Source organism: Dasypus novemcinctus, chromosome 9 (genome assembly GCF_030445035.2).
Source record: "Dasypus novemcinctus isolate mDasNov1 chromosome 9, mDasNov1.1.hap2, whole genome shotgun sequence".
Lineage (NCBI taxonomy): Eukaryota > Metazoa > Chordata > Mammalia > Cingulata > Dasypodidae > Dasypus > Dasypus novemcinctus.
In genome coordinates this window covers 122606903-123068936 of record NC_080681.1, presented here as the reverse complement: position 1 = coordinate 123068936, position 462034 = coordinate 122606903, and the positions used below count along the sequence as shown (strand labels likewise).

The following is a 462034-nucleotide window of genomic DNA, read 5'->3' as shown; positions in this document are numbered from 1 at the left end:
AGTGATGGGGACGCGAGAGGGACATCTGGGAGTTAAGGAGCACAGAGATGGCATGTTAAGGCTGGAGGCAGGATGAGGACACTTGGCGAGGGAGTACACCTGGAGAGAACCTTAGACTGTCTGGGAGCACACCAACAATGCCAGGTCAGGTAAGTCTAGCAAATGGGAGTGGCCATGAAGAAAGAGAGAGAACTGGCATCCACATTGCAGGAGGTGTTTGAGGATGGAGAAGTGATGACCAAGTCCATTGCATCTGGTAGGTTAAAATGACCAAACAGAGACCACAGGTTTTGGCAACAGGGAGGTCTAGGAAGTTTAAGGGAGCCAGTGAAAGAACAAGGCAAATGGGGACCAAAATACCACCTTTATTATTGATAAAATTGCTACGGAGAATGTGCTTACCTCTGTGGGCAAATGGATTTTCTAATACTGAACATCAGAATTGGAGGCTCTGGAGCAGTGCTTAAATTTCAGATTCTGATGGAGTAGGTCTGGAGTAGAGCCTGGGAGTCTGGATTTCTAAAAATCTTCCAAGTGATGTCAGTGTTGCTGTGGCAGGGACCATACTTTGAATAGCAAGTCTAGAGGCTCCCTGGGAGCAGCCAGGGGCTTTCAGAGGCCTGGGGTGTTCCAGGGGTGGAGCTCACTCGCTTGGGAGGAAGGCAGAGGAGATGAGAAATGGACTCAATGGAAGAGGACACAGGGTCCAGGAGACGTTTTTTGTTTAAAAGAAAGGAGGCAGTACAGAACGGTTGTACGCTAATTGGAATGAATGAACGGGAAAGGGAAGCCTAATGATGCAGAAGAGAATGGAGAGAACTGCTGGAGTGGTATCCTGTAATAGGCCAGCATGATTGGAAACCAACACGAGAGGTAAATCTTAGACCAGAGTGAGCACAGAAGGTTCATCCGTAAGGCCAGGAAGGAAGGCCAAGTGCGTGGGCGCCATGCAGGCCGAGATAGGCAGGCAGGCTCGGGGAGAGGCCCCTTCGATCCTTATATTTTCTCAGTAAGACTTAACACTCCAGGGCTTACCTTAGGCCATGTCTTCCTTGAACTCCACTAGACTTTCACTTTAAACTGAGGTTTTGGTGTTTTTTGGTTTTTTTAGGAGGTATGGGGGATTGAACCCAGGACCTCATACGTGAGAAGCAGGTGCTCAACCACTGGCCTACATCTGCTCACCAACGAGAGTTGGTTTTTTCATTTGTTTGTTTAGGAGGTATGAGGGATTGAACCCGGGACCTTGTAAATGGGATCCCGGTGCTTATTCATTTTTTTTTTTTTTTTTTTTTTTTTTAAAGTGTGATACAGCAATGACAATTTATTAATTGTTTATACTCTCCTTTTGTACAATAAGAATGTGAAAGTTTACAATAAAAAGCAGATAAACAAAATAAATCACCAAAAAAGGATAAAATTCCAAAATTCAAACAACAGAAATAATATTTGTACAGCATTTTCCAGTTGGTAAACATGTGTGATTTCATTTCAACCTTACAACAACCCACCACTGGACATAATTGTACTAGAACCCTGGGTTTATTATGAAACCCAAGTCCTTCTCCACATTTTCCAATTATTTCTGTTGGAGTATGAGGTTCACAGGAAACCCAAGGAAAGACCCAGCTCAGAACAGTGCAGATACTGAGTCTAAAATAAATGGATTCTCGCTCACACAGAGCAGAATGCTCTCAGATCCTATTGTTCAGACCTGCTTCATCCCTTTTCCCCTTCCCAGAGGCTATTGAAAAATCTGCCTTAAACTTTACAGTGAAGACAAGCATTTCAAGAAAAAAGCAACTACTTGGCTCAGCCATACCAACTGTGATCCCTAAATAACTGCCAATTTATCTTCACAGCACCAGTACTCTTCATTTATAATGGCCAATGGATTTGTAGTGTGGTTTTCATTTTGAAAGATCATGTTGTGATTCACTTGCTTTCCCATTCAGAATCAACTTTCAGGCAAAGCATGCCTTTAAAAACATTAAGGGAATGGACATACCTGGAAACTTTATGAAATGAACAGTAGTCATTATGCTACCTGATTTTCTACAAAATATATTTGACAAGCCAAAATTCTAGGATATAGACATCTGGAAAAAATCATTTCTTGGGATTAACTTCTCAAGAGATTTTTTAAAGTTAATTTGGGAAATTAGCATTTCACTTTACTGCAAATCTTTGTTACATTTGACTGAATTGTCATTCACACATTTAAAACAATTGCTCTTGGGGCCGCGGACTTGGCCCAGCGGTTAGGGCGTCCATCTATCACATGGGAGGTTCACAGCTCAAACCCCCGGCCTCCTTGACCCGTGTGGAGCTGGCCCATGCGCAGCGCTGATGCGCGCAAGGAGTGCCCTGCCACGCAGAGGTGTCCCCCGCATAGGGGAACCCCCACACATAAGGAGAGCTGCCCAGCGCGAAAGAAAGCGCAGCCTGCCCAGGAATGGCGCTATCCACACGGAGAGCTGACACAACAAGATGACGTGACAAAAAGAAACACAGATTCCCGTGCCGCTGACAACAACAGAAGCAGACAAAGAAGACACAGCAAATAGACCCAGAGAACAGACAACCGGGGTGGGGGATGGGGGAAGGGGAGAGAAACAAACAAATAAATAAATCCCAAAAAAAAAATAAAAAAACTAAAATATAAAACAATTGTTCTTGGGTACGTATGTGTATATGTATTACACAAGCACAACAGGATTTGCACTAAAGAATTGTCATCGTAATACTATTGGATAGCTTAACTTCATATGTGTGTGTGTGTTTTTTTTTAAGATTTATTTATCTCTCCCCCCTCCCCATTGTTTGCACTTGCTGTCTGTTCTCTGTGTCCGTTCACCGTATGCCGTATGTGTCTGCTTGTATTCTTTTTTTTTTTTAGGAGGCACCAGAAATGGAACCCAGGACCTCCCATGTGGGAGGGAGGTGCCCAATCACTTGAGTCACATCTGCTCCCTGCTTGTTGTGACTCTTGTTGTGTCTCCTCATTGTGTCAGCTGTCTTGCTCTTCTTCTTTAGGAGGCCCGGTGCTTATTCATTTGTGCTACATCCACTCCCCGAAACTGAGTTTCTTTTATAAAGCTGCTTAGGCCTTATACCTAGGCCTCAGCCAGGGCCAGGCTGGACTGGTCCCCAGCTAGGCTCCCTCTCTGTGAGTGCCTTTAGCTCCCACAAAGCTGAGAGTTCAGATAAGCAGGATTGTCCTGTGCAACTTTGCACATATTTAATGCATTACTTTGCCATCTGATTTCTTTTTTCATTCCACTGTCATTTCCACTTCCCAAAGAAACACCTTGTCTCTGCACAATCCTTTTTAGCCAGTCTTGGCACATCACCCTCTTAATCTCTGGCTTTGGCATATATGATCTCTGGGGTTTTTTTCAAAAGTCTCCTTTCTACTTAGTGTATGTCAAGCTATTTGAATTCAGTTGCAAGAATTATACAGCAAGTGAGTGGCAAAACTGGAATTTTCAAATCTGCCCCCAACTAGTATGTTTTATAAATTAAAGGATGCCCCACTGTAGTTTGTGTAAAAGGGCTGTTTTTTGTAGAATTCATACCCAGGCTTTGATTTGGGATTTGGGGAATTAGGGCCAGCAGAAAATTTATGATTAAGGTGAAGAGTAATGTGGGTTGACCTTCTTAGGCATGATAAGTCAAACATTTGAGGATTTTCTAAAAATTGAAGGGTCAGCATGACACTGTAGCAAGCCCCTGGAGAGACTTGCCTTTGTTCCTGCCCTGCTCCCCTGAGCCAGTATGCTGTTATTTTCCAACAATCCTGGAAAGCATTATTTTTTTTTTTGCTGCCTGCTAACACCTTAGCATTGAAATGGAAAGTTTGTGTAGCATGGAACATTAATTTAAAAAGAAAAAACTCTTGGCTCTTTGATTAGATTATTTAAACATGTTTGCATGAAATGATGCCTGTTCAGTAGCAACTTGGGTGAGTCCAGATGTTTAGTCACATTGACTCAGCGAAATTTCTCACTGGCCAGATTCTCAGGCCAGAGCAATCAATTCGTTCCTGCAACAAAATCTGATGGTAGTCTTTCCTTGCAACTGAACCCCAAAGAAAGAGGAAGTATCTGCAACAAAGTTGAAAAGCATACAGTCTCCAAGTTTCTCTTAAGGGGAGCCATTGTGTAAAGTTCTACTTGTGAGATTTCTACAAGGTCCGTTTGTTCTCCAGAGCTAGTCCTTTAATTTCAATTTATCTTTCCACTTAAATTAAACATCTCTAATATATAGATATCCCCAGTTTCACTGGGAAAATAAGGTACTAGGAGAGAGCTGGGACTGGTACTAGTAGACTTGAGTTAAAGATCAATTCTGCCACTAACCAGCTGGGAAAACCTATTTGTAAAATTAGGTGATATGAATAATGTCATCTTAATATTGCAGCACAATTTTACAGTTTGCAAGGAGCCTTCCTAGACATTAGCTCATGTTGATCAGCCCACCCTGGGGAGGTGGTGTCCCTGTAGGCAAGAAGTCTCTGGAAAATGACAGGCGTTTGGGGGCGGTTCCTAATCCCTCTGTCCTTTGTGAAGCCTCTCCCTTCAGTTTCTGATTCCAGATCTCTCTACTTATTTACTGTGGGGCTGAGATGCAGATTCCAGGCTGTGAGAGGGGATGCCAGAGGGGACAGCACACAGGACAGGATCTAATTCAGTATGCTGTGTGATTGGGACCTTCCGTAGAAGACCACTCCCTGTGGACTCACGATTAAAGGTCTTAACTGCAGATAAAAGCACAGTGCTATGGAGGGACTGCTGGCTAAGGCAGCTGAAGAGGATGGTGAATCCTCTCTGCAGAAATAAGGGATAAAACTAAAAAAAAAAAAAAAAAATTTCAGGACTTTTAAAGTGGTCAAAGGCCGAGAAATTAAGAGGTATTTACTCATTAAAAACCTGCCAGAGCTTTCAGGTAAGCGCACAGCAGGAGTCTGCATTCTCACCTGGGACTGCTCACATCTACACCCCTCCTCTTCACCAGCTCCTTTGAGAACAGCAGGCGCTCAAGGGGACAGACTTGACTGTAGGTGGATGGAGAACCTGCAGCTTTTTTTTTTAATCTGCTAAAAGCAGCAAATTTAGTAGAAATGAATGGGAAAAAACCTGCAGCTTGTTAACTTGAAGTTGAGGTCTCAGGCAAGCAATGAACCACTCAGAAATTTAACAGACCCTGAAAATGGGAGTACCATAGAAGGGCTAGATACATACTCCACACATCCCTGGCTGACTGGGAAACTACACACAAGCACAAGGGGGACCCCAGAAGTTGAAGGCCAACAGATGGGTGAGGTTTGCATGTTCTCCCCAAGAGAAGGTCGGAGAGTGGAAGCCTCACAGGCTTGAGGCGTCTGGGGACAGCCACTGGCCAAATCATTGGCTGGTTGCTCAGCTACAGAAATACAAGGCCTCCCTCAAGAAACCAAGCTAAACAATGTACATACCTTAATATGTGACAGACATGAAGTGAACATGTTATTGGAAAAACAGCATGGACACTTGCTTGACATAGGACTATCACAGACCTTCAATTTGTTAAAAAAAAAAAAAAAAGCAAAAAAAACCCACAACTATCTGTAAAGCTCAGTAAAGCAAAGTGCAATAAAATGAGGTCTGTCTGTCTGTATACCGGGATAGGTGAAATGGGAGTTTGAGGAGAGGCCAGAAACTTCCCAAGTGTATCGAAAAACATTTCGTAAACCTATCTAAGGCACTCAGTGAATCCCAAGTAGGATAACCACAAAGAGATCCTCACTTAGACACTGCATCAGTGCTGAAATCCAATTCAAAGAGAAAATTTTAAAACCAGCAAGAGAAAAAAAACCCATCATGAACGGGAAAATGACAATACAGTTAAGGTTGGCTAATTAGAAACAAGGCCAAAGACACTGAACTGACATATTCAAAATGCTGAAAGAAAAAAGGAAAAAAAAAAAAACCCTACTTGTTGACCAAGAATTGTATATCCAGCAATAAAATAGTTATTTTTAACTATCTTAAAAAAATAAAGGGGGGGAGCGGATGTGGCTCAAGTGGTTGGGCACCTGCCTCCCAAGTGGGAGGTCCTGGGTTTGGTTCCCAGTGCCTTCTGAAAAAACAACAGACAAAAAAGCCAACTCAGGGAAGCCAATGTGGCTCAGTGGTTGCGCTCCTGGTACCTCAAATAAAGGGTAAAAGATATTCCTATACCTCAAATAAATCAATAATAAATATAAAAGACATTCCCAGATAAACAAAACAGTATTTGTTGCTAGCAGTCCTGCCCTACAAGAAATAAGAAAATCCTTCAAGTTGAATGGAAATGACACCAGACAAGAACTTGAATCTACCAGAAATGATAAATATATGGCTAAATATAAATATTGTATTTTTTCTCAATTTGCTTCAAACATAAAGTTGTCTAATATGACATGTTGGCTTTGTAAATACATAAATATGGCAAAAAAAAGTACAAAAGAGGGATGAGGAAATGGAGCTATATTGTAGTAAAGTTGCTATATTTTACCCGAATTGTCAATATTAAGCTGAAGTACACTGTAGTAATAAATTAAAGGTGCATGGGAAGTGGATGTGGCTCAGCTGATAGAGCGTCCGCCTACCACATGGAAGGTCCAGGGTTCACACCCAGGGCCTCCTGACCTCTGTTATGAACTGATCCACGCGCAGTGCTGATACGCGAAGGAGTGCTGTGCCACAGTGGTGTGCCCCACATAGGGGAGCCCCACGTGCAAGGAGTGCGCCCCATAAGGAGAGCTGCCCAGCATGAAAAAAGTGCAGCCTGCCCAGGAGTGGCACCACACACACAGAGAGCTGATGCAGCAAGGTGATGCAACCAAAAGAGACATAGATTCCTGGTGCCACTGACAAGAATACAAGCGGACACAGAAGAACACACAGTAAATGGACACAGGAGACTACTGGGGAAGTGGGAGGGCAGGGAAGGGAAGGGAGAGAAATTAATTTTAAAAATCTTAAAAAAAACCCAGAAAAACATAAGAGGTTCCTGTATACCCCCCACCCCACTCCTTTCACACCAACAACCTCCCCCATCATTGTGGCACACTCATCGCACTCAGTGAACACATTTTGGAGCACTGCTGCACCACATGGATAATAGTTTACCCTGTAGTTCACACTCTCCCCCAGTACATTCAGTGGGTTATGACAGGATATATAAAGTCCAGCATCTGACCCTGCAATATCATTTAGGACAACTCAAAGTCCCAAAAATGCCCCCATATGTGAGCTTTCTCCAGCATAGACCCATAGGCTAGGCCATAAAACAAATCTCAATGTATTTAGAGAAATTGAAGTCATACAAAGTATATTCTCCAGTCACAAGGGAATCAAATTAGAAATCAGCAGAAAGAAATTTTAGAATTGCCCAAATGTTTGGAAGTTAATACACTTCTAAATAACCCATGGGTTAAAGGAAAAAATCAGAAGGGAATTTTGAAAATATCTTCAATGAAATGAAAACAAAACATTATCAAAATGTATGGATACAGAAAGAATAATCTGAAAGCAGCAAAGGAGAAGCAAACCATCACAAGGGACGCCCAGTAAGACAGTATGAATTTCTCTTCAGAAACCATGGAGGCAAGAAGGCAATGGTGTGATACAATTAAGGTAATGAAAGAGAAAAACTGCCAGGCAAGAATTATCTGACAAAACTGTCCTTCAGATATGATGGTGAGCTTAAAATAGTCACAGGTAAATAGAAACTAAGAGCATTCGTAACCAAGAATCCAGCTCTGTAGGAAACACTAAAAGGAGCTCTGCGGCCAGAACAGAAAAGACAGGAGAGAGAGGCTTGGATGGGGCATGTAGAAGTGAAGACTATCACAAAGGGTAACAAAAAGAGTAAAAAGGGGCAGTGGACTTTGCCCAGTGGTTAGGGCGTCCATCTACCACATGGGAGGTCCGCAGTTCAAACCCTGGGCCTCCTTGACCCGTGTGGAGCTGGCCCATGCACAGTGCTGATGCATGCAAGGAGTGTCCTGCCACGCAGGGATGTCCCCCGCGTAGGGGAGCCCCATGCGCAAGGAGTGCACCTCGTAAGGAGAGCCGCCCAGCACGAAAGAAAGTGCAGCCTGCCCAGGAATGGTGCCACCCACACGGAGAGCTGATGCAGCAAGATGATGCAACAAAAAGAAGCACAGATTCCCGTGCTGCTGAAAACAACAGAAGCGGACAAAGACGACACAGCAAATAGGCACAGAGAACAGACAACCGGGGTGGAGTGGGGAAGGAGAAAGAAAGAAATAAATAAATCTTTAAAAAAAAAAAAAAAGAAAAGCATAAAAAGACAAAAATAAGATAGGACATATGAAAACCAAAGGATAAAATGGTTGAAGTAAGTAACGGCTTTACAGTAATAACATTGAATGTTAATGGGCTAAACTCCCCAATAAAAAGATGTAGTCTGGGGAAGCAGCTGTGGCTCAATCGATTGGGCTCCTGTCTACCATATGGGAGGCCCTGGGTTTGTGTCCCAGAGCCTCCTTGTGAAGGCAAGCTGGCCTGCACCCGCGGAGAGCTGATGGCCCATGCCCACGGAGAGCTGGCGCAGCAAGATGACACAACAAAGGGAAACAAGCAGACACAGAAGAACGTGTAATGAATGGACACAGCAGATGGCAAGCAAGCCATGTTGGGGGGGGTGGAATAAATAAAATAAAATATAAATCTTTTTAAAAAAAGGATATAATCTGACAGAATGGATACAAAAACATGAGACATTCATATGCTGTCTGCAGTAGATTCACTTTAGACCCAAGGATACAAATAGGCTGCAAGTGAAAGGCTGGAAAAAGATATTTCATGCAAATAGTAACCAAAAGAGAGCAGGTGTTGGGCAAAAGAGACTTTTTTTTTTAAAAGATTTATTTGTATTTATTTCTCTCCCCCCCGCCCCATTGTCTGCTGCCTGTGTCCATTCTCTGTGTGTTCTGTGTCCACTTGCATTCTTGTCAGCGGCACCGGGAATCTGTGTCTCTTTTTGTTGTGTCATCTTACTGCATCAGCTCTCTGTGTGTGCAGCACCACACCTGGGCAGGCTGCACTTTTTTCACATGGGGCAGCTCTCCTTACGGGGCACACTCCTTGAGTGGCAGGGCACTCCCTGCGTGCATCAGCACTGCATGTGGGCCAGCTCGCCACACGGGTCAGGAGGCCCTCAGTTTGAACCCTGGACCTCCCATGTGGTAGGCGGATGCTCTATCAGTTGAGCCAAATCTGCTTCCCAGCAAAAGAGACTTTAAATGCAAAAAAGTGATGAGATGTGGAAAGCCTGTATACATTTTTTAAAAAGGGGCAATCCACCAGGAAGGAGTAGCAGTTATAAATATCTATGCATCTAACCAGGGTGCCCAAAAAACATGAGGCAAACTCTAGCAAAACTGAAAGGAGAAATAGACAACTCTACAATAATAGTTGGAGACTTCAACACACCACTCACATCAATAGAACAAATAGAAAATCAACAAGGAAATGGAGAACTTGAACACTATGAGAAATAAGCTAGATCTAATAGATATATACAGAATGTTGCATCCAAAACTAGCAGGCTATAATTCTTCTCGAGTGCTCAGGCTAGACCACATATTGGACCACAAAACCACTCTCAGGATACAAGATCAACCTGCAAAAATCAGAAGTATTTCTATACTAATGAGCAAGCTGAGGAGGAAATCAAGAAAAACAATTCCATTTACAGTAGCAACAAAAAGACTCAAATACCTAGCAATTAATTAACCGGGAATGTAAAGGATTTGTATTCAGAAAATTACAAAACACTGCTAAAAGGAATCAAAGAAGACCTAAACAAATGTTCATGGATTAGAAGACTAAACATCATGAAGATGTCAATTCTACCCAAATTGATTTATATATTCAATGCAATACCACTCAAAATTCCAACAGCTTACTTTACAGAAATAGAAAAGTCAGGGAAGCAAACTTGGCCCAGTGGTTAGGGCGTCCGTCTACCACATGGGAGGTCCACGGTTCAAACCCCGGGCCACCTTGACCCGTGTGGAGCTGGCCCATGCACAGTGCTGATGCGCGCAAGGAGCGCCGTGCCACGCCACGCAGGGGTGTCCCCTGCGTAGGGGAGCCCCACGTGCAAGGAGTGCGCCCCCTAAAGAGAGTTGCCCAGTGCGAAAGAAAGTGCAGCCTGCCCAGGAATGGCACCACACACATGGAGAGCTGACACAACAAGATGACACAATAAAAAGAGACACAGATTCCTGGTGCCACTGATAAGGATAGAAACGGTCACAGAAGAAAACACACTGAATGGACACAGAGGAGCAGATAACAGTGGGGGGGGGGGGTCGAGAAATAAAATAAAATTTAAAAAAAAGAAAAAAGTGGGAAACGGACTTTGGCCCAGTGGTTAGGGCGTCCGTCTACCACATGGGAGGTCCGCGGTTCAAACCCCGGGCCTCCTTGACCCGTATGGAGCTGGCCCATGCGCAGTGCTGATACGTGCAAGGAGTGCCGTGCTACACAGGGGTGTCCCCCGCGTAGGGGAGCCCCACGCGCAAGGAGTGCACCCATAAGGAGAGCCGCCCAGCGCGAAGGAGGGAGCAGCCTGCCGAGGAATGGCGCCGCCCACACTTCCCGTGCTGCTGACGACAACAGAAGCGGACAAAGAAACAGACGCAGCAAAAAGACACAGAAAACAGACAACCGGGGGAGGGGAGGGGAATTAAATAAATAAAAATAAATCTTTAAAAAAAAAAAAGTAAAGAAAAGAAAAGTCAATTAACACATTTATTTGGAAGGAAAGGGGTCCCAGATAGCCAAAAACATCCTAAAAAAATAAGAGTGAAGTTGGAGGACTCATGCTTCCTGATCTTGAAATGTATTATAAAGCTACACTGGTGAAACAGCATGGTATTGGCATGAAGATAGACACATTGTTCAATGGAATTCGAAATGAGAGTTCAGAAATAGATGGTAAACTCTATGGTTAACTGATTTTTTTTGAACCCAGGACCTTGTACATGGGAAGCAGGTGCTCAATCATTGCGCTACAACTGCTCCCCAGTGAGAGTTGGTTTTTCCGTTTGTTTATTTTTAAGGAGGTACCAGGGATCAAGCCTGGACCTCGTACATGGGAAGCAGAAGCAGGCACTCAACGACTTGGGTTACATACACCCGCTCCCCTGGTCAACTGAGTTTTTTTTTTGGTTAGGCCAGTAAAAGAATTTATTGGGAAATGGGGGAAAAGAACAGAGCTTGCTGAGAAATGGGAGAGAAGGACGGAAATACATACTGAGATTTGGTGTGGACTCCTATAGACAGAGACAGTGAGCTCTGCCTTAACTATTAATTATTCCTCCCCCTTCCTATGCTAAAGGGAGGGGCCCCAGCTGTTACTGGTTACCCCACCAATGGTGGGGGGCTCAACTGATTTTTTTGAAAAGATTTATTTATTTATTTATTTCTCTCTCCTTCCCTTCCCCCCCCCCCCCAGTTGTCTGTTCTCCTGGGTCAATTTGCTGCGTCATCGTCTTTGTCTGCTTCTGTTGTTGTCAGCGGCACGGGAATCTGTGTTTTTCTTTTTGTTGTGTCATCTTGTGTCACCTCTCCGTGTGTGTGGCACCATTCTTAGGCAGGCTGCTCTTTCTTTCACGCTGGGCGGCTCTCCTTACAGGGTGCACTCCTTGTGCGTGGGGCTCCCCTGCACGGGGACACCCCTGGGTGGCAGGGCACTCCTTGCATGCATCAGCACTGCGCATGGGCCAGCTCCACACAGGTCAAGGAGGCCCGGGGTTTGAACCGTGGACCTCCCATGTGGTAGACGGACACCCTAACCACTGGGCCAAGTCCACTTCTTTCAACTGATTTTTGATAAGCCTACCAAGTCCACTTTTCTGGGACAGAACAGTCCCTTCACCAAGTGGTGCTGGGAGAACTGGATATCCATAACCAAAAGAGTGAAAGAGGACCCTATTGCACTCCCTATACCAGAATCAACTCAAAGTGAATCAAAGATCTAAACACAAGAGTCAGAGCCATAAAACTCCTAGAAGATAACGCAGGGAAACATCTATAAGACCTTGTAGTAGGTGGGGGTCTCCTAAACCTTACATCCAATGCACAAGCAACAAAAGAAAAAATAGATAAATGGGACCTCCTCCTGCACCCCAAGGACTCTGAGAAGAGGATAAAAAGGCAGCCTACTCCATGGGAAAAAAAATTTGGAATCATACATTATAGCAGTTTGATATTATTGATGAATTCTAAAAGGAAATACTGGATTATGTTTGGAAACTGGTCTTTTCCTCTGGGCATGATTAAATTATGATTAGGGCTTTGATTGGGCCATGTCAGTAAGACATTGAAATGACGGCAGAAGAGTTAGTTGGAATTTTGAGCTGGAGCCAAGTAAGCACACAGAGGAGCAGAGCAGCTGAGCCTGGACAGAATCAAGCCTTGGGGAGAGAAACAGAGCTGGTTGCCTGATAGTCTCCAGCTGGTCTTGTGGAGAGAAGCAAAGCCTAGAGAGCTCATAGTCTACAGCTGACCTTGTGGAGAAAACAGAGTCCCTGAGCCCAGAGAGAAATGGCCCCCGGGAACAGAGGAACCCAGGAAGCCTGAACCCTGGTAGATGTTGGCAGCCATCTTGCTCCAATACATGGCAATAGACCAAGGATTAGGGAAGTAACTTATGCTTATGGACTGATAACTGTAAGCTTCTACCACAAATAAATTACCTTTATAAAAATCAACTGATTTCTGGTATTTTGCATCAGCACCCTTTTGGCTAACTAATACACACATCCAACTAGGGTCTAACATCCATGATATAGAAAGAGATCCTACAATTCAACAATAAAAAAACAATGCCTTGATTAAAAAATGGGCAAAAGACCTGAATAGACATTTTTCTAAAGAAATACAAATTGTGAAAAAACACATGAAAAAATGTTCAACATCACTGGCTATTAGGGAAATGCAAATCAACGGTACAATGAGATATCATTTCATACCTACTAAAATGGCCACTATTTAAAAAAAAAAAAAATCTACAAGTGTTGGAGAGGATGTGGAGAGATAGAAATGCTTAGTCACTGCTGGTAGGACCTGTTCGGCGGTCCCTAAGGAATTTAGATATAGATCTACCATGTGACCCAGCAATACTACTATTAGGTATATACACAGAAGAATGGAGAGCAGTGTCACAGACGGACATCTGCAAACTGATGTTTATAGCAACATTATTCACAAATGCCGAAAACTGGAAACAACCCAGGCGTCCATCAACTGATGAATGGATAAGCAAACTGGTATATACACACTATGGAATATTGTTCAGTTGTGAGAAGAAATGGAGTTGTGATGCATATGACAGCGTGGATGAACCTGGAGGACATTATGTTGAGTGAGCAAACCAGGCACAAAAGGACAAATATATGATTTTGCTATTATGAACAAAATATAATGAGCAAACTCATGGAGTTAATAGCTATTAATAGAGTATAAGTCGCCATAGAATAAAATGTGGTTAGAGAATGGAAAGCTGAGGTTAATCTGTAGAATTGCTAAAAAGTTGTTTGGAAATATTTGGAAATGAATAGAAATGGTGAAAACACATCATAGGATTTGTAATTAGTAGCGCTAACATATGGGTATGATAGTGGTTCGTGTGTTTTTTGACATTTTTTTCCTTGTTTTTGGAGTAATGAAAATGCTGTACTATTGATTGAAGTGATGGATGTACAACTCTGATTGTACCAAATGTCACTGATATACACTTTTAGATAAATTGTATGGTTTATGAACAACAATAACAAAAATAGAGTGGGTTGGGGGGAAATACACCAAATATAAGATATGGACTATAGTTAGTAGTAATACTTTGATGATGGTCTTTCATAATTTATTACAAGTCTTTCACAACAATGCAAAGTATTGGTGGTGGGGGTGATATGTGGGAGTCCCGTATGATGATATACATGTTTGTTTCATAAGTTCACAACTTTTACACTTGTTTATGTATGTTTATGTATGAATGATATACTTCATACTTTTTTAAAAAGATTTATTTTTTCACTTCCCTGCCCCCCCCCCATTGTTTTGCACTTGCTGTCTCCCCTCTGTGTCCATTCTCTGTGTGCTCTCTGTGTCTGCTCATCTTCTTTAGGAGGCACCAGGAACTGAACCTGGGACCTGCCATGTGGAAGAGAGGCAGTCGACCGCTTGAGCCACCTCAGCTCCCTGCTTTGTTGTGTCTCTCATTGCCTTTCCTCTTTGTGTGTCCTTGTTACATCATCTTGTTGCATCAACTTGCTGCCCCTGCCAGTCACACCAGTTCGCTGTCGTGCTCATCTTCGTGTCGTTCGGTTCCCAGGACCTCCCATGCAGTAGGCGGGAGCTCGGTCACTAGAGTAACATCCGCTTCCCTCAAGAATTTTTTTTTTATATTTATTTCTCACCCACCCCCACTCCCACCCCCCCACCCCGTTGTCTGCTCTCTGTGCCCATTCACTGTGTGTTCTTCTGTGTCTGCTGTATTCTCATTAGGCGGCTCCAGGAACTGATCCCGGGACCCTCTGAAGGGGGAGAGAGGTGATTATTCTCTTGCGCCATTTCAGCTCTCTGTTCTGCTCTCTCTCATTGTCTCCCCTGTGTCTCTTGTTGCGTCATCTTGCTGCACCAGCTCTCTGCGTCAGCCAGCACTCCTGCGCAGGGCAGCACTCCGTGTGGGCCAGCTCGCCGCATGGTCCAGCTTGCCTTCACCTGGAGGCCCTGGGCATTGAACCCTGACCTCCCTTATGGTAAACGGGAGCCCAACTGCTTGAGCCACATCCATTTCCTCAGTAATGTTTTAATGAAAAAAAAAGTATGGGATACAATGCTTGGAAGGAAATTTTTACCTGTGTGCTACTTTGAGTGTTTTGTGGACCCTAGAAAATTATGTATGTAAACCTATTTATGAGGGACCTTTTGGTTAGATTGCTTTTAATTACATCACTTCAGTTAAGAGCCTTTGATTAGATTGAGGGACTCAGGGTGGGTCTTAATCCTTTACTGGAGTCCTACATAAAGGGAGGAAGAGGAGAGGAAGAGCTGCCATTTTCCCTTGCCACGTGAGCGAGGACTCCAGGATCGCCTGCAGCCACAGGAAGACAGAGAAACCCCAAGAGGCTGGGACGCAGGCTGGAGGCTGGACTCAGCAGAGCTGCTGAAGCTGAAGCAACGACGCCTGGAGGAGAGGGGAGAGGTGAGCCACGTGCCTGATCACCCGCCGCTGAGCTCGGGGAGAAAGTCAGCCTGGAGGAGAAGGCAGAGACCGACGGCTATTTTACCTTGCCATGTGTCAGGATAGCCGACCCTTAGTGACACGGCATCTCTGATGATGCCTTGATTTGGGCATTTTCACAGCTTTGGAAATGTAAGCTTTTACCCTAATAAATTGCCATTGTAAAAGCCAACCCAGGAAAGTGGATATGGCTCATTGGATTTGGCTCAATGCCTACCACATGGGAGGTCCAGGGTTCAAACCCAGGGCCTCCTGACCCGTGTGGAGCTGGCCCATGCAGAGTGCTTCCGTGTGCAAGGAGTGCCGTGCCACGCAGGGGTGTCCCCCGCATAGGGGTGCTGCATCACAAGGAGTGTTCCCTGTAAGGAGAAGCTGCCCCACGTGAAAAAAGTGCAGCCTGTCCAGGAGTGGCGCCGCACACAGGGAGAGCTGACACAGCAAGATGACACAACGAAAAGAGACACATTCCCAGTGCAGCTGACAAGAATAGAAGCAGACACAGAAGAACACACAGTGAATGGACACAGAGAGCAGACAACTTGGGGGGAGGGGCAGGGAAAGGGGGAGAAATACATAAAAAATAAATGTTAAAAAAAAAAGCCAACCCATTTCTGGTATTTTGCATTGGCAGGCTTTAGCAAACTAAAACAATTGATAGATGCTTTTATTAGAAAAGAAGAAAGATCTAAAAGCAGTTTCTATCTTAATAAGCTAGAAAAAGAAGAGCAAATTAAACCTAAAGTAAGTACAAGAAAGGAAATAATATCAGAGCAGAAATGCAATAGAAAACAAATATAGGAGAAAATCAATGTAACCAGAAGTACACCCTTGGAAAAGACCACAAAATTCATAAACCTTTAGCTAGACTGACCAAGAAAAAAAGAGAGAAGACAAACTACCAAAATTAGGAATGAAAGACAGAACACCAATATACCCTATAGAAATTAAAAAGAATCAAAAGGGAATATTATGAACAACTTTACAACAACCAATTAGACAACTTTGATGAACTGGACAAACTCCAATAAAGACACAACTTGTCAAAACTGTCCCAAGAAGAAACAGAAAATCTGAATATAGACCTATATCAAGTAAATAAATTGAATTAGTAATTAAAAGTCTCTTCCACAAAAAAAAAGACTAGATGTTCCTTCAGTGGTGAATTCTATCAAAAATTTAAGGAATAGGGAAACGGACTTTGGCCCAGTGGTTAGGGCGTCCGTCTACCATATGGGAGGTCCGCGGTTCAAACCCCGGGCCTCCTTGACCCATGTGGAGCTGGCCATGCGCAGTGCTGATGCGCGCAAGGAGTGCCGCGCCACGCAAGGGTGTCCCCCGCGTGGGGGAGCCCCACGCGCAAGGAGTGCGCCCGTGAGGAAAGCCGCCCAGCGTGAAAAAGAGAGAGCAGCCTGCCCAGGAATGGCGCCGCCCACACTTCCTGTGCCGCTGATGACAACAGAAGCGGACAAAGAAACAAGATGCAGCAAATAGACACCAAGAACAGACAACCAGGGGAGGGGGGGAAATTAAATAAATAAATAAATCTTTAAAAAAAAAAAAAAAAAAAAAAAATTTAAGGAATAAATAATACCAACACTTTACAAACTGCTCAGCAAATAGATGAGAGAAATTGCTTCCAAATTTTTTTCTTTAAAAAATTTTTTTATTGTGGTAATGTGTATAACATAAAGGATCCCATTTTAACCACTTTCAAGAATATGATTTAGTGGTATTATATGCACAATGATGTGCTATCATCACTATTATCCGTTACCAAAACTTTTTTAATTCTGTAAACATTATCTCTGTACTCACAAAGAGTTTTTTTTTTATTTCTCTCCCCTTCCCCCTACTCTCCCCAGTTGTCTGCTCTCTGTGTCCATTCGCTGTGTGTTCTTCTGTGTCTGCTTGTATTCTTGTCAGCAGCACCGGGAATCTGTGTCTCTTTTTGTTGCATCACCTTACTGTGTCAGCTCTCCATGTGTGCAGCACCACTCCTGGGTGGGCTGCGCTTTTTTCACATAGGGCAGCTCTCCTTGTGGGTCGAACCCCTTGTGTGTGGGGCACCCCTGCATGGCACGGCACTCCTTGCGCACGGCAGCACTGCTTGTGGGCCAGTTTACCACATGGGCCAAGAGGCCCTGGGGATTGAACCCCGGACCCTCTATATGGCAGACGGACGCTCTATCAGTTAACCCACATCCACTTCCCCAAAACAGTTATTTATAATAGATCAGGTCTGGAAACATATCCACTGTGTATCACCAGATGGATGGATAAAAAAATTGTTACGGGAGAAGCAGACTTGGCCCAGTGGTTAGGGCATCCATCTACTACATGGAAGGTCCGCGGTTCAAACCCTGGGCCTCCTTGACCTGTGTGGAGCTGACCCACATGCAGTGCTAATGCGCACAAGGAGTGCCATGCCACGCAGGGGTATCCCCCGCGTAGGGGAGCCCCACGGGCAAGGGGTGTACCCCAGCGTGAAAGAAAGTGCAGCCTGCCCAGGAATGGCACCGCACACACAGAGAGCTGTCACAAGATGATGCAACAAAAAGAAAAATACAGATTCCTGTGCCGCTGACAACAACAGAAGCGGACAAAGACGACGACGCAGCAAATAGACACAGAGAACAGACAACCGGGGCTGGGGGGAAGGAGAAAAATAAATAAATAAATATTTAAAAAACAAAAAAACAAATTGTTATGGAAGTGCACAATGCACTACCACTCAGTGACACATGGGAGAACATGAATGAGCCTCAAAAACATTATGCTGAAAGAAGCCAAACACAAAAGTTTATATACTTTTTATTATTCCATTTACATGCAATTTCTTATAAGACCAGGACTCTGGAGCCAGAAAGTAGATGAGAGATTGCCTAGGGCTGGGAGTAGAAGCTGAGGTTGATCACAAAGAGGCATGTGGGAACCTTTTGGGGTGGTGGAGGTGTTACAAACTGGAGCGTGGTGATGGCTGCACAACTCTTATCAATGAACTAAAAGTGACCCAACCTACAATTTGAAGTATATGGCATGTAAATCCTACCTCGGTAAATCTGGATGTTTTAAAAAGGACAGTGCTACGGAGTTGAGATGTATCATTTAAAAATAGGATGTCGATATACATTATCATCCAAACCAGAACAGTTTTGAGAGTGAAAGGGGTTTCTGTTAATAACTATGCAGGAAGACACACGTGAGCCCCGGCTGTTCTGGGCCAACTGGGATGAATAGGGCTCTTTTTTAAAATCCTGGGGTAAACAGTGTTGGCCGTCTGCTGTGTGCCAGGCATATGCAAGGCGACAGAAACATAAGTATGAATGAGACAGACAGAGTCCTTGGGTTTCTGCATTTAATGTCTAAGGGGGCAGATAGAAACAAAAGCAGGCAGTGATAAGCACTGTGCTACCGGCATATGACTGAGGCTCCCAGACCAGCCTAGAAACAGGGGGAGCCTCCTGGAGGAAGTGACAACAAGCCAAGACTGTGAGTGGGGGAAGCGGATGTGGCTTAGATGACTGGGCTCCCGCCTACCACATGGGAAGTTGCAGGTTTGGATCCTGGTGCCTCCTAAAGAAGAGATGGCGTGACAGGCAGGTGCAGCGAGCTGACACAACAAGAGACACAAGAAGAAAAACATAATGAGAAACACAACAAAGCAGGGCGCAGAGGTCCCTAAGGCTTCCTAAAGAAAACAGCAAGCTGATGCAGCAAGAGATGTGGGAAGGAACGAAAGAAAGAGACACGACAAAGCAGGAGGCAGAGGTGGCCCAAGCGATTAGGCATATCAGATGTTCTGGGTTCAGCTCCCGGTGCTTCCTAAAGAAACAAGAAAGATGAACAGACACAGCAAGTGCAAATAACAAGGGGGTGGGAATTAAAAAAAAAAAAAAGAAGACTGCACGGTGGTAGAGCACAGGCAAAACAGTATCCCAGGCCCTGTTCTAGAACCAAAAGGCCATTCAGTGTCTCTGGAAAATAGCGTGCTGGTGGGGTGGAGGTGGGGGGTGGAGGAGAGAGGTATGCCTGTCTTAACACTGTTGTCTACTGGGAAGAGAAAAGTGCAGAGGTTGTCTTTCAAAGTGACACTGGCCTCCTGGGCTGGTCATCTAGCAGGAGGCTCTTTCTCCACCCTGGCTAAGTCTACAAGGTCAATGCCTTAGACTCCAGTTCAGATAGAGACCCATCGTCCCATGCATCACGTTGTTTTGGGAGACTGGGAAAAAACTGAACTAGGATGCACTGGGACCCCCTATTCCCAAAGGGGCATGGGAAAGAAGTAAGGACTGTGGGGAAGAGGATAAGATGCCTGGAATGAGGGTTGTGTGTGTGCCTTTCTCAGGAAGATATTGTCAAATTGATAGGTTTGTCATTGTCTGGTGGGAATTTTTTCTTTAGCAAACAATTTAAGTATATCAGCAGCTGAGCTTGACACAAAACACCTGACACTAGGGATTCCATTCAGGAGGGGTGCAGCAAGTGGCCCAGGTGCTCTTCTGCCTCTCCCCAGGCTCACCAGGAAGCCAAGGAGAAAGTTTTTGATTCAGTCCTAGCTTTCCACTGTGGTTTACGTCTCTTCTTTCTGAATCCTTCCCATAAAAAAGAAAAGAAACTTGCGTAGGGGAACCAAGTACCAGACAAAGCTTCCCATTTGTTTCATTTACAGCCACCCCATGAGAGTCAGTCATCCTTGTCTTACAGAGGAGGAGACTTGAGATGCAATAATTTGCCAAATCACTCAGCTAGAAAGAAATGGAATGGAAGCAAATTGAGGTCAGCCTGGGACCACAGCCCACTCCTTCCCCCTCCGCCAGGCAGCCTCCACGAAAGGGGCTCTGCGTCATGTAAGAAGCCAGTGTTCCTTCTGCCATAATGTGCTGTCCTACCACCGACGCTGACTGCATCCCAGGTTCTACTGAAAGGGGCCTTGGAGAGCATCTAGCCAGTCCCCAGAGAGGAGGTCCTACCATTAGCTCTGTCGCTGGGTGACTCAGCAAAACTCCTTTGGCTCTCTGAGCCTGTTTCCTCATTTCTAAAATACAGGTTGGGCTAGATCCCTGGTTCTCAAACTTGCTGGTGTGTCAGGACCCCTTTACACTCTTAAAAATTATTGAGGACCCCCAAGAGCTTTTGTTTCTGTGAGTTATATCTTTCAGTATTTGCTGTGTTAAAAATGAAAACAGAAACTTTTACCAATTTTCCAAAACCGAAAAGAAACTCAGTGAAATTCTGACAATTTTGCAAATCTCTTTAATGTCTGTCTAATCGCAGACAGTTGGGAGTCTCACATCGGCCTCTGCATTTAACTCCTTCCCTATGACATCAGGTTCCTCGGGAAATCTCCACTGCACACTCGTGAGGGAGAATGACAGAAGGCCAAAAACATCTTACTGTTATTGTGAGATTCATTTTGTCCTCCCAGATGCCCAGGAAATGTCTCAGGGACTCCCAGGGGTCCCAGCCGAGACACCCTTAGAGATTTCTGGCTGTGTGACTTTTGTAATCAAACATCTGGTGAACACTTACTGTATTAGCTGATATGAAGCATTCATAAAAAAATTTAAAAATCTTAACATTCACTGGAGGAGTGACGCCTTGTTCACACGCAGCTGCTGCCAGAGGGGGTCCAGGTGCCCTGGGCGCACCTGGGGGGCTTTTGCGAACCTGCACTTCCTGGGTGGCAGGTACCGCCCTGCACACAGCTTTCACCGTCGCGGCCGCCCTTGCCCGGGCCGAGGGCATGACCTCTGCGCCAGGATCGAAAGACTCCAAGTCCTGCTCCAGCACACTCATCCGCGGCCGGTGCTCTCCGCACCGCCGTTTCCTTCAAGCAAAACGCGGTTCGTTTCCCACCCGGGTCGTTGTGAGGGTCAAGGTCTGCCGGCACCCCTCCCGTGTGCCCACGGACCAGCGAATAACCAACCTCGGGCCCCGCGTGGGGTCGAGGGGTTCGGCCGCTACGCGCAGTGCTGCCGTGCAGCGGCGGCAGGAAGAAGCGATGGACACCGGGCAGAGGCGCCCGGCGGCCGGGGCTTGTCCGCGCGGCCCCGGCTCCCACAGCGCTTCGCCCGGCGCCCCACCTCCGCCACGCCCGCGCGGGGGGCCACCCATCGATGTTCTCGGCTCTCTACTGATCCGGCCCCGGGAGTGGGCGGGTCCGCTTGCCCTCAGGAGGTCTAACAGGCGCTTGGTAGGACCAATGGCGTGGCTGCATGCCTCCGCCCCTGCCTTCTGATTGGTCGATGCAGGAAAGCCGGGCGGAGAGCGGCCTCAGCCTCCCGCGGCGTGCGGGACTCGGCCGCAGATCGTCCCTCGCCGGCGAGCCGAGCGTCTCCGGTACCTCAAGTTCTTCACTTCTGCTCTGCCCGCCGCCGCCATGGCCCAGTGAGTGACTCGCCCGCGCGCAACCGGGGCGGAGAGTGGGCTCGGGCTTTCGGGCTCGGGTCTGGCGCGTTTTCCCCGGAGCCGAGGGAGGAGCCGCCCTCCTCAGCGTCTCGGCCCGGGGTCGCCTGGGCCCGGGCTAGTGCAGGTTTCAGCGCCCTCGGCCCCCGGCTCTGGGTCCGCTCCCGAGCCCCGCTCACTCCTTTCCTTCCCTGCAGACCCAGCCCCTCTGCCCTCTCGGCGGCGCAGGCTCTGGGCGGACCCCCCCTTCTTGGGAAGGGCCGGGGACAGTCGAGCGCCTGAGCCCCAGGGGCCGGACTCGACCTTCCCAAACCCTTCCCAGACCCTCCCCGGACCCTCCCCGGACCCTTCCCGGACCCTTCCCGGACCCTCCCCGGACCCTCCCCGGACCCTTCCCGGGCTGGACGGCCCGGCTCTTTCTGCAGGTCCCGCCCAGCCTGAGCGAGTGGGGGAGGATCTGAGGGGCTTAACAGCCTCAGCGGGAGCCTGGACACCTATAATGAAAAGTAACTACAGGATCGAATACCACCAAGAAGAAATGACATGCCAGGGATAACTTGCCAAGAGCATGTTAGATTATATCAGTAGAACCTGAGGTTCCTTGAAGTGGCAGCGTGTCGAGTTAGTTGCACGGAAGGCTGCATTCCCTGGATTCTAAATTGGAAGAGGGAGTAGGGGGCACAGAAAAAAAGTTAAGAAAAGTTATTGTGTCAAGACCTAGACGTTTTTCTTTGTTCTTTTTTTCCTTCTTTCAGAGCCGATATTGCACTGATTGGATTGGCTGTCATGGGCCAGAACTTAATTTTGAATATGAATGACCACGGCTTTGTGGTAAGTAGTCAGGACACACTGCCTCCTCTTAAAAGGGGTTCTGAGTGTAAGTTAGCTAGAGCATGGGTCATTGTTCTGCTGATTTCAAAGACCCCATATAATTTGGAAACGTATTTCCCTTTCTATACACACTGTTGCTGCTTGGGACATTTTTTGTAAAGGAAGAGAAGCACTGCTTCACATGTGTGGGAGGGCCAGCTCTACAATTCTCAAAGCAAGAATAGTCTTGTTGAATGTATCTGTCCTGTAAAGTTTGAAGCCTGAATAAATGTATCACTGTCTTAAGTGATAGTGGCAAAGAAGAACTCCTGCTGCCTGTATGGAACTAAACAGTTGTTGAGTAATGAATTTAGGGGATAGTGAAATTTTTATCTAAATGCCAGTTCCTAGATTTGATTCTGGGCCCCAGTCAAATGACAGGCTCTAGCCCGATATGCTGTGGGACAGCTGACCTTTGCCATATGTTCTTTTCTCTGCCATTTCATCCTACCAAGGCAGCTGAATTTCACAGTACCTGGCAGCACTTGACCAGGTGGAAACTTAAATAAAATAGTTTGGGTAATGAGGAAGAGGAAGAGGCAGGGTCTGACCTCCCCAAACCTGAAGGCAGAATGGAAATTTCATTGTCACTTGGTCCATTCTCGAGGTCCTATATGCCCTAGAGTTCCTAATCAGGCCTTTTTGTCGTCCTAGGTCTGTGCTTTTAACAGGACAGTCTCCAAAGTTGATGATTTTTTGGCCAGTGAGGCGAAGGGAACCAAAGTGGTTGGTGCTCACTCCTTGGAGGAGATGGTCTCCAAGCTGAAGAAGCCTCGGAGGATCATACTTCTTGTGAAGGCTGGTCAAGCTGTTGATGATTTCATTGAAAAACTGGTGAGGCCAGCTCTGTTCACAGCAGCTACCAGTGTGATAGAGCTTTCCTTCCATTAGCTGTTTCACTTCTTTTTATTTTACAGATTTTTTTTCCAACTTCTGAATATAAACTCAGTTCTGACCAAATGCTTGCTTATGTGGCTCAGTGTTGGTTAGCTTGATTGGCACTAATTAACACCATATTCTTATATTTAAACTCAGGGGACACTAAGAGACATTTCAATAGGAATTCATTAGTAATAAGAATAGCGAGCCCACTATCTTTGATATTTAAAATGCCTTGCACTTCTGGTGCTGAATTTATGAATGCTTAGTCCCATTCACCAGTAAACCTTAGTAGTCAAATTTAAAAGTAGATTTCATTTTTTTCAGTATCTCTGCAGAGCAACAATTTTCAGATAGTTGTATAATTTAATGTGACAAGAGACCTTAGGGAATCTTGGTAACTATGATTAGAGGGTACTTATTTTTGTACCACACAATTTATAGGCTTTAGCAAGCATATCTTTTAGGAAGAAAAGAGATAAGTATGGGGAAGCGGATGTGGCTCAACTGATAAAATGTCCACCTACCGTATAGGAGGTCCAGGGTTCAAACCCAGGGCCTCCTGACCCATGTGGTGAGCTGGCCCATGTGCAGTGCTGCCGTGCAAGGAGTGCCATGGCACACAGGGGAGTCGCCTATGTAGGGGAACCCCATGCACAGGGAGTGCACCCTGCAATGGGAGCTGCCCCGTGAGAAAAGTGCAGCCCACCCAGGAGTAGCACTGTACACATGGAGAGCTGGCACAACAAAAAGAGACACAGATTCCTGGTGCCACCAAGAATGCAAGCAGACACAGAAGAATACAGCAAATGGACACAAGAAAGCAGAAAATGGGGGTGGGAGGGGTTGAAAAATAAAATAAATCTTAAAAAAAAAAGATAGGTATGTAGACAAAGGGCAACCAGTGGACATGATCTATTTAGATATTCATAAACAATTCTACAGGGACAGCTCTGAAAAAAATCAAGACACAACCGGTTTAGGAGAAATGTTTTGTTGTAAGAAATGAAATAATAGTAAATAAAAGAAAGGAATGAACATTTATTTTCTGGAAAGAGTAGTATTTCCAGTATGCTTGTTTTTGCAGGGAGAGGAATTTGTAACTAGTACACTGCCATTTCTTTAAATAAGTGACCTAGAAAGGAAGGACTTTCTATGCTTTTTGCGTAGTGAGATGCCAAACTGCCCATGATTAACTTCAGACACAATGTACTTAAAAGTGATGGATTATTTTTCAAAATCAGATAATGAGTAATGTTAACTAGAGCCTTGTAAGGGTAGGAGATTGAATAATAAATAATAAAGCCACCCTGATTGGTGTGTCATTGGAAGATGTTCTTATTCAAGGCTCACTCTCTTCTTGCCACTCCTAAATAGTATGATCAAAACCATTCATTCAAAATACAGCCATCTGATACATACTTACTGGACCTCTATTCTCTCTCTTTTTTTTAAAAAAAAGATTTATTTATTTCTCTCCCCTCCCCACCCCCGGTTGTCTGTTCTCTGTGTCTGTTTGCTGCATCTTCTTTGCTTCTGTTGTTGTCAGCAACACAGGAATTTGTATCTCTTTTCGTTGCGTCATCTTGCTGTGTCAGCTCTGCGTGTGTGCGGCACCATTCCTGGGCAGCTTTCCTTACGGGGCGCACTTCTTGCACATGGGGGTGTGGGGCTCCCCTATGTGGAACACCCCTGCGTGGCAGGGCACTCCTTACACGCATCAGCACTGCACATGGGCCAGCTGCACATGGGTCAGGGAGGCCCGGGGTTTGAACCGCGGACCTCCCATGTGGTAGACGGACGCCCTAACCGCTGGGCCAAGTCTGCCGCCCCCTATTCTCTTTTAGGCACAGTGATATAGAGAAAGTGACTTAGTCTGTTGGAATTGATCCTAGCCTTAGAGTGTGAGGATATAAACGAGATGGGGATACATAGTCAAATTATAAAATTTTCCAAGTTTATGAAAGCAGGTTTTGTTTGTTGTAAAGTCTTAGGAGTAGTTTAAGGGAATGATCTCAGTTGTGGAGAGTTCCAACTGGGTTTGCTAGCCTAAAGCTCCCCTACCCACCCCAAGTCTCTCTCTGTTTCCTCATTGTTTTTGCTTTTTTTTTTTTTGCTCATTATCTGCTTGCTTTTTATTTCTTCCTTAGGAGGCACTGGGAATCAAACCCAGGACCAGGATGGTGGGCGCCCAGCTGCTTGAGCCATATCTGCTCCCTGCTTGTTTGGTTTTGTTTGCTGTCTGCTCATTGTTTCCTCATTGTCTTGCTAGTTGTCTGCTTCTTGTTTTTTTGTTTTTGTTTTTTTTGCTTGTTGTCTGCTTGTTTTTTTCTCATTGTCTGTTTATTGTTTTTGCTCCATGTCTGCTCTTTGTCTGCTTATTGTTTGTTTTCTTTAGGAGGCACCAGAACTGAATCTGGGACCTCCCATGTAGGAGGCAGGCACCCAATTGCCTGAGCCACATCTGCTCCCCAAGCAATAAGTTTTAAATAGGGAGCTAAGGATCTAGCCCTGGCTGCTGAGAGGACTACTGAAGATTGAATAATATATACTTTTAAACTGGGCTTTTGTGGGATAAACTTCTTTGGTTTTAATTAGGTATGTTTTAATTTTTGTCTTTTTATTTTGGTTCACTTTAATACTAGTGTGATTACAGGTTCCATTGTTGGATGCCGGTGATATCATTATTGATGGAGGAAATTCTGAATACAGAGATACCACAGTAAGTGTTCTTTCCTTCAGTCTAAATTCTTATGGTTTCTGAGACTATTCTAGAAAGATGTATCATCAGCATTGCTCATATGACATGAGTGAGCTATCCTGTGGTGCTGATACTTCGGGATTTGATACTGATGCATTAGTTCTCAGCCATTTTTCTACTAAGACACACTTGATAAATGAGGTTCTCATTGGTCACACATATAGCTCAAGAGAACAACTACTGCTTAGGCACTGCATGCTGAGAGTTTTTGTGGAGCTTGTCCTCTTCCACTGACGCGTGATGCATCAGTGTGTAACCACTTTTCTGATTGTCTCCTCTGAAGTGCTGGATGGCAGTAAGTCATACTAGTATTGAATCAGCTTTTCATTGAGTCTTATTGTACCAGGTCTTTTCCAGTAAAATGGGAATGTGTGTCTGGCTTTATTATTTACTTTTGGGAACAGGATAAGTATTTTGAATTTAACTCCCAAAATGATGGGATCAGATTTCTTGAATAACCAGGTTATTCCTGGATTCCTGTGTTGTCATGTGTCAAATATAGAATGTTCACTTTTGTTTCATATCTCCTCTCACTCACTGTGAGAAACTTACTTCTTGGAAGCATAATGAAATTAATTTTCTCTCCATAGAGACGATGTCAAGACCTCAAGGTCAAGGGAATCTTGTTTGTGGGGAGTGGAGTTAGTGGTGGAGAGGACGGGGCTCGGTATGGCCCATCACTCATGCCAGGAGGGAACAAAGAAGCTTGGTAAGTGCCCAGAGCAATTCCCGCTTGCCCCATTCCAGCCTGAGAGAGCCCTGACTTAGAGTGAGAGTGAGCCTTGAACAGTTGTGCACTTGATCTCTGTGGTGCCTGGAGTGTTGGGAAAGGAGATGTTGGAAAGGTTTCACTTTTCTCTTTACATTGTGCTGCTTTGGCATAATATATGTGCACACTCCTCTTTTGCCTTTTTCCTTCTCTGTCACTCCCTCCAGAACTTACACTGGAAGTTCTAAATCAACTTAAAGGGTTTAGAAGCCTGTAGTAAACAATAGGTCGGAGAGTATCCTATGCACTGTCTGGACTTAGGAGTAAGAGTAAGACCTGCCTCTCAGCTAATTTGTGGTCCCAAAATTACTGTGTATTTACTCACAGTGAGTAATGGGAAAACCTGGCTGGGCTTCTTGTCCTTGGGAACTAGGTAGAAAATTTTTATTTGACTTGATTACAAACAAATTTCCCACTGTTTCCTATGCTATATTTAAGAGAAAGGTAAGCCACTGATGGAGAGGTGCCACAGTGCTATGAAAGAAGGATGTGTAAGCATGGGGGTGGGGGTGAGTGGGATGGAGAAGCAAAATGGAAAGATGCAAGACATTAATTATATATGACTTAGTCGGAGGGGAAACACCGCTGCTGAGACTACAGCAAAAGAGAGCCAGATAGAGGAAGATAGAGAGATGGAGCAGAAGAAAAACAAGTAGCAAAGGAAGGATCCTTTGTGAGGGAGACGTGGAAAGGTAACATTTTCTGAACAGTTTGATTTCCAAGTATTCTAAAATAGGCATTAAAGTCTAGGAGTGATTAAACCTAACCCCCAGGGTGAAGGATTTATTGGGTAGAACTATTCTTTAAATTACTTCTATGATAGCTAAGTCTTGGCATTCTCTGTAGTATGTTGAAATCCAGGAATAGAGAGGCTTTCCAGCTTCTCAGAAGCCTAAAAATACTTACCTAGGGGCACCTGCCCAGATGCCTGTTAGGAATGCAGACGACTTACAAAGGTGCACTGATCATTTGTTTATTCACTTTTCTCACACTGGTTTAACAGAAGTAGAAAGAACAAGTTCTTACTTGAAACACTCACTGAAAGTTCAGTGAAGTTCTAAACCTTAAGTTGGCTGTCTTAACTCCCTAACCCCAAGTGTTAACTTTGCAACTGTTACTATATTTTGTGTCTATATCAAAAGCTTTTGGGGAAGAAGTCTGCATTGGTCAATAGTGAGTAGAACAGTAAAGGAAAAGGCCTCAGGAATTAATAAGACTTCCTAGTGGAGCTGTGGGAGGAATGAAGAAGAGCCACTTTTCTGAATAATAATGGATGTATCTTTTGGAAATATTGGAGGCTTTGTCTGTCCTTACCCTTGACCCAAATGCCAGAGTCACATACCTGATAAGATGCAGCCACACTAGTGGAAGAGGGTCTCTAAAGGAACTTTTGTCTCACTTGCTCTTTGGAGTCACAGCCTCTTCTTTTGCTGTTGTCATGGAATTTTCTTCTGGTGCTTTGATGATGCTTCTGCTCAGCCTTTTTGTCTGATCTCAAATCAGATAGCCTGCAACCTCTGCTTTGGGGCCCGTCAGGATCTGGAGGAGCAGGCAGGTCAGTCAGCATGGGACTGAAGTTTACTTTGAGGACTTAGTCATCTTCATTACTTTTTAAAGGTATTTATGCCTCCCATTAGAAAGAAAGAAAATTGGAAGTGTGGTCCTTGAGTATTTAATTTACCTGAAGCACTAACCCCTCTCTTCTCAGCAGCTGAACTACACTGTTCCTCTCCACAGGCCCCACATCAAGACAATCTTCCAAGGCATTGCTGCAAAAGTAGGAACTGGAGAACCCTGCTGTGACTGGGCAAGTTCTGGCTGCTCTTTTTTCTTTTTTAAAGATTTATTTATTTATTTATTTCTCCCCCTTCCCCTCCTCCCACCCTGCTGTTTTTGCTGTTTGTATTGTCTTCTCTTCTCATTTTCTCTCCTCTAGGATTCACTGGGATTCAATCCTGGAGACCTCTAATAAGGAGAGAGGTTTCCTGTCAATTGCGCCACCTCAGTTCCTGGTTTCTGCTGCATTTCACCTTGGTTCTCCCTTTGTCTCTCTTCTGATGCTTCATAATCTTGCTGCATGACTCACTTGCTCAGGGCACTGGCTCACTACGCGTGCACTTGCACAGGACACTGGCTCACCATGTGGGCACTTAGTGCAGGCACTGGCTTGCCACACAGACATGCTTTCTCTTCTTTACACCAGGAGGCCCCAGGGAACGAACCCAGGTCCTCCCATTTGGTAGGCGGAAGCTCTAGCACTTGAACCATATCCACTTCCCTCTGGCTACTCTTTAAAGCCAGTTGGCAACATGAGCATGTCTGAGTGACTGAGTGCACGGTGCACATGACCTTCTTGGTCCTAGTGTAGTCAGCTTTGTGACATAAACTTCAGTCTTTAAGTTGTTGGCATACCTGATGGCTAAAATTGTGCCTCCTATATATGTGGACATATCTTAATTGAGTTGGGATTTGAATATCCATAGCCTTGAGGTCGCTGTTAAAATCAGTCCTCCTCATTGGCGAAGTAGGTGTTTTTAACCATGTTACTTCATGGCCAAAGAAAGAATGTCAGAATCAAAAGTGTAGTTTGTTTGCCTGGGTGGAAGGAAGAGGACTGAATAGGCAGTTGCTATGTCAGATGTCCTGGCCATGGATGTGAAAAATCTTTTCTCATAGACTGGGATTTAGGCATTGCGTGCTTGAAAAGAATAAGCTACGGACTTATACCTTCCCAGAATGTGAAGGAAACCTTGACTAATTCACAGATACCTCCTTCCTACTATTTTGCATAAATTTTATCCCTTTAATTGCAACCTGAATCCATATCATAGATGGAAAAAAACACAAAGTTAATTCTAGCTTTCCAGTAACTAATTGAATGATGTTAGGCGAGTCACTTCCCCTATATGGGCTTAGTTTTCTTATCTATACAATGTGGGGGCTGGGCTTGATGATCTCCATAAACCCTTTAGTTCCTAATCCTCTTTGATGGTTTATCAGCAATTTTATATGTTTATATTATTTTTGTTGGCTATATACGAGATAATTGGTGGACATGAAACAAGGGTTAAGGCATGTGAGGATTAAGAAATATACCTTCCTCACCCCTGGGCCTGAAATTACCTGGAGGCCTCAGAGTGGCCATCCTGGTCCTTCCCTTCTAGTAGTGGTTAGCCATTGCATTCAGTCTCAATCTGCTCAGGATAAAAAGAAGCTGGCACTGTGATGTGAAGGGTTGAGTAATTTTCTCAGCAAATATGAAGGATTGGAAAGGGAATCTTTGTCCCTTGACAGATTATTACAGTAAAAGTACAGTGACAGTAGCTTCTTTTTTTAGATGCATGTAGGACAAAGTCATGAAGGAAAGCGTAGTAGATGACTTTATATATCTTAAGTCAGAGGCTGACTTTCCAAAGCCTCAAGGTTTATTTTTGGGTCATTAAAAAGGGGTATAGATACTAGAAGCTGGTACTCCTTAGTTCATTTTTGAAGTAACAGGAAGGATGAGGTGAAGTAAGGTCTTATTTGCCATGTTACTTTATGGCCAAAGAAAGTGTCAAAATCAGGTCAACAGTGGAAACATAGAAAAAGGAAGTCTCTGATGTCAATGTCGATAGTGTCAGTCCAAGCAAAGAGTGCTGGGAAAGAGACTGTCCAGGCCAACCAAACATCTGGTCCACCGGGCAGTATATTCCCATCATGGAGATGGATACAGGCAACTGCAGAGCCAAACACCATTAAATGTTTGACCCTTACCACTCCCTGTGTTCTGATTCCTTGCCCATGAAACAATTTGCAGATAATTTGGCTTCTCTGGTATCTTGTCTTTAGGAACTGAATGTGTTATCAGACCTATTACTTACAACCATTAAGGTCCATAGTTAAATTTCTTACAAATTCATACATTCATATTCCGCTTTTTTGTATTTTACAAGCTTTGTTATTTGTATATCTGATTATTATAAATCAGCATCTCATCAACTATGGGACCCCACCAAAACATTTCTGGGCCTACAAGGTTGAAAGCCAAATCTTGGATAGGAGGTCATCGTACCTGTCAATAGCCACTAGAAACAACTACAGTACATTTCTTTCTTTCTTTTTCAAGTACAAGTGACTTAAGTAGCAATTTATTTTAACCCCTTCTTGCTAGAAAAGTAGTAACTTCAGGAAAGAGACTTCTTTTACCTGTGGGTGGGGAGTGGAGTTGCTTTAGTAGCAGTGAGAAAGAATGAAAAATTTAAGCTACAGGTACTTACAGTGAATTTAGGGATTTTGAAAATCTTCAGGGGAATAAATCTGGAATTAGTTTTAAGCAACATTTGATTGGACTGAAGTTTGTGATGAGTTGCATAATGATTCTTATTTCAAAAATACTATGTGTGTTTGCTACATCTTTGGGGTTTTTTTGGTCTGGGGAGGGAGCCGTGCCAAAGAATTGACTTCAGAACTGATGTGGGCTTTTCTGGTGTGTTACCTGCCCCTGCCTCTCTGAAGCCCCCCCGCCCCCTTTTTTTTTCCTGAGGTACCAGGGGCTGGTACCTCACATATGGGAAGTGGGTGCTCAACCACTGAGCCACATTGGCTGTCTCAAGGCCCTTTGATGCTTGTGCCTCTTACAGGTGGGAGAGGAAGGAGCAGGACATTTTGTAAAGATGGTGCACAATGGGATCGAGTATGGCGACATGCAGCTGATTTGCGAGGCTTACCACCTGATGAAGGATGTTCTGGGCATGGAGCACGATGAGATGGCGAAGGTGAGCCCCAGGCACTGCCTTCACATGGCAGGGAGCAATCACTGTCCAGAGGAGAAGAGACTTATTTGCTAATGACAAAAAATCCTTCCTCATTCCCTTCCCCAAGCCCTTCTGCTGGCCTGGATGAGCTCAGCCTAATTTAAGGAAGCTATCAGTAATAGGACCGTAAAGTAGGATCGCTTGTCACAAAGCAGAAAGTTCCCAGAGAATCTTGGTGGCATTCACTACCACGATTTCGGGAGCCTTTACTGTGTGCTGACACTGAGCCACTTCCCCTACATTGTCATACTTAATTCTGCCCTTGTCCTTGTGAGAGGGCAGTGGAAGCTTGCTTGTCTGATCAAGTTGGGACTGGCTTTTTGACAGCTAATCATAAAAGTTAGTCCAAGTGGGGAAACATAAAGCAGACCTTAAAACATTTACCTTAACAGTTTACTAGGAAAATACTGAAACATATAGCAAAGTTGGAAGAATTTACACTAAACACCTGAGTATCTACACCTAGATGCTGCCATTGACATTTCACTTGCTTTATCGCAGATCTTTCAATCTCTCCATCAGCTTTATCTCATTTTTTGATACATTTCAAAGTAAACTGCAGGCAACTGTACTTTTCTGCCTAAGTACTTCAGTACTAAACATTTTAACTTAAAACATAGAAAGGTACTTTTGTCCATGAGTTGTTTCTTATAGAGCCAAGGCCTTTTCTTTAAGTATGGTTTTGCAGACTAGCATTCCAGCCATATTTCTTATCACCTAGGATTTCTAGGTTCAGTTATTTCATGTGGAACACAATTTAGAGACACTTAAAAGGTGCACATTGCAGAATCCTTCCAGATTTTTAGTTTTTTTCTCTGAATTATTTGTCTCATCCCAACTGATTTTGACTGCAGTTGTTTCATTGATTTGACTTCTAAAAAATTCAGCTTAGTTTTCATAGAAATAGCATTTTCTTTTTGTTTACATATTTAATTGGTTTAAGTCATATTTAATATATTCATTCAACAGTATGTATGAATATTTTAGTGTGTGTAAGGCATTGTTCTAAATGTTGGGGATATAATAGTGAGGAAAATGTCCCTGTCTCATGGAACTGGGAAGATGGGCAATAATAATTAAATATGTATAATGTAAAGATTGTGATTGGTAACTATTGCAAAGAAAAGTAACTTGGGGCAAGGGATAAATTTTAGATCAGGCGATCAAGAAAGGCCTCTGAGGAGGTGAAAGGACTGGCCTCATGTGTTCAGCAAATTGGAGCATTGGTCAGTATTTACATAGGGGAGGGATGGGTCAGTTAAGTAGAGGTCAGTTAAGGGAGCTCCTGTGGTACAATCTTGTTTGTCTCATTGTTTACTCTATGTCCTGCACATAGGTATTTGAGGAATGGAATAAGACAGAGCTAGACTCATTCCTGATCGAAATCACAGCCAACATTCTGAAGTTCCAAGATACTGATGGCAAACACCTGCTGCCAAAGATCAGGGACAGTGCTGGGCAGAAGGGCACTGGGAAGTGGACTGCTATCTCGGCCCTGGAGTACGGAGTCCCCGTCACCCTCATCGGTAAAGTTCAGCATTTTAGTTGAATCCTGTCGCCCTGCTCTTGTGCTCTTGATGTCCTGCTGGAATATTGGTAGAGACTGGCGATGAAGAACCGGGTGCTGTAGAGTCTGCTCAACCCTAGTCAGCTTTCAGAGGGTTTTCTGCTATGTCTGCTTCTGAAAAAACTTCAAGTGAGAGAGGCTGCAGCTGCTTTTGACTCTCTTCTTTGTAATCCTCTTCTCCTTTATATGAGTGTTTGAGGCAACAAAGTCAAAAGTTACTTTCTTTCCTCTTCAATTTTACCCTTGGAATAGTTGTAGCATTACTGCTTTGATTGCTGTCAGCTACCTGAGATTTTTTTTATAGGGAAAGTTATTGTAATGGAATTTCTCATAGAAAAGTCCACAGAATACTAGCATATGCCCATGTACTCAGAATTTATTGTTAATATTTTGCTGTCCTTTTTTTCCATTTTAAAATACACATTACCTATACACTTGAAGTCCTTTAAAATTCTTTTCATAAGTTTCTTTCTCTTCCTCTCTCAGAAGAAAATCACTATACTGCACTTTTCCTCCCTGTTTTTACATTTTACATTAATGAGCTAAGCATCAAACTCAAAAAGATATGGGAAGAAGGAAATAATAAAAAGCAGAAATAAACAGAAAACAAAGATATAATAGTAAGGATTAACAAAAGCAAAAGCTAGTTTTTTAAGAATAAAATAGGTAACAATTTTGGCAAGATTGGAAAAGGAGAATGAAAAAAGATGCCCAGCATGTTTCATGGCAGCTACTCTGCTGGGTGGAATAATTTGTCCCAAATATAGATTGCCTTTCCTTCCTGGCTTCCTCCGTCCTTTTGATTTCCTTACTGATGAGGCCTCACACAGTCTGTTTACAATGAACTGTGTAGTTATAAGGCACAGTGAGGAGGGAGATAGGTTGGTTAGTCCAGCTCTGTATATAAGGAAGTTGGCTGCTTTTTAGCTAATCTCAGTGATACCATGGGTGGGGGAGGGTGGGGAAGGGTGGGGTGGCAGGATAATTGGGAGCAGTTTAGTCATCATAGGTTCCAGTAGTTTTAGAGGCTCTGAACCCCCTATACAAATTGAAGCCAGGTTATGCTTAATCTCAGGGTGGCTGCCCTTTTCGTTTGCTGAACTAATGGGGAAGTAAATGAGGTTTCTGGCTAACCCTTACGTAACACTGAAGGGCTTAACCACATTTGCTCATTGCACCAATTGTCTTACAAAGCTTCCTTCCATAAATGCTAAGTCATCCTGGGTGTGCACTTCAGAAAGCAGTAGTGGGCAAGGAGAGAAAGACATCTGGTTTTGATGTGTTTCAAGTTTGGTTAGTGTTCTCAAGTTTATGACTAGAACCTTTCCTCAAAAATAAAGTCCTCTGTTCTGAGATTTTATTTCATTTTGTCTTTGGGAAAAAGTGGTTTAAAGTAATTTATTCTAATACTATGAATTATGAATTGAGCAACTAGTTTTTAATAAGGGATGCTTTTTTTTAATGCACTAGAAGTGTTAATATTAAAATATTATATTGAAATGCTTTTTATTCAAGTAAAGTTGTGAAACCTCAGCGATGATCATGCATATTATGAAAATGTAAAATGTAAAAATTAGAAAATGGAGTTTTTTGAGGGGAGAGCCTTTGTGACTTTTTCAGTGTCCTAGTTCCATATTGAAGCTTCAAATGAAAATAAATTGAGTTTGGTGAGCATTTAAGAATTAAAGTTCTCTAAATTCACATTTTACTCCTGGACCAGTTCTGAGTAATTCTGATTTTTAGTGGTTTTACGTCTTTGTTTTCCCTCAAAACTCCCCTTAGAATGTCATGTTAATCTTGGTGGTTGCATACCAGTATTGATATTGAGAGACTGATTTGGAGTTGTAGTTATCAAATTGTTAAAAGCTTTTTATAAAAGTTCTTTGTGAACTAGGTTAAGTTTCTGAACCATGTTCAGACTTGCAGCTCTTTGTAAAACTGAATTTCTTGCTCCATGTTGATTTTTCACATCCTCTGACTTGTGTATAATCTCTTTCCTCTGGTTTTTTATGTGTGAGCTTTGTTAATATATTGCTTCCCCCCCATACCTTTGTGTAGGAGAAGCTGTCTTTGCACGCTGCTTATCATCCCTCAAGGATGAGAGGATAAAAGCTAGCAAAAAGCTGAAGGGTCCCCAAAAGATCCAGTTTCAAGGTGATAAGAAATCATTCCTGGAGGACATTCGGAAGGTGGGGCTTGGTACCTGACAGTTGTCTTTTTTGGTCCCTTAGAGGGCAGTGAGGGGTGGGGGGTGCTGGGAGAGCACACACTGAGGCAGCAGCAGGGCGGGTGAAAAAAAAATTTAGCCTTCACTTTGATCCTGATTTCCAGCCTTTTCTTGTGCACTTGTCCTTTCTAGGGTCTGCACTGCTGATGGCGAGAAGGCCATCGCAAGCTTGTCACTCTGCAGTGCAACTCTTAATGAGCCTTTGTGTCATTCTCTAGGCCCTCTATGCTTCCAAGATCATCTCTTATGCTCAAGGCTTCATGCTGCTAAGACAGGCAGCCACCGAATTTGGCTGGACCCTCAACTATGGTGGCATTGCCCTGATGTGGAGAGGAGGCTGCATCATTAGAAGGTAAGTATGGGGGAGGCGGATTTGGCTCAACTGATAAAGCATCCGCCTACCACATGGGAGGTCCAGGGTTCAAACCCAAGGCCTCCTGATCCATGTGGAGCTGGCCCATGCACAGTGCTGATGCGCACAAGGAGTGCTGTGCCACATAGGGGTGTCCCCCACATAGGGGAGCCCCATGTGCAAGGAGTGTGCCCCGCAAGGAGAGCCACCCTGCACCAAAAAAAAAAGCGCAGCCTGCCCAGGAGTGATGCTGCACACATGGAGAGCTGACACAGCAAGATGACACAACAAAAAGAGACATAGATTCCTGGTGCTGCCTAACAAGAATGCAAGCAGACACAGAAGTACACCCAGCAAATGGACACAGAGCAGACAGTCGGGGCGGGAAGGGGAGAGAAATAAATAAAAAAATAAAGTAAAATTCTGAAAAAAAAAAAAGATAAGTGTGAGGCAGCTTCTGGACTTCATGGAACTACTGGGAACTTACCCCTGTGCCGAGAACCATGATGCTAGGGCACTTGCTGGAGGGGTTTCCCTTTGGCCAGTGCATTGGCCCTGTCCCTGGAAAACTGGCAACAAGACAGGTTGAGAATGTCCCCTCACTTTCTTCTGCATGTTAGTTGCTTTAACTAGACTGCCTACACACTATGCCTTCCACTCTGTATTCTTACTGACTGTGCAGTCTTCTTTTTGGCTAACGTTAGGGGATGAGAAATGTAGTCTCTCTAGGTTATAAATCAGCTTCCAATTTATTTTCCCTACTTTCTACCAAGTATTCAGCCTGCTATACTTGAGATTCATTGATTTCTTCCTTCTTGATTATTTCAGTGTATTCCTAGGGAAGATAAAAGATGCATTTGATCGAAACCCAGAACTTCAGAATCTACTGCTAGATGACTTCTTTAAGTCTGCTGTTGAAAACTGCCAGGTATGTCGCCTAGAGCGGGGCAGTGTGTGAGTTCTGTCTCAGTGGGTTTTACTCTAGTGGCTTCTGTTTTTTTTCATTCACCAGCACTGGTGCATATGGAGAGCTTTCATTTAGGGTGGAACCAGTTATCTTTTCTGTGGGCAAACTGCTAGTCTTTGGCTTTGTTTCTCTCGTGCAGGATTCCTGGCGGCGGGCCATTAGCACTGGCGTCCAGACAGGCATCCCCATGCCCTGCTTCACCACCGCTCTTTCCTTCTATGACGGATACAGACATGAGATGCTGCCAGCCAACCTGATCCAGGTAAGCTTGGGGAGTAGGTGTTGCACACTAGCCTGACTGCTTCTTGAGGGTCTTGGGCCCACACATAATCCCACTCAACCTAATTTCCTGTTTTCCAGGCCCAGCGGGATTATTTTGGTGCTCACACCTATGAGCTCTTAGCCAGCCCGGGGCGGTTTGTCCACACTAACTGGACGGGCCATGGTGGCAGCGTGTCGTCCTCTTCCTACAATGCCTAATCCCAGACTTTCTGTTACCCACCACTCCATAAACCGGAACATTCCAGTGCCACAACACTGATCACATGGTTCTCTGCCCTACTTTCTGCTCGATCTTTTAAAATAAAGTTTTATAAGAGACCCCTGAAGATCAAGTAGAGTTTATTTGTAAAGCAGTTTTGTGAATTAAGCCCTCTGCCCTTGCCTCTTGGGAACCAGGAACCAACCATATGTGTGGCCTCAATGAATCCGCTTCTGAGGCCCTTGTCTTATACAAGTCCTTGTGGGTCAAGGAGGCAGGTAGTCTTCCCTGATAGAGGTAGCAACTCTGATCACATAGATTGGAAGGGTTTGTGTGGAATTTGACCAAACTGGAATCTTTGTATCATACAGTCCGATCCCTTTTTTCCTCTACTTAATAAAAGCTACATTATATTTATTACGTTTTCTCCAGACTCTTAAATATTCTCACCTCAACTACACTGAGCCTAGTTCCATTGGCAGAAAGATTTGCATCCAGTTTTATTACATTAGTGCATTTTTACTACCAACCTTGCTAATTTTTTTCCTTTGTTTCTTTAAAAAAAAAAAAAAAGACTTGGATTAATGTAAGAAACCTAACATTTAGGATGATTAACTCTGAGTAAGGGGGAAGATAGGTGAGGGGCTTTAACATAATGGTTAGGTTTTATTTCTTAAGTTGAGTAATGGGTATATGTGTATTCTTTCTAGCATTCTTTATGTCTTTTTGTATGTCAGATACTCCAGAAATTTTTTGGAGAATCATGTAAAGGATGGGCTCGGCGTGGTCTGATTTTTGCCCCTACCCATACCATCTCTGACTTTTTAAAATTGTATCCACTGGTTTGGTATGAGGATTTTAACAACTTAAGCCTGATCCTTGAATCAGATTTTTTACTTTATCTTCTTTACTCAAAAATTAAAACCCTGCCAACTTTCAGATATTGTTTATGGCCAGAGGCCAGTCAACTGTTTTACTCCAGCAGTTTAACTCCAAGATACCTTCATGGAATGCTTTAAAAGGTCCCTAGAGTAACCCAGAAATAGTGAGAGTAAACAGCTTCCATGTTTTAACAGCTGGTCTCATGTAGTTTGACCTCCATCTTGGAAGAGTGCAGAGGCAGGCAAAGCTGACTTAGAAGACCCAAACTTTTTCATTAAATGACCGTATTTTAGCCCAGTTTTGATGTGCATACTCCACTAGCCTGATCCCATACCTCCTACACCCCCCCCCATCCACTCCTGTTCACAAATTCCAGAGGCACTTGTGGTTTCTCTTTAAGGTGGTGAATGCTCAAGTGCAGCATGTCTCCAAGGGTGATCTGTAGACCACCTGCTCTGAGCCATGTGGGTGCTTAGGAAATAGTGAGTTTTTGTTCTAAATATCCAAAGGGGGGAAACGGACTTTGGCCCAGTGGTTAGGGCGTCCGTCTACCACATGGGAGGTCCGCGGTTCAAACCCCGGGCCTCCTTGACCCGTGTGGAGCTGGCCATGCGCAGCGCTGATGCGCGCAAGGAGTGCCGTGCCACGCAAGGGTGTCCCCCGCGTGGGGGAGCCCCACGCGCAAGGAGTGCGCCCGTGAGGAAAGCCGCCCAGCGTGAAAAGAAAGAGCAGCCTGCCCAGGAATGGCGCCGCCCACACTTCCCGTGCCGCTGACGACAACAGAAGCGGACAAAGAAACAAGACGCAGCAAATAGACACCAAGAACAGACAACCAGGGGAGGGGGGGAAATTAAATAAAAAAATAAATCTTTAAAAAAAATAAAATAAAAAAAAAAATATCCAAAGGGAACATTAGAGACTTGAAGCTGAATGTCAAACCCAAAGTAAAGCTGGATTGCCCAAATGGCGTTTGGAATACTAATGATCAGAAAGGAGTCCAAATTCAGTCTCTGCTTGCTTCTCCAGAAGCAGTAGAGCAGGGTGAAGTTGGCTTCAAATCCAGGCTCCTCTCTTTACTGACTTTATAAACTATGACTATGGGCAAATTATTTAATATATCTGGGCTCAGTTTACTCATGTAAATAGGGATAATAAAGTACCTGCTTCCTTAAGGTTATTTTGAGACTATGCTGAGTCACTATAGAACAGTGCTTGGCACTTAATAAGCAGGGGGCTAAGTGCTCCTATAGTAACTGTTAGTACCACTTCAGGGTATGCAAGTCCCATCTGAGGGTCAGAAACCAAATGTTAACCTCTAAGCATCCAGTGGCAAATTCCTGGTGGGATTTGTTTGTAGCTGCATAACAGGCATGTTGGTTAAGAAAAACGGATCTGGGAAGCAGATTTGGCTCAACTGATAGAGCATCCGCCTACCATATGGGAGGTCCAGGGTTCAAACACAGGGCCTCCTGACCCGTGTGGTGAGCTGCCCACACACAGTGCTGATGCATGCAAGGAGTGCTGTGCCACGCAGGGGTGTCCCTTGCGTAGGGGAGCCCCATGTGCAAGGAGTATGCCCCTAAGAGAGCCACTCTGTGCGAAAGAAGCGCAGACTGCCCCTGAATGGCGCTGCACACATGGAGAGCTCACGCAGCAAGATGACGCAACAAAAAGAGACATAGATTCCCAGTACTGCTGACAAGAATGCAAGTGGACACAGAAGAACACACAGCAAATGGGCACAGAGAGCAGACAATTGGGGGCGATGGGGAGAGAAATAAAAAAATAAATCTTTTTTTTTTTAAAAGAAAAACAGATGTGAGAGAACTCTACTGGGGCTCTTGTTAAAATGCTGACTGATTCAGAAGGTCTGGGGTGGCCCCACATTTGCATTTATCATCAGCTCCGGGTGCTGCTGATGCTGCTGGTCAGTGGCCCATCTTTCAGTGGGTGCTAGAGCACTCCGTGGGCTTTGGAGCATAAAATTTTAGCGTTAAGACAGGTCTGGGTTCAAATCCTAATGCCTTGTCACCTTAAACATGTTATTTAAGCCATATGAGTTTCCAGCTCTTCATCAATAAGACAGGGTAAACAACTACTTCCTTCAGTTACTGTGATGATAAAGCACTTTGTACAGTATCTGGCACAAAGTAAGGGTATGATAAATGGAGCCTATTTTATTGTTAAAAAGTACCAAAATCTTTTGCCTAGGTTATTGGCAGGGAGACTTTACTATAAGCCTTTGAAGTTTACATCCCCTGACTTACATTAAAAATACATCGACAACAAAATACCCAGTCAGCTATAACTGGGCAGCTAACCTAGCCCGATGGTTATTCTGCCTGGTTCAAATCTTGTCTTCACTATAAATTCGCTGTTTTTTCACAAATTCCTTAACCTCTGTTGGGCTGTATTTTCTCATCTAAAAAAAGGGATAATAGGGAAACGGACTTTGGCCCAGCGGTTAGGGCGTCCGTCTACCACATGGGAGGTCCGCGGTTCAAACCCCGGGCCTCCTTGACCCGTGTGGAGCTGGCCATGCGCGGTGCTGATGCGCGCAAGGAGTACCCTACCACGCAAGGGTGTCCCCCGCGTGGGGGAGCCCCACGCGCAAGGAGTGCGCCCGTGAGGAAAGCCGCCCAGCGTGAAAAGAAAGTGCAGCCTGCCCAGGAATGGCACCGCCCACACTTCCCGTGCCGCTGACGACAACAGAAGCGGACAAAGAAACAAGACGCAGCAAATAGACACCAAGAACAGACAACCAGGGGAGGGGGGGAAATTAAATAAATAAATAAATCTTTAAAAAAAATAAAAATAAAAAAAATAAAAAAAGGGATAATAATAGTATATACCTCCCAGAACTGTTTTGAGGATGACATGTAAAACATTGTTTAAAATTTACTAGTTATTATTTCATTTTCTGCTGAAGATGAGGCACAGGGATTTTCACCCCAGCCCACTCGCCCTGTCCAGCCAAACAGCAGGACCATTCCACCAAAGGGCTTCCATGGGGCAGAAGTTGTAGGCCTACGGTGACATCCGTCACAACTTCCTGCCTTGCTTGGAGCACAAAGGTATTATTTATAAAGACATGGATTAGACAAGGAAGCAGACAGAGTCCCTAAAGAAAGAATTTAGGCAAGAGACTTAGAGTCATACATGTTCTCTGAGGTAGATAAGGGGTAGAGAGAACTTCAGCTTTCTGTGATGGTGCGTGCTGTTCCATGTGTAACACACCATCTCAGACTCGGTGGTGTAAACAATCGCCATTTAATTATTGTCATAATTTTGTGGATCAGGAATTTGCAGAGGGTACAGTGGGGATAGCTTGTCCCTGCTCCACAAAGCCTGGAGCCCAGATAGTAAGACTTCAATGCCGAGGGTGACTCCATCGTGGGGGGCTGGAAACACCTGGAGGTGTCTTCTCGCATTCATCTGCTGGTTGATGCTACCTGTTGCCTGGGACCTCAGCTGGGGCTGTCGCTAGAAAACCAACGAGGCCTCTGTGTGGCCTGAGCGTCCTCACGGCATGGCCACCTCAAGACGGTCAAATGTCTTACATGGTAGCTCAGCGCTCCAAAGGTGAGTGTTCCAGTCTAAAAAGGTGGAGGCAACATTGCCTTTTTTTTTTTCTTTTAACTTATTTTGAAATAAGAGTTAAACTTACAGGATAGTTATAAAAATACAAGCCCCATACAGAGAATTCCAATATATCCCTATCCCACAGCCCCAAATATACAGATCTATCAATTTTAACTTTTTGCCACATTTGCCATATCATTCTATCAACCTATTTTCTGAACCCTTGAGTGTAGGTTGTGTACATCATTGCTCCTTGAACACTGAATTCTGCCGTGTATTTTCTAGGAACCAGGATATTTACTTCAGTAACCACCTTATGTGTGGTTATCAAGTTCAAAAATTTTAACATTGATATAAAGCTTATAGTTTATATTCTAAATTTTTTCATATGTCCAAATAATGTCCCTCTGAACCTTTCCTCTTCTTGCTAGACCTAGTCATTCAGAGTCATGTATTGCAATTAATTATAATTGTCTTTCTTTTTTGAGGTACCAGGCCAGGGATTGAACCTGGGACCTCCTGTGTGGGAAGCAGGTGCTCAACCACTGAGCCACATCAGCTGCCCAGAAATGGCCCCTTCACTTGTTTGTGTGTTGTGTTTTTGTTTTTAGGAGGCTCCTGGGACTGAACCCGGGGCCTCCCATGTGGTAGGCGGGAGCCCGGTCACCTGAGCCATATTTGCTTCCCCATTGTCTCTTTAGTTGCTCTTTTTTAAAATTTAACTGTGAGAGAATATAAACAAATAAACTTTCCCAACTCAACCACTCCCAATCTTACCATTCAGTGCGATTAATCACATTCACGATATTGTGATAACATCACCACCTTCCCCCACTAAAATTTTCCCATCTCCCCAAACAGAAACCCTACATTATGCATCAGTTACCCTTTCCCCTGCTCCTGGCACTGTGCTCTAATTTCTCTCTCTGAGTTTGCATATTCTCTGATGTTTTCTTTGTAGTTACCATGGAATTTAAATTTAACCTTCTAAATCAAAACAATTTTGTTTGCTTTGGTACCAATGCAGCTTCAATAGTACACACACTCAAAAAAAAAAAAAAAATAGGACACACAAATTATGTTCCTATACCCCTCTGTCTCCCCACCTTTATGTAGTTCTCATCACAAATTTCATGTTTAATTGAGTCACAAAAAACATTTATCATTACATTTTACGCATTTTGCCTTTTAGATCCTGTAAGAAGCAAAAAGTGGAGTTACAAACCAAAAATACAATAGTACTGGCATTTATATTTACCTATGTCATTACCCTCACCGGAAACCTTTAATTTCTTCATGTGACTTGAATCCATTATCTATTTTCCTTTCCCTTCAGTTTGCAGAACTCTCTTTAGCATCTCTTGTAGGGCCGATCTAGTGGTGACAAACTCCCTCAGCTTTTGTTTATCTGAGAATGCCTTAGTCCCTCATTTTTTTTAACAAATCAATTTTATTTTACATAATAATAAAGCACAAGTCCACCCAAAGTGTATAATCAATGGTAATCAGTATAATCACATCATTGTGCATTTATCACTTCAATCATTTTTACAGCATTTTCATTATTCCAGTAAAAAGAATACTACTAAAAAACAAAAACCAACCTACCAAACAAAACCCATCACTTCTCCATCTCTCTATTCTGCTGCTGCTATTGTTTTCCTTCTCTGTAGTTTATTTGTATTTATATTTTGTAAAAATAGTCATATATGTAATATCACATATATTTGTATTTTACATGAAGTTTCACTATGTTATACAGTCCCACGTTATGTTTTTTAGCTTTCCTTCTAGTAATGTAAATGTCCTTAGACTTTCCCTTTTAACCACTGTCGTACCCACATAATAGCTCGTTTACAAACACCATGACGTGCTGTCACCATTTCCATGCATTTCCAAAGATTTGCAAACAACCTTTTAACCAATTCACAGAATTGTGCAGCTTTCCATTCTCTACCCTCATTCTCTTTTCTGGTGACCTATATTCTACCTATTAACTCCATGAGTTTACATAATACGTTTTGTTCATACAGTGCAATCATACAGTATTTGTCCTTTTGTGTCTGGCTTGCTTCACTCAACATAATGTACTCCAGGGTTCATCCATGTTGTCATATGCTTCATGACTTCTTTCTTCTTACTGCTGCATAATATTCCATCAATAAACAAACAATTTGTTTATCCATTCATCAGTTGATGGACACCTAGGTTGTGTCCAACTTTTGACTACTGTGACTAACGCCACTGTGAACATTGGTGTGTAGATGTCTATTCATGTCGTTGCTCTTAGTTCTTCTGGGTATGTATCTAGAAATGGTATTGCTGGGTCACATGGCAAGTCTGTATTGAACTTCCTTAAGAACTGCCAAACAGTCCTCCACAGCGGCTGTACCATTCTACATCCCCACCAACAGCGAATAGATGTTCCTATCACTCCACATCCTCTCCAACATTCACGGTTTTCAAACTTTTTAATAGTGGCCATTCTGATAGGTGTGAAATAATATCTCACTGTAGTTTTTATTTTTTTTTAAGATTTATTTTTTATTTATTTCTCTCCCCATCCCCCCTTCCCCCAGTTGTCTGCTGTCTGTGTCCATTTGCTGTGTGTTCTGTGTCCACTTGTATTCTTGTCAGCAGCACCCAGTTGTTGGGTCATCTTGCTGATTAACTCTCCATGTGTGTGGCACCATTCCTGGGGAAGCTGCACTTTTTTTGCACTGGGTGACTCTCCTTACGGGGCACACTTCTTGTGTGTGGGGCTCCTCTATTCAGGGGACACCCCTGCGTGGCACGGCACTCCTTGTGCACATCAGGACTGCGCGTGGGCCAGTTCATCCCATAGGTCAGGAGGCCCTGGGGTTGAACCTTGGACCTCCCATGTGGTAGGCGGACGCCCTATCCGTTGGGCCAAATCTGCTTCCCTCATTGTAGTTTTTTTTGTTTTTGTTTTTAGATTTATTTATTTATTTCTCTCCCCTTCCCCCACCCCCCAGCCGCACCCCGGTTGTCTGTTCTCTGTGTCTATTTGCTGCGTCTTCTTTTTCCGCTTCTGTTGTCAGCGGCACGGGAATCTGTGTTTCTTTTTGTTGTGTCATCTTGTTGTGTCAGCTCTCCGTGTGTGTGGCGCCATTCCTGGGCAGGCTGCACTTTCTTTTGCACTGGGTGGCTCTCCTTACGGGGCGCACTCCTTGCGTGTGGGGCTCCCCTACATGGGGGACACCCCTGCGTGGCAGGGCACTCCTTGTGCGCATCAGCACTGTGCATGGGCCAGCTGCACATGGGTCAAGAAGGCCCAGGGTTTGAACCGTGGACCTCCTTTGTGGTAGACGGACGCCCTAACCACTGGGCCAAGTCCACCGCCTTCATTGTAGTTTTGATTTGCATTTCCCTAATCACTAGTAATGTTGAACAGTTTTTCCTGTTTCTTCGCCATTCATATTTCTTCTTTGGACAACTGTCTTTTCAAGTCTTTATTCATTTTTCAATCGGGTAGTTTGTCTTTTTATTTTTGAGTTGTTTGATCTCTTTATATATCATGGATATTAAACCCTTATCAGATATGTGATTGCCAAATATTTTCTCCCATTGAATTGACTGCCTTGTCACCCTTTTGACAAAGTTCTTTGAGGTGCAAAAGTTTAATTTTGAGGAAGTTCCATTTATCTATTGTTTCTTTTGTTGTTCATGCTTTGGGTGTAAGTTATAAGAAACTACTGCCTACCACAAGATCTTGAAGATGTTTTTCTACATTTTCTTCTAGGAATTTTATGGTGGTTGTTTTTATATTTAGGTCCTTGATACATTTTGAGTTAATCTTTGTATAAGGTGTGAGATAGGGGTCATCTTTCTTTCTTTTGAATGTGGATGTCCAGTTCTCCCAGCACCATATGTTGAATAGACTGTTCTTGCCCAGGTGGGTGTGCTTGACAGCCTTGTTAAAACTCAATTGACTGTAGATGTGAGGGACTATTTCTGAGTTTTTGATTCAGTTCCATTGGTTAATGTGTCTGTCTTTTTTGCCAGTACCATGCTCTTTTACCACTGTAGCTAAGTAATATGCTTTAAAGTCAGGAAGTGAGAGACCTCCAACTTTGTTCTTTTTTAAGACATTTTTGTCTAAGGGCGTCCCACCCTTCCAAATAAATTTGATTATTGGCTTTTCAATTTTTACAAAAAAGGCTGTTAGAATTTTTATTGGGATTGTGTTGAATCTGTAAGTCAGTTTGCTCCCTCATTTTTAAAAATTAATCTTTATTTTTAAAGAAGCTTTAGATTGCATAAATGTTACATAAAAAATATAAGGGACTGCCACATGCCCTACTCCCTCCCTGTCCCACACTTTCCACATGCTCCCTCATTTTTGAAAGACAGTTTTGCCAGATATAGAATTCCTGGTTGGTGATTTTTGCTTTTAGCACCTTGAATATGTCTTGCACCCATGGTTTCCGATGAGAAATCGGCACTTAATCTCATTGAGGTGCCCTTGAATGAGACATGTTGCTTCTCCGTTGTGGCTCTCAGAATTCTCCCTTTATCTTTGGTATTCAACAGTTTATAAAGTGGTGGGGGCTATTTACATCTCTCTTTGAGCATCTTGGTGTGTATATTCATGTCTTTCATTACATTTGGGAAGTTTGGGGCCATTATTTCTTTGAATTTTCTCTGCTCCTTGTTCTCTCTTCTCTTGGGACTCCCATAATGCGTATATTGGTGCAACTGATGGTGTCCCACAGGTTCCTCAGGCTCTGTTCAGTTTCTTTCTGCTCCTCAGACTGAATATTTTAAATTGTATTATTTTAAAACTTTTAAAATAAAATTTTATTGAAATATATCATTCATACATGAACATACATAAACAATAAGTATATAGTAGGAAGCAGATGTGGCTCAAGTGATAGAGCTTCTGCCTACCATATGGGAGGACCTGGGTTCAATCCTTGGGGCCTCCTGGTGAAAAAGAAGAAGAGAAAGCATGCCTGCAGAGCAAGCCAGTGCCTTGGTGGTAAGCCAGTGCCCACACGAGTGCCCACACAAGTGCCTGCGTGAACTAGTGCCCCACGCACGTGAGTCACGCAGCAAGATGATGACACATCAAAAGAGATACAAGGGGAGAGTCAAGGTGAAGCGCAGCAGGGACTAGGAACTGAGGTGGCACAACTGACAGGGAACCTCTCTCCCCATCAGAGGTCTCCAGGATCGAATCCCAGTGAATCCTAGAGGAGAAAAAATGAGAAGACAACACAGACAGTAAAATCAGTAGGGTGGGAGGAGGGAAAGGGGGAGAAATAAATAAATAAATCTTTAAAAAAAAAATCACCTTCATGCTTTGAAAAAAAAGTATATAGTAAGAGTTGTATACTTACAAAATAAACATGCATAGTATCATACAGGACTCCCATACATCACCCCACCACTAACACCTTACAGTGTTGTGAAACATTTGTTACAAACTATGAAATAGCATCATCAAAATATTACTGCTGACTATAGCCTATATCTTACATTTGGCAGTTGTATATTCAGCTTTTTGAGGTACTGCCAAGCCGACTTCCACAGAAGCTGTGTACCATTCTACATCCCCGTCAACAGTGAAGGAGTGTTCCTGTTTCTCCACATCCTCTCCGGCACATGTAGTTTTCTGTGTTTTTTTGATATGGGCATTCTATAAGGTGTGAAATGGTATCTCATTATAGTTTTGATCAGCATTTCCCTAAAAGCTGGTGATGTTGAACATTTTTTCATGTGCCTTTTGGCCATCTGTATTTCCTCTTTGGAGAAATGTCTATTCCAGTCTTTTGCCCTTTTTAAAAATTGTACTTTAAAAAAAAACATCAATTTTATTGATACATTTAATAAAGCATAAATCCATTCAAAGTTTACAATCAGTGGCATTCCGTATAATCACATAATTACACATTCATCATTTCAATAATTTTTAGAACATTTTCATTATTCCAGTAATAATAATACTAACAAACAAAAACTAACCAACTAAAACAAACGAAATTCATCACTCTCAATCTCTTTATGCTTCAGTCTAGGGAATTTTTAATTTGTTACTGTGGTCTTCAGCTCTGTTTGGTTCCCATACATCATTGCCATCTCTCTTGATCTTCTCTCTGTTTTTGTCTGTTGTTTTCCTGATTTCCTTTAACATTTTGAGCATATTTACTACTATTTTTTTAAGTTTTTATCTAGTATGTCTAGGTCTGGTCCTCGTCATTGATGGTTTCTAATGCTTTGATCTTTGTCTGGGCCTTCACTTCCTGTTTCTTTGTATATTTTGTAAACTTTTGTTGAAACACTTTGATATTTTAATATGTTATTGCTGGAATTTAAACTCTGAGGCTTCTTTTACTTAAGCGTTTATCCAGCTAGTTTCATGACAGCTTTCCTTGATTGCCAGGAGCTAACAAGAAAAAAAGAAAAAAGAAAAGAACTTTTCCGATCTTTCCAGACCTTTCCAGGGTTTATCATACAATCAGTTTAGAGAATCGCTCAAGGCCCAAGTGCAGGGGCCAGTTTACAGAGCAGGCCTGTCCTTTCTGCGCATGCATCTTGTCTTGGGCACGTGAGGGTGGCCCTCGGTGTTCCTCCACGTATATGGTAGGAATGTCCCCTCTTCCCTAGAAAACAGGTTCCTCCTGGCCCCGCACCCTGCGCTGTATGTCCTACAGCGAGCCATTCCTTGCCCCAACTGGACTGCTCTCCCACAGCCTTGTACACTTAAGGGAAGTGCTGGGATAGAGATTCCCTCAGGTCACCGCCGGACAGACTGGGCTTCCTTTGTGCTCCCAGTCTGTGCACGAGGGTCCTCTGCTCCCTCCAGAAGGAGACCAGGTCCTGCGCCCGGAGTGTGGCTGGCCAGGCACATGCAGATCCTACCACGGTCAGGAGCTTTGTTTTGTTTTTGTTTTTAGCAACTAACAATATTTATTAAAATAATTGATGTGTCCATTCACTGTGTGTTCTTCTGCATCTGCTTGCATTATCCTGTGGCACTGGGAAACTGCGTCTCTTTTTTTCTTATTGCGTTATCTTGCTGCGTCAGCTCCCTACGTGTGCGGCACCACTCCTGGGCAGGCTGTTTTTTTTTCACATGGGGCAGTTCTCCTTGTGGGACGCACTCCTTGCATGTGGGGGACTCCTACACAGGAACACTCCTGCGTGGCACGGCACTCCTTGCACGCAGAACACTGCGCTTGGGCCAGGTCGCCACGCGGGTCAGGAGGCCCTGGGCTTGAACCCTGGACCTCCCATGTGGTAGGCAGACGCTCTATCAGTTGATCCACCTCCGCTTCCCAGGAGCGGTTTCTTGATTCGGGGCTGGCCCTGTTACTGCAGTCCTTTGTTTTCTGGAGTTTTGACAAAGATGTTTCTGCCAGTTCTTGCTGGTTGTTCAAAGCTTCTGTGGGGCAAGGAGCCCTGAAGCGTCTGTTTCCCTCTGCTCTAGAAGGGGGCAGGGCCCTACGTTGCCTTTTATGACCTATGTCACGCTGCATTCAGTTCCCTCTTTCCCCTCCCGGTGAGTCACAGGCCCAACCCCATTCCAGAGGAGGATTAGACGCTGCCTCGGTGGGGGCCTGGCGAGCGCCGGAGGAGCGGGAGCTCAGTGCACCGTGGGGTGAGGGGCTGAACGGCAGCTGCTCCTAAGTGCTCCCGTGTTAACTCATTTAACCCTCACAACACCCTCGGAAGGTGGTACTATTATTTATGCCCCAATTACACATGAAGCCCGTCCAGGTCGAGGAACTTGTCCAAGATCACATAGCAACTGTGTGAAGAGCTGGAATTGGAACTCCATTCACTGAAGATATTTCCCCTTTCCCCACTGCGTGCGAGGGACCCTTGTCCAGTGGTGAGAGAAGTCAGAAGCCCTGATGTCATGCGCTTACAGCACGTGTGCAATAGCTAGTGGAGACTGATTCTATGGTAGAATTTTAGTGAAAATGAACCATGATTGCTACTGAGCTAAGTATTTATGGGACCTGGTTTTATGCAGCTGAAAAGAATTCAGGAAACCTGTGGATGTCCTTGTCGTACCTATGGGGGATGAGGGCAGACTTGAAGCCAGACTGCCAAACCTGGGCTCGCCCTCTTCCTAGCCGCTTGAATTGGGCAAAGTTCTTTCACTTCGATGACTCAGTTTCCTCCTGTGTAAAAGGGGAATGATTCCCACCTGCCTAATTCAGTGGCGGGGACGAGTGAGCACTCTGCGCTACTCACAGTGACCCCCAGGGGGCAGGAATGACCTGGTTCACGCTGCCACACAATGCTGCCATCTAGTGGCCAGTTTACATGGCTGCCTCTACTTCAAGTCAAAGTAGTGTCAGCCAAATACTGAACATCCATTTTCTGTCATTAATTCCTCGGTCCTGGACTTTTCTCTTTGGACTCTTAAATGCCTGTGAATTTAACTACATGTGTAGTTAAAATGATGCTTTTCTAGCCCTGGGAAGCACCTGTTTAAAATGAGGTAACATGCATAAGCACAATGAGTGTCTGGGAAATAATAGGTACAGTTTCTTGAGCACTTAAGTGAGGCAGGCGCTCTCCATGCATTATCTCACTTAAACCTCACAACTGTGCTGAGGTGGGCACTCTTATCCATATTTTATAAACGAGGGCACTGAGGCTCAGAGAGATTCTGTGACTTGCTCAGGATCCCAAGGCTCATGAGAGGAGGCTAGCTCTGACCCCAGGACTGACCCTAGAGCCGGAGCACCTCACCGTCCCCCCTCCTCCACCGCTGCCTTCCTTGGTGCTTTAGGACCCACTTGGAGACGGAGGGCTGCAGCAGTGAGGGAGGAGGGTGTCTGCAGAAGGGCAGAATGCAGCCCAGGTAGACGCCGGCCCTGCGTGGGACAGGGGACTGTCGCAGTGGGGTGGTGGGAATGGAGAAGAGGCCCCTAGAACCATCTCTAACTCCACTCACCCAACAGATGCAGAGGAAATGGAGCAGAAGGCCCAATTCCACCCAGGATAGGCTCTCTAGGGTCCTGGAGGGGACTTGCCTGGAAGAGGAAGACTGGAGAGTAGCTTGTGTGCTTATCTTTAATTACAAAAGCAATACAAGCTTGTTAAGATATGCAGATTATTGAAATACCTAAAGTGAAAAATTGAAGTGCTCTTCCCTGCCCTCTCTCCAGCCCATTCCTCAGAAGTTAACTCTATTTGTTATTGTGGTCCTTGATTTTCTTTAAAAAAAAATTTATGTACTCCCATATAACTGCATATGTTCTTTAAAAAAATGAGATTATTCTAGACATACTGATCTATAAGTTGTTTTCTTTCACTTAACATCACGAGGGCACCATTGAAGGGTAATTTAAATGCATCAGAGCTTAGTGTTTTCAGAACCCTTCCTGGATTATTTTGAAGAATACAATCTTTGCATTTGCAAATAATCACCCCTGATAACTGTGTACATTGAATAGCTGCCTCCTCGCTCTCCTCCTTTCCTCCACTTAGGATTCAGCTATGAATTGGGGTAACTGCCTGGGAAGGACTCAGAGGGGGAAATTTTTCTGTGATTCTTCATCCACAACTTCCACTCTTTCCTCTCCCCTGACTTTCTCTGCAGAGATGGTAAAGGAGAGGCTGTCTGCACATTCTTCCAGTTAAGACAAATAAACACAGACACTGAGCGTCCTTCCTTTCTTTGGAAGTTGTCATACTGACTGCCCAGCGGGTCTGTTTGCCTGATGCACACAGAAGCCAATACTGAGTCTCCAGGATTTCAAGAAAAGAAAGAGTTTGGGGAGTGGGTATAGCTCGCTCATTGGCTGACTGCCTGCTTCGCATGTACGAGTTCCTGGGTTCAATCACTGGTATGTCCTAAAAAAAAAAAGTTTTATTGCGTGGTTGGCCAGCAAGGAGACCAGAGGCAAGCCTCGGACCAGTCTCCTCGAGCAAAATGGGCGTGGATGCGGTCACCCCTCGGGCTGAAGTGTGGTTTGCTGGCCTGGCAGGGGAGCGGCCGCGGTAGGCCCAATTCCAAGCCACTGCCCCCATAATAGGGTGGCTGGTCGGACTCACTGCCACCCCTGAAGGGAGCTCGGCATGGGTGCAGAGTGCCCTCGGGTCTCCCCTTCTCGGCAGCCATGCTTCCGCGACCGCCCCTCCTCCCGGATAGTGCCACACGATGCCTTACGAGGCAACATCCTTCTTCTTCTTTCTGCCTACGCAGGCGCAGGGCGGAAAATTCCAGTCTGCCTTTCCTCCCCCCCCCCAGCAGCAACAGCCAGGCGTGGGCGGGAAACTCAAGTCTGCCCTCCACCCCAGCAACAGCAGCCACCAATCCCTAAACCCTGCCACTTCCCCCAGCAACAGCAACAGCCAATCCCTAATCACCACCCCTCCCCCGTCCAGTACCTCCCACTGACCTTTCTCCGGCAACCAATCAGAACAGGGCGTGGCTTCGACCAATCAGCCTTCCCCAGCCCCTATAAAACTGTTGCCTCTCCCTCAATAAAGTTGGACTTGCGTGTTTACCTTGTCTCCGTGGTAGTTCTTCTGCCGTGCGCCCTCCAGTCCTGAGAGCCCCAGACAAGGGCCTGGCCTCCCTTGTCCCCAGTTTGTCGCCTGCTTCTCCGGGTGACCCCCTCATCGCCGGCTTCGCCGGGCGACCCCGTCAGCCGAACTGCGCAACCCCTGTGAGACCGACCCCTCATCTGCTGCCAGACCGACCCCTCGTCCCAAGTGGGACCGACCCCTCATCCCAAGCGGGACCGACCCCTCGTCCAAAGCTGGACCGACCCCTCGTCTGCAGCCAGACCCCACCTCTACCGACCGAGCCAGCCGCCGCAGGTGGCGCCCAACGTGGGGCTTGAAAGACAGCGCATTACAGGTAGTTGATCTCTTCTTGGCGGCGAAGAGCAGCACGTGGAGTTTTATTCCATCTTGGGAAGGTGGGCTTAAGGGAGTGACTAAGGATGGGGTGAGATGATGTGGGTCAGTTCAGTTAGGGAAAGGCGGCTGAGTGGCACAGGTGAGGATGGGGTGGGCCAATCCAGTTTGGGAAAGGCAGGGTTAAACAGAGCATGCACTGCTGCAATTAGGCTCGGTCCTAAAATAGAGCCCAAGCATGCTCTGTGACTAGAAATGGTTAGAGTCAGCTTCAGAAGCAGGAAATTTTCTCTCACGGCAGCTAGCCTCCTAGGAATAAACACGAAGAGGTGGGCATTTGAAAAAGAAAGTTTCTAGAAACATCTACAAACCAGTAAGGGAGGGACTTCTCTGAAGAATGGGTTAATAAGTGGTGGTTTCAGTCTCCTCTTTTTAGTTGGCACATTCCCTGATCTTGAGGGATTAGGGGTGACAATAGCTCCAGCTACTTCCTGCTGGCTCAGGGCATAGTTTGGGATTCAAGGAATGGAGAGGCAGGGGTGAAGGACTTGGCCCAGTGGTTAGGGCGTCCGTCTACCACATGGGAGGTCCGCGGTTCAAGCCCCGGGCCACCTTGACCCATGTGGAGCTGGCCCATGCGCAGTGCTGATGCGCTTAAGGAGTGCCCTGCCATGCAGGGGTGTCCCCCGTGTAGGGGAGCCCCACGTGCAAGGAGTGTGCCCCATAAGGAGAGCCGCCCAGCACGAAAGAAAGTGCAGCCTGCCCAGGAATAGCGCTGCACACAGGGAGAGCTGACACAACAAGATGATGCAACAAACCAAATGCAATGAATGTCTCATGATGATTGAGGAGGTTGTTGTTATGGGGGGATGAGTGTGGTAAGGGGGGTGGGGGATATATGGGGACCTCTTTTTTTTTTTTTAGTTTTTTTTTTTAGTTTTTCCAGTGTTTACCTTATGTATTTTTATTTTATTTTATTTATTTTTTTATTGACTTTGTAATAATATTACATTAAAAATATATATATATGAGGTCCCATTCAACCCCACCACCCCCACCCCACCTCTCCCCCCCCCAGCAACACTCATTCCCATCATCATGACACATCCATTGCATTTGGTAAGTACATCTTTGGGCACCTCTGCACCTCATGGTCAATGGTCCACATCATGGCCCATACTCTCCCCCATTCCATCCAGTGGGCCCTGTGAGGATTTACAATGTCCAGTGATTGCCCCTGAAGCACCATCCAGGGCAGCTCCATGTCCCAAAGACGCCTCCACCTCTCATCTCTTCCTGCCTTTCCCCATACCCATCAGCCACCATGTCCACTTTTCCCAATCCAATGCCACCTTTTCTATGTGGACATTGGATTGGTTGTGTCCATTGCACCTCTATGTCAAGAGGAGGCTCAGATTCCACCTGGATGCTGGATGCAATCCTCCCACTTTCAGTTGTAATCACTCTAGGCTCCATGGTGTGGTGGTTGTCCTTCTTCAACTCCATCTTAGCTGAGTGTGGTGAGTCCAATAAATCAGATTGTAGGTGCTGGAGTCTGTTGAGGCTCAGGACCTGGCTATCACATTGTCAGTCCAGAGATTCAAATCCCCTAAATATATCTTAAACCCCAACACTAACTGCACCTCATATTTTTTTAATGTAACATTAAAAAAATAAAGACAAAAAAAAAAAAGAACATGCAATAAAAAGAAACACAGATTCCCGTGCTGCTGACAACAACAGAAGCGGACAAAGAAGAACACGCAGCAAATAGACAAAAATAGACAAAGAGAACAGACAACGGGGGGGGGGGAGGAAGGAGGAAGGAGGGAAGGAGGGAGGGAGGGAAGGAGGGAGAAAGGGAGGAAGGAGAGAGGGAAGGAGGGAAGAAGGGAGGGAAGGGAGGGAGGGAGGGAGAGGCATTCTTGGGTCCTGGGGTGAGGAGTTGGCTCTGGGGTATCTATTTTCCCTGCTTTGTCTGGTTTTTCAGGCACAGGCTGTTACCCCTGTTCTCTGAGAGTAGAGGAGTCGGTGGACTGCAGTCTCTTTAATAACAAGGTTTAGAATAAAGGTCTGAACATTCTGATCTTTGTGTCACAGGTGCCGTCTTCAAAACTTTTAAAAGATAAATGGTTCATGGGGTTTCCACAGATATTCAATACTTGTAGCCATGGAGACAGTTATGTTTCCTATGGCTACGTATACTTTCATGACAGGCAAAGTTTCCCCATGGGCTGCGAATCCCAAGGTAGCAAATATACTGGCAAAATTAAGCCTAATGCTTGCTTTGTTTTTGTTTTTATGTTTAGAAGGCACTGGGAACTGAACCTGGGACCTCCCATGTGGGAAGCAGGTGCTCAACCTTTTCACATCCATTCCCTTTTTTTTAAAGGAGTTATTGGGATTTGGACACAGGACCTTGTACATTGCAGGCAGGCACTCAACCACTGAACTACTCCCCAGAAACTCTATTTTTAAAAAATATTTATTAGACAAGTTGTGAACTTACAAAACAGTCATGCACATTTGTGGAATTCCCATATCACACCACTTCACCAACATACTACATTGTTCTGAACATCTGTTACAAATTATGAGATAACACCATCAGACTATTACCACTAACTATGATCTATAGTGTACATTTGGTATATTTTGTTTTAACATTTTCCCCTTTTGATCAAGACAGTTCTCTGAAAACATCACTGATCAAAATTTGGTAATAATCCCTCAATGCCAGGGAGGCTCATCCCCGAGAGGCAGAAGATAGTGAGTTTATTTGCAGAGTTGGGCTTTGAGAGAAAGAGACCACAATTGAGCAACAAGGAGGTTTCTCTTCAGGGGGTGACTCTTAGGCATTAATTATAATTACACTTAGTTTCATCATTACAGAAATAGTTTTTAGAAGTGCAAGCTTCAGGGTCAAAGGCTTAGCTTTTCAGCATAGCTCCTTTAATAAGGAGGGATCATATATTCCAGAGTTTATTTTCATAGGTCTCCCTGTTACAGTTCAACTGGGGATACTTTGTTTTCCAAAAAGTAGATCTTAAATTTGGATCTTCCAGATTTCTTTGCTTACAGTTTCAGTACACTGGGAGCTCCTATCCCAGGTTGGGAAGCTTAATTGTTCCATGCTTTCCATCCCTAGTCCCTACCTTGAAAATCCTTTTTCATTTTATACCCAGAACACTCTGAAATGCATCAGGCCGTTACATCAACCTGTACAGAATACCTTGATCTTATTCCCTAGTCTATGTTCCATGTAAAGCAAAGCTGAGTTAGGTTGTCTAAGTAAACTGACCAGACTGGTTAAAGCAGATAGTGTGCAATACATCTCTCCTCCTTTGGTCACAGAAATTAAAGTCCTAAAATACAGATAATTCCATCCTTTATCCTGTATTCTGATTCACCTTAGTCCTAACCAGATCGCCCCCATGCACACCCCAATTTAAGTCTGATCCCTTTTTCAGCCTCTTCAACAATTGCTGCGTGGAGTACTGCTGCTCCTACAGCACCTTCAGGGCTGGAAAACTCCAACTCAGCCTCAGGTGTCACAGACACCCAAAATTTCTGGGAGCTACCAGGTCACGCACATAACAACCAAAACCCAGAAACGAATCTTGCTGCTACAAGAGTTTATAATCTGGGAAATGGACTTGGCCCAGTGGATAGGGCGTCCGTCTACCACATGGGAGGTCCGCGGTTCAAACCCCGGGCCTCCTTGACCCGTGTGCAGCTGGCCCACGCGCAGTGCTGATGCATGCAAGGAGTGCCGTGCCACACAGGGGTGTCCCCCGCATAGGGGAGCCCCATGCGCAAGGAGTGCGCCCCGTAAGGAGAGCCGCCCAGCGCGAAAGAAAGTGCAGCCTGCCCAGGAATGGCGCCGCCCACGCTTCCCGTGCTGCTGACGACAACAGAAGCGGACAAAGAAACAAGACGCAGCAAAACAGACACAGAGAACAGACAACTGGGGGAGGGGGGGAATTAAATAAATAAATAAATCTTTAAAAAAAAAAAAAGAAGAGCTTATAATCTAGGCCCTAATTCCCTTACATATTCCTCATGAGGCTATCTCCAGAAATAAAATCATCTGACAATTAATTTATATTGAGGTCAGCAACCACAGTCCACAGCAGTTTTGTTTGGTCTTCTTTTTAAAAAGAATATTTATTATTTATTTATTTCTCTCCCCTTCCCCTCTCCAGTTGTCTGCTCTCTGTGTCCATTCACTGCATGTTCTTCTGTGACCGCTTCTATCCTTATCGGCAACACGGGGAATCTGTGTTCTTTTGGTTGCGTCATCTTGTTGCTTCAGTTCTCCATGTGGGCGGCGCCATTCCTGGGCAGGCTGCACTCTCTTTCGCGCTGGGTGGCTCTTCTTACAGGGCACACTCCTTGTGCGTGGGGCTCCCCTACGCGGGGGACATCCCTGCGTGGCAGGGCACTCCTTGCGCACATCAGCACTGTGCATGGGCCAGCTCCACACGGGTCAAGGAGGTTCGGGGTTTGAACCGCGGACCTCCCATGTGGTAGACGGATGCCCTAACCACTAGGCCAAGTCCACTTCCCTTGTTCTGTCTTACCTTTAACCTTTTATCAGGGTTCTGTTAATTAACAGGTAGAACATAATCTATAATTAGACTTGCTTCTCTTTTAAAGTCGCTCCTTGTTAAAGATGAAGTCCTAAAGTGTAACTGTCTTCAGGTACTTTTAGAGAAGCATCAGAGTAAAAGAGTGTCCCTGACAAGATGTGGCTGTTCTTGTGACATGCAGCATTTTCAAAGAATAACTATAATTATGACTAATATACCACTATACTGTTGTTTAATATCATGCAGATTAGGATCAGGGCATACCAACAATGAGAACATGGTCAAATCTCTAGTATTTCTATGCAATTTCTAAGTATCCATATGAATAACATTTTACCCATACAAATTCAACCTACAGGTTAGAAAATCTCCTTTGATTTGACAACACTTCCCATGCAACCCATCACATAACAAATGAATTTAATTCTTTCTGGTGCCTCCTTTCTTAAGAAAACAAGTCTCCTGTGATTTTCCTGGGGTCCACTAGGAAATTAACCCTCCCCCCCCCATTCTTTAGAGTTTGTTCTTGAGAAGAAAGAATGTCAAAAGTTGTCACGTTTGGGGAGTGGATGTGGCTCAAGCAGTTGAGCACTGCTTCCCATTTGGGAGGTCCCAGGTTCAGTTCTTGGTGCCTCAAAGAAGAAAACAATTGAAAAAACCAACTCAGGTGAGCTGTTGTGGCTCAGTGGTTGAGCGCCACTGAGTGGCTTCTTATTTCTGTTGAGCTTATTTCTGAGGTCTTAGGTTCAATCTCTGTCCTCTCAGGTTTGAATACATGTTTTAACAGAAACGTGGGTCACTGTGAAACAACATTTGATTCCTTATTTAACCAAGGTTAGGGAAGAGACTTAGTTCTTTTAAAAGTGAGCAGACTTGTTTTCTAAAACAATAAAGGATAAGGTCAATTTAAGCACCAGTAAGAATATTATTACTGATATGACATAGAATTTTTGTCTTCTAGAAGAACACCAGATGGGAAAAAAAAAAAACTTTTAAAATTTCTCACCAAGAGCAATCTAGTAATCCAAGGAAACCTTATCATTTTAACTGAGAGAAAACCAAACTCTATAGTTTTTGAATGAATTTACTGTTTAATATAAAACTCTTAAAAATTACCGATAAGCCTATCATATCTTAGCCAGCATTGACTGTGACAAATAAAAGTCATTTAGGTTTTGTCCTATACATTCCTGTTTCTCATTTTGCGAAAATGAGTTATTTTACTATAGGTCTAAACTATAACCCTTTTCCTTAACCAAGCACATCCTGCATATGTTATATACCTCATACCTGCATATCTTAAGTTACCAAGGATTTTTGAATCCTCTTCAAACATCCTACATAATACAAGTATTCTTAAAGGTTGTCAAAGTAATAACTCAATTGTGTTAAGCACACATTTATATTTTACCTCATTTTAAAGCTCTAATAAAGATAATGTTAGCTTATTTTATTAGTGAACCTATGTAAGAACATAATTAGAATAACATTGTAGGTTTTAAAATTGTGTTTAACACTGATAGCTCAGAAGATAGCTGTTTTAGAGGAAGGTTTTTAGAAATATTGTTTTTCTCAGTTTACCATTTTATCAGTAGTCCAATGAGATATATTATGGATAATTTCCAAAACAGTTTTCTGGAGACAAGTAGGAAGGTCTGGTTCATAATTATGGCTAAGCTATGATTTAACTGCCGGCTTATAAAAGCAGCCAGAGTTTTTCTATTTTTCCTCCATTTCAGGTTAAAACCCTGTTTTCATAACATTCAAAATTATGGACAACCAACCTCAAATGCATACCAATTATTGGGCTGTGGGAAATATACAATTATTTAATTTGTCTTAAGTATAATCCAGGAAAACTCTTCTATAGCTCTCAAGGACATTTTTCTTTACTTACCAGGCCTTTTGAAATTTGGCAATTGTATTCAATTATGCCCTTGCTACTGTGGCTACCATCACAAAAGTATTATTAGAGGAAAAATAATCCCAAATTGGGAAATTCCCTTAGAGTTCCACAGTAAGTGAACCCTTTTACAGGACAAATGATATCTTACAACATTTTCATTGTGCTTATCACCTTCAGTCCTCAGGATTAGTAGAAAGAATGCCAAAACAAACCCATATTTCCCCCATAGCTGCCCTAGCTGGCTTGGTCCATACACCCACCATTTGAATTCTTTTGGTATTCCAAGAGAAGGGTTAACCAGGCAGGGGATTTAGGACAAAAAAGGTGACCCTAGTAGCTATTAGAGCTCATATACCCCCATTTCTCATTGTTTCCAATGATCAGACGTTTTTGTCTAAAGATTTGATGGACAGTGGGAGAAGCCTCTGCCACTTCCCAGGACAGTCTTCATTGTCACCTCGAAAGACACTTTGCTTTCTTCGGGGCAGAGAGCATTGGGTGTGCGTGTGGGGTGTTTGCTGCTGTTTTGGGATGCTCCGGGCAGTCCTCCCTCCATGCCCAGGCTGCAGCACGCACAAGCAACAGCACCCTGAACCCCGGCTTCCCGAAGGCCAGAACGGTCGGGGCCAGGAGCTCCAGGCAATCCCTCACGCTGGATAATGCACCTAGATTTTTAAAACATTTGGATTGAATTCTATGAACACTCTTTTTGCTTTGGAAGTATTGGAATTCAGTTTTTTAAAATTCCCGAGCTCCAGGAGTATTATTTATATTTATCTAATATTTGTTCATTTATCTTTAAGAAATTTGAATAGGGCTTTTTTTTTTTTTTAAGATTTATTTATTTCTCTCCCCGCCCCGCCCCCCCAGTTGTCTGCTCTTTGTGTCCATTTGCTGTGTTCTTCTGTGACTGCTTCTATCCTTACCAGCAGCACCGGGAATCTGTGTTTCTTTTTGTTGTGTCATCTTGCTGTGTCAGCTCTCCATGTGTGCGGTGCCATTCTTGGGCAGGCTGCACTTTCTTTCACGCTGGGTGGCTCTCCTTACGGGGCGCACTCCTTGTGCGTGGGGTTCCCATACGCAGGGGACACCCCTGAGTGGCCGGGCACTCCTTGTGTGCATCAGCACTGCACATGGGCCAGCTCCACACGGGTCAAGGAGGCCCGGGGTTTGAACCGCAGATCTCCCATGTGGTAGGCAGATGCCCTATCCATTGGGCCAAGTCCGCTTCCCTGAATAGTGCTCTTTTAGGAATTTTTTATTTGTTAATTTGGATTCCCATCTGGAGGTAGGAAATATATATATAGTAAATGGACAGACACAAATAGAAATCTTACAGCTTCACTTAAATATCTTTAGCCATGAGTCAGACACAAAATTACAGAAACACAGAAATACAAACTTAATGGTTTAAACTATAATTTTGTACCTTTTCTGCAAATGCAATAGCACTGGCTTGATTCTTAGTTAACTCTGGGAAAGAGGAGTTGGAAAGTGGTGCACTAACAAATGAATTTACAACCTGTATACCAATAGGAGGGAGACTAGAGTGGGACTTAAATTCAAGAACAGAGACTATAGTGGGACTCGAACCCTCAACCAGAACGTGAGCACTTTAGCGACTGACTCTTATAAGTCTGGAACCTGTACCCAGTAATAACCTGGTTGGACTAAGGTGGGACTCAAACCTACAATCCTAATTGATAACGGCTAAGAAGGAACTTGAACGCATAATCCTAACCCAGTAGCAAGAGTAGGACTCAAACCCACAACCAGAGACCAAATAGGTTTTTTGTAAGTGTAGGCACCTTAAAAATAGTTACTTACCCAGAAGATGTCTTTACCTGGAACTCTTTCTTCTCTCAAAATTAAACTGTACTGAAGGGCTGACAACACCAGCAGGGACAGGAGAGAGCCCTGGTCGTTGAGCCTCTAGACTAACTGGTTTAGGAGGCCGCTCACAGTTGATGCCTGAAAAACTCCATCCTGCAGAGGCCACTGAACCTCAGGAAGGTCTTTATGACTGTCCCTTTGTGGTCACCAAATTGATACTGCTCAGTGGGTCCTTTTGCCCCATGTGATACTGAGTCACCAGGATTTTGAGAAGAGTTTATTGCATGGTTGGCCAGCAAGGAGACTGGAGGCAAGCCTCAGATCAGTCTCCCTGAACAAAATGGGCACTGGGGTTTTATGCCATCTCAGGAAGGTGGGCTTAAAGGAGTGGCTAAGGATGGGGTGAGATGATATGGTCCAATCAGTATGGGAAAGGGGGCTGAGTGCCATGGTTAAGGATGATGTGGGCCAATCCAGTTTGGGAGAGGCAGGGTTAAATGGAGCATGCTCTGTTGCAGTTATGCTTGGTCCTAAAATGGAGGCCTAGCATGCTCTGTGACTAGAACTGGTTAGAACCGACTTCAGAAACAGTTCTTCTCATGAGGCAGCAAGTCTCCTATGAATAAACATGAAGAGGTAGGCATTTGAACAGAAGTTTCTAGAAATGTCTACAAACCAGTAAGGGAGGGACTATTCAGAAAAGTGGATTAGTAAATGGCGATTTCAGTTTCCCATCTCTCAAGAAAGGCAGATGACTTTAACATGCAGGAAAAAGACTGGGATGGATTAAGGCCTTTGTAGGCTCTCAATCTGAAAAACTTTCTCTTTGTAATTCAAAATAAATACAACCCTAAACCTTAAAGTAAATGTAAGGAGTTCCAAATATACTATTTTTCCCCTTGAAGATCGCAATGATGCTCTTAAAAAATATATAACAAATACATAAAAGTCAAACTTCTTAAAAAAAAAGTTTGGGGCCCTTGCTTTGCTGATGCCCTCAGGATCTGAATTCAGACCTTCAACAAACATTCCATACATTCCATAAGCACCTCCAGCATGCCAGTTACCTGGGCTTTCCTTGGAAGTCACTGTTAAGCTAGATGGACACTTACATCTTTACCTAACAGGTAATTACAACCCAGTGCCTTCTTCCAGCTTTGACTAATACTGAATGAGCATTTATTTATTATGTGCCAATCCAGGACAGCTCCCATGGGTTTGTGAAAGCTGATGTCTAAATATTCAGTAATTTTGAAAACCAGGTGACAAACAGTCATTATTAAAAATTAAGTAATATAAACTATACTTAAATTATGTTAAAACACAAAGGTCATAAAAATCAAAACCCTACTAAAGTTAAATACCTGTTAATTACTGTAATAGTGGTAAAGGTATAAAAGTAAAAGGTGAAGTACTGAAAATAGTTAAGTTGCTTTAATTTTTTATAAACTGCATTGGAAGTATTTTAAAAGTACATAAAAATTAAGAGATAGACTTCTGTATTGTCAAACTCTTGCACATTCAAATCAGGCCCCCAGTTCCCTGAATGGTGCCTCTCCATTTGAGTTATTGGCTAGGTTGGTCACTATGACCCCTAAAATAATAAAAGTATCTAACCCATCTCCAGACATGCTCCCAAAGTGGATGGAGAGTACGTTGCTGTTTCAGACTCCTGTGGCAGTCAGTGATGGTTTGATATCACTAGATTCCCAATGGACATTGCCCCCAGACTGGCTCTGTTTCATGGTGCAGGAGAGCCCTATGTACCAGGCCAGTGAAACACCAGTCTTTCTCTAGGATCAGTGGATGCTATAGCATGTTGGCTATGTGAAGGACATACTAAGTGGAGCAATAATTACCAGAGTAACATGAGTAGAACCTAAACACAATTGGCATTATGCCTTGCTCCCATGGAGAGACAACATGTATGGTTTCGGAAACCTGGATCTTAGATCTATTAACTACATATAGCTCATAGAGGGACTTGTGCATTAACTAGTAGTAAGTACTGTAACTATATACCTGAAGAATATAATAATCTTTTATATTCTAGATCACATGCGAGGGATATTGAACATGTCAAAAGTCTTGGTATGGGAAATGGACGTGGCTCAATTGATAGAGCATCCATTTACCATATGGAGGGTCCAGGGTTCGATCCTCAGGGCCTCCTGACCTGTGTAGTGGGCTGGCCCACACCCAGTGCTGCCACATGCAAGGAGTGCCATGCCATGCAGGGAGTGAACCCTGCAAGGAGAGCTGCCCTGCGTGAAAAAAGCACAGCCTGCCCAGGAGTGGCGCCACAGGCATGGATTGCTGATGTAGCAAGATGACGCAACAACAAAAAAAGAGACACAGTTTCTCAGTGCCGCCGGATAATGCAAGCAGATGCAGAAGAACACACAGACAAATGGACACAGAGAGCAGACAACTGGGGGAAGGGGAGAGAAGTAAATAAGAAATAATTCTTAAAAAAAAAAAGTCTTGGTAAACTTAATTCATTTTCTGGGTACTTAATGAATGTGCCTATAAGATAAAAGAATGGCTCTCTTAAGTGCTGTCTTTATTTTGCTTGCCAAATGCATGTCTTGTTGCCTATATTATCTTTGTGAGTTGACGTCTAGGGCAGTGCCTCTCCTCATACCTCTCCTAGCTGTCCTTGGCATAACCACTGCCATGGGAACTGGGGTTGGCAGTTTATACTAAACCCAGCAGGTCTACTACAGTCTCTCCCTAGAATTAACCAACAGCATAGGAGAAACTAGCTGTGCCTTAGAAGCCTTTAGAGAGCAAATAAGACTCCCTTGCTGCTGTGGTGCTGTGAAACCACAGAGCCTAAACACGCTAACAGTGGCACAGGGAGGAACCTGCCTGTTCCTCAAGGAAGAATGCTATTTCTATGTAAATTACTCCAAAACAGTTCTAGGCAGCATTTGAAACCTACAAGATGAAGTCCATCAACTTTGGGAGGATGTAGCCTCTAGAGGCACCTGGCCTTTTCCACTCCATGATCCAGTACGTCATGGCTGCTTATGGCCATCTTCTTTATCCTTTTAGTAGGACCATGTATCTTCAAAATTCTAAGTTTATTTCTTCCAGAATCAATGCTTTCCAGAACAAGGTATTAGTCATGTGGAGATTTCATCCAGTTCCAACCACAGTGCCAGACCAGGCTTCCCTCAACCCCAATAGAATAGCCAGAGAGTTTCATACCCCGTCAGCTGCAGGAGAAGAACGACCATCGCTCTTCAGCTCCTCCTTAGAAGTAATGGTGTAAACTCTCTAAGCGGGGAGTTGGGGCAGGTTAGTATAGGAAACAGGGAAGGCGGCTGGACAGAGTAAAGCCATAACAGCTGGGACCCCCTTGGTCAGAAGATAGCCCAGGATCCCCCTGAGGGATGGCTGCTTCTTGAGAACACAGCTGTAACTGTTATGGCCGAAAAGCCCACCAAAGACTCTGGTCACAAGGTCTCGTTTGAAAGTTCTGGCCTCAAAAGAAGTCCCAAATAACACCAAACAGAAAGGCCTCCCTGTTGGTTCCCTGAAAGCTAACAGGTGAAGGGGGAAAGGTGACCAATCAGGACAGCAAATATCTGAGATCCCTCCTTAACACGGCGGAGAGGGAGGAGGAAAGACCTTAAAAAAACCTAACCTGGGGCCTCACGCGTGCATCTCACCCTGTAGCACACACACACACCCATATCTGGGGTGTGTACTTTTTTCCTTTTCTCTCATTTCTCAATAAACTCTTTACTTCCTTGCCTACCCTAAAAAAAAAAAAAAGTGAAAACCCATCAATCCTTACTTAAGTTCCTACGTTCCTACATTTTACTATTATCTAGGTGCTTGACCCTTCTCACATCTATTGTCTGGTGGATGTGCTACTGCCCATTCCTACCAACTTGGAGTTTAGGGACCTTGTGCTAATAGTTTGAAATCACACTATCTGGAGTATTTACACCAGGGAAGTGGGCAAATGCTCCAAGCAGGGGCTTGATTTATTGTTGACTGTCTACTTTAGCAAGCGATAGAGAAATGTTAATTAGCAGACTAAACTTGAAAGTGTATGCCGTCTGTAGCTTTTACTTTATGAGTAGCACAAAGAAATACTAGGAAACAGCCTTCTAGTATTTGAAAACTATTCTTTGATTCAGCAAAGAAGTCCCTTGCTCATGTCATTGAGATAGTAGTGAAGTTGCAAATGAGCTGGGAAGAAGTGACATAACTGGAGTGAAGGCCAACGTTGGGATTATTTCATTTTACTCAGTATAAAGGAAAATCAGTTGGCATTCCTCTAGAACTACAATCCTTTGTCAAGGACAGGAGATGAGCAACTTACCTGCTGGGACAGACTCAAACATTTATCTGTAGTTTGATTTTGGGACACTAGTGCTAGTAATGAAATTATAAAAAGTAAGAGTGGCTATTTCAAGTCATGCCGAAGTTATCGTTGCATGGAATTTACAGAGAGAGTAGTCTATTTTATTACTATTTGTAAACGATACTACACATCCTTTATGTTGGTAGAGTTTATAATAATTAAATTTACATTTAAACAGTCATTTTTCTCTTGTCCAGAGACAGCCGGTGGGTAACCGTGGTGGTGGCACTGAGCCAGCCCGGAGCACCGCAGTGAACTGGGCAGTCACGCCCCAGGCGCCCCCTCGGGCCGCCACCTCCGGGGAGTACCGCGGGGACGGGCTGGGGGCCTTTCCCAGTGCAGCCGCCAGAGGGCGCGCGCGTGCGCGCGCACGAGGGAGCTTTGTGCATTGTCCCCCCGCACGGCCCGTCGCCCGGCGCCTGGGCGGGAAAATCCGACTGTGCCTTCCGGCCACCACCTCGCTGCCCTCGCGCGCGTGTTCGGGCCGGCCCGCCCGCCGTGATGGAGGGCGAGACGGATGAGGAGCAGCAGCGATTCTCTTACCAACAGGTACAGGAAAAGGGGCCCCAGCTAGGCTGGGGAAGCGCGGCCCGAGTTTCTAGCGAGGCCCCGACCCCTGCCCTGCTCCTCCTGGCGGCTGGGGGAGCAGGGCACGCCCTTCCCCGGCCTCGGCCGCCTCGCGCGCCTGCGCCTGCGCTGGCAGGGGTGCCGCGGGTGGTGCTGGGAGGCGTTTCCGCGGTAACGCGGGCCCGAATCGAGGCTGCTGGTCCACTGCCCGGCGGCTCCGGGGTCGTGTGGGCCTGGGGCGCGACTTTGCGGGGGTGTGGGGACTGCGGGGCTGGGGCGCGGCGGGAGTTTCGGTGCCCGGCGGCGGGACGCAAGCCCCAAGCCGGGGAGAGACGGCCCGCGGAGCGGCCGGCCTTGTAGCTGGTGGGGTCCGAGCCGCTGCCGCACGCCTGCAGGGCGCTACGCGCGGGCACCCCTTGTCCACCTGGAGGCGAACTAGCCTCAGTTTCCCCTTCTGTGAAATGGGGATTGTGACGGTACTCACCTCACACAGGGTTGTCGTGAGGATGGCCTAAGAGCATTTAGAGAGAGAGACCATGTGAAGCACTTAGCCCAGTGCCTGGGGCGTGGCGAGAGCTCCAGAATGTTGGCCGTTGTTGCCCGTTACCCTCACCGTTTGACAGATGAGTTGACCGATCCAGAGAGGCTGAGGTGGTGCCAGAATTCAAACCCAGGAAGTCCGCCTCCAGAGCCGGTACTGGAGATCTGGCCTCGAATCTCTGCTCTGCCAGCTTCCTGGTTTTGACTGGCCCAAACTCAATTTTCTTATCTGTAAAATTGTGATTATAGTAACCACCTCTCAGTAGTTATGGATATTCAGTCGCTTTCACCAGCACCGGAAGTGAAGTGCGGCATTCACCAGAACACAAATTAACAACAGTGCTGAGAAGAGGTATAGAGCAAGAACCCCCGTGGCACCCAAAAAGATATTATAATTGAAGAAACCCGTGGTGAGCTCAGTCCCATGAGAGGTTCCCTCCTACCGAATGCTGAATTTCAGAAGGTGTCTACACACCCCACCTTTTTATTCTGAAAAGTTCAAATCTTCACAAAAGTTGCAAGAATAGTGCACCAAACATCCATAGGCCTTTTGCCTTGATTCACAGAATATAACATTTTACCATATTTGCTCCCTTGCCCTTTTCTTTTCTGAGTCGTTTGCGAATTAATTTCAGATATCTTGACTCACTTCATCTTTAAATGTTAACGCTTTAGTATGCATCTCCTAATAACAAAGGCATTCTCCTACATAATTTCAATAAATTATTGTACTCAGGAAGTTTATTATTGATAAAATCCTATTGTTTAATGCCCATATTCACATTTCCCCAATTGTCCCAAAGACTTTTTTCTTTTTTTCGAGCAGTCTTTTTTTCTTCCTACAAGATCCAATCAAGGATCATGCAGGGCATTTAGTAATCCTGACTTTGGTCTCCTCTAGAGTGGTTCTCCACCCCCTGTGCCTTTGATGTTGTTGATGGTTTTGAAGAGTCCATTCATGGCAAAGGTGTCCTGGGAAGTAGACTCTTTGAGAAGAGCCTGTCTTTTGCAATTTTGTGTTCTCAGCACCTAGTATAGAACCTGACCCTCACTAGGCACTCAGTAATAATTACTGATCAGATGAGTAAGTCTGCCAAGCTGGGCTGATGCTTGTGATTCTGCGGGATTAGTTCTAGGCCAAGCAATATGAACCTCATTCTCTAGGCAGTGGCTGGCAGAAGGGATCTCCTATTCATTCAAGCAGCTGTTCTTGGCACTGGGTACACAGTGGTGAACAAAACCGACAGGGTCCTGGCTCTCAATTTATGATCTAGTGATGTGTGCAGCACTGAAGAGGGCACCTCGCTCAGCCTAGGCTGGGTTTGAGGGATGGAGAAAGCTTCCTGGAACCCATAAGCATCCAGAAGATTCCATGTCCTGTACTTCCTTCCCTATCTACCCCCACACATGCCTCAACTCCCAGGTTGATGGTCCCTTTGGCACCTGCTACCAAAGGTCTCAGGTGTCTGCCTGGCTCCTATGCCAGGATCCTGGCCTGGGTTTTGTAGCTCCCCCCTCTTCCTGCTGTTACCAGATTTTGTCTAGTTCTTGACTATGCTGCAGAAATGAATTTCACAAGCATGTCAGGTTAGTTAGGCCAGTAATTTATTAAGGTAGGGAGGGACGAGAAATGGGAGGAAAAAACAGATCATGGGTTCCAGAGAGGAAGGGGCTGAAAAGTAATAAAGAGGGCATTATAGATTATAAATGCCCAGGTTTTATTTGCATAGCCATTATGGCAGAGGAAAAACAGCAAGTGCAGGGCGCAGAAGGCAGGAACAGGGGTCCAAAGATGAGAGAGCGCGTGAGAGAGCGAATTCAGGCTTTGCGCCTGCTTTTTGAACTATTAATTATTCCACCCCTTTGCTAATGGCAGAGGAGGAGTTCTAGCTGTTTGCTGTTTTGATTAATTACCATGCCCATCAGTCCCCTGGGAGGGCCCAATGATAAAGTCCTTGGGGAATATCTGGGGCTTCTGGCTTTCAGAGGATATTTTGTACTGAGTGGCAGAATCTTTTGGGGTGGAGGTCTTCCAGCAGCCATCTTGGGGTTTTTGATGTCCACATGGACTTCTTGCCAGGTTCCACATCCATCCATTGATTCCCTGTCTTACTTTTTTTTTTTTTTTAAGATTTATTTATTTATTTCTCCCCTTCCCCCACCCCAGTTGTCTGTTCTGTGTGTCTATTTGCTGCATGTTCTTCTTTGTCCACTTCTGTTGTTGTCAGTGGCACAGGAATCTGTGTTTCTTTTTCACTGCATCATCTTGTTGTGTCAGCTCTCCGTGTATGTGGCACCATTCCTGGGCAGGCTGCACTTTCTTTTGCGCTGGGTGGCTCTCCTTGCGGGGTGCATTCCTTGCACATGGGGCTCCCCTACGCGGGGGACACCCCTGCATGGCAGGGCACTCCTTGCACGCATCAGCACTGTGCGTGGGCCAGCTCCACACGGGTCAAGGAGGCCCAGGGTTTGAACCGCAGACCTCCCACGTGGTAGACGGATGCCCTAACCACTGGACCAAGTCTGCTTCCCAATTCCCTGTCTTACTAGCTGGCTTCAATCCCTTGTCCTGTGAACGTTTGTTGGTAGATTGCATGCTATTGTGGTTTCAGTTGTTACCAAGTCCAGTTAAGCTCTGTCTCCAGCATACAGACTGAGCACACACAGATAGGGGCTTACCAAAAGTTTGTTGGCATGAGACCATTGCTTAGTTTGTTTTGCCTCTATCTTGAGGTTCTTCCCCCTCCTTATCTTGGTACTTTGCTCCTCTACATGGGGAAGAATATATTTTCCAGTATCTAAAAGGAGGAGCAACGAGGGCTCTGCTGAGGTTGGCTAGTGTTGAGGACTGAATCATGTCTCCCACGGAAAGCATGTTCAGGCCCCAACCCCTGGTCCTGTGGGTATAAACCCGTTGTAAATAGGACCTTTGGAAATGTTATTAGTTAAAGGTGTGCCCAAACTGAAGGTGTGCCTTAATTCAATAAGGCTAACATCTTTATCAGCAAAGGAAATTAGATGTGGAAGGAGAAGCCACAGAGAGCAGCCAGAAGCTGGAAGTCATTGAAACATAAAAGAGAAAGAAGATGCCACCATGTGCATTGCCATATGACAGAAAAGCCAAGGATTCCCTAAGATTAATGGCCAGCCAGAAGACACTGATCTCAGGAGGAAGCAAGCTTCTAGCCTCTGAAACCATGAGCCAAAAAGTTGCTGTTGTTAAGCCAACCCATTGTATGGTATTTGTGTTAGCACCTGAGAGACTAATGCAGTGTTTGGTCCCAAGAGTGGGGTGCTACTAATACAAATACCTAAAATGTGGAATTGACTTTGGAATTAGGTAATGGGTAGAGGCTGGAAGAATTGTGAGGGCTCAAAAATGAGATGTATTGCCTTAGATGATGTATAATTCGTCATGAACAGAACATTGGTAGAGCTATGGCTGTTAAAGGCACTTCTGGTGAGACCTTAGAAAGAAATGATGGGGAAACGGACTTGGCCCAGTGGTTAGGGTGTCCGTCTACCACATGGGAGGCCCGCGGTTCAAACCCTCGGCTTCCTTGACCCGTGTGCAGCTGGCCCATGCGTAGTGCTGATGCACGCAAGGAGTGCCCTGCCACGCAGGGGTGTCCCCTGTGTAGGGGAGCCCCACGTGCAAGGAGTGTGCCCCATAAGGAGAACCACCCAGCGCGAAAGGAAGTGCAGCCTGCCCAGGAATGGCGCCCACACATGGAGAGCTGACACAACAAGATAACTCAACAAAAAGAGACACAGATTCCCGTGCTGCTGACAACCACAGAAGCAGACAAAGAAACAAGATGCAGCAAACAGAAAACAGACAACCGGGGTGGCAGGGAGGGGAGAGATTAAAAAAAAAAGAAAGAAATGATGAATGTCATTGGAAATTGGGAGAAAGGTGATCCTTGTTATAAAGTGGCAGAGAACTTGACAGAATTGAGTTTGGATGTTGGCTGGAACATGAATGCAATGAACTTGGATATTTAGCTGAGTATATTTCCAGGCTAAGCATGGAAGGCAAAGGCTGGTTTCTTCCTGTAGCTTATAATGAAATGAGAGAAGAAAGAGATAACTGAGGAATGAGCAGCTAAGTGTAAGTAAACCAGCAACTAAGAATTTGGGGGGAATGGATGTGGCTCAAGCAGTTGAGTGACCGCCTCCCACATGGTATGTCCCAGGTTTGCTTCCCAGTGCCTCCTAAAAGACAAAACAAAAACAAAAAAAAGACAATTAGCAGACAATGAAAAAAAAACAACAAGCTAACAATGAGCAGACAATGAGCAAAACAATGAGCAAAAGCAAAAATGATCAGGGTTCCCTGTGCCTCCCTCCTAAAGAAGACAAACAATGAGCAGACAATGAACAAACAAAAAACAATGAGTAGACAAAGAGCAAAAACAACGAGCAGACAATAAACAAAAAGATGAGCAAACAGATGAGGGAGCCTTCCCTGAGCTTCTGGGAAGTGAGTCTCCAGAGGACAGGGTTCCATGTGAGGGTTTAACTGAATAGCCCTTTTTTAAAGAGTTTGTACCTGAACATGGTTCCAGTTGGACATTTCAGAGGAAGTCAGGACTGGAAATGCAGTTATCCAGAAAGATTGTAGAAAGTTCTATTGACTGATAGTTTGGACCAACCTGAACTGCATATAAAGCCAACAAGGTTTTTGTGAAATTTGTATGAACAGAGGAATTCCTGAAAGGGGCAGAGAAGGGATGAATTGAAGGAAGGATAACTTCATGAGCAGAACCATGGAAGCAAAGGTCTGGACCAAAGAGAGCTCCTTGGGCCAAGAGTGGGCCCACTACCTGTGTGGAAAAGGTGGGTCTGCCCTGTGCTTGGAGGGGGCAGGCCATCTGCCCTGGCACTTGGAGGGGACAGGCCTCGTGCCTTATTCAGGAAGAGTGCTGCCACCCCAGTGCTCAGAGATGGTGGGGCCTGTGACCTGGCATTGCCAAATACCCAGCCATCCTCCCCCTGTGCTCAGAGAGGATGAGACCTTCACCCCAGTGTTTGGAGAAAGCATGGCCACCGCACAAGGGCTTGGAAGGGGTAGAGGGAGCTGCTGCTCCATCAGGCTGGGATGACAAAACGTCAATCCATGATGACTCTCAGACCTTGACATCTAGTAGAGTTTGCCTTTTTTGGGTTTCTGACTTGTTTGGGACCTGTGACCTGGTTTTCCTTCCAGTTTTTCCCTTCTGGAATAGGAATGTTTATTCTTTGCCTGTCCCTCCATTGTATACTGGAAACAGAAAACTTGTTTTCTAGATTTCACAGATCCATCAAACAGAGGATTTTTGCCTAAGGTTGGAACATACCCATAACTTTGTACTTACCATTGTTCTAAAATGGCATGAGACTTTTAGAATGTTGTGATGGAATGAATGTATTTTGCATGTGGGAAGAACATGTCTTTTTGGGGTCCAGAAAGCAGACTGTTGGAGACTGAATCAGGATCCCCACAAAAGGCCTGTTCATGTCTATAGCAGTTTGGTATTATTGATGAATTCAAAAAGAGGTATTGGATTATGTTTGTGAGCTGATCTTTTCCTCTGGGCATATTAGATTATATTGGATTCATTGGTTTACTTGATTAAGTAATTGTGTAAACCTTGTGCCAGTAGGGCGTTGAGTCTCCACCCTTTTGTGGGTGGGGACTCACAGATAAAAGGCATGGTAAAGGACAGAGTTAGGGGTTTTTGATGTTGGAGTTTGATGCTGAATCCTTAAGCTGGAGCCCCAGGAAGTAAGCGCACAGAGGAAGAGAAGCAAGCCCCAGGAAGAGAGAAACCCAGGAAGCCAGAACCCTCGCAGATGTCGGCAGCCATCTTGCTCCAACACATGAAAATAGACTTTGGTGAGGGAGGTAACTTATGCTTTATGGCCTGGTATCTGTAAGCTCCTACCTCAAATAAATACCCTTTATGAAAACCAAACAATTTCTGGCATTTTGCATCAGCACCCCTTTGGCTGACTAATACCATGTCCCAGCCCCTAGTTCTATGGGTGCGAACCCATTTGTAAATAGACCTTTGGAAATGTCATTAGTTAAGGTGGGCCTGAACTGAATGAGAGCAGGCTGTAATCCAATATGGCTGAAGTTCTTTTTTTAAAAAAAGATTTATTTATTTCTCTCCCCTTCCCTCCCCACCCCGGTTGTCTGCTCTCTGTGTCTGTTTGCTGTGTCTTCTTTGTCGGCTTTGTCGGTTGTTCAGTGAGCGGCACGGGAATTTGTGTTTCTTTTTGTTGTGTCATCTTGTTGTGTCAGCTCTCCGTGTGTGCGGCACCATTCCTGGGCAGGCTGCACTTTCGTGCTGGGTGGCTCTCCTTACGAGGTGCGCTCCTTGCGGGGCGCACTCCTTGCGTGTGGGGCTCCCCTATGCGGGCGACACCCCTGCATGGCATGGCACTCCTTGTGCACATCAGCACTGCACATGGGCCAGCTCCACATGGGTCAAGGAGGCCCCGGGGTTTGAACCGGGGACCTCCCATGTGGTAGACGGACGCCCTAACCACTGGGCCAAGTCTGCCGCCGATGGCTGAAGTTCTTATTCGCAAAGGAAATTGGATGCAGAGAGGAAGCCACAGGGAGCAGCTTACTCCATAGCTAAGAGTCAGGGGGACCTGGAAGGGGAAGAAGATGCTGCCATGTGCACTGCCATATGGCAGAAAAGCCAAGGAGCCCCAAGGATCACTGGCCAGCCAGAGGATACCCACCCCAGACGGGGCCAGCCTTTTAGCCTCTGATTCCCTGAGCGTTAGCAGCTAGGAAACCAATAGAACTAGCAAACCTCCAAATCAAAGGCGATCAGACATGCCCTCATTAGCCTTTCTGGACATTGTCCTGTTTTTTTGCCCTTTGTGACCTGCAGCCTGGCATGAGCACTCAGCCTGGCAGGGACTTGCAGCACGAGGGACGGGCGTGTTTTGTGTTTACTTGATTAATCAGCCACCGTGCAGGTAAAATCCCCATCTGGTTTTTCACTGTGCTCTCCAAACACCTAGTATTGCCTTTTCCTGAGAAATACCTGTGAAATACCTGAGCAGAGCGAGGCAGGTACCTTGTAGACTCTAATCTCTCTGCCCTCCCCACTGGCCTGCTGCCTCTTGCCTTCTCTGTACCTGACCTAAATCATGACCTTTAACTATGAAGTAATGTTTCTACAAGTCACAGTCCAGAGGGTCTCATTCATTTATTAGTGTACTTGAAAAGTCACTCAACCATTATGAAGAGGGCTGAAGGAATTAGGCCGAGCAGACTGTCTCCTTGGTCTTAATTTTCTCTGCTGCAGAAAGCTCTTATTTGCAGCTTTTCCCTCCATATTATTTTGATTTTGTTTCAGAGGCTGAAGGCAGCAGTTCACTACACTGTGGGTCGTCTTTGCGAGGAAGTTGCAGCAGACAAAGAGATGCAGTTCAGCAAACAGACCATTGCAGCCATTTCGGAGGTGACTTTTCGACAGTGCGGTATGCAGCCCCGCTCCTCACGTCCATGTCTGTGAACCCTGAAGGTTGATCTTGCCTGGGATGAGCGTGTGGGTGGGTGCCGTGGCATGTCTCCCCAGCAGACAGAGAACATTGTCAGCATAGACTGTTGATTCAACTTACTTCTTTTCTTGGAGGTAAGATCTGAAGAGCTTATGGAAGGGACTGTATTTTACGTTAGTGTTAGTGTAAAGACATAATGCTAAACACACACATAGATAAAGACATTTAGTGCCTTTATTGTGTTTTAAACTACACTGATTCCTGGAACATTAGACAATTTTTATTTCAATGCTTTATGACATTTTTGTCCCACCCACAGTTTATTTGACGGCTGACCTTGTGGCGTTGGTATTTGTTTGCCTACAGAGGAAATTAATGTCCTCACAAGCCCTAGCTTGTAACAAAATTTAGATAAAGGAGGGTTTCTAGGAACCAAAGGTGTAGCCACAATGAACAGAAGGCTTATAATAAAGGGCCGAGGGTACGGGCAAGGACAAGGAGGGCATAATAATAAAATGGCTAAAGATTGTCATAAAGGATGGGGTGGCCTGCAGTGCCTCCTCTCACCTTTAAAAGGGACTGTTGTATTAGTCACTGAACTCACTGTAGAAACAGAGGTGTCACTTTTCATTCTTCTGAAATGAGACTGAGGTAATAATTGTAGCTCAAGTTCATCTCTTTTTCTCTTTCAGAAAATTTTGCCAAAGACCTTGAAATGTTTGCAAGGTGGGTAGAGGGCTTTACTGACATTCTTTACTCCCCATCTGGTGGTGCGCTGCAGGGGAGCTTTAGCTAGTCATTTTTTTTTTGTATTTTCTAGAGGCGGGGCTCTAATCACAAAGTGGCAGGAAGAGAAAGAATGTTGGCTTTAATCACAGAGATTCAGGCTGGATAGGGCATTTTTTGAAGTTTTTCTATTATTTTTTGTTAAAGAGCAGAAAGTATTCAGTTCCAGAACAACAACAAAAAAGGCATGAAAAAGCCTCCCGGACTCTGACTGTACGTGAGTCATGTGTTTTTAAAAACACTTTTTGTGGGCTGGCTTGAAGCCTTGTAGGAGGGAAGAGGTGGGGACAAAGGGATCTCTGGTGCTGGGTCTGAGACGCCCCCCCTCGTCTGGGTCCTCCCGCCCCCCTCGCCCCCTCCCTTGCTGAGGAGTGGGGTAATACTGTGTTCCCCAGAGGCGACTGCCCGCAGGTGTACAGATAACTGCCTCCTCCACTCAGCCGCTCTTTTGGTCAGCGCTGCTCTTTAAAAAGTGGGTGGCTTGCTGTCCGCTGGTAAAGCATTAGCTTTTGCAGGTGATTTATGCTCAGCTCTTCAATTAGTACCTTAGGTAATTGAAAACAATCGCAAGGAATTGCTTTTATGAAGCAATTGGAATGACTAAGGCCTGAAAGGGCTAAAGCTTTCTAATTTGCTTCCACTTCTGAGTTGGTGCCAGCCGCTCTTACACCCCGTGCTTTTCACCTTGCTCCGATTAGCTTTTTGTTTCTCGGGTGAATATTTTGAATGAATTAAAGCAGTAGGTTTTCAGAGGGCAGGCTTTAAATCTTTCGTATTCCTGTATACATTAGTCCCTAAAAACCCTTTAGTATCTTCAAGTTGGCCAAAAGGGATAAGATAATATTATGGGATGCTGATAGCGCCTATGGCCCATTCATTCATTGTTAATTCAGGCCTTCGCTTCTGTTGCATGCTCCATTGTCTGTCTCTCGTGTCTCCTCTGAAATCCTTTATCACCTTTCTTTGCTATTTCTCTGTTAGCTGTGAAAGAAAGGACAGATATTTAAAACATATTTTTTTGTAAAAAATTCTAGAAAGAAAAATGAATTTAGAGATATTTCACAGTGTCACTCATTAAGCTTTCAGATACTCTGTGTTTTTTATAATTGCATTAAAAGGTTAATTTTCTTTTTGCTCTCTACTGGGGGAAAAAGTGGTGTGTGTATGTTTTACTCACTCCGAAGCCTCCACCAGGGAGGAAGTCGTCCTTGAAGTCAAGAGTTTGTGTAAAGGCTGTCAACTGCGGGTCTCTAAGCAAGGCCTGTGGAGGCTTTACTCGCCGAAAGATTCCTCTTCTTCCGCTGCGTCCAGGCATGTGGAGACGAGCCTTCTGCCGCAGGTGCAGAAGAGAGTTCTGGTGGGAGTATTAATACCTACATTTTACCAAGGAAAGATGGGGGTAAAAACAGGAAGTAAACACAACTCGAAAGATTCTCAGAAGCCACCGTGAGGTCAAGAGGAATGGGACTGACAAGGGTGCAGCTAGTTTCCTGGCATTCCAAGTCGGAATTCAGAATCTGCTTTTCCTTTAAAGGAATGCTATAAATGGTGTCTAAAATGCGAACTGGCATATTCCAGTTCTCCTCAAACTATACCTTGTAAGAATCTGGGTGAGGAAGGAGGCCCAGGGTGGGTCTGGGGCATGGCCAGAGACAGGGGATGCCCTTGCTTCTTGCACAATTTTATATTCGTTTTTACAATTTTCAGTTGGCTTTCATATTTTAAAAAATGCTGTTTTAAAGTGTATCAACGAATAAAGATGATATTCCCAGAAAGTCAACTGTTTATCCTGTGGCTCTAACTTTTCCCTGTCCCACAGTCTTTGTTCCCAGTGCCAGCGTTTGTAAAGTCTAAAATAATGTACTTTTTCAGGTCAACTTGATATTAAGTAATATTTGTAGGCTGACCTGGAAACCTAAGCAGAATTTGTGACATTGTTGCAATGGGAAAATGTGTTTAAATTGTGAACAAGCAATTCACCTAACAGCTTGGGAAAATCATATCCCAACTCAAGTTGTGCATCTCCTTTATTGAGCTTTGAAATCTGTAGTCACTAAACATTGTTAATATGTTAAAGATGAAACATTTTGATAGGTAATCTACATTAAAACATTATAGGAACACATTTGGACTGGTCTTTTAAAACTACGTTGCTAAAAGTGCTATAAGAAAATCTGCTTTGCTATTTCCCCCAGAGTAATTTTCTGGAGCAGAGGTTTGACACAGGAGGATCTCTGATGTATGGTGGCCAGCGTCAGATATCCCTGTGCCTCCATCTAGGAAAGGTAACAGGAAAACATGGTGCAGAGATGCCGGACGACAAGTGGAGAGCAGAGAGGATTGAGTTTGTAGTTTCCTAAACACTTTCTTGTGAACAAATAAGCTTACTCTGTAAACAGATTCATATGCTTGTTTCTTGAAGAATCTTCTACTATTCTTTAAGAAGAATACAGATACTCCCAGGGCAGCCTGATGGTGTGGTTGATGAGGGCACACGGTGTCCACATGCACCTACTATTCCCCACTCCACAATGTCTGTGGCTGCCTTGTGGGGCCTCTGTGGGACGAGGAGCATGTCTTATGTATCTCCAGTACCTGCCATGTAGTAGTTGCTCAATAAATTATAGTTGAATAAATTTAGGGGGATTTTGACTGTATTTATGTTTGGTTGTGTGTGCGTGTGGTGTGTGTATTTTGTTTTAAATTCTTATTGGTATAATATACACACAGAAAAGTGACAAAATCCTTCAGCTTGATGAATGTGGTAAATACAGTTTTTACTTTTTTATAACATTCATATAGTGGGGAGCATAAATCTCAAGTGTGCAATTCAGTGATGTTCACGTCTATGTACTCATATATAACCAGCTTGGTAGAGTATATTTGTTATAGACTCTACATGCCTTCTATGAACTCCAGGTTAAGTACCTGCTGTTGTAGCACCTTGTCTGCCTTTTTTCCCCCTTCTGCTCTCTTGGTCCTTGCAGGTTGCTACTTAGAAGTTATCTCCTCAAATGGATATTCTCTCCTCACAGGCAGATACTGTTGATCATGATGACATGATGCATGATATTTGCACATTTAGCAGAACTGGAGGATTACTTTGGCCAAATTTATAGAGTATAATTTCTGAGTGATTTTATCTTTAACATGACAGGTATTTCAGTGAGGACTTGCTATGTGCTGGGCTCCTTGGCTAGTTATTGAGAGTTCGAAATGGGGAAGTTGGAAATGGCAAGATGTAGTCCAGAGTAACAAATTGTTGAATAGAGTTTATTTTCTTAAATTATCTTTTGAAGTAAAGATAAGAGGACTTGAATGAGAATTTGACTCCCAAGTTGTGAGCAAAAAACTTTATTCCTCCTAGAAAGGCATTAACTTCTTGCTGGGGAAGGGGTATTAGGAGGCACCTGCATGCACTTTTTTCCTGTAATTTAGTCCTTGGAGAATGCCAAGATCATGGTATAAGTGAACTATGCTAGTTTTAGTGCTACACTAATTCATGAGAATGCTCTTGATTCTATTTAACGTTGACTTAAATCGAGGCAATCTTTTCATTTTGAGACCCTGTTCCTCTTCTTTTCACCCTCAGGAATGCAGTGACCTTACTGACCTTGTCCTGGCTTTCCCCATGGTGTGCGCTGTGGCCAGTGGGGCCAAGCACATCCCACTGGAAGGGCTTTGACTACTCGGGCCCCTCCCAGGCTCCTGGGACCTCTGGTGGAGGTGGGGAGATGAGGGCTTCTGCTTTCTTTCCCTTGCTTTATTAAATTAGTTTCTTGGCTAGTAACTTCATTCACTGTTGCTTAATGAGCTTAATCTAACAAGATGGGCTACTTAGAGATCCTTGTTAGTTTGAAGCCTGACCATGAACTTCCCGTATCTCAAGAAAACTTTTAACGACAACAGAAGGGGCCAAAAAAACAAGACGCAGCAAATAGACACCGAGAATAGACAACCGGGGGAGGGGGGAATTAAATAAATAAATAAATCTTTAAAAAAAAAAAAAGAAAATTTTAAATAATACCAAACATTTTGGTGAATTGTTTCTGCCCTTTCTACAGACATGCAAAAAGAAGCACAATTAACACTGAAGATGTGAAGCTCTTAGCCAGGAGGAGTAATTCACTGGTGAGAGATGTATTATTTCTTTCCTCACTCCCCTTTCCCATCAGAATACATTATTCCCAATTAATCACTTGAAGCCATGAAGTTATTCCCCAGGGCACCTTGCATGAAAAACTAGAGATGGTTGAACCATTCAGACCTGCCTGTAATTTATAGTCTTTCTTTCATTATGACGGATTTGGTGAAGCCAATTTGAAATTTTCTAATCAGCACTATCTGGATTTCATAATTTTCCTTTTTTTGTAATATCTCAAAACTTTGGTCCCACGTTTCATTTATAGCATGATATTAGAAACAGGTCACAGGTTCGAACAGCTAGGGATCGTTTCATTACAGTGTCTACAATTCTCCTGATGGGTCAGGAATGTTAGGAAAATGAGCACATCTCCTATCTTTTCAAAAAGCCTAAAGTTGGAAAGGAACTTAGAAATCATATTGCCCAAGCCCTTATTTCATGGGTGAGGACATTGGCACTCAGAGGCACTGTGACCTTCCCAGGCTAGTGGCTGTGGCTGAAGGCAGGTCCAGGCTACCTTGAGGTTTCCTGGTAGTCTAAAGCTTGCAGCTAAAATACTTGATGTTCCTCCCTGTAATGTGAGCTCTGTGAGGGCAATGAGTTTTGTCTTTGTGTCTCTGCTCCACCTGCAGTGCCTCGGACAGCACCTGGCTCAATAGCTATTTGTGGAAGGAATGAATTTGTATAACTCTTTATTTTATATATATTATTTAATACTCACAACTGCCTTATGAACCCCACCCAGAAATTGTTTTGTTTTGTTGGCCTAGGATTGCCTAATATGAAAGCACTTTAAGACAAATATCTTTTACTGTTGTGTAGTTTTCCCTCTTGAATTACTTTCAAATTGTTTTGCCTTTTTCTGAATTTGGTTATAAGGCAAATGAATCGTTTAGCAAACTTTCAGATACAAGTAGGGAATTATTTCAGTCAGTGATACAGACTTACCAAATTAATACCCATTAAGTAGTGAGAGATAGATTCGCAGTAGTTTTTTTAAATTTATTTTTTGTTGTGTTTACATATATAGTTTTTACCACATAAACTTTTAAAAAAGTACCATTTTTAAGCATACAATTCAGTAGCATTAATTATATTTACAATATTGTGCCACAATTACTACCATCCACTACCAAAACCTTTTCATCACTTCAACAGAAACTCTGCACCCACTAAGCACTAACTCCCATTCCTCCTTCCCCCAGCCCAGGTAGTCTCTAATTTACTTTCTGTCTTTATGAATTTGGTTATTCCACATATTTCATATAAGTAGAATCATACGATATTTGTCCTTTTGTGTCTGGCTTATTTCATTTAGCATAATGTTTTCAAGGTTCATCCATGGTGTAGCGTGGATTGGGATAGCACTCCTTTTTACACCTGAATGCTTTTGCATTACATGGATAGACTACATTTTATTTATCCATTCATCTGTTGATGGACACTTGGGTTGTTTCCACCTCTTGGCTATTGTGAATAATACTGTTAAGAACATTGGAGTACAAGTATCTGTTTGAGTCCCTGCTTTCAATTTTATGGAATGGAATTGCCAGGTCATATGGTAATTCTATGTTTTACTTTCTGAGGACCCGCCAAACTGTTTTCCACAGTGGTAGGACCATTTTACATTTCCACCAACAATTTATGAAGATTCCAATTTCCCCACATCCTTGCCAACACATATTTCCTATTTTTAAAAAGTAATAGGGGGAGTAGAGGTGACTCAAGCCATTGGGCACTTCCCTCTCACATGGAGGTCCCAGGTTCGGTTCCCAGTGCCTCCTAAGAAAAGGAAAACAAGCACACAACAGACACGGAGAACAGACAGCAAGCACAAACAACAAAGGGGGGAGGGATAAATAAATAAAATCTTAAAAAAAAGCAATAGCAGGGGGAGGGGTGGGGCATATGGGAATCCCCTATATTTTTTATGTAACATTTATGTAATCTAAAGCTTTTTTAAAAATTAAAAAAAAAACTAAAAAAAAGTAATAGTCATCTTCTTGGGTGTAAGGTGATATTTCATTGTAATTTTTTAAAAAAGATTTATTTATTTTTATTTCTCTCCCCTCCCACCCCCACCCCCACTCCCACCCCCACACCAGTTGTCTGTTCTCTGTGTCCATTTGCTGTGTGTCCTTCTATGTCCGCTTTTATTCTTGTCAGCAGCACAGGGAATCTGTGTCTCTTTTTTGTTGCATCATCTTGCTGCGTCAGCTCTCCATGTATGTGGTGCACATCTTTCGCACAGGGCGGCTCTCTTTACAGGGTGCACTCCTTGTGCATGGGGCTCCCCTATGCAGGGGACACCCCTGTGTGGCACGGCACTCCTTGTGTGCATCAGCACTGCGCGTGGGCCAGCTCACCACCCGGGTCAGGAGGCCCTGGGTTTGAACCGTGGACCTCCCATGTGGTAGGCAGATGCTCTATCCACTGAGCCAAGTCTGCTTCCCTCATTGTGATTTTAATTTCATTTTCCTAATGGTTAATGATGTTGAGCATCTTTTCATGTGCTTATTGATCATTTGTATTTCTTCTTTGGAGAGATGTCTGTCCAAGTCCATATTGTAATTGGGTTGTCTTTTTCCCCCCATTGTTGAAGGTTTTTGTTGTTGTTGTTGTTGTTTTTAGGTACCAGGGGCCTGGGATTGAACTTGGGATCTTATATGTGGGAAGCAGGCACTCAACCACTGAGCCACATTGGCTTCCCTGAGTTGGTTTTTTTGTTTGTTTTTCTTATTTTTTTTTTAAGATTTATTTATTTATTTATCCCCCTCTCCCAGCCCCAGTTGTCTGTTTTCTGTGTCTATTTGCTGCGTCTTCTTTGTCCGCTTCTGTTGTTGTCTGCAGCACGGGAATCTGTGTTTCTTTTTGTTGCGTCATCTTGTTGTGTCAGCTCTCCGTGTGTGCGGCGCTATTCTTGGGCAGGCTGCACTTTCTTTCACACTGGGTGGCTCTCCTTACGGGGCGCACTTCTTGCGTGTGGGGCTCCCCTACGCAAGGGACACTCTTTACACGCATCAGCACTGCGCACGGGCCAGCTCCACACGGGTCAAGGAGGCCCGGGGTTTGAACCACGAACCTCCCATGTGGTAGACAGACACCCTAACCACTGGCCAAGTCTGCTTCCCATTGTTTGTTTTTTGTTTTTTCAGTAGAAACTGGGAACCAAACCTGGGACCTCCCATGTGGGAGGAGGCGGGAGCTCAACAGCTTGAGCCACATCCACTCCCTGTTGAGGGTTTTTAATACCAAAACTTATTAGTCCCATTTTACAGATAGGCAACTGCAGTTAAGTATAAGTTCCCAGAGTTAAATACAAAGCTCTGTGACTAAGTTAAGTTAGCCTTAACCACTAACCCTGAATCTAGTGCTATTTCTAGCATGCACTCTTGTCTGATTCTGCTCTCCTAATATCCTTTCTCCAAGGGTTCAGGTCAAAGTCAAGGATAATATTCCTAAATAAAATAGCTAAGGTGTGTGATGGTTGTGTGTATTGGTGGAAAAGATAGTTCTTTCTTTTGTCAACTCTGTGCAGTGTTGTAACTGTTATTTGGTCTGCTTCAGTGAGTAGTTTTTACCTTTTGCAAAGGACTATTCATTGGAAGTCACTGTCTTAGTTTGCCAGATGTGCTATAACAAAGTCCCCAAAGTGGCTTAAACAACAGGAATTTATTGTCTCAGTGTTGGAGGTGTTGGTGGGGCCGTGCTTTCTCTGAAGCCTGTAGGGTTCTGGAGGTGGTTCGCTGCCATCCATGACTTGCACACGGTATCTCTCTCTCCCTGTCTCTTTCCTCCTTCTTCCCTGTCTCCTCTTCCCTCTGTCCAAATTTTCTTTGCTTGTAAGTCTCCAGTCATTTTGGGTTAAGGCCCCCTGACTCACTTTGGCCTCCCCTTGACTACTCACATCTTCAGAGAGCCTCTTTTTTTTTTTTTAATTTTTAAAAAATTGAAAGTTTTTTATTCCTCTACCCCTTGTTGTTTGTGCTCGCTGTCTGCTCTCTTTGTCCATTGGCTGTGTCTGCTTGTCTTCTTGTCTTTCTCTTTAGGAGGCACTGGGAATTGATCTCGGGACCTACATTGTGGGAGCGAGGCACTCAATGCTTGAGCCACCTCAGCTCCCTGTCTGCTGCGTCTCTCATTGTCTCTCCTCTGCACCTTCCTTTGTTGCGTCATCTTGCTGTGCCAGCTTTCTGTGGTGTGGGCCGCCAGCTCACTTCACCAGGAGACCTCCCCTAGGGTGGACGGGAGCCCAATCGCTTGAGCCACGTCGGCTTCCCTTCAGAGATGCTCTTGACAAATGAGTTCACACCCACAGGATGGGGGTTGGGACTTGAACATGTCTTTGTGGGGATAGAATTCAGCCCATAGTAGTCGGTTTCGAATGTTAACTGGGAAGTCATCAGCTTACTTCATAGTTACCTACTTCAGAATATTGTTTTTATTTTGGACTCTCTTTTTTGCATCTGACACAACCTGATTACAAGAGTTGCAACTGAATCTGTGCATGTGACTAAGGCTTGTGAGGGCAAGCACCTTGTTGTGTACCTTTTATCCCCAGTATCTGGTACATAGTAGTTGCTCAATAAATTTTAGTTGAATATATTTGGAGGAGTGTTGACTATTGCTTTGTAGAGTATATTTGTGATTGACATGCCTTCTATGAGTTCCAAGTTTTAATTCTTTTGATTACTCAAGGAACTCTTACATGGTAATATACTGCTTGGAGGATATATGTGAGTAGCAGTGAATTGATTTTTGTAGTTGATTCCTTATTCCAGAAAACTTTTGAAGCACATTTAACTCAAAGAAATGTAAAACCCAGGCTTTTCCACCCAAGTTGTTTGAATGGGTGTGGTTGGGGGAAGGTATAGCTTTGTTTTTGTTTTTACATGAATAAAATTTACAAATACAATTCTTTATTTTTATTTTTTGTAGCTAAAACATATTACAGAGAAAAATGAAGAGATTGCTCAGTTTAACCTAGAGCGAAAGGCAAAGAAGAAAAAGAAGCTAGAGGATTCAAGGGAGCCACCAGATGCTGGAGTTGAGGAAAGTAAGAATTAAACTCTGTTGCTGTTTGAAAAAGCAGCTTTTAGCAAGTAGAGCCATCCAGAAATGCCTGTTGCTACAAAGGGAAGTTTGAAGGGATAAGTGAAGACTTAAAAAGAAAAAAAAGACCGGGACGCACTTTGCGCTGTTTTACAGTCATTAACTGCAAAAGCTAATTTAAAAGAGAACTGGAAACTTAAGCAAGATTCTCCTGTTTCTTACTCAAGCAAGAGTGTTTGAATGGTATATGTTGGACATTATATATTGGAATTAATAAAATTGTGTTAGCACATAAACATGGCCAGCTTTTTCAAGAAAAAAATGATAGTTTTCCATTCTCTTATATAATTTTCTAGGCTAAATGACAGTCCCTGAAAAATAGATAAATGAAGCTGTATTTATTTTTCTTTTCTGGTTTTATTTTTAAACCCATGTCACCTGTGATTATAAGGTAAAAATGTGGGTGTTTAGAAATGGTTCTTTACTTTTCAGAGGTGATTTTCTGTAGTGACACACTGTATGTGACGTTTCTGTGGCTTTTTTTTTTTTTTGAGGTACCTGCCAGTAGGGATTGAGCCTCATATGTGGGAAGCTGGCACTCAACCACTGAGCCACATCAGCTTCCCCGAGTTGTTTTTTTTTTTTTCATTTGTTTTGCTTGTTGTTTCTTTTTTTGTTTTGTTTTTTGTAGGAAGCCGGGGGAACTGAACCTGGGAACCTCCTGTGTGGGAAGCAGTCGCTCAACCATTCGAGCCGCATCCACTCCCTCTGGCTATTTTGTAATTAAACTACGGTTCTAGTGGCAGAAGTTTTGCTTGAGAGGAAAATCTAGGGCTATTCTCCAGCTGCTTCCGTGTTTGGTCCTGTTTGTTTGTGAACCATGCTGCCAAGAGCCGCAGTCCTGTTGCCTTCCTTTCTCCTGGGTGTTTCATTGAGCTCCAGGGCATGCCTTTCCCTTCACAGGGCAAGAGGAGTCGGGAAAGGGATGGGCCTCCATGGAGCTCTTCTTGTGTGCTGGCTTCTGCCCTGGGTGCTCTGCTAGTTTTCACAGCTCCAGCAGGGCAGAGCTGATTATCGCCATTTTACTCATGAGCAGAGTGAAGCCTGAAGAAGTTAACCAGCTGCCCAGGGCCGTCAGGCTGTTGATCATTCGAGGAGCTGTTCACATCCAGGGGCTGACCCTAGAGTGAGCGAGGAAGCAAAGGGCATACCTTTGGATAGAATTTATATTACCCATGTCCAAGTCCAATCAGCAAAAGACACCCTGAAATCTGTCTCTCCAAGGCTGATGCTAAGCTGTGGGCATAGGAAAGCACTGAATTCAAGCATAATGGCTGAGCAAATAACTAATTGGATCTCAGATAATTGTAGGATCAGTGTGTCACATAAGTGAAGAAAAAGTGGATCATACAGTCTTCCAGCCTTATTGTACACTTCAGCCGAGGATCCGTATGTTAGTTTCATTTTCGGATAGCTGTCCTTAAACTGTTCCTCAAGCAGCGTGTATGGAGTAGATACCAGGGGACTTTCCAAAGATCCCACTGATCTAGATTTGCATCCTGGTCTTGCACCTGTAGAAACTGTTTGACTTTCTGAAACTTTGGACTCTTATCAGTGAAATAGAGTTAAAAATGCCTCCCAGTGAGATTGTATGTGACAATAAAAGGAAATGGTTAGAAGGTTTTATTACACTTCTTATTTTCATAGATTTCTATAGCTCCCGAAACTCAGAGTACATGTGACTAGACATGGGAACCTGTGTGAGCTGGGGGTGTCTGTCTCCTGGCTGGAGGGATGTAGAGGGCACCCCCTGATTGGCATGGGCCTTTTTACATGAAGTTTTTCAGTCAAATGAGAAAACTGCCTTGGTTTACTTGTAAACTTTTGGTTTATTTGGCACATTTATGCATGGCCTGTTTCTATTTTGAACAGTTGGTTTTACAGCACAGTTTTCAGGGATTATAATCCAGGGATGGTTAGACTTTGTAAGGAATATCTGTCTCTGCTCGCATGTTCTCATGAGCTGCCTCATCCCTGCAACACGTTCTGAGGTTCCGGTTTACTCTGTTGATCCTCCTTCATGATTCCTTCTTCAGTGACTATCATGGTCACAATTGAATTGCAACCCCCAAAGAGATGCATAGATATCCTAATCTCCAGTACCTCAGAATGGGCCTTTATTTGGAAATAGGATCTTTGCAGATATAACCAAGTTAGGATATCCTCTCTAATGACTGGTGTCCTTATAAGAGGGAGGTTTGGACACAAACAGATAAGACACATGGGAGAAGTCCTTGTGACAATGGAGGCAGAGATGGGCTGATCCGTCTACAGGCCAAGGATTGCTGACAACTCCCAGCAGCTAGGAAGAGCAAGGAAAGATCTTCCCCCAGAACCTTCTGGAGGAATGCAACTTAGTCAACACCTTGATTTTCAGACTTCTGACCTCAGAATTGTGGGAGAACAAATTTCTGTTGCTTTATGCCACTCAGTTGGTAGTAATTTGGTAAGGCAGCCCTAGGAAATGAAGACAGTGTTAAATGGCAAAAAAGAGTTCTAGTGGGGAGAGTGGTCTTTTTCATGGGCTTCCATCCTCGGAGTCCTGGAAGCTCACCTGACTTTCACTAGACCTACAGATGATTAAACATAGGAAGAAGCCGATGTCTTTGAAGTAAATATGCCTGTCAACAAAGAATTTGGTAGAGTTTACATTTAAAACAATTCTTGTCTTCCTAATTTTACCAATTAAAAGCTTGAAATAAAAGATACCAAAAAAAAAAAAAAAAAAGATACTGAGTTAATTTTTTAATATTGACATTAACCAGAGGAGGGGGGTTTTAAAGGCCCCTTCTCTACATAGCAGCAGCTGGAATACAGCAGGAGAGGTCTACACTCAGCTTGTCGCCTGCTCAGACCTTAAAGCCCAGATGCCCAGGAAGGTTCATCGGGGCATGCCAGTTCCCTGTGCTGAACTAGAGAATCTGAAAAACCCTTCAAGGTACTCCGTCCAGCTTCCCCACCAGCACAGGAAGCATTCCTGACATGTGGTTTCCAGGCTCTGTTAACCCTTCCAGGGAGAAGAGCCCACTACCACAATGGGGACAGACAGCTCTGTGCATTATTGGACACTAATTGTTACAAGATTCTTCTGTATATAGGGCAGAATCTTCCATCTTATAATGTCTGTTCAGGTTCTAATTGTGCCATCTAGAATAAGCAGTCTTCTTTTTTCAAAATAATTGAGTTCTAAGTTCCTTTTAATTCCAAGTTCCCATTGTATGTCTTTTCAGAAACACTATTGCATAAAATATTAGCTGTTCAGCCTCACGAGGGCAGACTTGGGGTACCTCACGGTGATGGCTCAGTGCCTTGTGGAGCGCCTGGGTGTGGGAAGCACCCGTGAGCACTTGCACCCTGTGGTCTAAGATGTGCTTCTGGGATCAGTAGACCCTTGCTTAGGCTACGTGGCTCTACATGGGTCTCTACCATAAGAAGCTGCTCTTTATACTGTAGGGGAGTAAGTGGTTGAGGGTATCTGCTTAATCCCTAACGTTTGTTGGCTGCCTACTCCTGTTCCGCTTGTGCTAAGGGCTTCTCGTGACCTCCCTTGGTCCTCACGTCAACTCTGGTACTGTGTTAGCTCCATTTTATAAATGGGGAAACTGAGGCCACCAAGAGGTTAATTAACGAGAAAAGCCAGGATTCTAGTCTAAAGTCCTCACCTTTAAGAACTAAGATGTGTTGCCACCTCCTTGAAAACAGCCAATAAGAGAAGATGAAGCCTGTCCTGACCTGCAGCCTGTACGCGTCGCTGACATTCATGACCATTCACTTCTCCTCTCTCATTTGTCGAATATGTCTTGTGCGTCCCCACGAGGCTGTTACAGGGCCTGGGTGGTCTGGGTCCTGTTTGTATGCAAGTTCTGTACAAAAGCTGGGTGCTCAGAATGTGTTTAATAAGCCCATCGAATAGAATCTGCAAAATACACTAAGGATATAAAACAGCTGGCTGAACTGCCATGGATTTCACATCTGCAAAAATACCTCAAAAACTTAATGCCATTAGTTGGAATTATCATAGGCAAAAAAGACACTATTTTGGTACAGAAAAAAAGGACCAAGCAACATAGAGTGTATAAGGCATGGGTCATCAGGCCACGCTCATTTTACCTAGAATCTTAAAATATTTATATTTTAAAAGCCTGTTTTGAAATGAACGGAGATCGAAATTTCCTTTGTGGAGAGATGTGAATCAGGACTTTGAAAAACTGAAAACGTCATTCCTCACTTCTGGGAAGGGCTGTCAGGTCTTTGGTTGTTTTACTTCCGTTGAGAGCTTTGCCTCAGATCTCCATCATCTCCAGTATGTTAGCAGGTCTGTGCTTTTGTCTTGTGTGGGGAGAAGATGGCAAGCAGCACGGTGGAGGCCCCAGTAGGAGCCGCTGGCTTGGGGAGGGGAGGGTGGCCCTGGGGAGCTGGTCAAGTGCAGGCCAGGCCAGTGCGCATGTTGTACCTGACACAGACGCAGAACACGAAACGGTTATCTCCCCTCACTGCATGGGATGCGCTGTTTTCTATTCAATTTCATTAAGAAGTGCTGGCTTCTGACCTTAGGATCTGCAGTTGGCAAATGCTGGATTAGAGCCTTGCTACCCCAAAGGGTCAGCATCGCCTGGGAACTTGCTAGAAACACAGACTCTCACCCCCTCCCCCCACCCTGCCCCTGCTGCATCAGGATCTGCAATTTCATCTGTATTGAAGTGGCTCATCTGCCCGTTACAATTTGAGAAGGGCTGGGCCGAGGACTGTGACAACCCCTCAGGGCCACCCTTGCCTGAAGCCCGTGGCTGCTCTGGCAGCGTCCTCTGCGACCTCATTGCCTCCTTGTTTTCCTGCCCAGAGCACATTCAGTTGGACTTTTATATGGGCACAATTTCAGGTGTGAAGTTCCTTATCCCAGGCTTATTTTATAGTGTTAAATCACTTGGTTTTGCATCCCTTTGGCTGACTAATACAGAGGGTATGGAGAATGTATGCATGCAAGAATAGATGTTCTAGCAAGAGAATTGGTGTGTGTGTGTGAAGGATCTGTTCTATATGTTGATTGTGATGGTTACATGATTTCCATGCTGCTGTCTAAACTCGTAGAAGTGTACACTAATAAAAGCTAATTTTACTGTATGTAAATTAAAAATATATCTTTGAAAGAAAAAAATCACTTGGTTTTGTCCTCACATTTAAAAATTTTTTAATTTTTAAAATTATTTGTTTTCTTTTTCTTTTCTCAGCTTTTTGATGCAAGCTGAATTATGAGGAAGTAGAATTTCTTTACAAGTGCACATGCATTCTAAATTAGGAGCAAATACACTCTAAACACAGGCAAAGACCTGAGGCTTTAATTAAGGGGTTAAATCCAACCCCAAAGCACTTTTGGGGGCACTAACTGCGCAGGCTTGTGAGTCACTGCTTGAGTGCGAGCAAAGAGGGGAATAGGCTTGAGACAGGTTTATACACCAAAAAAAGCTGGGAGGGTGAACTGAAATCTGCCCCCAGGTCCCCAGAAGACCCAGTACACACAGGGACTTGAGGGCAGCCATGGAGCTGGAGAGACCTGCCGCTGCCACACGGCCTCCTGCTGCTGCTGCTGCTCTCCCAGGCTGCGGCCACCCACACCTCAGAGACAACAGGGTGAGCCCAGCGCCCTGGCTCGGTTCCAGTCCAGCCCACTGTCCATCTGCCTCTTTCTTCAGCATATTTGGCCGTGCCTGGGATCGCCAAATGTGGATGTAGGCGTGTGTTGCAGCTGGCAAGACAGGATGCAGGGCTGCACTTTGTTGCGTCCCTTCCGCGTCCCCGTGCTTCTGTGACACCCCATTTCAGACCCTGCTCCAGTTGTCCCGCGTGGGAAGTCTGTTAGAAACCTCTGCAGCTCCAGGCTTGCCCTGCACACCCATCTACTGGAGACGGAGCGGCGCCGCGATCACACAGCCTTCTAGAGCCTTAATTTATACACGCGCACATGTCCTCTCTGGCTCAGATTAATTGACATCATTACATTTTCCGTTGTGAGAATTTGTAACTTCATGAGGTGATTAATTCCCACCCCTCCCCCCCTTTTTTTACGTTTTGAAAAAGTTCCAAGAAAGAGTATATAAACTTGACCATTAAAAATGGATTTTTTTCTGAAATTACCAGATGAGTTTCAGACAGGTCATTTATCACCAGATTACTCCTAGAGGCTTTCCAAGGAATCTAGACCAGAGTTTAACGTCTCAGATTTGATCTGTCTCGAGGAGCAATTTGTGGCCTTCCCAGAGTATGACCGAAGATGGCAAAACAAGCTAAATTAGCCCCATCCACCTCAGGACCTCCTGGGTAGCCAGCCTCTTGTCAGGGGGAAAAGATTTATTTCCTTAACTCTTCTAATCAAGGACCTCAACAAAGATTTATGGGTAAAACAAACAGTTTTTTTTCTTTGACCTAGAACTGGCAACTTTTCCTCAAATCAGAGCAGTTTCTTTAAGATAGTCTTTTAACTTCCTCATCCTTTAAATTAAAATGGACATGTGCTTTATGATTCTGCAGCATCTTCCTCTTTATGAGTAGTTTTTAATGCTGGCTGAGCCAGATTGTTGATTTTTCTTTCCTTTGCATCTACTTCTTTTTAAAAGCATCTGCAGGAAGTGGCAGAAATAAAGAGAAACAGCTTCTTGACTTTCCTGGTGGTTGGAGTGCACCTCCCAGGCCAGCACATTGGTCAACAAAGGAGTGGACAAGTGGCAGGAAGGCCCACCCCTTGAGCAGGCCAAATGCCGCCATCAAAGGCCCTGTAGTTCTTCTAGGAGACCTCTTCTGCAAATAAAACTCCACCATGATTATTCATTCAAAGGATTGCAATGATGCACCTGAATAAACTCATTAAGCAGCAATGATATTTATTTATTCATGTTTTTTTTTCTAAAAGTATTTTTTGTTTATGCTCCAATAATACCTAATACTGACAATTTCTCGGGTAATTTGGAGCCCAAAATAAACATTTTGGATAAAGGTTTTTGTAATTTTTGCCACTACTGTCCTCAGTGTAGCCATTGGGCTTTCCTTCCAAACTTCATTATGGTGCTGGGAAGACTTTATGTCCTTGTGTTCCTTCCTTTGACTTAAAATAGCTAAGGCTACAGAATTAATGGTTTTAGTTTTGACATAAATTGTCTAACTTTAAAAATATTCCCTTCACATTAAAAGCAATTTTCTTTTAATATTGTACTCAAAAAGCAGAGGGATTACTCCCCATGTTTTAGCTAAAATTAATTTTAAAACAAATGGTATGCTGTTAACAAACACCAGCATCATGTTGACATGCTTGTAAAAGTAACATCCAAACCTGCTGTTCATTAGTTACTTCATTTGATACAATTATTTTCATGGGTCATAGCTTCAAGTTTTGCTCTGTGAGAAATGAAGTCTACTTATAAATATTATTTCAAACCAAGTAAGGTGAGCAGCTCTACTGCCTGTAGCCTGTTTGCACCAAATTCTAATAAATGTACGTTCAATGTCGCGATAGCTGGACTTGGTTTGGTGATAAATGGATATGTATTATGTGTATAATTGTCTTATTAGCTTCTCTTTCCCCCCACAATTTTCAGAGGGGACAGTGAAGAATGGTTAGGTGAGGGGGGAAATGCTTCCATTTACTGGGATGTGATGGCAGAGCCACCATCAAGCTCCAGAGGCCAGGATTTCAGTCTGCCGAAAAGAAGGTAGGAGTCAGCATATTGCTGTTTCAAAACCCTTATCAAATTCTAATTCTCCCCCATTAGTGCTGAAACCCTCACTTGATTATACATATTGTTTATGACTCTTGAACCATAGACTCTAAAGGAAGTTTCCAGGGCGAAATTTTTAGATGCTCAAGTTCAAGCTTATTGGAGTTTCGTACCTGACATTATGGCACATTTCTGAGGGTAAGGCTTAGTAGTGGAAAAACCAGCCTGGGCTGGCTGGAGTACCCTGCGCTATTATTCTCTTCTGTGGATGCCAAGGGAGCAGGCTTACTGAGTAGGACCGCTGACCACTCTGTTTTCGGCAGGCTGAGCTCATATTCGTAATTACCAGCTGAATAAAGTATAATATGATAGAAGAGCCTTAATAGCATGTACAGTTCCAAACACAGCAGCTTCAAGAGACCAGTAACTGGGTCAGTGCACTGGTGGAAGGTACCTGCCTGAAAGACCAGCTGACCTGCATGTGTCTTGGAAGGTTTTTCTAGACCAAAAAATACTTTGTCTTTGTTGCCTAGACTGGCAGTCCTACCCACATAATCCTTAAGCTGGGGAATTTTAACTTTTAACTAAAAAATATTAATGGCTAATGAGGCTATACTAACAATACTGCCAGGTCAGGCCTAAGTCGATCATTGTTCAGAAGACTTGGGTGAAATGTTAACTGGCACCAGCTGCATGTTAGCTTAATATGCTCATGATTAATAAATTAGAATAAAATGGTAATTTCCTGCCATCAGGTTTTGGGCTGACTTTTCTTAAACTATGCCTCTCATATTGTTCAGCATAGTCAAGTTTGTAGATCTGGGCCATTAGAAACTCTATGGCTTTGGGTTCATTCTCTTGGTATTATCTCCAGTATTTGCCATCCTTGACTGCTGAGGAAGAATTGAATATGACAAGCATTTGAAAGAAATTCATTCATAGATTTCAGGGCTGACCACAAGCTACTCCAGGCTTGAGGAAATTCAGACTAGTGAACTCATAGGAGATTTTTAGCAACATGATTAAAGCAAAAGGGAGAATCCAATCCTTTTTTTTTTTTTTTAGGTACCAGGGCTGGGGATTCAGCCCAGGACCTAGTATATGGGAAGCTGGCGCTCAGCCACTGAGCCACATCAGCTCCCCTGAGTTAGTTTTTTCATTTGTTTGCCTGTTGTTTGTTTTTGGGAGGCACCCAGAACTGAACCTGGGATGTCCTTTGTGGGTTGCAGGCACTCACCTGCTTGAGCCGTATCTGCTTTCTAACCCAGGTTTTAATAATATCCTTTTCAGTGGAGATGTGGATTCCATTTTGAACAAATTAGAGAAAGAAAAATCATGCAGGAATTAAAAAGAAGGAACTTTTCTTATTTTTAGAATAGAAGAGGTAAAGGACAGCTGGGTAACCTGTTATTTCTTGCTTCTCATAAAAGTAATAAAATTTCTAATTTATCTTTTCAATTTGCATTTATTATTACAGTTAAGTGATGAAGAATACATGTGCCTGTCTTATTAAAATAATTATAAGCTGGAGAAAAAGCTGGACTGTTTGTGGTGTTAGTTCTTCTAACATGGTATTGAAAAACATTGAAAATATCTACTATTTATGATGAACCTGTTGGCTCACCTCCTTGTAATTGCATAAGTGTTGTCTCTTCTAGCTCTAGTAAATAGCCAACTTTGGGGTTCTGCAATCTGAAAATGCAGTGGACTTGGAGAGCCTATCCTCACTGAAGATTTGCAAACAGGTTTCAGAATCATGCTTGTCAGAGCTGTCCAGGGGATTTGGGCAGTAGGTGGGTGTTCTGACGAGATCATTTAAAGGCCCTTAAAATCCTCAAGTAATAGAAGATTCAACATAATTTAAGGCAAAACCCTAAAGATAAAACGAGAAAAACTCTGAAGACAAAAACAAATTTGAATAGATAATTAGGAAATTAAGCAGCTAAACAATTTGGTTAGTAAAGGCACACTAATTCTTGTAATTAATGCAGTTTTTTATTTTTTGACAGACTACTATTATTTTATTCTTTTCTCTCTGGAAAATGAAAAATCCATTAGTTTTTTTCTTTTTACTTTTACCCAGAAATTAAAGGTTGGTAAGTGGTAATTAGCACAGCTCCTGTCAAAGCCAGTTGCCTAATGGGGACTGACATTTGACTTTAGTTGAAAGAATGGAATATGGCTAATGTAGAGTTCATTAGTCTCAGCTGCTTTCCTTGACGTTTTTTTCTCCTGTAAGAACAGACAAGCCCTGCCCTTTCTAGCTATTTTTAGACACACTGCTGTGCTGTTGTTTCTATTCTAGACAGCCTGGAACACAGCAGTATGGGGAAGGCAAATAAATGGTCTCAGGGGTCACATAATGGGTTGCGACCTCTCCCACCTGGCATCTGGGCTGGCTGGCAGGCTTAAGCTCTGTAGCAGGGCTTCTTAACCCGTTTCATTCCACGGACTACTTTGTCAGTGAGGTGAAAACCACCCACCCCTTACCAAGCCCACACTATACTGTGTATTATTTAATATATCATACCCGCACCAACACGTCCCCACAATAATAATGCTTTTTTGAATTTCAGTTCACCTCATGACCCCTGGTTAAGAACCCCTGGTCTATAGACTCAGGACTGCGGTCTGGGAGCAGAGCCGCCTTTGCTCCTGCCCCCATCTCTTCCTCTGGGGAGATGAAAAGGAACCACTCTATCTTCTACCACGTTCTTTTCCTTCCTGTAATCCTTTCAACGGTGGAGCATTAGGCTAACCTGGCTTTTGCTGAAACTAAGGTTAACGGCTCTTATACCACCAGCACGACAACTGTGGTTAGAAGTCTTTTACAATTATACTAGAGATATATCAGGCCTTTTCCAGTTGGTGTGGACTTACACTGGTACAACCAAACCAGGGACCAGGATGCAGAATAAAGTGCGTGTAACTCAGAGAAAAATATAGAACAGTTGAATTAGAACCAGCCCTGCCTTTGAATCCTGGCCTCATTTCGACTTTCCCCCTATATGAGCAGTGACAAGGCCTGCCTTGTCTCGCTTACGCAGTTGGGGGTAGGGGGTGCCCCGGTGACGAGGGCTGGCACACAGCTGACTGCAAACTGCCCTAAGTCCTTGGAGGAGCATTACTGCCCTCCAGGTGTCTTTTGAAAATACGTGTGGCTGGCCTTGAGCAGGTGGCCCCCAGTGCTTGGCCAGTCTCACATAAGGATCCCATATTCCACACAACTTTTTGAATTTCATATTGGACATTCATGTAGATAAACTGAAAAACTTGTTCAGAGAGCAGATGTGGCTCAAGCGGCTGAGTGTCCATTTTGCACATGGGTTCGGTTCCCAGAGCCTCCTGAAAAAACGAAAACAAGCAACAAGCAAAACAAATGAAAAAACCAACTCAAGGAAGCTGATGTGGCTCAGTGGTTGAGTGCCACCTTCCCACATGAGGATCTGGGTCCAATCCCCAGCCCCTGGTACCTCAAAAACAAACAAACAAAACAAAAGCAAAACATGTTCAAAACCTCATTCTATTCTATATATCAACGCAAAGTTGTTTCTTTTTCCAGTTTCAGTATACTTTGGGTTTTCTAGAAATCAAGTTACCTTGTAAGTCAAGGGAAGACATGCTATTTTGTTTAGAATTTTACCATTTTGGAAAATCTCATTACCAAGAGTAATGGTCCTTGTCTTATCTGAATTGACAATCACTACATCCCCATGCCAGTCTGCACCAGTCAAATGCACAGTAATTCAACGCATACGTACAAGCATCAGGCAGCTTCACTGTGCCTTCTGGTAGAGGCAGGCCCAGACAGTGAGATGCTGAAATACATGCCATTTTATTAGAAATTATTTTCCTTTTGCTTTTTCTGTAGTATTACATGTGGGGTATCATGTTAGTGCTTTTGAAAGTACATTTGTAGGTAGCTTATCAACTAGGGCTTTCATTTAAGGCTAAGTAGGGAGGCATTACAAAATATGCTGTTAAGAAGAAACAGGGTTAATAAGAGAGAACCAATGGTGTAAGGCATTAGTAAAAGGAGACAGATTAGATCAGAGTCCTCCTTGAAGAGCAGAGAAGACAGTTCTTTGGCTCTGTTTGTTTTCCATTCCCTCCTTTCTCCCCAGGATTTACTGTTATATTTCTTTACCCAATAACTAGCCAAAGTGTCTCTTAATAGAATTCTCTTTTCTTCTAAGCATGCTTAAATTAAAAAAAAAAAAAAAGAGTCAAATAAGACGATGATAACAAATCTTTTCCCTGCAAGGAGACTGTACTGTAGATTATAAAACCCAGAGAACAAGTTTGTACAGAAATAGGAGGTATATAAACCAGAAGTGCTCTGCCTTCAACCCAGAGAGACTTGGAGTCACAAGGCAGGGAAACAGATTTAATAATCTCTTATGCCCCCCACTGAGAAAACATATTAGAAAACAGAAAAGAGTTTCACAGTCATAAGATATAATTCCACAATACTGAATTAGATATTAGAAATGGTGAATTACGCTCTCTGCGAGTCCCGATGGTCTGCAAATTTAATATGTGCCTTTAAAACAAACAAGCAAGGAAAGTCATTAACTTTAGAAACAAGTTTGCGGCATAATCAACACTTGGTTATGTCACTTTCTCTACCATGATTTGTGTTTATAATTCTGTATTTCTATCTTTGGAACAAGGATAGTGAGTCCAAAATATGGTGATTTTTTTAATGGTCCTTCACAATTACTTTTAAACAGAGAGCATAAGAATGGGTAATTAATAACGGGACATGTACTATTGCCATTGCACCTATATGATTCAAAATGGGGGAAGGGCAGATTGGAGACGCGTACGCATTCTTCCGGAGGAGCCTGAAGCCAGCTGTCAGCCTGTCCAGGAGAACGTTCCCAGAGCAGGGTGCAGAGCAGGCCATGGGTAGGCAAAATGGTCAGGGTGAGGGGACTGGCAATACAAGACAAGGCCGCAGAGCATCCCCAACACACTTCTGGCTGGAGCTATGTGGGGTCTGGTTTGGCTCGTTTAGGATTCTGCAGTTCTTCAGGCAATGAATTCTTCCTGGCTGAAATATTCCTGAGGGAGCGCAAGCTCTGGATTTGCTGGAGACGCAGGGTAAGCTCCTGGCTACAGGCTTGCTGCACGCTTTCAGTCTTCTTTATGTCCCAATTCAAAGCAACAGCCAGTGCTTTGGGGTCTTCCTTGGTGACCAGCTGCAGCGAGAATAAGAATTGTTGATGACTATGTCTGCTATCTGTATCTACTGCTCTAATGTTTTCTTTAGGCAAGCAGGATGTGGCAGTAGCAACGTATGCTATGTCTTTATGTTGAAATGCTGCCACCCAGCCACCCAGTTTATTTCACATTAAATTGCCTTGCACTTTTTCTTAACTTACAATACCCATAGGAAAGGATCTTTGGGAAAAACGCTTACTGAGAGAAACTAGAAGCCCCACCTACAGGAAATTTAGCCAGGCTCAAGTCAACAAAGTTTCCTTCCCTTTTATCTACAATAGGAAGGTGCTGGGGATTGGGAAAAGGACAAGATAAAGAAGCAGCACCCACCCTGATGGGCTCCCTTCATCAAGTTTCTAGTTCCCTGGACACAGAGAGCCAGCACAAGATGATCTGCTTGAGGAGCTAGGACCAGTTGGCCTTGTCACGTGATATTTTACATGCCTTGGATTGACTGTGCGTCGTCTTCAACCACTGATGGAACTGGAAGCGATGGCCGAAGGCCGTGCCCAGCTATTCCCCACCCCCGGCAGCCTCAGTCATTCTATTACTGACCTTAGACTAGATTCACATTTGGTGATCTGAGGAAATGCACCCATTTTTAATGCCATTTGATTTAGATTAAATGAGATGAAAATGCTCTGGCAGAGAAGAGGCAAATTGGTAGCTATGATCCAGGGTCAGCTGAGGTGGAAAAAAAAACCCCATACATGCCTCTGCCCAGCAATGCTACATCTCTGTAAGTTATTTTCTGGAGTTCAGGGTCCCTGGTTCTCACCCACCTCCAAGTCCTGACTAGATAAAGTCAGCTCTGGGGCAGGCTTCTCCTTCAGTGCAGTAAGGACCTGGCTTCTAAGTGCAATTTTGGAGTACGTCTCTCTGCTAATACTTGTGTCAACCACATCCATCTCTTCACCGAACCCGGCTTTGGATTCTGCAAAGCAGATGTGAGATGGAGATTATCACAGTGTAATCAGACAGCCATAAAACCACCTGGAGTAATCAGTCGGGTGGGAGATAAACATGTCATTTCAAGATCCCAGAAGCTGTGGCTTTGGTATTTCTGACTGCATCATAAACATTTTGTTCTTTCCAAGGACACACTCTACGGGCACTGGGTTCTCAGGTAACAACCCCCAACCAGAGTCCTACCTTTCTGCTTTGACAAGATGCTGCCCTCCTTCTCCAAAGCCTGCAGATAAAGCTCCAGGAGTTGTTTGGACTGCCGGGCTTCCTCTCTCTGGTCAAGCACCTGCTGCAGAGTGTTCTGGAGCCCCTGGACTGTGACATGACTTTGGCACAATTCCTGAGCCAGGTCTGAGCATGGAACATCAACGAGCATCTAACAAACACAGAATCTAAGAAATCTAAAAGGTCTCTCTAAAAAAGGCAGAGACTCATTTCATTTATTTCCCAAAGTTATCTAATATGGCTGTCTGAGAATCAAGACAGAGGTATGTACTTTTTCTCATTTTCCTTTGGTAAAAAATCAGGGAAAAAATGCCTCAGTGTTTTATTAAAAACAAGTTGACATTAAAAAATCCAGTTGTACAAGATCTAAAGGAGGATGTATATGATCTTTTATATAATTAATCAATATGATGTTGTTTTAAGCAAAAGTTCCTCTAATGATTTTAACCTTAAACATTTTTAATTATATACAGTCATATAGAAAACTTAAGATCCTAAAACATTTTAAGAGTCTATTTTTAAAATGTAACCTATACTCAGCTTTTAAAAACCATGATCAGTCTGTGAATTAAGGAAAACATGACTTGTTTGTTATATCCTCAATATGCTAAGTTAATTTTGTAAAAGATTCAATCATTTTTCTTATATAGTATTAGATTAAAAAGTCTTTATAACAGAAAGATAAAACCATTGACACTTTTGAGCAATGGTTCTAAACTCAGCTGCATATTAGAATTGCTATGGAGATATGAAAAAGCCATGATAACAACTATGTGATTATAGCAAATTCCATTGATTGTAGACCTTGGAGGAACTGTATGCTTTATTAATATGTATCAATAAAATTGATAAAAAAAAAAAGCCATGATAGGGGAGTGGATGTTGCTCAGGAGGTTCCGGTGCCTCCTAAAGAAAACAAGCAGATAAACAAGCAGACACAATGAGCAGGGACAACGAGCCATCTGGGGGGGGGGGCGGGATTATTAAAAAAAAAAGCCATAAGAGTGTTCATTTCTTGATTGCTATGTACTAATGAGAAAATGCAGTAGGACTCTTAGAAAATGATGGGAAGGACAACTCTACATAGGGTAAAGCCTCTCTGAGAAGGTGACTTTTGACTTTCAGTTTTTAAACTGGTAATATTAATACCTTCAGAAGGTTCAAAATTCAAGAGGTTCAGACATTATGAGGTAGGTACTAGTATTACCCGTTTTATGGATGAGGAAAATGAGGTAAGAAAGCTTAGCAACTCCCAAGAACCACAGGCTTTGTCCTAATCCTCCCAGCCCTGTGCATTTGGGCTCTCTGTCCTCCCAACTGCTCTCACCGCATCTGCCCTCACCAGCCTCGGTCTCTGTAGGACGGGGCCTTGCCTGCCTTGCCTGCATCAGCCACGCGGCCGGCACCATGAGCTCTTTACCAGCTGCCCCTCTGGAACCTGCTTTGTCAGGAAGGGCTCTGACAAACTCTTTTGTATTCTGATGTCCCTAAGGGTTTATCATAATATGCTAGTCTGTTGGGATGAAGATGGACCTTAAGACCCCTTCCTGTTTTTTACAAAAGAAAAAAAAAAAAAAAAAAAAGAAGAAATTAAGCTTGCTTTTGTCCCCCGCCCCCTTTCCCAAACACTCTGGCCTCAATCTTTCCATGCATGGTTAGCTCCTCCTTGTGCTTCAGCTTTCAGGAGTTTAATCATCTCCTGGCATTATTTATCAAACGCACATTCTCTTTAATTCAGCAATGACACTTCTATGGATTTATTCTACAGATGAATATGTAAGCAAAATGATATTGATGTAAGTTTTTTGAAGCACTATTAGAATAGCAAAACTGACAACCCAAATCTCCATCAGTGTGTATGCGTGAAGGCACTCATTAAATAAATCACGGTCCCTCCGATGAGTGGAATCCCGTGCAGTGGGGAAAAAGAATGAGGAAGATTTTCATATTTCTGAACTAGAATAATCTCTAATGGTTTCTTTTTTTTTTTTTAAAGATCTATTTATTTATTTATTTCTCTCCCCTCCCCTCCAGTTGTCTGCTTTCTGTGTCCATTCACTGTGTGTTCCTCTGTGTCCGCTTGTATTCTTGTCAGCGGCACCGGGAATCTGTGTCTCCTTTTGTTGCATCATTTTGCTGTGTAAGCTCTCCATGTGTGCGGTCTCAGTCCTGGGCAAGCTGCACTTTTTTTTCGCCCCCATATGGGGTGCACTCCTTGCGTGTGGGGCTCCCCTGAGTGGAGACACCCCTGTATAGCACAGCACTCCTTGAGCACTTAAGCACTGCATGTGGGCCAGCTTCACCACATGGGTCAGGAGGCCCTGTGTTTGAACCTTGGACCTCCCATGTGGTAGGCGGATGCTCTATCCACTGAGCCAAATCCGCTTCCCTCTAATGGTTTCTTAAAAACAAGAACAAAAACAAACACCAGAGTAGATAAGCTCCCATTTGTGCAAAATAAGGGGGGAGGAGAAAATACATATTTGCTCATATATAAAATATCTCTGGAATGGTGTCAGAGATGGAGATCAGTGTAGTTTTCACATAAAGGTAATATAAAGCAGAGAGGAAGAAAATATTAATTAATGTAACCTGGCAGCCTACGGCCTCAGTCTCCCACTCCCCAGTTAAGCAGAAGCAAAGGAAACCAGCTTAAGCCAGTCCTACAGATGGTAAAAAGGATGCACAAGAAAGAGCTAAGTCAGTACCAATTTGGCAATAAATTCCATACCTTATTTGGCAAACGGAGCAGGAAAAAGCCAAAAGGGTTGGAAAGTGATGGGGGAAGCAGTTAATGAAAAACTGAGGAACTTGTGCGGGAAAATTAAGACTTCTTGGATAGGCTGTAACCTCTGAAGCATCCAATCTATGGAGGAACAGAGGAAGGGCTTGCATGCTGGGCTAAATTGTGTCATTTTCCTTTGTTCGGGGCATCAGCCACATGTTCTGGTGTGTGCCCTTCTTGCAAGATTGAGAATAAAGTCTTTTCTTCTCCACAATCGGGTGAACCTTATTTTCTTCCAGAAGATTTCTTTCTTACAGTGGGAAACTGATTGTTTCTAGGAATTGGATGCAGGCAGAAGCCAGACTTTTCCTATACATTCCTTTTAAAAATTTCTAACAGCTTTGTTGAGGTATAATTCACATATCAGACAATTTATCCACATGAAGTGTACAATGTTGTTTTTTTTTTTTACTGTATATAGAATTGTATAACCATGAACATAATTGATTTTAGAACATTTTTTATAGTCCTAAAAAGAAACTCCATACCTATTAAGTAGTCACTCCCCATTTCTTACCAACAGCCCAGCTCCTGGCAGTCACTAATCTACTTTCTTTTTTTTTTTTTTTTAAGATTTATTTATTTCTCTCCCCTTCCCTGCCCCCCCACCCCAGTTGTTTGCTCTCTGTGTCCATTTACTGTGTGTTCTTCTGTGTCTGCTTGTATTCTTGTCAGTGGCACCCGGAATCTGTTTCTTTTTTTTTGTTGTGTCATCTTGCTGCGTCAGCTCTCTCTGTGTGTGTGCCATTCCTGGGCAGGCTGCACTTTTTTCGTGTTGGGCGGCTCTCCTTACAGGGCGCACTCCTTGCAAGTGGGGCTCCCCTATGCGGGGTACACCCGCGTGGCACAGCACTCCTTGCACACATCAGCACTGCGCGTGGGCCAGCTGCACACGGGTCAGGAGGCCCTGGGTTTGAACTGCGGACCTCCCATGTGGTAGGCAAGCGCCCTCTCCGTTGGGTCAAATCCGCTTCCCTAATCTACTTTCTGTCTCTATGGATTTGCCTCTTGTGGCTATGTCAAATAAATGCAATCATACAGTATATGGTATTTTCTATGTGGCTTCTTTCATTCAGCATGTCTTCCAGGTTCATCCACGTTGTAGCATGTATCAGTATTCACTATGGCTGAATAATAATCCTTTCTATGTATTTACCACAATTTGCTTATTCATTCACCTGTTGACAGACATTTGGGTTTTTCCAGTTTTTGGCTACCTGTATTTCCACTTTTTGGCATCCTGTAAATACATGTGAATGTATGTGTATTACTTACTCAAAAATAAGAAATAAATGTAAAAGATAACCAAAGTCACGTCCTCACAGAGGCCTTCCTTGGCCTCCCAACCTGGAATAGGCCTGTCTGTCACTTTGCACATCACCCTTTCTTGTTTGCTCTCTGCCTCCTCTCACCAGTATATAAGTTCTGGGAGAGCAGGGGCTATGTCTGGCTTGCTCACCACCCCACTGCACAGAACCGTGCCAGGCGCAGGGCATGGGCTCAATGAATATTTTTGAATTAACACATACTATTTTTATCCTGTTTTTACTGAAGAGGAAATGCAAGCAGAGAAGTTAAGTTATTGGCCCAAAGTCATACTGATGGAGTTGGGATTTGAATCCAGCTACTCCAACTCTATTATCCACTCCCCATTCTTATGCAGTATACCCTCGACCCCTAATTAGGGCTAGGGTAGGCCTGTGCATCTGTATTTTAAAAAATTCCATAGTTGATTCTGACACAGAGTGAGGCTTGAAGAATTACTACTGTAGGTGAAATAACTATAAAATGAAGACTTTTAGTTGTAATTTAAGAATTATTAAACATTAAGAATTAAGAAATATGAAATTGTTGTATCAGGATGCCTGGAAGCTTGGAAGGTGCTGGGAGTTGCACAGGCTGCATGAGCACTGCTCGGGCTAGGGGGCTTACTTGGAGGTCCTCCTCTGACAGCAGGATGATGCTGGACAGATCCTTCTTCAGCTGCCTGGCCACGTTCTTCCACTTTGACTCCACCCCGCTGTCTGTTTCATCGATATCAATGGAGTCTTGGGAAATCCACGCTGTACCTCCATCTAGTATATGGGAGAAAATGCCAGTCAGTCACAGGGACCCAAGATGTATTTTCACTGCCTGGCCCCCTGTGTATCAGCAAACACAGAGCTCTTGAGGGGTCTACACATTCCTCTGACTGACCATAATTTAAGGTGTGTAAGAAGCACTTTTTCTTGATTCACAGGAAAACCAATCCTTACCTAGGACCTTGGTTTTCCCTCTTCTTCCATGTTCCCTTTATTTGTGTGAAACTGCTCTGTATTATTCTGTGGCCAGGAGCCACTAAACCCAAAGTACAGTCACACACCCAGAAACCTACCATACTTCCCCTGTGGCTGGTTTTTGTGTGTGTCTGAGTGTGTTCCATTTTTGTACATAAAGACATCCATTCTCACCAGAACATCTCCCATGCTTGGGGTTTGGTCCCTTTCCTAATTGGGGGAGCTATAGTCAGTGTTTACTGTTCTTTGGGCCCAGTCGAGTACAGAGTGGTTGGCACAACCACTGCTGAAGGGTAATTTCCTCACTTTAAAAGTATAGGGATTTTCCTCAAGACATTTCTGTAGTCCTTGATCCTTTGATCACTGATGTTAGTCCCCTTTATATGCAGTCATGATGATAATGATGACAATTATTGGTAACGTTTGTTGAGCCCTTACTGCATACCGGATAAAATCTAAATGCTTTATATCAGTGGTTCCAACATTTAGCAATGTCTGGATACATTGTTGGTTGTCACAACCTGGGGGTTTGGGGTGCTACTGGCATCTGATCGAGGCAGAGGGGGCTGCTGAACATCCCACAAGGCACAGGATAGCTCCCTACAACAAAGAATTATCCTGCCCCAAATGTCAACAGCATTAGGCTGAGGAACACTGGCTTATGTGTTTTGTGTTCTATAATCCTTACAACAACCCAAGGAGATAGGTTTTACAATTATCATCTCAGTATAGCACTGAGAAGTTAAGCTCAAGGTCACATGGCTGGTAAACAGCAGAGCCAGGATTCAGACTCAGGCAGCCCAACTCCAGCCTGCAGTACTGATCTCTACCATGATGCATTTTAGTTGCTGTGTATCTGTGAGTTCCTAGAAACGAGGCCCATGTCTTCTTCATCTTTACCCCCAGGATACTTAGCACTGTGTCTGGCACATAGAAGGTGGCCAGTAAATGTTTGCTTCATAAATGCTTAAAAGCCAATCAATAACTAGTTGATTGTGCAGTAAAATTAATCACGATGGATGCTGGACCACACAGGACATTTTACATATTGCCAGTGTTTCTTACCTGAATTGCTGTATGTCCATTTTTCATCACCAGCCAATGCCACAAACTTAGTATTAGATGGTAGACACAGGAAATAATCATCATCATCCACTATGGTGCCATCCTCTGCCAGGACAAGGGTAACTGGTGCCAGGGACTTATCGATCGCCAGAATGTCACAGGCTGAGAGGGATAAAATATTCAGCAACTGATGAATTCTGTCTTTCATAGAACTCAGGTCTAAAGAACAAATTCATATCCAGGGAAGCGGACTTGGCCCAGTGGTTAGGGCATCCGTCTACCACATGGGAGGTCCACGGTTCAAACCCTGGGCCTCCTTGACCCGTGTGGAGCTGGCCCATGCGCAGCGCTGATGCGCACAAGGAGTGCCATGCCACTCAGGTGTGTCCCTGCATAGGAGAGCCCCATGTGCAAGGAGTGCGCCCCGCAAGGAGAGCCACCCAGCGCAAAAGAAAGTGCAGCCTGCCCAGGAATGGTGCCATATACACGGAGAGCTGACACAACAAGATGACGCAAGAAAAAGAAACACAGATTCCTGTGCCGCTGACAACAACAGAAGCAGACAAAGAACACGCAGCAAATAGACACAGAGAACAGACAAATGGGGGGGGGGGGTGGAGAAGGGAGAGAAATAAATAAATCTTAAAAAAAAAAATTCATATCCACATGGAAATTACATCTTTCTTTGCACTATTAACACGTATGCCCCCAGGGTCTACCAGAATTCCTGGTACGTAATGGTAATAACTACAATAACTATAACTATTAGCACCAATAAATAGAGCTTTACTGTGTGCCCGGCACTGTTCTAAGTCCTTTCCATATACAGTATTTAATCCTCATAATAACCCTACTAGATAGTTATTATTATTATTTGCATTTTATATATGACAAAACCAAGGGTCAGTGAGATTAACTAACTTCACCAAGGTCACACAGCTAAGTAAGTGGCAAGGCTGGGATTTGAACACAGTCTGGATCCTCAAAATATGTTTCCTATAGCTGTCCTATACCACAAGCAGGAAACACTCAAGCCTTTACTGTAATGAATGACAAATTATATCAAAGCCTGGCCTGATTTCTTGTGAACAAGAAATCTTTCATTCATTATTCTGTGGTCATCTTAAAGCAGGGGTTCTTAATCTTTTTTGTCCATGGACCCCTTTGCCAGTCAGGTGAAAACCACAGACCCCTTACTAAGTCCGCACTGTGTATTATTTAGTAAATATCATACCTGCACCAATACGTCCCCATAAGAATTATAGTTTTTTGAATTTCAATTCAAGCTCACAGACCCCTTGTTAAGAACCCATCTTAAAGAAAATGCCTATTCTCTTTGCAGCCTTTCTAACCTATAGGAAAGCAGAAGCAGGTTGTTTCAATAGCTTTTCATTTTCATTATCCCTGGGCGAGAGGCTTTCTCCAGGGCAGCTCTATGCCATCCCATTTAGTGAGGGCAATACCTAAAATGCAAATGTGTCCGGAATAAGCAGTAACCCAGAGACTGCTACCTAAACAGAGGTGCAAGCTTGTACAGGCCAAGCCCTCCAGAACACAAGCAACTGCAAAAGCTTCTGGGCCAAGTACATCCAGCTGATGCACTGAAGTGGCAATAAAACATAACTAACCTAATGCCCCCCCAAAAATATGTGGACACAAATGGCAAAATCCATGTCACCAAAGCATTTATAGTACTTGGCTGCTTCTGGGTCTCTGAGACACTTCTTTATGATAATCTGTTTAAATGTGCCTGAGAGGAGGCACTCACTGTTCATGCTAACACACACAGACACTGACTACCTGCCTGGAGCTGACACACACTTTAACTTGTGTGGATAAACCATTTGTTGCCTTGAGCCAGTAACATGTGTAAATCATTTGAATATATCATCTCATTCAAGAGTTCCAACGATTCTGTGACATAGGGCTGGAAATACCCCTCTCTGTGGATGAGAAAACTAAGAGCGCAGAGGTGTTAAGTGCAAGGTCAAGCCTAGAAGCAGCATGAGGTCAGGGCTCAGGGCTCACGACTCAGAACTTTTGTCAGCTCAGTCATCCACAACACCGTTCCTTATTTGTTTGTTTTGGTCTGGACCTCCAGATCGGTCCGAAGCAGCTCCCTATTTGCGCCCAGGTACCTGCCAGAGCTGATGGTGGAGCCCCGCCCGGGCTCAGCTAGCGTTCCCAGGAGCACCGTAGTGGGCCGGAGTGGCAGGAATGCCCTGGGCTAGGCTTAGTCTGAAATCTGGGTGATTTTAGGGAAGACACCGAAGCCCAGTCGGTCTTAATATAACTCTTGCTACCCGCCTACTTTTCCACCATTCAGACTCTTAGCCGGGATAGATTAAGTTACAGCGCCTGTAAACTATTAAACGCTTCGAAACCTGTAAAGCGCTATACCCACGGGAATCATTTCTGGGCAGCTTCCCACAGCTCCATCAGAATTCCACGCTCCCCAAATCGTCTCTCCCGACCCCCGCGCGGACCCATGTCCCCCAGTCCCCCGACCCAGTCGCGTGCCAACCCTTGCTCCTCAGCTCCTCCAGGGAGGAGGCCGCCACGCCGTGCTGTTCGCGGCTGTGGTTGCCGCGTAGCAGACACGGCTTCCGAGCCCGCATTTCGCCAGGTTCGGGAGACCCTGTGCCCCCGGTAACCTCCATGCTCTTCAAGGCGGGACCCGACCGACTCGGGAAGGCTCTGGGAGGCCGTCCTCCCTCCCCCGCGGCATGCCGGGAGATGTGGTTTCTCTGTCACAGACCTCGCGTGGGACCAAAGCACGCCGGGAGATGTAGTTCCATCCGGCGCCAATCCCGGGCGGGCCTCCGGGCTCGTCTGGAGTGGTAGTCTCTCTTCCTAGAGCGACCTTCCGTTCCCTTGATTTTGCGAGATTCAGCCCAGCAGTGATTTGTTTCAACCTTACATTTAGAAGTTGTAATTAGACATTAACAAGTGAGACCAATAGGAACTTATTTTGCATTATGAAGTACACGCATACAATCCTTTGAAGTTTTAGAGCTCTCCTATTTTGCATATATAGTGTGTACTATTAATACTCAAACGTGACAGTCACGGCCCTAATCCTTGGTTTTCCCATTTCAATCTGAAAAGATCTGTAAAATATTCCAGCCTCCAGGTTGACTTGAAGGAAGTCAATTTTAAAAAGTATTAAGTGTAGTTTTCAGTCTGACTGAGACACTTAACAAAGTAACATAAAATATTCCCACAGAGGGAGTGCGTGTGACTCAATGGTTTGAGCTCCTGCTTCCCTTGTAGGAAGTCTTGGGTTCAATTCCTGATACCTCCTAAAAAAAATACTCGCACATTTCCACCGTTTAGGTTCCTTGCTTCAATTGTGCAAATCGGGTTGGGCCTGCAGAACAAAATGCTTAAATAAATAGGCTTAAATATTAAGGCACAAAGAAACCAGAGTAAAGGGGAAAAGTGAACTATGGACCTGTTAGAGATTTCCTAGATGCTGCTCGACTAACTTTTAAGTTTTGAAGAATTAAACACACACACAAAACGTATGGAAAGGTTCTCCGCTTAAAAAGGGAGAGGGTATTTTATGTAAACAAGAACTAATTATTGGCCCATATTCATTCAGGGTCGGTTCCTTACGTATTTTATTTATAAAACCTTGGGTGAGGAAATCAGTTGTCTCATAAGGAAACTGTGGGTACTTAAAACAGTATTTGGTAGGAGAACTTGTTAATGAGTACTCTGTAGCTGATCAAAACACAAGTACAATATGCACGCACGCCTTTAGATATAATCACATATTTAGTTTAAAACCTTAACAACTCAACTGCTATAAAGTTGTGACGGTTCATAGCCCCCAAACAGCCCTCCCTTTTGTGTTCTCCCAACAGACCTGCACATCTTTATAGGTGTCCTAGCCTCACAATGCTGTAATCGGGAGAGGGGGTGTTTTGTCTGGGTTTTGGGGAGCAGGGATTGGGTCTTTATTTCTAGCGCCTAACAAAGTGCCTGGCAAAATAGTGGACGCTCAATAAATGGTACTGGACTGGATGGCTAAAAATTAATTTTCAAGTTTTATCACATTCATTCATTTATTAAATATCTAGCGAGTCATTAATCATGCCCAATTATGCTGTGGGGATGGGCAGAGATTTAATTATACAGAAATAATACACATTTAGCAATGCAAAAAGGATAGACTTCGAATCTTCCTCTAACGCAGAGACCTAATGGAAATTGTCCTAGGAGACCCCGAAACCCAGTTCCCTCCTCATCGACCAGCTCAGTTCCGGCTACTTTAGCCTGGGAGAGAGAGCGAGAGCAAGGGCGCTTGGGAGAAGCCTTGCCCCGCGGCGATAGATTAGTCAGGCCTCAGAAAGATGGCGTCCTCGGAGCAGGCAGAGCAGCCGAGCCAGGTAAGGGGAGCGGGGCTGCCCCGCCGTGGCGGCGGGGACCGCGGCTAGCGTGGGCGCTCGGCGCATGCCCGGGAGCCAGGTGGGGACCTCGAACCTCCGAAGCTGGGGGCCTGGATCTCTTGTCTTTTCACGGCCCCGCCCCTCCCCGCGTCCACCCCACCTGGCCCTTCCCTAGGGTGACCCGTCTCTGACTACCTTTCCGACCCCGGGTTCGGGGGCTCGGCAGCGTCCGCGGGTCCGCACTTCCCACTGCCGGCCCCTCCGGCCGCACTTGAGGTTTGGCGGGGACGGTGGTGGAATCCTTGGGAAGCCCACCGGCCTTGAGCTGTGAGGGCCTTTGCTTGAGGAGTGGGGGTGAGAAGCTCCTTCGTTCCCGGCTGCCCCCTCCGGGGAGGGCCGGCTCCCTCAGGGTTCCCGCTTTCCCACAGCCTCAGCCTCCTGGGGTTACTTCACTGCCAGCCTTCTCTTCTTTAGTTATCTTGCGCTCTCTGCCAAGTTGGAGGGTCGGGAGTGTACTCGGATCCTCTGCTTTGGGAGAAGGGGAGGCACTGTAAACAACAGACGCCACCAAAGCCTTTGACTGAGGATCCATCCTCGCTTTCATGGGCTTGGCTTTCTAGGCCCGGGGTTCCACTCTAGCCTTTCACTCGCCGATTTGTGCCAAATCTCTTTCCCGTTAGGGGATCTTGAGGACCAGTGTTCACGCCTGTGCTTTTGCTATTAAGAAGCAGCGGTTGATAAGGTCCCTGAAGAGATGTTTATCCCAAAGGTGGGGTGGAGTGGGGTAAGGAGGAAGGGGGCAAGAGGTACCTTAAGTTTACGGAGTGTGTGCTATCTTATTGAGGACAGTTTATGTTTATTATCTCATTTAATCTCACTACAACCTGTATGATGTATAGGCTATTAAACCCCCATTTTGTAGACGTTGATACTAAGGTTTTGTAGTATGCCCAAAATCATGTTTGATCCTGGATTTAGACACAGCTATGTGCTTAAGTTTAGTTGGAATTAGATAGAGAAAAGAAAAAATGGTTTCAATCTGACACCTCATCACTCATCTCTCTTTTCTAGTCTTTTGAAACACCTCTAAGAGTTCTCAGCAGCCTACTGGTATATCGTTTCAATCCTAGGCAGAAGACCTTTATATAGTGTTTTCTTATCATCTTATACTTCATGATGAGCCTCTTACAGGAACTGCTCTTAAAGGAGTTGGTGTGAGCCCAGACCAGCCTCTGCTAGCAGTGGATATTATTCAGGAAGATGATGTTTGGTTGTAAAGCATGCAAAATAACTAAGGCTGACTTTGGCTTTCTCACTGCCAGAAATTCTGGAGTTTGGGGAATGTCTTGAGCAGAGGAGTCCTCCTTTCTTGCTTTATCTCACTGAGTTAGCTGAAATGCTGAGGCTCCTCAGGGTCTGGACTTCTCTGGACTGTTAGGTGTTAGGAATGCCTGAATGGTGGACTTCAAGGTGCCTTCAGTCCCTGCTTCTAGGACATTTAATTTACCAATGCTGTGAAAGTCACGAAATATCTTGCCACTTGGAACCATTGCAGTGCCCAAGTCTTCCTTGTTTCTGGAGACTGCCCTCTCTGTTCATGTGGAGAAGGATCTAAACCCCTTTAAGGGGGCTTAACCAGCACTTGTTAGGTTTTCAGCTCTGCTGCTTCCTTACTCTCTGTTCTAAAGTTGGTAGAAATGGGATTGCATCAGAATATGCTGGCAGCCTGGGGAAAAACCTGAACACTCCACACCAGAGTCTATCAATGTTTAACAATAAGCTGCAGTGACTGCTTTTTTCAACTCTCTAGTGGTTGCTTGTCATTTTGTTTTCAAGTCCTAATCTACCTGGTGTTCCATTTCCCCAGCCAAAGCAGAGTGGGATTGAAAGAACTGTTTGGTTAATGCAGCCCCCAAAACTGATTTGCTGTAAGAAGAGCTATACAGGATCAGGCCTGTAGGATTGAGGCAGTAGTCTGTCTCTCATAGAAAGTTTGATAGGGAAGTGGACTTGGCCCAATGGATAGGGCGTCCGCCTACCACATGGGAGGTCCGCGGTTCAAACCCCCAGCCTCCTTGACCCGTGTTGAGCTGGCCCATGCACAGTGCTGATGTGTGCAAGGAGTGCCCTGCCATGCGGGGGTGTTCCCCGTGTAGGGGAGCCCCACGCGCAAGGAGTGCGCCCTGTAAGGAGAGCGGCCCAGTGCGAAAGAGGGTGTGGCCTGCCCAAGAATGGGCTCGTGCACATGGAGAGCTGGTACAAGACAACCCAACAAAGGGAAACACAGATTCCCAGTGCTGCTGATAAGGATAGAAGTGGTCACAGAACACACAGTGAATGGACACAGAGAGTGGACAACCGGTGGGGGGAAGGGAGAAGGGGAGAGAAATAAAAATAAATAAATCTTAAAAAAAAAATTTGATAGTTAACCTTTTGGCATCAATCCCTGGTTTCAAAAGATTATGGGGGCAGGCGTAGCTGATATGCTCAAGCGGTTGAACACCTGCTTCACATACAAGGTCCCAGGTTCAATCCCTGGCCCCTGTACCTCGAAAAGAAAGAAAAGAAAAGAAAAAAAGATTATGGTTGAATTCTCTTGCCTTGAAAGGCAATATAGAGCAGTAGTTTAAAGCTTAGGCTCTGAAGCCAGCCTCCCTGACTTAGACTCAGCCCCACTACTTACCAGCTGCGTAATATTAGACAAATTACTTAACTTCTTGGGCCTTAATTTCTCCATCTGTAAAATAGAAATAATAATAATGCCTATCTTTTCGAGTTGTTTTGAGAATTAAAAGAGTTAATTTTTGTAAAAGTGCTTAGAACAGTGCCAACACTGAGCTCTGTTATTATTATTCCATTCAATAAAGTCTGGATTTTCGCTCACAAATTGTTCTAAACCTTTCCTCAAGCCCTATTTTCATGTCTTTTGGGTATGATTTTTCATATGTTGACTACCAGCTCAGTAAAGTTGTTCTTTTATTTGTGTTGGTGCTTATCCTACTTGTCATTTGTGACTTTTAGATTTCAGGGACATACTTGCTTTTTCATAATGGTAAAGTATAATATTTTTAGTCTGCCCACAAGATAATTTGTTTGAATTACATTTATTGCTTCATCTCCTTGTTCTCACATTGCTGGATTTTGCATGGCTGATCTCTTAGCAAAGTCCGTTTTGATCTGTATGTGTTATGGCCCATAGGAAGGGGAAATATTAGCCCTCTTTCTATATTTCTCCACTAGCATTTCTGTCTTCGGAGAATAGCAGAGACTATGCTTGAATCTACACTCAATATGATTGAATCTGCAGAACATAGATTTCAAATCTTTTGAGGTTCACTGGATATAGTAAGTTTTGAATTGAGAACACAGAAGCAGGAAAGGAAGAGAGCACAGTGAAGACATTCTCAGTGAAAGAGCACTGGCCTTACATCCTGACCAATTTGATTTGAACTCCAACACTTCACTAGCTGTTGAGCTTTAACTACTCTCAAGCATCAATTTTTCTCCTCTATAAAATGGGAGTAATAATTACCCTGGAGGGTTGCTATAAGGAATGACAAACCACAGATGTAAAGAGTATCTGGCACATAATAAGTGCTCAATAAATGTCAGTTTCCTTCCCTAAATCTCTACATGTAGTTTTGGAATTTTATTGAACTCTTGAATAGCAGTAATTCAAACAAGATATTTTCCCCCTCAGCTTTTTATTTTGAAAAATTCCTAATCTACAAAAAAGTTGAAAAAAGAGTACAGAGAACTCCTGTAAAACTTACATAAAATCTTCAGGATATACTATTCACATTTTGCCATATTTGCCGATGTCAATCTCTATCTTTTTCTTTTCAAGTATTTGATAGTAAGTTACAGGCATCATATTTCATCCTAGATTCCCTTACATAATCCAATACCATTATTGCACAAGAAATTTAGTTCTGATAAAATATTATTAATTATACCATTCACATTTATTCATATTTTCTCAATTAAAATCATTTCCAATCAAGAGATAGGACTGTGTTGCTCTGTCTCTTTAGTCTCCTTTAATCTAGAGTGGTTGCCTGGCCTTTTTTTTTAAATGCTTTTTTACTGAAGTTTAACATAGACCCAGAAATTGCACAGATATTAAGTGTACATCATGCTAAATTTTCTCAAAGTGAACACACTTATGTAACCAGTATCCAGATCAAGAAATAGAACGTTACCAGGACCTCAGTAGCCCCCTCTCATTCCCCTCCCAGGCACTATCCCAAACGCCCAAAGGTGGCTCCTATGCCTCATTTATAATGCTATGAATTAATTTAGTCATTTTTGAACTCTATATAAATGGAATCATAAAGTGTGTCTGGCTTCTTTCACTATGCAGTTCATCATGTTGTGAATGGCAGTAGTTCATTATCACTGCTGTATTTAGTTATTACATTGTCTGAACATATTTAACCATTTATCCATTCTATTCTTAACAGACATTTAGGGTGTTTCATGTTTTGGGTTATAAATAGTGTTGTGAAAATACTCGTGTGTGTTTTTTTTTGTGAACATATGGATACATTTGTTCTTTAGCACCTCAGGTTTATTACAATCTTACATAATCACATAAAAAAGTTCATCTGCCTTTTTTTGTTTTACACAATATTGACGTTTGGAGAGTCCAGGCAGGTTGTGGAGTGCCCCACTGTCTGGATTTCTCTAATTTGTTTCTTCATGTTTAGATCCAGGTTAAACATTTTTGTGTGGATGCTGTATAGGTGGCATTTTGTCCCACTCAGTGAACATCAGAAGCATGTGATGGCAACTTGTCCTATTATTGAGGATGACAAATTTGATTGCTTGGTTAAAGTGGTACCTAACCTATTTCACTATTGTAAAGGCAACTTTTTCTTATCTAAGCTAGTCATTTTCTTTGCGACTTGGCAAATATTTTTAATACTTTAGATTTAGTATCTAATTGAGTGACAGAGTCCTACTTGCCAAAAACTTTACTGTGGAATTCTAATAGGTTTGTTGTGGTCAGTTCGATGAGTTTTGACAAATATATGTGTCTGTGTACCACTGCCATAGTCAAGATTCAGAACAATTCTAATACCCTAAATGCTCCTTTATGCTTCTTGCCTACCTTTTACCCCAGGAAACCTGAACAGCTTTCTCTCACTATAGATTGTATTTGTCTTTCCAGAATTTCATGAATGGATTAATAATGTATGAACTCTTTTTGTGTCGTGTTTGGCTTCTTTTGCTTAGAACAATGTTTGTGAAATTCATCCATGCTGTTGTGTGTATCAGTAATTCTTTTTTATTTTTTTTTACAATTTATTCATTTATTTATTTACTTATTTCTTTCCCCTTCCCCCCCCACCCCCGCCACCCGGGTTGTCTGTTCTCTGTGTCTATTTGCTGCGTCTTCTTTTTTGTCTGCTTTGTTGTTGTCAGCGGCATGGGACTCAGTGTTTCTTTTTGTTGCGTCATCTTCTGTGTCAGCTCTCCGTGTGTGTGGCGCCATCCCTGAGCAGGCTGCACTTTCTTTCGCGCTGGGCGGCTCTCCTTACGGGGCATACTCCTTGTGCGTGGGGCTCCCTTACACGGGGGACACCCCCACATGGCAGGGCACTCCTTGAGCGCATCAGCACTGTGTATGGGCCAGCTCCACACGGGTCAAGGAGGCCCGGGGTTTGAACCGCAGACCTCCCATGTGGTAGACGGACGCCCTAACCACTGGGCCAAGTCCGCTTCCAAGTAATTCTTTTTTTAATTACTGAGTAGTATTCTCTTGTATGGATAGACCACAATTTGTTGATCTGGCCGGGCACTCCTTGCGCGCATCAGCGCTGCCTGTGGGCCAGCTCCACAGGGGTCTGAGGAGGCCCTGGATTTGAACTGTGGACCTCCCATGTGGTAGGCAGACGCTCTATCCGTTGAGCCAAGTCTGCTTCCCTAATTTCATTTTTAATAGCGCAATAATAGGGCAAATTCTCAGGGAACTTGTAAGAAATACAAATTCTCAGGCTTTACAGCAGACTACCTGAATCAGAAACTCTTGCCTTCGAGCCTACCAATTTGTGTTTTTTTTTTTTTTTAAATTATTTTTATTTTATTTAATTTCCCCCCCTCCCCTGGTTGTCTGTTCTTGGTGTCTATTTGCTGCGTCTTGTTTCTTTGTCCGCTTCTGTTGTCGTCAGCGGCACGGGAAGTGTGGGCGGCGCCATTCCTGGGCAGGCTGCTCTTTCTTTTCACGCTGGGCGGCTTTCCTCACGGGCGCACTCCTTGCGCGTGGGGCTCCCCCACGCGGGGGACACCCTTGCGTGGCACGGCACTCCTTGCGCACATCAGCACTGCGCATGGCCAGCTCCACACGGGTCAAGGAGGCCCGGGGTTTGAACCGCGGACCTCCCATATGGTAGACGGACGCCCTAACCACTGGGCCAAAGTCCGTTTCCCCAATTTGTGTTTTTAACAAATCCTCCACATGATTCTGATGCCCATTAAAGTTTGAGGAGCAATGCTCTAAGACTCTAGACTAAGACTCTCCTTGAGTATTCCTCTTTAATTAATACTATTCTGGAAGGCCTAGCTAAAAGAATAATAAAGTCATATAACATTGGAAAGGGAAAAATATTATTTTCAAATTGTATGCTGCTGAGAAAATCTAAGAAAACAAATTAAAAACAATTAGGACTATTAAAAAGAGTACAGGGAAGCGGACTTGGCCCAATGGATAGGGCACCACAAAAAGAAACACAGATTCCCAGTGCCGCTGATAAGGATAGAAGCGGTCACAGAAGAAACACACAGTGAAGGGACACAGAGAGCAGACAACTTGGGAAGGGGAAATTAAAAAAATAGTGCAATAATAGTATATAGAAACAAAAATTAATTTTTGTATATTAGCCTTGTAAGTTGCAACTCTGTTAAACTCGCTATTAGTTCTAGTAGCCTTTTTTGTAGATTGCTTATCGTTTTCAGTAGATGATTCATCTTCTGTGAATAAAACCAGTTTTATTTTTTGCTTTCTAATTAGTATACCCTTTATTTTTTCTTGTCTTATTACACTGACTAGGACTTCTAGTACAATGTTAAAAGGAATAGTGAGAATGGACATTCTTGCCTTGTCCCTAATCTTATGGGAAATGTATTCAGTTTTTCAAATGTAAGTATGTTATTACTTAACAGATTTTTATAGGTACCTGTCTTAGTTTGCCAAAGGGCTGACAATGCAAAGTACCAGAAATGGGTTGGCTTTTATAAAGGGAATTTTATTTAGGGTAAAGGCTTACAGTTCTGAGGCCATGAAATGTCCAAATCAAGGTATCAGCAGAGATTCATTCTCACCAAAGTCAGATACTGGTGATCCTGGGGTCCTGCCACATGGTGAAGTAAGATGGTCACTGATCTCCGCATGAGGTCCCTGCCTTCCTGTCCAGAATCTACCATCTCCTGGAGCTTAGCTGTAGGCAACCAGGCATAAAGCTTATCTCTTTCCAGGCCTGTTGTCACTCTCAGGTGTTCCCAAGTTCAGCTGTGGGCTATAAGGCATATGGCTCATCTCTTCAGCCTTGAACTGCTCTGTGGGCCCAGCTTCTTGGGGGCTTTGTGCTTAAGCTTTGGCTGCTAGCTATCCTTGAGTCCTTTCTTACACAGCAGGATAAAAAATGGCAGAGCTCCTGTTTCCTTTGTGTATCTCTCTGTGTGTCTACCATTATATAAGACCCAACAAGAGGGTGGAGACTCAACCTGAGTCACCCCTCATTGACATAGTCCAAGTAAAAGGGTCTCACACCCACAGGAATGGATTAGTTCAAAAACATAATCATTTTTTTGGGGGGTTCAAACTGTCACAGTGCCCTTTATGAAGTTAAGGAAATATAATTTTTATTTTTAGTTTGTTTAGGGTATTTTTAATTATATACATTTGAATTTTGTCAGTTGATTTTTGGTATCTGTTGAGTAGATTATATAGTTTTTCTCCTTTATTCTGTGAATATGGTGATTTATATTGAGTGGCCTTTCAAATTAAACCATTCATAACATAATTTCCTCTTGGTCATGATTTTTTTCCTTTTTATGTATTCCTGGAGTTAAGATATTTTACGTTTATGTTCATGAGGGATATTGGTCTATAGTTTTTGTGTGTGTGTGTGTGTGTGTTTATATGTAATCTTTGTCTGGTTTTGGTATCAGAGTAACGATACCAAAGAATCAGTTGGGAGTTTACTTTTTTTCTGCTTTCTGATAGAGTCTGTTTAAGATTGACATTTCTTCATTAAATGTTTGATAGACTTTTCCACTGAAGCCATCTGGCCCAGAGTTTTCTTTGTAAGAATGTGTTTACTTAAGTACTGAATTTCTTTAATAGGTATAAGACTATTAAACGTTTCTATTTCATCTTGAGTTAGTTTTGTTACATTGTGTTTTTCAAGGAATTTGCCTATATCAGTTCAGCAGCTGAAACTGTGAGTTTGTAATTTTCATCAAACTTGGAAAACTTTTGGCCATTATTTCTTCAAATATATATATATATTTTTTCTGTCCCCCTTTTTCTGGGTCTCTAATTACATGTTTGTTATACCACCTGATGTTATCCCATTTACCACTGAAATGCCCTTTTTTGTCTTTATCTTTTTGGTGTCCTTTCTCTGTCCATCATTTTGGTTAGCATCTATGACTGTACCTTTTGGTGCAATTACTTTTTTTATGTAGTATCTTTTGCTGTTATTTCCATTCAGTGAAATTTTTATTTCACATTGTATTTTTCATCTCTAGAAGTTTTGTTTTTTTTCTCTTATACATTTCTCTCCTTATGTTCATGTTTTCCTTTAGATAATTGAATATAGTTATACCTGTTTTATTGTTCTTGTCTTCTAATTATATTATCTGATTTTTCCCCCTTATTATGTGTCCTATTTTCCTGATGCTTAGTATATGTTGCTTAGTATATGTTAGTATATATTGGATGCTGGATGTAAATTTTATATTTTTTGAAGGTCTGGATTTTGCTGTCTTTATATTATTTATTTGTTTGTTTTTTTTTTTGGGGGGGGGGAGGTACTGGGGAGGGAAGTGAGTGTAGCCCAGTACCTCCTTAAAAAAAAAAGCAGGGAGGTCTTGGGACTTGAACCTGGGACCTCATACATGGGAAGCAGGTGCTCAACCACTGAGCTACATCTGCTGTGGTCTTAAAGAGTGTTGGGCTTTGTTCTGGTAGACAATTAAGTTACTTGTGTTTCTGTTTGATTCTTTTAAGTCCTGTTTTTAGGCTTTGCTAGGATGGATCTTAGGGTATCCTTTACTCTAGGGGTAATGTACCCCTTGTGGCAGTTCGAGATTATTTATGAATTCCAAGAGAGATTGTTTGTAAACTGGTCTCTTCCTCTGGGCATGATACCTTTTGATTGTTTTAGATTCAGCTGAGATGCCTTTGATTAAATTATGTTAAGATTAGGGTTTTAATTTGACCACATCATTAGGGTGACTTGGTTTGAGGTCCTACCCCCTTTGTGGGCTATATAAACGGACAGTCAGTTGAGCAGACCTACAGAGGAAAAGAGAGCTCCATAGACATGGAAGAGAAATGAACTTTGATCTTGAGGTCCTGAGAAGAGAGATGAACCATTTGCCTAATAGTCTACAGCTGACCTTGTGAAGAGACCAGAGCACCTGAGCCCGGAAAGAAACAAGCCCTCCAGCCTTCAGCTGAGATCGGAAGAAACTGAGCCCACAGAGCCTTAAGAGGAAGAGGAAGGCTGACCCCTCACAGACCTTGCCTGCCATCTTGTTTCAACACGTGGTAGCAGACATTTGGTGAGGAAGTTCCTCTTATGGTACCTTGAGTTGGTTAGGGCTTGGTAACTGTGAGCTTTTACCCCAAATAAATATTCTTTATAAAAGCCAACAGATTTCTGGTTCTTTGCATCAGCACCCCTTTGGCTAATACACCCCCCCCCCCCCCCCGCCCCCATTAAGATATGGCTTTTTTGGGTCTGAATGAATGAGAAGGATCAGTGAGGGTTGGGACTTGTGAGCCCTTTAGGAATTCTGGGAATTGTTCAGCTCATAGCTCTCATTACTCTTATTTTGCTCTTATGAATTTCACCCTGTTCATGCAGAAATCTTTATATTTTGCAAAGGCTTAAGGGAATCTCTGTGCAGATTTCTGTAGCTCTTTATCTGCATAACTCTCTTCTTGCTGGAGCTCTGTCCTGTAAGTTTCAGCTATCTTAACCTCCCTGAACTCCAACTTCTGTCTTCTAAACCCCACGAAACTGCCTTATTTTGCTGCCTTATTTTATTCTTCCTGTCTTTGGTCTGAAATGTGCCTCCTGTCAGAAAGCCATGGTGATCTTAGTGTTCACATGATTTCTTTCTGTTCTATCAAGGAATATAGTCTCGTACTGCCCATTCTCCACTGTCTATAAATGGTGGTTTTATTTATTTTGCTTAGTTTTCTAGTTGTTTACAGCAGAAGGGTAAATCTGGTCCTTGTTTTTCTATTATGGCTAGAGGTAGAAGTCTATATTTTATCATTTAATACTGGATGTGAGGTAGTTGGTATTATTTTATTTCCATTATTCCCATAGATGAAGAAACAGGCCCAGAGATGTTGAGAAGTTTACCTAACGTCACACAGTTATTGTCATTTGAACCCAGGTTTTTCTGATGTAAACTGCATGCACTTTTCACTGTACCTCTGTCTCTCTAGAAATATTTATTTATTTATTTTAACTTTATTTTGTACATTTAATAACTGAAAATATAAACCATAATTTAAAAATTAAAAGAATATACAGTTTGGGAAGCAGCTGTGGCTCAATCAGTTGGGCTCCCATCTACCGTATGGGAAGCCCTGGGTTCACATCCCGGGGCCTCCTTGTGAAGGCAGGCTCACCGGCACGCCATGGAGTGCTGTCTGGCCAGCAAGTGCCACAGAGTGCCGCCGGCTTGCAAGCTCCATGAAGAGCTGACTCAGCAAGGTGATGCAACAAAAAGGGAGACAAGTGAAAACACAGAAGAGCACGCAGCGAATGGACACGGAGAGCAGACAGCAAGCAAGCCACAGGGTGGGGGGAATAAAAAAATATATGCAGTTGAACAAAGACATACAGTTCTCAATTAGATGTACTGGATACATAAATTTTTTTTTGAATCATACAGTATGTTATGTAATATATTTGGTTTGTAATAATACAATCCTACGGTATTTGTCCTTTTGTGTCTGGCTTGCTTTGCTCAACATAATATCCTCCAGGTTCATTCATGCTGTCATATGCTTTACAACTTCATCTGTTTTTGAAGCCGCATAATATTTCATCATGTAAATACACCACAGTTTGTTTATCCATTCATCAGTTAATGAACACTTGGTTGTTTCCACCTTTTGGCAATTGTGAACAACACAGCTATGAACATAGGTATACAGATGTCTGCCTCAGGTATACTGCTCTCAGTTCTGGGTATATACCCAATAGTGGTATTGCAGGGTCCCATGGCAAGTCTATATTCAGCTTCTTTAGGAACTGCCAAACAGTCCTCCACAGTGGCTGTACCATTCTGCATTCTCACCAACAGTGAATAAGTGTTCCTATCTCTCTATATCTTTTCCAACACTTATAGTTTTCTGTCTTTCTAGTAGTGGCCATTCTGATAGGTGTGAAATGATATCTCATGGTAGTTTTTTTTTTTTTAAGACTTTTTATTATTTTATTTTTCTCCCCTTCCCCGCCCCCCCAGTTGTCTGCTCTCCGTGTCCATTTGCTGTGTGTTCTTCTGTGTCCGCTTGTATTCTTGTCAACTGCACCCAGAATCTGTGTCTCTTTTTGTTGTGCCATCTTGCTGCGTCAGCTCCCCATGTGTATGTGGCACCACTCCTGGGCAGGCTTCACTTTTTTCACACTGGGTGACTCTCCTTATGGGGCATACTCCTTGGGCATGGGGCTCTCCTACATGGGGGACAGCCCTGTGTGGCACGGTACTCCTTGCACGCATCAGCACTGTGCATGGGCCACCTTATCACACGGGTCAGGAGGTCCTGGGTTTGAACCTTGGACCTCCCATATGGTAGGCAGATGCCCTATCCACTGGGCCAAATCCACTTCCCTCATTGTAGTTTTGATTTGCATTTCCCTAATCATTAGTGATGTTAAGCATTTTTTCATGCTTTTTGCCATTTGTATTTCTTCTTTGAACAAGTATCTATTCAGGTCTTTTACCCACTTTTTAATTGGGTCGTTTTTCTTTTTATTGTTGAGTTGTAATATCTCTATGTATCCTAGATATTAAATCCTTATCGACCCGTGATTTCCAAATATTTTCTCGCATTGAGTTGGCTGCCTTTTTTCCATCCTTTTGACAAAGTTCTGTGAGGTGCAAGAGTGCTTAATTTTGAGGAGGTCCTGTTTATCTATTTTTTCTCTTGTTGTGTGTGCTCTGGGTGTAAAGTCCAAGAAACCACCGCCTACTACAAGGTCTTGAAGATGTTTTCCTATATTTTCTTCCAGTAGTTTTATGGTTCTGGCTTTTATATTTAGGTCTTTGATCCATTCCCCCCCCCTTCCCTTCCCCTTGCCCTGTGGTTTTTTTTTTTTCCTCTCTGTCCATTCACTGTGCAATCTTCTTTTTTTTTTTTTTTTAATCTCTAAATCAGGGGTTCTTAATTTTTTTTTTCCATTGTGGCACATTCATTGCATTTGGTGAATACATTTTGGAGCACTGCTGCACCACATGGATAATAGTTTACATTGCAGTTTACACTGTCCCCCAGTACATTCAGTGGGTTATGGCAGGATATATAATGTCCAGCATTTGTCCCTTCAACATCAATCAGGACAACCAAGTCTTGAAAATGCCGTCACATTACATCTCTTCTTTCCTCTCCCTTCCCTCAGCAACTACTGTGGCCACTTTCTCCACATCAGTGCTACAATTTCTTCCATGACTAGTCACAATAGTTCTGTAGTAGAATATCAGTAAGTCCACTCTACTCCATATTTTATTCCTTCATCTATGGTCGCTGGGTGGTGATGTCCACTCCACCTCTATACTGAGAGGGGGCTTAGTTTCTGTGTTTATTTCTCTTTTTGTCTCCTTGTTTTTCTCCTCTAGGATTCATTGGTATTCAATCCTGGGGACCTCTGATGTGGAGAGAGGTTCCCTGTCACTTGTGCCACCTCAGTTCCTGGTTTCTGCTGCACCTCTCCTTGACTCTCCTCTTCGTTGTATCATTATCTTTGCTGCGTGATTCACTTGCACATGCACTGTCTCGTTGTGTGGGCATGCTTTTTTTTTACTAGGAGACCCCAGGGATCAAACCCTGGTCCTCCCTTATGGTAGGCAGAAACCCAATCATTTGAGCCACATCCACTTCCCTCTTTGATCCATTTTGAGTTAATTCTTGTTTAGGGAGTGAGATAGGGGTCCTCTTTCATTCTTTTGGTTTTAGGTATCCAGTTCTCCCAGCACTTTTTTTTGAAGAGACTGTTTAGTCCCATTAACATGGACTTGGTAGGTTTGTTAAAAACCAGTTGACCGTATCGGTGAAGGTTTATTTCTGGATTCTCAATTCTTTTCCACTGTTCGATGTGTCTATCTTTATGCCAGTACCATGCTGTTTGGACCACTGTAGCTTTGGAATATGTTTCAAGGTCATGCTGTGAAATTCCTCACCTCGGTTTTCTTTTCTAGAATGCTTTTGACTATTCAGGTGCACTTTCCCTTCCAGATGAATTTTGCAATTGCCTTGTCTAATTCTGCAAAGTAGCCTATTGGAATTTTGATTGGTATTGCGTTGAATCTGTAAATCAATTTGGGTAGGATATTTAATTGAATCTTTTTCCTCCCAGCAAAGAACTCTAGTTCAGACTGGTTTAGGACTTAGCTTGAGTTACAGTCACTTGGCAAATGTAGGATGCGTCTCCTAGCCCTAGAGGTTCTGGCTGGTTGCTCAAGCTATTGTGTGAGGTTGGTCTTTGCTGGGTAGCAAGGTTGGGCACACTTCCCAGGTTGGGGCAGGTCATTGCCTTGGCAGCAGGAAAAGAGCACCTTTGTCCCTGGGAAATTAAAAGCATTTCTCTCTCTGCCACTGTGGTCTCTTTTTGTTTGCTAGTTTTTAAAGCAGTCATCTATACTTTTGGGCTTCTTCACCCCAGTTATCCCCATTCTTGCCCTCTAAAGATCTTGATTGTGGGTTGCATTGGAACCTACCTATCTTTGCAATAGACGTCAGATGATGGTTTCTAAACTTTACTATTTTTTTAAATTCATGAGCTACCCTGTGAAGATGTCCAGGATCAATTTGGAATTTAATTTGTAGGGATTTATTTCAAACCAGAAATAGATTTGACTGGGGTCAATGGGGTGGGGGGGCAGATGTTTGAGAAATTCTTATGTTTTCATAAGAGCTGGACTGGTGAGACTAGTGGACCTGTGTGAGCTTTGGAACAAAGCTTTTTCTGCCAACCAGTCAGACATTCAGAACTTTGACCTTCTTTGAAGCTGCATCTAGAGTGGCACGTTAAGGATGGGAGTATGTCCACCTCAGCGTAAGGAAGGAGAATGGATGGGACAGTTCTTCATTGCGTGCATTGTAGGGCATTTAGCCTCCCTGGCCCCTACCCTCTACATGGCAGTAAAAATCCTTAGTCATTGTGACCATCACAAACACCTTCACACATTTCTAGATGCCCCTGGGCTTGATACTGCCCAGGGTTGAGAACACTGGGCCACAGCATTGCGTAGAGAGTAGTCCAGTTTAGTGTTAGGCTGTAGGTGAAACACTCCAGGGAAAGGCACCGCCAAGGTCCTCTGCTTCTCATTTGGGCTTTCATACAAAGTGGTTCCTTTGTTTTAATTTTTTAAATGAAAAAAAAAATTAAGCACATATTTATTGAATACCAGTGGTATTCTAGATGCTAAAGACATGGCTTTCAAAAGATGGTGAAAGTCCTGCCTTCAAGGAGTGAGCTTAAAATTAAATGGGAAGAGATTGAGAGTGAACTGGTTATCCTATGAACAATTTTAGATGGTATAACCAAGGAAATAATGATGGAGAGTAGGAAGATTGAGGGCAATTTTAGATTGGGTCATTAAGAAACAGTTTTCTCAAGGATATGGAAATGGCAAGTGGGGGATGGTCCATTTTAGACTGCAGAAATTTTATCATGAGCTAGAGAATCATCTAGAATATACTCATTGTTGGGCAATTCCCACATTGGTGAAAAGTCCTCTGTGAGTTCAGTGATGAGGTCTGACTGACATGACCTCAGAAGATGCCAATTGGAGATCTACCAAGTATGTAGTTGGGGAAAAGCTCCTTCCTTTCTAAGTATCCCTGAGATTGAATTTAAAGCTCAGGCTTTGGTATGCTGAAGGTTCTGTGGAATCAAGACTAGCAGAATTTGGAGTGTTTCTATTAAAAGTTCCTTGGTTGGGATATGCACATACATACATGCGTCATATATTCTTGGAAGAATATATAAGAAATCATAATATCAGTGATGGGTCCCCTAGGGAAGGGAATACTGAGTGTCGAGGTGAGAGACTTCCTTTTTAACTTTTTAACATTTAAATTTTATTTGATTTTTAAACAATACCTTTACATGGTTCACAATTTTAAAAGATACAAAAAGTAGATTATGAAAGAGATTTACTTAGTACTCTGTACTGTTTGAATTTTTACCTCTAGTAAATATTAGCTATTCAAAAGAAATGAACTGAGAAGTGGATTTGGCTCAATGGATTGAGTGTCCACTTACCCCATGGGAGGTCCAGGGTTCAAACCCAGGGCCTCCTGACCTGTGTGATGAGCTGGCCCACGTGCAGTACTGATGCACACCAGTAGTGCCATGCCATGCAGGAGTGTCCCCTGTGTAGGGGAGCCCCATGTGCAAGGAGTGCTCCCTGTAAGGAGAGCCGCATGAAAAAAGTGCAACCTGTCCAGGAGTGGCGCTGCAAATACCGAGAGCTGACGCAGCAAGATGATGCATCAAAAAAGAGACACAAATTCCCGGTACTGCTGACAAGAATGCAAGTAGACACAGAAGAACACACAGCGAATGGAGGCAGAGAGCAGACAACTGGGGGCGAGGGTGGAGTAAGGGGAGAAAAATAAACAAAAATAAAAAAAATTTAAAAATCAAAAGAGATGAACTAATTTTAAGAAAAGTTCCTTGGTAATAATGATTCACAGTGATTAGTTGTATCTCAGAAAATTTTCAGCTAAGTCAGAATAATATTTCCTATTTTCTTCTGGTTGCATAACCTACTTTATTTATTTATGGGGCAGAATTAAGGTTGTTGCTTAATAAAATGTTTTCTAAACAAAACTTGATCATTTTGATTAAGTATAAGTTCAAATCCTTATAGTACCACTTAACTAGTTGAGACCTCATGGGCAAGTTATTTAACCTCCCTAGGCCTTAGTTTCCTCATCAGCAATAATGACATGCATTTGTTTTGATAATTAAATGAAAAAAGAGATAAATAAATGTTAAGATGTGCCCAGTGGTGTGAAGGAAGCCCTCAGGAAGATTATGAACTTTGGTATGTAATCCATTCAGTTGGGCAGAAATATTGTTTTCTTCTGTTGCTCCTTCATGCATTTCATTCATTTTTTTGTGTGTTTTTTATTCTTTTCCAGGAGGTACTAGGGATTGAACCCAGGGCCTCTTAAATGGGAAGCAGATGCTCAACCACTTGAGCTGCATCCGCTCCCCTCATTCATTTAACAAATATCTGTTTAGGGCCTAATCTGTGATTGGCACTGTCCTGGGCTCCAGGGATACCTTAATAAGCGCACAGTTTCCACTCACATGGAGTTTATAATCAAGTGTTTATAATCAGCCAGTCAATCATGAAAGTAAATGTAAAGTTGCAGTTCTGCCCAGCCCTTGAAGGAGATACCATGTGAGTGTCTAATGGAGAGAGGTGACCCTGTCATGGATATCAGAGAAGGAATGTTTCTCTGAGGAAGCAAGTTAGCCTAGATCTGAAGGAGAGTTCAGTGGTCTGAGAGGGTCTAGCACGTGCACAGGCCAGAAACCTGAACTCTCATGAGGGTACTCAATTGAGTACCATGTGAAAGGTTTTTTTTAAAATGTACTCTGGGAACAGTGAGAAACCATTAAAGTTGTCTACTGGGGTGTGAGGGTGGATGGGGGTATATGGGTCATTGGGGACTGAGATGATCAGATTATAATTTTGAAATTATAGTCTGTTGTAGTGTGGAAAATGAATTGGAAGAGAGCCAGCGTGGATATGGGTGAACTACTGTAATCATCCAGACAAGAGGTCTTGTTACCTTGGACCAAAGTGATGGCAGTAGAGATGGAGAGGAGTGGCTGGATGGAGGATTCCATAGATGTTGAGGAAGGAATATTGACAGAACTTGGTAATGGGTCAGGTCTGGTGAGTGAGGGGAAAGGAGCTGTCAAGATGGCCCCTCCACTTTAGCTTTTTGGTGGAAGGTTGTGCTATTAACTGAGACAGCAAACACTGGAAGAGGGCAGAGGAAGAGGGCTATTAACTGAGACAGCAAACACTGGAACTGTGGCAGAGGAAGAGGGTTATGGGTCTGCCATGGGGATTTCAAGAGGAGGCAGGTAGGTAGCTTGAATTTAGAATTTAGAGATCTAAATGTGTGAGATTATTGGTGCCTAGAGTCTTGGGATGGAGGGCGGGAAAGCTTGCTCAGATTTCCTGACATGGAGCCACACTTTCTAGTCAAGTCTCATGCTGGCTGGCCTTACCTTGGGACAGTGGGGCTGTTGGGACAGGACTTTGAATGGAAGAAAGTGTCCTACATCCAGCAGAGCCCTTGCTGCTGTGTCATGTGCTAGTTCTGTGGTGGCAGCTGGGTACCTTCTATGGACTGGACTCTTTCCTCTCCCCTTTCTGTCCTTAGGCGGCCTGGAACTTGCTGGGAGGAGTGTGGAGGCAGGAGGGTGGCTCCTGAGATACATAGATTACTTGCACTTGTCTGGGTTTTGTCTGTAGGTAATTGGAAATTGACTTGAACATCAGTATCAGTAAACTAATCATAACTCACTCAAAATGCTTGTTTTATTTTCTTGGAAATTCATAGACTTCCTCAGCGTCTGCCTGTCTCTTAACTCTCTCTCTCTTTTTCTGAATTTTGACCATATCAATCGAGGGTTGAAGGTACATGTGAGGGTGAGGGAGTGGTCCGGGGGAGAATGAAATTTTTGGGAGTGAGGAGAGTCAGCAGCTAATAGCAGGAAGTGCCAAGACCCAGTCTGCCTGTTGGTTGGTCTTTCTGTTACGAGTTTATTTCCAAAAAGGATTTTAGGTTGGGGCTTTCGTTATGGCTATGGGATGGTGTCCTTTGACAGATGAAAACTAGAAAACTGTAGGAAATTTATTCACTTCCTGGCTCCAAAATACTGGGACAAAATTCTGCATTTGGATGACTGGGGCCCCCTTGTGGCTAAATTTGGGTTTTCACTTTTGCTCTTGTTCTCTTCCCAGGCAACTAATGGGGAAGTTAGCAAAAAGGAGGTATTCCTCTCTTATATCATCTTTTTTTCTGGACTTTGCTATTTCCATGGAGCTTGTGATGGTCCCCAGCCCTCACTTCTCAGCTGGTCATCTTGGGCCTTCCCAAACAAAACCAAGCCTTTTGTTCTTGAGGTGCTGCAGTAGTAAACCCAGAAATCTTCCTGTTCACTGGCAAGTCCCAACTTTTTGGGCTACTTCTTACAGGTAGCCTACCAGGTCTGCCTTACGGTTCTGAAAAACTGATGAAAAATATGACAAAAAGTGATGCTGGTGGATGTGTTGCTTGAGAGTAAAACGTCTTTTGTTTTTAGATGTCCATTGGGTGGCAGTGTGATCTTATTTTTGTTTCTGTTTTTCTTTACAGCCAAGCTCTACTCCAGGAAGTGAAAATGTGATGCCTCGAGAGCCACTGGTAAGTGCCCAAGATATGTAATATCATTTTCTTTTCTTTTTTTATTATTAAATTGTCTTTTTTAAAAAAAGATACATAGATCACAAAATGTGCTATCATTTTCTAACAATTAAAATACAATGTGAGTTTCACAAAACCTTATGGTCTTATAGTTTTGCATCAGCACTCTCTCTTTAAAAGCAGGTATTGTATGGAATCTAACTTTGTCAGTGACCTCTGGTTTATGACTTCTTTTCTAGAGTGAGTGGGGGATTAGTGAGATCTCTCCTTGGTAAAGCTGGATCTTTTCTGGAACTAAAAACATCCACTCCAGGTGGAGATGTGGCACTTTGTTGCTGTTTAATAGTAATTAGTGAGATGCTTGAAACCTTTGGAAGCTGAGTTGAGGCCAAACCAAGTTGCTTCCTTATTGTCTAAAGTGGTGATTCTCTTCTCCTCAGGGTGAGAGCCCTTCAGGTGGGAAGGAGTACAGTTTTTGCCTGGTCTTTTATGGCAGTCCTTAGGTTTGTGCTCTTCATTACCAACATTATTTCATAATGTTGATAGGGACCTACTAGGTACTAAAGGTAATTTTCTCTACAAAGTGCTTCTGTTTGGTGGTCCAAGCCAAAGTCCCTGCCTGCCCACCCCTTTTGCTTTCTATTTTGCGTTTAAGTTCTGCCATAAGTCCTGTTAGTTGGGTAGTAGGGTTGGGTCTGTACAAGCTAGGTAAGTTTTATGTTGGTGCCAGCTTTAGGTTTAACTTTTCTAAGCTTTTTCTTTCTTTGAGTAGTTGTAGCAAGCTGAGGGATATATCACAAAGCTTTTGTCTCAGGAGCGCTTGTAGTTTCACCTGTTTTTCTTTAGTCCTTCCAGAAATAGTGGGAGGAGGTCCTTAAGCTGCTCTGAACAAGTCTGAATTCTAGCCTGGCCTAAGGTTTTCCAAGGCAGAAGGTGAGCCTGGATTTGGCTGAGTGGTAGAAAGTTGAAGGGGATGAAAGCAATGCCGGGACTGTTTGCAGGGAAGCAGTGTTCTTCGCATGGCCTGCTCTTAGCAAGCAGGGTCAACTTCCCAGCTGGCCTCGGTGATTCAGCAACTCCACAGGGTGCCTCTTTCACTCATTTGGTTTGCCAGGTTCTTCCTTGTGGTTATGGTGGTGTGAAGGCCTGAAGAGGCCTTTCTTTGCCAGTCCGTTAGATGGAGAGAGCTTGAGTGCTTCCTGTATGGTCTGCCTCTGTTCCCCTCAGGCCTAAGTTGTGGTTGCTTTTGGACCAAAGTCCAACTTGAACACCATAGTCCTCTTTACTCCTTTCTTTCCTTGGTCTCTTTTGAATTTCCGTCTACTGATTTAACTGTTGATCACCAGGTGAATGGTAGGTCTATCTCTTGGGGCATGAGTAGTTCGATAAACTTCTTGGCGGTTGGGAGTCATCTCTTTGAGAGTGGAGTTGAAATTGAGAACCTTTCCAGGAAAGTTCTTTCTAGCAGCGAGGCAACCTTCCTGATCTCTGAATATTTGGAGCCCAGCAGACCCTTTGCTCTGCTAAAGTTTCTGTACATTGCTCTTCCCTGCACTACTGTGCATTTGCTTGTTGGTTGGTTGTATTTTTATTTCTCACTTTTCTGGGAGGCCCTGAGCAGTCTTCAAACCCTAGTAGCCTGTGATCATCCAGAGTTCAGGCTCATTCTCTCCAGGCCAACTCTACAATTACCTTATATTTAATTAATATTTTTTCTTCTCTTTACATACTTGCTGCATAATTGCTCAGAGGAAAGAAAACACATAGCAGCAATTTATATATATATAAAAAAAACAATAATTAAAAAAAAACCCGAAATAAACTCCCATCTCATTTGGGCTGATCCTCTGAGTTGGGTAATTAGGGCCCTATTAAAAGGTAGACCCCTTCTCCTTCCCCCCTTTTTTATTATTAATTTTTTTATATTAAACTCCCACAGTCTCTCAGTCATGCCCTTATTGCTTTTGGCCAACCATTTGCAGAAGCCTGATTAAATGAGGGCACCAACAGAGTTGTATAGTCTTGTGTGAGCTTCTCCTTCCTCTTGGGAGTGGCAGTATGAGGGTGCCAGGCTTTGAGTCTGCCAATGTCTAGTGTGGCAGGTTGGGGGGACAGGATGAGCAGGAAGAGTGCCTGTGACCTGGCAGCAGGCTAGATGAGAGTCACAGAGAGCTGGAGAAGTGATGGGGCATTGGCCCCCATCCATAGAAGGCCCCACAGCTCAGTGCTGTGGAGCCGCGGGTTGTAAAATCTACCATTCAACCTGAGTAACCTTCCGTAGGGAGGGAGGTTTCTCAGTGGAGGCCAAATCAAACTGTGTGCATTAGCTGTCTCCTGGGTGTTCATTCTGCCTAGAATATTGGGGAACAGACAATTGAAGACTAAAACTGAGCCTTGTGAAACATGGGGGACAGAAAATCAAGTGCAGACAGCTGGAGGATGGGGTGCAGGATGTACCTTTCTGATGGGAACATTGCCATAATCTGACCAGATATACTGGGTGAGGCTTGGGCACCTCTGAAATAGAAAAAAATGTTGGCTTTCCTTCTTCCCTACTCCCCTCTCATCAACAATATAAACCCTTGAGTAAAGAAAATGTTTTCTTTTATTACTAACACCCCTGTACTGACTCCTTGTTGGGAGGATGCCTGAGATTCCTGCCTCTCCTGCCAGATCTGGGAAGGAAAACTGGTTAGATCGAAATGCCAAGATGGGTGAACTTGAGGAAAGCCTCATTCCGTTTCTGGGTTTCTTTTCTATAATCTCTTGGCCACTTTTGATTTTGAAATTACTGGCTTTCCCTATTCCATCCTTCCTATTATAGACTGAGGTTTATTGAATACATTAGGTGGTGCCATTTGAGTTGTTTCCTCTTTCAGGTAATTGAAGAGGTTATTTTTCAGTTTTAAGGTATCCTTTTACAAATAATTATTAGATGAATTGAAACTCTTAGGAGTAATAATTAGAGAAATGGAATTTGAAATAGCTTTACAGCTTTGTTTATAGCTTAGGTTCCTGGCTTTCTTAGACTACTTGCTATTTGCTATAGTTTCTGGAGTCAGCACCCTGACTGTTGGATACCTGAGCAGCACCCTTATTTTGGAGATGTGGCAAGGAGGAATTGAGCACTCAACATGCTTTTGTTCAGAGCCAAGTTTTGACCAGGGGATTCAGTCTTTTTAATCTAGTACCGGTATTCTTTCAAAAGAAAGCATTCTGTTTCCTTCTTTTTTCCCTGGAACACTCTCTGAGTTCCTTCAGAAGGAACCATTGTGCTAGCCATTGCAGAAGATGGGATGTACAAAACTCTCATTTGGGCAGAGAGTTTCTTAAAATGTTTTTTTTTTTCTTTTGTTTAAAATTGATCATCTTATTTGAAAGAATTTTCACACATTAGTGTCGTTCGTGGGAATTATGACCTAAAGAATAGGTATTCCATGTGACCAACTCAGAGTCCCTCCCCTAGGAGCCCCCAGTTGAGAACCACCAAATGTCGTGTTGTATTTTGGGTAATGATGAGCCCCATGTTTTCTGAGATAATTTCAATTGAAAATATTTTACTCCTTTGCCAAACCATGTATACCAATTTTGGCTCAAAAAATATGATTTTATAGTTTTCCCACTTTTGTGCTGTGAGAAGCTGCAGGAGGGTAAAGTGGTGCTTTGGAGAAGGATGTATTCACCGCCTTTCTTTCTTTCCTCCCAGCCCTCCTTTCTTTTATGGTTTGTAGTTATAACCAAGATTTATGCCTGTTGCTCCACAAATCTTCTCTTTGCCATTATGAGTTTGTCTGAACAGTCTAGAGACGGGGATGACACTGAGTGATTCTCCAGGTAAATCTATCCAGGAGCATTCCTTGACAGTCTGAGTGAGAGAGAAACTAACTCATAGCCCCCAACGAAGTGGAGTCCGGGTAAATTATTCCTGTCGAGGAGAAGATGCGCTGCCTATGTGCCCTCTTGCCTTAGCAGTGACCCTGCTGGCCCAGCTCTCCTGGGTGTGCTTTTTGAGTCTGCGATGGTGCTCTGGGCCAGCGCCACTCTGTTTACCTAGCAGCAATCTGCTAAGGGGTCCTTCCACCAGGCGGACAGCAGGAAGGTCTTTAGGGGCGGGGCCACTTTCCCCAGCCTTGTGGAGAGTGGGGGAACTGCTAACAGAATGAAACCCACAGGTTTTTTAATGGTTTTGTTTTTCCACAGTTCACTGAAAATGGATTTTGGTGGAGAAGGGGAAAAAGTAAACAATTATTAAACCTGCATTTTTTTTCTTTCCCTGTATTTTCCCTTTGCTGTATTTTTTCGTTGTACTTTTGTCAGTTGTTTAAAATTTTTTTGTGAAATGAAGTGGGGTATCAATAAATACATATAAAAAATGTCAAGAGAATGGATGTGGCTCAAATAGTTGAGAGCCTGCCTCCCACATGAGAGGTCCTGGGTTTTGTTTCCGGTGCCTCCTGAAAAAAAACAAAAACAAACAGCAAGCAAATCAAACAATAAAACCAACTCAGGGAAGTCGATGTGGCTCAGTGGTTGAGTGCTGGCTTCCCACATATGAGGTCCCAGGTTCCTCAAAAAAAAAAAAGTCAAGAGCTTGCATTAGCAAGCTTTTTGGAATATTTCTTTTAAATGGTAGGCGATCTTAGCTCTACCCTTCAGACCACTTGACTTCAGACACTTGATGAAATAGTGAACTTGAAATACATTTTTTTTCCTAAAGCTTTTCCAAAATTCATAAGCTTTCCAGAGACTAAAAATAATCTGGGGAAACGGACTTTGGCCCAGTGGTTAGGGCGTCCGTCTACCACATGGGAGGTCCGCGGTTCAAACCCCGGGCCTCCTTGACCCGTGTGGAGCTGGCCCATGCGCAGTGCTGATGCGCGCAAGGAGTGCCCAGCTACACAGGGGTGTCCCCCGCGTAGGGGAGCCCCACGCGCAAGGAGTGCACCCATAAGGAGAGCCGCCCAGCGCGAAGGAGGGAGCAGCCTGCCCAGGAATGGCGCCGCCCACACTTCCCGTGCCGCTGACACGACCACAGAAGCGGACAAAAGAAAACAAGACGCAGCAAAAAGACACAGAAAACAGACAACCGGGGGAGGGGAATTAAATAAATAAATAAATAAATCTTTAAAAAAATAAAAATAAATAAAAATAAAAATAATCTGTTATTTTTTGACAGTTGTCATTATAATTTCATTATAATATACTTAACAGTTTGCTTTCATGTTTCTTTGAAATAAATTTTCCTTAAAAAAAAAAAAAGAGCCTGCATCAGACACACTTCCCTAACTAACCACTTTGCCATTCTGCAGCCATAGAACCTACTCCCCTAGGCCCCTGGTGCTCTGAATGAGGCCTCAGCTCCTCGGCCGCTTGCTTGCACACTTACTCTACACACCAGGAGTTAGTTGGCTCTCTTTAAACCTGTGTGCCAGTTGTGTTCATTTTTGAAATTAGGCTGTTTTTCAAATATGATGTAAACAGGTGAAATGTGTGAAGAGAGGGTTTTACAAATATAATGTATTCTATACATATAAATGTGAAAAGAAGGCTCAATGAAAACTAAGCTGAATGCTTTGCTACATATGAATTGCTAAAATGAGTGCTGTCAAATTAGATGTGAGTAAGAAGACAATTAAAGATTGGGAGAAAAATCCTAAAAATCTAAAAGGGTTCTGTACGTAGATTGTTTCACCTAGGTCCGAGTTCTTTGTGGAGAGTGCAGTGTGATTGGGGTTTATGCGAGACAGACGTCTGGGAACTTCAGCCTGTGGGCCCACACTCAAAGAAAAGGCCCTGGCTCTACATCAAAAGAACAGCAAATGACTGTATGTTTATAGGTTTTAAGTTAATGTAAAATGTTTAAGGTAGGCAGAGTAGCCCCATTATTTAATGGTTCCCTTTTTTCAACTGATTTTTTGATAAACTGACCAATTACTAGCTCCAACCACATAGATCAGGGGGGCTTCTGCTGTGTAATATGCCAGGCTTGGTGCTGGTTTCTTTATTTTTATATCTTGCTTAGTTTTAACAAACATGTTGGAATTTCTGTTTTCCTCATTTTACAGTGAGAAAACTAAAGCCCAGGACAGTCAAGTCCTTGCAGCTGGAAAGTGTCAGGCGTAGAATTTGAACTCCCAAATCCATACTTTTTGTCAAACTTGAGCAGATTGAATGAGTAGCTATGGCCAGTGTGGGACCTCACTGGAGAGAGCACTGGTGTGTGTGAGGGGTGTCCTCAGCGGACACGGGCAGGAGGGGGGCGCTTGCTGACGCGCTGTCTGGTGAGCCTGTGCTTCCTCACTGAGGCTGCTGCCTTCGCGTGCTCCCCGGTTGGAGTCTTTTGTATGTGTCTTAGCTGCTGCCAAGGCGCCTATTAATTTATCACAGGTGATGTGTGCCTCCTCTTGCTGGGAGGAGGCGGCTGCCCCATGTACCTCACTAATGACAGGTTATGGGATCGAGGCGTGATAATGGGATCTTTTCATCTTACATCTCTATAGCAAGGTGCTGTGTCCCTGGTAGCTTCTAGGGGGCAGCAACTGCTTGTTATTCTGTCTCCTGCTGGCAGAGTGAAGGTTCAACAATCTAGGAATTTGCTTTTGACTCTAGCCCTTAAAGTGGTCATGTAGGTCTTTAGGGAGTCACCTGAATTCACATAAGTAAAGAAAATACAATATCCAGGAGCTTTCATTTTTACTTTCTCTGCCCCCTCAGGTAAGTCCTTTATCTGCATTTCCATCAATATCGACACATTCCTCATTGTCAGAGTTAAGGCTGCAATGTTCACTTGCTTTGAAGAGAGGAGAAAAAATATGTCTTTAAGAGCGTAAAATTCTTTTAGTCAGATCTTACTTGTTCCTAACTACTAGACATGGATACCCCCTCTAATAATGTGTAGATGTTTTGAAACTTTTCCCTTTGGGCACGTGCCTTGATTCTGTTGGGAGTTCCACTCTCAGATGGCTGCTTACCCTTCTTCCTCTCAACCTCCCCGCTTCCCCCGCCAGCCATGCTGACTGAGGTTTCTCCTCAGTTCTAAATTACTCATTTCAGAAGCACATTCAGGAGAAAATTTCGGATTTGCCTAGTTTGTAGGCTTTGAGGCTCACGACTGACACATGGCCAACTTGTGCCTTGTCGGAAGTGACTCCCTGGTTCCCTGCCCTCCCAGAAGCCTGCGTTACACCACGACCCTGCGTACTTGGTGCCCACACCCAGATGTTCTTCCAGTTGTGGGGCTGAAGCAAGTGACAAAAAGGAGAAGGGTTGTTGTTGGCAGAACCCCGACGGTTGCAGTGTACACAGAGAAGCAAATGAGCCGCGACATTTCAACCACGTGAGGTTGATTTAGGATTAGCTAAGAATTCACAGTCCTTATTCCACTGTTGGAGGAGCGGGTGGCTGCTCTCAGCCAGTGGAGCTTTGCATTCTTGACTTTCATCTGAAGAGCCTAGAGCACTGGGGGAAGAGAAGAGTTTTCATTCCAGCTCCAAGAGTGGTTTTCCTCAAACACAAAGGCATGCCTTTTCACCTTACCTTTCCAGCTCTCTGTTGTCTCTCTGAAAAATGGCAGTTAGTAGAATCTGTTAATGAACAGAAGAAATAACTAGAAAGTGTGGCAAATCATTTGACAGTGAAGTTGTTTACAACTTCTGTTTATCAAATGATTGCATTATTATTCTATTGGATTTTTGAAGAATTCAGCCTGGTCTCCAGAGCCTCATTTAGAAGACATTTTATTTCTTCCTTTATAATGTGTAGAAATAATTTTATTTCCAGTGAAATCCAGATCTGTAGTTCCATTTCCCACTCCCAAGCTCCTTTTCTCTCCCCTTCTGTTCTACTTACCTCCCATTACTTCAGTGGGGTTCTTCAGGTGGGGGGTATCCCCTCCTGACCTAGCCTGGCAGAGCTAAATCCGGCTGGATGGGAGCAGCAGTGTTTGCTTTTTGCAGTTCCTGGAATTGGTTTAATGTACAATTGATTATTTCAAATGTATTTAATCATTTTTTTTCTTATTTCGTAAGGATTAACTTGCACAACCCTCATTTTATCCTAAGTGTGGCTTTGGGAGGAAGGGAGAAGAAGATTGAGTTTCTCTGGCTTATTTTATTCTTTCACTTTTTATTTTTTGAATGGCTTTTCCTGCTGAAGCAGCTCTGTAAAAAACAACGTCTTTTAGTGACCATTATTTACTTACTCATTACTAACTGGTCTCTCCTGCTTCCCTTTGTCTGTGAGTGAAATATAGGGGGCCTAAAGATAATTGGTAGCTCTATCATAGACTTGTGAATTTTAGATCAAAAGGATAGGACAGCCCAGTGATGGTTTGTGGTTTGCACCAACTGCCTACCTAGCAAACATGAGTTATCATTTTGTATCTGCTACTGAGTTGGTGTTGACTTGGTAGGTCCTTTCCTAATTTTGTCCCTGGCTTCCCTAATTGCATTGCATGAGCTCCCTAATATACAGATTTCAACCTCATTTCATGCCGTCTACACCAGCTGACTTATTAGTTCATGCCTCCTTGTCATGTATGTAAACTATTAATTTAGAGAGGTTTTGTTTATATTTTTCATTGCGATTTTTTGGTACTTAGCATGGGTAGATGGCAAGGCTGCAGGCAAATGATTCCCTTGAAACTGATGGTTTTCTCTACATTTTGTCTGCTGAGTCCAAGTAAAAACAAATCTTTTTGGGTACCCAATTTAGCTCCCATTTTTAGAGGTTAACTGATTTAAATCCCAGTTTGTTTAATATTTGCTCTGGCACAGTAGGAGGAAGGTTGCATCTTGCTGCTCAACTGTCAGGGACTTGGGTAAGGTTTTAGTTGTGAAGTTGTGAAGTGGGAAAGTGTATGGCCATATTTCCAGGCAGAAGAAATAGGTTCTTTTGTTTCCTGGACATTTGGCACCTAGGGACTTGCCGAACCCTCTGTGGCATGGGCAAATGCTAGATTGCTCACCTCCTGGCAGAAAGTAGGCAGTGCATATATATCTGTGGAATGTGTGTATGTGTGTGTGTATATGTATATATACACACACACATATGATGGTGATGATGAGCCAAGGAGTTGGTTTGGACAGTTGCTGCCTTGCTTCGTGTGAGAAACTTAGGGTGCAGCATTCCCACTGGTGCATGCATACATGGATGTTTAGTGTATTATTGCCACGTAGGCAACATAAAGAGGGCATTTTATGAAAGGGAACATCAGAGGAAACATTATAACTGAGACCTTTATAGCCTTTCCATTATTATGGTTTAAATCTTGACAGTCTATTTGCCGTGACACTGGGACCAGTAAAGACAATGCTCACTCCCACCTCCTCGTTCTTTCTCTCCACATCCTGTTCTGTAGCGGTGGTGCATCGATAGGCATCGTTAAATGTGCAGGCAGCAGAGCTGCTTTTCAGTTTGTCTAGAAACAGCCCCTTTTGACTCAGAAGTTGGAAACCAGATGACTCACCAGTCTATTTGTTTTATTGCAACTGTCATTTCATAAAATGCCCTGAAAGCTTTAAACTGTAAATGCCAAAGAGAGGTTTTTGTCTTTCTTTTTTATTTTGTTACCTCTTCTATTACCGCTAATCTTTTCTTTCATGTTTCTCTTTTCTCCTTCCCTTTCATAATAGTTTTCTCTTTCATTACTCTCTTTTTCTCTCCCTCCCTTCCTTCCTGCCTCCCCCAATCATTGATGACTATAATGGCATCTGTAGTTGAAGTAGTTTCGCTCACATCATGTTGCTTTCTAGCTTTAATGTTGTCTCTGATTAAGAGTGTACATCCTCAGATTTTTGTGTGTGGTTTAGAAGTAGAAATGTACACACACATCAGAGTTTATAAAGTGCTCATTGGATTCAACTCTAGAAGCTAAGTGCCATACCCAACCATATATAATAGTAACTCCCTTTTTAGGATATGTATTTTGCAAAATAGTGGTTGTATCCCAGGGCTCCTGTATATGCCCACTTGTGTGGCTGCTGTGACTACAGTGGACTCAGAGCACTAGGATTTCCTAGGACTGTCTTTTATAATGGACTTGAGATTTTGTGAGTCCTGCATGTTTATGGCCATGAGAGGCCCTTGATCATGTTAAACTTTTTCTCACCTACGATGTTATTTAACTGAATTCCTGAGGTAAAGAGCACCTACTTAGTCTTTTGGCTTACGTAGGGTGTTGAGATCTAAATTTTTAAGGACTTGAGCTCTCAAACCAGGATTTGCAGGATCTTTTTTCCTGATACCCAATGCTATGGCACTTAACTAAATCACCTGATTGATGACATGAGCATCATTGGGTGTTAAACACCTGGCCAGGGATACAGGGACTTTCTGTGGATTTACCCAAAGGATGGCAGACAGATTGTGGAATTTTAATGAAGGTGGGGTGGGTCCCTGATGTTCATCTGCTTTGGAGCATAACAGAATCCCAGCATTAACTTCAGGAGAGTAGCTGGAAGTCTGCATTGGTGTCAGTGATTATATTCCACATTTGTTAAATCCTTAAACCTAACTGAACTAGTGTTAGAAGTAGCTAGTTATAATGAACAAGAACTTCAAATGAAATTTGAAGAACCTCTTTTAATCAAATACTTCTTGTTTTTCATTTTCTTTTTAAGGCTTGGCCTTCAAGATAAATTATCCTCTAACCTCTACCATAATAAAAATTTCTTCCTATGTGTCTCCAAGAAGGAGAGTATTTTCTTTGTTGTGAGTGGGGGAAATGTAGTGTTGTCAAAATATTTAATAGATTGATGACTGCGAGTTTTAAAAATGAGTTCTGTATATATGCTGGGTAACTCAACATAGAATGCTGTGTTTTACCCTTCTGGGTGGATGTCTGATTCTGACACAACCACAGGCTTACTTAATGCTTTCCCCTTCTGGGGCTAAGGTAGGAACTGGTGGGGTTGCGGAGGTAGGGGGAGCACAAATCAAATACTCTCATTCTCCTCTGGAGACAGGTGTTCCCCTATTCCAGCTGACAATTTTAACAACGATTTTAGAGTTTTTGGCCGTTTTAAATAATGTGCGGCGAGGGGTACCCTGTTCCTGCTTATGACATGGGCATTTACTCCTGGGGACCAGGAGTGGCCTGATTAAGTGTCCCTCACAGGCTCTCTCCTGATTCCCTGCCTAAGGATGTCTCCTCCCTTCCCAAGGAGGGCCTCTTTGAGGAGCAGGATCATTTAGTGCTCATGGCCTGTTTGTTCCTTGGCTTCTCGGCTGAGCTATCCAGCAGGGGTGCCAATTCTTCCATTTAGCTGACTATTATATAGCCCTTAAAAGGGAAGGGTTTATTTTAGCTGGCTGCTATATTGATTGCGATAGGGACGTTTCTATTTTCACTGGTTGCTATATTGACTGGGAAAAGGAAAGGGGCTGTATTGCCGGGAGCTGTCATATTGACTGTTACAGAAAAGATCTGTATTTAAGCAGTACCAGTGCACTGGGATCTCCCAGGCAGGATATTAATGCTAATTCATCCGCTCACCCCCTGCTGTGAGTGTTATTTGTTTAAATCTGTAGATTCCCACAGCGCGTTTATATCCTCACTAGAGTGAGCTCTGCTCCCTGTAATTATTTAACATTATATGCTGATATAAATTGTAACAGTTAAAGAATGGTAGTGAGTAGCCAAGAAAGAAAAGAAGAAAAAAAAGAAAAGAAAGAGGAAAAAGTAGAAAAAAGAAAAAAAGGAAAATAGAAAAAAAATTATATATAACTTTAGAAATGGCAGTCAGATTCTAAAATAGCAGAGAACAACTTCTGGCATTGTTTTTCCAACTCCAAGTGGGTTTATACAGAGTTGCCCGGTCCATGTCTTGTGTGTGTGTGTGCGCACGTGCATGCATGTGTTCACGCATGTGCACATTCGGGTCACCCCTGCAGAAAGAGACCATACTGATGGGAGCTATACTGTGCACTTTGTGCACACGTGTGTAATTACAGGCCTTGTTCACTATACATACAGTGTTCATTGTATCTGCAGGAAATTTTTCCATTAGCAATTCAGGGTCTTGACGAGTAGCTGATATCTGATGTTTGTTTGCACTTCTGTGTTTGCACTGGAACTCTGGGCCTGGGACCCATCTCCAGGGGAAAGCCATGGGGAAAGCTCAATTGGGACTGAACTAATAGGCCATTGGGTGTCACTATCGCTCTACTGGCTATCGCTGAAAGAGAGTTTTTCTGCTGGGGAAACTGGATTTCAAAAGAAAGTTTTTCTGACCAAGTTCGAGGTGGTATCTGTTTGATGCTTGTGTGCGTTTGAGATCTCTCTTTAAAAAAAAGATAAGAGGGAGTTTAATAGTATTCTGGAAACCCAGGTAACAGAGAGAGGATTTCAGGGATTTGGGCAAGAACTCTACAAAGGAGGAAGAGGAATCTACTTGCAAAAGCTTAAATACATCCAGAGCCCGTCCCTGTTGAGTGGGAGAGAGCGCCAGCAAGCGCGGAGCTGCTGCTGGGTGCAGAGGAGCGGTGCGATCCTCCAGCTGGCTGCTCTGGCTGCGTGGAGCCGTGCCAGGCCTCACCACAATTCATACCGTGTCAGTTTAATAAATGCACTACTTAAATTATGAAATTACAAAAGAAAAAAGAGAATGCACTTATTCAGACTCTTAATACATTAAAAATAAGGCATTAAAACTCTGACTCTTTTTTTCCTCCCAGAATCAATAATGAACAGGAAGGGTTGTAGACATTAACAGTCATGGACATTCAAACTCTTATACATAAATTATCTTAGAAAAATGCACATAAGACTTGAATAATGTAAATACATTAATGCATTTAATAATTTAAACATTAAAGCGCAAGCAGGAATTTGAGGCCGAGGCTGTTCTGAGGTAAGGGATTAGTCCTAGAACGCCTGTGTCCTAGGATCGATGGGTGATTTCCCCTTGAGACACTCTGGAAAGAGAATGCCTGGCTGGCTGGTGTGTGCACCAGTGCCAAGAATCCCTGGACATTCCTGATCTCAGCTACCTCCCAGCTGCCTTCTTTTTCCATCTCCTGACCTCCATCCTCCGTTTTGTGTTCTCCTGCCCTATGCTTCTAATTTGTTTTTTAGTAAATTAAATGCTTCCATTTTAAAGAACAGTGAACTTTTGAGAATGTCTTGGTAGGAAAACCAAGTCAAATTAAAATATCCTTCCCCTGGCTTTGGCTGCCTATGATTTGGGGATGAGGAACCGGGTTGTTCCTTATAATCAGTCATAGTGCTCCCATCCTGGAACCTGGCTGCAATATGCTGGTGGACTCAGGCTGGATCTAGTAGCAGAGCAGAGATGATGTGCTGTGTTAGCCTCAGGGCATTCTTGGGCATAAAGATGGAATGTAACCAAGCCGGGAAACAACATAGAGGTGCCATGAGTTAGACTCAGTCATCAGGGATCGTGCCTTGCTATTTACTTTGCTGAGAGAGTTTAACCATTGGAGAGGCTATTATGATTTTTTTTCTCCTTTATTCCAAAATTGTATTCACAACAGCAGGCACTCACTGGAATGTTGAGACCCCTTTTTTAGCAGGGCACAGAATGATCTAATTTGATCTTTCCAACCTGCCCCCCCCACCCCCCTGGCTCTCAAACTTTTTTGCATCATCACCTCCCCATAGGAGTCTGTTTAGGTATTTCCCCTCCCTACTCGTTGCTCCCCCATACAATCTTTTTCTAATTTGATTTTTGACTTCCATACTGTGAAGTACCCTGGGAAGAATTATGAAGTCAGGACAGTGTGCCTTATATTTTTGGTTACTAAGCCTAGAGCTGTTCCCTAGTAGATCTCCAGCTTGTTTTAGAGCCCCAGTCACAGAAGAGAAACTGGAAAAACCACAGAAAGTATGTTACTGGATACATATTTGGAGAATTTTTTCTCTACCTGTAGAAGAGGTATGTTTATTTGGTCAATAATGCAAATGTTGTCCATTGGGGTTTCTGTGGGCCCAAGGGACCCTTGAGAAACAGTTATCAGATGGTAGTGCTGAATCCAACCTGTTTTTGGATTGCCAGATCCATTGGGGTCTTTCTGAATTTCAACTCTCCTACTTGAAACTTTACCTGGGATCGTCTTGATTTGACCCAAGCCTTGTCTATTCTGGCATTTGTAATTTTGTTTGCAACCATTTCCAGTCTGTTGCAGCTAAAACTAGTCTGCTTTCCCGGGTTATAGGCATGCTCAGAAAAGCTGCTACAGGCTGCCTATCAGATATAAACAGTATTAGGCTGTGCTGCCCAGAGCAGCCAGAAGAGAAGCCAGTTTTTAAAAACTGGTAATCAGGTGTTGGTTGAGAATGGAATGGTATCAAGAATGGGGGTGGACCACCTGGGTAACAGACCTTGAGGTCAGTTTGTGGTCCTTGGGATGTGCTTAGATTTTTCTGCAGATCTTGTGAATGTAATATCTTCATTTCCTTATCCCTTCTCCACTGGTTTTGTTTTAAAGAGGCACAACACTTATTTTCCATTTGCTTTTCTACTTTGGGATAAATGTCTATCTGAGGGCTGTTGTATACATTTCTTTTCCAGAGTTTTCAAAGCCTGCGCCTGCTCCCTCTGTAGTTTGTCCACATTGAACAGTTCTGCCCTCCACACTTTAACCCGGCAGAAGGTGGAAAGCGGAAACTGTCTCTCCCCGGAAACCAGAGGAGTACTCGTACCAGGGAGAATCTCATTTTTTTTTTGGATGTTGCTGGCCACACCCAGGAAAGCTTCCTTTTCTTCCCTTAAGTTCCAAGAAATATTTTATGGCCTTAACTGCACAATCAGATTGTGCCAAATTGGGGATGTGCTGAGCAGGTCAGTGGAGGCAGAGAACCAGCCTCACTATTCTGTTCTGGGGTTGAGAGTGCTGGTTGCCACGGGGCACAGTGATCAGATGGCACTGATTGGGGGTCAGTTCATCCTGTGATATATCCCTTATGCAGATTTCCTTTGAAGAGAGAGGAGTCAAGTTCATTAATTAAAGGAGCCTGGCTCCGAGTGGCCTGTAATTGTAGGTGCTAGAAATCTGAATTTTAAGAGGTGTGTGCAGCTGCATTTTGAAAAATGTAGGGAGGCACCGAGAAATACAGGCTGTGGGCAAGAATGTGGCTGAACCAGATTTGGGAGGTTCAGGTTTTGGCAGAATTCCCCTTCAAATTAATTTTCTTTCCCTCTCCCTCTCCCTCTCCCTTTCCCCCTCCCCCTTCCCCTCCCCCTCTCCTCTCTTCTCTCTCTCCCTCTCTTTCTTCTCTCTCCCCCTCTCCCTCTCTTTCTTTCTTCTCTCTCTCTTTCACTCCTTTTTTTCTTTCTTAATGCAAAGATGAAAAAAAAAAAAAGTTTATAGCCTATGACCGGGTGGCTGAAATTGTCACATTATGGAGGGGGTAGGAAGGAGTTCTTGTAAACTAGAAGATGCTTCATTTTTAAAGAAGCAAGGGATATCCTTGGTCCCTAAAGATGCAGCATCCGAAAAAATGAAATCATTTCTTTATTGAAATGAGTGAGGGGAGCAGGGAGCAGAAACTGAATTTGAATGCAATCTGTGGTGGCAGTGGCATGTTGTGGGCCAATGTTGGGCTCTAGAATCTTTGTCCTTACTTTTTATCCCCAGAACAGCAGCTTGTCCTCCATTTTAAATTACTTCTCCTTGTGAGCCAAGAGTTACAAACAGAAATCCTCAGACCTTTATGGGAAGTCTTATTCCTGTCCCTTTTCTTTCTCATTTCCTCAATTATTTGTAGGTTGACCTTTTGCTTGGGGTACATTTTCTAGCTTTCCCTCTTTCCTTTTTTATCTTCTTGTTTGATTTATAAGATTTCTTTTTACTTCTTGTGAAAAAAACTTTAGGTCTGTGACGATTTGCATCTCTGTTAATTAACCATGGCTAATTTATGATGTGGCTAATTTAGGAGTGTGGCGAGTTAAGGGCTAGATGATGAGTAGGGGTCCCCCCTACCCTTCCCCCTTGGAAGGAAAGAAGGGACTAGCAGTGAGTGAGGCCCTTCGAAGACCTGTGTGACTTAACAATTGCACATGACTGGAGACAAACTGAATGCCTCGATGAGCCTCCTTTCTGCCTTAATAGCTTTGTCTCCTTGGGGGTATTACAAGCATTATCCCATTTCTCAGTCTGGACCCTCTGCCCCTGCTTTGGGGATTACAAAGAGCTAAATATGTTTGTGTGCATTTGTGTGTGTGTATGTGTGTGTGTGCTTTAGACAAATCCTCTGTCCTCTTATGTTCTTGTATGCATATATATTGGGAAATCCACTACCAGTGAAACCATGAACTGTGGAGTAAAACAAAAGTCTTGAAGACTGTCATTTGGTGCATTTACAATATGCAGATTGCAATTCCAATTAGGTTGAAACCTCTATTTAGCAGAGTGGTTTGGAGAAATAAATAACTTTTGAAGAAGGTCTACTATATATAATATCTATCTATCTATATTTTTTCCCTTCAGTTGCCGGCAATGAGCTTCCTGTCTTCCAAACCCTTACCCTGAAATGCTGATTCAGAAGCAGGCAGCATCTTTGGGCTCTTTACAGAATAAATGCTTCTCCTTTGCTTTCCTGGCACAGGGATTTCATCCTTGATTTACAGTGCTCAGCTTGTTAGCGCCGGCGAAGGGGAGATGGTGTGAAGGTCATTATGTCCATTTCATCCTCTGGAGAGAAAGTGTTTCTTCTTGTGTGCTTGGGGTGGTAGTGATGGGCTTTGAGTGTCCCCCCCTTCTGTCAGAGTCAGGCAAAACTCTCACTTCAGGAGACCAACAGGAGGGGAATGATTTTGAAAGCCTAATTCAGAATATCAGGAAGAGTAGCACTCTACGGAGTGCTGCAGAGAGCTTCTCTCCAGCACCCCCCTGGAATTTCATTTCATAATCCTCCTCTTCTACAACCCAGCCGTGACAAACTGACAGATAATTAACAGATTGGGTCCTCCTCTCAGCCGATGCTGTCCGATGCCGAAGCCGGAAGCTGCTCTTCTTTTATGTGGGTCCTCTAGCAGCTCTGTGCCTGTGGGTGGTGTTGCACTAAGTGGTCAGAGCAGAGAGGGCAGTGAGAGCTTTGGGAAGAGCAAACAGAATGCTCTTTGGAAGAGAGAGTGCTTAAAAGGGAGAGGGTGCTGGCTTGAAAGTACCTGGTGAAAATACTTTGGACTTTCAGAGTTGCAATCCTGAACACTACCGCCTGTCTTAGGGAATGACGATCTGAGTTATAATAGGATGCTTGATTACAAAGACATTTTGAAGTCCACTTAGTTCCAGGTCAGGCTGTGCATTAGGTGCACTAATCCTTTTCCGTTAACAGTGGACTGGAATTGCAAAATTGGAAGTATGCAGTCTGTTGTGTAACAGCTTTGGCATTAAATATTTCTATACAGATTCTGCCCTATATGATTTTCTCTTGGCTACCCAACTTTTCTTTTTCCAGGGAAAGACAAATTCACTGTGAGAGTACTCTCTTCTACATACTAGTGACTTTTAAAAACTGCTTTTCTGTTTATCTTGTGTGGTCACTTTTCTCATTTTCATGATTTGAAATATTAATGTGTAGACAAATATAGCAACATGAAGGGGTTACCCATAGGCTCAGATCCATGGGCCTGGCATGTTGGAGCAGAAAGAAATACCTAATTGCATCAAAACCACTCTAAGTTCATGTATGTGGAGCCCATCAAGCTGAAAGCATCCAGACAGCATCTGCTGTTATCAAATCACTCGTGAATCCAGCTAATTAAAATAGAGCTTCATTTTTCTGAACCATTGTTTGGCAGGAATTCGAAACGGGTCTAACCCAATTTCTGCGTGTTTATGAGCCTTTATTATATCAGAGATACTTTTCTGTAAATGTACAGGGCAGCGTTAAATGAATTGATCCACGCTGTATCACTGTAGACGCACTGTGGACTTGCTAATGATTTCTCTTCCAGCTTTCTGGTTTCCAGACATACTCCTGAAAGCTTTATGTTTTCTTTTCTATCCTTTGTTTTCTGTCCTTGCCTTTTAAAAAAAATTCACCTTTCTTTTACTTTTAACCTTTTTTTTTTAAAACAGGATAAGCTTTTTGTTTCCTTAATGAAGTTTTCCTTTCCATTTCTTTCTCCCTTTCCATTTCTCTTTGTTTTTCCTTTCTCCCCCTTCCTGTTTTTGCTCATTCTTATAGTAGAGAAGAGTTGCCTTTTCTCCTTTTTTCTTCCTGTTTTCTATCCTCTTCTTTCCCTTTATTTTTCTCTTCTTATTTTCCTCCCTTCTATTTTTTTTCTCCCATGTCCTTTCTCTACCTTCTTTTTTCTCTCCTTTCCACCTCCTCCCATATTTTTCCTAATAAAAAATTCTTACACCTTTGCCTCCACATGCAAATATAGATTTGAGCAGAAAGTGGGTGTTCTATGGAGGCAGAGGGATTTGGCTGCTGCAAGATGATGTCACCCTATTTTGCTTCTCGGAATTTGCTTGCTTGCTTTATTTTAGCGTTTTTTTAAAGGATTTTTCAAACCACATCTCTATTTTATAGTCTAATAATCCCAGTTTGAAGATGAAAAGTATTACATAAATGCTAACAAATTAGTCCTTATAACACTTTGTTGAGTCTCTAAGCAGTATTAGTTCCATTTTACAGATGAGGAAGCAGAGACAGAAAAGGTAAGTAGTTCTCTGAAAGTTGCTGAAGAAGACTGAATTAGAATTAAGGCCAGGTCATCTTCGGCTTTGATTCTTGGTTACTGCCTTATGGGAGTTTAATTTTCTTCCCCAAGAATCATATATATTTAAGACAAGGGTGAAAGAATAGGTACCCTTTCTCCCTTTCTCTTCATGTACTTTTAATCTTCTGAAGTATCATTTGTAGTCTTTAGATGTTAAATGACTTTCTAGGTAATTTCTTGGGAAAGAAGGATGCCAAACCACTTATGGGATGGTAAACCCCCTTCCATTATAGTCTCAAAGAAGAGGGCTCGCTTTCTGTTTCCAGCAGCTTCCAGTAAGTGTTGTAGGAAGTGCTGCCATATTTGATTGAATTTAGCCATTCCGGAATGACGCGTGTATATAGTCGTCTCTTGCATTACTGTGGCCTTTATTATTGCTAATGCATTCTGACATTACAGGTGTAGCCTTGGCTCACCCAGAAGGTGCAAGGCTACTCTTAACCAAGTTTAAGAGCAGAATTCATGACACTGCTATCATGACTGTGAAACCAGTGTTCACATTTAGTTAATAAGCAGAGTAAGGGAAATGCTTTCGTAGAAAAGATAACTAAGTGACAGAGGCCTATCTTAACTCCATATTTTAAAAAAATGAATCAGTTAATACTGTTCTCTTACAGAAAACTAGAGCCACTGAATAGAAGGTTCAAGAAAATAGACTTCATCTCAGTTTAAAGAGGGACTCCTGAAAATGAGTTGACAGTCTCTTAAGGAAATGAGTTCCCTGTTCATCGATTTTTCAGGGTTATTGAAGAGGGCAGACCTAGATCGTGTGTGCTGTCGGGTGGCCTGAGATCTCTTGATGTCTTTCCTTGTTCTAGACGGTGACAGCAAAAGCAGCATCTCTGCCTGCTCTATTTGATTTAAGGGCCTAATGTACTGAAAGGACTCAATGAATGCTTGGTAACTATTCGTTATTTAATCTTTGGATTTGTGTTTCTTGATCTAACTTGTATAAAAATTGTCCTTGTTCAATTTAGTTCCGGAAAACCATAATCTTTGGCACCCTCCTGGAATGAGTCATTCTGGATAGCCACATTTTCTGGATGGCCATCGCGATCCATATGAAAACAAACGAAACACTTTAAAACTTTTGGCTGGGAATTTTATAAAATAGATTATATACTTTCTTGCTTTATTAAGCAGAGTATCTGGAATATATAATTTAATCCTGTTGACTCAGTATCATGATTTCAGATGTAAATGTATATATGTGAGTGTTTATATTGTATTGTTAATGTAGTTCTGTTTTCAAAAACCTGTTGAAATGTCTGTTGTATTATTTGCCCCTCTTCTAAATGACTCCACCTATGCTAAATGACCCCTAACTAATAAGTATTTTGAATTTTTTGTTTGCTTTTCAGATATGTGTCTCTCTTGCTGCTAGGCTTTTTTTTTTGCTATCACTTCTTTGTTCTGCAAGTGTCCCTGTACTAGCTGGCTCCTTCTTCGTTTTTCATTTGCAGTTTTTAATCTTCTGTGATTTGAACTCCAGATTAACTAAGCTTGTTAGAACTGTATGCAACATAAATAGTAAGTAGTGCAAGTAGAGCTTTGTTACGTGTAAAATATATAGAATTTGTAATATCTCTTTTGGTAGCAGTGATTTCTTCTTTCTTTTCCTCTACCCATTCCCCCCCCCCCATTGGTTTTCTTACTTCTTTTCTTTCTTTTTTTAATTATAGAGTAGTTGTAGGTTTATAGAAAAATCAGCAGAAAGCACAGAGTTCCTGTATTTACACCCCCCCGCCCCCCAGTTTTCCTTATTCAGTGGTTTCTTGAACTGGGTGAAATTGGAGAACTGAGCTCCAGAAAGGTTGGGTCTTGTCTTTGACCCTCCTTGAACCAAGCTCATATATCTGGCCTAGGTATCATAGACTGCCTCATGGAATCAACCTAAAAATTATAAAATGGCATAACCAGAAAAGAGCTGAAGGTCATTTCTCTAACCCCTTATTTTATCTGAGGCACAGAGAAGGAAAAAGAGAGGATAAGGTTTCATAACAAGTCAGTGTCAGGGTTGGACTCAGTTTGCAGGTTTCTTGAGACTCAGTCCCCTTTCTGTTCTGCCATGCTGTCAGATTTTGTTGCCTCCCAACTTCAAGTAAAATGTGTGTAACCAAAGAAATATAAGCATTTGTGTGAGGTAAAATCATAGAGAAAAATTCTCAGCTGGCTTATAAACAGGTTCAGCATTAAAGTACAAACCAAAAAAGGCCTTCTGTTTGTTGCAGTGTTTGGCTGTGTTTGCACTCAAGGCTGATATTGATATTGTAGGAGAAGCTTGAATCCTTTCATTCAGATTTACAAGAAATGCTGTTTCCTTTTAGTTAAAAAAAAAAAAAAAATCCAAGAGCGCATTTGATTTGAGGAACCAAAAGTCTAGAAAATGTATCCGGGAGTCCTCGCCAATTTGGGGCATAATGAAATATAAAAAATACTCAATAAAAGCTCCTTTATTACTTTAACTGTTTAAATGTGGAGTTTTTAGCCATCAGGTTAATGTTTTGGTATCATTTTTTTATTTGATTGTGAGCACTTTTCCAGGTAGTTCTGGTACTCGAGCACTAATCAGATTCCCACAGATGAATGGTGCTAGCTGCAGCCTTACATCACCGCCTTTTTGCTTCGACATTATTTTATTTGGTTTTCCTGTAAAAGTTAATAACTCTGTGTCTATGTGTTTAAACAGGCAAGAAGAGAGAAAGGACAATGAACAGAAAATGATGAGCGATATCTGAGGAAGCTAAATTGAGGGAATTTAGGGATTTTTTTTTTCCATTTCAAAGCTTTTCATCCTCTGAGTAGGGTATAAAGAATCAAGAAGGCTGCCAAGCAAGAAGGTAGTTCATAATATTTCAGATAACAAAAAGGAAACTTTTTTCTGTTTTTTAGTCAGCTGGAAGCAATTAAAATTGAGTTACCATTGATTTAGAGGAGAATGAGATGCTTAGTAGAACTGACTTGCTTAAGTGAGAATTATTTTAGTTTTGCATTAATTTCAAATAAATTGTGTACTCATTTGGCATCTCTTAGAATGCCAAGATTGGTAAGAACATTAGCTGTAGGACATAAAGATCCTGGTCTTTACCTTCCCATTTCAGGTGGGAGATAGTGGCTTGTGGCCAAGAAGACTTGGTGTCTTGTGGGCCTTCGTTGAATCATTTAGTTTTCAAAATGCTTGCTTGTTCATTGCTTGCTGTGGTTGTTAAGAAAAAGGAATGTTTGTGCTGTTTAGCGAAAGGTTGCTGAGTGGGTCAAAGCTATGAGGATTACTGTTTGATTCTTCCTCTTTTATTGTGGGTTTCCTTGTGGAGCTGAAAATGTCCAAATTGGGGTCTATCAGAGGAGATTACTGGTACCTATTGATCCAGTTTCTCTTCTGTATTTATACCATGGCACTAAAGACAGTCTGTGGGTGCAAATCTAATAATGGATATGAGAATATGTTCCACAGTCCCTATTTCAGTGCCTCTGAAAGATGTCTAAAAAATTACCGCTTTCATCATCTGTAGCAGAGACCCAGCTTGTCTTGTTTCTCTGTGTCACACACTTTGTGTGACTGACTTCTGAAGTCATCAAAAAAGGTGCAACTTATGTTGAATACTCCTTTTTCAGAAAATAGAACCTGACCACCAACTTATTTCATAGGAGTGTAGGTAGATCTGATGTCTGTCACCCCATTTATTGCCAGAGTTGCTTCTGCTGGTCTTATTGTCCAGGTGGATAAGCCATTCCTACCTGCTCCTTGGGGCTGGTGTGCTTGGTGAGGAGAATGAGGAGAGTGACTTTCCTCTGAGAAAGATTCTGATTTCTTTTGACCATTTGGCTGTAGTAATAATTTCCAGCTCCTATCATCTTACTGTAAATTTGAAGATTTTTGAGTCTGTCAGCTTACTCTGCTATGAATCATATTTTTGGAACTCATACTTTTTTTTTCCTTAGCCCTTAAAGGAATCTAAAGTAATAGCAGGAACTCGGACTTGGACGTCTTTTGTTTATTAGCAGATCTTAACTGTTTACTTTTTTCCTACCTCCCAGTAGATCTAGAGGTGATCTTTAGTTGCCCAAGTCTATTGTTTCAAATTCTTTTTTTGGTATTCAAATCTATTTTTGACATTTACTTTTTCTCCTCTTTTCTTATGGGATGTCTGGTAAGTGTGCTATTTATATTTAGTGCCTCCTCAAAGGTCTGATTTTGTGCTGAATATGTGATGTTGGTTTTGAGCTTCTCTTCCTTGGAATTCCAGAGCTTATCTTCTTGCCCTCAGAGCAGAAGATGCTAAGTGATCACCAAAGCACCCTGCCCCTCCTGGTGATGACCCATTCGATGTCTAACCCCCACTGATGACTTTATGTTTGAAGTTGTCACCAACCATGACATAACTTCCTTCATTCCCTTCCTAATCACCCCTCAGCTCGATAGTGCATGCCTACAGAGGGCTTTACCAATTTCTGTCTGGTCTGGACTTCAAAAGAGGTGGGAACTAAAGTAGTGTTTTAGCCCACTGAGCATCTCAAGGTACCAGAATTTAGGAGAAGTAACCTTTAAAATGCATAAACTCCAGCCAGTGATGGAAAGAAGCAGAGTGAAGGACTAGGCAGTAGAGGCAGTGGTATCATTAGGAAGGTTCTGGGGATTGTGTGCTACATGTATTTTTGGTTTTGGAGTCACTAGCCACTGTCACCGTGTGAGCTCAGTCCTCCCAGGGAGCTTCTTGGACACTGAGTCATTACATTCCTCTGGAGTGATTCAACTCAACAGCTTGACACCTTCATTAATTTTACAACACGAAGCCTGGGTGTTCTCTGCTTCCTCTGTAACAGTGCAGGGAAATCGAAGGAATGTAGAAGACAGAAAACCGAGGGGAACTGGAAGAAGGAGCAGTCGAGGAGCTGTGGAAAGACATCTGTTAAGAAAGTGAACCCTTTGCTTTTCCTTGGTATCTCCTGGGACTGAGCACCTACCCCTTGCCACTTGCCTCTGGCACATAAACCTTTTATTTCTGTTCCTGGCACGTTAGCTGAGTCTCAGACTTGCAGCCAGCTCGTTTGCCTTCTCTGCCGAGGTCACTGCTACCGTGATCCGTGTATAATGGCATTTTCCTCCTCTTTTCAGCATGGAGGCTATTACAGTTTCTTCTCTAAACAGGACTTCAAACAGTTTGCTGCCAGTTGGATTTCAAAGCCAAGGAAAAGGCAAATGTCATCCTTTTTTTCTCCCCTCTTTGGGTAACTGCTTTGTTGGTTGCATCAAAAATTAGAGGGGCTGCTATCTAAATTCAGGAGGGATGCATGGGGACAAGGCATTTAAATTTGCTTTTCTTTCTCCTTGAAAGAGAAAATCCTTTTCCTTCTCAACCTTTCCTAAAAAGGAACTTTGATCTTCTCAACCCAGAAGCAAGGGTTTTCGTTTCCTCTACAGCAAGTGTGTTCCCTACAGCTCTTCTATGGCTCTACTCTTCAGCTTCACTACTCAACTGTACCTATTATTCCCTTCCAGCTGGAAGTTGGCACCCAGGGTGCTTGGCAGGAATTGGGAACCTCTCCAGAGTCACCTGTATGTCCCTAAAACACTGTCACTTCATATTAAACAGTGGGTGTTAGTTTAAGAATCTTTTAAAAATTTCACGTACATTTCTGGAAAAACTAATCATACAACAAAACAATGACGTTCTGGCAAGCAGGTCATGCAATATTTTTAACGAGAGCCAAGAAGAAAAATTTAAATGGCAGAGATAATTCACTTTGAAAGGTAGGTTTTGCACATATGAAGTTGCCACTTTTCATAAAGGCTTTTACTACATATATCAATGTGTTTTAAGAGAGCTGAGGGTCAATAATGCATGCTTTAGAATTCCCTAAATACAGATTTACACAATAGACCTTAAAATATATTATATTCTATCATGCCAACTCTTGTGCACTTCTACCAGAGATATTTTATTTCTTTAATGTGAAAAACAAAAGGACAGAGGAAAGAAAAACAAAGGAAATTAGGGCCCACAAGCTTAATTAGTTTAGGATTGTAACCCAAATCAACAATGGGAAGGACACAATGACAAAAACCAGGAAATTCCAAGTTGAAAGAGAGTCTATTTCCTTTAACTCCTTGAGTGCCAGAGCACTTGGTTGTGCACTCCTTACCCAGGTGCAGGAGGTTGGCCTAAGTACAACACTGTTGTCTTTATTTTTGAACTTCCTGGCTTTTGTTGACTTTCCCCTCTGCTTCCCCCCTTAATGTAAATGAAACATACCTTGGTATGTATGTATGGTAATTGTAGATAAACGGGCTCAAAGAACCTCTTGATTTTGTAACCCTCAGAGAAGGAGAAAGAGTAAAAAAAAAAAAAAAAAAGAAAAAAATCCTGTCACAGTCATCTGTTCATTTTTAATGAGCAATTTTTAAAAATTGAAAATAAAAGAGGAAAATGAATAGGTGTTGAACCAGCCCGTGATATGTAAATGCCAACTAGTAATTACCTAAAACCTCAATTTTCATTCTGTTCCATCTTGCAAAACATTTCATTTTCACTGAGTGAAAACACTTCATTTGGACTGTGCGTTAGCGCAGCGGCCGCCTTCGGCCTGTGGCTCCGCCGGCTCCGGCTAGGGGGCACTTTGGCTCTGTGCTTTGGCTGCCTCCAAGCCTTGTCCACCTCAAGGTTATTCCCCTCTTGCCATTCCAGTGGTTTTGCTCCGAGCAGTCAGTGGAGGCCCCCCCGCCCCCCCGCTCCCACCAGTCTGGGTTCGGGGAGCCTTGTTCCTCCTTGTCCTTGCAGAGTAGCGTATTGAATTTTGGCTGACCGAGCCTTCCTCTGCATATTAACTTTCCCCTCTTACCTGACTTTTAGACCCCTGGCTTCTCTGAGTTGGATTTCATACCCAGAGAGCAGCTTGCTCCTAGTCTCTCTTTCTCTTCTTGAGATTTCAAACACTTTTGTTTCTGTTTTCTGTTTAGTGCTGCTGCTTTCTTCTTTCCTTTATTTCCATTTTGGCGTCTCGGGCAACTGACTGAAGCTCACATACGTTTGCCCTCCTATTCCACTTAAAATTATGATGCCTCTGTTTCGATTCTTTTTCATGCTCGTAGGTTTTCTTTTACTCTGGTTGAGAATCTGCCCCCTTTGGGGTGTATTTGTACAGCACCGTGGAGTGTGGCTTGTGGTTTGCCCCTGCTTCCTTCCCTCTCTTGCCTGTTCCCTGGCTAGAAAGAGGACATGTGGAATTAAGAAAGAGAGCCGAGTGCCCAGGATTGTGAACCACAGATTACAGAAGATTCTGGATACAGAAAGCCAGAATTATGTTGTCCTAGGACCCTGGATCCAAGTGTGCTCTGCCTGGAATCTCAAGGAACACGGCCTCTTTAGTGAGATATATAGCTTCATAATTAGCCCGTTGCATTTTTTCACGAGTGCTAGCATCAGCGTTCTGCGATGTGTTTCTCTGATTAACAGCTGCTTTGCAACTATTTCCTTGTGCCACCGATGACCATATTTGTCAAGGAACTCCTGACAGAGTACTGATTTCTTACTAAAATGCAGCATTTCTGTTTGAAGTGGTTCCCTCATTCTCTGTAAAGCCCAGCTCTTTAAGTCAGTCCTTGTTAAAACTCAAGTTGGCTTTGGTCTAACGCTTGTTAATAGGATTCTGGGTATCTACTTTAGAGTACGAGCATAGGAACCTTTCACAGACAATTTAATCTGTGCAGTGCACGTGTAGCAGTGCGGTGTCAGATGGGGTTTCAGACCTGCACATTGGTCATTTTCTTTTGCCCTCTAGATGTGAGCTTTCTGGGTTGAAAAAGACTTGGCTTTGGTTGTTAGTGTCATTAATTTTTGAATATTTTTAATATTTTAAAATGGCTAATGAATGCCCGCATTTTAGGAGATAGATGTGTCTGTAGTACACAGGAGTGCTGGAATTGGTGGCGTTCCAAATAAGTGTCACTGGAGACAATGCATCAGGTTTACATGTCAGGTGCAAAGTGCGAAGACTCCCTCACACCCCAGGATCGTTGTTAGGCAGGCTCTGTTCTCCCGTCCCCCTTGTGCATTCTGAAGATTACAATGTGCAGGTCTTTTGTAGGAGAGCTTAAAATACATAGGAAGCATCTCTTCTGCAAGGACTGTCAGGAACCTCGATTCTTCTCACCAGGGATTACTTATCCTACACAATGCATTTAACAGCACATAGTTCATATTAGATAGCCCCTGAGTATACCATATGCCATTGATTTATACACTTACAAATCCTCGTCTCTCAAATACAGATCTCCCTCAATTGACCAATCATCTTGGACGCAAGGGTGGTTTTCAGTCTGAAGCCCTCCCCCCATACCCCCTTTTTCAGAACTGCTTGCAGTCACTCTGGCATAACCATTGTTTTAAGAGTGCCAAGAGAAGAATTTACTCCTCTTTGCACCTCAATTTTACCTTATTACTTTAAGTGATAAAGAGTGAAAATTATTAAATATCCCTAAAATTGTGGAATTGGGTGGTGGTAGTGTTTTATTTTTCTTTCTTTAGGGAGGGGGACAGAAGATAGGGTCAGTGACAAACAGATAGGAGTGACAAACTTTGCTTCTGTTTTCTCCTGAGTCGGCCTTTTTTTTGAGACTATTTACTGATAATTTGAGGTGTACTCATGGAGAACTTTATTAGTGCACGAACAAGGGAAAAGGAAGCCAATTCCATATTCATCATTGACTCAAGTGCAAGTGGCTTAGACGATGGCATCAGGTGCTTTGTGCCAGAATTTTCCCTGGCTTGCTACACTCCCACAACGTGTGCAATAAAGTTCCTGTCTCCGTTTTACATCTTTGACATTGAGGTGGAAGATTTGGCCCGAATTTATGTAATTTAGTTGGGGACAGATATAACCCATGAATAGTCACATTCATCCTCTAATTAGAAAAGCAAACGATAATATAGGACAGGCTGCAGGCATCCCATCATTTAATCCAACAAAAGCATGTTGTGTGTGTTGGACCTCTGCAGAGGAAAGTCACTTGCATTGCTTCATGAAGTTAATGAAAAGTGCCCAGCAATAGGTGAATAAAAGGCACGCACAGAGTGCAGTCAGTTATTTTTCATGCTAGAATCTTTGCATTATGGGTTAAGAATTTGAGAAATCTTTTATGATCTATGTATGAATCATAGGGCTTATAAAATTCTAGATTGGACAGGCTCCTCCGCACCCCCGTTGTTATACCGTTTCCTTGTGGGGAGGGGAAGAGTAAAAGAGTAGCTGAAGAAATAATTAGTGAAAAGAGGAGAAAGATGTTCATGCATTCACTCTTATGATGTTTATGCTGCTTCTCTGGGGTATCTTTCTTATTCAGCACATTATAACTGAGGCTCTTAGTTTCGGTGAATTATATTTTTGCATCTGACGTAGTGATATCGATGCTGTTAAACATGTGATTTGCCTGTCGCCTGCATTTTCAGACAAAGATCAAGAGGAGCATAAACAAGCCCCAAATATACTTTATGTAGGTGTTTGGCAGTATTATTTTATATGACTGGAAATTAGTGAATGGAAACTTTAAAAGAAATTGTTCATATTTTTGCAAGTTTGAAGTGTGCCAGGACTTTGTCAAATTCCCGTTAAAGTAAATATGTCAATTTCGTCTCTCTTCCAAATTCATTTATCTTGCTTTTTTAAAAGGTGTTTTCTACTTTACCTGATGTTTAAATTGGATTCGCTCGTTTATGCTGTTCTTTGCTATATCCCCCACGTTTTTCTTAAATGAATTACTAATGACAGGGCACTCCATCATTCGCTCTCTACAGCCACTTTAAGGAAAGCATGGTGATCTAAACCTTTTAACCTATTAAAGATGATTTTTCCCAATTGAATCAGACCCACCACAGGTGTAATAACTAATCATTTAAACTACACCTGCTATTATGTATTTTTAAGCCATTATGCGTGTTGGATAGATGATAATTCATGTTTATTGCATTGTCCGATGGATTCGTTTTGCCTACACTAGGCTGATTAATGTATTTAAAGAAATAAGAGATGCAATTTTTAAAAAAAAATTGATGGAATGCGCCAAGCACTGCATTGAGTGCACCATTAAACCCATCAGAACTTTGCTCCCTGACCAGAAATGCATATACCAAGGACTATATTAAAAAAGCAAGGTGAAACCTGTGCATTTTAGTGGTGGGATTCTGTTTTCTTTCTCTGCTGTGGAAAATTTTGGAAGGATGAAGGAAAGTTTATATTTCTATGAGTAAATGATAGGGGCTGTGCTATTAGCATCTCCTGTTTAAGACCTGCTCATCCACAATTCCTCTGACACCTGGTACACACATCACAGCATGCGGAGACTGCTGCCTGATAACAATATTGTCATTTTCTTGTGCATGGAAGGTGTATTTTTCCCCAGGTGAAGAATTTTAATCCCCGAGCCATCTGAGCTGTGCAGATTGACATTGACCCTGGTGGCCTGTGATTCCATAACTGTCCTCTCTTTTTCCAGAGCATGGATCTTTTCCTCCTTTTCTTTTTCTCCTTCTGTCTCTGTCACTACTTCTGTTTCCCACTTCTCTCCTTTCCTTTGGTTTCTGCCACCCATCAGTTACTTGTCCTCTGCTTTTGCCTCTAGTCCTATTATTGTTTCCTTTTCTTCCCTTTCCCTCCTCCTACTTATTCCTTTTTCATTTTTCATTTTCTTTTTCTTTTCCTTCCTCCTTCCCCTCTCCCATTTCTTCATTAAAATGCATTGGTTTTGTGGGTGTTAGATTTTTCTTGATTTTTATGCAACCTGAGGAGTTCTGGTTGAGGGGCTAAGGGAGTGAGTATGCAGATTGGAGGTTCTGGAATCTCAAGCCCTGGTTTTTCTCTGTCCAGAACATCCTGTTTTCACTGCAGTTCATGGTTGTGATTAATACTGTAGCACATTTGCTGTGTTGGACAGATTCAGACCAGTAGGGAGCTGGGCTTGGCTCTCAGGGAGCATTGGTGTGTCTTGCTGCTCAAGTCTGAAAAGTCCAGGGGATCTGAGTTTATCCTTTAGAGAGAATATCTTGGCTAAGCCTCTCCAAGAGGAATTTTGGAGACATATATAAGGGAGTTACCTGGCTTTCTTCTTTTTCTTCTCTTCCTCCTCCCCCTCCTTCTCCTCTTGTTTCTCTGCTACATCTTTTTTTACTAGATAAGTCTTTTTCATCTCTGGATTAAATTTATATAAAATGTGGGGAAAGAGATGATTTATCTCTTGTGTTCCATTTATAGTAATAACAGTGCTTTCTGTTTGAATCTATGCACAACTGCTACCCTTAGTTTGAAGGACCTTAAAAAACTTGGTAATTTTTGGCCCATTAGAAATTTTTTCTCTCAACAATTTATGAGTAAACTGTAGCACCTGTTGACTTTACCTGTAACATGAAACTATATTATTCTTTTGGTTTGGAGGCAGTGAATAGTGCCAGTCATTAAAAATGGCCTCTTTCCTCTCTGGGGCAGGTTGGTGCTCCCCCCTCCCCCCATCAGGCTAGTGTCTGGGATGGGGAGCAGAGCAGCAGGCTGTGTAAATGCATAGTGTGTGTGTGCTGAGTGATGTGTCCTTCCATCCCCTCCTTGGCTTGTTTTTAGCTATGAAGATTTCATTCAATAATAATCTTTACTAGAGGTAGCTAAATAATCTGTCAGTCTGTCAGATTTTATCCATGAAAGCCCAAACCTTGTCCATTTTTAGTTCTTCACAATTCAGCTCATTGCCTAAAAGGGACTAGTGTGGATGGCTTTATGTGTTGTCTTTCGTATAACCCCTTCTGTTAGTGTGTGCTCTGCACTTTGCCATGCTCTGTGGAGGCAGCACAGCCTCTTCCCTTCAGGTGCTGGTGGAGTAGATGGGGAAGCAGCCTGCACATTGAAAGACAGTATCTGTGGTACTACTACATGCGTTGGGGGGATTTGAGAGAAGAGGAAGATTAGAGATGACTTCCTTATTTAGGGAAGGCTTCGAGGAATTAGAACAGGCTGTCAAAGGGCTGTGCTGGTGTTGTCTATGTGAGAAGGGGGTTAATGTTGTGATGGGTGGAGGGGTAAAATAGAGGCCTTCCAGAAAGAGAGCATAACCTGGGCACAAGTATAGTGACAAGGAAGAGCATGTCCAGGAGAGGGCTACCTGCCCAGGGATAGTGTAGAGTCAACTAGTACAGGGGAGAACAGGAAAGATAATTGCAAGTCTCGAAGCTAGGCTGAAGGGATTAGATTTAATAGAATCAGATACAGGAAGCCAATGCAGATAAGGAAATGGCATAGTCTTTTATTTAGGTAATTAAAAAAATTTTTTTTTATTGTGCCCCTATATCTAACACAAAATTTCCCATTTTAACCACTTTTAAGTATACAGTTATTTGGCATTAATTACATTCACAATGTTGTGCAACCATCACCACCATCCATTATTAAAATTTTGTCATCACCCCAAATTGAAACTCTCTGCCCATTAAGCACTAATTCCCCATCCCTCCTTCCTCCTGGACCTTGGTACCTCTAATCTATTTTCCATCTCTATGAATATTTAGGTAGCTTTTAAATTTAAGAAATGACCGGTTATAAATGTGATCACTATGGTATGCTTTATTTCTGTGGACTTGGGATAAATGTGTTGCATTTTTAATCCTAAAATTCAGACTTTTCTTTTTTTGTTTTATCTCCTCCACTAGATTGCCACGGCAGTGAAGTTTCTACAGAATTCCCGGGTCCGTCAGAGCCCACTTGCAACCAGGAGAGCATTCCTTAAAAAGAAAGGTACAGGTTCCCCACGGCTATGCAGAGCGGCCTGCAGAAAGGGATTGGGGCCAGGGAGGATGGAAGCCATAGTGTGGAAACATCAAGGCTCTCCTGCAGCTGTCTGCTGGGGTGGGAGAGTGGGGCTGAGGGGGGTCCCTCAGAGAGAAATGCAGGTTTCTTTCCTTACAGTGGAGCAGAGAGATTATATGATTCTGATAATTAAGCACCAGATATGATAAAGTCCAGGACTTAGCTCAGAATATCATGGCACAGAGAGTATTAAATAGCAGAAGAGGTCCGTTGACTGTGGAGGACTTCTGCTTTCTGGTCTGTTCTTCTGATAATGACCCTGGCTGCTGAATAACTGGCTTTTAGTTAAAAGGTCAGCTCCTTCAGTAAAGAATGAGGAAGAAAGAAATGGAGGACCAGGGAAACTAGATGACTAAACAAGGTCAGGTTAAGGTCAAGCTAGGGGTCAGTCCTATTTACAGATTGAAGTGGTAAATTACCAGTTTTATGTATTTCTTTAAGCAGGAAAAAATGGATCTCGACAAATTCAGTATTGTCCAAGAATCTATTCCAGTTCTATTGGCATTTAGGATGCTTTTTTTTTTTTGTAAAATAAGAAACAAACAAACATTAGGAAACCTTTCTTTTCATTCTTTAAGTTTTCTAGAAATCTAAGCATTTGTTTAAAGGCCCTTATATACTATCAGGAAAAAAAAGTGAGTTTTCATCCCCACAAAAAACAAAACTCTTTTTCCTTTATAAACTGTAATGTCAGCATCAAAATTCTGAGTTTTGAGCTCAAAGTCATGTTTGACTGGAATAGAAAATGCTCCATGATGTCCCACTGCAGTGATGCTACAGGAGCATGTGGGTCCCTTCACCGGATAGTGTCCCAGAACTGCAGCTTGTCAGGGTTTTGAAGAGAGAAAACAAGTCCAAACATTTCATGCACAGGCAGCTGCTTAGAGGCACATCTAGGCTGGCTTCCTATAACAAAGCTGGAGAGCGGCACTGTGTGCTTGCCGGCTGCACCGTGTGTGTGCCTCCCGTCATTAGGAGATTATTAAAATTTGGAGTGTGTTGGCCGGCCTCTCCACTCCACAAGCATCATGCCATAAAAGAGTTTTTCCTTGAAATATGTGTATCTATGGGGAGTAATTAATCATAAAAGCTTAGGGATTTCAGCTCTCTCATCAAAGCATTGAAGCTGAGGAAAGCTGAGCCTAAAAGCTGTGCTGATTACCCGGGGTAACCTGAGACAAAATCTATGGTTGCCGAGAGATCCTTAGCCCCAGTATATTGTGCAATATTATAACTGCCTGATCTTCTCTTCCACTGACAGTGACCAGTTATTCCTCATTTTCTCTCAAAAGCAGCTGGGTTAGAATTTCATTTGCAGAAGGTATTTAGAGCAATTTAGAGACAAATGTCTCTGGTGTTTGCTCGGCACTTCCCCACCGCAGGCTTTGCTGAGCAGTTTTAGTATCAGGAGCTCCATCTAATCTGTTTAATTTTAATAAATCCCTGACTGGGAGAGGGAGAGAAGAAAAGAGAGAGAAACTCTGGACCAAATAATACTTCTTTTGAGTTACTTGGCTAATAATTAACTGTGAAGAAGAAACTGTTTTGTGGAATTATTATTTGTTGCTCCTTTTTTAAAAAATCAATTGATTAATGAATTGATTCTGTAAACAGTGAGTGTCTGCCCTGTGCCAGGCTCTGTTCTAGGCACTGGGGATTTAGCAGAGAACAAAACAGCAAAAAATCACTGCCTTTGTGGAGCTTAAATTCTAATGGGGCAAGGCAGACAATTAACAAATGAAAAAATGAAACTCATAATGTGTTAAATAGCAAGTGCCACAGAGAAGAATAAGGCAGGGAAGGTGGGACTGAGGACTGCTGGGGTAGATGTGGAAATGGGCTGCAGTTTTAAATAGGGCTGTTGGGGAATGCCTGTTTGAGAGAGTAACACCTGAGCGAAGACCTGAAAGAGATGAGTATTTGTTGGTAAAATGGGCTTATTTTCTTTTTGACCCCTAGTTTCGATTGGAATTTTAGGCAGCAGGAACCTTGCTCTAAAACCCTTCTTCTTCTAAAGAGAACCATAGGGGTTTATCCTTGTACTTATACCCAGAATCACTGGAGTTAATCGCCCATCTCCATTATCCTCTAAAATGCTGCTTCAGTCAGTAATTATCCATTTCCGAGTTGAATCCCAGTAGGTTGAAAGTTCTGGCAGGACATTTTCTGGGCAGAGCGTTCCAAGGTTTGATTGGTGCCTGGGGAAGAAAAGCCCCTTCGCGGATTTAAACTTCACTTTTTAAATTTCTGGCTGTTCCTAGGGGTCAGGCTTACATGATCAGCTGGACTTGGCACCATGTGATGAGGATGAGAGAGGAGGGGCTTTTGCAAAGAGGCACGGGTCTGCCCTGACTCCAACAGTAGTGGTGGAAGGGAAGAGTTGGCTGACTAATGGTGGGGGTCGAGGGTCTTGAGGAGAAGGGGCCACGTTTCTAGCATCCTCACTCTTTGTACCTCCCCCGCAGGACTCATTGCAGTGGTGGCTTTGGAGCACTGCTTTGGAAGCACTCTCAGCTACTGTAGTCTTGGCTTTTCCTAGCAAATGTCACTTCAGGGAATTGCAGTGGAGCACTGACTTGAATTATAATCTTGACTTTCTTTTTTTTAATAAACATCTCTTTCCTGAAAAGGCAAATCCAATTTTGTTTTTCTTTTAATATTATTTAATATTTAATATAGAAATTGAGGTCCCTGTAGTGCATGTCAGTTCAGTGGAAAATGAAGGTTACTTTAGGCACATCATCTGAGTTTGTTTTATTGTGAAGCTTCAGCCTGGAGCAGGAACTGTATCCTGCCTTGGTTACTGACAGGCTAAGTTTTGGTGCTCTCTGATTTGGGGAAATAGAGGGGCTGGGGAGGGCTAGTGGGGAGTGAGTGGGATGATAAGGATGGAAAGCTTTACAAGAATCTTTTGTGGGTGGGTTTTTTTTTTTTTTTTTTTTTTTAGATCTCTTGGATGCTTTAAAGTCTGAATATGGAGTCATTAATGAGAAACATGAAGTTATTAGAATCATTTATCATTTTCTTTGAAGTTTGTACTGCCATTTTGTGTAATTTACAACATTTCTTTCTATTATCAAGAGTTTTTTGGATGATAGAGAAAAGCGGCTATTCACCTTTAGAATATTAGAATAAATGTTTTTGTTTTCTTTCCAACCACTTGATTCTGCAGATGACACGTTAGCTGCAGAGTCAGCCACACATGAAGATAATTGGACTGTGTGTGGGGTTTAAGCCCTCATTGAACTGGTCTATATATAGAAGCAGTTCCTGCCAAGCAGGCATCATATCTGGGGCTTTAAGCAGGCTGCAGTCCAGGCGGATAGATTAACTTAAAAGCAGCAAGAGTCAGTCCAGAAAGTTAGAGGTTTGGAAATTGTTGTCAATAGGCTTATATGTTGATTTGACACCCTATCCAACCACAAAATGTAGGCAGCAGTCTGCTTCCAAGCATGTTTGGCAGGCTGATGTAAGGTGGGTAAAAGTGATGCCTTTGTTGGGGAGGCTGGGGAGGGGGAGATGAATGAGGTGGGGGGGCAGAGTCATCTTTTAACTTATTCTAATTCTGGTACACAGAAAGCTTCTAGAACAAAGACAAGCATCATATGCACTTTTCTGTTCAGTACTGCATAGTGGACCTTGTAGTGTTGGCCAACACTTTGGCTTATTCCTCAGGGTATAAAAAGGGGCTTTATACCCCTTATTGTAATAAATAGTCCAGGGGTGAAGAAAACGAAACAAACAAAACTCTGCCACACTTTCTCTTTCTAAAAGGTGAAACGAGATCTTATCTCTCGTCTCTTCCTGGAAGCTGAACCCCCCGGGAACAAAACTGCCTCCCTCCCGGGAAGATCGGGAGGAAGAAACCTGAGGGCTTCAACCTTGGTGGTGGGTAGAGGTGAGGGAATTCTCTCACTGGAGTATCTTAAGGGGGAGTAAATTCCTACACAGATTTCAATTTCACTCTCTTTTATTACTTTTCTTTTTTATCATTTAAGTCCATTTCATGAGGTAGTTTGCATGTCCTTGAATGGAATCTCGTTACCATGAAAGCTTTTTTAGCATTGATTTCATAACAGTCTTAATTTAATAGCTCCGTCATTACTGAGAAGCCCTGGGAGTGAGGCCCTGGCTTTCCAGGTCACTGACCTTTTAATTACAAACCTTGTTCTGATGGCCAGGTTATCGACTGGACAGCTCCCAGCTTATGCCCCCAGGATGAAAATGAAAATAACTGTGTTTCCTCCCCCATCTCCAGGAGAAAAAAAATTGTAACCTCTCGTGTTTCTAAAATTAATTTTCTCCTTCAGCTTTACTTTATTATTAATTCTTTAACATGTCTTAGTGAATCCAGAAGTCCTTTTACGAAGCTTTTTTCCCCTTCTTTTTTCTGGAGATTGGGCCCAGCACACAGCTTTTAGTGGGAGGGAAGGGTGGAGTGGAGACCTTGCCAGCTACGTTCCTTGCTTGGTTACGACTGATTTCCTCATCCCCAGAAATTCCTGTGACAGAGCTGGAAGGAACAGTATTGGCTTTAGGGGGGGACTTTGTTTGCCCCTTCTGAGTCTTTGTTAAGGAGACATGAATTTTGGCATTAAGGTCTAGATTCATTCCTGTGTTAGTTGGAGTAATTGAACCCTATATATCATGAATATTGTTTAAAGATGTCCCCATTCTGAGAAAAGTCAGGGGTTGAATGATTTTTCTTCTCTCTCTTTTAGTCTTAGATGATTGGAGGAAACAAATGCCTGGAGTTCTATCCAGTGATGAGCTTGAACTAGATAGGTTGATTTAGGTTTCTGTTACTGGCTATGAAGAAGGACAGAAAAAGGAGAGAGCACAGAAAGTAGGGTAGCCCGGGACTGCTATGTTTTTTAACACCAGAAGTCCTATGCCCTGGGAAATGCCCCAGTCCTGGGCATGCAGGACAGCTGGTCACCTTAGCAGTAAAAGACTTTTTCAGGAGTGAGAGCAACCAACAGAAACAAAATGAATATGTTTTTGGAACCTGGAAGAAGAAAGCAAAGTAGAAGAGTCCACTAGCAATTAGTTCTTGAGAGTTCAGTTTGCAGCAGCATGGCATCCTTCCTCACATACTTTCTGTTTTCACCCCTGGCCTTGGCCTCATGTAGTCCAGTGCAGAAAGCCTCAGGGGATGAGTGGCTGTGCCCTGCAGGTGAATGAGGAGCTGCTGGTGCAGAGCAGACAGGGCTTTGTGTGGCAGCAGTGCATTTGTTCCTAAGGATGATTGAGCATCTCCATCCATCTGTTGTGAACGGACCATCTTCCTTCCCTGCCAGTCTTGCATCTGCACATCCATTACCTGCTGTTCTGGACCAACCTATTCATCACACTGACTGGTCTCTTCCCCCCTACCCCCATCAATTTTCCTACTCCCCTTGTTATCCAAACTTGTCTTGAACTCCACAGATTTTTTTCAGCATTCAGGATGAGACCTATAGCAGCTAGACAGCTGAACGTCATGGAAGTAGGAGTGCCATACCTTCCCCATTCAGAGGTGGGAACTGGTAACAGTTGCTCCCCTAAGAAGGCTGAGGATCTGGTATGGAGCCAAGTAGGTTCCAACACTTCACCCTAAGATGGAGAGGAAATGGTCCAGGGCAACTTGAGACCAAAATGAACAAAGCTTTTTTTTTGGATTACAGTTACTTTGATGTTTTTCCTGAAAATGAGAAATGATGCCTCTTTTCTTACACTTGTGTGCTTGCAACAATGCTGCAAAGAAAAACAAAGTGATCTTGTCATGCACTTTGGTATTCTTAAAAAATTTTTTTTAATTCTGAAAAGGTAGGACATGTACATGGTTTAAAGAATTCAAACAGTTGAGAGAATATACAGTGAAAAATAAGTTTTCCTCCCATCTTGCTCCTGTTGCCCCACCTATTCTGTTTTCCAGAGGGTACTTACGTATCATTCCAGAGATAGTCTAGCCATATAAAAGCATGTTAATATTTATTCCTGCCTCCACACGAATGCTAATACTTTTAAGCACAAGTAGGAGCATAATTTACACTTTACATTTATTTTTTATTTTATTTTTAATTTTTTTATTAAATTGTCTTTTTTTAAAGATACATAGTACCTTTACATTTGACATTATATCTTGGCAGTCATTCACATCATTTTTCCAGCTTTTTAGGGGCTGCATAATATTCCAATATATGCATGTATTTTTTTTAAATGTCCATCCAAACTTGTGGACTTTTAGGTTTTACACTAACTTGTACTGTTTTAAACAGTGCTGCAAACATGTTTGCTGTAGATTATAATTATAAAGGAATCACAACAGAAAAAAAGACAGTATAACAAATAATAAAAACTTAACAAATATTTGTATTCTGTTTATTGGTTATATGAAAAATGCTTTCTCTAAAAGAATTCTTTTTTTCCTTCATTTTTCAAAGGAATGTGGTTTCATAAATTTAATTTTTAATTCAAAGTAAACATTCAAATAAATGGAAAGTTCAATTTTCTGAATGCTTAAGAAAACTGAAAGTTAGGACTTGGCATTATATTTTCAAATAAAGAGTATAATCTGGTTTTCTTGTGTTGTTATTGGATGTTTTATGGCTTCTAGGACATTGGATAGTCAAACTTTATTTAGTACCTGTTGTGTGCAGAGTATTACATTAGGGCACTTCTTAAGAGAACAATGTAGTACCTATCTTTTATAGTACCGGAAGTCCTTTTGGAAGGAGATGGGAGTGGATGCTGAGTGCTTATCAACTGTGTCCACATACATTTATGAAATACAACAATATTTTAGTTAGAAGTCATCAGAGTAGGCCCAGGGCGAGGGTAGGGTCTACAGCTCACTAGCCTGTGAGCTCCTCAAGGGCAGTGACCATATCTCATTCTTTCCAGTATCCTCAGCACGTGCCATAGCCAGCCTTGTTGAGAGTCTTATGGATGAAGAATAAATGAATGAATGATTAGAATTAGAAGCCACTTAGGAAAATTTTCAAAAGGATCTCTGTTCTTTTTTAATTCTACTTGTTCAACCCTCAGGTACATGTAAAGTAGTTTCAGAGTTGCTAACCTATATGACTTTACTCACTAGAATACAGTGTTTATATGCACTTCCATTTGTCTTTAGGTATACAGTGTTTGGTCAATTTTGGGAAATCCAGGGTTTTTCAAAGTTGTTTATGTCAGAGGAGCTTACTTTTGACCTGGAAATTGAGGGAGGTAATGGTCAGAGATGATAAGAGAAGAGTGAGTGGAAGGGCACTGCTAGTGAGGGGAGGCTCATGCAGACATGTGCCTTTGGTTGGATTGGCCCATGGGACCTGCAGAAAAGAAGAGAGCTGAGGTTAGTGAGATAGGCAGTGAGGAAGGAGCAAGGGTTAGGACTCAGTATTATAAATAATAGTCAGCTGCACTTCTTGAACCATTTGAAACACCATAAAGACTCTTTTTTGAGGAAGTTTATGCCAGGTCTATATTTAAATTGTATTGGTCTGTATTGACCTGAACCAGCTCCACAGAAATTCATGCCAGACTTCACTGTTAAGTGTGCAGGATCCTGTCTGGGATGGTGACAGTAGAGATGGAAATAGAAATGACAACATATTTGTGTGGAGAATTTTATGGTTGACACAACATTCTCACATATACTAGTTAATTTCTTCTTCACTGTAACTTTAGTGACAGTAGGCAGCTTAATAAATATTTGCTAAATGAATCACTACATGATTTAATGAATTTCAAAGGATATATTTTCTCCCATTTTACAGGTAAGGAAATTGAGGCTCAGAGAGATTAGTTTATTCAAGGCTACAGAACATCTGGCAGAGGTAGAACTAGGACCTGTGTCTTCTGACTAGTGTTCTTTCTACTTTACCATGCACTTTCTGGAAAGAAAGGAGCAGAACCACAGACATTACAGAAAAAAAGTAAGCCAGGAAGCGGATTTGACTCAACTGATAAGAGTGTCTGCCTACCATATAGGAGGTCCAGGGTTCAAACCCAGGGCCTCCTGACCCGTGTGGTGAGCTGGCCCACGCGCAGTGCTGATGTGCGCAAGGAGTGCCCTGCCACGCAGGGGAGTCCTCTGTGTAGGGGAGCCCTATGCACAAGGAGTGCTCCCTGCAAGGAGAGCCGCCCCGTGTGGAAAAAAAGCACAGCCTGCCCAGGAGTGATACCACACACATGGAGAGCTGATGCAGCCAGATGATACAACAAAAAGGGGCACAGATTCCCAGTGCTGCTGGCAAGAATGTGAGTGAAACACAGCACACAGCACACACAGCAAATGGACACAGAGAGCAGACAACAGGGGTGGGGGGCAGGGGGACAGGAGGAAGGGGAGAGAAATAAATAAAAAATCTAAAAAAAAAGTAAGCCATGCTCAGGTGTGGCTTGTACATGTGAGGCAGAAGATACAGGACGAAGGTGACACTTGGCTTTTTTTTAAGGTAGCTTTATTTGAATATAATTGAGAGATTAAACTGCACGTATTTATTATCTGCAATTTTTAAAGTTTTGACTTTTGTATACACCCATGAAGCTATCAACCCAAAAGTTTCTGTCTGCCCCTTTGTAAACCTTTTCCCTTTTCCTGCCCACACTGTCCCCACCCCTCATTCCCAGGCAACCAGTCATTTGCCTTCTGTTACTACTTGTTAATTTACATCTTCTAGAACTGTATATAAATGGAGGGAAGCAGTTGTGGCTCAAGTGATAAGGCCTCTGCCTACCATGTGGGAGGACCTGGGTTCGATCCCTGGGGCCTTTTGGTGAAAAAGAAGAGAAAGCATTCCCGTGTGAGCCAAGTGTCTGCGCGGCAAGCCGAGTGCCCACAGGAGTGCCCATGTGGTGAGCCAGTGCCCACATGGCGAGCTGAGTGCCCACATGAGTGCCCGTTATGGTGAGCCAGTGCCTGTGTGGTGAGCCAAGTGCACATGCAGCAAGCCAAGTGCCTGTGCGGTGAGCCAGTGCCTGTACAAGTGAGTCATGCAGCAAGATGATGATGCAACAAAAGAGAGATGAAAGGGAGAGTCAAGGTGAAGCACAGCAGACACCAGGAACTGAGGTGGTGCGATTAACCAGGGAACTGCATCCCACATCAGAGGTCCCCAGGATCGAATCCTGGTGAATCCTAGAGGAAGAAAGACGAGAAGACAAAAAAGAGAACTAGATAGAGAAGATAACATAGGGAATGGACACAGCAAAACAGCAGGGTGGGGGAGGGGGAGGGAAAGGAAAAAAATGGAATTGTATACTTTTTTTTTTTTTGGTCTGGCCTTTTTCATTCAGCATAATTATTTTGAAATTTGTTCATGTTGTTACATGTCTCAGTGTTTCCCTCCTTTTTATTGCTGAATAGTATACTACTGAATGGATATGCCACAATTTTGTTTATCCATTTATCTGTTAATGGACATTTGTGCTGTTAAAAGTTTCTGGCTATTACAAATAAAGCTGCTATGAATATTTGTATTCATAGTATAAGTCTTTGTAGGTACCTATAATTCCTTTTCTCTTAGGTAGATACCTAGTGGTGAAATGGCTCTATCATATGGTAGGTGTGTTTAGCTTTTTAAGAATCTCCCAAACTTTTCAAAAGTGTACCATTTTACATTCTCACCAACTGTGTATGAATGCACAAGGGTTTTGAGCCTGAAAAATGGGAAGATGCAGGTTTCAGATTCATAATTTGTTTCTAGTGATAAACCACATGGCTTTAGGGAAGCAGAAGTGACTCAAGCAATTGGGTGCCCGCCTACCACATGGGAGGTCCTAGTTTTGGTTCCAGGTGCCTCCTAAAGAAGACAAGACAGCAAACTGATGTGAAGGGCTGGTGTGGCAAGCTGACTCAAGCTGACACAATGAACTAATGCAACAAGATGTCGCAACAAGATGATGTAATGAGGAGACATGATGACAGGCACAACAGGCAGGGAGCAGGGGTAGCTCAAGCGATTGGTCACCTGCCTCCCACATGGGAAGTCCCAGGTTTGGTTCCTCATATCTCCTAAAAAGAAGATGAGCACACAATGAACAGACACAGCAAATAGCACAAAAAACGAGTGTGGGGGTGGAAATAAAATAAGTCTTCAAAACAAAACAAAACAAAAAAACCCACTTGGCTTGAGAAACAGTCTTAAGAATGACCTAATGATAGGTCAGGTTTGGAATACTTCAGTTTTGGGAGGCAACAGCACACAGACTCTCAAGCAACATTGCTAGGGTTCCAGCCCAGCTTCGTGACTTTCTAGCTGTGTGGCCCTACTCTACCTCACTGTGCCTTAGTTTCTTTATCTGTAAAATGGAGTTAATGACAATATCTACCTCAAAAGGTTCTTGTAAGAATTAAATGACAATAATATGAAAAGTGCTTAGCTGAGTGACTGGCACATAATTAGGCCTTAATTGACAATTGATGGTGATCAATGGTATATATAGCCTCTTAGAACATATATATATATATAAATATATATATATAGCCTCTTAGAATATATATATATATATATATTTTTTTTTTTTTTTTAGTTTAATTAGGCCAGTAAAAAGAATTTTGGGAAATGGGGGAACAGAACAGAGCTTGTTGAGAAATGGAAGAGAAGGATGGAAGTATACACCAAGATTTGGTGCAGCCTCCTTTAGGCAGAAGGAACCAATATATTCTAAAGGCTGTAGTCAGTTTGTTGTAATATTATGTTAAGAAGATAAATTTGTTGGTGTCATAAAAATTTGTGCAACAGGAACCTCTAGGTATTCTTAGCAGAGAGGGATTTAATACAGGCAGTTAGGAGATTATATACTTATTGTAAGAGCCAGAGGGGTGGACCTAAGGCTGGGCCTCCAGGAATGACTTCAGAATACTGAAGAACTAACTTGTCAGGGGAAGCTGTTACAGTCAGGAAAGTAGGGGATCAGGAGGCTACCACTGGAACTACTCAAGAATACATCCTTGGAGCTATGATCCAGGGATCAGGAAGGCAGTATCAGGAAATCACTACTACTTACTTCTACTACTACTACTACTACTATTACTACTACTACTACTGCTACTGCAAGTGTCTTTTTTTTTTTTTTTTTGAGGTACCGGGAGTCAGGGATTGAACCCAGGACCTCCTATGTGGGAAGCTAGTGCTCAACCACTGAGATTGGCTTCCCTGAGCTGGTTTTTTCATTTGTTTTGCTTGGTGTTTGTTTCTGTTTTTTCAGGAGGTACTGGGAACCAAACCCAGGACCTCCGATTTGGGAGGTGGGAGCTCAACCGCTCAAGGCTCATCTGCTCCCTGCAAAAAAACAGTGATAGGATATTAGAATGTGAAGTCGGCTTCTAACTTTTAACATCCAGGCTGTTGAAGGCTAGAGCTGGATACTTCTAGTGTTTTCTAGTACCTTAGTTGTCAATCTGCTAATGTTTGCAACAATCAAAAGCAGCAAGTACAGGTCCTTTACCTCATTTCCACTTCCCAAATTTTTGAATGCGCTTGTGGAACCTAATTCCCATCAAGAACTTGAGCTGCAAGGGAGTGTGGGAAATGTGGTTTTTAGCATTCCAGCACATTAGGGAGTGCTGGGAATGAATGCTAATTGATATCTGAAGAGTCTATAGAAGGAAAAAGATTCACAAATATAACATTTTCCCCCAAAAAGTGTACAAGCACATTCATATCATGAGTTTCTTTCTTACTGAAGACTTAACTTGGGATTTTCTACCATTTAGATATTCAGCCTGGAAAACGAAGGAAGCAATCATTTTGCTCCAAAGCATGCTAATAAAAAAATTGTCGGCCAAAGAAGAGTTCACATTTTCTTAGTGCTTAAGTAAAGTGTAGTGGCTTATTTGTTAAATCTTAGTATTTCATTCAACATAGATTGTGTGTATGCACATGGGAAGGATACTTTTTAGTTAACTATTTTTGATATTGATTTTGGGAACTAGGCCTTTAGTTGTTTAACAAAAGCTGTAGTGATAAATTTCCAGTTCATCCAAGAGGTAAATATTGATATATTCTCTATCACCACTGGCTTTCTGTGATGATTTTAAGAATGCTTGCCATGCTTTCTGACCTCATTTAGGGATGGGCATTCTCTTAATGAGATCTGTCTGCTAAGGGTAGACAAAGGGAATTTTCACGAAAGGGACTGTGTGAAATGTGGATTTATTGGAAATGCTGGGAAATATTGGAAGTGGGGACTTCTGAAACTCAACATAAGGTATAACATAAGGCAATCTCTTTTGAAAAATATTTTGTGTTGATTGCGTTGTAATTAGATTTTAAAATAACTTTAGTTAGAATTCAGTCATTTGCCAATCCATTGTTATATTCAACAATTTTGAGCCTATGCCTTATAAAAAAATTACCTGCTGCTTCTGTGTGTATATTAGACTATCTGTGTGAAATGTAGGATAGTGTACTTTTATTTTAACTTATTTTAAATAAATTAGGCTTGCTTAGGCTGGTCATTTTTGAGGTAAGTAAAGCTTCTCAGTTAATAGAGTGATGAGACACCTAAGTTTATATTGAAATTGTGCTGAGAATAGAATAACTTAAATTTTCCTTTCCAACACCTTTAAACTGACCTATGTTTGGTTTCCAGAACATTCTGATAGGATCTGGTCTTCTCAGAGCTCACCCCTTGTTTCAGACAGAGGACTTGAGAATGTTCCATTTGCTTACTGTTGATAATTCTTTTAGTTTTAAAGCCCTTCAAAGTAATCTTTCCATAATTAGATTGTTGAGATTGATTTTAATTATATAGTAGTTTTAAATTTTTGTGTAGATTTTCAGTTTGTTAAATGATTTCAAAGGCTTTCATTCATAAAGTTGAAGTTTACTGTATCATGGTATTTCAGGGGAAAAAAATCAAGACCCTCTGTGATAAATTAAATATCACAACGAGGTAAATGTCATCTTTTCAGTGAAGCCTAAAGTGCATAGGAATGGGACTCTCTTCTGCTCTGTTTTTGGCTTCAAGCTGGATTTGTCTTAACTGACAAGGAAAATCTTTTACCACTCACAGTGGTAAATCTGTAAAACTAACGAAGAACAAAACCATACTCTCCTCTGCTTTCTAAGTCACAAACAGAATTGTCAAGTTATTCTATTTGCAGAATTTGTGGTCTTGGCTGGAAGAACACAGGTTGAGTATGAAGAAGAGGCAGTTAAAAAATCAGTTTGGGGGGGGTTTTGGGGACCTCATTTTTTTAATGTAACATTAAAAAAAAAAAGCCTAAAAAAATCAGTTTAACTTAGAAACAGAGATAATTTGAACAGAATATAATTGAAAGAGAGTAAATATGGATCTCCATAATGTCCTCTTTTGAGTCTGTTTCTTTTTTTTTAAAGCTTTATAAGGATATGATGGTGAATAAGACAGACAGGATTCTGGGGTAGAGACAAACTTGCCCAGAATGTGAACAAATAAAATATTTACAGGTTATAAAAAATACTACAAAGAGTAATAAGCAAGGCACTTGACATAGAATATTGTGGTGGGAAGTGGTAGCAGGAGGTTGGGGCTGGTTTGCATTGGGGTGGGGGTGGTCCACAAAGGCCCCACTGATAGGCGGTACTTATGCTGAATTGAGAAAGCTGAGAAGCAGTGGTTATATGAAGAACTAGAGCATCTGGGGCAGAGGGGCCAGCAAGCTCAGAGACCCTAAGGCAGAAGAGGAGTTTGATGTGATAGGAACCCATGGTGGGTCTGTAGTTGTGAGTGAAACGGAGACTGCCAGTTTTCATCTGGAGACACCAATGAAAGGAAAAGTTCTGTTGGCATTTCATGTCCCCAAATCTAGAATTTTTCATTTCCTTTGTGACCAAGATCTATGCACCAAGTGTTCATTGTCTCCTGTCTGCCAAGCACCATGCCAAGTGCAATGAGGATACAAATGGCCTGTGCCCTCAGAGACCGTCTGGTAATGGGACAGTATGAAACTACTAGTAAATATATTTGTTAGCTTTTATAAGCAAGCCTGAGATGATTCGATACAGATTGTATACTAACAACGGGCATGTGTATTTTGCTTTACAGTTTAAAAGCATTCATATACACATTTCCTCATTTAATCTTTATGGTAACCCAAGTTATCCCCTCGAAAAATATACACATGGGCCCAAAGATTTACTGAAGGAGAATTGAGGGGCAGGTCTCCATCCTAACTGAGTTGTTGAATTTCAAAGTATACTCTATGCAAGTAGACTAGGGCTCTCTCCTTGAGGAATTAGATTTTCAGAAATGAAATTTAGAAAGACCATAGAGGTTATTTCATTCAAATCTTTTCATATACATTTCTCTAATTACTATCAGGAATAGAAGATGCCTTTAGTTTTAGTTTTATTTAGTTCTGGAGATTTTCTGCTACCATTGCAGCTCTAACCCAGAGAGTTCATTTTTATGTTAGGGAAGAGGAAGGCTTGGACTTGAAGAGTATGGCTCTGTTAAATAAATGCTGTTGACTTTGTTGTTCTGTATGGATGCTTTTATCAGGACAATAAAGGGTAAATAGGGTGATCTCTGCTCCTGTGGAGAGGTCGAATGGTTACATTACACAGTCTTCTAGAGCATCTTGCAGCAAATACATGGGTTATATTAAAAATTGCAATCATATCATTTTTTATAGTAAATTGCTGACCTTATGCAGTAGAATCAGCTTTATTAAATTTCGCCAAAAATGCGTTTATAATTCTGCCATACACACATGATATTCATGTCCTTGCTGTCCATGAGGAAATGTCCCTTTTTATGATGTTAAACAAATTAAATCGACTTTCTCCTGAGCTGCCGTGCCTCACCTTTAAGATCCATTCTCAAGAGTCGAACCTCCACAAAGCAGAGCACATTTCCATTAGCTTGGCTGTCATTACGCAGAGAACTGGAGAGTCTGGGTGCATTAGTGAGCCTTGGCCCAGCAGCACAGATTTGGCTTTGAGATTATTTAGAGGTGGCTCCAGGGCAGTTAATGTATATCACGCATACAGCCTGAACTCTAACAAGACCTTACTGTAATTACTGTTTGTTTTGGGGAAATGGTAGATATTTGTTTAGAAGGATTTCATGTGAACCAAGAGTTTACAGGTACAGTTAGTTCTCAGCTATTCGCTTATGAATGATTCATCAGAAAAGTTTCATTTTAAACTCGTTTTCCCTTCTTTGTGTGTCTGCTCCCCTTCCAAGCAGTATGGTATCAGGTATGCAAACTAAATTTATGTTAGCCTAACAAAAACACAATCCAGAAGTTATTATACATACTTACATGTAAATTTAAAAGATTATCTGGTTTTTAGGATAATTTGCTCTGAATTTGTTCTCATTTTTTCATATGTCTGTTATATTAACTGTTTATGTGTTTGTATAACTTTCTAGTTCCCAGGCAGCTTAGCACATAGAGGCAGTAAGATACAGTGAAAAAAATCCTTCCCTCCCTTCTTCCCTCCCTCCCTTCTTTCACTAATCATTTATTCAATGCCCCTTTCCTTCATGTCCCAGCATTTGTGCTTAGTACTGAAAATACAAAGATGAGATTTAATATTTGTAGTCAAGAGTGGGGTTACGCAATATGTAAGCAGGTGTGAAAGTGGGTGTCAACTATTAGAGGCACTATAATAGTTGTATCCATGGAGGTACGCAGAGGAGGGTGATCAGTTTTGTGAGGAGGACTGGGGGGAAGGGTTACAAAAAAAGCCTCTTCCTCAAGGAGATCCCCTCTTTTGGAGGCCTTGGAAAGCATTCATTGGCTTTAGTTTAGATGATGGGAACATAGTTTCAGAGGCAAAAAAAATTGTGTGGAAGGTCAGGAAACATGTTGGTAAGTTGGAAAGGTGGGCAGGAATCAGCTAATGGAAGACTACATTTGAGTTACACAAGAGTTTGGATTTTTATTATGTGGAGAGAAGGGAAGTCTTTGAACAGTTTTATGTGGAATACTAATGTTATCATATTTGTGTTTCAGAAAGCTCTCTGTGAAGGTCGGGTAGCCAATTAGGAGTTTACTGCAATAATTCAGGTGAGAAATGATGGATAAACGAGGCAGTTGTGGAGAGGGAGAGGATGGATTTGGGAGAGTGAGGAAGAAGAATCTTTGGGAATTGGTAGCTGAATGGATGCAAGGCATAAAGAGAAGGGAGTCTAGGGTTACTTGTCCAGACTTTTGGCTCGAGTGCCTAGGTACTTATGCTAGTGCCATTTGCCAAGATAGGGAGCTGGAACAGAGAATAACAGAAGAATGAAAGCACTCTGGGCCAGCAGTCAGAGATGATGCAAGGGAAAAAGGCTGGAAGGCAAGCATTGGGGACTCCTGTAATGTGGCTAGTTATTATGTACCACACTCAGTCTGTGTCGCTGTCAGACACAAAGACATGGAGTGTAGGTCTCCTGGTTTTCATAGTTGCTTCAATAGGGGGACTATTAGGCTTTTTCTTTGCATACAGATCTTGTTAAGTGGTTTCACTGAAATTTGAGACTCTGAAGAAAGATGGCATTTGTGAACCAAACGTTATTTTATTTGGAAATATTTTCTCAGGGAGAAGCCTTGACACTCTGCCTTGCCTGGTGGAGGCTGTTTTCCGACCAGAGAGAGAGGGTCCCACTGAATCTTTAGGACTGTGATCATAGTGGGCTACTATTCCCACCTTCCACTGAAAACTCATCTTCCAGAAGGCTCCTCTCTCTACCTGTCAGCTGCTTTTTCTTTGCTTTTCTCTGAGTTTATCCGTCTATGTCATTTTTTGTATGTGTGTACTTTCACTGATTTTCTTGTGACAGTAAAGTGGCTTTGCTGATCTGGCTTCAGTAATTTGCAGGACCTTCCTTCACACTCATGTCACACGATGATTACGATGATCTGACCTTGTTTGTGCCTTGGTTTTCTGGTAGCAAATGGACTTTTTGATATCTTTACTCTTACAAATTGATGGAGTCAGAGGTGTTTAAAAGGTGTAGCACTGAGGTGGAAAGCCGAAAGGTCAGAAGCTCCAAAAGGAATGAGGATGAAAAAGATGATCAGTACATTAAATGACTCCTTAGTAGATCCCAGAGCACAGTGCAGAGTCAGTGGACTTCATGATACTAATTTCCAGGTCACCTTCCAGAGGAGTGGAAAAGAACATTTTTCACTTCTTCAAGCTGCTCCTCTTTTGCTGGTCTGGCTCTATCTCAGAGATTTCTGGGTAACCTTGCCGCTGAGTTGAGGTCTTTCTTTCAGAGGACTACTGGTGGGTCTCAGCTCAGATCTAATGCCTGGGGCAGATGGCCTTGTTTGGGTAGGTGAATTATGAGCTGCAGTTTTGAAAAGGATATAGGTTGTAGACTTTTTAAAAAAGTATATCTGAAAGTGAATTTCTTCTCTGTAGACATCTTGCTCATCTTCTCTTGTCTTGCCTTCCACTGGAAAATAGCTCCTTTGCTTGATTTGAGTCTGTTGTAAAGCCTAGGCTGGACATCTCTGCAACTCACTCTTCTCTTCCGTTATTGAAACTAAAGCAGGACTGACACCCCATCCCCTAGCTTAAACTTGACTCGTACTGTTTCTGTGTTTAAGACAGCCATAATCACTGTGGTATGATTCTCTTTCACCATTTAAAAAAAATAGTGGTTTGGAATTTAGTACTGTTATTCACTCACTTCTAGTATCTCCTCAGGGTATTGGCCTGAAGAGCCTTTCTCTTTCCTTTCTTCTCTGTATACATGGTGGGGCAAAGAATTGGGAAAAATATGGAGGAAAATGTTAAAAATGATTTGCAGTGTAAAATAAGACAGGGAAAATTTAATGTTTAAGGAAACCCATAAAAAGCACCTCTCATTACAGTAATTAAATGTCAGCATTTAACCTATCAGAATGCTCTGTATGTGTGAGAGACAAGCTGAGGAGCTATGTGCTTGAAATTATAGCTCTAATCCTTGGGGAAGAGAATAGTTAAATAATTTGTTTTTGAGGTGTGAGAGCAGAGCCAGGGAAGGAGAGTCCAAGGGGGAGGGAAGGTGCATGCGCCTGCGCCCATGAGGGTGAGGGGCCACAGTGGCTGTGTTTACCACGAATATCCCTGGAGGTCGCTATTTATCAGCACCTGTGTGCTGTCAAGAAGAACACAAGCTGCTGTTGCCTGTTCATTAGGTTTTCAAAAGAGTCCAGGCCTCACCTGTGGCTGGGCATTGCATCATAATGCTAGAACTTGCTTCATTTTGGCCCTCTGGGACACAGGAATAGACTTGAGAGACAGGAAGAGACATAAGGAGAAAGACAGGCACAAGAATTAGGGAAGAAAGAAATCAGAATAATTTTGAAGAATGGGCACAGCAGAGGCTCTATGGGACAAAGCTTTCCATCTTACTAGGCTGGCACCAGATAGACGTTCTGCAGAGCTCTGGCCAAAGGGACAGGTGCCCTGCCCCATGGCCTGGCTCCTTCTGGGCCACATGCAGTGTTTGGATTTGTGTGGATGACAGGGATTCACGTTGGGTCCTGTCTGCCCCTCCAGTGGCACACCTTTGCTTTCTGTACTCCTGGCAGGAATTTGTGTCCTTGTTAATGCTCTGCCCTCTGGAAGCTGCTCCTTTTCTCCCTCAGTATTCAGGGAGCTTGGCAGCTGCTATTAGAATGCCACAGGAGGGTCTGACACTTGACAAAGAGGCTCCATGCCATGCATATCTATCCCTGGACCCTTCACCAGGGGATGAGCTCTTAGGGCCCTGAGAAGGGGGGTGTGATACACGGGTGTTCTTTTTAGGCTCATAGTCTCTTTCACAGTCTCCGTGAGAGCATAAAGGTTTCTATTATACTAATAAGGATCCCTGGGGACTCTGGTTACGTTTGATAATCGTCCCCTTGGAGGGCCAGAGGCTGTCGGTGTGCGCTGACCTCATCCTGGGGGAGTGCTGATGAAACTCTGGCTCTGCCTTACCACCTCAGCACTGCGCCTGATGTGGGGGGTTAGGGGAAAAGGTTGCCATGGTGTTTCTTCTACTGCTCCATCATTATCAGGCTTGCTTGTCTTTGGGGCATTTCATCAAAACTTCTTTAATTTTTTCTTAAGAACTTTAAAGAGCTGATGAGCCCGACGGAAAATTTTCTTTAATAATTTAGTACAGCAACACCTTTCACAAATACCAGCTAATTAATCCTCAGAGCACCCTAGGGACAGCAGAGGGTATGATCATGGCACTGGTGTTTTTTATCCCCATTTCATAGGCTGAGAGACCGAGGCCCCTGGAAGAATCTGTGATTAGGGCCAAAGGAAGTGCAGTTAGGCATCTCTGCCTTTCTTTCAGCCTCTGTTGGAACTGTTGGGTGCCGCCTTCATGCTGTTCAGCAAATCAGCCTGAGTTTTGACTCCCTGTCTCCATACCCCCCCCACCCTTGGCAGTATATATTGACTATAACTTCATGTCCATCAGTACAGATTTCTACCATCAATTTTAATAGCTGCCTGGTATTCTGTTGGGAGTATATACCATAATTTTACCCAGTCTGCTTGGTGAACATATAGGTTCTTTTCATGTTTCACTGTTACAACAACTCTTCTTTAAACACACTTGAGAAATATTTTCCTACTTGTGTGTGATTGCCTTTTTAAGGTAATAACCTCAGAGTTGGAAATGCTAGGTTAAAGAAAGTGTACTTGTTTTCATTTTAATCTTCATTGCTGAACTGCCCTTTAAAAAGATTATACCAGTTACACCTTCACTACCAGTGCATCAGTGCTCTTGAGCTGAAGTTTTAAATTTCAGTCTAGTCAATTGTGTCCTCTTTTATAGTTTTTTTTTCGGTTAGGCATAGAAAGCCCTTCCACCATAACAGCATGGAAATATTCACCTACTCCTTTTCTTATATGGTTTTAGTTTTCTTTCATGAAATTTATTTTGTTGTTACCAAGTGGGAGTATAGCTTTATTTTTTTCCTAGTGACCAGATGATTGTTCCCATGGCATTTCTTGAACAATTTCTTTCCCCACTCACTTGAAATGCCATCTTTACAATATACTAATTTTTTTTTTTTTTTGAAGTACCAGCCAGTGCTCAACCACTGAGCCACATTGACTTCCCTGAGTTGGTTTTTTTGTTTGTTTTGCTTGTTGTGGGAGTTGGACACTCAACTGCTTGAGCCACATCTGTTCTTGAATATACTAAATTCTTAAATGTACTGTAATCAGGGCCTTTCTGTTCTTATCCACTGAAATACCTTCTGTTGTTATGCTAATGCTACAATGTTTTTGTTATTATAGATTTATTATACTTTTATTGTTAGTATAAGGTGTACTGTCTTGTTAATGTTCTTTTTTTAAAAAAATATTCCTTGCTTTTCTGGCTTGTAATATGCTTCTCAAGGCAGTTTAGAATAACATTTCTCTTTTTTTCCTGATCCCTACACCTGCCAATCAAAAGCTAAAATGAAATTCCTTTGAAATTTTTATTATAATTACCTTCAACCTATAAATTTGTTCAGAAAGAATGTAAAATCTCTCCATTCATGAATGTGGTGCATCTTTCAAGTAACATATGTTCCTCATTGATGAATTTTTATACAGTTCCTGCACATTTTCTTTAATTCTAAGTATTTTTTATTTATTGTTGTTGCTATGGGATCTTTATTTCCATTACACTTTCAAATTGATTTTTGCTAATATTTTAGGAAGTCTACTGATTGCTGTGCTTTTAAAATTGTCTTATTGCGCTTTTTTTTTATTAAGGTTTATTTTTTATTTATTTCTCTCCCCTTGCTCCCCCAACCCCTCTCAACCCCCCCCTCCCCATTGTCTGCTCTCTGTGTCCATTTGCTGTGTGTTCTTCTGTGACGACTTCTGTCCTTATCAGCAGCACTGGGAATCTGTGTTTCTTTTTGTTGCGTAATCTTGTTGTGTCAGCTCTCTGTGTGTGTGGTGCCATTCTTGGGCAGGCTGCACTTTCTTTCATGCTGGGTTGCTCTCCTTACAGGGCGCATTTCTTGCGTGTGGGGCTCGCCTACATGGGGGACACCCCTGCATGGCAGGGCACTCCTTGCGTGCATCAGCACTGCACATGGGCCAGCTCTACACGGGTCAAGGAGGCCGGGGGTTTGAACTGCGGACCTCCCATGTGGTAGGCAGATGCCCTGTCCATTGGGCCAAGTCCGCTTCCCTGTACTCTTTTTAATAGTCCTAATTGTTTTTAATATGTTTTCTTAGATTTTCTCAACAGCATACAATTTGAAAATAATATTTTTCCCTTTCCAATGTTATATGACTTTATTACTCTTTTAGCTAGGCCTTCCAGAATAGCATTAATTAAAGAGCAATATTCAAGGAGAGTCTTAGTCTAGAGTCTTAGAGCATTGCTCCTCAAACTTTAGTCTGCGTCAGAATCATGTGGAGGGCTTGTTAAAAACACAAATTGGTAGGCTTGAAGGCAAGAGTTTCTGATTCAGGTAGTCTGCGGTAAAGCCTGAGAATTTGTATTTCTAACAAGTTTCCTGAGAATTTGCCTGAAAATTTGCATTTCTAACAAGTGATGCTGCTAGTGGTGGTCAGGGGACCATACTTTGAGAATCATCACTCTCAAGCTTCACCTTTAAGGCCAGCTGTGGACCTGGCATCTTCAGGTGGAGGGAATTATATTTTTAATCCTAATTTACTGAGAGTTAAAAAAAAAAAAAGCAAAAATGTAGAGAATGTAGAGAATAAAAAAACAAATTGACAAAACCAAAAGTTCATTATTTGAAAAGATAAATAAAATCGACAAACCTTTAGCTAGCCTGACAGAGCAAAAAAGAGAGAAGATGCAAATAGCTAAAATTAGAAATTAAAGGGGAGCATTACTACTGATCTTATAGAAATAAGGATTATAAGAAAATACTATGAACAATTATATACCAACAAAATTAGATAATGTAGATGAAATGGACAAGTTCCTAGGAACAAAATTATCAAAACTGATTCAAGAAGAAATAAAAATCTCTACAGATCTATCTATATCAAGGATTCTTAACCTTAACCTTTCCACAGAAACCTTTGCCAGTCAGTGAAAACCATAGACCCTTACTAAGTCCAAACTATATACTGTATATTATTTAATAAATATATCACACCCACACCACCTTGTCCCCACAAGAATAATGTTTTTTTGAATTTCAGTTCAAGTTCATGGACCCCTTGTTAAGAACCCCTCATCTATACCAAATAAAGGAATTGAATCAATAATCAAAAACCTCCTATCAATGAAAAGTCCAGAACCCGATGGCTTCACTGGTGAATTCTGTCAAGCATTTAAAGAAGAATTAATGTCATTCCTTCTCAAACTCCTCCAAAATATTGAAGAGGCAGCATTTCCTTCCTTGATACCAAAGCCAGGTGAAGATATCACAAGAAAAGAAAATTAAAGACCAATATCCTATATGAATATAGATCCAAAAATCCTCAACAAAATACTAGCAAACCAAACCCAGCAACATATTAAAAGGAGTATACCTCATGACCAAGTGTGATTTCAACATAAGAAAATCAATGTAATACACTACCTTAATTGAACAAAGTAAAAATTACACATGATCATATCAAGTGACCCAGAAAGGACACCACTGCTATTCAACATAGTACTGGAAGTTCTAACCAGAGCAATTAAGCAAGAAAAGGAAATAAAAGGCATCAAAATTGGAAAGGAGGAAGTGAGACTATCTCTATTTGCAGATGACACAGTCCCACGTATATGTAAAATATTTCAAAGATCCCACAAGAAAACTACTCAATCTAGCAAATGAATTCAGCAAAGTTGCAGGGTACAAGACCCGAACACAAAAATCGGTTGTGTTTCTATACATCATCAGTGAACAATCTGAAATAGAAATTAAGAAACCAATTCCATTTACAATAGCATCTAAAAGAATAAAATAATCTGGGAATAAATTTAACCAAGGAAGTGAAAAACTTATACACTAAAAACTACAAAACACTGCTGAAAGAAATTAAAGAAGACTTAACTAAATGGCACGACATCTAATGTTCAGGGTTGGAAGACTTAATATTTTTAAGATATCAGTACTACTCAAAGTGATCTACAGATTCAATGTAATCCCTATCAAAATTCCAGCAGCCTTTTTTTTTTTCAGAAATGGAAAAGCCAAAAATCCAATTAATATGGAGCTGCAAGGAACCCCACCAAATCTGAAAAAGAATAAAGTTGGAGGATGAAAAATTCCTAATTTCAAAACTTTCTACAAAGCTACTGCAATCAAAATTGTCTGCTACTGTCATAAGGATAGACATAGATCTGTGGAATAGAATTGAGAGTCCAGAAAGAAACCTGCATATCTAATAGCCAACTGGTTTTCGATATGGGTGCCCAGTCTATTCAATGGGGAAAGAATGGTCTCTTCAACAAATGATTCTGGGAATACACTGTGACCATATGAAAAAAAAAAACAAACAACTGCTTACCTCAGACCATATACAAAAGTTAACTTAAAATTGATTTAAGGACCTAAATATAAGAGCTAAAACCATAAAACTCTTAGAAGAAAACAGGAGAAAAATCTCCACAATCTTGGATTTGGCAATAGATTCTTACACTTTACACCAAAAGCATGAGCAACAAAATAAAAAATAGATAAATTAGACTTTATCAAAATTTAAAACTTTGGTGCATGAAAGGACATTATTAAGAATGTGAAAAGACAGCTAACAGAATGGGAGAACATAGTTGCAAAACATATATCTGATAAGGGCTCAATATCCAGAATATAAAAGGACTCCTACACCTCAACAGCAAAAAGACAAAAAACCCAATTAAGAAATGGACAAAGAACTTGAAAGACATTTCTCCAAAGAAAAGAGAAAAATTACCAGTAAGCATGTGAAAAGATGCTCAACATCATTAGTCATTTGGGAAATGCAAATCAAAACCACAGTGAGATACCATTTCACACCCACTAGGGTGATTATTATTAAAATGATGGACAATTAAAATGTTGACAAGGATGCGGAGAAGTTGGGACCTTCATATGTTGCTGGTGGGATGGAAAATGCAACAGCCACTGTGGAAAAAGTTTGGTAGTTCTTCAGAAAGTTAAATAGAATTGCCGTGTGACCCTTCAATCCTATTTCTCTGTGTATACTTAAAAGAATGAAAACAGGGACTCAAACAGATAATCGTACACCAGTGTTCACAGTAGCCAAAATATGGAAACATTTCAAGTGTCTGTCAACAGATGAATGGTTAAGTAAAATGCGGTAGATCCATACAATAGAATATTGTTCAGCCACAGATGGAATGAAGTGTTGATACAGGTTCCAATTTATATGAATCCTGAAAACATTATGCTGAGTGAAATACGCCATGCACAAGAAGTCAAATGTTACATGATTCCACTTACATGAAATATCTAGAAGAAGCAAATTCATATAAACTTAAAGTAGATTAGAGATTACCAGGGGCAGTGGGTGAGGGATATGGGGAGTTAGTGCTTAATAGGTGTAGAGTTTCTGTTTGGAGTGAAGAATATGTTTTGGTAATGGAGGGTGGTAATGGTAGCACAGCATTGTGAATGTAATTAATATCAATGAATTGTAGAGTTAAAATGGGAAATTTTATGGTATATATAGCCACAATTAAAAAAAATAAGAATGGATGTTTCCAACTTATCATTTATTTACCTTTCAGCATCCCTCAGAATCTTAGGACTTTTCGTTTTGAACTATTGATGTGATGTATTATATTAATATATTAACTAATAATAAGTTTTACATGCAATCCCAGAGTAAGTACTACTTAGAATCGTATATTATTATTTACTGTGTAACAGATTTATTTGAAGTATTTTATATGGTAATTTTGCTTCTGAACTTACGTATTTTTTATTTATTTTTAAAAGATACACAGATCACACAAAATACTTCTGAATTTATAAGTGTGATTAGTTAATACATTGTAGTGGGCTGATTTTTGTCAAGTTTTTCTGTCAGGATTCTGTAAACCCTCTTCACCTTTTTCTATGCTCCAAGATGAGGGGAAAGAATTTGCTGCCTGTCTGTGTATAAAATGGGAATTATCTGCTTCTTGAATTATTTGAAAGAATTCACTTGTATAACCATTTGTCCTATTTTGGGAGCTTATTCTCTATCTTTTCAGTTTCTTTCACTCTATTCACATTTTCTGCTTCTCTGAGGATCAATTTTGGAAGTTTGTATTTTCCTGGAAAAGCATCCATTTCAACATCAACAGGCTTTTTAGTTTTTTTGGATTGAATTGTACTTAGGGCACTCTTAAAATTTTATTTCCATATGTGCATGTATATTTGTCTTCTTATTCCTTTTTTCTGTATGTATGTGTTCTCTCTCTCGGATTTTTTTTTCCCCTTGACACAACCCGTTGAGCCTGCCAGTGCTTTCCATTTTTATTGTTTTCCCAGAGAGTTTGTTCTTTGCTTTATTTATCAATCAGTTTTAATTTTCTGTTTTTTTGGAGCAGTAATTTCTACTTTTATTTTGATTTTTGTTCTCAATCTTACTTTGAAATTTTAATTTGTAATCTACATATTAGTGTTAGGTCAGTAATTATTATTTAGCACCTATTATAGGCTAGGTTCTGGAATACAGGAACAAAATAAAGCCCCTGTTTTCATAGAGTTTATTTTCTAGTAGGGGAAAACAAAAATGTTAAAAAATGGTAAGTACATAAGAGAGATACAGTCGAGATAAGAGAATCAAAATTGTCAGGAGTTGACACTCGACAACTTATTTCCTTTTTTTTTTTTAAAGATTTATTTTTTATTTATCCCCCCGCCCCCACCAGTTTTCTGCTCTCTGTCTATTCGCTGTGTGTTCTTCTGTGACTGCTTCTGTCCTTATCAGCGGCACCTGGAGTCTGTGTTTTCTTTTGTTGCGTCATCTTGTTGTGTCAGCTCTCCCGTGTGTGCGGCACCATTCTTGGGCAGGCTGCACTTTCTTTCGTGCTGGGCGACTCTCCTTACGGGGTGCACTCCTTGAGCAGGGGGCTCCCCTATGCGGGGGACACCCCTGCATGGCATGGCATTCCTTGCACGCACCAGCACTGTGTGTGGGCCAGCTCCTTACGGGTCAAGGAGGCCCAGGGTTTGAACCACAGACCTCTCATGTGGTAAGCAGACACCCTATCCATTGGGCCAAGTCCTCTTCCCCTTATTTGTTTTCATGAGTATTTTATTAGGAATTTGGAAGAGGGAGAACAGCTGGGCTAGTTTTCTCCCATTTTAATCTCAGCTTGAATTTTCAGATGTGAGAAATTATTATGATATTTTAAATAATAGATAGATATGGCAGTTTTATTCTTTACAGCCTGATTTTCCCCCCTCCATCTTTTTACTTAAAACAGTTTCAAATTTACAGAGAAATTAAATAGTACAGTGAACACCCGGATAGCCTTTATCCAATTTCTCAGTTAACGTCTTGCCACATTTGCTTTATCTTTTTGTTGCTCTCACTCTCTTTCTACTTACAGAAACACTCATGCATATACACACACACTTACACACACACACACAGGCTTTTTTTCCTGACCATTTGAAATTGCAGATATTGTGACCCTTCATTCCTCATTTCTTCAGCATGTATCTCCTAAAATAATGTATTCTCCCATTTAACAACACTGCATTATCCCACCCAAGAAAATTAATACTAATTCCATAAGATAACCTAAAAATGTTCTTTATTTTAATTTCCCCAGTTGTCCTGAAATTTCTTTTATAATCATCTATCCAGGGGACAACCTAAGGTACCTGCTATGTCTCTTTAGCTGGAACTGTCTTCTTGCCTTTTTTTGGTTTTACATGTCATTAAAAAATTTTTTTAAGAGTTCAGGTCAGTTTTATAGAAAATCACACATTCAAGATTTCTTCTTGGTAAGATTAAAATTGAACATTTTTGGCAAGTAATCTTATGTACTTATTACTGCATTACATCAGAAAGTGAGACATGTCAGGTTTTTCCACTCTTAATGATGCTAACTTGATAGTTCATTTAATGAGGTGACTACCAGATCTCTCCATTGTAAAGGTATATTTCCCTCTTTGTAATTAATAGGTTATCTGAGAAGGGATTCTTTGAGATCATGTATTCTCATTATTCAGCAACCTTTCACCCAGTGGTTTTAGTATCCATTGAATATCCTTGCCTCAATCGACTATTTCTTTGGGATTTTTAAAATTGTGATTTTTCTAATTCTGTTTTTTTCCCCTCTCTTTCTCTATTTTTCTCTCCCCCATTCTTCTTTCTTTTTATTGTGGTAAAATATATCTTAACATAAAATTCACCGCTTTAACCATTTTTGATTGTACAATTCAGTGGCATTAATTACATCCACTGTGTTGTCCAACTATCACCACTATTTCCAAAACTCTCTCATCACCCCAAACAGAAATGCTGAACTTATTTAGCACTAACTCATCATTACCTACTCCTCTGGCCCCAGGTAAATAACCTCTAATCTACTTTCAGTCTCTGTGAATTTGCTTATTCTAGATATTTCATGTAAGTGAGATCCTATTAATAGAACAGTTGTCCTTTTGTCAGGTTTTTATCATTCTGCATAATGTTTTCAAGTTTCATCCATGTTGGAACATGTATAAGCACTTCATTCCTCTTTATGAGCATTGTGTACAAGTATCTATTTGAATCTTTCATTTCTTCTGGGTATATCCTGGGAAGTAGGATTGCTAGGTCATGTGTAATTCTATTGAACTTCCTGAAGAACCACTGAACAGATTTCCACAGCTGCTGCACTTGTGTACATTCTTGCCAGCAGTGTACGAGGGTTCCTGTTTCTCCACATCGTCTCTGACACGTATTATTTGAAATTGTGGTTTTGATTTGCATTTCCCTAATGACTAATGATGTTGAACATCCTTTCTTGCGCTTATTGGCAATTTGTATACTTTTTTTGGAAAAATTACTAATCAGGTCCTTTTTCCATTTATAAAAATCAGGTTGTTTCTGTTTTTATTTTTGAGTTGTAAATTTTCTTTATATATTCTGGATATTAAAATCTTTATCAGATACATAATTTGCAACTATTTTCTCCCATTTAGTGGATTTTCTTTTTACTTTTTTTTTTTTTAAGATTTATTTTTCTCCCCTTCCCACCCCACCCCCCATTGTCTGCTTTCTCTGTCCATTCGCTGTGTGTTCCTCTGTGTCCACTTGCGTTCTTTTCAGCAGCACTGGAAATCTGTGTCTCTTTTTGTTGTGTCATCTTGCTGCGTCAGCTCTCTGTGTGTGTGGCGCCTCTCCTGGGCAGGCTGCGCTTTTTTCATGCAGGGTGGCTCTGCTTGCAGGGGCACACTCTTTGTGCGTGGGGCTCCCTTACACAGGGGACACCCCTGTGTGGAACGGCACTCCTCGCGCGAATCAGGACTGCCTGTGGGCCAGCTCACCCCACATGGAGGCCCTGGGTTTGAACTCTGGACTTCCCATATGGTAGGCGGACGCTCTTATCAATTGAGCCAAATCTGCTTCCCTTTTTACTATTGATAGTGTCCTTTATTATTTCTTTTTTTAAAGATTTATTTATTTCTCCCCTTCTCCTCCTCCCGCCCTGCTATTTTTGCTGTCTGTGTTGTCTTCTGTTCTCATTTTCTCTCCTCTAGGATTCACCAGGATTCAATCCTGGAGACCTCTGATAAGGAGAGAGGTTCCCTGTCAATTGTGCCACCTCATTTTCCTGGTTTTGTGGCACTTCACCTTGACTCTCCCCTTGTCTCTCTTGTGATGCATCATCATCTTGCTGCATGACTCACATCATGCGGGCACTTGTGTGGGCACTGGCTCACTACGTGTGTACTCATGCAGGCGCTAACTTGCCATGCAGGCATGCTTTCTCTTCTTTTTCACCAGGAGGCCCCAGGGATCGAACCCAGGTCCTCCCATATGGTAGGCGGAAGCTCTATCACTTGAGCCATATCCACTTCCCCCTTTATTATTTCTTACAATACTTATAATCTGACATTCTTCTGTAAAGAACTTTTTCATCCTCCTTTTCTCTCGGCTCGTACTATCTTTATTTTCTTGTTTAAAAAATTTTTATTTAAAAATTTATGTCATTCATACATGAACATACATAGACAATAAGTATATAGTGAAAGTTGTGAACTTAAGCATGTATATCATCATATAGGGCTTCCATCCATCACTCCACCACCAACACCTTGCATTATTGTGAAACATTTGTCACAAACTATGAAAGAGCATTGTTGAAATTATTACCACTAACTATAGCCAATATCTTATATTTGGTGTATTTTCCCCAGCCTGCCCAATTGTTATAGTTCTTGACAGAATGTTCTCATATTTGTTCTGTTAACACAGTTCACCTTCCAACAAAGGATTCACACTGTTATACAGTCCCATGCTTTGTGCAGTCCATTCAGAGTGTACACTCAATGGCTTTCATTTTCATCGCAGAGTTGTGTTGTCACCACCTCAGTCTATTTTAGATTATTTTCATTTTTCCACAAGGAAAAATCCCATAACCCTGTATACCCCCCTATTGTTGTCCCTTATAATTGTTATATCTTCTTTGCCATTGCTACAAAAATATTACACTATTACTGCTAACTATTGTTCATAAGTTACATTATTGTTCATAATTACATTGTTGTAATTTCCCCATGTATCACCATATTCTTAGCATTTTGTAAAAGAACATTCTTATATTTATACTATTAACCACAGTCTTCATCCACCACTGAAATCACTGTTACACAGTCCCTGGATCATTCTCTAGCTTTCTTTCAGTTAGCATATCCCTTTCAGCCACAGTTTCATTTATAAATCAGTAGTGTTAGTTATACTTACTATAATGTGTTACGATCAACCCTATTCATTTCCATACTTTTACAATAAACATTATTAAAAATTCTACATATGTTAAGCATCATCTCCAATTTTTAACACACCTTCTATCTCCCAGTAACCTATACTCTGGAGTTTACCTCTGTGAGTTTATTTATCGTATTTAGTTTATATTAGTGAGACCATACAATATTTGTCCTTTTTGTCTGGCTTATTTCATTCAACGTAATGTCTTCAAGGTTAATCCATGTTGTCCTATGCATCCTGCTTTCATTTCTTCTTATAGCTGAATAGTATTCCATTGTATGTATAGACCACATTTTGTTTGTCTCTTCCTCAGATGATGGACACTTGGGTTGTTTCCATATTTTAGCAATTGTGAATAATGGTGCTGTGAACATTGTTGTGCAAATGTCAATTCACTTCCCTCCTTTCAGTTGTTCTGAGTATATTCCTAGTAACGGGATTGCTGGATCTTTTGGCAGTTCTATATTCAACTTCTTGAAATATCACCACTGTCTTATGCAGAGCCTGCACTATTCTACATTTCCACCAGCCGTGAAGGAGTGTTCCTATTTCTCCACATTCTCTCAGCACTTTTAGTTTTCTGTTCTTTTAATAATGGGCATTCTGTAAGGTGTGAAATATCTCGTCGTAGTTTTGATCTGTATTTCTCTATAAGCTAATGATGTTGGATATATTTTCATGTGCTTTTTGGCCATTTGTATTTCCTCTTTGGAAAAATGTTCAAGTCTTCTGCCCATTTTTAAATTGGTTTGCTTGTCCTTTTATCGTTGACTAGTATGATCTCCTTATTTTTTTAATTTTTTAATTTAAAAAAAAATTTATTATATTATTTCTTTTTCTCCCCTTCTCCCTCCCCCCACCCCAGTTGTTTGTTCTCTGTGTTCATTCGCTGTGTATTCTTCTGTGTCTGCTTCTGTACTTGTCAGCAGCACTGGGAATCTGTGTCTCTTTTTGTTGCATCATCTTGCTACATCAGCTCTCTGTGCATGCAGCACCACTCCTGGGCAGGCTGAACTTTCTTTTGCTCTGGGCAGCTCTCCTTACAGGGTGCACTCCTTGCGCCTGGGGCTCCCCTATGCAGGGGATATCCCTGCGTGGCATGGCAGTCCTTGGCGTGCATCAGCACTGCACGTGGACCTCCCGTGTGGTAGGTGGGTGCTCTATCCATTGAGCCAAGTCCACTTCCCTGATCTCTTTATATAAATTGGATATCAAATCCTTATTGGATATGTGGTTTCCAAATATTTTCTCCCAATGAATAGGCAGCCATTTTACTTTCTTGACAAAGTTTTTAAAAAAATTAATTTATTGAAGTATATCGCTCATACATAAATATACATAAACAATAAGTATATAATAGTTGTGAACTTATAAAACAAACGTATAAAACATCATACAGGACTCTCATAACTCACCCTACCACCAATAACTTGCATTGTTGTTAAACCTTTTTAACTAATGATTAAGAACATTGTCAAAACACTACTAACCAAAGTATTTTTCCCCAACCAACCCAATTATTATTATCTTTATGTCATTTATATATGAACATACATAAACAAGTGTATAGTAAAAGTTGTGAATTTACAAAGCAAACATGCATAACATCATACAGGGGTCCCATACATTGACCCTCCACCAACACCTTGCATTGTCATGAGGCATTTGTTACAAGTTATGAAAGAATATTGCCAAAATCTTACTACTAATCAGTCATAGTCCTTACCTTACATTTGGTGTGTTTTTTCCCCAACTCATCCTGTTATTATGTTTTAAATATATTTTTATGACAGAAGGTGTAAACTTATAAAACAATCATGTACATGTGCAGAATTCCCAAACAACACCCCTCTATCAACATACCACCCTGTGGTGAAACATTTGCTACAGATAAGATAATATCATCTGATTGTTACCACGTCCATAGTGTACATTTGGCTCACATTTTCCATACTGCCTCATTATCAACACAGTACATCTTTTGCATAGATGCAAGAATATTATATTATTACTGCTAACCATAGTCCATAGGTCACTCCAGCTGTTTTTTTCCCGTGCTTCTCCACATTCCCAATACTCTGCAGTAGTGATGCACATTTGCTCTAGCTCACAAAGGACACTCTTTTATCTGTACCTTCAACCACAATTCTCATCCACCTCTTGGTTTACTGTGCTGTCCAGTTCTAGATTATTCTCTAGCATTCTGTCAATTGGCTTTACATCCCTAGACTACCATTTTCAGCCACATCCCCATTTATAAACTAGCTGTTACTCACTATGTGTTACCATCCACTATACATTTCCACACTTTTACAGTAAAGCTAATTAAAACTTCTACATATATTAAACATCAGTAGTCTGTCTCAGTCCTCCTCTTATCTCCTTTAGGAATCCACCTCCTATCACCAGATCTTGATGATATTTTCCTGCAATTTCTTCTAGAAGTTTTATGGTTCTTTTATTTTTAGTTTTTTGATCCATTTTGAGTTAATTTTTGGATAAGGTGTGAGATAGGGGTCCTCTTTTCTTCTTTCAGCTATGTATATCCAATTCTTTCAGCACCATTTGTCGAATGGACTGTTCTGCCCAAGCTGCGTGGGTTTGACAGGCTAGTCAAAAATCACTTGACCATACATGTGAGGGTCTGTTTCTGAACCATCAGTTTGGTTCCATTGGTCTCTGTGTCTGTCTTTATGCTAGTATCATGCTGTTTTTACCACTACAGCTAGGGAATATGATTTAAAGTCTGGAGATGAGGGTTTGCTTTACCTTTTTATGATGTTTCTGTCTATTCAGAACTCCTTACTCCTCCAAATAAATTTGATGATTGTTTTTTCAATTTAAAAAAAAATGCTGGTGGAATTTGTATCGGGATTGCATTGAATCTGTATATCAATTTGAGAAGAATTGACATCTTAATGATATATAGTCTTTCAATCCATGAGCGTGGAATGTTCTTCCAATTAGGCCTTTTAAAATTTCTTTTAACTTTGAGTTGCAGTTTTCTGAATACAAGTGCTTTACATTTTTGGTTAAGTTTATTCCTGACTATTTAGTTTTATCTGTCACTTTTATTTTCACCACTGTATTGGCACTTCTGGTTACTTTTATTGATAGAATCTTCATTTCTAAACTCTCTTCCAGGCCTCTGTCTCCTGTATTTTCTTTTCAGGCTCTAGCACACCCTTTACTATTTTCCTGAAAATCTGGTCTTTTGCTTAAAAATTCTCTCAGTTTCTGTTTATTTGTGAATATTCTAATCTCACCTTCATTTTTGAAAGACAGTCTTGCTGGATATAAGATTCTTGGCTGGAAGTGTTTCTCTTGTAGTATCTTAAAAATATCAGACCACTGTCTTGCCTCCATGGTTTTTGGTGAGAAATCAACACTTAATCTTATTGGGTATTCTTATATGTTATGCATCGCTTTTCTCTTGCAGTTCTCAGAATTTTCTCTTTGTCTTTGGCATTTGACATTCTGATTAATATGTGTCTTTTTTTTTTTTAAAGGTTTATTTATTTATTTAATCCCGCCCCCTCCCCCGGTTGTCTGTTCTCTGTGTTGTTTTGCTGCGTCTTGTTTCTTTGTCTGCTTCTGTTGTCGTCAGCTGCACGGGAAGTGTGGGCAGCAGCATTCCTGGGCAGGCGGCACTTTCTTTCGCGCTGGGCGGCTCTCCTTACAGGCGCACTCCTTGCGCGTGGGACTCCTCTACCCGGGGGACACCCCTGCGTGGCAGGGCACTCCTTGTGCGCATCAGCACTGCGCATGGGCCAGCTCCACACAGGTCAGGGAGGCCCGGGGTTTGAACCGCGGACCTCCCATGTGGTAGATGGATGCCCTAACCACTGGGCCAAGTCGGTTTCCCTAATATGTGTCTTGGAGTTGGTCTATTCGGACTTTTTTGGATGGGAGTACATTGTGCTGCTTGGACATGGATATCTATGTCCTTCAATAGGGTTGGGAAATTTTCTACCATTATTTCTTCAAATATTCCTTCTGCCTCTTTTCCCTTCCCCTTCTGGGACACCCATGACATGCATGTTTGCATGCCTTTTGTTGTCATTTAGATTCCTGAGACCTTGTTCAAATTTTTCCATTCTTCATCTGTTCTTTTGTATGTTCACTTTCAGAGGCCTTTTCTTCAAGCTCACCAGTCCTTTCTTCTGCCTCCTCGAATCTGTTATATGATTCCAATGTTTTTTAAATTTCATTTATTGCATCTTTCATTCCCATAAGATCTGCTATTTTTCTATGTATGCTTTTGGATTCTTCTTTATGCTCAACCAGTGTCTTCTTAATATCCTTAATCTCTTGCCATTTCATTGAATTTATTAAGGAGATTTGTTTGAACATCTATGATTAGTTGTCTCAACTCCTTTTTGTCACCTGGAGGCTTATCTTGTTCCTTTATCTGGGCCACAGCTTCCTGTTTCTTGGTGTGAGTTGTAATTTTTTGTTGGTGTCTTAGCATCTGGCTTACTAGAGCATTTATTCTGGGTGCAGTTTTTCTCTTCAGTTTAGGGCTTCCTGCCCTTTCTCCCTTGCTGGTTGTGCAGAAGGAGCCAAGGTTGTAATTGGTGCTATAAGCTGTGGAGGCTCAAGCTGCCCTCATTGCACCAGGGACAAATGAAGCTTCTCCCAACTTTCTCCTTTGCCAGGGGTAGGGACAGAGTCACAGCTGTGTGGAATAATCAAAGTTGTGCAGGCCTAGATTGTAGTTGTCCAGAGAGACTGCTGAAGCTTCATGCCCCTTTCTCCCCAGCCTGTGGAGGGAATGGAGCTGCAGGTGTGGGCAGCAGTCTATGCAGGGGTGTCCAAGACGACCACAGTTGCCCTGGTAGACTTCTGATTTTCAGTCTGTGCCAACCAAAATTACCTGTAGTTACCTGGATAGGCTGTTGCAGGGCCCGCCAGCCTCCTTCCTGCCAGAGGTGGTGCTGAAGCCTAGTCTAGGGCTGCAAGCCAATCTGGGTGAAAGAAACTGGTTCCTCCTGTCAATGTGATTTTTGGTCAGCCATGCGCTTCCCCTCAGGCTGGGGACAGAGTCAAAATGGCGGCCACCGGCCTCTTTCCAACTTGGACAGATTCACACCACAGCTGTTCCCAGGGTTACTTCTTAGCCAGTTTAGTTTACCAATCAGTAGCCAAAACCAGCAGTGAACCATTTCCTCCTCCCCTATTTTTGGGAAATGAAGCTTCCAATTCCAGCCACAGAAGAGCTCCTGGTGTGGCTTCTGTCGCCAAGGTGGGATAATCATTGGCCTCTGCGACTTGGCCAGACATTTCCCGGAGAAACTGGCACAGGTCCCCATAGCTTCCTCCCTGCCGGCAGTGGCACTGGGGCCTAGGCTAGAGCTGCAGTCTGATCTGGATGGAAAGAAGCCAGTCCCCACCAGCACTGTGATTTTCAGACCACCCTGCTTCCCCTCGTGCCAGGTGCGGAGTTAGATGGCGACTACTGTCATGTTTCTGACTTGGACTGGCTCAAACTTTAGCTGTTCTCAAAATTGTACTTTAGTCTGCTGAATTTACCCATCAGTAGCTGATATTGGTACCCAGCTGTGTCTCCCTCCCCTGTTTTTGGGAACTAGAGCTTTCAATTCCAGCCACAGACAAGCTCCTGAGGCAGCTTGTGCCTCTAGTGGAGGTGGGCACCAACCTCCATGGCATGGAGCGCTCTACTTATGAGTCTTCTTTGCAGATGGGCAGTCTTCTCCTTCCATTCCTTCAAGGATATTGCAGGATACTCTTCAGGCTTCCTGGAACCCCAAACAGGTGCTTCAGCTAGCTCAGAAAGCTCTGGGTATTTACTAACTGCCCTGTGGCAGGAGCTGAATCTAGGAGCTCCTTACTCTGCTGCCTTCTTGTTCATTGTCTTGACAAAGTCATTTGAGGAACAAAAGTATTTAATTTTGAGGAGATCCCAAAGTTGCTCATGCTTTGGGGGTAAGGTTTAAGAAACTATCGCCTATCGCAAGATATTGAAGATGTTTCCCTACATTTTCATCTAAGAGTTTTATGTTTCTAGCTTTTATATTTGGGTCCTTGATCCATTTCGAGTTGATTTTTGTATAAGGTGTGAGATAGGGACCCTCTCTTTTGGATATGGATTCTACTTCTCCCAGCATCATTTGTTGAATAGACTGTTCTGGCCCAGCCTTGGTTGACAGCCTTGTCAGAACTCATTTGACCATAGATGTGAGGGTCTATTTATGAGTTCTCGATTGGGTTCCTTTGGTCAATATGTTTATGTTTATGCAATTTCATAATTGACTTTTCCATTTCTTCGAAAAAGGCTGTTGAGGATTTTATTCAGATTACACTGAATCTGTAAATCAGTTTGGGTAGAATTGAAATACTGATGATATTTAGTCTTCCAGTCCATGAACATGGGATGTCTTCCATTATTTAGGTCTTCTTTGGTTTCTTTCAGGAATGTTTCATAGTTTTCTGAATACAAGTGCTTTGTGTCCTTGATTAAGTTGATTCCTAACTATTTGATTCCTTTAGTTGCTATTTTAAATGGAATTTTTCTTCTGACCTCCCCTCAGATTGCTCATCAGTACTGTATAGAAGTTCCACTGATTTTTGCATATTAATCTTATATGCCACCACTTTACTGAACTCGTTTATTCTAGTAGCTTTGTTGAGGATTTTTCGGGATTTTTCTATATATAAGATGATAATATCAGCAAATAGCAAAAGCTTTTCTTTTCCTATTTGGGTGCCATTTATTTATTTTCCTTGCCTAATTGCTCTAGGTAGAACTTCTAGCACAATATTGAATTGAATAACAGTAGTGATAGTGGGCTTCCTTGTTTTATTCCTTATTTCAACAGTAAAGCTTTCAGTCTTTCACTGTTGAGTACAATGTCACTGTGGGTTTTTTCATAAGTAGACTTTACTATGCTGAGAAAGCATCCTTCTTTTCCTATCTTTTGGAGTGTTTTTATCAAAAAAGGATGCTAGATTTTGTTAAATGCCTTATCTGCGTCAATTGAGAGGATCATATGATTTTTCTTCTTCAATTTATTAATGCTGTTTATTACACAAATTAATTTTTTGTGTGTCAGACCACCCTTGCATAAAACCTATGTGATTGTAGTGTATAATTCTTTTAATATGCTTATGGATTCGGTTTTCAAATATTTTGTGATGATTTTTATATCTATATTCATTAGAGAAATTGGTCTGTAATTTTCTTAAGTCTTACCTGGTTTGGTATTAGGGTGATTTTGGCATCATAGAATGAGTTTGGTAGCATTCCTTTCTGTTTAGTTTTTTGGAAGAGCTTGAGCAAGATTGGTATTAGATCATCTTTTTTTTAAGAGATGTATTTATTTATTATTTCCCCCCCTTACCCTCCTCCCACACTGCTGTTTTTATTGTCTGTGTTGTCTTCTCTTCTCATTTTCTCTCCTCTAGGGTTAACTGGGATTTGATCCTGGTGACATCTGATGGGAAAAGAGGTTCCCTGGTAATTGTGCCACCTCAGTTCCTGCTTTCTGCTGCTCTTCACCTTGACCTTCTCCTTGTCTCTCTTTTGATGCATCATCATTTGCTGCATGACTCAGTTGCGCGGGGCACTAGCTAACCACGCGGCACTTGCACGACCATGCTTTCTTTTCTTCTTTTTTATCAGGAGGCCCCAGGGATCAAACCCAGGTCTTCCCATATGGTAGGTGGAAGCTGTATCAGTTGAGTCACATCTGCTTCCCTAGATCATCTCTGAATATTGGTAGAATTCACCTGTGAAGCCACCTGGTCCTGGGCTTTTCATTTTTGGGAGGTTTTTGATGACTTTCAGTCTCTTTACTTGGTTTGGTTTGTTGAAGTCTTCTATTTCAGTGTAGGTTGTTTGTGTGTGTTTTGGAAAATAAGTATCCTCTTATGATCTCTTATTTCTGCAGAGCCAGTGGTAATTTCCCTCTCATGTCTGATTTTATTTGCACATTCTTTTTTTTTTCTTTGTGAGTCTAGCTAAGGGTTTGTTGATTTTTTTAAAACTTTTTTTTTGAAAGATTTATTTATTTCTACCCCCTCCCTCCATTGTCTGCTTGCTGTGTCCATTTGCTGTGTGTTCTGTGTCTGCTTGTATTCCCATTAGGCAGCTCTGGGAACCGATTCTGTGACCTAGAGTGGGAGAGAGGCTGTCATTCTCTTGCACCATCTCAGCTCCCTGGTCTGCTAAGTTTCTTATTGTCTCTTCTCTGTGTTTCTTTTTGCTGCATCATCTTGCTGCATCAACTCTCTGCATTGGCCAGCACTCCTGCGTGGGGCAGCACTCATTGTGGATCAGCTTGCCACATGGGCCAGTTTGCCTTCATCAGGAGTATCGATGAAGTGGGTATTGAACCCTGTACCTCCTATATGGTAGACAAGAGCCCAATTGCTTGAGCCACTTACGCTTCTCTTGTTGATTTTTTTGATCTTCTTGAAGATCTAATTTTTGCTTTTGTTGATTCTCTATTTTTTTTTTTGTTCTCAATTACACTTATTTCTGCTCTGATCTTTATTATTTCTTTCCTTCTTCTTCATTTGAGATTAATTGGCTGTTCTCTTTCTTCTTCCTTCAGGTGTGCACTTAGGTCTTTGATTTTAGTTCTTTCTTCTTTTTTAATGTAAGCATAGAGGGCTGTAAATTTCTCTCTCAGCACTGCCTTTGCTTTATCCCATAGGTTTTTTTTTTTAAATCGATTTTATTGATACATATTAATAAAGTATACAATTCATCCAAAGTGTACAATCACTGGTATTTGCTATAATCACATAGTTGTGCATTCATCACTTCAGTCATTATTAGAGCATTTTCATTATTTCAGTAATGATAATAATAAACAAAAATACTCCCAGACAAACAAGAAAATTCCTCACCTCTTTCTCAGCTTACCCCACTATATGTAGCTGCTGTTTCTGGCTTTTCTTTCTAAAGTATGTAATCAATGACTTTTAGTATAATCACAATGTTATACACTCATCATCTTAAAAATTTTAGAACAATTTCATTACTCCAAAAAAAAAAGACTCCAAAACTCTTAGTGTTCCTTCTTCAGACCACATAATAATTAATCTCCTTTTATCTTTATGAATTGGTTTATATTTACATTTTATATAAATGGAATCATACAGTTCCCATAGGTTTTGTTATGTTGTGTTCTCATTTTCATTTGTCTTAAGATATTTACTGATTTTTCTTGCAGTATCTTCTTTGTCTCACTGTTAAAGAATGTGTTGTCTAATCTCCATGTATCTGAATTTTCCCTTTTTCTTTTTTTTTTAAAGATTTATCTATTTATTTATTTATTTCTCTCCCCTTCCCCCCACCCCGGTTGTCTGTTCTCTGTGTCTGTTTGCTACGTCTTCTTTGTCCGCTTCTGTTGTCATCAGTGGCACAGGAATCTGTGTTTCTTTTTGTTGTGTCATCTTGTTGTGTCAGCTCTCTGTGTGTGTGGCGCCATTCCTGGGCAGGCTGCACTTTCTTTTGCGCTGGGCAGCTCTCCTTACAGGGCGCACTCCTTGCACGTGGGGCTCCCCTATGCGGGGGACACCCCTGCGTGGCATGGCACTCCTTGCGCGCATCAGCACTGCGCATGGGCCAGCTCCACACGAGTCAAGGAGGCCTGGGGTTTGAACCGTGGACCTCCCATGTGGTAGGCGGTCACCCTAACCACTGGGCCAAGCCTGCCGCCTCCAATTTTCCCTTTTTCTGTCTGTTAATTGATTTCTAGCTTCATTCTATTATGATCAGAGAAAGGGTTTTGTATAATTTCAATCTTTTTACATTTATTGAGACCTGTCTTTTCACCCAGCATATGTTCTGTCCTGCAGAAGAATCCATGAACACTCAAGAAGAATATATATACTGCTCTTTTGGCGTGTAATGCTCTATAAATGTCTTTTAGGTATTGTTAATTTATCATCTTATTCAAGCTTTTCATTTCCTTCTTTATCCTCTGTCCAGATGTTCTATCCAGTGCTGAGAGTGGTGTATTGAGGTTTCCAACTGTTGTTGTAGAGATGTCTATTTCTCCCTTCAGTTTTGCCAGTGTGTGCCTTGTGTGTCTTGGGCAACTAGGTTAGGTGCACAAATATTTATTATAGTTATTTCTTCTTGGTGAATTATCCCTTTTATTAATATGTGATGACCTTCTTCATCTCTTATAACAGTTTTGCATTTAAAGTCTATTTTTTCTGATATTGGTATTGCTTCTCCAGATCTTTTTTGGTTATTATTTGTTTGGAATATCTTTTTCTAATTTTTTACTTTCAACTGATTGTGTTCTTACATCTGAGATGAGTCTCTTTTAGACAGCATATAGATGGCTCATATTTTTTAAATTCATTCTGTTAGTCTATGTCTTTTGCTTTGGGAGTTCAATCCATTAATGTTCAATATTATTACTGTGAAGGCATTATTTACTCTGTCCATTTTGTCCTTTGACTCTCTATATCTTACTCTTGTCTGCCTTTTTACCCTTATTAATAATATCTTCATTTCTACACTCCTCTAAGTCTCTTGCCTCTTTTTCTTTCAGGCTGTGTAATTCCCTTTAGTATCTCTTGAAATTCTGGTCTTTTGGTAACATACTCTCTCAGTTTTTGTTTGTGAAGACTTTAAACTCACCCTCATTTTTGAAGGACAGTTTTGCCAGATAGAGTTCTTGTCTGACAGTTTTTCTCTTTCAATACCTTAAATACATCATACCACTTTTTTCTTTCCTCCATAGTTTCTGATGAGATATTGGCACTTATCTTGCTGAGGTTCCCTTGTAAGTCATGGACTGCTTTTCTCTGGCTGCTTTCAGAACTATCTCTTTATCTCTGGTATTTGCTGTTCTGAATAGTAGGTCTCTGGGAGTAGGTCTGTTCTAATTTATAATGTTTGGGGTGAATTGTCCTTCTTGGATATTGATATTTATGGCTGCCTTCCTACCTTAAGGGTTTGGAATTTTTCTGTCATTATTTCCTCAAATATTCTTCCTGCCCTTTTCTCTTCTTCTTCTGGGATACCGATAATGCATATGTTTTTGTGTTTTGTATTGTTATTAGTTCTCTGACACCCTGTTCCATCTTCCTATTCTTTTCTCTTTCTGTTCTCCTGATGCTCATTCCTCTACCAGTTCAAATCTGTTGTTATGTGCCGATAATGCATTTTTTATTTCATCCATTGTGTTTTTCATTCCCATAAGCTCTGTTACATTTCTTTGCAGACTATCAAATTCTTCTTTATACTCACTCAGTATATTCTTACTATCGTCATCTCTTCAGTCATAGTTTCCTTCAACTCCTTGAATTGACTTAGGAGATTTGCATGATTATCATTGATTAGTTGTCTTAAATCCTGTGTCTCATCAGCATTTTTAGTTTGTTCCTTTGGCTGGGCCATCTTTTCCTGTTTTTTTGTTTGACTTGTAAGTTTTTGTTGTTGACTAGGCATCTGAATATTTTGGCAAATTTACTCTGACAGTCATTTTCTCTCACCTACAGGTTCTGTTTCATAGCTATTCTTTGATTTTTGATCCAACTTATTCTAAGTCTTTAAAATTGCCCAGCTTAAGTTATCAAAATAGGACCAGGGACTCACCGAATGGGGCGCATACCCGATCCCCAAGGGGTTTCAGATGAGAGACTCCAGTTTTTTTCTCCTTGAAGTTTCTAGACCAGCCAGAAGATGGCACTTGTTGATGAATGTCTCCATGGCAATGTCTTTTTCATCCTATGCTTGCCTGTGATTTTGTTCAGGTTAGAGCTGAGATTCAAAGCAGACTCTGCTGGCCAAACTCACTGAAGAGAAACTAGTCTCCACCCTCTGTTGCACCTTCCCTCTTCCCAGGGAGGAAGATGTCTGCTCCCCTTCAGTTGGGTGCAGTGAGTCATGGGTTTTATCTAGGCTATTCAGCTTGAGGATGCAGGATACTTGCCATTCCTGGCTACAAGAGGCTAGTAACTCATGGTTTTTGTTTCTCCTTCTTTGTCTCTCTGTCCCTTGCCCTCCTGGAGCATGTGCATCACTCTTCTGACCTGCAGATTCCCAAAGCAGGTCCTTCTAACAGTTTTTTGCCTTTCCTTCATTGTTTTTTGTGAGAGTTGAACCCTGCCTATCTATTCCAACACTATCTTCCCAGATGTTCTTACCATCTTTTTTAATTAATTAAAAAAAATAATTTGTAGGTTTACAGAAAAGTCATGCAAAATATAACAAATTTCCATATACCCCTCCTACACATCTGTTTTTCTCTGTTATTAATACTCTGCATTGTCCTTTGTTGCAATTGATGAGAAAATATTATTATAACTATACTATTAACTATAGTCCATAGTTTACATTAGGGTTGCCCTTTATGCTGTTCAGTCCTATGCTTTTTTTAAAATTTTATTGAAGTATATCATTGATACATGAACATACATAAGCAATACGTGTACACTAAAAGTTGTGAACTAACAAAAGAACATGTATAACATCATTCAGTCCTATGGTTTTTAAAAATTTTTTATTCAAATAACATACTACCTAAAATTTGCGTAACGCAAGGTTCTGAAGATTTTTACTTATGTTTTCTCCTAGGAGTTTTATAATTTTGGTTCTTATATTTAGATCTTTAATCCATTTTGGGTTAATTTTTGTATGTGGTGCAAAGTAGGGTTCCATCTTTATTCTTTTGCATATTGATATCCATTTCTTCAGCGTCATTTGAAGAGACTGTTCTTTCCCTACTCAGTGGACTTGGCACCCTTGTCAAAAACCTATTGCCCATGGACATGAGGGTTTATATCTTATCTCTCAACTCTATTTCATTGGTTTATATTTCTTTCCTTGTGCTGGTAACATGTTTTGATTACTGTTGCTTTGTAATTAGTTTTTAAATCAGGAAGTGTGAGTCTTCCAACTTCATTCTTCTTTTTCAAGATGGTGTTAGCTGTTTGGTGCTTTTCACATTTCCATATAAATTCGATGATTAGCTTTTTGAATCTGCAAAGAAGGCTGGTGGAAATTTTTCTGGGACTGTGTTGCATCTGTAAATTGCTTTGTATAGAATTGATCTCTTAATGATATTTAGTCTTCCAATCCATGAACATGGAATGTACTTCTCTTTTACTACCTTTTGAGTATCACTGTAAACCCTTTAGTTCAGAGCATTATAATTGATTATTGTCATTTTTCTTTTACTGCTCAAACTGTTCCAAATTTGGTAAATTGGTACCTACTTAGTTTGGCTCCTAGGTTGTACTAATAGCTTCCTTGCTTTTCTTGCAAAAAAATGTCTAGGCGTTCCTTATGCTGTTCAAGTCACAGGCCTGGAATCAGACATTTTCCCAAGGATCCCTGGCTTCTTTTTGTAGGAATGATTCTTAGAAACCACGATCTGGGCACTAGTTATAGATATTGCAGCTGGACTGTCTCTGCTTCTTTGTATTTATTTCCTACACAGAACTAATACATACACACCCCCACGTTTCTGCTTATATATATTCATACTATATATGTTTGTATATGCAAATATACTGCAAATTTAACTTTACATGATTTGGTTTACATTTCTTATAACTCTTTTCTCTTACAGTGAAAAACTGGGTTTTTATGTATTTGATATATTTATCTTGTATTATGAAATATAAATAAAAAGTTAAAAATTGCAAACTACAGCTATTAAAACATTGTGTCTATTAAAAATTGCAAACTAAAATTATCGTCGACTCTTGTCTTATGAAATAAAGTTTAAGATTTATTTGCAGTTCTTTCTTGTCCCTAGACTAGCAGTTCTCCAAGTGTGGTCTGTGGAGCCCTGGGGGCTCCCCAGAATCCTTTCAAGAGGTTTGTGAGATTAAAACAATTTTTATAACAATATGAAGACATTATTTGCCTTTTTCACTGTGTTGCCATTTGCAATCATAGTGCAAAAGCCATGGTAAAACTGCTGGTACCTTTATATGAATCAAGGCAATGGCACCAAACTGTACTATATTCTTCACTGCTACGCACTTGCCGTTAAAAAAAAAAGCTAGTGCCAGTTTCACTTAAGAGTTTTCTTGATGAAAGAGAAAATATTATTAATTTTCTTAAATCTTGACACTTAAGTACATATCTTTTTAATACTTTAAGTGATGAAAAATTCATCACATACTCCTCCATATCAGAGTACATTGTTTATCTCAAGGAAATGTACTTGTGCAGTCATTTGAGTTATCAGCTGTACTATCTGCTTTTTTCATGTAAAAATTATATGTACTTGATTGAATGACTGACAAACTGATTATACAAGCTTTAGTATTAGGTAGACATTTTCTCAAAAATAAATGAAGTGAGCCTTTCATTTCAAGGAAAACAACTTACAATATTTGTTGTTAATAATAAAATTTGAGTTATCAAATGAAATTAGTTTGGGAAACTTGTATCTATCTCTAATCTTGGCAGCTCCTGATACTTAAAGACTTCTGATGAGGTTGGTAGTAATATAAATAAATAAAGGATTTAAAAAATATATTGTATATGGAGTATTTCAACATTTGGAACATCTGTATACCTTAGTGAACTGACATTTTCTAAATGATTAATGTGTGATATTGCAGAATTATGTATGAATAGAAGATCTATTCAATGCATTTTAATAAAACAGTATGAAAATTATAATGATATAATTATTGCAAAAATAATCATATCATTAAGAAGCTACCACTGGTTGAGTGTTGCCCATCAGAGGACAATATCCACATTTATCTGAGAAAGCTCTTAGGATACTCCTGTCTTTTTCCAACTACATATTTGTTCTAATCTGTCTTTATTTCATTTACTTTAACCAGAAAAAAAAGTTACTACAGATTGAATGCAGAAGCAGATATGAGAATCCAGGTGTCTTCTGTTAAGTCAAACAGAAAGAAATTTGCAGAAATGTTAAACAGTACCACTCCTTTTACTAATTATTGTTTGTTTTGGGAAATAGTTATTTTTATAAAAATATTATTTATACTAATACGTAATAAGTTTATTCCATTATTTTAAACAAATTTGTATTTTTAAATTTCTTATTTTTAATGTCTAGTATGATGTGTCTCTCTCTCTCTCAATGAAGATATATAAAATCTTCATTGATAAACATTCTTTGAGATTCTTACTAGTTTCTGAGAGCATAAAGGAGTCTGGAGACCAAATGTTTGCGAATCACTGCCCCGAGATTACAGCACACATCTTTGACTTAATTAGGTTTACCTTTCCCTTGCCTTTTATGGGTTTTATGTGTGTGCACGCTTTAGTACCACATAGATTTAAAACCCCACAAGATATTATTTTTATACAGTCAATATTTATTTAAATTTTCCCTTTCCTTTGCTCGTTATTCCTTCTTGTAATTCTACAGTTCCATCTAAGATGATTTTCCTTCTGCCTGAAGAACTCCCTTTAGTATTTCATTAGTGCAGGTCCAGGGGTGATGAATTCTTTGATTTTGTTTGACTGAAAAATGTCTTCATTCCTGTTCACATATTTAAAACCTTTTTATTTTGAACTGATACTTTCAATGCTTAATAATATACATACATGTGTTTTAAAAGATTTATTATTTATTTATCACACACTTTCCCCCCTCCCCCATTGTTTGCACTCATTGTCTGCTCTCTTTTCATCTTTTTAGGAGGCACTGGGAATCAAACTTGGAACTTCCCATGTGGGAGGGAGGCCCACAATCACTTGAACCATCTCTGCTCCCTTACTAATATATTTTTTTAAATATTTATTTTTATTTACTTTTCTTTCATCTCCCCCTCCCCAGATGGTTCTCTAATCTGTCTTCTCATTGTTTGCTTGCCTTCTTCAGGAGGCACTGGGAACCAATCTAGGACCTCCCACATGATAGGCAAGTGCCCAACTACTAGAGGCACATCCACTCCCTGTGGGCTGCAGCATCTGCTGACTTGTAGTATCTGCTTGCTGTGATGGGGGCAGCATCTACCTTGTTGCAGTGGGAGGCGGTGTCTAGCTCGTTGCAGTGGGAAGTGGCATCTGTTTGTCTTCTTTTAGGAGGCACTGGGACCTGAAACTAGGACCTCCCATGTGGTAGGTCGGAGCCCAGCTGGTTGAGCCACATCTGCTTCCCCCTTAATAATATATATATATATTTTTAAAGATTTATTTTATTTATTTCTCTCCCCTTCCCCCCCCCCCCCCCCGTTGTCTGCTCTCTTGTGTCCATTTGCTGTGTATTCTTCTGTGTCTGCTTGCATTCTCGGTGGCTCCAGGAACCTGTGTCTCTTTTTTTGTTGCATCATCTTGCTGTGTCACCTCTCTGTGTGTGTGGCGCCACTCCTGCGTGGGCTGCACTTTTTCATGTGGGGCAGCTCTGCTTGCAGGGCATACTCCTTGTGCGTGGGGCTCCCCTACATGGGGGATACCCCTGCATGGCATGGCACTCCTTGCGTGTGGCAGCACTACAGCGTGGGTCAGCTCACCACATGGGCCAGGAAGCCTTGGGCTTGAACCCTGGACCTCCTATATGGTAGGTGGACACTCTATCAGTTGAGCCACATCTGATTTTCCCCCTTAATAATATTTTAAAATAAGTTGTAAGGGTGAGTGGAGGTGGTGGCTTAAGTGGTTGAGTGCCCGCCTCCCAAATGGGTGGTCCCAGGTTTGGTTCCTGGTTGCCTCCTGAAAAACAAAAACAAACAACAAGCAAAACAAATGAAAAAAACAACTCAGGGAAGTTGATGTGGCTCAGTGGTTGAGCGTCAGCTTCCCATATATGAAATCCGGAGATCAATCTCTGGCCCTAGTACCTCAAGAAAAAAAAAAGTTGTAAGACAGTAAAGAAAATTCTGATATACCTGTCCCCCAGATTCTTGAAATGTTTACATTTCTTCCTCTTCCTGTGCCACCCCCACCCCAACTGTTTCCTCTCTCTCCTCTGTGTGTGTGTAATTTTTTTTGTTTCTGAACAGTTTGAGAATGTGTTGCAAACATGATGTCAAAGTCCTATAAATGCTTCGGTATTTCCAAAATAGTGGCATTCTTTTACATAATACACACCAAAATCAGGAAAATAACTATAAATAAGTAAAATCCTATGTCTAATCTAAAGATCATTCACAAATTTAGTCAGTTGTCCTAAAAATGCTTGTGGTTTGGAGATATGTAACCCCAGAAAAACATGTTCTTAAACTTAGTAATTGAAATTAGTACCTTTTTTCCCCCATTTTGTTTAAAACATTTTTATTGATGTATAATATGTAAAATAAACAAAACATAAGTGTATAGTTCAATAAAGTATCAAAGTGAACATCTAGGAAATATAACATTACCAGCACACCAGGAGCTCCTCTCATGTCTCCTTCCAACTCCAATTCCTGTTCCTTCCGTCCTCTGAAAGGTTCAAAATAGAATTTTAATGGTATTTAGAAAAAGAAAATATAAAACATAAAATTTGCAAATTTTTTGTGCTTCATTCTCCACTAATAAGAGCACAAGGTGACCATCCATTTGTCCTGCTGGAGGAATGGGCTAACACCACAATTTTATTCTTGATTATATACTGTTTTGGCTATTATACATAGTCACCATGACAGACAATAAGCACAAGAGTGGGAGCTGTTTCCCTTTTATGTCCCTGTCCCCCCAATTAAAACAGAAGATTAAGAAATATGTTAATATATACCACCTAATAATAAAGTCCTATAGTTAAAAACTAAGCACATACTTCTTTAAATCCTATCAGAAAGGAAAGACTCGGGATGTTTTCTCCTTAAGACTAAAGACTCATTTGGACCATGGGACTGTGAAGGAAGACTTTAAAAGCACTGATTGATAGGCTTTATGGAACTTCTGAGAACCTTGGTTTATGCCATTCGGTCGTAATCCAGAACTCTCAGTAAAAACTACTTTCTTCCATTGTGGAATGGACATCTCCCAAGCATAATGAAGCAACTCCACATTTTCCATTATTTTTAAAGGGAATCTCCCGAGGTAGCTGGAAGCTGTCAATTTCCTACCATGGATCCCTTCAGCCATCATTCTATGACTATGGGGCTAGAATTCCCATCAATTTAGACATAGGGAGGGCAAACCCAGATTTGCTTAAATCACGTGGGGACCCCAACATGTAAGCTGTCTCCTAGAACAGATTATTATTACTTAAGTATCTAGACCTGAAGTCGGACTGTTTGATGAGGTTACTTCATTAAGTTGTGACCCAACTCAATCAGGATGGATCTTAACTCTATTACTGGAGTCCTTTATAAGCAGAATGAAATTCAGACAGATAGAAAAATCAGGAAGGTTAGCGGAACCCCTTCAAGAGACAGGAGAGGCCAAAAGAGGCTGCCATGTGTATTGCTGTGGGGAAAGACCAAGGATCACTGGAAGCCAGCCCCAGAAAGCCAGTCTTGGGAAGAAAGTATTGCTTTGATGATGCCTTGATTTGGACCTCTCCTAGCCTTAAAATGTGAACCAATAAATTCCTGTAGTTTAAGCCTACCCATTGCATGGTATTTGCTTTAGCAATGAGGAAACTAAAACAGTGCCCTTTATAGCAAAAAAAAAAATTGTTTTCCTATACCACAGTCTAATCAATGACCATGAGGTTTCATATGGTTTTCATATCTCTTTAACTTCCCTTTACTTGGAACTGTGTTTCCAGTCTTTCCCTATCTTTCCTGACTTTGACATTTTTGTGTAGAATTCAAGTCAGTTATGTAAACTATACCTCAGTTTGGGTTTGTTTATGTTTTTTATGACTAAATTTAGTTTTTGCTTTTTTTGGGTGAAATTACCACAGAAATATTGTCTTTCCCAGTACATCGTATCTGGAGGTATATGACATTGATTTATTCCATTGTTGATGATGTTCACTTGGGTCTATTAGTTAAGGTAGTTAGTTACTATTTTTCCCCCTTTGTTGTTAGTAAATATCTTGTGAGGAGATACTTTTAGACTATATAAATGTCCTGTTTCTCATCAAACTTTCACCCACTATTTTTAATATCCATTAATGATTCTTAACTGAATCACCACAAAATTGCTGAATGGTGATTTTCTAATGTCTTCACTTTTAAAAGATATTCTTGCTGTTACAGAATTCTAGATTGGTAGTTATTTTCTTTCAGGACTTTAAAGATGTTATTTCATTATCTTCTGGCTTCATTGTTACCTTTGAATTTTTTTTTTAAAGTTTATTTTTTCTTTCTTTCTTTCCCTTCCTGCTTCCCCCCTCCCCCCTCCCCTCATTGTATTTATTTCTCTCTCCTCCCCTCTCCCCTATTGTCTGCTCTCTGTGTCCAATTCGCAGTATGTTCTTCTGTGTCTGCTTGCATACTTGTCAGCAGCCCAGGAATCTGTGTCTCTTTTTGTTGCATCATCTTGCTGCGTCAGCTCTCTGTATGTGTGGTGTCACTTCTGGGCAGGCTGTGCTTTTTTCGCGTGGGGAAGCTCTCCTTGCAGGGTGCACTCCCTGCACGTGGGGCTCCCCTACGCAGGGGACACCCCTGTGTGGTATGGCATTCCTTGCACACGTCGCATTGCACGTGGGCCAGCTCACCACGTGGGTCAGGAAGCCCTAGGTTTGAACCCTGGACCTCCTCTATGGTAGGTGGACGTTCTATCAGTTGAGCCAAATCCACTTCCCTTTGAATCTTGTTGCTTCTTTTGAAGGTAGTATGTCTTTTTCTTCTTTGGTTATTTTAAAATTTTTTCTCTCTCTCTCTCTTTTTTTTTTTTTGTAAATCATAAGTGAATTTTAAGGCAATTCATATTATTTAAGTTGAATTGTTTTGTGTTTTGTTTTTTTTAAAGATTTATTTTTATTTATTTAATTCCCCTCCTCTCCCCCGGTTGTCTGTTTTCTGTGTCTTTTTGCTGCGTCTTGTTTCTTTGTCCGCTTCTGTTGTCGTCAGCAGCACGGGAAGTGTGGGCGGCGCCATTCCTGGGCAGGCTGCACTTTCTTTCGCGCTGGGCGGCTCTCCTTATGGGGCGCACTCCTTGCGCATGGGGCTCCCCTACGCGGGGGACACCCCTGTGTGGCAGGGCACTCCTTGCGCGCATCAGCACTGCGCATGGGCCAGCTCCACACGGGTCAAGGAGGCCCGGGGTTTGAACCGCGGACCTCCCATGTGATAGATGGACGCCCTAACCACTGGGCCAAAGTCTGTTTCCCTGTTTTGTGGTTTTTTTTTGTACAGTTTTTGGTTTTTAACAGTTTTACTATGATATTCCTAAGGTGGTTTTCTTTGTAGATATCCTGCTTGAGGTTCATATAGGTTTTAATACTGTTATAAAAATATTGGCCGTTTTATCTTTAAATTTGTTTCTACCTTGCTTTTGTTCTCTCTGCTTTCTTGGGCTCTATTATAATTATGTCAGACCTTCTTGTTTCCCCTGTCTTTTATGATCTATTCTGTATTTTCTGTCCTCTTTCATTTTTCTCTCTCTCCCTCCCCCCGCTGACCTTTCTTCCATTGTACTATTCTCCTCTTTTGCTATGTCTAGTTTGCTATTAAACCTATCTGTTGAACTCTCAGTTTAAGTGGTTGTGTTTTGCAGTTGTTGAGTTTCCATTTGATTTTTTATCTAGTCCTCTAGTAAGCTTATCTATTTCATCATCTCTTTTAAAGTTGTTGATAATTAACTGAGTTTGTTTTTATTGTCTTTTTTTCCTATTTATTTGTATGCCTGGTAATTTTTTACTGAATGACAGGTATTAGAAATGCAAAATTATAGAAGCTGTGATATATATTATCTTTTTTCAGAAAGTGTTTACTTTATGCTCTAGGCATATGACTTTTTTTTTTTTTAAGATTTATTTATTTATTTCTCTCCCCTCCCCCCCACCCCGGTTGTCTGTTCTCTGTGTCTATTTGCTGCATCTTCTTTGTACACTTCTGTTGTTGTCAGTGGCACGGGAATCTGTGTTTCTCTTTGTTGCGTCGTCTTGTTGTGTCAGCTCTCCGTGTGTGAGGCACCATTCCTGGGCAGGCTGCACTTTCTTTCGCGCTGGGCGGCTCTCCTTACAGGGTGCACTCCTTGCGCGTGGGGCTCCCCTACGCGGGGGACACCCCTGCGTGGCACGGTACTCCTTGCGCGCATCAGCACTGCGCATGGCCAGCTCCACACGGGTCAAGGAGGTCCGGAGTTTGAACCACGGACCTCCCATGTGGTAGATGGACGCCCTAACCGCTGGGCCAAGTCCACCATCCGCATATGACCTTAATCCAATCAGGAACTGAGCTCAATTAAGTTTCAGAGTTTTCTGTTTGTTTTTAATATATTTTGGGCTTTCTTAGTTGTTCCTAGGATGTAGCTCTCCTCAGGTCCCATCTGAGATCTTGAGTTGTTAACTAAGGCCCCTTCTTCCCAGTTGGATGAACCCTATTTTTTGTCTAGTTAGTGCTCTGAGGCAAGTGAAAACTTTTTTCCTTCCAATAACTTTATACTTTGCTTCTTAGCCCCTTGTCTTACTTAATTTTTTTTTTTTAAAGATTTATTTATTTATTTAATTCCCCCCCCCTCCCCTGGTTATCTGTTCTTGGTGTCTATTTGCTGCGTCTTGTTTCTTTGTCCGCTTCTGTTGTCGTCAGCGGCACGGGAAATGTGGGCAGCGCCATTCCTGGGCAGGCTGCTCTTTCTTTTTCACGCTGGGTGGCTTTTCCTCACGGGCGCACTCCTTGCGCGTGGGGCTCCCCCACGCGGGGGACACCCTTGCGTGGCAAGGCACTCCTTGCGCGCATCAGCACTGCGCATGGCCAGCTCCACACGGGTCAAGGAGGCCCGGGGTTTGAACCACGGACCTCCCATATGGTAGACGGACGCCCTAACCACTGGGCCAAAGTCCGTTTCCCATGTCTTATTTAATTTAAAATTCACCTGTTCCTCAAGTGGAAAACCACTTTTCTGTGCCTTCTTTATTCTCTGTGCCTCCCTTCTCCTGCAATTTTTTACCCCCTCAAGTCTTTCTGCCCTGTCAACTCAATTGATTGCTTGATCATCTTATCCTGCAAGATAGACCAACGCTCTACCTTCAAGCTGTAGCCCTCTGCCTGGATTCTCAGCTTCTAGCAAAAAAGTAGCTTGTAGGTTATTGACTCACATCTGCAGTTGCCTTCGCTCTTGGATCTTGGCCTCTGTAGTCTTGGTTGCCTTGGAACTCCCCAGCACTTTTGGTCAGTTTTGCTTTTCCTTTCTTGGCAGGATCATTGGATTGCTGCAAGCAATTCCATTTTAGCTAGATGCAGAAATCCTCTCAATGTTGCTTTGATTTGACATTTTCTTTTGAATTTATGAGCTGTTTATACTTCCATTTCTGCAAATTGGCTTTTCATGTTCTTTTTACCCAATTTTAGGATTAGGTGATTATTGTTTTTAAATAGATTTATAATTTTATATGATAAGGAAATCAGTGCCATGTTTGAGATATGTGTTACAAATATGTTATTAGTTTATTTATTAATTTGTCTCAACTTTCTTTCTTTCTTTCTTTATTTTTATTTCTCTCCCCCCCACCCCCCATCCCAGTTGTCTGTTTTCTGTGTCTATTTGCTGCATGTTCTTCTTTGTCCACTTCTGTTGTTGTCAGTGGGTTGGGAATCTGTGTTTCTTTTTGTTGCATCATCTTGTTGTGTCAGCTCTCCGTGTGTGCGGCGCCATTCCTGGGCAGGCTGCACTTTCTTTTGCGCTGGGTGGCTCTCCTTACGGGGTGCACTCCTTGTGCGGGGGGCTCCCCTACGCAGAGGACCCCCCTGTGTGGCACGGCACTCCTTGCGCGCATCAGCACTGCGCATGGGCCAGCTCCACACGGGTCAAGGAGGCCCGGGGTTTGAACCGCAGACCTCTCATGTGGTAGACAGATGCCCTAACCACTGGGCCAAGTCCGCTTCCCTCAACTTTCTTTATGATGCTTTTGTTCAAGCAGAATTTTTTTATTTTTCCATAATTAATCTGTCATTTCTTGTACAACTTCTGAGCTCTGTACCATACATAGATTTTTCCCATACCAATGTGATTTTTTTTTTTAAAGATTTATTTTTTATTTATTTAATTCCCCTCCCCTCCCCCAGTTGTCTGTTTTCTGTGTCTTTTTGCTGCGTCTTGTCTCTTTGTCCACTTCTGTTGTCGTCAGCGGCACGGGAAGTGTGGGCGGCGCCATTCTTCAGCAGGCTTCTCCCTCCTTCGCGCTGGGCGGCTCTCCTTATGGGTACACTCCTTGCGCGTGGGGCTCCCCTATGCGGGGGACACCCCTGTGTGGCAGGGCACTCCTTGCGCGCATCAGCACTGCGCATGGGCCAGCTCCACACGGGTCAAGGAGGCCCCGGGGCTTGAACCGCGGACCTCCCATGTGGTAGACGGACGCCCTAACCACTGGGCCAAAGTCCGTTTCCCTCAATGTGATTTTTAAACTCCCGTGCTTTTTTAAAAAAAATGGTAATCAGGAATTTATTTTGAATAACCTTTTCTATAAAGAGCCAATAGTAAATATTTCAGGGTCTGTGGTCCTTGTGGTCTTTGTGGGAACTACTGTTGTAGCATGAAAGCAGCCATAGATGATATATGAACAAATGAGCATGACTATGTTCCAATAAAACTTTATTTGTAGACACTAAAGTTTGAATTCCATGTCATTTCCATGTGTTGTCATTGTCCTCTTCTTTTTCTTTTCTTTTTTTAAATAAATATTTAAAAACGTAAAGACCATTATTAGCTCACAGGTCATCTGAAAATGGGCAACAGGCCTGATTGGACACACTGGCCATAGTTTGCCAAATTCTTCAGCTTTTCTCTGTTGACTTGCAATGATACCATTATCATGTGTTAAATTCCTACATATGTTCAGTTCTATTCTGTTCAATTGGTCTGTCTCTATATACTAGTAATGCTTTTTAAATTATGATGGCTTTATAATCTGTTAAGGTTAAACTTCCTTCATTGTCTTTTCATTTGTTCAGAATTTTCTTGGCTATTCTTTATTACATTCTATATAATTTTTAGATTTAACTTTCTCAGTTAAAAATAAAAAGACTGTTAGTGTCTTAAAAATAGGAATCACATTAAATTTATAGACTAATTTAGAAGGGATGATATCTTTATTTTTTTTGTCTTTATTTTTTTTAATATTACATTAAAAAAATATGAGGTCCCTATATACCCCCCACCCTCCCACCCCACTTCTCCCATAACAACAACCTCCTCCAAGGGATGATATCTTTATAATAATTGACACTTCCTATACAGAAATACAGTATTCCTTTCCAGTTATTTAAGTATTCAAGTTTTCTTTAGTGTCCCTCAGTATTTTTTTATTTTTATTTTTTTGAGGTGCTGTGGCTGGTGATTGAACCTGGAAGCTCATATGTTTGAAGCTAGTGCTCAGCCACTGTCCCATATTGACTCCCCTGAGTTGGTTTTTCCATTTGTTTTGCTTGTGTTTTGTTTTTGTTTTTTAGGAGGCACTGGGAACTGAACCCAGGACTTCCCATGTGGGAAGCAGGTGCAACTGCTTGAGCCACATTTGCTCCCTCAGTATCTTTATATAGATCTTGTCCATTTATTATTTCTTTTCCATCTGCTATTTATTTATTTGTTTGCTTATTTATTTTTAACTTTTTATTTTGAAAGTATTTTTTATTTTGAAATACTTTTAAACTACCGGACATTTGCAAAAATAATACAAAACCAATACAGGAACTCCAACCTACTTCCCGCTCACATACCCAGACCCCTCCAACTTTTAATATTTTGCCACATTTGCTACTGTAGCATTCTATCTGTCCATCTACTGTCTATCTGCCTGGGTCTGTCTTGTATCTATTTCTCTGTCTTTTTCTAAATATTTGAGAGTAGGTTATATGTGTTGTGCTACTTCAACACTCAATATTTCCATGTATATTTCCTAAGAACAAGGATATTCATTTATGTAACCACCTTAATAACAGTTAGGAATGTCAAGAATTTTAACATTGATATATAGCTTATAGTCTGTATTTCGTTTTTTTCTTATGTCTCTGTTTTGTCCTTTTAGGTCTTGTCTTCTGTATTATTAGATCCAGTCCAAGATCATGCATCGCATTTAATTGTCAATATGGCTTTCGTCTTTCTCTCTCTCTATCTCCCTCTCTTCCCCCTCTCTCTGTCTTTCTCTGTCTGATGTGGAAACATATAAACACAAAAGTTTCCATCTCAAACACTTCCAAACTTGTAATTCAGTAGGATTAACTGCAGCCACTATGTTATGCTACTTTACCACCATTTATTACCAGAAGTTTCCCATCACCCCAAACAGAAATCCCTCACCCATTGTACATTAACTCCCCATTTCCCCTCCTCATCCCCTAACTTTGGTAACCTCTACTCTAATTTCAGTCTCAATGAATTTGCTTATTTCATATGAGTGTAATCATACAATATCAGTCCCTTTATGTCTGCCTTATTTCATTCAACATGATGACTTCAAGGTTCATCCATGTTGCACGTATCAGAACTTCGTTCCTTTTTTACAGCTGAATAATATTCCCTTGTCTGTATATAACACATTTTGCTTATCCACTCAATCTGTTTATGGACACTTGCATTATTTCTCCCTTTTGGCTATTGTGAATTATGCTGCTATGAACATTAATGTACAAGTACCTGTTTGAGTTTGTGCTTTGAATTCTTTTGAATATCTCTCTAGATTTGTGATTGACAGGTAATATGGAATAGTTTTATGTTTGACTTTTTGAGGCACTGCCAGACTTTTCCACAGCAGCTGCACCATTTTACATTCCCAACAACAATGTATTGAGGTTCCTATTTTATCACATCCTCGCCAACTTTATTTTCCATATTTTAGATAATAGTGGATATGAAGTGGTATGTCTCTTGGGTTTTTTGTTTGTTTGTTTGTTTGTTTGCAATTTTTATTTTACTTTTTTAAATACTTTTAAAATTAAAATTAATAGATCACAAAGAATGTTACATTAAAAAACATTAAAAAAACATAAGAGGTTTCCATATACCCCGCTTCCCACCCCCTCACCCCATCATTTTTGTAAATTGTATTTTTTTGAAGATATATACATCATACAAAAAAAGTTACATTAAAAAATATAAGCAGTTCCTGTATAACCCCCATCCCTCCACCCCACTCCTTACACACCAACAACCTCCTCTGTCATTGTGGCACACTCATCACATTTGATGAACACATTTTAGAGCACTAATACACCACATAGATAATAGTTTACCCTGTAGTTCACACTCTCCCCCAGTACATTCAGTAGGTTAAGGCAGGATATGTAAAGTCCAGCATCTGACCCTGCAATATCATTAGGACAACTCAAAGTCCCAAAAATGCCCCCACATCACATCTCTTCTTCCCTCTCCCCTGCCCTCAGCAACTACTGTGGTCACTTTCTCCACCTCAATGCTACAATTTCTTCTATTACTAGTCACAATAGTTTTATAGTAGAATATCAGTAAGTCCACTCTAATCCATATTTTATTCCTCCATTCTGTGGACCCTGGGATGGTGATGTCCTCTCCACCTCTTAATCAAGAGGGGGCTTAGATTCTACAGGGATGATCGATGCAATCCTCTGCTTACAGTTGTTGGCATCTTGATTCCCTGGTGTGGTATTGGACCATCTTCACCTCCCTATTAGCTAACCTGGGTAAGTCCAGTGAACTAGAGAGTAGGAGTCACCACTCTGCTGAGGCTCAGGGCCCAGCTGGCACATAGGCAGTCCAGAGATTCAAGTCCCCTGAGTATTCACCATCTCTAGCACCAGCTACAGGTTCAGTAAAAGTGACAAGAGGCATGTGTTTGAAATTTGTGTTCCTGAGTGTGGTGGAGCTAGACTCAGATGTGACCTTCTCCTTGGGTTTTGATTTGCATTCCCTAATAATGTTGTTGAACATTTTTTCATAGGTTTATTGTCCATTTGCATATCTTCTTTGTAGAAATGTCTATTCAAGCCTTTGGCTTGTTTTTAAATTGGGTTGTCTTTTTGTTGTTGAGTTGTAGAAGTTCTTTCTTTATTCTGGATATTAAGCCCCTATCAGATGTATGGTTTCCAAATATTTTCTCCCATTCTGTATTTTGTCTTTTTACTTTCATGATGAAGTCCTTTGATGCACATAAGGTATTAATTACGTTAAAGTCAAATTTATTTTTTTTCTGCTTGTGCTTTTGATGTAAAGCTTATGAATCCATTGCCTTGAACAAGGTCCTAAAGATATTTCCCTATGTTTTCTTCTAAGAGTTTTATAACTTTTGCTCTTATGTTTAGGCCCTTGATCCATTTCAAGTTAATTTCTGTATGTGCTGTAATATATTGGTCTTTTTTATATGGATGTCTAGTTTTCCAGCACCATTAGTTGAAGAGACTGTTCTTTCCCCATTGAGTTATGTCTGTCCTTGTGCCAGTGCCATGCTGTTTTAATTACTGTAGCTTTGTGATAAGTTGCAAATTCAGAAAATGTGAGTCTTCCAACTTTGTTCTTTTTCAGGATGGTTTTGTTTTTTTCAGGTTTCTTGTTATTCTATATGGAATTTGATGATTAGCTTTTTCATTTCTGTAAAGAAGATTTTGGAATTTTGATGGGGATTGAGTTTAATTTGTAAATTACTTTAGGTAATATTTGTTTGATAAAAGCTGCTGGGAGCAATGTACCATAAACATTGGGATTTTACAGTGGGATTTATTAAGTTAAAAGTTTATAGTACCCAGGCTAATAAAAATGTCCAAATCAAGGCATTAGGCAAGCTCTTGCCACAAGGGTTGGCTCCTGGTGATCCTTGACTCCTGCCACATGGCAAGGCACAATGGCATCTTTTCAGTCTCTGCCTTCTCCTTGGGGCTGTGTTACTTTTGGCTTCTTGCTTTTGTGGCGCTCTCTCTGCTTAATGGGTTCCTCTTTGTCTCTCTGTCCCATTTTCTGTGTCTATGACTTTTTATTCCTCTGTTCATAAAGGACTCCAGTATGAGGATTAAGATCCATCCTGGGTCATGCTCTCCTGAAGTGATCTTATCAAAAGGAAAGTTCCTCAACTGAATCTAATCAAAAGATCCCATCTATAAGAGATTTACATGGACAGGAATGAATTAACTTTAAGAACAGGATTTCTTGGGGTCCATAAAAGCCTCAAACTACCCACACATATCTTTCCATTTATTTAGGTCGTCTTTGTTTTTTTTTTAAGTTTTTTAAAACACTTTTTTAAAATTGAAGTTGATAGATCCCATAGAACGTTACATTAAAAAAAATAAGAGGTTCCTATATAACCCACTCCCCACCCCTCAGGTCTTCTTTAATTTATTTCGATAAGGGTTTATAGATGTTTGTGTTCTAGTCATTTACATCTTTGGTTAAATTTCTTCCTACATATTTTATTCTTTTACTTGTAAATGGGATATTTTTCTTAATTTTCTTTCTTTGTTGTTGCTTGCTGGTGTATAGAAATACAACTTGTTGTTGTTGTTGTTGTTTTTGCATATTGATCTTGTATCCCACCACTTTGCTGAATTTACTTACTACCTCTAGTAGCTTTCTTGTAGATTATTTGGAATATTCTCTCTATATACGGTCTTGTGTTCTGTGAATATGGATACTTTTACTTCTTCCTTTCTAATGTGCATGCCTTTTATTTCTTTTTCCTGTTTATTTACTCTGGCTAGCACTTTCAGACAGTGTTTAATACAGCGGTCATAGTGGGCATCATTACCTTGCATGGTATGTATTTTTTATTATATTCTTGCTATTGAGAAAGAAACTAAAGAGAGAAGTTAAATAATTTGCCCATGGACACTGGATAAATGATAAATATTCATTCACATTTTATTTTGTTTTTTTATGCTCTTAAATTTAATTTTCTTTCCCTTTTTTTTTAAAAGATTTAGTTTTAATTTATTTATCTCTCCCCCCCGCCCCCACTGTCTGCTCTCTGTGTCCATTTGCTGTGTGTTCTTCTGTGACCACTTCTATCCTTATCAGCGGCACCGGGAATCTGTGTTTCTTTCTGTTGTGTCATCTTGCTGTGTCAGCTTTCCGTGTGTGCAGCACCATTCTTAGGCAGGCTGCACTTTCTTTTGCGCTGGGTGGCTCTCCTTATGGGGCGCACTGCTTGCGCATGGGGCTCCCCTATGCAGGGGACACCACTGCATGGCACAGCACTCCTTACAGGCATCAGCATTGCGCATGGGCCAGCTCCACATGGGTCAAGGAGGCCCGGGGTTTGAAGTGCAGACCTCCCATGTGGTAGCCAGATGCCCTATCCATTGGGCCAAGTCTGCTTCCCTAAATTTAATTTTCTAATCCTTCTGAAAATTTTCTAGTGGTATAAAACCAAACTCCTTTCAAATATCACTTTTTCTAAGACTGTCTTTCAAATGATCAAGTCATTCTTTTTCCCATTTGTTTGTTATGCTTCCTTTTATTATAAATTAAATTTTTATATAGAACAAAGTCTCTTTTAGGGCTATCCTATTTTTATTGACCTATACATTCTTATACAAGTGACACAATGTTTTAATAGCTATATTTTTATAATCAATTTTAATGTGTACAAAAGTCAGTCTCACTTCATCATTCTCTTTCAAAAACATTCTGAATTAGAGATCTGGCTTTTGCTAATGATGGCATCATTTTATCAGAATAACACTCCCACCAGTAGCAATATAAGTTCTGGACAAAATATTTTAAAAGCATTATTTGTGAAGATACTGGAGGAGCAACAAAAGCAAGCAGAAGTTAGAGTGGATTTGATTCTTGAAAGAAGGAAATACTCTGAGTGAGAGTCACCTTTACATGCCAATTTTTATTGAGGTATTCCCCAACCTGTCCAGTGTTAGCAAATAGAACTCAAGCAAAAAGCTGCTGTCATATTGGTGTGAGGAATTGGAGGATGGAGTATGAGGATGCCACAGTGATGGAACTTGAGGACAGAAATTTCAGAAAGCAGAGAGCCATAGAGGGGCTAACCCCAAACTCTGCGTATGAACACCTCTCAAATTCTGGGCTGACTCCTGAACTGCCTGTGTATCAAGGAGACGTCTGTGGGTTCCAGCAGAGATTCATAAGTTACCTACTATAGGAGAAATAGAATACGGAGACCTGTCAAATTAGAGGGATCTTGGTAAACACGTTGGGCTTTCCTTTGAAACCCCAGAAGAGCCACGCCTTAGCAATAAATGTATGTCCCAGGACTGTGGGATTTTCCCTAGGACTAACGGCAAAAAAGAAAGAAAGCATAAAATTGAGCCTTCACTAAATCATAGTGATCTGCTACTTTTTTAATTGCTTACTAGAATAGATACACATTTCTTCATTAGAAGGAAACAGAATCCAGAACCTCTACATTCTGTCATCTATAATGTCCACTATAAAACAAAAAATATATATATGTGTGAAGAAACAAGAACATGTGATCCTTACTCGAGAAAAGTTTAATTAATAGAAACAGATCATATGCAACTTAAAAGTTGAAATTAGCAGGCAAGAACTTTAAGTATGAAAAATATGTCAGAAGAATTTACAAGAAAAAAACAGATGAATATGTAAAGAGGAAGTTGTAGTAGAGATAGAGAAGTTTTAAGAAAGAATCAAATGAAAATCTTAGAACTGAAAAACTTAAAACCTACCACCAGAATCTCATTGGATGGGGTTAACAGCAAATTGGACACAGCAGAATCAGTGACCTTAATAACAGCTCAGTAGAAATCATCCAAACTTAAAGTACATAGAGGTAAATAATTGGAAATATAGGAACAAAGCCACAATGACCTGTAGAACTAAATCAAGCATTCTAACATATGGATAAATATATTCCCAATTGGAGAAAAGGATGAGATAATGATAGTAGGAATAATAATTATAATGGAAGGAAGAGATGGAGGAAGGGCAGGAGGAAGGGAAAGAAGAAAGGAAAGAAAGATGAGGTGAAAATTTTCCAGTTTTGATTAAAAACAGAACAAAAAACAGCATGCCACTGATCGAGGATGTGTGCCACACAAGCAGAAAAATACAAAGAAAACTCCGTCTAGGTATGTAATAGTCAAACTCTTAGATACTAAAGATCAAGAAAAAGGGAACAGTGATCAAAATGATGGCTGTCTTCTAATCAGAAACAAAGTAGTCACTAGACAGTGGACTGACATCTTTAAAATGCTGGGGGAAAAAACTGTCAACTGAGAAATCTGTATGTAGTGAGAATATCTGTCAAAAATGAAGGAAAAATAGAGACATTTTTAGATAAAAGCTGAGAGCATTTATCACTAGTGAGCATACATTGTAGGGAATATCAATGGATGATCTTTATGCTGAAGAGAAATAATAGCAGATGGAAATTTTGATCCTCAGGAAGAAATAGAAGGCAGTGGAACTATTAAATACGTAGATAAATATATAATTCTATTTTCCTTTTTATTGTCAAGTTCACTTCACTAAAGTAATTATAAAAACAATGTACTTTTGGATTTATAACATATATATATAAGTAAAAACATGTTACAACAATAATACAAAGGACAGGAGGTGTGAATGGAATTATTAAGGTTCTTAATAAATACATTATTAATAATACATATCCTATTAAGTTTCCTGACCTATAAAGTGGTATAATATTTAATTCAAAGTAGACTGGTATATTAAAGACGCATATTATAATCCCTAGAGAACCAATTTTTAAAAAAATACAAAGAGATATATCACAGATATGTTGTGGAAGAGACAAAACAGACTACCACATATCCTAGTTGTTCTTACTTGTGTATTCTTCTGGATAAATTTCTGTAACATTTGAAAAAAATTAAAATTATTGGGAATTTTATTGGAATTGTGTCATACCTATAAATTAATTTGAAAAGGTGACATTTCCATTTATTTGAGTCTCCTTTTTATTTCTTTTTGCAAGATTTCTTTTCTTCTTCATATAGATCTAATATACCTTAAAGTTATCCAAATTTATGTGTGTATATGTATATATGTGTGTGTGTGTGTATATATATATGTATTTCTTGTGGCTATCATGAAAGGAATTTCCTTTTTATTTCATCTCTTAACTACTTAAAAGATTGCTGGCATCAGGTGTGCTACTGATTTTTAGAAAATATTATATATTCAGCCATCTTATTGAACTTATGTTTAAATAGAGTTTTCTAGGTATATAATTATGTTGTCTATAATCGATGGTTATTTTGTGACCTTATAATTTTAAGATATTATTTAGTGACATCCTTTACAGTTTTAAGATATTTTAATTTTATTTCCTGCCTTATTGCATGGGATTGAACCTAATATGTTAAATGTTAATGATGACATTGGTGCTGTGTTTTATGGTAACAGTGGATGAGTTTTATGGTAAATGCTTTTTTTTTTCAGGAGAGACAAAAGTACTACCAGTGAACACTATAAATATATTTATTGAAAACCTGCAATTCATTAAACATCAGTATGCTTATTTACATTTATTCATACTTTCAACAGATGTTTATTGAATGCTCACTATGTGTTGATTGGTGTTTTAGGCTTTGGAGATAAAACAATGAATAAGACATAAATTTAACAAAATAAAAGTGAAAATAAAAATAAAATAATTTAATGGATTTGATTATTAATAGGGTGATCAAGGAAATAAGAAAATGGCTCAAAATTTCTTAGAAATTATAATTGCATTTTTATATAAAATTAATTAAATAGTTTTTTAGATTTTTTACTTTCCTGCTAACCATATTTTGGAAAAACCACAGGCTGTTTTTATTATTGTCATCAATAAAAATTTAATCCATTACCATTTTTATTATGTTTAATTTCTGTCTACCCCCTTCCCCCATTAGAACATAAAGTACTATGATAGCACGCTGATAAAAAACAGGTAAGACCATTTCTCAGGTACTTTCTTGGTCTTACACTCTTGAATGACCATAAATATTAAACAAAGTTGAATTTATATCTCTTGGGTTCCCAATATAAATATGTAAAAGTTTAATAACATTAAAATCTTTAGAAAACCATACAACAAAAGAAAGGTTAAAAAGCAGTGTGTTTGACAACCAGAAGAATATTACACAGATATAAATCCTATAGAACAGTGCTCAGGCTTTGGCAATCAGAGAAAGCTCTGATGGTAGAAGAGATGGACCTGGAACAACTGACAAACACTTTTCGGTTTGGAAGAAACTACTCTCATGCATGGAACATTAGGGGTAGATGATGGAGAATGCAAAGGAATAGGGACCAGACTAGTTTGCCTTATTGTGGGGTGAATATATGGTAACAGATTTTACACTCACCTCTAGGGATTCTTAGCAGTTCCAAAGAGATGTTTCATAGGCAAAGGCAGGGTCAAAAAGGTGAACTCTGGTTTTTCTCCACATCCCCACTGGCCTTCCCCAAAGCTGAGCAGCATAAACTTTTTTCTGTTTTGTATATTGGGTCTCCATGTAGCCATTTGACAACATTTTTATCGACCACCTACCGGGTACTAAATACTGTTCTAAGTATTGGGAATATAGCAGTGAATAAAATAGAGAACTGCCTTCATGGAGCTTACATTCTAATGAGGGGAGGGGGAGACAGCAATAAATAGAATAAAATGTAAACATAATGCAAATAGACTAAGGACATTAGAGAGTTCTTGGGAGGTCGCGATTTTAAATGGAATTGTCTGGAAAGGCCCCACAAAGGTGACATTTGCGCAAAAAACTTAAAAATGAGGAAGCAAGCCATGCAGCTTTCTGGGGAGAAAGAGTTCCAGGAAAAGGTAGCAACTCATGCAGAAGCCTGAAGAGGAATTATGCCTGGCAAATTCTAGGAACAGAAGGAGGCTAGTGTGTAGGCAAGGTGAATAGTAATGAGGGGTGAGGTCACTGCAATGAGTCGATGAGGTTGTGTGGTGTGGTATTAGCCTTTGTGAAGACTTAGGTTTTACTTGAGTAAAATGGGAACCAACAGAGGGTTTTAAGGAGAGGAGTGATGTAATCTGACTTAAGCTTTAACAGAATCACCCTGGCAACTGTTAGGAAGAGAAAGTAGGAGGGTAAGAGTAGAAGCTAGGAGACAAGGTAAGTGGTGAAAAGTCCTCCGATACCTATGTACGTGTGTGTGTGTGTGTGTGTGTGTGTGTGTATAAATCAGAACTTGGTCCTCATATATTTTTTTTGATTTTTAATTTTTAAAATGTATTTATCACCACCCCCCCTTGTTGTTTTGCACTTGCTGTCTGCTTGTCTTCATTTCTTTAGGAGGCACCAGGAACTGAACTTGGGACCTTCTATGTAGGAAGTAGGTGCCCAATTACTTGAGCCACCTTTGCTCCCTGCTTGTCGTGTCTCTCATTGTGTTTTCCTTGTTGTGTAACCTTTGCGCATCATCATCTTCTTGTTTTGTCATCTTGTTGTGTCAGCTTGCTGTGCCAGTCCATCACGTCAGCTCACTGTCTTGTTCGTCTTCTTTAGGAGGCACCAGGAACTGAACCTGGGACCTCCCATGTGGTGGGTGGGTGCCCAAAGCCTTGAGACACATCTGCTTCCCTGTTTATACATATATGTATTTAATATTTTTCATTCAGAATATATAATTCATACATGAATGTATGTACATAAACAGTAAGTTTATAGTAAAGATTGTGAACTTACAAAATAAACATATATAACATCACACAGGGGTCTCATACATCACCCCTCCACCAACAGTTTGCTTTGTTGTGAAACATTTGTTACAAACTATGCAAGAGCATCATCAAAATATTAGTACCAACTATAGTCCTTTTTTAAATTAATTAATTAATTAATTAATTTCTCTCCCCTTCTCCCCACCCCCCCGTTGTCTGTTCTCTGTGTCTATTTGCTGCGTTGTCGTCTTTGTCCGTTTCTGTTGTCAGCGGCATGGGAATCTGTGTTTCTTTTGGTTGTGTCATCTTGTTGTGTCAGCTCTCCGTGTGGGTGGCGCCATTCTTAGGCAGGCTGCACTTTCTTTCGCGCTGGGTGCTCTTCTTACGGGGCGCACTCCTTGCGCGTGGGGCTCCCCTATGCGGGGGACGCCCCTACATGGCACAGCACTCCTTGCGCGCATCAGCACTGCACATGGGCCAGCTCCACACAGGTCAAGGAGGCCCGGGTTTGAACCGCGGACCTCCCATGTGGTAGACGTACACCCTAACCACTGGGCCAAGTCCGCTTCCCCCAACTATAGTCCTTATCTTACATTTGGTGTATTTTCCCCCCAACTCACACTATCTTTTAAAAATATATTTTGTTACAGATGTTGCAAACTTGCAAAACAATCATACGGATGTATAGATTTCCCATACAGCACCACCTCATGTTGGAACATTTGTTACAGATTATAAAATAATAATATCAGACTACTACCACCAATCATGGTCCTTAGCATACATTTGGCATACTTTTTCCATACACCTCCATTATCAACACAGTACAGCTCTCTTCTGATGCAAGAATATTATAGTATTGGTGTTAACCATAGTCTCTATAGGTCATACTAGTTGTAGTTTTCCCATGCTTCTCTATATTCCCATCGCCCTGCAATAGTGATGCATAATCTGCTCTAGCTCACAGGACTCTCTTGCAGTTATACCCTTAACCACTATCCTCATCCACCTCTGGGTTTACTATGTTATTCAGTCCCTAGATTATTCTTTAGCTTTCTTTCTATTGACATTTACTTCCCCAAATTACCTTTTCAGCCACAATCCCATTTATAAACCAGTTTCTACTCACTGTAATGATACCATCAACTCTATTCATTTCCACACTTTTACAGTCAAGTTAATTAAAACTTCTACATACATTATGCATCAGTAGTTCTTCTCAACCCTCCTATCTCCTAATAACCTATACTCTAGATTATAATTCCATGTGTTTATTGTTTGTATTTAGTTTATATTAATGAAATCATGCAATATTTGTCCTTTTGTGTCTGGCTTACATCGCTTAGTATAATGTCTTCAAGACTCATCCAATTTCATTTCTTCTTACTACAGCATAGTATTCCATCGTATGTACATACCACATTTTGTTTATCCATTCATTGGTGGATGGACACTTGGGTTGTTTCCATCTTTTGACAATTGTGAATAGTGCCACTGTGAACATCAGTTGCAGATGTCTGTTCATGCCATAGTTTTTAGTTCTTCTGGATATATTCCTAGTAGAGGAATTGTTGGATCATATGGCAGTTCTCTATTTAGCTTCCTGAGGAACTACCAAACTGTCTTCCACAGAGGCTGCACCATTTTACACTCCCACCAACAGTGAAGGAGTGTTCCTATCTCTCCACATCCTCCCCGGCACTTACTGTGTCTGTTTTTTTAATAATGACCATTCTATGTGGTGTTAGAGAATATCTCATTGTTGTTTTAATTTGCATTTCCCTAGTAGCTAGTGGTATGGAACATTTTTTCATGTGCTTTTTGGCCATTTGTATTTCCTGTTTGGAGAAATGTCTATTTAGTTATTTATTTAGATTTTATTTTATTTATTTATTTTTTGTCTTTTTTTTTTAATGTTACATTAAAAAAATATGAGGTCCCCATATACTCCCAACCCCCTCACCCCACTCCTCCCATAACAACAACCTCCTCCATCATCATGGGACATTCATTGTACTTGGTGAATACATCTCTGAGCACTGCTGCACCACATGGTCAGTGGTCCACATTATAGTTTACACTCTCCCCCAGTCCACCCAGTGGGCCATGGGAGGACATACAATGTCCAGTAACTGTCCCTGCAGTACCACCCAGGACACCTCCAAGTCCTGAAAATGCCCCCACATCACATCTCTTCTTCCCACTCCCTACCCTCAGCAGCTATCATGGCCATTTTCTCCACGTCAGTGCTACATTTTCTTCGATTACTAATCACAATAGTTCATGAATATAATATCAGTAAGTCCACTCTAATCCATACTCTTTTCCTCCATCCTGTGGACCCTGGAATGGTTGTGTCCACTCCACATCTATATCAAGAGGGGGCTTAGCTTCCACATGGATGATGGATGCAATTCTCTTGCTTTCAGTTGTAGGCACTCTTGGCTCCCTGGTGTGGTAGTTGACCTTCTTCACCTCCATGTTAGCTGGCTGGGGTAAGTCCAATAAACCAGAATGTAGGAGTTTGCAAGTCTGTTGAGGCTCAGGGCCTGGCTATCACATGGACAGTCCATAGATTCAGGTCCCCTGAATATACACTAAACCCCAGATATGTCTATTTAAATCTTTTGCCCATCTTTAAAATTGGATTGCTTGCTCTTTAATTGTTGCATTGTATGATTTCTTTATATAGAATGGAAATCAAACCTTTATTGGGTAAGTGGTTTCCAAATATTTTCTCCCATTGACTGGGCTGCCTTTTCACCTTCTTGATGAAGTCCTTTGAATCATAGAAGTGTTTAAGTTTGAGCAGGTCCTATTTATCCATGTTTTCTTTCATTGCTCATGCTTTTGGTGTAAGGTTTAAGAATCCACACCTACCAGCTGGTCTTGAAGATGTTTCCCTACATTTTATTCTAGGAGCTTTATTGTACTTCCTTTTATATGTAGGTCTTTGATCCATTTTGAATTAATGTTTGTGTAAGGTGTGAGATAGTGGTCTTCTTTCTTTATTTTGGCTATGGATATCCAGTTCTCCCAACATCATTTGTTGAATAAACTGTTCTGCCCCAACTGGGTGGGCTTGACAGGCTTGTCAAAAATCACTTGGCCCTAAATGTGAGGGTCTGTTTCTGAACCATCAGTTCAGTTCCATTGGTCTGTGTGTCTATCTTTATGCCAATACCATGCTGTTTTTACCACTATCACTAGATAATATTTAAAATCTGAAAGTGAGAGTCTTCCAACTTCACTTTTCCTTTTTAAGATGTTTCTGGCTATTCGGGACCTCTTACCCTTCTAGATAAATTTGATAATTGTGCTGAGTGCTCTAGCACTATATTGAACAACAGTGGTGAAGTTGGGCATCCTTGTCTTGTCTCTTATCTCCACAGGAAAGCTTTCAGTCTTTCACCATTGACAACAATGTCAGCTGTGGGTTTTTCATATCTGGCCTTTATCCTGTTGAAAGTTTCCTTCAATTCCTTTTTTTTTTTTTTTTTTTGTGGTATTTTTAACAAGAAAGGATGCTGTATTTTGTCAAATGCCTTTGCTGCATCAATTGATAAGATCATGTGATTTTTCTTCTTTGATTTATTAATGTGGTGTATTATGCTGATTGATTTTCTTGTGTTGAACAAGCCTTGCATGCCTGGTATAAAATCTACTTGTTCATGATGGATAATTCTTTTAATGTGTTGTTGGATTTGATTAGCAAGTATTTTATTGGGGATTTTTGCATCTGTATTCATTAGAGAAATGGGTCTGTAATTTTCTTTTTTTGTACTATCTTTATCTTGCTTTGGTATTACGGTGATACTGGCTTCATAGAATGAGTTTGGTAGTGTTCCTTCTTGTTCAGTTTTTTGGAAGAGCTAGAGTAAGATTGGTATTAAATCTTCTTTGAATGCTTGGTAGAACTCACCTGCGAAACCATCTGGTCTTGGGCTTTTTGTTTTGGGGAGCTGTTTGATGACTGTTTCAGTATCTTTACTTGTGATTGGTTTGTTGAGATCTTCTATTTCTTCTAGCATCAGTGTAGGTTTTTTGTACATTCCTAGGAATTTTTCCATTTCATCTACATTGTCTAGTTTTTTAGCATAAAGTTGTTTTTAGTATTCCTTATGATCACTCTTATTTCTGTGGAGTCAGTAGTAATGTTCCCCTTTTCATTTTTTATTTCATTTATTTGCTGCTTCTCTTTTTCATAGTCAATCTAGCTAAGGGTTTGTCGATTTTGTTAATCTTCTCGAAGAACCAACTTTTGGTTTTGTAAATTCTCTCTATTGTTTTTTTTTTGTTCTCAATTTCATTTATTTCTGCTCTGATCTTTGTTATTTCATTCCTTCTACTTGCTTTTGGATTTGTTTGCTGTTCTTTTTTTAGTTCCTCCAGCTGTGTAGTTAGGTTGGTGATTTTAGCTCTTTCTTCAATTTTAATGTGAGCATTGAGGGCTATAAATTTTCCTCTCAACACTGCCTTTGTGGCATCCATAGGTTCTGATATGTTGTATTCTCATTGTCATTTGTCTCGAGATATTTATTAATTTCTCTTGAAATTTCTTCTTTGACCCACTGATTATTTGAGTATGTTGTTTAATCTCCATATATATGTGAATTTTCCTTTTTTTTTCCTGCTTGTTGATTTCCAACTTTATTTCATTATGATCAGAGAAAGTACTTTGTATAATTTCGATTTTGTTGAGTTTATTGAGATCTGCTTTGTGACCCAACATATGGTCTACCCTGGAGAAAGATCCATGAGCACTTGAAAAGAATGTATATCGTGCTGTTTTGGGGTGCAATGTTCTGTATATGTCTATTACGTTTAGTCCATTTATCATATTATTCAAGGTCTCTGTTTCTTTTAAAATTTTATTTATTTCTCTCCCCTTCCCTCCCCCCATTGTCTGCTCTCTTTTGTCCATTCGCTGTGTGTTCTTCTATGTCCACTTGCACTCTCAGTAGCACTGGAAATCTGTGTCTCTTTTTTGTTGCATCATCTTGCTGCATCAGCTCTCTGTGTGTGTGGTGCCACTCCTGTATGGGCTCTGCTTTTTGTGCAGGGCAGCTCTCCTTGAAGGGCGCACTCCTTGTGCATAGGGCTCCCCTACATGGGGGACACCCCTGTGTGGCATGGCACTCCTTGTGCACAGCAGCACTGTGCATGGGCCAGCTCACCACATGGGCCAGGAGGCCCTGGGTTTGAACCCTCCACCTCATATATGGTAGGCAGGTGCTCTATCAGTTGAGCCACATCTGCTTCCCTCTGTTTTGTTATTGATCTTCTGCCCAGATATTCTATCCAATGGTAAGAGTGGTGTATCGAAGTCTACAACTGTTATTGTAGAGATGTCTATTTTTCCCTTCAGTTTTGCCAGTGTTTGCCTCATGTATCTTGGGGCATATATATTTATGATTGTTTTTCCTTCCTGGTGAATCATCCCTTTTATTAATATGTAATGTCCTTCCTTGTCTGTAATAACAGCTTTGCTTTTAAAGACTGTATCTTCTGATAAAAAGTATAGCTACCCCAGCTTTATTTTTTGATTACTGCCTGCATGCAATAACTTTTTCCTACCTTTTACTTTCAATTTATTGGTATCCTTGGATCTAAGATGAGTATCTTGCAGACAACATATAGATGGCTTATATTTTCTTATCCGTACTGCCAGTCTGTGTCTTTTGATTGGGGAGTTTAATCCATTAACATTCAATGTTATTACTGTCAAGGCCGTTCTTATTTCATCCATTTTGATCTTTGCATTTTATCCATCCTTTTATTTTTGACACTTTCAGTTACTGCTACTGATACAATTGTCATTTCTAGACACTCTTCCAGGCCTCTCTCTCCTGTCTTTTCTTTTCAGGCTGTAATAGTCCCTTTAGTATTTCCTACAAAGCTGGTGATTTCATTATAAACTCTCTGTTTTATCTGTGAATGTTCTAATCTCATCCTCATTTTCTTTCTTTTTTTAATTCTTTTTTGAAGATACATAGATCACAAAAAATATTACATTAAAAAATATAAGAGGTTCCCACATACCTCACACCCCACCCCTCCACTCCTCCTACATCAACAACCTCCTTCATCATTGCAGCACATCATTGCATTTGGTGAATACATCTTGCAGCACTGCTGCACCACATGGATTATAGTTCACATTGTAGTTTACACTCTGTCTCAGTACACTCAGTGGGTTATGAAAGGATATATAATGTCGTCACCTTCATTTTTAAAAGATAATCTTGGGAAGTGGATTTGGCTCATCTGATAGAGTGTCCACCTACCACATGGGAGGCCCTGGGTTCAAACAGTGCCGCTGCACGCAAGTAGTGCCATGCCATGCTGGGGTGTCCCCCACGTTGGGAAACTCCACATGCAAGGAATGCGCCCCTGCAAGGAGAGCTGCCCCATGTGAATAAAAGTGCAACCTGCCCAGGAGTGGCGCCACACACATGGAAAGCTGATGCAGCAAGATGACACAACAAAAAGAGACTGATTCCTGGTGCTGCTGACAAGAATGCAAACGGATACAGAAGAACACACAGTGAATGCACACAGAGAGCAGACAGTGGGGGAGTGGGGGGTGGGGGAAAGGGAGAGAAATAAATTTAAAAATCCTAAAAAATAAAATAAATTGTCGTATTTTTAAAAAAGATAATCTTGCTGGGTATAAAGTTCTCTTCTGGTAGTTTTTCTCCTGCACTATCTTAAATATGTCATGCCACTGCCTTCTTACCTCCATGGTTTCTGATGAGGCATCTCCACTTAATCTTATTGGGTATCCCTTATATGTTATGCATGGCTTTTCTCTTGTTGCTCTCAGAATTCTTTCTTTGTCTTTTGCATTTGACATTCTGATTAGTATGTGTTTCAGAGTTGGTCTATTTGGATTTATTCAGATGGGAGTACGTTGTGCTTCTTGGACACAGGTATCTATGTCCTTCAATAGGGTTGGGAAATTTTCCACCATTATTTCTTCAAATATTCTTCTGCCCCTTTTCCCTTCTCTTCTCCTTCTGGGACACCCATGACACGTATGTTTGCATGTCTCTTGCTGTCATTTAGTTCCCCGAGACCCTGTTCAATTTTTTCCATTCTTTTTTTCATCTGTTCTTTTGTATGTTTGCTTTCAGAGGCCATATCTTCGAGCCTGCCAGTCCTTTCTTCTGCTTCCTTAAATCTGCCGTTATATGCCTCCAGTATATTTTTAATTTCATTTATTGCACCTTTCATTCCCATAAGATTGGCTATTTTTTAATGTAGGCTTTCAAATTCTTCTTTGTGCTCATCCAGTGCCTTCTTAATATCCTTAATCTCTAGCCATCTGTAGAAGTTTGATATAATTGATGAATTAAAGAAATATTGGATTATGCTTATAATCTGATCTGTACCTGGGTATGATTAAGATTAGGGCATTGAGTCCCCACCCCTTGGTGGATGGGAACTCACATATAAAATATATAAAAGACATGGCAAAAGACAGAGCTGGAACTTTTGATGTGGGGATTTCTGATGTTAGAGTTTGGTGCTGAAGACCTGGGAAGTCAGCACCCAGAGGAAAGAGAAGCCAGCACCAGGAAGGAAGGAACCTTGAACCCATAGAAAAGCAAGCCCCCAAGAATGTAGGACCCAGGAAGCCTGAACCCTCACATACATCATCAGCCATCTTGCTCCAAATAGACTTTGGTGAGGGAAGTAACTTACTCTTTATGGCCTGGTATCTATAAGCTCCTACCCCATTCTCGGTAGCAAGCTGTATTAGTCGGGTTCTCTAGGGAAACAGAATCAACAAGGAATATCCGTCGATAGTAAGAGATTTATCAGAGTCTCTCACACAGCCATGTGGATGCACAATTCCAGGTTTCACAGGCAGGCCACAACCAGAAACTCCAGTGAAAGTCCAGTGAAGATTCTTGACGAGTTCTGGGAGATGCTGGCTGTCCAAAGACAAGCTGGGAAATTCTTTCTCAATGCTGGAATCACTTCCTCTTTTAAGGGATTCAACTGATTGGGTTAAGCATCACTCACTGCTGATGATAATCTCTCTGATTGATGTAATTATAACCAACTATCTATGACTTACCACTGCAGTGAAGTCAATGGTGACTCAAGTTCATAAATGCCCTTGAATTACAGTTAGCCCAGTGCTTGCTTGACCAAACAAATGGGTACAATAACCTGGCCAAGTTGACACAATAGCCTAATCATCACACCATCTCATTGAATTTATTAAGGAGATTTCTTTGAACATCTAAGATTAGTTGTCTCAACTCCTTTATGTCATCTGCAGGCTTATCTTGTTCCTTTAGCTGGGCCATCTCTTCCTGTTTCTTGGTATGGATTGTAATTTTTTGTTGGTGTTCCTGCATCTGGCTTGCTAAATGTGTTTATTCTGGGTGCAGTTTCTCCCTTTAGTTTAGGGATTATTTGTCTTTTCTCCCTTGCTGGATGTGTATTAGGAGCCAAGGATGTAGTTGGTGCTGTGAGCTATGGAGGCTGAAGCTGCCCACATTGCCCCAGGTGTTGATGAAACTTCTCCCACCTTTCTCCTCTGTCAGGGGTAGGGACAGAGCTGTAGCCATGTATAATAATCCAAATTGGGCACAACAAGACTGTCTGTAGTTGCCTGGAGACACTGATGAAGCTTCACACCCCTTCCTCCCCTATGTTAGACAGGGATGGAGCTGTAGTCGTCAGCAATCTATAGCTGTGTGGGTCCAAATGACCACAGTTGCTCAGGTAAACTGATGTAGCACCTGAACCTCTCCATGCTGGGGGTGGGAATGGACCCTCTGGAGTGCCCAACAATCTAATCTCTGAGGGCCAAATATGCCTGCAGTTTCCCTGAGAGGCTGAGGGAGTACTGTTGCTTCTGCCCTTTAGAGGGTGGGAATGGAACCACCAATGCTAAACAGTTCAGTCCCGGTAGGCCGAAAGTACCCGCTGTTACTTGGAGAGGCTGAGGAAGCCCCCCCTCCTATCCTTTTGGGTGGTGGGAGTGGTTTTGTGGGTACTCAACAGTTCAGTCCCTTTACGCCAAGAATACCTGCTGTTGCCTGGAGAGGCTGAGGAAACAGCAGCCTCTTTCTATCCACTTAAGACCTGGGGTTGGATCCACAGGCACCCAACAGTTCACTCCCTGTTGGCCGAAAGTACCCACTGTTGTCCAGAGAGGCTGTGGAAACACCAGACCCTCCTATCCTATTGGGGGGTGGGGTGGATTCATAGGCATCCAGTAGTCCAGTCCATGCAGGCCAAAGAGCTGCTGTTGCTCAGAAAGGCTGTGGAAATACCAGCCTCTTTCCTTCCTGTTGGAGGTGAGGGTGGGTCCACAAGTACCCACTGGTCCAGGCTGTGTGGGCCCAAAACACCTACAGTTACTCAGAGAGGCTGGGCAAACACAGCCCATCTCTTGTCCTATTGGGGATAGAGGTGAAGCCACATGTGCCCAACAGTCAGGTTTTTGCTGGCCACAGGTGCTTGAAGTTGTCCTGAGAGGCTGAGGGAACACCAGCTCCCTCCTATCCTGTGGGGAGACAGAGGTGATAGGCTCAAAGGCACTCAACAAACCTGTTTGTGTGGGCTGAAAACTTCTGCCATTGCCTGGAGAGGCCAGGGATACCCAGCTCCTCTCCTGTTCTCTTGGGATGAGGGGGTCCAGCCCCAGGTGTCCGACTATTCAGCCTGTGCCAGCAGAGAGCACTTGCAGTTGCCTGGAGATCCTGGTGCAGGTCCCACCAGCTTCCTTCCTACTGGAGGTGGGGTTGCAGTCAGATCCTGGTGGAAAGAAGCCCTTCCCTAAATTCACTGGATTTCAGTCAGCCAGGCTTCCCCTCATGCAGAGGGTCAGAGTCAAAATGGTGGCTACCAGACTCTTTCCTGCTTGGACAGGCTCAGACCCTAGTTATCTCTAAGATTATACTTTAGCCAGCGAGTCAACTAATCGGTAGCTGAGGTCAGTGGACAGCTGTCTCTTCCTCCACTATTTATGGGAAATGGAGCCTCCAACTCCAGCCACAGAATAGCTCCCGAGGCGGCTTGCACCCCTAGAGTAGGATGGGCACTAGCCTCTGCGGCGTGGCTTGCAGCTTCCCAGAGAGTTTGTGTAAGTCCCCCCAGCTTCCTCCTTGCCAGAGGTGGGACTGGTGTTTAGGGTAGACTTGCAGGCTGACCTGGGTGGAAAGAAGCTGATCCTTACAAGCACTGTGACTTTTCAGTCAGCGCCGCTTCCCCGTGTGCCCAGGGCAGAGTCAAAGTGGAGGCCACCAGCTTCCCTCTGGCCTGGACAGGCTGAAGGTTTAGTTGTTTTTAAGATACTGTTTCAGTTTGCTAAATCCACCAATCAGTAGCAGAAGTCAGTGCCACACCGTGTCTTCTTCCCCTGTTTTTTGGAGGGAAATGGAGCCTCCACTCCAACCATGGAATAGCTCCTGAGGCAGCTTGCGTGCCATGGGCACCGACCTCTGCGGTGTGGAGGGCTCTACTCAAGGATCCTCTATGCACATGGGCAGTCTCCTCCTTCCACATTCTCATGGATGTTGCAGGATACTCCTCTGGTCTCCTGGGTCCTCTAAACAGGTGCTTTAGGTAGCTCTGGGTTACCACCCAACTGCCCTGTATCACAAGCTGACTCCTCCAGGAGCTCCTTACTCTGCCACCACCTTCTTTCCTGTATATATTTTTAAAATCCAACAGAATATCCTTATTTTTTGGATCTGGAGAAGCAGAAATGGATGATTCCAAGATTTTAGCCTTGTGTGATTAAAAGGATGAATTTGCCATTATCTAGGAATGGAGCAGTTTGGTAGAGCAAGATTAGGAGCTCAGTGTTAGACTTACTGAGATATGCACCAGACATCCATGTAGTGGTATCAGGTAGGCAGATGGATAATATGACTCAAGTTCAGAGGAGACGTCCCAGCTATAGAAATTAACTTGACAATGTTAACTTCTTGATTTTGGTAACTGTTCTGTGGTTATATAAGAAAATGAAAAATGATGTTGCTGTCCTCACCCCTCACCCCCACCCTGGAAATGCACACAGATATTTAGGGCAAAGGGATATCAGGTCTGTGACTTAGTCTCAAACAGTTCAAGGGAAATAATAGATAGAAAATAATAAAGCAAATATAAATTTAACATTTGAGGAATCTGAGTGAAGCGTATATGGGAATTCATTGCACTATTCCTGCAGCTTTTCTGGAAATATGAAATTATTTCACAATAAAATATTTTTTAAAAGTGATAAAAATAGACATTCCAAAATAAACACAACCAGAGAATTCATCACCAGCAGACCTATACTGAAAGAAACACTAAAGGGAGTTTCAGGCAGAAAGAAAATGTCCTACATGAAAACAGAAATGCAGAAAGAAATGAAGAACAAAGGAAAGGGCAAATATAAACAAGTATTTTTTTTAAGGTTTATCCTTCCCTTCCCTCCCCTCCCCTCCCCTCCTTTCTTTTCTCTCCCCTTCCCCCCACCACCCCGGTTGTCTGCTCTCTGTGTCCATTCGCTGTGTGTTCTTCTGTGACTGCTTCTATCCTTATCAGCCGCACCAGGAATCTGTGTTTCTTTTTTTGTTGCATCATCTTGTTGTGTCAGCTCTTTGTGTGTGCGGCGCCATTCTTGGGCAGGCTGTGCTTTCTTTTGCGCTGGGCATCTCTCCTTACGGGGCGCACTCCTTGTGCTTGGGGCTCCCCTATGTGGGGACACCCCTGCGTGGCAGGGCACTCCTTGCGCGCATCAGCGCTGCACATGGGCCAGCTCCACACGGGTCAAGGAGGCCTGGGGTTTGAACCGCGGACCTCCCATGTGGTAGACGGACGCCCTAACCACTGGGCCAAGTCCGCCACATATAAACAAGTATTGACTGTATAAAATAATAATAGCTATCTTGTGTAATTAGAAATATATATATAATTGAAAATTATGACAATAACAAAAAGGAGGATGGCATTAAAATGCTCTTAAGGTGCTACCATTGTTGAGGAAACGGTAAATTTTCTCATTTATATGAGACCGCAGTAACTAAGGGGATGTGTTCTGATCTCTAGAGTAGTGGTTCTTAAACTTTTTAGTCTCAGTACCCCTTTCTCTCTTAAAATTTGCTCATAGCTCATTAGTCAAATACCACAGTAATTTTTGTTGCAGACAAGATCCACTGATATGTGCTGAATTAGAGGTTAGAAGTTTGAAGAGAAGCAGGATTTGCATAACCTTAAAGTATCTTCCCCCAATCTATTTAATAAATACAGAAGGAAAGATACTAACAGTACAGTGGAGAAATCTATCAGAAACAACCTTAACCAAGTTATCAAGGTCAAAATCACTGTTAATGAAACATGGTTGCATCATGGACCTTCTGATACGATGCATTCAGACACATCATTTTGTGGTATTTTTGCCAAATATGCATAACCTCAGACCCATCCCAAGAAAACATCAGATAAACTCAAATTCAGGAACATTTGACAAATTCCTGATTAATACTCCTTGAAAAGGTCAAGATCATGGCAGACAAGGAAAGACTGAGGAACTGTTAAACAGCAGGATACTAAGGTCTAACATTAATTGTTTAATTTAATATGTAATGTGAGGTCTGGATAAGATCCTGAAACAGATAAAGGACAGTGGGAAAACTTGTGAGATTTGAACGAGATCTTTAGCTTACTTAATAGTATTGTATCAGTGTTAATTTCCTGTTGTTGTTGTTTTTTTTTTTTTTTATTTCTCTCCCTTCTCCCCAGTTGTCTGCTCTCTGTGTCCATTCGCTGTGTGTTCTTCTGTGACTGCTTCTATCCTTATCAGCCGCACCAGGAATCTGTGTTTCTTTTTTTGTTGCATCATCTTGTTGTGTCAGCTCTTTGTGTGTGCGGCGCCATTCTTGGGCAGGCTGTGCTTTCTTTTGCGCTGGGCGTCTCTCCTTACGGGGCGCACTCCTCGCGCGTGGGGCTCCCCTACGCGGGGGACACCCCTGCGTGGCATGGCACTCCTTCCGCGCATCAACGCTGCACATGGGCCAGCTCTACATGGGTCAAGGAGGCCCGGGGTTTGAACCGCGGACCTCCCATGTGGTAGGCAGACACCCTATCCTTTGTGCCAAGTCCACTTCCCAGTTTCCTGGTTTTGATGAAGGTCATATGGTTATGTAAAATAATAATAGTAGGGAAAGGTAAGTGAGTGGTATATGAAAACTCTACTATTTTTGCAATTTTTCTAAATCTAAATCAGTTCAAGATAAAAAGTTTAAAAATTAGTAGTATGGAAATATTTATGATATAATAAGTGAGAAAGAAGTAGGATACAAAATTTCATGTATACTTTGTGACATGAAAATCTATATGTATATAGAGAATAATAAGAAAATACAAGAATAAAAAGCTATGTTTTCAAAGGTGGTTATGAGAGGCAGTTATTTTCTCTATTTCTAATAGTATTAAATTACTTTCATAATTTTAAAAAAAGAGAATACCAAGAACTCTCGTTTATGTGGTTTATATTATTGATACTATATTAGAATTAAAAGTGGAAATTTAAAAATATTAATTCATTTAAAAATAACAAGAATAAGCTCATAGCATGTTAACATACATAACTTTTTTTGTTTTTTTTTACTTGTTTAGTTTGAGGTAACAGGGGCTGGGGATAGAACCAGGACCTCATATGTGAGAAGCTGGTGCTCAATGACTGAGCCATATTGGCTCCCCCAAGTTGATTTTTTCCTTTGTTTTGCTTGATGTTTTGCATGTGTGTGTGTGTGTGTGAGGCACCAAGAACTGAACCTGGGACCTCCCATGGGAAGCAGGTGCTCAATCTCTTGAGCCACATCTGTTCCCTCATATATAACATATTAATGAATAATAACTAGATTTTCAGGGAAAAAACATTACTGAGAAGAGTGGTGGGTGGTGGTTTACATTTTAAAAAATTTCTTTAATATCTGACTTAATAGAGAATATCTACACTCTCTTATCTGCTTCTGCATTCAATCTGTTTTCATATGTTGCTTTGGTTGAAATATATGAATAAAATTTGGCTTCACACAGGTATGTGGTTGGAAAAGGGAGGAATACTTCTAATACTTTCTCAGATTATTTTGGGTATTTTTCTTTGGTTTGCTACCAAAACTCAATAAGTGGTAGCTCCTTAAAGATTGATTGAAACCTTACCAATGACCTTTTCATACATTATTTCATTAAAGTCCATTGATCTATGCACTTTGAACAGATCTTTTAGCCATACATGATTTTGTTTCTTACCTCATGCATTGGCCATTTGGGAAATAATGGTTTACCAAGGCATGCAGATCTTCCAAATGTTGGCACATTTCTTGTACAATATTAAAAAATCACATTCATTAATATCACTATAGATCTCATCAGAAAAAATTTTCAATATTGGGAAGCTCCCAAGCTTACAGTAGCTAATGCACATTTTCCAACTTGTAATATTCACTTGAAAGCTCAAATTTTATCATTGGCAATAATAATTCTGTTTTCCTTGAAGTAACAGTTTCATTTAATTCATGAGAAAATGCCTGCCAAATACTAAAGTCTGAATAACCAGTTTGTCAGTCATTCATTCAAATAAATATCGTGCTCCATGGGGAAAAAAACACCTATTTCAGCTCATAACTCAAACAATCACGCTCATGCTTTTCCTCAAGATAACCATTGTGCTTTTGTATGCAACAGACATGCTTTGTGCATACTCCCCATTTCATCATACAGAATGTTAAAAAGATGGGTAGGGAAGCAAACTTGGCCCAGTGGTTAGGGCGTCCATCTACCACATGGGAGGTCCGCGGCTCAAACCCCAGGCCTCCTTGACCCGTGTGGAGCTGGCCCATGTGCAGCGCTGATGTGCACAAGGAGTGCCCTGCCACGCAGGGGTGTCCCACGTGTAGGGAACCCCACTAGCAAGGAGTGCGCCCCATAAGGAGAGCCGCCCAGCGCTAAAGAAAGTGCAGCCTGCCCAGGAATGGTGCCGCACACACGGAGAGCTGACACAACAAGATGACACAACAAAAAGAAACACAGATTCCTGTGCTGCTGACAACAAACAGAAGCAGACAAAGAAGAACACGCAGCCAATAGACACAGAGAACAGACAACTGAGGTGGGGGGAAAGGGGAAATAAATAAATAAATCTTAAAAAAAAAAAGATAGGTATCCAGTGGTCAAGATTTAATAAAATTAATGATTTCTCTTATTTCATGAAGGACATTCTTATGTGAAACTGGCATCTTTCATTTTTTTACTGTTATCCCATAGTGGTTAGGAATACAATGACTTCTTGTACAGTTTGGTGCCACTGCTTTGATATATGCTAAAGTGCCAGCAGTTTTACCCACCATTGCTTTTGCACCATCAATGTAAATGTCAACACCATGAAAGCAGGAAATAATGTCAGTAGTATTATGAAAATTGTTTAACCTCACTGACCTCCTGGAAGGGCCTTTGACCCCCCCTACTCCCCCACATCCCCCCCCCCCTGGTTTCTGCAGGCCACATTTTGAGAACCACTGCTCTTGGGCAATCACTAAAAGAATAGTAGAGAAAAACTGAATTAGAATGAAAACAAGAACATTACAAGAGAACATTAAAAATAGGTTATAAAGAAAACAAATTGTAAGAGGAAACATAAAAACCCCAAAATTTCAGTATTACATTAAATACGAAATACATACATTAAATATAAATGGATTAAATACTCCATTAAAGCAAAGTTTGTCAAGATTAGATTAAATTTTTAAAAAATCATTAAGTGCTGCTTGTATCAGACACATCTTTAATATAAGAGTTAAAAGTAAAATGATGGAAAAAGATATGGCATGCAAACGTTAATAAAAAAACCAAGTAATAATAGCAGACAAGCTATGTTTTAAAGCAGAGCCAAAGATAAAAAGAGAAATTTATAATGATAAAATGGTCAGTCACCAGGAAGATTTTATAATTCTAAATATGTATTTATCTAATAAATGCTATAATATACATAAAGCAATAATTGACAGAACTAAAAGGAGAAAAATCTGTTATAACTGGAGGTTTTAAACCACCTTTCTCAATAAATGGTAGTACAAACAGGCAAAACAGTCAAGATCTTAACAACATTACTAACAATACATACACACACACACATAAACACCTTACCACTGATAAAGACAGTAAAAATACTTTAGTCATCAGAAGAATCAAATTGAAATCAGAAAGAGATATCACTACATGCCCATCAGAATAGCTAAAATTAAAAAGACAGAACTTGGTATTGGAGGAAGAACAGCCAGAGCTCTGCTACACTGCTAATGGGAGTGTATATTGGAAACTATTGATAATATCTATTGAAGTTTGTGATATGCATACCCTCTAATCAGGCAGTTCTCCTCCAAAATTGTATGTGCAAGATTGTTTATAACAGCACTGTTTATAGAGGCCCCAAACTGGAAAGAACTTAAATGTCCATCAACAGTAGAATAGTTAAATTGTGATTTGTTCATATAATGGAATACAACAACAGGAGAAATGAACAGACTACAGCCACATGCAACAACGTGGATGATTCTCACGAGCATAATGTTGAGTGAAAGAAGCCCATCACAAAAGAATACTTTCTGTGTTATTTCCTTTATATAAAATTCAAAAAGAAGTAAAATTCGTTTGTTTAAAAAAAAAAAAAAAAAAAGAAGTAAAGTTCATCTGTGTTACCAAAAGGAGACATGAGGGAGGCTCCTGGGTGCTGCTGTTCTATTTTTCTATCTGGGCTTGTTTACACGTGAAAATTCATTAATTTGTACATTTAAAATTTGCACGCTTTTCTGTTCATATACTTAATATTCAACATTTACTTAAAATAGGATTACAAGACTTTTTCCCCCCTCTTTCAGAATGGCAAAGATAAAAAGCTTGAGAACTTCATGTAGGCAAGATAGTATGAAACACACATGCTCACTGGTAGGAATGTATGTGGAAATAACCTCCAAGGAAGGCAGTATGCCAATATTTGTCAAAATTAAAATGGCATATGGCTAGTCTATTGTAGACATGTACCTGCACATGTACAAATGGCACATACAAGGACTTTTGTTCTGGTTTTGTTTTTAACAGTTAAGTATCCCCTACAGGACAAGTTAAATTACTGTATATCTGTATAATGGGATACCATACAACCATTAAGTAGAATGGAGAGCTCTAGGTGTACTGATATAGAATGCTCTTGAGGATACATTAAATTGGGAAGTGGACTTGGTCCAGGGGTTAGGGCATCTGTCTACCACATGGGAGGTCCGCGGTTCAAACCCCGGGCCTCCTTGACCCGTGTGCAGCAGGCCCATGCGCGCTAGGAGTGCCCTTCCACTCGGGTGTCCCCCGCATAGAGAAGCCCCATGTGCAAGGAGTGCGCCCTGTAAGGAGAGCCGCCCAGAGCGAAAGAAAGTGCAGCCTGCCCAAGAATGGCGCCGCACACACAGAGAACTGACGCAGCAAGATGATGCAATAAAAAGAGAAACATTCTTGTGCCGCTGACAACAGAAGTGGACAAAAGAAGAACACGCAGCAAAAATGGACACAGAGCACAGACAACTGGGGCAGGGGAAAGGGGGGAGAAATAAATAAAAAATCTTAAAAAAAAAAGATACATTATGTTGGGAAGCAGATGTGGCTCAACTGCTACAGCTTCTGCCGATCATATGGGAGGACCTGGGTTCGATCTCTTGGGCTTCCTGGTGAAAAAGAAGAGAAAGCGTGCCCGCCTGGTGAGCCAGTGACCCGGCAAGTGAGTCATGCAACAAGATGATGATACATCAAAAGAGAGACAAGGGGAGAGTCACGGTGAAGCGCCACAGAAACCAGAAATGAGGTGGTGCAATTGACAGGGAACCTTTCTTCCAATCAGAAGTCTCCAGGATCAAATCCTGGTGAATCCTAGAGGAGAGAAAATGAGAAGAGAAGACAACACAGACAGCAAAAAGCAGAAACAGCAGGGTGGGAGGAGGGGAAGGGGGAAAAATAAAATAAATCTTGAAAAAAAAAAAGATATGTTAAGTAAAAATAGCAAGGTGTAGAAAAGTGTGTTTAGCGTGTTATGTTTGTGTAAGTACATATTTATAAATATATATTAAAGAAAAAATAAAAGATAAATAAAAGAAAAAATTAAAAAATAAAATATAGTATATATCTACATACATACATTCACAAATATGCATATGAACTGTATGTGTTGAAACTAGTAGCTGGGGTTGCCTCTGGAAAAATATCTTTAAAATTTTGTACTAGTTGACTTTATCTTTTAAATACCAATTTTAAAAAGAACTGTTAAAAAATTCCTTAGATTTTGAGTGTTTGTTCTATAAACCTACAACTTCTACAATAAAAACAAAATCCTTTTGGAAAGTATCATGCAGGAGACTAATGTATTGTTTCTCAATGCAGTAAAGCCAGATTTTCCTTCATGTTGAAATGTATCACTTTCTTCGATTTAACACTAGATGACATGACTGGATTTGCATGTGAATGGAAAGATGAATGGAAAGATGTCCAGATGTGGCAGTATGCTCATACTGGAAGAGTGTGGGGGAATAAGTTGATGAGGGGACAGCAAATTCAAGCTTCCATTCTCATGCTCAGCCTAAGTCACCATACTCGTTGAAAGAAATGAATGTTTGGTAGACCCTTTCCCACTGCTTATAGTGTAATTTCTACTCTCTCCTTCTGAACATGTATAAGATGAATTCGGATTAAGTTAAAAGTGATGCATCACTACTGCTTCATTTTGTTCTTTTAAGAAAATATATCATGGAGATCATGCTATGAATGTAACATCTGCTCTTTTTCTTACTGTATCAAAAGCATTTTCCCATATCATCAAAAATTGTTCATATGAATGTGAACATTTGGATATTATTACATTATTGAAATATATCATAATTTGCATAATTGTTTCTCTTTGGACATTTATATTATGTGATTTTTTTTTGCTATTATTAAAACCATGGTGATGAACTATCTTTGTACATAAATCTTGTACTACGTTATTTTAGTACTTCCTACAAGTAAATTTGTTGAGTCAAAGTGTATGAACATTTATAAATACTCTTGATATGGGGTGCCAGATTGTCTTCCAGAAGTTTCTCAACTTATATTTCCATGGCACCCTTGTCAGCATTGGGTAGTCTCATGTAAAGAGTCTTTTTTAATTTGAAAAAATTCAGTCTCAATAACATTACCAATAACATTATCATCTGAATGATATGCCAGAAGTCAGGGTTACTAATTTTCGACTTGAACAAAACCTTTGGAGTATTTGCTCTCCTGTGTAGAGAAGAGGTGAAGAGTGTGAGCCCTGCGGCCAAGCTGACAGGGTTTACACCCTGCTCCACAGCCTGAGTTTCATGACATTAAAAAGAGGCTGCCTCACGAAGGCACAGCTGCAGTCACGGCGCCACACACATGATGAGCATCGAGCCTTGGAGTCTGCACCTCTGTGGCCCTGCCTGGGGTTATTGTTGGGTTTCAAAGGATTAAGATTTTTTTGTAAAAAGCTCTTAAAACTCCTTGCTGGCTCTTGAATACTTGGTTGCAATACATTTTGGTTGTTATTTCAGGGTGGAGAGTGGAAGGATGAAGGATGTTTTATTTTATTCTCTAGTTTATTTTCTGTATTTTTGTAGTTTACATGTGTTATTTTTATTATGAGTAAAAGATTGCTTAATTGTGTGTATGTGTGTATAGATATGTGGGCAAATGAGTGTTTACATATGTAAGTAAACATGTTTATGTACATACATACGTGTGTGTGTGTGTGTGTGTCTTAGGAGGCTCCCATTTTACAGTGGCGAAGATGCCAAGCAAAATAAGCACCCACATACTTATGGACTTGGTTGAGTACTATAGATTTTTCTCTATACTGGTATTGTTGACAATAGCAACAATACCAGATTTATTTGAGCTACACAAATAGGTGGTGACAAAATAATTTATGTATTGACCTATTATAGTATGTTTTAATGTAATATCAAAATAACATGAGGATTTTTAAAAAATCTGATAGCTGCGTGGTGATTTAAAACTTCAGGAAGAAGGTTGAATGCCAAAAACAAACTTTCCAATCACATATTTAAGATTCTAGATGTAAAAGTAAACCCCCAGTGAGCATTTACAATATTCTGCTCAGTGACTGAAGAATCTGCCTTAGTACACTGAACTCTTTTGACAAGATTTTCTTTGAGGAACAAATTAAGAACAAAAAATCTCCACCTTAATTTCTGTCTGTCCTTCAGTAAAGTTTTTTTCCCCAAATCAGGCTTGTTTCAAGGAACATATGAAACAGTGTATGACTATCCCTACCATCCCAAAGCAAATGTTTGCTTTGTTGCAGTGATGGAAACATTTCCATTGGTGAAGTAAATGTTTAGGGAGCTGAAAGAAACACTTGAGCAATCAGGATGTGTCAAAATAGAACAGATGTCTGCCTTTTAGAAATACGTCTCTCTTTTTTTTTTCAAGCCCCTTGTACTTGGCTGCTGTGGTTACAGCCTAAGTAGGTTAAGCAAGAGATTAGAATTTGTGGGTAGCGTTCTAACCCCAGCTCCTGGGCCAAGTGCCATATCTTTCTTTGTCTTGGTTTTTCTCTTCCAGAAACCTTGGATAACCATTCTAAGTGATTTAGTTAAGATTTTTCCCCCAAATATTTTCTTTATTTTTAAAAATAAATTTAATTTATCCTTTTGAATGAGAATCATAGTCACATGGGACAAAATTCTAAAGGATGTGCACCAAAAAGTCTGCCTTTAGTCTCTGTCACAGTTCCCTTTTCCAGAAATAACCAGTGTTACCATTTTTTTGTCTATTTTCCTTTTATTTATGCATGTACACACAATTATGTGTTTGTGTGTGTGTATACTTACATTCTTTTTTTTTTTTTTAATACAGATTGACAGGAAGTTGCAAAAATAGTACATAGAGATCCTATATACCCTTTACTCGGTTTCTACCCATGCTATGTATATTCTTTTTGTTTTTCTTTCTTGGGAGAATTAATTCTTAGAGTTGGCTACTTAAGAATATGGTGACTGTGTTAGATAGCAGATGAAAGCAGGCTGCTGATGCTGGGTCCCCTGGCTAGGAGAAAGCTCTGGATTGGGAATCTGGTTTTGCCTGGTGCTGGCCAGGGCCTGTGTGCAAGTCACTGCCCCTCTCTGTCCTTTTTTTTTTTTTTTTAAGTCATTGAAACAGAAGGAGATAGACCAGATAAGCTCCAAGTTTTTTTTTCCAGTTTTGAATTTGTTTGGTTGTCAGAGGTCTGTTGTCATTTTTTTTTTTTTTTAATAAAAACAAACTTCAAAGCCTGTTCTGAAATGGAGCAAGATTCAAGCATCGTTGAAAGTGTAGATTAATTTGTTTCACACATGGACAGACACACGTTGACTTGCCTGGCCTTTGGCATATAAGTAGCAGCGATTCCTTATTACTATGCTCCTTGGTCCTTCCACTAGGACTCTCAGGTACTGTGAGGAGGACTGACTTCTCTGCCTGTTGCCAAAGACCTGCTGGGTGAGAGTCTGCTGCCCGTGGCAGCCGGCAACCATATTTGTCCGGCTATTAATCCTTTGGAATTGATGATCAAATATGGAAAGCAACTCCTCTTTGTTTTCATTTCTAATTTAGCCGAGAGGGATTAAAATGGGGAGGGGGGAAGCAAACCCTGAGACTATAAAATAAAAAATAGCCATCATAGATGCTGATTGGAAACCCTCCCAATCTTTGATATGAGAGATCTCAATTTGTGTTACACAGAGGGGCAGCTCACTTCTGTCTTGTTCACCAGTTATACTACTCCCCAGAGAAGCTCAATAAATTTTATAGGGAAGTTTCCTCCTTATGCAGAAGGAGCCAGGCTTCAATGACTGGTGTGGCTGGTGTGATTTAGAGCTCCAAGGGAGTATGTCTGCATTGTGGAATAATGTAGCAAAAGTACATGTACAAAAACTTTTGATCTTGGTTGATTTGCTATGTCATTGATATTACTGAGCACTGGACCTTATGACCCCAGCCTGTCTGATTTGAAATTAAAATGCTTCCAAGAACTTGCATGCAATTCATTGCTAACATGGTCCCTCTCTCTACCTGCTCCCTGGTATTGATTTCGGAGCTTGCTGGCTGATGTTCTGTGTTTTTCACCACTAACTCTTTGAAACCTCCAGACTTGGGCTTGGAAGTAGCTGAGTTTTACATCAGCCCCTCTGCCTCTCTGAGAGGCACTGACAGTAAGAAAGCAGACTTACCTTCTATTTGAGACTGAACGTGGAATGAGCCTGCTGGACTCCTTAGTCTTTAAACTAGGAATGAAATATATTTTGCACAGGCTTTTACTCAGTGATTTATACGAGGAGATGTGGCTGGGTGATATCCAGTGTCCTTTTGTCTTTGCATTTATTTTTCTTCCACATTTAATGTATTTAAAGGATATATTGTCTTTATGGTTCACTGGGAAAAGGAGGGGATGGGTGCAAGGTATAGCGAGAGGTCCCCCAGCTCTTTCTGTGTGTTGAGATGAAAGTTATATTCCTGGTTAGATACCTTTCTTTCTTTGCTGAAGTGGCAGGAGGCAGTGTTTTGCTACTTTTTGAAATAGTATTTCTATCTAAGGATTCTTAGAAAGGATACCAAGAGGACATTCAATTTCAAGGCCTTATCGGCAACTTTTTCTCCTATTGTTTGAACTTTCTTCATTTAAGTAGAGGGGAAATTCTCATGTCTTCTTCTTGAATTTACATATCAATATCAAGATGGTGAGAACTAGGCCTACCATCAGATCAGTTTTTATAAAAACCCTTTTCATTCAGAATAATGATATTTGGAACTAGTTTTCTCAAAGGCTGTTTTGTTGCTTGGAAATAGTAAATCAGCAGAGAATAAAGAACATTGGCTTATTTGCTTAATATTTTAGCCAAGAGAATTAGACAGGTTGGGGGACTGGGGGAGGGGGTAAATAGTGGGTGGGGGAGGCCCCATAAACAAGGTGATATATAATATTTTTTTTTGTTCTCCTTTTAAATAAATACCGATCAGCTTTATGTTCAGAGACAATAGGAGCCGTTGGCTTAAATTTGCAGTTTACTGTATTTATGGCTGTAATATCAAGGTGCTGCCGTCGTAATTTCATGCCCCAATGAGAAGAGCAAGGTCGAAGCAAATGCTTCCATCGGCATCTGCTAACACACTAACTCATAAACAAGGCCCGGCTGGATCAGGTGGCACGGAATAATACAGGCTAATGAAATACAGCACAGCTTTCCATTACTGTTAGTTTTTACAGTGTCGTCATTACGTGTAATTTATGTTTAAAAAATTCAATTTTATACAAGGCACTGGGAAATAGGGGTCTACAGGTCATCCAACGACTTTTAGAGGCTCTGAGAGTCCTTATTGTACTCTACTGTTCCAACAAAATGTTAATAAAATAAAATAAAAATACTTTTTTCTCTTTCTCCTCCCCCAACCTTTCTGAGAAAGTTGATTTTTCTTTTAATTTGGGGAGTATTTTTAGCTAGATGTCTTCTCTGCCTCATCTCCTCCAAGCCAAGCATGGGCCTGGGTCGATAACGGGTTGTGTTCTGAGAGAAGTGACCCCTGCTCAGTCTCCCCAAGTCCCAGATGAATCACCGGTACCCCGATAGGGAAGGAAGATGGTCCATGTTACCAGCCCTGAGCTGCTACCCTTTGCTACTGGCCCTCTGGCCCTGCCCCCTTAATTCCAGGAAGACTCTACATTTTGATGATAAAACTCAGGCTGGGCTGGCAGGTGCCACGGGCATTCATTCCCTTGCTTATTTCTAAACTATTATTTATCTTTTCTATCCTGGACCTTGTTGCCTGTTGTTGGACCTGGAAGATGCACTCAGTACTTTTGTCGCCTGTCATCTGTCTTTTCTCTTTCACCAGGCCTGGTGGCAGTGCCAAGTGGTCACTGGGGGCAGTGTTGAGGTTGCATCTTATAATCCCTTGCACAACTAGTCCCAGTGCAAAAGACGGCACTTCCGGCATGCCCAGTTTTGTCTGAGTCATGGGAAAGCACACTGTGGCATTGTGCTTGCAGCTAAGAGTTTGCAGCTCACAAAGTCAACCAGTTTGGATTTGTTTGCATTTTAACAGAAGCCTTTAGAAAAAGAAAACAAATTTCTTTATCTCTTAAGGGATAAAAATAGCTGGTTTGCAGCCCTGAGGCCATTCAGTTCTGATGCTACATTGGTAAAACCAGAGCTTTATTTTCTTTTTTTAAAGATTTATTTATTTTATTTCTCTCCCCTTCCCCTCTCCCCCTCTGCCCCAGTTGTCTCTTCTCTGTGTCTATTTTTGCTACGTGTTCTTCTTTGTCCGCTTCTGTTGTTGTCAGCGGCATGGGAATCTGTGTTTCTTTTTGCTGCGTTATCTTGTTATGTCAGGCTGTGTGTGCGGTGCCATTCCTGGGCAGGCTACACTTTCTTTCGCGCTGAGGGGCTCTCCTTATGGGGCGCACTCCTTGCTCGTGGGGCTCACCCATGTGGGGACACCCCTGTGTGGCACGGCACTCCTTGCGCACATCAGCACTGCACATGGGCAGCTCCACACAGGCCAAGGAGGCCCAGGGTTTGAACTGCAGACCTCCCATGTGGTAGGCGGATGCCCTAACCACTGGGCCAAGTCCACTTCCCCCAGAGCCTTATTAATCAACAGGATATAGCTCACTTGGTCTCTTCTTTTGAAAGAGTTCCACCCTAGAAAAAGTGTTGGAAAAGAAATCTTTGGCCCAGCTTCTACAGAGGGACAGCAGACATCTTGTAAAAGGAACTTCCTGGAAATTTTTGGAAGAAGTAGATTTCAGAAGATTGAGAAAACAAAAAGTTTGCCCTGATGTTGGGTGCATGGGATCTTCATTTGGAGAGTCTCCGTTTGAGGTGAGGCTGTCAGTTTTGCAGATCAGGCACCTGTGGGCCTACAAAGGTGAACTGACACTCTCTATCTCTCTGAATCAGGGGCAAGCATCCTAACTCCTCCTTTGTGCATCGGATGTGCTCCCTCACCCTGTTCTCCTCCTTCTCTTGCCTAAAGCTAGTTAGTGGATGGAACAACTGAGCAGGCCTTAGATTTTGTTTTCTGCTACAAACTGGGGGGAGGCTGGTAGCTCTTAAAAATCACCAAGTGGCAGTGCAGTTACTGAAAGAGCTTCTGAATGCAAGGTGCTGTTGGTGTAATGTAATGTAAATTGACACTCTAAGTACAAGAAAATTTTAGGCTTTATTAAAACTGACTAATTCTTCCAAAGGCAGGAGCGAAAGAAGACTTAAGGCGAAAGGGGGAGGATGGTGGGTTTGCATGGCACAGGCCTGCGAAGCCCTTTGCTCCCACCCCTCTGCTCTGCTCAGCCCTTGCTCTGTCCCTCTGCGGTTAGATTATTCCTTGCAGATAGCAATCAACTGGAAGGAAGTGTGTGTGTCTAATTTGCATGAGATTATTTAAAACAAAAAAAAAAGGTCTGCATTAGTCAGGGTGATGGTAAACAACGCAAAGAGATGCCTTTTATAATATAGCCTGTGCCTCAGCTTTCAGAGCCAAATATAATTCACTTACAATTGGCAGTTTCCTTTATTATTCCTTTTAACCTTTTGGATTCTGCAAGGTCTCAAATCTAAGATCTCCACTGTTTATCTTAGCGGGGCTGGGAGGGGAAGAGGGGCCTAGGGAACCTGGAGGCCTTACAGGTGGATCCTGTAGCAATACCTTATCCCTAAAGCAGGGTTGCATCAGCACCAGGAGCCAATGACAGTCCCAAAGATGGTCAGTCCTACCTAATCTGAGGACAGTCCAGAGGACAAGAACACTCAGGGAAGCTTAGGCACCAGTCTGTGAGCGGCATTTGGATTTGAGCTGGGATTAGAATATTCTACCCTGTTGTCATGTTCTAAAAGTTGTCCAGGTGTCATTTGCAGGGTGGACCTATAGTTAAGTTCCTGTGCAGTTTTGTATATCCTCAAAATAGTATTTGTTGGCTCTTATCTATAAATTGGATTACCTGGGAGGAAGGGAGATTTAGTCCTTATTTAAACCTCTAACAAAATCAAAGATTTAAGACATGATTTCCAAATCTATCTTTTGCTTTTTTTTTTTTAATGTTTGTGGACAGCCTCATTCATCTTTTTTAAGATTTATTTTTAAAATTTATTTCTCTCCCCTCTCCCCACCCAGTTGTCTGCTTTCAGTGTCCATTCGCTGTATGTTCTTCTGTGACCGTTTCTATCCTTATCAGCAGCATGGGGAATCTTGTGTTTCTTTTTATTGTGTCATCTCTTGTCAGCTCTCCATGTGTACGGCGCCATTCCTGGGCAGGCTGCACTTTCTTTCGCGCTGGGTGGCTCTCCTTACGGGGCGCACTCCTTGCGCAGGGGGCTCCCCTACGCGGGGGCACCCCTGCGTGGCACGGCACTCTGCGCGCATCAGCACTGCACATGGGTCAGCTCCACACAGGTCAAAGAGGCCCGGGGTTTGAACCACAGACCTCCCATGTGGTAGGCGGACACCCTATCCATTGGGCCAAGTTCACTTCCCTCTTTTGCTATTTTGTATTTCTGTGGTATAATGGAAAGTCAGCCAGTGGATTGGAGAGTTGTGGATGGCCTACCATTCTCTAACTAGTATGATTTGGGATATTTTGTTTTACTCTCCTTGGGCCCCTGTTTTTTTATCTGTTATATGATGGGGATGACTGGGATAATGGTCCAGCTCTGAAATTATATTGTTCAGTGAGATAGTTATAATGCTTATTTTTTTAAGAGAAGAAAAATGATTCATTTTATGTAACTGAATCAAAATCCTGACTGCTGGAGAACTCAGGATATCAGAATCCCAGCCATTGTAAATTTAGAGCATCAAATGATAAGGTCTCTGAAAAACAAGAGCCTGGAAGGAAGTGCTGATGCCCTTTAAACCGTCGCCTCAGTAGTGGGCTTGGTTGCAGTAATGCAAGGAACATGTTTTATTATGAAAATAGGCTTTGTAAACGCTCAGGGCCAAAGGGCACAACCACGGGCATGGAGGCCTGTCCCTTTAACCACCTCCAGCTCTCATGGCCACAGCACAGTCTGTAACTTACTGTATATTTCCCCAGCGTTAAACATTATCACACTTGTTTGTATTTGAAAGAGCCAAAAGGGAAAATGAGAATGCAATTGAATGCTCCTTTTGGGAAAATTATCCTCATTTGCAGCCAGCAGCTGACAAGGCACACAAACCTCCAGGTTTATAAAATTCCATGGTGTACCAGTGACCATCAGCCTATGCTGACGTCGCATATGCCTCTTTCTTCTCTCATGGCTGATTATGAGCCAGTAGAACAATGTCTTTCCTACTAGGACTCTGAAGTGGGTTCCCCTTCCTATTTAGTAAGAGTGATTGACAGTCATACGAAGGCTGGGGGCTGAGAGTTACAAACTTGGGGGACATGTGTTCTCTGTTTTTGCCCTGGTTTGCCTGTTTGTCCTGCTGTCCCTCTTCTCCCTGGGAAATGAAGTGACAGTAAAGCCGTCCCTTTGTAGGAAGCTATGGAATTGGGAAGGTGGAACATTGCCTGGCCAGTCCCACTATACTCAAATTTAGCTTTGTGTTTGGAAGGCACTGCATGCCAGTAAATGAGACTGTGTGAGCCTGGCAGCTTTTTTGTCTGCCCCATCAATCTCTTTGAGAGCAGGGTGCTAGTGGGGGCACAACAGCAGCACTTCAGACCCCAGCACAGAGGGATGGCCTTGCCTGCCACGGGCCAACTTCCCTGTGTGAAGAGGGCAGAGAGGGGAAGAGCTGCAGTCTGAAATGGGGACAGATCTCAGCTGCTCAGTGCAGAGAAGAGAAGAAAAGGTTGAGGGCTGTTCTCCCTTGACCGGCTGTGGTAGGGCATGAAAAGTTTGAGGGATGGCTGCAGTCAACTCACATGCCAATCTGGTGCAGGGCAGAGCTGTGCTGTAAAGCATTAATGTGCACCATTTATTAGCCCCTTGGCGCAGAGTGCGAGGCACTGTGCTTTTGAAGATGCTGATCCTCAGAACCTCCTTGTACTTCATCTACCCCCAGGGGCAAATATACCATGCTGGGGGGCCTCTAATGGAGAGCTGCCAACCAGATGTGGAAAAGCGCTTGGCTCTGGTTTAAAAGCTCTGTGTTGCGGCTGGACTGGATATAGGGATTCCCGGAACAGCATGGACCAGCCAGAATGGTCTTTTGCAGACCAGCAGTGACCTCTCACCTTCTCTTCCCACTTCCAGCAGCCAGAGCGCTTTTGTACACAAGAGCTACTTTCAGTGTTGGCCCTGTGGGAAAGTTTCTCTCACCCCTGTGAGCCACACGTGGCTCCTGTTCTTTGGGTGGTCAGCACACTTCTCCTCCCACCGGGTCAGCGTCCAGAGTCAGCCTCAGGCCTGTTGAACATAGTTCAGCTGCACATCCACTGGAAATGTGGTCTCTGTGGGTTTTTCACTTGCCTTTTTATTCCTCCATGGGCAGATCCTTTCCACATGTTAGAGCCACTGCAGATGGCGCCCTGCTCTTTCCTGATGTCCCGTGTGCAGTGAGTGTGGCTTAGAGTGTCGGGAGGATTTTTTTAAAAAAGGGAAAAGGAAAAGTAGCCAAAGGCAATATTGGCAGCCTGTGATAGGCTAGAGCAATAATCATCTGAAAGTTTGGGCTTGGCCTTGTTTTGATCTGTTTTCTTGTTTTATTTTCTTCTTTACATTCTATATCCCATTCATACTAATCACAGTCAGTCCTGATTTTTCTTTTTATTTCTGCATTTGTCATAAAATAAAGCAAATTATTCCCGTCTTCGGAAACGATCTAGACTAATTAGTCGTCTCACCCAATAATTAGTTTTTTGTTTCCCTGTCTGTTTTCATGCATTATTGTTAGTTTTTTCCCCTCTTTTTTTTTTTAACACCATTACAGATTAAAATGAGCCACATTTGCAGTTGATGGTATCTGTTTTCGGGGGAAGAATGGAGAATTGCAGTATAGAGCGACTTCAAAAGCAGCAATAAACTCAAGGATAAATTAAGGAAATTGAATGAGCCACATTTGGAAGCAGTGTTGAGGCTAATATTCTGTCGCTTAAGGTTAAATTGCAACTGAGAGGTTCCGGAGAATCCGAAATTGGGGAGGCAACTTACAGGATGCTAGGCATTCTGTGGCTGAAATGGGCTTTTCTTAATGATTTTGTTGCTGCCATGGACCGTAGAGAAAGGTATTCACCTGTAATTGTGTCCTTTTCTCCCCCAGGCCTGACAGATGAAGAGATTGATTTGGCTTTCCAGCAGTCAGGTACGGCTGGGGAAGAGCCTTTGCCCTTGGGCCCAGCCACACAGGTGGTTCCTGTCCAGGCCCCTCACCTCACTGTTCAGCCATACAGTAAGTCACCTGCTCCTGCTCCAGCTCCTGCTTTGACATTGATTGGGATTCAGGACATTGGCCAAAGAGTGGTGTTTCAAGTCTCCCAAATTTAGTAAGCCGGGAGCAATAGGGAATAGTAGGAAGCTCTGGGTTTTTCAGGAAGAATGTGACACACCCAAATCCTCTTCTAGGCAAACTTTTATATCTGTGACAAAATTTTCAGAAGAGGGGAGGGACCAGAATAAATGAGTTTTACTGTGTTGTTTCAAGTATTTTGGTTACATGCAAGAAACTGTAAAAATATTTATTCTGTTTCCATTTTCTTATGTCGGAGCCCTTGAATTTCACTATTAGTAATAACACAAACATCTGATTCATGAAAGCATTCTCATTTGCTCACTGGTATAACCTGTCTCCTAATTTTATTTTTTAAAATTAATATTAGTAATAGTAGGTTCCGGCTTGTCTTTTTCACCCCTGCCCTCCCACCTTCCTTCCAAGTCCTGCTTATAACTGTGTATATTCCATAGTGGAAGATTAAAATGTAAAGGTTCATTTTGAATATTGCTTTTAATTATTATGTGAGACTGTGACCCATGAGGGGTTTTGTTTTATTATAAAATGAAAGCTACTTTAGGAATAAAGGTTGTTTGGTAATAAATGTACTAAATACAGCCAGAACCCTGTCTCTAAGTCATTTACAAAAAGTCAAAAAAGGTTAAAATTGGCTCCAAAGCTATGGAAAATAGCCCAGTTTTGTTTCTTTAGCATAACTCGGCAGTGGATCTGTTATCTTTCAAAATTCCTCATCTACAATTGACTTCATTTTAATTGTCACAGAAGTTTGTTTTTTCAAAAAATGATTTAAACCCATGTTAGGCATCAGATTTTAGACATATCTTAAAATGGCAGATTCATTTTGATCCCCAGCACCTGGTCTGAAGCAACCTTCTTTCTCTTACTTTGCCATTTTTTTCCATCACAGCTGGGGCAGTGTGATCCTTATAGATAGAAGAAGCCAGACCTTCCTTTCTCTATACCTGACAAGGGGTCTGGCGAGGGTTAGGATCTGCTTTGTGTGATCAGATCTCATTTTTCCTTTTCCTTTCCGTTTAAGGCTGCATGACTGAGGCCAGGTAGCATGCTCTCAGGTCCATGTCATCAACATTGCCTTGCCCAACAAACCCACGAATGTTATTAGGAGCAGAGACGTGAAACTTCAGTGTTGACCTTTGTATTTGGGCTCCTAAGCAGTAGCAGCTACTTGTTAGCTTTGGGACTTATTTCTCCTTCCTGGCTAGCATTCTTACCCTTCCACAGTATCTGCTCCGGGTCACCACATGTTCTTGATGTGTTTCTTTGTAGCCAAAGGCTAAGTCTCCACAGTTTTTCTTTCATTGTGTCCCTGGGCCCAGCACTTAATGGGATTTGTTGAGGACAGGCAGTGGCAGCTGGGGTGCAGAATTTACTAAGAGGCACATCTGTTCTATTCCAGCTGTTTCCTCCATGGCTTAATACCAAACAGGTCTCTTGGCTACTTGGAAACTTCTTGCTTAGAACAAATTGTTCTGGTTGGTCACAGAGTTGGACTAAACATCATTTGTCTGCCTGCTTCCGGTAGGCATGAGTGAGGAGTTAAAGTGTTAGTGTTCCTGAAAGAGGCAAAAGAAGAGGAGTAAGGGTGCAGTTCAGTCACTCAGGCCCCTCTCCTGTCCACATCTTTCTGAGAAAAAGCATTAGCACATTTAGGTATTTGGGTAGGAGTATTATAAGAGTCTCCCAGCCTTAAAAATAAAATATATCTCTTAGAGACAGATTTCTTCCTGCTTTGACACTGGCATAAAAACAGTGGTAATGGTAATTTTAAATACCTGGAGTTAGTTGTCACCTTTGAGCTCCATTCTTGTATTGCTAAATTTGTTCCTTTCAACTCTGGGGGTGACTCTACCTCTTCACTCCTATACTTTTGCCAAGAGGTGTCAAAACTACTCCAAAAAAAAAAAAAAAGCTTGATTTTGATTAATATAGAGAAACAAGACTTTGCCTGACTGATAATAAAACTGATAAATGACATTTGAATTACTTGTAGAGGTAATTTATTACATAAAATATCTTTTATTTGACATGCGATTAGTTGCTGGAAGCATCACTCAATCTGACTAGTTTAAACATGCTCTCAAATGAACCCCAGTAAAAACCAGGCTGTCTACTTCTGGCGTTATGAAATATACCAATCCTGGAGTGAGGGGAAAAAATCTGACTTTAAATATTTAAATGATTAATTGGGTTTATATATATATATTTTTTACCTTTCTAACCCCCTTAATTACAAGCAAACTTGGGGGAGTTTCTGAACTAGGTGTGCAATCTGCATGCTTATCACTGAGGCATTGTCTGCGTCCCTGGAGGGATTTATAGTCTCCATTCATATGTGTTCCTGCCAGTTTTACATCTAGATCCCCACCAGTCTTTTCCTTCCCATATCTTGGTTTTTTAAGGACATTCCATCTCTGTACCCCAGCCTAGTAAACATGATTCCCTGGGCTCAGCCCCAAGTGCTCATGTTTCAGGGAAGGGTACCCTTTCTGAGACCACGCCAGGGAGCCCTCAACTTGTCGGCTCCCCTACTTGGGGACATTTGTCCTGCCCTGTGCCACCTATGATGTCTCTGCTATGGTGAAGGTAGTTGTCCTTGAGATGTTAGTATATGCAGATGCTGGCAAAGAGAATATAGACACCTGCTGGAATGGTACCAGTTCAGTTCATCAGTGTTTTTTAAGCACCTCCTGAATGCTTAGCACAGTATCATGTGAGAGATTCAGAGCATGATTTTGTCCTTAAGAATCTTACAGGCACTTTGCGAAAGATAAGATAAACTCTTGAGAAAAGGATAATAATATAAAGCATGATAATTTAATGCCAAAATTAATTATACAGACAAGAAATTCCACAAGAATACAGAAAAGAGAAAAATTAATGTGGGCTAGAGAAGTCAGGGAAGGCTTTGTGAAAATGGTAGGAGGTTGACACCAAGGGGAAGCTCATGTCACCTGGTGTGAGAATAACCCAGTATTCTCTGGGCTTAAAAGAAAGTTGGGTAGGCCTTGGTAAAGTCAACTATGATTCCAGAGGAAATTTGACATCGTGTTTCTTGTTTTGGTTTCCTTTTGTTCGATTTGGAATCAGGAATCAGTGTGTGTTATCTACTCACAATACCTAGTACAGTCCTGGACATAAAAGTTCTGATAAATGCTTGGTTGATGGGTTTACTTCAAACTGATTTTTCTTTTTTCCTCTTCCCCAAAAGACAAGAAGCAAAGTAGCTTTGAGAAATGGGCAGGGGGAGGCAATGTAAATTTTGTAGGGATAATGATTTTTTCTGAGGCTTGAGAATTTTCCTTCGCTGTCTTTGATAAACACTTTAGGCCCTTTCACAGACTGACCTATACCTTATGTTTCAGTTGTCTGTTCTTAAAATAGGATGCCAGTGTCTGAGGTTGGTGAAAGACTTTGAACCATTTGATTAGAAATCATGAAAGAGAGTTCTTTTCATATTTTACTTCTTTTATAGCCCTGTTTAGTAATATACTTAATCTCTGATTATTTTAATTCTCTGAGCAAGCATTTATTATTGAATGGCTACTATGCACCAGGTACTGTGTGTGCTAGATTCTCAAGTTGTTCCAGCCTAGGAGGAGATGCCATTAAGCAAACCCAGCAATGCATGGCAGGTACATGCAGGTGAGGATGGAGGCACAGGAGAAGTGAAATGAAGTTTCAGAGTACAGATGTTTAATTGGATCTGGCCGGACAGTTGATTCAGTGATCAGACAAGGTAAATAAGTGGATTCTAGGCCAAGGCAAAGGCACAAAGATGTGACTGTATGTAATGATAAGAAACTTCGGGTTATTCACAAGGGTGGGAGCATGGGATGGGCATGTCAGAAGGGACAATTGGACAGGGCAGCAGCGAGGTCATCACCCAGACACAGATCAGTGGACAATCAAAAGCACTTGATGTTTTTGACTTTGTAATATAGCATCTAATTATTTTTAAGGCTATATTACTTCTTTCACCATACTATTCTTAGACTAATTTTAAAATTATTTGTATTATCAGAGCAGATGCAGTATGGGGAATTGGGGAAGACATCTTGGGTGTGCCTGGACCGAGACAGTTGTCCAGAAACTCCTCCTGTAGTGCTGTCCTCCCTCCTCTGCCCAGCCCGCACACTGCTTTTCTCAGGGCTGGGGTCAGCTGCAGCCCCTCCGAAGTCTTTCAAATGCCTTCCTTCTCCCTGGGATGCAGGTTCTCCTTGGTTCTCTCCTTTCCCCTTTTACTTCTTCTCCCCTCCTTGCTCGAAGGTTTATTTCAGTGTCTTCTGTACTAAATTGTGAGTTCCCTGAGCTTTTTATCTTAATGTGTGGCCTGAGGCTCTAACTGGGCAGTTGTGTTAGAAATGCTTATTGAATGGATAAATGGTGGGCATGTACTTGAAGATTTGAAAGGTGTGGTGGAATACCTTTGACTTGGGTGAGCTGCCTCCAGTGGCTGGTCAGTGCAGTGGCGGGTCAGTGCAGTGACGGGTCAGTGCGGTCTTCTCTGTGCTTGGCCTGTGCAGGCTGCTCTGGGAATGCTGTGGAGGAAGCAGGGGACAGGCCTTGCCTTCTGTGAGGCCACCATTTAGTCGTGGAGGGAAGCCCAGTGTTTGTGGAAGTGCAGAGAAGACTAACACTAACCATCTTGCATAGTAAGAATGTCAAGAGCTTTAAGAATTTAAACAAAGGAAACTTCCAGAGTGCTGGTCTCTGGGCAGGGTTTGTGGAGGAGGCAGGATTTGAACTGGGCTTTAGGGGCCGTAAGCCTTGTCTGGACCCAAGGTAGAAAGGAAAAGAGGATACAGCAAAGGCCTAGGGCCAGGAACGGTCTGTGTGGAAGCACAGATGGACAGCCTCTGGGTTCCCCTAAGGAAGTGAATAGAAAGTCTTTTACATTTCTCGCTCTTCTGCCAGTTTAGTATACAGATCTCACTTCCCACTACATAAAAGTTACTGGTTTGCAAATGAAGAAAATATTTCACTAATTTTGAGAAAATTGAATTTTTCTTCAGTATTGGTTTAGATTAGCAGATTTTCAAGGACAAGAACCACATCCATTTTGTTTGCTTTGTGTTATGTTTTGGTGCCATGTAGGTACCAAATAAATGCTACTGTGGATATTGAATTGGATTAGTATTACAGGAAAAAACTGAAAAAAGAAAACCTTTCTTTAAGTTTCTTAGACCATTAAAAGAGTCCTTGGGGGAAGCTGATATAGCTCAATGGTTGAACAACCGCTTCCCATATATAAGGTCCTGGGTTCAATTTCCTCGTACTTCCTTAAAAAAAGAGTCATTGGTATTGACGGTACTTAACACCAACTGGGGCTGTGTTTACAGTGCAGGCTATATTAGTTTTATAAGATCCTGCTATAAAATTAGTGACTTAAACATGATAGAAGACTATTCTTCTGTTATGTAAATGTAGGCAGCCCAGGCTGCCACTGTGGCAAGCGGTCATCAGGGACCCAGCTTGTTGCTCTGCCATTCTTGACACCCGGCATCTGTCTTGTGGTCCAGTATGACTGCTTTGACTCCCACCACCAATTCTACCATCCAACTGGCAAGAAGGTAGAGAAGGAAGGAAAAGGGCAGGCCACCTCCTTCTAAGAACACTTCTGGGAAATTGGCCCCACCACTTCCACTTTCACCTGTTGACAGGAACTCAGTCGCGTGGCCAGACCTGCCTGCAAGGGAAGCTGAGAAATGTAATCCTTATTCTGGTGAGGCCATGTTCTCAACTTTTCTTATTTCCTAGAAATTTTGAGTTAGAGTAAGCACTAAGTTCAGGATGATGGTTAAACCTCTGGGACAGGGAGCAGTTTAGCAGGAGATGGGAGGAATACACGGAGAGCTTCATCAATGTTTGTCAAGCAGATAAATTAGAGCTGATAATTGGATTATGGTACTTCAGAACTTATATAAATGTTATATTTTTTCGTGTGTATGAAATACTCTGAGGTATATTTTTAAAAGTTGAATTAGAATTCTTAGGTCTAGTTTCTTCCCCTTAGTTCAGCTGTTACTTTAGCAGAGAGAAAAAGCTTTGAACTTATACTGCTGGATCTTGTTCTCAATCATTGCTGACTTCCTCTTGCTTTGTTTAAAAAATTCTAAACAGGATATTTTTATTTTTTAAAATCTATTTTATTGAGGTATAATTTATATAAAATATGTACCCACTTTAATTATACAATTTTTTGACAAGTGTATACTCCCATGTAGCCACCATTCCTTGTAGAACATTTCCAGTACCCCAGAAGTTCTCATGTGCCCCATTCCCAGTCATTCCCACCCCCCATCTCTGCTCCAGGGCAGCCCCTGATCTGCCCTCTATTGCTACTGGCTAGATTTCTCCTTCCTAGCATTTTGTATAAATGGAATCCTACAGTATGTATTGTCTGACCAGATGCTCTACTTTGTGGCTGTTTTCTTTCTCTCGGCATGTTTTTGAGATTCATCCAAGTTGTATGTCTCAAAGTCCCTTCCTTTTTATTGTTAACTGGTATTCCATTGTATGGAGGCTCACAATTTCATCAATTATAACAAGCCCCCATTTTCTGCTTTCTTGTGTCCATTTGCTGTGTTTTTCTGTGTCCGCTTGCATTCTTGGTAGCACCACAAATCTTTGTCTCTTTTTTTTAGATTTATTTTTTATTTATTTCTCTCCCCTTCCCCATCCCCCCCCCAGTTGTCTGCTCTCTGTGTCCATTTGCTGCATGTTCTTCTGTGACCACTTCTATCCTTATCAGTGGCCCCAGGAATCTGTGTTTCTTTTTGTTGCATCATCTTGTTGTGTCAACTCTCGGTGTGTGCGGCGCCATTCTTGGGCAGGCTGCACTTTCTTTTGCGCTGGGTGGCTCTCCTTACGGGGTGCACTCCTCGTGCATGGGGCTCCCCTACGCAGGGCACCCCTGCATGGCAGGGCACTCCTTGCGCGCATCAGCACTGCACATGGGCCAGCTCCACATGGGTCAAGGAGGCCATGGGATTGAACCGCGAACCTCCCATGTGGTAGGTGGACACCCTATCCATTGAGCCAGGTCTGCTTCCCTGAGTCCATGCTTTCATTTCATTTGTGTACTGTATATATTCAGGAGTGGGATTGCCAGGTCATATGGTAGTTCTATGTTTAGCTTTCTAAAGAACCTCCAAACTCCTCCACAGCAGCTGTGCCATTTTACATTGCCACCAACAATGAAAGAGTGTCCCTGTTTCTCTGCATCTTCTCCAACACTTGCTATTTTCCATGTTTTTAATAGCAGCCATTCTAAGGGGTGTGAAATAGTAACTTGTTGTGGTTTTGGTTTGCATTTCCCTGACGGCTAATGATGTTGAGCATTATGATGTTGAGTATATCTTCTTTGGAGAGACATCTGTTCAAGTCTTTTGCCCATTTTATTTTAAAATTTAAATTTATTTATCTTCCCCCCTGCTCCCACTGCTTGCTTGCTGTCTGCTCTCTGTGTCCATTCACTGCATTTTCTTCTGTGTCTGCTTGTCTTCCTTTGTTGCGTCATCTTGCTGTGCCAGCTGTCTGTGGGCGCGGGCCAGCTTGCCTTCACAAAGAGGCCCTGGGACGTGAACCCAGGGCCTCCCATATGGTAGACAGGAGCCCAATTGATTGAGCCACATCCACTTCCCATTTTGCCCATTTTTTAATTGAGTTGTTCATCTTTTTTAAGTTGAAAGATTTCTTTATATATACTGGGTATTAATTCGTAATCACATATGTGGTTTCCAAATATCCTCATCCATTGTGTAGGATGTCTTTTTACTTTCATGATAAAGTTCTTTGAGAAAGTGTTTTTAATTTTAATGAGGTCCCATTTATCTCTTTTTTCTTTTGTTGCTTGTGCTTTGGGTGTAAAGTCTAATAAACCACAACCCTGAAGACGCTTCCCTACGTTTTTTTCTAGGAGTTTGATTGTTCTAGCTCTTACATTTAGGTCTTGATTCTTGATCTTTTTGTGTTTGTTTTTTTTTTTTCTATTTTATTTATCTCCTCTCTAATCTTATTGTTATTTCCTTCTTTCTGTTTGCTTTAGGTTTAGTTTGCTCTTCTTTTTTTCTAGTTCTTCCTGTTTTGAGGTGAGGTCTCTGAATCAAAGTCTTTCTTCTTTTTTAATATAAGCATTTAGAGCTATAAATTTCCCTCTCAACACTGCCTTCACTGCATCGCATAAGTTTTGCTATGTTGTATTTTCATTTGCCTCAAGATATTTCCTAATTTCGCTTCTGATTCCTCTCTAACCCATTGGTTGTTTAAGAGTATGTTGGTTAGTTTCTTTGTATTTGTTTTAAATTTTTCCTTTCTCACTCTGTTATTGATTTCTAGCTTCATTCATTTGTGGTTGGAAAATACATGTTGTAGGGTTCAATATTTTAAAATTTATTGAAACTTATTTTGTTACCCAACATATGGTCTATCCTAAAGAATTATCCATGTGCACTTGAGAAGAATGTGTATTCTATTTTTGTGTATGTGGTAGGTCTAGTAGGTTTAGTGTTTTGTTCAAGTCCTGTACTTCCTTATTGATCTTCTGACTGGATGTTCTATCCATTATTGAGAGTGGTGTATTAAAGTCTCTATAAATGTAGAACTGTCAGTTTCTCCGTTCAAATCTGTCTGAATTTGGTTCATGTATTTGGGGGCTCTGCGTTTAGGTGCATATAAATTTATAATTGTTACATCTTCTTGTTGAATTGTTCCCTTTATCATCTTTGTTCCTTGTAACTGTTTTTGACTTAAAAGTCTTTTTTTTTTTTTTTAAAGATTTATTTAATTCCCTCCCCCCCCCCCAGTTGTCTGTTCTCTGTGTCTGTTTGCTGCGTCTTGTTTTTTTGTCCGCTTCTGTTGTCCTCAGCGGCACGGGAAGTGTGGACGGCGCCATTCCTGGGCAGGCTGCACTTTCTTTCACGCTGGGCGGCTCTCCTTGTGGGGCGCACTCCTTGCGCGTGGGTCTCCCCTACGCGGGGGACACCCCTGCGTGGCACGGCACTCTTTGCGCGCATCAGCACTGTGCATGAGCCAGCCCCACACGGGTCAAGGAGGCCCAGGGTTTGAACCGCGGACCTCCCATATGGTAGATGGACGCCCTAACCACTGGGCCAAGTCCGTTTCCCTTAAAAGTCTATTTTATCCAATATTAGTATGGCCACCCCAGCTCTCTTTTGGTAATTACTAGCGTGGTGGGTATTTTTTCCATCCTTTTACCCTCACCCTACTTGTATCTTTGGCTTTGAGGTGAGTCTCTTGCAGATAGAACATAGGTGGGTGATGCTTTTTTATCCATTCTACCCAATCTTTGCCTTTTGATTGGAGAGTTTAATTTCATTTACATTTAAAGTCACTACTGGTAATAAAGGACTTTTTCTGCCATCTTGCTATTTAGACTTTTTTGTTCCTTACTTCTGTTAAATCCTACTTTTACATTTATTTATTTTCTTGTGTTGTATCACATTGCCTTCTCATTTCTATCTGGATATTTCTTTCATCTGATTTCCTTATGGTCACATGGGATTAAAAGTTAACATCCTAAATATGTAACAATTATATTTGGTTTGATATCAACTTAACTTCACTAGCATGTACTTATACTTTTCCTATACTCTTCTGTCCCCTCCACTATTTTTTTTGTACTTGGAATCACCTATATTTTTGTACATTATATGTTCAAAAATCTTAGATTTATCATTACTTTTTATGCATTTGCGTTTTAGCATCTGTAGGATATAAGAAGTGGAGTTACATACCAAACAGTACAAAAATACTAGCATTTATAATTACCCAAATGTTACCTTTACTGCAGGTCTCTATTTCTTTATTCTGCTTTGAACCACTGCCTAGTGTCCTTTCATTTCAGTCTGAAGAACTCCCTTTAACATTGTTAGTAGGGCAGGTCAAGTGGTGATGAACTTTTTGTTTATCTCAGAATGTCTTAAGTTCTCCCTCATTTTTGATAGGTGTATTAGTCAGACAAAGGGGTGCTGATGCAAAATACCAGAAATCTTTTGGCTTTTATAAAGGGTATTTGTTTGGGGTAGAAGCCCACAGTTACCAGGCCATAAAGCCTAAGTTACTTCCCTCACCAAAGTCTGTTGCCACATGTTGGAGCAAGAAGGCTGCTGACATCTGCAAGTGTTCAGGCTTCCTGGGTTCCTCTCCTCCCGGGGCTTGCTTCTCTCTGGGGATAGCTCCTTTGCTATCTTCACAAGGACAGCTATAGACTATCAGGTGAATGGCTTGTTTCGCCTTCCGGGGCATTCTCTCTTGCCTCGCGAACAAGCTCCTCTGTGTGCTTACTTCCCAAGGCTTCAGCTCAAAACTCCAGCCCCCCTCTTCTGAGGTGTCGTTTCTACTGTCCTACTGACATGGCCTAATCAAAGCCTTAATCGTTCTTTAATCAAGTAAAGGGAAAACTTCTGAATCCAATACATTCTAATATGCCCAGAGGAAAAGACCACTTTACAAACATAGTTCAATATTTCTTTTTGGAATTCATCAATAATATCAAACTGCTATGGAGAGTCTCACTGGGTATAAAATTCTTGGCTGGCAGTTGCTTTTCTTGAGTACTTCAACCCACTTCCTTCTTGCCTCCATGGTTTCTGATGAGAAATTGGTACTCAATCTAATTGGGACTCCCTTATACATAACATGTTGTTTGCAACCTTTAGGACTCTCTCCGTGTCCTTTGCATTTGATAGTGTAAATAATATATTATATGATGAAGGGGTATGTTTTTCTCTATCTTTTTCCTGTTTGGTGTTCTCTGTGCTTCTTGGATTTGCATATTCATGTCTTTTGCTAAGTTTGGGAAGTTTTCTGTCATTATTTCTTTCAGTATTCTTTCTACACCTTTCTCTCTTTCTTCTGGGACTCCTGTAATGTATGTATTGGTGTGCTTGATGGTGTCCTCTAGCTGTCTCAGGGTATTTTCACTTTTAATATTTCTTTTTTCTCAGCCTGACTCATTTCAAGTGTCTTATCTTTACACTCACTGATTCTTTCTTCTTCCAGCTACAGTCTGCCCTTGAAACCCTCTTTGGCATTTTTCATTTGAGTTATTATGGTTTGAACTCCAGTAGTTATTTTTGGTTCCTTTTTACAATTTCTGTCTCTTAAACTCCCAATATTGTTCATTCATGGTTTTCCTGATATCTTTTAGTTCTTTCTCTGTACTTTCCTTCATCTTGTTAAGCTTTTTTAAGGTCATTTTTTAAAAGGCTTTGTTCAGTATGTACTATTCTCATCTTCTTCATTTGGTATTTTCTATATTTTTATATTCTTCCTTTGAATGGGCCATCATTTCCTGTTTTTTGTTTGCCTTGTACTTTGTTGTTGTTGTTGTTGTTGCACACTGTACATTTTAATATTTTTAAATATCAACTCTGGGATTTACTTCTTGGGATGTCTGTTCTTGGTTTTTGTAAGCAGCTGGTGATAAGACAGATTTTCTTGACCTTCAGCCCCCCTGTCTACCCACGGCAAATGCAGTGTGCAGGGTTTTCCCTATCTTTCTGGGCCCCTGTCTTATCCTGGGCTTTAGTTTGTTAGTTGTTTTGGAGTTCTCCTGTTTACAGGAGTCTGGTTGTCGCCTCTCTTTCCCCAAAAACAAAGCTCCCTCTCCCAGGTGTTTGAAGCAGGCAGGACATTTTTTCCAGACTTTCTGCTTTATAGTTTTGTTTTGTTTTTAAAAGACTTTTTTATTTATTTCTCTCCCCTCACCACCCCCCCCTCCCCCGCCGTATAGTTTTTTTTACATTCCTTTTGTTGCCTTATGCTGCTTTTGCCTGGAGGGCCAATTCTGGGAGGAGGGTCACCCCAGGGAGGACTTACCCTATTTGGTCTTTTCCAGTCAAAACAAGGTCAGTTACCCATGAAGAGAGTGCAGACCAGCTCCAAAGTGCCCTGTGGAGGGGGTCAGGAAGTGCACCAAAAGCTTCTGACGGCTGCCCAAAGCTGAACTTTCTTGGTCTGCCTGTCAGCTAACTGCCCCTGTATCCCCAAGAAGGTACTGCGTCTTTACATCCCCCACCTCTGTCTGTCTCTGAGGAGTGTTGAAACAGTGGGTACTACTGCCTTTGTCCAGGTGGGTCGAAATAGTTACTGCCCTCATAGTTGGGACACAGTGATGGAAATTTGTTAATCAAAAGTCACAATAAGTGGTTGGCCATGCTTACCCCTGTGGGGAAAAGGATTTTTACGTCTCTTTCTGTCACCAGCAACTGGTTAGCAGTGGACCCTGTGGTGGCCTGCCACAAGGGTGGGGGATGGGTGCCTGCACCCACCATGTGGAGTGAGCAATTTACAGTTCTTTACTGTAATTTATCAGTCTCTTCCTCTTGCTCTTCCCTGGATGCTGTACAGTGTTCTTCTGGCCTCTGGAATTTCAAAATAGTTGTTTCAGACATTTCCTGCCTGTTTAATAGTCCTGGAACTCCCTATTTCACCATCTTCCCTGTAAGTCCTCACGTCACTTCTTTTTACAGCTTCCATTATATTAATACACCACATTTTGTTTATCCATTCATCTGTTGATTGATATTTGGATTGCTTCCTTTGGGATGTTGTGAATAGAGCTCCTGTGAACATTGGTGTGTAAGTATCTGTCTGAATCTCTGCTTTCATTTGTTTTGGGCATATGCTTAGGAGCAGGTCTGTCTGGTCGTATGGCAGTACTATACATAACTTTCTGAGGAATCACAAGACTGTTTTCCACAGCATCTCTACCATTTTACATTCCCACCAACAATGAAAGCATTCCTGTTTCTCCACATCCTCTCCAATACTTATTTTCCATGATTTTTTTTTTTAAGTAACCATTCTAGTAGGTATGAAATTGTATCTCACTGTGGTTTGGATTTACATTTCCCTGATGGCTAATGATGTTGAGCATCTTTTCATGTGTTTTCTGGCCATTTGTATGTCTTCTTTGAAGAAATGTTTATTCATGTCTTTTGCCCAGTTTTAAATGGAGTTGTTTATCTTTTGTTGAGTTGTTGGTGTTCTTTATGTATTCTGGGTATTGCATCCTTATCAGATATATGGTTTCCAAATATTATCTCCCATTCTGTAAAGTTTTAAATTTTAATGAACTTCCCCTCATCTCTTTTTTTGTTGCTTGAGTTAATTTTTGTATATGGTGTGAGGTAGGGGTCTACTTTCATTCTTTTATATGATATCCAGCTGTTCCAGTACCATTTGTTGAAGAGACTGTTTCCCCACTGAGTGGATTTGGCATCCTTGTCAAAAAGAATCCATTGGCCCTGGATGTGAGAGTTTATTTCTGAACTCCCAATTCGATTTTCTTGGTCTCTATCTATTCTTACACCAGTGCCATGCTGTTTTAATTACTACAGCTTTTTTACAAGTTTTAAAATCAAGAAGTATGTATCTTCAACTGTGTTTTTGGCTATTTGGGGCCCCTTGCATACCTTCTATATGAATTTGAACCACCTTCTATATGGTTTAACATTTCTGCAGAGAAGGTTGTTGGATTATTGTGATTGCATTGAACCTGTAAGTTGCTTTCAGTTAACATTGATATTTGAAAAGCAAATGGTATTAATTTTGATGACATCCATTTTATCAGTTTTTTCTTTATAATTTATGGCTAGAAGTTCATGCCTACCCTGATATAAAAAAAAAATTTCTATTGTGTTTTCTTCTAGAAGTTTTATTGTGTTAGCTTTTATGTTTAGTTCTGTGATCACCTCTCAGTTATGTGAGGTGAAGGTCAAGGTTCATTTTTCCCCATAAGGATATTCAGTTATTCCAGCATCATATACTGAAAGATTATCCTATCCCCTTTCGAGTTATTTGTCCCTTTTATCAGCAATCAATTGACCATGTTTTGGTAGGTCTGTTTTTAGACTTTTTTTTTTAGAAAAAATATTTTTAGTTAATTGAAGTATATTTTATGTCATAAAGTTCACCCATTTCAAGTATATAATTCAATGATTTGTAATATCTGTTTTAAGTGCAACCATCAGCATAAACCAGTTTTAGAGCATTCTCATCCTCCCAGTAAGATCCCTTGTGCCCAATTACTGTTGATCCCTGTCCCACCTCTTCTTAGGCAACCACTGATCTACTTTCTGTTACTATAAATTTACCTTCTCCAGGCATTTCATATAAATGGAATCATACAATATGTGATCTGTTGTATCTGGCTTCTTTCACTTAGGATAATATATTTTAGGCCCATCCATGACATAGAATGTATCAGTATTTCATTCCTTTTTATTGCTCCATAGTATTCCATTGTATGGATGTGCCATGTTTTGTCTGTTCAACAGTTGTTTCCAGTTTGGGCCATTGTGAATAACACTGCTAAGAACATTGGTCTGCAAGTTCTTGGAAGCCATATGTTTTCATTTCTCTTGGGTAGTGTTTTAGTCTGTTAGGCTGCCAAAATGCAACATACCAAAAATAGATTTAGTTTTACAATGGGCATTTATTACCTTACAAGTTTACAGTTCTGGGGCCGTGAAATTGTGTAAATCAAGGTATCAGGTCATGCTTTCTCCCCAGGGTAAAAACCTAGGAGTGGAATGGCTAAGTCATATGATAGGTCTGTGTTCAACTTTATAAGAAACTGTCAAGCTTTTTCCAAAATGATTGTACAATTTTGCTTTCCCATCAGGAATGTGAGTTCCATTTGTTTCATATTCTTCTCAATACTTAGTATTCTCAGTTTTTGAGGTTAGCCATTTTAATGTGTATGTAATGGAATCTCATACTTTTCTGTCAAGCATATTTTCTTGTGCTTATTGACCATTTATATATCTTTTATGAAATCTCTTCCGATCTTTTTCCTTTTTTATTTTATCATTTTGATTCCCTCCCCCAAAATGGCTCATTTGCCTGTGTGCTCTCTGTCCTGTTGCTGTGTTGCTGTGTTGCTGTGTCTGCTTGTTATCTTCTCATTGTGTCCGCTTGTTGTGGCTACTTGTTATCCGCTTATCTTCTTTGGGAGGCACAGAGAACTGAACCCATGTGGGAGGCAAGTGCCTGCTCATGCATCTGCTCGTTGCATCAGCTCATGACATCAGTTTGTCTTCTGTAGGAAGCACAGGGAACCGAACCTAGGATGTCCCATGTGGGAGGCAGGTGCCCAACTGCCCAAGCCACATCCACTCCCATTGACTTTTTATTATTGAGTTTTAAGAGCTCTTTATGTATTCTGGTGACAAGGCCATTTATTAGAGATATGTTTTACAAATATTTTCTCCCAACTTATGACCTGCCTTTTAATTTTCATGGCATTGTCTTTGAAAAAAAGTTTTAAACTTGGTGACATTCATTTATTCAGTTTTTTCCTCCTTAATATTAGTCCTGGTTTTTTGTTTTTGTTTTTGTTTGTTTTTCATTTGCTGCTATTGAAGCACTGAGAGGTTTCCCAAGGTCACACAGTGAGTAGATGGCAGATGTAGGAATAAAACTTAGGTTCACCTATTCCAAAGTCTTTGGTGGCCTCACTGGATTTCTGGGAAGCCCCAGTGGTATAAAAGGCTAAAAGGGATTTAATTTAATTAATTTATTTATTAACGTTGTGAGTTTTTTTTTTTTAACAAATCATCCTCTTTATGCCTCCCTACATCCCCCTCTCTTCCAGTAACCTCTGATTGCTTTCTATCTTTGTAAATTTACCATTTCTATCTAGTGATATCCAACAATTTTTTTTTCCGTATGTATCTTGCTTATTTCACTGAGCATGTTTTCAAGGTTCTTCCATGTAATGGCATGTTTCATAACTTCCTTTTTTCTTGTAACTGAATAATATTCCACTATATATGCATACCATATTTTGTTTATCCATTTGTCTGTTGATGGACACTTGGGTCGTTTCTAGTTTTGGGTTCTTGTGAATAATGCTGCTATCAAGATTGGTGTACAACCATCTGATTGCAACCCTGTTTTCATTCTCTTTGAGAATATACCTAGAAGTGGGAGTGCTGGGTCAATTGATAATTCTGCCAAATGGCTTTCCACAGTGGCTGCACCATTTTACATTTCCCGATTTTTTTTCTATTATGGGTCATCCTTTTTGTATTTTAAACATCTTTGCTTATCCTAGGACTCCAAAGATTTTTTGTCTTGCATTTTCTTCTAGAATTGTTAGAGTTTTTCTTTTTCATCCACGCATGTGATCTTAATTTTTGTGTATGGTGTTAAGGTGAGGGTGAGGTTCTCCATTGTTTTCCTCATATGGCTAGCTATCCAGTTGTTCCAGCACCACTTGTTGAAAGGATTATTCTTTCCCCATAGAATTACCTTGGCTGCTTTATTAAAAAATAGTTGACCATTTAAATGTAGGTCTATTTCTGGACTCTTCTGAATTCTTAATTAGAGCTCATATTTTTTACTCTATGGAGTGGAGATATAGCTATGCCTCTCAGTGTCCTTCCTTCCTAGCAGTGACACTGCTAATAGCATTGGAGCCGATGTGGAGCAGAAAAGATTGTCTTTCACAGGATGTCCCTGTGAGGAGGACTTGGAGTTTCAGCTGTGACTACTGTGGTCCCTTTTGCTGTATAGGTGTGCTCGTGTTTAGTTTCTGATTGCTGCACTCTGGCTTGGTTTATGTTCCTGACCTGCCAGCCAGCCAGAGCCGTGTACTCCAGCACATCCCTCAGCCCTTCAGCTGGTCACCATCCTTTTGGTGCAGTTAGCTCAGCAACTCTGAGCTGGAGCAACACTCATTTGGCGGACTGGCTTCATTCCAGGGTCTCACGTTGGTGAGCCTGTGTCATCATTTAATTTTCAGGGTGGCTTGTGAGTGAGGCTATTGGATGATTTGAGAAGCTAGATGCAAACATGGGGGTGTCATGACTCCAGGCTGGAAGGGTCCAGGGGGGACCACAGCCAGGCTGGCCCAGTTTCTGCCACAACTGGCCATGCTCGGGCTGCCAGCCATGCTCGGGCTGCCAGCCTTCTTAAGTACACTGTCATTTGTACCACTATTGTCAGCCAGCACATGCCTAGAATGCCTCTTTTCTCAGCAGGATAATTTCCTGTCAGCTTTCAGCTCGATATTGCTGATGAACACCTTTACTGGATTAGAGGATTTCTGTGGTGGCAATCCATGACTTGGTGGTTTCAGGCAGTGTTGTCTGCATGAGTCCCAGTCCCTGCATGCCTTCTTACTTGATATTTGTTCTCACTGCTAGGTAGGAATTTGGTTTCTGGATATATAGCTGAAGAAATTGAGCAGGTTGGTTCTGATGGTCAGTGAAGTTAAGGAGCCATGGGATGCAGCTCACCTGCCCCTGATGTGGCCACTGTGTATCAGGGATTCACCTGAAGGCTGAGCCTGGAGGCCACCAGAGCTCCATGTAGACTGTCAGAGCGCAAGCTAGCTGATGGAAACCTTGGAAGGTTGAGGAGCCCTCTGCTCTTCTCCCATGTTAGAAATAGGTGTCCTCTGACCTCGTTTGCAGCATAAGGCATAATGGCAACCTCAGAAGCATGCAATTGTGCAGAATGATAATTGCCACCACCGTTGCCTGTCTCTTCACTCTATAGAAGAAGGCAGTGATGTGGTGTTCATAAAGTGTGGTGTCATTCAGCTAGTTAGCTGTTCATGCTGGTTGGGGAAGTGTTGTGGACCATTTGAGCCTGAGCTAACAATGAAAGTAAAAATATCACTGTTCCTGGGTTCTTTACTTCCTTCAGTTAAGTGGTCTGTGCTTGATAAGAAAAAGAAGTCTTCTGCAGTCCTCTGGCTGGTGGTGTGGATCAGGGCCTGCCATCCCAGACTTCTTGCTTGCTGACCCCCTTGTCTGCCTTGAATACAAGCAGGCATCTGCTCCTAGACTTGAGTGTAAGTTGAAATTGTTCCTATGCCCTTAAAAAGCTCCTTTTTATTCCATTTTCTGTACTTCTAAGCTAGAGCAGAAGAGGGACAGATCCCATTTTCGGCCCTTGTCTTTACCATTCTGGATATTTGGGAAGTATGGTGACAAGAGAAGCCAGGTGCCCTGCCCGCAGTCTCTCGTGGGGTCTGCAGTGGACTTGGAGGGGACAGGAATCCAGGTATTTATGACTGGGAGACTGGAGCCTGTGTTGGAATCGCTCTGAGTGCTTTCACAGTAGCCCTCATCTGTTACCCTTTTAAAGCCATGGAATGGATAAGAGTTATCTCTATCTTAGTTTTTCTCTTTTTTTATTTTGCCACAAGACAGAATTGTATCACACATCTCCAAAATGAGTAAAATGGCATTTCAGCTTCTTGTCTTTATAGACTCTCTGAACTTTAGGAAAGATCATTCTGGTCCCTTTTCATTAATAATGAAAACCAGGGGCAATAAAATGCTCTTAACGTGAGCCTGACAGGAACGGAAGAGCAGAGAAGAGGCGAAGGGTGAGGCTGGCAGGAACTACAGGTGTTTCTTGGGGCTTGAGGGACTTCCCACACTCAGGAAAGTGGGGAGCAGCTGGAGGAGGGTCCTGATTGTGCATCCCTGAGCTGCCAGCATCTGTTCAGCCCTTGGCAGTTCGAGGTGCCCCAAGTAAAGAGGCTGTGCTTCCCATGGCACGGTATGTTTGCAGGAAAACAGAGGGACCCAGCAGGCTTAAGGTTCTGGTTAGGATTTTAGCCTGGTTAAAACTCTTTCCCTGTTGGATGGTTAGTGGGTATTTGAAAAATTAGTGGTGAATATATTTTGGACACAAATCCCGTTTTGAAGATGGTTCTCTCTAAGGGTTTTGGCTGCATAGATGGATGTTCTGGGCATGAGTTAAAGTCCTGAGCAGTGGCACTCTTGAAAAGTGGCACGGTTTTGCTTGCTTCACTTTTCCTACTGAAAGGGACTTTGCACTGGATGTCAGCTTTTGCGTCAGGCACTCAGAGCGAAGCTGCCTTGGAGAGGGAGGAGAGACGAGAGGTCTGCCTGGGACTCAGTCCCCTGGCTCTCCGGGGTCCAGTGGAAGAGCCACCTACTCCGAGGTCTCGGTGTTTCCCGTTGCTGAGAGGTGTTGCGCATGCTCTTAGAGTCAGGATGGGTGGGCATGGGCATGGCAGGTTAACACCGCAGCGTCCCGTTTCAGAGACGATTCTGAGATGTAAACACTAGTGTTATTCCACAGCTTTCGAATGGAGTGGAGAAGTCCTTTCTAACCATGACAGAATCTAGAATCCATAAGAAAATAGATTGATCACCTGAACAGTGAGAAACACCTGCACGCCACAAACCCCACAAGCAAAGTCACAAGGAAAATAAGCTGGGCAGATATTTGCAACTCATCATGGACAAAGAGCTAATCTCCCTAATGTATGAAAAGTCTCTATAATTGATAAGGGAAAAGAAACCTAGTCAAAAAATGAGGCATATACAGTTCACCGAAAAGGAAATACAACTGCAAAAAAGTGCGGTCCTCATTCACAATAAGTGCAAATTAAAACTAGAGTGAAATGCTGTTTTTCCAATCTAGTATTGGCAGGAATCTCTTGAGATTGATTACTACATTGTGATAGAACGGCTTTGGGGAGACAGGCCCTCCTGTACATTGTTGGTGGGAATGAGTTGGTTCAATTCCAGTGGGGAACAATTTGGCAGTATCTGTATCAAAATTGCAAATGCATGTGCCTCCTGACCCTGCCTCCAAGGATGCACGTCCACGGGGGTCCTTGTGCAGACGTGGTGTGACATGAGTGCAGTCATTCAGGGCAGCACTGTGTCAGTAGCGAAAAGCTGGAAATGATCTAAATGCCCATCAGCAGGGATTCGGTTAAATGAAATGTTGTGCAGCTGTAGAAAAAAGAGAGGGAGAAATGGAGGAAGAAGAGAAGGGAGACATTACACATCTGTATTGCCTCATCTATGCATGGGCATTTTCTGGAAGGACAAACAAACTATTAACAGTGGTCATTGGTGGTGGGGGGAGACTTCTCTCAGTATACTGACTTGTGCTGGTTGATGGGTGAACCATAGCAGTGTATTTACTTATCCAAGCAGTATAAAGCAAAAAAGGGGGTCAAGGGCTGGGGAGGCCACATGTTGGTGATGGTTTTGTGGACACTCTGGTGCCCTGGTTGGGAAGCTCCGTGTGGAACTCACAGGCAGGGAGCGAGGAGGGAGTGTGGTGGCCAAGGAGAGACTTCCAGGCTCCTCCTGCAGCCTCACCTCTGCCTCCTGAGAGGCCTGTGCAGCAGGTAGAGGGGGTGCGTCCCTTGCCCGCTGACCTGTCTTTGCCACTTGGGTTCCCCTCGCTGGGCCGCATGCCAGCAGCTGCCTCATTGTCGGCTCACCTCCTGTCACCAAACTCCTGCCTTCAGTAGAGAAACACTGGGACATGAGGGGTGCCTCTGTGGGCTCACAGATGGGAGGTAAAGGCTGAAACAACAGGTGTCTCTGAAGAAACGAGCACCTCAGTTCTGCTCGGCTTCCTGAGTGCCAGAACTGTTGCTCTTCCCATTTCTTTCCCCAACTCACTTCCAAATTCCTACCTTCTCGTAACAGCATACTCTGTGGCACTGTGGTTGATGGCTGGCTCTGGCCCCTGGAAGTTAGTGGACTTGTCTGGGTCCCACACCCACAAGGGTTCTGGAAACAGTGGTCTGAGCCCCTCCTAATGGCAGGGCCCTTGGAAGGATTGAGCGCCTTGCAGGGTGGCCTGGCCACAGCTGCTCCCAGTGGGCCTTCGAGGTGGAGGTGATGCTTCTCTGGGTGCCGCTGGGATCACTGGGAGGATCAGGTCAGATAAGAACTTGAAGGCACTTTGCAAACTGCCACATGGATAGATGATGGAAAAGACTCTCCTGGCCTCCTGTGGAACTAGACTTTTATTCAGGAGTTGGTGAGAACATTCGTATGTTCTGTTCTAGAGAGCAGCTCTCACGAGCAGACTGGCTGCCCCTTTCCACTTCCTCAGCCACCCACAGGTTGTTCTTCTGAGACCCCTCTTGACTCTGTTCCTTTCTTTCCATCCTAATCTATCTGCAGACGCTCGCAGTAGCATCCTCCTCAGCTTTCTGGCCTCCGCAAGCTCCAGCTTTTAACTCGCACTTGGTGTCACACTGATACTGTGCTCCTAAAATAGAGACCTCATCATGTCCCTCCTTTGCAGAGCCTTCAGGGGCTCCTGATGCTCACCACCCAGGGCACTGCCCATCGGCTCTTGCCTTTCCCTCTCCAACCCCGTTGCTCCCCCAGGCTCACGTGCCCCTCTCCCCTCCTGAGTGCTTGTTCTTGCCATCCTCTTGACCGGACTTGTGCCCCCCGCCCAAGCTCTGCATTCTCGCCTCTGCCCTGCCTTGCCCGCCCTCCTGCTCTGTGTCTGCACACAGGTCAGCACCTGCCTGTTACTTGCTCTTCCCCTGCCTGGAATGCTCTGCCCCCAGGGCCTCGCAGGCCTTCACCGTCTCCTCCTCAAGGCTGTTCACCCCTGCCCTCCTGCCCTCCCTCACTCTTGTGTTTTATATTGTTTATCACTATCTGAACTTACCTCAACCCTTTTGGTCATTTGTTGCCTTGTGTCTTTTCTCCACTCAGCTTGACAGGACCTAGAGCACTGTCTGGGCCTTGTCAGTGCTTTGTAAATGTTTGAATAAACAAATGATTCCCCACCTTCCCCCGGTGTTCGGAAGTGACACAGCTTAGTCTCTGCCTGTCTGTGATGGGCGTGTGCAGGTGTGTTCATACACATGGAAGTGTGTCCGTGTCATCCTGCACGCATCTTCAGGTCTCTTCTGCCCCTGACTCCCCACTCCGGATGGCTGGCACCCTCGCCCCCTGCTGCATGCCCTCACACCGCAGATGCACAGTCGGTGTTTGATGACTTGATTATCACTTAGGTTTCACTTGAAGCCGGCAGTTCTGTGAGCCTGGAAAGAGAAGGCCACAGCCAGCTGTCTCCTGACAGCCATGCTGTCTTCCTGCAGTTATGTGTCCTAATTACTGATCATTTGAGACAAGGAGACTGTGCCCCTGAATTGCAGTACTCTCTTCTCTCACTGCCCTCTCCTGCCTGTCCTCCTGACTCTCTTTCTCCAACCATTTGGCCTGTAGGCTCCCGATGGAGAGATTATGGTGCCTTGGCGATCATCATGGCAGGGGTTGCGTTTGGCTTTCACCAGCTCTACAAGGTAAGTCTGCCCCTCTTGGGAGCCCTGGCATTCGACCCCACTCTTACCTGTCCTTAGGTTTATCAGAGGTAGAGACTCTGGCCTGCCAAGTAAATGCTCAGCCCCAGAGCACAATGAGAGCAGGTGAGGCCGTATGCAGAGGTGGCAGAGCCAACTGATCAGTCAGGTGACCCTGGCCGGGTTCAAGTCCTGGCCCTGCCACTACCTATCTGGCACATTCAGACCTGCCTCGTCTGTGGTACCCATGGCTCTATAATCAAAGTTTCCACTGCACAGGGTGGTTGTGAGGTCTGCCAGCTCATCGTCCATGTCAAGTATTTAGAATAGTGCTTGGCAGAGAATAAGCCGCTGTAAATTTTGGGAGATAGTGAGTAGGTAAGAGCATGGATGCTGGAGCCCAGCTGTCTAGACTCTGCTGCTCAGTAGCTGTGTGACCACAGGCCAGTCCCTTGCCTCTGCAGCCTGGGACCAATCTCTCTGGACCTACTATCTCATGAAGTTGCTGGGAGGATCAAGGGAATCAGGGCGTGGGAAGAGCTGAAAGCCTACAGGGCATGTGGGAAGCCCTTTCTGTGGTAGGCTGTTGTTTCAGCTTAGATTCAAAGCCAGCTTTGAGAGCCACAGTATGATAAGAACAAAGTCAAATTTTGGGGAACTATTTTTCATTTCTTGGATATTGTATTGGTTTTCATATAAAGATAGGATTTCTTCCCAGATTTCATAAGTCAACCTTTAGGGCACCAGTGTCCTTTGCTTACAGGGTTGCAAGCATGAAGCAGACATTTACTTCCCTTGATGCCAGTATGAAGGCCCAACTTTATTTGACACAAATCTGAGTCTTTTTTAGAAGATGTAGGTCCAGTGTAGGCCCCCAGAGACACAAGGTGAACAGTGGCCTGGGATATCTTCCTACGCCGATCCTGGAGAAGAGCGCTTCTCTCCTGAGCCTGCCAGCTCTACCCCTTATTCGGAGATTTTTTAAAGAACCTGAATGAATACCAAGACTCACTGCTGTAACTTTTTTTTTTTTGAAGTATTCTTTTTATTTATTTATTTATTTAATTCCCCTCCCTCCCTCGGTTGTCTGTTCTCTGTGTCTATTTGCTGCGTCTTGTTTCTTTGTCCACTTCTGTTGTCTGTCAGCAGCACGGAAAGTATGGGCGGCACCATTCCTGGGCAGGCTGCACTTTCTTTCATGCTGGGCGGCTCTCCTTACGGGGTGCACTGCTTGCGCGTGGGGCTCCCCTATGCGGAGGACACCCCTGCGTGGCAGGGCACTCCTTGCCTGCATCAGCACTGTGCATGGGCCAGCTCCACACGGGTCAAGGAGGCCCAGGGTTTGAACTGCGGACCTCCCATGTGGTAGACGGACGCCCTAACCACTGGGCCAAGTCCGTTTCCCGTCACTGCTATAACTTTTGACACATGAAACATCCCTAAACATTGCACCCCGGGAGTCTTAATTTTTGACCAAGTACAAGAGCTAATGAAAAGTTATAGCAGAATAAAATGTTGTAGTGTAACTTCTATTCTTGGAGTTGGAAATTTCCATGCCAGAAATTCAGAAACAAAGTCTTCTGAGTCCTGGGACTTATCCCTGTGAACCAATGTATGTGGGAAGCCTCTTTCAGATCACTAACTGCCTGCAGTCACCAAGAACAGATGCTAGCACAGGATTCTCAAATTAGTGTCTCGGCCATGCCAACAGGTCCCTAATGGCCGGGCGTGGCCTGATGGGTGCAGAGTGCAGCCCCATTGATAAGGGTGGTGGAGCAGGGGAATCATCAGTTGTTTCCAAGACACTCTGATCTTTTTTAAAAAAAAGATCTGGGTAAGCAGATGTGGCTTGAGCAATTGAGCTCCCGCCTGCCACATGGGAAGTCCTGGGTTTGGTTCCTGGTGCCTACAGAAGAGGATGAGCAAGACAGCGAGCTAACACAGTGGGCAGGTGCATTGAGCTGATGCAACAAGATGATGCAACAAGGACACACAAAGAGGAAAGACGATGAAAGATACAACAAAGCAGGGAGCTGAGGTGGCTCAAGCGATTGACTGCCTCTCTCCCACATGGGAGGTCTTGGGTTCGGTCCTGGTACCTCCTAAAGAGAAGACAAGCAGACACAGAGAGCACACAGCAAATGGACACAGAGAGCAGACAGTGCAAACAATGAGATGGGGGGTGGGTAATAAATCTTAAAAAAAAAAAAAGATCTGCTTTAAAAAAGAAAAGAAACATTAAAAGATCAGTTGCAATGGTGACAAAAGAATTTCTGAAATATCTGCTATAATGGTTTGTTTAAACTAGGAGAAAAGAAGACAATAAATCTATAAAGATTTAGTCTAGGGAAATACACGTGCTCCTTTGTTGTTATGTCTGATCTCAGAAGTGGGGTTTTTAGTTGGTTCCACATAGGAGAATTTCTTGACGTCTATACTTAGGAAATTTTCTACCTGAAATGTAAGGCTACATTTGATGAGTTTCTACTCAGTTGTGGGTAATAACTCACACCGTGGTTGGAAAGCACTTTGCAAAATAGAAAATGCTTCTATACCTATGCTGAGTCGTGCTCTTCACTTAGCAGTAGCTCTTGAAAGTAGTTCTCCCACAAATCCCTGGTGAAAGGGCTTCTCTTCCTTCCCCAGTGTGGAACGCTTAATAGAGAAGTTGCCATCTCTTTGTCCTAGCTGGAGCCCACATGCAGGAGGAAGCAGAGCCATCCTTTAGTAACACCCTCCGACCTGCGCGCACTGGCTTCAGCGCAGCCGTGTTGAAGTTTGGCAAATGGTCTCATACTCCTCAAATGTGGGTGCTTTTTCTCCAAGTCCTGAGCATTTGGATTTCAGAGCACATATTCTGGTCCTCCAGCCCTCCCAGTGGACACCTCATCACCACCTTCCATCCCTTTACACCCCTTACCTAAGTCTGACAACCAGCTACCAGCTGTGCCCCACCTGCCTTCTTCGTGAAAGTTCCCAGACTTTCACCTCCCCTTGTCTGGGTTTCCCTGGTCTAGGCAGCTTTGGTTGCCCTGCAGCATCACTCTTCTTTTTCCCCATTGCCAGTTTCTTCTGGTTCTGCCCATTGCCCTCCCTTCTGCCCTTGCATTTCAGTTCTGGGAGAAATTGACTTCATTTGATTCCTATATTGAGAAAACTCATTCTAAGGACACAAGGCTTAATTTAGGAAGAGACGGAGACGACCTCTTTCCACAGCGTCGGAATACCCATGTATTATCCCTTAGTAAAAGGGCCAAGCGTCCCAGAAATCTGTTGTCGATTTTTGTCTAGTTTCTCTTATAATTTTAAAATTTTATTCATTTATGTATGAATGGGCAATCCATTCACCTGGTTTGAAATGTTCATAGTTCAGAAAAATGTGTAGTAAAAAGCTCTCCTTCCACTTTTCCCTGGAAGCCACCAGTGTTATCAATTTTTTCCACATTTTAATCTTACAACTTTTAAAGTAAATTTTTGAAAATGTTGTTATGGAAACATTATAGCATCATTAACAAAACTAAATAAAAGAACCAAAAAGTTCTTCATCCCAACAGATCACATTGCTTTGATTTATCCACATTTCCTACTCGTCCTTGTCCTTGTTCAGGCATAATTTTTACATGATTGTAATTGCAGTCTCTTAACTTTTTCAAATATTTCATCCATTTACGGTGTTTGCTTAGAGGTTTCCAAAACCCGGAGATGACAGAGAGAAAGTTGGTGAGCCGAATTTGAGAGATTGCTAAAGAATTACCCAAAGTACATACCCACTCCTTACACCCATCCTGCTTCTTGTAGAAATACCTGCTCCCCCTTATCGTGGGTGGCAGAGAGGACAGGAAGCAACTCGAGAGGATGGAGGCGAGTCTCTCGGAGCTGAGTGGCAGCGTGGCTCAGACAGGTAAAGATTAATGACTCCATCACGTCACCCCTCAAAGCCTTCTCCGAGCAGCCCCCTTCTTTGCCCCCTCCCCTCTCCTCTCCGTCTCCACTTTATGTGGTGACTTCATTTATCTGCTCTGAGAATCTGTTCACATTTGCAAATGAAGCCGCCGTCATTTCGGTTTAATTTGAAATTGCTTGTTTACTGTCGGCGCGGCCTCAATTAATTATGTTTTTACGGAAAGGCTCCCAACCTCAGAATATTAATAAGGGGAATAAAATGACAGCCTTTCTAAGGGCTGTAAAGTTCATTTTTAATTTCTGCTTCTATGAGGTTTTCAGGGGGGTTTTTTCAGTGATTTTCCCCCTTCCCTCCAAGAATCCAAAGCAGGGTCAAGAGAGTCTGTAATTACTGTGGCTCCCGTAACCCCAGCCACCTCCTCTGTTAGCGACTCCACGGGGCCGTGTTCATTACCTGGTGCCTGATGATGGCCCAGATTAGCTGGGACCTGTGGCGCTGGAGGTGGCTTTTCTCCTTTATAAACTTGTTTACTGCTAGATAGGGGCTATGATTTAAAAGCCCGAGGCAAGCAAGAGAACCCCCTGTCCCAAGCAGGAATCTGCCACTCTGGAACATGTTTGGGAAGCCCTGGGAAGTCATCTGGCTCGTCTGCTCTGCTCTGCTCTGCTGGAGTCCGTTTCTGGGAGCCCCATCAAAGTCACATGACCCCGGGCAGCTCTGGCAGCCTCGGGGTGGGCTGTGCTAGGCTAGAAAGAGCAGTGATGGAAACAGGATTTGCAGTTTTTAAACTCTCCTAGATGCCCGCATATCACAGAGACCTGACACTCATCTCTCCCAGGACTGGAGGCTTCGCACAAATTCCCCAAGGACATTGCGAGGCCTGTGGATGAGCGATGCAGACATTACAGAAGTTGAGAGAGCTGAGGAAATCATAACCTGACATAATTAGAGGGGAGAGGTTTTGGACGGATATACTGTTGACCATGGACAACTACACAATAGAAAGATAAAGTGGAAATACTAGAGGTTAGATACAGTGCAGGTAGATTACCCAGAGTGCAGATAAATTAAATGGATTGCAAGGGGTGGAGGTGGGGCATCTGCAGATAAATTAGATGTAGCAGGAATAGGGGCAGTGTGGACAGAGAGAAGGAAAAATCTGTGTATCAATTTAACAGAGCTATCGCCACTTTTTCCCTCGCAGTGACTCAGTTACAGACGACGTTAGCCTCTGTCCAGGAGCTGCTGATACAGCAGCAGCAGAAAGTCCAGGAGCTCGTCCACGAACAGGCCACCGCCAAGGTACTTGTCTGTGATCCCATCATGCCCCACCCCCACCCCCACAGATCTGAATCTGCCCTGCAGGGCTCTTTCTGCTTGTCCTTGTGCCTGCTCTCCTTGGGGTCTGACTTTGTCTCCCACCTGCCATCCAGGCCGCTTTCTCACACCACTTATACATTGGGGCTGGCACTGCCCTGGCAGAGAAAGGAGGCCGTACTTTCTGTCCCTGCTTCACCACGAACAGGAGGGGAAAAAAGCAACTCTCTGCCTTACATAGCCACTTTCCTGCTGTGTAGACATGGGACAGCCTCCCCTGCAAGTTAGGTTCCAGGATGCAGTGATTCCAGAAAACAGAGAGGGAGAAGCTTGGCTGTAGTTAGTTTACCAACACCTGCCCTGTCCAGGATGCACTGGACTGAGCTCTCCTGCGAGGCACAGGGCCTCTAGCCCAGGATTTGTGTACTTGGGGGACCACTGTCAACTGCAGTGACCTCCAAGCCTTTCTTTGCAAGTCAGAAGCAATCGTGGCAATACCTTCCCCTCAGATTCTAGAGCAAGCCGCCCGGGTTAAAATCCTGCCCTGCTACTTACTGGCTGTGTGATGGCAGGTAGGTTACTCACCATCTGTAAAATGGAGTGACAGTGGTACCTGCCTGATTGGGTCGTTTACTTGCTTAGAGCAGCTCCCCAGGAATGCAGACTCCTGGCCATGGGTCTGTGGTAAGCCAGGGGTCAGGCTTGGGGCACTGGTGCCACCTGGGGCGTGAGGCAGAGTAAGGTGACTTCAGTTAGAAGCCATCACAGGCTGTTCCTTCATCACCCAGCCCTGCTGATGAGTTTGCATTCTTGCTCTTACTGTTACTTGGGGGACAATCTGTTTTTCTCACATGTATAAGTTGAATATCAACCTTTTTTAATTAGAGAAGTTGTAGGTTTACAGAAAAATCATGTATAAAATACAATTTTGATACACCCCCCTATTATCACACCTTGCATTAGTGTGATATGTTTTTGCAGTTGATGAAAGAAGATTCGTTTAATTGTCCTGTTAAAACTCTAGTCCATGGTTCCCTTCAGGTTCACTGTGCTTAGGCTGTGTGCCTTCTCTGACCGTCCCCAGGGCCTCTGGCCTCTGGGCTCCAGGCCCTCACTGGTGCTGTCTTGGGCAGGCCAGGCTTAGGAGAGAGTGGTCCAGTGGCTCCAGGATGCACCACTGTCCTCCGCCCTCCGTCCCTTCCTCCTGTACCAGGGGCTGGATAGGTGCAGCTTTCTGGCTGCTTTCATGCAGCCTGTGGAATAAAGGGTCTCACTTGGAGCTGCTGTCCTGGGGAAAGCCCACTTTATTGCTCATCCGAGATTGAAGTCAATGCTCAAAACTTTTGCATGTGCAAAAACCAGTAAAATAGGAATCTTTCTATCCCCATGGAATGTAGGTGCCTCTTTCTGTAGAGGAGCCCTGAGAACCCCCTCCCCAATAGCCCATCCCACACACAGAGGCTGTGCCCACACTTCCTCCGCGATGACTCTGGTTGTCAGCGGCCACCTCCAGCCCTGTGCATGCTCCCTACAGGTGGCCAACCCATAAAGCAGCTGGAAAAGCCAGTTTATGGTCCTGGCCCCACTTGCCTCTATTATCTTTTGGAACTGTAGCCTGCCAATGGCCAGAAGCCATTCCGGAAATTGGAAAACCGTTTTCAGACCTTAAAGCATTAAGATTAAGACCACGTGTTGCATTCTAAGAAGAAAGGGGCATGCAGTTCTGCTTGGTGGTTTAGAGCGGCCCATGAGGCTTCTTGGCCCGGTTGTTTTGATGGGTCTTTCCCTACCTGCCCCAGTCCTGTCCGTTTTCCCCCATACTGAAGTGGAGCCACTGGTTTGGTAGCTAAACCCCACGTATGTGAGGGCTTTGGTTACCCCATAAACCAAAGAGTAGAGCTGTGTTTTCTCAGCTGTAATGTAAGTTTTTATTTCTGGCTTCCAAACTCCTCCTGGAGTACTGTAAAAAATTAAAAAGAAGAACTTTAAGTAATTAAAAAACCTACATAAAACTAAAGGCTGTGAATTTTCTGCAACTGTTTTTTAAAGAGACTGGCTAAAAAGCCCCAGATGTCAGATTTTATATCTAAATCCTAGGCATCTGGCACCATATGCGTTTGGAAATTTGAGTCCTTTGTAGGCTGGTGAGTGGAAATTGCTCCCTTGTTAATGGGCTGCTGTAGCTTTCAAGGTCTCGGAGAAGCCAGAAAAGTGGCTTCTGGATCCTTGCTGTCTGGTGGTCTGGAGGGGGTACCTCAAGGGGATGTGTGTGAGGGCGGCAGGCATGGCTCATTCTGAGGCTGCCCGGGCCTTCCTTCCGGAGACCTGCAGCCCCCTCTGAGGGGCTGCTCATCACAGAGATGTGCCTGGCTGCTTGCTGCAGCCCCCCCCCCCAGCCCAGCCCCCTCGCCCAAGGCCAGGCTTCTCTGAGCCAGCCTGTGGACAGGCAGCAGAGAGGAGGGAGCATCCGGGGACCCCCTCTTCCAGCCCGGAGTCTTCCCGTCGTCTCAGGAACTTGCGGCTTAGGTTCTCTGTCAGCCTGGGGATGGCAGTGTCAGGGAAGTGGGAACCCTGCCTTGTTAATCTCTTACCTGAGGACAACTGAGCCTGACTCCCCTTGGAGTCTCCAGCACCCACACCTGAGGCCATGACGTTGGAAATTGCCTCATAAACTCCCCTCGGTCAACTCAACCTGCCACTGGGGGGCTACTGTTCTGGCTGTCCTCTTCACCATCTATCCTGATAAGATTTGCTAAAATAAAGATATGGTTCTCTAAAGTTTATTTGGAAAGATGATGCCAAATTCAAAGGGGAAAGGTGTGCATCAAAGGCTGGGGCTTGTCAGAGCTGGGCATGGCTGGCTTCTTCCCTGGGTCGTCTTCAGGGCAGGAGTTGAAGTTCAGTCACAGGGACAGCTTCTCTCTCTGTGGAGCCTGCAGAGTCATCCCGAAAGAAGGGCTGCGGGGCGGTTGGCCCCTCTTGGAGTTGTGGCTTGGCAGATGGCAGGTGAGGTCTGGAGGGGTCCCCTGTGGGCCCGGCCTGCGGGGCAGATGCCAGGGGTCACAGTGCACTGACAGAAGGTGACTGGGCAAAGTCCGTCTAGCCTGGTAGTGAGGCTCGAGCTGAGGAGATGGGGCGGGCAGGTGCCAGAGGCCGATGGCATCCCTGCCAGCCACTTGTCGACCTTCCAGGACTCTTTGTTTTTGTTTTTTATTTTTGTTACTTTTCTTTTGTTTTTTTCTTCTTTTTGTTTTTTTATTTTTCTTCCAGGACTCTTTGTGTGTGGTGGTAACTTTTTTGGTGTGTGGAGGGGGTCGGGGTGCAGATGGTATTTCTTTTATTATTTGCTGGTTTAATGGAACCCAGAAGGAGGGAGGAGAGTTCCCATCACACAGCCCCAGTGTTTACCGGCTGCTGCCTCTCTGCCCACGCCCTCCCCGGGTCGTTTGGAAGCAAACCCCGTTGACCTCAGTGGTGTCTCTGCGGGGCTCTGGGCTCTGTGGTTGCTGGGGTTTTGTTTTGTGTAACCCTCCCGCCTTAAAAACGCTCCAGCCCCGTGCCCCTAACACTGTGATACCCACACAGCCGGAGTTGTGTGACTATTTGTTGAAAGGGTGCCATCATTTAAACAGAGAGGGACAGGCGGGCAGACTCCCAGTGGGCAGTGGGAGAACCTGCTCCAGGGGCCGTCAGGTTGGTGCCCGGGCCACAGAGTGTGCTGGGGCTCCGAGCGGTACTGAGGCCGCAGTCCCCAGCCACACTGGCTGGCCGAGCGCTGCCAGCTGGAGGGAGGGCCATCTTGATCTGGGCTCTCCTTTGTTTCCTCTTTCAGGCCACCACATCTACCAACTGGATCCTGGAGTCCCAGAATATCAATGAACTCAAGTCGGAGATTAACTCCCTGAAAGGACTTCTTTTAAATCGGTAGGGAGGAGAGAAGGGCCCGGGAGGGGGCTCTGCAGTCTGGCCTGGTAGTCGTGGTGAGAGCACTTCTCCCCATGGAGCCCCAGTCTAGCCCCAGTTCAGACCTTGAGTTTGGGTGTCTTTTGGACGTCTACTTTCCCTCCCAGCAGGCGCCTCCCCTCTCCAGGGGTGACAGTCTGAATGGGGTGGAGGGTGGGGCGGAGAGACATACCACCAAAATTTTTTGAGATGTAAATGTAGAAGCCCCCAAAAAGCAGGGCCTTCTGAGCAGAGATTTCCCGGTTTGGTCCCAGGGAAGGTCCCTCCTGAGGGTCAGGAGGTCTTTGTGCCCTGTAGTTTGAAGAGGTCCCTGATTCCCAGCAGGGGTGTAACCCAGTCCCTGCCTCCCCCGCCCCCCACCTTGCTGTCCCTCTGCAGAGACAGCCCCTCCCTTGAGCCCTTCAGAGGGGGGCATTGTCACCAGCACAGCCCTGAATGTAGGGTAGCCATCCTGGCCTGGTGCTGAAATGGCACGGCCCGGGTCCCTGGACCCTCCCGACCCGACTGGCTCAGGCTGGCCTCGCTGGTGCTTATTCTTCTGCTGGGCCAGGGTCCGTGGGGGCATCCAGGAGGGGCCCTTCAGGGAGGTGGGAGCGTGATGGAGGGATTTGGAGGGGTCTTGTGGCCCCAACTGGAGGACCCAATTGTTCAAGCTGCCCACTTCCCAGACCTCCCTGAAGAAAAAACAATGTGGCCTTAAATGAGCTGTGACTGAGCTTGGGGAAGGGCAAGAGGGTCGTCAGTAGGAGACCCCAGTGTTTTCCCCACACGGGGAGATCCGTGCTCTTGGGGCTGGGCAGACAGAGCAGGCCATTGGGTAAGTTTGGAGCCAAGAAGTTTGCAAATGCGGTCTCTTGGTAACGTTTTGATGCTGGTGAATAATGCAAGCACTAGCTCGTGTCTACGCACTGAAGTGAGGGCTGAGGCGCAGGAGCCGTTTCCGAGACCAGTGCTGATGGGATAGTAGGCCGCCACGTTAAGGGCTGGGGATTGGGGCTCTTGGCCCAGGCAGAGTTGGGCCCCCCTGTGGCAGAGCTTGATTTCCAAGCCATTGCCAAGCAGACCTGCCCTCTCAGCTCCTGGAATTGCCTTGGGTTTGGGCTCACTGCCGGCCCAGGGCAGAACTGACTAGCTGTTCTAAGGTTGAGTTCGGAGGTTTTCCAGCCAAGTGCACCGACGTTTCCTTTTGGTTTGATGTTTCTGACCCCATGGCCAACCCCCAGCCCCCAGCCCCTTCTGCCCAGGTAAAGGGTTGAGGTCCTGAGGTTTTGAGGTCCCCGTCCCAGGCCTGGCTCCCCACCCTCTCCTTATCCTCTGGTCACGGGGTGGAGGCTGAGGGCAGCGGTGGATCGGGAGGAGGCAAGCTTCCGGGCCTCGCCCAGCCCGAGGAGGGGCTGGCGGGTGGGCCTCCTGAGCGGCGCCGGTGCGTGGGCAGCTCTTTGAGGCCACTGGGCTCTCAGCTGCACCTCAGCAACCAGGAATCTTCGTTACTGAACCGAGGGGGAGGGTGGGGGGAGTGCAGCACTGTCCCCAGCCTCATGGCCCCTGCTAGGGCTCGTGGGGTGCAGCCCACCATTGCCGAGCTGCTCGGGATGCCTCTCTCACCAACCTCTGCCCTTCTTCTCCCTCCCCTCACACCCCCTCTGCCAGGAGGCAGTTTCCCCCTTCCCCATCAGCCCCCAAGATCCCCTCCTGGCAGATCCCTGTGAAGTCGCCGTCTCCCTCCAGCCCCGCTGCGGGGAACCACCACAGCAGTAGTGACATCTCGCCCGTCAGTAATGAGTCCGCGGTGTCCTCGCCCGTGAAGGAGAGCCACAGCCCCGAGGGCTCCACAGCCACCTACCACCTGCTGGGCCCGCAGGAGGAAGGCGAGGGGCTGGTGGACGTCAAGGGCCAGGTGAGGATGGAAGTGCAGGGCGAGGAGGAGAAGCGGGAGGACAAGGAGGACGAGGAGGATGAGGAGGACGACGATGTGAGCCACGTGGACGAGGAGGACTGCCTGGGCGTGCAGAGGGAGGACCGCCGGGGTGGGGACGGGCAGATCAACGAGCAGGTGGAGAAGCTGCGGCGGCCCGAAGGGGCCAGCAACGAGAACGAGCGGGACTAGGGCCCACCCTGCCCTCTGTGCGTGGGGGTCTGGTGGCGGCCCTGTGCCTGCAGCTCAGGGTGGCATTGCGCCGGGTTGGGGCAGAGCAGTCCTCAGCCTCTGCGGGCGGTCCCCACTGCGGCCCCCAGGCAGCCTGGTTCCAGCTCTCCGACCCTGCGTATGGGATCACATTTCTGTCTTCCCCCTGAACGCCAGCCCCAACCCTCCCACCCCACTACTTCCTCAGCTCAGCCCAAACCAGACCCAGACCCACCCCTGACCTGGTTCTCAGGTCAGGCCGAAGGCTCCGAGGCCTCTGGGCGCAAGCTCCTGGCTCCGGCCTCCTCTCTCCCGGACAGCTTGTCCAGGGTTTACTCGCCCAATGTCGTTGCCTCAGTGCCGTGCATGACAAGAGGTAGCTTTGTTACCTGACTCCCCGTCCCTCAGTGGAGAAGGGGCTGCCGCTGGTCTGGGGTCTGCCGCCCACCTCCCTCCCTGGGCCCCAGCCCTGAGCTGGGCCCCGTGGCACCTTAACTCGCTCTGCACCATGACCCCTTGGCCGTCCTGCTGTGTCTCGAGGCGGGAGCCCCGGACCCACTTCCCTGGGTGCAGGCCGGCCAGGTCCCACCCGACCAAGGCCGCCCCGTGCCCTGCCGCCGCCCCCTGGAGGAGTGATACCCACTGCGCCCCGGCCGGCCGCAGGGCCTGGCACCATTCTCATGCCCACACGGGGCTTCCTGACTGACAGCCGTCTGTCCTTCCCACCAAGAAACACATGCTCATTTGTGTGATTATGTATAGACTTCAGACTGTGAGATATGAATGTACATAATTGTAATAAACACGAGTGCCACTATTTAACTCCCGCCTGTGGCTCCCTGTCTGCTCATCCCCATCCCCAGGGGGCGGGTGGCAGCCAGGGCCGCGGGGCTGGGGGCAGGGGCGGCGGCAGCTCCTCCTCCCTGCAGCCGTCCTTCTCCCCTGCGACTTGCCGGCTCCTCACCCCCGGGCGCCTGGTCCCAAGTGTCTGCTGAAGGGCGCCCGGTGCCTGATGGCAGCAGCGGGGCCTCGTCTTCTGTATATAGACCTGACGCCCGGGTGATGAGCTCCATTCCTTAAATGGACGAGCACTGCCCAGGAGAGCGCGCGCCTCCTCTCTGCCTCCTCCCGTCTCCCTTTAACCTTCACAGAGCATTTGGCTGAACGAGAGGCGGAGCGGCCGGTGCTGGGAGCTCCCTCAGGCCCCACACGCTGTGACCAGGTGCAGGGACAAAGGGCACCGTGGAGTCTGTGTGCTGTGTAGACGCAGCCGGCTGCAGAGGGTGCAGCACGGGTTGTGCCTCCTGGCAGCGCCTGCGCCTGGCCTGCAAGTCACCATCTTGCCCAGACGCCCCCTTGGCCCCGGGGAGGGAACCCAGCCCACATGGCTGGCGCAGTGGGCACCTTGGCTCTGGGGCTGTTTTGCCCAGAAAACATTCCGCCTCCCCTTACCACTCTTAGAGCTTTCTAGGTCCGGCTACACCCTCCTCCTTGCAGCAAACCTTCCCTGACAGAGTCGGGCCAGAGGGGAGCGGCTGTGGGGTCCCCTTCCTAACCGGGAGTGCCCAGCCCTCCTGGCCTGGCCTCTGGCCCTCAGGTCTTGTGTGGCCATGACCTTCCTCCAGGCGTTTGTCCAGCCACAGCTCGCGTGTCCTCCTTCCCCAGCTTCCTTGCTGTCCCTGGAGTAGCCCCAGGGGCTACTTACCTGGCCTGGGCGGGCGGCCCTGCTCTCCCAGGGGCCCTGTGGTATCCCCTTGTCCACAGACCTGGGCAAACAGGCACTGGGCCAGCTCCAAAGCCCAGGCCCAGCCAGGCCCAACCTCTGGGGGCTGGTGCCCGGGGTGCTCCCTGCCTCCGCGTCGTGCTGCAGCCCCTACCCCGGCAGTGGGCACACCGGGTCCTGAGCAGGACGCGTCCAGAGAGCCACCCCCTTAGTCTGGTACCCACTGGCCAGCACTGACTTTTTAAAGGTTCCTCCCCCAAGGGAGGCCCGGGGCGCTCGAAGCCAGCTCTTGAGCTCGTCAGCACTGACCGGAGGCTGCCCTGCCGGCCGCTCTTTGGGGCCTCTCGAGCCACCTCAGCTCCAGCCTCCACGTCTCCCTCTTGAGCTGGGACCACCACAGGGGAGACGGGCGGGGGTGAGCAGACGCATCGCAGGGTGACTCTTCCAGCCTGGGGTCAGCAGACTTGCCGGGTCCCTGGGACTCACGTGCAGGGAGAGGGGGCAGAAACCCGGGGCCCAGGGCCTTTTGCCCCCGCGGGTCCTGAGCGCCCAATTCAGCTTTAGAGTGCGGAAAGTCTGGCATGATTTCAGGGAGAGAAAAACCCCTCCCCAAAACGGCGTGAGCGCTGCCTAATAAAGGCAGCTGCTGGACGGAGGGAAAACAGCCCTTTGAAAAAAAAAGCCTTTCATTAGAAAAATAATGCATTTCATCCAAATAAGGTAAAAATATTTGGAATGGGGCAGAAGTGAGCAGCAGGCAGCGCCTGTCAGGCCCTTTCTGGAAAGGAGACGATTATTAAACTCAATGACAATGTATTTTAGTAAAGCGCCTTTAGAAAAGAAAGGGCCCGAGCTCCCGAGGCCCCGGGGTGCTGTCCAGGGCTCCCCTGGTGGAGCGAGCGGCAGCCGCTCCCGCTGCACCGGGCTCCCTGGTTCTACCTTTGGGCAGGGGAGTCCTGCTTGGCAGCGAGGGAGAGGGGCCCTGGCTGGGCCAGCCCCGTGTTCTCAGTGCGGGGAGCACAGCAGGTGGCGGGGACATCCCCGGGGCTGCTGTTCGGTCCGTCCGTCCACCTGTCCACCTGCCTCCTTCAGGAGGGACCGAGAAGCCCTTTGGTTCCTGCAGCCCGTGCTCCAGGACCCCAGTGGGAAGAGGGTCGTGCTTGGGGGGGCATGGACAGCGGGCTGCGCTTGTCCCCAAACATGGTGATTCCTTTTTCAAGTGGTGGGAGAAGTCCAGATGGCACGTTTCAATATCCGTCAACCTGGAAGGGAAGGAAGAGAACTGCCCATACCTGACCCTGCCCTGTCCTGCCCCTGCCCTGCCCTGCCCCCTGTCCTCTGTCCTGCCCCTGCCCTGTCCTGCCCCTGCACCTGCCCTGCCCCCTGCCCTACCCCCTATCCCGGCCCTTGGCCCTGCCCTGCCCTGCCCCCTGTCCTCTGTCCTGCCCCTGCCTTGCCCCTGCCCCTGCACCTGCCCTGCCCCCTGCCCTACCCCCTATCCCGGCCCTTGGCCCTGCCCTGCCCCTGTCCCCTGCCCTGCCCCCGCCCCTACCCCCACCCCTGCCCCTGCAGTGGTACCTGCGTGCACCTGCGGCCCCCCTCCCACCCTCTCTCTCCTTTGAGAAGAACGGGACGTGCCTCTCCACGGGCTCCGGGCCCTGCCTGGCTGGCCGGGGCCGTGTCGGGGCCGTGTCGTCCCTCGGCGCCCACACCCGGTGGCGGTGGAGTGCTCCCGCCCCCGGCCCGCCCTGGCCCGGCCCAGGAGACGTCCTCTGACACCCATCCTCAGGAGTGGCCTTAATCCTCAGTGCTGCTTCATCTGTTTGTTCAAAATCGTTTCTGCCAAGGCACCCCCGGAAGGCAAGGCTCCAGGCCCTGCAGGCCACGCGGGCAGGGCGGGCGCTCACCCAGGCTCCGGCCTCGGGACTGCTGCCCGGCTCCCCCGTCCCCTGCTGCCCTGTGCCCTGTGCCCCCAGGCCTGGTGCCCTGCCCTGCCCCTGTACGCTGCGGAGGTGTTTCCTTGCAGCCAGGTACCACCTGGGCGGATGCTCCGCCTCTCGCACGCAGGAGCTGGCCACGCCAGCCCTTGGAAACCCGCGTGGTCACGGGCGTGGGAGGGCCCTGCGCCCCTGGGGGCAGCTGCTCGCTCTCCCCGCACGCGCCCCTCCCGGCCGGGTCTGCGCCGCAGCCCCATGGGGTCCCGCTCTTCTCCCTGCCCCTCTCTTTAAGGTGAAGCCAGTTTGAACCACCTCAGCGTGGCTGTGTGACTTTCACTTGGATCATGAACAATCCTGTAATAGTTTACCTTCACCCAGGACTTTAAAGTTCATGTTCTTTTAGAAGAATAGATGAGGTTTACTCTAACTTCACAAGGGGGGTCCCTCGGGCCTTTCTTGCTCCGTGGCCAGCCCTGAGGCTCTTCGTTCCAGCCACAGGCCAGGCTGGACCCGCCTCTGCAGCTCAGGTGCGGCCCTCGGCCCCGCCCCGCAGCCCGGGCAGGATGGTCCAGGGGTGCCTTACAGCCCTGGGTGCGCCCCTCGGGCCCAGGGAGGCGGCAGGCAGGGGAGGGGCCCGGGGCCGGGTGCTCTCGGGGCCCGGCGGGCTTGCCTTGGCCGCGGTGTCTCCCTCGGTGGCGTGCGGCTCGGGCCAAGCAGCTGGGTTGGCTGCTCCTGAGCTGGCTCTGGGCTTCCTGGGAGCCCGCATCCTGTCTGCGCCCCCCCAGGAGGGTGGGGTAACTCCTCCCAGCGCGGGTGGGACAGGCCTGGCCCCCGTGCAGGCCAGGCGCGGTCCCCACGGTTCCAGCCCGTCTGAGGGGCCCGTCTGGGGGCTCGGGGCGCTGGCACTTCCCACCCCCACCCTCTGCCCTGGCGCTGGGGTTGGGGCCAGCTCTCCTGGGGAGGCTGCCCAGAGAGGGGCTGCCTTGCCACTGTGGGTCCGGGCGGGCTTGAACGCCGAAGCCCGGCTCCCATGGGTGACTCAAGCTGCTGGAAGCCCCAAGCCGGGCCAGGTCTGTGGGAGGTGGGCAGCCACCGAGCTCAGCCAGGAGCCTGTGCAGCTGGTTCTGGCTCTTTCCAACAGGTTACAAAACTCTTGAATTTGCCCCAGTTTGGGTGTAGGAGCATCACACCACCACAGCTAATTAAATCCCAGGATGAAAACATGTTTTACTGCTTTTCCTCCTGAGCCTAACAAGCCACAGGGAGTGTCGCGGGCCCACTCCACACCCTGGGGTGGGGCGCCACCCGCTGCAGCAGCTCTCCGCCACCCAGGCTCCTTTCCCAACTCCCGGCCTGCTGAGGACGGATGGGCTCGTCTCTCTGCCTTGGTCTGGGCAGCGCCTGGCACCTGGGAGCACCGGGCCCAAATGGGAGTCACCCCATGTGTGCGGCCTCACGTCCCCCGAGGCTCTCCTGAGGGGGTCGCCTGAGGCCCAGCACACTCAGTGGCTCTGGGCCTGGGCCCTGCTTGACCAGGTCTAGCTTGGCAGCTGGCAATGCCCTTGGCTAGACCCGGCCTCCTGTCCACCATGGGAGCAGGCGGAGGGGGCAGCCCTGGGGGGCCTGGCCGAGGTCAGCAAATGGCCCTAGCCTCCCACCCCCTCCCCGAGCTTCCGGAGTCCCTAAGAAGCAGCCGAAGCCAGAGCCCCTGGGAGCTGGGAGAGGGGCCCTACTGCCCCCCAAAGCCCCCGCGGGCTCCGCTACCCAAGCCGGCGCCCGGGGGGAGCCCCGCGGCCCGCCCCCCCCCCCCCCCCCCGGCCGAGGTGGGTCCCGGCCTCCCGCCTCCCCAGGCCCCACGGGAGGGCCTCCGAGCACACCAGGGCCTGCGAAGCTCCAATAATGGTTTTAATTTGTTGAACTTGTGTTTTATCCCATAAATTAGTCACTGTTTTATTTAACAGAATCAAGATATCCACAAACAATAGGCGAGTTCCAACTTGAACATTTTAATAAGACAGAAAAAAGTGTATATTTTCGTGTCTGTTACAAACATATTTATGTAAATAGCCTGTGGGCTGCGTTCCAGGAGGAGAGGGAAGGGAGGGGCCTGCCGTGCGGGGGCTGGGGGAGACGCGCCGCGTTTGCGGTGGGAATTGCTGGGGCCGGGAGCGGCTCCTGCCCGAGGGCCACCCGTGGCCCCCACTTCCCTTACCTGGCCATGCCTCCCCGCCTTCTCTTACCTGGCTGTCCCCCCCCCCCCCACTTTCCCTTACCTGGCTGTGGCCCCCACTTCCCTTACCTGGTCATGCCTCCCCGCCTTCTCTTACCTGGCTGTGCCCCCCCCACCTTCCCTTACCTGGCCGTGGTCCCCACTTCCCATACCTGGCCATGTCTCCCCACCTTCCCTTACCTGGCCATGTCTCCCCACCTTCCCTTACCTGGCCATGTCCCCCTCCCCCAGGCTCAGAGGCTGCTGCCCGAGGCTCTTGGGCCCTTTCCCCGTCAGGAAGGTGAGGATTCCGAGATGCGCCTCCAAGGGGACGCCACAGTGGACCCCCTGCGCCCTCCCTGAGGCACCACAGAGCCTCTGCCCATCAGCTCTGGGCAGGACTGGCAAGACGATGGACATGAGAAAATGGGCCACCAGGAGAAGAGGGCAGGGGGTCACGCCCCAGCTCCGAGGGGGTGAGGCGGCCTGCCTCCGGCCAGTCCTAGCGGGAGCCCCCAGCCATGGTGCCAGTGGCTCCAGACCTGGGAATCGCCCCCCTCTGGCTCTGCCACCTCGTGTTCCAGGCGGGAGCAGTGCCAGCATCCGGATTGGATCCGGGTACGCGCCGTTCCCAGCCTGGACAGGTCCCTGCAGGAAGGAGGAAGACGAGGGAGGAGGCAGAGGGCTGTCCCTGCCAAGCGCCTGCCCAGGCGCCCCGGCAGGCAGGAGGGCTGGGGTCCTGGGGCGGCCCTCAAGCCTTTGCCCGAAGCCCGAAGCCCCCGCGCCAGCCGGCTTGCCTCTCAGGGTGGTGGTCCCTGTGCTTTGCGCAAGGGTGCTGAGCAGGGCGGGGGGAGAGGCCCGGCCTGTCCTCAGCAGCCCCAGGGCGCCTGGCCTGGTGCCCAGGGGCAAAAGTTCTGCCCCTCTTCCCTGCCAGGGGTGGCACTTGGGGCGGGCTGTTTGTGCCACCTCACTGCTTGGACATGTGATTTTTTAAATTTCAAAGATAACTTGATAGATTTTTTTCCAGTTTTTATTGAGTGAAAATGTCAAACCTTGCATCAGTCATGCAAAAAAAAAATCAAATAAATAAAACACATATATTAAATTTCTAATAGCACTAAATTCAAGTGGAAAAATATTCAGTTCTTAATAACGCAGGTGCCGAGGAGACCAGATTCAAGTAATCAGAGCACACACTGTTCAGTTCCGTTTTCACTTTCTGCATTTTTTTTTGTCTCAAAACCTCTCTATATATCTCTATATATCTATATATGTATATACATATAGATATATACACACACATATGTGCATACATGTTACTTTATATTTATATATATACACATACATAGTTATAAAACATTAAAAACAGCATTGGTGGATCAAGCATTGTTTTCCCCACTGAAAGTAAATAAAACAAAAATTACACGTTAAAATTCAAAATGAGCTAGCAATGGCTTATAGTCCTAGTGTGCAATACGAAGGTTACAAAAGGCTAGACTTCGCACTGTCGGTATCTTCTTTTCTTTTCTTTTTTTTTTTTGTTTGATTTTGCTACATTGAAAAACGTTTTTGTGTTTTGTTTTGTTTTCCTTTATAGAGCTCCTTCCACAGACGCCGCGTCCTGCCGTAGCTCACACAGTCTGGGCGAGTGCTCGGCAGCAGCACGTGGTGCCCACGGAGCGCAGGCGGCTCCCATAGGCTGTTCTAGAAAGCGCTTTCTTTTGCTGGCGAATCAGGGCGGCTTGTCCGACCTCCCCCCTTGCCTGCTCCCCCTCCAGCTCGGCTGGTCCTGGCTTTCTGGCTGTGGGCAGCCAAGAGGACAGAAGAAAGAAAGAAGGAAAAAGTCAACCTCTGCCCCCCCCCCCCCCCCCGGGCCAGGCTTTCCTCGGGGACCCCTGGGGAGGGGGCTCTGCCTGACAGCCCCCCCCAAGGCCACCTGGGCCTGTTCTCTCCCCGGGACCAGCTGGTGGCCACGGAGTGGGGAGAACAGGCAAAGGAGGGGCCGGCGGCTGGGCTGTCCCCTGGTCCCCGTGGACCTCGGAGCCGCTGGCCAGGTGGGGGCTGGCCAGGTGGGTCCCCCGCCCCAGCGCCCATGACTTCCTCGACTCCAGGAAGGGGATGGGGGATGGAGAAGGGAACCAAATCTGGGTGGGGTGCACTAGCAAAGAAGCATCCCAAACAAAAGAATAAAACAAACTGAAAAAAAAACAAACAAAACCTATGAAGCCACACACATAACCAAGAGAGAAAAACTCAAATGTTAAATTAACTACACGCTTGTATTAACAGGAAGAGTCCTTTTTTTCTTGTCTCTACAAAATTCAAGTTAAAAGTTGGAATCACGCAGCTCCCATCAGTGCTAGTGTGAACACGGCCAGCCTCAAACTGGTAAGGCCTCTAGCGAGAGGGCGCCGCAGGCCTGCGGGCGCGCCCAGGGCCCTCCGCCTCGGGGCTGTCTCGAGCAGGTCTCTGCTCTCACCACCCACCTGCTTTTATTTTTTTTTTTTAATTTTTAAAAAATCTTTTGTTCTACGGAGAATAACCTTTACAGGAAAAATACTGTACAACTTTCTTGTATTTTTCCCCCATTTTGAATGTTAAGCCCCAACAGTCCCAACCTTCCAGACTGCACCACCAGGTGAGAGCCCCTGCCCCCCAGCACCCCGCCGGCCCCGTGTCCCTTTCGGGACGCGGCCTCGGTTTCCCTGGGGTGCTGGGAGTTGCTAACGGGGACAAGTGGGGGCTCCTTCCTTAGCCCAGCCCTCGGGGAGCAGACGCCAGAGCCGGGCAACCTCGGTGCTCCCAGCCCCCCCCCCCTCCCCGCTACTTCCCTGGGGCCGCCTCCTCGGTCCCCTGTAGTGTCACCCTGTAGTGTCACCTGGCCTGCTGCCCGCCCTCCCCCTGGGCAGGGGGGACGGGCTCGGCTGCCTTCCCGGGGCCCTGCCAGATGCTCTGGCGCTTAGCAGGTGGGGGGTCCCAGGCCTGAGCAATGCGGGAGCGCGCGGGCGCGGGCGGCGGGGGTCGAGCGGCGGTAGGAGCTGCGCCCCGCCCGGCCCCTCGGGGACCCCTGCGCCTCGTTCCCACCCCGGACAAGAGCACCTTCTATTTCCCTGAAGAAGACCCCCGCCTCCGGCTAGGAAAGGGTCCCGGCGCGGCCTCGGGCCTTCGGGCCGCGGGGCTGCGCGCCTTCCGCGCGGGGCTGCGGGCGGCGGCCCCGGGAGCACCAGAGCGAGGCCTCCTGCCTCTGTCCTGAGACGGACGCGGGGTCCGGAAGCACCGGCGGGGCCGGGGGGCGGCGGGCGAGGGCGGGAGCCCCGGGCCCCGCGCGCGACGCCGGCCCGGGGTGGAGGGGACAGCTAGCTCTGTACAGAGGGACGCTTTACATATAAATAGCATTTCTTTAAAAATGAATAACAATAATAATAATAGAAGAACGCGGTGCGCCCCGGCCGCCGCGCTCCTTCCCCGGCGCTTGCGGCCACGTCCGGCGGCGCGGGGCGCGCGGGGGGCGCGCGGGGGGCGCGCGCTCACTCCAGGCGCCCGCGCGCGGGGCCGGCTACGGCGAGGCGGCGGCCGGGGGCGCGGGGCCGGGGGCGGCGGGGCCGGCGGCCGCCAGCTCGGGGGTCCGCGTGCGCGTGCCCGCCGGCGCCTCGGACAGCGACTCCTCCGAGTCCGTGCGCAGGTCCTCGTCGTCGTCGTCCTCGTCGTCGTCGTCCTCGTCGTCGTCGTCGTCGTCGTCGTCGTCCTCCTCCTCCTCCTCGTTGAGCTCCAGCTCCTCCTCCTCGTCCTCCTGCGAGGACTCCCCGGCCGGGCCGGGCGCGGCGGGGCCGTCCCGAGGACGCGCGGGCGCGGCGTCGGGCGGGCCGGGGTCGCCCGCGTCGCCGAGCCCCAGGCCCAGGCCGGCCGCGGGCACGAGCAGCGGCGGCGCGCGGGGCTCGGCGCCCGGCGGGAGCGAGCCGTCGGGGCCGAGCGCGGCGGGCGCGGGGCCCTCGGGCGGCCCGGCGGGGGGCTCGCCGCGCTCCTGCTTCTCGTGCTTGCGCTTGTGCGAGTCCATCTGCGACATGCCCACGACCGTGTGGCGGCAGCCCGGGAAGGCGCAGTGGAAGTGCGAGCACTTGAGGCGGTACTTGCAGTCGGCCGCGGCGCAGTCGGCGCTCGAGCTGAACTGGCGGAAGCCCGCGGCGCTGATCACGTCCTGCTTGCCGTGGTGCTTGCGGTGCGCCGTGACCTTGGTGCTGTCGGTGCAGCGGAAGCGGCAGCGCAGGCAGTGGAAGTGCGTGCTGGTGCCCGAGAAGGGGCAGTCGGCGAAGTGGCAGCTGAGCGACGCCTTGAAGCGCTTGAAGTCGTCCAGCACGAGGTTGTCCACGCGGTCGTGGTGCTGCGCGTGCTTGTACATGTGCGTGCGCCCGCAGAACTTGTAGCCGCAGTTCTCGCGCGTGCAGTGGTAGTGGGTGACCTTGAGCGAGAACTGGCAGGCCGCGTCCTTGCAGTCCTCGTAGAGGTCGAAGCGCCGGAAGCCCTCCAGCATCATACCCTCGTCCAGCATCTTGCGCGAGGCCGCCGTCTTGCGCCGCTTGCCGAACGGCGACATGTCCTCGATGATCCAGAAGCGCTTCTTGGCGCCCGAGGCCGTGGGCATGGAGATGGTGTTCCCTGGGGGAGGGGCGGGGTGTCAGTGCAGAAGGCGCCCCCTCCCCGGAGCGCGGCCGCCCAGGGACCCGGGGCCTGGCACGGTGGCCAGGGGGCAGCATTGGTGGTCACCTTGGCCGCTGGGCTCTGGGGCTCCCCCTCCACTCACCCACGCCCCCCCCCAGGCAGGGAGCCCCAAGGCTGCGCAGGGTCCGCCCCTGGGGTGGGGGATGTGGTGCCTGCTTCCTGGCTAGTTGGGGTGGGACGTGAAGACACGTCCTGGCACTAAGTGGAGCTGAAGAGGGACTCAGGTGGGCAGAGGAATTAGCCCCTCTGGACGGGGGCCAGGCTGCCATCACCCACCGGCCCCCAAGGAGGGACCCTGCCATCGGCCCCTGGGCTGTTTGGGGCAGCAACGCCCTGCCCTGAGGAGCACCTACTTTGTGGCTCCAGAAGGTTCTATAAAGTGAGCCAGGAGAGAAGGGGCAGCTGCACTGAGAGGCCAGGCTTTGGGGAGCCAGACGCCGACAAGTTGGGCCTCTGCTCTCCCCGCGCCCCCCTGTGCCCTCACTCCTGACACCCACGGCTCCGGGGATGCAACGTGCCCCGTTATCAAGACTGCCCTTGAAAGGGGTGCTGAGTTTCTGGGGGGCCCTGGCATTCCCCACACCGCCCCCCCTCCAGTCTCACCTATCTGGGGGCGGTGGGCTTCCCCCAGGCTTCTCCTGGCCTCCACGGCCACCCCCTCCCACCCAGCCCTGGAGGGTGAGGAGAAACAAAGGACTGTGATGGGGTGGGGACCAGCCGCTCACGGCGCCCCCAGCGCTGGGCCGGCCGGGCCAGGGCTCAGGGAGAACGAGAAGAATGAATGGAAGAGCAGGCAGAGCTGGGGATGGCGACAGCCCAGGGGCAGGACAGAGCAGACCCGTCCCCAGGGGCCCTGGAGCTGGCCTTGGAGACAGGGAGAGCCTCTTCCTGCTTGGCTCGGTCGGGGGGCTCAGGCTGGGCTCAGGACCCCCCAGACCTGGGCAGAACCCAAGCCCCGTTGCATGTCCTGCTCCACCTTGACACCAGGTGAGCCCGGAGAGCAGGGCCACAGGAGGCCCCACGGGGAGCCCTGCGGGAGCTGGGGGGTCCGGCCCTGCCATCCTGGGTGCACCTGGGGAACCCTGGCAGCCACAGGACCTGCGACAGAGACCAGAGGCCTGGGCTGGGGGGGCTTGGCTGCCGGCTCTGAGCCAGGGCAGGTCCGGGACGGTGGCCCCGGGGCTGGGCAGGTGACAGACGCTGGGGGCACGCGTGTGCAGGTTACCTGCGGCGTCCTGAACTAGGGGGATGTCGCTTTTTACTGGCGCTGGAGTGGCAGAGGTGGGCGGGCAGCTGGGCGGGCTGCGGAGGGGCTGGGCCAGGCCCCGGGTGGCGCCGAGGGTGGCTCTGAGCAGAGAGTATGAGAGACAGGACGGAGAGAGCAGGTAGGGGAGGGAGGGGAGGGCCGGCCGGAGCAGGGCGGGGGGGAGGCACGGCGGCGGCGGGGGCGGCGGAGCGCCGTGGGCGGCCTCGTCCCCAGCGGCGGCAGGAGGAGGAGGAGGAAGAGGAGGAGGAGGAGGAGCCGGGCAGCCTGGAGAGGGTGGAGAAGAGCAGAAAAAAAAAAACCAAAAAAACAAAGAACAAACAAACAGAAAAGAACCAAAATGAGAAACCCAATGGCAGAAGCAAGTATGACATGAGAACGTGTGGACAGACAAGAGAGAGGGAGACAGGAGAGAGCCGGGGAGGCGGTGGCGCGGGGGCCGGGCGGGGGCCCTGCGGGGCCTGGGGGGCACCTGGCTGGAGGGCGGGTGGGGAGGCCCCTGGGCTGAGGGGCTGCAGCCACCTCCTTGGCCTCCTGGCAGAGGAAAGGGAGGAGAGGCCCGGGTTCCTCCCCGGAACTCAAGGGCAGCTGGAGGCGGAGAGGCTGCTGGGAGGCAGAGGTGGCCTCAGTGACCGGCCTGCCCGCCCCCCATCCAGGCCGCCCGGCCACCGACCTGCTGTCCCATGACGGGCCGAGCAGCGCCGGATGCCCCCGGGCGCCCGAGGTCCCCCCAGCCGGCGGCCCTGCTCACCCGCGGCCGTGCTCTCGTTGCCCACGGGGGTGCTGGAGCAGCTCCGGTCCATGGTGGACGACTCCGAGGACACGGCCCCCGGGCTGCAGCCTGTGTAGTCCATATACTCGTCTGTCTCAGGGTCCAGCAGGCTCGGGACACCCTGAAAACAAGCGGGGGTCCCTGAGGAAGCTGGGCTGGCGGCCATGCTACTGAGGGGCCACCTGAAAGCAAGTGCGGGGCAGCGGTGATGCTCCTCACCCTGTGGTGCCAGTGCAGCCCTGGGTGGGGGGTCGCTCACCTGGGCCGGGGGCGCCCGGTCGAAGTTCTTGCCCAGCATCCTGCGCATGTGCTTCCGGGCGTGGGAGGTCATCTGGTGCTTGAGCAGGAAGGAGAACTGGCAGCCCTCGCGGATGCAGTGGAAGTGGCTGTTGACCTGGTTGTACTTGCAGCCTGGGGACACAGCGCCCACCGTGAGACCTCAGGGGCACCGACCGGGGCCTGGCACTGCTCTGGGCACGCGGCATTTGTGGCCCGGGAGGCTGAGGGCGCCGGGGCAAGGGCACTGTCCCCTGCGGTGGCCCCAGGAGGAAGGCCCGGAGCCTGCCCCCAGGGACGAGGCCCCCTGACTGTCCCGAGCCCGGGCCTCCCCTCGGCCTGCACGGCGGCATGTGGCATTGAAAGGCCCACGGGCTCCAGGTCTGGGGACCCTGATGGACCCTGCCCACTTGGGCAGCCACCTCCGGGCAAGCCACGGGTCCCCACGTCTGCTGGGCGTGGGGTGGGGGCCAGGAGCCGCCGGGCCTTCCGGACGGGCTTGGACGGCGAGGCTGGCCCATCCCCACTCCCCCCGCCCACCTCGCCTGCCCTGGCGAGGGGAACAAATGGAGCAGGCGGGATTGAAACAGTATCAGCGCGGCAGGTGAGGGCCTGCCCGTTGCCACGGCGCCGGGCCGCCCAGGTGTCTTATATCATCCCCAGCTTTGTTTGGCCCCAGCTACCATGAAAACACCCGAAGCTGAGTAAATAACGGCAACTACAAAATACCCTGACACCTGTAAACTGAGCCCAGTACAGCACAGGCCACCGAGTGTTGACGCCTGTTGCCATGGTCACCATCCCTCGCCCCCGCCGCGAATTCTTTCTTGAATTCATACTGGAAGGGAAGGCTGGTTTCCTTTCTTTCCTGGCAGTTGACTTGCAGCGCCTCGTCCTTCGGGCTGCAGAAGGGCCAGTCTGCAGCAGGCAGCGCCCCTCGCCGGCTCCCCGAGACCTAGGGCCTCGCCGCCTGCACCCCAGCGGGCAGCCTGCAGCCCAGCTGGCCGCGCAGCCCCTGTGGCCTCTGCCCAGGGAGGTTCCCGGGCTGGCCCCGCATCCACAGGCCCGGGACCGGTGGCTTGGCCCGAGGCAGGAGGGTGAGCTCTGCCCTCTGCCTGCTGGCCCTGGCCCCCTCCCCACAGTCCCAACTGACAGGCGCCCCCGGAGCAAGCCTGGGGTAGCACGCGCAGCATCCAGCAGCCAGGCGGAGGCCACCAAGGTGCCCGAGGCCACTTCTTTCCACTGTCCTGGCCACCGCCTCCCTGAGCCCAGGCCAGCTGCAGTGCTCTCCCCACATCCCCGTTTCCTGGGGCCTGTCACAGTGCCCGGCACACAGCAGGTGCTCAGAGAGTCTGGGCCACTGTTGCCACCACCATGGCCGCCGTCCCAGCGGTGTTCCTCAGTGAGCACCTGCTGGCGACTGAGCAAAGCCACGGAGAGTGGTGCAGGGGCCCCTGGGACCTCCCTGCCATCCCTCTTGAGAAGAACAGGAAAAAGAACTAAGCCGAGCCCTGGCTGCTGCTCCCGGGGGCCTGGGTGCTCTCTGGGGGTAGAGGTGGGGTGCTCTGGGGCCACCCTCACTATTTTCCTGGGCTTTTCCAGTTTTGAGTGTTTTCCAGATTTGACAGTGCCTGGCCTGTGAGATCTGTGGCATCTTGTGGGCCCTGATGTGCAGGGGTAGGATGGGGATGCCAGGAGTGGGGGGCCGGGGAGGGCGGGGTCCTAGGGGAAGGGGGGTACCAGAGGAGGGGCCTCCAGGGGAAGGGGTTACCAGGAAAGTGCTGCCGGGGTGGGAACAGGGCTGCCAAGGGAGGTGAGGTGGCCCAGCACTGGGGCCCAGGGCCCAGAGGCCAGGCCCGGCCCCGGCCCCGGCTGGACAGCGCCCCGCCCCGGCTATTACCTAGCCGGCCGCACTCCTCGCGCTTGGTGAAGTACTTGAAGCCGTTGGCTGCCCTCCGCTCGGCCTTCTCGTGCTTCTTGATGTGCCACGGTAGCTTGGTGGTGATGTTGGTCACGAAGTAGCAGCCAGTGCGGAGACAGTGGTAGTGGCCGCGCATGCGGAACTCACAGTGCTGCGGGGAAGAGGCGTGGGTCAGGACCGGCCAGCACCCTGTGAGAGCACCCACCTGCCCCGGGCCTCTGGGCCAGCGGGCCCTTGGCACACGCACTCGTCTATGCTCAGCATGGGAACACACGGGTCTGTAAAGGCCTTCCACGTGTCTCCAAAGCTGCCCGTGCCCTCGGCCGTTTGACTAGTGCAGCCCGGCTGGCGTGCCGCACTGCTCTGGCCCCATGCCCACAGCAGACATCGCTAATCTACCCTCTTGCTGCCGCTCAGCTGCCTCCGTGCCAGGCTGGGGAGGACTCCCAGGTGAGTCGGAGCTGCCTGCCATCTGCTGCACAGACAGGTCAACCTCTCTATCCGTCCAGTGGCCTATTGCAATCCCAGGCCGCTGGGGGAAGGGTGGGCAGGTGGCTCCAGGACAAGCCGGAGGAGCTGAGTAGCTGCCCAGCATTTTGTCACCATTGGGCCAGAGGACGGAATAACGACTCTCACCAGCTAAGCACTGATCTGGACCCCTGGCCAGAGCCCCCGGGACCCCCGGGAAGACAGCATCCTGCCGGAGGCCAGGGTGCTGCTGAACGGACCTCAGCTCCTGGGCCCCGCCCCTGCCCCCGGCCCGCCCGCTGACCTGGTTGGGACAGAGACACTGCAGCGAGTAGTAGGCAAACTGGTCTCGCACGTTCACCAGGTTGTTGTTGGGGTTGATGTGGTCCAGGCAGTGGGACTCAGCCTTGCCCGAGGTCTTGCACACGTACTTGCAGTTCCCGAAGAGACAGTGGAAGTGGAACTTGTTGGCATACTTGCAGTCCGTCGCGAGGCAAGGATCGCTGGAACGAAACCACAACCAGGTCACTGGCACCGGCGGAGCCCTCCCCTCGGCTGCTGGGCCGCGCGCTCGCTCTGGGGATGTGCTCCCTGGGCCACGAGTGGTGCCATCCAGAGCAGCAGCTCTAGGGCTGCCCTCTTGCTCAACGGGATGGTTCAGCCAGGAGACTACAGATCCCAGCATGCATTCCTGCCCCCTTCTTGGAGCACTGCTTGGGGCATCAGGGGTTGCAATACGCAGGCTGCCCAGAGTGTTGCATGCTGGGACGTGTAGTTTCCATGGCCACACCTCAGGATCCTAGATAAGGATGGCTGCAATAACTTCTTGGATAGGAGACTAAGGCACGGTGCTGCCAGCCCCTGGCAGAAGGCCAGGGAGGGCCTGGCTGGCATGGCACGGGCGCTGGCCTGGACGTGACTGGCGGATGGCCTGCAGATGGGTGGGCAGCCCTTCCGAGAATCTCTGCGCCCAGGGCCTTGGCAAAAGGAAGCGGGTGCCTGGTGTCGGGCCCCTGCAGGCCCACAGCTGCTGGGGCTCCCTGGTTGGCTCAGGGCCGGCAGTGCCACCCAGAGAGCCTCACGACCCAGCTGGGCGGGGCAGGTTGGCGGGGGCACGGAGGAGCGCGAGGCTGGAAGGGGCCCTGCCCCGGAGCCCGGCAGCTCACGATTCAAGAGGGGCAAGGGGCGCATCAGGCTCCAGCCCGCTATCCCGGCCGGCCATGCCACCGACCCTTACAGCGGAGCCGGGATGGGGGTGCCAGCCAGGGTTGGGACACCCCGCGGGCGGCCCCTTGGGGAGTGGGCAACGGAGGAGGGGGAGCCGGGCGACGGGCGGGGAAGGGGCCAGCTCCCGGTGCTCAGCGAGGGAGGACGGCTGCCAGTCAGGAGGTGAGCATTCACAGACAGTTTATTACTTTTATTGAGAACAGGAAGCACGGCGCGCACATTGCAATACAGTCACCGTTCATGCCGCAAGGAGCCACCACCATCCACCGAGGAGGGTCCCTTCCAGCCCTGATTGCTTGGAGCACCATGCAGGGGTGTGGGCCTGGAGGCCCCCGTGGCCTCACGTGCCCTGCAGAGGCTGCGTTCGCGGGCATGAGGCCCAGAGGGGGACGCAGCCCTCCTCGTGGTGCCACGGCGCTCCCTGACCCGGGCTGGTCCTTGCAGCAGCACCGCCGGCCGGGTCTGGAGCAGCAGCCACTCCTCCTCCACCAGCCCCAGCCCTGGCCAGCCTGCTCTGGGGACAGGCACTGAGAGAACTGCAGCATCTTTGGCTAAGGGACCCCAGCTGCATCCCAGGAGGCTGGGGACAGCCAGCGCCAACCCCGAAGTGGGAGGGGCCAGGCCTCCTCGGCCGCCCTCGCTAGCACCGACTCCCGAGACGCGCAGGGGACACAGGACTCCCGGCTCATCGAGGGACTCACTTCTCCTGGAACTGGAGGAATCCGGGTTTGACCTGGGGCTTGGCGTTTTCTAGAGAAGTCGTGGCCAAGGGCGAAGCGGGCAGGTGAGGCACTGATGCTGGGATCTGAGGCATCTGGGGGATGGCCGAGGCCAGCTGCTTCCAGGCGAGGAGGGTGGGGGTGGAGGGCACGGCAGCCGGGCTGGGGGTGGGCCCCTCCAGAGAGGAGGCCGTGGCCGCGGTCACGGGAGGTGCTGGAGGGGACGAGGGGCCCAAGGAAGGTTTGGTCTCGGCAGCCGCGGCCGGGAAGGCAGGCTCCGCGTTCCCTTTCGCTGCTCCCTCTGTGCGGAAGTGGAAGCTGCGAGAGGCAGGAGAGGGGGTCTCAGATGGGCCCCGCGGCCTGTGTTGCAAGTCCTGGGGCCCGGTGTTCCCCTACGTCCCCAGCTTTGGGCCCGAGAGGCCTCTTGTGACCCCACCGGGAAGAAGGGCAGACAGCTGCATGGCCTGCGCGGCCGAGCGTGGCAGCGGGCTTGGCCCTGCCTCGTCTTCCCGCTGGCGTCTGTCTTGACGTGGGTCTGTCCCTCCCTCCTCCCTGCAGGACCTGCTCCGGGATTCCACAGGTGGGACCCTAATATTCGACCAGGACTCTGCGGCAGCCCAGGAGCTGGGGCGCGAAGCAGTGACGCCTAAAAGCGGGATCCGGGGCCAGGGAAGCAAGGAAGATCTGCCTCAAGTGTTTACAAATCCTGGCTCCAGCTACGAGCAGGTGGCTACGCCGCGTAACTCCACGATCTTACAGATCCCTGTCGTTATTTGCAGGCTAAAGAAAACCTAAAATCTACTACTGGGGGGCTTGGAGAGGCCTTCACCTGGGGTCCCCACCCCGGGCCCCATCTGTGGCGTGGCTGGCGGCTTCAGCCGGAACCCAGGGGCAGGAGCAGCTGTTGTCAGAGCCTCAGGGTGGCGCCTATGCGGGGGCTCAGAGGACCCTGGTAGGGGCCGAACAGGCGAGAGGAGGCCGCGAAGCCCACCCAGCAGGTGGCATCTTCTGAGACGTCCAGTAGGAGCCGCTTGGAGCCCTGCCACCCCCCACACCAACCACCGTTGGAGCCAGGCTGGAGGGACGTGCTCGGTTTGAACCGGCTCCCGCCACCCCGGGACCCCCACTCACTTGGCGTGCTTGATGGCACCGTCCAGGGTGCTGAAAAGGGCGCCGCACTCCTCCACCACGCAGTGGAAGTGGGCCTTGTGGAGGAAGTCGCACTGGGCATTGCAGAAGTCCTTGGTGCCGAACCTGGCCGGAGGAGCAGGTTAGCGACCCCCCCGGGGCGCCTTGGGGGGGACAGTGGTCTGGGCGCCGGCTGCAAGATGGGTGGTGTGGCCGGCAGCCCGGCCTGCCCTCCTCCGCCGCCCTCCCTCACCTGGGCCGGCGTGCCTCTCACCTGCGCAGGTACACCTTCCAGGGTTCCGACAGCTTCTCCTGAACCAGGGCCTTGACGGCTTTGCCCAGGAAGGGCGAGGCCTCCGTGGGGGGCCCCCCCTCTGCTTCCGTCTTGATGTTCAACAGGCTGCCGAGGCTGGGGTTGCCCTGAGACATCTGTGAGAAGAACAGGGGCCGCGCTTGGGGCTGGGGGGCCTCAGGGGACAGGCGCGGCTCCCGCGGCGTGACCTGAGCTTCGAGTGCTGGCAGCACAGAGCCTGGCTCGACCCCACCCGGCTCTGGCTGCAGAAGAGCCTTCTCTGAGGGGTCACGCCACGGCCCAGCGGGCAGCAGGGCCGGGCCGCAGAGGGGCAGGGCCTCGGGCACCCCCCAAAGGCCTGCATGCTCGGCTCCACTGCCCGGCCGAGGCTGCGACGCCGGAAGCCCGCGCCCGCCCATCCTGCCCCAGACTTCGCGGCTCCCTGGTTATTTTCCTGCCAGGAGGTTTTCAAACGGCGTGCAGCGGGAGAGGGATGGAGGAGGCCCTCCGAATTCCTTGAGAACAGAGAGGGCACACAGAGGAGGGGCAGGCAGCGGGGGAAGGTGCCTTAGGGGGTGAGCTCCCCGGAGGGGAGGGGCAGGGGGGAGCCAGGGGCAGCCAGAGCTGGGGGGAGGGGGGTGCAGGGGGCAGGGACCAAGGGAAAGGGAGAGAAAGCACGGGCCGGAGAGGTTGAGACAGGTGAGAGGGCACCCACCCAGAGGCGCCTTCGCCAGTACCCAGCTGGGACCCCCCACCCCCCAGGTCCAGCAGAGGACCGCCTCCCCCCCCCCCAGAGTCACTTGTGTACTGTAACCAAATTAATCTTGTTGTAGTCAAATTTATCATGTGAAGGGGAAAAATATATTTGAGATGATGTATAATTTACAAAGACCCTGCATTATTTAAAATAAATATTCTGGTGCGACCTCTCCGGAAGGCGTCCGAGACCATTACTCAACCCGAAAAGTGGAAATTGATGCTTTGCTCCCACTTTAGTCCCCCCTCCCCTCACCCCTTTTTAAACAAACAAACAAAATATACAAAATAAATAAATAAAATTAATAACTGAGCACGAAAGAAGTTAGAGGGCTCTGGAAAAGCTTTTGGAGCCCTCCATCTGAAGGGAAAAAAAAGGTGTCAGAGGCTGGAATATATTTCTTCAGCCAGTTCATTAAATTAATTTGTAAGCAGTGGCTCTGAAATTATATCCGATGAAAAATGGCCTCAAAATTTAAATGGTACAAACTCATCTTATTAGAGGCAAAACATTAAAAAACAAACACATCCCCCCACCCCCCAGCACCGCTTTAATTTCCCGGGGTGGGGGGACGCGGGGCGTGTGATGGATGGCTCTTACCTTATTCATAAGCGAGGATAAAAGAGATGAATTTGCCGGGACTGCGTGGCCATTTGATTCATTACTGGAACACACAAACCAAGGGGCCTCAGCTCCGCGGCACGCGGGGCCCAGCCCAGGCTCGGCCCTCCCAGCCCGGCCCCGGGCTCCGGCCCCCGCCGCCGGGCCCTGCTGGGCAGGAGGGCGACTCCTTGCGGGGCGAGCTGGCCCCGGCCCTCTGGGGTGGGGCTCGAGGGTGGCCGCCCCCCAGGGTCTGTTCTGGTTCCTGGGGGGCCCCTCCGGCCCGGCCTCACCTGGGCGCCTTCACAGTCAGGTCGAGGCTGCGGTCTTGGGGGGTCTCGTGGGGGCCTGGGGGGCCAGCGCTCTCACCGGGCTCCTGCTTCACCTGGGCCGGGGGAAACCTGGCTGGGGGCGCCTGCTGCCCGCTTCCTGCAGGGGAGGGGAGATGGAGTGAGAGGGGCCGGGGGGCGTCCCGGGGGCGGGCTGGGCCCCGGGGGGGGAGGCCTGGCTGCCGGTCTGCGCTTCTCTCCGCTGACGTGATCGCCGGCGACGCTTGCCCCAGCGTGGCAATTCTTCAAGTGATAATTATTGCAAAACTATGTCAAAGTTGTCCTGGCACGGGGCCTCCTGGAGGAGAAGGGCGGGAGGCTGGGACGGGGGTGGGGACCCTTCATTTTCCCCGCCAACTGTCACAGTCAATTTGTGAGGCTGCCGCTTAGGCTTTTATTAAAGACTCTGTTAACGCTGAGGGAAAGTGGCAGCTCTCGACTGGGAGCTGCGCCCCCTCCGCCCCGTCCCCATCCCGCTGTTGCCGGGGCGACGGCCCTGCCTTAAACTGAGCATGCCCAGGAGGGGCATCTGCTGTGTCAGGGCTATCGGAGCTGACAGCCAATCAGGGCGGTTCAAACTCTGTGACCTCGCCCGTCAAGCTGTCCAGGGGGTGCAGGCCCGCCCCGGTCCCCAAGGCCGGGCAGCCGGGGCATGGGCTGGTGAGGGGAAGGCTGGAGCCAGGCGGGACGAGGGCGCAGGGGGCAGAGCCGGGCAGGGGCAGAAGTTGCTGACAGGAACAGGTCCACAGAGCCTTTCTCCCCAATCCCCAAGTGACTGAAATATTAATCTGCCCCAAGGCGCTACAGCTGACAGAGCTGCTTCACAGACAGCAAGTGGCATTTTATTAAAAAATAAAAGTAAAAGGCCTCCCTTCCCTTCCTTTGACCTTTCTTTTGGGGAAAGGAGACTTTTCTAATGAAGGAAAAGTACTTGGTGGTCTCGCCACTGAGCAGAGTGGGACCGGGCCCCGTCCCCAGCCTGCGAGGCACCTGGCCGAAGGGCCGTGGCCAGGGCAGGGCAGGTGGGTTACTCTGAGCCGCCACCTGAAATGGACATCGCAGCGGAGGGGGTCTGGGGAGCTCAGAGGTCCCTATTCCGGTGGCTTCCCAAAGTCACTGGCCCCACGTCCCCAGGAAAACAGCCCGGCCTCCCTGCCCAGCCCTGGCAGCTCTCTGGGAGGCCTGGGCTGAGCTCAGCTGGGCCCTGGGGCCCTCGGTCTGGGTGTTTTGAGAGTCTGGCGCGGGCGTGGAGCAGGCGGGCTCCAGCACCGCACTGCGGGGACCCCATCTCCAATTCTGTGGTCTCCCAGCTCCCCGCCCGGGGACAGACGACTCTTCCCACCGCACCATTGGCGCCCGGGGGCGCGGCTTCCCTAGCTACCCCCTGGCCAGCACCCAGCACCTAGCTCTGGGCCTGGCTCTGGCGAGCCTCAGCAGTTGTCGCCTGAGTGAATGAAGGCAACGCACCTCCCCAGACAGGAGCTGAGCTCTTCTCAGGATTCAGCTACCACAAGTCACCAAGATGAGTAAAAGGGAGGGAAAAGAGCAAGGTGAACAGAAGACAGAGGAAAGCTGGAGAAGAACAGTAGGCAAAGTTTAAAAAGAGCAGACAGCCAATCAGAGCTGTTACAAAATTATAGGAAGGAAGGAGGGAGGGAGGGAAGAAGGGAGGAAGGGAGTGGATCTGCCCCCAAGAGTGAGCCAGAGGACGGGCAGGAGATGCAACCCCTGGCCGGCCAGTTCTGCAGCCACTGGCCCCATGTGGCTATTTAAATTGATATTCTTTACAACCAAAACTCAATTCTTTGGTCACACCAGCAGAGGTGGTCTGGAGACCAGACAGGCTGTCCTACAGAGGGACCTGCGAAGGGCTCTCCTGCGCCTGCAGGCTCCAGGCTCCAGGCCGAAAGCTCCCCAAGGGCATTCCCACAGTGCAGCTGCCCCTACATGGGGCAGACTGTCCCCCTCCAGGTCATCTGGCTGCCCTGTGCCCCACGGACACCTGGGGGCTTCTGGGACTGCTCCCCACCAGAGACTGGGCTTTCAACAGGAGGGCCAGAAGACTGGGGAGAGAGGGACCGAGCAGCTACCTCGGGAGCCACAGGCACCCTGAGAGGCCAGGACTATACCCCGCTTTACAGACGGGGACACAGAGGTGACAGCTCCCTAGGTGAGGAGGCCCCAGAGAGGGAAGAAACAGGATGGAGGGAGAGGAGAGGCAACGGAGGGCTGGGGGGCAGGAGACCAGGGGGCAGGGGCTGGCGGATGCCTCTGGCCAACGCCTGCCCACTCTGCGCTGCTGCCGGAGGCCGGGGGGCTCCCAGGGCCCCGTGGGGCGCTGCCTTCCCGGGCAGGGCCCAGCCTGCTCACCTGGGTCAAAGGTGGCAGAGGGCTTGAGGGCGGCGGCGGCCAGCCTGGCCATCATGGGCGAGATGAGGCCCTTGCTCGCCGAGATCCTCTCCATGATGGAGGCTGGGGGCACCGGGGTTGAGGCAGCCGTCGCTGGGGCCGAGTCGCCAGCCCCTGGGCCAGCCAGAGAGGGCACGTCGGGGGTGGCCGAGACCACTGCCCCAGACGACATGGCCCCCATGAGGCCGGGGGCGCCCACCGGCAGGGAGGTGCTCCCGCGGCCGGGGAGAAGGGGAAAGAAGGGCGCAGCGGCGGGGAGGCCCGAGTTGGAGAGGGCCAGGGCCAGGGGGATGGAGCCAGGCAGGCCCTGGGCCAGCAGCCCCGAGATCTTGCTGTTGGGGGGCTTGGCGGCGCTGGGCACGGCCTCGGTGGAGGTGGTGGCGGCCGCGGCGGCCAGGGAGGCGGAGGACTGCTGGCTGGTGGGCGAGGCGCTCAGGCTGGAGTTCTTGCTGCTCAGCGCGGAGAAGTCGATGAGGTCGTCGTTGCTCGACTCCTCGTGCTCCGTGTCCTTGGCGCCCAGCAGCGAGGGCGGCAGCCCCAGCACGCCCGAGGAGCGGATGTGCCGGCGCTCGTGCTTCCGCTTGTGCGAGGTCATCTGGCTGGTGGAGGTGAAGGTGAAGCCGCAGCCGGCGCGGATGCAGTGGAAGTGGTTGGTGGCCTTGCTGTACACGCAGCCCTCGTACTTGCACTCCTCGTACTTGTAGAACTTCTTGAAGCCGTCCTTGGCGTACGCGTCGTCCTTGATGTGGTAGCTCTTGTGCTTCTCGATGTCGCACTTGTTCTTGAAGGTGAACGTGCAGCCCGGGCGCCTGCGTGGGACCCCGGGGAGCCTGTCAGGGGGCCGAATGTGCCCGAGTGGAGACTGGGCCCTGCCTCCCCCTGGGGGGACCGGAAGCCCCAGAAGGGGACTCTAGCAGGGCCCCCGAGCAGCCCTCAGCTCCTGTTCCTGCTCCCCGCCAGCCCTGGGTCCACCTCCGTCCCTCCTGGGCCTGGAAACCTCCCGGGCTGGGCCCGCCGCCCACCTGCAGTGGAAGTGCGTCGTCTTCTGCCCGTAGAACTGGCAGTCGGCCGTGCCGCAGTCCTCGGTGGCTCGGAAGCGCTGGAAGCCGTCGTTGATGAGCTGCGTGTTCTTCTTGTGGAAGTTCTCATGGGTCATCACATCTGACGTGCTCGTGTACACCTTGTTGCAGCCCACCTGTGCGGGCCAGATGGCCGTCAGGGCGCTGGGCAGAGGTCCGAGCTGCTGCCCTGGCAGGCGTGGCGGGGGCTGCGGGCACAGACCCCTGACCTTCCTCGGGGTGCGCCAGCACCCCAAAACACCCGACCAGCGGGAATGCAGCAGGTCAACACGGGAGCCACGTGGGAGAACCTGGGACCACCCTGGGGGTCCCCGGGACATGCAGGGGCTGGGCTGGGGCCAGAGAGACCCTGGGCACAGTTTCGGGTCCCCACCTGTGGCCCTACGGCCAAAGCCCCTAGGGGGTTGGAGGCCTGGCGGTCACCTTTAGCCCAGGAACTCGCGCGGTGGACGGTTCCGGGCACAGGGCCCCCCCCACCCCACCCAGCTGGGCCAAGGCAGGCAACTTTGCCATATTGAGTAAAAAACGGTGGAATCTGCAGGCTCCCGCAGGCCGGGCCGTGCCAGTGTCTGCACCATCTCAGAGCCCGGAGCGCGCCCCCCTCTCCTCCCAGCCCAGGTTGTTTCAAAGAGGCCATAACAAGCCCCTGACAAATGCGGGGGAGGGGCGGCGGCTGCTATTCGCAACCCCAAGTAGCTCCCCCGGACCTGACACCTTGAGGAAGCACAGACTCTGCCCGGCCTTAAAACAAAGAATTAAACAAAAACCTCCTCAGGACTCGTTTGCGATGCCGCGCTTGGTGTTAAAGCCTGAAAAATGTCCGTCTGTATAAACAGCTCACTAACTTCACCCGCACCAAGTATGGCCATGGGGGAGGCCCCGCCCTGGCCCCCCGGACGCTGCCCTGGGGAGAGAGGCAGGCCCCTGCCCATGGGGTAGCCCTGCCTCGGGGGTGCGGGCCCAAGCTGGGGTGGGCTCTGAGGTCCCGGGACCGCCCTGGGTCCGAGGCAGGCTGCCTGTGTGGTGGTGGTGGTGGTGGGGTTACCTGCAGGTAGCAGGGGAGGGGGTTACCTGCAGGCTGGGGAGGGGGTTACCTGCAGGCTGGGGAGGGGGTTACCTGCAGGTAGGGGGAAGAGGTTACCTGCAGGCAGTGGTGGGAGCTGGGGAGGGGGTTACCTGCAGGCAGCAGGGGAGGGGGTTACCTGCTGCAGGGGGGGAGGGGGTTACCTGCTGCAGGGGGGGAGGGGGTTACCTGCAGGCGGTGGTGGGGGGAGGGGGTTACCTGCAGGTGAGGGGACGTGTTACCTTCAGGCAGTGGTGGGAGCTGGGGAGGGGGTTACCTGCAGGCAGCGGGGGGGGGGGTTACCTGAGGCAGTGGTGGGAGCTGGGGAGGGGGTCACCTGCAGGCAGCAGCAGAGGGGGCTACCTGCAGTGCAGGCAGCGGGCAGGGAGGCCCCTGCGGGCACAGGGATCCGGGTACCTGCATGCAGTGGTAGTGGGTGCTCTTCCCGTTGAGGTGGCAGCCATGGTAGTAGACGCTGCAGTCGTCCAGGGGGCTGAAGCGCATGAAGCCGTGCTGCAGGGAGTTGTCGCGCTTCTTGTGCATGTTGTAGTGCCGGATCACGTCCTGCTTACTGGTGAACCTCTGCAGGGAGGGGCCCGGTTGGCAGGTGCCGCCCGGGGCCCTCGGGCCTCCCTAGAGCTGCAGGTCGAGGCAGCCTGGACGGCCCCGCGGGGACAGAGGTTCCAGAACGAGAGCCCCTTCCCTGACCGCCGCTCAGCCCCCTGAATCGGGCCGGGCCTTAAGAGCAAGGGCTATAGGGGCGGCCGCTGGCCCTGCGCAGACGGCCCGCTCCCTGTCTCCCTCACTGGCCCTGCGCACAAGACGCGCTCGGTCAGTGTTCTCGTGCACAGAGGAGGGCAGCGACGCCAACCGTCAGGGCCAACGTGAAGGTTAAGTGAGCTGAGTGCGCAGGCCAGTTAGCACGGTCCTGGGCAGGCAGGCTCTCAGCAAAGGGGGCTTGAATCACCACCTCCGAGCTGCAGGCTCCGTTCCGCGCAGTGCCGTGTGGGCAGGAACTGGGGAACGGGGCGGCCGGTCATTCCCCCGGGCTCTCTGCCTGCCCGACGGAGGGCCAGGCGGCCGGAGCAGAGGTGAGCGCTGTCCCCCTTCTGGGAGGGGCCTCCGCCACTGGGCTGGGAGGGTGGGTAAGCAGGAAGGAGCCAGGGCCTGTACCTGGTAGTTGCACTCAGGGTCAAGGCAGTGGTAGTGCTCGCGGTACTGGTAGGCGCAGTGGATGTGGCCGCAGTGCTGGCTGCCCGAGAACCTGCAGGACCAAGGGACGGGGACTCAGGCCTCCTGCCGGGGAGCAGCCTGGGGGATGCCTCACCCGGGGCCCTCGGCCTGAGCGGCCCCCTCTTCTCTGCCCCTGCCCCAAAGATGCGGTGCTAGGCCCCAGGTGGGGATGCTCAGTGAGGGGGGCCTGGGCAAAGCTGCAAGGCCAGGCGTTGGGGGGGTCTCTGCGCCCGAGAAGGCCACAGCAAGTGATTGGGTCCGTCAGGAACCCCAGACACCCCCTCCGCCAAGCCGCAGGCCTGCCCTGGATGTGGGCACAGGGGGAGGAAGAGGCCTTGCCAAGGGCGAGTCCTGAGGGACCCAGGGGAGACGCTGGGGATGGGACAGGGAGGCAGGAGGCCCCGAGGCGGCCCACCCACCTTGGCTGCTGCAGCTGCCTGCCCAGCCCACCCACCCAGGCCTGGGCCAGGGGCTGGATACCACGGCCCCGGGCTCTGGGGCTGAGGTGCTAAAGGGTTCTCTCTGTCCGGGGTTTTTTCTGACACTTGAAACAGTCCAGAGTTATGAATTTTTAAAGCCCAGCATCTGTTTGCCTTCCCGCAACAGGGAGCTCGCCTCGCCGACTCTGCGTCAGGAGCCCCGTGCCGCCCGCTGCTGCCCGCCCCCCAGGAAAGCCCGTGCCCCCTCCAGGCCCCGATCCCGCCAGGCCACGGTTCTCCCAGCCTCGGGGACGGCCAGGCCTGGGCAGGCTGCTCTGGGGCGAGGGTGCCGCAGCTGCCACGGGGAAGGTGGGCTGCCTAGCCCACGTGTGTCCCTCCAACAATACGTGAGGTTGCAGGAGGCGGGGGGAAGCCCAGTCTTGTGGGGGGAGCGCCACTTGCAAATAAATATTTAAGCTGAAGCTGCCAAAAGGGCCATCTGCCGAGGCACTAATAACGATGATGATGATAATAAAGAGAAGATGGAGCGGAGCACGGCTGAGAAGACAGAGGGAGACGGGGGTGGCAGAGCCCCAGAGGGGACAGAAAGAGCCCGAAGGCCGGCAGGACGACAGACACCAGGGCACTGCCCCTGCCGCGTGCCACCGAGCGGGCGCTGGCCGCGGCTGGCCCTGCCGTGGAGCTTAGTTAAGGCGCAGGTTCTTCCCCTGCTGCTCTCAGGGACATCCAGGGGCAGATGGGGTCAGGATGAGCAAGCCAGGCCTCACGCGGGGAGCAGGCCTGAGGCAGTTGCTCCTAGTCCCCCGGCCCTGCCACGGCCTCCCGGGGGCCTGTGCCCACCCCAAGGCTCTGGGGGTGGGCGGCACACAGGCCAGCAGGAGGGAGGGGGCCCTGCCTGGGGCACGGCTGCTTAAGGCTTCTCAGGACCTCGTGACGAGACTGTCCTAAAGGGCACCGGGGGCATTTGGGGGCAGGGGTGTGGGGTGGGAAGCAGGCAACTTGGCACTAATGGCTGCTGGGGGCGCTCGGTCCAACAGACGGCTGTCCCCCGTCCCCCGGCATCCCTGGCTCCCCCTACCACCTTCTCTCCGCAGCAGCCTCCACCCCAGGGGGCCTACCTGGCAATATATTTCTGGTAAATGTTTACATCTTCAGTGACAGCTGGTTTATCTGTGGGCAATCCGTTCCTGGCGAGAGACACACAGGGCACAGCCGATTAGCGGACGGGGTGGCCTCATGCCCCAGGAGCGTCTGGGGGACCAGCTCCCTGCCCTGGGGCCCTGGCCCTTCTCTCCCGTGCTCCAGCATGTTCTGTGGCCCTCGGGTTTGGACTGAGAAAGGCCCTTGGCAGATACCGGGCACAGGGGCTAGCCTAGCTCGGACAAGGGCAGGGAGGCCTGGGCGAGTGGCGCGAAGGCCTGGGGTGCCCGGGTCTGCCCATCCCACCACAGGGAGGTCGGGAGGCTGCTGGCCGAGGACGGCGCCGGGCCCCACGGGGGAGAGCCCGGGGCGGGGAGGGAGCACAGCGCCAAGCATGTGGGGGCAGCGCCCGGGGAAGGGCCTGGTCTGCTCCTGGCTGAGACCCCCAGCTTGGGCTCAGGGGGCTCGTGGCTATGGGGTGGAGGAAAGGGCTGAGGGCAAGGGTCTCACTCACCCCCATCCAATGGGGCCATCCAATGACCCTTTTACCATCCGAGCCGTTCTTGGGCCCAGGGGTCAGGGCTGCAGGCACCGTTCCCTGACCTACTCTTCCTGCCCTGCCCATGGCTCCGAAGTTGGGCCCAGGAGCCCCCCGTTCCTCCAACCACAGGCCCATACCCTGCCCCAGCTCGTCGTGGGCCCCGAGCCTGTGCACACCCGTCCCCGAGCGCGTGTCTGTGAGATTCTAAGTGTGTGCAGGGGGCTGTGGAGGCCACAAGCATGCGGATGAGACCACGCCCCGCCCGGGACGAGGGGACAGGAGGCCCCAAGCGTACAGAGGAGGGAGCACGGGGTGGCGCGCACGAGTCTCCAGGAACCCAAGCGCCTCGGCCCCAAGGGGGTGCACGCAGGTGTGGGCGTGCGTGCCCGGGGCATGGGCCACAGGCTCCCGCAGGCCGGGGCGGGGCGGGGCGGGGAGCAGCTTACTTGACTGTGGAGACGGTCCCGGTGGTGATGGAGTCGGTCTTGGAGAAGGCTGACTTCAGGTACTCAGGAGTGTTGAAGGGCAGGGAGGCAGGGGGCTCGGGCGCCGGCCCCGGGGCGCTGGGCGCGCTGGGCACGCTGGCGAGGGGGGCGGGAGCCAGGCTGGGGGCGGGCGGGGCCTTGGCCGGGCCCAGCTTCTGGACGCTGCTGCGGACGTCGTACTTGGAGGGCCGCCCCACCTTGCCCGTCTTGAAGGCGATGGCCCCGCCCATGTCGGGGCTGCCCTCCCCGGGCTTGAAGAGGTGCAGGTACTTGACGTTCTCCAGGTCGTACTTGGACGGCTTCTTGTAGGTGCTGCCGTTCTGGGGCCGCAGGCTCTCGCCCGTCTTCAGCTTCTGGATGAAGAAGTCGTACTTGGAGGTGCGGGCCACGAGGCCCTGCATCTGGACGCTGCTGTGCGACGGCAGGGGCAGGATGGTGGCCTTGGTCTCCAGGTGGGCCGTGCTGCCGGGCAGCCGCAGGCTGGGCAGGGGCCCCGCCGCCTCCTTGCCCGCCCGCTCCTCGGCCTTGGCGCCGTGGGCCGGCCAGGACAGCTGCTCGCCAGCCTTGAGCTTGCGGATGTACTCCTCGTACTTGGAGAAGCGGGCCCGCTTGCTGAGGGCGTCCTCGGTGGCGGGCAGCCCGGACGAGGTGGCCGCCTCAGGGGCGCCGCCCGCGTGGGGCTTCTCAAAGCTGATCTTCCTGGCCAGCTCGTCCCTCGTGTTCTGGTCGTCGTAGCCAAACATGCCCAGGAACTCGGTCATGGTGGAGGCCGCGTAGTCCCGCAACGAGGAGGCCTCCCCTGTGGCGGGAGCGGAGGAGGCGGCCGTCACCCCGGGGGAGGGGACAGGGGACCGAAGGGACAGGAGCTCCTTCACCCCCGCCCCAGGGACCCACTCCCCAGGAGGAGGGGGCCAGGGGGGGAAGGGGTGGAGTAGGACATGATCTATGGACATTTGGCTCACTTGTTAGGTTTTACGACTCTTAAATTAATTTGTTTTAAAAAAAAGTAATTAATACTGGGGTAAAATAAAACGAGTTCATCAATGCCAGGAAAATCAATTTCCTAAATGTTCTGGCCGATGGCTTTTCAGTACATTAAACAAAGTTTCATAAATGTCTCCGCTCTCTCGCCTTGGCCTAATATGAAAGAGAAGTCATTTTACTGGAAGTAAGGCCAGTGCCCGACCTCCTCCCGGGGTGGGGGCGAGAGCGGGGGGTCCAGGCACAGGTGGGATGTGGGCCGGAGGCGGGCAGACGGACGAGCCCCACGGATGGCCACGCAGGGCCGGGGAGGCCCCAAGATGGCTCCATGGGACCCTGGCCTCTTGGCCTCCCCAGGCCGTCCCAGACCGAGCCGGGCCCGTGCGGTGGGCTCGCCCGGCCTCCTTTAGGGCCCACCCCCCCTCCACTACCACCCACTGGTCACCCGTGCTCAGGACAGGGCGCACCACCCGGGGAGGCCTGGACCAGGGCCGCCGGGCCCAGAGCAGGGTCCACCCCTCCACCTGTCGCTGTGCAGGGACACCCAAGAGTCCTGCAAGCACCCCCCAGAGGCGCACGCGCCCCAGCGATGCACACCCCCCAGCAACACTCCCCCAGTGACACACACCTCCCAGCAATGCACACCCCCAGGGACACAGCCCCCCCAGCGACACGCCCCCAGCAACACCCCCCCCACTCATGCACACATGCTCAGTAACACACTCAGCGACATGCTCCTACAGGGACACACTGATACTCATAGTGACACAGTGACACACTCAGACACTCATAGTGACAGTGACAGTGACATGTTCAGTGACGCACTCATAGTGACAGACACTCGTGACAGTGACTCATCTACACACAGTGACACACTCATACAGTGACATACACACTCACAGTGATATGCTCATACCCACTCACATAGTGGCACGCTCATACACAAGGGGATACTCAGTGACACACTCTCCTACGCATAGTGACGAGCAGTCATGTGCTCATGCATGCACTGCACACTCCAAGTGACAGAGTCACAGACATTCACTCGCAGGGACACACACGGTGATGCACTTGCACACACCTCTCTCTGCTCCCGCTCACAAGCTCACATCCCTGCTACCTTCCGGACTCCGAACCCACCGACCCCGTGCCCGGCCCCCGCCGGCAGCCTCAGGATGGTGGGGGCCACCACCCCATTGTGCGGGGCTCCCCCCAAGGTCCCCGCTCCCCATTCCCCCTCACGCCAGGCCAATGGCGACTCCCAGCACATGCCTTCCCTGAACTCTAGAACCAGTCCCAGAGCAGGGCCGGGGCGCCCAGAAGGGGGAGGCCCCGCGGCCCGGGTGGGCTCCGCCTGTTCTCTCCAGTCGGGTGAGAGAAGGCGCCCGTAGGCCCACCCGGAGGGCCAGCACCCCGGGCTGAGGGCAGGAGCGGGGGGAGGCCCCGGGCGCCAGTGGGCAGCAGGTGGCAGATGCCTCCCCCGTGCCCTCCCTGCCCCTGGTGGGTGACGGACCAGCGCTGGGCTGGGCACGAGTGCAGACCCCAGGGTGGAAGGATGTGCAGCTCTGAGATTAGGACCTCACGGGGTGAGGACAGTCAAGGGCAGCCAGCCGCACCCTGGGTGACCGTGCCCGCACGGCGTGTTCCCCTGGGGCAGGCCGGCCGGTGAGGCACCATCCTGACCTCGGGCCATGCCGGGTGAGGGGCCTGCCTGGGAGGAGGGGGCTCTGGCTGCTGGATCCAGTGGCTCAGGGACCAGGGAAAGGGGCTAAAAATAGCTGGCGGCAGCTGAGCCCTCGCTATATATGGCAGAGAAAGAGAAGGCTTTGAAGGACAGGCGGCCCTGAGCAGGGAGGGGGCCAGGCGGGGGTCCCCGGGGCAGCCCCGAAGCCTGCGTGCCTGAGTCAGGGCCCAGAGAAGGGGCTCGTGGGCCTGTGCGAGGCGGCGGGAGCTGGTCCAGCTCTCCCAGCGCCCAGGACTGCGCAGGCAGTGCCAGGTGCACGGCTGCAGGCCCGCGGCCTCAGAGCGCACGGGGCAGGCGCAGGGCCACGGGGCCGTCGCAAGCCAGGCCGGGCGTCCTGCCATCCCGGCTCTCTGCGCCCTGAGTGGGGGGCAGGCGACAAGGCTGCTCTCTGGCCCTTGCCATGGGCCAGGCGTGGAGGGGTGGGGGGGCGCTGAGGGACAGCGGCCCTTGTCCTGTCCCCATCCTCCGCTCGGCCCCGGCACGATCACCTTGTGTCTAGGAGCGGCAAGGGCTTTTCCTATCAGAGGAAACTGAAGGTCACACTTTTCCTCATTGATCTTGCAATGTTTGTTAATTACTCTGTCACTGATGTGGCGAAGGATAATTAAACAGCTCTGTTTATATCTTATATGCATAATTATGTGGCTGCGCAGGGCTCCCCGCGCAGGGAGGAGATGTGCCCTGCGCTGCAGGGGAAGGGGATGGGGGGCGGGCACGGGGGGCTCAGGGCACCAGCTCCAGTCGGGAAGGAAGGCGGGGCGCAGGCAGGGAAGACCCCGTCCTGGGATCTGGTCCCGGTGGTGACCCCTTTCCTGCCGTCAGCGCTCGCTCCCCCGGGGCAGAGGGACCCAGGGCTCTCGGAGGCCTGAGGACAGGGAGCTCAGACAAGCCGGGCCCAGCCTCTGGTGGAAACAGGCCAGTCAGAGGTCCACATCGGGGTAGGGGGAGGTGGGGTGGTAGACGGGGTGGTGGGAGTAGAGGTGGAGATGGGGGTGGAGGGGGCGATGGGGGTGGGGGTGTTGGGGGTGGGGTGGTGGAGGGGGTGGTGGGAGTGGGGGTGGAGATGGGGGTGGAGGGGGCGACGGGGGTGGTGGAGGGGGTGGTGGGAGTGGGGGTGGAGATGGGGGTGGAGGGGGCGACGGGGGTGGGGGTGGGGATGGTGATGGTGTTGGGGTAGGGTGGAGGTGGGGGTGGGGTGGGGGTTGGAGTGGAGGTGGGGGTGGGGGTGATGGGGTGGGGTGGAGGTGGGGCTGGTGGAGGTAGAGGTGGGGGTGGGTTTGGCAGGGGGGTTGGGGGTGGGGTGTGGATGGCGGGGATGGTGGGGGTGGCGAGGGTGGTGGATGTTGGAGGTGGGGGTGGGGGTGATGAGGGTGGGGGTGTTGGGGGTGGGGTGGTGGAGGGGGTGGTGGGAGTGGGGGTGGAGGTGGAGGGGGCGACGGGGGTGGGGGTGTTGGGGGTGGGGTGGTGGAGGGGGTGGTGGGAGTGGGGGTGGAGGTGGAGGGGGCGACGGGGGTGGGGGTGGGGATGGTGATAGTGTTGGGGTAGGGTGGAGGTGGGGTGGGGGTGGGGTGGAGGAGGTGGTTGGGGTGGGGGTTGGAGTGGAGGTGGGGGTGGGGGTGATGGGGTGGGGTGGAGGTGGGGCTGGTGGAGGCAGAGGTGGAGGTGGCGGGGTGGAGGCGGTGGCGGAGGGGAAGGTGGGACAGGCTGGCTGGCTGAGCCCCCAGCTCAGGCGGAGGCAGAGGGAAGGCAGGCGGTGGTGCAGCTTCAGGGGAGGGCTCAGGGGAGGGGCTAGAGGACGAAGCCTGGGCCAGGGCTTCTCGGGGAAACCTCCCGGGAAACAGTATTTGGAAACGACCGGTTCATGCAGGTCCCCCTGCAGACCACCCTTCCCACCCTCGGGCCTTGACACTGGGTACCCCAATAGGCTCATCCCTATCAGGTGTGGTGGAAACAGAGCCAGCCAGCTGTCCAGCTGTCCATCCATCCATCCACCCACCCACCCGCCCGCCCATCCATCCATCTGTTTCCTGAAGACACACTGTGTATAAAGCAGCACCCGCTTCTCCCAGCCCTGCTCACGCACTTGGCACACTGCCTTCACTGTCCCTTCCCTTCTCACCCGTGGTGCCCCCAAATGATCTCCCCCTCCTGGTCACCACCTTGACTCTGAGCCCCACCCCTCCTCCGGGTCATCACTGGGTTTGAACGAGGTGCCAACACGTGGCTCAAGGGTGAGGGAAATGTCCGCACTCCCCGGCTGCGCCACTCCCTCCCCGCGGGGCCGACCCGGGGGGTGTCCTGCCCCGATTGCACCACCCCCCAAGGGCAGACACCCACCTGAGGCCTGCTTGACACCGGGACTGCTGTCCCCCTTGGGGACTGCCCCGTCCGTCTCCTTCTCCTCCAGGCCGCTGCCCTCCTTGGCGGGCTCCTCGCCGTGCTCGTCCTCGTCGCTGCAGCCCTGGGGCTGCACCATGTAGACACCCTCGGGCGGCAGCTCCAGGCCCTCCCGGGTGATGCGCCCCAGCACGGGGGTGGGTGCCGGCTCCTCGCTGTACTCCCCGTTGACCCACTTCTCAATCACCGCCCGCCTCTTGTCCTCTTCGCTGCGGGGGGCCCGGGTCAGCCCAGACTCGGGGCTGCTCCGCTCTTTCTCCCGGGGCCGCAGCGGGCTGCCCCCGGCGTGGGTGCCGGCCTCTGCTCCCTTCTCCACCACCACCTGGCGGCTCAGCTTGGCGCAGATGGCGTTGAGCTTCAGGCCACCTTTGCGCTTGGCTGCCATGGCGGGCTTGCCGGCAGGTGGGTCGCTGCACCGGGTGCCTTCAGCTGCGGGGGTGTAGGGGGACATGGGTCAGAAGGACACCTGACAAGCACACGCCCCCCCGGCCCGCCTGGAGAGCCAGGCTCTGCTCCTGCCTGCCCCAAGCCCAAGGTCCTCCTGACCCTCCGCAGTTCCACTGCTCCACGCTGGGGCCACCCGGAGCGTCCGTCTCCCCTACCAGCCTGGGAGCGCCAGGGGCCCGGCCTGTACAGCACTCCGTCCCCGAGCCTGGCACACGGCAAGGGGTCCAGGAAGTATTTCGTGACTGAACAAGTCAATGAACGAATGGATGGATGGATGACACTTCAAATACAAGAGACGCTCTTCTTCCCAACACCCGCCTCCCGAGAGTATTTCCAGGATGTATTGGCCTCAAACGGCCCTCCAGGAAGTGAGCAGGCCCTGGTATAAAGGGAGGCAGGTATGCCCTTTGACACACAAGGAAACTGAGGCACAGACAAGTGTCAGGCGTGAGTCCCAGTCAGCAGTGACAGTGCCGAATTGATGACTGGCTGAGCCACACGGCCTCCTGGGGAGGACGGCTGAGCGCTGGGGCCTAGCCTGTGTCGCCTTGTTACCCAGCAGCCTTTGACCGGCCCCTCCCCATCCGGGCACCGCAGCACCAGGGGCTGGGTCCCAGCTGACTCCAACCTCTGCCTCACCGGGGAGCCCTGAAGCCCCTTCCTCTCCTCCCAGTCACCAGGGAGGCCCCCAGGGCCTCCATTTAGCCCAGTTCCCTCGCCTTGTCAGGGTCTCCCCGGCCCCTTTGTAGCCCTTCTCTTGGCCTCACTGGCCATTTTCTGTTGACCCCCTTCTCCCCAGCATGAGGAAGAGCTGGCCAAGGGCAGGGCTCCTGCTGGCCCCTCCTCGGGCCGCTCACCCCTGTGCCAGGACTGCCCTTTCCCTCCCTTCCTCTGCCAGCTCCTACAGCCCCGGAGAAACTTGCCAGTTCTGGAAGGCCCACTTTCCAGCCCCAACGAGCCCAGTGGGGGGCCCTGGGAAAGCCCGAGTGCTGCAGGGACAGCCCTGGGCATGACAGCCCACTCAGACAGCCGGAAACCGGGCTATGGGATGCCAGCGGGCCCCACACGTGGCTGCTCGGCCTCAACTGGTAGAGCCCCCAGCCCTGTGTCCGAGGAGCCACAGAGGGTCCCGGGGTAGGGGGTATGGCAAAGCTACCCACCATGCAGCCTGGGATGCCACGCAGTCACGAAGGCCAGCAAGGGGGGGCATACACAGTACCCCCCACATTTATTTGCCTGCCCGCCCATCCATTTGGTGAGGCCCTACTGCATGCGAGACCCCACGGGGGTGTGGGGGAGAGGGCGGCGGCGGAGGCTGAGGTGGTCCCGGCGCACGCCCCCTTCACACGCAGGGGCCCAGGAGAGCTTGCCTCCTGATGGCAGGCTCCCCTTGGTCGTCCACACAGCTGTGTGAGGGCAGGGGCTCCCAAGGGGCTTCGCTGCGGGAGCAACACCCATACAACCCCATCCCCGAAGGAGAGAGGCCGAGTCAGACAGGAGCGGCCATGCCCTGCACCTGCCCAGTGGCCTGGACTCGGATGGACCGGGGTCCCCCAATACACACCGATGCGCGGCTGCCCGGCCAGCCACCCGTGGGCGCAGTCTTCACTTGTCCCAAAGAGAGAGGGGAGACGGGCCCGACAGTCCACCCTGGCCCTGGCCAGAGAAGGGTCTGCTCAGCCCCCCCAGCCCGGTGCCCTGGCTTCGTGGAGCCTGCCCTGGCCTGTGCCACAGCCCGCTCAACCCACATCTCCCAAGCCGAGCCCCCGAGCCCCTGGTCGAAGCTTGCCCCCCACCCTGTCTCGGGCCAGCCGCCCGGCTTGGTCACACCGGCTTCCTCCGACGGGCCCCGGGCCCAGCTGCCCCCTCCTCCGGACCCCACTGGGGAAGGGGCCTCACCTGGTCCCCTGTGCCCCCTCCCTGGACAGGGAAGGGAAGGGTGGGGGTGGCCACTATTTTTACCCGGCAGTAAGCAGCCAAGTGTGCCCGGCAGACGGCAAACCCATCTATAAATATTTATCCTGAGGAAGGGGGAAGCAGAAGCTCCCAGGGCTGCACTGGCTGCTGATGACACCCCCCTCGCTGGGGCCCCCGCCCATCCTGGAGCCACCCCACCCTTTGGCCCCCGCCTCGCGGCTGCCTGCCTGGCTCAGTCCCGGGAGGGGCCCCCACCAGCTGCGTTGCAGCTGTGCGCCGCGCACCCCCCCAGCCCGCAGGCCCCTTTGCTCCTGCCTGCTCCCCTACACCTGCCCTCCAGCTGCTGCCCTGCCCAGCCCACCTGCCTTCCAGATGTTGCCCTCCCTCTGACTCTCCTGCTGGTCCCGGGGGGAGGGGGGAGGTGGAAGAGGGCTGCGCGGGCCAGAGACCCGCGAGCAGGAGGCAGCGGCAGGGCTTGCGTGTGAGGGTGGGCGCGCACAGCTGGGGTGGGGGGCGTGGGGGCACGAAGGCCTGAGGCCCGAGTTGCCCACCCACCCGCCTTCCGGTCCAACTCGCGGGGCCTTTCTCCCCAGCCCCCGCCGTCAGGGTCCCGGGACTAGAGAGGGCCCTGCACCCCCGCCGCCCGACCCCAGGCTCCTGTCCATCTAAACATCCCCCGACTCTCTTCCCTGAAACATAAACGCTGTGGCCAGGCCTCAATGGGAGGAAGCCATCCGTCCCCGGCCTGTCACGGCCCCTTTCATCTCCTTCCCGCCACCAGCCTGCCCGCTGCTCTATTTACACTGGACGCTTCCTCTGGGAACAATACTGCCCGGGAGGCGGGCATGGGCCGAGGGTGGGAAGGCGAGGGGAGCTGCTCTGCTCTCCAGGGACGGGCAGACTCCAGAGGGGAGATGAGGGAGTGGGCCGCCGAGAGGACCCGGGGCTGCGGGGGCGAAGCGGGAAGGGGGCCAGTGCCCGCGAGCCCACACCCAGGCTCGGCTGCCCGCTAGCTGCCCGCCCTGCTGGGTGGAAGGTGAGGGGCTGCGTGGCTGCAGAGCCCTGGACGGGGCCAAGCAGCCTGGTGTGGCCCCAAGGCTCGGCCCAAGATGCTCAGGCTGGGACCGCTGCCTGGGCCTGGAGGGCCACGTGGGCGCCCTCCACCTCTCTCCCTCGTCCCGTCGAAGGTCCCATGGGCTCCCCAGCTCTCCACCGTAGCAGGGCTCGATTCTCCCAGCCCGCTGCGGGCAGCTCCAGTCTGAGCCGAGCAGACCTGGCCAGGGGTGTTGACAGGGAGGGACGAGGACTGGCCTGTCCAACTGTGGGGCTCGAGGTCCCGGATTCCTCGTCCTCAGCCAGTGAGGCAGGCACCATCATCGCCCCTACGTAATGGCTCCTTGGAGCTGGGTGGGCCCCCTGAGCCCAGGATCAGGCTGGACCGGGGGCTCTGAGGGTGTGTGGGGGGGGCCCAGGGCTCAGCAGGGGGCCCGGGCTGCTCTAGGAGGCCCCAGGCCTCCCCGCGGGGGCTTGTTCCTGCCCCTGCCCTGTCACTGCCTCGCCCCCACTCCCTGCCCCCATACCATGGAGCCCCCTAAAGTGTTAACTGCGATGGGTAAAATGGTGCGGCAGATTGCTACAATAAATAATTTACTGATATTTATAAATATTCAAATCAGCCAGCTTCAGAAATCGAATGAAGGGAGGGCCTCGGGAGCAGGGCCCAGTATGGCAGGATTCTCAGTGCGCCCCCAAAGGCTGGGCAAGGCCGGGGCTCCTGCCGGTTCTGGGTGAGGAAGGGGGGCTCCTGGCGCTGCACCTGGCCCCCGTTCCGGTTCCCGGGGGGGAGAGGGCTGGGGGCGGCTGGAAGAACGGCTGCGTTCCCTCTCATGGAAGGAGGGCTCGGAGCCCCCCGTCCTGGCTCAGCGTCCCTGAGTGCCTTGGCCTGCTGAGGGGGGGGGGGGGGCGCTGACTGGGGACAGTCCCAGGGGGCCGGGCAGAACTGGGGGCCTCTCCCCGCCCCGTGAGTGATGGTGCCGGGGCCGGGCTGCCTGTCAGCTCCCAGGCTCCCGGTGCTTTATGGGCTCTGCTTGGTGGCTCTGAACTCCCTGGTAGGAAATAAAGTTCTCCCTGCGCGTCCCTTCTAAACATTTCACTCAGTGGAAACGGTGTTTAAGAAAAATGAGGACATATTTCTTCCTAAGGATGCCGTCGCCCCTCTGGGCAGCCTAATGCCCACTGTATATCAGGAGCGGTCCCCCGGGGCGGCCAGGCCAGCCGGGACTGAGCCGAGCAGCCCGCGGTGCCGCCTCAGTCGAGCGGGCCTGTCCCCGCGCGGTCAGCTGGGCTGTCCCGTTTCCAGGTGAGGAGGCTGGGGCGTCACGTTCCTGAGCCCCAGCCCGACAACCCGCTGTGGGGCCCACGTGGCAAGTCGCCACCTGCTGCCCGTGAGAGCTCCACCTCAACGGGCCACAAGCCCCGGCCTTGGGGCACTGAGCCCTGCTCACTCAACAGAGGAGCGCTGAGCTCCTCCCAGGGGCCAGGGCCCCAGGCGGGGTCCTGGGGCCATCGGGGCAAGTCAGCCGGACACGGCTCCTGCCTCTGTGGACGAGGAACGATTCAGACGAGGGGACGGACCTTCAGAAGTCATTCCAAGAGAGACGGCTGCTGAGAGAGGCCGGGTATCCCAGGAGCCGCCAGGATGCACCAGTCTGGGAAGAGAGGGGCTTTCCCAGAGCCACAGGCCCTGCTCTTTCCCTGCTCCCCCAGAGACCCCCCCTTGGCCGCACCATGCCCCCCCCCACCTCGTGGTCCATCTCCATCTCCACGGTCCCCTATCCTGTCTCGCTGCTGTGGCCTCTCCCTAGGGTCTGGACTTATCCCTGGGGGGAGAGGGGAGTGTCCTTCCTTCTTGGGCCCAATCTCATTCCCAGCTCGGAAGGGAAGGGCCTCCGAGCTCCTCTGGGTGGGAGGAGAGCCCACCGCTCCCCTGGGGGTCTCGCCAGGGCTCCCTGGTCCTTAGCAGCTCTGAGCCAGCAGTGGGGGGCCGGGCCGCAGGCCCTAGCTTGGCCCCCTTTGTTTATTTATTTATTATGATTTTTTAGTCCAGTTAAAAGGTTTACTATCCAGACGAGTCTAAGTGGCCTCACTTAGCGTAAGTAACTCTATAAATCAGGGGAACTGTTAGCATCCACCGCCCAGGCTGGCGATCAATCTCCCCCAGGTCACAGCCAAACAGGAAGGGGAGAGAAAAAGAGTTACCGCCCAGGGGAGATTTAAAACACACCCGCGCAGCCGTGTGCACACCCGTGTACGCGCAAACACACGCTCGGCGTCTCTGTGTTTGCACAGCCGCGCTGGAGTCACACGAGCACAGGCAGAGCGGCCCGGGCACCTGGAGGTGCTGCCCGCGGTCGAGGCTCTGGGCGGGAAGCGGCCCCACCGCCTCCTCTCTGCGGCCACAGTGGGAGCCATCTGCTGGGGGAGAGGGGGCGCCCTGAGTGGATGGGATCCCACCACCTGCTCCAGGCCAGGGGCCCTGGGGGCGCCACGAAGCCTGCTCCCTCCCTGCCCCTGCCAGGCCCCAGGAGACCAAGCTGGCCCCTTCTGCGCCCCCAAGGCGGGCACCACGTGGGAGCCTAGGAAAAGGCGGCAGGGAGGCCGGGGCCATCCAGGCCCCAAGGGGGTTCGCGGCTGTCCCCTCTCCGCCCTGGGGCCAAAGTCCAAGTTCCCGGATGCACGCCTGCTTGCCCAGGACCACGGGCGCCCCCAACACTGCGGCAGGGCAGCACGGGCTCCACGGTGCCCGCGGCCTGGCGGGCGCCCAGAGCCACCTCCTGTCTGCCCACCCTGGCCCAGGAGAGGCCCCGGAGCCCAGAGGTCCAGGTTGGGGAGCTGAGCCCCCCCTTGGGGCCCGGGGTGGGGGAGAGGCCGCTCTGGCATCCCCTGGGAGACCCCCTGGGCCCACCTCCTCTCCCTCCACGCCCCCCCCGAGGCCTCCCCAGCGGCCGGCCCACCGCCCGCCTGCATCTCCCCGTGAACTCTATTTCTCTTTCCTCTGAAAACAACTGAGCTGTAAATACTGTTTAACCTTCTCCCCCCTCCCCCCCGGCCCCCCTCCCCTCCGCACTATAAAAACACAAATATGCCATAACTCAGCCGGCCCGGCCGCCCAGCCTCCAACATGCCCCGCGCCCGGGCCTCTCAGGAAGGTCATTACAAACGACTTTCCGATTCACTGCTCCTGAAATAATTTTGTGTATTAAAACCTGAATCTGCACTTTCTGGGGCCGAAAGCCTCGCTTAATTATGGCGGGTGTCCTTGGGACGGACAGTGATCCTTCACTCGGCAGCCCGCGCGCCAGCCCTCCGCCCGCCCGCCCGCCCCCCTCCCCGGGCCCAATCTGTTTTCAAAGTGTGTCTGTCCTTTATTAAATTGTTTTCTTTTCCACATTATCAGTTGCCATGGAGACCTCATCTCTCGGATTATTTGAATTTCATTATATCTATTGATTTGGGAGCATTTCATCTTTTTTATTGTTTTTCTGTCAATTTTCAAAACGAATAACCATCTAATTTGCGTCAGTGCTGATTATGTTTGTCCCTCAATAGAGGTCGGCAGCTGCGCTGGGGAAACAAATCAATGAAAAACCATCATAAAACTCCCCACTCCAGTCTCCAGGATGTGTGGGTGACATTCCACGCCTGCGAGAGACACACTCATCAGCTCCAACTTCGGCTACGGTGGCGACGGCGCCGCTCCACGCCCGCCTCCTTTGGCCTTAATATTTAATTTTGCGATTCGGGGCATTATTCGTGGTGTTTTTATCAGGGCGTGCGCATGCGGGTGTTTGGGGGTGGGCCGGCCGTTTCATTAATTTGTGGGTGAGGCGGGGAAGCCCCGGGAGGGCAGGGCGGACAGTTGGGGGATGCGGTGGGAAGTGGAGGAGAGGGGGAAGCCCCGGAGGAGGGGAAGCGAGCGGGGGACCGGGAGGACCCGGGCAAGGGGGGCTGGGAAAGGGGTGCTGAGGGGGACGGAGAAGGGGAGGAAAAGAGGGAGTTCAAATTGCTTACTTTGTTGGTTTTTTTTAAATAATTTATGCAATTTTAAGCATTTATGTATAAATTTTTTAATAAGCCACCCTGGAGCAGGATGGCCATTAACATCCCAACGTCCTTCTGTCCAATGGGCTGGCGGAGAGGATCAATTTCTGAGAGTACTTTCCCTTTTTTATGACATGATAAAATGCTTTTAAAGCAACTTACACAAATATGGAAATTTTTTTTCTTGCCTTTTTTTTTTTTCCGTCCCCTCTCCCTTCTCCTAACTGCCGATCCGCCAGGGAGGGGGGGTAGGCTTGCACACACTTGTGCTCATACTCCCTCCTGCTGGGGAGGGGGGCTGAGGGGGGCTGGCAGGGAGACAGCCCCAGTTCTAACTGGAACTGGCCGCCTGTCCTTCTAACAAGGGCATAAACTTTCATTACCCATGCACGCAGTCAAAGACAATTTAGGGAAACGCGCTGCTCGGAAAAGGAAAACCTCAGCGATTCGTGGCCCACGCCACCGCCGTCCGGGGGGCTCGCACCTCCAGTGCGAAGGACCCGGGGCCTGAAGCTCTGGCCCTGCCCAGCGAAGGGAGGGACGCGTGAGTGATGCCGTCTCTGGGGTACCCCCCGTCTGCCAGAGAGGCAGAAGAATTCCCAGAGCCCCTCGCTGGCTGCCCCCTCGGCCTTCACTAACCCCAGCCAGGCGGGGGCTTCTCTAGAGCCAGCGCGGGGCCTGGTACACGGCGGGAGCTCGACGGTGTGGACGATGGACAGACAGAGGGATGCGTGAAGACAAAGGAGGTGGAAATGGGCCTGCGGGGTCCCGAGGACCCTGCAGAAGCCCAAAAGGCTGGGGCGAAGTGCCCTGTCCAAGTGTCACCCCTCTCTGGGAGCAGGCCTGGGGCACCAGCGAAAGAGAGGCGCAGCCTGGATGCCATCGCCCCAAACCTGGGTCCCAGCCCCTCAAAGTCCCTCCAAGACAGAGCCAGGCCTTATGAAGAACAGCAAGTGGCCCTGACCCCAGACTGAGGGACGATGCTCACTTCAGCTTCCCCTTCCAACTCCTCTTCCCGACAGGCAATTGGAGGAGGTCGAGTGGGCAAGGGGGACCCGTCAGGGGAGCCCTGGCTAGGCTGAGGAGAATGACCCTAGATCCTAGCAAGTGGCCTGAAACCCAGATCCTGGATCCCAGCAAGTGGCCTGAGGCCCCGATCTTGGATCCCAGTGAGTGGCCTGAAGCCCTGATCCTGGATCCCAGCAAATGGCCTGAGGCCCATCCCAGGCCTGGGGCTATGGGACAGTGTCCCACACTCCCAGAACGTATTCCCGCACCTGGACTTTGGCAGCTTCCGAATCAGACAAACTGGCACGGGACAGTTGGCTCCACCTCTTGGATGCTTGCAACTTTAAGCACTTGCCTCCCTGCCCTGGCCTCAGTTTCCTCGTCTGTAATGCAGGGTACAGAAAGGATGAGGAGGGGTGGCCCATGGGACGTATCTGGCCCAGGGCCTGGTAGCCATGGTTCGTGCTCTCTAGATGTGGGGTGACCACGGGCAGGGACCCGAATCAGGAGCGGTAAGGGGCGTGCCGGCCCCGTGCAGCGCCCGGCCTCATGTGGTCCTGCTTGCCTCCTGCGGCCCACGCCCTGGAAGCCCACTCCCCCCTGGTCCTCACCTGCTCGGGCCATGCCCCCACCCTGGAGCTCGCGCTTCTCCCTCAGGAGGGACCCCTCCCTCTGGGCGAGCTGGTCTCCGGATACTCCACCCCAGGAAGGGGCCAGCGCTCCCGGGCCCCTGCGGCAACCACAGTGGGGATCCGAGGGGCACAGGGCTGCCACCCAATCTCCCTCCTTTCCTATGCTCAGATCCCCCCCTCCCTTAACTGTCATTAAAATAACAAGTTTCTGTTACAATCTAAACATTCCCACATCACATAAAGGGTTATATTACACCCGAGTCACTCCCGGCCCGTGTTTGCACAGAAAAGCTCACGGCAGGTCCCCCCTCCTGACGAAGTGACTTATTAAAGTTTAAACAGTAATTAACAGAACAATAAAAATAAAGGGATGTTTGGGGAGTCATAGCACACAGGGTTTTTGGCAGTGCCAGCAGTTTTTCAGTGCCCTGCGCTGGCAGCAAAATGCGACTGTGGGAGCCAAGGGGGACAGAGGAGCGGGCCAGGCTGGGCCAGGGAACTTCAGCCCTGAAGGGCCAGGAAGCCCGGGCAGGCCGGAGAAGCAGGGCGAGGGGAGCGCGCTTGGCAGCTGCGGGGTCCGCTGGCCCTGCCGGAGCTGGGGTAGCACGGGCGATCCCAGGGAGCAGAGCAGGTCTGACCCGGGCAGGGAAGCTGCAAACCTGGGGCTGGGGGCGACTACGGGAGGCCGGGCACCTCTAGGGGCCCAGGGCCTCAGGGGCATCTGGTCAGCTCTGGCCCAGACCTGGCTGGGGGTGGGTATCGGGTACCCCTGGCACCATGGCATCACCAGACCCCACGGTCAGTGATTTCTGGGGGCAGCATCCAGCACGCCCTGCTCCTGTGGCCGTACCCCAAGAAGCCCCTTAGCCTCACTAAGCATGAGTCAGGTGTTGGGGGAGTGGGAGACTGGCCAGCTGAACGCATGCTGGGTCCCCTGCGAAGGGAGAAAGCCCTTGGTGGGCTAGGCCAGGCTGGGATCCCGCAAGCGGAGACTCCGTTCTGAAGCTTGAAGGCAGCTGAGCTGGGTCTGGCCTGACTCGAGCACGCTGGGGAGGGCCGGGCCGGTTATCCCTCTGCCTTCCCCTTCCTGCTCATCCCACCTGGGAGGCTCAGACACCTGGCCAGGGGGCGGCAGAGCAGGCCGGACGAGGCACCCGAGCCCTGGGTGGCCACAAGGAGCGCTGTGTCTCAGATAGAGACAAACCTACGCCACCAGGTGACGGATGCCAAGGGCGGCTGGGCTGGCACCTGACTTCTCGGCCTCCAAGCTGCCCTCCAGCTTCTTCCCTCAGCCAGACTCCCTGCGCCCAGGCTGCTGGGTACATGGTGGGGGCAGGGGCTGGGCTCTCCCAGGGACTGGCCTCTGGCCCCATGATTCCAGTGGCCACCTGCCCATCCCTGGACTTCCTCTCCAAGGAAAGCCACTGGCGAATCAAGGTTCTCCTCACCAAAGAGGATTGGTTCCAAGAAGTGGTTTTTCCGTAAAGCACCCCACAAAGGCGAAGGTCCGGGCTGACTCGAGGACCCTACGAGAACACCCCTCCTCTGAGCAGGTGTCTGATCTGCCTGGCCTTCCCCACCTCCCTCGGTGCCTCAGTGCGCCACCCTGCCCAGGCCTGCTGGGATCCTCTTCCTGCAGTGGCCTCTCTGCACTCTGGCACCTGCTGTCAGTAGCCCTGGACCAGCGTCAAGCTCAGGGAAAAACCCCTGGCCCCGGGCAACCAGCCCACTGGGCCCTGGCCAGGTTCCCTCCTGGGTGCCCCCCACGCCAGTCCCGTGGGGGGACGTAAGGCACCATGAGCCAGGCGTGGAGGTGAGCTGCTGGGTCCGGGCTGGAGTGGCTCTCTCACCACCCGAGGTCGCCCGGGATCTGGTCCTGGGCAGCTGGCAGGCACGAAGGGCAGGGACTCTGGCTGAGCCCCTGTGGGGTCGGCCAGGCCACGGCCTCTCCCCAAGGCCCTTGCTGGCCCAGGGGCCAGGGAAGCAGCCAGGTCCTGGAGTCCTCAACATTTCCAGGGCTCCGGGCACACAGAACTCGGCCCCGAGGAAGTGGACAAGTGTCAGCAGCTTTCTGCCTCCTCTTTCTGAGGCAGAGCAATTTGGGGCTCTGCCCCCTGCCGACAGCGTGACTCACGGAGGGGAGAGCAGAGGGTCGAGGTGCAGTGAGGGGGCAGGCAATGCCTCCCCAGACTCCAGCTGCTGGGGAGTCAGACTGAAAGCAGAGGCAGGAGCTTAAGCACCCTCGCTGCTGGAGGAGGCAGCCTGAGTCACGCGGCTGCGAAGGCCCTACTGGGGCGGGCGGAGGGGGAGGGCAAGGCACACTCGGGGTTAAGGGAAGGACTGCAGAGGGCACGGCGGAGGGTGTCTGGGTGGCATCGGGCCCAGCCTGCCTCCCGAGGAGGGCAGGTGGGGACAGCGGCCTTCTGGTGGGCACGCTCGAAGGTGGGCAGCCAGGGAGCAGGCTGTGGCCTACCCTGCTGTTTCCGGAACCCCCAACCTTCCGCCTGCTCTGGGGCCACGACCCGGAGCTCTGGCCGGGCGAGGGGCCCCTGAGGAGGCCCGCACTGCGGTCCACGCCTCCTTGTGACCAGGGAGGCGGCTCTCAGGATGGAGGAGTGTCAGAACTGGAAGAGACCCGAGGCCCAGGGGGTTGAGACACTAGCCCAGGCAGTCCCATTGGTCAGAACCAGACAGACCCTGGCAGCCGGTCCCCGACCCGGGCCCTTTCGTGTCCGCCAGATGAGACTGCAGGACACTGCTTTTCTAAGGGGAGACCGCTCCCCGGCCCAGCAGCTCCCGGAGCCACGAGGTCGCCTGTGGAAGGGGGCTCAGCTCACGCCCTGGCCAACCTGGGTGAGGGCCCCGACAGCCCTGAGATGGCACCTATGGGGTGCAGGGCCAGAGCTCAGGTACCCCAGCCCCCCCAGGGAGGCTAGCTTTCTACTGATAGCATCTCCACAGGAAGTTCAGGCGGGAGAGGGGTCTTCAGGCAGGGGTGAGACCCCCCAGAACTTCTGAGTTGGGTTATGGGGGAGAAAAAGGGAGATCCCCACCCCAGGACTAGAGGAAGGGCCTGGGGTGGGTGAGCCCAGCCCCAAACCAGCCCCCCAGGAGAGAAGGTGAGGGCGGCGGCAGGTGGCAGAGGGGCGTCTCCCCGCCCTCCCCACAGCCAGCGCCATCCTCCCCTCACTGAGGCCAACGACGGTGACATGAGGGGACTAATTTGAGAGTCTTTCTAAAACTGAGGGCCTGCTGGGGTTTAGCAGTTGTCAGCCATCTGGAATAAGGAATTACAGTCACCTCCTAATCCTATAGTCCCTAAATCCTAAAGCTGGTTACAGTGTGAGGACGAGGCAGGGGGAGGGTGGGGGTGGGGGTCTGCTCAGGAAAGGGGGAAAGCCCGGGGGGCTGTCCGGGGCTGGGGCAGCAGCCCCCTTCCCTCCAGCAGGGGCCCGGAAGGGGCGGACGAGCCGGCGTCCTCTTGCCCACTCAGCGCCCGCCCGCTCACGCACGCTCGCTCCCTGGGCCGCGCCGGCTCGCGCAGGGGCCGTCAGGTAAATTAGATCTGAAAGCTGACAATTTCTGACCATATTTCCTTGATTATTTCAAACAAATGCACAGCAGCCGCTGTAAGGAGATTAAAGTGACATAAACGTCCCGAGTGGGAGGGGGGAGGGCAGAGGATTCAGGTCACCCCCATCCGTCCCCCGCCTGACAGACGCTATATCGCTATCCAATCCAATAAAAAATCCCCCCCTTTTGCTTTAATTAATTTTACAGCTAGCTTGCTTAATTACTTTCAATCAAAATCCTCCTGCCATCGCAAAATTAGAGATGGTTGAGCTCCATTAGCCTAAATTCTTCATTTCCATATAGAAAAGAGGCTGTCTGCCTAGCCAGCCCGCGCCCCTGGCAGGACAGACGCCCGTCTGCCCGCCAGCCCACTTCTGGCTTCCGCTCCCCGGGGCCTGGGCTCTCCCTCGCTCTCCTCCACCGCTGCTTCCAGGGCTGAGAGGAGTTGGGGTCCGCTGTCCCCAGCTCTTCCCCTGGATGCGGAGAGGGTCTGCGGTGCCAGGCTGGACTAGGTGGCCAGGGTGCCGTGCTCTGGGCCAGGTGGGGCCGCTCGCGGTGGAAGGAACGGCCATGCGGGGAGCCTGCTTCCCCGCTACGGGGCCCTGCTTGCTTCCCTGAGAGCACCTAGTGCCCCGCTGCTGTCCACACCTGGGCAGACAGTTCCCCTGGGCCCACCCCTCCTCTGAAACCCAGCTCCCAGCAGGCCAGGCACACTTCCAGCCTTGGATGTAGGCCTGGCCAGTGTAGACCCTTGGAACCCACGTCTCCCAGGGTCCCCTCTCTGCCGTTCTCTGGCTAGATTCACAGGACCACCCCAGACCAGCTGCCTGCGTGGGGATAAAAGGCACCGGAGCAGCCCCCGTGGGCTCTAGCGTTCCCCAGGAGAGTTCTCCGGGGGCCCATGGGGGCTTCTACACCCCTCCTACTTCATTGCCCTCATTCCCAGCCTGCAACAGCTGCTCCTCCACCCCCAGCCTGGGCCGGTAGGTGGTGGGTCTGGGCCCCATCCACATCCTGTGCCTGCTTGGGCTCCCTTCCCCTCCCATCCACCTGCCTCTTCCTCACTGCCCCAAGCCCCACTCCGGAAGCTCCACTTCGGGTTTTCCGAGCTACAGCCCCAAGTGTCACCGCAGGGTCCAGCCCAACCTGGGCTCCAGCTGATTAAGGATCTGCAACAGGATATAGGGATTACAGTAAAACCTGGCTCCGGATCTGCAGGGGCAGCAGGCCAAGTCCTGGCCCTGGGACTCCCCACCGCTCCCCATGGGCATATCCCCCACCCCAACCCAGAAGCCAAGAGAGGGAGGAAGGCTGAGCCTCCCAGCCCTTCAGGGGTGGCTGGACTCTGGGAAGTGGGTGACGAGGGGTGGCATTAAGCAACCCAGGCCAAACCTGGCAGAAAGGCAGGGCCAGGGTGGACAGTGGGGAGGGGAGAGATGGCTGAATCTACTGTGGACCCTTCCGGCTGCTCAGGGCACCAACGGAGAGGTAGGGAGCTCTGGGATGGACCCTTGGGCAAGGGCTGAGCAAGAAGGGGAAGCTGAGACCCTTCCAGCAGCAGGCCCAGGGGTGGCCCAGTGGCTGGGGCTGAAGGACTGGGTGGTGGGAGGCCTGCTCGGGGCTTGGGCCAGGAGCTGGCGGGCTCGGCCTCCAGAGCTTGGGCTCTTGGATGCCAGGGTCCCACAGGCCCATTCGCAGGCTCCTCACTGGCCCTGCTCCCAAGGGCCACCTCAAGGCCTCCTCCTGGTTCAGCTGAGTTTATCATGGGCATCCTGAGCTCCCACCAGCAAGGGTCCCCGCTCAGCCTGGGCCCCGGGTGAGAAGAGATTCAGGGCCCAGGGAGCTCAGGGTCTGACGAGGCAGGCCACTATCACCAAAGCCTTCCCAACACTACCAGGAGCACGGAGGCCATGAGTTCAAAGCTGGCTTCCGGGGTCCTTGCAGGTTGGCAGGTAAGGCTAGTAACAAGAGGTGGTGGCTGCCCAGCCCAGACACCCCTGCCTCCTGTTCCCCTAGAGCTCTCTTGTCCACTCGGACTGCATCCTCTTCCCTGCCCCTTGTCCATAAGACGAGCAAAGGGGACCAGGCGGCCAGGAAGGTGGCAGCACCCATCCCTCCACAGGGGCAGGGCTGAGCCTCATTCCGGTTATGCCCTCAGGCAGGCCTGGCCCACACGGGAAGTGCTCCTAGGGGCAGAGAGAGGAGCGAGTTTCAGGTCAGTTACCCAGGGACTGACAGGGCACCGCCGCAGCGGGGCGGCCCAGCTGCCACCGTCTCCGGCCTGCTCCTGCTGGCCACAGCGGCCAGCACACGGAGCGGGGAGGCCCGCCCCTCCGGCCCCGCCTTTGACTCCTCCCTCAGTGCCGGGCCTGGCTCCTCCTCCTCCTCCCCCTTCAGGGGTCCCAGCTGAAATCCCACTTCCCTGGAAGGCCTTCCGAGATGGCCACACGACACTGGGCCCCTGCCCTTGACATGGCCCTTCAGTAACAACTTGTTGGATTATCCATCTTCTTTACTAAACTGCAAGATCTGTGGGACAGGGCCGCTGTTTTAGCACCCAGCCCGGTAAATAGCTGGGGAATGAATACAGAGTGCGAAAGATTTATCAGGTTCACGAGGGGGACATCTGGGACCTGGCGGAGGGGCCTGACTTCCTTACCAAACCCTGTCGGGCCGATCAGCCGGGAAGGGGGTGGTGGTCCTTGGAGGGATGGAGGCCGAAGCCCCTTCTCTTGGGTCTCTCACCCTCTTGAGCCTCAGGCTCACCTCCAAATGCCCTTCACAGGGCTCTGCCCAGAGAACAAAAGAGGCCCCAGTTGTTCCAACATTTCTCTGCAGAGGAACAACTGTCGCCGACTGGCCAGCCCTTCTCTGAACAAACCCAGCAACTGTTGGCAGTGAAGCGCAGAGTCTCTCGCTCCACCCTGCCTCTGTCCCGAAAAAGAGAAAAGGAAATTGAAGAAGAAGGAAAAAAAAGACAGTGAAAAATCCCACCCCAAGCCCCGCAATCTCCCTGCCCCTGCTAAGTCTGTCTGGAAAGGTTAACGCCAGGAGGGCCCAGGGACAGCCACCTGCCGCCCCAGACAACTGGGACAGCCGCAGCCAAGGGAGAGGCTGTGAGATCAGGACCCAAAAAGGGAGGTGAGGGAGGGAGGGCTCCAGGAAGGGAGGCTGGGGGGAGTGGGAGAGTTGGGACAGGGAGATCAAAGGACATGCCAAGGCGGGAAGGCCTGAGACCTGCAACTCCACCCAGAGCCCACGGGTGCAGAGGCTCCTGCGGGCCAGGCCGCGTGGGGAGGCAGGAGGTTTACGTGGGGCGGGGGCACGATGGGGGAGGAGTCGAGTGGGGCAGAGGGAAGGAGGTCTATTAAAAACCTCTCAGTGCGTAACACAAAATGTCAGGGTTTATAGCTTCACTCTTGGCATTGCCGGGACTGAGAACCCTGCACAGAAATGTCACCGCTTGTCATGTTTAATCACCTGCTGTTTGTTAACACCTTCCCTGCAAGGAGCCTGTCTCAATCTGCCCTTGGGCCCCCAAGGGACCCAGAGACAGAAAACACCTTTCCCTGGGCTCTCAGCCTGCTCAGGGGTCTCAGGAGAGGAGCTCCGTTCACCACCCACCTGAAGCCCTCCCCAGAAGCTCCACAGTGACCCTTCCTATGGAGCAGGCGGGTCCCTGGGAAGGGGACCCCACATGGTCCTGGAGAGGCGTCGCAACCTTCGGCCGAGGTGTGGAGGGCTGACAGCCTCGCTCCTGCACTCCTGCCCCGCCTGCCAGGACTGTCCTCTGTCCGCCTCACTTCCCAGCCCGGGGGTAGGAGGGGGCCCGCTCAGACCCCCGCCAGCTGGAATCCACCAATCTGCCTGCCTGGAAGCCACTGGCACATAACGTTGAACCCTCAGAGCCACCAGCGGCCGGCCCCAGCTCCAGCCCACCACGCCATCTGGGGTTCTGCTTGCTCTCGGAGCACACATTCCTGGGATGTTTAGACTACAAAGTCTCATTTCCACCGCCCCATACATCCTTCTTCTGGGGTGGGGGGAGATTGGGGGCTGAGAGAGGGGCTGTGGTTAAGTGGCATGTGGCTTCCCAAGAACACCTGGCTGCCCCCCACCTCCTCAAGTGTGGTCAACGCCGGGGCAGAGCTGGATCCTCCCAGATTACCCACGCCAAGACGTCTGTGCCCAGGCTAGAACCCCAGGCAGGGCTGGACGCGGTCTGCAAGGTAGCCGGTCTATCCCGTACAGTTTCCAGGGTAAGCCCGTTGCCTCTAGGAGCCGTGAAGGCCAATTACACACACCCCTGAGCCAAACTGAAATGGACTACCAGTGACCCAGGGGCCGTGTCCCCATCGTCCCTTCCAGCACGGTCCAGGTTACACAGGAACGTCCCACAAGCACGTGTCCACCAACTGGTCTCCTGGGAGAATGCCCCGGCAGTTAGACTTTCCTCCTGAAGTGCCCTGCTCTCAGGCCATTCATTGCCATTTCACCAGAGAGACAAATCAGAATGTTTCTCAGCTCCCCTTCACCATTCTCCACAAGCACCTCTTTCTTGGGAAGAGCCAATAACAGATGCTTGCTGATAAGGCTTTCCCCCCAAAAGCCAGACTGCATTTGCATCATCAGTTTCATTTCACCTTTGCAAGGAAGGCCCGGGGGATGGTATCCACAGATAACCGATGGGACACCTCAGGCCCAGAGATGCCCAGGGTCTTAGGCCAGGCAGCACAGCAAACTCCCAGGGCCAGAAGCCTGGGTCCCCCCCCCCCCCACTGCCATTTGGGACGATGCTCAGAGCAGCCGTGGTGGCCCTGGAAGGGAAGCCCTATGCCGCATCTGTCTCCCTGCCTTCAGGAACAAACTCTCCCCACCTGTGACACAGGAGAACGTGCTCCTCCCCTCTCCCAGGGAACTGATGAGAAGCGAGACTCGAGGGGTGGTGTGCCTGGAGTCACGCAGGCGGGCTCTGTGCCGTCCTGCCTCTGCTCATTTTACTGCTGTCCTTTCCAGGGCCCGCTATGGGGGGCAGGGGGCACCGTGAAGGGCCTGGGGGTGGGTGATGGCGAAGTCCTTCCCCACGCCCGCCGGGGGTTTCCAGGCAGTGCCCATCGTGCCTGGGGAGGCGCGGGCATGGCACACCAGCCCGAGCGCACACACCCCTGGCCGAGGTGGTGGCCCTTTCACGAGCAGCGAGCGGTTTGGGTGTGGCAGCCCGATCCGGACAGAGCCCTGTTCTAGTTCGTGGGGTCCTGGGGCTCTCCCGGGCCCTGGGGAGGGGTCTTCTCTGCCAGCCCAGCCCCTGCCTCCAGCAGAGCTGACCAACCACCGTCCCAATCGCCCGGGATGCAGGGGGTCCGTGGGACGCGGGACGTGCAGTTTTAGCGTGGGGACAATCCAGGGCCAATCAGGATGGTTGGCGACCCTCCTGAGAGGTCACAGCATTGCTGGCCACGTGGCTCTGACGTCCAAAACTCTCCAAATAGCATCTCTCCCCTGAGGCCACGCCCCGCCTGGAGGAGGGGATAATAACTGGGCTTCTCGGCCCTGCGGAAGCAGAGACTTTAGCTTCTCCCATTTGGGGCTTTGAAAAGCTGGTCCCCGTCACTGAGTGGGACTGTGAGCCTGCAGGGAGAGGGTCTCCAACTCAGCGGGCCCCAGGGAAGCTCACCAGGAATCCACGGGGCAGGGGCGGGCTGAGCAGTGGCCTAGAACTTCTCCTGATCTAGAACCGCTGGGCCCGAGGCCCCCGGCTTTCTCAGATGAGCATGGCCTACCCACCAGGCCCTCTGCTGTAATTCTTTCATTAATTTACTATTAGATGGGAAATTACTCCTGGCCCAGGAATATAAGTTTTCATCTTATTTTAAGTTAGAATCTTAAAGCAATTACCAGGCATCTGGTGATGACTTCACCGGCACGGCCGGGCCTGGAGGCGAGCAGGGCCGCCCTGAGGCTGCACAGAACCCTCGCTCCAGGCCCCGAGGGGGGCGGTCCAGGCAGAACTGAGGGCCCCTAAACACCTGTCTGGGGTCCTGGGAGGAAGGCTGGGGGGCACACTGCAATCTCTGATATTTGCTGTTTGTGGAAAAATTCCTCTCCAGTGCCACCTGCCCCAGGAACCCACTGGTGACAGTTGTTGAGAAGCCTCAGCAGCTGGTGCCGCGGGAGCATTTTCTATTTTTAATTGTTTGATCGGAATATTAACTCATCTAGGCCCATTCCCAAGACATGCTTCCCAGCCAGAGGGCTCCCCCCATTTCCCATACCTTCCTCTCACTCTAATCAGAGCTTGACTTGGAAAGTAGTTTAACTGGAGACCCACGCCTTTGAGAGTTTGCTTGGGACCCTGTCCTGGGAGACAACACGGAAGCAGGTTCCTTACCCACCCCGAGAAGCCCCTTGAAGTGACCTCAGCTGTTTTCCCTGAGCAGCTGCCCTGAGGCCTCAGGGAAAGCGGGGCTGCCTGGAGAATCCACCGCTGCTGCCCCATCTTATCTGACCCCACTTCTGGTTAAAGGGAGCCCTCCGCCCGGCCCTCTGCCTCTGTCAGCCACACGGATTCCATCTGCTCATTAGCCAACTTCAAGGGCAGAACAGAGGGGCCGGGGACGCCCCAGGGCTCCCCGCTTGAAGGGAGGGCGGGGACAGTGGGAGGGAGGTCGGTGACCCTGGGCGCCGAGGGGTGGGGCCAGAGGGCTTGGCTTTCGTTTACTTCCAGTCACAAGAGGAAGGGAGGGCGGGCTTCTCCGTGGAGCCCACAGGAAAATCCAGCAGCTCCTACTGTGGAAGCAACTGGCTGCTCAGAAGCATGAAGGGCTCCCAGCCATCCACAGAGGTGAAAGTCACACGCTCCAGCCTGAGCCAAGTGTACTTGAGCTTGAGACAGACCATGTGGCTGGGGACAAACCCAACGCCTTTGCCCCCACCCACCCCTCCTGGGGAGGGCCCCCCACCTAGCACAGGGCCGCTCCGCCTCTTTGCTCCCCTCTCCCGACACCCCCATGGCCCCGCTGCCGTGCCCTTCCCTCCCAAGGTCAGGGAGGGGTCCACGCCACCTCTCCCGACACCCCCATGGCCCCGCTGCCGTGCCCTTCCCTCCCAAGGTCAGGAAGGGGTCCACGCCACGGACATTTATGCACAGACTGCCCCGTTGGCAGCACTTGCCACAAACAGGCTTTCTGATAAAGTCGGCGGAAAAAAGTCTGGAACTCAAAACAATGTCAGAAATCACCCCCCCTCCCCTAGCAAGGGAGGGCAAGGAGGGGCCTGGATGCAGGGCGCGCAAGAGTGGGGCCAGCCTGGAGGAAGCCGTCCTGGCTCGCTGTCGTTCTTCTCCTTCCGTTTTGCCTCCCAAACTGCGGGCTGTGGCCGAGGGGACCCTGGCGTGGGGGAACGGGACTCGGAGGCAGCTGGAAGCCGAGTGCCAGCTCTTGGCCCCCAAAGGGCCAGGTCCAGGGGCAGCGAGGTAGGGAGGGGTCCTCCGCTTCCTCCAGCCACAAGCTCCCCCGTGGCCTCGGAGGGAGCCAGGGCTGACCCGGGCGGCCTCTTCCCTCTGCGGCTCCCTGGCCCGTCTCACCTCACTGAACCCCCTTCCCAGCCGCCCCAGCCTCCCTCTGTGCACACGGGCTTTAATGTTTTTATTACCTGTTTGACTCGCTGCCTTATTGCTTCTCCCCTTAATGGGGCCGTAACCGTGGAAACGAGGAATAAACGGCCACCAGAAAATGAGATGATTAAACAGGTCACCCTGGCAAAACAAACTCAGCACAAGGAGCTTCTGGGGTGGGAGGGGAGGCTTCCCCTCCCCCACCCACGGCCAGAGGGCCTGGACCTTCGCTGGACCACCCTTCCCAGTCCTTGGAGGAACTGGGGCAGATACAGCGGGGCGCCCCCTGCTGGACAGTGGAGCACCTCTTCGACCTGGCTCAGCGGCCCCCCTCGGCGGCAGCCCTCCAGGCTTGCCGTGCTCTTGGGTTCTTGGGCTGACTGAGCCGGGCAGCAGCGAGGGGGGCACTGGGGAGGGGGAGGGGAGGATCACAGCCAAGGAGAAGATGCTTTTCCCAGCGACACAGAGTGCCAGGGCTTCTCCCTCCTGGCTCCCGGATGTCTCCTGCTTTCTCACCACCCTGCAGACCCCACCTCATGTCTGCCCCGCTCCTAAGATCTTCTGTTCTCAGGCAGTACCTTCCCTCCCTGGGGCCCCCCATAGTTCACGGAGAAAGTCCTCAAAAAAAAGGCCAACACAGGCCAAGGCGCAGCTTGGGAAGGTGCAGGCAGTGGCCTGGCCTCAGCTAAGGGCACCAAGAGAAGCCCTCTGGGCCTCTGGGAGGGGTCTCGGCAACCAAGGGCCCAGGGCCTAGCAAAGCCCTCAGGGCTGGGATACCCGGGAAGCCCTGAAAACAACCCCGTCGCCCACACAGGAGCAGCCCATGGGGCAGAGGTCCAAAGCTCCAGCATTCTGGGCTGGCACTCAGCATGAGACCACCCCTTTCCTTTCTGGCCTTGCTCCCTGCTCTTGTTCTATCTAGCTGCAGGCGTTCTGGAACTAGGGACCTAGAGAGGACAGATCCTGACGGACACACGGCTGCATGCCTGCTTGTGGGGAGGGGGAAGAGAAGGGCAGGTGGAGATGGGCAAGGGAGGAAGTGGCCGAGAGTCCCAGACCACCCACTGGCTCCTGCCCCGCTGCCCCCCCCCAGGTGGCAGGACGCATGTGCCAAGGCTGACCTCAGACCCCAGCCGGCCCCAGCCCCAGATATGGTCACAGGAGCTGGGGCGGGGCCCCCATCCAACCAGACCACTCCTAAACCTACCCCCAGCCCCTACCCGCTTCACGTCACCCCTAATCCTGGCCCCGCTCCTTCCTGGAAACCAGGCCCAGAAAGCTCTCGAGGAGCGAAAACCCAGGTCCTGAGGGAGTTGGCCAACATTTCCTGCCTTCCTCCTTCTGCCCCACTAAGCAGCGGGTGGGGGGGGGAGGGGGGCTCGTGGGGAAGAGGCCCATCAATCAGCCAACTCCACCAGCACTTACGGGGTGGGGGGGGGGCGGTGCGAGACCCAGCCCTGTACGAGACTCTGGGAGAAGATGTCACAGAAGCAGCGACGTCTAACACCCGCTAAGATGTCAGCCGCGGGGGCAGGAGCAAACAAGGGCCCTGGCCTCAGCCTCATCAGGACAGGGCACGGCGAAGGCTGAGCACTGCTCCGGCTCACCACGAGGCTGCCCCCCAGCCCCGACCCCCACCTCTTATTTCTGACATCTCTCCAGGCCCAACTGGGCGTGAGGCTGGAAGGGGTGGGGGCAAGAAAGGAAGGCAGGAAGGGCCTGGCTTTAGGGAGCTGGGTGGTCTGAACAAAGAAAGGCAGAAAAATGTGATTAACAATGGGAACCTCTTGTTTCCCTTTGCCCCTAGAAGGGCTAAGGGTGCAAGGCAAGAGAGACAAGGTGCTGGGTGCACATCTAGGAGGCAGGGGGGTGGGGGGCCATCTGCCGTCTCTGTCTGCCGTGATGCACCCATCCTTTGAAGTTCAAAGGCCACCCTTCGCCAAGTGCCCTGGACTCCCGCCCCGGGCACCACTGCCTGGCCTACAGACAGATGCACGGTCACTGCCCTCCTCTAGGCCAGCAGGCCACGTCGGGGAAGACCAGCGAGTCTCCATTTCCGCATCTCCCACAGCAGGTGCTCCCCAAGTGCTCGCGGGACTGGGGACCGCACCATCTGCAGGGCGTCTGTTCCCTGACAGGGACCGCCACGTCCTGATGAATCGGGGGTGTGAAGATGCTATTCTATCCTGCGGTCAGGCAGCTGGAGGGGTGCGTGCCAGACCCTCGGGGGGCCACCTTTGAAGAGCGCGCCGAGTGGAGCCGTCGGCCCCTCCTCTGCACGCAGCGCCCACCAGTTTCCTCCTCCTTCTCCCTTGCTCCTTCCTGCTCCTGCTGAACCCTGGCCTCGCCACCCCGGAACAGCTGCCACTGGCCTTGGGGACCCACAGGCCATAATCACTACAGAGCAACTTCCTTCCCCCTCTGGGGAGGAGGAGGGGGGAGCTGGTGGGAGGAGCCGAGCAGTCAAGGAGGCCAGTTTCAAACAAGAAGCCTTAGGGCCGGGGCAGAGGACCCGGGCCTGGACCCCCAAGGACAGCAGGTCAGCCCGAGGAGACTGAGCGGCGGGGGCATTGCCGACCAGGGGGCTTCGCTCACCAGGAGGGGCCCAGGAAGAAGCCACGGGCCAAGAGCCTGCCTGAGCTGCCTGCCCCCCTCCGGCCAGGCATGGGCAGGGACTTGAGCCAGGGCAGCAGCTTTAATGAGGAGATGCTGCTGCCGTGACTCACCCCTCCCAAGGTGCCTCCATTTGTTTTATTTTTCCATCATAAAAACCCAAGCTGCAACTCCGCCAGATTCCCTGGCTGTGGGGGAGGGGGGACATCGCCGAGAGGATGAGGGTCCTAGAAAGGTCTGACATGGGACCCCAGGGCCTTTCTTGGACAGGAGAGTTAATGGGTTCCCCTGGCTGGTCCTGACCAGGGCAAAAGGGCCTGGGGTGGGGTCCCCTAGGGGTCCTTCCAGGCCTGCGCGCTGCCTCCGCCTCCTGTGAAGACCTAGGCCAGGCTCTGCGGGTGGCGTTTTGCTCTGATGCCTTACGCCTAGTGCCAGGGCTGGCTCGGGGACCACCTCCCCGCAGCCCAGCACCAGGGACCTTGTGCCTCCCACGAGGCCCAGAGTGGCCTGTCCCACATGCTTCCCATCAAACAGAAGGCCCGCCTCAGCCACCAGCCGCCCCCCGAAATCACCCTACAGAGCCCTCCCGGTAAAACCAAGCTGGGGTCGGGGAGCCAGAGATCTGTAAGGCCATCTGATGCACGGGTCCCTCGAAATGTCACCCTCCCAGTGTGCATCAGCCTGTGTCGGAATAAGACCAGGAAACGCACCACCTCTGAGACACCCCATCCTGTCCTTGGCTCTGGCTGCTCCTTCCTGCCATCATGGCGCCAAAGCGCCTACCTGCCCCACCCCCCAGCAGACTGGCAGGACGGGCACCCAGCTCAGACTGGTCGAGTAGGTGCATCGGGCCAAACAAAGGCCGGAGGAAGGAAAATTGAGGGCAACCTGCTCCATCTACCCCAAACATGACCTGGGACCTCTTCCTCCCAACACAGCACAAGAACCTTCCCGATCCGTACACGCTGGGTCTCAGGCACAAACCAGAGCCAAAGGGTCCTAGGTGCCACCATACCCAGCAAGGCCCCGGCCTCGAACAGAGGCCTGTGGAAGTTCCATGAGCCTGGTGGTGGCCAATCCCTGGACAGCCAGTAGCCCGAGCAGTGCACACTGGGGCTGGACTGGGGAAGCCAAGTTCATTGCCCCCGGGGTCAAGCACTACCTGGCGGAAGCCTGCAGCCTTTCTTTTCTCACCTCAAGACTCTGCCCTGACCTTTCACCAGGTATCCTCAGAGCAGGTGGCTACTAGGAAATTCCACTCCGAGAACTAGGTGACTGAGCTGACCTGCCTCAGTGCCCTTAACCCCACCCTGCCTGGCCTCCTCCACAGCTGAAGCCTGGGCCAAGGTGGTCCACATGCAGGGCAAGGGGCACCCAGCCTGGAAGCCCAGGAGGACTTAGCCCAGGGAGAAGGAAGCAGGTCAGGCTCAGAAGGTGCCACTGGTTCCTCTCACTCCAACAAGTGCCAGCCCTGGGCAGGCCCTCCCCCCGCCACCCCCAGCTCCCCCTGCGGTCTAAGGCTTTCCTTTTGAACTCTGCTGTCTGAACTCCTTGGCCCTTGACCTGGCTTGACTTGGCCCTTGACCTTGCAGCTTCCAGTAGACAACTAGCCCTGGACAGTCCCTCCCCTGTGTCTCAAGTTCCCCCAGAGGAGAGTGGGACAATTACACCCAATCATCAAGGGCCAGTTCCTTCTCCAAGCTCGACTGCTGTTTTCAGCCCAGCATTTCCTGCTGTGTTCAGGGCCCAGGAACCAGCCTGCCAGGGGTCTAATCCTGGGGAGCCTCCCAACTGCAGGATGGATTTACCTGGGTCTGAAAGCTTCCTCTCTCCTTCCCCTCCCCCCACCAGTTCCCTCCCCCAGGGAAATCACTCTAAAAGGGCCTAATGGAACCGGGTCCTCCTCTCTTCCTCTCTCTCCTCCCTCCCTCTCTCTCTCTCTCCTTTTTTTTTTTTTTTATTAGCATTTGTGGAATTTATTCCCAAACTCTCCTAATCTTCCGTACACAACCATTTGATTTGCATAACCCAACCCCCTCTCATAAAAACTGGCTGCTAGTTTAATTAAAAAATGTAAATTTGCTGTCATCTCGGGGCCTGGTGAATTAGGACGACATCGGCATTTTTTATTGCTAAAGACGTCCAGATTGATCCAGGCCTTGGCTGAACTATGGTGGGGGAAAAGGGGTCTACACGGCCCCAGAGGGCCTTCAGGCCCTGATATCCCTCCGGAGAAGCCTTGGTCCTCCCATCACTGAACTACTCATGATGGGAGTGCTTAGGCACCCAGATGTGTCTGAGCTGGAGGCCACAGTAACCCTTGAGCCAAAGCTTTTTGGGTCCCCAGTGCCAGCAACCCTTTGGGCCCTGCGTTGCTAGCCGTGGACTGGGCTGGAGAGGCCCACTACAGAAGCTACACGTGGATGCCCCCAAAGGAAGAGAGATACATGCTGTGCCAGCAACGGCCCTGGCCAGAGGTAGCCCCTGGCCCTGCCTGGGTCCAGGAGAAGGTTCCTGAAGTCCAGGGAGAGGCTTCTAGCTCCTGAAGATGAGCCTGGAGTCAGCCTACAGACGGCTCAGAGGGGACCCCAGAGTTCCCACCTGCTTCCCTTTTTTGGTGAAGAGGGGAAACTGCTTTTCTTTTGAAGTTCTGAGATTAAGTGAAACTTCCAAGTTCAAAGAAGAGGCTGAAGTGGTGTCACTCGATGACTCCTCCAGGAAACAGAGTGCTGATCCCTGGACCTCCCCTCACTGAATGGCCGGAGTCCAGGCCTGTCTCCTGCTGGGAGGGCCCTGCTCCAGTGACAGGAGGGACCAGCTGACCTCAGGGGCCCGTCTAGCTTCTAGGAAAAGCTTCCAGAGCCTCTCCCTGGAGTGCTGGGGCAAGTGAATCTCCTGAAGGCCCCAGGGAGATGCCACAAAGGTTCTGCCACCCGCATCTTGCCGACCTCCCAGATAGGGCTTTGGAGGGAGGTCCCTGTAGCAGACTGGGAGGGACTGGCCAGCAGAGGGTGGGAGGGTGGGTGCCAGCTCCAGTTGGTACCCGGGGTGAGGAAGAGGATGAGGGGGCCCCTCCTGCCAGCTGAGTAATGCCTGGGTCCCCTGAGCCTGCCCGCAAGCAGAGGCTTGTCAGCCCCAAGTAGTGGGGGGGGGGGTGCCTGCCCCGGTCCATCCATAAGGCCTGACTCTTGACTGGGATGGGTGGGGGCCCCACTTCCTAAGAAGGGGGAGGAGTCTGAGAGGGAGGCGGTGAGGCAGCTGATTAGAGGTGGGGGTGGGCAGGTTCTCTGTGGGAGTGGAGGGCAGGGAGGGACAGGGTGGCACCAGCCGCCTTGGCCACCTTCCCCCCACCCTCACTCTGCCTAGCAGGGGGTGCCACACAGAGGTCCTGAGCACCTCCTTACCAGATCAGCCAGCATCACACCTGGTGGGGCACGGCCTCCAAAAGCCCAGGAGCTACACACACCTGCTCCTAAAGTCGGCCACTGTGGCCCACCCTGGACCCCCGTGCTGACTCCTGTCCCTTCTGCCTACTCCCCTTTGACCTCAGGTCAGATGTCAGCTCATAGGTCCCTCATGCGGTTGTCCCAAGGGGCGCTGTCGTGAACCTGGGCCTATTAAAAGCAATAACTTGAATGGCCACCGCCACCCCCAATCCCATCATCGACGAAGCAGGAGGATTCAGAGATCAGCTCAACGAATAAGCAACCGGCTTATTACTGACTTCTAAAAAATATATATTTAAGAAAAAGACAGCTGCTTTTGTGCACCAGGATTCAAGGATCCTGGTCAAGTATGGGTTACAACGGGCAGAAAGGATGGAAAGCCTGAAGGGCTGAAGAGAAACCTCCCTCTGGGCTCAGAAAGGAACCCCAGATGGGAAAAAAGGAGAAACACCAAAGAAAACTAGATAGGAACCCAGAAAACACCCAGATCTCAGGATCAGCTCCAACCCTGGCCAGGGCAGTGTAACCCGAAACTCAACACCAGACCCCCAGAAGACAGACACCTAAACTTGGTAGTTTGTCTGGTCTACCCGCCCCAAGGGTGGGCTCTAAAGGGGGAGGGGGAGAGTCCTGGGGCCCCTCACTTTGAACTGATAACAGCCGCCTCATCCCACGGATTCTCAGGTGAAAAATACTCATTAGCCATAATAAGCAGCTTGATCATCCGACACAGCCTTGTCCCAAATAAATTAAATTCCTTTACCTTGAGACGGTCGCCCCGAAACCAGACTAACCACCTTTCCCAACAGGACGCTGCTTTCAAAAACCAAACCACCCCCCCACTAAAAAAAAAATAAAATAAAGACACACACCCCACAGCCAGACACACAGAGCTCTTTGCAGGGGGGTGGGGTGCAGGAGGCAGAAAAACACACGGAGCCATACACAAACCACGGAGAACAAAAACCCCCACAAAAAATCCCTAAATCCTCTCTCTGGGTGCCCCCCAGCACCCTCACCCCTCAGTTCTTTCACAATGACAAACAGCAAATTAGTCACAGTGGCCAAGCAAGTAACCCATAATCGCAATATCATCAGAAGTCTGGCACTCCAGAAACCGGCGCGAGAACGCGGCCAGCCCCCGACCCTGGCCAGGCCAGCCCCCACCCCCGGGCCCCACTGCTGCCCCATTAGACTAAAAAAACGAACTTCCGTAAAAGAACCGAAAGAAAAGTGAAAGAGCCTCCCCTGGGTTCCCACCGGCCAGTACCTGTTCCGAGATCCATTCTCCTCTCTTTGGTCCCAAACTCTTCGAGGAACGCCCCAAACCGAGAAGCAGAAAAAAAGACAGGAAGAAAAGAAGTAGACAAGAAAAACAAAAAAGGGAAAAAAACCTGATTAGTCTCTTGCAACGTCTCTCCCCCTCCCCACCCCATCGTTCCCCTCCGAGCACCCCACACGCCCCCTCCCCACGCCCTGAAAGGACGGACAAATCCCCGGGCCTGGGGGTGGGGGGTGGGGAGGAAGGAGAAGGAGACCGCGGGTGGCCGCCGAGCCAGGAGGGCGAGGGAGAAAGTTTCTTCCCTCCTCGCTCGCTCGCACGCTCCGGCGCGGCGCACGCCGGCGGCTCCCCCGCGCTCGAGTTTACTAAACTAAAAGAGAAACTATTTATAGACGCGGCCCTTCCTCGGGGGCCCCGGCCGGGAGGCCGGCAGGCCGAGGGGCGCCCCGGGCCGGGCGGGCCCCGCGCCCCCTCGCGCCGCCCCCGCGCCGGCGCCCCCGGCCCTCCCCCGCCCCGCGCCCGTACTCACCATAGTCGGAGAGTCGAAAGCCGAATTCACTTAAATAATCAACTTTCATAATACTTAATTAATGCCTAATTGCAACTGATTACTCCCCGAATAGCAAGTTGTTTAAAGCCCTGATGTCATTGCGCCTGCCGGTAGCACTCGGGGTAACAGTTTGGCAGGAGGCGCGGGCCGGCGGGCGGGGCGGGGGGCGCGGCCAGCCGCCGGGGGGCCGGGCAGTGCGGGCCGGGCGCCGCCTCCGCGGGGCCGCGCCGCCGCGCGCAGGTGAGGGCGCCGCGCCCGCCCGCCCGCGCCCGCCCGCGCCCGCCCGCGCCCGCCCCGCCGCCCGCCCCGCGCCGCCGCCCGCCCGCCGCCGGGCCCGGCTGAATGGGCTCGGGCTCGCCCGCGCCGCCGCGCGCGCCCCCGGCCCCGCCGCCCGGAGCTCGCCCGAACGCCGCGCCTGGGTGCGCGGCGAGGGCTGCGGGCGGGGCGCGGGGAAGCCGAAGGGGGCGCGCGGGCGGGCCCGAGCCGGGGGCCCGCGGCCGAGACTCGCGCACGCGCGCCGCCTCTTCGCCGGCCGCTCCGGACCCGCCGCGGAGCGTGCCCCGCAGCCCGTGGCCGCGCGCGGGCTCCCTCCCAGGCCCGACCCGGCGGCGCGCCAACTTTTCCGCGCGGACAGGTGGCAGGCGCGAGCGGGGCCGGGGCCGCCGCGGGGGGCGCCCCCGCCCCGCCCCCCCCCCCACTCGCCCCGCAGGCTCAGGGCTGCTGCGGGGGCAGAGCGGCCGTGGTCCCCGCACCCCGTGCCCTGGCGCGCCTCACTTCTGGACTGTTGCTTTCGGAGTTGGGAGAAGAGATGCCTCCCGGCGCTGGGGCTGGGCCTGGCGCTCCCGCGCGCACTCCCGCACCTGCTCCGGGCTCCGCCGAGGGCCGGCCCGGCACAGGACGCTATCTATCCGCTTCCTTCGGGTTTGCCTTTCAAAAGGACCCTGGCGCCCTGAGCGCTCGCTCGGCCGGGGGCGCCCTCCCCGTCGGGGCACCGACCCCGCCAGGACCCAGGAAAGGGGCGCGGGCCTGCCGAGGGCTGGGGAGCTCGCGGCGGAGCCCTACCTGTCCCAGACCCCCCCCGCCGTTCTCCTTCCCCTCTCCTGCCTCGCAGATCCGCTTCCAGCCCGGGAGTTGGGCAGGGATGGGGACCAGCACCCCTTCCCGCTTCCCTCACACGCCCGTCGGCAGCCTTTCCTCGGAGCGCTGCCACACGGGGCCGCGGCCATGACTCGGGGTTCCTTCCTGCCCATGCGAGGCCCTCTGCGGACAGAACCCGGCCACCCCACCCTGGGGTCAGACCCTGCCCCTTAGGACAGCAGACACTGCCTGTCTTTCCAGCTCATCGCGGGCCTAGGCGCCTTGCCCTCTCCTTGCTCCTCTTCCTCAGAAAAAGCAGTTCGGTGGGTCTCGCAGCCATTCCCCCCTCCCCCGCCTACACCTCCAATGTCCCTCCTGCAGCCATATAGGCTGAGGGTACTTAAACTTTAGAGACCCAAGTAGGGCAGGCTCATGGCAAGAGGGAGCCAGGCAGCCGGACCTTCGGGCAGGATGCCCTGGAGGATGGCGGGAGGGCCCGCTCAGCCTGCGATGTCTCTGGGCCCCTTGCTCGCCCAGCTCACCACCTTCCCTCTCTCCCTGCTTCTCTCTCCCTTCCCTTTTCTCCGACTTCACGAAGGCCTCGCTGCCTTTGGGAGCTGGGACTCCAGTCCTGGGGCCGCAAGTAGCAAAATGGTGCTGGTCTCTTTTTGCAAAATTTGTTTTGCAGGGGCGGAGGGAGGCCTTAGGGCAGCAGTGAGAGTTAAGCTACTCTTTCGCCTTAATTTCCATCCCCCTTGTTCTGAGGGCACTAACCTCACAAGGAACTTAGATCCCTCCCCCCTCCAGCTGCCCTCACCGACGCCTTCTTGGCAACCCTATTCCTGGTTGTCACCCAGTCCTCCGTCCTTTGGGGCTGTACCCAGCCCTATGTAGGAACAGCAGCCCAGAAGCTCCCCTGAGGTTTCCCTGGCCCTAAAACCTTCAATCAGGGAACAGGGCTCCTTCCACAAACCAAGCCACATGTAACAAAATACAGCCACCTGCCAAGCCACTCGGCAGGGGACACGTGCTTCTCCTTGCCCAGGGACTCAGGATGGTGTTGGTATGTCCAGGGCTGCTTAGGGTCCACACACGACACTGGGCACTCCTGCCTATGACGCCCCAGTTCTGCTTCCTCGCAGCTTAGGGTCTGAGACCACAGGCAGTCGCACACCCCAGCTCGCCTCCCTGTCTGGGCTGCTGAGGTGTAGAGGGAAGCCCGAAGCGGCCTGGGTGGAAGGGGTGATTCTGGGTCTGAAGAGGCCTGCACTTACAGGGACTCCCTACCTAGAGGCCCCACACGGCCCACCAGCCGCCTCTCGGTGTCCTTCTGGGTTTCTGCTGACGGTGGCCAGTGCAAAGGGCCACACCCCTAAAGAGAGCAAGGGGGCGGGGGGGGGGGCAGAGAAGGAAAGCGTTTGCCTTTTCAATTACCTAGGCAGGGCCAATTGGATGGCCTCCCAATATGTACAGGGCCCCTAGCGGACAAAGGCTGGAGATGAATGGCCAAAGTGGGGGTGGGGGGAGGACTGGAAGGCTGGCCGAGGGGGCAGGGCCTGCTAGAGAGCTGCAGCTTGGCCAGTGGTGGAGGGAGGCCTGGGGCTGCCTGGAAAGCCTCTGCTCTGCCAAGATGAGGGCCAGAACCAACCCCTGGAGTTTAGGAGGCCCTGCCCACAAGCAAGGGCCCCCCAGTGCCAGAGAGCTGTGTCCAGCACAGAGGACGAGGCCGCCGCGATTTGAGCGAGTCTGAGGAGAGGCATCAGGGTCGTGGGGTGTGGGTCAGAGGCCACGGAATGGAGGGTTTCTCGGATCTCTCGCTGTCTCTCTCGGTGTGTGTGTGCAGAGGCCTAGCACTCAGACACCTCTTGAGGCTGTGGCTTATTTTTGCCCTGTTGTGGTGACAGCGGGCTACTTTGGGCCAAGGGCAGCAGCCAATCACTTCCCCCATGGCCCTGGCTACACCCCCTTAGACCCTGAGGGCCAGGCCAGCGAGGACATTCATGTGTGGGGCACGGGACAGAAAGCCCAATGCCACAATTCCTGCCTGTCTCAAGGCCCAGGGCCACCAGCTCCTCCTTAGACACCCCTCCTGCCAGGAGAGAAAGAAGAGCCAAAATCTAGAAAGCAAACCCACCCGCCAGGCTCCCCACACCAGGACGCAGGAGAACGTCCGCTCTCCCGTGCCAGGCTGCCCTTCCCCACGCCCCCCAACTTGCCCACTCGTCCTCTCCTCCCGAGCCTGGGGCCTTCTCATTCACCAGCCTGTTTACACACCAGGTATCTCATGCTTTATCTGCTCTCATTTTGAATTTGTAACTTTCACATAAACTTCAACAAAGCTCCTTTTGTTCCTACACCCCACCCCAGGATCCCAATAAACTGGTTCCCTCTGAGACAACTGGGCCAGGGCCCGAAGCCTAGGCCAAAGGGCCACGTGTGCGTGTGAACAAGCGTGTCTGCACCTGCGCGGGTATCTGTGTGCTTGCGTGTGCGCGCGCTCCCAGGCTTGCGAGGAGGGCGTTGGGGAGAGGGGGAAGCAGCGAAGAGAGGATGGCAACCGCTGCTGGGGAGCAGAGGGCCGGCCGCGGGCACCATGGCGGGCACCACGGGAAGTCTGACGGCGGGGCCCCGGGGGCGGGGGGACACAGGGGCCAAGAGGAAACAAAGAGGAGACAGGAGCAGCCAAGTGGGTGGCACTCTGAAGGGCTGAGGCCACGCATCGCATTAGGGCCGTATAGGGCTGGCACAGCCGCGCGCTCGGCCCCGTAATCCTGTTAGCCGGCAATCTCCATTCCGAAAGAGCTTCATTTCTTTGTGAATATTTGTAAACTAGATATCTAATGGAAAATTATAGGAAAATTATAGTGAAATTCATGACGGAGAAATCCGATTATCCCTAATTCAATTATGCCATCTTAGCCCACACAGCACATTTCCCATTTTTTTCCCATAAATACCGATGCCAGGGGTCCCGGTAATCAAATAAAATTGAAAATCATCTTCCCATTAAATTCAATTAGCCGCAATTTCTAAAGCCTATCAGAGATTTTAATTACTAAATTATAAAATTCTCCAATGCTAAATTGAAACCAAAAAAATTGCACATCCTTATATTTCAGAGAAAAAAAGGGCCAGTAAAATCCTTGAAAAATGCCCTCTGCTTTGTGCCCAGCTCCCACGCAGGTGCCCCACCTGGAGGGACCCGCATCCCTGCCAACTTCCCCAGCTCGGGATGACGCCCGCAGGGCAGAGGAGCAGGCCCATCGGGGGAAGGACCCCAGCAGACCAGTTACACAGAGGGGCAGCCCACGGACACCTCGACCAGCGCGGGGCCGTGCTGGCCCTGCAGAGGCCCCGTCGTCCTCACTCTGGCTGGCTCCAGAGGAGCCCTCAACTCTGCCCCCTGCTGCGAGCTCTATAACAGCCACCATCTTGGCCTGCTGGACAGGGCTCAGGGCCTGGCGTGGCCTCAGGGCTCTGCGGGGCTCTGGGGTGGCAGATTGGGGGGCAGCTCCTAACCACTCTGCTGCTCCCCCCAGATGACTCAGGTTGGGTCAGGGAGGGGAGGAGGATGGAACATGGCGTAGAGGGTGGACCCAGATCCCAGGACGGTTCTGCAGCCCAAAGTCTCCTCTGGAGTTCTCCCAGAGGCCTGGACCCTGGCAGCATACCAGCCTCTCAGGAGAAGAGCCGGGACTGGCACGGCCCAAATCTGGCCTCTCCCTGTACCTCCACCTCGGTCTCTGTTCTTTTCTCCCTCTCCTGGGACGCCAACGGCCTTCCCAGAAGGCCTGTGCCCGCCCCGTGGGAGAGGCTCACTGGTTCCCTCCCTCCTCCTCGCAGGGAAGTACTGGAAAGGCCCCAAACAGTAGTGGTGCCTCTTGCCCCACCCCCGCCGGCCACTTACCCTGCTCTAAAGGGTGCTCGGGGAGTCAGGAGAGCCTGGGGAAGGGGCATCAGTGGTGGTGGCATGAAGTGACCCCAGGTGGGTGCCTGGGCGGCAGCTGATGGCCGGGCATTCCGGCAGCCCAGCACCCAGGGAGCAGGGAGCTGGTTTAATTTGCCAGGCAGTCAGGAGTGCCAGCAGGGGAGGCACCCGCAAACAAAACAAAAACAAAAAAGTTAATTATCTTTGGCTTTTTCTTAATAAATATCCAAACTGGCCCGGCCGGATCCTCCGCTTCGGAGGGAGAGAGAAGAAGGAGGAAAAAAAAACCCAAACCAAACCCAACAGCCTCATTCTACCTTGTGTCTGCTTTCCCTTTGTCTCCTGCCATGAGTCTGTCTCTTATCAGACTCGACGACGGTCTCACTTTAATTCCTGAATTTTGAAAGTGCAAGAAGCACAGTCATGAGAGCTCTTTTTTTAAAGTTTTGGGCTAGGAAAATGGGGAGTGGGTGGAAGGAAGAAGGGTGCGAAGAAACAGGGTAGGAGCAAAGGAGAGAGTGAGAGGCAGACAGTCAGAAGGCGAGACAGGCTGTGTGAGGCAGGGAGCTGAGCTAGCCAGACCGCCCCGTGGGCACGGCCCAAGCCTGTGGCCCCGACCCGGGCAGGGCCCGCTCTGGAATGTGGGGCTGGCATTTTACTTCAGTTACAATTACCAGCAACAGGAGATATGGGGATTTCTCATTTTAAAACTCCAAAACCATCTAGGTCTCTCTGGCCCCTTCAGCTCCCCTGCTGCTGCCCATCGTCCTCTTAGGTGCTTGGCTGGTGGAGAGAAGCAGATGCCAAGGGAGGGTCCCAGGGGCCAGGGGTGTGAGATTTTTTTCTGCATGAAATTGCAAGTGTACCGGGGAGAGGGAAGTGCCTGCTACTACCTGGGCCTACATGTCTGGATGGTGCGTGTACACGCCTGAGCCCACACTGTTAGAAACACATTAGGATGCGTGTGTGCGTGTGGGGGCAGGGCAGCCAGGACATCCATGTAGTCCCACATGGAGCCCTCGCTCTGGAGTCCAACTGCTTGGCTTCAAACCCTGGCTCCATCACTCTCTAGCTGTGCAACCTTAACCAAGCCACCGACCCTCTCTGAGCCTCCATTTTCTCAGCATCCCAAGGGAACAATAAGTCGTGGTTGCCAGGGCCTGGGGGGAGGAAGGAACGGAGAGTTTCTGCTAATGGGTACAGGGTTTCATTGGGGGCGGGAGGGCGATGAAAATGTTCTGGAATTAGATAGTGATGATGGTTGCATGACTCTGTGAATATACTAAAAACCACTCTATCGTACACTTTAAAAGGGTAAATTTTATGGTATATGAATTATAGGTCAATAAATTCGTTATTTAAAAAAGAGGATAATAATAGCACTTACTGCACAGAGCTGTTCAAGGACAGAACACATAGCTTGGCACAGAGTACGTGTTCAATAAAGATTAGCTATTAATACAGGTTGGGATGGATAGGTTAGCACCCTGGGGCCCGGTGCCTGAGAAGGTACACAGTGGGTGCTTACACACGTCTCCCTGGATCCCTACTGCCAAGGCGAGCAGGCTGCCAAGCAGGTGAGCTGCCCAGGATGCTCAGCTGGGGCTCCTGGGAAGCTGTGCCCAAGCAGGGCTGGGTGAGCCCCCAGCCTTCCTGCTGCCTCGCTGCCTGGGTCCCTGGAGAGGAGGTCGCCCTCCGTGGCAGGCAGCCTCCTTTGCCGTACACTCGCTCCGTCTCAAGAGCACTCGTATTTTCCATGTGCAGCAGACCGTGAATTCACCTTCATACTAGTTACAGGGTTATTTAGCTCTTCCTGACACTGACAATCACCAAACTTTAATTCACGGCTCGGCTTCTCCCTGCTGTGCCCTCTGCCCACCCCCCAAATCCCGGGGAGAGGATGGGAAGGGCCTGGGTCCAGCCCCCCTCTTGCCAGAGCTTGCCCTTCAACATGATGGAGTGATGGGAGGCGTGGTGGGGGGTGAGATGGGCAGGGGGCGGGGGCAGAGACCACTGTGGAGGGGAAGGAACAGCAGAGCGAACCCGAGCTCCGGTCCCGCTGCTCCGGCCTGACACTAATGCATTCAGCCTGACATCCCGTCCTGTCTGGTATGAAGACTCGGCTGATGGGCAGCCGGGCTGAGGGCTGGGAGCCCCGGCCAGGCCAGGCCAGGGGTCAGGAGGCTCGAGCGCCAGGCCCAGGCAGCCGGAGTGCGCAGGCGCTCTCCACAACCTACTCAGGGAGCCCGTCCCTCCCACGCTGGAAGCCAGGCTACTGCCTCCTGCCTCGCCCTCAGGCCCAGCCACCCCGCCCAGCAGAGGCTGCTCTCTGGCTTTGGGCCCTGGCTTTGGGTCAGTGCTGAAACCGCTGCCTATATCGTGTCTCTCCTCCTGTGATGGAGGTGCCTGGGGCTGCTCAAAGCTACTGCAAACTCAGATGGGAAGTAGAGACTGAGGCGTCTCCTACCAAGCACCCAAATCACACCGTCTTGGTACTGGGGTGGCAGAGAGGGCCAAAGCCAGGCCCCGGTGCGCCTGCTCCCGCATCTACTGGGAGAAGCTGCCGCCGCTGCGCTCCCCCACAGCCAGCCCTGGCGTGTCTTCACTTCTCTCTTTTCCCGGCTTGACCAGACTCCCTTCCTCTGTCTCCCTGTGCACCAGCACCCTTTCCAGGGCGGGGCCCAGCTCCTAGAAGGTCCTCAGAGGCCGCCTGCTGGCCCAGGGGCCAGACAAGCCCAGAGAGACCCTCCTCTTAGCCACCCCCCACCCCCATCCTAGCGCAGCCATCGTCCCCCTCCTCCAAGGCCTCCTGGGCAAGCCAGGGAGGAGCAGGTGACTGAGAAGGGACTGGGCAGGATCAGGGGATCCTCTTGTTCATGAAACCCAGACTGGCCGCATCAGCCACCCAGAGGCAGAGGGTCCCAGGAGCAGAAGGCCAGGGCGAGAGGACTCATGGAGACAGGGGCCTGGCAGGGACCTAGACCGGGGGGCTTGGGAAAGCCTCCATGGGCAGAGCCAAGGGGAGAGCGGAGGAGCGCCCGGGAGACCCGTCAGCGGGTCCCGTGCTTGCGTCTACTTCCCTCGGCCCCGCTCCAAGGCCCCAGCCCTGCCCGGGGAGGAGGCAGGGGAACGGCCATGGGGGCCTGGGGGCAAGAGTGATGTCCACAGGGCCGATGGGAGAAAGGCTTGTTGACTGCAAACTGTCCATTATGGCTCCGATTATAAGCATATTGCGCAGAGCTCTCAGCACGATGCCGGGGAAATCCAATACGCTGAAAGGTTAATGCAATCAATTAGGGTGACAAGGAAGTAAAGTAAAGCCTTCCGAGTAGATGAAAAGGAGAGAGTGAGCCGCCATGGAGTTGGGGGGGGGGGGGCAGGGCAGGGCAGGATGGGGGGGGGAGAGAAACTAGTGGGATACGAGAGAGAAGGCTTGTTGGGGGGGAGCGAGATGTGCGAAAGGCCGAGCACCCGGGCAAAGAGGAGCGAGAAGCCTGGCGGCCAGGCCAGCAAGAAGGACGGCCCCTGTGCCCTGTGCTGGGTCTGCGGGGACAGGCTTCCACCCCAGACCTCTGCCAGCTGGACAGCTTCTTCCACCCTCACCCTCCCTCCCTCCCGGCCTTTCCTCTGGGGCTCCCAGATTAGCTCACGGCAGTAGGAAGGCGTCCCAGCAGCCCTGGTCCCTGACCCTGTACCCAGCAAGCGCCTGCCACGTAACCTCCGGGGCCCTCGGGGCCACAGCTGTGGCCCGCTTCCCACCTGCCCCCGAACAGGCCCAAACCCAGACCCGGACCTGCCCTCAGCAGTGCCCGCAAACGCAGCCTTCGGTTTCCCCCAAGTCCCCACCCCCTCCTTGTAACAATCCTGCAAAGTTGACCTGATGGCCAGCACCCCCATTTTACAGATCAAGAGACTGGTGCCCAGAGAGGCTGGTGCAACTTCCCAGGGCCCTGTAGCCCCAGGACGGAACGGAGAACCCTAACGGCCTCCGCAGCTCCACGGGGCATCCTCCTCCCACCACCCTCACTAGAATCGGGAGCCTCGCCTTCTCTGGGGAGTCAGCCTGCAGGGTCCCCGGGGAGAGGGAAACTTTGTGGGACCTGCCTAGGGACGGCTGCTGCCGCCCACACGGTGGGGACCTGGGCTTGGGAGGGAGGAGGAAGTCGGCAAGGAGGGAACCCAGGCACTTGTTTTCTGGAGGGTCCCGGGCTACACCTGCAGCCACATTAACTCCCAACAGCCCTGCAAAGCAGCTCTTCTCGCTTTACAAAAGAGGCAACTGTGGATCTGAGGTTGAAGACCTTGTTGAGGGCTACAGGAGAGATGGGGGGCCCTCGGGATGCTGGGAGCAAACGCTTTGCAGAAACGGTGGCTGTCGAGGAGAGGGACAGCCAAGGGCTTGTGACTTTTGGGCAGGTAGGACTGAGCAGAGGATGAGGCTGCAGAGCACAGGGAGAGGGCAGCCTCCCAAGCAGACCAGGACTGCAAGCCTCCCTGCAGCTCCAGGACAGGGCTTCTGGACAAAGGCCTGGCTCAGAGCAGAGCCGCCGAAGACAAGAGCAGGAGGCAAGCTGGCTCGGTAGAGGGCAGACGGTAAATATTTTAGGCGTTGCATGCCAAATCATCTGTGTTGGAGCCACTCAAGTCTGTCACTGTGGAATGAAGGCAGCCATAGACAAGCCCTCCTAAATGAATGGGCGTGCCTGTGTTCCAATAAAACTTTATTTACAAAAAGCAGGCAGTGAGCCAAACTGGGCCACAGGCTAGGCCACAGCGTGCCAAGCCCTGCTCAGAGAATAGACACAACTGGAGCCGCCTTCCAAGCCCTGCCCGAGGAGAGAAGGTACGAGTCTGGGGCCTGCTGGAGCTGGCAAGGAGGGCAGGGCAGGGCTGGGCAACATTCAGGGGCACAGCCCTCAGGAGGCAGCAAGGGCTCACGGCCGGAAGAGGGTGGTGACAAAGAAGGGCATGAGCTGGCATGGGGAACGGACGTCCAGGGGCCTGCTCCCACTCCCGGCCTCCCCAGAGCCTCTTTGACTGTGGATGATACAAAGGGGTGGAGGTGTCCAGCTCTTCAAATTCTAGGGCTCTCGCATCCAGGAGAGGCGTGAGGCTGTGGCTAAGAGAGGAGGGCAGTCGGGGGGCAGAGGGGCCAGGCCAAGCAGAGGGGAGCCCCGAGAGACGCCGGGGAGGAGACAGGCGAGCAGAGCGGCTTGAGCGGGGCTGTAACCAGGGCGGTGCTGGCGGCAAAGGGAGGAATCTACCGGCCCCAGCGAGCGCGCCGGGCGCGGGCCGGGCCTGCCCTACACCGGGCCGCCTCTGATCACGTTTTCAGGGCCACTGCCCGCCGGCGCAGACAATGCTGGGGGGAGCCTTTGAAGTCCGAAAGAGATGCCGCGGTGGGAGCCAGGCACGCCGCCCCCCGTCCCCCGTCCTCCTGGGGGGAGGGGGCCGTGAGACAAAACCTGGAGCCGGTCGCAGCCGGCCCGAAACGCGTGAGACAAAGGGAAAACAAACAGGTTTGGAGCCCGGCGCGCGGTGCTGTGTCTGGCCCCCGCCCCGCGAGCGGGGATGATGGATGGCTGCAGCCCGCCGCCTCGCCCGCCGGGCAGGCCCCGCTATTTACATAACACTGGCGTTCCACCGGTCACCTCTGACATAGCGCGGCCTGGGGTCGGAGGCCCGGTGGCCCCTCCGTTCCTGGCACCGCTGGGGGGACCGCGGCGGCCTGTGAAGGCCCGGCTGGGCCCGGCAGACCCGGGAGCCCGGCCTCCGGCCTCGGGAGAGCTCGGGGCCTGCGCTCAGAGTCCGGGCCCGCCGCCTCTCAAGGAGGAAGGAGGGGCCGCCCGGAGAGGAGCTGGGCTGGAGTTCTAGGGCTTTCAAGCAGTGCTTCTGGGGCGGCCCGGGGCTGGAGGGCCAGGGGCGGAGGGCCCGGGGCGGAGGGCCGGGAGCGGACGGCACTGGCAGCTGGGCCTGTGTCCGCTCTGTCCGGCCTCTGGCACACAGAGGCCCCTTTGGCCCCAGGCTTCCCTGAACACTGTCCTCACCCAGAGTCACACTCTGCGGCTCCTCGGCCCACTTCCCGCCTAACAGCCAGACCACGCCAGGTGCTCCTGCCGGAGCCCGAGGGGCTGCGGGGTTCCAGTTTTCTGTCCCCACTTCCCCCTTCCTTCCTTGAGTGCTTGGCACAGCCAGACCCAGGCGAGGTAGCATCTGTGCCAGGCACGTGATCCTCAGTGGGGGCGGGACACCGGCTCAGGCCTTACCTTGTGTGGGGTCCTAGGGGCTCCTCTTGTACACCTGGGGGCGTCACTTCATCCTGGGGGGGCAGAGAGGAGCACGTTAGCCCAGGAGGTTTCAAGAGAGGAGGCCCAAGGCTCCCCACGGCGCGCCCTCCACCCCGACACCCCACAGGCAGAAGGCCGAGGCTCCAGGGCTGACCAAGGGGGCCCCAAAACCCCTGACTGGGGTCTGTTTAAGTACATGGCAGGGTCGGAGAAGAATTCCCAAAGGGCTGGGGCTGAGCGCAGTGGAAAGATGGCTGTCGGGATGCCCCAGCTGAAGAGCAGGAAGTCGGCCCAGGCTAGGCTCCCCGCCGTGGAGGCAGAGCCGGGCGTTCTGGTGAGGGGAGCTGGTTTGGGGGCTGACCTGCTCTAGCAGGAGCCTCTGAGGCAGTGCAGCGGCTGAGCAGGGGTCCCTGTGGGCAATGGCAGACAGAATACACAGCAGCCCCTCCCGTTACTCTCTTCCTCTGACCCCTGGAAATAAAAATGGCAAATACCAAGCTATTAGGTATAGCAAGGGGGTGACAGAGGGCCAAGGATGGACCAGGGGCCAGAGGCCCGAGAAGCCGCGACTCCACAGGAGTGGGCCACCCAGCTGCACGCTCCACCAGGGCCCTACCAACGAGTCACAAGAACCCAGACTGGGGTCCCGGCAAGAAGAGGGAGACTGAGCCCATGGGGTCGGGGGTCTTGAGCCAGCGCACAACTCGGCCCGGCCTGCCCATTTCCAAGGCCTGATGCCCAGGGAGTGAGTCTGGGGAGCCGGGTTCAATGGGACAGCCTCCTTACGTGGAGAGGAAGTGCAAGGAGAGGAAGCACCGCTGGCTGCCCACCTGCCCTGGCCTCAGGGCTCTCCCTGGGTTCCAGGGTGGGGTGGGGGGTGTTGTGTTTATTCTGTTTTTCCTCCTCTCTCCCTCATCTGTGGCTTCTCAATGATGCAAGAGGAATAACGCCACTTGCCTTAGGCTGTGTAATCCCCAAATCAGATTGGGGGGATTGCAGGCGGGGAGGTGACCTTGGACCGGGCTCTGGGAATACTACTGGGTCCCACTGCCCGCTCTCAGGCTCCCAGGACAGATTCAGACGGATAACGCTAATTGTAGTTGACGTGTCCTCGTAAGGAGGACTCAGTCCCCTGCTGGCTCTCGCTGCCTTCGCTGGGCTGCCCGGCCCAGGGTGCCCACCAGGGCCAAGCCCCCCTGTTGGACTCAGGGCTGTGGAAGGGCTTGGGGTGCAATGGGTGTTGAGCGGGGAAGGGTTGCCCATGGGCTTCCACGTGTCCAGCCGACGGTCCCGTCTGCCCAGCTGACCCCGCTGGTGGGAGGTGGGGGGTCCTGCGGGTGGCTGGGAGAGCTGCTGAACTAGGGGGCAGCAGAGAGGAAGCGGGGTGGGTAGGCCAGCAGAGTCTGAAAGGGAGGAGCTGGAGTCCAGAGGAGAGCGGGGCAACGTGGGAGAGCAGCAGAGCGGGGACACGGGGGCGCGGGACGAGAGCCAGGGGCATGGCTGGGAGGTGCCGGGTGGGCTCGGCTGTCACGGGCACTCAGAGCCCAGGTCCCAGGCAGCCAGCCCCGGGCGCGTCGCCGCCCCATCCGCCCCACTCTCGCCTGCCTTGGATCTCTTGAGGAGCCCCGGCCAGCATCCTTGAGCCCCGAAAGCCCCCCAACTCCAGTATCTCCCTTCTACCACCTTTTTCTCCCCTCTCATCCTCCCCAGCAACTGTGCATTTATTAATTCATGAGGCACTAATTAGTTCTTTGTTTAATTTTGTGTTAAACAGACTGACCGGAATGATAACGACTTGCAGTGCGGTGTTGCTGTCCCCAACCACCCCTGTTTTCTGACAACAAGGGAGAGCGGGAGACCGGAGCGCTGAACCCAAATCCCTCAGCAGTTGCACTTCATTAAGTCAAAATGTGACAAGAAGCTTAGAGAGCAACTTGCAGATCTGATCACACAGAACAAGAGGGGAGGAAACTTTCTAGGAGTTGGCTGGGGTGGAGGAGGAGGCTGGGTAAGGGCAGAGACGCCCACCGCCCGGGGACCGGACAGGCCCCGGGGCCCCGTCCTGCACCTGCCAGGGCAGGCGGCCGGGCTGCCGGGAGCAGGGGGCAGTGTCTGGGTGGGTCTGGGGTGCTGGGTGGCTTCTGGAACCCCCGCGGGGCCCTGGGAAGTACCCGGCGGTGCAGCTTTGTCTCTTTTTATGTGTCCAGGCCATCTTCTCCTGTCCCACTGCCCCTTGCTGTCCCTTAGGTCTGCTCTGGCCTGTGTGAGTGAGCGAACGGGCAGACCAGAGGCCTAGGAGTGAAGTGGAATGCTGCTGCACTTGAGAAAGGATTCTACAAGGCCAAGGGCAACGTAGAGCAGCTGGGACAACCCAGGGGAGAGCAGGGGCTCCTAAACTCAAGGAGGCCAAAGTGAAGTGAAGCCACGCCTAGCGAAGGAGAGAGAAAGAAACGCTCTTTCTTTCTACCTCTAAGGGCTCTGGGATCGTGGCAGAGAGTGCCCAAGAAACGCCACCGTCCCACCCTCTGCCATCCATCCAGCCGTCTGTTCATCCTTTCAGCGTTCCTCACCTTACATCTTCTGACCAGAACACTGGGAACCCAAAAGGTCCAGAGTTCTGTGCAGAAGGTACCCCGCCCTGGAGCGCCACAGCGGGGCTGAGGGTAGGCAGGCCGTGGCGCTAGCCGTGACATCGGCCTTGTACGCCCCTCCCTCCTGTCCATGGGAAAAGGCAGGCCCTTGTCCCCATAGACACCAAGCTACCAGCCCCATCAGCCTACGGCACACCTGAGGACGGGGCCGCGTCAAAATCAAAGCCAGCCTAAAGGCAGTGCAGCTGCCCCCCTCCGCCCAGCCTTCACCTCCAAAGAGGCAGACAGGGTCTTCCACACGGAGAGCAGGGAAGGGGTGTGAGGTGGAGAGAGGCACACGGAGAACCGAGTTGACAAGGGTGTCTCGTAGCCCCCAGCCCCAGGAGGAAGGGTGTGAAGGTTCCGTGGCCTTCTTCCCATTGGCCGCTGCACCCGTCCAGGTGTGGCCTGACCCTCCCTCCGAGAGCCCGCCCAGCTGGCCGGCCAGCCAAGGCAGGGAGTGGCCGGGGATGGCCTGGCCTGCGCCCACATGCAGGGGTCTCCCACCCGGGCCTGGCAGCCCTGGGCTGGCTTCTGCTAATTTGCTGTCAGGCTGCCTAAGCAAACCAATTAAAACTAATCATTAATTATAAAAGAGAACGGGAAGAGCAGGAGAGAGAGGAGAGGGTGAAAGGCAGAGGTGGGGAGGTGGAAGAGAGCGGGCTGGAGAGGGAAGGGCCGGCGCACTCCCGGGGGCCGCCGGGGGAGCGTGGTGCGGGGCCCAGGGCTGGGCAGGGCCACCGGCGCCTCCAGGCCCAAGAAGGAAGTCGAGGGGTGGAGGGGACCGCCAGGAGAGCGGCAAGGGGAGAGCAAGGGCCGGGGAGGCAGGCCCAGCGTACCCGGGACCTGAAGAGGCCGCATCCGTGCGTGGTCCCCTCGGGCTGGAGCCAGCGCCTCTCCAGGGCCCGGCTCGGCGGCGTCTCACCCGCGCCGCCCCAGCTCCATATTTATGAGGCTTGGCTGATTATGCAGCACCAGGCCAGGCGCCCCAGCCCCACGCTCCTACCTGCTCCCCAACCCTCTCAGGCCACGGAGGCTCCGGGCAGCTGTCGGGGCCGCCCGTCGACCCCCCAACGGTGTCTCCTTCCCCTCCCCCCGGTTTTGTTGTCGGCCCCCATCCTCACAACCTCTCCCGGGCTCTGGCCCTTTCACAGGGGCTGCGCGATGTCAGCCCGAGGAGGGGGGCAGGGCAGACAACAAGGGGCAGCGTCATGGAAACGGGCACTTTCCCGGAGAAATATTCTGTTTGGCCTCCTTCCTGCATTGAGGAGCTGTCAGGAGCCTGAGTGAGAGTCACACTACCCCGGGACCAGGCGTGACAAAACCTATTTTCTGCCTCAAATTTGATTGATTAAAAAACTTTTTAGGAAAACCACGTTAAAAGAGTGGAAAAAAAAGAGAGAGAGAGAGAGGGAGGGAGGGAAGGAAGAAGAAAAAGAGGGGAAAAGAAAGAAAGAGAGAATAGAACATAGAATGGGCTCCGGACGAGCGCTGGGAGGGAAAGGCCCCAGGCAGGGGCCAGCACGGAACCCGGCCGTGATGCCTGAGGACGTGTGTCCCGGCAGCTACAGCATAACCAGGCCAAGCGGAAAGGTCACAGGAAGCGCGGAACTTTCACACAATCCAGCAGGTGCCAGGGGCTGGCCGGAGGCGCAGCCCGAGTGGGGCTGTTTGGCCGCCTGGGAAATGAGTCCAGCCCCCAAGGCAGAGAGAGAGCAGGTGGGGTGCCCAGCCAGCACCAGGAGTTGGGGGTCAACTCTGCATTAGCTCTGGTTTGGGGTTGGCCAGAATCCTGAAAACTCTGTTCAGGGTCAAGAGGCAGAAGATGGGTTTTCCCACCTTTTTCTCTCCAAAGCCCTGGCTCAAGAAATGCTTTTACTAAATTAAACAAAACAACACACACACACACACACGCAACAGGAAAGTATCTAGCGTGACCCTCTTTCCTGCAGCAGGCAAAGCCCTGCTGGTTCACCACCAGCTTCGGGCCTTCTCTTGCCCTTTCTGCTTCTGAACTGGCCCACTCAGACCCTCAGTTTCTTTGTTGGATGCTGCCCTGTTTGTCCCCATGTCTGGGCCATCCTCTCTTTCCCCATTTCAGAGACAGATTCAAAGCCAAGCTGCCAGGACCGGGGAACTCAACAGTGACCTTGCCTGTTTCTTTCAGGGCTGCAAGAGGAGGGCCGGGCCTCCCACACCTCCCAAAACCCCTCCGGGGGAAGAAAGTCTTCCACTTCCCGGTGGGCCAGCCCGGCCCATGCACGGATGCCCCTGGTCTTCCTGGGTGCGACCCACCCCTCCCCAGGAGAAGGCTCCACATTGGTGGCCTCGTTCCTCTCTTTCCGAGGGCCTCAAAGGTCAAGGGGTGGTGTCGTCCTGGCCCAGGACTCAGCAAGGAGCTTCCTCCGGGGTGCCGGGGGGAGGCGCTTGGCAGCGCCCGGTCCAGCCCTTGCCAGCTCAGGCCTCCACGCGGCGAGGCCATTCCTCTGAACAGATGCCCAGGGAGACCACACCTCCTGCAGGCCTTCCCCCAGCCCCTCAGCCAGGTAAACCGACCCCGAGGCCGCGCCCCATCTCTGTTCCATGGCTGTCAGTGGGTATTTACTGGGCACGCTCTGCGTGCGCGACGCTGCATTTTGCATGAGGAAGAGAACCCAGAAGACAGCCGTCGGGAGCGCGGGCAGGGCGGCGGGCCTCGGGTTGGGACCCTGCCTCTGCGCCGACTGCCGGGGGTCTGGATGTCACCCTCTCCGCGCCCCAGCTTCTTCACCCGAGTCCCTCCTTCCGAGGTGGTTTGGATTTGAGCCCCGACTGCGCGCTGGATACTGCCCGGGGCCTCGAGACAGTGGTGAACTGCGGACGAGGGGGCACGGGGCTCCCACCTGCGAGGAAGCCGGCTCAGCACCGAGTAAGCGCTCAGTGAACAGTATCTGGGGGCAGCTTCCGGGGTCCCTGCCTTGAAGAAGTTGGGGAGAGAAGAAAGCTAAGGCCTTGCAGAAGTGCAATGCAGGCGTGAGAGGGAGAAGGTGAGTCACCATCGTTCCAATGAGCCCCCTTGCCCCCAATCTTAAAGAACGCCCTGAATACTGCCCGTGTGTTCCTAGGCCTCCAAATACATGCTTTGGGACTGCAGAGGGACAAGATGACGTGGAGAGGCTCGGGGTGGTTCCGGGGAAGGGGCCTCCCTCAGGAAATCCCACTCGCCGGCCTGTAGTTCTGCGCCCGCTCGTTGTACCGCACCCCCCCTCCAATCAGAGCTGCGTTTCTGCTCGCGCACCCCGAGGCCCAGCCCCAGCCACCTCTCTGCGAGCTCCCCAGATCACTTCGGCTGCCGCCTGGTGTCCTAGTTCAAGCTGCTGTGCTCTGGCCGCAGAAGGAGGGTCTGAGGGCGTGACTTCCCCTGCATGGCGCTCCCCGAGCTGGGGGTGTCCAGCCTGGCCTGGAAAGCTGAGGCGAAGCAGGCAGCCGCGCGCCGGGCCCGAGGGGGCACCCCCAGCCTCCCAGCCGCACCCCCGCCAGCTCCTGCATGCGTGTGCACACAGACACCCCTGCCTTGGCCCAGGAACTGTCAGGAGATCAACAAACAAAAGCTGCTTCTTGACAGGGAGTCATTTATATTTTAGCTTCGTTCCATTATCCTAACGAATCCTTCATCAGCAGATGCAATATTAACAGCAGAAAATCAGCTCATTACATCCGGGGGGATTTCATCAAGATGGCAATCATGTCGGCAGCTCCCCAAGCCTTCCAGAGGCCAGCGCGGCTGTTATTTATTTATTTTGTTACTTATTTATTTAATTTTGGGGGGTTCTTTTCACATAATTGCGCGGCATCTCAGATCTTTAATAAATAATTTGTAGGTCCTGAACTGCAGACAGCTTTGCTCTCTGCCACGAGCGCCTGCATTAGCCAAAATATTTACCAATATTTAGAAGTCATTAGAACCAGGAAGGAAGTGGGGAGGGGGTGCCCTGCTCCTCTGGAAACAGCCTGCTTTGGGGCCACGGGGCTTGGCCCTCACGCTAGAGCTCCAACCCCACTTCTTCGTCCAGCGGTAGCTGTTTTGGAGGGAAAGTTCCGGGAAGGCAGGCCCGATTCTGCCTTATTAGGGACGCGTGCCCAGGGGCTCTTAGGGAGATGAGGCCATTGCTAAGGTGCTGCGGAGCTCCCCGAGGCTGGCGGGGCGCTGGGTGGTGGAGAGCACCCACTGGGGGCCTGAGCTGGAACTGCCCCACTGGGTGGTGCTGCCCGGCCCTGCCCAGTGCCGGGTACTCAGCAAAGGAAACCTTTGCCTGCTCCCTCCAGCTGCCAAGAGGAATAAAAGTCTCTCTCATTTTCCCATGGAGGTGCCTCCAAGTTCAAGGTGGGAAAACTGTATCCAGTCCAGGAGGCAGCCTGGTTCCATTTTACAGATGAGGAAACTGAGGCCCCACAAATCTAAGTGCTCCACCCAAGTGCAGCCAGGAAAGGGCAGGGACCCAGGATTCAGAGGTGGGCGCGCTGAGCCTGCTCTTTGCAGGCCCGGGGCCTTCCAGCGACACTGCCGGGCCCTCCCAAGGCTCCTGGCTCGGACCCGTGCGGCTGGAGTGGCCACTGGGGCGGCTGCCCCCCCCGCCCCCGCACTGGGCTGGCCATGCTTTCATGGGTTTTTCCCAGCGGGGGCTGGATTCCTGCCCAGCCAGGAATGTGCTCCCAGGATGTCAATTCTAATCTCCCCGGCGCTCTGACAGAATTAAGCTCCAGTTTGTCCGACAACATCCCAAAGTTTCAGAAATCCAGGGCAGACTCTCTAATCAGGCTGCAGGACAAAGGTCCGGCCTGACCCTGTCACTTCCACTTACTCCTCCTGTCTGTCTCGGGGCCGTGGCCTTTCTGCAGCGCCCTCCACCCTCTGCCCCCTCCCCTGGCAGCTCAGCCCCCGCCCTCTCCGCCAGGCTGCTGCTTCTCCGCCCAGCGTTTCCCCTCCCTAGGCAGCTGGGCTAATCCTGCTCCTCCACTATCTAAAGCTGAGGAATTCCTATGAGCCTGACCTGCCGCCAGCGGCCGGCCCACGGGTCTAACCTGGCTCAGGCTCCCTTCCGTTAACAGACGGTAGAGGGAAACAGGCAAGCACAGGCGTGGCCTCTCCTGGGCCCCCAGCACAGGTGACTCAGCCCGCGGCTACTCTCAAGCGCTGCTACCCTGGCCTGCAACTGGCCTGACGCTGGGCTGCCCCGAAGCCTCCTCTGGCCTTGCCCGGCCTCCATCCTCCTGTTTGAGGGGTCAGCTTCTGGCCCTGGAAAGTCTTGGCCCTCAGCCACCTGTGGGGACTCCTGTGTGGGCAGAGACCTCTCCTCTTCAACCAACTCCACGTGTCACCAAGAGGAACCCTGGCTGTACAGCCCTAGAAGCAGCCTCGAACCTGGGCAAGGGCCCCAGGCCCCGGGCTCTGCTGCACGGTGGGGCCATCTCTAAGGGCGTGAGGCAGCCGGGTAGCTGAGCCAGGAGCAGGGCTCCCTGCAGCCTCCCAATCCCGGGAGCCGGAGAAGCAAAGAAGCCTCCTGCTCTGTTGCCACACCACCAAACTCACGCCCCTCCTAAGTGGCTCTCCTTCCAACCCTGAGCTCCGAGACTCGCCTGCCTTTCCAGACAAAGTCAGATGCACAAGCTGGCTGCAAGGGGCAAAAACTGGACGGCACATAAAAAGAGGCACAGCGGGGGCTGCAGCCGGGCCGCGGCTGAAAGCTGGTTTGCTCCCATCAACAGGTGTGGGGGGAGAGGGGGCAGAGGGATGGGGGTGTGGTCAGGAGGAGCATGGGGTAGGGCTGTCTCGAGCCTGTGCACAGACCAGAAGGGAAGGGGCTCCCCAGGGGACAGCAGCGCTCCCCAAGAGAAAGCAGGGGCAGGGCTGCCAACAGGAGCGAGAGAGAAGGTCCCAGGAGGAAGGCACAGGGAAGCAGAAATGCCGGCGCTCTGTTTGGTGGACCTCCCCGAAGGCATGAGAAATCTGGACTGGCCAAGGCAGAGGGCTCCCCGAGAGCTGCCCAACTGGCAGGTAGCACAGAAAATTCTGGAATGCTGCAGGTAGGCAGGACTACGCCCCAGCTCCTCTGGCTCTCCCCCTGCTGCCCATCCCCAGCTTCCTCAACCAGCCTGGGGACCCCCTTTCTCAGAGCTGCAACAGAGGGCAGCTCCTCAGTCCCCAGGCCAGTCTCTTCCACTTTCCAACAAAGGTCTCCCCCTGTCCGAAAGCTGCCCCGACCCCCAGCACAGTCGGGGTGGGCCTTAGGGTCCACCTGGTGGGTGGGCTGGGGGCGGGGAGGGGGAAGGAGAGGAGATGAAAGCGGCCAGCGGCCAGGGAGGAGGCCCTGGGGGGCATGTCTCTCTAGGCAGCCCTTTCTCTGGAGGAGTGGGGACAATTACAGTATTTACACCTACAAATAGACAAACCTACAAAGGCACTGAGTGGAGAGTGGAAAAGGCCGTCCGTGGCACTTACGCCGAAAGACACTGCAGTTCCCACCGAGCCCACCAGCCCCACCCCAGCTGGGGTGACTCCACAGTTCCCCCAAACTTCCAGCTTTGCCCCTCTGTCTGCCTTGTCTTTCCTCCCTGGCCGCCCTGGGGTGTTGGTGAGTTGTTAATTTTTTTCTTCCTTTTTTGCCATTTATCAGCAGATTGTGTGGAGCTGAGTGGTGTGAGCCTCGCCCTGCTAAATAAAGCTTTGGTATTTCTGATAAAGCCATCAAATTCCTTATCACACTGACACAAAGTGCATTTAAAGAGACAGACGCCCTGTCCCTCCGTCCCCACCAGCCACTACCCCCTCCACTCAGTTCAGATTTCCAGCTGCTCAGGAACTTCTGGATCTGACACCATATACGGCATCTGAGGATGTGGATGGGGGGAGGGGTGGAAAACCGGGGGCCCGGGCTGTCCGTTCTACTCCCACCCACCCACGGCGGTGCTGCCCAGCGCCCTGGACCAGGGCCCCGGGGTCACAGGGTGCGGCTTGGTGCTTCCTGACTTAACCGTGGAACCAGAAGGGCAGCTATCAATAGAAACGTCCAGTGACAGGGGATGTCCTCGTAAACAGGACAACCTGCGTGGGGACAATGGCCTGCAGAAGGAGAAGGAGCCCCGGGTGAGCGGGTGGGCCTGCTGAGAGAGGTCAGCGCCCGTGAGTGTGTCTGGGTGCCTCAACCACAGCAGGCCCGAAGCGGGTGCAGGGACGGGCCCGGTGAGGGGTGGCCGCGGAGCTGGTCAGCACTCATGTCAGGCGTGCCCACTGGCCACGGGCTCAGCAAAGCCCTGACTCCTCACACAGCCCCAGGTGGTCAGGGCAACCGTCACCCCATTTGACAGATGAAGAAACTGAGGCTCACCCAAGGCCAGCGAGAGGCCTGGCAACAGTCAGCCAGGCTTGCCGACAGCTGTGCCCGGCGGAAGATGCCCTTCCCTAATCGATCACGGGGTTTACTTCCCGACTGAGCTCCCACCCGCCGCCCCACAAAGACCCCACAAAGACAGGCCTGCCCCTCTCCTGGGGCCCCTCCTACCTCCCCAGTCCCGGCTCAGCAGCCCGGGCCCTGCGCCTACACACAGCCTGTTGGTTAAAGAATCAAATTTATTATTTTTAATTATTTTGATTTATCAAAGCAGCAGCTACAATCATATTAAACCAACTTGGCTTCTTGGCATTTAACAGATACAGCTGCCACAGGACTCCCCAGACTCCATAAAACACCCAGCCTGTCCACCTGCTCCCCAAGGAGGGCACCCAAGGCACCTTCTCCAAGGACCCAAGCGTGAGGACCCCTGCCCCTGCCCTTGCAGAAGCGGCCGGCTGTGGCCGCTGAGGGCAAAGCTGCCAGGTGCCCTTGGAAAAAGTCACCTCTGCTCCCCAGCCCCAGAGAACTCACACAGGGACCCACTTCCCCGGGTAGTGGGGGGCAGCCCCTCCGCTGCCATCTGCAGGGTCCCCCGTTATCCCAGGCCTGCTGCGACTGGGCACTCAACAGAGGTGAGCCAAATACTCCTCACAAGCCCTGCCTGGAGGAGGAGATGTTGTCCCCTTTGTGTAAGAAAAGCAATGAGGTCATCCGGCCGAGGCAGACAGCTCATAAAGACAAGGTCAGAGGGAAGCGATGTGGTTCAAGTGATGGAGCTTCCACCTACCATATGGGGGGACCTGGGTTCAATTCCGGGGGCCTCTTGGTGAAAAAGAAGAAGAGAAAGCATGCCTGCACGGTGAGCCGGTGCCCATGCAAGTGCCTACATGGTGAACCAGTGCCTGCATGAGTGCCCGCGCAAGTGCCCGCGTGCTAAGCCAGTGCCCCGCGTGACAGAAACCAGGAACCAAGGTGGCATAATTGACAGGGAACCTCTCTACCCATCAGAGGTCTCCAGGATCGAATCCCAGTGAATCCTAGAGGAGAGAAAATGAGAAGAGAAGACAACACAGACAGCAAAAACAGCAGGGCAGAAGAAGGGGAAGGGGGGAAATAAATAATCTTAAAAAAAACAAAAAACAAAAAACACAGAAATCAAGGTCAGACCAGAAAAAGCCAAAGTAGATACAACCCTAGGTGCTGGTTCTCCTGAAGGCTACAGAGATCCACAGGGTACACAGTCATGGCAGATGGATTTGGAGCTCTGTGCCATGTCAGAGGGCCTTACTTCGGAATTTGTGTTCCTGAGTGTGATGGAGCTGGACTCAGATGTGACTTTTCTACACATGCCTCTTCTGTCACTTTTACTGAACCTGTGGTTGGTGCTAGGGATGGTCCATGCTCAGGAAACTTGAATCTCTGGACTGCCCATGTGCCAGCTGGGCCCTGAGCCTCAGCAGAGCGGCGACTCCTACTCTCTGGTTCATTGGTCTTACACAGGTTAGGTAACAGGGAGGTGAAGATGGTCAACCACCACACCAGGGAATCGAGTGCCTACATCTGTAAGCAGAGGAATTGCACCCATCATCAAAGAGAAATCTAAGCCCCCTCTTGATCTAGAGGTGGAGAGGACATCACCATCCCAGGTCCACAGAATGGAGGAATAAAATATGGACTAGAGTGGACTTACTGATATTCTACTATAAAACTATTGTGACAAGTAATTGAAGAAATTTTAGCATTGAGGTGGAAAAAGTGGCCACAGTAGTTGTTGAGGGCAGGGAGAGGGTAGAGATGTGATGTAGGGGCATTTTTGGGATTTTGAGTTGTCCTAAATGATACTGCAGGGCCAGATGCTGGACTTTATATATGCTGCCGTAACCCACTGAACGTACTGGGGGATAGTGCGAACTGCAGGATAAACTATTATCTGTGTGGTACAGCAGTGCCCCAAAATGTGTTCACCGAGTGCAATGAATGTGCCACAATGATGGAGGCGGTTGTTGGTTTGGGAAGAGTAGGCTGGGGGAATGGGGGGGTATACGGAAACCTCTTATATTTTTTAGTGTAACATTTTTTATGTGAAGTATATATCTTCAAAAAAATATAATTGACAAAAATGATGTGGTGGGGGGTGGGGAGTGGTTTATATGGGAAAAATATATATATATAAAAAATGTAAAAAAAAAAAAAAAAGAAATTGAGGTCAGAAGCCACATTGGTTCCGTGTGAACGGAAAACTCTCGCTGCTCCGTCGCACGCTGCCTTCCCTTTGGATCTGGCAGCAGTGTCCCGCCCAAGCACCGCGGTTAGTGGAACGGAGGGAGGCAACAGAAAAGCAAGGGCCCTGGAGTTAAAGGCGAAGACCCAAGGCCGCACTTGGAACCCGGGCACTGGGCAGCAGGGATCCTCGGGAGTCAGCACCAAACCAACCGATTGCCGCAGGACACCAGGACGCGCCAGAGCACGAGGAGAGGCTGGGACGCCTGTGCGGAGCACGGGGGCAGAGTCGGCGGGGTCACTGCTCACCGCGTGCCCTCAGGTACCAACCGACCCAGGAGCCTGGGAGCCTGGCACAGCAAGGGAGACCCAGCAAGGCCAGGTCATCAGAATCCAAGCAGAGCCGCCCTGGGGACCCTCACAGGCCTGGCACGGGCTCCAGGGCCCGCAGAGCCCAGAGGCAGCTCCAGGCTCTCAGGGGAAGCATGGTCTGGTGAGCACAGCCAGGGCCGCTCAGTGGGGCAGGGAAGAGGCAGGCAGCGGTGGAGGGGAGCGTCTCGGGGCCTCCTCTCACCACCCCCCAGTGCAGAGCAGCAGTTCACACACGCACAGAGTAGTTGGGTTATTCACAACGGCCAAAAGGTGGAAGGCACTCGAGTGTCTCAATGGATGAATGGATAAACAAAATGTGGGATCCCCACGCCATGGAATAAGACTCAGCCAGAAAAAGGAATGGAGTTCTGTCATGTGCTATACCAAGGATGAACCTTGAAAACACTATGCTGAGTGAAAGAAAGCAGACACAAAAGGACAAATATTGCATGATGCCACTTACACGAGGCATCCAGAAAAAGCGAATTCATAAAGACAAGATGGATTAGAGGTTACCAAGGGCTGGGGGGAAGAGGGTGGGGAGTCACTGCTAACAGGTCCAGAGTTTCTGCTGGGATGATAAAAAAAGAAACGTGGTGATGTTAATAGTTACACATCAAGATGAATGTACTTAATGCCAATGAACTGGGCATTCAAAAATGGTCAAAATGGTAAATTTTACCTCGATGAAAAAAGGAACTGTTAACATAGCTCAAGTGAGCAGCTATTTATTATAATTAATAATAGTAGTAACAGTCAGCTGGGATTCAAACTAGGGGCCAGACTCCCGCTCACCCTCTGCTCCAGCCCAGGCTGCAAGTTCTGAACTCGAACAAGCAGCCTTGGGCGAGCTATCTGACCTCTCCGAGGTTGACTTTCCTTATCTATAAAATGTGTGCAGTGACAGTGCCTACCTCGAGGGCCGTAGAGGAGTCGGGGAGATAACGAGGGCAAAGCCCTTAGCAAAGTGTCCACACATTTTCCATGTGCAAAAAGTAGCAGATCCTGCCACGACCATCACCACCTCGACCCTTTCTAACCAGGACACGGCACTGGGGATCGAGGCTTTGGAGCTGGCCACAGTCAAGAGACGAGGGATCAGGTTGGATGTTGTTGACCTGCTTCCCTGCCCGTGCTCCCCAAAGAGCTTGCAGGGGGTCAGAAACATCTAGAAGAGGCTATCCCTGCCCAGAAAACTGGGTAAAGCAGAGGACAAGAACTTAGAGTTCAAGGGAGGGGAGAAATCAGTAGAACCTGCGGCAGCAGTCCCATTTGCCTATCAAAAAGTGTTCATTCACTTAGCTTTCAGAGAGGACTCATGCCCTAATAAGGGCCCGGCAGCTTTCTGGGTTATTTCGAGTGTGTGTGATAATGACTCCAGGCTTTGCTTCTGCTGCCCCCAGAAAACTTTCCATCTGGAGAGAGGGAGATTGAGTGGCAAAGTATGAGAAGGGCGTGGGGAGGCCCAAGGTCAAAAAGTGTACAGAAAGCGGGCACAGAGGGATAGCCAAAGGGGAGAAAGAAAAGCAGGGAACTGCAAGAGTGGATTGACCAAGGGACCAGGGTGAGAGAGAGGGTGCAGGGAACTGGGCAGAACAAAACACCAGGTGGGCCCACGCCCACTGCACCGGGAAATGGGTCTCGGCAGGACAGCCAACAGCGCCAGTGGAGGCACCAAAGGGCAAGGCCACGGGGGGCCTGTAACCTGCCCGTCACTCCAGTGGGGTCCCTTCTGCACAGGAGCCCAGCTGGGCCTGGGTGACATCTGATGCCTGGGGGCCCCTGGGCTCCTTGATTTATTTACATATGAATTATCTTTCTGTCCAAGCTTGGCCCATCAACTCCAGACTGCACAGGGTTAACCACAGGTGGAGGGGCTGGCTGGCTGTGCTTGGCTCTACCTCAATTTCTACTGCTCCCATCACCTACCTCCCCCACCCCCTGATCTTAGGAAAAAAACCCCATCAAAATAACTATTTTATGTCTCCAAATATGCAGATCATTTTCTTTAATGAAAGATGCTTGACGTCTCCGATCCAATTAATATGCAAATGCAGGAGAGGATTTATTTGTGACATTCTGTCTGGGTGAGAGAAAACAAAAAAGGCCTGTTAACCAAAACACTAATTGCTGTGACTGATTGTCACATATCATCATTTTCATAGGATCTCCTCCATTCCCAGCTCGCAGGGAGCTCGAAGCCAGGACTCGGCCACGCAGGCATCAAGGAGAAACAGGGCGACGAGCTACCTGCCGGCGGGTTTTCTTGCCATTGGACGGGGCGTCAGGGCCAAGACGGTGGGTCTGGTCCCTTCTAGGCACCTGGCCAGCGTGCCCCTCTTCCTAGGCCGCGGTTCTCTGCCTATGCGCTGGTCCCCAAGGCTGGAAGAGGGTGGCGTGGGTCTCGACTGGGTTTGACAGGCAGCCTCAGCCTGGCCAGCCGACCTGCCTCGCTGGAGGCCACCCTGCTTCTCTGCCACCTGATCCTACCTGCTGGGAAAAGGAGCAGGCCCATACTAAGAAGAGGGAGCCCAAAGCTGCCCCCGGGTTCTCCCGGCTTCTAGCCTCCCTTCTCCGCACTTGCTTCTCCCATTCTATTTTTCACCTCAAGGTCCTCACTGCACTCGTTGAGAAGCCACCTGGGAAATCAAGGCAGAATGTGGTAGTTCCTCCTACCAGGATGTGTGGAAATGTTGGTGGCCAACCGGGCACCCAGTGTGGCTGGGCAGACACCTGTGCCTCGGCCCCAGCACCCGTGAGCCCCACTGAGGCGGGCGGCTCAGCTGCCCTCCCGTCTCCCCGAGCGCAGGCGTGCAGGGCTTGCTCTGCTGGTGGGCTTTGGGGGAGCAGAGCGGGGAGCCAGTGCTGAGGTATCTTTCTTTCCCAAGGGACTGGAAAAGACATGTTTTACGCATCATACTCGGTGAAGGACACTTGAGGCCACGAGGGCAGAAGATTAGCGAGCTCAGCCTTCCTCCCCCCCGCCACCGTGGGGCTGGCGGACAAAGGGGTCTAAGGGGCACCGGACTTGGAAGGCTGATCGCCTACCGTTCAAGCCCCAAGTTCAGGTGCTAGGAAAAGGTCCCTTCCACCTTCCCTTCTACCTGCCAACTTCCTGCTTCGGCCTAGTTCCCGAGGACGGTGAAAACTGCGGATTGGGGAACTGAGCCTCCGCTAGGGGTGCAGTGAGCTGTGGTCTAGCAGGCAGCCAGGAAAGGCGCGGAGGAACCCCAGACGTGAGGGCCGGCCGAGCAGTGGGCCTGGAGTGAGCACCTGTCAACGGCCAGGGCTCCGGCTTCCGGGCCCAGCGCACGGTGGTGGCGGGACAGTGGCACGTCTGGCTGACTCCCCATCTGAGGCATCCCTGTCTCCCGCCACGGCCCAGCTGCCTCCTTCTGGCGACTCGGCCCTGGGCCCCAGGGAGAGCTGGCGCCAAGGCCGCGTGGGGCAGACGCTCTACCCCCAAAAAGGCCTGCCCCCGCACCCCAGGAACAGGCTCGACAGGATGCCATGTGGGGGAGCTTGGAAGCCTTCCGGGAAGAGCGCGGCTTGGCATTGGTCCTGCCGGGAAGAAGGTGAGCAGGGCCTGCCCTGTCTGCTGCTCACCTGACTTGCGCCCACGGTGGCTAAGCACCAATGGCTTGTGCGTGGGTGCAGGCGGGAGGCCCACATCATGGCGCCAGGAGCCCAAGGGGGAAGGGCGGGCGGCCTGGGCGTGGCAGCAGGGTGGCGGGTCAGGACCGCAGTGCCCGAGGTGTGAAGGCCTCGCCCGCCAGTGGGCACGGTGGGTGGCGTGTGAGAGAGATCCTGGGGGCCACCGTCCCCCGGCCCCGATCGCCACCGTGAGCCGAGTGAGAGGGGTCGGGCCTTGCCCACCCTGCGGGTGCTGACAAACACAGCCCCCGCGGGCACCGGGGCGGAGGCCTGGAGGTCGCTGGAGCCGGGATGTGCTCTCGCTGCGGCATGATTTAGAGCCCCTTAAAACCAACCCATCTGGACATTAAAACCTCCCATAAAAACAGAGGAGCAAGCAGCTTTGGCTCTGAGCAGTCTATTAAAGCCAGACGCCTGCCCCCCACCCCACTGCCTACCCTTCCCCCAGCACCCGGCCTGGGAGCAGCACGGGCCCCGCCAGACATGGCAGCCTGCGGTTTGGAAGGCGCGATGAGCAAGGCCCGGTCGGGCTTGAGCAGGTTCCTGGCACCGGGCAGAGGCCCTGAGCTGTGCAGGTGCCCCTGCCATGGCTTAGAGGGGGGCAAGGACCCTGGGGCATCAAATTAGCAGCCTGGTTGGACACTCGCCCCCTCCTACTTCCTTGGCCCTCTCCCCCACGTTCTCCTCCCCCTGGTGCGACTGGGTCCCCTAGGCCCAGAGGCCTAGAAAAGGCATCCACTGGTCGCATTTCCCCCTCACTCCCCCAGAACTCGGATGAGCTGCAGGGAGGTGACAGGAAGGTAAAAGAGGCTTCTGCTTCTATGGCTGGCCTTTGGTCCAGACATCTCAGGAGGGCGCCCCAGTTCAGCATGGTTTTGTTGCATGCGCCCCAACCCCAAAGCCCTCCTTCCTCTGCTCCTTGGGGTTCTTCCAGAGCCCAAACCACGTCAGCACGGGCCAGCCCCAAAGTCATACCCAACCCCTAGCACCTGAGCCTCCAGGGTCACTTCAGGTTCCTGGAGGGGACAAGTCTAGAATCCATTTCCCAATTCCAGGACCTCGGAGCTCTTTCACTATGGAGCACTCTAGAAGGTGCAAGAGGCCACCCCATCTTCGCTGAGAGGGGTGTGAGGCTCACGCCACACCAGCTTTAAAAATATCCCAGCATACGACCTGCAGGGTCAGGGCAAAGGCCACGTGGTCAGAGCTGACTATAAATAGGCAGCAAATCGTCTCGCAGAGCCACAGCCCCCTCCCCACCACCCAGAACCTTTCCGAGGAAATCAAAGTGAACACAACTGTTACCAAGTCACTGCTAAAATATTTACCAGCCTGGCAAAGTGCCAAAGGTGCTTGGCACCGAGTGTTTGCTTATTTACAAGGCTGTTTTAAAGGGTAGAAATCAAAATAAGGTAACCTGAACGATTAAACCGAGGGGGCCAGGTGGCATTGACCAGCTGTCCACTGGCCCAGGCACGAGGGGAGCTAGAAGAGCTTGGAGGGGGTTTCCCCCCAAACAGGCCACAAAAGCGGAATGGGAGCCGAAAGGGCAGTACGTGTTGGAGGGGACTGCGGTGGATGACCAGCCCCCGTCACCAGCTGGGTCCCCAGCACAAGCCCCAAACTTGCCACCCAGCCCCCGAGGACACTGCCTGGGAAGCTCCCCCCAGCCAGAGGCAGGGGGACAGGGCCCTCGCCGCACCCAGGGGAGGGGAGGTGCTCCAGGGTGGGGAGGCGCAGAGGAAAGCAGGCGGGGGGAGGGAGAGTTGGCCGTGATTCCCAGAGGGTGACATAAGGGGGACAGACGAGGGACCTGGGGAAGAGAAGGCATTCAAGTTTTCTCTTCTTCCTCCGTCTTTGAAGTTCCCTTGTGGTTTGAATTTAATTTTGATTTTCTCAACTTTAGCAGATTGAAGTTGAAATAACCTACAAATTACTTAATGTGTTGTAAATCTGGGGGAATTCGGGAGTAATGGGGACCACGTGTTGGCCCGCAGGAAGCCCATGGAGCGGCGGGGAAAGGCGGCACTTGAGCCAGGCAGGTGGCTGTCCTGCCTGGCTGCAAGACTCCCCAGGGGACGCCTGCCCGGGCTCCCCTGGAGGGAGGGGGCTCCCCTGGGGGGCGGGGAGGACTACCGAGCTGGCCAGGGAACCCTGGATGGGCACAGCCTGACCAAGTCGCCGCCCGGGGCAGCCAAGCAGGCCGCGTGCCAGGCGCCTGCCAGGCCCCTCCGCGGAGCCAACGCCGCGCTGGCCTCGCTCCCTGCCCAGGCCAGCCTCCCTCCCTGGCCTCGCGCTGCATGTGTGTGGCTGTCAGCTGAGCTCCCACCTCCCTTCTCCCCCCACCTCCCGCCCTCCCTCTTCAGCAGATTTCTCTCAAGTACTAAGCCATATGGTTCCAGTTAAGCTCCATATTTTTCCTTGTCGATTGAAGAGACACACTTTCCTCTTTGCCAGACAGTTTGCAGATTGCTCTGTTGGCTCAATTTCTTATTGGATTTCTCAAAAAACCTGACATTTTAAATTAATTTACAGCCACAACAAAAAGAGTTCAGAATTTTAATGGTGTTGTAAGTAATTTTTAGGTAATCCACTCCAGATTTTGATATTAACCTTTGAAACTGGAGTTCATTCAGCTACTATGTTACAATACACAGTCAGACTCCAGGCCAGGGGGAGGCCTGGCTGGGTGGGAGGGAGAGGAAGGCTGCTTGGAAGCCCCTTTCTGCCTGGAACCCCAGGGGGCTGGTGCCAGGGGGCCTGGGGATGGACCTGGCCCCGGGAGCGACAGGGGGCAAAGGGGCCTGCTGAATGCTCTGGAAGGACCTGCGGGACTCAGCAGGGGGCAGCATCCTCAGGGTCCAGGGTCTCTGAGAAGCGAGAAGCGTCAGGGCTCCGCCTCAGTGCCCGAGGAAACAGTGATGATAATAGTCATCATGATGACAGCGAGCATTTGCTGAGCGTTCACTATACGTCAGGCGCAGTATTAAGTGCTTTACATACATTATCTCGTTGACTCCTCAAAACCCCCCCACGAGGGAGGTACTATTACTACTACAAATAATAATATTAATTGTTGATGTTTATTGAGGCTTTACCACGTCCCAGACCGAGCTAAGCCCTTTTTATACACTACCTCATTAAATCGTAATGGGAACCCTATAAGAGAGATCTACAGTTCACATCCTCTTCTTACTACAATGAAACGAGGCACACCGAGGTGAAGGGAGGTCCCCCCTTTTGGCTGTTACCGCTACTGCCGTTCTCTGGCTCACCCCCGCCTCTGTTCCTCCTTTCACGAAACTCTCACAAAATACTTGTCGACACCATGCGACCTTCTTCCTGGAGCTAGAGGGAGGTGGAGAAGAGGGGTGGCCCTCCAGGCAGGCCAGGCTGGGGCCCGACGAGGACACCACCTCTTTCCCGAGATACCCAGGCCGAGCTGAAGGCCGCAAGCCAATGCGGACAGAGGAAACCCTGGGCACGGGGACCAGAGCCCTCGCCAGCATCTTTACTAGGCGCTGGCACCGAGCGGCCCCTGCCTGGGTACAGTGCCAGCTTACTACAGCAGCAGATTGGTAGCATTCCTTTCCTTCAGGAGTTTCCCAGGCACCCAGTAAAGGAGATGCAAGGATGGAGCACCAGCCAGAGGCAGTTCCAGTCCCTGGAGGGTCCGAGCTCCAGCAGGGATCTGAAGGGAACCCAGGGACCCTCTCAGGGCAGAGAGTAACTGGACAGGGGCTTCTCACAAACCGAGGGGGTCTTCCTTGGCCTTCTCCTTGCCTTTGGGGAAAATGGCTAAGGGAGTGAGTGAGCCCCTGCTAAGCCTACTGAGGGATCCTGTGAACACCACCAGGAGAGGCTTCAGGCCAGTATTTCCACCGTTAAAGCAACAGTGAAGGAGAGAGGTGGCACACAGGAGGGACATGGAGAGAAGTACCCAGCAAGGCTTTTAGTTGACCCACTTTGGCTGTCAACAGAGCACATGAGAGAGGACTGAGGATGGAGGTGAAAGCAGAGAGGTGAAAACATGCTACGCCAATGTTGAGGCAAGCTACCCAAAAGGGAGAGTGGAATGTAAAGAGTGTGGAAGGAGAAGTCAGATGGATAGGGAGAGCTGGGCAGAAGGAGGAAGTGGGCTTGCTGTACTTCTAGGCCTGGGGAAACTGGGTGATGGGGGCATCTATGCAGAGTGGTGCCCGTAAAGTCACAGGGCACCTGTCTTCCCAGTCCACACAGTACAGGAAGAAGCCCAGGAACCTGGGTGCTAACTTGGGCATCCATCCATCCACCCATCCACCCAATATCCATCCACCCACCCATCTACCCATCCATGCACTCACCCAACCATTCATCCAGTCATCCATTCATCCATCCCTCTAGCCACCAACCTACCCATCTACCCATCCATCTATCCATCCACCCATTCACCTACCCATCCATCCACCAACCCACCCACTTACCCATCCATCTATCCATCCACTCATCTACCCATCCACCCATCCGTCTATCATCCAACCATCCATCCATCCATCAACCCACCCATCTACCCATCTATCTATCCATCCACCCACCCATCCATCCACCAACCCACCCACTTACCCATCCATCTAACCATCCACTCATCTACCCATCTACCCATCCATCTATGCATACACCCATCCGCCAACCCATCCATCCACAAACTACCCACCTACCCATTCATCTTTCCATCCATCCACCCACCCCTTCAATTATCCATCCAATCATTCCCAACTATTCGCTGCTGGCTATTCTGGGTGCCAGGTTTGCCTGAGGTCATGGGAATCTAGAAAAAAGCTAGAAACACATTGACTTATGAATCTCACCCCCCCATTTCCGCAAGGTCCTTGAGATTCAGCACAGCTCATCAGTGCCCCAAGCTGATACTAATCCAATGCACACTCTCAAAAAGTCTGTCTCAAGGTTTTGCCCTCTAAGTTTGCCTTCTGTCTTCCCCTCAGGCCCCCAGTCTAGTTCCTAGACTCCCAAGGTTCCAGGAATACCAACAAGAACTCTTTTCCTTTTGACTCTTCCATGGAGAAAAAGCATACAAGCCCTAAATTTCAGGGTGGCCGGGGTCCCCAGAAATGTTGCAGAGAAGCTGGCCCTCACCTTGTTCCTGATTAGAGTTGTCAGAAGGCCCAGGGCAGCAGCTGCCAGGGTTGCCCACCGCCTGTGCCCAGACTGCGCCCATGCCCAGACGGTGCAGACCTTGGAACCTGTGGAGCCCCTGGCTGGCTGCCAGCCAGCATGTACGAGTGTTGGGGGGGTGCTGGGGGGCGAAGGAGAATTCACGCTTTCCATGCCCCCGGCACCACGCCAGCACGTGGAAGGTTGAACTCACCCCTGGCGGGATGCCACGTGCCCTGGGAGTGAGCATCTGCTGGCACAGAATCACGTGGAAAATGAGTGGTCCCACCACCGTCCACCACTCGGGCTTCCCCTCTCCAATACACAGAGGTGTGTCTACCCCTGCCTGGCAAAGCGTTGAGCGTGGGGGCCCTCCAATGTACCCCTGGCACCATGCCCACCCCATACGGCGGGCTATCCCGATTGGCACCCAGCCGCACATGGAAGGATCAGACACCCTGCTGGACTCTGGCCAAGCTCTGAATGGTTCTCCCACTTGGCCTGAGGCCACAAACTGGGCATCTCTGAGTTTGGGGCGAGGTACCATCTATACAATATAATGGCCCATGGGACTGCCTTCCTCTCACTCTCTGCCCATGTTCCATCGCTTTGTAGACCACAAAAAATGCTAGAAGCCTTCATAAAATTGGTTACAACATACAAACTATATGTAAAAATTTAAATGAGTCTCCTTCCCCTCTTGTCACCGGGACAATCCTGTCCAACTGATTAAATTTTCATTTGTGTTCCAATTGAGGGACCAAATCCCAGAAACTTTCTGAATTGTTTCCCTCCCCAGTGTCTACTGGCCTCTCGCTCTCTTTCCAAGTCTTTCTTTCTTGCTTTCTCTTTTTTTTTTTATTATTTTATTTTTTATTTCCCCCTCTTGGTCAGGTTAAAGCGCTCCTGAGGGGTGATTGACGGGGGTTGCTATGGAGACCCTGGCTTGAAAAAAAGCCTCGTTAGTTGCCAACTCTGTGTGTTGTTGTTTTACAACTGTGACCGACCGTCACATGAGAGGGGGGACAGCTGGGGGCCAGGCAGCACAAAGGGGAATGGCTTTTTAATGGAGTGCCTGGCCGGCGCTTGAAGACTCAATAAAGAGTTGCTGGTGAGTCCCCTTGCTGGGCCCGGCCCAGCACACGGGGGCGAGGCCCTTTGTTCCGCAGGAGCTGGGATGGGAAAGTTGGGAAAACCAGCCGCTGAGAGGTGAAAACAAGAGGCCTTCCCCCCGCCGCTCGCCGGACAGCTATTTTCTCTCACTCTCAGGGTGCCCGGATCGAGCGGACAAAACCCAGGGTCTTGGACAGGCCGCCGTGCTGTGGGAGGCGGCTGGGAGGCAGGTGGGGGAAGGGGAGCAGGGGAAGAGAGGGGGGAGCCGGCCCCTCCGTGGCCCTCAGTGTGATGGCAAGTGGCTGATGGGAAACGGGGTCGCAGGGCTGAGGACAGTGGGAGCCCAAGCCGAAGGCAGGCCAGAGCCCTAATGGCAAGCAGGAGGCTGCAGGGGGCTCTTCTGGGGGAGGAAGACAAGAATCTGAAGTGGTCCTGCCGTCCACAGACGAGGAAGCGTCCACAGACGCGGGCCGGAGGGGGCCAGGCCCGTGTGGCGACTGCCTCTTCTCTGGCACCCTGGGAGGACCCTCGCGGTTGCCTCTCTCCTCTGCCCCTTTGGGGCCAGCCCTGACCCGGCGGGAGCCAGAGGGAGGCAGAGGAGGTTCAGAGCGTCTTGAATCAGGCCTTTCCTGAGGCAGAAACCAAGCACCGAAACCAGCCACCTTTCTTCAGCCCCGACCAGAGTGAGAGGCCCAGAGGCTTAGGGTAGCGAATCTCAAAGTGTGGTCTGCAGGTCTCTCGGGGTTCCCGAGACCCTTGCAGTGGACCCATCAAGTCAAAATTATAAGGAGGTGCATCTGACTTGCCTTTTTCACTGTGGTGGCATTGGCACTGACGGTGCTAAAGCAACGATGGGTAAAACTGCTGGCCTCAAGGCCCAGCTGAGGTGTTAGTAGCACTGTGTTCACCGCCAGGCACTTTCAGGTGAAAACCAAAAAGATATCCTTGACGAAGCTACAAAAGTGGTTTTTATTAAATCTTGACCTGCAAATACGTATCTCTCTATTATCCGACATGACAAAAAGGGGAGTGGGCAGAAAGCACTAGTCCAGTGAGCCGAGTGCGCGTCCTGAGGCAACGCGCACGTGTGACTTCTGGGTGGAAAGTTTACGCGCCGCTTTCTCCATGGAACTCTGTTTTTACTTGCAAGATGGACTGCAGACAAACTGTGATTTTTCAAATTGGAGTATTTGGCAGACGTTTTCTCAGAAGCAACAAAGCAAACCCAGCACTTCTAGGAAAACAGGAAAACAACGGATGGTGCTTTTGTGACAGTTATAAAATCTGAGCTTTCAAAGTGAGAATCAGAATTTTGGAAACTTATATTTGCTGAAGGCATCTAATTGCTTAAAGGTTTCTCTGATGAAACTGGTGGGAAGAATGATGTGATTTAATACCATATGATGAAATGTGTCAACATTTGGAAGATCTGCATTCTTCAGTGAACAAGTATTTTCCAAATGACCAATGCATGAGGTTACAAAAGCGTGCCTTAGAGAGTGACTCAGCCCAAGAGCATGACAGACCGATGGGTTTTAATGTAACAGAGCACAAAAGGTCAGAGGTGGCTTCAGATTCCATGTCACTACTAACCTTTGAGAAAGTACCACTTGTTGAGTTTTGGTGTAGTATTAAAGATTATCCACAATTCTCTGAAAAGGTTATTAGGAAACTCTTCCCTTTTCCAACTATATATCTGTATGAGGCTGGATTTTCTTCATCTATTTCTACCAAAACAACATCTCACCACAAAATGAACATAGAGGCAGATGTAAGAGAATCCAGCTGTGCTCTCTTAGACCAGACATTTAAGAAATTTGCAAAAATGCAAAGAAATGCCACTTTCCTGCTTACATTTTTTTTTGAAAATACAGTAACTTCTCATAAAAATATGTTATTTGTGTTACATGTATTAAGGGATGTATTACTGTCACTTAAAAATTACTTAGTAAATAAATACCAGTTAAATTTCTCAGTTTTAATTTCTAACATTGTAAATATCAACAGATGTAACCCACATAGAACAAAGCTCTTTGGGATCCTCAGTAATTTTTAAGAGTGTAATGTGGTCCTGAGACCAGATAGTTTGGGAACCGCTGGCTAGGGCTATGGAAGCAGAGATGCTGTGGAGCAAGGCCTCATGGAGTGGGCTCCGGCAAGGCTAATTTTCCACCCCACATGTGGCCTTGGATTTGGTGAGGCCTGCCCGAACAGCACAACCAGGGCAGCTGAGAATCATCCAGCATACCCTGTAAGGCAGGAAGGGTGGAGACCCCAGGGATCCGAACGCGACCTGAGGGCTGCAGGGGGAGTCGGTGCTGGCAAGTGTTTAGAGAAGAACCAGGGGCCAGCAGGAGCCAAGGGGCGTGCTCGGAGGCAGCCACTCCAGTCCTTGGCTTGAGCAGGTTTTGGCCCCCAGGGATGGCAGCATGGGGATGCAGGGGAAGTAACACAGTGCTGGGCACTCCCCCACCCCAGAATGCAGAGGGGCTGGCAGAGGGGGTGCCCAAGAATTTAGAGCCGAACAGGGATTCTTGCCACCAGTGTGCAATTCACAGGATGCCCTGGGCCCCTTCCCAGGGACATGTTAATTATCTTCCCCCGCTGGTCCCCGTGGGTAACCAGGCTGAAAATGAGCAAACGCGGGCTCCAGCTCACTTTGCTCTGTTCTGCCTGGGAAAGCCAACGATCCTCGGCCCCAAGTATGGCTGTAGGGCAGAGCTGTGAAATTTTCCAAGAAAACTCCAAAATCATCACTGGGAGGGAGATATTTGAAAACTGATCTGGAGGAGGAGAAAGAAGAGATAAAGAGGGCAGGCCCTTCCCAGGGATGCCTAGAACACAGGCGGCCGAGCTGGTAAAAGCCAAAGCCATGTGTTTCCATTTCCCACACAGAGTCCCCAGGACAGGACACAAACTTGACCTGGGGCCCCAGGTCGCCCCCTCCTCCTGAGACTTGAAACCCAGGGACCCACAGGTGCTGCAACCGCCAGCCGAACGTCTACATCCAGAGAGCCTGCAGCCTGGCATCGCCGAGCAGAGGCTCAGGGCACAGCGTGGCCCAAGACACACCTGCACGGCCCAAGACACACCTGCACGCTGGGCTGTCCCACCAACTTCCCCAAGAGCCAGCTTTCTTCCAGGCACGACATTAGATGCCGGGGCACATCGAGGGTGATGACCGAAAGCCCTCTGCCCTGCCCTCCCTTTGCTCAGAGGCCCCCAGAAGTCCCAGGGAAATAACCAGGCAACTACAACCCAGAGGGACGGGCTCCATGACTGCAATAATGTAGGGACATGGTGTGGGGGAGGAGAGGCAGAGACACCTAACTCAGTCTTGGGCAATCCAGGAAGGCTTTTGGGAGGAGGTGGCACTCACCAAAAAGAGTCCGGAGGACTTGCTTAAAGGAGACAGTACACAATAGTAGGTAGGGGCCTGGGCTCTGGAGACAGACTTGGGTTTGAAACCTGTGCTGCTACTTCTTAGCGCTGTGGTCCCAGGTCCCAGACCCCTCCTCCGTAAAATCAGAGACGATGTCAGTCCTTGCCTCTTAAGGCTGCCATGAGGATTGTGTGAAATAATGCAGGGAAAGAGTGTGACACTGGGGTATGTCCTGAGCACTCACTAAATGTTAACGCTACGTTTATAATTGTGCAAAGTCTCAGACTCAGCCCTGACAGGGCCACCCAGGCCAGACGCCCAGCCTGGCCCATAGCGGGCAGAGTTCGTAGCCCAAAGCAGGGGTACTGGTATGCCCCTGACCCTATCATCCTCAGTGGCTACCCACCACCCAGCTCCTCCCAACACACCTCAGACACCTGCCGGCTGGCAGGGGGAGGGACAGGGACGGGACAACCCCAGGGCCTGGCCCAGCAGATGACAGAAAAAGGTGGCAGCTGCCCACCTAGCCTGCACCCAGGGGCCGAGCACTGATCTTGGAGTTTGTCTTCCTGAAATGAAACTCCAAGTCACTTGCCGGGGAAGAAGCGGGCAGAAAAAAAAAGAGAGAGAGAAGCCTCACGGCCATGCCCTCCCCTGGAAAAAAAAATTCTCGGAAACAAAATACGACGACATCTTTTTATTTTGTTTTTTTCGGTAATTATACTAAAGATGAAAAACTCATAATAAACATCTCCCAGTCCCCACCTGCTAACAGTAATTATAATAGACTCAACAATAAATGGTAAAGCAGGGCAGAGCTGCATCTCGGGAATTCTCTGGGGCATGTGGATTAGCTCGGAAAGCCTGAATGATTAAAATACACTAATTAAAATTTTGTGTTCCTTGGTAACTCGTCTGCCTGGGCCCCTGGTGTTGGCAAAATGGGAATTAACGTGACAAAAGCAACACAGAGGGTTTTTGTTTTAAATAAAGAAAAAAAAAAGGGAGAGCGAGAGGGAGAAGGGAAGAGAGCTATATAAACAAGTTAGACTCCAGGAGAAAAGAAAGACGATGGGATCTTCTCTTTTTCTTACTGGAACAGCCAAAGGTTTGGGCTAGAAAAGTGGGAGGGAGTGTTCAGGGCCTGGAGGGGAGAGCCTCTTGGCCTGCCCCGGGGGTCCCGCAGGGGGCCCGGGGAGCATGCGTCCAGGGGTCGCTGTTTAAAAATAATTACTGGAGAAAAGAGGGTGGGAAGGAGAAAAGTGGGGGCAGCGGGGCCCACCCAATCGGACTCTCCAACGGCATTCCTCGGGGGCGGGCCACGTCCCCCCAACTCCCCGCGCCAAAGCCAACGGGACCCTGGGAGGACGCAAGGGAGCTTCTACCCCACTGCAGTTGCACAAAAGAAATTGAACACTTTTGAGTTGCCCTTAGCAACCTAATTGCATCAGTACATTGCACACAGGAGCCAAAGTAACTGAATTTTGATGAAAAGACGGCGGTAATTTACGGCATCACAAAATTAGTTGTCATGGCGACGGGTTAATTACATCTCAAATTAACAATGCAAGTGTGGTGAAATTAAATATAAATCATATTTTCTGCATAAATTATAGGGGTTGATTAGACCGGGGCTCTGGGAGAGGGAAAGGTTGCGCCGCCACGGGCCCCAAGCTGCATTCTGAGCTGACGAGAGAGGCGCCTGCAAGCACGGGCGCGGATGGGGAGCGCTTGGAGGGGACGGGGGACCGGCGGAGGCAGGCGCCAGGGCTGCGTGGCTGCCTCCCTCTGCTCTCGCTGCCACTCGCAGGCGCAGCCGGCTCCACGCAGCGCCAGGGCTGTCCCTGAAGTTGGCTTCTGTTTGGATCCAACTTCGGCGGGGGGGAGGGCAGTGGGCAGGCAGGCAAGAGGGGTGGCTGGTGCCTCTGGCGGAGAGCCAGGGACGGACGCGCTGCCTCCACCCATCCCAAGTGCCTTTCCCGGTTGCTGTGCCCGGAGTCCGCAGGGCGCCCGCAGGGAACCGGCCACAGATGGCTGGCTTAACCCTGAGTCCTGCCAGTTCACTGGGGTCATTTGGTTTGGGAGCCCCGGGCATCTGTCTGCCAAGAGATGGCCTTGTGCTACCCGACAGGCCAGGGGTACCTGGCCCTGGGTTGCGCAAGGGGCAGCATGCGCCGCAGGTACCCAAGGTGGCCACAGGTAGCAGCTCTATGACCATGGGTGGCAGCAGCTCATCCGGGCACAGAATGCGCCTTTCCAGCTGCTTCTACCCCACCCAGTCCCGGGCAGTGTGCGCCCCGGCCTGTCTGGAATTAGGGAAGGCCTGCAGGAGGCTAAGGGCAGGATGGTCCCCAAAGGCCGTCTGTGCCTGCCCCGGTGCTCTGCCCAGCACCCCGAGTTCCAGCAACAACCGAAGGGGATCTAGATGGTCCCCCCCACCGATGCCCACGCTCTGACCCCACCCACCTGTTGCTGACGGCATCATCCCTGCCCCCGAGGGCACAACCACCCAAGCACGACTGGATCTGTTTCGGCTCAGCCGCTGGGCACCGCCAGGCCAAGCAGCTTCACCAGAAGGCCGGCTCCGCAGACCCGCTGTGTTCAGGCCTGGCTGCCAGCCGCTCCCAGCTCTCGGGCTCCAGAACACAGCCTGGAGTGCCGGCCTCGGCCCACCTGATCTCTGGACAAAGCTACCCTGAAGAGTTCCAGACTTCAGAAAGCAGCAGATGGCCCGAGAAGCTTGTCAAACCCAAGACTCCTCGGGCCCCACCCTCAGAGGTTCAGGCTCGGGAAGTCTGGGGTGGGGCCTGGAGATCTACACCCTCGCCAAGCGGCTCCGCTGGGGATCCTGACGCAGCAGCCCTGGACCACGCTTCAGAGACACGGCGGCACTGTCCCCGGCCCGGCTGCAGACGAGGAGGCTGAGGGGCTTGCTAAGACAGGGCAGAGCCGAGATGCCCACCCGCGCCTGAGTCCTTGCACCTCTCTACAATGTCCCCGCCCCCAGCTGTGCCAGGCATGGTGCCAGGCCCCAGGGAAGACTCAGGGGCAAATGAACTGCGAGCTCGCCCTCCAGGGGTACGCTGTCCTGCAGGGGACACCGCTCCAGCCCAGCAAGTCCACTCCATCACTAAGGGAGGGGCGCGTGGGAGCTCGGGTGCTCACGGAATGGTGGGGTCAAGGGGAGGGCAGGAAGCAGCCTGCACCTTGTCAGCTGGCCCGAGCCCGGGGGTGCCCAGGCCCGGGCGGTGCTCCCAGGGCCTCTGGGCTGGGCCAAGTGCCCGGTGGGGCCGAGCCACACGCCCCCTGGCCCAGGAGGGAGGGATTTCCTGAAAGGCTTCTGCCGAGATGGGGCAAAGGAAGGAAGAGAAGGCCCCTGGCGGTCAGCCCCCACCCCGCCCCACGGATGTGCACGTGCAGCTCATGAATATTTCAGTGGCCATTTATTTATCCCCACTCCATCCAGCTGCTGGGGCCACAGGCCCAGGGTGGATAAATATAGGCACTGGGCGATCGATGAGGCATCCGCTGCCCCCGCCCAGCCACATCCATTAGGCCCCTCGTTCCCACAACCTGCTGGCTGGGCACCTTGTCCTGCTCAATTGGTTTCCGATTTTCATTCGCGGTGGAGACCCAGCCCCGCTCCAACCCTGGGCACCCCCCGCACCCTCCGGGCCCTCCCTCCTCAGGCTGGGCAAGGAGCCCGAGGCTGCGTCAGCTGGAGGGGCCCTTCGGAAAGCCCGGCCCACCGGAGGCATGAAGCCAGGGGGGCGCAGAGCTGGGTGGCCAGACCTCACTTCCCTGGCCGCCCCCTGGCACGCAGAGGGGTGTGAGCTGCGCCACCCACAGAAGGGCCAGCAGGTGCCACCAAGGTGCAGAAAGCTGCTGGGGTCTCTCCTTTGCTGGTCAGAAATTTCCGGGGGAACTCCACTTCCCACCCCTGCCCCCCAGCTCCGTCAGCCCCTGCTGTTCCCGAGTTGGGAGTTTCGCACAGGCCCCCAGAACCCCGGTCTACCAGGAAGGGGTCAGGCTATAAGGAAGTGCTCTCTCGGGGGGCCTCAGATCAGACGGAAAGGCCCTGCCAGTCCCCCCACCCCGCTCTTCAGGGTGGGACACGGTGCCGAGGGCTCAAGTGCCCCCGCAGCCAGGCCAAGGGCATCTAAGCTGGGACCTGGGCGGTAGGGTGCTGTGTCCCATCAGGCAGCACCGTCAGGAGGGCAGGAGGGCTGCCTCGGACCTGGCAGGGGTCCCAGCGCCTTCCATTCATTCAACAGTTGCCGACCCCCCGCGGCACAGGGACCGTTGTCCTAAGCACTGGGAGGCATAGCTGTGACCAGGCAGACCCAAATCCCTGCCTTCCTGGAGCTGGGCACGGACAATCAAACCATCAGGTAAAGGAACAACTAAGGCGTGCCAAGAAAACCATAAAACAAGGAACATCACAGAGTGGCAAAGGCTTGGCCGGGGCGCAGGCAGGGCCCCTTTGGGGAGGTGGCATCTGAAGCAGAGACCTTGGATGAAAGGGGACAGGGCAAGCTGGGGCTGGAGTTGAGGAAGGCAGGAAGCCAGCATGGGGCAGGGCAGTCCCAAGAGGTTGACAAGACTGAGTCCCCCCACCCCATCCTCTAGTATCGGGGGCCACAGGCCCAGGCCAAGGCCTTACAGGACAGGATGGGCCCCCCAAGGGCTTGTAGAGAAACAATATTCTTCCCCCCAGGAGGCTGGGGAGGGGGGCAGTTGCTTGGCCCTAAGGCCACCTGCCTGGGGGAGCCACAGCCTCCACCGCTGGCCGAAGGAGACCGCCAGGCCTGTGCAGGCGACCGCAGGGCTACCCAGAGCCAGGCCTTCCCCTCCACTGGACCGACCCCGAGGCACCTTGACCCTCACCTCCATTCTCAAAAGGTGGGTGGGAGGAGAGGAAACGCTCAAGAGCAAATCCCAGGGGGAGAGGGAGAGAGAGGCAGGCCTGTGCCTTTAAAAGAATTTTCATTTAAAGGCTCTTCTCTCTTCCACCATTTCAGTGATCTATATGCAAATATGCTAATGCATGCAAATTAAGACACCACTTTTAGTCCCAATTTAATAGAAAGCATTAAAATACCATTTTTTTTTCCAAAAAACTCCATATGCATGAAGGAAGGATTTTTTTTTTTTTTTACTTTTCACTAAAGTCACATTCCGGCAGCAATTTTATGCTGTCAAAATGTTCTCAGCAAGAGGAGATTTGACTGGCTTCTCTGAGAGCCAGTCAGAGGAAGCTTAGGCTCTGCTTCTCATCGAGTTTTGCTATATTTTTTTTTTATTTAGCAAGAAAAAAAAAAAGGAACAAGAGAAAAACAACAAAACAAGATGCTCAGGAGTCCACCAGTCACCTCCTTTGGAGAGGACAGCTTCTATCTTAAGGCCAGTGTCCAACCCCGCAAATCCCCTCCCCAGGAAGTGTGTCCTGGACCCACAGCGGAACGCCGCCCACGTGCCGTTTGGCTGTGCCAGCCCCTGCGGGTCACTCGCTGTCTGGGTTCGGGCACCACGAGGCTGGCGAGTATGTCGCCGAGGCTGGGGCCTCCCTGTGTGGCCCAGACCGCAGGCCAAAGCCCCCCACAGACCCCTTCCCAGGGCAGCGTCCTCGGCGAACAGGGTGGAGGTGTGGGCAGGTGGCGGTGGCGCTCAGCAGCCCCAGGTGCGCATCAGGGCTGCCTACACCCACTCTCCCTCTCAGGCTGACGCCTTCTCCAAGCCGGTCCCTGCAGGCCCACTCCCCCTGTCGCCTTGCTGGCCGCTTCAGCTTCCCACAAACCCTTCAGGAAGGAGACTTCCCATCCCTGAGCCCAAGGGCCACGGTCAAGGCGACTGGCCACCGGCCCCTGAGCTAGTTTGGCCCCAGTTCCTTGTGCGAAGCCCTGCAGTCCCCCTGCCGTTCTCTGGACCGGCTCTTTGGATGCCGATGTCCTGGGTCAACCTGGATGACCTCAGCGCCCGCTGGCCACCAAGTCCTGCCCTGCTGGCGGTGTTTCCTTCCCTTTCAACCCGGGAGCTGCACGGGGTGCTCTGATCCCAGTCACTCTGGGAGAAAGGGGCGAGAGCTGCCCTCCCACGAGGGGGCCCTTCACCCAACACCGAGGCACATTGGAGTCACAGCCACCAGTGAGGTGTGTCCTCACTTGTGGTCAGGGCCGAGAGGGACACCTCCACCCCCCCAGGGGGGGGCGGCCTGCATGCCAGGCCCCGGAGCAGGCTCCCTCGCTCCGCAGACCCTATCATGATGGACTCCCACTCCACAGGGAGGCCCGGAGCGCTGAGGCCACTTGCCCAGGTCTCACGGGTGAGGCCTGTCCCAGCCAGAAGCCCGGGGACCCTGCTCCCGGCCGCAGCTCTGCCCCATCCCAGTGAGGACTCCTCGGGCCTGCCGAGCCCCCTCCCACGGCCCCATCAGCCCCACATCTGTGCAATGGGAGACTGCGCGGTCTGCGGTCCTCGGCTGGGGAACAGATGGAGGGGAAACAGGGCAGCGTGGGGGTCTCTCCAGAGCCGCTCTGTGATGGAGACCTCCGAGGCAATGGGCCAGGAGGCCAGCAGAGCTCAGCAAAGGGAAAAAAGGGGTCTGAAAGTGGGAGGTAAAGAGTGAAAGGGAAAATGGGGGTGGGAGGGGCTTAGTAAACGAGAAAACACGTTGGGATTGGACTTTGAGGGCTGATGAGAGCAGAAGTCCCATCCCAGGGAATTGTTCAAAGACGAGAAAAAAAAGAGAACGGAAAAGCAAAGCCTGCTCATTAGCCCATGTCCAGGGCTGGGCGTGGCTGCAGGAGGGGAGCTAGGAGCAGGCACAGGTGCACACAAGTTCCAGCAGTGACCCTGGGCTGGCGGCTCAGGCCCAAGGTACTGAGAGGGGGCTTCACGCACACACTTCTCCAGCGTAAATGAAAGCCTGGGCGAGGAGAGAGGGGCTGGGCTGGCACGCCGGGGCCTGTCCAGCGGAGTTCACAATGCAAAAAAGAGACGGAGCTATTTACGGGAAACACATTTGTTGGTGCCCAGCCCCTGGTTTTATTGTCAGGAAAAAAAAACAAACCCAACCACCGAAACTCATCCTCACATGGAGGGAAACGATTTCCCCATCAAACCAGTTTTATTGGATATAAATATCTAATTATTTGTACCAGGCCGGAATGCCAGACATTTTGCAGCTTTTATAACATGTGTAGGAGTCTTTACAAATGGCTTTTATATCTATTACATACATACAAACACATACATATATTTATACATGTTATATATATATTGTTATACATTAGCAAACCTGATTTGAATTTCATCTGAATTAATTTTGCTTAGTGGGCAGGTTTTTTTTTAAGAACCCTGGAAAGAGCTAAAAGATCTAGAATGTTCCGATGTGGCTCACACCCTCCTTCTCTGGGAGCATTTTCTGAGGCCCGGCCTGCCTGACCCTGGAAACTCAGCGGGGTGGAGACCCCCGTCCATTTGGCAGCGAAGCACGTACCTCCCCATGGTCACTTTGCTGCTCCGAAACGCACATACATGCTCATGGCACTTTATGACCGCAAGCCCCACGGCTGCAAGTCAATAACTCACACATGACACAAGCATGATGTTCCAAACAGGCAAACATAAGTAATGACTCTTCAAAAATAAAGCACACAAATGCACTTCATAGCTAGCCCTATGTCAGCTTTTCACCCAGCAAGAACCAGGGTGACGACAAAGAGCTGGACAGAAGGGGCAGGAAGGGGAGGAGGGGAGGGGAGGGAGAGGGGAAGTTGCCTTGTGGGGGATAATGTGGATCAGGCTGTCATCTGGAGACCCATCTTCATCTAGAATTAATGCACTAAAGTTCTTTTGTTTTCCCTCTAAATGGTTTTAAAGAGACAGTGAATTCTCGGCCCAGATCACGGGGGCTTGGTGAGCAGCCGGGCCTGAGCCCCCCAGCCTCCCCATCCCCTCCCAGGCCCTGACCTCCTGTCACCGTGCTTGCCACCAACAGGGAGAGAAAGTTAAAGGCCTCTGATTTTCACGGTTCCCAAGAAAGGACTGTGATGTACAGAAGTGAAGAAGTGAAACCCCCGGCCCCGGAGAGCCCCTGGCAGGGCAAGTGGAGGGGAGGGCGAGGAGGAGGGACGGGGGACGAGGACCCAGACCCCTGAGCAAGGAGCGTGGTCAGCTCCTGGGTGGGTGGGTGGGTGGACGCGGTGCCGACGGGCGCAGCAGTGCAGGGAGCACTGCAAAGGCCAGGCTGCCCCGCCCGGGACAGCCCTGGGCGCTGGAGCCCTCTAGAGAGAGGAGCAGAGGCTGCGGGAGAGGAAGAGCCTGGCTTGAGTCAGAGAATCCCCAGGGGCCCGGGGGGCAATTCGGGGCAGGGAAGCGGTCCCTTGGGGCCCAAGGGCCAAGGGCGCCATTCGAGTTGGTGATATTTGGGGAGACAGAGGCCGGCTGTCCCCAAGATTGGTGAGAAGGAAACCGTCTGCGAATGTCCCTCACTCAGACTTATCTATTTATGTGGAGGGAGGGCTTGAGATAGGGGGAGCCCTGGGCCTCTCTGCGAACCTTCTAAGAATGCCCACACCTCCTCCACTTCGAGGCGCACACCCAGGGGGATGGGCCGAGGGCCGGGGGAGCTGAGAACAAACAGCAGCGACAGGAACAGAGTTTAGCCATTTCAATTATTCATAGGCCAGATGGATTCCTTTCCTGCCTTTTTTTTTTTCCTATAAAACTAAGGAGGGAGGGAGGAGATCTTACAACAGTCTCCAAAATGGGGGGTGGGGGGGAAGGGGTGTAGGATAGAAATCTAGCTCCCCACTTGCGCCCGGCTCCAGCCTCGGAGGTCCCCGGCTGCTTGGCTGGAGGGCCAGGGTGCTCTCTCCAGGGCAGGTACCACCGATGTCCTTTAGGTTCTCTGTGAGCAGAGAGCAAAAGCAAGGCAAATTGTCGAGTAAGGGGTGGGTAAGGCTGAGGGGAGAGCATGGTGTGGGGGGGAGGCAGAAGAGGGCTCTGACCTTCTGTGAAGGATATAAAAAATCCAGCCTGCCTCAGGGGACACCCAACTATCTAGCATATTGCTGTTAAAATGTCTGCAAAATTTAATACACTTGGCATGCCATCTAATCAGTCCTCGGGAATCGGGCGCGCTCGCCCTCCCGGGCTCCGACCGCCGCGATCTCCAGCCGTGGTGCTCCCTCCCCACCCCGCTGCCCGCTTTAGATAAAGTTATCCCCCTCCTTTAAAATGCCCTCTAGGGTTTTTAAGACGAATTTCATCCCGGAGTTTGCCCAAGTTCCAGAATTTAAGGGGTTTTCTAGGAAGCAGGGGGCACAGCAGGAGTGGTGGGCGGGTCCTGAGGCCAGGGCTTTGGTACCCAGACTTCTTGTGGGAGATGCATATTAGCCGGGCAGGGAAAGGGCTGCAAGGGCGGATGGTCCCAGATGGGCGGGCAAAGGCCGCCTGTCCAGGACGCCAGTGAGCGCCGTTCATCCTGGCAGCACTTCTTTAACCAGCTGCCCAGCATGCAGGAGGGCCGTGACCTCCCACAACACATTCACGCTCCAGGGTACACGCGGTGCGGGTCCCCTGTGTACTCCATCACTCCACCCGATAGGGGAAACTTCTGTGAGCCCCACAAAGCCCCGCAGATGCCCAAGAAGCAGCTCGGAGGTTTCCAGATTAGCCCAGGGAAGGGGCCGCCTGCCCTTCCACCCAAGCACAGCAGAATCGAGGAGGACCTGGATGTTTCTGGCAGGTGCAGATGACTGCTAGCTTCAGCTTGACACAAGTGATCTGCACTGCGGACCCCAAGGAAACAAGCTCTGTCTTTGGTTATCGCCTCACCTCTGACTGACCTGAAGCCTCAGGTGGCCTTAAGGAGGCCTGAGGGACCCTGGGAGCTGGAGCACCTGAGGCCCCTATTTAACTTCCTGTTTAACTGTCCACGCAGGGAGGGACAGAGCTGGCCCCCCGTGTGTGGCCTCTGCCTTCGCATAGCGGCCTTTAATTAGGGTTCCATGTTCGCTTAGTGGCCTGTGTCGCCATCTCGAAATTCTTAATCTTTCACAACCAGCGACCCCACGTTTTCACTTTGCACTGGGCTGCTCCTGGGTGTGGGTGCTGGAAGATCCGAGGACCCCAAAGCTCTGGCCCCTGGGAGGCAAGTGACATCAGAAAAGCCACTGATGCCCTCCGGCCACAGCACAGGTACCTCGTCTAGAAAGTGGGGCGACTGCTCTGCCATGCCCGGCCTGCCTGGCCCCATTTCACAGGTGGAGAAACTGGGACAGAGTCAACAGGTGATGTGCCCATTGTCACAGCTGCCTGGGGCAGGGCGAGGCTGGTGACGCACTATTCCCACTGCCCAGGCCTCTGCCTCGGCCACAGGGACACTTTAGATGGGGAGAGTGAGAAGGAGCCTGGGATTTGGGGAAGGGAGGCGTTTGGAAAGTCCTAGTCAGGCTGCAGTGCAGAGACACACGCACATACGGCCAAATTGAAGCTGAGAACTTGGCCAAAGAGAAAAATCCTAGCCCTGTTCTACCGAAACTTATTTTAGGGTAGGAGGTAATTGCCAAGGATCCAAATAAAAAGCCAACCACAGGCTGTAAACTGCTCCAAGTCTTTAATTAGACCCCAAGAAAAAAGAGTGGCGAAAGAAAATGAAAGTAGGAGATGGCTCCTGGAGGAAGGGCCGCAAGTGTGGTCCCCCCGCCGGAGGCCAGCGGCTCCAGACCGAGGCTCCTCTAGCCTGCAAGGGCATCCGGAGCGCCCACTGAACAGGCTGGCACTGCCCGCCATCAGGGGCGGGCACAGCACCGAGGCATCACCGCCCATCCCAACCAAGGCCTGGCTCTGCACCTGGGTCCTTCTCCAAGGCCCCTCTCTCCTGGCCGAGTGTCCAGGTGCCAGAGGGCCAAAGAGCAGGTGCACTGTTTTCTGCCTGCCCTGGAGGCGAGGGAGCAAGAAAGAGAAGAAGCTTTAGATCGGGAGTGGCCCTTGACACACTAGAAGAGCTAAAGGCCTGGCTCCCTGGCCTCTGACCAATCTACCCACATGCCTGGAGCCCGGGGTCCCCTCCATCCACTCCCCACAGCTGGCCTCCAGCTGTCACCCCCAGCCCCTTCTCCTGGGCCCACGTGGAGTCAGGTGGCTCTGAGATGGTGTGGGCAAGCCAGACAACCCCAAGCTGCACCCCAAGTGGCCCCTCCTAATCAGGGCAGGCACCCAGAAATCCTCAAGTGACAAGTGGCATGCGGTGGAAGCACCCAGTGCACCCGACTCAGGCCAAGGCAAAGGAAGTGCAGACAGGCCCTTCCTCGGGGCTGCCCAGCCACTCCAGGAACCACGCCTAGTCCCAGCCAGGCCCCCGGCCCAGGGGACAGGCTGGGGAGGTGGGCGTCTGCAGAAAGAGGGCATCCACACTCCCATATGCATGGACACGACCCAGGCCACATCCCACGGGCATCCCACCTGCTCAGGGCTCAGTCCAGCACACTCCACACTGGGGCAGAGCAACGGCTGTCACGGTATAAGGACGCTCAGGTCCCAGAGGTGGATGAACGACATGCCACCCAGACAGCCAGGGAAGGGCCTGTGGCAGAGAGTGGGCCACAGCCCAGCCCCCAGGAGCTGGCAGAAGGCGCCATCCAGGTCTGAGCAGGACGAAGTGGGGTGCAGTGGTTCCTCGCTGACCAAAGCCTGGCCCTGGGCTGGCAAAGGGGCATCCACAGCAGTAACACTTCCAAGGCAGGAAGAGAAAGAGCCTCCCTCCCTCCAGGCAGCCCCTGCTGTCCCCCCCCAGACTGGTCATACCCAGGCCCACCTTCCCTCCTGGTACGGCACTCACTGGGAGAAGGGAGCCCCCTCTCCTCTCTCAAATGCCCCCCTCTACCACTGTTCTAGGTCTAGCAGAGGCACGAACTGGATGGCCAGCTTGTGGTGGCCCCGCCTGCAACCACCTTGCCCGTGAGTCCACCCCTTCTCTGCCCAGCATTCCCTCCGCTGCTTCCACAACAAGACATCAGTGGCCACAGGTCAGTAGACCCAACAGTAACAGGGACAGTGGCCGCCACTTATTCAACACCCCCTGGGGCCCAGGCCCTGTCGCTGGCCCTTTACAATCCACATCCTTGTAAAGGAGGCCCTATCGTCCCATGTCACAGAGGACGCTGAGGCTAAGCACAGTTATGGGATTGGCCAAACCTTCCGTAGACAGAGGGCTGGGCTTGCAACTCAGGGCTGCCTGGCTCCAAAGCGCAATCTCAGCTCCCCCAGCTGACCACAGGTTCATGGCCGGTGCAGGCTGAGCTGGCCCCACCCCCCCAGAGGCGCCTGTGCTGGCTTCTCTGATTACTAGTTAGTGCACATGCCTTGTGCCCTGAGAGTGAAATCTAAGTGGCCACCATGACCCTCCAGCACCTCCAACTCTGCCCACTGTGCCCGACAAGCCAGAAGGTCCTCCAGGAAAGAGAAGTGGCCTGTACCAGATGCCGGGGCAGCCCCAACATCTGCAAGTGTGTACGGTGGGGAAGCTCCTCTCCTGCTGGCTTTTCTCTTTGCGGGGTGGTCGGGTTTCCATCCATCAGGATGAGATGAGGATTTCCTCTTGCATGAAGAATCCTAGGACCCCTGTTTCCCGACTTCCTTCCCAGCCTGCGAAGGGCTGGGAGGAGCAGGTCAGGCCCCTGGCACGGGCGGCAGGAGTCCTGCCAACTCCTGAGCACCCCGGCTTCCCTGCGCGCTTACTAGCCACAACCAGAGGGTCCCAGCCACGTGTCCTCCATCCCCGGCCTTCCCCTGAGCCTGCGGCATCTTTCCTTTCTGCCTTCCCTCCATCTTTCCCTCCTACACTGCAAAGCCCCAACGGGGTTCTGCTTCCCCTGCAGCCAGACCTGGGCCCCAAAAGCCTCCAAACGGACAGGGAAGAGAACAAGAACCTGGCTCAGGTTTGCAGGGGTAAGAAATTCTAAGTGGGGCCTCTGAGCAAAATTTTGAACAAGGTTCTAGCTGCTCTTCCTGCTTTCGCCAAGCCAGGTAGAGAGCTGACAGTCTGCCTCTGCTTCTTGGAAGTGTTAAGGGATGGCCACACACCCAAGAAGCACAAACTGAAAACCCTGCGCAAACAAAGCCTGGCCGCTACCTCTCCCCGGGGGGGTACCCCATAGACACTGCTCCGAGCAGGGCAGGAGGCTGGTCCAGGGCACCACGCCCCGCCACGTGCTCCATCAGCACCGCTGCCGTGTAGGTGGTGTGGTGAGCGCTGACATGCACGAGCCGTGCCCTCTGGCCAGCTGGCCTGTGTGTAGGCATGCCCACCCAGGCAGGGCCACCTTGGAACCAAGCAGCAGGAATCCCAAAGGCAGGTGCTCAGCAGAGCAGGGCAGGTCCGAGGCCCAGGAGCCAGGGACAGCCCCTCCTACAAAAAGGCGGGGAGCTGGGCGACAATTTGGACACAGCTCTGCTCAGCCACCGGCGCTCAGGCCCAGCAGCCGTGTGCCGTGGGCCCCAGCAGGCGAAGCTGCTTCACTGCCCTGGGCACTGGCTTTGCTGCTTATAAAGCGGGATGGACAATCCCTGGACTGGCCTGGAGGACTCAGGAGTTGCGGCGTGGGGAGCGGCCAGCCGACGCCTGGTTCGTGGCTGGCACTCAGCGACTGTTAGCTGGTATTGTTACTGCCATCGCTATTATTACCAACATTTTTATGAGTGTCAGTCCTTTTGATTCCTAACACCCTATCTATGAGCCTCACTTCAGACACAACCAAGAAGGGATGGGGAAGATCTGAGTTGACCACCCGGACGAGGGCACAGGGAAGGTCACCTTTTCAGACTTCGTCATCCCAGAATCCACGCTAGTGAGGAGAGGGCAGGGATGTGATCCAGGCCGGTGGAGGTCTGGCCAGGGTGCTGGGCTGCCCGGGATCCAGGATGCGCGGACGGCGGCCTAGCCGGGAGAGCGCGGAGGTGCACCTGGCTCTCCCGCCCCATCTTAAGGGGGCTGCTCGGGGGTGAGGCTTATTTATCTAGGGCAGCAAGGGTTAACACCAGGGCTGGGAGAGGCCAGGCAGCACGGTGCACTCCCTGTTTATTAATAAGCTATTTATCACCAGCTTTGCTTTTAATGCCATTTGGGCTTAATGTCGTTAATGAAATATAAATACCCACGCTAACGATGTCGGTCAGAGGCAGCACGGGCAGCAGACTGCTCACGAAACAGGGCCAAACCGCCGGGCACGCTGGGGAAGCGGCTGAGAGCTCGGCGAGTGGAAGAGGTTCCCACCAGCTTGGCACCCCCCGGCCCCTTCTGCTTCCACCACGAGACGCACGGGCCGGCTGTGCCGGGAAAGGCAGAGTGGAGGGCAGCCTGGGAGCTGGGGAGGGAGGCTTCTCAGGGCGTGGAGAGGGGGCATCCAGGGAGCTCAGCTGCTGCTATGCCTGGAGAGCACAGGCTGAAGGGGAGCACTCCCACTGTGGGGGCCAGTGCCCACCTGGCATCAGGCCACTTGGCCACGGGAGGCTGGATTGCCACCAGCTGGCCATGGGCTCTCTCCTACCCTGAGCTCTTGGCCACTGGGAAAGGAACTGGGGTGAGGGGGGGTCATGAGAGGGAGCAGTAAGGGCCCCATCAAGCTTTCCAACAAAGACCACCCCTCCCTCCTGAACGGCAGCCGCAGTCTGGCCTTTCTGGATGGCGCACCCTTCCCGAGATGCTAGGCTACTCGATGGCCTTGGAGGTTGGCACGGAGAGGGCGGCAGTGCCCGGAGGCCCTGGAACCCAGCAGGCTGCTGCTGCTGACCTGGACCCCTCCCCTCGGGGGGCACCCCGGCCAGCCTCTCCCGGGCTCTGCGCAGATGCCCTCCGCTGGTAACTGGCCTTCCCAAATTACCTGAGGAACCTCAGGCAACTTTGCCCCAGGTGAGCCCGCAGACAATTCCTAGACCCCAGCCTCACCTGGGGGAGGTGGGCCTGCACAACCACTCCCAGACTGGGAACCATGGAACCCCCAAAGGGGACTGATAGTCCACCCACAGAAAGCCCAAATGTGTGTTGTGAGATTTGGACAAAGGGTCACCTTGCCCCAGCCTCCACCCCGAGCCATGCACTGGAGGTCATGGTCACTCCAGCCCTGCACTGCTTCCAAAGCCCCCAGGGGCTGCCTCTTCCAGAGGGAGCCCCCAAACCTCCAGCCCTCCCCACTGAGGGTTGCCAGAGAAAATACACAGCATACCCAGCTAAATTTGCATTTCAGATAAACAACAAATTCCTTTTTAGTGTAAGTATATCCCAAATATGACATGACACATACTAAACATTATTCGCCATTTACCTGGCATTCAAATGTCCTGTATTTTTATTTGTTAAATCCTGGCATTCAAATGTCCTGTATTTTTATTTGTTAAATCTGGCCACCTTATCCCCGCTGCGCAGCAGGGAGCACCCCTGGCGGGTGGGGAAGGTCTGGGTGTGGGACAGGATTGCCAGGGGGAACAGACTCGTTCAAGAGCCTCCTTTCATCACTGTCCTCCCAGCCACCCCTCCCCTCACTGGCCACTCCTGCACTGCCAACTCCACAGCTCGCCTGTGGGGGACCCTTTCCCACACCTCTCCAAGTCACCTCCGTTTCCCCGGGGAGAACAGGGCTCATTTGCCGGGGCTCGGAGGCGCTCAGCTCTGCAGCTCGCCCCCGGGGTGGCTCCTGTCAGATTATGGATTAGCTTAGGCGTGTCATCCTAAACAACACGGGGTGGACTTCAAGGGCAGCAGGCCAGGGAGCGGGGCACGGGCTGCCCAAAGTGACCGGCCGCCGCCTCCGTGCTGCTCCTGGGGCAGGGCTGAGAGGCAGGGCTGCCTTGAGCACAGCCCTCTGCTCTCCTTCTGCCTGCTCCAAGGTGGACTGCCAGGGGGGCACAGGCAGGACGCACTGGGAGAAGCACTAGATTCGGGCGTCTGTGGGGCCCTGGGGGATCTGGGGCCCCTCCACTCCAGCGACACCGGCCTCCCCTGCTCCCTGCACCAGCCGGGTGGGCTCTTGCCTCTGAGCTCTCAGCTGCTGTTCCCCCGACGGGAACGCTCTTCCCCCAGATATGCGGGCAGCTCGTTCCCTCACCTCCTTTCGGCTTCACCCCAGTGTCACCATCTCAATGACCCCTGCCCTGGGCACCACACCTAAAATTACAAACCATCTGCCCACCCTCCCTGGTCCCCAAGCCTGCATTAGTTTTCTCCTTAACCAGCGAACAAGTGTTTTATTTATCTCTTCTATCGCTTGCCCAGAAAGCACAAGAGGGCAGGCATTTTTGCCTCCTTTGTTCCCTGGTACGTTTCCAGCCTACAACGACTGATTTGCAGTCGCCTCTCAATGATGCTTGCAGAATGACTGCAGAATGAACGACCAGAGGTTAGCGGTCGAGGTTTGGACCGTCACTCCTTCTGGATCTGAGCCCCAGGCAACCGAATCCTGCCCACCCCGGGGGGCGCCTCAGTCACGCGTGTCCTCTCCCCTGACCCTGTTTGATCCCACCCTTCCCCAGCTCTGCCCCCTATTCCAGGTGCTACCCCTACCCTGATCCTAAGCCTTTTCTCTAAAATGCACTTCTGGGTTCTGCATCTCCTGGGAGATGTCCTAGGGGACCCATCTCAGTGTCAACCAGACCCTCCCCTACCAGCTGGGACTGCCACTCTCGCCCAGGAGCAGCGAGGGTGGGACGAGGGTGATGGGGAGCCTGTGGGGCGCGCAGCTGCTGCACGGGCCCAGCTCTGCTGCCAGCAAACTCCTGGGCTTGGGTTGTTTTGACTTGAGTCGGTGAAGCTGAAATATTGAGTCACAACGGCCCTAAACTTCATTACCAGCTCTTAATACAGATTACTAAGGGAAAAAAAAGTTGCTTTTAATTGCTTTTCCCGATTAGCATTTCTGGAGAAGAAACTAGTGATTAATTACTCCTTCCTTCCTCTCCTCCCCCATGGCCACAGGGGTCCCGACCCCACTGCCAGCTCCCACAAAAAGGCCCAGGGTCGGAAAAAGCCCTGCTTCCAAGCGAGGGCCGTGCGAACTTGGGCCAACGAACCAAACCAGAGCGAAAACTTGGGTGGTCCCCGGAGGTGAGGGGCCTCCGGCCTGAGCCATCAGAGAGCAGCAGCGGGTGGCCCTGGGCGGCCAGCTGGGGCAGCCACCCCAGAGGCCTGGTGAAGGTGGGATGCCAGGACCCCACGGGGTGCCTCTTGTGCACCGCAACAGCTCGGGGCTTAAGGACTTGCACCCAGATGAAATCTACTATCTGAGAAGATTCCGGAATGAAAGAGGCCAGTAGCAGACAGCCCAGCAGGAGCTCGAAGGTCTGCAGGAAAAAACGAGGCGCTCACGGCCCCTGGCACTGCTCCTCTGGGCAGCGCGCTGCTGCCCACAGAGCTCCTCGGCGTCGGCCCTCCAAAAGTGGGGGTCATGCTCTCCTTTGGAGAAGCCCCCTGGGCAGCCCCAGTCGGCGCGGAACCTTCCCAGCCCGTCTTCCCTTGGCTCTGTGCTTGGAGGAACCCAGCGGCTTCCCAACTCTCCCAGGAAGACGGAAGGCACACGGGAGGACTGAGCGGGGAGGCGCAGGGTGGAGGTCTCAGCGCCATCAGGCAGAATCCTCACGTGGATTAGAAACCAGAAAGACGGCACCTCTTCCCAAACCAGCCCCCAAGCATGTCTCATCCCAGCCCCAAGGTCAGGACCCTTGAGTGCACTTCTCCTCCTGAGCCCTGCTTCACCCATGGTGGAGCCTGGCTCCCCTTCCAGCCAGCAACTCCCTCTGCCAATCCCCGCCCTGCTGCACCCCGCCCCCTCACCCCCGGCTGTGTGCCCTGGAGCCACCGGCCCCCCAGCAGATCAAAGCCCTGCAGGATGGAGTTACAACTGTCCGGCCCAGTTAGGAGTGAAGGTCATTGATCGAGTGCAGACTCTGGAGGCGGGAGCAGAAAAGCCTCACGCGGATGCACAAGTGTACAGGCCGCCCCCCACACCCCCGCCCCGGGGCTCGGTCAGGGTTTGGAGGCCTGCAGACACACCCGGGGAGATCTGCTGACACCGTCCACCCCCACCCCCTGGAACCAGGCAGGGGCTCCGGCTGGACACGTGGGTTGGCCCATCTGTCCCTGCAGGACACGCCCAGCCTGCCCTCCTGCTCCCTCTTGCCACTGTCCCTGGAGGTCAGGCCTCCAGAGCGTTCCTGGAGACTGAGCTGCTGTACCACATACTGCTTCACGCCTGGGACACCCCCAGCACCCCCCGCAAGACATTGCCAGCCTGCCCTTCTCCCCCCGTCACTGCCCCTGGAGGTCAGGCCTCCAGAGCTTTCCTGGAGGCTGAGCGGGCCCATATGGCTGGGAATATGTTGCCAGTTTGGCAGGTGCTCGCTGGGGTCCCAGCAGCTGGCCGTGACACACGTGCCAGTCAGACCTCTGGCTTGCTCTCCAGGCTGCATGACGGTGCCCAGGGGCCCACCCAGGGGGCCCAGGGATGATCCCACCATTAGAGCATCGCTGCTGGCACTGCCTTCCCCATCCCGGTCCAAGCAGATGCTCTCAGGACCCAAGAGAGAAGAGCCTCATGGCAGAGGCCCTGGGAAAACAGACAGGGGCCCAGGTTCAAGTCTGCCTAGTACCTATGACAATTCATGCCTGCCCAGTCTGTGTGCAGGGGCTGCAAGGACCCCTGCCGAGGAGGTGAGGCAGGATGCTGAGCCGCCCCATGGCCTTGAGGGAGTCTTCGACAAACTGACTTTTCAGTCCTCAAAACTGGTGGCAGGGGAGAAGGCACCTGGACACTCAGCCCTTGAGAACTCAGGTCCTGGGACCCCTCCACAGGGAAAGATGCTATAGGACTTCCAGGCTGAGCCTAGGCTCGGTGCAGGCCCCAGAGAACAAAGGCAGGCGCTTAGGCCAAAGGGACAGTGAGCCGGGAAGCCCTGGCCTGCTCCACGGCTGACTGCTGAGAACAGGGCCCAGGACAGGCAGTCCCTGGCCTTCCCTCTCCACTGTGCTGACCAAGAGGGAGCAAACGAGCCTTTCTTAGCAACCAGCATTGCGTCCTGGAGGCACCTGCAACTGTTGGTGAACTAAGTGCAGCCAAGTCCTCCACAGAGTGGTCAGAAACGGGGAGCACCTGGGATGCGGGTGGGCCCGTGCACCAGACCAGAACACAGAGCCACCCCCTCGCCTGCCCTCTGGTGAGGCTGGACACCACGAGCTCTCGGAACACCCCAGCCTCACGGGACCGTAGCTGCGGTCCAGCCCGGGACCCGGACAGGGCTGAGGAGTGAGGAGAAAACCCAGGCCTGGCATTCCCTTTCGGAGCCCTCGGAATTCCCAAGCTTCATTACCATGCCCGAGCTGGCCAGTACCTGGATCCCAGCATCCCACTGGACCCATGGAGCCCATACCCCACGCCGGGCATAAATCCCAGCCGGCACAGCCCCTGGGAGTCACCAGGAGTGGAAACTCGGAAAGGGCAAAACTAATGGGCATGTTTTGCCAGAGGAAAGAAGAAAACAAAAAGCCTGTTGCCGCTGAGCAGAGAGCAGGCCAAGGTTCTCCTGTGGAGGGGGCTCCCGGGCACTGGGCAGCCCATGGGCGGGCAGGAGGGCGGCTGGAGGACGCTTGGACCTGCCTCCCGGGATTGGTAATCACCAGACGAGGCAGAGTCAGGCCAGAAGAGCCCAGCAAGGCAGTAGAGAGGGACAGGCGTGAGGGCCAAAACCACAAGGCTCCAGCTCTACCACCCCCCCAGGTTTCTCGGGGTCTTCCCGGCCCCCATGGCCACTCAGGGAATAGCGATCGCATATGTGAAGGGTGGACGGACTGATTCCCGGAGTGGGATCGCCTCTGGGGCACCAGGAAGACGAGTCCCAGCCAGCTCCACCACGGCAACCCAGGGCCACATTTGCATCTGATTTGCAAGTCCCTGAGCGATGGCCAGGGCTTCCGGCTGGCCATCCCCGAGCTGGCATGGTCTGAAACGCAGCAGGCCTGCGGCTCTGGCAACCCCAGTGGGCGTCAAGGCACCCATCTTTGCTCATGGTTCCTCCCCACAAGTTCAAAGTCAGAGTCGCAGAGCCCAGCCCCCCGGGGAGGGGCAGGACACACCTGCCCGTGGCACCCAGGGTGAGGGTGAGCCAGGGACGTTGACTCTGGCCTGGCACACGCAGGAGGAGCAGCCGCCAGCATTCCCCTTCTCGGCCATTCTCGGGGCCCGCAGCCTCAGCCAGTACCCTAAGAGTCACCCATCAACTTGACAAACACCCAGCCTCTCTGGGCTGGTTCCCTTGGGATCGCAAGAGAATAACAAATAATGACCCATATTTGGTGAGTCACCTGGGTGGCAAACCCCACCCCCAACCCCCACCCCAAGAACTGCCACTTTGACACCTGCAGGGCAGTGCCAGCCCATGCACTAGCCGTCCCAGGCATGACTTGCCTTAAGCAGGTGGCTGTTTCCAAGTCTGGACCAAAAGCACCTGCGAGTTCTCCCCTAGAGGAGGGTCCTGCCTGGGATGGACGTGGCCCCAGAGAGCCTAACAGGTCATCTCAGGCCTCCTCCTGCCACAGGTACGCTCAGAGCAGAGCAGCAGGCTCCAGGCACACACAGCTGGGCTTGCTGCTCCCAGAGACAAAACCCAGGAAGGGCCTGGGGTGCAGACCCAGGAGTGGTGTGTGATGGGGCTTGGGCCCCACCTGAAATGCGTGCATGGCTGCGGCACCATTCAACACTGTACAGTGGCAATGCTGGGAAGATTCTTAAAGGCTGGTGATTCCAGACTCTGTTTCACAGGTGGGAAGGCTGAGACCCAGAGCCGAGTGAGCAGCGAGTGAGCCGCAAAGCCAGGAAGAAAACAGAGGCCCTGGGCCAGAGCGCTTTCCTTGGGCCTGCATGGTTTTCACAGTCACCTACAGCGCTTTCTTCCCACTGAGAGGGGCGAGTCTAGAGCCTACACAGCCCCTACCCTGAGGAGGACCCCCCAACTGGCCAACCGTAGCTCCCACCCACAATTCCCAGTGGTATCTTGGGCGTCAGGAGCAGCTACCTTTGCATCCCAAGGGGCTGGGGCTCGAAGTCCATTCCAATGTGCAGCACTGGGGTCGGGCGGGCTCCCCTTGGAAAGGAGGGGCCAGGGGCCGTAGCAGCTGGGAGACCGGTGGGGATACCGAGAGGGTCTCTGCCTTCAGTCGGGAGGGTCCGTGAGCCTGGCAAAAGGAGAAAGGAAAACCGAAGGTGAGGCCACAGTCGACACCCACAAAGACCACCCACGCAGAGGAAAACGGAGGGAAGGTTCCAGCACCTTGCACAGTAACCGGCCAGCGTGTTCAGATTCTCACGCCCTCCCTGTGTCGCCACTCGGCAGGTGGCATGGCCCTGCATCAAAGTGCTCTCCGCACAATTATTAGCCGATTGCTATGCAGTTGGAACTCCTAATGAAGGAATCAAACGAGCAGAAATAGCCGACCAATGAGGTACCACCCCAGGTAAAAATCACACCCGAGGCTTGGCACCCGGGGTGAACGGTCAGCTGACAAGGGAGCACGCCAACACTGGAAACCAGGCTTGGCCCGTGCAACCGAACCAGCGCCTCAGCTCCCCCCACCCCTGCTCCCGCCAGACGTTCCCTCTGCCGCTCCAGCTGCTCCCATGACCCCCCGCTGGCCTGATGGGAGTCTCTAAAAATGGAATCAACAGGTGTCCCTGCTGATGCCCAGGGTGGTGAGTTTGGCTTCTCTTTTCCTCGCCCCCTCTCCACTTTGGTAGTGTGCTGCTTCGTCTTCTAGAAAAGAAAAGTATGTGCACTCCCTGAAAGGGGGCTGCTGAGATTCACCAGTGATAGGTGTCGGGCCAAACAATGTGGCCCAAGAAAGTTGGTGCCCTGCTCCGGCAACCTTTGTATCAATTTAAGCAAATATTGTGGTGTTTCCATGGCGATTCCTGTTTTGAATATCCACTTCACTCACTTTTTAAAGGGCTTTTCCTGTTTGCGTTTCAACTTCAAACCTGTAAATATTTTCAGCCTTTTTAGAAAAATGAGCGCATGTGCGTGCAAACACAGACGCAGCGCCTGACCGCGGCATGCCACCTCCCCGACCTGGAGGTCGAGGCCCACGGGGGCGAATGTTGGGGAGCGGGGCACGGGGAACCCAGAGGAGGCAGCCATCCGTTCCCAAGCCCACCCTGCCCGGGGAGCTGGAATCAGGGAAGGGGGCAGCTGAAATTCAGTCATTCCTTGCCCCCTTGCCCAGGCAGCATCCCCCGTGGCTGTGTGTACCCGAGCGAGTGCGTGAGCGGGATCGGCCCTGACTCCATGGGATGGCACGGTGTGGGCGGCTGCCGGGCAGGTTCTCCGGCGGGACCTGCCCTTGGAGTCCCCCGGACCTCCCGGGAGGGAGTGAACCCCTCCTCTCCTGCCTTCCAAGTTCGGGCCGTGAGGGAAGGGGCGCTGGGGCTTTGAAGGCCAGGGCTCCCAGCAACAGCGACACCCCACCTCGGCGGCGGGACGATGCCACCGGGACAGGCTCCAGCGGGGAAGCCGGCAGGAATGGAAGGCGACAGCGGTCATGGGCTCGGATTAGCCCAGCTCCCACCCCACCCTCAGCCCCATACAGGGTTAACGGCGGGTTTCCTGGTTTCCATGGATTCCAGCCAGGGCCCTAATGTGAGTTTCGTGTGATTTGGGGGAAGTGGATTTCCTTTGTTTTCCAGTTTGGGAATATTTTTTTCTTTAAAAAAGAGGAAAAAACACTTTAATGGGAACTTCAGGGCCACTGGGAGACATACTCCTCTGGGCTCTGACCCTCCCTGCTGGCTGGTCCAGGCTCCCTCGCAGCGCTGGGCAGCCCTCCCCCCACAAAAAAAACAACTCCAAGTTTGAGGAAGGGGTGGCCTGGGACCTCCTCTGGCTTCCTGCCCCAGAGCACCCTTGTGCTGGGCTCGCCCCTCCAACAGCCCTTCGGAACGACCCCCGCCCAGAGGCCGGCTTTGCGGAAGGGACTGACACATTTCCCAGAGGCAAGGTCAAGGTAGCCACCTCCAGCTCCTGGCACCTGACGCCTCCTGGCAAGGAGCTGGAAAGCTTGGAGGCTGGCCCCGCACACGGCGAACGACACCAGAGCCCTAGCACCCAGCTCGGAGGCGGGGAAGAGAGCCGCTCCGGCCGCAGGCAGAGCTCTTCGTCAGAGGGGCCTGGTGGGGGCAGAGCAGTTTCTCAACTCTGGCAACAAGAGCAACTGACGGAGGGTGTGGCCAGGCCGCCGCCTCCTTCTCAGCTTTGCCCATTCCTGCCATCCCACAGCCCTGCTGGGGCGCGGCCTTCCTTCGGGGCTGTCCCGACCAAATGGCCTGACCCATTTACCAAATGGGGCCCAGGCCCGGGGGCTTTCTGGGCGCTGGGCCATCCCACAGCGCAGGCCAGGGCGGCCACGGCCCAGGGGAACGGGTCTCGTTGACCACAAGCTGCAGGGTGAAGAGGCGAGAAGCCGCGTGGGGTTACAGAGAGAACACTGGCCAGGTCTGCGGACCCTTCATCAGCCACTGAACCCCCTGTGGACACGGACAGGCCACCTAAGCTCCCGCGGGCTCAGCGTCCTTGTGGGGCTCCCGCCTCGCAGGCTGAGGGGAGGACCAACAAGAGAAGGGACAGGGTATTAACAAGTGCTCCAGAAGTGTCCCTGATCCTCACCACCATCTTCTTCCCAGTCTCAAGGCAACCTTCTAGAATCCACCCTGAGCAGGCCATACACCCCTCCCCTCCAATCCTCACACAGCCTTTGTCAGCACCGGACTAAAGTCATTTGTTCACGGGTCTGTCTCCACCACTGGTCTTTAACTCCTCAGAGGCAGGGGCCACGTCTTCATCACCTGGGCGTCCCCCTAGCCCACCTGGGCGTCTGTGGAACGGAACGCGTCCCTGACTTCGTGTCAAGGGTCAGAGGACTGGCCTGGCACAGGCTCGTCCTCTGACCCTTGGCTCGCCCCCCGCATGCTCCCTTCTGCTGAGTTGCCCCAATTCTCCACCTGCACCTTGGCCTCCCTGCCTCCTCCAGGAACAGGGCGAACGAGGAACCTACTGGTTTGGGGGACCGTCTGGCCACCTGACCCTCTCCCAGTGGACTCCAATAAAAACGGGCCGAGCGCCTACGGTGCACCAAGGAGCCTCTGGGAGCGGAGGGCACACCTGAAGAGTGGTTTCACGGCTGCCAGCAGGGCCTAGGACTTACACTCTTAATTAACGCCTTCTACCTGCCAAGCACGGCATGTGCGTGATCTCGTGGAATCTTTATGACGCTCTAAGGTGGGGGCGATTCTGGTCCCATTTATATGTTAGGGAGGGCAGGCCCCGAGGCAGGAAGTGACTAGCTACAGGTCAGACAGCTCGCAGGTGCTGGAGCCAGGTGGTGGCCAGGGACGGACGGGCTTTGAGGCCAACTCCCTTAACAGCTCGTCCTCCTCCCCTCCAAGTGATCTCAGCAACTGCCCCTGCCCTATGCCATCTCCCCTCAGGAACCTCAGTTCGCCGGCCCTCAAAGCAGGTCCCCGGCAAATCCCCCCGAGACGCCAGAGAGCGCTCAGAGGTTACAACCAGATGAAGCTGGCTGGGCCCATGGCAACGCACCTAGCGAGCAGGGAGGCGCGCGAGCCCACCTGGTCATCGGGGCCCCATGTGGGCACGGCCTCCTGGGGGAGGAAGGGGCTGAGCCGCCCACGGCCAAGGAGGCCGCCCAGGAGAGGGCTGCTCTCAGGCCATTTTGTCCACTTCTGCTCTCCAGGCGAGGGTAAGCAATCGGGCTGTCCTCCGGGGGTGCAGAGATTCCAGCTGCCTCCCCGGCACTGGGACCTCCCACGGCCGTGACCATCTGCCTCAGAGACCCAGGGCTGGGGAGCAGGACCCCACGGAGTCCCCGACTTTAATCTGGGTGACGTGTGTGCAGGGAGAAGGGCAGCCATCGTCTCCCCCAAAGAGAGAAGACACTGGGAGGGGGAGGGATGCACACCCAAGAGGATCAAGAGGTGGAAGAGCGGGCCGGGGCGGGCAGAGGACAGAGGCCCAGCGCGATTTCATCAACCGCCCGGCGCAGAAACAAACACACAGACCAGCCTATTGCCCAACTTTGGGGCTGTATGGAAAAAAAAAACACAACAATAAAAAAATCCACATCTTAATACAAAAATCCTACGATGTGTTGTGGCACGAAAGTGTTTTTCACTGCATTTTTCATCTGTGATCTCACACGGCCTACGTCGGGGACGCCCAGCGCAGTGGGGGTTTGACGGTACACAAAGAGCAAACACAGAGTTCACCCGAACCAGGGCAATAAACATTCGGACGGGCCCACGCGGGCATCGCGGGGCTGCAGGTGGCCCCGAGACGGCTACCTTGGTTCCATGAGTGGGCTCCTTTAGATTTCGAGGGCAGGGATAGGTGGGGACGAGCACCGCTCTGCTGGAAGGGGCCGTGGGGTTCCGCATTCTCAGAACTGCTCCGGCGGAACCCGCGGGCAGCTGCTTACGTGGCCTGCCGCTCCTCGGGTGCTGCCTGGCTGCCGACAGGGGCCAGAGGGGGACCCACACCCCAGAGGCCCTTCCTGCCTGTCACTCACCCCACAGTTCCCCTCCCCCTTTAATTGTTGGATGAGTTTATACAGCTCTGTGCCAAAAACAATCAACTCTAGGGAAAGGAGCTACACAAAAAAGGGCGTGTCGCCAGAGGGAGCCGGATATCCATGGAAACCACCACCTCTTCACAGTAGCCTGGGTGAAGCCAGGGCCAGGTGGACGGGGTGGGGGCGGGGAGACAACACTCTAGCCAGAGCAGGGCCCCAGAAAAGGCCAAGGTCACGGGTGACCCACAGGAGCCGAGCACAGCATGCAGGGCGGGGAAGTGGAGTCGGGCCCCAGACCGACCAAAGACCACCCCAAGGACAGGGCTGATGGAAACCCCACCGCCCCAGCCACCCACACACATTACTACACCGGGTCCCCAGGGTGGCCAGCCATAGTGGTCAGGAGCTTGAGTTTGATATGACTCCTAGCTCTGCCACTCATGGGCTGTGTGGTCCCAGGCAAATTACTTTACCTCTCTGTGCCTCCATTTCCCCATCAGTAAAATGAAGATAATAATCTTTCTTCCCACACACGGTTGTGGAAAATTAAATGGCTTATGATGCGTAATGTGCTGGGAAAAGTTCCTGGTACATAGTGTGTAATGTAAGTATTTGTTAAATAAAAGAAAATAAATCAAAAAGCCAAAGCGAAGAGAAGGAGGCAAATGTTTCCAGACTCTGCCACAGTAGAGGAAGAAAATAGCAATAGTCCATGGTTATTGAGCACTGGGCGCTAGGGATTTTACTCCACTATACATGTGACATCACGAGAGCCCAAGGAGGTGGGTTATTACTTCAATTTGATGTTTGAAGAACTGACTCAGGGCTGTGACTCACTGGAGGTCACACACACTGGCGAGTGATCTGAGCCCAGGGCTGTCAGGGCCCCTGACCTACAATTGCTCTTGGCAAAGAGAGAGGCGGCAAAGAGCCGGGGGGGGGGTGGTGGCGGGATTTAAGGATATTCTCCTTCTGGACTGGACTTGGGCAGATGCACAGCCCGGAATACTTCTTCCCAAACTTACAAAGGAGAACAGAAACCCCATGACCTGGGAAAGAACGAGCTTCAAGGGAAAGACAGAGCGGCCAACAGGCCAAGGTACCCACCTCCCCAAGGAGTTCCCATCCTAGTCCTGACCCCAGGAGACCCTCCCGGGCAGGAGGGCCCTAGAAGGAGGCCCAGCAGAGCTTGGGGCCCACCTCTCAGCAGGGGAGGCCTGAACCCCTGGTAAAGGTCCTATTTCCTGACTGTGAACCACCTGCCTCTGTGCCTTCCCTGAATGCAGGTAGATCCCCGAAGGGACAGGGCACCGGCGAGCGGGGCGTCCCCTCTGGCCAGGCCCAGGAGGCCTAAGAGGCAGGAGGGCCCCAAGAGGTTTGGCCCTCGCCCACTCGGAGAGGCCAAGCAGGCTTGGTGGCTCAGCCTTTTCTGCCATCGACCACCCAAACTCATTCAGATATTTCCTCTCTCGCTTTTTAAAAAAAATTTAATGTTCTCTATAATTCATCCATTCCAGACGATAATCGATAGAGCCTGTAATGAAAATCTGAGCCATATTTTATGACCCGCTGCGAGCAGAAAGGGCCACATCAGCAGGTCCGGTTTCGTTGCCCCCTATCTGTCTTGTCCACTGCCCGGGGTTCAGTCCCCTGCGGCCCTGCCCACTGCCCTCGACCCAGAGCACTGCCCGGGCTAGCGATGGAGGCACGGATGGCCCAGCTGGACGGGAGGCCCAGGCCACAACCCCAGCACCCTGGCACCCCGACGCTCTGCCACCATCACGGGACAGCCACTCGCTGGTGAGCTCTTCCTGGAGCCGCCCCCACCCCGCCTGGGACACCGGCACCCCCACCCTGAAATCTCACAACCATCTTCAGGCAGGGCCTTTTCCAGAAGCTTGAAGACCTGCGCCGGGATCTGGAGGCCCCCCACTGTGGCACCCTCCCACCCCCACCCAGAAGGGCCTCCTTGCTCCTGGGGGGCTCTATGGGGGGCTCACAGGTGCACGGGGCCCTGTGGTCAGGGAAGGCAGAGCCACGACTCTTCGCGCTACCTCGAGCAAGTCGCTCCTCCTCCTGGTCTCGGGCCCCGAGGCGAGGCCTGGGACAGCGACGCCTGCCCAGCAGGGCTGACTGGAGCCCAGAGCGGGAAAGCAGAGCCCCGCCCCCTGCCCTGGTACCACCTCCGGGAGCCAATCAGCAGGCGAGGAGCTGCTCCTCCCAGAGTGCCTCACTGCCTGGCACCAATCAGAGCACGCCACGCGTCTGTGCCCGGGACTGGGCATCCCCAGCGGGTCCAATCAGAGCTCAGAGGATGCTCCCACATGTCGGGAACAGGAGCTCAAAGCGATGAGAAAAGTGTGATGCGGCCACATCCCGGTCTACCCAGCCACAAAGACATTTTCCAGCAGCAGGACACCGCAATGTGAAAAAGTCCACTAGAACTTCCTGCGCTGATGGAATGGCTCTGTATCTGCGCTGTCCACCGCGGCTGCCACGTGTGGCTAGTGTGACCAAGGAAGTGCATTTTTAATTTTAGTGCATTTAATTAATTTAAGTTTAAATAGCCACATGTGCCTAGGGGCCACTGTACTGGATGGTGCTGGTTTCAAGAGATAATCTCACGGATGGAAAAAGATCTTTCTTAATAAAAAAATTTAAAGCATATTATCCCGAGGCAGCAGAATAATCATTATTAACAAAATAACAAACAATTAATACGTACGTGTTCTGCGTGCCGAGCTCGGTGCTAAGTCTTTTTCATGTGTATCATCTCACTAGTCCTCACCTCCCACTCTCATGCCTGCCATCATTAGCCCCACTTTATAGACGAGGAAGTTGAGGTTCAGAAATGCTAAGTGGGAAGTGAATTTGGCTCAACTGATAGAGCATCAGCCTACTACATGGGAGTTCCAGGGTTCAAATCCAAGGCCTCCTGATCCATGTGGTGAGCTGGCCCAAGCACAGTGCTCATATGCGCAAGGAGTGCCATGCCATGCAGGGGTGTCCCCCACGCACAAGGAGTGCGCCCCTTAAGGAGAGCCGCCCTGCACGAAAGAAGTCATCCTGCCCAGGAATAGTGCTGCACACAAGAAGAGCTGATGCAGCAAGATGATGAAACAAAAAAGATGCAATTTCCCAGTGCCACTGACAAGAACACAAGTGGATACAGAAGAACATACAGCGAAAGGACACAGAAAGCAGTCAATGGGGGTGCGGGAAGGAAGAAATTAATTTTTTAAATAAATAAATAAATAAATCTTGGGGGGGGAACGCTAAGTAAGTTACCAAAGTCACGCTGCTAGGTGGCAAAGCTGGGGCTTGAAGCCAGGCCCTTCTGACCCCCTAATCCAAACTTCTAACTACAATACTATATTTTTTTGCTATGTTCTTTATACCTTATTGTATTTTCCAATGAGCCATTAGTGTGAGTTACAATCCAGAAGAAAAACATGTTTTTTAAAAGATCCTGAAAAGGGATGATTCCTTTTCCCCAGGGGAGGCATGTATGGAGAGGTTGCTGGGGCGGGTGACCAACTGGGCCTGCAACTGGTGGATGGAGAACGGAGCCAGTGGCCCGGTCACTACTCTCGTGGGTCCTCTGCTCCCGCTGCCCAGCTGCCCAACATCCAGGAGTACCCGAGTCCAGAGACAATGGTGGGCCTTGGATCTCGCAACCCCGGGCATCCAGTGGGATCCGGGTTGCTGCCAGCCCCACCCACCATCAGTTCCCGACAGGTTTCTCAGCAGTTTTGCAATCACCCTCCAAGTTGACGTCTTAAAGAAGGCAGCAGGCCATGGGACAGTCTGCAATAAAGAACGCACGCCTCTCACCTTAGCCCATCCTTTCTACACCTTCCAGAAGAGGCGATGCTCTTAGGGTAGCAAGAACGCTGGGCCAGCAACTCCGGCCCTGGGACCCATTGCCTGGCTCTCTGCAGCATGGAGAGGCATGTTTTCCCCAGGAGGTCCAGCCATGAGCTCCATTCACATCCTCTTGGGATCACATCCAGGTTCAGAGAAGGGGAACCAAAAAAAAAAAACCCTGGAAGGGTCAGTACCCAGCAAGCACTGAGCCCAGCTCGAAATGGAATTGGGGAAGATTCCAAGTTCAGTTTTTTATTTTTCCATAACACCAACTTGGGTGGGGGGCAGGGTAGATTGCCTCATTGGGTCTGGCCTCCATTTCAGCTTTTTTTTTTTTCCTGTTTTCTGAGATGTACAGATTGTTCCGGCTTCCCAGTGGGGGTGGGGGTGAGGCCAGATAAATGTCCTTACTTGGAGATTTTTTATTATTATTATTATGGATTTTTGGTTCCCTGATGTCTGCAGTTCTCTGTCATATCCCATCTACCTTAAGTTCCCCCTTGGATTTATGTATTTATTTTTGGGGTTGGTTTCAGGTGCTTCTAGTTTATCAAACAATCAGCCCTGCCAGGTATGCTGGGTGTTTCCAGAAATTACATCACAAAAAAATCATGCAATTAAAGTGTAAGGAAAAAAAAAACATAGCTGTTGCTTAATTTTGTATTTTAATTAGCGACTTATTGTAAAGGTAGACTTTTAAAATGGAGGCACCTCGGCAAAGCCAGTAAACAAGTTTTTCCTAATGAATTCAAGTCCCCTCTCCCCTCCTCCTCCACCCACTCAGCAGACCAAATGTCATCCTCCAGAATTTCGTGACCCTCATTTTTCTATTCCACTTCTTGATCCTTATCCAGCATATATTAAGAACACTCCTCCCACCCCAAATAAAATCAGGAGCCCTGGCCTGGGGACCCCCACGGGAGCACTAGCTGATAGGACTGCCCAAAGAAGCTTAGAGACGGGTGGCACCCGTGAGGACCCCAGCACCCCTGCCCCATCCCGGCCCCGCTTCACCACTGCCTGAGCCCATCTCCAGGGCCCAGAAATCCCGCTGCCCCCACAGTGCACTATTCTCAGGAAGGGAGAGAGGAAAAGGCTCGGTGCCATGCTGACAGCCAAGGCAACAGCAAGGAGGTGGGGCCGTGCAACACCTGGAACCCAGGTGAGCAGACCTGGAGAGAGAGGGAGGCTGGGCCGTGGGGAGAGCCAGGAGGCCTCTGGTTGCCTGGAGAAAGGAGGAGAAGGGGCATGGGAGGCAGCCCAGAGCCCGGGAAAGGGAAGCTGAACACAGAAGGGCACGTAACCACCGGGTTAAATGGCAGCTCAGAGAAAGAACACATGCATCAACTCCAGGAACCTTCTAGAAGTGTGGAGCAGGCTGCCCTCATTGGTCTAGGTGCCTCTGCTGGTCCAGCTTCCTGCCTCCACTCATCTAACCTCAGAGCTCAGGGGCAGGGAGGTGAGGCTAGTGTGTGTCCTTTTGCTTTCAACCTAGTTTCTGGAAGAGAAGGTCAGGGCCACGGCAGAGCTCCCCTGCTCTCCGTTCAGTCCCAGGGTGGGGCAGACAAGTCCCAGGAGCTCCCACGGAAGGGAAGAGCCCGGGAAACTGGCTCTGTCCACGTTGAGCCCGGACACTGCTCGGTGTCTCAACGTCCCCCCTCACTGGGTGCCCCAGAGGCCAGGTCAGCTTAGCAAGAGCAGGGTGTCCACACCTCCTCCCCAGCGCAGAGAGGCCATGGAGGAACAGGCTCGCCTGACAGTCTCTCTCCTTGGGCGAGCCAGGGTATCTGGCATAACGACAAGCATCGCATTGTCATTTTAGGTTGAAGATAAAGATGTACAGTGGGTGGGCTCAGGAAGGGCCACCGTTTACCTGCTCATCCCCATCTTGGCCCACCTCTCCAGAGGAGATATCCCTTGCCTCTCACCCCAAGCCCGATCTGGGACTGCTCCCCAACTTATACAGCAGGTGGCCTTGTGACCACAGTGAGGGCGGGGGAGGGGGGTGCTCCAGGAGGCTGTAGAACACCTGGCAGCAGAATCCGGGCCCCCCACTCACCAAGATTCCCCAAGAAAGGAAGCAGGAAAGGAAGGGAGAACCAAAGAGGGGAAGGGGGCGCCCCTCCATGTCATCTGCCCTGGTGGGAAGCTAGACCCAACCCGGCGGCAGATCCTGCTGGGTTCAGCTTCAGTCAGAAAGGAAAGCTCCCATCAAACGTCGGCTGGGCAGGGACGTGGGCACCGGGATTAGGAATCTGGAGAACCATCTGAGGAGCCCTGCTCGGGAAGACAGCAGCAGGATTTAGTGCCTTATCCCGGCTGTCTGGTAAACAGCCTGAGCCGTCCCCACACTCCGCGAGGCGGCCTCCGCTGCTCAGGTGTGCCGGCAACGGGCAGGTGTTGACAGCCGTGGGCAAAGACAGGAAGGGAGGGAGTGTGGACTGGGGGGGGAGCTGGCCTGGGAGGAGAGGATGGGTGCCGGCCAAGCCAGACAGTCAATGAGACAGCCGACAGGTGCAGGAAAGGGGGCGTGCAGGAGGGAGAAGAGAAAGGTGAGCCAGGGCTTCAGAAACTCAGGGAATGCCACCTTCACGTCCCAGGGGGCTCAGCGGGCCAGGACGACAAAATACCAACTGAGCCTCTTTTCTCCTGGCAAGGCCACAGGCTCCCCCAAACCAAGCAGGACAAAGCAGCCGGTGGGGGTCTGGCTTCCAGGGCTTACTGCGGCCAGACATGACAGCAGCCCTCTGCTGTGCTTCAGCATCACCTCTCCCCAACCCACGCGCCCTGCCCCGGCCAAAAGGGAAGCGCAGTCCATCACAGGACGGCTTCCCTCCACTCCAGGCTGGAGCCCACACACAAAAGCGAGGGCTGGGAGGATGCAGGGGGGCAGGGAAGGGAGAAGAGCCCGGAAGCTGCTCGGAGGGGCCCCAACTCTGCCCTGGCCGCTCCTCAGGGTGGTCCAGGGTGACCCACCTGAACTCTAACCCCAGCACTGAGGTGGAGGTGAGGGGCGTGGCAGGTGCCCGCACGGAGGGCGGTCCCCCCTGGTACGCCCTCCAGGCCCAGCCCCAAGTGGGGCGCTCTGTTAACCCTCTTTGTCCTGCTTCTACCTGCTCTTAGCAATAATTACAGTTTTTGATTGAAGCACATCACCCCCCCAGAGTGTCACCCCCTGCCTCGCCCCTCTAGATCCCTGAGTGCAAAGCTGGGTGTCCCCCACACTCACAGAGCATCCCAGACCATTTCAGAAGCTAAAAGACACACCCGTTTTTCATTTTCTCCACTCTGGCTTCTTTGGGCAACACTCTCCAACCTGTCCTGGCCTTGGCCACCTCGGCCAGCTCAGGTCCTTCCTCTCGGCCCCCTCGGCTACCACCAGGGCCTCCCGGCTACCGAGCAGCCAGAAGGAAGGGACGCCCGCCCTGGTTAGGGGCTGGGTCTTGAGTCCCCTGTGCTTTTCTGCCCATTCCCCAAATCCCCAGAAATCACACCCACAGCCGCTTGAGCCGAAGAACACCAGGCGCCCACGTGGAGAATTTTCCTGCTCCAACAATAACCAAACAGAGCTCTGGCACCGCTGCCGGAGGCCAGCCTGACCCCAGGGGTCTCCTGCCACCCGAGTCAGTGCAGACCCCTCTGCTCCAAACGCCAGCCTGCAGGTGTGCCAGGGGCCATCGGCAGAGGTGAAGACCACGGGCCCCGACGTCGGAGCCGGTGCCAGCACCAAGTGCCCAGGAACTGACCAGCAGAGTCCCAGCACCCTGCCGGGGGCTCTTAACCAGGAGTCTGTGGGCTTGAACGGAAATTCCAAAACACCTTTTTCCTGTGGGGACGTGCTGGTGCAGGTGTGATACATTCATTAAATAATACGCAGTAGAGCGTGGCCTTGGTAAGGGGTCCGTGGTTTTCCGCTGACAGGCAGAGGGGTTCCGTGGAACGAAAAAGAAGCTCTGCCCCTGTGCTCACACTTCCCGCAGTCCAGGGAATCCCACTGTTTTCTGCCCCCATTCCTGTTCCAGTGTCTCTAACAGAATCTCTCCCCCTGTTTCTCAACTCTGGCCTGGCCAATACCAACAGTGAGGATCTTTGCATTAAAAACGCACATGCATACACACAACACCCAAACAAGGGAGTGAGAACACACTGGGGGAAAAAACCCACAAACGCAGGCTTGGGGCTGGATGCGGGTGACATCGGCTCACCACTCTCTGCACAGCGGGCAGCCAGAGTGCTGCGCGGTCCAGCAGGCTCTGCCAGGCATCAGAACCCTTGTTTGGTCCCCGACACCTGGGAAGCAGGTTCCCCAATGCATCACTTGGGGGACTGCTGCTAATTTTTCAGAGATAATCTGGTTTGGGTAAAACAAGAACCAACCTGAATTCTTCACCCAAAATGCAGAATGAAACTCTGCCATCACCCCTCTCCTGTCCTCCACTCTCTCAAGCCATCAGCTCTATCCCACAAGTCACCCAACATTCAGACAACTGGAGTTTGCTAGCGCTCACTTCCATGGTCACTAACGGGCCTGGGGTGACTCGGCGCAGCTTGACGGGATGCTGGCTTGTTGCAAAAGTCCTGCGCCTAGTTTTTCAAGGACAGCAGGGTCATAAGAACAACTGGGGGCCTTGGCTGGGCTGGGGTCTGGCTGGGGTCTGGCTGGGGTCTTTTTTCCCAGCTCCTTTTAGGTGCAGAGCCTTTCCTCCGTGTTCCGTCCATTCCCTTCTATATGTAACCCCTCTTAAGGGGTGTGTGTGGCCTGGACATCTGGCCGATTTGCGCTTTCGCATGGCAGAGAGAAGAGGTCACTCAGCTCCCCTGGGTTGATGAAGACCAGGAGAGGAAGGAGGACACAGTCCTGGGATCTGACGCCCCATGTCCCTGGCCACCAGCTCGGGGTGTGACATGCCACCTTTACCCAGTCATCCATGCCTGGCAGGCCCTCACCCACTGCCTTGTCCCACCCAATCAGGCCGAGTCTCCCCAGGCCCTCCAGAGGCCTGAACTAGTCTGAAAGCTCTGCCAGGGCTCCCACCTCCCAAGTCCCCATCCGTGGGGTCTGCTCCGTCCCTGTAGCTAATTTACACCCGCCAGGGTTTAAAATAGCAGAGGCATAAATGAAAAGTCCAATTTCTTCAAATTTGCATTGTAAAACCATCCTTCAACTTCCTTGAAATAAATTTTACTATTTTATTAGTGCAAACAAAATGGTAATAAAACACTAATACAGCGCCTTGTATCCAGGGGAAGAGCTAAAATTAACACAGAGCGAGCAGTGTTTGCTATTACATTCAATTACCTTTTTACTTGAGATTTACATTCTCATCCCCTTAATCTCCATAGTAGTGGCTTCAAAATCATTCCTGCGCTCGGGCCGTCAGGCTCCCGGGCTCTGCCCCTCCAGAGCCCCCACAGCTGGAAGCCAGGTGTCCAGCCCAGGTGGTGCCCGCCCCTCCCCACAGCTGCCTCTTGTCACAGGGTACCACGTCTCACCCCACCGTAACGTTCTCACATACCGGCGGGTGGAAACCCACGGCTCTGGCACTTTCAGAGACACATAGTGAAGGCACAGGCTTGGGCTGGGGTCCAGCTCGCCAAGGCTGCTCTCCCCGGTACAAGAGAGGGGTGAGAGGGGCGAGCTGCTCGAGCCCCGGGGAAACTGGCACCTCTGGGTGGGCAGGTTGGGGGCGAGCTGCTGCCCGGGCACAGCTGGGGGCGCTGCACTGCCAGTGGCGGGAAACCCTAGCCGTTCCGGGGTGGAAAGGGTCCAGGCTGGCACCTCGCAGATGGCAGAGCTAAGACCTGAGAGAGCAACTGCTCATCAGTGACTGGGGGCAGGGGTGGGGCTAAAACCCCTGCACCCTGTCTCATCACCCAGTGCTCCTTCCTCAACAGAGAGAGCCAGTCACCCCAACATGGCCACAAAGCATCTGCTCCTTGGGGACCTGGGGGTGCCTTTTATCTCTGAAGGAGAGGAAAACTTAATTCCACATCTGCAACTGTCAGTCTTGCCCTTGAGCCATCAGGGGAGAAGACCAGGCTTCTAAGCAGCCCAAAGACCTGCTCCCCGCTCCCTGTCTGTCACTGCGTAGCAGCTGTGTGACCTTGGATAGGCAACCTCCCCTCCCTGTGCCTCAGTTTCTTCACCTATAAAACGGGAACAACAATCCCCATCCTGCCTTCTTCGTGGGAACTGTCATGACGACTGACATGGGAACTGTCGTGACGACTGAACATCATGAAGGTGCAGTATCGCCCCCACGCGCCCCCGAATCCACCCGAGAGGGCCCCCCCCATCAGGGGGGCAAGGTGGAGGCTCCAGAAAAAGGCTGAAGGGGTTGGGATCGTTATCAGGGATTCCAGGGGCGGAGCGCGCAGAGAGCACGGTCAACACTGAGCGCCCGGTGGAGCCACGCTGTGGCCCGCTCTGTGACTCTGCCGTGGACCCACGGGCCCCCTCATTCTCGCTGCCCAAGCCCCGGTGGAAGAGAAGACCCTGAACGATTCCCACCTGGCAGAAGGGGACGTCTCAATCAGCCGCCTCACCGTTTCACTCAGGCCGCCTCACCGTTTCACTCAGAGGGCTGGTGGGGGCCGGGGGACAAGGCGAGACGTGAGAAAATAATTTTCCCACCCCTCGAATTTTTTTTTCTTTTACTCTGCCTGGCTATGACACCAGTGGAAAAAATGTGATTACGGCTGAAAAGGACACACAGGCCACCTAATCTCACACATGTTCCCAACCCTCCTTTCCTGAATCTTATGCTGAGAATGTCTTCCTAGCGGGGCCTAGAAGGAAAGACCCCGTCCACACGGACATGAGGCAAACTTGTCCTTGCCCCTGGGCCACGGGGCATCCTGAGTGCCCCCAGCAGAGAGAAGCTTGGGGGATACCGGCAGCCAAGCGCCTTCTTTAAACCCGACCGGAAGTGAGGGTAGACGCCGCCGGCCGTTGGGTATTCCTGGCCGGAAAGGCCGTCGGGGACACCCGCGTTCACCAGAGACCATGCCGGCTCTCCTCGCCCGGGCCCTGTCCACGGGCTCCAGCCCCCGCGCCCCACACCCGCCGCCCCCACCCGCCGCCACGGAACGCCCCGGCCTAGCCCCCCACACCCAGCAAGGCCCAGCGAGGGAGCGAAAGCAGCAGCCCCCTGCACCAAAGCCCGGGAGCTCTATTTGGTTCCAACTGGTCCTCTGCAGTTTTTTCCCTTTTTTTTTTTTCCCTCTCCCCACGGGTGAAACAAAAGAAAGTTTGTTGTTAAGGCTCAAACGTTTCTTGGGCCTTGTCCGAGTTCCACCTTGTTTTTCTTTTCCTTTCTGCCTCCCCCTACCCCGCCTTCCTTGCCTCCCCACCTTGAATAAATAAAGCACCCAGAGCTGGCACAGGCTGGTAAGGAAAGTACAAACTATCTCATAATTTTATAATTTTTTTTTTTTTTAACACACTGGCCTAGGGTTTTGGGCAAAGGACAAAAGCTATTGTTGAGCAGCACAACACGAACGTCTGAGTCACCGATACGCCTCGGTTTCTGGAGATCTCATAGGTTTCTGTGGCTGGCACAGCCGGTGAGCTCAGCACTCTGCGGGGGCCGTGGGTGCAGGCGCCCTCTCGCCTGGCTGCCCTGCCCCCATCCTGCCAGGGCTCCGTAACGGGCTGACACCTTCGCTTTGTCGGTTTTTAATCACAGCGACGGGGGGGGGGGGGGGGGGGCGGATTTCAAGAAAATGTTGTGAAATAAAAAACAAATCACCGTCGCCCCACCGCCCTAACGCGATAATTTTCACTGGGGAGGATTGCCTTTCAAGCTCTGTCCACAGGCACTTGTCTTTTTATATAGTTTCTTTCGCGCCGTTTGCCACATTTGGCACTCGGCGTTTTGTTGTTGGGTTTTTTTTTTTTCCCAGTCCTATAATAAACATTTTTCCATGTTTCGAAATCATCTTGAGGATTTTTATTTGTCTAGGTGACACGGTATTTATTCTGCCGTGTTATTCTTGGGCTGACGCTATGAAGCAAGGTGGGGAGGGGGTCACCTCTCCTTGAATTGTATCGTTTGTCCACGTTATTCAAGCCAGGGTGGGGGTTTTGCCTGAGTGCTCGGAATCACCTTGGCAGTGGAGACCTGCGCCCGGAGGCTCCAAGAAAGCCCAGAAAGGCGCTGGCTCCGGCAGCAGCCTTCACCCCCACACTGACCTTCAGTCCCCGCAAACTGCACTTCCTCTTTCTAGAGCGCCCTGGCAGCAAAGGGCCCGTGACAAGGCTCTGCTCTCCATTTTTGTGTCTGAGTATCGCAAAGCACTTAGCAGAAGACTTTCATTTTCTCATTACCCCAAGGAGAGGAGGTCATTCAGGAAAATGGCACAAATATTCCCATTTGTCAAAAGCAAGAAGGAAGTGAGTTAAAAGGAAAACTCCACCACTTAACTGAGCAAGACGAACACAAGCGTCTTGTTTGCCTCGCCATTCACCGAGTTCGCTTTATCCAAACCAACTTCAGTGACCGAAGAGATGGCTCGGGGCCAAGCCAGGTTTCCATTTTGCCTGAGAATCAATCACTCCCCAGCCGCCCCAGCTCAGGAGACCCTTGCACCTCATCCTGGGTCTCAACCAAAACCATTTTCTCTGGTGATTATTATTGCACAAAAACCTACATTATAGAAATCTATAGATGTGGTCACCAGAGGCACAAAACACTGGAAGGAAATACACAAAATACTAAGCAAGGTTGTATGACAATAGTGACGTTACAGGTGAAATGTTTTCCTTTTATCTCTTTTCAAAAACCATTTAAAATACGGTGCTATTTTTCCAGTGCATGCAAGAACATACGCACTTCAGAATCACAGCAAGCTGCGTGCCAACCCTGGCTCTCCTTTCAAATGCTGTGTGAGTTCAAGTAAGTCACTTAACCTCTCTGCGTCTTATTTCCTGACCAGTCCATGGGAATTGAACCACTACCTGGCTGGTGTCTTTCGATCCCACAAAAAGTCACTGCACAGTATCGGACAGGTCAGCACTCGGTAAACATGTTTCCTTCCTCTTTTAAAACAACAACAGAAACATAAACTCAAATCGGCAAGCTTGCTGTCCCTTGGGGACAAAAGCAGGGCCCGTCACCGGCACCCTGTCTGATTCCTCCACGTCCATTGAGCCCTCTTCCTGCCCAGCAAGACCCCAGCCCAGAGACCTCAGGATGGCAGCCCCCGTCTCCACGCTGACTCACCTGGAGGGTGAGGAGGGGGCCCTGGGATGAGCGGCGAGCCCCTCCTCGGACCTCTTCCACCAGGAGAAGCCCAGGCGAGCTCCTTGGGGAGCCAAGAGGCCTCGTGCAATGGCTCGGAGGATGCACGGGCAATCCCAGGTTTGCAGCTTCCTGGCAGCCGCCCTCCAGGGACAGATGCCAGGCGACAAAGGCCACCTGCTCCCGGAGGGGGGCAAGGGCCACACTCCCGTCTGCTGGGGAGAGGCAAAGAGAACCAAGAGGGTGGCCAGCGCCCAGCAGCTGCTCCTTCCTGGGCCGAGCAGTCCAGGACAGTCCCCCAGGGGTTGGCACCTCAGGGACCCATGGGCCCAGCCTTTGGCCCGGGGCTCTAGCCTGGCATCGGGGGTCCTGAGCCCTCTGCCTTCCTGATGATAGACGCTAAAACGTAATAGCAACTGCAGTAATAAGAACTACCTTTTGTCACCGCATGTCAGGCATTGCGCTAGGAGGAGCCCCACGGGGTAAACACAACTGCCACTGCCCTTTGGCAAAGGGGGAAACTGAGGCTGCAAGGGCTAGTGAAGTGGGTGAGGCCCGCGAGGGACCGGAGCTTTGAACATGTGCACTCACTCTCGATTCTGCCATGCCTCTCCCTGGGGGCGTCTTCTGGCACGGTTCCTAAAGCAGTCAGACTCTGCTAGGCCTTTTCCAGAAAGGGGATCCTGAGAGACGGCCCAGCCACCCCCAAGGAGCAGGCAGTACTTCTGACCAAACAAGCTCTTCCCTCACCTCCTATCCCCCAGGAGTAGAAGACATCCTGTACCACTGCAGAGGAAGGATTGTCAGGCTAAAGAGATGGTGTTTTCCAAATGTGGGGTGCATGGGGAAGGTGCATCTGCAAGGTGGCAGCGTTTCCCTCCCTGGCTCTCTTGAGAATGTTTCAGTGGGGAAGGTCTAGGGACATGGGACCCCTGGCCAGAGCCTGGTACAGGTAAAACTACTGATGTGGTCGTGGTAGACAGGGGACTTGTGGGGGGCAGGGGCGGGGCCCTGGGCACGCACGCACTGTGAGCCTTGCCGGCCTTTTCTGCAAACCACAGACAATGCCAGCCCCAAATGGTGCGCCCTGGCTTTTAAAACTGACAGCGATCACTGACAGGAAGCCGGACATCAGGAGGGCCCCTGACAATGTCCCCGGCTCCCCGGGTGTCGAAGAGGAGGTCCTAGGGCCCAGCGGCAGGTCCCTGAACGCTGGCTGATGGAGCCCAGCAGGGTGGGGGCGGCAGGTCACTGGGGCAGGCCATCTCCAATGGTGCTGAGCGCAGCACATCGCTTCGTTCAGGGACCCGGAGTAAAACACGCAGCTGGGTCTAGAGTTGATTCCGCCCTTAACTCGTTTGGGATCGCTGGCAGAGCCACCGAGGCGGCAGGGGAGTGAGAGGGGGTGGCAGCCTGGGGAAGGGGCCAGAGCCATCCCTGGGGGGGTGGGGGACAAGCTGGGTGCGCGCACACAAAATCGTAATTATTTTCAAAACCTCTCTAAAAACCAAATAAGAATGGGGAGTTTCGGGAGGAATGAGAGAGAGAGAGAGAGAGTGTGTGTGTGTGTGTGTGTGTGTTGGGGAGAGGGGGAGCATTTGTTTTCGACCCACTGCCAAAATCTCACTTACTGTCAGCCTCAATCCACTGGGAACTCCTCACTGACTCAATCGCTTTTTCACGGGGCAAGGAGCCTGCACAATGCAGGGGACTTTTCAGAGCCACGTCAGCGTAGGGTGCTGGGCATTGCGCAGGCATAAACACACACACCCCTCCCAGAGGCCACCGACCCCAGCCCCACCCCCCCACAACCCAGCCAGCTCTACTTGGGCCACATCTGTGCACCCCTATTTTAGTACTTCAGACTTTTTTTTAATGTGGTCTGCCCAGGATGAATGAGTAAGTGAGAGAGAGAGAGGATATGTATGTGCACGGGTGCACTTATATGTGTGTTGGGAAGGGTGCATAGAGACTCCATCTCACCAGTAGAAGGGCCTGTGAGAGTTAATTCTGGGGCAGATCCAAGTCTTCCTTTTGCCAAAAGAAAGGAGGGATGGAGAGAGGTAGAAAGAATCCAAATTAGGTTCCCAGATCAAAAGGGATTTGGGGACACATTTAAGCTAATACAGGGAAGTGTTGGTTATGGATAAATCAGCATGATGGGGGAGTGTCCCTTGGAACTTGGCAGCAACCAAAGCTCTTCAGTAATCATAATGAAAATAATATCAACAGTTACAGTCTATGATAATCATAGTGGACCCTGTTTCTCGCGTGCTCGCCATGCCCTGGCACTACACTAGATGCCTGCGGCCATCACCTGGGCTAATGAGCACGAGAACGCAAAGGGCAGGTCCCGCTTACTGTTAGTCCAATTCCAGTTAAACCCCTTGCCCACGGTCAGGAAGGATTCAAACCCCATTCTAACTCCAGTCTGCAGTGGGACCTCAAGGGAGGACGACCCTGGCACACAGAGCCCTTGGCTCGAGGGAGGCAGGCCTCCTTGGCTCTGCTGCCCAGCAGGTATCTCTCTGGTACCCAGGCTCCCTCGCCAGCACTGCCCCTTGGGGGCTCATCCTTCGCTGAGGGAAGCTGTCCCCTAGAACTTTCTGCGATAATGGGAAGGTTCTAGATCTGTGCTGCCCACTTGACATGTGGCTAGTGCAAGTGAGGAAACGGATTTTTGACTTTTCAATTTAAATGTATAGTGCCTCATGTGGCTAGTGACTATTGGAGTGTTCCATAAAGATCCAGAACCTTCCAGCTACCCCTTCCCTCCTAGCCCAAGAGCTATTTTGGAGATAAACTGTCAGAAGACAGGCATGCCACCCAGCCCCCAGGAAGGCCCCACCCTCAGCCACCAAGCATCCCCTCCACGTTGTCTCATCTCCCCAAACCGTCATCTCCTTCCAGCTACCTACCTCTTCCCTCCCACTCCCTCCTTCTCTCTCTCCCTTCCTTTCCTTTCCCTTCCTTCCTTCTCTTCTGCCCTTCCTTTCTTTTCCTTTTCTTTCTTTCGCTTCTTTTTTCCTCTCCTTCCTTCCCTCCCCTTCCTTCTCTTTCTCCCTTCCTTTCTTTTTCTTTCCCTCTTTGCTTTCTTTTCCTTTCCCTCCCTCCCTCCCTTCCTTCTTCCTTCCCCTTCCGTCCCTCTCTCTCACCCTCCTTCCCTCCATCCCTTCTTTCCTCTTTCTTGGAAAAAAGCATCAGTTTAATTAGATAAATCCTCCGAGCACGTGGCCTGGAGTTCGTCATGGAAATTAACCTGCTCCCAGATCCCAGATAGTTGAAACAAGAACCCGGGTGTTTCGGCCTAGCACAGTGAAATGGGAGAGGCCGATGGGGTTTCATACGTCTTCCATAAGTGCCCCTCGCCCCCCAGTGCCCCCGGCTTCGCAGCCCCCACTGCCCTCCCCTCCTCTGTCCCTCCTCCACGCCTTCCTGCCTCCTCTCCGGGCCCTGCCCTCCCACGCAAGCCTGAGGAGAGGACCTGGTGGGAAACCTCGCCGCCCTCCACTCAAGGGGCTAAAAGGCCGTGGCTCAGCCCTTCCGCTCAGAGTCCCATGCAAATCTCCGGCTCATCCAGGGACCCGGTTTAAGCCTAGCCAAGGCCAGCCTGTAAATCCTCTCACCCTCACCCTGCCACCCTAATCCGTGCCACTCCCCGGGCTAAGCGGTCCACGGAAGTATGCCCAAATTTAAGCTCAAGAAATGTTAGCTGCCATTATTGTCCTCTCGTTCAATACCCTCCAAGGTGGGCATAACGGCCCCCATTTTGCAGATGTGGAAACAAAGGCAGAGAGGAATTAACTTGCTCAGTGGGAGAAACAAATCTGCATTGGGCTCAGCCTGACTCCAGACGCGTGCCCCCCTTTCGCCAGCCCCACCGCCTCCATCACGCAGGAGCCTGCACGCACAGGTGCCTGGGAATCGCCAGCGCTCAGAAGGAAGCTGGCAGGTGGTACGAACAGAGCCCACCAGCTGCTTGGGCCAGGTCCGGGGTCTGCCGGGGCCCCTGTGATGAAGCTGCGCATCCCACTGAGCTCCAGGAAAGAAAAGGGAGGTAGATGGCCCCTGCCCCCACACTGGCACTGCCTCCAACCGTGGGCAGCCTTGCCTCTCGTCCCCTCCTGGCCTGTCACCAGGAGGGCCCCGAGGCAGCCCAGAGGGTTGAAGCACAAAATCCGAAATGTCCAGATATCCTGGCCCAGTGCAATCCCTGGCGAGGCAAGCCTTCCCGTCTCACCCCCAGGGCGTCTTCGACAATGTATCTCAGCGCTTCGAACCCGCACGTCAACCTGAGACAGATACTATCGTCGATTATGCCCATTTCCCAGAGGAAAAGATGGAGGAACGGTCACATGGCTTTGCTCCCCGAGCGTGTGCTTTGAACCCCAACACATACAGCTCCTCAGTGATCTGAGGGGCTTCAGAGCTCAAGCAGTATCCCGGAGGGGGTCCCCATTCTTCCTGGAAAGCAGCTCACCGCGCCCCAGCTGAGCCCCAACATTCCACCAAGTGGGCCGAGGCCCACACCTTTCTGCAAAGGAATTCACGGGGGCCCCCTTGTGAGGCAGAGACCCTATTACATGAAATTGGCTCATCTGACATTGGGGACAAGGTGCACTTGACAAAGCGACCGTGATAAATTCTTCATTACGTTAATCATTTTGAAAGGACCTTCGCAGCCACAAGCATTAGGACAAGCCCGAGGGGTCGGTAGGGTCAGAGGGCCTTTGACAAGAGGGGAAAATGAGGCCCAGGCAGGTGAAAGGCCACGCAGGGATTTACTGTAAAGCTGGAAGTAGGGTGGGGGTCTCCCGGTACCCCCTAGCCAGCCAGGCCCCACCCTGCAGGACCCCGCCCGGGTGCAGAAGTGTGCGGCTTGCTGTGCCAGGGCAGTGGACAGCCAGACTTCACTGGGCTCTGGACCACCCATCCCCAGCCAGAGATTCTGGGGCTTGGCCTGTGCCCCCCCCCCAAGGATCCTATTTCCCTGAAATTCCCCAAGGAGCCGCTGGGGCTAGTGGGCCCGGAAATGGCCCTCACATAGCAAGCTGCACAGCTGAGCTCCCCAGGGGCCAGGGGGCGGGTAGAGTTGGAGAGGCTGGCACAGCCCCCGTGGGTACTCTGCCAGCAATTAGTGCTGGGGAAGGGTGCCAGCCTGGCAGGGCTCATCCCCCCACCCCTTCTTCTCGTTTACACACACACACACTCGCACACTCGCTAACCCACCCAGAGACCAGCCGAGGAGAGGCAGCGCGGCTTCCTTTCGGTAAATCTCGTCAGCGAGGCGCACGCAGGGCAGGCAATTTGGTCATTACTGCTTTTAAATGACACAAAAGCAGAAGCCATCCCCACCATTAGCCCATCCCACTCTCCCTCTGGGCACCCACCAGCTCCGTCACCAGCCGTCGCTTCACCTCCAACACCCACACACCCCCTTTTGCACGCTCCCCCAAAGTTGCTTTCCGAAAGAAAACACGCAGTTTAGGGGGAAAAAAAGACCATGACAAGTCGAAACTGAATTGAGTTGTTCTCGCTGCCCACCCTTCATCCCAAAGAAAACCATGCACAGTTCAGACATGACCTTGCCGGAGACCCTGCCTCAAGTCACCCGGGGAATCCCAGACTGCCGCGGAGGCTGCCCTGGGCCGGGGTGGGCATCTCGCGGGCCTGCGCAGCAGGTGTGGCCCTTCGGTGGGAGATCCTGGGCACTGGCCCTTGACCCACCCTTGGGGACCCTAGCTCACCGCTCTTCTCTCGCAGTGCCGAGGCTGGTGGGAATGGGAGGGGCAGTGAGGACCCATTTTGCCTCGCCAGAGGATGGGCCGCCCCCATGCCCCTTCACTGCCCCCCCGCACACCTCCCAGTCCTGGAGGATTGGAAAGAACCGCAGGGCAGGAGGCTCAGAGGGGCCTCGGCTGGGTGCAGAAGAGCTGTGAAACCCCGCCAACTATAAGCAATATTGATGCTTACGAGATTATTTTATTAACAAGATTCGCAAAGGGGACACGAGACTCAGAAGAAAGGAAGAACTACTGCCCACGACACTCCCCCCAACGCCCAGGTGGCTGAGGCCCAAGGACACACCGACGCCGGGCCAGCCCCTGTAGCCCCTCTTGCATGCATCCCCCCACCGGAGCTGCCCCCCCCCCCCCGCCCCGCTCCGCTGGAGGCCGGTCGCCCGTCGGGAGTGCCCATCCGGGAGCTGTGCCACCGTCCTGGGCAAGTGCCCACTCACCCTCCTGCCCGCAGCCCGGCAGAGGAAGAGCAGAGCCGGAGCCCACCAGCGGGAAGGCGCGGAAGCCAGCGGCTGCTCGGCCGGGAGAACCTCGCCGGTCCTCTAAGCCACCTAGTGTCCGGAGCTGAGCTCCGGCCGCCGCCGCTCCGTCCCTCCCGCGTCTCAGGGCGGCCGCAGCAGGGGAGCCTGCGCGGGCAGCAGGGGGCCTGGGTAAGGGTAAACAGGCCTACCCTGCCCACTCTTGCCTTCTCCAGGAGCCTGGGACCAGGGCACCCGGGAGGCGCAAAGGCCCTGGGGCCCCTGCTCCCCCCATTCCACACACCAGGGCCCGGTGGTCACCGTCACCCCTGCCCCTCACCCCCAGCAAGGCACTCTGTCCTGGGGATCCCCAGGGCCAACTCAGACAACCCTTCCGCCTGGGTCTCCTCGGCAGCCCCCCACTATCCAGGCCTCAGCGAAGACCAGGCCTGCCACTCCCCCAGGGCCTCCTGGGCCCCCACCTCCCGCCCCCTCCTCTGCTGTCTTTTTTCTCTGTGTCCTCAAGACTCCTCTCACCTTGAGAAGTGTTAGGATTACCCAGCATTTACACTCAATGCTCTTCTTTATTCCTTAAGACTTATTAAGAATGATAATGAGTTCCGAAGGAGCCACACGTCCCTGTCTCTCTCTCTCTATCCTTTCCTCCCCCCTTTGCTCTCTTTCTCTACGTGCCTTTTCCATCAAAGACACACAGGACAAATCCAGACCAAAAGGAAGAGAAAAAAAATTCCCACAATATGGAACGAGGGCCCTTGAGAATTTATATTCAAGAAATCCATCTCTCTTCTTTTCCCTAGTTGTTCTCAATTATTCGGATTAAAAAAAGAAAGAAAGAAACCAGCCCCAGCAGCTCCCTTCCCTTCCCAGAGTCCGGCCACCCCTCACTCAGTTGGACTTTGACCAGGGGCAATGGGAAAAGGGCTCAGTCTGCCCGCGAGACCCCCTCGGCAGGCAGCTCTTAAACGCTTGATTAATTTTTGCAGAATTTACGAGAAGCTTTAGCTTTTTCTCCCCCAAGCTGGGGCCTCGGAATCACAGCAACTTAACTTGGTGAACTTGCGGGGGGCAGAGCTGGGGGTGCCCCCACCCCCCAGGGGCCTCCTGCAGCTGGAGCCACGGGCAGGCGGCTGACAGACGAAGATACACAGAGGCCACGGGGCAGGGGGAAGACACGCTGATGGAACGGTGTGGCACCCAGAGGGGCACCCCGGGGGCACCCAGATGCCACCGCTAACTTTTGGCTCTTTGGGAGGTCTTCATTTCAGAAGACTAAGGCCAGCAGAAAGCGGGCAGAGGCTAAGCCAAGCCCTGGTACTAGCCAGAGGGGTCGGCGGGCACCCTCGCAGCGGCCCACGCTCCCCGGGCACAGGGACCCGCCTTATCGGGCTGCCAGGCTGCCCTTCAGAGAAGGGAAGAGCAAACCCTAATGAAATTACGGTTTTTAAAATGTCTATAAATTAAATCTCTCTCTCGCTCTCGCGCGCGCTCTCACTGTGGATCTCCCCGAGCTGCCTCCTCTACACGGCTTGTTTGCCTCTCCTCCGCTCCCTCGGCTCATGTCTGGGTTTCTGATATAGACATCAAGAGGTTACGGGCTCAATTACAACTCCGCTGGATTCTCAGCATCAGGCTTGCTGGGCCTTCTCTTCTCCTCTTCAGAAACCAGATACCAAATAAATCTCCCTTCGTCTTTATATTTGTATTTTTAATGCCAAAAGCCAAAAGAGTCATTCGGTTGACTCACAGTCTTTTTTAACTTGGTTCAGAGAGGGGGGATATATTCTTTTTAAGTGTGTCTGAGTACAACATAAACGCTTTTCTTTTTCTCTCCCCTTTCTAAGGACACATACAAAACCTTTGCTGTACATGTTTTAAGTGTGTGGGGGGGGGGCAGACAGCACAAATGTGCCTAATTAGTGCATGTCTGTGATGGGCGCGGGGTGGTTAAAGGGGCTGCTGGAGATAGTAGCTGAAAGTCTTAACATGTTTCTAAAGTTAAGGGTGACATCGTAAGGCTTCTTCTTAGCAAGAGATCCATTTGAAAAGCTTTTTAAAATGGAAAAACAAAATGCTCTTCCTTCTCTATTATTCCACTATAGAAGAGTGATATGCTTTCTATATAAATTTACGTTCTCAAAAAGCCCCATTACCACTCCCACTCCAGCAAAAACAGAAAAAAAAAATTACAAGTCTTAGGCTATCATCCTAGCTGTTGATTCCTGAGAAGCAGGAACTAGCTTCAAGCTGTAGGTCTAAGGGGGAAAAAAAAACACCGAAACCACACTATAATTCTGGAAATAACAAACCAGAGGGGATTCCAAATGCTACTTTTCTAGGGAAAAAAAAAAAAAAAACATAACAAAACAACACTTGCAGCAAAGGCTGGAGAAAGCTGAAAGCTCTAAGGTAAACCAAAAAGAAAAAACTTTGTCTTTGCAATTAACTAGACTGGGAAAAAGGACAGGGCAGGGGGAGAACATTACTAGCAACTCATTAATTCTTTCCTGTAAACAATTTAATTAAATTCAGCGAAATACAGGAGAAATACTCCTTTTGGAGTGCTTCCCCCATCTCAAAAGCAAATTCCTTCGGGTCACTCCCCGCCCCCCCATGCCAATGCCTCCTCTCTCTCCAGGCTGCACAACCTTCAAATGGATTTCCACCCCAGGCTTGGACAACTCTGCTTGCAAGAATGGCAGCCCTCATGTCTGAAAGCTGACACTCCAGCTTTTAAAAGAAATGGGGGGAAATAAGCTGTTGACTTCTTGGTTAAAGTATTTTCTTGTTCTAACTCATGTTCTTATGTCACTGGGCTAAAAAAAAAAAAAGGGGGGGAGAGAGAGAGAGAAAGAGAACGAGGGAGAGATATGACTTTCCTTGAATGATCTGTTTAACCTAAGCCAGAGGAAAAAAAAGAAAGTCATTAATTACTTATGTGAGCTATTGCTTCAGAAAGACAATAAACCTGCCCGGTCGCCATGGATATGACATATTTGCTCTGAAAACAACACAATAATTAGCAAAGGGGAAAGATACAAGGAGAATATGCAAACTCCTGAGTTTAAAGCCACAGTGTTCTTTTTCACTTGTCAGCTTCTGTTCTGTTTGCAACGCAAATCAAAGAAATTTTAAAAATCTAGATAAAGGGGTAAATAACGTAGAAATGGCTTCTCCCTCCTCTGAGCTAAGTAGCAACAACCACTCTATACCCCTCCAAAATAAGACAATATAAAAGAGAACAAGGACTAGAGAAAGGGGGGGGGAAAGTCAAGGATTGCCTCAGTTTTATTTCCTATAGCAAGGGTGGAGTACGAGTTTGTTGTTTTAAAAGTATGCTCTTATTTAGCATTGGACCTTCTAGCCAGATATAAATTTATTTATGAAAGCCAAATGCCCTGTGTGCAGCTCACTCCTCCCCAAAGTAAATGGAAATGAGCAGGGGTGGAGGTGGGGGGGTTGTAGCTGAAAAAGAAAAACCAATATACTGAGAAAGCACCAGCTTTATAGAGACACATCCACTGCCCTCACCTCCACGAAAATGGAACCCAGGCCTTACTTTAATATTAAAAATGCATTAAATGGTTTTACCTACAACTTAGTCCCTGAGGGTCACTAGGAAATGCAATCGCTTTGTATCATATCTGTCAGTGTGATAAATATCTGAGTTCAGAGGAGGTTCACAATTTTTCAGTGTCAGAAACCAAGAGTTTTTTCCTGCCTTACTTTCTTAATTCTCTGCACCTACCACCCAAAGTCACAAGTTCACCAAAAAATACCTGAGCAGAGAAGGAGAGGAGAAAAAGTTGATCCACTCTCACAGGCATTACTGATATTCTGCTCAAAGGCAGGGAAATTTGGACTTTAAAATACTTGGGTGCCTATTTTCAAAAAAAATTTTTTTAATTTTAAGCACTCCATTAACTCTGACTAAAGACTCCTTTCCCCCTCTTCCCAGAGGCTAATTTTCCAAAAACAGATGGTCAGGATCTAAAAGAGAAGCACATATACCTCAACCCCCACAGGCAGAGAAATCTAACTTTGAACTTCTTTCTAAATTAGGGGGGGGGGAGACAAGATAAACTATTAATAAGTATGAAAAAGAGCTGAGCTACAAGTTTTGTTTTTCTTATTCAAAATACTCTTTAAATACATGGGGAGCAGATAGAGGGGAGGTTCACATTGGACTGACTTTCCTATTTTTTTAAACAATAGTTTTTTTTTTTAGATTGGACTCTTTGATCTTGAAAGAATTTTGCTCTTATATGATGGAAGGAAGGGGGTGGTGGTGAAATGATCTGTTTTAAATGATGATGCAACTTAGGATCAAAGCCTTCGCTTTCTTCTAGCCATAATAAGCTGTACTTGCCACAAAGCATGAGTCTTTCAGGCTCCTCTCCTTCGTAAGAAGGAAATAAAATGCGCTGAGACTCGAGCAAGACACCAAGTCTCCGCGAGGTGCAAAGTCTAAGGGGAGGGGGGGGAAGAAAAGAAAAGAAAAGAAAAAGGAGGGACGCACTGCCCCTTTAAACGTTTTAGTGCATATGGAGTTTGATTTCTGAAAGAGATCAGTTTAACATCTCCATAGAAACCAGCAACAGATTATCATCAACAGAATAAATAACTAGTCTAATAAATTAAACAGGAGGCATAAGATCGCTGGAAACCTGATTACTGAAGTTCAACAATATTCCCCATAAACTCTTGTTAACCGCCTCTAAGGTGGCTAACAAGATGGGGCGGGGGCCGACAATCTCTCCAATTCGCTGGATTCCAAGGAGAGAGATGGTGGCCACCACCGAGAAGGGAGAAGTTCCCCCACCCAGCCTTGGAGAGGGTCGGAGAGCTCGAGTGAGGGGCAAAGCAGTCAAAACCGAAGTTTGGTTAGTGGGAAAGAGGCTGGAAGTCGGTGGGGGGAGGGGGGGTTGCGGGTGGTAGCGCGGGCAGCCGGAGAGGGCGCGGGTGGCGACACCCGCCCGGGACGCACCGCCTCGCCTGCCACCAGGGCGCAAATCCGCCGCTCCGCGCTCGGGCGCGGATCGGCCCAGCGCCCCCTCCGGGCACGTGGAGCGCAGCCCGGGCGCAGGCCCCGGGGACCCGCCACCCCCCACCCCCACGCCCGGCGCAGCTGCTCCTGCTCAGCCGGGACAGCTCCCTTTAGGACGCCGACGCGTGTGCGTGTGTGTGTGCGCGCGTGTGTGTGTGTGCGCGCGCGCGCCGTGGGCCGGGCGGGGTGGGGGGGGGGGGCGCACCGATAGTCCGCGGCGATCCGTTTTCCAGGCCCCTCGCGCGCTCTCCCCGCGCGCCTCTCCCAGCCTAGAGACCTCTCGAATTTACCAACTTTGCCCAGCTGCGGCCGTGCTCTTCCCTACTCGCCGCCCGCCTCTCTTCGAGGATGCGGGTGGTGGACGGGACACCCACGCGCACGGAGGCCCGCACCCCCAGGCTCCTCTGGACCGACGACGAGCACCGCCCCCCCTCCAGGAGCCTGTGGATCCAGCCGGCTTTAGGGGATCTCCCCGCTCGCAGAAGTGGTGTTATCGCTGCTCTCCTGGGGGACAAATCGCGCGCGCACGGGAGCCCGCACCCGCACCCGCGCCCTCCCCAGCGTGACTGGAAGGAGATTCTCGCCGCGCCCAAGGCCCGCTTCCCTAACTGAGGCTGGGTCCGAAGGAACTTGGGTGGAAAGAGAAGCGGCGCCCTGCCGCCTTCCGCACTCCAGGTCTCCCCCAACTCCGGACCCGGGGCCGGGATGCCTTGGAAAAAGAATCTGCGCCCACCCGCCCTGGAGAGAAATCTATTATTATTATCTTAATCTACGCCCCCAAAGTGTCCCTCCCGCCATGATTGACGGCGCGTACACCTGTTCCCCTCGCCCAGGAGCTTCCAATGCCGGGGACAGACATTCGCCCGAGCGCTCCGCGGCGGCCCAGCGCCCGCCCACCCGCCCGCGCCGGGCCAGCCCCCGCCCGCACCCCAGCGCACCCCGGCCCGCACCTCCTCGCACCCCGCAAGCCCAGCGGCCGCCCCCTCCCTCCCGGGCCCGGCTCCCCGGCCCGCCCGCTCCCGGCCGCGCTGGCTTCGGAAAGAGAGAGAAAGAACAGAAAGCAAAACTTCCTGGCGGCCGACGGCCATCAGCTGCACATTCTGCAAATGCCACCGAGTAAAAATAAACCGGCCGCCGCTCCGCCCGGCGGGCTCACCCCGGCCTGACGACTCAGCCCCCTGCCCCGCAAGCTCCGTGACCCGCAAGCCCGGCCCGGCCCCCCATTCCCGCGCGCCCCTGGGAGCCCCACTCCCCGACACTCTTCGACTGCCACCACGCTCTCCTTGGCCCTCAAGCCTGACCCCAAGTGACCGAGTGGCCCTTTCCCCTCCCTTCCGTGTCCCCTGCGCCCCCCGCAAGCTTCTTTTCTGGCTGCCTTCCGCCAGGTGCCTTTTTCGGCCGTGCGCCCGTGGGTTCAGGGCTCCCTCACTCCCAACTGCTGAGCCCCGAGGCTCACCCTCAGCCCACCCTGGGAGCAGAGTCCCCGCCAGACCCTCTCCCACGGCGGCTGTGCCCCCCAGGAGAGCCCCGCTCCACCCGCCCGCCGGCCCGCCAGTCCAGCGTCCCACGTCCCCGGGCGCAACTTCTCCCCCGGCGCACACGACAGCTGCCTCAAGTCCCCCAACTTTTCCCCGGACCCAGGCGGGCTGCGACCGCGCCGCGCGGCTGAGCGGGTGGCCTGGCTCTCTTGTGCCCTGTGCTACCAGCCCTGTGCCCCGCGGGGCCGGGGGGTGGGGGGGGGCGAGGAGTGAGGCGCGCCACTTGCCGCGCCCGAAGCAGCGCACTTGAGACAAACTTCCCAGGCAAGAGGAAATATGGGGCGCCGCTCCCCCCATCCAGGCAACCTCTTGCCTTCGTTTCCCCCCCGGGGGGTGCCCCTTGGCACCCGCGCCCACGCGAGCACTGCCTACTTCTGCCGGCAGCACCTACACCCGACCTCGGGCGCCAGAGCCGGCTGGAGGGGTTCCCCACCCACGCCTTCCCCTGGGCAAAGTCTTGCAAAGTCACCCCGGGAGTCCCTCACCCCGGCCTCCTGAGCCCTGGAGAGCTCACGACCCCCCTGCAGCGGGGGGTGGGGGTGAGAGTGGGGGGGAAGGAGTGAGTACCGGGTATTGGCGAGCACCTGCCCCCCCGGGAGCCCGCCGCGCGGGGGGCGCCCCCACCCTATTTGCAAAGTCCTGCACTCGCGCCTGGCACCTCCCCCTCTTCTCCCCTACCCCGCCGCCCCCTCAGTAGGAGGCAGTGACCCCCAGGAGCAGCAGCCCTCCGCTCCCCCGGCACCGCGCGCCGGCCATTCCCCTGGCCACGGCGGGCGACGCGCCGCCCCGCGCCCGGGTGCCAGCCCTCCGTGCCCCCTGCCGCCCGCACGGCCGGAGTTGGGTGGCAGCCGCCGTCGCCGGCTGGCTGGCTCTGCCGCTCGCTCGCTCGCCGGCTCCCGCTGCAGGCGGCAGCCCCGGGCTGGAGGGGCTGCACCGGGGCAGGGGGCGAGGCGGGGAGGCGCCCCGGGAGGCCCGCGGGGCTGGGGGGCGTGGGGGAGCCGCGGCCGAGGGAGCGCCGAGTCTCTTACCTGCACTTGGGGCGGCTTTGGGTGACTTTCCAAGTCCGGGGGAAAAATGTGTGTGTGTTTGGGATGGAGCGCCGCGGGCGCGCATGCGCTGCCCAAAGTTGCCGGATCCCGGATTTTTCGCTCCCCGTCTCCGCTCTCGCCCGCTGTGATTATGGAATTCTCCGCGGCCGAGCGGGCGAGTGGGTGGCATGTAAAACCCGGGCCGGATCGCGGGGCCGGGCTCCGCTCCACCCGCACACCCCCAGACCTTCCCCTCGCGGTTTCTTCCCACCCACCGGCCGGGCCTGAGCCGCGCTGGGGCGCGCGGCGAGACGCGGCCGGCCGAGCTGCCTCTGAGCGCGCGGTTCCCCTTCGCGACGACTCGAGGTTTCTGCACGCACACACACACACCCGCCCCCAAAGGACTTGGCTGGGGGGAGGGGACAGGACGGGACCAGGGAAAGGGGTGCGTTCCTTGTCACCAGTTGGGAACCACTTGCCACTTACAGAACTAGCGCTTGTTGCAAGTTAGAACGTTACAATCCTCGAACCCAAAGGAACGGAAACTTCTCGCTGCTTGATATCCGCTTTGCACTTCTTCTTTGCACGGGGTTTTTCATTCATCCATTCGGGTGTTCAAGAAACAAATACTTAAGTAAGCAAGGCCGAGCTGGTGGGGGGGCTTAATTAACATTAGAACAAATGGAGTAATATTACTTCAGAGAGTGAAAGAATCCATAAAGAAAATAGAAGAAACTAAGATTGTTTGGAGAGAGCTACCCAACCCCAAGTGACTGGGGAGGGGTCTTTCAGGAGAGGACAGGCCTCTCTCTGGTCCTTCATACTCCACTGAAAAAAAGCCCCCTTCACGTGGAGTTGTCCTGGATAGTGCTTCACGGACAATTACGGGACACTGTAGATCCCCCCAGGGCCCACTGGATGGACCGTGAGAGAGTCTGGGCTATGATGTGGACCATTGACTATGGGGTGCAGTGATGCTCAGAGATGAACTTACCAGGTGCAATGGATGTATCACGATGATGGGAGAGAGTGTTGCTGTGGGGGGAGTGGGGGGCGGGGGCGGTGGGGTTGAATGGGACCTCATATATTTTTTTTAATGTAATTAAAAAATAATAATAATAAATAAATATTTAAAAAAAAAAAAAAGCCCCCTTCTGCTCCCATGCCCACCCCTTCCCAACTGCTGAGGGTTTTAGGTGACTCCCAGGCTGCACCTGCAAAGAGTCAGCTCCCAAGCTCCCAGGCCTGCCCTTTTCCAGTTAGCACACCCCCCCGCCCCCACCAGCCCAGGATGGAGTCAGTCCCTGGACCTGCTTTCCATTCTGAACAAGGAGTAGAAATAACCATGAGACCTGAAAGAAAGGGGAGAGATAGATGAACTAGGTGGTGATTGACCACAATAGAAATTAAATAGGTAAGTGATTAGTTAAGTAAATGAATGAAAATTAAAAGTATGACCACAGCTTTGAGATATATTGAACAGAATGCATTAAACTAAGAGGAAATGCCACAGGCTGGTAAACATTTTTGCAGGTTGGTAGACTTTGGGGCCTAATCTGCAAGGTTTCAGCAAAGCTTCTCAGGACTGGAACTGACCCGAAGCCCCTGGCTGATGTCAAGACGCATCTGCTGGACTGCATTCCATGGCCCTGCCTTAGGCTGGGAGTCCGTTGGTCCAGAGGCAAATGACTGGGACTGGTTATTCCATGGCCCTCTGGTCCTGAGGTGGCCCAGATTTGCCCGGTCCCCTAATAGAGCCTCCATATTTGGGGGAGGAGGCTCAAGTGTCCCACAGCTTCCCCCCACCCCTCTGATGCTAGGGGATGTCTGCTTGTTTCAGACTGGCTAGGGAAGAAACCAGCACAAAAATGGAGCTTGTCTCCTTCCCACGTGGGAGCCAGTTCAGGACTTGTGGGCCACACATGCCCAGGCCTCAGAAAGGTCAGATTTGGGGGCATTCATTTAGGTTTCTCCCCATAATTAATAGGAAGCAGCAAAACATTGATAATTAACAGCCTGCACAGATTCACTGGCCCATTACTCTCCATTGTCACCCACCCCCTCCCGCCCCTACCCTGTCAAAGGCATCCTCTGTCCTCAGGGGTTGGGTGGGCACTCACAACCTATAAGATTCGTGGCCCGGGTGACAGCCCTGAGACCTCAAGCCCCATCCTACCATCCTGCAGGAGGAGAAACCGAGGCCCCATGAGGAATGGGGAAGCAGGTCTTCTGAGTTCTGCTTCGGGGCTCGTCCCCCTCCTGGGCAGTATAAAGAAAGGTTCATGATTTGGGCTTTGGGGTCAGGCCCTAGCCACTCAGCAAATGGGTGACCTTGAGTTACACATTTGACCCCTCTGTGATTCAGTTGCCTCAAGAGTAAAATGGGAATAGTAACAGTACCTACCTGCTGGGCTTGTTGAGAGAATAAAATAAGTTCACCCAGGGGAAGTGCCAAGGCCACGCTCATGATCAGTAAGTGCCAGCAGTCATCATCCCTCCTTGGGACCTCTGGCGCGCCCTCCACTCCCCGTCCCTTCCTGCCCTCTCTCCATTGCTTCTTCTCCTCTGTCGCTTTTTCCCTCCAGCCACAGGCCTTCTCTCATTCATTGAGTTAGTGGGCATCTGCGAAGCCCCAGCAAACTTTTGGTGGCAGCCAAGCACCTCCGAGCCTCCTTCCCCCATCTCTCACTTTTGCCCCCTCCCTCGCCCTTATTCCCCATGCAGTGCCTGAAATCAGATGCTCTTTCTTCTCATTTTCTTTAATTTAGCATTTCTTGAGCTTTCCCCAGAATGAAATCCAAACCCTGCCCCATAGTCAGCAAGGCCCTTTGAAATCTAGTCGCTGTCTGCTGCTCGTTTCTCACCTCTCTCCCTCTCCCCCCAGCCCCCGTGCTACCACCCTCCCCCTTTCGGGCCACACCTGCCTCTCCCTGTCTTTGAAAACCCCAAGCTTGTCCTCACCTCAGGGCCTTTGCACTTGCTGTGCCCTCAGGCGCTCTCTTTGGAGGCTGCTGTCCTTCAGGTCACTGTTCACAGGTCCTCTCCTCAGGGAAACGTTCCCAACCAGCCCATTAAAGTAGCCCCCAGCCTTTCTCTATCACTTTGCCCCATTTGTTTATTCCCTTGTTCCCCGTGTTTACTGCCTGGCTGCTCTGTCCCAGAGGGGGAGCCCCTGGGAGGCAGGGACTCTGTTCTGTGTCCCCTCATGCACCTTGACCGTGACACATAGTAGTCCCTAACTCACCATAAGTAGACAGTGAATCAAGAGAAGCAGACACAGTCCCTGCCCTCAGCCCTATGCTCTAGGAAAAGGACTAGAAACCTCCCAGGACACGGTTTTAGGGAGTGGGGAGGAGCTGCTGCCCCCCAGGGGTTTCCGGGACGGGGACACGCTGGCCTTGTCTAGTTTTCAGCCCCCTGACATTCAGCAGAAGGAATGGCCTTGCCTAGTTTTCAGCCCCCTGACATTCAGCAGAAGGAAACGGATGGACCTGGCAAACTGGGCCTCAGCAGGGGAGGCTGCACGATGGAGGGGGCTGGCTCAGCTGCGGGTGCCCTCGGGGTCATCTGATCCAACCCCCTGCCTCCAGGCGGGCTGCACCTGATCCAGAGCCTCTTCTGTGTCTAAGTTTCCAGGGAGTCTCCAGGGAAGACTCTAACCCCTCCCCACATGCCCGTGAGCTCCTGAGGGCAGCGGCTGGGCATTTATCTCTGAAGCCAGGGAGCCAAGCACCGTACCTGGCACCCAGGAGCCTCTCGGGTACTGATTGTTGGACAAATAAATGTAAGTTGCCCACTTGGGAATGTCTTGGAAGTAGCCACAGCTCAGTTTCCTGGCCACATCTTTTTGGTTTCTGGTCCTCTGCAGCAAAGAGGAAAATCCAATGGCGCGTCAAGAACCGGTATTTATTGGGTGGTTCTCACGTGCCAGGCACCATGCCGAGGACTTGCGTTTTCTCATTAGATCCTCGCAACCACCCTATGGGGGTAGTTTCTACTACTAATATACCCAGTATACAGATGAGGAAACCGAGGCACCAAGAATAACTTTCCCAGTGCTGACCCAGGCAGCCACCACCTGCTGGGGCTGGGAGGTGACAAAAGCCTCACTCTCCAGCTCCGCACCCCCATCCAGTGCATCCAGCGTTTTACCTGCCTTCTGAGCCGGGAAGGGGATGAAACTTGAATATGCGTGCCTGGGTTGAAGGGGCAGGGGGCAACCGTCCAAGTCTATCCCTCAACTGTAAATCCTGCTTCTTTTCAAGGTGGTGTGAGTCCTCAGCTGCATGTGTGTCTCTTTAACCTAGAGCAACACTTACCTGAACATCTTTCCTCTCCCTGCAGTGGCTGAGGGTCCGAAAGGAGCTTTGCAAGCTGGTAGAAAACAAAACGAACCAAAGAAACCACAGGCCCAACCAGGGCCTCTTGTCCAGAGTGAGCGCTCAATCAGTGCTAACAAAGAAACACGATTTTTTAAGCAATAAAACAATAGAAATGAAAGACTCTGTGCTCATTTCCCACTTTCCTAGGCTGCTCCTCATTTGGAGATTCTCCTTCCACGGGGCCCTGTGTTTCGGGGTTCGCTGTGCCTAGCGTGGGGCTAACATCATAGTATGTGCTCAACAGAAGCTCAGTGACTGCATAATTAACAAGCACCCGAGATAAGTGATTATGGTGATTACTGTGTAATTGAAAATTAAAAAAAAAAAAAAGCTGAGTTCATTTCTTTTATTTACAGTTGTCTTTCTTGGGAGTTCCGGGGAAGAAGAATGGGTAAGGGGTTTTTCCCCAAACTCTGAACTTGGTCCCAAAACCCGTTCAGATTGAAGGCTCAGCTTCACGAACTTTACTAGTCCACCCCAAAATTCCCTCGGTCTTTTTGTAAAGTACGTGATCGTCTGCTTCTGACTACATGATACGTGTTTATCGTAGAAAACTCTAAAAATTCAGATAAACAGGAAGAAGATCTTAATCATTTGTGATCCCACCACCCATGAATAAAAATCACTGTTGTTGAGGTTTGGGTGTCTTACCTTCCAGTCTAGGTTTTCATCTGTTTGTTTATTGCTTGGTTTTGTTTTATAAAATTTGACTCATACTGAACCTACTGGGTTTTTTTTCAGACGGCCACGTAGATTCAGCACAGACGTTTTCTCAGGCATTAGAGCTGCTTCTACAGCACGATTTCTAATGACTGTATTGTAGGGTTTGATCATAATTTACTTAACCAGCCCCTCACTATTGGAAATTCTGGACATTGAACGTGCTTCCAATTCTTCTCATTATTTTAAGCAACTCTAATGAATCTCTTTGTCCACAAATAATCACGCAATTTTCTTAAAGTGGAATTGTTGAGTCAAAGAGTATGCACACATTTTAAAGCTTTTGACACCAGCTGCCAAGTTCCTCCTTCCCAGGAAGACTGGCGTTCACGGGTCCTCCCACCGGCTGAATCCAGCGAGCCCATCTCCCAGCGCTCTTCACCGAGGCCTGCCTTCCCTCCTTGCCTCCCTCCTTCCCTCCTTTCTTCCTTCCTTTCTTCCCCCCTGCCAATTTAATGGGTGAAAGAATCTGTGATTCTAGTAATTAATCCTTATTAGAACCAAGCTGGCCACAAGCAGGGGCTGTTTCACAGCTCGAATAGCCTCGTTGGGACCCGCCCCCCGGCAGAGACAAGGAGAAGGGCAGGCTCCTGGAAGCCAGGTGCTGGAACAGGGAGCAGGGAGCATTGCACCGGTGCTCAGAGGCCTGGAGGTTCAGAGTCTCTACCTGCGCTCAGGCTGCTTGGGCATTTGCTCGGCCTTTGGGGGTGCAGGGATGTGGTCTCGCTCAGTCTTTCAGCCACAGCAGAGTTGAGTTCCCCTCTTCCTCCTACCCCTTGCTCACACCTTCCAGAACCCTCTCTTACCAGAGAAGCCTGAGGGATTTCTGTGCCCATAAATACTACCTGTTTTCCTAGCTCGGTATCCATTTGCACTGCTTTCATTTTCCCTGCCAGAGCACTCACTCAGCTCGGAGGCAGGGACACGCTGCTTTGCTCTCCCCGCTCAACCTTCTCCTTCTCTAGTGTGTTTTAAGTAATTTACCTTTTTTTGTATTTATGCTTACCCCTGCCTGGTAGTGAGAAAATTTGCAGGTGACCAATTATTTCCTTTTAGGAAATGTTCCCCAGTCCCGGGTTCTCTGATCTCCATAGCCCCTTCCAGCTCTAACAGTCTCTGAACCATTGAACTAAAAAAAAAAAAAAAAAAAAAAAACTTTAAATTTCTGAAAATAAGGGTAATTTGGGTTCACTGCACACAATATGGAAACACAGAAAAATATAAAAATAAAAGCAAAAAATCAAGAACACCCAGATCCTGGAGTTACGTATTTGGGTGTAAAATGGAAAACGTCCCAAATCCTAGGAATCAGATATTAAAAAAAAAAAAAAAATCAATGAAAGACTGTCTATAAAGGAATCCCACCAACTGCGTTTTTCCGAGCCCACCTCGGCAGGCTGCCTGGAAGATTCGAGGAAGCAGGTGAGCTGGAGGGTTTTTCACACCCAGTGGTGAGAGGTGGTGTGATTACTTGCGTGGGAAGGTGGGTGGGCAGTGAGGGGGACCGCGCGCCCCTTTAAAGGAGGCCTTGGTCTGCCCGGGCTGTCAGCAGACACTGGAATACAGAAAGGTGCAGCCAGGTGAGGGGCAGGGCTGTTGCTGACATCACCTCTTACCCAAAGATCCGCGGGCCGACACCGTAACCCCTCCCACGCCTGCCAGGGAGGGGCCGGCCTGGCGCCAGAGACCTACTGAATCAGGTAAACAGAGTCATGGAAAAGTCAAGTGACCAGCTCCCCACTCTCCACTTGTCCTCAGGGTAAAAGCCACACTCTCGTGGCCCATGGTCCCTGCCACACCACGTGAGCCCTAACCTCAGCCCCTGCTCCTTCCCCCGCACCTCTCCCAGCTCTGAAATCGGCGGAAGTGGAGGAGAGCAGTCTTGGCCCTACCCGCTGCCCCTGAGATTGGCGCAGCCAGGCCATGGGCGCAGAGCACCTGCCGTGGGACTGCGGAAGTGGCCGTGCCTCCTCCTGCCCGGCACCTGCGCCCGGGGCCGGCTGCCACCCGTGGCACGGTGTCTCACGGAGGGCAGGGCCGGCCGGGTAGACAGGAAAGGGCTGTTTTGCAGATGAGGTGCCCTCGCCTTGTCACACGGCAGCAGTGCCAGGGAGCTGGATGGGGGTGGGAGGGTTGCCCGGCTGTGCCAAGCTGGCCCGGATCTGAGCGGCGGCCCCGCCCACCTCACCAGCCTCACCTCTCACCACTGCCCCATAAAACATCTGCACAGCTCTGCCCCAGCGCACAGAGCTCTCGCCACCAGGCCTCTCTCCAGATTCTTCCTCCTGCCCGTCTTTACTTGTTCTCCCACTCAACCCTTTAAGACCAAAATAGGAATCCCTTCCTCCAGGGAGCCTTCCCTGATTCCCTCTGCCCAAGACTGGGTTAGGCACCCTTGTTTTCTGTTGGTGCACTTATTGCACTGTGTTATAATTATCAGCTTAATCCCTCTTCTCCCCGCACCCCGGTTACACTATGTGCCTGTGTGTGTGCCCGTGTGTGTAATCTATGCCTGAATAATCGGTGGGGGGGTGTATGCCATCTATAAAATGGCAACAAAATCAGTACCTGCCTCTCAAGGTTACCTGGAGGATTCTTTGAGATCATTCACACCAAGTGCTTAGGCTGGCTTCACACACAATCACTGTTGTTATTATTATTATTTCTAGCATCTGGCAGAATACTCGGAAAACCCCAGCTGACCGAGCAGCGTCTCTGCGTGTGAGGAGCATGTGTGTGAGTGACGTGTGGCGTGTTCCGGGGCTGGGGGGCCAGGGGGCCAGGGAGAGAAGCAGCATGTATGAGGACGTGGGTCCAGTGTGTATGTGTGTCCAGTCTGAAGGGTAATGGACTGATTATTTATGGTTTAAGCTAAAAGAAAAAAAATTTTTTTTCTAAAGACAAACCGGTGTTTGGTAATGACCAAGTAATTACCTTTTTATTATTTTTCAATAGGCTTCAGAGGGAGCGGGGGCCTTGGCTGCAGCCTGAGCCTCCAGCCTGGCTCCCCGATGCTTGAGCCACCCCTACTCCCACTGCCCACCAGGGAAAAGGCTGGGGCGGGGGTACCTAGACATGGCAGGGGTCAAGGACATGGGGAGAGGGGCTGCCCAGACCACAAAATGGGGGCCTCGGAGGTGGGGTTCTCCAAGCTGGGGCTGAGCCTCCCACCTAGAAAGACGCAGCTCCGGAGCCTGGAAGGTTTCCAGAGGACTTTTCCCAGTGGGAAAGCGAGTCCCTGAGAGAAGCTGGGCAGGCCCCCAGACCCTACAGCAAGTAGGTTAGTGCAGAGCGGGGGCGCAGCCCGGGCCCTCCGACCCTCAGGCCGCAGCTCTTCTCCACCACGTGACTTACTGGAAATTGGGGGTCTGCCTGGCCCTCCAGATTTCCCTCAAACTTCCACCTGCCGGGAAGCAGACTTGGCCCAGTGGTTAGGGCGTCCGTCTACCACATGGGAGGTTCGCAGTTCAAACCCCGGGCCTCCTTGACCCGTGTGGAGCTGGCCCACGTGCAGTGCTGATGCACGCAAGGAGTGCCGTGCCACGCAGGGGTGTCCCGGCATAGGGGAGTCCCATGTGCAAGGAGTGCACCCCGTAAGGATAGCCGCCCAGCGCGAAAGAAAGTGCAGCCTGCCCAGGAATGGCGCCGCACACACGGAGAGCTGACACAATAAGATGATGCAACAAAAGGAAACAGATTCCTGGTGTCGCTGACAACAACAGAAGTGGACAAAGAAGAACACGCAGCAAATAGACAGAAGACAGACAACGGGGGGCGGGAAGGGGAGAGAAATAAATAAAATAAATAAATCTTTAAAAAAAAAAAAAACTTCCACCTGCCACGGGCCTGCTCTGTTAGGTGATTTTTTCAGGGTCCTTCAAGGGGTGCTTGGAGACACCGTTTCAAGGGGCGAGGACCCTAGATGTTACCTAAGACCACACTGCAATTGGCATTGGCTCATGAGCAAGCGGTCACCCCAAAGTGGCCTTTTCCACTGGCCTGTGAGGAGACCAGATCAGCTTTATCTCTCATTCATTCACTCATTGATCATTCATCCATCCATCCATCCAACTGTCCATCCATCCATCCATCCATCCAAACATCTGTCCATCTGCCCATCCATCCATCCAAGCTTTCATCCCTCTGCCCATCCATATGCCTAGCAAACATTTGGCACGTGCCCCCATGTGCCAGGCACTTTGCTAGGACCCGAAGATCTGGGGATACCAAGAGGTACAAAACAGAGCCCTGGGGACAGAAAGGAAGAAAATTCAGTAGAGCAGGCAGCGTCTCGAAGACACCTAGAGGTCAGCGCAGATGGCAGATGACCTGACAGGGAGCCAAGCCCCCCGAGCTCCAGGCCCTGCTCAGTCACTAGCTTGCTGGGGTAGGGGTGGGGGGTCTTGGGCACGTCCCTTCCATTCTGTCAGCTGAGGTTAAGCTACTTCAGAGGGCAGGTGGGCATACATCGAAGACCCCCTGGGTGAGTCGTCTTCCGAGTGGGAGGCTCCAAGCGGGCAGGGAACCGGTGTTGCCTGGATTTTCAGTGAGAGCACGAGGGCCAGAAGATTCTGGAAGAGAAGGGAGAGGAAATGAAGGGTGAGGCGTCCACCCCTGCCCCTCCCCGCTCGGGGTCTACAAACCACCGCCCTGCTTTTCTTAACTTGCCTGCGGGTCCCGAGTCCAGGTACCCGACACTGCCCCTGCCCCTTTGTCCTTGCTGCCCCCCACCTCCGCAGCCCCTGCCTCCCCGCAGCTGTGCTAACCCTCACGTAGCACTCTGCCCTCTGGAATTTATTTTAAGGTCTTGGCTTGTTTATTTATTTTATTTAGAGATTTCTCGGTGCTTTGTGGGGAGGAAAATTCGAATGGGGTGATTATGAAATACTATTTCACCTCGCTGTTCATTCACAACAAACAAAGAGAAATGATTGGTGATTAAAAATGCATTCTCTCGGCTTGTTTTCTTTTGTTTTACCATTATGGAAATATTATAAATACTGAATACTAATCTGGACCTGCCGAGACCTCACAGACCTTCGCGGGCCAAGGCTCCCGCACCTCCCCGGGGAGCCTTGTGTGCATCCTTAGCCTCTGGGGACCCAGTAACGGGCCCTGGCCTGGAGGTGGTCCGGGGTGAGAGGCCTTCCCTGCCCACGGGGCCCCAGACGCGGCCCATCACCTCCGCTCAGCCCTCACCGGCCCGGCAGGAGTGCCCCCGCCTGCTAGCTCTGCCTCCCCGCTTTGACAGAGCCTGGTCCAGGAGAACAGAGCCGAGGACCCCAATATCCAGCAGCCACTGCCCAAGGGCTTCCTTCTGGAGTCAGGCTGCCCACTCCTTCCCCTGGCTTCCCTCCTGTGTGGCCTCGGGTGTGTTGCTTTACTTCTCTGAGCTTCTGTTTCCTCATCTATAAGATGGGGTGAAAATGGTACCCACCTCCTAGGGTTGCTTGGAGGATTAAATGGGATCATGGGCAGAACACCTTATCACAGGCGAGGCCAGCAGAAGTGCTTGATAAATTATACCATTAACCTCCCTCCTTGGGGTTTCGGTTTCTCCCTCTGGAAGGTGAGCGAGCTGCGCTGGTGGCTCTCGAAGCTCTCCCCCGTTCTGAGGGGCAAGGCTTCTGCCTCCAGGGCGGGGCGCAGCGGGGATATCCTCGCCCACCTTGACTTCCACGGAGACCTTGGCTCCCGCCTGCGAACACAGCTGGAGGCTTCTCGGGGGCCCGGGCCCTCCTCATCACAGGCTGCTGTCCACCTTCTCCTTCTGAGCCGTGAACGGAGCCCTGCCCCGTTTGTTTCCATCACAAACAAATAAATAAGAGGCGAAGGACCCGACCCAATTCCGAAGTGTGGCACAGAGTCCAAACAGCGAATCCCACCGCTCCGCGTCCCTTTTATCTTTCACTTTATTTAACCAAATTAACTGCTCTTCGTGTCCCCTGCGTGTGAGTGTCTCTCTCTGTCATATAAAATACAATCACGCCTGCTTGCTACATGTTTCAGATACTTTATCATTAACATCAATTCCAGCCAAATTAGGAGTTTCTCCCAACATAATTGCCCTTCCCATTATCCAGCACTTTATTTTTTCAAAGCACTTTCCGACCATTAATTAGTTAACCCTTAGGACGCCCCAGAGCCGGCGCTCAATGTCACCCAGCCGGCAAGGAGGGATGGGGAGGGGTCAGGTGGTTTGTCGGAAGTCACCCTGGGCGTGGGGGCTGGGGGCTCTGGTTGGACCTTGGAAATTCGCCCTCCAGCCTCCGGGCCTGGATTGCAATAGACTTTAATCAGATCTGAACCGCTGGCCGCCCCCCACGCCGTGCCTCCCCTCACTCCTGATTCTTGCTGTGGTCCACCAGGGGCCGGGGCGTGCAAAAGAAAAGACTGCCGTGCTAGGGGGAGTCGGGCAAAGGCAGCGGAACAAGACACCCTCAGACAAAGGGACGAGCAGGTGCCGTGTCCAAGGCCAAACCATTTATTTGTTCCCACAATCAACAAGCTTGCCATTCAGGGCTTAAAAGGTGCCAAGGAGCAGACTTCCGTCCTCCAAAATGTCCCGCGCAATGAAGTGAGTTTGGTGGATGGTTTTTAACAGTCTCTTGCAACCAAAGCAAGGGAAATCAGGAATTGTCTGAAAAATTGCATCTCTGGGGCACTCATGCGAGAGGTGGTGGCAGCGACCGAGGGTCCAACTCCCTGGAAAATTCTGCCAGTGCTTTTTCCTTTGCTCGGGGCAGCCACGGTCCCGAGCTAGGTGGGCAAGTTAAAACTTTGGAGCCGACGGCCTGGGGTGGATGAGTCAGGGGGCGCCATCTGGATTTGAAAGCAAAACGATTTATTCCTTGGACAGGATTCTGGCTCTTCAAGATGAACTCCGCGCGTGGCTGCTGGGGATACACTGTCGAGCCACCAGTATTTTACATTTACGGCCACTCCACAGCCCTAACTTCTTTAATGATTTTTTTTCCCCTTAAAATACATGAGCTGGCTCCCACAGCAACATTGCCAGGAACCTTCAGAGAGGTTTTCCAAGCTGCTCATTAAGTCAGAGCAGGGTTTCTCGGGCTCTTCGGTTTAAGTGGCACACCTACCTTCTGCTACCTGGAGGCTGGGCCCACGCGAGCTAAGGCAGCCTTGCAGATAGACCACCAGTTACCAGCCTGGGAACTCTCCTCTGCCTCCCCCTCCCTATCCCATGGTACTCAGTAGTGAAATCAGACTGCAGGGAGCACCTTCAATTCAAAAACACAGACCCACCAGACAGAGGTTGACCATTTGGAGCCCACAGACAGCCAGCGGTCAAATCCCAGCTCTGCCGCTTCCTAGCAGTTTGACCTTGGACAAGATGACCTTCCAAACCTCAGTTTTTCAAGTGTAAAATGCAATTGATGTGAGGACCGATTGGGACAAAGTACGCAGAGGTCTCCGCACAGCGCCTGGCCGATAGTGAGCACTCAGTGGCCAGGAGCTCTGGTTTTGGTCACTGAGCACGTTCCAGTTTTCACCAGCAGTTTCATTCTTCCATCCTCCTTGCTTTCACTTTGCCTCCATCTAATTTCTCTCAGGCTCTGACTCTGAATACGAAAGCAAGGTGATATGGCCAGACAAGACCCTAGTTCTTTAGCATCTCTTTTTGTAGAGGAGAGTAGACACGGAAGCAGGGGGAGACCTGGATGGTCCCAAGGCCCCCACCTGCTGCCCGAGGTGGAGCACCTGCCAGGCGCTCTCGTGCCTCAAGTCCAGCTCATAAGCACCGTGAAGGCAGGACACCATCTGCTCCCTCCAGGGTGGGATCCCCAGGGCCGAGCCGAGTGCCTGCACATAGTAGGTGCTCCATCGGTGGGTAATATAATACTAGCTGCACGACTGCATGGTGCATGGAACTGTACGCTTCCTTCTGGGTCCTGGGATCTGTGTGTGTGTCTTTGAAGCTTCTGGAACTCTGAAATAACAGGGAATAGCTCAAGACTGGCAGCGCCATGATAAACTTCTTCCGTGCTGTGCCTGTCTTTGTGATCCTCAATCCAACAGAAGATTTCCTCGGTCTACCCCTAACCAGTGACATTCCTGCATTCATGTGTTCAGTTAGTCACTCATCAAACACTCATCGAGGGTCGAGTCCAACGGGCCTGGGTTGGAATCTCGGCCCCCCCACTTACTGGCTGGGAGAACTTAGGCGAGTGCCTTAACCAGACTGAGCCTCCAAGCCCTTGTCTGTAAAAAGGGGTGAGCACGCCCACCCCACAGGGCTGCTGTGGGAATTCAGCGGGACATAGAACAAATGCCCAGGGCTTCGTGCAGTGCCCAGCATCAACGGCATCTATTTTCATTACGGGTTAAACCTGGTGCCAGGATGCCAGGGGGGTACAGAGTAGAATCCGAGTCTCTGCCTGTGAGGAGTATGGACCAAGGTTCCTGCAGGACCACCAGCCCCGCGCCCGCGCCCGCCCAGCAGGTACATTGTAGACACTTGATCTCTGTGTGCTGAATAAATAAAAACGTGGCCAAGAGAATGAAGGCATGGCAGATAATGGCTTCTACGAATCGAGGGCTGACCGCATGCCAGCCGTGTCCTGCACAGTGTCCCCGTGTTCGCTTGTTCAGTCTCCCAGCCATCCCATGAGTAGGTGCCACCATCGTCACCTCCTTACATGCGAATCGAAACCCGAGGGGATTAGTGACCCCCTCACAGGCACGCGGGCAGCAGGTGCTGGGGCAGGAGTTGAACCCGGGCAGCCTGGCAGCAGGCGCTGGTGCCTGATCCGCTGAGCCACGGTAGGGCCTCCATCAGACGAGGGGATGGTGGAGGCGGCAGTGGGGGGCGGGCACCGGGCACCCCAGGGTCCCTCTCCACCTCAGCAGCCCGTGCCTGAGCAAGGGGCAGCACTTCCTCTTTCCTGACCACTCTCTCCGGCACATTCCCACCGTTACCTACACAGGGAATTAAGACTCAAATCCTCGCTTGACACGATGCAGGAGGATGCTAAGTACTTAAGCGCTAATTAATTAGCAAGCCATATACCCGCTGCCACCAGTCGCTGTAGGAAACCTCAAACAGACCCCAAGAGCGCTAGCACCCTCCCTGCGACGAGGCCAGGGGCCCAGCCCAGCATGAGGGACAGAGAGGAGGGGGCCCCATGGCAGCCCCCGGCCCGGCCCCTGGCGAGAAGGGGGTCTGGGCCAGCTCAGGCCCCTGCCTTCCTGTCCTCAGAAACCAGTGGTGGCTGGAAAGCTGGGCTTCTGCCCTGGCCTGCAAGACCCTGGACGTGCCTCTCCCACCCTCAGCAGGCTCGGGGTGGTCTGACCTTGCAACGGGCTCTCCAGGGAAGGCAAGAATCCAGGGGCTGCACTGGCCCCTTTATGAGGGCTGGGGCTCCTGCTTGAGGGGGGCGAGCCTTTTAGACAAGAGGGAGGTGTCTTGTTCCCCCAAACCAGATGATTTGTGTTTTGGGGGCCAGCCCAAGGGGCAGCCAGACCTCCCAGCCCTGATAAGCAGGGGGCCCCTAAGGCCGGCTGCACTGAGAGGGTGCCAGCTTAGGGCTCGGGCACTCTCCACCCCCTTGACCTTGGTCTCACCGTCTATGGCTGGACAAGGGCAGTCGCCCGGAAGCACAGGGTGGTTATTGAAAGCAAGGGCTTTGGAGTCAGGCTGCGTATGGCTCCCTGCTCTGCCACTTCCGAGATGTGTGACTTCCCTGCAGGCAGCTTCTGAGCCTCAGTTTTCTCATTTGTAAAATGGGACTAACAGTTCTGCCTCCCGCTGTGGGGAGAAGCAGGAGGTACGTGAAGTGCCTGGAACAGTGCCTGGCCCAGGATAATCGCTCAGTAAATGGTCGACAGTGCTGCTGTGGGCATCTAAGGCAGGGCTTCTGAACCTTTTTTGGTCCACGGAACCTTTGCCAGTCAGGTGAAAACCACGGACCCCTTCTCAGAAGGCGACAACAGAGATTTTTATGACACTCAACATCGGAGGGCAGAGAAAATAATTCAATTTCAAGTTCACAGACCCCTGAAATCTTTCCATGGTCCCCTTGGGGGTCTGTAGACCCCTGGTTAAGTACCCTTGGTCTGGCAGCTCTTTGCACTTGACTCAGATTCTGCAGAGTGACCCACTGTCCTGGTTTTCCCAGGACTATCCAGGCTTTTTTTTCTTTTTAAAGATTTATTTATTATTTATTTCTCCCTCCTCCCTCCATTGTTGGCTCTCTGTGTCCAGTAGCTGTGTGTTCTTCTGTGTCTGCTTGTCTTCTCATTAGGCGGCTCTGGGAACCGATCCTGGGACCTTCCGGAGTGGGAGAGAGGTGATCATTCTCTTGCATCACCTCAGCTCCATGATCTGCCGCATCTCTTATTCTCTCTCATCTGTGTCTCTTTTCATTGTGTCACCTTGCTGCACCAGCACTCCCACATGGGCCAGCACTCCACGCAGGCCACTCGGGCCAGCTTGCCTTTACCAGGAGGCCCCGGGATGTGAACCCTGGACCTCCTAGATGGTAGACGGGAGCCCAACTGCTGGAGCCACATCCGCTTCCCTCTCCTGGCTTTAGCGCTGAAGGGCTCATGTCCCAAGAAGCCCCTCCCTGCTGCCCTGGGTAGGACAGAGGGGGAGGGGAGCCCTGCCGATGTTGAGTAGAGAAGGGCTCTGTAACGCCTTCTCCCAAGTCTGGACTCACTCGGACCCCAGGCCCTGATGCCCCCTCCCCAGAGGTGGCTAGACTTGGGAGGGGCCCACAGGAGTCCGGGGGCCTGGGTGGGCTCCGTGGGTGGCAGAGCCGGCACCTGTGCCTGGAGCAGTAGCTCCAGTATCGTGCCAGGCCCTCTGCCACCCTCAGGCCCGCCTCCTGCAGTATTTGCTTAACAATCAGCCCAGAAACGGCTTTGTTCAGGACAAAAATGAAAAACAGTAGGCTGGGGCTTGTGGTTTTTTCTCGAAGTCCAAATTCCTCTGGGCCCTTGGGAGGAGTAGATGGTATCTTGGCACCACCACCTCGAGGACTGGCAGAGGCAGGCATTGGGGTGCCCTGGGGGCAGGGCCTCAGTTTCCCCGAGTGTTCAAGAGAACTCCAGGCTGGGAGCTCAGGAAGTCAGGAGCTGCTGGGATAAGCTAAAATGACTATTGCCCCACGCATTTCCATTGACACCGCCCGACCTCCCAGGGGCCATGCCCTCATTTCATAGACCAGGGCGTTGAGGCCCTGACCACTCACCTGCAGCACTGACACCAAAACCAAAACCAGTCAGGGGAGGTGAGAGAAGAAAAGCCGTTTGGCATCTCAGGGGAGCCAGAGTCTTCCCAGAAATGGGCCTTTCCTTGAAATGGGTGTTTGCTTATTAAACAGCTTTATCGAGGGCGGAGGAAGTGGGCTGGAGGAAGGGGGAGGGGGCTTTGCCCCTTTCTGCAGAGTCAGCACCCAGCAAAACTCTCAGCCCCTCAGGGCAGTCCCCCCACTCCAGTCCTCTCTCCCCCCATGCACAGGAGGGGGGAGCAGGGAGGAGCGTCCAGCTCACCTGCCAGTGCTGACTGCCTGGCATGCAAATAGGCGTGGGGCACAGAGTGGGCCTGGGGAGGGGTGTGGGCACTCCGGCGGCGGCCAGGCAGGGCCGGGTGGGCTGAGGTCGTCTCGTCCTGACCCCCAGGGTGCAAGGGGGAAACTGAGGCTCAGAGAGGCAGAGTCACTGGCTCAAGGCCACCTGACGGCAGAGCACGAACTGAATTTGAACCCAGCCTGCCTGACTCTCAACTCCCACAATTGGGAGGTTGGAGGCATGAAGGGATGACCCTGGGGTCAGGCCACCTGGGTTCAAATCCTGACTCTCGCACTCCCAGCGGAGGCAGCAGTCACTCCGCCCGCCTGTGCCTCTGTTTCTTCATCTGTAACAGGGCTCTGGTGGGGACTCAAGGAAAGCGCCAGGCCGTTGGGGGAACTTGGCGGAGGAGGCCCTCAGGGCCATTATCTGCAGCTGGAGGGATGGCAGTGTGGCTTTGGGGCCCGGACTGCCTCTTTCAAAGCAGGAAGGATGGCAGGATCTCCCTGGGGCCCGGGGCCCACGCCTGCTCCTGCCCGCCGCTCCTGGCAAGGATTCTCTTTGTCATCAGTTCCCAGTTCCAGCCCATTCTAGATGCCCAGTCTTGTGACATCGGAGACAGTGCCCACCTGTGGCCCTCGCAGGTGCCCACCACCCTTCCCTGCCCCCCGGTGGGGTGGGGGGCACCCTGGCCTGAGACCCGGGGGCTGAGTTCTTGCCCCAGTTCACCCTCAAACTCACGCCCGCCTCTCCCGGCGCTGGACCTCAGGGCTCCCACCTTCAAGCAGAAGGTTGGACTGAGCAAGCCTCTGGAGCCCCAAGACGCGAAGCCGTGGGAACTCCAGGAAGGAGGAGCGGTAAGTGGAGCCGCCCTCAGGCTCCCCTGGAATCCTGCCACCTCCTTAGGGTCCCCAGGCTGGCCCCATCCACCTGCTGTCCCCACGGCAGCAGATCTGAGCCATCACTCCCCGGCTCAAAAGCCAGCAGAGGCGCCCCAGGGCCTGCAGGAGCTATGCCAGACTCTTCCACCCGACTCTCAGGGGCCCCCGGGGTGGCCTCCCCCTCTCCAGCCTCCCCTCTCCTCTCTGCTCCCCCTGCCCAGGCGCCCTGGCCTTCTGCCCTCCCTCAGAAGGGCCATGTGACCTCGCCGCCGGGTCTTTGTTTACCAGCTTAGCCATGGGTACCTGCTCCTCCTCTGGGCTCCCAGAGAACCTTGCTTTCCCCAGGATGACATCACCTGGTCCCCGCCCTCAAGGAGCCTGGAGTCCAGACCAGGAAAGGAAGCAAATGCGCAGGCGCTCATGCCTCCACGCGCAGTTCACTTGCCTTTACTGAGCACCTACTATGCACACAAGCCTTTACTGAGCACCTACTATGCACTTTCTGCCAGAGTTGAGCTTGCATTCCTGGGGATCTGGAGTCTTGGGGGGATAAGGGGGTTCACACTATTTAGAAAGTGCTGTGAGAATGTGGCAAGCGATCGCCCTCTCCACTGGCCTAAGAGCACCCACAAGGCCGGGTCCATGTGTTCATCATTACTGCCCCCTTCCCCCCGAGAGGAGCCCATCTAGCACGTGCCGAAGAGAGCGGAAGGATGACAGACACAGAGTTCTATGTTAGGGGGAAAGGGAGACGGCTGTGGCAGGCAGGGAGGGCTTCCTGGGGGCGGTGCCGGGAGCAGGGCCTGAAAGCCTGTGGGGGAGCAAAGCGTAGCGGAGGGTGGAGGGCAGGGATGCTCTCCAGGCATGGTGGGGCTGCGGCAGAGGAAGAGCCGGGAGTGTGGGGTTGGGGTGGCGTGGGGGGCCGGTGGGGTGCCGACCGCCAGCGGTGGGGCTGAGGGTCCTGTCTGAATCGCATTTGGAAATGAGCCTGGGACCCTCCAGGTCCCGCTTTGGTCCCCAGGGAAGCCAAGGCCTGGAGCCAGAGGCGAGGGAGGGTGCCCTCCCCCAACTCCAGAGTGCGGGGCGTGCCCTGGGCAGGGCTTGCCCAGACCTGGCACCCAGGCTGCACCCTCTGCCCTGGGACATCCTGTACCCAGGAGGACCTATTAAAGGACAAAGGTCCCCATGGGGTGCAGACACCCCAGGCTCAGCCCTGGCAGCCTGCCCAGCCTGGGGCTCAGACAGGAACCCCCCGTCCCATCACCCGGGCCTCATGGTAGAGAGGGCGGGCAGAGGGTCCCGGATCCATCTCTCTTGGGGCAGGGTCACCCCCACTATGTGAGGAGGGGGCATGGCTCGACAGGTGCACTCCACCTGGAAGGGCTCAGACAGGAGGTGGCACCCAGAAGGCTTAAGGCTCTGGGTCCTGGGATACAAGAGTCTTGAGTTCGAATCCTATGCCTGCCAGCTGTGTGATCTTGGGCAAGTGACTTGATTACTTTGAGTCTGTTTCCTCATCTCCGAATACAAGTTTTCGAGAACAGTCCCTGGGATTTGTGATTCATTCAGAAAATGCCGGAAAACACTTACCAGAGAGCCTGGCACAAAGGAAGTGCTTAATAAATGATAGCTGTTTTCTGTTCTTGTTTGGGGAACAGGATGGACAGATGGACAGACTGGAGACCAGGAAGACCTGAGCCCTTTCTGGGGGTCCTGGAGAGAAGGAAGTGGCTTGGAGATACTTTTAGAGACAGAAGGCTGTAGCCCCTCAACAGCAGAGGTTCCTCAGCATGTGGGCAGGGGGTGGGTGATGACAGGGTCCCTGGACCCGGCGGGGTGGGGAGGGGAGGGGGCGGCGGCATCTTCAGACCCGCGGGCACGGGTCCCTGTATCGTGGCATCAGGGCGTGGAGGCAATCAGCTGGTAGAAAGTGGACGGGGTTTTATTAGTGCTGAATGTTATCGGCCTCGATAAGGAGCAGATTAAGAGGAGGGAGGTGGAGGCGGGGGTGGGGTGGGAAGCAAAGGGCAGGGTTGGCCCTGCTGAGCCAGCCCTCGGCTGCCCTTTGGGGCCCTGGCCAGGGTGCGGGAGGACCCTGGAGCCAAGCCCCCTCTGGTGGCACTGGAGAGGGGCCCGGCCCCTGCCTGGTGGAAGGAAGGCAGGGGTCCCCAGGCCGAGAGCTCAGCGGCCCACCTTGGTCCTCGCTGCCGCCAGCGTCACCCGGGCTGTCTGCTAACTAGCCCAAACAAGGGGCAGGTCTGGGTTCGAATCCCACCTCTGCCAGGTAGGAGAGCTTGAGCCGCGCGTCGGCTCTGTGAGCCTCTGTAAACCTTCGGGGTGGCTGTGCTTACGCCAAGGCTCCGGGGGAGGGTTAAATGAGGAGAAGGAGGTGGAGTTCTGCGCGGAGAAACACTCCTGCCTCCTCTTACTTTGTTGCTCAAAACAATCAACGGGGCTCCCGAGATGCCCTTTCTCCCTAGCTCTTCCCTCGTCTTTTTTCAGCTGCCTCCCGCAGTCGCCCCCCGAGGCTGACCCTCTGCCCAGCTCTCACCACAGCGACATTTCGTCACCGTGTGAGGCGGGCAAGGCTCAAGACGCCTGTTTTACAGACGGGGAAACTGCAGCCTGGACGGACAGCCGCTCCCCCGAGGCCAGAGGTGGGAGCCGGGGGTCTTGGCGCTTCCGCCCTCCCAGCTCGCCTCCCTGCTCCTCGACCCCCGGCAGGCGCGGGGGGCCGGCCTAGGAGGGCTCCAGACTGCTGGGGTGCCGTGACGGCACGGCGAGAGGCCCCCGGCCCCTGGAGGTGCCTCTGCACGGGGGACAGCCCCCCTGGGGCCCCACAGGCATTCCTGGCTGTCAGGGAAGGCTATAAAAAGCACCACTTTTCAGCCCCAGAGTGTGACCTGTGCGACTTCACAGAATCCAGAGAAAAACAGAGATAACCTTGGGGAGGCCCGACCTTCAGGAGGGGTGGGGATGGGCAGGGGGCACCCTCGGACTGCAGCCGGCACCAGCAGCCTGGCCCGGGCCTGGGGCAGGGCAGGGGGCACGTGGTGACGCAAAGCCCAGAGCTTCTCGGCAGTAGCTGGGATGATATTGTTATTGTCATTATTGTTACTAGGTCCCTGGGTGTCAGGGGTGACCCTGGCACGGACCCACCCAGGCAGATCCGATGATCAGCCCATTTGCCAGGCGACGGGGAGGAGGGACATCAATCCCTTGTCCAAGGTCGCGGGGCTGGAAAGGAGGGGGTGGGTGGAACAGCCCCCGCTCTCCACACTTCCCCCCACTCGTCTTCTTTCCGCTCTTCCAGCCCACGCTCTCCTCGCCCCAAGAACTTCCCGGGGGCTGGGCCTTCCGAATCCAGAGCTTGTCTCTTCTCTCCACGCTCCTTGGTGCCTCCGCGTCCTGCAGATTTCCGCTGGGATGTCACATCCTTTGGAAGGCCTTCCTGACCACCTCCCACCTTGCGTATTCATTCATTCAACACTGAGCCCTGAGCGCCTCGCGTGTGCCGGGCTCTGGGCTGCCACAGCCCTGAACACAACTGACCAAGAACCCTGTCCTCCAGGCTGACGGCCAGGACGGGTCACCGAACTCAGAGCTTCTCGAGGTGCGGGAGTTGGCACCCCAGAGAAGACATTGTCCCATGTCGGGGGGTCAGCGGGGCAGGAGTGGGGGGGAGCTGAAGCTGCAGGGTCAACCTGGCACACCATCGTGGCACATCCATCCCCCTCTTCCATTCGGAGGGGGCGTTACCTTTGCTTGAATCCTGGGGCTCTCGCACGGAGAGCGCCCGAGGTTGATGTGAGCGTTTAAGAGCAGGACAAGACGGGCTGCGGGCGGCCCCTTGGGGCTTCACTTTCCGGCTGCCCTGGTTCGGGGCTGCTCTTTGCAACACTTGGTGGGGAAGGCAGGGAGAAGGCTTGAGACCCCAGGCCCCAGCGACCGAGCTGGAATAAAGGCTGCTCCATCCTGGGCTGAGAAAGCCAGGCCTCCAAAGGGCAGGGTGGGGGGCTAAGAGGAAGCCCTGGGCAGCAGGGAATCCAAGGCAGGAGCCCCGAGGTGGAGTCAGAGCTCTGACCCTGCCTGTCCTGTGACCTTGACCTCACTCTCTGGGTGGTCGTTTCCGTGTGGGTCAAATGACAGCCGTGGATTAGAGCTTCTCTAGGATCCCAGTAACCACTCAAGATCCATCTGACTCTAAAACCAAGTTCGGCGGGCCAGCTTCATCCACTCCAGGCCACCTCCTGACACTCCCACCCTCTTCCCACCTGACCTTCCCCGCCCCCCACAACGTCGTCCTAGGGGATCCAACTGAAGGCAAAGACCCTGCCCCCTCCATCCCTGGGCTCAGAGGGAAGAAAAAGGAGCGGCAGAAGGAAGGTCACATTTCTCACTTGGCCTGCTGCCGGGTTTTCATTAGGCCCGCTGCCTAATTTTCCTGGGCGGCACTTGCTTTCTTGGCTAGTCTCCCCTCTTTCTTAACCATCTCAGAGGAAAGAGCTGTCATACCTCCCACCCCCTGGCTGCCACCAGTATCGTGGCCTGGAGTTCTTCCTGCTGTGTCACCTCGGTGCCTCTTTCTGCCACGTCAGCCCAAATCCCCTTCTCCTGGAGTCCCCGGGGACAGAGAGCAGCAGTTCAGACATACCCAGACTCAATTACTAATAACACGTATTAGGCTCATTAGCACTTACTGAGCACTTATTCGGTACCAGGCCCTGTGAATTCAGTAACATCCCCCATCCCCAAATTTCTTATGAGGAAGAGTCTATTATTATCATCCTGATTTCACTGATGGTGGAGCCGGGATCCCAAATCAATGACACAACCAACATCCGATGGCCTCAAAGCAGATTCGAATGCCCTTCTCCTGGTTGAACACACTCACAGCCCCTCTGCCCGTCAGTTGCAGCCTGGTACTTCCCTAAGGGGAAGGGGCTAAAGCCTCAAACAAATGTGCCCCTCCGCCTAAGGCAGAGGGCCAGAGAGCTCGTGCGAATGCGGGAACTAGCCCCACTGTGGACTGGGCGCTTGCTGTGGCAGAGCCACACCGTGGGGGGGTAGGGAGAAGGAAGGCCGGACTTGGCAGCTCCTGGCTTGACGGGGGACACACCGGCCTTTCCGGGGCTAAAGAGGAAGAGGGAACGCCGCTGTCACCAGCCGCGCCGCACCCCTGCCAGCCCCAAATAGCCAACTCTCCCCAGGACCCAGCACTCGGCCCAGCTCCTCAAGGGCCCGGCCCGTGATAAACATCCTGCAGTGGCACCTGCAGTCATCGGAGTTTTGTATTTTTTTTTTTTTTAAGGACAGAGAGAAAGAAAGAAAGAAAAGGGGAAAAACCCTCTAGTGCCTGACATTCTTTTTAGGATGTCCATAAAAGATAATGTGACCTGTAAAATCTACAAGCTGCTTCGCAGCCTGTGGCATCCCAGCCCCACCCCCCACTCCCACCCCCAGCTCCACTTCCAGTCTCCTGCCCCAGGCCGAGCGCCTTACCCTGGGTGCCCCGTGGAGCCCGGCCCTGCGAGCAGGGGCGGGAGGTGGGTGGGGGGTGGACTCCAGGACCAGGGGAGACAGTCGGCCCCGAGTCCCGGCGTCTCCCCAATGGTTGAAGCCGATGCGGCTCCTTTTTGCCCAATTCCTCGGCAGTGCCCCCTTCCCGGGCCCTGGGGTCAGCAGGGGCTGCTGCCACTGCCAGGCCAGGGGGCGGGAATGTGCCAGGGCAGATACTACCTCTCACTCTCGGGTGAGTCATCCCTGTGGGGGGGTGTTGGTGAATCCGAATCCCGGCGCTCTGTTGTCAGCTCCTGTGAGTTCACAAATGGGGGCCGAGCACACTGTCCCCCGGTCTGCTGCCAGGGAGTTCTGGAGAGAAGGGAGCCAGGACGCCCGGACTCCAGGTCCACCCTCGCTGCCAACCGGCACGTGAAGCCGTGGGAGTTCTTGGCAGCTTTGGGCCTCAGCTTCCCTACCTTTAAAATGGGCATAAATACCGTGCCTTTTGTAATTTCGCAAGAAGGTAGTGACAAGGACGGTTCCGGGGTGAGGACGAGAGCCAGCCTTCACCGAGGGCCTGCTCTGTGCCAGGCTTCACACTAAGAGGCTTACCTTACGAGGCCTGCCAGATGGGTACCCCCTTTTTCAAAGGAGGAAACTGAGGCTCAGAGAGATCATAGCTCGCCTGAGGCCGCACGACTTCCACCCCGGCCAGCACCACCAGGCGCCCGGGCCCCCCACTGCGGGAATCCAGGGCACCCCTGGCAACGCC

At 49.1% G+C, this 462034-nt stretch overlaps 5 protein-coding genes and 1 long non-coding RNA gene across 10 annotated transcripts; 3 read left to right on the top strand and 3 right to left on the bottom strand.

Annotated features, from left to right (window-relative positions):
• The first annotated feature begins 21566 nt into the window (after positions 1–21566).
• PGD (phosphogluconate dehydrogenase) lies at positions 21567–37800 on the top strand. Its single transcript, XM_058304450.2, has 13 exons — positions 21567–21696; positions 22470–22545; positions 23239–23418; positions 26120–26185; positions 26815–26933; positions 28731–28800; positions 31616–31750; positions 33126–33315; positions 35415–35545; positions 35802–35935; positions 36764–36863; positions 37042–37164; positions 37263–37800. Exons 1-13 carry the CDS (start codon positions 21689–21691, stop codon positions 37380–37382), a joined length of 1452 nt encoding a protein of 483 aa, XP_058160433.1. The 5' UTR covers positions 21567–21688; the 3' UTR covers positions 37383–37800.
• A 28008-nt stretch (positions 37801–65808) lies between these two features.
• Positions 65809–84304, top strand: CENPS (centromere protein S). Its single transcript, XM_004471842.5, has 5 exons — positions 65809–65959; positions 73882–74005; positions 74719–74752; positions 78877–78943; positions 83895–84304. The coding sequence occupies exons 1-5, from the start codon at positions 65912–65914 to the stop codon at positions 84021–84023; spliced, it is 402 nt and encodes a 133-aa protein (XP_004471899.1). The 5' UTR covers positions 65809–65911; the 3' UTR covers positions 84024–84304.
• Positions 84305–95590: 11286 nt separating this feature from the next.
• DFFA (DNA fragmentation factor subunit alpha) lies at positions 95591–107051 on the bottom strand. Its single transcript, XM_058304433.2, has 6 exons — positions 106842–107051; positions 104318–104479; positions 102909–103051; positions 98153–98342; positions 97783–97934; positions 95591–96978 (listed from the first exon to the last, which is right to left on the bottom strand). The coding sequence occupies exons 1-6, from the start codon at positions 106975–106977 to the stop codon at positions 96766–96768; spliced, it is 996 nt and encodes a 331-aa protein (XP_058160416.1). The 5' UTR covers positions 106978–107051; the 3' UTR covers positions 95591–96765.
• A 1575-nt stretch (positions 107052–108626) lies between these two features.
• PEX14 (peroxisomal biogenesis factor 14) lies at positions 108627–287233 on the top strand. 2 transcript variants are annotated; one of them, XM_012530397.2, is made up of 9 exons: positions 108627–108711; positions 127574–127621; positions 159000–159084; positions 252803–252931; positions 275029–275105; positions 278901–279003; positions 280211–280308; positions 284156–284247; positions 285937–287233. In XM_012530397.2, exons 1-9 carry the CDS (start codon positions 108676–108678, stop codon positions 286391–286393), a joined length of 1125 nt encoding a protein of 374 aa, XP_012385851.1. In that variant the 5' UTR covers positions 108627–108675; the 3' UTR covers positions 286394–287233. The 2 variants fall into 2 exon arrangements, with proteins under 2 accessions (XP_012385851.1, XP_058160415.1); XM_058304432.1 differs by lacking the exon at positions 252803–252931.
• A 1569-nt stretch (positions 287234–288802) lies between these two features.
• On the bottom strand, positions 288803–290038 carry LOC139439707 (uncharacterized). The gene is made up of 2 exons (XR_011649757.1): positions 289713–290038; positions 288803–289396 (listed from the first exon to the last, which is right to left on the bottom strand). It is a non-coding gene; the product is annotated as an uncharacterized lncRNA (long non-coding RNA).
• A 3256-nt stretch (positions 290039–293294) lies between these two features.
• CASZ1 (castor zinc finger 1) lies at positions 293295–438377 on the bottom strand. 4 transcript variants are annotated; one of them, XM_071217789.1, is made up of 22 exons: positions 438243–438377; positions 406686–406845; positions 359713–359765; positions 347880–347918; positions 320202–320690; positions 315101–315938; positions 314092–314160; positions 312474–312564; positions 311718–311882; positions 310181–310353; positions 309120–309967; positions 306714–306849; positions 306421–306484; positions 305046–305200; positions 304775–304897; positions 303626–303961; positions 302002–302200; positions 301209–301380; positions 299292–299443; positions 299012–299153; positions 298222–298527; positions 293295–296933 (listed from the first exon to the last, which is right to left on the bottom strand). In XM_071217789.1, exons 4-22 carry the CDS (start codon positions 347893–347895, stop codon positions 295837–295839), a joined length of 5571 nt encoding a protein of 1856 aa, XP_071073890.1. In that variant the 5' UTR covers positions 347896–347918; positions 359713–359765; positions 406686–406845; positions 438243–438377; the 3' UTR covers positions 293295–295836. The 4 variants fall into 4 exon arrangements, with proteins under 4 accessions (XP_071073890.1, XP_071073891.1, XP_071073889.1 ...); XM_071217790.1 differs by lacking the exon at positions 347880–347918; XM_071217788.1 differs by lacking the exons at positions 359713–359765; positions 406686–406845; positions 438243–438377 and adding an exon at positions 348421–348557.
• Between the last annotated feature and the right edge of the window lie 23657 nt (positions 438378–462034).

Excerpts from the sequence above, each read along its gene's own strand:
- PGD (XM_058304450.2), top strand. Across the intron at positions 36,864-37,041 it reads CTGCTGTTGAAAACTGCCAG|GATTCCTGGCGGCGGGCCAT; the intron begins GTATGTCGCCTA and ends TCTCTCGTGCAG. Across the intron at positions 37,165-37,262 it reads TGCCAGCCAACCTGATCCAG|GCCCAGCGGGATTATTTTGG; the intron begins GTAAGCTTGGGG and ends CCTGTTTTCCAG.
- DFFA (XM_058304433.2), bottom strand. The coding sequence starts at position 106,977 with ATGGAGGTTACCGGGGGCACAGGGTCTCCCGAACCTGGCGAAATGCGG. Across the intron at positions 98,343-102,908 it reads TGTCAGAGGAGGACCTCCAA|ATGCTCGTTGATGTTCCATG; the intron begins GTAAGCCCCCTA and ends TGTGTTTGTTAG. Across the intron at positions 97,935-98,152 it reads CATCTTGTCAAAGCAGAAAG|AATCCAAAGCCGGGTTCGGT; the intron begins GTAGGACTCTGG and ends TCTGCTTTGCAG.
- PEX14 (XM_012530397.2), top strand. The coding sequence starts at position 108,676 with ATGGCGTCCTCGGAGCAGGCAGAGCAGCCGAGCCAG. Across the intron at positions 252,932-275,028 it reads CCTCACTGTTCAGCCATACA|GCTCCCGATGGAGAGATTAT; the intron begins GTAAGTCACCTG and ends TTTGGCCTGTAG. Across the intron at positions 284,248-285,936 it reads AAAGGACTTCTTTTAAATCG|GAGGCAGTTTCCCCCTTCCC; the intron begins GTAGGGAGGAGA and ends CCCCTCTGCCAG.
- CASZ1 (XM_071217788.1), bottom strand. The coding sequence starts at position 348,469 with ATGAAAGTTGATTATTTAAGTGAATTCGGCTTTCGACTCTCCGACTAT. Across the intron at positions 314,161-315,100 it reads GGGACCGTCTCCACAGTCAA|GAACGGATTGCCCACAGATA; the intron begins GTAAGCTGCTCC and ends GTCTCTCGCCAG. Across the intron at positions 304,898-305,045 it reads TGGAAGGTGTACCTGCGCAG|GTTCGGCACCAAGGACTTCT; the intron begins GTGAGAGGCACG and ends TCCTCCGGCCAG.
- CENPS (XM_004471842.5), top strand. The coding sequence starts at position 65,912 with ATGGAGGGCGAGACGGATGAGGAGCAGCAGCGATTCTCTTACCAACAG. Across the intron at positions 65,960-73,881 it reads AGCGATTCTCTTACCAACAG|AGGCTGAAGGCAGCAGTTCA; the intron begins GTACAGGAAAAG and ends ATTTTGTTTCAG. Across the intron at positions 74,006-74,718 it reads GGTGACTTTTCGACAGTGCG|AAAATTTTGCCAAAGACCTT; the intron begins GTATGCAGCCCC and ends TTTCTCTTTCAG.